The 438006-nt window shown below is 38.7% G+C and overlaps 2 protein-coding genes across 3 annotated transcripts; both read left to right on the forward strand.

Moving 5' to 3' along the window:
• The first annotated feature begins 5458 nt into the window (after positions 1 to 5458).
• Positions 5459 to 272168, forward strand: LOC150101265 (UPAR/Ly6 domain-containing protein qvr-like). Of its 2 annotated transcripts, XM_090400647.1 has the most exons (4): positions 5459 to 5596; positions 137711 to 137758; positions 262071 to 262217; positions 270800 to 272168. In XM_090400647.1, the coding sequence occupies exons 1-4, from the start codon at positions 5557 to 5559 to the stop codon at positions 271009 to 271011; spliced, it is 447 nt and encodes a 148-aa protein (XP_090256773.1). In that variant the 5' UTR covers positions 5459 to 5556; the 3' UTR covers positions 271012 to 272168. The 2 variants fall into 2 exon arrangements, with proteins under 2 accessions (XP_090256773.1, XP_090256774.1); XM_090400648.1 differs by lacking the exon at positions 137711 to 137758.
• Positions 272169 to 434724: 162556 nt separating this feature from the next.
• On the forward strand, positions 434725 to 435093 carry LOC150101266 (protein CFDP2-like). The gene has a single exon (XM_090400746.1). It carries the CDS (start codon positions 434725 to 434727, stop codon positions 435091 to 435093), a length of 369 nt encoding a protein of 122 aa, XP_090256872.1.
• The last annotated feature ends 2913 nt before the right edge of the window (positions 435094 to 438006 follow it).

Here is a 438006-nt window from a genome sequence, read left to right on the forward strand (position 1 = left end):
CTCGATTTCTCGGCCAGGTTTTTAGAGAACGCTCTGTCTTATGGACGAAATAAACCACAGATTCAAATTTGGCACACAGCAAGCGAACGTTTGACAAATTGAATCGTCGAAAGTGGCTGCATTCCGCATCACTTTCAACGACATTTGTTGACACCGAAGCTGCAGGGATCGGATGTCTTTCTTAAACAAACCTTCAATAAAAATAGCAGATACAACTCTTCTGATTTATAATAATTAGCTAGTGTTTCTTTATAAAGAGTTAGCATATATCTTACCCGAAAATATCTCATTCTCGTCTTCCGTCTGGCCAGCGGTTCAAAACAAATTCTGTAATTCATCTGGATGTACTAAAATTCATCGTAATACTCCAGAGTTCAGACTACGCATTTATACGAGGGGTTTCTAAAAAGTAAGGTTTTTTATTACAATGTTTTTTAATAATGGTTAAAGGGAATGAAATAAAACACAGTGGAAAGATGGACCCGTAATAATATTCAAAAAAGACCGCCACTGCAGTGGTGCTGTCGCCTCACAGTTGCAAGATGGCGGCTACCGTGCGAGTGTGATCCAAAACAGGTGTCGGTGAAGTTATTCGTTTTATAAACAAAAGGGGGAATTCGTCGTGAATTAGCGAAAATGCGATGTCAAAGAAGCAGGTGTGTGTTTGGTGCAATGAATTTAAAGCGGGCCGTGGCGACATTAAAGATCGACAGGCCTTCACCGAGCAAGACAGAATACAACATTTCGTGCGTTAAGGGCATCGTTCCTGATGACAGGCGAGTGAAGCTGCGTGAAATTGCACACTTGGTGAACTTGAGTAAGTCCTCTGTTTACGAAATTGTTCACGATGTCCTTGGTTTCCGAAAGGCGTGCTCTTGCTGGGTGTCTCGACAACTGCCACAGGAGCACAAAGCAATACGCATGGGATATGTCTGGAGAATCCGTTGCGATACAGCCACAAAGGCGAGGATTTTCTCGCTCGCAGTCACAGGAGACGAACATGGGTTTATCACTTTAACCGGGAGAGCAAAAAAGACTCCATGACCTGGAAACATCCACAATCTCCTGTACGCAAAAAAAAAAATTCCAAACTATTCCCACTGTCCGAAAAGACATAACCAAAGTTCTGGGATCGCGAAGGCGTTCTATTGGTGGGCTTCTTGTCGAAAGGAGAAACAATCAGTACAGAGCTTTACTGTGCAATGTTGGACAAACTGAAAGTAAACATTCGACGCAAACGTTTGTGGCCAGGACTCCTGACAAGTGACGTGATTTCGGTGCATGACATCGCTACTCCACAAACTGTGCACACCACTCGTGAGTGGTTGGAAAACTCTGCCACATCGCCCATACAGCCTAGACGTAGCGATTTCAGACATCCATTTGTCCGTTCTTCTCGAGAAGCACCTCACCCGAAAGCATTTTGCTACGGATGAAGTTCATCAGGCGGTGAGATGTTGGTTACTGGGTGTGGGCACAAACTTCTTCAGTACTGCTATTGATAAACTGATCTATCGTTGGCATCAATCAATGTGAATAGCTTGCGGAGAAGTGATGCATGTTCACTTATTTCTTAGTGTATAATTTCAACTTCTTATTATTAAGTATCCCCGAGAAAAAAATGTTTTGGGGAACTCCTCGTATAAATGGCATTTGTTCATGTCCTTTGATAGTCTAGCAGACGTTTTTGGCGAACACAAGCCAAGTTTCATCTACTGGAACGAATCGCGTATCCGATAGCAAATTATTATTTCTTAAGCAGAGAAAGATGGTTGATGCTAAATGAGCGACAAACCTTTGTCGATTATTACCAAGATTTCTGCAATGGAGCTCCACCGAATTATGGTATATTCATAAAAATCCGATGAGCGTGTCCAAGTTATAGTGCTTTCATTACACGTCGAGTGATTTGTGGTTTACATACTTACAGACATATGGTTTTGTTTTTTAGTTCTCTGTACGTGGAATTGCCGTTTGTCGTATCCCGTATCAGTTAGGTTGCTTGTGCTCGTCGATGTGCGTCATCACTATGTTCTAGAGATAAAACTGGAGGCTCCGTAATACGAGAATGATTTTTATTGGTAGCGATAGTAACTGAGTCATATTTATTAACTGTGGGAATCGCTTATCTAGAGTGGGGTGGAAATCGGGAGTGTACGGGGTTATTCGACAATAAAGATATTGACTAAAAAAAAGTAAGAGGAACTCGGACCCTCTCCTGCGCATGCCACGCGTTATTCCAATGAACAGCAAGCGAAGAGGACAGTGCACCCAACGATCTCCTCATGTACCTTAACGAAACCGAAGTATTTCAGTAAGTAAATGAAAAAGATGGAAAGAGAGAGAGGGGTTGCTTGGATTTGCGAATTCACCGAAGTAAGCAAATCTCGAAATATGGTTCGGCGAGTCCGATGTGATCACATCCGACTTTAAGACAGCGGGATATTAACACAGCATCGTTTGAGGTTTTCCGCAGCTAGAAGGATTTTTGTATTTAATAGAAACTCCTTCCTTATCCCTAGGAAACTTCCTCACGGCACTCGTAATAATGCATGTCGATCAAGTTTTGCTCTGATGACCATGCAGATGCAGAAAACCTTTTTTAGGGCGCTCTTTAAACATTCTCCGAATGCGTGAATAGCGCTTTGAAAACGTGCATGAAGCAATACGTTTCAAATGCTACGTTGTTTTCTCTGACGTGTGCGAGCACGAGAGCTTTCGAATTATTTGAATATTTGACACTGTTTAGCTTTAATGAAAAAAATCTTATTTTAAAGAGAAATTATATTTATTTCTTAATAGGTGAGATATTTACTAATGGGCCCTTTATGAATATGAGTGCCAACCCGAGATTAAAACAAAGCTTGCTGCTTCGTGATAAAATCGAAATATTCGAAGACAGAGAAAACTTGAATGCGACCAAAAAAATACAAATAAGAAATGCGAATGATGATTGTGTGTGTGTGTGTGTGTGTGTGTGTGTGTGTGTGTGTGTGTGTGTGTGTGTGTGTGTGTGTGTGTGTGTGTGTGTGTGTGTGTGTGTGTGTGTGTGTGTGTGTGTGTGTGTTAAACTGCGAGTTGAAGAGAAATCTTCGTGCTCTTAGACAGAAAGGAAACGTGACTGTAGAGCCCACTGACCATTCCGCCAGAATTACTTCTCATGTTCACAAGCATTACTGATGTTCGTATTTGAGAAGCAACATGAAACACATCATTCGAACAACTTCTTTTGGCTTTCTCGAATTCCTAACCTGAAACCTTGCAGGGTTCGTGGGTTTCTGTATGACTTCCTCTGCGTCCACGGTGATTGCTGGCTCCATCAGTTTGTTCACGAAGAATAAGCTAATAGATTCGGTGACCGCGACAAATATGAAAAGCAGATGTGGCACAGAAGAGGGCTCCTCGATAAAGGACCACAGAAATACTTCTTTCCACGAAATTTTTAAGAGTGAAAAAAAAAAACTCTTTTCGTGAGGAAGGTTGATTTTCAATTAATATTTCCTGGCACTTTGAAATCTGCTAAAATGAGAATTCCCAATTCGCGCCATCAAGGCGTGTAGACATGAAAAACTCGCTAAATTCCACGAGGAGATGGAATTTTTCATCTTATGAAGGGCTGGGAAAGGACAAGAAGGCAGCCTGAAAGGTTGAGAATGAATGCCCCGAAGAAAGAGTGAGAGCCAGATTTCTCATACATAAAGTGGTGCGTGACTGAAATGGATTCCCATTGGAGGTGGTGAGTGCGGGTGGTGTGAATGACAGCTGGTGGGTAATATGTTGCTTCCCTCATATTACAGTGAGTCCGACTTCCTGAATGTCTCTCTTAATAATAATAAAATGATATCAACAACAACCATGAAGTTTTATCGCATTTCTTACAGACAATTAATGTTTGTTGGCAGATATCCCCAAAGTTCAGGAATGGCTCTCCTTCATTTCGAATCCCCCAACAACAAAGTGAAACGGACGCCTTTTTAGTTAGCCATCGAGACTGGCTTTTCTCTCTAATGAGAGCGACGTGCAGACGACTCACTTACGCACTTCACAATTTACTAACGGAACTGTGGAAGCTTCAGAACCCTCTTCTCCAACCACGCTATTCTCCTCTTTCATTCTTCGTCATGAGGAAGAATCACGACGGGTCCTTTTTTACTCCCAGCTGACTGTTTTTCTGAAACGACCTTGAGAGGGAGGGAGGGAGGGAGAGATACCGGCATAAAGAAGAGGGGAAATAATATTTAGAAATGTTCAAAACAAGAGTAAATTTGAGTAAGTGTTTCATTCAGCAAAAATTAGTAAATGGAAAAGACAGCGAGGGGTGGTTAAATTAGAAAACAACTGAAACAAGCACGGCACAAATGCTATTCACAGGAATCGGTCATTTTTCCATTTCTTATGCAAGAAATATTTAAATTTCGGCGTCCACTTACTATTATTGCTATTCTCAGGTGTTGGCTATCGGTACTAGAAATTTTTATGAATCCCACCGGCAAGAAGTTGTCCAGCAGTCGGTTGCAGGCCGGAATTGCCTTAAAATTATTTCAGACGTCCCTCTTTTTTTTTTTTTTTTAAGTTGCAAAAACGTGTTTTAAATTAACGAGTTTGTGTTAGTTCAGAAAAATCCGTTTTCAGAGAGTCGTGTTGAGCGCTACTCCATCGCCACTCTTTCTGGACAAACACGTTCACTCCTTTACAAACACTGTTAAGTGCAGGATCGCTTTCAAACTAATGAGTTGTGGGTTGGAATCCCACCGTGAGTGTCTTGGGGAGGAAGATGAAAGAACCGAGTGAGCTAAAGATCTGAAAACCCCAAGCAAAATAGGAAACTTTTTTTCGAACCGCTTCACGGCTCCAATAAGCAGAGCAGTGCCGTTGCCTCGTATTCGTGAAGCAAAGTTCATCTTCCTCCCCAAGACACTCACGGTGGGATTCCAACCCACAACTCATTAGTTTGAAAGCGATCCTGCACTTAACAGTGTTTGTAAAGGAAGTGAACGTGTATGTCCAGAAAGAGTGGCGATGGAGTAGCGCTCAACACGACTCTCTGAAAACGGATTTTTCTGAACTAACACAAACTCGTTAATTTAAAACACGTTTTTGCAACTTAAAAAAAAAAAAAAAAGAGGGACGTCTGAAATAATTTTAAGGCAATTCCGGCCTGCAACCGACTGCATTATTACAAAGTACGAAAAATGAATTTTCCGTTTTACCAAAAGGCAAAAACGATTTCTCACAAATCGAAGGTCGTCAGAGGCCACGTGCTTCACAAATCCGCGGCACTTCCACCATTTGTTCCCTCGAACTGCGTCCCACGTGCCCTCTATCAGCTGGTGGCGTTTGCTCGGTCACCCGAGGGCGCTGCGGTTCCAGAGAAAGCAGCAGGGAGGCGTGGCACCGTGCCAACGTTTTGCGCCCGTACACGCAGTGCCATGCGGCAGCAGCAAAGCGGTGACCGCCACACATCTACCCGCTGGTAGCTGCCGGCTTCGATCGCGACGAGGCAGACGAGACAGGTTGGGTTTACGGATGACACGCTGGTAGAAGAGGAGAGTACCAATGCGGAGATTAGGGCCAAGTCTCCAAAACGCACTGCTAGGTAAGCTCTTCGTTCTTTCCTTATTTCGCTTTCAATTGTGATTTTGCTCGTCTCGGCTGCTGCAGAAACAACTGCAGAGCTATGGCGGGGATGCAACCAAGTAGTTTGTTGTAATTGCGCAAATTAAATCTTTTGGCAGAGAATTTACGTCCTCGAAGCATCGCTTTAGATGTCAAATATTACCTTAAATGAAATACAATTCGAGTGAATTCTCCGAGCAAGGCCGGCAGGATCTTCACGAGAGGTCATCAGTCTCGTTAAGAATCCGAAAGTTTTACTGTTTGCGTTAAAGAACACAGCAAGCACTGTTGTGAACTATTCGAGCTCGCAATGACGCTCCTTTCGTTTTTGCTGTCGGCTTGCATTGCGAAGAGTGTCCGGTAAAAACCGGCACGAAAGTATCCTCGTAATAGTCGTGGTGGGATATTGTATGCTCGCTGAAGATGAAGGGGCAAGAATTAAGAATTTAATTATTAATATTATACAACATTTATTATTAATTTTTATATCTGGAAAAAATTATTAATTTTTCGAATCCTACATTTTCCTGTGGGTGTCCAGAAATATTTATAGAATTATGCATTTCCAAGCGGTCGTTGGATGAATAACACGAAAATGTCGTTTCTTGCGATTTCGTTTCCTGAGCGAAGTGCTCTGGTCGTGTGCAAATTGGTTCTCACCTTAATTTTCGCTGCACATGCAGCTCTTATTTTTTCGCACGTAGTGCTGCCCTCTGGCGTAAATTGCAAGCAGTATCTCTGCAAGGTTAAAATTGGCGTCTTTTGGCGCTGGAAACCCGCAGTGACTCATTTAACGCAGTGTCCTCAACAAGTTGCGGCGAAGACTGCATTTTCGGACTTCTTGTAGAAATCCGTAGCTGAGGATAAATAATTTCACATTCTTGGATTGAGTGTTACGCACCTGGAATAGCATCTAACAGATTATTATCATCCAGCGAGCACTTTTATTAATAACCTTGGCCTAAATCGCTCCTTTTAAATAACGTCAGACTGACTCGGTGCCATCTTCGGGGTGGGTTGGGATGGATACTAGCGGGCCTTGGCCGACGGTGTTACTTTGTGAACTGAACATTTTGAAGCGAGAATATTGTTTAAACTCAGAAACTCTCCGAATAACGGAATTTGCTTTGATGAGTGGAAGCAGTCGCGATGGTTCCTGCTGTTCTGTAAAACCATTTTATATTTTTGAAAAATGCCCTGTTGGATTATCGCTAATTAACTTTTGCACTGAATTTTCCAACAGGGATGATCCAATTTAGCTTCGTAAACTGAATTTTTAATAAAGATATAACGTGAATTCTTGAGTTTACTTTGAACATTTTTGTCTTATGTAGTATTTTAATTACATCTTTATGACTAACATCATAAAGACATAATTACTACTACTTACAGTTAATTACTATGAAACATAATTAATACATTATAGCCTTAGAAAGACGTCTTTATTAGGCCTGAGTCAAAGAATCTATAAATAGCGTAACACTGTATGTCTTGTCTCACATCAATTTGTCTCGTATATCGTAAGGTGACTCAGGGCTTTGTTGCAGCATCCTTTAATAAAAAGTTTCGTACGTTACTGGAGATACACGATCCGCATAGCATACAAGAAGCTAATTCTTGGTAGTTGCGCTAAATTGAACATTAATGGAAAGAGCGTTTTCTCTTTCTGCCGTAACGCATCACTGCGAAAAGGCGGAAACATTTTAATTTCTACCTCGGAGAAATCCGAGGAAGAAATTCAAGAAACACCAGACTAGAAAGCAAGCGTGTTTCGGCATAAATTATCCCCTTTCCCACAGGAGTATACGAAATTAAAAATGGCGCTTCCCTTCCCCAGATGCATGATTGAAACAACATCGAACCGAAAATACTCGACTTTTAAAATCTTCAAAGCCAATCTTAGGTTTGGAAGGGAAGGAATGTTTCGCTGCGAATTAGTCAGTAGACAGAAATCGTGTAATTTTTATTTTATTTTTATCCGCTGATTCCCCCTTTTGAAACTATAAGCCGATCTTTTTAATAATTCCCCCATTTTCTGCGTTCAGAAAAGATCTCGTTAGAAATCCATTAGTCCGAAGCTATTTTCGGTCTTCACGCCTACGGCAAGCAAACTTTGCAACGAAAAGGGAAGAAAAATCTCTTCTAACCAGAGAAACACGCGTAAAAATGAAATATTTATTTACGTAGGATAGGAGCCAGATATTTTTTATTCTACGCAGTTATACAATCGAAAATTGTTCATAATAACTGGTTTGTTTTTTAATCGCACGTACCGATAAACGGACACACAAAATCGCGCTTTTAAACTCATGCAAAATTTGTATTTTTCATTCTCTCGTGAAAACTGAAATTCATAATTCCGCACTTTCCTCGTTTAAAACTTCGTCCATTCTCTTCGACTCATTTACGGAAACTGCTCTCGATTAGGATCCATTAAGAGTTCAGGAACCTCCTCTTTTATGATTTTTTTGGGGGGGAGGGATGCGGATACCTATCTTCCGAAGAGAGAACGGATATTAGCTAGGAAAAGAAAAGAAGCCACAAGCCTTTTAAGAAAAACAAACTCTGAGAGGCGAGTAGCTGAAAGAGCAAAACTCACTGAGCGAAGCAGATTCCTTTCGGTGCGAGATAATTCTCATCCCCCCCTCCTCTGTCTCTTGGGAGCTGAAAATTAAACTAGATTTTTATAACCAAATTTCCCCTAATACTCATTTAGAACGACGTATTTAAGAAGTTTGTAACGCTGTCGAGAGGTTTCTAAAGAAACCCATGATCCACTCGACAGTCTTTAGTATACGACAATCTTTTAGAACAGTACAACAACACGATACTTCCTCAAGCACTCAAACTGCGCTACTGAATAAAAAAGTCAGTGATGTTATTTATTCTGACAAAAATATTATTGCTGTCTTTTTTTTTTTTTTTTTTTAAGCATTTCAGTTATGAAGCTCGTGCGCAGTTCGCAATTCAAGCTCTTCCTAATCGAGCTCACTGACGGGGCTAAAATAATGAAGCCCCAAATTTGAAGAAAATCTAAAATTTTAAAAAGATAGCAATTTAGTTGAACATAATTTAAAATATTTATTTATAAAAATCGATTTAAAAGAAGGAAACTGTTTTTGTGATGAGCTTGATTCATTTGGAATTACGCCAAACTAACCAACGTATTATTCATACTTTTTAGTGCGGCGTACTTGCTTGCCTGTTAACCGCTCTGCTCTTTTGTAGGATGAGAAATGAATGGCGTTTCCGGGAGGGATATCCCTCCCACTCTGAATGAGACCTGTTAACTTTCCTTCAGTCGGAATTCCCTTATCAAAGTTGTTCCGCCCTTCTGATTTCATCTCAAGCCGAGAGCAAATGTCGCGAGCAAACGTCCTTCCTTTGTACAAACTACTACTGGAAAGATTATCGTCCACTCTCGACACACACTTTGTGTAGTTTGTGTCGCCTGAGGAAAACTGGCAAATTGTGGAGACAATCGAGATGAATAAAGTCTCCATTAGCACCAAAAGTAACTTTTTTTTTCGCCATACTTTGCCATCAACGACAGTCTTATAGAGGAAACTTGTTCAGTGAGGAGGGGGGGGGGACATCCTATAACGTCTAATTTTGTTGACTTCAAAACGGAACGTAATTCATAAATAACGAACATATATACGATATTGTAAATTCTCTCAAATGTAATTATTTTACGCATCATGAGCAAGTAAGCGACATCCTTTATTTTATAAAATACTGTCAATAAAACTTAAAAAGAGAAGAGGAGAATGAAAGAAGAGGTTTGTGTAGATGTTTATTCAGCATCCCTAATCTGCTTTACAGAAAACCGCGTTGCTTTCTTTAAATGACTATTCTGTAGTTTTTGAGTCCTTGTGCAAATGCGCCCCCCACCCCCAGAGTTTCCTTTCATGAGCACCAATCGCAATCTTCCACCACCACGCCTTCCTTTCCTCTCCTCTTGCTGAAACACTTCGTCGTGCTCTTTGCATCAACGTCTTCAAGAAAATGTTCAAGATGGACCTCCAAGCCTAATTACACGCCAGTGTTTCAAATTTCGGTAAACTATTTTTAACTCTACTTTTGAAACCAAGATCTTGTATAATGCTGAAGAAATTCCTTGCAATTCTTAAGTAATACCTTCGAACTGATCCCGTTACTTCTAATTTTATAAGAAGCGGAGCAAGAAAATTATTTGGATTCAGTGAACGTCTAAGGAAAATCTCTTCTGGGTCTGGAATGAAGATTGTTGTCCTTGGCCTTTTCCCGAATGTTTAGCGCCTTGAAAATAAATCAGCGTTTCGCCACTAGGAAAACCCCTTCCCTTACGAGATTCTCAGGCACACGTGGACGGGAAGTGTTTTAGCCCTACAAGAGGGGTTGGCGAGAACTGCGATTTTGATTTACGACACACCACTGGAACTGAAAGACGAAGATCTTGAGTGTGTCTGTAGTTTCAACACATACTGGGTGTGGTGTTCGCATAGAAATCTTCGAATAAACAATTTTCGTAATCTCTCTTATCCGACGGTTCTTCGTATGATATGCTAGCAAGTAACGTTCCTTCCTGAAGTAACGAAAATCCGATCTAAAACATGTTCGTCAAAGTCACGTAAGAGTCCAGGAACCTCTTCTTTTATGATTGTTTGGGTGGAGATGTGATACCTATTTTCCGAAGAGGGGGCGGATATTACTTAGGAAAAGAAGCCACAAGGCCGTCTTTTAAGAAACAAACTCTGAGAGGCGAGTAGCTGAAATAGCAAAAATCACTCAGAGATGCAGTTCCTTTCGGCACGAGATAATTCTCATCCCCCCCCTCTCTCTCTGTCTCATGGGAGCTGAAAGTTAAACTAGATTTTTATACCCCTTAATACTAATTTAGAATGGCGTATTTAAGAAATTTGAAATTTGTAAAATATCGCCCCAAAGTTGAGCTTAGAATTACTAAAATGTTGACCAACTGGGGGGGGGGGGGCATTTGTGTATTAAAAATGTGCGCTGTTTGTTTGTAAATTATGAGAATCCGATACACGAAAAGTTGGTGGTTTAAGCATAAACACTGGGACGAAGACTGAATAATCCCCAAACTGCAGATGGGCTTTCTCGTGCCACTTCAGGCATCCAATAAGCAAGATGTGGTTTCACACCTGGTGGTGAAATTCATCTCCCACCTAAAGACATTCACATACGTCCACAACGGGATTCGTTCTGACCCACAGCCTGTTGGTTGAAGAGCGCACGTGCTATTCACTCGGCCAACAAAGCTGCGTTTGGTTCATATTTTCGGTGGAGTTATAAAGAACCAAGGCGATGAGACCAGCGGATTACAGCTGTTAATAGCATATGTCGTCTTGGCTACGAGACGAAAAAACTCGAGTTTCCGGTAGGAACAGCCCTGCTACCCACGTCCGTTTCAGCTTTCGCTTAGAATTGGCGTAGTTTCTCATTTAGATGGCGAATTAGCATCGACCAATGAATTCCGCATCGTTCTCATTCATTTTTCTCTCTGATTAAACAAATAGCAATTTGGAAATTACTTCCGATTTTTACTTTAAACTCAGATCTCGGAATTCATTCCGGTTTTCCCTTTAATTTCTGACTTGGCCGTGACGCACGAAGAGAGTGCCGCAGATAGATGGCGATTTGTCAAAACGAAATGCTCTTATCAAAAATAACAGAGGAAATGTCAGGAGCAGCAAATGTAACTGAAACAAAAAAATGTAATTTCCACATGAATAATTTGAAATTAAATTCGGAGCGCAAAATTTCGGTGAACTCGAAACTGCCTTCGGTGGGCGAGTGAGTAACGTAGCTCCGGTCGTAATTGATGGAATTTTATTGTCCGCCAGTTAGTCGGTGGACGTGGCATCGCATCATACATCATCTGGCTGTTGCAGTTACGACACTCCACTTAGCCATCCCGTGGTCGCTGAGGATGAACATCGGACTTCTGCTGCAGCATAAAAAGCATTCCGCATGCAGTCGAAAATTCCATTTGTTGTCAGTGGAATGGCAGATTTTTATTTTTTTCCCCAAATAAGGATGAACATTAAAAATATTCTCACCAGCTACTCCATTTCATAATTCTATCACGAAATGAGCTTCAACGGCATTTGCTTGTTTACTACCTTACAATGTGAACAAATGTCGGCAATATCCGAATAATGAGGTTCAGCGATAACATTCTGAAAGTAACACCGAGTACGACGCCCTCTGAGGTTCAGTCAGAAGATTAGGAACGTCTGCCAGTCTGGAAACGTAATTTTCAGAGGGGTTTAGACGATTAGATTTAGACGAAGTTACCTGTTTTGCAGCTAAATGCCATTTTATTTACCGGTCGCTAACGTTTGAATACCAAATAGATGAGAAAAAAAAACATGGACGAGTAAATCGATTCACCACATCATCATTGCCCACGGGTTCAATGCCCGTCGGTGTCCTATACCTGTTTCACCATCCTTTGCTACTTCTCTGTGTCCACCGGCAGATGACTCAAATCCTACAAATTCTTTCCACGCCACTCTTTCCCATCATCTACCCACTCTCGCCTTGGCCGTCCTCTTCTATTTATGTCGTCCATTGTTTTCATCATTCTACTGTTATCCATTCTGCAAATATGTCCAAACAACTTTAGTGGCCTTTGAATTATTTTCTTCATTAGATTTTCTTTGCAGTTTACTTTGGGATGCAGTTTTGTTATTTGATAACATTTGGTAACAAATGTTATCAAATAACATTTGATAACATTTTTTGACATTTGGTAATAAAATTACCAAATAACATGTTACCGTATTAGGTAACAAAAGGTAACATGTTACGTTTTGTACCCATCGAGTTCGAAGAATCTTTCCATCCACATACCAACACTAATTCAATCTAATGCGGTTTATTCTCCTGTCGTTTGCTAAACAATGTCATTTTCGTGTTACTCGTCCGCATACAACGCCATTGCCATGGCTTAAGAGCTTATGAACAAGCCCCTTCGAATGACTTGTAACAAAAGTGTACACTCTTGGATCCATTCCGTCCAGCTAGTGGATATCAAAAGAAGCCAGAATAAAATCGATTTAGTTAAAACTGAGGGAGATGAGCAAAGGACAGGAATTCTACTGAGCCAGAAGTTAAGCTACCTGGGACTTGAATTAGTCAAGCAACTTGGTGTACACCAGATTGCAAATGTAAGATATGTTTCATTAAAACTAATACTAGCGTTTCCTAAACTTTTGCTGTCTCACCTAAAATCAGGCTTGTGTTGCAATCTCGATAGAAACAACCTGCGAAGAAGAGAAGCCAAGTTAGATTCAAACAAAGCATTTTTCTACGAAGGTCAATTGGCGTACCAACAGCGTTTTAAGAGAAATGACGTCTTCTTCCATAAAATTTATCGTTGGGTTTTCACGCTAAGAATCCGTCAGTGAACTTAAGCTTTTCCCCAAGTAAGTCAATGTTAACGTTTATTGACGTATTTGTGGCATTTGTTTAATCAGTATTGAATATTCCGCCACTTTATTAGTTTTTCTAGATAACGTGCAACTGACGAACAAACCAAGCTGCAGTAGCTACATTGAATCTTCATGATCAGTTGAAAGGATATCGTTTAGTACTAAAAAATAACAACCAACCACGATGCGGGTCATGCTGATCAGCAAGTTTAGTTCTATTCTTTTTAACGAGATTTGACACACACACAGATGTATATATATATATATATCAAGCAATTTTAAACCTGGTTTTACTCCATTTCCCAAGTAAGCAAACAGACAAGCAAGTCAAGTTTGCGCCTGCAAGTGTTGCAAGTCTAGCTGACCCTGCACGTAGTGCAAGGCAAGGCAACTCATGGTAAAAGTAGAATAAGCTCGGATCACTAATCTTAATATTTACCCTTAACGCAAAGCACATCTCTTGGAGGAGATGTATGATGCTTTGTATTAAAGGCAAGGGGCCACTACCCAGACCGGTTTCGACCTTTATTGAGGTGTATTTAAGTAACGACCTCTCTAAAAATTAGGACGATCCCTAGACCACTCCATAGTGGCCGAAAGACCGTCCAACTCAGCGTTATTCCACTCAGTGACAGACTCACTCCGTCACCGAGAAGAACTTCTCAGCGTTGGCTCTACCCACCACCAGTCAGAGCCATAATCTTAGCGGTGGCCCTACTCAGAGACAGGCAAAAACCTATCCCCAAGTAGAGCCTCTCAAGGCCATCCCCCATCAGTGGGAGCCAGGCTAGAAATACCAAGATTTTAGTAATACAGAGCTTATAAGTATTTGACCAGAATAAGTTACCATAAGGTGTTTTAACTTTATTAAATAAAAATCTCAGGAGGAGATATAAATGTAGAAAGTATTTTAACTTGGGTATAATAAATGTTAAAGATACCAAGCTATTTTAAATCTGGTTTTACTCCATTTCCCAAGTAAGCAAACAGACAAACAAGTCAAGTTTGCGCCTGCAAGTGTTGCAAGTCTAGCCGACCCTGCACGTAGCGCAAGACCAAGGCAACTCATGGTAAAAGTAGAATAATTTCTGATCACTAATCTTAATATTTACCCTTAATGCCAGGTTTAAAACCAGGTTTAAAATAGCTTGGCATCTTTAACATTTATTATACCCAAGTTAAGATGCTTTCTACATTTATATCTCCTCCTGAAATTTTTATTTAATAAGGTTAAAACACCTTATGGTAATTTGTTCTGGTAAAATACTTACAAGCTCTGTATTACTAAAATCTTTATATATATATATATATATATATATATATATATATATATATATATATATATAGAGAGAGAGAGAGAGAGAGAGAGAGAGAGGTTATTCAGAAAGAAAACTTCCTAACTACGAATCAGCTTATCAGTGGAACAGAGAAACCTGAACACTACTTGGAACATACGTTTGTCTACATTTCGTTTTCCTAGAGTTTGATCACGTTTTTTTTTCTTGAAATCCAGGGTCTTTATCTCAAGGACTGACATCTGGACAAAACAGATTTATGGACCGACTGATCGTCTAAAGACTGATATTTTCGTCGACTTGAAATATCTTTATCCATTGCTAAAATATTTCATCGATTTCAGAAGTATTTATTTCAGCAAGTGATGCGTTCTGGGAATACTGCTGCAATCTTCCTTCGGCCAATTTTTCACTCCGAAGATTTCGTTTGTTTTCCTTGCAGATTCGTAATTCAAGCCACTTTCAAAACATTCTCGAGGTATTTCATCAAAGAAAGAACCTTGAACGTAAGGATACTTTGAAAAATGTAGAAGTAAACGCGCACCAAGAACTTCTCTTCGATTCCAGTTTTCAAACTGTTAACATCTGATTGAAGAGCAGTTCTTCGTGATCTGAGATTACTTCCCTATTTTCCAAAGAATTCTCAAGTTGGGCTCTTGCTTTGATGGAGTTTGCATTCAGATGGCCTCCCTGAGAACTGATGGAATTTCGTCCTGCATTTCTTAGGTCGCCAGGTTGTTTTCGATATGGGAAGCAGCAACGGATAACAACTTCGGAAATTATCTGCTTTATCAGCGTACAATTCCATTCCGCTTCTCATTATCGACGGAGCAGTTTATGCCAAAATAAAGAAAGTGTCAAACCAGGTTGATGACAGTGCGGCTCTTTATAATGTTGGCAGTGACCTGCAGAAACTAATTCTTCGATTGTCATCTCCATTGAACCATACGAAAGCCATCGCAAGAGACTATCTTGACAAGATTGATCGATTTTAACTGAGAAACATCCGAACTCCTCGAGATTTCATATTCTCAGAAATAAGATCAAGTGGCCGTTTGTTAGAGGAGGACAGTGGGAAGATTTTATTTCAATGCGTGACTATGGTTTTCACTTTTTCGAAAAGTGTTTTTGTGGCACCATTTCAGTATTTTTTCCGTTGCTTTCGCTTCTCGATCAACTGCTGTTATTGGGCTGCCTCCCAAATTCTTCGCCAAATGTTGCGAAGTTTCTTTCTGTTTATTAAAACGTCTTGGAAAAAAGGCCACAGTGGCTTTCTGAAAACAAAGATTTAAGGGCGCATCAGTCTTCATTGATTCGGTCTAGCAGCAGATTCCAAAATGAATTTTCGACTGGTTTGAGGTGTTCTCAAGCCAAAGACTTGGGGTACCTTCCCTCTCTCTCTCTTGTAGATGGTTGGCTGTTTAGGATAAATCTACGAGGACGTGTAATTACGTCTAGACTGTCGTGTTTCCTTCTAGTCGGTTTGCGTGTTTGGAGGGAGGCAATGAACTTGAACGCACGAGGATCTTTTAAAGAAAACTCTGACTTTAGTTGGCTTCGTTTCGTCTCTTTCGTGAACATTTTGCCAAGTCGACATTAATTTCAGACATTAAATATTCAGTTAATTGCAAATAATTAAGTTAGAAAAATCTGAAACGAAGCCCAGTATTATCTGTCCATCCACACAACAGCCTCTTAGGGGCAAAATCACTGCTAAAGCTCATAATTTCAGTGTTTTTGCTTTAAAATGACATTTAATTAATAATATCGACGTAAAATTGATCTCATGAGAAACACCATCAAATGGCCTTGTGTTGTTACGTGCTGCACCCATTTTAGACGTTTGGCAGATATTCTACATTTAATTGGCGGATTTTAGCCTTCCAACTCTCTCGATTATTTTTGACGGTTTCAGTCCACTTCGGGCGCAAGTCTGACTACGGGAAACCCTGCATTAAGCTGTCGATTGAATGACACTTTTTACGGCGTACGAAGTGGTGTCCTAAACTGTTTCAGTCCAATATGTGAGCGCATTATTTGTGTCCTAATTCAAAGGAGTAATGGAAAACAGGTTGTAATAAGGGGAGAGAAAACACAGCAGTTCCGTGAAGTTTTAAATAAATGAATTCCCATTGCCGTATCCTGACTGTTGTGGCTTTTTGTTTCTTTAATATCTTCACCTAGTGCTTAAAACAACAAACAATGTACAGAAAATTAGAATTATTGTTTGGCTGGTCAAGCAACAGCAGACAAGCCGCAAATTCAACTCACGAGAGACCCGAACTATAAGCAGAAGTAATTAAAATCACCTGACCCCCCCCCCCCCCCATTCACAAGTTGTATAATCGAACAATCTGGTTAGAAGAGGTAGCTGAAAAATTTACATTTAAAGTGTGTGTGTGTGAGAGAGAGAGAGAGAGAGAGAGCAGCAGGCGCCTTCGTGTTATCAATATTAGAGTAAAAGGTTTAAAATGAGCGAAGCCGACAGACAGGATAACCTGAATAATAACACGGCGATGAATATTGCAGTGTGGCTATTTGCCACCACACGACGTTTTAATCACGTGAGTTAGAACTGTAGCTCTGGCGTTTAGTACGTGAATCATTTTCTGATTTATTTATTTACATTTTCGTAGCACGGGAAGGGGATTGGTCCCGAATCAACACACACTAATGTCATTCAGTCCCGATATTTATTTGAATTCAATAGACACGCGATTATCCAAAGAGTGTCATTTTTTTTGCATTTGACGCATGCGTGTGTTTTCCCAGCAGTAAATTATTTGGTCTGGTCGAGGGAAGCTCAAACTTTGGGGAGGGAAGGAGGGAGGGTCTTACTTTCAGTGCATCGAATCCCGTAACATTTACTGCAATTTCCCAGTTTCTTCGTAATCAAGGTGACTGCTTTACGCAGTTTAAACATCTTTCGACTTACGCACTAACTGAGAATTTTGTGTTTTGCAATTCATCTGCGTGTCGGTGCGTGTGACAGAGCAAAAGCAACGGTGTCGCTTGTTGATACAGAACAAATATGCATTGATACTTCGGGTGGGTGCACTTAACACCATTTTAGAAAGTCCCTATAAAAAGTGAAGAAAAACATTTCCCGGAGTCCGAAAGGTAAAAAAAAGTCAAAGAATTAAATATCCCAAGAAATTATCAACTTGGTTTAATCCTTTATCCACGTGTAAAGTGGCTCCTGAAATATAATCAGGACTGGGGCAAAGGTGGACAAAACTTCACATCACTTGCCTCAGTATCCCATAATGCAAAGCATATCTCCTTGCAGACATGTATAATGTTATGCATTATGGGAAGGGTCACTACACAGACCGGTTTCGACCTTTATTGAGGTCTCGTCAGTGGGACCAGATCCAGAGGTGATACAAAATACTTCAGAAGCAAACTTTGTTTGCTTACACTTCGATAAAGGCTTAAACCAAGAAGATAATTTCTTTTTATCTTTAATTTATAGTAAAACCAAGTTGAAAAACTTTCAACAAAAAGTAAACGAAGTCAGGAAACTCCAAAATAATTTCTGAGGGCACCAAATGATTGGTGCGTGTATGGAGGGGATGCCTTTGCCAACTGCAGAGCGTTTAAAAAATATTATTCGTAATGAACTGTGGCGACTTGTTCTTGCCTTTCACGTAGCAGGTTTTTATCCTAATAGCCCACAAACGCTGTAACCGAAATGTGTGCTAGGAGATTGCGCAAGCGTAGTAGTAGACCAGCTGTCGTTCGATCCGTATTTAGTTTCAGCACCAAAACACCGTCGCTGAGACAAGGAAGACAACCGAAAGGCGAATCAGTCAGGAATCCGTGAGAGAAGTTTATTGACGAAGTGTGGCGAGTGTGCCGAGGACATTTACGCCTACGTTTCATTATCGATTGGGTGAAAAGAAATAAATAAATTAAATAAATGGCGCTCTCTTTAACGAAGAGAGGCAAGGAAAAGGCCAAAAAGAGTTCTCTGATTAAAACCGGCTTTGACTCCTCTTTATTATTTTATTTTATTTTTTCTAAATAATTTTCAGTGACCTCGTGAAAACAGAAATCGTGTTTGCGGCGGAAATGAATGAACCCCCAGGGAAAAAACAGTTGAACACAATGAATGCGGTTTTAAGTCCGACGGACACATGCATTAGCGGAATGAAAGCGACTGACACAAAAGCGAGACGCTATAGCCTTCTCTGCTGTCTCAGATGCGTTCGTTAACTTTTTGCGGTTTGGCCGCTTAATTAAGACACCGAAACGAGTTCAGCGAAAGTAAGAGGCATCACGCAGCGGTGCGATCGCTGCCGAATTCACTCGATTCAAGGGTTGGAAACGAAACTGGAGGCTCTCGGCACTCGTTTTGTAGGTTGGGTTAACGGAGGAGGGAGGGAAGAAATATTTATTTATTCTCCAACATCGCATTACATAAATAAAGATGAATCTCCTTTGGGTTTAATAATGTTACTCCACGTTGTAAGCATAAAAACAACAGCAAAGGGAAAAAGAAAAACTGAACACCGTACAGAAGTCATCGAACTCTGCTCTGTGACCAACTGAAATGCTACGTACGAACTGTGGGTGCGCAGGGTTCATTCAGAATTTTCTGAACAAGCCCAATATGCCGGTCTAGTTGGCCGAATGGGAAAGGTGGGACTGTCATACTAATTCTAGGTGGAAAAGGCATCTGCGGTCCTATCGCTTCTTCTGTCAGCAGACTTCACTCCCAGAAACCCAATAAGGTATGGCAACGATTATGAGGCGGGAAAATGACGTCACATGTAAATAACTACCAAGCTTAGTATTTTGTAAAGTAACCCAACGGAATCTCCGTTTTGGCTGCTATCAAGTACACGATTGAGACAAGAATGCAACGAAATATTTTAAACGAAGAACCGCTGACAGTACCATTGAAAGAAAAAAAACTTAAGCGTGCTCATCTACAAAGGCGAATTTAAAACGGCTAACCAAAAATTAGCTAATCGTTTCATGATTCCAATTAAGAAAACAGAAACGACATTCTTGATTAACCCAATGGAGCGCAGCGTTTTCTTTTCTTATCCAACTTGGCTGTGATGCAGTTTACACGGATCCCGTTTCATGCCGCAACTATATGAGCTCTTCAGAGATTGCGACATCCCAATTCCCGACGGCCTACACGAACTATTATTATTATTTCCATTTCTAAAAGTCCGAAAAGAAATGAAATTGAATCTCGCACTATACGGACTGATTCAAGTACCAAGAATTGAAAAAAAAAAAAAAAAGTGTCGTACTTGACTCCCAAAATAATGAAATTAAATCACGCACATCAGAAACAACCCTGGCCGTAAACGTCCATCGATCCTCCGTTACATCAGTTAATTACCACATAAAATTCCATCCAAATTCACAACCAACCAATCAGAACACACTTGACCTTAAAATGACATTTGTTCAGTAGGTGGGGAGAAGCCTCCGTGCAGGTTAAGGAGTTTCTTTAGCAGAGCAAGCACTGAGCGCGTGAATGAATTTAACAGAAGCTGGTGGGGCTTCCCTTAATGAGCTCTCGACTCCAATGCGGGCTCTGATAATATTTCTAACGAATTTTCTTCGCGTATACAAGAAAGAAATTAAAATTATTTATAAATTAAATTAACTTTAAATGTGCATTTTTCTTCTTCGCAACGCACCCTTAGGGAGAATGCGGACCTTCAATTTTCTTTGAAATCCTTACGGTTTTATGTTTTGAACTTAACGGACTTCAGTCACGTTAGCTTTAAAAGTCTTAATGGAGCTGTAACGCGTCCGATGAATGCCCTTTTCAAGAAGAGCGTTAAGAAGCCATCTGTTTCCTGTCTGAAGGAATTGGGTTTTCGGGTGACAACTCAAAAGCGGATTGAATTTATTTGTTTCGCTGAGATCAAACTTGGCGATTTTTGTGATTAGCCACGAGAAACGACGACATAGTTGCTTTTGGCACAGTTCCAAGAACTCGAAGCTGGGAAGTGTGTGGGGGAGGGGAATTTGAAACACTAACCTAATTTTATGGGTAATGTTGACGTTTCCGGTGGAGTTAGTCCGACTTCGGGAAGAAATGGAACCGTTTCTTAACGCGTAATGTAGGTATGCATGTATATGTTACTTACCGAGTATGAGCGTGCTCGGAATAGCAATATTACGTGCATATGCGTTTTTTTTTTTTTCCCTTCGGAACGACTAATGTGAAAGAAACACAAAGAAAACTGCGGTAAGCACATTAATGGAACTGAAATATGACTTAGCGAGTCCCCACTGCTTTGTACTGCTGCAATGAGGCTGAATTAAAGGACCCATAAAACTGCCGTGCAGCGTTTTGCTATTTTTATAAAAAATTGATACCAAAAGTCACTTGGGGTGCAGTGTATGGGAGAACTGCGTGGCACGCAATTTTAAGAGGTTCGCAAAACAAAAACAAAAAACATTTCGCATAAAAACTCGACGCTTATCTCGTCGTGGAGAAAATGCGCTGAAGTTTTCCCGCTCTCATCTAAAGCCAGCTCTTCCACCTAATCAGACAGAATGTACGAGATGATCGCACAGCAGCAGCTGAACTCTAATCTTGAGAACTTGCTTCGGTCCACGAAGGACGGCCATGCACTTCCAGACGACGTGGGTAGGTGCGTGACTATGAAAGATCCCTTCTATACAAACGAAGTTATGCGAACAACAAAATGTTTATGCCGTAAACACGACTTTATCTTGGTACGAATTTGCTGAACAGCACTCGTGCAAATGGAATTCAATATACGAGGATGCAACTCCAGATGCCGTAAACGCTAATATTTGGTGGATGAGAGGTCATCGAACGTTAAAAGAATGAAGACAGATGCTTCCCTAACGTAACCTCTCCTGGTTAATTGAGTGTAGAAATAACTTCTGACGCACAAACAGGGTAATGAGCATTTTCAAACACATGTTTGAAGCCTGCGCTAAAAGTGATGAAGGGGGGGGGGGGTTGCCGAGGCTTTAAGTGTCTCTTCGAATGCGCAGAGTTCATTGTTGTTGGAAGCAGTGCTCTTCATTTCAGAGCGAGATCTGAGATTAAGATCCGGGGCTAACTATAACTAGGAATTTATCGTTACCCTCGCTTATCTTTCCCGAGGAATTTTAACTCTGAGATGATGCAAGAATTTTCGCGAATCCGTGTGGATATTTGTTCAGAAGCTCCTTCCGTTCTCCCAACTTTCTTTTTCACAACTACCAACCGTTCTCTGAACCATCTTTCTCCCGAGTTCCTTATGGAACTCGTCTCTCAGTGATGCAAATCCAATCTTTAAGCGATCTCCATCAAAAAAAAAACTGATGCTGCCTATAGCTAATGAATGGGGCAGCTTAATCTATCGTGTGTCACGATCTGCTGTAAATTTGATAAAATCTATCAGGAAAACGTTTTCGAGAATGCTGTTCTTGAGTATACTTTACAAGAAATAATCTTCGCGTTTTTCATAGTTATTTTACCTCATTCCAAAAAGGTTTAGTCGTGAAATACCATCACCACGAAACTTCCTTGGACACTCCTCTTCTTTTTTTTTCTTTTTTTAGCAGAGAAGTCTGTGTCGTTTATAGATTTCTTTGAATAATGTTAGCTTTGCCACAACTTGAAGTAGTTCTCGCGAAGCAACGCATCGATGCTCGAAATTTCAACAGCTCTGATCAATAAAATGGATTCGCATGTAAACCACTGGATGCAAGTGCTAACCCTATCGACAATCAGTTCAGTGGACAGATCGGTAATTTCCTTGTTAAAATAGGCAAAGCAATTTGATGATTTTCTTTTTTAATCCTGGATACCAACCTATATTTGATTAATCGAATAAAACTAGTTAAAACTAATACACAACTCATAACGCGAACAGCATCGTTATCAGACATTAGTTACGAAGCAGCGACTTGATCCACAATGCTGCAAGTTGAATTTAAAACGTGAATATGTCCAAGATTCCTGCGTTATTACGTAGCCTCCAAATTCCCTGAGACAGTTGAACTAACTTACCAGACCGAGAAACACTAAGCTCGCATTTCAAGTATCAATTTCGATTTTTAGTAAAACAATGCAAAGAAATATACGTGAATATGTTCAATCGGCGAATCGGTTTCAGTGAATATCAGCAGAATAAAACGGCGAATGTTTCAGCGTCATTATTGGCTCCAAAGACGCTTTTAATTCTCTCTTAAAGATTGCTTCCAATTTCTCATTTCTTAGTTTTACAAATTAAAGAGTATTGATGCTAACCAATGTGCTCACCTTTTTTTGCCTATCAATTCAATATTTCTAAATAAGATCCAGTCTTATTCTAATTTCTACATTATGCAGTTTCTTTATAATACGGCATGATCGACGTAGTGAAATACCTTTCATACGTCCGTGAAAATAGGTTTTTACCGTGTTCTTATAAATGAGTTCAGAAATTAGTCAAGCTTGTTCTGTGTTCTCATTTTCGAGACGCTGATTTTTTAGCGAAGAAGTTTTCGAGTTTAGAAAATTAATCAAATCTCGTTCATTGCGAGTTTGCGGATTTTTGAAAAACCGGTAAAGCAGAGATCGGTGTGTACGCTATGTTTTGACTCGACTAGTTGGCAAGGTTTTGTTCATAATACGAAGGAGGATTTTTTAAAAGCTTTGTATCCCTCTTAGAGATAGTCCGTCAAATCCTCCATCTATGTTACTGTGTAGTGGTCATCTGTGGCGCAGGATAATCCTCTTTTACAGCCAACAGTTAAGGTTGAAAGCCGCTCATTGCCACGACTGTTTATAAAATTTGCGTTCCTTTCGTTTGCCGTAGTTTTCAGATCGGTGTAATCGGGGAATATTTTCTGTTGACGCCGCTTACCCAGCAGAGAATCCGTCCCAGCATCTCCATCCATTTTCTTGGATCGCTGCAACGAATTCAACACGAAAACGTTTCCTTTTTAATTTCATTCCTCGCGTGCTTGTTAAATGTTCCGTTTCAATCTGCGCATTACCGATATTATTTTTATGTTTTTGTACAGCATGTAGTTTTTGTTTATTAAGCTTTTTTTTAAAAAAAACCCTTAGTTATCCACGCTTTAGTTCTCTCTGAGGTCATTTCTTAGCACCTCCTCATTCATGTGCTTAAACGAGGATTAATCGAATTTGTGGTTCTCGTTGCCATATTTCACGTAATAAATTGTTTTTCTACCCTTCTGTGTCGTTATTTTTATTGATTTCTCATTTAGGAAGGTGTTATTTTAATTATTATATGGAAATTATCTGTTTGTGGTATTCACCTCATCACATGCTATCCGTTGTGCTTTTAATAAAGACAGACGTGATCAATACCGTCGTCCCCCACTTCCATGGCTCGGTGGAAAACATGCTGTCTGAAGCTGTCACACTGTCTAGTTGCACGTAATGGTTCAGTCCATTTTTGTTGTATTTTTGAGCAAGTTTTTTTTACATAAGTTTTTTACAAGCTTATAAGCTTTTGACCTTTTCCGTACTCTTTCCAGCTCCTCATTAGAATCATCTATTGTGTAATCCCTGATCTGTAGATTAAAATAAATGAAGTATTATCATCCTTATTGTGTAAATGCACAATCAGACCGACGTAGATTACGATGTGCGTTCCACGGAAAAATTAAAATCGCCTCATTCGTTACTTCAAAAATGGGAGGTTCCTAGAAATAGCAAAGAGATTTATCTCTTCCTCGTTGACCCCTATCTCCGAGGTCATGCTTCAGCGCGACCACAGACGTTCATCCAGATTCAAGATTTGTTACCTTGAATTGCTTCTTGGTGGAGAATTTTTGACCTTTTCAGTATGCTCATTGAAGTGTGTTTAAATCTCATTAAATGTTCTACTAATACTCTGAAGATGTCAGCTTCTTGCATTATTTAACCATTTTTATCTGTGGGTTCTTTCCTATGCTGTCTCTGATATTTACCCTAAGAAGCCTGAGTTCGTTTTTCATTCTGTGCCAGAATGAAAAACGAATGAAAAAAACGCTGTGTCAGCGGCCAGAACTTCGCCTGTCTTCAGTTAGTAAATGTTGGAGATGAGGACACTTTGCATATGTTTCGGTGGCTTTTCGGTAATGCTTAAAATTAAGGAGTGTTACTTGCCTTAGATTCTATTTCTATGAGTTTGGCCAAATTTTGATGTCTCCTTAGTAGTTCTCGGTTTCTAGCTAACCTCTGATTTTCTTCTTTTATAAAGCAGTCGTATCATTCTCCATCAGTTAGATGGCTTTGAAAAATCCTTAGTTGTAATTTATGAAAGTCTCTCTTACTTTTTGTGATTTCGTCAAGTATTTTAATATTTTCTTCTTTGATTTCTGTTCTTACTTTTTATATAGGTATTACTAATATTAGTAACCATAAGGGACTCATTCACAAAACTTGCACCGACACCTCCAAAGGCCATCTATTTTAGTCACGCACTCATCGCTCTATAAGATAAAAACGCAATTCTTGCCTTTTTCTTGACTACATTCATTCTAATTTCCATGGATATCCTCTTCCCGCCTTACATATGAAAAATTCCATCTAAGTATCCTGTATGACCCTTTTAAAAGTTTGTAGATCTCAATCATATCATCGCTCTTTCTCCTGTTCGCTAACATCTGCACTCCATAAATTCTCAATCTCTCCTCATCCGCAGTTTCGGTATCACTTTATCATTCCGCTTTGTGTCCCCTTCTTCACTACGTCTTCAACATCTAGAAACTAGGAGACCAGATCTGCGCACAATAGCTCCCCGTGAGGTTGCATCAGAATCTTGTAAAAGGCAAAATTACTTCGTTATCCTCACAAGTCACTGTTTGTTTCAGCATTGCAATTATTCTCTGAGTTGTACTTGCACTCTTTACTATGTGACCCTTGAACATCAGTTGAATATCTATAAAAACGCCGGGATTCGTAGCGTGATCAGTTTTCCCTAGAATGACTCCAGCAATGTGACACACCATGAGAGATCTCATCACACCAAGGTGCTTAACTTACCCTTACTAACATTGAACAGGTATCCATTTTTATTTGTCCACAATTCCAGCCTATTCAAATCATTCTACAAACATTCCATGTCAGTTGCATCATCAGGAAACAGCTGTATGTCTCCTTCAAATTCCTTCCCCAATAATATATATATATATATATAGAGAGAGAGAGAGAGAGAGAGAGAGAAAGAGAGGATACGAATATATGAAGACCTGGTCCCAGGGGATACACCATAGTTCCCTTTAATTTTTGCAAGCTCCCTTCACCCACCAAACACTACTGTTTTTGATATCTGTCGGTCGGTCGGCCGCCCTCTTATCCAAGCTAAATATTATAAATCCAATCTCATACCTTCTGTATGCAACAACCTTCCATGTTAGATCCTGTCAAAAGCCTTAGCAAAGTCCGCAATATCACGGTGTATTCATTCCCCTCTAAGTCAATCAACTGTGAGCAAGTTAATCAAGCATGATCTTCCATTATTAAAGTGATAATGTTGATTACAAAGTGTACGAGTACAGTCAGCCCATTTCTGTATGCGAGTTCTCACTAACGTTTCGAATATCTTCGTTACTGCATTTGAGATACTGATAGGTTGATAGATACATCAGTCTTTGCACCACATTTGTGAAATGGGATTACCATTAACATTCTTTCTTTCCTGGAGAATTTTCCATGTACTGAGACTCGAGTTACGTAGGCAGGACAAGGCACGGCCAATATTCCTTAACATCCTTGATGGAATCCCATCACTCCAATAGCCGAGTTTATGCAAAAGTTCTAGTACCACCTCATGCAGCTGAGTCACATCATTCAGTGTAGATGTAGCAATGAGCTCCACATCACTTACTCTTAGCAAAGTAAGCTCGTTACATGAATAGACTCTTCCGCATGTACCACCCACATACCATCTCCGAATTCAGAAGGGTTATTCTTTCAGTCATTCATGGTTCTACTTGACACATAACGATAGTGTTCGTTTTGATTCTCCTTAGTATGCAGAGCCAGTTTCTTTTCATAATCAGACTACTTAGATTTCCATACAATACTCATAGCCTTTCTGAGCAGAGTTTTGCAATTTTCATAACTGACGTAATCCTTATGCACACAGTATTCCTTCCACATCATGTTTTTTTAAGGAGCTCCTGCTTAATAAAATTGCGCATCCATTTCCCTTCTGCTTTATTCTGCGAACTCTACGGAGACATTTCTATATTGCACTATTGAAGTATTTCTAATGCTTTCAAAACACTGCCGACATCCTTTGCATTCACCAATTTCTGCCGTGGAACTCAACGTAAAATTCTTCTCAGATGATCATATGGATGTCCCACTAGGAATTCTAGCGGGACATCCATATACTTAGTTACTTCCCAGGTTAATAGATCGTGGTCCCCGTCACTAATTGGCGGCAAAAAGTCATATGTTTAACTGAGTCCCCCCCCCCACACACACCCAGATAGTATAGCGTAGTAATAAATACTGTTACGACTTGAACAGCGCATTAACCTTTAATATATCAGTAAATCATTTACATCTTTCAGCACATACAAACCACATGTATGACGTGCATATAGCAGCACTCAATATATGTGGTAAGAATTTATGACTAGGCTATACTGTCGGGGGGGGGGAACTCAGTTAAGCATATGACTCTTTTGCCCCCAATTGGTGACGGGGACCATGATGTACTGACTCCCTTTTGCCTTCACGCACGACCAAAGTCTGTGAAGCCACATATCGATAGCGGCAAACGAACAGAATCCAACGGAAACACACTGCCAGCGCTCGCTCCAAATCCACCTTCAAGGCTGGCGATGCTACGGGAATCGTTTCTTGCAGGCTACTCTTTCTCTGACCAAAATTGAAGTCCATCGGATTCAGATCGGGATTTCCAGACGGTCAATGGGATGGTGATATGTGGTTGGGCACATTTGCCTCCAACCACTGTCGCGCGGACCTCGCCTTGTGGGTCCTGTTGGAAGGTCTCCACTGCCTACCGTGAAACACCAAATCATCACTGAAGAGTGCAATGGGACCATCCGGGGCATATACCCAATCGTTTTGGATATTTTTGGGTACATTTTCCAACCTTCCCGATCTACTAGGTTTGTAATTACACCGGACCATGCATATCAACTTGTTAGATGAAATACGTGGTGACGTGTATACCAGATGGCTTCAAACTCACTGCGACATGGACCACTGCTGCTAATCTTGCATTTATAATTATCTGTCCTGACTGGATTCAAATCCTATCCTTCGATATCATTAGCAGCACCCCCCCCTTCCTTCCTTTCTTTTCTATCTTTCCTAATAATACTATACCCTTTACACTCGGTACCAGTTGTCTGCCTCAGAGCATACCGAGTCGTACCAATGCCTACGATCTGAGGTCACAATGACAAACAAGAAAATTACCAAGACAACGAACTCAACCCTCTTTGTTTTTGGTAATATTTTTGACATTTGTGCACAGACGTAGGGGGCCTTTTTTGCATACTCACATATTGCGCATCTTATTCGTATCCACATGCAGATATCCCCGCACATACGTAAGTCCGAACCTGACGATGCATTCTTCTCACCATCACATCTCGCTCTTCGTTACATATACTCAGCATGCTTCCCGACATCATCTGCTTTTCCCGACTATCACCAATAAATAATTTCTCCTGATACAAAATGCATTCAAATGCAGACCGACGCTCTTATAAGAAATCCATTCTTCATCCAAACTCGCTCCGCACACCCAAACACTCGCAGTGATTCCATCACCGCCTTTTTCATTCGGCCTCGCTAAGAGACCAACGATATTCACTTTCGCTTCTTGCAGAAATCGTTTCATGTCTTCTCTCACACTGCATTCATCACCAGTTAGATCGTTTGTACCTACGAGAACTTCCATTTCTTTTTCTATTTTCTCTTTTTTTTGTAGCATTTTGTTATATTTTTGATTTTCGTTCCCGATCTGAATCATCATATTTCATCCGTCTTTTTATATTCAACCTGATTATCGTCTTTCAATGGCAGACACGTTACATACTTCGGTATTTTGTTGACTCATTTTGCTGCTTATGATTATTTTTTTTAATCTGTCCTTAAACAGATTTCGACTTTTTTCCAATTTTCATGTGGTTTGTCTAATTTTAGTCTTAATACTTCGTAAGTTAATTTATTTTCGCATTGTTTTTTTTTATTCGTTTTCTAAAATTTTAACCAATTCTTAAGCAATTTTTAAGTTGGACTTGAAATTTTACCTTCACTAAAATTTTTCCGTTTCCAGAGCTGTTAATATTTAGGTTGTTGGTCATTTTTTGTGTTGCTTATAATAGTCTGGTTACCTTCCAAATCGTCTAAATTGCTTTGAAAGTATAATTTCTGATTACATTTTTCGCTATGACGTGACTAGTTTAAATCGAAATTGGGTTTAAAAAAGAAATTGCGTTCTCGGTACTCAAACACTGTTCAGTTGTTGAATGACGATTCCTTCGAGAATGCGATTACGAAACGCTGCTTTTTTTTTTAATCATTTGCTTCTATTTACATGTTACAACATCCGGTACTGTAATACTAATCCCGAAGGTTTGTAACTACACCGCAATTTGGAAGGACAAACTCGCTGCTCCGGTAGAATGGAAATAAACAAATTTGGTGCTTAAAATGCACTGTAGAATATGTTTATGGTTCACTCAGATGATTTCTTACTACGAAGACAATTCTAGTGTTTCTAATGGAAACGAAACGCTCCAATTGAAGTACACAGATCTATTCTAGCGTTCATCTTAAGCGTCAAATTTTGTTTTTCTCCATTCAGATGGAAAAGCTAGCATTTCGTGGAGTTTTGTGTAATTCGTTTAACTGTCTTGTTGTACACCAACCCACAGACAGGTCTCAAGGCCTATTACACGACAGTACCGAGCGTGGACAAGTGGTTAAAAGGAAGAAAGGAATTTGAGTTTCTTGAAGGGTTGTAATCATTGGGGACGAAAAGCTGTTACAAAGAGCACGGAGAATATCCACGTACCACTAAATTAGAAACTTTTATTTAATCACATTAAATATGCTGATGATATCGTTATCCTAGCAGGTTCTAAATCACAGTTAGAAAAAAACTATTCATATTCTAAATGACTCCTGTAAAACTTATGGTATGAAAATAAACCTTCACAAAACAAACAAACAAAAAAAAAAAGATAAGTAGAGAAGAAGAAAATATTTCGATAAATCTCGAAAATCACCCGCTGGAACAAGTTAATAAATATGTTTATCTTGGTAGTCTCATTTCTAGTAACCTCAACAATATGGAAACAGTAAAACACAGGCTAAACCTAGGACGGACCAGCATGAATAAACTAAATAAAATATGGAAAAATAAAAAAATCCCAACAAGTCTAAAATTAAAATTATATAAAACAATTATCATCACCACGGCTACTTATGCTTCAGAAGTCTGGAGATTAACTCAACAACCAATCAAGAAACTTCAAGCATTTGAAATGAAATGCCTCTGAAAAATTAATAACACCCACTGGATGCAACACAAGACTAATGATCAAGTCAGAACAGATTTAAACTTCCCAGATGACATAATAGATACAAAATCATTAAGCAGCAACTGAAATGGTTTGGTCACATCCAGAGAATGGCCCCTCATAGACTGCCATATTTAGGCTCTGAATGGATATAGAGGAAGTAAAAGACCTAGAGGGAGACCAAGAAGTACTTGGATAGAGTTGCTGAAAGAACATTCCCATCTTCCCAGCTATAGAGTCAAGACCGAGAGGGCTAAAGACCGTGATAAGTGGAGAACCTTTCTTCTTAGTGGACTCAACCCGTTATCAAACGGATGAGATGATGATGAGTTAATACATTAATTTCTGCATAGGAATACGATTGCCAACAGCCATCCTCCTCAATTCCCGGCGCATAGTAGTTCGGTGAGAGATGGGTGTGGAATGGTCTTTATTGAATGCTTCGGTCAATTGCTGTACACAGTAAGTTCTGTTTGTCCTCACAAGCCTTTTAGATGACGGCCATCAAGCTCCTGACAGACTGTCTTACGACCACAGTTACGCCTTTTTGACAAGCAATGTGGGTTATTTTCCCGCTGATTAAACACCCGGGATACCACCCTTTTGATAAAGCAGTCACCTCTGCTGTTTTCAAAATCGTAGCTCCAGGCAGAGGCACCCATAATAAGTCCTTCATCGAACTCCGAAAGATTATTTTTCCCATTGTGATCAACACTATTGATGATTACTGACCAGCAGCATTTTAACTAGTTGCCAAGAACACGTGACCAAGTATTTTGCATATGCGCTGCGTAAGTGATTACGTATATCTGCATAAAGATTTCTAATTCAGTGGAAGGGATCTGTAGGAGTAGAAAGATAAGTTGATTCAGTGAGTGGATCTTAGTTGTATATGGGTGTTCATCAGCTGTTCGGGTTCCTACATGATTAGATGGAAGCAAAGGATTTGGAGTGGCCAGTTCATTGGAGCTGCATTATATTCATGGAAAATGCAACACTGGGCATCTACGGGAAAGCGACTGGAGGGTTCGGTTTATTTAGCTTTACGGACGAAGCAACTCAGGCTATGAAACTAGTGAATTATGTATGTCAATTGCTGGTGTTCCAATAGCGGGTTTGGCTACTTTGAGGGATGAAAAACATGAGTTACCGGAAGGGAAAATCCTTCCACACGAGTATGAGACTGACTAACTCACCTTCAGCTGAAAGACCGTTCTTCGCGTCCCAAGACTGGAGGGAGTCAGTGAAGGAGGGGTTTTAATTAAGTGAACTACTCTTTTCTGAATGCCGTGAAGCATTCTGAGGGAGGTAGTTGGTGCATCGTCCCAAATGTGGGAGGCGCAGAATACTCTCAAGTGGATTTAAACTTTATCGAACATCAAGAGTCGAGCAAGAACGGTTTGGACCAAAAAATAGTGCCAAACGATTTGGATCAATTGTGGAAACTATGAACGCGATGTGTTTGCGCCAGGCTAGGCTAGATGTGAATGTCGAGAAGAGTAAGAAAATAACAGGAATCCTTGTTGGTGAGAAAAATGTTAGTCAAAGTGCGGGAGTGTGAAGCCTGGACTCAGGGAAACCGAGTTTAATGTGGGACTTTTAAGCGATGTTGATTGTTGAACACATCAGCTATGTGGAAGTCTCATAAGGTGAATTTTACAGAGGATATATATATATATATATATATATCCAGGAACAGGAAAACATGCAAACCTGCTACAAGAGCGCATGCAGTTAACTGGATATTATGGAGTTTAAGCTTACAGTTGGTTGTTTCAGCTGAAGTCCCAAATAAGAACTGCCGTAGTAGTGGAATTTAATGAAGCTTCGCAATCTGAATCACTATTGCAATTTACTGGGTCATTCCTGTGGTATAATTTGCAGAGGCAAAATTAGGAACAACAAAATGACATGTACGCATAACATATTAAGGAAATGAGAGTAGACTAGCATGGAATGTTGCATTTCGTAAGAGCATTCTTGAATAGCGTCACTGCTCATTATCACAACTGTACTGTCGTCGGTGTGATAATAAGTAGTCCAAAACGAAGGCAGTGCTTTTTTGGCTACTTTTGGCATTAAATGGTCGAACTGAAACCAAAAAATGAATTCAGATACGGATTTTGAATACAACAATTCTGTCCAGCGATAGATAAACAAAATTGTTCATCTATCACTGGACAGAATTCTGTTCATCTATTCTATTGCGAAGAGAATCTAATTGACTCTTGTCAATTAGATTTCTTCGCTAATAAAAAAAGACACAATTTCAGTGAAAACGAAAGCATAATTAATCGTTCCATAACGAGACTTCAACCTCAGACTGAAACATTTACTGCAGTGCAACGTATGCGTGTATATCCGGATACACATCGCCTAAATAAGTGCTTTCAATTCTTTACAAAGGCACCAGACGAAATGGTTCCCAGCTGTATTTTCGATTGTCGATATTTTAGTCACTAAACTGCTATGACAAGTGTGACAAATTGACTGTATTCAAGCGATCTACAGAATGGTGGTAATTTCGCAAAATTACCCTTTCGCTTTATGGTTTCAGTTCACCTTGGTGATGCCCGATGACGAAGCAGTTGCGACTGAATGCTTCAACCAATTCTGCTGCAGTTAAAAACAACCACCCTTTAACTACTAATCTTCCATTCCCTCCCATTTTCTTCTTGCAATAACGTCAGAATTCTCTAGGATTTCCTGTCGCCTGCTCAGCTAGTTTTTTTTTTTTGGTAATTCCTTTTTTATTTCATTACGATGCATGTAAAACCACCACTTATAAATTTCCGATAACTTTCTGCTCTTGATTTCCACATGCATCCTTCCTCAGGATAAACCCCGCAGGCCTAGCTATCTTCAATTCTCTCTCTCTCTCAAAATGAGCATTTCTAGTCCTATGCAACTGAACCAACAACGATTCCTGAATCTCCTCTTTTATATCCTTTCAAAGATGCTTCACCAATTCTTATTTATTGACTGGTTATTATTATATTGGTGTCTGATTAAATTTGATTTCCCATGGAAATTACAGATTACGACCTTATTTTCGTGGAAAATTAGATTGTGATGACAGAAGTTTATCGCACATGTGTAGGTAATACGGTGCACGTGTAGGGTATAATAAAGTGCGTAGCTTGTCTAAGTTATGGAAATCATCGGGTTAGCTGAAATGGAACAACTCGCACTGTTTTGGCAGAAAATCGCAGCATCAATTGGGTCTTCGGAGAAAACGAGATAGAATGCGTCACTTGAGACCAAATATCGAGATGCTGCACGCTATCCAAGCGAAGTACTGTAGCGAGTCACAGGCTGCTCCTATTTTTTTTAGGTAAAAAACTAAACATTTTGAAAGCGAAAAATAGCCCCAAAGCATCGTTTGTTTTTTGCTTCCCCACAGACACTGTTGCAGGTTTCACTGTTCAACTGTTCAAGACCAAATTGGGAATACCGTTCACTTCTTAAGGGTTTATTAAGAATAATTCTTGCTGCAACTTGTTGTGCAATAATCTGAGTTGTCAGCTGGCGAACGGGTTGAGTAGAACCCATCAATAATAAGATTAAACGATAAATAAATAATAACGGACATCATCAGTGTCCGTTATTATTTATTTCAATTGTCTTCGCTTAAAATATTGTGGAATGAGCTGTCAACTGACCGAGTGGCCCGGAATCCACCACTAGCGTGAATGACTGCGAATTCTTCAAAGATTTTCAGCGCCTAGTGAAGGTCTGCACTGACTGGAAAAAGTTTAGCGACTAACGCACGCAGTGGCACACCCAGGGAGGGGGACAAGGGGCTCTTCCCCCCCCCCCCAAAGAAAAAGTTAAAAAACACTAAAACATTTTCCAAAATACTTTTCCTAATTAAAATTCATTTTTTTTTAATTTATGTTGTTTCATGTCTTATATTTCTATACTCCTAATGAATTAGGGGATCACATAAGGTGAGAGTACCCTATAGCAGTGGTTCTCAACCTGTGGTCCGCGACGATGGGACAGGTGGTCCACAAAAAAAAAAAAAAAAAAAAAAAAACAGCTAACGCCTTTTTATTCCCGTATACGGGGAATAGGCGAGGCCATTTAGCCCTATCTAACTTTTGGAGACTGAGTGGGCAGTTCAATCTCCACTGGTACCAATCAGAGATAGATGGCCCAAGGCTATCACTAATTAAGCGGTACACAGTGAAGAGAGACGGCTCAAATGTGCCGCCATCTTGTGGTCCCTAACACAATATATTTAATGTCTGAAATAATGTGGGTTCTACGGTCGATTTTCTTGAGTTTACGGGACGAAAAACCCGAGTTTCCGGGAGGAAAAACCCGCTTGGCCGTGCCAGAGATCGACTAACTCGGGAACCGGTCGAAAAAAGGCTTAGAAAAATTTCCTCTAGTCCCCGACTAGACTCGAAACCAAGTCTTCCTTCGTGCGGCCAAGCGCCGTGGTATGCAAACGCAGAAACAAAACCATCGAATTATCAAGAAGAAAGTACTTCCTTAGTTATTAATAATTCTCACGACATCCCATTTTTGAAAGAACAAACATTTAATTCTGACGATAATTTAGATATTGTGAAAACATTGTGGAAACCAGAACCAAATTTTAATTTTCCTGCAACCTGTGATTCACAACCGAAGTTTTCAATACACATGGTTCGAAAACTTTACATGGCTTGTGTACTCTCAAGTTGAAAATAGTGTGTACTGTAAATATTGTGTGTTTCTAGCACCTGCTAATGTTGGAAAATCTAAATCTGAAGTACCTGGGCAGTTAGTTACGCAAGGTTATAATAATCGAAAGAAAGCCATTGAAAAATTTAATAATCATCAAAAAACAAAATATCATATAACGGCTGTTATGACTTACGAAAGGCTAAACAATATTCGAGATGGAAAATGTATTCCAATGAATTGACAAATTGATGTAGATGGTGCATCACAAGCTGCAGTTAATCGGAAACGATTAAGAGCCGATTATAAAAACAGTAATTTTATGTGGTCGGCAAAATATACCCTTGAGAGGACATCGTGATTATGGAGAATTTTCATTTGAACAGGAGCCAATCGCCAATGAAGGCAATTTTCGAGAATCGATGAGGGCGATAAAAACTTGGCTGAACATTTTAAACATTCTGCTAAAAACGCTACCTACATTAGCTGGAACATAAAAAATCAAATTATAAATGCATGTAATGAAACTATTTTGAACCGTTTGGTCGAAAAAATTAATTCGGCGAAATGTTTTTCAATTCTTGCCGATGAAACTTGTGACATTTCTACCACTGAACATCTTTCCTTGTGTGCCAGGCATATAGACGAAGAAAATGACAACAAAGTTTGTGAACAATTTTTACAATTTGTTCATGTAACAAGTACTACAGGAAAAAACTTATCCGACAAAATATTAGAAAGCTTAAATAATTATGGCATCGATTTGTCATATTTACGTGGGCAAGGTTACGACGGTGCCGCATCAATGAGCGGAAAGTTTAATGGTGTCCAATCTCACATATCAGCTATATATCCACAAGCTTTATATGTTCATTGTGCATCACATAGTTTGAATTTGGCAATTGGAAATGCTGTAACTGTGACTGAAATAAGAAATTGCATTGGCATAATTGAAAATGTACACAATTTCTTCAATACCCCCTAAGAGACAGGACGTCCTTGTTGACAACATTGATAAATATACTCCGGATACTAAGAGACGGAAACTACGCCAAGTTTGCCCGACTAGGTGGGTGGAACACCATGAAGCCATCATGTCCATGGTGGAATTATATGATGCAGTGATTCATAGTCTTGAAACGATCATTTCTTGGGAAGACAGAGACTCGTCCTCTAACGCAAAACTTTTGAATAATTCATTGTGTGAATTTGGTTTTATAATATCTTTATTTAGCTTGCAAAAAATATTTGCATACACCCTATTGTCTAAAATAATGCAAAAATCTTGATGATGTTGTGGCTCAATTAAATACCATTCGTGAAACACCCGATTTTTCATTTAAAGATATTTACGATGAAGCATGTATAAAAGCCAATAATTTTAATGTTGACATTAAAAAGCCAAGGACTTCATCAAAACAAACATTAAGGTCCAATGTTCCAGCCGACTCCGTAGAAGAGTATTTCAGGAGAACTATTTTCATTCCATTTACTGATCAAATATTGACTCAACTTCATGAACGTTTCACTCGGCACCGCAACATTTTGAAATATATATATTTTTCTCTTCTGCCAAATAGAAAAGATGCTCCAGTAGCAAGTGCAATGGAAGATTTTCGTCAATTGTGTGAATTTCATGCCGGCGATTTGCCTTATACAAATCCACCAATTTTGAACGCCGAATTCAAGTTGTGGTATAAGAAATTTGAAAAACCGTTTGCAATAGCTCCATGCAAAAATGCCGATGATGCAGTTCAAAGTGTGACAAAATGATATATCCTAACATCTGTAACTTATTAAAAATATTTGCAACGCTTCCGGTAACAACATGCGTCAGTGAAAGGTCATTTTCTAACTTACGCCTTCTAAAAACTTATTTAAGATATACCATGACACAATCACGATTGAACGGATTGACTTTGCTGTACATACACAGAAAGATTAATGTAACCACGACTGAAATAATTCAAGAGCTTTGTAAAAAGAAAAGAAAACTGGATTTTATTCTTTAAATACATTTTTATAATCGCCTAATGAATTTTATTTAATGAATGAATGAAAATATTTTTAATGCAAATTCATTGCATTAAAAATATTTTTATTCGTTCAACTCGCCCCCCCCCAAAAAAAAAAGAAATTAAATCCTGGGTGCGCCACTGAACGCACGACATTCCCCAGATGTTCCCGTGCGTGCAGTGCGATATATTTCTTATATCTGTGAACCACACGTGAGTGTATTTTTAAATATATTAAAACATGGCAAAAGTCTTCCAAATTCGAGCTCATGAATGCAGAGGCGAAGAGGAGGGTCTAAGGATGGAGGGGGACTTGGAATAGCAAAAAAGAAGAAGTGTATTGCACAAACATCGCTACGGTGAATTCATTTCCATTACTAATATTTACATGTTTACATCTTTGCATTCTACAAAAAGAAAGAAAACCAGGATTCGTGCAATTTCCTTGAGCTCCAAAGAGTTGTATTTCTTTGGTTTTTATTTTTTCAAACTAAAAAAAAAAAAGAGAAAAAAATGTCAGATTCTCTTCCTCTGCTCAGGATAAAAATATTCATCGAAGAACGCATTTATTTGCAGTGGTTTATTTTAAAATGCAATTTGTTGCATTCCATTGGAATTGTGCATTTTTTCTCTAAACCGAGTTTGTACGAAGCTAAGATTAGCGCTTTTGGAAACGAAAAACTCGGATTTTTCACGCCGCAAAACAGGCAGAAAAAAAAAAAAAACAGTTTTCAGATGTAATCCGGAAGCAAGCAAGCAAGCAAGCTTCCGAATCATCTCAGCGAATCTTCGGAAGAAGGGGGGGGGGATTAAAAGCAACAATGTTGGCGACACGAAAATACGCACTTTTAAACTCACTCGTATGAAATAATTATTACTTTGAGTGGTGGCATGCCACCAGTTTAATCATTTGGCACAACGACGCCCACTAATTCTTAACCACCTGTTTGCGCGTATTCTGCATTCCCTACGCCAGTGTTTCTCAAAGTGTGGTACGCGGGCCCCCGGGGTCCGCGAAAGGTCTTCAGGGGGTCCGTGGCAATTTTCGGCTATGCAACATTAACACATGGACTAAAATTTAAGTTTGAGATCGTAAAACGTTCCAATTGTATCACCGAATAAGGTACAGAGACATCTGCAGGCTGTGTAATATGTTTCTCAACAAACAGTGCAATTAGAGACAACTGGCACTAACTAATGAATCGCATGACCCCTCCCACATAAAATGCTGTATAGTAGACAATCAAAACCATATGGTGCACCGGCAACATATGGTTTTGCTTGAGTGAACGTGTTAAAACTAAGAAATATATAGTGAATGTGTTTCAGATATTATATAAGGAATTCGGTTGAAGAGAATTGGCATTTCAACTGAACTGTCGGCTTGCCTTTGTCAATTAGTAGCGCGATCTTTTGTTAATACCTCACCAATCATATGAACGTCTTCATAGCTGCTTTATCTCTACTGGCCTACCATTGCTGTCTGTTTCGAGTTCTGCTTTCACTAACCATTTGTTAAAGGCCTGTTCGTTAAATACGGTAATTTTTTTTAGCTTTCAAATTCTTAAGTATGGATCACTGGTTAGAGACTGGATTTTTAAAATGCGCAAAAGAGAGGAACATATACAAGTAGCTGTCAGCAACAAGAAAATGTTGATATTGTATCTGGATCAAGTGAAATTGATAAGTGTGTGTCGTCTGACATCTCTAAAGAACCAACTAGGAAGAAGTTGAGAAAACTTCGTAAGTACGATATAAATTACTTGAAATGTGGATTTTCATGGACGGGAAATGAAGAGGAACCTATTCCATTATGTGTAATTTGCGGTGAAACTTTAAAAAATGAAAGCATGAAATCATGTAATTTAAATCGCCATTTTGAATCGAAACGTAATGAATGCAAGGACAAACCTGCCGAATTTTTTCAAAATAAACTAAAAAATTTAAAAGAATCTCAAAAAGTGATGTCGATTGTGTCAGGAGATGAAAACATGGAGGCTTTAGAAGCTTTATATCGTGTGTGGCTATTAATAGCAAAATGTGGTGCAGCGGAAACAATTGGTGAAACTGGTCAAGCCTGCAGCAAAAATAATAGCGGAAATTATGATCGGAGATAATGTAAAAAGATCTTTTGATCGGATTTGCCTTTCAAATAGTACCGTTCATCGAAGAATCACTGAAATTGATGAAAATATAAAACAAACATTGTTATCCGATATACGTAAGAATCGTTATTATGCGTTGCAGGTAGATGAATCAACCGACATTACAAATTTTGCAAATCTTCTAGTGGTCGTTAGGTACGCAAAAAATCAAAAAATTCATGACGACCTTTTATATTGCCAACCCTTGCCAGAACATATAAGAGGAGAAGAAATATTCAACAGTATAAATACCTTTATGCATCAAAACAAGCTTGATTGGAAAAGTTGTGTTGGAATAAGCACGAACGGAACGAAATCCATGGTCGGATCTAAAAAGGGGCCTGTTTCAAGGATTCAAGCTGTTGCACCAAATGCAAAGTCGACACACTGCTGCATACACAGGGAGACTTTGGCTACACATATGATGTCTACAGACCTAAGAAAAGTTCTTGATGAAGCTGTAAAAATCATAAATTATATTAAAGGCTGTCCTCTAAACGCCACACTTTTCTCTCAACTTTGCAAAGAAATGGAAAGCAACTATATACCCCTTCTTTTCCATATACCGATGTTCGTTGGCTTTCTCGTGGAAAAGTTCTTACTCGTTTATTTGAACTTCGGAATGAACTACAAGTTTTTCTTGATGAAAAGTTTGAATTGAAAAAGCATTTACATAATTGGAACTGTCTCAGTCAACTAGCATACCTGGCAGATATATTTACTGTATTAAATAGTCTTAATTTATCTTTACAAGGCAAGGAAATTTCTATATTTCATGTCCAAGATAAAGTGAACGCCACGTTGGCAAAAATGAAGTTATGGCATAAGTGGGTTGGTAATGGAGAATTTGACGCGTTTCCATCGCTTCATGAATTGCTCGCAAGTTCAAATGAACAAATTGATGATGATGTGAAAATTACTATCATGCAGCATTTAAAAAGCTTACAAATGAATCTAGAAAAGTATTTCCCTGAATTGGACATTAATATTGAGTGGATAAGATACCCATTCAATAAAAACAAATTTATGCCAAAGGGTCTATCGTCAATAGAAGAAGAACAACTTCTAGAACTAGCTTCTGATGGTTTCCTTAAAAATAAATACAGCGAGAATACGTTATCATCATTTTGTCTACAAATACAGAATGAATTTCCTGAATTAACAGATAAAGCTCTAAGGTTCATTTTTCTATTTCCAAGTTCATATCTGTGCGAAGTTGGATTTTCGGCCCTTGATGATAAATTATTTCAAGTAAGTAAAACTTTATAGTATCTTTATAAAGTTTGTTCTATTAAAAATATAAATTCAAATAAAATAGATATTTAATTTTTTAATATTTTAAATTAATTTATTAATTTTAATTAATTTATTCGTTTGAATTAATTAATTAATTTATTTTTAAGTAATTTATTCGTTTTAAATAATTAATTAATTTATTTTTTTAAAATTAATTAATTAGGGGGTACTTGGTAATAATGCAAATTTAAGAAGGGATCCGCGGATATCTGAAGTTTGAGAAAGACTGCCCTACGCGAACGGGCATTTTGTTTCTAATGCTGTGCGTGACGTTATCCACCGCTGCTTACAGCAACTCGAATGCTGTCACAAAATATACGGAACGCCACACGGCTAGCTGGCGTCGTCAGGAAAGTCTAACTTTGTTTAGAAGCGTTTGCACGAAATGTCTTGCAGACCGACTGTGGTTTAACACAACTGAGTTGCGGGTTCAGTTCACGGAGGAGGCATTTCCGGTGGAAACTAAAAGCAGGAAAATAAATTAAAAGACTCGTCTGCTCTGTTATAAATCAGTTATAAATCAGTTATAAATTCTGTGATCAGAATCCCAACTGATTTATAACAATAAAAAAAAAAACTTAATGCAGTGGTATATTTAAACAAATTCTAAGAATTTAAAGAAAATTAGGCATAAAAGTATACAGCGAGTTTATTATTATTAATACGTGGCACCTCCAGGTGGTCCAAAGACTCATCGACGGAGGACACCTACTCTACATCTCTCTGTCTCCACTACTCAATCCACCGACTACAACTAACCGTAACTAAACCAACGCCATCTACTGCCCGCCACAACCACTAAAGACAATCGCAAACATCCATGCCGACGGCGGGATTCGAACCCGCAGCCTTTTGGCTGAAGACGATACGCTAACCGCTCGGCCAATCAGGCCGGCCGTTTAAAAATGACAAAACGCCGAAAGGTACAGTTTTAATATTAATAGCGACGAGTCAAAACACAAGCAAGTCGTAACCGGATCTAACATTTTCCGATCTGCTAGAGCTTCCGTAGTTTAGTCCTTTGCACCTTTTCAAGATGAAAAGGGCACCTTTGCTTGAAAACACCCAGACGCGAACATCCCTTATAAGATTTTTTTTTCATCTGAAGGTGAGTTAAGAGGTCTCCAATGGAGGTGAAGGGTTTTCTCTCGGAAGGTGAGGCTGTTTCGTCCTTCAAAGCGGACAGACCCACCCGGAGCACGCTACATTTTCAACTGTAATGCATGACCTCACAGTCCTACACAAGGCTGCGGGCAATTCCGAACAGCCCCAATCGATCTCTTCGTCATAGTGCAGCCATGGAGAACGAAGCCCGTTTTTCCTTTGTTTTTATTTTAAACATTTTTCGGGTTCTGATTAAGCTGAACGTGCTAAAATACTCGAGTTCATAATCGAGTGCTTTCACTCAACTCTTAAACGTTTTGATAGCATTATTTTTTGCCTAGGTGGGTGAATAGAAGGGTATTCGCTCCTGATATAAAATGTTAGCGCCAGTTACCACGTGATAATAGGCAAACTAAGAAAATTATTGGGAAAAATTGCCATATCATTGAACTAACGAGACATTTTTCTCGAATTCACGCGAAGAATGCGACATTTTATTTAGTGATATTGAAATTTACATTTTATTATATCGTAATGCCACTCTTTTAGTATGACTCTCACCAACGAAAGGCTCTCAGCCTGTTTGCACTTGTTCTCAAACAATAAGGTCAGACTAATTATTCTACTTTAGTTGCAAATATCCATCTTAATACTATGTCATGTGAATAACTAACCACTACCCAGTATATGTAACGCTACGTATTATTACGTTCTGAGCTGTGACGACGTAACGAAGATAATTCTTCCCAGTTTGAGGCTTCATCGTGGCACACGCTACAGCGATATTTCGTGCTTCTGTAGTTGAAGATCCTATGGATGTGACACGTGCAGTTCATCACCAGAAATGAATGAATGCAAACAGTTTTGTTAGATTTCATGAAAAGCGGGTTTCGTTAAGTGTCCAAAGCACAATCAAAGATGATTGTGCTTTGGACACTTAACGAGCCTTTTAAAATGGTGCTTCGTTCGGACCACTTGGTGGAGTTCAGAATACGCGAGAGAGATCAGACGTTTGCTACTGACAAATGTGAGAAATGAGCTGCAGTTTGGCGATGTGTGAACAGTCTCACGTTAAACTATTTGGTAATTAAATAGAGATGGAGGAGGGGGCACATGCAGTGGGTGGGGCGTATTTTACTTGGGACAAGTTCCAAGTGTGTATGGAAACAAACAAATGAAAATGCGGTTGGTAAGACGCTTTTCATTGCTCACCCGCTTCTTCTTGAAGGTTTCAGTTAGGTGCGCCGTCATTTAGTAGGGCAAAGCGAAACACGCCGACATCGGAATTCTAATTTGGCTGAAATATTTCTTATGCGGCCGCTGGGTTAGCAGAACCAACAGTTCTTGCGGGGCGGCGTATCGAGACGCGAACGCAAAAATGATCTGAAATCGCTAACATTATCGACAGCTGCGTGTGACAGGATTGTTTTCGAATGACAGTTGCATCAGCGAGACGAATACGGCATCCCTTACAGCACGTGCTGTAAGGGATGCCGTAATATGCGAACGAAAACATACTGAAACCGTCGTTTATCGGGATAATTATTTCTTTTTTGTTTCCAGGAAATTTATTATTTCGAGAAATTTCCTGTACGGCGCTGTTCATTTAATTATTTTTTCTAGTAAAGATGTGTGCAATTTGCGTCGGTAATGCGCGATGAAAATATCCAGCGCGAAACCGTATGTACGTGGCTCATGTTCGGACGCGAACAATTATTGTAAGTGGCGCTGTCTAGCGGCAATTTTTGTATTTTTACCACAAAACTACCATCCACTAGCGAAACCAAAGATGTTATTATATAAAAATCCCCACCTCTTTTCAAACTCTGGTACTCAAATAGTATAAGATGGTGTTCAGCAAGGAGGAAGTAATTAAAAAAATTGTTACTTACCGCTTTGAAACTATATTTGCAATACCTGATGGAACCGAAATTCGATCTAGGAAAGAAAGAAAAAAACACTTAAGATTGTTTTGTATTCAGCGGAGTGTCCAGTACTATCAGGAGTTCATATTTTTAAGAGATCGTGTTTTGGCCTGTGAGAAATAATATTCCGAAGAAAACTGGACGGAGAGTGAAAAAATCCATTTGTTCATCGTACGCTTCATTGTTTGTTAAGAGATTATCATTTCAAGTCAACGCCAACTACGGCTTGCCTTTTCTCTTCACTTTTTGTTTACGTAAATCTCAGCCAAAAGAGAAAAAAAAGGTTGAAAACGTAGAGCACGTGGTTCTTGGGCGGTCAATGGATTGCTCCAGATACGCAACATCAAGAGTTTCAAGCGTCCAGTAAGCAAGCAATGGTTCTCACATCTGTGAGAGTTAAAGCATCGACCACATACCGATGGATGATAAGACGAGGGGCTTTTTATGGGGTCATCATTCGAATTACAGATCAGTGGCATTCTACTAGTTCAGTTCGGTAATGTCGTAGAAGAATTTTGTAGCTTTTGTAGCTTTTGCGCTTAGTACTTCGCATCAATATGTGTACTTTATTTCAATTCGTTTATACGCTGTATGTCAATTAGGCTAATAATAAGTTGGGCGTTTGAACCGTGAGCTCCAGTGGAGGAACCAGACGGGCTGAGCTAAGAAACGAACAGCTCTTCGAAGAATGAATCAATTTCTGTTCAATGATATCCATCATGCCATGATTATTGGATAATCATGGCAAAGTGGCAAAGAGTATTATTATTAATTCTTCGGAAGTGTTTTTGTCTGTAGGTAAAAACTCCCTGTCACCTTATGAAAGGTAAGGAGGTACTTTCCTGTACCTTTTGTTTGCAAGAGTTGTTTCTTCTAGTATAATACGAATATGCAAATACACAATGGAAGCAGATTCATCACAGCGGCTGTGAAATCTTCCATCAAATGTCTACCGAAAGTTCCATTTCAGTAGTGGAACTTTTTCTATTGAGATATTTCTCTATATTTGGAGATATATGATATATAGATATAAATATATGGAGATATATTTCTATGGAGATACAAAAGTAAGCTAACACGAAACCTGCCATTTTCTGCATTCAAGTTTCTGGATAATCCGAGTAAATTATAGACGAACCGCGTTGACCGAGTGTTGGCGTATCCGCTCTGCAGCCAACCGGCTGTGAGGTTGTGTGTAAATGCCATTAGGTGGAAGATGAAATTCATCGCCCGCTGTAAGACCACCCGCTGCCAGAAGGGGCTTCAAAACGTTCCATATTTCGTCTGTAGAGAAGGGTTAATGGTCTCTATAAAAACGATAAGAATAAAAATATATACCTCCAAGTATTAAAAATATAAAAAATCCTCGGCCTGTCTACAGTTCTAAAATATATGAGTGGTTTACAACCCTTTGCGCGTTGGTCACAAAAAAGTCGGTAAAGACGGAGAAAATTTAGAGAAATGAACGTCACTCAATACTGACGTACATGTCATTAATGGTAATAAGAAGAAAAAATGAAGGAACGAAACGCAGAGTTTCTCTGGCAAAGTTTGATTTTTATTCATAATTCGAAAAGCATTTGACGTTCTCTCTCTCTCTCTCTCTCACCCACACTCTTTGAAGTTCGAAGAGGTTTCTAACTCTACTTGAAGTTTCCCTTTATCATCATTTCCGTGCACATTTTAAGAAAGCGTCAAGATAATCCAAAATTTGGCAACGTAGTTCAGATATAAAGGCAGTCAGTCCGACGCATGCAGAACATTTTGAGATGAAACATTACGGGCGGAAGACAAACACGATGAACAGAACCAGCAGTGGCAATCCCAAGCGACCGCTTTTAAAGAAAAACCGACGATTCCTCTCAGAGTTTAAACGGCGGACTGTTCCTTCGTTCACCGTGCAAACGCCGAGGGAAGAACTGTAATAAGGACTAAACGCCTTTTTTCTCTGAGGTCTTGAACTATCCAATGGCAGATCAGTGGCGGATTTGTGACATCTTCGACGTGACTAAACAGCTGAACTACTTCCATTCCGTTAGGAAAACCTGGATAACTCCCTTCCTTCTTCACTGCTCAGATTGCGTTCCGTTCAAGAAAACTGATCAGCCGACAACTGCTGATTAACAAGCGCCCTCATTTAACGCATTACAATTCACAAATACCACCTCTCTCTCTCTCTCTCTCTCTCTCTCTCTCTCTGTGAATGCACGAGTAACAAGCAGGCGATTAAATTAATGTTTCGATTTCATCCGTTTAATACAATCGCGTGTAACACGAGTTCCAGTTATTGGATTAGCTCTGAAATTCCGCCGCTCTCCTTAAAACCAAGTTGAACCCGAGCATCAATAAACCGACATCCGTTTTCGTTCTCTCGCTCCATACTGTTACAGATAGAGTGAAAATTTGGTGAGTGGAATTGCGAATCGAGAACCATCCATCCCACGTACGTTAGCTTCGTGCGAACGAACTTAATTCCTATAATGAGAGAGAGAGAGAGAGAGAGAGAGAGAGCAGTTAATTGCATTGCATGCGCAATCTGCTCTCCTTGCTAATGTGCGTGTTCGTTCTCAGACTCGCTTCCAAATTTTGCAGGGGAAGAAAGCACTTGCGCTTCCTTCGAGAGACAGAAGAAGGATTGCCACTGACATTTCTAAATGTTCGTTGCGTCTTAGGCTGGACTCGAACGTCGATCTTCCAACCCAAAAGTGCCTTCGAACTGCTGCGCCACGAAGAAATCATCGAGGGGAATACAGAACACTGAATGTACACCCGACAAGAAGAAGCATTAATACACGCGCAGTGCCCAAGAATAATGTGACATTTCAGCATCCTCTGAATAATCATTTAAAAATCATGCGCAGTTACAATCTCCCGGTCTGAAATTTAACTGAAAAAGGCGACTACGTGTCGAATTTCGGAATTTTTCACTTTTATTAGTAGATCATCGTGAAGTTCCTTCGTTTGAGGAGACCACGACGACAGCGATTCAGAATTAATTATCAGGCAGCACGTTCAGTTTGCAGATCAGTCTCACAAACGATTAAAGCCGTCAATTTATTTATTTATTGCGGTTCAATAACAATTCGGTAAGTGAGATGTAAACCAGGACAGCTAAACAAAAGTGCCACTGGGTGCAGCTTTTTTTCCCGCACAATTTTTACTTCTGCTATTCCTGTATTACAATACACATGCAGAAAAAATTTCCCATTTTGGAAAGTGCCGTTAATATCCGTGCGTCTAGCGCCGCTGACTGCACTATCAACATATACTTAGAAAAAAAGTAAATAAAAGTACTCCATTTCTTCAAAGTTCTTATTCTGACAGCGAAAATCAATTTCTTCTTACGACAAGAAATTTGCTTCAAATTTTCCAGTTCACCACCACTTTTATCAACCAAAACTTCGTACATCACGTCCTCGCAATTCACTCTCGTTTAGAATAAATATGCGCTGTCTAATAACAGATGACGTTCCCTAATGAGTGGACAGATTTAATTGTACGAAGTTGAACTCAAAGTCCAAACGCATTCATCGAACAGAACACCAGAAGTTAACGTGTGTGGTGCACAGCACAAAGATTGGAAGCGTTCCATTGAACTGGCTAAAGTGAATTTGAGAATTCTTTACAAATACAACTGCCTTAAATATAAGCAATCGCATACACAAACACCCTCAATAAATTATACAAAACATTCAGGCATACCGTTATCCAGCTCTCCCTCCAAACATATCGTTGATGTTCTGATCTGACACCAGCTGTTAACCTACAAACCAGAACACCGAATAATCATCATTCTCCCAACAACCAAACCTTTTTTTAATTCTCTTTTAAAGTGCGCTACAGATGTCGGTGTTTTAACTTTACAACTCAGACCATAATGCTATCCAAGATTCCTTTTCAGTAGATCGACCTTCACCTAGCCAATCGTGTCCTTTTCCCGAAAAATGATATGCCAATTGGGATTTTCTCAATCCAAATTCATATATCGTTCAGACGGAATATCTCAAATAGGGAATGAGAGCCTTTGTTTCTTTCTCCACAAAACTCTTCCCCAACCAAGCCGTGATGGTCCAACAAGTGTTGGACCATCACGGCTTGGTTGGGGTATATATATATATATATATATATATATATATATATATATATATATATATATATATATAAAGTTAAAGGAAAACCATGACGCTGAAAGACAATAAAACATATTCAGAATCTAAATTTATTATTCTACTTCTTAGAATTGAGCACAGGTAGTTTGGCGGGCATTCTATTTTATTTTTTTTCTTCCCCCATACAACTGACGGTATGGCCCGATTGTCTCTTCTACTACTTCCGAAAATTTTACTGCTTCTCTCTTCATCAGGGTCAGCCTTGAAATACAGTTGCTTAAAAACTTCGATTGTACGAAAACTATTTTCAAACTCTTTCTGTGAAATCTCTTTGGGCTTGTCAGTGATTAAATTTTCTTCATATTCTTCAGGATCTTCCCGCTGTGCATCTAAATTTAGCAGGTTGGAATCACTCAATTTCTCACAATGAGATATTTTAGAATGAGTACATTCTTGAACAATCTGGAAGAATGTGCTTTGCTTAAAATTGCTCTTATAGTTGATTCACTAATTTTTGTGTTCCTGTCCTATCTTTGCTCTGGACTCGCCTTGTGCATCCAAACATCTTTCATATTGCTAGCCGTAATTTCATTCGACTTTGCGACTTTATAACCAGCCTGAGGTTTCTCTGATTTGGCCAGTAAAGTCTTGGAAGGCATTCGCTTCTAAAAACGCCGATTTAATCGAAGTTAAATATTTGTCGGTCACAATAGCCCCCTTCTTCCACAATTTTCTTCAAAACCTCTGGATAATTTGCGGCCACCTCCTTATCTGCACTTGCAGCTTCGCCTGTGATTAGAACATTACGTAGGCTATTTCTCTTTTTTGAAACGTTCAAACCACCCAGCACTAGTGTGGAAGTCTTCTTTTCCATCATTGATAGCTTTTTCTTTCAAGGTTACATAGCGACTTAACGCTTTTGATTTAATAAGGTCAGTGCTTAGCGGAATCTGTTTCTGGTTACAATCTTCGATCCATGTAGAAAGAAGATTCTCTAATTCAATCATTATAATACTTTGATTTCAAGTGGTCTGCATGCATCATGAACTTGAAGCAGCCTTACCTTTCTGTTTGTATTCAGCAGCTTTGCTTAAAATTGCTCTTATAGTTGATTCACCCATTTTTGTGTTCTTGTCCTGTCTTTGCTCTGGACTCGCCTTTTTTCATTTTTCTTTATTATTTCTAGCTTTTCTTCCAATGAGATTACTTTTCGAATCATTTTCACACTTCCACTTTTTTGCTCATTAATTCTTTTACTCATGATGAAAGGTTGGGAAAATACTTTAAAATAAAAAGTAAGGAAAACAGTTGCAAAAGGAGGCACGAGATATGATCATGAAAATGCTATGTAATTATCACACGACATAAATTTTTTCGATAAATCTGGAACATAATGTACATGGAAGTAATGTAGTATGCCATTAAAATAGCTTTGTAAAATGTTTTAAATCAGTAACTAAATTATTTCATCCTGGTGAGTTTAAAATAGTTAGCCATGGAAATGCATAGATAGAAAATTTTTAAAACCTGTAACATTTATTTTTAAGATGCATTTGTTGTTGTTGTTATGATCCATCGAGTCGTTTCCGACTCCTGGCGACTCCACGAACATACTCTCTCCATTCCGATCTGTCCCTGGCCATGTCTTTCAGAACCTCCAAGCGCACTCCAGTTGCTTCTTTAACTCCATCCATCCACCCATCTAATTCTTGGTCTTCCTCTTCTCCTGCTTCCATCAACTTTAGCAAGCATCATCATCTTCTCCAGACTGTAATTTGCTCGCATGATATGTCCGAAGTATGACAATTTTTGCTCGATGATCATCGCTTCAAAGGAACAATCTGGCTTTATTCTGTCTATCACTGATTTATTTGTTTGCTTTGCAGTCCATGGTATTCTTAGTAAGCGTCTCCAAACCCATAATTCAAATACATCTATCTTCCTTCTTTCACTCTTTCTCAGGGTCCAACTTTCACATCCATACTGCACCACAGGGAATACCATTGCTTTCACGATACTGATTTTTGTTGTGAGTCTAATATCTTTAAAGATCTTGCTTAAATTTGTCATGGCTTTTTTTCTGAGTAATAATCTTCTTCTAACTTCTTCGGTACAGTAACCATCTTTATCAATTGGGGATCCTAGGAACACAAAATTGTTAACTGCTTCCATTTTCTCGCCATCTACTTCAAAATCATTACGTTCACATGATGCTATAACTTTTGTCTTTTTGAGGTTAAGTTTAAGACTATATTTAGCACTTTCTTCTTTAACTTTCATAATAAGTTCCTTCAAATCTTTGCATTCTGCTAGCAAGGTGGTATCATGTGCATACCTCAAATTATTAATATTTTTTCCACCAATTTTAATTCCACTTGGAGACTCCTCCAGCCCTGAAATTCTTAAAATGTGTTCGCTGTACACGTTAAACAGGTACGGAGATAAAATACATCCTTGTCGCACACCTTTACCTATTGTGAAATACTCAGTTTCTCCAAGATCTGTTCGTACAGTAGCTTCTTGTTCATAATAAAGATTCTTAAGAAGGATAATGAAATGCTCTGGGACTCCCACTGTTCTTAACACATTCCATTCTTAACACATTAAGATGCATACAGGCGACTAATCGAATTTGGGCATAGAAAAAAAATGAGACGCTAATCGGAGGCGCATTAATCGTGAGATGCGTGTGTGTGTGTGTGTGTGTGTGTGTGTGTGTGTGTGTGTGTGTGTGTGTGTGTGTGTAGACTGAATTCACCACAATGGTACCTGTTGCTGGAAGGGAAGAATATCGACAGTGCATGAGAAGAATTTATGAAATAATTACACAAGGGTGGTTCAAAGACCGATGTATCCAACTATTGGATACATCTTCACCAGACCTCCTCAGATACTGAGGAGTTCTGGTAAAGATTTTGGAAAACTTGGTTAGGGCTCGCATTCAGAAATGGGTTGACAGAGAATCTCTACTTTTTAATGAACAGCATGGGTTTAATAATGGAAGGTAATGTTTTAGGAACTTCCTCACATCCTACAGGGTGGCCATAAAATAACGTTCTCTCTTTGGAGGCATCTGTATCTAAAACCAATAAACGGAATGAAACCAAATTTTATATTGACTTTTGAAGGTACTGGGAGAAGATTCCCACGAAAAAATATTTAGTACCAAAAGTCGACGATAGGGAAAATTTTGGCGCTGGCGGAGCAGAAAACAAGCGGATAATTACATTAAAGGCAGATAAAATGGAATGGTAACATTTCGACGGTGTAAGCGACAGCCGCGTCACTCATTCCAGCTGGATATGTGGCGCGTTACAATGATAATAAGAATAATTAAACAAAAACAACAACTTGCGAGAGACATAGAAATTAATGTAGTGATTGAACTCACAAGAAATGTTTTATTCATCAAAATCAGGGTCCCCTGGACCATATACACGATTTTCAATGTTCTGACCTTTCTTGTGTACAACAAATTGCATCCGGTGTGCGACATGCTCTACAGCTGAACGTAAGGGGTCGGATTGGATGTTGATAACAGCCCGTTTTATGTTCTCTTTCAAGACATGCAAGTTGGGAACGCCAACAACATACACAACGGATTTCAAATACCGCCTCAGCCAAAAGTCACATGGAGGGATGTCCGGGGATCGAGGCGACCATGCCATCGGAAAGAACTGACCGATAATCCTCTCATTACTGAAATGCTGCCGTAAAAGTCGCTGTACTGAACGTTCAATGTGTGGCCGTGCTCCATCCCGCATAAAAATTATGGAGTCCAAACATTGTCTATACTGCAATTCAGGAATAACAAAATTTTCCAGCATTCGTCGATAAATCTCTCCGGTAATGAAGCAGGTTGCAGGACCTGTAAGGGTAATACGCTCACAAAAAAATATGGTCCTATTATGAAATCGGCTGTGAAGCCACACCACACGGTTACTTTTGGAGAATGCAGTAGTGGTACTTGCTGGATCGCTTGGGAATGTTCAGATGCCAAAATTCTGCAGTTGTGAGTGTTGACCCATTCAGATAAAAGTGAGCCTCATCACCCCGCAATACTGTCCAAGGAATACTGTCCAAGGCCAGTCATTGTCAACCTATATTTGGAAAAATGACGTTAGCGCGAAGGTCATGCGCTTATCATAATCTGCGGTAGTTAGTGCTTACACATGACTGGACTTATACGGATTGAAGTGAAGCATTTTCCGGAAAATTTTCCAGACTGTACCATAAGACATATCAAGTTTGCAAGCTATGGCACGAGAACTTGAACACCAGTACTGGTCCAAGCGCTCGTGCCGTCGAACACCGCAGTAGCAACGTCTGTTACTGTCTCTTCTTGCACTGTTTTCCGTCCACTGCCAGGTCTAACTCCTAGTAACTTCTTAATCATAGCTCTCAGTGCTACAGCTAACATAGGACCTGTACGCAGGTTATGAAGCCTTCTAAATTCCCGAAGGGCCGCTACGGCATTGCACTGTTTAACACTTTCATTGCCAAGCTGAAAATTGGAATTTCGTGTGATGGGCAAATTTTTTTTTATTTTTTTTTATTTAGTTAGCGACGTCCACGCGATAACGCGTGATCGGTCGTTCGGTGAGAGCTCGCATCGCGCGATATCGCGTGATTGGCAATGAACATGTTAAGGTAAAACAACTAAACAACTTAAAACAACATAAAAAAAATTTGGCCACCACACGAAATTCCAATTTTCAGCTTGGCAATGAAAGTGTTAACAAGTAAAGCACGCTGAGGCAAGGTAGGACGCATATTGAGCACAATTCGACAGTCATTCGAATAACTGCCTGAACGTTCCCAATCCCAAATTATAAGTGGAATTGGTAGCGCTGTTGTTACGTACGCACAGTAAAATTTGCATAATCCTTTTTACTTGCGTTTACTGCAAATATTTGACTGCTTTCGGCTCCGGAAGCGCCAAAATTTCCCCTGTCGGCGACTTTTGGTACTAAATATTTTTTTCGCGGAATTCATCTCCGCATGCCTTCGAAACTCTTAATGTAAAGTGTGGTCTCATTCCGTGTATTAGTTTTAGTTACAGATACCTCCAAAGAGGGAAAGTTAATTTATGGCGACCCTGTATAATAATGTTACCATTGAACTAGATAAGGGACCATGATACTTTTGGATTTTGCTAAGGCTTTTGACAGAATACAGTATGGTAGACTGTTGCATAAATTGGATAATATGGGTTTGAATTATAGAATATTAGTGTGGATAAGAAGATAGTTGATTTTCGGGATATCAAAAACTGGTATACGGGGGATGTGAGTCTGCAAGATTTAAGTCATTTAAGAATCATTGGGAAGGATTTTCCAGGCGACATACAACTATTTTCTGAAGAAGCAAGGATAGGCAGGATAATCAGGAATGCGGATGGTATGCAGTAGTTGCAGAATTTTTTGATCAGGCTGGAATTGTGGGCTTGGGAAAATGGATGTCAGTTCAATGTCAGTAAATTTAAAGTCACTTTGGTGTGATTTGATATCCAATGTCGTATTATCTTGGTGGTATTATGCTAGAAAAACCGATTTGGATAGGGATCTTGGAGTGTTAGTAGACAGGAAGTAGAAGTTCAAGGGCCATATAACAAAGATTGCAAATACAACTCAAAAGATAATTGCAATGCTGAAATGAACGTTCACATATAAAGATAAGGATGTTATTTTGCCTCTTTACAAAACCCTGTAAAATTATGAAGACAGACTGATAATTTTTAGGCTGCAGCAATAGCAAACAGGAGAATGAGAGGTGATATGATTAGACTTACAAAAACTTCTGAAAGGACCATACAGGATTTCGATTGATGAAATATTTCAATTTATGGAGGATGGTAAAAGGACGAGAGGGCATCCTTGAAAGAGATGAATGTCGCTGAGAAAGGAGTCAATCTAGATTTTTCTCTCATAGAGTGATGCGTGTTTGTGATGAATTGCCGTTGGATGTTGTTTGTGCAAGCAGTGTGAACGAGTTTGATAGCGGATGCGTGCAGGATGTGGCCTCTCTCGAAGAGTCCCTGACTCCATGGAGATCTCTCTTAATAATACTATGTAGCAACTGCAGTTAGCCTGATACCACATCTCTGAAGGAAAACGTTTTCTGCAATACCTCTTTTCTGCAGAATCGGCGGGAAAATAAATACCAGATTTAGCCGCCATAAATATAAATTTTAGAAACACACAGAACATATATAACTAATACAATAGCAAAGCAAAGGCTTCTTCTTCTCCCTCACCCTTTCTCTTCCATTGTGTAATCTCTTCAAGTTCCCCAACTAAAGCTGCGGAGAAGTCATTCAAGTAAAACTTTTCTGTGATGTGTGAGGTTGCTTGCAGTAGTAACTCACCTGGACAAATAATGGTGCCCTCAAGGTGACATTTTGACAGCCTTTTCAAGTAGCGCCTATGAGATGACCTTCTTCATCGCATATCAAAACTTTTATTTTGTTTCATTATCCACAAATCCCCTTCCGAAATATTCTTCTCTTCAAATCAGACTCGTGGTATGAAGCGAGATCGTGAAGTGTCGTCACCTTCAGCTGGCTCTGCTCTGAGAGTGAAAAAAAATTATGCCCTTTTGTGATTTTATTCATCTAAAACTTCTGAGTCAACGTTATCAAATACGCAAAGATGGTGCAGGCAAAACGCATGCGTGTGGATGCGAGTTATTGTATTGACTTGAAGAGCAAAAACTTCGGGTCGCTTAACTGTCAGCAATCAACACTGAGTATTCTCATTTGGGAGCGAAGCTTACTGTGCTGATTAAAGGAACCCTGTTCAGAGCATTTTGATCCGCTATGAGGCTCAGTAACACAATGTAAACTCTTATTTTTATTTATTAATTTTTGTCGCTTTTCTTAATGATTCTCTCGCTCTGTTGGGTTAGAAATGTTGGGTTAGAAACTCGGTGACTGGTGTTCAGAGTCACCCTCAAGCGAGGAGCTAAACGTTCTGTTTTCCATTGTAAAAGAAGAGTAATGAATGATTTCCCTTTGTACTTTTGTGAGGGGACTCCTTTTAGTTTGGGATCAAAGAAATTCTGCACTTTCTCTGCCATGTTGCTTGATAAATGGACAAATATAATTGACAGGCTGATTGCAAGACGCACTGAAGTTTTCTGGTTCGTGATGCTCCTCAAAATTTAGCTTACAAGTTTTATAAAGATGGATTTTGAGTTCGAAATTTTTAGTGAAAGGAATAAGAAAGCAAATGAATTTGCTTCAAAAAACTCAAATCTAATAAAGAAAAGTCCGTTGACACCTTTTCATTTCCCAAAGGAGTTAAAACGGGCTCTGTCCTCGTCTTAACTTTTAAAAATATCGGAGGCTAATCGCTGTGACTAAAGATAAGGGCACTTATGCAGCCAACGTCTGTTATTAATTTTAATTAGTATAATTCGTAAGTATGATGTATGTGTTCTGTAGTCTATGTGTCCGAATCCTGGTGTTAAAAACCCAAGTTTCTAAGGCTATGTACCCCCCTAGTGAAAGATGGATTCGGGAGCCAGCTGAAAAATAAAAAGTCGACTGAAAAGTTTCTTATAGTCGGCGACAGGAATCGAATCTTGATTTTTTTTCTGCAAACCTGGTGCCGAAGGCTACTGAAGCACCGTCAGCGACGAATGAATGGGACGTAGAATTAGAAGCCGGAGAAAATCAAAGAGAGAAAATTCCAGTTTGGCATTTTTTGCAGGACCACCAAGGCCCAAAAGTCATCCATATGGCGAAAAGAATCACGTTGAGTGCAATTTCATTTCGTTTTATTTGGGCCGTCTGTCTGCCACGGTGATTATGGAATGCCGAGAGAGAGACAATAAAACTAGCACGGTTGGTGTTTGGTCAGGCTATGAGGGTCATCTACCATCTAGCAGGTCTAGCTGTCATTCCTTCAACTAGGAAGATATCTTTTTGTAGTGCGAATGCTCGTTGGGTACCCAAGAGTCCCTTTAGTGGAAATACTCTACACTACGAGCAAGCGGTGATTGATAGCGATGTAGAATGTTTGATAACGATGACAGAGTTGCGCATCATCTGCCCGTTAATGGCCCGATGTAAATTTATAAAGAAATCCTCAAGCGAGAAGTCCACGCCACCTAAGTTCAAAATGTTTCAACTTTTCTTTTGATGAGAGGATTCATTCACGTGAAGTAAACGCAAGTCACCAATTCATTTTACAAGACGGGCTGCGTTCTGAGCGTGGTTGCACCCCACCGACTGAGTTAATAAAACGGCCTGTATGCCCGTTAATTTTAGTCAGTTTTAGTTAATTTTACGAATATTGCACAAAAGTGCGGTGGGTGAGGTAATTTCGTACCGTCCAAGCAAAACTCCTTCACTCTCATAAGCACAGTAACTGAAGAATCGCGTATTAGCGGTCTCGTGCCACACTTGGGAATATAATCTCCTCTCATTTTGTGCATATCGCGGGTGTTATCTGATTTAGAGTAACCAAATCGTGTAAAGAATTTCAATAAAAATCCCGAATGCTAAAGTTTGCAACAATCCGTTCTAGAAGAGCCGAGATGATTTGTGTGGACAAATGGAACAACGAAGCGATCCCTAAGTACTAAGATCACTTCGATCTTAGTACTTAGAGATCGTTGCAAACGCACGGGATTCATTGGCAGCTGAGGAATGTTCGGATTCGACTTCAAATAACGCTCAATGATTATATCTGTTTATTCGAAAGGAACCCCAGAAAACCATGAAATGAATAAAGTTCATTATAGAAGACTATTCCGATAAAAGGTGCCGCAGTCACACACGCGGTTACGTCACTGAGGCGAAATAAAAGAAGGAAAGCGGAAGTAACTTGATGCACATTTACTTGAAATAGATTTCACAGAAGTGAAGTTTGGGCGTTCATTACGCAAAAGTGTCATGAACGACGTGACAAGTCCGACCACGTTCAGCCAACACACGCACTGCATTCATTTCGTGAGTGTGAGAGATTAATATGTTGGTCATTTCACTCACTAAGATCGGTGAATCGCGTGGGACACCCCCCTCCCTCCCTCTTCTAAGAAGGTGGAAGTTTTGGAATCTTCTCGATAAAATAGATGATCTGTCGGAACAAAGCGTAATTGGACTCCTTGGAGGTGTCACATAATAATAATAATAGTTCTTATCGTCCCTCCCTGCAAGTACTGAGTAGAGTTGAATTTGTTACTTTGAATGAGGGAAAAAACTTCCTTTTTAGCGAAATTTTTCTTTCTTACTTTCGCATTTACAGCTCAACCCTACGAAGTTTCTACTTCGCCTGCTCGAGTTAACTCGCTTGGTTCACTTGTCCACCCGCAGCGCAGTGCTCCTTTGATGAACTGTTATCCTCGGCAAGTCTAAATTGAAATTCGTCTTCTTCAAGCGGAAGGTGGAGCGATTAATACGTGGCGTAGAGTAGGATATATTCCAGCCCACGCCAAGTTCGTGTGTCAAGGGACGGTGTACCTTTACACAGAAACAAACCTTCTACAAACAGGCACAAGATGCGCATTTTTAAAGCAGAATTTCGGAACTGCAGTAACTACTTTCGTCGTGTGGTCGATGCTGAACTACATCCTGAGAAATCCGAGCTGTTCATAAAATGCCAATTTTGAAACTGCAATAAGCCTCAACCAAAGCCTAGAGATGATTGCGATGGGAAAGAAAAGAAACAAACACCATAAAAACGTGTTTTCCAACAACTTCAACCCTTTGAGAAAAATGTCAATAGATTTCTTCTTTCTCAATCCTTATTTGCACTTCACACCCGACACTGGTGTTCTGTAATTTCTTGTGTGGAGGATAAAGATATAAAATTTCTTCTGCTAAGGCGGACGAAGGAATATCAGTACATGACACCAGAAAAGTGGAACAAGGTCGGGTGGGGAGTTGTTCTTACTATCGAATGGCGACTGAACAACACGAAGCCATCAGAGTTGTCACTGCAATGCGATGCTGTGAAGTGATGGCGCGTGGGATATCTTTTTGGAGCACAAGACCTCGGTTCCAGTAAATCTGATGACGCTTGAACTATGAATTATGCTCGTCAGGAATGATTCCTGCTGGCATAACATGAAAACAGGTCATCGTGGAGGTGACGATTCTCAAGCTGATACGTGATTCCCTCCAATAAACGGGATCACGCTGCTTCCTGCCGTGAAAATTCCAACATTTCTCGCAACCCGTAAATCATTTATGTTCAGGAAATCATGAATTCGGTTTGTCTCCCATAAAAGGTCACGTGGTCCTCGCTCTTGCAAAATGATCCGAAGCCGATACAACTTTCTATTAAGCGGTTCCTCGCAACTTTCGGAGAACGACGATGGACCCAAATAACAGCCATCGCAGAATCAGCCTTTTGATTAGTGGGAACAATTTAAATATTGCTCCAGTGAATCGCCGAGGTTAAGCTATCTTGTTCGTTGTGAAGGAATGCTATTGCTTTCCAAGAAGTCGTAATGAATTTTTTTTTCCTTATTGAAGCTCTTCATGCATCGGTCTGGTGCATTAAAGGAGTAGCTGAGTTCCGCAAAGAGAAAAAAACTAGCTTAATTTATATCACGCAAAAGAAGGTCGGCTTTTAATCGATTTCCTAAGAGTGTGTGTCTGCTTCGAGAGCAACTCCTTTTATTTGAAGGTTCCTTTTCTTTTTCTTTCGGAACGAAAATGCAATTTGCAACAGTCGTCGATAGCAGTAACAGTTGTGCGGTGTCGTTTGATTTACTCATACAAATCCGTCCTGCAAATGACAGAGTGAGAGTGTAAGAGAGAGAGAATATATCACTTCGATGGGAATAACTCAAATGCAAAACTGATCATGCAGATTGTTTCCTAACAATATTTTCCTTAATATTGGGAGTCGCAGTCTGGAAAAGTGCACGTGAATGTCATTAATCCACATTTCGTGGTGAACGTTCAGATTTCGGTTTGCCAATACTACCAAAGTAACTCGGGCTTTGAGGTAAAGTATATCATGTCTGGTTTTCTGGTCCGTGTTGTCCGCTTTTTGCAAGGGGAAAACAGACAGAAGAGAATTTTCTAGAGGATAAAATTCTGCCACCATGTCAGAGTGGATACTTCAACCTCCACATTGGAGAGAGAGAGAAGCCTCTTTAATTATTGGCGTTGTCGACCTGATCGGATAGGCCGAATTTTCAACCGAAAGGATTAATTTTTGTGCGTAGAGACTGCTCAGGAAATTGTATCGATGTCGAGGAACACGAAATTCAAAACTATTTCACAGACTTCTGAAAGAAAAATAATCAGCGAAATAATCAGAACAGTTTCCCCAGCAGTGCTGGAGATCGCGACTATTCTGAGTAAGAACGGAGACGTAAGAATGTTAACAGAGCAGAGCTGCGCTCATCAGTTCGTCCCATTCGCAAAGAAGGAGATGCGACCACGTCTTCTTCACGCAGTAGTGTTTTCATGGCGCAAGCATTCGAAGCATCTCCTCGTACGATGGTGCTGATTGTATATAAGAAGCTCAAAACTTTCCCAACTCTACTCGGCGATGTTCCGTCTTCAGAGCAATTCAATGGAGACCATTTTCGTTTTGCGTTCGTTTGTCACCAAATCAGTGTTTCGAAAACCAAGAATGTTGAATTTCAACGTAATGGACTCCTATAAGATTTCCATGAGATTCATTTTGTTATTTTAATAGGGGGGGCGGGACGAATCAGAAAAAAAAGCGAGAAACGAAACTTGGTCGAATCGTTGATTTCTTCGATCGTCGATTACGACAGAGAATTATGGCCTTCCTTTCTTTCTTCTTGCTCTTCTGTCGAAGTAAAAAAGACTTTCGACGCACCCACCCATCCTTCCGAGGATGAATGCCTTCTGTCACGTTTAACTGCGGAAAGAGAAGGTAAGAAGATGGATTCTCGCACGACCGCACGGGTAATTGTAGCTCCATCGCTACTTCCCGTGATAAATGGGGAAATGAAGCGAGTCCTTAAATTAATGCTCACATCTCAGGGAAACATTAATTGCGGCCTCGCGGACGAGTTTATTCGTGTTCCCGTCATAAAAGTCATTTTACGTCAAAATCATGTCAATTTCTGGTCACGGGTTGACGAGAATTATTCCACTCGTAGTCCTCTCAGGAGGTTAAGTTTTCACTTTCAGAGGGATGCCCCCGCCCCGAAGAGACATCTCCTCTCAAAGAAATTGTTTCTGCGAAGTTCGTAATTAGCATTGAACGAAGAGGCTTCATTCATCGATGAGTATTAAAACATTTCAAATGCCACAAATGCATTGAAAAATGTTTGCACACACATTAACTGACGTCTTTGGAGCATTTCCGTTCTCAGTGTTGTCCGCGAAATGAAAAAATGTAAACGAGACGCTTTCGTAGTAAATCGAATTATTCCGAGAAATTTCAAAGTTACAAAATTCACACAATTGATAAAATTTAAATATTCGAGTAAACAGTTTTTAATTCTCCACAAATTAGAACTGAGCTTGGAGAGTACGATGTTAAATGTTTATTAAGATGCCGACTGCAAATAAAGCCAACGAATAAAACTCACTTGCAGCATAGGTTGTCGCAATCGGCAACGCCGGTGACCTTGAACTGATGACAGATCGAATGTTAGTTAAATGAAAAGAAGTAACCAATCGGTCATGGCTCGCAGTAAATAGTTCGGTTAATAAAATTTCGATGAGCACAAATACTCAGCACTTCTGTGTTCCTAGCTGTTTACTTCGTCCGATCGAAGCACGTTTTTGTGTTTTCCGCATCACACAATGGTCGGTGATCGTTATCAGCTCAACGGACTAAACGCTGCAAAAATTTACTGCTAAGTGACGGTCATGAGCTGTTTGTTACTTCTCCTCTTTTCACTTTATTAACCCCCCCCCATCCTTCCCTACCCCTTTGCTTAGTTCTCTAAACGGGAAATTTGGTTTGGTTAAGGGATTAATCGCGCAAAGGAAGGTCGTACGAGGCCGAAACACATCATAGCAGTAACACGAGATAATAATTACTTAATAAATAAAGAAATGGCATAAAACAGAAACGAGTGCACAAAAAGTGTAAAGAAGTTCACAAAACACATCGATATAGCTAAACAGGTATTGTATTCAGGTTTTACATCTATATACAATACTGTATTCTATAAATAAAATCAGGTGTACAATAAGTACGCGATCTACACACAGCGATATATACTGATGTTCTGTAAAAATTAAAAAAAAAAAAAACATGAATCTAATAAAATCTGCTGACAGCTCAGAAGGATTCTGGTTATTCATATGATTGCACTCATCGGCAAAACGAGGGCAGTCGATTAAAAATGTGAATGATGGTTACTTCGGTACTACAAAACTCACACACAGACCCAGCAAGGAGTGGGTAACATGACTATGACCTATGCGGAGCCAAGCAAGAGCAACTGAAGTTTTGCGGTTGTCCCTGCGTGGAGTAGGATGCCACCATTTGATTTCAATCTTAATTTCATGGAGCTTGCTGTTGGTTTCTCTTCCATGATGACTGCCACTGGGATAAAAGTCTCATGATTTGCCTGTAATCGGTATAGGGAACAGGATAATGGTGACAGTTTGAGAAACGAGCTGACCTGTATGAAGCTCGTTTCTCTTAATCCCAGCATGGTTTGGGATCTAACAGGGTTACACGTTCAAATGCAGCGTCTGAGAGAGGATGTGCTCGATACTAGAACTTCGGATGTTTCTGCAACTCTAGACTTCTTATTGCCTATATATATTTCATGCAACGAATTTACTCGACTATATGACATAATTAAAACAATTTAATGACTAGAAGCCGAGAGATTCCAAATAGAAAACAATTATTTCAACGCACATCTAATTTCGTCTTCTCACAAGACTTCATCAGGGAAAGAGAAATAGAAAAAGACACGTTACAAGGGAACAACAGCTATAAGTTAACTTGCAAATCTACCTCACATCTGAAGCCGTTCTGGATGCCACAGTCTGTTGGGCACATTCACGGGGGCGTGATCACGCCAACGTTGAATAGCTAAAGAGGGACAATCAGATAAGTTACAGCTAAGGTTAATATTAAGATGGACCGGATTGAGGACACTTTCTGTTGAGTCCACATGTCTTCTCTCCAGCCCATAGTAACATCTAAAACTGTTTTCGGATTTGTTGTAGGTCAATGGAGTATTCTTTCGTAAGCAGAATTAAGAACATGATTCTTGAATTTTTGCGCAGTCTCTAGTTCTGCCATGTGCAATGTCTCTCACTGTTCTTCCATACGAAACTCAATGGATTTCCCCAACTGACCAAAATAGGACGCATTGCAATTACTCCAAAGTAAACTCCTGGATACTTTAGGCTGCCATGTTTTGCTTTAGGAGTACCGAATAAGGAACAGACAGAAGAGTAAAAGAAGCGCGAATTTTAAATTTCTTGAGCATTTTAGCTAACTTAGGTGAAATGGAGCTGATATACGGAAGATATAAAGCTTTTTATATCAGTAGTATCTTCAATACGGTGAGCAGGTAGACTAAATAATAGCTCACGAACAGTCCGTTCTTCTGAAAGGTTGTTAGGAGAAACTATACCTCTTTGGTGAGCTCTTCTTCTTCACGGAGGAGGGAGCGAGCGAGCACGTTCACCTAATGTAGAAATGATGCCACACTTTTAAGGCTAATAATAATAATAAGATTGCGCATGATGGTATCTGTTGGTATGTGTGAGTTTTCTATAAATAGAGATCTTCAGTTTTTCTGACACACGAGTGAGTTTGACATCCAGAAATGGGTTCGAACCGTAACTTCCAATTCCGAGGTAAACTGTAATTTTTGAGTGTTCATTGATTAAGATGGTTTAGGAACTCATTTAAATAATGTGGTCCATAGCTCCAAATAAAGAAAACGCCATCCATATTATACATTTCATAACCGTGACTTTAATGGGAAGGAATTGATTGCTTTTTCCTCAAAGATTTCTAAATACAAACGTCTAATATAGGAAATAATGGATAGCCAATGGCCAGGCCAAAGTTCTGTTTGTAAACAGCATTTTTTAATAAAGAAAGTAACCAGCATTTATGCAACGGGTCAGCAGTGACAGCATTTTTTATGATAACTTATCTTTTAAAATAATTAAAACCTCTTCTGTAGATATATATATATATATATATATATTAGTACAGAGGAAATAACATCAAAACTAGGCATAATTTCATCTTTTTTGAAGATACATGTCTTTAACAATCAAGAAAGTGTTTAGAATTCTTGAGAAAGGAGGTTGAGCCTGCAAAACTTTTCAAAACGTCGGTATCTCTCGGCATCTAGTCATTAAACTTATATATATATATATAAAATGCAGCATTAGTAGCGTTTCGATCTTATGTAGTTTAAGGAAGCTGTACGACATACAATGTAGCAGGAAAGTTGTTACATTCTAGTGAGATCTGAGCATAATATTTGCTCATATTCCACTGGAGCCTCTGATTTTAAAGCATCTGCGTAGAAAGGCTTAAAATCAGATCAGAGTATTCCATTCTATGTGCTTGAAAGAGCTGCTAGACAACAGGAGGGGTAGAATGTTTGGGAAACCTGTAATAAGAAAAGCTGCATAGCATCTGTGCAATATTACCTAGCCTAATGTGGCCGTCTTGCACAGACTCTTCTAAAAAAAAAAACGTGTTCCACGTGGGGTGGTTTGGCAAAGAGACATCGATTAGTGGTGGAAAAGATGCGGGAACTCTTGATCACCTTTCCGTATCATTTTTGATTATTGTTTTAAAACTTCGCAGTTATTTCATTTCTGTTCTTTTAAAAGCGGCTACGAAATAACCAACATCCTCTTTGATCACAAATCTTTCTCATCATGATGGCAAACAAATGTTTGCTGATACCTTACATTAAGGAGGAAACTCTGCTCTGTACTTGGTGTACATCAGGAAGCATGTTTAGTTCGCGGATTTAGCTTGGTAAAAACAATCCTTGATATCCGTTACAAAAAAGTGTTATTGCAGCTTAAAAACAATTCGCAATAACAACAGCACAGGAGCAATTATTTCAAGATAGTTCTTTTCACCGGCTGATCACTGTTATGTGAATCAATGATGAGGCATAAGAAGCACACATCATCAGCTGAAACCCGATGGAAACATGAATATTGTTAGGGTTAAAAGCGCATCATAAACCTTTCTTTATTCGTTATACATTTTATAACCCGGATGAGCTTATGCTCATTATATGTATTTGTATTAGATAGGTGTTAAATAAATTTTGTTCAAAATATTATGCTAGAAACCATTACCTAAAATCAATAACTCATACAATTATTTTGATGAGAGATAAGTATAATGTTTGTGTATTGCATCTTTATTTGCTTCAGGAACGATATATATGTTATGCCCTTATGTCGACTAAGGAAAGCATCTTGTTTGATATTTCGTATTCGTTGTCTTTTTTTTATGAATAACAGTAACCTATAAATCTAAGGGATGGTGTGTTTGGTATGGTGTATTTGTTGCAGATAGCATTATCCTAGTATTCGTTTCTAGTTAAGATTTGATCTACTTTATTCTGAGTCGAGACTAAAGGGTTCAGATTAGTGCGATAGACTCCTCCGAAACTTAATATACCATATTGCAGTGTGCTTTGAATCCATTCAAAATATAATATTTTTAACATATTTAAATTTAAGAATGTATTTAGGTAGTAAAGTCTATTTAACATAACCCTTATTTTATTTACGACATCGGTGATATGCGGTTTCCAGCTTAAATTACTACCAATTTTTAATCCCAAGTACGTTGACTTTTTTATTTCCTCACAGTTGCAATTTGAATTTGTCCTGCAATTCCAATCATGCAAAATTAATTGTGCAGTGAAGTTCATTTTGCTTGTTGTATTTCGCAAATTAAAGTTTACATATTTAGTTTTTGAGACATTCAGACTGAGTTTATTTGACTGGAACCAATTTGTTACTGTTAAAGGATCAGCATTCACTACGATTTCCATCGGCTATGTCCGAAGACAAAATTAGTATCACCTGCAAAAGTATTTATTTTACTGTTTAGTTTAAGATTGCAAAAGTCACTGATATAAATACTAAATAAAATTGGTCCAGATATATCCTTGTGGTACACCGCAGGCTACTGTTTTAGAGCTGCTACAGCTGTTGTTTATTTATACCATTTGGGGTCTAGCATTTAAGTAATTTTTAAACCAGTTTAGGGCAGTGCCTCGTACTCTTAGGACTTTTAATTTTTTTTTATTAAAATTGCATGTGATACAGAGTCAAAAGCTTTGTTTTTATCTACAAATACTGCTAATGTTAGTTTATTGTGATCTAAGGATATATAAACCGTGTTTGTAAAATTCAGCAAAGCATGTCCTGTACTAAACTTATGTCGAATCCAAAGTGATTCTTGAAAAAAAAGTTATTTTTGTCCACAAATTTCATGCGTCTAATTTTTACCAATTTCTCTGATATTTTGGAAAAGATTGGTAGAAGGGAGATTGGCCAGTAATTTGTCCAAGTCATTTTCTCCCTTTTTATAAATCGGTACTGCTATGGCCTTAAAATCTTTATCTGGTCGATTTCAATCGATGGTGAGTTAGCCGATCTCATACGGAGGTAGCAGGGTTTTTTCTCCCGGAAACTCGGGTTTTTCATCCTGCATACATACAAATCGGCCCTTCAGAACACACGCAATTTACAGACAAAAATTACTAGTTGTGGTGTTGGAGGTGGGCGGTAGATGGCGTTGATTCGTAGTAGAGGTAAGGTGTAGAGACAGTTGAAGATGTCCTCCCGCGATGAGTCTTCGGACTCCTTGGAGGTATCAGGAATAATAATAATAATAATAATAAATCCGATGGAAAGGGGCCTGTCATGAGGCATATAAAAGTAACTGAATGGGGCTGATTTTATTCACGGATTAAAATCTGTGATCAATGGAGCTGCGAGGAAATAATTTGGAGTGCGCCTGAAATAACGCCTTTCAGTGATTAGCGTGGTCGGTGCTGTTAGTTATATGGAAAGTGCGAATTCCGCACTATTGTTCTAAAGGTGAAAGTTCGTACGAATAAACAAAAACACGTGAAACGTTGAGTGAGCTTTGGAGAAATCTGCATTCGAAGCATTCGAATAAGCGCATGCGTGAAGATGAAGTGATGCTGCGAGAAAGTTTCCGAATGCGACGAAATGCATTCGGAAGGGATAACCTGCAGGACCGACGAAAATATTTGCAGGAGAAGAAATGCGGTTCATTCACACGAGAGTTAATAGTTCCTAGATTGTGTTTAAAGACAAAACAAGATTCATTTCAAAATCCTTCGGAGATAGATAAGCAGTTCCGCTTCGTTTCTAGCATGAAACGAGAAGGAAATCACCCACTCCACACTGCCGTCGGCTCTTCCCAACACTGTTTGGCCAAAAAGGTGAAGTCACCACACGCAGAAAAGAAAATGGAAACAAACTTTGAAAGAGCCAAAGACGGTGTGGAACGAATTCGACCCGTGTTTCAAACAACGATGATGATGATCGCTCTCTGGAGGGAGACCTGCGCTACTAGTCCCAAGGAATTCGTAAGTTCCTTGGCGATAATGTCGCATTGTGCTGTAGACGGGGCTTATAATTCATGCACCGTTCGAGTGTTAACCGAGGAACCCCTCTTCCCCCCCCCCACTCCTCTTTAGGGAATGACTGTTACCTTACTAGTCGTTAAAATCGCAAAGTAGAAATCAGTACTAATATTAGTTGCTTCCTTCGAATTTCCTGCACGGCGAGTTTTGTAAGAACTGTGACATGCTTCGTTCGAGTGTTACTGTGAGCTAATTCCACGGAACTGCTCTAATCGAACGCATTTTTAGAGAAAGTTCGAGGTCACTGCTCGAATGTTTTGACTTTCTAAACTACACTGTTTGGATTTTAATGAAAACTCGACAGTGAGATCTCCGTATTGTAAAACAAGCCGAGCGTTGCGGCGAATTCGCTACATTGACGCCGATGCGAATTAATGAACACGTGCGACTCATTACACCTTGTTCAAATCTAATGTTCCGGTTTGTTATCTTTACAGAAGCGGGGTTTCGAAAGAACTGCCCTTGATCTTCCTGCTGCAAATAAAACCAATTTTTCTGTTTCAGACCTTAACCCCATTAACGTAGCGTGCGCACAGACATTCCTGTCTTTTCTCTGAAGCCGCCCACGTCCTCTTTATCGATCCAATCGGCACGAAAGTTGCACGTGCACGAAAGAGAAGGGAGGCCGGAACCACAGCGTTTCGCGATTTTTTTCTCAGCTCCAACACAATCTGGAACCCCCGTTCATTCGCGTTTTATTTCAGAAACAGTTCTGTTTGCTTATACGCAGTTTTTGCTTCCGATCAACAAGGAAAGCCCCAGAACAACTTTCGTGAGCGAGAGAGAGGCAAGAAATTGCGAATGGTTTTTGTGTGTCAGTTGGATTGCAGATCTTAAGAAATAACTTTGACTCGACTGTGTTCGTTTTCGGGTATGAAAAGTTCTCGTTCAAATCAAGCTAATAATCGAAAGCGAAACAAACAGAAGCAGGCAGGTTCATCTCAGTCAGGTGAGAGTAATTCGACTGCATCAGATGCGGACACTACCTAGCAACAGCGGACGCTATTCGCAGTTACGAAGCGCTTGTTTAAGCATTCTGTTTTGCTCGGATCTTTTCACGAAGCAAACCGGAAAGGCGTTTCCCATCGAGAAAATTGTGCGTAAATATAGCAAACCAGCAGCTAACTTCTTAAGTGATGCTGCTGTACTGGGAAGAGGGGGATGTTCCGTCTTCAAAGCGGTGCACATCTTGGAGGAAACAGCTTGCTGTTCTACTCTCTGAAACCATCAATAAACGCATAATCAAAGCAACGAGAATGGAAAATGGATTCAGAGAGAATAATTTTCCAATTTGACGAGTAGTTTCACCGGACGATCGATGCTTTGGTCGGTTCACAAACTTCCACAATGAAAGAAGTTTTCTTTTCGTACAGATGCAATATTTGATTCAGTTGGTGTCTCTGGTAACTCAAATACGCTGCAAAGAAAGCCAAGTAAAAATGAAAGAAAACGATCACTTAATGGTTTAGTACACAAGTGACTGCCATCGATGCCTCAGTGGTAATTCGAAATGCCTTACTGCAATGAGTCGAATGTTGACATCTGAGAATAGCAGATGCTCACCTGTTTAATGGGAAAAATTCTCGCTACCTGAAACCGTACGTCTTCGTCTTAGATCACCGTTGAAATGCAGCGAAACGTACAGCAAAATGAATTGTCTGCACATTCATCCACATGAGACCAGCTAACTCGTCTTCATCTGAAAAAAGGGTTCCTCGCATCGCATTCGCTCCTTCTTTCAATGTTTCAAACCAGAAAACATGCCCGATCTGATGACTGCATCACCATGGCGCTGAAACACAACCTATACTTTTGTACAAATGCTGGGGGTTCTGAATTTTTAGAGAGGGGGAAAATAATTGTAGATCCCAAATAAATGGGCCTTCACAATTATTATTAAGTTTTATTGTTAGAACATTACAATCTTTTCTTAAAATTGACTTAGTTCATCGCGATGCCTACGAATGTAATGTTTCATTTTCCAGTCGACACTGCAAAGACGTTTTCTGATATTAAGTCTTTGCTATGTCTGAAGTTCGAATTGAAAAAGGATCTTGAACTATGTTAAATCTCTTTCACTTAGCAACACAGCAAAAAGAAAGAAAAAAAAAAGAAACGGTTTCGCTCCTAACTCGGGAGTGACTAATTACAAGCATGCAGTGATTCCTGGAACTCCAACTCATATTCCAACTCACTAAGTCTGTGAATGCATATCCGAAGAGTGCTACTTAAATTAGAACGTAAAGCAAGATACAGCACAGCATCACGCGATCCTTTACTATCACTCTTAAGCAGCGATATTAGCTTCTGTGGTACTCAAAGAATATTCAAACGCAATGCAGAAGCAGCAACAACATGTTGGTTTAAACACGCTTGTGACTTTAGTCACTTCAGACCGAGAGGTTGAAGTGACTAAACGGTCAGGATAAACTCAATTCTTTATTCGTTTCAGTGACTTCGAGCGAGCTAAGGATATTTGGACCATTTTTATTCGTTATGAAAGAAAATTGAACGATACATGATGGCGATTTGCCTAAATAAAAACATCCAACTGCTCTTTCATCATAGCAGAAACCCATTCTCGAATACTACATTTTTGGCAGCGTGGGTGACGTCGGTTTTGCCGTAAAGTGCACTTCGCCATGCTTAGAAAGAAGAACGCTGCTAATTTGCATTGCGGTTTCAGACATTGCCAAACAACGCCAGTCCAAGCAGTCGCTTTCCAGGTGGATTGCAGTTTACGAAATTGGCCCGCAGAAATAGCGGTCTCAAAGCAGCTACCGAAATTAAAATCTTGACTCGTATCTTCGTCTTCCTCTCGGGTGTGGTTTCTTGCTCTTCTTCATCGCTTTGGTTGCTTTTTTTTATTCAAATACGAGCACTCAATGCACGAGCCAAAACCGAGATATGAAAGCTTTCAGCAAACCATTACGAGAAAGTAGCAGTGACGTAACCGTTCCTTACAAGCATGTTCTTTCACTTCACTCACAGTTCGAGGCGTGCGTACGCGAGAGTAGAAATTAAAGCACGTCACCTCCCATCAAGCCTGTTTTAAAGGCCAACTAAACTTGAACGAAGATGCTGTTCATCCCGAACCCCAAATTCCAAGCACTCGACCCGACCAAACTAAACAAAACACAACTCGAGTCGAGTGTAACTTAAGCTAGCCAAGTTGAGCGCTTTCGTATCACAAGCGGGCGAAGGAAACACGAAGAACGAGCCGAGGTAGCGATGACATGCACACTCTTCCCACCTGGGCGAAAATCTCAGCGGGAATACCCAATGACGTCCAAGTGCATACAGGTTTCCGATTCAGTGGGTGTAGTTGAGGAACGGAAGAAACGCTGACTTGGCCGAGCGAAAACATTTCAAACTGAAAACTCGCTTAAAATAACTTTTGACCTCGTTATTCTCGTCGGAGTTGGTCCTGGATTCTGTTGCATTTCCATCTTCTTTAAATTCGGTCATTTCCGACCAACCGTCATGCTTAATGGTGTACGGCACTGATCGCAAGGTTTCCACGACATTCGAGGATTCTTTCGCGAGCCATCTCTCAGCCGTTTGAACTGAAACAAAATCATCGAAGCAAATTATTGGACGATGAAGAATCGCTTCGTCATTTTTAAGCTAATTCTGTTTCCTTCGACATCTTTTCAAACTGGAAATGCTGCTGACAAAGAATTTAAATGAAATTGTGACGGAGTAACATTTTAGTGCCAATCCGTAACTGACCGTACCTTAATGCTGTGGGGTTTAAGGGTGAGATTATGCCGAAAACCTACTCTACAGACCAAACACGTATTTTTTCTCGAGCCATTGCTGAAGTCCATTCAGCAATGCAAGCGCCAGTGACAAGGCGCTTACACATTCTTTATTTCTGAGCCAGAAAGCTCAGAAATAAAGAATGTGTAAGCATGACGACAAGAACTACAGCAAATCAAGTGAGTAAAGGACGCAGGCCTTTTTTTTTCTTTTTTTTTTGCATTCTATACATAAACCGCACTTGATTTCATCAGGGAAGTGTCTTTTTAGACGCCGTTCATTGTTTGGGCTTTTTCTCCCCTTTTTCCAATGAAATCAATTTGCGTACAGGATCGCGCTCGTCATTTTAAACTTGATATGCCGTAGCACGCGCGCACACAAAAGCAGCTCCTATGTGGTTCCTGGGAGTCGTGACTTCGGTTTACTGTTCGCCGTCACAGAAAACATTAATCTCTTAAAAGATGAATTGAGACAGCGGCAATAACACGAAATTTCTTGCGCAACTTTTTCTGGAACGAAACCGTTCTAAGGCGATGTTGGATTAGCGACTGTCAGCTTGGGGTGTTTTATGGTGGAAAAATAAAGCCGAATCACGCCACGCCGCGGATCTATTTTTCATATCGGGATGCATATGCGAGGAAAGCAAAGTTTTCGGAGAATCTCCTGACAGGGGAGGAGAAGACGCGTGGTGTTAATAAAGTCGAAAACGCTGGCTGATGTCACCGTTTGCTTTATGCTTCGACGCCTGTTACTGGATATAATAATGAGTATTAATATAAAAGACTAAATCTTGCCATAGAAGGATAACCGAGAGTTTTGCAGGCTCACTCCCAGGGATACATAATAGTAACAAACAAATAACGAAGTCGCTAGAACTGAAGATGGGTATTGCTGCAGAATTACGCATGCACTCTGAGTGGAGCAGCCGTTAGTACGAAAAGTATTATTAAGCAGTGCCGCAAATATCGCTTTTGTTTCTAATGATGACCCGCACGTTGTGCAAAAAGAAAAACGACTTCTCCTTTTTATTCAACTGACGGGTCACTTCTGCCGCTTCTTTGAAGCACCGTTCGATTCAGTTACGAAATTAAGAGGACTAACGAAGTTTTCCACTCTCGTGGCTGTCGGCCTGGTTTCATGAAGGAAAGCTCCGAATGTTCTCTCATTTACGAATAATCCGTCTTTCATGCGCTCGTTCTGATTGGTTTCGCAAAACTGCCTGTTCGTCAACACGACGTTTCAAATAGGCGCAGAAATTCCTCTCATAACGCCGATGTGGCGTCGAAGAGATGGAATATTATGGTGGAACGGAGGGTTTGGGTTTTTTACAATTAATAAACAGTGGCTGAAGTCACAAAACGAGTCGACTACTATTCACGTCTGCACGACGTCTGGGGAAGGGGGGGGGAGACCTATTTTCGTATAAACTAGTTCCCCTTGTCCGAGACCACCTAATTCAATTAATTTGGCTTAAAAAATTTCAAACTCTTTTCTATCTCAGATGACGGTGAGGGGGTGGGAAGAGAGTGCATGAATAAGGAGGATCATCTTTCGATTTTAGTAAACTTCGTTGCATCGCACGCAGAAATGACGTCTTCAAGTCAGGTTACTCGAATTCCCACAGCAGAAATTCAGCTGATTCGTACGCACCCTGTTATTTCTCTCACCGATTATCAATATTGTATTTCTCGACGTGTGGAAGTCAGTTTCCAATTCATTTGTGCTTCGAATAAGCGACTCTCAATTCCTAGAAGGGTGTTTAGCGTTGCGCAAGATGCATTTCACTGATGACGCTTTTATCGTTTGTAGGTTTGGTCCTTGAATACTTTAAAAAATGAGCAGCTGCAGTGCCCATCCCTCCAATAAATTTCGATATTTATTACTAATTTAAACGCTATTAACGGGGAAGGAGATCGGGACTGGCTGGATTTGATGAGAATACAATTCAGGCATACGATATGCAGCATTACGACTGCTAAGTGTGTACCCGGCAGGTCGATTTTGAGGAAGTAAGAGTTCGAATTTTCAAGAAGATAAGCGCAGCCACTTGCTGCGGCGATGAATTTCTTCGCTAGTAAGAGACTGCCGTCCCGCTTATTGCAGGAGGCCTAAAGTGGCTTGCAATTTTTCCATGGTCTGTAAATTTGGTGTGTAGTGCAAGGTTTAGCGGATTAATAAAAATGGAAAATCTGCTAAACCTTGCACTACACTCCTTGGCTTATGCAAAGGAGTCATGAATTCTGTGCAGATTTGCAACCTACGTGTGTGGCAGTAACATAAATAGAAACAAAATTACGTTAGCTTACTCGATATTTGTTTGTTTTCAACTCTCTTATGATTCCTCAGGTCCTAGAGAGAGTTTGGGGCATTTTCAACAGAAGGGCAAATGTCACGAGCTCTCCTGCATTGCATCACTGCGAGAGGGAAAAGTTCTGCACAGGTCGTCGTTTTCTCGGGAGCAGGATTGGAAAATTTGAAAATTTTCAAAACGATCACAAATCGTGCTAATTCTACTAATAATAATTTTGAGTCGTGCATTACGGGATTTTTGAATGCCATCCCGTCAAATTAAGAATTTGCAGTACTTGAATAAGAATTGTGACTTCAACTGAACACAACTCTGTATTTCAATAAATTCTGTGGCAGGGAAACAAATTCCAAGATTTTGCTTTCTGCGATCAAGTTCTATCTCAAAAGCTTCTTTCGCATTTAAGTAATCAAGCACAAAAAAAGAACTCCTGCTTTCAGTGGCGCCCTGAAAGCAGCTGTACTTGCTGCCGAATGACACTGACGCAAAAAGCCACTGCAGTTATAAATGTCCCTCGAGGCTTCGCCGTTGTTTATGTTTTTTTTTTAATTATTTTTTTACGGAAACCTACCAAGAAGCGTGCTGAGTTAATGTTTGCGGTATCATCTTTATGTGTGAGGCATTTAATGCAAGCTCTGTTCAGAATTAACGATTTCGAAAATGCATAAATTAAATGCTTTTATTAAACAATTTCGCAGTTTAGGGATCCAGGAAAATGTTAAAATAGAATCAAACAAGTTGTGACGCGGCAGTGCAGGTTTCCTCCTTCTGGAGACACTTGCGGATTTGCCTACAGCACATACTGTGTGTGTTCTGATGCATGTCGATCACTCACTGTTGAAGCAGAGAATGGCGAAGCCGACTTCACAGGCCGTGAGAAGAGATTCTCAGGGATCGTCATTAACAGTGGTACGGATGAACACGTGTTCATGAAAAACATTTTAACAACAAACGAAAACAGTGACCTGAAACAAGTGCTGACAGAGAAAAAAAATTGAACAAAAATAATAAAGAAGAATACGCTTGTTTAGTTGGGAAAGTGCTGATGGTTTTCGTAATACCCTCTGTATTATTATTATTATTACTGAGGCATGTAAAAGTATCATACTTAGCCTCTTGAGAACCGTTTCCTGATTACCTAACTCTTAGTCCCTCCCCTAAAGTCCTCAACAAAATCGCATTAAAATGATGCGATTAGAGGATAATGATGAGCCTTGTAATCTAATACGAAACACTGAGAGCAGTATACAAGACAGTGTTCAAACCAAATTTAACTTAAGAATCTGAGAGCTGGCTTAGAAACAAAACACTTGATCAAAGACTGGAGACCATATATTGGGGTAATTGAAAAAAATACTGGAGTGAACAGGGGGCATCAATGGAAAAATCATATGAAAATTAAAATATTAGGGATATAACGTTGCTAGCACTCACGAGTAAATGAGTTGAGCCACTCTAAGATCGGTGGGGCCACTTAATGGGGGAGTAAAAGTTAGCAAACGAAGTGTTTTTACATGGAAAGACACTCAGAGAAGATCAAGATCCAGGTAGATTGATGCAGATAGAGGTGCTTTGAAAGACACGCTATTAGAGGTGATCGTAGTGTGCATCTCATCTCGCGCATTAATTTGCAAGAAAACTGTGGAGAGGAAGTTGGAATTATGTACCCTTTTTAAGCAGTAGCATTACAAAGAAGCTAGAATTCGATATGTGAATGTTCAAACTTCAGAAAAATGCAATACTGACTGAAAAAAAAATAGAAACGAAATGAAGCAACTGGAAAAAAAACAACTTAAAAATACCTGATTACCCCAATAAATCAATTACTAATGTTATCTCGTTAGTAATTTCTCCTCGTCCTCATTCTTCTCAGAAGAATGTCAGAAACCCTCTTCCGAAATTTCTTTCCAAATTCTTAAGGCTTAGATTCTCGTCCACATCCGCTTAATTTAAACGGTCTTCGAGATTTCCACAGCATTCTGCAGCAAATCTGGAATCGCTTTTCAAGTTCTGTGGACTTCAAAGGTTCTGCACATTGTTGGACAGTGAGGTGAAGCACAGCTGGCGAAGGTTCCACAGCAATGACCACCTCATTAATCCCATTCGTTCTAACCGCTTACAGTTAAAGAGTGAGAACGTCACAAATATTTTGAAATACTCCAAATATGTTTATACATTACACAATACAACACCGTTATGTGCTACTAAATAATTTCGATTTATTTTTGGGAAGAGAGCGAACGAACTTCACTCTCTCACGATATGTTTTCGAGTTCGTCGTCCTCTCCTTAATATTTCCCCCTTTTTGTCATTTGATGTTCCAATCAGTCGTCTTTTGCAACTTTTATACTAAATTTCCACGTGAATACAATGACTTTATTTAGTTTAACCCGATTTATTCTCTATGTGAATCCCACAAATGCACGAAACGTTATATCTTGCAGTACATCAATACAGCTGGCGGGGAAAGGGTCACATAATGAAGAAATGCTACTCTAGAGATCAAACATGGAATTTTTACGCCACTTCCAATTTCCAACAAGTAGAGTGATTGATATTCATTTCATTACGTTTCGTACGGTGATTCAACGGCCGTGAGCCTCTTTTACGGTGAGGTACGGTACCACCTCAATCCCCCCTATCCAGACTCGGGACCGGCATAGCTGACAATTCAGCCCTATGGCTGGAGGGATTGTCTTAAATATTCCTGACTATATCCGTGCGTGTTCACGGGGCCGGTTTGCATGCTTGCGGGATGAAAAACCCCAGATAAACTGGGGGAGAAAACCCTGCTGTCCACGCCCAAGACCGGCTAACTTGGCTATGGCTGAGGAAGATCCTTAAGCTCGTCATGTCGTCGACAGGAATCGAACCTAGGACACTCCTTTACCAGGTTGCGAAGCCCAAAGCCACTAGGCTAACCACGCTGACAGTAGAGTGAAGATACTTATACAGGGAAGCAAAAAATCGCCTCCCGGCTTCAAGGCATTCACAAAACATCCATGTCAACCAAGAAACCAGTTGACTGTTCAGCGAGTCATCACGAAATTAATTTGTCGATTTAAGGGTCAAGTTCTACTCTTTCTTGTTTTCTTCCGAACCCTGCTAGAAACAGCATCCTCTCGTGAAAGAAAAGCGAAATGTTCACATCGCGAAGGAAATTCCTGACAGAACGAAGTGAGTCGTCTTGGTTGGGCTCTGAAGACCGTCTGTTGGTTTATTGAAGTCACCAGGGCTGATGCGGCCTCCATGCGTAACTTCGTTTCATTTGTGCGGAATGCCGTTCGGTGATATTAACGACAGAAAAATAGGTGTTGGCAATGCATCGCGGTGTATAAGGTGAACAGCGAAGATTGTTTAGAATTCAGAGAGCAGATAACGCATTGTTTCGAATAATAACAAATGTATCAGAGATTTTTGAAGAAATATTTGTGAAAATGGACAACGAAATTAATATCAGTGGTATTTACTTTACAACACTGCAAAACGCATCCTTCTTCCTAAATCTGCCCTTTATCACTCCGCACGATATTGTCAGTGAGTTACCCGTCACTGCAGAATTAAGAATACAAATACAAAAATATTGTGAAGAGCGCAGAAAGCAAATGAAGGCAACTTCCGGTAGTCTTCATTCATTTGCTCTCTTTATGGCTTTCCGTGTTTCATAACAATTCTTTCGTTTTTTCATATGTGAAGCTTGCTTTTCTTTGGGCACATACCCAAACAGTGAAGCCTTCTGTTCCTTGTGAGACTGGTTTTAGAGAGCAGACAACGCACTGCTTCGAATAATCACACCGAAAGTATCAGAAATGTTTGAAGAAATATTTGCGAAAACGGAGAGAAAATTAATATCCGTTATTAATATCAATTAATAAATTCCGCTGGCTAAGAAGCAAGAAACAGGTATTTTTGTTAGTAACGATCTAACACCTCGGACCCACCAGAATATTCCTCGCCGTTTTGCTGAATACTCCGGATCTTTTCTCAGATCAATTATCGTTCCAAATATGTTGTAGATAGATGGACTCTCCACCTGGTAATTCAGACCATAACTGCCCACGCTTTTACTAGAATGTCACCCAACGTACGTTGTGTATCTTGGCATCACAGTGGTGCCAAACGGGATGACTTCTGAGATTTGTACTATCTTCCTTCTCGTAGTCTGCTCGCGCTCTTCTTACGCAACCACCTGCTCTGACAGAACAGCTGAAATGGTTCTAGACAGAAACTTCACCTGCTCAGTCTATACTATAACTCTCGGATTTTTAAAGGAACCGACAAATTCAAATCATTTTTTAAAAGAACCGAGTGCAGAAATCTTGTCTCCTACCAGAAGTTCGGTCGCGACTTCGTGCCAGTCATTGTCAAGGCCAGCGATCACAACTTGTCTTTCTATCCTTACACCTCCTCTCATCAGTTGAAGAGTCCTCGCTTGTCTTTCTAGCCAAATACAAGAAACCCAATCAGAGCTTTATTCCTTAGGTGGGGACAAATGTAAAAGACTGAGAACGAAACCAATGACTCCTCTCCTGTTCCTTGTGGTATTCTCCCAAGTGTGCTCTGGAACTAACCCCCATCGCATATCATTTTTATGATTTCCATAATCATCCTGCACATTGAGACCTAATTCATTCAGTACATTCCGAACACGGAGAGAGAAGAAATTAGCTATCGCCATAACCTAATGTTTGAAAATAAGAAAGTCATCTAATTCTTCACCACTCCCCTTTTCAATCCACAATTAACCACTAATGGCAAGCTTGGATTGTGGCACTCGGAATCCACAGTTTGCCAACATTGCGCACCTGGGAACACATCAAGAACGATTTCGGACATTTAATTGGTTGTTGCACGAGCGACCCCGCCTGCTTATTAAATCATTTTGTTATCATCAAATTGTTGATATGTACCCTCAAGGGGTGTACAAGACAGGATACTTTTGTTATTTCTCATTGCAAATGGGTCGCCAGTATTCCCTCGTTAAGTCGTGGTGGACGACCTAAGTCAACGTTCTGTCTTCACATTTTCCATAAAAGATAAAGTAACTAGACTCCGAGATTTTGCTCTTCCCCCTAAACACAAATAACGTTCTCTAAATGCTATCAAATCCTTGCTGAAGTTTTTCCCTATTCGATCTTCGACATTTTGTTACAGATTTTCCCACTGATCTCCTCGTCAGCTGAATGATGACAGGTTGTAAATTTCTATTCTGCCCAAACACAGTTCTCGCAAGAAAAGCCTAGTTGGCCGAGCGATAGCATACCCGCTCTTCAACCAATACATGTTGTAGGTTCGGGTCCCACTTTGAGCATGGGTGTTTGTAAAAGCTGCTGCTCCTCGACTGTATAAGGCTTGTCTTAAAAATGCTTCACCAATTCTTACCTTTGATAATAACCAGATTTCTCTGCTCGGTGACCTTTTTGTACGACTCCCAACTACAAACGGTTGCAAACCTAAAGAACGTTAGTGCCATAAAAACAGAAGAAAAAAATCTAGAGACACAATAGCTTTTTTATATTTTTATTAATTTATATATTTTTGTTTAAGTTAAGGGATCTTACATCCCATATCGTTTCTTAGCCGAATAAGAAACTCAAAAGAGTTTCATGCCGAATATAGAAATTATATAAAGTTCGGCGATTACAAGCGTAAGTAAAAACCTGGATAGCAGAAACTGACCCTTAAGGTAGTGCAAGCTGAGGCAACTCATAGCAAAGGTGGAGCAAGATCCGATCACTATTCTTGATATTTACCTATAATGTGAACTTAGCTCCTATGAGCTGTATTACTGTTCGACATTATGAGAGAAGGTCACTATCCAGACCGGTTTCAACAGTCATTGAGGTCTCATCAGTCAGTAGGTTGAACAGTAATACAGCTCCTAGGAGCTAAGTTCACATTATGGGTAAATATCAAGAATAGTGATCGGACTTGCACCCCCTTTGCTATGAGTTGCCTAGCTTGCACTACCTTAAGGGTAAGTTGCTGCTATCCAAGTATTTGCTTACGCTTGGAATCGCCGAACTTTATATAATTTCTATATTCGGCATGAAACTCTTTTGAGTTTCTTATTCGGCTAAGAAACGATATGGGATGTAAGATCCCTTAACTTAAACAAGTTATATGTCGCCGAATTGAAGCCTTTGGCTCTTCATATATTTAGTATATATTTTTGTATTTATTTTACATTCATTTTTGTCTGCTCCTGAGAGCCTGCTAAACATACTCGTTAAACGTTTTCAATACCTCCAATAGGCAGGAAGGGATGGGAATCACACCAACAGATGAAACACATCCATCACCTAAAGAACATCTCAAAATTCGAACCCGCAGCCTGCGGGTTGAGGAGCGGATACGCTAACCACTCTGCCTTTAACCCGTTCTTGTGCAAACATCCTTAACCTCCCCCAAACTTGGTGTTTTTTCCGTTCGAGATGTAGCATACCCGCATACAAATCCCAAATTCTTCCAACTGTTGTCCCCGAAACCAAACCTTGCCGAAATATTTTATGCCGCCAGCTCAGTTCACTTCGTAGATCCCGCGGTCTCCTGCAGATGACAGGTGTAAATTTCCATTCTTCTGCCAAAACTGTTCTTGCAAGAAAGGCTCGTCCCTTTCTCTTTAATCTTCGCTCTTTCTGCATTATCGACTGCGTTACCAGGGTTCCCGACTTTTCTCTGAATATGAAAATACACGAGGAGCTTCTTGAGTACACTTCGTCTGCAAATTTACCAAAAAAGTTCTCAACTTCCTCTTTCATTCCGTGTAGCTCTGCTCATCTGAGTATTCTTCACAAATTTTTCTCTCTCTCCTTCTCCCTCTCTTGGAATACAATTTCCACTGTTCAAGAAATTCATCAACAGTTTCCATCCTTCTTTTCAGCCCGCATTATGTTATCGGTTTTATTCGACCTAAGTCTACGAGGTTTATATTCAGGTGATACTTCTATATAAAATAAGACGAAGAAATCAGAATAAATATAATTCTAATTTCCAGTAAATTCAGGATACTCCGTCCACATAAGCTTGTCAACTTCAACTACTTGAGGAACGCGAGCGGGTTAAGGTTTAAATACTCTGGAAAGCTGCAGCTCTAACGACTTTAGGACCGAAGCGACTTTAGGCCTCCAATAAGCATGGTGGTGGCCTTACACCGAGTGGTGAAACTCATCTCCCACTAAAAGACACTGACGGAACAGCCATACCTGCAGCATGATGTTATTTCCTTGTGCAGTAATTTCGCATTCTCGTGTCTTGAATTTCGTTATGAATGTTTATCGCCACTAAACAAACGCATTTCACTAACGAATGCGCTTTTTCAAGTAGCATATTTCCTCGCCTCTAATTCCTGTCCTTCGTTTACGTTTCACCCATCACTCCGCTTTCGTCTCGCTAAATTCTTCTGCGACTTGCCATTCCTTGCATTAAGTGAATGAGATAGTTAAACAGCAGCTCTCCTTCACTTATTACCGTGATGATTTTCCCCCTCTGGATAATATGCTGACAATGCGCTTCTGTGGTGCATTTTCTTCACCGACTGCGCATTCACTTTCCTTCCCATTCCAGATTTTCTAGAAACGTTATTAAAAATTCAATGGGATACACACAGTAATAAAGAACAGTTCTTGGGTTTTCAAGTTAGCTAGGATGGTACACCTTATTTTTTAACCGAACCAAAAGAAAAGGAACTCAATGTCATGGCATATCCCTGCAATACCACAAAGATGTTCGCGCTCAATTTTGGGCACATGCGTAGGCCCATTCTTTTCTAATTGCATCGGGAAAATACTCAGCGTTTCATGATAGCAAAATTCGTGAGCAACAGGAATTCGAGTAAATCTACTGAATGAAAAATGTATCAAGGGTTGCTATGAGCAACTTGAACGAACTGGCCTTGCTGAGAAACGTAATTCTACAGGATGTCCACCTCAAAGAACTTTGGGCTCTCCTTTCTGAATAAGCGACTGGCAGAAGAGGATTCATGATCTGGACATCCCGTAATCCAGAACGTACCTTCATTCTTATCACTTTTATGTGTGAAATTACGTAAGGGATGAAGTGTGCATTAAAAGGGACTTCGCTACAAGGATTGAAAGGCAATCGCTTCATTTGTGTGGAATGCTTCATTGATATGGATTAATATTTTTCCCCAGCACCTCCAAGAAATAGTTGCAAAATAGACAGAAATTACCTTAACTTCAATCCAGTCGGCCATCTTCAAATCTTGAGCACAGTTTTCGCCTTATTTAGATTATCTTGGCCATCAAGAGAATGAAATTTGGCCACAAAATGTATACGACAGCAACTAATGCGAAACTTCTCCACATTACAAGTGCATAACAAACAGCAAGCACTAAACAAACGCAATTAATAGAACAGAAAAGTGAACAATGTGATCAACTAAATGCGCTCCGTTGCCTGTAAAGCAGGAGTCAAAGACGAAGCAGGTGCGAGCAGTTCAGGCACATCGCACAGCATCGGAAGAACGAGTGATTTTAGTGCAGGACGACCGGGCTTAAAACAGCACTGCTCGTGCGAGTACTAAGAATCGTCTTTAATATTCGTCGATGCGATTAAAAGGCCCAAGCAAAAGCATGGAATTAAGGCAGCCCACACATACAGAAGAGACACGCTGGCGTGCGGGTGTCAGAATTTTCTAGGAAGGCAGTGAAATGCTGTTAAGGCGAAGAACAAATTACTTAAGTTCAATTGAGAAATTCAAATGCACGGCAGCGTTATTGTTTGTCCCCAAAATATTTTCAGATGCACTCATTGCTCGTGCAATGAAGTGGGGTGGGCCAAATGGCAGCAAGAAGAACTAATTTCTTCTTGCTGCCATTTCTTCTTGATCTGAATAATTTCTCTACAGTGATCAAGAAATTAAAGGAGGTATGAAGGGCGCTTCGGATTCCTTTTGGAACTAAATTACGAGCAACAGAAGCGTTTACGCGTTCCCATGGACACACAGAAACCAAACGAAATCTCGTAGAATTCATCGATCTGAGCAAAGGACACAAATTGAATTCTATTTAGAAGAAAATTGTAACAGAAACCGCTTCATAAGACGCGGCAAGAGCGATTGGTTTTGGTGACACAGAAATTGAGCTGAATGCCTTAGAGAAGGTGGTGAGTGCGCGCGAGCTATAAACGAGTTGCAGAACAAGTAAACAAATGAAAGCGAATGGGCACGTGGGAATCGAAAGGCTGTGCTTGACAGGACAAGAGTGCAATTGGAATCGGCCAGGAGCGATGTCCAGCGGAACACAAAAACAAGCGCAAGTGAAAACATACACACACACAAGGAAGCAGATTAGAGGATGATCGGGGAGTGCGAGTAGGAGATGCTTGTAGAATTACACACGCACAAAATGTTGCATATAATGTAATTATTAAAACCACAACGAGTAAGTTAAGAAGAAGGACGGGAAGTGAACATGGGGTGAAATGAAATCGCGGAACATACCCCCCCCCCTTGTCGGCATAACTGTACCACGGATACGACCAACCCTTCCCAGATTATAAACTCGGCCGAATCCTAGAAATTGCTTTTCTAGGATTCTGCACCAACCAATCTGGAATCAGCGTTTGCATGTTGCAAACCCGAAGCTGTTTTTGGAAAGTCAGCGCAAATCAAGAATCGCATCACCGAAAAACTCTTTATCTCAACGGACACAATTCCGAGCGAATAATCGCTCGGGTTTAAAATTAAAGCCGAACGATAAGGATTTTAAAATTATTATTTGAACACAGTCTTCCTTTTCTTTTTCTTCCTATTTTCTGATACGATATCTTCTTAGCTTTTTACTTTCTTTGTTTTCTGTATTCGTTCTAAACTTCAGATTTTTTTTTATAAAGAGAATAAGAAGTTTCTAACTGGCCAGTCAAAGCAACAGAAATATTCGGGAAGTCTCAAAAAAAAAAAAAAAACGGAGAACGAATAAACACCCAAACCCAGTGCGACTCGTTTCCCAGCGTTTTCGACTTTTGTCTAGGAGTAGGCAGAGAATGGACGTTGTCCAAATGCCTTCCCCTAGAGAGTGAACTAATATTTCACATGTTAGAAGCAGCATTGGTTTCAGAATGTTGTCCAAAGTTGCAAAACGATGAACGCCTCCTGCTTTGGCCGTAGCGCAGTCGTAAGAATATCTTTGGGCTGGAATCACCTGGATTTTTCAACACCGTGCCATGGACTCGAGACCTTTTATTAGTAAAGGCTTTTCTAAATACTGAAGGTGGGGTGGCTAGTGTCATAGGAGACGGTGTTCCACCTCATAATTCTGGATACTTCCTTCCACAGAACATAAAAACCAGCCGAAGGTTACGCGAAATAACGAAATAACAAAATATTCCTCCCTCTTGGCTTTGGACTGCTTAATTGTAAACAGTTTCATGCCTTGAAAGAAAAGCTGAATTGAGAAATGAAAACAAATGGAAATGCTTCAGCTATCGCAGTTACAAATCGTGTGTTCTTCATAAATTACTGTTTTTTATTGAAGAGAATACTCTGTTAAGCCCATCTGAGAAGCACACCGACTCACTATTAGAAAACCTTCTTCCTCTTCCGTATAAATTTCAAGGCTGAATAATGTAGGACATCATTCATGTAAAACCTAAAATCACCCCCCCCTACTTTCCCACCTTTCACAACTGAATTCTTCAAGCTGACACAATGACCGAGAATCCTCTGCTTAAACTGCAGCGAAATGGAAGAGTTGCCAAAATGACCGTAAATACATGAACTCAATTTTCATGGCCATTCTTTTTAAATTATTTACAACTTTGTATGAAATCGCTCCTAATAATACTGAACGTGTCAATCCCGTTATTTAAGCCTTCAAAGTATATCAGTGGAATTTTTACGACAATCCCACCTCCACGATTGGCCATGAATTTATCGTTTAGCACTGAGTGGACTAAGGGTTACATGATCAGTCCCTGCTCCAGGGACCACATACGAATCTTTTCAAGTCAGTTTAGGCATCAAATAAGCGATCGGTCGGCGGTATCACACCAGGTGCCAAAAATAACCTTCTACTTAAATCATCCAGAAATCATCGCTGTCCATAGCAGAATTCCACGCCGCAACTTCTAGTCGGAGAGCAGAACATACCCTATCAGTCGGAAAAATCAGAAGAGCAGATTTCGAAAACTCTCCATCTTGAGTGTTGAACGTGGCTCTTATAAAATTAATTATCTGCGTTATGCAGAAAAAAAGCCTCATTTCGCAAAGTGAGCACAATTTTCTTCACCCTGATGATCGAAGTTCATAAAAGTTGTTGGTCATGAAATAACGAGAGCTTCGCCATTTATTTAAGCACCTTCGGAACACGAAGATGGTCGGAAACGTGTTTTTATTATTATTATGCGACACCTCCAGGGAGTCCAAAGACTCATTGAGGGAGGACACCTACTCTACATCTCTCTATCTCCACCCACTACAACTAACCGCACCTACACCAACGCCATCTACGGCCCGCCGCCACCACTAGTATTTTCACAGACAATTACAAACATCCATGCCCACGGCGGGATTCGAATCCGCAAGCCTATTGGCTGGAGAGCGGAGCGGTAACCGCTCGGCTAACCAAGCTGGCTTAAGGTTTAATTAATCGTGTTTCAAGGTTTAATTGCGATGATTTGCCTAACAAGCCTCATCGAGTAAAATCGTTTAAACTGGAAACACATTTTTGTACGAAACCGATCGGAGGTTATCTCGAAGGCAATTTTACTGTGGAATAGCTTTGGCGATATCAAACGAACGGCAGCGTTGCGAAGATGCTCGCGATGCTGACGAAACGTCATTATTTTTGTAGCCACCGAACTGATCTTCGCTGCTATCCGATTGACTGCGATTTAAGAATAAAGCGAATACGCTGTCGTTAATGCATTATCAATATTCCTGGTGCAACTTTGCCGAGCCTAAGTTCGCGGTGTTCTATGCCGATAACGAAATCGAGTTAGAAAAACCTTGAAACAGCCTTCTGACGTCATAAACGTCTATAAAGAGGCGAATTACGTTTGGCCACTTCTTAATAGCATCTCACGTGCTGCAGTAACAGACAAGGGGCACTTTAAAGTCCGCTCTCCGATGTTTTTTTATCATTATTTTTATTTATTTTTTTACTCTGCGTGAAAGAGAGTCGCCAAAGTGCTTTCGCTTGTCGAGTTATCCCCACTACTCCAATTACGCGATGACCGAGCATGCTTCTAATTACGCAGGGGAGGAGAAGTAATCAACTTCTAATCGCTCCGAAAGATAAACTCGCAGCACGCACGGGAGGATAACGATGTCGAATTTAAGGAAACAAGGCTGGAAGTATGCGGAACAGAACTCCATTTCAGAGCCACTTGATTAGATTAGCAGAGTTTGAGTTCCTTTGGCCGATTAGGAGGAAGAGCCAAAGAGGGGATTTCGCTGCACATTCAAGCCGAGTGCGCAGTGCAGTGCGAAGAGCAAACCCTCGTCGCAAACACGTTCGGGGATCCCTGTGGTCGAATCACCTTTCAGACTGATTGCACACTTGCCAGCTGTTCTTCTGTTAGTTTACGATTAATACGAAGATCGTGCAGCAAATTCATGCTGGGTTAAAAGAAGCCGCGTACTGATTTAAGGAAATGCTTCTGTCGCTTCTCACTGGTCCAATTTCCAGATGCCTCAAACCCGATTCCGCTCCTTCAGCATAATTTCAACGGATCCGATGTTCCCCACGTTTTTCGTGTTTTTAAATAAACAAAAGTTTTAAATTTTTCACTTTGATATCCGATTCCCCAGGGAGCTGTTTGATTTCCAGCAGCGCAAAAACCCCGCGTCACGTGACAACGCCCATTACTTGTCTTACACATCGCTTAGTGGACAAGAAGAAGGATATAAGATCTGCAGATCGGATGCTTCGTCTCGTTCCTTGGTTTTTGTGATTCTGTTTATTCCAATGCAATAATTCGCAGGATTAACGCATTACAGTGAACTAATAATCAGGTTCTTGACAATGAGGTCAATTTGATTCCGCAGGATTTCCACTTGATAGGCACATCATTTCTACTCGTTTCGAGATCTGAATTACGTCGTACTGTTGACGATTTTTTGAAATAACGCATTTCCAATTACTGCGCCATTAGCAGAGCAGATCAACCGAATTAGATCTCTCCTTACGATTGAAGCTCTACGATCAGTTGCTGCTCCTCGTTTAACACTGACTTACGTCTACGCCAATAAAGCCATGAATAAAGCCAAGATGCATCGTTTATAACCGCTGGAAAAACGAAATTGCTTTGGAATATTCCAGAAATGTATTGGATGCATCTTGCCAAATAAAAAATTTCAGAGCAAACATTTGGCCGCCACCTCGGAGTGGATGCCGCAATCCATGTGAGAAGCCTCCTTTAGAGCTTTTTTATTTTTTTTACTCTCAGGGATATTTTAGAAAATTGAATTTCATTGAAAATCAACTAACAGATTAACATTTAAAATAAAACTTGTTTAGATGCGAATTCAAAGAGAAATTTACCTCAAAATGCGGTCGACTGCTTCTGATTGTAACTGTGCACAGCCCATGCGCTGTGCACAGTTACACGTCAGACTATTTGAGTGGGAAGAAAGGTAAACCACCGGATGCCAACCAGCTTTTGCACAATTTGTCAGTTTTCATGTTTCTGATTAATGCGTGGGTATTATCTTGATGCTTAATCTCCTTATGACCTAACTGTTCGTTCCAAACACAAGAAGAATTTTCTACAACCCGCAAGGCTGCCGTGTAAATGCATTGAAATATTTCGGAATAGGATCAAAGAAGAGATATTTTTCAAGCGTTTCTGTGCCTTTAGTTTTGAAAAGTGGATCGGATTCTGAAATTAAGAAGTAAGAAAAGTACGTCAACCAGGCAAGAGACCTTTCAGTCTAAACTATGCAATTAGTCAGCATTGAAGTAATCTAAGAACGCCTTCTGTAAATGAATATTTTCAGAGACCCTCAAAATCATGCAAACCTGTTCTGGCCGAACTTCTACCTCGTTTTTAGCCAAGCTAAGGAAATTATTCCCCCCCCCCCCCCCCCCAAAGAGTTAACTTCAGAAAATTTAGTTCGAGTCCTGGTGTTTCGGAAAAAATTATCGTTGCGATGAAGATTCGCTGATCGAAAAATAGGAGCCTGCGCTAATATGGACTGCATTTATGCATTGAACGATTGAAATATTCAACCAATGCTTCTGTGAGAAAATAGCATAAAGATTTGCTTGAAATGTCACCACCGTTCGGTACTGTTAGATATTTTAACCTCATAAATTAAATTAACTTCGTTCTACATTATGATCATCAAACAGGAAAAAAAATCAGCTGCAGTTAAATCCTCAGTAGTCCTGTCACGCATAAATAAAAACAGTACGCCGACCAGCTGCCCTATAAATCTTTTGCTGCCATGAGAAATTGCAGATGCGACTCTCGTGGGCCTCATAAAAATTCCCGGCAGTCCTCATCCAGCATAGAGATTACTGCTAATATTTACTTTGCATTCGAGGATATCTGGGATTGTGCAGCCTCCCCTCTCTGCGTAAATCTTCGACCTTCGCGACTTCTGCCATCTCCATTCGAACAACATTTCCAGCTGAGTACCGAATCGAATTATTCAGAGAACAGGGACTGCACTGGATTTTTAACGCTAATGAAATAAGTCACAGAACCATGCGGTTTTTCCCAGTTTTTTGCTATCCGAAGTTTGTGATGGCAAACGAAGAGTTGTTCAAATAAATAAATACGTTTTTCAAACGCTAGTTTCGAAAGAGTTTTCTGTGCGATATTTTTGAGCACTGACGGTATAAAAGTTTTAAGACAGATGTGCCACCTAAAATATCAAATGCCTGGAGATTGGCTAATAGTTTTTATTCTTTGCATTTATATTTTAAATTAACCACACTTGTCCGCGCGGTTAGCCTGGTGGCTGTGCGCTTCGCAACCATATGCCTCGGGAAGGAGTGGCCTAGGTTCGATTCCTGTCGGTGACATGAGGAGCTGAAAGATCTTTCTCAGCCGTAGCCAAGTTATCCGGTCTTGGGCGTGGACAGTAGGGTTTTTTTTTCCCCAGTTATCCTGGGGTTTTTCATCCCGCAAAGCACGCAAACCGGCCTTGAGAACTCAACACTATGGCATAGGATACACCGGGGTGTAGGGCTGACCACCTTATCCCGTGAACGGTTTGAGGTCCGATGATTAATAAACCCTTGACATAGCAAGGTAAAAGCGAGGGAAGGAAGATGAGATTAAATTAACCACAGTTTTCTTTGTCGAACGTAAAAGTCCTTTTAAATCCTTATTTCAAACATGATCGCCACCCGATATCGAAATAATCACTTTCTTGCCATACGGTTTCAAAAATTATGGATTACAGCAAGCAACAGCATTGAAGAAGTGAATTCTTATTAAAAGAAAAAAAAAGCTCACCCAGTTACGAAGATGGTTTGCTGATAGAACCGCAGTTAGAAACGTCTCTCAGAATGATGATTAAGAAAACATCAAATGCTGTTAACACGCACATACTGGCATATGCTTATCAACGTACATCCATCCAAGGATAATTACGTCCAAGGAAAACACGTACAGCAGCATATTAAGGTCATGGGGTGAGAAGTGGAGAAAACGACGGACGTGCTCTACAGATCACATGGTCCTTCCTATTCAAGGCACTTCTGAGCCAAAAGCTGAGCAATTGTCTCACACAGGGCGATGAAAATCATCAAGCACAGAAAGTACTCGCATCACCACCGTGGTATTTCAACAGAGCCATTTGCCAAGCGGAAATATGATCCGTCATTCGGTCACCCGGGATGGTTTACGATCTCCTTTGTAATTGTCCAAGCTTCTGTCAGAATTTAACATTAATGTAGACAAAAACCTGGACGAACGAACCGAGAGGAATTCATCCAAGTACAACTGAAGAATGCAAACGCATCTTTCTGTCTTCTTCCTCCACACCTAACATTAAATAATATTCGTATGCGAGCCTTCGATATGTCAGCGCACGAACGTCTCTCGGAATAATTAGATTTCAGAACTAGCGACGGCTACGTTACCAAAGAAACTCTGGCCGATTAAGCTTCTAGAATTAAAAATGTAATTACGAGGATTTCACTCCTAGTCGTAGAATGCACTGCGTCACAGAGAACAGGACTGCTCTTCTCCTCTCCTCACCCGTCGCGGGTTTTATTTACCTGCATTCGTACGACAGAACCTGCTAAGTGATTAATGGTTCGATGGAAAGAGAGAAGCAGACAGAATCAGGTGTCGGATTCGTTCGTTCATTCCATAAAACTATCACACTGAAAGAGACCGCAGAGAACATTTTGTATCTTACACATGTCATGGGAAGCATCTTCGATATAAAGGAGAATTAGTTCATTTAATGAAGAGGAAAGCAATGAAGGGTTTCATGCAGGATTTCACCTGCTTAAAGAATGAATTACAACAAATGAATTTACTGTTTGAGTGATCGATCGCAATGCCAGTACAGCGCAGTTCATGGTTTTGTGCAGGCCCTTGAACGTAAAAGCTCTGACTTAAGTGAGACGTTCGATCGCGAACGATTTTTCGTAAAGAGTCACATTAATGTGGTTGCTTTGCTAATTTCTTTCTTTCTTTCTATTACGTGGAAGTGTCGCAGACGAGAAGGGTGCATTATCATAACTTACCGGAAAATGTGGCAACATTGGACGAATGACGATCGGAAACCTCTCCATCACCCAACAGCGACTGATGGGACGCTGAAAATGGCTGCGCACTAATTCCTGAAAGAGAGAAGGCAGTTCTCAACGAATTGGCACAGTCGGAAGTGTTCCAAAAAGTCATTTTGTCGACAGAGGAGATTCTGAAGGAGAACTTTTCTGGTTCCCAACCCTTCTTCCAGGCCACTCAGCAACATCGCGAATACTTCCTCGTTTCGATGCCAGCACGTTTGTCTCCCTGAATATCATTTACGTAAACGTAAATGATATTCAGGGAGACAAACGTACGAAAATTTCGATTCGAACTGAAAAAAGAAGTATTATTAGAGTGAGGGGTAAGTCTATCAAATGCAAAAGCTGCTAAGGCAACTTGTATAACCAGAAGTAAGAAAAAGCTTCTACTACTTTCGTCAGATTAGCTAAGTCAATGTAGAAATGTTCCTCGAAGAAATTCCCTTACGACGAGAGTTTTGGAATTTCATCGGAGAGGTGGAAACCACGAGGTCAAGAGAAGAGCGGTCATCAATCAGAGCGTGAGATGGAGAAAGAGAGGAAACAATAAGATTCGAGATCTAAGGAAGGATGTCAGTCTTCTCTTCTAGGTGCCGTTCATCGATTGTAGCTCCAGCAGTGCAGGTTGTGAACAGAATTGAAATTTCTTCAGCATTTTTCCAATTTTATTTCTCTTTTTAAATAATTTTCGCGATTACAGTACGATTCTTCCCCCGAGAGGCATTTTTGCGAAGTAGAAGCTCGCAAAAGCACACAACTCGGCTGATTCGCTACCTCTCTTATTTGCATGCAAATCTTTAGACCTCGAAAGGCGATTGGAGACGAGCTACCAATCCACGCCGCTGTTTGCAGTTAAAATCTCTTTCGGAACTTTTGGAATCGTTATTCTGTTTTCTCTTCTAGTTTTTCTTTGGAAAAATGTTTTGAATCGCACAGGATGTTCTGCCTCTTACTTAAGTTCACTGTCCCAAGTACGAAGTTCACTATTTTCAGTCTGAAATTAATGTCGTTGCTAAAATAACGACTGTGTGAAAAAAATGAAGTGAAAAATAACAATAAAAGAGTTAGAAAATTTTTAAAAAAGTACATTTTTTATTTTCTAACGCTTTTATTTTTATTTTTCACTTAAAATTCGAAACTAATGAAACCGGCTGAGCGAGTTGGCACGGCTGCTCCGTAACGACGAGTAGAAGCACGCCCCGTCTCAGCCAAACGACGAAATCACCAATGGAGAAATTGTCTCGACGAAAAAGAATTTCGTTGTGTGTGAGGAAGGGGGGAAGTCTCGCATTGCATATTAATAAACGTTCGCTTTACGCACTGCTGTTACGCGAATCAAAAATCACGCAGGATAGCGAGTAACATTTCGTTGCAACTCCGCAATATTTTAAACCGGCGGCATTTGCGATTTCTTTACGCGAGGTGAGCACTCGCCGCAGCGCTTCTGCCTCAGTGTTTGAGGCCAAACGTTTCATCTGCGATCCGAAACCGCTCGCCTCATCTTCGCAGATGCTCGAGTATCTAATGGCGACTCCGCTTTCACTGAAACGCACTAATTTCGATGTTCCACGCAGCCAGAAGTTTATTATTAGTATTCCAAGGCTCGGAAGACGCTGCTGGAAAAAAGCCGAGTCGAGGATTCGTTTTTTGTTTTGGCTAAGACACCTCGAGGAAGATTAATTTAAGTGACACCTCATATCCTTCCCACTCAGAAAATTTCAGGGACGGCTTAAGAAAACGTGTTTTGGAAATAGAATTATAAGCTTCCTTAAAGGCGTGCCCTTTAAATTTTATTAAGGGCTTACTTTTCTGACGTTAAGCGATGCCGTGCAACACAAAAGCCGTTTAGTTGCAATCGATAGCAATATCGATCGTATTGTTTAGTGAAGAACACAAAGTTTTTTTTTTCTTCTTTCTTAGCTGAAAAATATACACGATATGAAATATACACGAAAAGTGAATACAAAACAAAAAAGCGTTCTGCAGTAAAATCAGCAAAATGGCCGTAAAAGGAGCACAGTTGGAGGGCCAATTTATTCGAAGTAAAATGTCAGCACCCCCAGAAAAAAAAGCAATATTGCCTTACTTCGTTTAAAGAATTTAAAGTTTAAAAGAGTCTACGTTATAATTTTAAAAGCAAATCCGGAAACAAATTCTGTACGTCTTTCCCTTCACCAACCTCCAGTATGACTCAACAGCACGCCCTTTTACGCGGAGTATTCCAATGAGAACGAACTTGTGAGAATGGGGGGAAAAGTAACTGACAATTGAAGGCGCGTGTAACCATTCCAATTTTTCGAAAAGTGAGGTTTCAAGATTTATCCATCCCACGGATGCTGAGAAATGTGAAAACGCGATGCTAATCATTTAGTGAGACTGTGGGCAGGCGAAGTTCTGAATACAAAACTAAATTAAGTGCCGAAATCGTGACACATTTAACGGTTTAATATCGAACTATCAGCTGTAAAAAAACGTTTCTCCGCGTTGAGTCGCTGATTTCTATAGAAAGCTCTGCACATCTGGTCTTCTTTAAGGAATCACAACGTGAATGTGGAAACAAAAGATTTCTCTTGGTTTAGCTTAGCAGGCAGATCCCAGCGGACACATCGCTGTTACGAGAATGCAGATTAACGGAGCGCGTGTGTGTAGCATCGTGAACACGTTATTCACTGAAAGAAAGCTTATTTTAATTCTAGCGCGATGACTTTCTCATTCTTTTGCACCGAGTGGCTTTGTCGGTTCGGATTTAGTTAGAAAAATCTGATTACATTCACTTGAAATCGCCACAGAATCTCGAACCCAATGAGTGCGATGTCTGGCGTTTTAAAGGATTCTCTTTAAGCGCCATCTGTTTAGGTCCCAGCACATCAGTGCTATCTTTGCGTCAAGGGGAAGTGAAATCGATCCCCACCGTTTCTCACCTGCACTGGCAAATAAGAATGTCGAAAATAAACGAGAGGAAGACCATTTGAACACAGCCTCGGTTCTCGCTCGGTGGCATACAATTATATGCGAAATGTGAATCCCATGCAGGGCAGGAAGATTGCAGACGTACCGCATATTAATAGCGTGGGTGGAGTGAGCGTTAAATAATCCAGCAGCCCTGCTTTAGAAACCAAACATACTTTTATATACGAGGGTGGTCGGAAAGGTTCTCGGCCTAACAATGAAAAAACGAATTTATGCGATGTCATCAAAATTGTCTTTATTTTTCAACATAATCTCCCTCACGACTAATATATTTGTTATAGCGATGCTCCAGCGCCATTATCCCGTCCCTTTAATGGTTCTCGCCTCTTGATTCGAAAAAAAAGCTGACCTGAGAAGAAGAGTTTTAGTTTTGGGAAGAGATAGAAGTCAGAGGGAGCCAAATCTAGGGAATAGGGTGGATGTTCCAACAATTCATAGAGAGGATCCCTTCATTTTCCCATTGCCAAAGCTCAAAAACGAGGGAGAAAAGTGCCCATAAACTTTTATGAACTTCGAATGAATTTCTTTTGGAGTTAAACCTTCTTTTACAAAGAATTTTATAACCACACGATACTCAGTTTTATCCATTTCAAGGGATGCAGACGACACTTTTGGTTCGGACAGCTGCATAAAACAAAGTACTTGATAGATGACTTGCAGTTTCACATGGATGCTTATGACAAATGTACCAACTTAGAAAAAAAATCTTGCCGATGGTGGTGCCATTTATGGTCGAGGCCGAGAACTTTACAGACCACCCTCATAAATATCCTTTAGGACTCCAAGAAGCTGAGTGGTGGTGGGCTCACACTGAGTGAGGAATTCATCTACCGCCTGAATATCCCCTCAGGATATTCAGGCGGTAGATGAATTGTGGTAAGTGGAGAAGAGTGACGACACCAACTGCATTAAGTTAAAGCAAATTAAAACATCCGCGTGATCCATCCTTCGTAAATGACCTTCGTCTGCTTTCTCATTTCAGCTACGAATATTCGCGGTAAGTTTGACTGAGAAGCTTAGCAAAGGCGGTGGTGGTGGGGGGGGGGGGGATTAGGAAACCTTTTCATTGCAGGAAAACAGAAAACAATATTTTCTCTGTGAGCGCCATCCAGGGAATGTTTCTGAAAATGAACTCTGTGCTAATATCGCACGTGAGCCATGGATTAAGTTAGGCTAAACTGCTTGACGTCAGAGTATTGTTTAGGAAGATTTTTTTTATTTGCTGACCATTCTAAGAAACCTTTTACGAACATCCTCGCAACTGTAGAATGAGGCAACGCGTGCACTTTTTACTAATCCGAAACGCTGAGATGGCAACGCAATCGATTCGATGATCGACTGCTTTTGCAGCTTATTAACTGCACGTTCCTCATCCGTTTTTGTGTGTCCACTTTATTAATTTGCATCACAGTTGGAAGGTAATTTAGACGGCACAAGGGAGATTATTTTCTCTACGTGTTCCGAAAGATTCCGCAATGGCCGCACTCACGCTACGTTCTGATCCTCGTGACCTTCGTTGATCAGTTAGCGATGAAACTAAGTTGAAAATATTCCTCGATCACTTTGAAACTGCGAAAACAGGTTGTCATGGCAACCTCATATTTAACTTCTCTCTTGACAGAAGGTCTTTCTCAATGACGAGAAGCGAAAATAATACGAGTGAATATTTGTCGCATACAGCTGTATGGCAGTATCACGATGAGATGTCATCAAAATTCATTTCCCTCGTTTAAAAATAGACGCTGGAAGATGTGGCAAACGCTTTTGTAGGTGTTACGCTAACAGATGGGGGAGGGAGAGAGAGTTTGTATAAATAAAAGCCTTCAAGAAAAAAATTCATCCAGTACTCTGAATTATTTGCGCTGAACTGTTCACGGAATTCCAGCGAAAAGAAACGTGCACGCGGATTCCCAGTGCATGTTAGTTTACCAGTGCAGTCGAAGGGCTAAGGGTTGGATAATCGAGAAGCCCTCCCTTGCTGAAAAGGAACCAACTGTTTCGCGCACCTTCAGGACATTGAGCAGATTGTGTTCTCACAGAGGGCAACGAAATCGGTTTCCCATCTGAAGACATTCGCAAAACAACAACCCACAGACGTATTGACTGGAGACCCCATGCAATCAGCCAACCTGGCTGACGTTTCATTATTTATTTATACAAATATCTACCGATTGTTTATTGCTATGGATTCACCCAATGTGAAAAAGATTCTTCCGACCAGTAACATACATTTGGGTAATGTTTCTCACCTGCGTTCATCATATCCATTCGGTGCAACTTTCAGGCGATCAATCGGAACACATTTGTGTTGCTGAGCGACGATTCTCTTGGAGAGAGATTATTAACCGGCATTGGCCCAATCTCGGACCTGAATTACAATAAAGCAGATCCAACCAACCAGGGCAAGAACAGCCTCTCTAATAAATTAGTTGGAAACATCGTATTCAATCAGATCGTGTTTGCTTTTCATTCTACTGGGTATCGTCGTGCACATAATTGCGAGCAATGCAAATTAGCTGCATGAGAACCTTTTTCACTAAAGTCACACGAGATTATAATTTGCTTGTAATGCAAGTAAGGAAACAGAATAAACCTCGCTCTTTGATGCTTACGAGATTTTATTTCGACTTTTCTACTTAACGAAGTGCAAAACCACTCGGAAAAAGGAGAAATGCACAAAAGATAATTAAACGCCGTGAAATGTGAAAGTGTCTCCTTTTCAAAGATCCCTGAAATGTTCGAGTCTGCATTTAAAAATGGGTAAAAGGTGACCTGAACGGCTGCTTGTGCGTAGGGGACGTTTCATCGTTTGGTGACCCAAGTTCTCGGGCGGATGCATGTTTAGCTTTCACTTTCGCCATATTTTTGAGATGCGCCAGAATCGCTCCTCGTCAGTGCTGAATGTACTCGAAGAGATGGAAAATTACGTGTTGAAAATGTTGAAAAAGATAAATACACGTTTATCTTACTTTCCGTATTTCTTTTTCTTCTTGAGTCATCGAAGAATTAAAATGAGGATAGCAGAAGAATCCAGCGGTGAGCTCTGCAAATGTTTCACCATCTTAGCTTCGAAGCTTTCTGAAAACGCCAAGCATGAGCAGGTAAATGACGCGATCTGTTTCAAAATGATGCAGCAACTGTCCTTCCACCTGCTCGTCGAGACGTGTTCCTGCCTACCCTCATTCGACTTGCATAAATGATCTCCGATTGACCCAAAGTATCATTCATTATTTCGCGGTGATGAGCTCCGTTCTTCTTACCATTTCATAGCCTTTGCAGTGCTGAAACATTCCAAGCTTTTTAAAACATTCCGTGAGCAGCGCATGCGCAAATGAGTGCACGACTGAATAAACCACAGAGGCGAAGTGCGCTTCGTTTTCTGTATTGAAAAGGGCTAACCCAAATTAACGCCGAAGTTGTTATCGCGAACAAACGATGAGCAGGGAAGGAGTTTTTGTGTGGTGTGTGTGTGCGCGCACGCAGAAGAAAAGAACGTCACTTGAGGTCAATGTTGAACGGCGTTCGTTCCCGAACACATTTCAGAAAAATGCGTTCACTGTGGATAGCGGTGCGCAACACACACACACTAACAGGCTCGGTGCAAATTTGGGTCGATCTTTGGCTCCTGGCACGCATAAAACGAATCCGCCTGATCTGTGTTATCCACGGCTCTCCAAGTCACGAGGCCATTTCACGCTGATTAACACGTGCACATGGACCGATTTTTTTCCCTTGCTTGTTGCAACAACTACTTCATCAATATTCTGCAATTCATATTCTTCTTCCTAACAAGTATATGCACGACATGCTAAAAAGTCTGCATTTTTAATGCGTTAAAATTTTTAAAATGGTGTTAAATTTTTTTCGAGTGAATCTTTCAAAGCATTTTATACGGTGAATCGCCTTCCGATAACGATTAGTCTCGGGTAATTGGACGCCTGAAGTGGCTTGAAAAAGTTCCATTTCCGGAGCAGTAACAATAAATAAATAAAAAAAATTACAATATATATATATATATATATATATATATATATATATTCATTTTTTTTATATGAACTGACTAAAAATCCGAGAATTATAACAAATTCAGATTTATTGGATACGCAACATGTTTCGTCAGTATCGACTTCATCAGGCGTTAAGAACATAGAAAGCTATTAAAAGACACTGAAGAAAACATTGAGACACTCTAAAGCTATACAATTATAAAGCTATAAATTCGACTGTAAATTACAGTTATTATGAACTTGAGCTATAGTCCGTGTTAAAGTTCTATTGTTGTACACCCGTGCGTGTGTGGATCCACGAGATCGCCAGTATCTGATAGTAGAGCTGAAAGAGTCAGGCAAATTATAGCTGAGATTATTGTTCATATGAAGAGGGTCCAAGGTGATTTCTTTTGACTCGACAATGCGGCGTTCCACCTCATCATGGCAAATGTGCAGGTTTGAAGTTGTTGTCCAATTTACTTCATGTTGGCGGCTTTCGTTATTCGTGTTTATTGAAAACAGAACATGGCCTGATAGGGCAGTGGCCCTGGTTCTCTTGTAAGCAATGTCTCTCTGGTGTTCCTCGAGACGCAGGAGGATAGATTTCTCCGTTTGGCCATAGGAAGGTTTCCGCACTCACATGTGATTTTGTATACACCTGGGAATTGTAGAAGATTGTGAGATTGTTTGTAATTGCTGAAACTTGATCTTATTTTTGAAAGAGTCGAGAAGCACGTTTGTATGTTAAACTTCTTTAAGATTCTACTCAGTTTTTTGGATAGTGTGCTGATATATGGCAAGGAGATATAACCTTTGGAGTCGTCCTGTGTCTCTACGTTGCTACGTTGACGGTGGAATAATTTTTTGTTGATACTTTTTAAAGAGTAGCCATTGCTTTTAAAGGTCCATTTAAGATGTTGTAGTTCTTTTTTTTAGTTCTTCTTCATCTGACAGTACAGATCTTGCACGATTCGCTAGAGTTGATATAATACCCAACTTTTGCGCTGGATGGTGATGTGAGGACGCATGCAGATATCTGTCCGTGTGTGTGTCGGCTTTCTAAATTCAGAGACTTTAATGGACTCGGGCGTCTTGGTGAGTTTAACATCTAGGAAACAGAGGGAACTATTTTCTTCAATCTCCATGGTCAATTTGATATCTTGATGGAGGTTGTTTAAGTGGTTGAGAAAACTGTGAGATTCTCAATACGATGTTCCCATATGAGGAATATATCGTCCACATATCTAAGCCAAATTCTTGGTTTTAAACTAGACGAGGAGATTGCCTTTTGTTCAAAATCCTCGAGAAAAAATAATATACATACATATACATATATATATATATATATATATATATATTAATAACCTTTTCGTGGGTGGACACCACATAAAAACCAGGATACTTTCAGAAAATTACAAGATTTAAGTAGGTTTCAGGATCGAACTGGGCGTGACTAGGAATTAATCCGAGAGAAACATGCGCATCGTCCATTTTTCACCAAACAGAATTTGAAAATTCTATTTAATAAATTTGTCCTCTCGCGTCATTATTTTTACATAATCCAAAAACCTTACTCTCGAGACTAAACTTGATCTTTTTCAAGCCTTTAAGAAGCGGGCGTGGTCTTCTCACACCGGGCGGTGAAATTCATTTCTCACCTAAACACAATCACGAATATCGATACCTACCTGAGGTGGATTCACCTTCGTGTCTGTGAGGTGCTGTGCCGAATTATTGTGGACAATCACGGAGTCCCCCAAAGAGTGGTGTGTTTTTCTTCGAAAATAAAAAATGCTGTGCGGAGAACATTAAAATGTTTGGAATACAAAAACGATTCAGAGCAAAGATCCTTTTACGTTTTAAGTTCGTATAAGCGAATGTTTCTTTAAGGATCCCCAGCAAATTGTCTTAGATGACGGTTTGGCACCTTTTCTTGCGATTGGCGAAAGACACGCTTCAATGCAAACATTTTGGCCCACCGCAATTCTCGCTTCTCCCACTCAACGTAAACTCGTGAGAATTTCCTTTTGTCAGGAGTTGGAGAACATTTTTAAGACGGCTGATCTTCAGTTGGGTAACGTATTGCAAATACAGAGTTAAATAAACGTGCGTATTAAAACATGTGCTTAAAAAAGAATTCAAGTTAAGAAAAATACGAAATAAATAAAGTATTTAAGTAATCTTTTTACGTGAGTTTTTCCGTTATTAATTTTGTATTTAAATAAAGTATTTATAGTATTGTAACTGTTAATATTTGGTCCCTTTACACTACGTATGAGAAATTTTCTTTTGGATTTATTAGTGGACCATAGTTCTTTATAAATATATAGAATCCTCGACAAGTTTCGCCAGCTTAAGTCTGTCTGGACAAGAAGGGGTACACTAACGTTAAATGCTAAAAGAAAATGAAGTAACAACAGTTAAATTAAAATTGAAATGACGCGTATCATCAAGAGCATGGAGTCTTAGTCATTGTTTGTTGATTGCGTTTTATAGTTTTTCGCGAAGTTGAGTTCTGCTAAGCATAGTGAATTTATTAAGCTTTTCCGAATGTCTTTTAGTAGCATCCTTGATTTCTGTTGAGACTGTCTCCTGTCCGGAGTACCACTGCAGCTTCTTCAAAGTTTCTACATCTGAAATCTTCTTCAATGTACGGCATGGAGCTGTTGTCCCAATCGATGGAGTGGTTCGAAATCGAGAAATGATGGGATAATCCTCAGGATTATCCCATAAAGTATTTATAGTTGGACGGTATTTCACGAAAATTAGCAGTCAGATTGAATCGCCTCCAAAAACCTCAGAAGTTAGATCGAATTAAACCAACCAATACAACACGCAAACAGCGACAGAACACGGTTGCCACCGACAGCTTTATTTTAACTGTTGTATTTAGACAGAATTTACAAATTAATTATTCATATTAATTGCATCGTGTTAAACAACCGTTGCTAATGCCAACAATTTAGCATTAACACGTCAAATTTCTGTTTATCGGATTCTTTGCAAGAAGGATTGGCTCCTGTTGGACTACTTTGCTTCTCGAAAATTTGCATCTCGATAGATCGGTTAACTGGGAGCAGTATTTACATGTCAGAAAGGGGGGGGGACTGAAATCCTCAATTATGTGACATATTTGCTTGCGGTAAGTCGGCAGTCTAGGGCCAAAACAGAGAAATGAAAGTGAGAAAAAACGAAACCACATTTTAAAACTGCTAAAAACGATTAGCTGCTGCTGCTTGGAGATGTTCGCAAGCCGAGTAATTTTGTCGTCGAACTTTTTGCGAAATCAACCAAGTTCACGACATTTTTAATGCAGTGATCTGAGTCCAACTGACCCATTGTGGAGAATCGAAACTAAAGAATACAGTCCGGTTGTTGTTCGTGTTGAATATTCAGGAATTATGATGTGTCCTAATTGGAAGCTTTAATTCGACTTGGGAAAGATAACCAGTTACGTGTTTGTTTCACAGTTCTCACCGATTTCCTCGTGCAGAATTAAAAAAAAAAAAAAAAGTTTTAAAAATATTCAGGGTGGCAAATGTAATTAAATTGGTGGACAAAATGGATAAAAAAAAGCAGCTACCTTTTTCGTCCTCTTTATTTTGCTTGTTTAGTGGTGGTGTGTGTGTGTCCACCCCAATATCATGGGCATCACCAAACAATTTGGACCGAACTGACAGGTGCTTCTTATGATATCTTCGTTGTCCAATGTCGAAAATGCGGGGTTTGGTCCATTTCGAGAAGAAATGGATCCATTTGCATGAATGTGGAATTAAAAAAAAAAACCTCTTCAATCTTTCTCCTGTTGCAGAAGAATTCGAATCCTCCCAGAGAAGCAATGCGTGGTGGCGAAAAGAGGTGGATCGTCATCACCATACTTATTTATAATCCGAAAAAAAAAAGCTATTCGAGTTTTCCTTGATGCGAATGATTTAAATCCCAAAGATTCTTCTGTTTAGGAGAGAAACTTGTGAGGACAGATGCTATGATGCGCGTGTCTGGTGCGAGATCACTGCGACGGCGAGTTGAATGGCTTGAAAAAGTAATCTGTTCGTTCTGCAGGGTTGGTTGTTACGTGTTGAAAGACCCAACCAGGGTTGGGTCTTTCAACACGTAACTCCATTAATGCGCAGTAAGTTCATGACCTTCATGCGGTAGGATTGTGATAATCAATTTAAAAAAATCAAGATAAGGCACAATTATCGAAAGATTACGGAAAGAATGGGCGATCTTTTCCATTTCTACGATGGGACTGTTAAAATCCACGATCGTTTATTCTCGTGTATGCTGAATTCAGGTCCGTTTCACTCTTGTCTAGCGAGATTTCTTCTGATGTTTAAAATGCGTTTTAGTTACTGAAAAAATAAAAAATAAAAAATCATCGTTCCCTTCGGAGGAACAGCTTTTTAAACCTAAAGTCACACGCTTTAGATTTAAAAAAATGCTTCCCTTATCTGGAAGGGCACTTATGCAAATTGAAAGAATGATAAAATTTTAAAATGATAAAAGTCCTGATAAAGTTTGTGCGTTCCCTACACAGATTCAGATCTATTCAATCAAAGGGCATCGCTGGTATTGACAATGCAGCAGCTCCGTTATATTTCCCTCTATATACAGCTCGATTAGGGCTGCGACGTGCGGTTGTGCCCCCAACAAGGGCGCTTAAAGATAAGGGGAACCATTTCACCAAGCGAAATAATAAAAAATATATATAGAAATTTTCTTATTCTTGAATTATATCGTACTATATAAATTACAAATTATAGTTAATGCAATAAAAATGAAATTTAAAATGAGTCAAATTATTAGGAATTCTTAATAATCTAACAATATTTTAACTCAATACATCACCAGTTTTATAGTAATTTGTTTGAAGTGAAACGTTATCAATATTACCGCAGATTTTATTTCACAGAGTAAGCAACGACTCAGCGAAATTTGTATAAATATTCTCGATTGTTTATTATATTTTTAGTGGAAATTGTTAGTTTAAGGCAGACCGTCAATTCATTCTTACGCTGTGCTTTGCCCTTTGTGGATGTGTGATTGTGGCTGAAACAGTGACAGTGTTCTGCAAATTTGGAAGGTGTGAAACTATAATATACTTGATTTTTTTTTTCCGACAGTAAGCATTTGGTGAGACTTTAAAAAAAAACGGCGGTAAAATTCACCAGCGAAAATAAATTTTAATTTTAATTGAACCTTTAGTTTTCACCAAAAACAGTTATAACATTTTTTTTCTTAAATAAATTGTAAATGACTGTTATTTTTGTTCTGTAGTTAAATAATTTAAATTTTTTTTTAATTTTTTATAAATTTGCCTATTATTTTCTTCTTAACCCCTTAACCGATTATCCCGTATATATACGGGTCGCTGCTGAGGGACCACAGCTAAAAATCCCGGCTCGACTTAAATTAATAAACATAGGTTATTTATGAGCTATAAAACTCTTCAGATGATCTAAGTTGGTTTACACATACTGTAACTGACCCTTTCTTGATACTTTTTGATATTTTGCATCAGTTCATTTTGTGGTTTGCTGTGCAGCGTTGCCTTTTGTTTTATAAAATGTATTTATGGTTGTTTAGTCAATTTTTTGTGAATTTGGATTATTATTTCACGTAAAGTGAGTACGTCTATTATATTTTTGCTAAATTTGAAAATCAGTCAAATTGTTTCATTTCAGTTAATTATCTTATTTTGAAAACAAAAGATTTTTATGTTATGTTCGGTGTAGAATAAATAATTTTCAATAATAGATTTATTTATTTATAAGACACTGGGGTTGGGGTCCTTTTACTAATTTCTTTAATAAATAATTTTAATATTCTAGAAATTTCTTAATTATTAAACAATAACTTAATGTAAAAATTATTAAATAAATATCACTGAGAAATTAATCAGTGGCTAATATCTCTACATGTCAATTTTCAAAAAAAAAAAATTCTGTAATAAAAAAATAGTCAGTTTTGGGCCATTCATCCGAAAAAATAATAGTCGGTTAAGGGGTTAAAAAATAAGTTTAAGGGGACATTTCAGAAATTATTATTTATTTTGGCGGAAAACTTTTACCGCTCTTCTTATTTTAAAGTCTAATCAAGTATGTTAACTCCTAGATGTCGGGAAAAAAAAAAACCAAAGAAGTTATCTGGTGCACAAAACTGGAAAAGACAATTGAAACGAGAACAAATATTATTAGAACTGCAAAAGAAGTAGCAAATGATCATAATATTGGTCCTATTTTTCAAGACATTCGCAAAATAACAAAAATGTTTGGTTACGAAGCATCAGATGAGACAACGCATGATCCTAAACAAAATTTTAAAATAAATTTTTTCTTCGCGATTTTAGACACGACAATAACTTCAGTCACGGAAAGAGTCATACTCTTAAAACAACATAGCGAGGACGTGAAAGTTATAAGAGACATTAGCAAATTAAAAGATTGGGGCGATGAAGATTTAATGAAAATCTTTACAAAAAAGAAAAGAGTCGGCTCCTCAGGATGTTTTAAATTATATATACGAAAATAAATTAACCGACACGTTTCCGAATACTGCGATTGTGATGCGTATTTATTTAACATTACCAATATCCGTAGCATCAGGGGAAAGAAGATTTTCAAAACTGAAACTAATAAAAAATTATTTGCGGTCAACGATGTCTGGAGAGCGTCTAACGGATTTATCAATTATATCAATTGAAAATAATATTATGGATTCATTAGACATTAGAGATATTATTAAATATTTTGTGGCGGCTAAAGCAAGACGCATAAATATGTAAAATAAATTTACATTTATACTAACTGTTATATAGTTAAAAGCATATCTCCAAATTATCTTTGTTATGTAATAATATTTCTTTTTATATTAAAGTAAAAGTAATTTTTGTTTATATATATATATATATATATATATATATATATTCTGTTGTATTTATACATTAATGAAATAAACATTTTTGAAAAATTTTATCATCAAAAATTCCTTATATAATGAATTTTAGTGATTACAATCTTCTACTACTGTTAAATAAAATTTATTTTTATGTACGCGTATAAATTATTTTGTACTTTTAACAAAGTAACAAAATTTTAACAAAATTTTTCATGGAAACTTATTTTGCGCCTTGTGCAAAACTGAAAACGTTTTGCACGAGGGCGCCTCCTACCCACGGCGCGGCACTGCAGCTCGTTACCTTTCGATAGAGAGAAGAAAGCGGTCATTGTGTGGGGAGGGAATCACAAAGGTGATGAGTCAGTGTTGGATGTGATATGCTACCAAAGGAGGGAGAAAAAAGTTATAGAACGAAGCTATGCATGAAAAAGAAGCGTCCAGAGGAAACGTGAACATCAATAGACGAGCCGCAATGTTCTCGAATGAATCTTTCGATGACCAAACAAGGAATTCTTAATTTTGTTTAATGATATTTTTAATGATACAGCCATCGAACTCTTCCTTAAGAACTGTTTCAGTCTTGTAGTCATTGTAGGTCTCCTTAAACAAGTCTCGATTTATCTTCACACGTCTGTCTCCTCGCTGCTAAAGATGTCCGCCATTCAGGTGCAGAGTTTGAGCCCCTCCCATTGCAGCAGACGGAAATTATTCATAATTTCCGAGTTGTGGACGAAGGTGGCAAGTTGCCAGTTTTGTCCATTAAAATACACAAACGCAAAAATGGGCTATTTATGTCCGTCGACAAAGAATTAGACGGACTCGAGAAAACATTTTTCCGCGAGAAAAAACCGCACGAAATGTCAGGAAACAGACGACACACACCTCCCATCTCTTCGACTAGCAACTCATACTTCGTTCGATTCGCCGGCACGCTCAGAGCTTTTTAATCGACGTCTGAGTTATTACCGATTCGCGTATGCGTGAGGAAACCCCCACCCCCCCTCGTGCAAAGTGAGCTTGACGACAGAACAAAAATATATTGACCGAGTGAGACGCATTTTGTTCAACGGTCAGAAGCTGCGACGAAAGCGAAAAACGTGGCCGCACTCCTTCGTAGACAACCCTGCTGCGTAGAAATGAAATCACCTTCTCGCTAATCCCACGATTAGCGCGAGTGCCTTTGCCAACTCTTACGTCACGTCGCCGATGGGTTTTTTGTCGTGCAAATCCCGTCGACTGTTTCTACTTTGGAACAGCGGACGTCCAGCAGGCGCCAGATTTCTTTTCCGAGGTGTGCGTGTGTCGCACGAACAGTTTCATGAGCAGCGTCGCTCATTAAAGCAAAAAAAAAAACATTTAAAAAAAGAGATTGGGAAGGTTGCATGGGAACTGCGCCTCTTTCACGAAGAATAACTCTTCGATCTCCACCCATTCGAGTGGAGTTTTATTCAAGCTCGATTGAGCGGCGAATCCAACTTCTTTCCATAAACTTAAGGAAAGAAGTTACTCAAATCATCACTTGGTGCACTTAACAAAAGTTGAGCGTTCGTTCATGTGCTGTAAAGCCATCCGAAATGTTAAAATCTCATCGCAAATTTTCGCATCTCCTTCTGCAGCCTTGGGGAAGAATTCGTTCACTCGCATCGCAACCCTCGAAACAATTCCTGTTCTTTAATTTCAATACAGAGAAAGGGGTTGCTCGGAAATGCGAGAAGATTGTGCAAAATCGAAATCTTAATCGAATTCTCCGAAGCTAATGAACTAACCAATGCATTTAGGTTACCAGACGCGGATTATTCCCACGAGAGCAGGGAACACCCGTTTAACTCGACGCAGATTTCACGGAGCTCCCTCTTTTCAATTTGGCCTTCGCAGCGCGTCTCTTTCCAACTGGAAAGGTTGGCACTTCAGAAAGGGCGTCGAATATTTTCATAGGAGAGAACCCTGGTCTTCCCTTAAAGGCTTTAAAAAAACTTTTTAAAAAATGAAGTATTTTTCATTGCCAATTATCTCTAATTCCGTATAATTTGTGTGAGATGTCCTGCTTAAATCGACATCATCCTTCGTCCACACTATTCATTTAGCGTTCTCTTGTTTTCAGCATGCCGACGGTTTTATTTTCGGGTTCGGATCTTCTTAATTCCAGTTTATCGCCGATTACTTCTTACGTGCCACTTCGAAAATAGGAATAGAAATGTTATTCGGCTGACGTGAAATTCGTTTCTCCCCCCCCCCCCCCCCCACTTTAATTCAGCGGAACCATACTGCAAATTAAGAATTGAATGCGCAGCAAGCTGCGGATTCTTCCGCTTAACGTTTGCCCCGCAGCAGGTAATGAGCCACTTACAAATCAGGTGGCTCCATAAAATGGCATCGCGAAGAGTTTATATTTGAACCGCAGCTCACGTTGTTTGAATAGCAGGTTTGTTTCTTTAGATAGGCTACCACACACACACAGGCCCAGCTGCGAGTTAAAATTATCTTTCTGCGTTACTGCCGCAGTGTAGTTTTTTTTTTCTCCCCATTACGCACGTTTTTTTAAATGGAAGTGGAGTAATCGCACTTAGTAACGAAGTTTTCATGGAAGAAAAAACCCCATCGGTCCTTTCAGGACTCATTTTGAGATGATGTGTGAAAAACTGCTTTGAAAAGTTTCCCCGCGCATTTAGAAGCACACATCGCAGCAGTATCATCCCATCGGACATTCCACACTCAAAGCGTAAACATTCACCAGTGTAAACACTCCGGCGCTTTCCTCTCGTGCAAATTGTTATTAAGTGTCGGAAGAAGTGGATGCGCTGCCGTTCTCTCACAGCGTGAATGGCTTCGAGCACCCCGTGAGTACTAACACAACCCTCGATGTTTTCCCTTCTTTACGGAAAGGTCGGGTTGTCTCTCGGAAAAACATAGTTGCTCCTTTGTACGGCAAATGGCTCCTCTCAACAGAAAAAATGCTTCGCTGTTAACGAAACGAATGATTAAATCGCTTTCGTGTAGCTCTTAACAAAAGCGCTCACGTTGCGCGTGAATTGAACAAAAAAAGTGTTATTTTAACATCACACACGTGAGTAAATAACGTTTTGAAATTTAAGGGCAGAGCGACATCTGCAGTCCACAGAAAGACGGGATCATTTCTCGGATGTTGAATGGATGAGCAAACATCATCGGACACGCTTTTTGAAGGGAAAAAAAATCGGATTCAATTTACAACGGCCTAACTAGCGAAGCACTCGTGTAGAGCGTAAGGCAAGACGGAAACAGAAGAGCACCATCGAACGAGGTTTGCACCGTTTCTCTTTTCGTGTGTTTTGGGGTGGGGGAAAAGTACAGAGAGAGAGAGAGCCGGCGAATTGCAGTTTCCATCTTAAAAGGGCCGGAACGATCAGTCACTTTGCAGTAAGAAGAAACTTCGACTCGCGTTACAACGCATCTAACTGTGTTTTGAAATATCCGCTGTCTCCTAGGAGACCTTTGTCGTCCCGTACCTTGTAGACGTAATGGGACAGACGCATCTGGCAGTCTGCCATATCCCGCACTGCAGACACGTTCGGCGTACACGCCACTCCCTTCTTTCCAGGTCACGTGACTGCAGACTAGTGTCATGCGGCTGATCGGTTGATGAATCGAGGGAATATCTCCGAACAACTTCGTACTGACGCCGAGCTTTAAATGCTGCTAATCGCACCAAGACAGTGCGAAATGATTAGATCGAATGGAATCCTGGAAAACCAACGGACCAAGCACCTCGTGGAAACCAAACCGGAAGTGTAAATTAGAATTCTGAATTAACCAAACTAGTTGAATATGGCGACACAAACAATTTTTTTTTTAAATTCCCCCTGAGGAGAGCATGCAAGCAAAAGGCCTTCAAACAATTACTAAAGAATAATAATAATAGTAATAATGAGATACTTGATTTCACTCGAATACACCAGGTTTTAGGAAATTGAAGGAATAATAAATTAAAGTAGTTAATTAATTAAAGTAATAAATTAAAGGAATTTACAATACGAAAAGTTTCTTGGAAGAAACTTTTCGTATTGTAAAAATTTCGTGTAGCTCTCAAAAAATTTTGTTTATGAAAAAATGTGTAAAATCACGAATGATGCAACACGTTTTTCAAAATGAAACGTCATCAAAATGTATTCTCCGTCGGCAGTTTGTGCGAAGAAAATGGACCACAATCTGCAAACTAAACAGCAGTTATGTCCCATCGATAACCGGGGGGGGGCAGGAGAATCCGATGTAAATGATGCTGCTTAGAGAGGATATATTGCATTATATTTATTATGGTACAATCAGGGGTGTAGTTCTACAAGAAACAGTGCCAAGGAAACAAAAATTATGAGCACGAAGTGCGGCATTATTATTATTATATTACATTGAAATATTATTAATATTAATTGATATTGATGCACTATTACACGTTTCTTCTTAAAATACTTTCTCCAACACCATATAGCAAAATACAGCGAGTTTCACACTGCACGTTTTAACTTGGCAGGTCCGTTGAACTTGTTAGGGGTGTAGGGTTGGTCGTTTGCCATCTGCCATCATTGCACCCCCACCCGATGTAGCATTGGGTGGGGGTGCAATATTGTCAGTTTTCTTTGGTTTTGAAACTTCGAAACCGAACATAGACGCAGGTCATTGCGTTGTTTTCTGAAACGAAAATGACAAGAGCGGCAAGCTGCTATTTTTTGACCGAAAGCTGGAAATGCATTATAAGACTCATTATTATAAAATTTATTATAAGGAATTTAAAAATTTTGATGGTTTTAAAAAAGTGCCACGACGTCGCTCTGGTCCGACTACACCCCTGGATAGAACATCGATTAAACACCCGACCAGAATCCACTTACGATCAATGTGATATTGTAAGAAAAGAATCTCATTCAATGCTGTGTAGCAATTTCAATAACGCGTGTGCAGTTATAAGTTTCGCACAAACAACCAAAGCCTTTTAACAACGCAACCTGCGAAATTAAAATTGCTCCTTTCGTCATCTATAACGATGATTCCATTTTGGCAGACACCTGGTGGCAGTTTTCGTTTCGCAGTCGAACTAAATGTAGATAAACGAAACGTAAAAGTGGTTTTATTCAGAACACGAACCTTATTATTGTGACAGATGCACTTCCCTCTGAAGATATCGCTGGGAGATTTATTTATTTACCTCGATACGAATGCTTTAAGTTGGTAGAGCAACAAATCGAGGAAATGCACTTCCCATCAAACAAATCGTTTCCGTATTCGTGAGGTGAAATATTCGCAAACAAAGCTTAAAATGTGCTCAGCAGTGAAACTACGAAAAAGAAATTTTTCTTCCCATTTCAGCGACAGAACGTAACTGAACTCGTCCGAAAATAACCCCGTTGTAATTTCATAAAACGAAGCGATTAGAATGATGGAGCCACACAATTACTGCAGCTGATCCAATTTCTTCGCACTTCTTCATTAAACGCTGCTCACCGTTATGAATAAACACTTCGTTCAATCACCTGAAATATTATTATCTGACTCTCAAACAGGCGCCTGTTTGAGAGCAATGAGTTAGTAAAAGAATCTGTTCAGTGGATATTTAACTTCCAGCTGTTTATTCTTAAATAATTTTCGGCGTTGCATCAGAGGAACTCGGTGAAGAAACATTGGATTATATAAGACGGTATGAAGATCCGCTTTCATTTTAAGAAAGCGGATTTTCAGGAAACGACGCATTTGAAGATGCTTTGAATGATACACGCCTACGTCTATTTCGAGAGGTAAATAGAAAACCAGCATTAAAAGCTAGCAGAGATGGATGTTCTCAAAGAAATGTTCCTGAAAAAGGTGTTAGAAAGTTTTGGACTTCGATTTTTCGAACACCTTTTTCAGGAATATGACACAAACTGAATGCAAATAGCACTGGACTAAACTGCTGATTAAAATTGTAAAGCTAAATTTCGACTCCTGTTGACTGGGAAGGACAAAATTGTTTATAAATTTACCCTTAGTGTTGAAAAGAATAATGCGGTTAGGAGTTTTGTGCAGGATTTTGAATAATCTGCTGTGCTGATTACTTTCGGTGCGCAAATGAAGGCAAATAGAAGAGTACAAAATGATAACTCTGATACACCTGATCTTAGAAGAGAAGCACCTTGGTCGTATCTTAACCACTTGGCAATGATAAGGATTGTAGAAGAGATGACAAATCGCCGCTAACCTCATATATCAACCTCACACACACACACCCGTAGTTGCAAAGCCTTTAATTCCAATGGCACCAAATGGTAAAGAAGGAACCCGTTGAGGTGCATCTTGAAGAGTCATTACGGAAAACAGTTGTTCTTTATTACGGAGATGTTGCTCCAAAGAACAGAAATAGATGAAAAAAAAAAAAAAAGACGGGCGATAAGTTGAAAGCTGAAATGCGTGCAGACATTCACCGCAGCTGCTCGTGTTTTCACATATTCAGGGAAAAGTGGAGGAACCGTGGTGACAGTTCGATGGATGAAAATACTTGCGGAAGAGAAATAATGTAGAAAGAGAATGTCCATACGTCCAAGAAAAACGACTGGAGGGGGTCATTAAGCGGAGGTGTCCCATTATGGATAGCGTCAAGCATTCTAAGGAAGAGTTTTGTGCACTGTCCCAAATGTGCGAATTCTAAGGAAGGGCGAGCATATTTCTGATTTATTCAGAGGTCGGAATTTTAAGGATGAGAATTAGCAAGGAAATTTTTGGAGGTGTGGAACAGAGAGAGGTTTGATCTTGACATGAGATCTGAGTATTATCTAACAGAACGACAAGCGAAATTTTCAAGAAATGCGGAAGGTCTATCTCTTGGAAGCACTTCTTGTTGCTCACCGAACTGAAGAACGACGAATGACCGTTTTGAGCAGTGCATCGTTTATCAAATGAAGAAGGGGGAAAGGGATGTATCGGCATCAGAAAAAACTATTGATAAGATTGGTAACGAGTGAGAAAATGTCCATAACACATACGAGAAAGAGTTTGGGCGAAAGTGCAGACACTTGGGATAATACGCCATTATCGGTGGAATCTGAAGATAGGAAACCATCCACCATGACACGCAGTACATTGTAAGAGAAGAAACTAGCGACCCAGTTGTGGAAGCTCTTAAAAGGATGCTTGTTTTATACGTAGATCTCTCTCTATGCTAGACCGGATGAAAAGCTCTGAATTTTGTGGGGTTGTCGATAAATGTCGAGAGCAACCGCACATTTCTTAAACATTTTCATGGTTGGGGTGTAAAAGAGAGGAATTCTGACTAGGCATGGTGTTAGAGAACAGCAGTGGAAGAATTCATACTGGATCACCGGTATCAGTATACATATAAGGAACGGAAAGAATTTCGCTGTTGATGACTTTCTGCACTGTTTCCTAAAGAAAAGGGACACGGACAGTGAGAAGATAGTTTCACTTTTGGATACGCTGAATCCAGAGATGCTTGCGGGCCTTTGGTAGATGTCAGTTGATTATTAAATCTTATAAAACCAGGTATTAGTTCTAATCCTGAATTTCCTTGCACAACTCGAAATATCTTCTGGGCCAATAAATGTGTTGATATCCTAACTGATCATTATTCTTCTGATGTCTTCCTGGGAAAAGATCCGAGCAGCATTCAGTGAGCTGTTCTTTGTCCGTGTCAGAATTGGAGAAGTGTCACGTCAGGTGGTGAGCATCATCTTTGGAAACCGCTTTTCAACAGATGCTACAGTGTAGCTGAACCCAGAGCTCAGATTTTTCACTTGAGTCACTTGCTTTTATCTTGGATTGCATTGTCGCACTTGTAGAATTAAGACTTATATAGTGAGGGAATCATTGAAATGGTGAGAATGAACGTCCTCATTTCAGCAAGGATTTTAGTTGTTCAATTTGTTTTGAATGGGAGAGAGTGGAAACAATACTATAGAAAAGAGTAGAAATCATGGAGGCCATCAATTTTGATCCTGCTGTAAAATGCCCAAGGAAATGAAGTGGAACTGTGTAAGATTTCTTTTTCCAGTGAATCCCGTCCACAAAGAGCTACACGCGTGTGGTACTAATGCAACTCTCTGAATTAGTGCTTGGTTGGGCTACTAGCAAGACAGTTCGGGAACGATGCTCTAGAAACGAGACATGGAACTTTTTCAAGCCCCCTCAGACCCATAGCAAGGTTCAACCGAAAACTGGGTTCTCCTGGACAGCTGAGATATTAGCAGTTGTTGAGGCCATCAGTGAGGCTCTATGAGAAATACAGGGCTAGTTTCGGTGGATGGTACTGGTGGCGCATTCGTATGGTAACTTACATACGAGAGGTGGTTCACCCATTGATACGGTGGATGGGAAGAAAGCTTAAGAGAGGGAGAGAGAGAAGAAACTTCTTAATCACTATTAACATTTCTATAATACTAGAAGTGTTTTAACATTAGACTTGAAGACCGGCAATATTACACCTCAGCTGTGCAAGAAATAAAAAAAAAAAGGAACGTTTAGAATCGAATCGAAAAGGAGTGTTAAATAGTTAAGACGTATTTTAACACCTTTAGAGGAAAGTCGAGGAATTCCCAAAGCCGATTCTAAAGAATAGTAACGATGGAAAAGCAGAAATGCGAACAGCAGAAACTGTGAGGAAGAAGGTGGAGAGAATTGGCATTTTATGTTATGGTGGAACGAAGTTGCTTTTAAGATTTTCTGTTGTCTTGTGAGGATATTTTCTGTTCCTCGGTGTCTTGTTTTTAAATGGTATCTTTCTTTATTTAATGGTGTCTTTCACTAAACTAACTATCAAAGGAACTCTCACAGTTCCTATTCTATTTTTTTTCTTCCATGATGGTAGAAAATTAGAGAGCATGAACATGTCTCCCTCACGGACAATAGCAAGTCCACGAGTGACCGCTATATGCACTACCTACCAACAATTGTTCGGAACGCTTTAGCAATTTACAATTGATACCAGCAGGCAAACCCTAATATCGGGTACGCCCACCTTTTGCGTTGATCACCTCCTATACCCTTTGAGGGGAGCTTTCCACCAATGTGCGACAGACATCACGTGGAATCTGCCTCCATTCCTCCATCAAAGCAGCACCGAGTTCAGCGACAGATCGAAGACGTGCTGCTCTGGACCTCAATTGCCGCTCCAATTCGTTCCACAGGTGTACGTGGGGTTGAGGTCAGGCCTCTGCGCAGGCGAGGGCAGCTGTTTAACACCTATCGCCTCATACCATTCCATAACAGCTGCAGTTTGTGGCATGGACATTGTTGTCTTGATAGTAACACGGGTCCGCGCTATAAAAATTCCACACCATAGACATCACCACCTGATTATCCAGAATATCAAGGTACTGAGCTGCCTTCATCGAACCACGGACAGCGACTTGTTAACCAGGCTGCCTCCACACCCTGCTATCAGAATGGAAGCATGTGAACCTTGATTCATCGCTCCAGAATACCGTTTTCAAGTGGTCAGTTCACATGATTTTCACGAGGCCAGACGAGACGACTTGTTCATTATTGTTATGTTCGGCTTTTGCCGCTGCTCTTCCGTGGAAACTAGTAAATGGTTTTTTGTACAGTATTAGTGCTCACCATATTGTTACGGTCTTTATGGAACTCATCACGGATGGTCTGTGCCTATTGTAGCCGGTTTTTGCGTGCCACCCGTTTTAATACCCTCCTCTCCCTGTCACTTATTTTCGGTGGCCGCCCTGGTTGTTTTCCTGCGCTAGTGATGAAAGAACGTCTCGATTTGTTGATCACATCGCCAACAGTTGATTTGAATGCTTCAGTTGAGGAGCAATGGCACGTATGGGCATGCCATAATGTGATGGCACATGATGATACCTCTGTCGAAGTCACCGAGTTCACGTCGTGTTGCCGTACCACTTACGGTGCCGTACGGTGAAATACTGCTTCCAACTATCTGTACACCGGCTTTTATGTTATTAACAAACCTGGAAAGTTTCATAACTTCAAATAACAGGGGGTCTCCGGACAATTATTGGCAAATAGTGTATAGCGTTATAATCAGCACTTCCTGCAGGAAGGATCTGGCAGAGTGAGTAGCGGCTGGTTTGTTTGCTAACAGTTTCGGAGGTCTCGCAATACGTTACGACTAGGCTGGGAGCGGTGTACTATCTGGCGGCAGATGCGCTTTAGTGCATCCCTGTCATGAGAGGAGGTACATCCTCCCAGTTAATCACAGTGTGTTATACATTCGCAAAGGAAATGCATTGCTTATATGAAGAGAGGGTGATAGAAACCAGAGATCTTGCTCTGGAGACCAAACAAAGAAACAGCCAATGCAAGTCTTCAATAAGTAAAGTGGTGGTGTTACATCGGGCATTGAAACTCATCTGCCACCTAAGATTACTCTTACTTCCAGGGTTATAATTAATCTGAGTCATTAATATTTGAAGTTATCCTTTGTGACTGGAAATTTACAAGGCGGCGCTGATTCATAAAGATATCATATGAAAGGAAAAATTACAGGCCAGTTTTTTGTTTTTGTTGTTAAGAGTTATCATGAAAGCAATGGAAAAATTAACGTTATGCATATCCGGATTATATTTGATAGATAACGCTTATTGACCAATGAACAGTACGGTTAAGGAGCGATCGTTTATAATAAATCTGCTTTTTTAAAAATGAAGAAGTTGCTAGAATCAGTTTGTTGTGTGATGTGTTTCATTTTGAACTGCAGCAAAATTTCGGTAGTTCCCCTCAGAGGAATGCGATAAATTGGGTTTGGAACAGATCAGTTTATTGGAAACGATAAGTAATTGGTCGAAGACAAGGAGAACGAGTAAAAGGGACAAATCCAAGTCATATGGAGTGGAGTAGAGTCTTAGGATTCGTCTTGTTTAATCTATTCATTAATGATTTAAGTTAAAATATTAAGGACGAAATCCCTTTTTGTTTTTTTTTTTTTTGGTAATGAGACGAGTCTCATCACTAAAAGGCATGACATCGTGCAAACACTTGTCAAGTATCTGTCAAAATTGTTTCAGTTGGCAAATTAATTCATGATCTAAATCCAGAATCCCCCGAACTAGCTGGTGTATCAAGGGCTGCATGCGATCTTTCCAGCAGCAGCCAATTGATTGTACACTCATCTCCTGTAGTATACGAGAAACATTCGTAGAAACACTCATACTGAAGAAATGCTTTCCTAGGGATCGAATCACCAGCATTCGAACTGTTTCTCACAGTTCCTCATCGAGGTCTCACATTTGGCTGAAAAACTGTGTACATAAAACAAACATCGCAATGTCTGATCATTCAGGCGAACGATGTTAGCTGATGATAGCCGACCAGTCACTCCACCCACAGCGATTTTCAACACAGGCGCTTTTGCTCCACATCGAAATGCTTCCGTAATCCACACTAGGATTCTCCACAATGAGGTAGAAATGGCTTGCAAATGCTACGCCAAACAAACTTTGGACGAGCAGTGAAACCACCCACTCCTTAAGTTGAAAGAAACGATCCTCTCTGATGGCTGAAAATATCAAACAAATTGACGGTTAAATATATCGTTACATTTCCACAAACAATTATGGCTGAAATTTAGCTATCCAATGAGCTTCAGAGTAGTGTATATGGTGATGGTATTCAAACTGTAGAATCTCCACCGCTTGGTGAGGCCTGTCCCATATTCTGGTGAGTTCGATCTACTTCATCCATGCTAACGTAGTCCATCTTGAAAGAGGAATTTATTTGTATACAGGAATGTATGTATTAATGCCACATTCATACCCATGGCAGTATTCGAACCCGCAGGTATTGGCTTGAGAGCAGATACGCCGTTCACTTGGCTAACCAGGCTGGCGAATATTTATGAAAGAGAACACTGGTTGTCTCGGAAGCCTCTGCATTGGCTTCCAAGACCAGTAGCGACAGCAGCGTCTATGTCTTGGTTCGAAAGATCTTTGTAGGAGTCCCGGCACAGTACGATGGAGACATCTTTTCAGCCAAAGCCTCTCGAGGTTACCTATCTCCAACGGAGGTAGTAGAAACTGACTGAAAAATTTAGGGAAGAGCAGCTATGGCTATAAAATCAATGTATCATGTTTGTTAGTTGCGTGTGTTTCGGCCAGCAGTTTGACTAAGAATGTAGTGAGTTTCCTTACTCAACCTGCAAAAAAAATCCACCTGTCAACCAACCAGCAAGTAGATGGGATTAGCATGAGTGCTGCAACTTGCTCATATACAGACCATAACTGTCGGTTTTTCCACCCTTAATTTCAAACCAAAGTAGGGTATATTACATCTGATCCTGATAATGTTCTCCATGTATTTGCTCAACCCGACCTAACTCTCTCTTTTTGTGGACTCAACACGCCCTGGCCCGATGAATCAATAAACACCTCCACTTGCCGGCAGTAAGTTTGACTCCCGCTGCAGACGTGGATGTTTATGAATGTCTCTTTAGACGGGATGCGAGAACATCCCGTCTAAAGCGAACATCCTCGCACATAAGCGAAGATTTCGCTTATGTGCGAGGACATCAAACTGCTTACTGGAAGCCTGAAGTGGCTTAAAGCTCCGTGGTTGTCTCTCGAGAAGATTCCTGGCACAACACTAAATGACGTTTTACAGCGCAGTTCGTTACCTGGATTCCGCTTGCGGTTCCAAATGTCGTACACAGTTTATGCTTGCAGATTTAGTACTTTATTTTTAAATGAAGCCGAATATAAGAGGTGATGAATAAGCCAAGTTGTGTAGGGTATAAGCACCGCCACTTTCACTGAAGCGAAAAATGATGCAATAAAAATCAGGGTTATCCGCCCCCCCGAAGAATGTCGTGAAAATGAAACGAACGCTTTCACAGATGGAAAGCGAATACTGCAACTAAGAAACCCATCTTTATAGCTTAAGAAATTGTTTTCGCTCTACGGAGGAACGTAATAAACTCGAGAAGTAACATCGCGTTTCTTCGGGAAATATCCTCTCCCTGTGCTTGAATGTGGCGAGTTTCGCGTGGCAAATCGACGCAGAAAGATGCGAGTGTTCAATAAGTCACTCAACAATAACTTGGAAGCCAGCTCATGTTTTCTGTTTCCCTCAAATTACCTAAGACGGACAGACGAATGCTTTTTTGATATCTTTACTACTCAGTAAAACTTACGATCAGACAGACACTGAACAGCGAGAGGGATTAGGCCTGCTCGCTCAAACACCTGCGGCCTTTTAAACAAATACTTGAAACACCCACAAACATTCATTTCAGCATCTGCAAAACTTCTTTTATTGCTCCGATCGAGGACCAGACCGTGCATCGCAAATATTCTCAACTCGGGCTTCCATATGGAAAGCAGCGGCCTGGGAGTTTCTTTCTTTTTTCCCTCTCCCTTTGTGTGTATGTGTGCGTGAATGCCATCACCTGTGAAGAAATTTTGGAGGAGGAAGTGTGACAGGCGGCGTAGCTCGGGGGGGGGGGACACGCTGAAATAACTTAAGGCTAAACTGAAATTTCCATTTCCAGCCTAAATTGTAAACTCATCTATTGGAGAGGATAATAAGAAAAACGAAGAAATACGGGCAACAAAATTCATTCTTATAGAGGTTTTCTGGCTAATTACGTTGCTTATTATCCAATGACTACTGCACACGAGTGCTTTTCGTGAATGCCAGCAAAGCATAACTCAGGATAAGAAGGGCGGCAGAAGTCAAAACTAATGAACCATTCGAGATTCAGTTTATTAGCAAACTAAAGGAAGATTTCTCTCACCAGACTATCATTAAACGAAGAGATACTTCAATAAATCGTTGTCAGCACGGGCCTTTGCAGAATGTGAAACTTCAAAATTCTTAATCCTATCACAAGAAGACGAAGCTAAGAGAAAGCGGAACAGTATTGACACTGCCGACTTCCTTAACATTGTTATCGGCTCTGTGAATATAAAGAAATAATCTACGGCCATTTATCTGACTCCTCTGTCATGTTTCCAATAGGAACGGGTACCTGGCGTTATTTATTACAAAGGGGCTACTTTGATTAATCGGTGATTTAGAGCTCGTGTAAAATTGTGCTTTTATCTGTTTTTCTGTTTTTCCCCTTAGTGTTTTATAGTATATTAGTGTCGATTTTCGTGTTTTATAACATATTTCTGTTAAGATATTACAATAATAAATATAGTTTAAAATGACGCCAAAACGCGCGAGAAAACGTACTGCTAAAAAGAGCAGCGAAGTCGAGAACAAGAAGGCTCGACCCGCCAAGGAGGTTACTGGAGATATTGAGGTGGTTACTGGAAATGAATTTACGTCCAAAATAGCGAAATTAAAGCAGACGACGCAGGAATTACAGAAAGTCGAAAGGTGTTGAAATGAACATAGGGAGGAGGAAAGAAACTTAAGCAGCAAAATAAGAAACAACATAGCACGGAATCAGGTAAGTTAGTAAGTAATAACAACCAGGTAAGCAAAGTTGTTTTTGTAGAAAGAATCTGATTTGGTATGAGGACTCTTTCATAAAACATGCTGTTGATGAGAGGGTTATAACTTCGAGTTTTCAGGAGCAAAAATTAAAAATATAACGCAAGCAGTTCAAAAACAGAAAAGAAAAGTAAACGAGATCTTAATTGTAGCAGGCACTAACGACCGAACTAGTGATAAATTAGGTATGAGAGAGGACATCAAAGGGTTGTTGGAAGAGGCGAGAGTGAAGAAGAGTGAGAAATTGATTGAATTTCTCACTCTTCTCACTCTTTCAGAAGGAATGGATGTGAGTTTGAGGGAAGATTGGATTTTTGTAAGAGGGACTGCCTATATCTGAATCCCTTTCGTATCAGGAGTCTTGAAATACTAATAGTTGGTATGAGATCTAACACGGAGAGTCAGGGAAACTAAATTATAATGGGAGAAATGATGAGAATATGTGTATAAGAGCAACAATGTCACGTAACTGTACTAATGATGGGAACAGGCATTATCACGGAAATGATTACGAGGAGAGAACGATTTCGAATTTGTGTTCGCCCGGTTCGGACCCATCGAACGTGTGCAAAGATGTCTACATGTATAAGGCATTATAGAAGAATAGAGATCTGCACGTTGTCCGACTGTGTCAGGCAGACTGCAGACAAGACTATACAAAAGAACAAATAAGTAGATTATTATGTCTGCACACGAATGCTAGGAGTATCAGAAACGAAGAGGTAGAGTTTGTTGCCTTGGTCAATATGTCGAGACGTCAGATTGAAGGCATTAGTGAGACCTGGATATCAGAATCAGACATACTAACTGGTATTGAGTGTAAAGGTCACAGTATTTTTAGGAAGGATAGAGAGGAGGGGACGTTCTGCTAATGATATCAGATGACTTCAATCTAATTAGTGTTGAGACCAATGACTATAGTACTAGTAACAGCATTCCATTTGGCAGTGAATTTCTAGCCATCTGGTGTGAGGTGGAATCTAACGAGATCCATTACGTAGCGGGGTGTTGTTACAGACCTGGCGAATCGGTTGCTAGTGATGAAGAAATGCATAATCAAATATTGATTGTAGAGCAGTAAAATCTCACGAGAAAATGAAACTGAATTTATTGATCAGTTGCGAGACAACTTTCTCAAGCAGCATGTGACAGAAGAAACTCGAGTTCAAAGAGTGTAATATTAGATTATAGTGTCAGAGGGCATTTCAGTTAACGACGTAACTATTCTGACTCCGGTTGGTGACAGTGATCATGCAGTACTCACTTGAGAAGTGACTAAGTTTATTTTCTGAGTGACTAAGTAGATTTTCTGAATGTTTCATTCAGAAAAGGTTACATGCTGAACTAGAAAGCAGGAAATTGTGACCAACTGAGGAGTGTAACAGCAGTGGAATGGTATCGGTTACTAGATTGGAAGAATATCGACAGTGCATGTGAATCATTTAAAGCAAATACTTAAATAATGCAATATCAGAACCTGTCCCAAGAGTTCGAACAATAAATTGGGTAGAAGTCAAATGGATGTGCAGTCTTATCAAGCAAGAGATTCGTAAGAAAAAGATCATGTGCAAGGAATGTATAAGAATGGAGTCGGTTAGGAAAATTATAAGCAGCAGGCCAAAAGAGAATCATAACTGTTGCACGGAAAGCTGAGTCTGAGTATTAAAGAAACTGGCTCTGCAAGCTAGATAACCCAGAAGAATTCTATCGATATGCAGCAAGCAAATGAAGGAAAGAAAGAATGAACATGAAAGATTAACTCGACTGAATTAAGGTCCGTGAGAGTGGCAGATGCAGAAGTAATTGTTCAACCAATGAGTGTCCATTTTGCTAAAAACTATCAACCTGGTGTATGCAACATTAAGTTCACTGCTACTTCTTCACTGTATGAAGAGGAGGTATTAGAGCTGTTGCACAAACTGAATAAGAATTCAGCAATAGTGACTGATGGGATATCAACACGCGTGCTAAAGGAAGGCTCAGATGAACTGACTATTCTTTGAACAGGTATATAATTTGAGTCTCAGAACATGGAAGTTTCCGCAGGAATGGAAAGAATGTATGGTAATCCCATTGCACAAGGGTGGTTCAAAGACCGATGTATCCAACTATTGGATACATCTTCACCAGACCTCCTCAGATACTGAGGAGTTCTGGTGAAGATTTTGGAAAACTTGGTTAGGGCTCGCATTCAGAAATGGGTTGACAGAGGATCTCTACTTTTTTAATGACCAACATGAGTTTACTAAGGCAGGATCATGTTTTATCAACTTGCTCACATTCTATAATGATGTTACCATTGAACTACACAAATGGAATGGATACACCATGACACTTTGGGATTTTGCTAACGCTTTAGACAGAATATAGTATGGAAGGCTGTTGCATGAATTAGAGAATATGGGTTTTGATTGTAAAATATTAGTGTGAATAAGAGGATGGCTGCTGAATGATATCAAAAGGTGGTACAGCTAATGTGAGCCTGCAAGATTAACTAATGGTGTACTACAAGGATCAGTCCTTAGTCCACTGTTATTCAATCTATACATTAATGATATTGGAAAGGATTTGACAGGGAACATACATACTATTTTCTGATGATGCAAAGATAGTTGGGTAATCAGGAATGCTGAGATATGCATTTCTTACAGAATGATTTAAATAGGCTGGAATTGTGGGCATGGGAAAATGGGTGTCAGTTCAATATTAATAAATGTAAGGTCATGCACTTTGGTGTGGTTAGATAACCAATGTCGTATAATATTGTTAGGATTATGCTAGAATAAACTGATCAGGCTAGGGATCTTGGAGTGTAGTAGATAGGAAGTTGAAGTTCAGGGGCCATGTAGCAAAGATTGCAAATACAACTCAAAAGTAACTGCAATGCTGAAACGAACGTTCACATGTAGAGATAAGGATGTCATTTTGCCTCTTTACAAGACCTTGATAAGACCTCACTTGGACTATTAGGTCTGGTCTCCGTTGTGATTCTGATATATTGGAGAGAGCACAAAGGAGAGTGTTAAAAATGATATCAGGATTGTGGAATATTGATTATGAAGACAGCTCGAGAATTTGTAGACTGTAGACACTAGCAAACAGGAGAAAGAGGGGTGATATGATTGAGACTTACCGACTTCTGAAAGGTCATTCAGGATTTCAATTGATGGAATTTTTCAACTTATGGAGGGTGGAGAAAGGACGAGAGGGAATCCTTGGAAGCGGAGAACGAAGGTCGCCAAGAAGGGTGTGAGGGCTAGAGTTTTCTCTACGTTGTGAGTGCAAGCAGTGTGAATGAATTCAAGAATAAGTATGATAGCTGGTGAGTGTAGTATGTGGTCTCTCTCGGTGAGTCTCTGACTCCCTGGAGGTCTCTCTTAATAATAATAATCTGTTTATCCTGTGCGCGAGTGACCGCGCATCGTGATTCTCATTGGCAATGTACACTGCTCAAAACAATTTATTGCAGAAATAAATTTCTGCAAATAATTATAACTATTCGGTAATTTATACATTAATATTTTTTATTTATCGATAGGTTGCAATTGATGAGATATTGTTTAAATAATCGATATTTATTGAAAATTGTGTTACATTTGTAAATTAATTTTATAACTTTATAATTTATAAGAAAACCAAAATATCCTCTAATTGTTTTGGGCAGTATAGATGAGAGAAAAGTGCTCACTTAAGAGAATAAAATGATCCTGAATCTAGCAAATTAGAGAATCTAAGTTTGCTAGATTCGAGATCATCAGTCTGTTCACCCACTATCAGTGGATAATACCGATGATCTTGAACTACTAAAGTTGAGTGCGGCAAAAGTTTGACGTCGACAACAGCTGCACCTTTTGAACCGATGTAAATAAACTACTGATTTAAACATCATCTTGCAATTAGAAAATTATTAAACATTTAGAAATCGGCTGAGTTTTGTTCTGTATGATTTTACAAAGGATCCAAACAAATAAAATCTCATCGCGATACTTCATTTAATCACTATTGGCCAGGGAGAAGAAATCTTGCAATTAGCCTTAGTAGTGCTAGATATTTAAATTAATGAGTTCTATATTAACAAGCGTTGGTATTTCTGGAAAGGCTTCATGAGTTTTTGGACGCGGTTTTTGTTTTAGAGCTTTGAACGAGTTAAAAATTGTGTGATGATGTGTGACGACCGTTGGTTGATTGGCTTTCAAAACCAGCGATGTGTGCTGATTCAAAAGTAAATGGTGCGACTCCTTTATAACAAAAGATCGCGATTTTTCCAGTATCCTAAGCAGGGAAGCGGAACCTTAATCTACTGGACATCGTCTGATATCCCTTCTGATAATAAGACCCGCTTTGCTACTTTTAGTGAAGTTACTTACTTTTCGACATGAAACTTAAATTTCTTTATGCTGTTTCACATACCCCCCCCCCCATTTTTATTAAACCTGCAGGTTATTCTCGAGCGAAGCTTAAATAGAATTAAGCTCTACATCTTTCTTGTGAAACAATTCTAGTAAGGTACGTTTCAGACTGAGCGCATATGATATGTCCAATGCGCTTTGATAAGAATCTCTCATTTTGCTCTAACATAGATCAAGTGGGGTGGGTGGTCAGAAACTAGAACGGCCGAAGTAAGCGAGGCATTTGTACAGTCTTTGGCAACATGCCAAAAACTGTACGTGTTGTTTGCAATTATCACACGAAATTTAGTAATTTCAAGGGTTACACAAAACAGCATCTTCGTTATATGATGTCTTTAAGAATGTCGTTACAATTTTAGCACCATTTGTTATAATTATAGTGCAAACGTTACCACAATAATACAAAAGAGTTTAATAAGTAAATATTCAATAATTCTTCACAGTTGAACGCATCTCATACAAATAAGACATTGTACACTATAAAAACGGATTAGTCCCGGATATCATCATTGCAGCTAAGAAAGTAAGGCCAATTTCTCGTATCAATCATCTCTCCTTCCCCGTGAACTAATCACCAATGAATACATGTCTCGATTTCCAAAATACATCTGCACAATTAACTGATGTTACAAATAAGCCTTTGCTCTAAGATGTGCTAATTCAAAGATAAACTGCGGCTTTTCTGAATTTTACATTCTGAATTTTGTCCTGCGCTCTTGACTGAGCTCTAACTTGCTACTCGTGAAGAGTAGGATATTATCGAGTGCTATTTAATGGCTAATTTGCGTGTCAAGCAGTAACTCAAGGGAAATAGACTTCGCTTCCAACACTGCTGTACATCGTTTATCGCGAGGAACATTCGCTAAAGGAAAGAATGACTCGTGGAAGTGTAGAGGGGCGCTTGATGACAAAAAGTAGCGTGCGTCAAAATAGTGCAGCAATCTGAAGAGAGTCAACAGAAAAACAAGATGGAATCTTATGGATGCATGCATTCCTCCATAGTATATCTTAATTCAAAGTATTAACAGCCAATGTTAAGACAGTTTTGCCAGTGGTGTAGCTAGAGCTTTTGCCGCCCCGCTCACTACACATCAAAACTACTACCAAAAGTCAAACCACGCATAAGGAAATAAATTAAACCACACTGTTTATTTTTGAAGTAAAACTTTAATTTGAACATTCTAAAATGTTATTTTTCTTGCTTTTCTGTTAGCAAAATCATCGATGACATTGGCGAAGTCTATTTCATCATAATAATGTAGGTAATTCTTAATTTTATTTAGAAACAATCCTCTCAACTAGCAATGCTTACAGCAATTGTGATTAAAATTCGCAGTAGGATTACAATATTTGGAAATGAGTTCTCGAGACTGCATTTTAGAATGAACTGCAAAAGTTCAAAAACGGTTCAAAGTGTCGCCCGGGGCGGACCGCAGCTACGCCTCTGAGTTTTGCGCTTTCAATTACTTGCACTGCAGAAATTCTACGGAAAAAAATAAATACGTTAATACGTATTATTACTGCTATTTCTGTAAATGCGCCTTATCTTCACTCCCTCCCAGTATTCAGTAAAGAAATGGGGCAGCGTTTCTTTCTATAAGGAGGTCCCTGAACAAGGTGGCTGCCTTTTCGTCGACATCAACTGTGAAGCGCCGCATCGAGTCGATTTGGAGCAATACGAACGTGTGAAGGAACGAAGAATGAATGTCGTACATGAGAAGGGAAGTAAAGTGTGTCGAAAACGCATGACAAGACATTACGACAACTTACTTTAAAAATAGAGTAAGCCCGGAGTTGTTAAAGCAGAGAGAAAGCGCTGACGCAAGAAACGTCTTATTTCTTCCTAAAATGCGGTTATTCGATCGGTGATACTGAACTCTCTGTCTAACATCTCAGATGCTCTCCTACAAAATAAACGACTTCCTTACCGCATTGGCGAATTAAATTTCTCTAAAAATGGAGACAGTAAAAGCAAATGCATACATTAATGCACTCGGGATTTGGGGAGGACCCAAAAAACGGTGTAACATTTTTTGAGGTTTTAAACGAAAACCAAAAGGTCCGTCAAAAGCGTCTCACTGTTGCGTATTATTTATCTTTAAAATTCTTCCCAGATCATAACAGGAATAAGAAATCTGTCCAGCGGATGTTGCTGCTATAGTACAAATCCTTCGCTTTCCTTGCCTGTTCAGCGAAGTAATAAATAAAAAAAAATTAAAACTTGAGAAATTTGGGCGACAAAAAATGAACAGCAGTTATTAGAGGTAAAGAGGAAGAAATAAAAAGAAGAAACACTCGCGATCACTCAAAGCGCAATTCTTCAGTTTTTATTTATTTATTCATTCCATACACAAGAGGTTGGTTGGACAGCCTATAGCACATTAGTACCGTGTATGGGTAGTCGGTTGGAAAACGAGGAGTTTGTTTACATTTGATTTGAATGACTTTAAATTGCATTCCTTAAGAAACACAGCAGGTGGGAGAGAGACTGTTCCACAGTGCAGCAGTTGCAGGGATGAAGGAAGAGGAAAAGAAATTTGTTCTGTTTGTTTCTAGGTGAACTGTGAAGGGATGTTGTGCGGCAGCTGCACGTGTTCCAATGAGCTTAGTACTGAGCGGAGGAATTATCGATGTTATTTCCGATGAGCATTTCCCATGGAAATGTTTGTAGAATATACTTACTTCAGAGACTAAACGTGTGAAAGTGAGGGGAGAGAGTTGGTAAGGAATGGATCACTGATAAGTCTAATTGCCCTCCTCTGTGTTGATTCGAGCATTTTGAGGGAGCTTTTGGGGGTTCCAAAAACTCCCAAAAGCTATGTGGGAGCAGTATTCAATAGTTGGGCGGATTTGTGACTTGTATAATGTTAATACAAGTCACAAATCCGCCCAACGACAGGACCGAAAGAGAAATCCTAGTTTTTTTGAGGCTGTGGATGCAATGTTTGAGATATGTTTGTGCCAGGAGAGGTTTGATGTGAGGGTGATTCCGAGGAGCGAGATCTCAGGCTGTCTGGAAATTTGGGTGTCGTCGAAAAGGATACTGGGGGAAAAAGGGTTCTTTTTTATGGTAAATAGTACATAACTGGGTTTTATTGGCGTTGAAATTTATGAGGTTATCCGAACCCCATTGTAGGATGGCTTCGAGATCGCAGTTCAGGGTGGTGGTGGTGGTGGTTGATGTTCTGTAGGTTGAGGTGAGTTGTGTAGGATAAGGCTTATCAAATGCAAGCGAGGAGTGTAGTATGCTGTCATCTGCAAAACTGTGTATTGGGTTGGAGGTCAGTTGCAGTAGGTCATTGATATACAGCAGGAAGAGGGTTGGTGAGAGGACAAAACCTTGTGGGACCCCAGCATGAATTGGGTGGTGAGAGGATAACGAGCCGTCCACCATCACACACAGGGTGCGTCCAGACAGAAAACTGGCAATCCACCTAAAGAAGTCCTGGGTCAGGCCGAATGATGGCGGTTTGCTTTGTAGGCCTTTGTGCCAGACCCGGTCGAAGGCTTTGGAGATATCTAGTGCAACCACGTGAGATTCGCCAAACCTCTCCATTGCATTTGTCCAGAGATGGGTGAAGTATATATATGTAGATCTCCTGTTGATCGGCAATGGCCGAATCCATACTGGCGGACATTTATTTAGTGAGTGTCTTCAAGATAGTGAAGGAGTTGGGAATTGATGGTTTTTTCCATTACCTTTGACAGGACTGAAGTAAGCGAGATAAGGCGGTAATTGGATGGCGGTGACTTGTCACCCTTCTTGGGAATGGGCTGAATATTGGGCAATTTCCAGTTGGGGGATAGATTCAGTGGAGTAGGAGAGCATATATAGGTAAGGATATGAGTCAGTTCTTGAGCACAAACTTTCAGAACAATTTGGGGAATGCCATCAGGGCCAGGAGACTTTTTTGTGTCTAATTTGGACACTATTTTTCTGATCTCATCCTGGCAAAAGGATATAGGGGGCATTGTATGTTGGTTGTCTGGAATGGTTGAGGGAAATTTACCATCGTCAGTTATGCATATATTTGAAGCAAAGTATGAGGCCAGAATATTTGCTTGTTCTGCGGGTGATGATGCAGTAGAGACATCGGGGTGTGATGGGGGGTGGAAATAGTGTTGGACAGAAGTTACATTGCTTTGGCGAGAGACCAAAAGGCTCGGCTGCAGTTTGAACAGGCTGCTAGTTTCCTGCTTTTTTTCTTTCAAACTCTGTTGGAAGCATTGCTTTTTTTTTTTTTTGCATCTATTACGGGCTTCGGTGCAAGCTTTGAAGGAAGATGGGGTTCTTAATTTCTGCCAGTTGTGGTATGTCCGGTGTTTCATCTCTACAGCCTTGGCACATGTTTTGGAGAACCAGGGTTTCGTTAGGGAATGGCAGTTCAGAGTGCTGTGTGGAAGGTATGTATTCATGCTGGTGAGGATTACTTTGGTAATAAGCTCAGTGTATATGTTTGGGTTGGAAGGTCGGAAGAAATAGTCCATCCATGGGAATGCGGCATAGAAGTTGCGGAGGCTGTCCCACTTGGCACTGTTATAGTGCCAAAACTACTCTTGTACGGGAGTGTCTGTGTAAACGTTGTTGCATAGGGGAGGAGATGAGCACCAGGTTATGGTCAGAATTGCCCAGGGGGCTCACTATTTTCACTGTGCATTTGGAGGGGTCATTGGTGAGGAAGAGATCTAGAGTGTTTGAGGAGTGGTTTGGGTTATCTGGTATTCTGGTTGGCATCCGGACAAGTTGTGTAAGGTCGTTGGTGATGACAAATGTTTCGGGATCTCTGCCTGCAAGATCTGTACAACTGGAGGAGGGAAGCCAGCTAGTGTGGACGTTAAAATCTCCTGGAAGGATGATTTCGCTGTTGGGAAAGTGGGATTGGAGAAAGTCGATTTTAGGGAGAGAAAATTAAAGAGCTCAGGGTGGTTGTGTTGGGAGAGCGATAGAGACAACAGATGAATTGGACTGAGTGGGAAAGGGATATTTTCAACCAAAGGAGGTCGAAGTTGGGTGATTCTAAGTTAGGTGCTCTCTGGCAAGGTATGTCAGAGTGGATGTATGCGCAGACACCACCCTTGGGACGAAGGTTGTTGAAGAGTGTGTAGTTTGGAAGGTTGAGATAAGTGGGGCTGAGGGACGGTGAGATTTGCGTTTCTGCCAGGAAGAGTAGGTGGGGTTTGGTAGACTGTAGGTGGTAGTAAACACTATTCAGGTTCGAGTGTAGGCCACGGATGTTGGTGAAGTGGATGTGTAGGGTTTTGTGAGTCATATGTTGGACCGCATGGATCATGCACATTTCCTTCGCGGTGCCTGCATGCTGGTCTCCATGGTGGCTGATAGTGGCATCACTTGGTTTTTTCACCAGTTTATCTTGTCTGTAGTCGATGGACCAACTGTTGTCGTGATTTTGACGTTGTTCTTCGAGTTGTCTTCGACGCTGGAGTCTTTGTTCCCTTTGTGCAAATGATAGGTCTGTTGTGCACGTATGCGCCATTGGGAGTATAGGTGTCTTTGAACATGTTGTTGATCGCTGTTATTATTTTTGTTGTGCTTGACGGCGTGTCGCAAGTCACTTTTACTAGGCACGGAAAGTTCGTACCGTCCTTCCTTTTATTTATAGGTCCGAAACGATGGCACCTGACGATATTCTTAGGATCGATGTTGCATTCTTCAGCTAGTTTGTTGATGTCCTCTTGTAATGATTTTCCATTTTCCGTCGGGAAATTCAAAATGATAGTGTTGAGATTTTTGTGTTTAGCCTCCATCAAGTCGTTTACCATTGATGCGATTAGATTGCGAAGTTCTTTCGCTGGCGAAGTGGAGCTTGCGTTGCGCTGGTTTTCAATTTGTTCTAGCTTAACTTCGACTGTATGTATTTTGTCGGTAAAAGTTTCATTTAAAGCATTGATGTGCTGTTCGAGGTTTTCGACACGTTTACCTCTGTTCAGAAGTTGTTTTACCGAAGGGAGGCACAGCGAACAGAAGAACGGCTGGTTAAGTTAGATAAGTAGCTTTTGCGCTGCTTCGTCTATTTTTGCGCATGAAGCGTGCAGCCAGTGGCAACAGAACTCGCAGAATATGCCCTTTTTTCTGTCTGTGACACCAGTTTTGCAGCTGCCGCATGTAATAGGTATGTCGATGGCGGTTGACGGCACTGTGCTGGAGAGACACGTGGTGCTCGTTCGCCGTTGGCTTTTGATGCCGCCATCTTTGCTGCGTACGGTAGGCATTCTGAGCGCTTGCACGTGGCTGATTTAAAATTGGAAGGATAGCTGATTTAATACACTATAAGTACTTACAGGTTGTGCTGAAGTATTTCCTGCGAAGTTCTCAATACCCTGCGAAAACTGTGCGCATCAGAAATTGTTTTATGGGTTTCAAGTGCGCATCACAACAAATACAACAGAATACCTGTGTCTAACTGCGTCCCTCTCATCTATCTTTAAGACTGCGGCACGTAATAGCTACGTTACGTACCTATTACGTGATATGGTTTATAAATATTGCTACTTGAAAATAAGGATGTGGAGGTTCACGAACAACGGACAACAACAGTGGAGTTCATTAATTGGAGTTGTGTGCTCGTATCGGAGCCGAGATGGCGTTTATATCGTACTACCGGAAGAGTGCAACCACGCGGACCGATCGACACGGACGATGGCTACTTCCGGCCTTCTCAAAAGGTTTCTTCGAAAGTTATCGCTCGAAAATTCTTAAGTTAAATATTTTCCCGAAATCTAGCTCTCATCAGAGCATTCGCAGGAGAGAGAGAGAGAACCATAATAATATTAAGGGGTCGAAATAGCTGTGGGAAGAAATCACTTCTCGTTCGTGTAGTAACTGTTAACAGTGTTCGGCAATTCCTGATGTGCGCCTTTAACGGATAATCCAACAGAAGTACTTAAGTTTGCATTATGACTACCTTCCTATCAACAATCTTCTTCCAAATGATCTGTGTCAAACGGAACGTTTCGGTATTTTTTCGGTTTTTGTTTTCGGTATCTGACTTTGCAAAAATTTTACAAACACGATTAAAGCGCTAAAACGCGCTACACGTGTTGCAGGTTACTGATTAAAGAGATGACGCTGAGTTCATTCTTTTTAAAGCTGCCATTCTCTACTACTAAATTCATATTTAAAAAAGAAACAACCAACAACTGTCACGACATTCAGTGCGAATTTTAATGTGCGAAAATCAGAACGCTTTTTCGTCTGAAAATGTCATTAATGGCGACAAATTCCAGTACACTACCCTCCCTCTTCGAAAGATGAATAAATTTCTTTATGCGTCCTTCGTTCATCCGTCAAAAAAGGCTTTAAAATCTGCTCATATTCAGGGAAGATTTGGAAGTTCTATGTGAAAAACTGTTTCTGCGTGTTTTCAAATGACAACGAGTGAACCCGTCTCAGACGGAGATGGAAAGTTTCTTCTCTTTCTGAAAAACGGACGAATTTGTTTGAGAGCGGGCAACCGAATGCGCATAACTCCTCTAAATAGTGGGATCGGATAACATTCCCAACATGAATGATTTTAGCATTCAGAAATGCTAAACTCTGCGTTAAAATCGTTCAATGGCTTCGCTTTGTAAGGTTCCAAAGGCATTTCTAGAATACCTGATGGGGATCCGAAAGAAAACAAATCGATTTCCCAAGGAGTCTTTGACCAAAATATCACTTTCCAGCGAAAACAGATATAAAACTAATTTGCCAGTTGGGTCTTGTAACACTGAAATAATTCAACGACATCCAAAATGGAGCGATTATTGTATGGTAGAATGTGATTTTTTCAAATTAATAATGGCAGCGCGATTAACTCGAAACCATCCATCACTGGTATGCCAACGCAAAAATCACTTTGAGAATGTTTGGCATTCGGATAATCTAAAGAACAGTTTCTGGTGGAACGAAAAAGGATGCTCGACATGTGTAAGATTGTGAGACTGGAATGCATTCAGCGTAATTTTATATAGCATTGCGCTTCCATCCTAGAATCATTTTAATTGTACTTAACTCGCCTGAACTCGGGTTCAGCAACACCAGTAAGGAAGAATATTCTGGTTGCTGTCAAGTAAAATGTTAGGGGACCGAACTGGTTTACTGGCATTTGCCTCTGCACGACCCACTCATTCCTAAGCAGATTCACAACGGTTATAATTATTGACTGAGCTGCAGAACGAAATCAGAGAGTGATGACGATGTGCAGAACCCTATGATCTCATCCTCTTTGTGCGTGGTGATCGCAAGGATAAATCGAAAGAGTCCCTGTTCTTACTTTCCTGATCCTGAATGCAAAACAACAACGGAAGTGTAATCGTCCGGGAATATTTTGTGCAAAAAAAAAATTACCCCTCTTATCAATTCTGAAGAGACGCACAAAAAGGTAAACGCGTTGACCGATCAAATGCACCCAACTTATGATTGCAGGAGGAGGTCATCGATTTCTTAGAAGTCAATTAACTGCTTTATGAAATACCAAAGGTCAAAAAAAAAAAGATTTAAAGAGCCCGAGCGACTAGAAGAACATTTTATATGTACCATAACAAGCTAAGTTCACCAAAATTTCAATCCCTTTGAACAAATCGGAAAGATCACCAAACGCGACGCTTATTACATCGAAGAATATTCAACCTAAAAATCTATTTACAATTTTGCCATCTACCTGATTCGTGCGACGCAAATGGAACACTACATTAAGAGTCGACCCATTTCGACCTCATTTCATTCTACGCTTTGAAAACAAAGCGCAGCAATTTCAATGAATGCGAAGCATCTAAACATGATTTGGCTGAATGAGGGACGGCCAAGGGAACAACTGAAATACAGCTGAATGACGGGAATCTAAAAACGGTTACTTTTGAAATTATCAGATGAATGTTCCCTAAAAGCAACGCTGATAAGACGGGGAAACACTCCATGGAGGAGCCTCTAAAACTATCGTTTTGTTATCAAGGAGGAACGCCTGGTAGGAGACAGTGTTGGAAATGGAGTAGATATCGCGAATGCGCTCCTCGTACGACAGGGAGAGATTCGTTGGGCAAACCCGTTCCACCGTGCGAATAAAAAACAGTGATTGGTGAGGGGGGCGTCTCCTTAATTAAACCGAAATAAATAAGAAGAAATGCGTCACCTAACAAATGCAAATACGATTGACAGCAAAAGGAAACTGCAGTGCGTGGCCCGTGCACTAGGGACAGACCTTGTCAGTAGAGAAAACAAACGGGAAGAAATAAGATCATACACGGACAGACGAGCGAGCAGAGTAACGTAACCGATTGCCAGACCAATCGATCCTATTGAGCGCCAGATTCAACGACCATAAGGAAAGTCCAAGTCGATATTTTCTATTAATGACTGTTTGGCACAACAGACCTCGCTGGAGCATAATAATAATATTTGTTTCGCGATTGCCACACGTTATAACTCAGTCCATCAAGAAATAAAAAAAAAAGTTTTTTGTTTTCGATTTTTGTCATTTGGCGTCACTCCCGATGAAGTCAGCAGAGAGAGAGAGAGAGAGAGAACGTCATGTGATACGGTTGCAACCACTCTTTGGAAAGAAGATCGAATGACCCATTTTTCACTATTGATCTTTCCTTAACTTTTTGCTTCCTTTAAAATATGAATTAAGTTTCGTGTCTGGATGTGTTCAGCTCTCCTCGTTGGATATTTTCGAGTCGCATCGACTCGTTCACCTGCTTTCGCATTATTATTATTCATGTACGTTGGTTGGCATGGCAATGAGAAACGTAACACGACGAATGCCGATAATGAGGCTGGACAACACCCGCGTGTCTCGCTCTCTCTGGCAGCCAAACACCAAGCCGTGCAGACTCCGAATTTCCCTCTTCTTAAGGAGGTGCCCACCCACCCACCATCAAACCGCTTAACTCAGATTCGCTTCTGCGCAAAAACGAAAACCCTGCAAACTAGAACGTGACGCATCACTTGGCTGAAAACACGGAACTCGCACGCCAAATAATAAAGAATGATGTGCCGCTAAAATTGCAAAATAAAAATAAACCCGTTTGAAAGCGTAAAGTTCCGCAAATTCACGTTTCTTTCTTTTCGCCGGCTGTGGCAATTCATTATTTAGCTAACATGAGGCAGAATTATGTACACTTCTGTCCCCATAACACTGAAGGACGGTTACTACTTACGATAATAAGTCAAAGAGGCGGGGCGGGGCGGGGAGGGGAGATGGGTGGAAGAAAGATGTATATGTGTAAGCATCGAGCTTGAATGTACATGAGTTAAGGCGTTTGTATTTATCCCCTACGCTGCATTATAAGACTCAATTAGTCCTAATTGAGTCTTAACAAATGATTACGTTTTCCACACAGAAGTCCACTGGTAAAATTTGGAAGTCCATAACACTAGGCTGAGTGGCCTTTAAGAAAATGAAGTGTCCTTGGGTGCACTTCCGTGGTTAAATCTTTGAAAACGGCCACCAAATGGCGAAGACGAGTGTGGCGAAATTCAAACCTTTCCAACATCTCAACCGAACACATTTAACGAATTGTTAAAATCTTTTAAAGAGTTTTGGAGGTTTTTGGAGGCAGTGCAATTTTATTTACTGATTAGGGGTTATCAGTCATGCTGTTTAGCATTTTCTTTTGCTGTTTGTCTTTCTATGTAATATGAAAATTATTCTTACTTTGAGAAACTATTTACAGTAATAAAGCAAACAGCAAGTGAACTAATCGGATGTCTTTCACAGATCGGTCGCGAAAGCAATCAGAGAGAGAGAGAGAGAGAGAGAGAGAACTGCACACTAGAAAATCTCAACACGGTCTCGTGATGGTTTTATTTTATGAACAGTAAATGTTATCGTTATATTGTTGGAACAAACAGACCGCATACATTTAGAGAGGGAAAAAGAAATAATCTGCTGTCTTTAAAAGGCGACGACTGGATATTAACAAGCTTTTTCTTTGGCATTCAGTTTTAATTACATTTGGAGAGTAAGAGAATAGAAAACAAAAACTTCATTTTAATTTCAGCTAAATGTCAGATAACCATTACATTTCTACCTTGAGAATAAAATCTCGAAGAATAGGGGTATTCAATACGCCCCTCATCGAGATTCTTGCTGTCTAAAAATCGCATCGAACCGTAGCAATATGACGGATGATCGAAATCTGCTATCAGCACAGCGAACTCACGATAATTGCAGTGCGTGTATTGATTGTGATCATGCTCAGCTCTCCGCATTCATCGTACGCCAGCAGAACGAATGCACCTTTCGCCAGCAGACTTCAAAATGATCTTCGAGTTCATTAATACCACGTTACAAGTCGCCTTTAATATCGATTACATTCGGTCGTGTGTAAGAAATCGTTAAATCCTTGGACTCATCTCCGCTCTCTTATTAATAGAAAGACGAAAATCTTCCTCGATGACTAATAAATCAATTCAGGCAGCATCAGCGCAGTATCCACTTTGCTTGCCGTCTTCAGGACATTGCCATCCATCGGCTCCAAGGCTGTCTGGACAGTGGTCCGTTCGCCATTCGTTTCTCTCTCGTTCCAAATTTATGACACGAAAGAAGGCAATTCGTGCGCATCTCTGTGGTGAAACGAACGACTTCAGAAAGGGAAGGAACCTTCAGTTTCATCGCAGCTTTAATCCTATACACGAACACTAAGTCACACTTTTTCTACATTATCCAAGAAACTTAATGAGCAGAAGATTGTCATAAACAAATTTAAAACAAACCCTCGCTTACAGCGTAGCTCCAAGTTTTTCTCCTCCTATACACAGAACGTAGTTTCGGAGAATTGCATTTTAAAGAAACAACACAACTGAACCCTGCATCACCACTAAAACCTATAATAACGCTTAACAAAAATATATTCCCAAATATAACTCAGCGTCTCTCCAGAATTTAATGGGAATTCCACCTACGTAAGGATTTAATCCTATCGCGCATTTAGTTTACTGCATATGAGCAGCTTGGTATGAAAACCCTTCTCTTTTGAAGCCGCATCAGGCCCCTGGTACACAGAGCAGCTTGCATTACGCATTGAAAGAATTACAAACGTCAAATCCCTAGGATTCAAACCCGCAGTCTAGAAAGCAGTAACAGTGGACGGGCTGGCAAATATTCCACACGTAGTTGGTACGAATCTCAATTGTGAGGATCAAGTTCATGCAGCATACACTCTTATGGTCTTCAATTCTTTTTGAACCCTTTTTACTCAGTAGACGGCGCTGTTGCTATTCAGGAAGGACATTCAGATAGGAGTTGCAGCATTTTGTCGGGCGTTATTTTAATTCCGAACAGCTAAAACTCGTAACTTTATTTCTGAACAGTTAAGTTCATAAATGAGTTTAACCACTGACCATTGTTCTCATATTTGGGACTGGGTGCAGAAGAGTAACCAAATATATTTGACTCAGTACAGCAGAGAGCAAATATTTGTTGCATTTCCTCATCAGTTTTGATCACAAATTTTTCATTTCTCATTAAAAGTTTTCATTTCTTTTACGTCTCCATATACATGGACAGACGTTTACGTCTCTCCATATACATTTTATCGAATCCAATGTTGTCCAAGTCCAAGGTTCTAGTATTCAAACCTGTTTTCCGAAAACTGGCGTACCACATAGCAGAGTTTCCCAAAGCGGTCTCCGCGAATCTTGCTTACAAACATTCACTTTCTTTTTTTTTTAATTCATGAATCTCTGATATGATGCTACAAGTTACGTCCATCATACCATACTTTGAAAAACTCTGCAGTTCAAACCAACAACTGCACTGTAGTCATTTAAAATGAACTTAATTTTTTTTTAATTTAAGGAGCCGTAAATTGTGAAATGGTGAGTGTTTATTGATTTCTTCTTTTTTTCATGTTTATTTTAAAGATTGAGTTGTGAGGGCACTGAAAAAAAAAAATGCTCAAGAAGTTTGGGAAACCCTACCACATTGGACAACCTCGCATGTATGGGGAGGGATTTACCATAATAATAAACAAATAAATTGCTGTGTGGGTGACGAAGTGATGAGCTATACAACATATTACGTTTGAGTGTCCTCACAGAGCCTACACGGGACCAGTAACTGACTTTATAACAGTTTCTACAGATGCTGTTGATTGGCTGTCGAACTTAGACATTCAATTTTAATTTTATGCTTAATTGTATATTTTTATATGTATATATGCCTACAGTGTCACATCACACTATTGTATTCTTTTATACATCTTTTATGCATTTTATTGTCTTGTACGTCCTTTATGTATGTGTGTGTGTGTGTGTGTGTGTGGTGGCATATGCATGTATTCTTCTTAGTCAAACGCTAAATACATAATTCGCTGTTCTGAACAAGGACTCGTATTAATTGCATACTTCCACTGGAACCTCAGAAATAAGGACATGGACTCTCCCCAGATATTGAAACGGATCTTAAAAGTAGTAAAGAATGCACGTGCGTTAACACCGTTTGCTGTCACAGCGGTATGGAGGGAGACTAAAGACGTGCTTCCGACTACCACTTTGGCTTCACCACAAAGTCGAAACAATCCACACTTGGTGTGAGATCCACAAAACCTCACGACAGTTTGTTGCAGACTGCTTAACAGCTCATTTGGATTGTTGACGGACGGATGAAGGAAACTTCAGCGACATACGAAGTGCAGGATCGTGTTTTTGTGAATTTTTCGCAGACACAGTGACAAAAGTAGCTCATTTGCTAATATGAGCCGAGTACAATCACCGCGCGAAAATACTGACTCTCATCCATAAGCAACCGCATCTTAGAATCGGAAGTGCAACTTTGAGAACCTCGTTGAAGGTGGGGGGGGGGGGTATGTTCAGCTGGTTTCGAAAGCACCGTCAAAACTTTGCTTTCTGAGTGGTGACCTATATAAACGTTAAAGATTATCAAAAATCGCGGAGAGAAAGCATGATCGCGATGAACGCGTTCATTTTTGGGATTCACGACGTTTAATCCGTGATCGGAACATCCCTCTGTTCCATTGCCACACGCCAAGAGAAATAAATAAACGCGAGTGAAACATTTGTGTCGAACTTAATGCGTCGTTAAACACACGATCGCAAAGTTTGATGTTTCGCATTGCGTGATGCAGAAATTAAAGGCGAGCGTGTGTCTGGCCCGCAGATTCGAATACGACAAAGTATTCGATGACTCGTTAAATAATACTGAGGAAAGACATCGTGGAAAGAAGGAAGGCTTAAAAAACTGTCACTGCCAATTTAGCTCATGTTCGAATTCGATACGTTGAATTAATCACCCGCCAGCCCCACGTGCTTCGAGCGAAAGCAGGCGACGCTGACAAAACGAAAAGTTCAGTCTGTTACTCTGCGTAATCAGCAAGCGGGGAAAGAACTGTGCTTTCCCCAAAAAAGTCGTTGATTTATTGATGGACTGTGTATGTTCTAGATTACGTAGTCTGCTTTGTGCACCCTAAACCGGAGATTTTTTCGGAGGTAAATTCTTTTATTCCAGTCCACGATCAGTCTAGAAAAAATCTTTAATCTTCTTTGGGAAACTCTAATCTGGAAGGATTTTTACCGAGAAAAAATGAGTTATATGGTAAGTGTAAGATTTAATTGCGCATTTAATTCCACTTTTTGGCAATTGTTTGGGGGATTTGAAATACCTGAAAGCTCCTTTATTTTAATAAACATAGAACCGCTTAGCATCAGTGCTGTGCATTGAACTCTGATTTCATAGTTTTGGGCTTAATTTTCGGTTTGGTTGCGCAGACTGAAAATTAAGCCAAACCGGTGCGTGTCTTTCTCCAACCAATCTTTTTTTTTTTTTTTTTTTGGGGGGGGGGAGGGGGGGAGAAGCCACATGTTGCATATGCAATTTTAAACAGACTTTACAAAGTGCATTATTTCGAAACAGGGAAGGCGACAAAACTCACAAAAAATCGCAAAACGAGAGGTGCTTAAACTCATGTCAGCATGCATGCATGCATTAGGTTATCCGTTATCCGCTGATCCGTTGCTTTCTTTGTGAGAAACGCCACAAAATGGCAACCAAACATTCTCGTCGGGAAAACCACACAACAACAGAGACGCCATCTCTTATTATGCAGATACTCGGTTATGGCACTCGTTGTTGTTGGAATCCCTGTAAGACTCGTTCGTTCAATCAAGAATCTGAACTTTTCGCCCACAGTGAGTGGTGTATCGATCACACCGCTCACTGCATGCCGTACTTTTGTCATTTCTGAAACAGAAATGACAAAAGTTCAGATTCTTTATCTTATGCAACCCCTTTTTTCTGGCAATTTAGCCAAATTATTTTGGCCTGATGTTGATTCGATGAACGAACTATTTCGGCACGTAAAACCTTCATTTAATCTGCAGCAGTTTTTCGTGACTTCCTTCCCTCCCCCTTTCTTTCTCTCTCCTCCTTTTTTTGCAAGGTGGAAGAAAGAGACTTCTTTTGCCTGAGAAATTTGAATTTTATAAGCCAGCTTATGGGACTACTTTTTTGTAGTGATGTCGGAAGGCTATAAGGTCAGAGAATTTTGATTGTCTGTTATAATTGCGCGTGTCTGAGTTGCTTGTTTTGAGGGTGAAAAAAATCTTACTTTTTCGTAACTGTTAAGAAGCCAATCATTTATATACATGAAGCAGAGACTTGGAAGGATCCTCTTCTTCATTACACACATACGCCACTAGACAGAGAGATGCTTGTGTAAAAACGAAACTATTCCAGAGGATTTTATTCCTCAAGCAAGGTTAAGTTAGCTGATGTTGGAAGAGAGGATGCAAAGATTTAATCCCCAGGAAAAATCAGATTTGCATCGCATTCCAGTCAACAACACGCATTTTCACAAACCATGCCATATTCGGCCACGTGACGCTCAGCTCATAAAATAGAAATCACACACAAGGGCAGTCCGAGGGTGGATAGATGCACTGGATCGCCGATAGTAATACCTCAGGTTACGCGAATAAGACAAAGATTTCTTCGAATTTTCTTTGGACTTTTCGGCTAATTTTTTCTCTCATAATTTGATTGACTTTTCCACCATATACTAGTCATTCTTCTTGCCTGTGCCACATGTACTGATTGCGAGTTCATCACCTTTCTCTTTATACATCTCTCTCTCTCTCTCTGTCATATATATATATATATATATACATATATATATATATATATACATATATATATATATATATATACATATATATATATATATATATACATATATATATATATACATATATATATATATACATATATATATATATATGTCATATATATATATATATATATATATATGTCATATATATATATATATATATATATATATATATATATATATATATATATATATATATATATATATAATACCACCTAAAATCAGATTTGCTGAAATCGAAGGTGCTGCTTTCCAACAGAAGTCTTTCTTCTCCAGATAAAAGAATTTTTTCTTTTTTTTTCTTCCCTTGGTAAGTAGGTAAAATTCAATCAGGTACTTAAAGAAGAGTTGTGGATATTTAGAAATATTTATATTCTTTTGCAGTGGTACTGACGAACATCTTCGTCGCCCTAGCAGAAGAGGAATGCCTCTGTAAGTCCAAACTTTTAATTATTTAATTATAACAAACTGATTAGATAGTAATAAGACTAATTTCACTTTCAAGATATTTACACCACGTTATGTTAAAAGACTACGAGCAACGAGTTTAGATCGTCTGAAGGATTAATTTTAAATTATAACGTTTGACTCTTATTTCTCCAAATATTACTCCACTGAAAGCAAGATTATCCTTTCAGTCAAGACCATAACATAAACGCTCTTTACTGGGCCTTTTTTTGTTTCCAGGAGAAGAGCATCTGCTGTTAGCAAAGATGACACTGGCTAAATTCTATTATAATCAGATGTGGGTCAAGTCCACTTTCATAACATCCAATGAATTTTTTTCCCTGTGCTATGTTAACGTAGACTCTGCTTACAGTCATCTTTTAAGTGCATTTTCGCAATTGTTTTAGCCTATCCCGTGTAGACATTAAGGTTTTTCATTTTTCTATGCAGAATGGTTACAGATTTTAATGAAATTTGGTGTTTGGAAAATTCGCTGGAAACTGACGGGGTTTTAACGGGTAGAGTACTGCCAAACCAACTGTCCTGGAATATGGTGTGCAGATTGCAAGTTTAATTGGTTTCAATTCCTTGTTTATTATTTGTTAAACCACAATTGAAAGAGAAAAACGTGAAAAATAGATCGAAAAAGCTTGAGGCATTAAACACTTCTGTGAAAAAGGTCATGAAAACTAATGGAAGCCCGGCGAATGTTTATGACATCCCGCGTATAAAATTCCTGCAATTTGCATATCGAAAACGTGCTAAGAAGGGACAAAGAAAATATTTCTTTTATTTGGAAAAAAAATTCTTTTTCTAAGATCGCGCTAAAGTAAAGAAGTCATACGGATCGAACACATTATATCATCATATCTGGTTTTCTTTCTTTAATGCGTGTGTTCTTCGGTCGTGTGGCTGTTCTGACGAGAGCAAAAACGCTACTTTCCGAAAAGAAGAGTATGAAACAGAAACCGGTTTTAAAACACTAAGTAATTTGCATACATGCAGTAACGCGGCTATCAGGAAAACGAAATGGATCGCAAAGAAACTATTACGAATCAGTGAACATTCACGTGAATTTTTAAACATTAGAACACTCGAATATCGAGGCGTAACCAATTCATGCATCACCCACAGCAACTGTTAATCCACCGTGGAACGAGAGAAATCGAACAGTACAGTCAGGCAACGAGGGCTCAAAAAATAAAACCAAATAAAAATACTGCATGCTTAGAAGAAATAAAACTAAGAATGTAATAACTAAAACATAAAAATTCCAAGTTAATATCAAATGAAATGCACTCTGATATCATTATTAATGTATTAATGATGTTTGCTAAAAGTTCGAAAGGGCTTTTAACTGAATGATCAAAATAAAATTTAAAAAAAATAAAATAAAAGCTAACGAAATAGTAGAAGTAGAATTTATGTTAAATAAGACTTTTTAAAAGGTGTAGAAATCCAAATAATAAAATACCCTATAAGTGGCAGATTATGGAATTTATTCCAAAATACCTTCCCAGCAGCATTAAAAGTAAGCGCAGTAAGAGGTGATGCTATTTTAAATATACGCAGTTTACATTTTGGCTAAAAATGCCATTAGTTTTAATTTTTTTTTTTTTTTGTCAAATCGTTGGCGGTCATGTCGGCAACCAAAATTATAACCAGATAGCGGCTTTAAAAATAGTTCGTCTTATTCGTTTGCAAACAAAAACGAAAAGAAAAAATGTGGATCATGGTGGAAGGGGGATTAAAGATGTTCTACTTTTGCCTCCATGCAACGAGCCGATTTGGCATTATCTGCAAATTAAATAAGCAAGAAAGGAGAAACGTTCGGGCTCTTCCCAGACAAGTAGGGGACGGAGAGATGCTGGCGACATGTTTGCCAATCTGTATGAGAGAAGAAAGCAGAGGCTGAAGTACACACTTTCAATCCGAACCAATTAATTCGTTGCCTGTCACTTGACATCGGTAGATGGAAATGCCGCAAAACAAGTTATATATTGCAGTCTTCGGATGTGCCGTGCTAACATGCTTAGGGACGGGAGAGGAATTCTTTGTAACGTATTCTTACGGAATTCTTCTGTTTTTGCAAACATTTCTAATTATGCAAGATAACGGAAGTCGCAAGTGAATCTTCTGTCTTTTTCCGAGTCACAAGGCTGCTGTTATCGGGAAGTCAGCTACCATCATGGGCGATAAGCGTGCTGCTGCATTCTCTGCTCTCGCACGGATGCAACACACGTGATTACTCGAGGGTGAGTCATACTCCGGTCCTCTACTCTGAACTGCAGAAGCAACTTCGGTGCTACCACCTGGTGTCCAATACTTTTAACCAAAGCGTTACCGGGAATGAATTTGTATTAATCATATTCCATTTGGCCTTCGTGTGTAACAAATTAATATACGTAAGAAACGTCAACCGAGAATTCACAATTAATAAACTAAAAATACTGAAGATGGAGATTTTCATCGGCCTCCCATACTTTTAAAATAGCTGAGTCCACTTTCTGCTCGATTTTCGCCTTCATAATACAAAACGAATTCAATAGCTTTCCATTTCAAGCTGAAATGTAGGGCATCCTTATTGTAGTCGCGAAGATCACGCGACATTCATTTGGAAACATCTGGGGGTTTCAAATCCAGTCTCTGATTAGAAAAAGACTCAAAAGTTCTTTTCGACTAAAGGTAAGTCTCATACGGAAGTGAAGACGCGATTCGGGTTTTCATCCCGCAAAGCAGGCGTGAAAATCTTTTCAAGAGAGCCCTGAAATGAATGTCAAGGCGAGTAGCTGCCTAAGAGTATTTCGTCATCGCATTCCTGATACGTACCCTTGAGGGAGCACAGCATGTTGCGATTGTAATACGGTGAGCTCATCATGCTGTACAAACTGCATCCTCGACAATTTTCCTCCAAATTACTCTGCTATTAGTGAGGGCAGCAACGCCATTAGGTCTCACATTTCTCTCTTCTAAGGCGATTCCAGCGATATCAATCCACCTAGAACTTGGTCTTACTCTTCACCTTGGCTTCAAAGAGCCGTTTGATTAACTTCCCCTCTCCCATCAAGTGAGCACACCGTCTTAGATTAGCTGTACTCGCACATTCCTGAATGATGATAATGCGAGGTTGCTTCCTAATATCTTTATTTTAATATGATTCCACTATTCATCTTATTTCTAACCCAGCCCCGCTTAAGTTAAAATGGACAATCCTGTGCACAACTAGTTTAGTGACACGACCATTTCTATCTAATAAGGGAGAAATTAGTAAAGTTTATTCCGTCGACTTCCTACCATACCAGATTTCTTTATTTCCATATTTAATTTGTCATTTTCGCTGAAAACGTGTGCCTAAATAGCTGAAATGCTTTACTTATTCTGTAGGTTCTCAATTCAGGATACCGTTGATGTGTTCAATGTTTCTGCCTATTTTAATTGCCTTTATCTTTTTATTATTGTTTTTCAAATCAAATCACAACAGTTATTTCATTTTAGTCAGGTATTCTTGTACTGGATTTATTCAAGAGTATTAAACATCATCTGCATAAAGTGAAGAGCTGACATTAACATCTCCAATTTTGACATCTGGTTTAATACCACTTTCCTGCGTAATGTGATCCATATAGATGACGAATAAGAGTGGGGATAACGGTGCATCCTTGTCTCACACCTGATTTAACATCAAATCATCTTCCCTTCCTGTACCTCCTTCAATTCTAAGAGCTGACTTACAGCTTAAAGTAAGCTGTAATTACAGCTTAATTACATCTTAAATATTGCTTGGTATAATGTTCCATTTACCGGTACGTTTTGAAGAGCTTTCCTCTTGGCATACGCCTTTTCCAGATCAACAAAACTTAAATACAAAACCTTGTTATATTCCCAAGGTTTCTCAACTATTTTTGTCTTAAAATGAAAACCTGATCTTGACCACCTCTATTTGGCCTGAATCTATCTTGTTCTTCTCCAAATTTCTCTTCCACTATTTTCCCTTTGGATGCTTCCTGCGAAGCCTTCTGTAAAAGCAATTATTTCCCCGTGTACATCTTAATTTTTATATGCATTAATATAGGTGATTAATGTTTTCACGATGAAGAACGGAGAAATAATGATAAAGAGGTTATTTTTGTTAGATGTCGTTCCGATTATGTTTTATTTTGTGGTATGTTTTCGTGTGAAGAGTAACTGCGCTTGCGATGTGCACCGATGAACTCAAATGTACTTCGTTGTTTTTGCGTTTTCGTCAGAAAGAGAGCGAGAGAAACAATTGCGAATATTTCGTTGAAGGTTTAGTTTGTGTCACTAATTGAAAATTCTGCGGTCTTAAAAGTAAGAATTCTAAATCCGAAAGCATCCATTCAATGCAACAGTGTGCATGAGGAAATCTAATGACCACTTCATACCAACTAAAACGGGGTTAAGAAGCGGAGTTTCTTTGAAGTTCTTCAACGCCATTAAAGTACTTTTTCTCTAACGTGCGCTCCATCACCGTAGGAGCTTTGAAGAGCGATCTGAAGTTGTCAACCAGGTTTTTGTAGAGGGCGCTCCCAGATGTGAACTATGATGTGAAGGAAGTGACGGCGCAATCTCTCCTCCTTTATAGCTTACTTGTCCTAGTGTTGTTACGCAAAGTTTTCAATGCTTGCGACTGGACGTGACACTTTGGTTTTCTTCAATGACAACATGAAGGGGATGCAAGCTACTGCCGCGTAACTGTGAAAAGTCAATTAAGATAATGATTGCGATCGAAAATAATAAACATTGCTAAGATGCCCCAAGTTGAAAGAGAGCAACTGACTTAGTGGACTCGCTTATATTCAAGGAACTATTTCGAATTCACAGGAAATTTCATCCCCCACCGCAACCTTGTCTTCATCGGCGAGCGACTTTCGCAATCTAACAGACGTTTAGTGCCAGAAATGTTATACTTGTGTGACGTTTTAATTATTTTCATGTTTGGGAGCATCCGGTTTCAGTGATACATTACGCAATGCTTATCGCGCAGACGTTTTCCGGTGATGTTACGCTGAGCGACGAAAATGATTTTTTTTTTCAGGCGCTGCTTTTGAGTAAAACGAATTTGGTTTTAATAATGACGGATTTGAAAAAAAATGGCTGACCGAGAGGGTGGATACGAATCTACCGCTTGCTCCTTCTCAGCTAAGGCTTAGCATGGCAGTATTCATTATCACGATGGGCCCGGCAATTATTCAAACCAACGAACATGTTTCTTCCAGTTGTCGATAGTTTCGTTTCAGGATGCCGAGTGTGTCAACTGGTTGATGAGAAAACGACCACCCGATCTAAACGTTAACTCTACGCGCTTGTATAAAGGCGGTCTGGTCAAGATACGGGTGCCTCCTGTATGACATGTCATTCGCTGTTCCAGTGAAATGGAGAAAGCCTAAAGATGCTTTAACAGAAGATTGCTATCCCCGCTTAATAAAAATTCCATTTATTTCTGCGTTTGAAGTCTAAAACCTCGTGGTGCAACGTTAAAATTTCCCACGAACTAAAAGCCCTTCATTCTAACACTAAGCGAAGACAATTCACTTATTCGTTACAGCTCAAAACATTCTTAAAAACATTTCGTTCATCGACGTATACCTTAAAAGAGAACTGCCATCCATCCAAGGCGTGTTCTTTTTCATATTTCTTCGCTCAGTAAATTACTTTCATTATCATCAAATTCCTGCTATGTACCCAAGGGGTGTACAGGATATGATAGTACTACATGAAAAAAATTACATCATTAATTTCCTATCTACAATTTTCTTCCAAATCAGTCTGTTACTTGTCAAGACTCCAACATTATCAGATCTTATATTTCTATCGTCTAAGGCACTTTGTACCGTATCAATCCACCTATATCTTGGTCTTCCTCTGGGTCGTTTTCCTGCCAACCTGGCAGAGAACACTTGTTTTGCTAATCTTTCCTCTCCCATTCTGTTTAAGTGACCATACCACCTGAGATTAGCTCTGCTAACGCATTCCTGGATGCTGACAATGTCAAGTTCTTTCCTAATATCCTCGTTTTTAATACGATATTGCCATTCATACCATGTGTTCACGCCTATAATCTTTCTCAGGACTCTCATGTCTGCGGTCTCTAGTCTTTGGTCAAGTGTTTTACTTTTGACCCAGTTCTCAGATCCATAAGTTAAAACTGGTTTGAACACTGTCTTGTATACAAATAATTTAGTGTTCCGACTAATTTCTCTCTTATTCCACATGAATTTATTCAATTGACTTCCCACCATACCAGCTTTGCTGATTCTGTTGTCTATTTCTATATTTAATTTACCATCTTCAGTAAATATCGTGCCTAAATAGCTGAAATGTTTTACTTGTTCCACAGGTTCTCCATTCAAAACACAGTTGATATTTTCAATGATTCTGCCTATTTTCATTGCCTTTTTTCTTTTTATTGCTGACCTTCATACCATATCTATTACAACAACTATTCAATTTAGTCAGAGAATCTTGCAGACTTGTAGCAGATTTATTTAGAAGTATAACATCATCCGCATAACGCAAAGAGCTGACATTAACATCTCCAATTTTGATAGCATGTTTAATACCACTTTCCTTCATAATGTGATCCATATAGATAATGAATAACACAGGGGATAATGTACATCCTTGTCTCACACCAGATTTAGCATTAAACCATCTTCCTGTACTTCCTTCAATTCTAACTGCTGACTTACAACTCAAATAAAGACTAAGTATTGCTTGATATAATGCCCCATTGACACCATATAACTGCAGCGTATTGAATAACTTCTCTCTTGGCACCCTTGTCACATGCCTTTTCCAAATCGACAAAACTTAAATACAGATCTCTGTTATATTCCCATGCTTTCTCGACTGTTTGTCGTAAAGTGAAGATCTGATCCTGACAGCCTCTATTTGGCCTGAATCCAGCTTGTTCTTCACCAAGCTTTTCTTCCACAATTCTTCTCAACCGTTTCTCAAGTATACATGCATAGATCTTGCCGGGAACACTCAGTAGGGAAATACCTCTGTAATTCTCACATGCAGTTTTATTTCCCTTTTTATATATATGGGTACTATGAGAGCTCTACTCCAATCATCGGGAATTCGTCCCTCTGTCCAGGCCTTCTGAACTATGCAGTGCAGCCACTGTAAGACTCTTATACCACCATACTTCAGCATTTCTGGTCGAATATCATCTACTCCTGCTGCCTTTCCACATTTCAAGCCTTTGATGGCTTTTTCTACTTCAAGTATAGATATGTATTCCTGACTGCATGCCTGGTCAGTGTTCTTTACCACTGTGCTGTCATCACTGCTAGTTTCATTTAGCAGTTTGTCAAAGTAATTACTGCATACTTCAAGGATATCTTTTTCTCCCGTTTTCATGTCACCTTTATCATCTCTAACTCCTTTTACAGCACTCTTTCCTCCATTCCTAAGCTTCTTCAACAACCTCCAGAATATTTTGCCACCTTCTTTATATATATTTTCTATATTCTTGCCAAAGTCCTCCCATGACTTTCGTTTAGCTAGTTTTACACAGTGTTTAGCATTCTTGAATTTGTCTCTATATTCTCTAAGAGCACAAGCTGACTTATTTGACAGGAACTTTTGATATGCTTTTTTCTTTTCCTTCACTGCTTCTATAACTTCCTGTGTCCACCAGGGAGTTCTGATTTTTTTTATCCTTACAGACAACCTCACCACATGCCTCTCTGGCAGAATCAATCAATGTTTTCTTCAGAGTTTGCCACTGAATCTCCAAGGTTTGATTCCTGTTCTCAAACTCTTTCATTTTTTCTTCGATAATTTTGTGTATTTTAGTCTACAGTTCATATCTGAGAGCTGCTCAACTTTTATTCGCTTTAAAGCTTTCTTACATATTATTCTTTTCAATATGAAATTCAATTTTATCTTGCTCAAGACTAGATAGTGATCACTTCCAATTTCAAATCCTCTGTACAGTCTGGTGTCCTGCACCAGGGAGAAAACATCACTATCAACAATAACATAGTCAATGAGACTTTTCTTATTCCTAGCCTCTTCTCTCCATGTGAATTTGTGCACATTTTTATGTTGGAACATGGTGTTAGTAATAACCAGTCCATGTCCTGAGCAGAAATCCAGCAGATATTTGCCATTATTATTAGCTTTGCTCTTTTCTCCAAATTTTCCCAAAATATTTTTGTCTCACAATAATTTCCTACTCTGCTATTTAGGTCCCAAACAAGGACCAACTTTTCATTTTTCATTGTGTCAGTTGCTTTTTCTAAAGCTTCAAAACTTTCCTCCACTTCTACCTTAGTAGAACCTTCTGTGGGACCATAGGCACAAATAAGTCTCATTGTCCAGTTTCCCATTCTCATATTTGCCCACATTACTCTACTTGAGACTGCCTGCCATTCAAGAAGATGAGCCTCGTATTTTGTGTTGAATACTATGGCTACTCCTTTTCCTTGATTGTCATTGCCTGAATATAACATTTTGTATTTATTGCTCAGAAAGATCTCATCAGTTTTTGTCTTTTTTGTTTTAGTCACCCCTATTATGTCAACCTAGTACTTATCTAATTCCTCAGCTAGCTCCACTTCTTAGCCATTCAGGATTCCTAAGTTATAGTACCGATCTTTAACTGTGGTGATGTTGAGTTGGGGTTTGTTTTCAGATTTGTTCCAGTAACTGACTTTTCGCTGTTCGCCTGGTTCCCTGGCGAAAACAACGGGGGGCCTTGTTTAACTGGGCGACTCCCCAGCCGGCATGAAATTTTGTCATGTTGTACCATCATTTTTTATTTTGGTTTAACCAATAAGAATACAATTTGATCGGCTAAATCCCAAATTGCCAGCCCATCCTCGTTCGTTCAGTATCCAAGTAGATACCCAACAGGGTGCACCACGAGAAGGTGAGGATTGGACATTAGGTCAGAAGCCCTGGTCGGTTCTCCGCATGCCTTTAAAGGCTATGTGGAGGTCTCCTCTTAGTTTTACAGCTTTGACCCTTTGTTTCAGTTATTTAATTTCAACCTTTGACCTCTGACGGTTCGTAATACACGGACAGTTCGAAAATGATGTGCTACTAATACTACTTCACATAGCTGAGGAGCAGCACGAGGACATTGTTTAGAAATCCTCAGCATACAAACTTAAATTTCTGGGTATTTAGCAGTTTTGAATTTTTCTTTCTTTCTTTCTTACTGCAAATAATTAACACCGAGTGATGAAAATCGCCGAGGTCCAAATGTTTCACGTTGTCTCTAATTGCATGGTATCTAACAAGGAGACAATCATGCATCAGGGACTAAGCTCACGGGCACAGTCTTCCGTGGGAGTAATTCACATCAAAAATAAATAGGGAAGAACTTGAATGTTAGTGTTATATATTCATCGTATAAAGCCCATTTCCTCCCTAATTGGCAGCGCATTCTTATTGTCCAACAATATTTAACCAAACTTATACTTCGGCTGTTACTCGCTTTTATCAGGAAATCAAAGCGGGATATTTCCACAAGGGAGAAGCCACTGCCTGCTAGCCATAATTAGTAACGAATGTCCTAGAAGGTAAATAACAGCGTAAATCACCAACAGCGAGTTCAGTGTGCATTCGTATTTACTTTGATATTGTTATTAAGATTTCAGTTAATCAAAATATCATTTTACATTCGCACAAATATGAAGTGGCCTACAAATTTCGAAATTATTTTCGAACTCAGGGTTAGAGAAATTGCGGATACTTTTTTTTGTGTGTGTGACGAAACGGTTTCTTAATCATTCAATATTAAGGAAAAACCCAGTAATATTCAGTTCAAAAAAAAAAAAGGTGGGAAAAAGAATGCTGGTAGTTTAGACTCCAATATTATGTGAAAAATAAATAGAATAAAACCAACGGACAGCACAATTGTTACACCCAAATATCGAGGGGAGGGGGAATTTTTGCCTTTTGCAGTGAAGTCACTTTTGGTGTGACCATTTTGTTGATAAATTAATGCATTTGGCCTAAATTCTAGCTGCGGGCTCCTCGCTTCCGATATTGCGTATAATACATTCAACGTTTTTTTGTTTGTTTTTTTTAATGTCGCCACCTGCTTGAATGAGGACAGGGTGAACACGCATTCGGGAAAAAATGAGTCAGCTGAAGATTAGGTGCTTTCAATCAGGTACGTTTCGAAAAATTAGCTCGGAAACTAAATCGTTTAGAAATTATTTCTTAGAAACGCTGTTCCCAATTTCGTGAACACGTGATTTGTGCATCGGAGTTCCACTTGTCGCCCTTTCATTAAACGATCAGTCAGTGAGAGAAACGTAGTTGACCAACAAAGTGCTCATTCGATTTGGGGAATATTTCAAGTTTTAAGGGGAGGGGGATGAAATCGCATTACACGAGTAATCACGTCTGGAAGGAAAGTGTTCGAACTACCGCCATTTAATTGCGAACGCTTTTTTGCTTTCCTTCGAGAATTGAGAACGAAAAACCGTTGGATTCCCGGGGGGGGGGGAACACGCCCATTTCCAGCATGAAGCTTACTACATGCAACATCTACCTCAGTAGCCACGGCAGACAGAAGGCCAAGCGATCATTCTTTTCCGTAACCACACCCGCCTTCAACTGCGCCACTTCTTCATTCAGTTCACGAGGCAGATTTGTCCTTGCATCGCGTCGATTAGCGATGGTTATGTAGGTCACGGAATTCACGAACATGCAGCGAGATCGTTACGCGGAGATGTCGATAACTTGCTCTCTGAGAGGCGACAGTTCCGTAAGCAGAAATCTGAAGTAGCAGCCATTTTCCCCTGAACAGAGAAGACCTCAGAACCGCCGTGAAATGAATCGAACCCGTAAATGTCGGAAAGTATTCATTCGCAGAAAGCAGGCCGTGAAGCGCCCTCTCCCGATCAAAAGTGAACAAATCAATTCAGTTTTGTGACTCCGATAAATCTGAATGAGATAATCGACGCAAATCCATACAAAAATGAATAAAACAAAACTGAACTGACAAGCGAAGAAAGATCGAAGATTTGTCGATTACATGAAGACTGAACAACCTCTTACTCCTTTAACCATCTTATTTACAGGCGCTCAAATCTGGTTAAATACACGTAAAGCGCTTATGAAATTTTAGAACATACGGCTCTGCTAAGCTTGATGCGATTACACTGGACACGCCTTTCCCCGGTGGTAAGATATTTATCATGTGACATTAATACGGCCACTCTCGGACATCTTGGAATGCGAATCAAGACAAACTCCAACAGTTCATTGGGTACCTTCGACTATTTAGACTTGCGTGCTCGGTTGAACTGATTAGAAGGTTCAAGGGAATGAAACTTTATTCCAATTAACCAATAATGAGTTTCGTTTTTGGGTGCGTTTCATAGGAAAAAGTTCCCCACACCCAATGGCTGCCAAAATTCGGTTCACAGTTGCTGAGCTTTGTTGTAAGACTGCTGTCAAGGATCGAGGAGCGCAATAAGATCTAATAAAGAAGTTACTCTTATGCGCTTTTTAATGGACGCACATTACCGCATGACCCACATTCTTCACGAAAGTCCTCGTCCGCAGTACTTCCAAATGTCGGCCATTAATAAGTTTCAGTTTGCTCTTACTTCGTTCCGAAATTACTTCCACTCGCATTTCGTCTTTCCTCGCCGAGTGCTCCTCATTTATCCTGTTTCCAGTTTGTTAGTAGCTGCTCAGGATTATCCAATTTCGCTTCGCTTTTAAAGCCGCTAGCTGAGGTGAATCCTTTCATCACGATCGACTTATTTTGAGTGCCATAAAATTTATATCGGCAGAAGGTTCACTCAGCATCTCTCTAAGATATCGAAACTGACATTCGTAGGTTTTATAGCTTTTGAAAAAAGAAAGATAGTGGAGACTTTATTACTGATATTAGCGCAGTGCACCTCCCCTAAAGAGAGACGCTTAATGGTTGGCAGGATGATTATCACCAGCAGTTTCTCATCATGACCCCTTGCGTCATTAGTGGCTATTGAGAAGGAATCGTTAAGTCTATGACGCATTCCCGTTCTGCAACACCGCGTTTATGGACAGTCTATTCGTTAAAATGGCGCATCCTGAAACAGCGGGCTCTACACCTACGTCCTCAGGGACGTAAGAATGATATTTCCCTACTCTGCACCACCCGATACGTACTGCGTTATCTGCAGAAGCAGCACCCCCCTCCAGAAGTATTGTATTTCTCCACTTGTTTTTCGGGAAACATTTTCGGAGTTTTTAAAGGCTTGTTGCCTCGCGATAATAGGATAAGACGGACGCTAAGCGGAAATGAGCCAATTTCGACACGGCTGTGATTTCGACACCAAGTCCCGTCAGCTCAGAGTTTATGTTTAAGAGCAGTTCGTCAAAGTATTTTAGCGAAAAATAAATCGGGGCAGGGAATTCACATGCCAGCTGCAGAACCGTCCCAGTGTCAAAGACCGTTTTTTAGAGTTTCGTTACAAGTCTCAGATAAATACATTTTGTCAAATGCAAGAAGGTAATTCACATAATGTAAAAGTGATCTAAATAATCTCGAGCGAGGCATTCACAGTTTTTAAAAACCGTTAATATTATTTCTGAGAGACCAATGAGCGATAAAACTGCTGTTCCAAACTACTCTGATTGGAATTCGAGGCTACTGAAGAACAATGCAGCCCATTCCTTATGGTGCAGCCTAATCTTACTACTCCTGATACTCCTTACTACTACTGCTGGTCACAGCAGTTCCTCTCGTATTTCGCGCACTCTTGAAAGCGAAATCACCTGGAAAGTGTTCGTAGCCTGTCTATTCGATGTATATAGCACGTGTATTTGAAGAATGGTTCGTCTTTGCGAGAAGACCGACGCACAGAACGAATTAAACTCACTACCAAGTTGAATAACATTTCACTTGAATAACATTTCCTAACGAAGCAGCCACGGAGGAACAAAATGTCTCTTGCAGAAAACACAAAGGAATGCATGCACCATACCGTGGGTACCGGGAAAAGCCGATAGACATGTAGAGAGAGACGAGTGTCGCGTCATCCCTAGTAAGCGTTTTCTGCGTATATTCGTAGGAAAATATATTTCAAGAAATGAATTTTTGACGCGAATGAAACCATCTCCTATTCGTAAACTTTGCAACAAGCTAATAAGATTTGGAGGCATTTTAGATATTTTGAGTTTCGATGGGCGTTTGGCTTTGTGACCTTTTGAAAGATTTGAAAAGCAATTTCTTAGTTAGCCCTTCTTCAGCTTCTATAATGTTTGAAAATCTAGTACCAAATCGAAGAAAGGAACTTCTTAGATAGTTTGCCGGTTAGCAAATGAATCCTCAGACTTATCGGAAGCACTAGAAAACTCGGGTCGGTAACGGTACATTAGCGATATCAACGGGTGTGCGCGAGATGAAATTAAAGATTATATGATCATTGATGTTCACGTTTTTATTATCTGCGATAGCTAATCGATGACGGCAGCTCATACGAGGTGCTACTGCTGCCTAATGAAGGCCCGACTGGATACTTAAGGGGAATGTAGAGGCATCTGGGGGATGGAAATAATTTAACGCATTTCGATGACACACCCACAGTTCGTATCTTTTTTAACATCTCAGCTATCGCTAAGATAGAGGCGTAATGAAGAAATGGAGCACGAAACAAGTGTTCCATTTCATCATAACATCGCTAAAAGTGACATTATGGTAAACTGTGCAATTTCAGAGAGCGTGATACGACCGATTAATATGGAGAAAAAGCCATATTACAAACTAAAATTCAGTTAACATCCACTCGCGTTTGCTGCAAAACTACCTCACGACATTACCCCTGTTGCTATTTAATTTTAATCATCACGATTGAAGAGAATACAACTTATTTGTTTTTAATCTTTTTTTTTCACTCCACACATGCAGAAGACTGACCACCATCAGCATAGCTGAAGCTCTTGTATACAAACAACATTAATGGGGAGCACTCATTTGGAGCTTGAAGTTGCTTGAAAAAGTTCCATGTTTGAGAGCAGGGTTTTCAGATTGTATAAAAATCATTAAAAAAACTAAACTTAATAAAAATCCTTAGCACACCCATTGTACAAATGTACCATAGATTTACTAATAACCTTTTGTGGGTAGGAACCACATAAAAAATGCGGTATCTTAAATAGAGGAGATGCGATTTGCGATTATATTTAACTGATTGACCGAAAAGATCTTCCACTTACAATTAAGAGATTCACTTCTAATTAAAACAAAAACTGCAAATTGAGTTTTTTTTTTTTTTTTTTTTTTTTTTTTTTTTACAAAATATGCACTGTTTAAATTAGAGACATCTGGTATCACCACAGACCTAAATATCGTACTACACGCACGTAAGGATAATATTCATTGCATTCAGAACACGTAAAATATCTGCAGCCGGGAAGGAAATAAATTAACGAAATAAAGAAAATATAGAAATAAAGGAGGTAAGGACAGATTTGTTATTCCAAAGAGCATGACGCAACTGCTTCTTGTACACAAAACAAAACTCGCCTTACGAACTTCTGCGCATACTCCACGAACACAGAGTTACTCTTGCTGAAGCGCTGTGGAGTGACTTAAGAGAGTAGCTATTTGATATAAATGGAGCCCACTTTTAAAGTAAACCACGCGTGGTGAGTATCCCTTTGCTTCGCCATTTGAGAGATTATCAAGAACAGTGGAAGAATACCATTTAACCAACCATTTCCTTGGTTCGTTAAACACAAATACCTCGACTATTCACATAACGAATGAAGTACGGGCATGATTTCGGTAATCCGATCGTTAATAGCAGAACAAATAATCACTTGAAATAATGGGATTACAGCTTTTTCGCTTTTCCAAAATGAAGGAAGAAAAAGAACCAAACTGATTATTCATGTAAGATTACTGATCGCATGAAATAATGCAATCTTACATGTTTTTGGGCTGTTGTACGAACAAGACGATGTTTTTCCAAATTACAGTTTCCAAAGCGATCCTTTCTTCAATCGACTTCTTCAGCTTGAAGCAGGTTTTAGCTGGAAGCCTCACACTGAGTGAAATCTGTACTTATGTGAGACTTCGCGATTTCAGTACGTTCCACAAAAACAAACAAAAAAACGCACAATAATACACAACACGCGAAAGCTATTGAATATAGTTTCTGATTCGAACTCCGTTTCAAAGGAAATTCCCCGCACCAAAACTCTCAGTAAAGAAACTGTTCCTCTCGTCCTACTGATAATTCACATCACAAAAAGTTGGTATTTCTCAGATGAATGTTATTAATCAATTAGTTTGCAGAGCTACTATGCCGACAGATTCCCTTCTCCCAGCATTACGTGTGCGTTCGGATTCTACTGCGGCATGCGTGTTTGTCAACTTCTTTCAGCAATCCAAGATAAAATGTCACCGAGCACATCCCGTTTACTGGAGGGAGGCGTCTTGAGAAAGATTTATTTCCGAGCTGAATTTCCAGATAATCTGATGCTTGATCCGTCCGAGATATTAATACTAATGCACTCTAAGCTCGCAGCCTTTCGTAAGTGGGATCGCATGAACAATTTAAGGCCCTCAAGGACCTGCAGATTGGTCTCTGAGAACGGAAATAATCGACCGCTTTGGATATTTAGTAACGCAAGTCAGGGATTGTATGCACCCTTTGCTCGATAGGATTCGACTAAATGAATTGTTGCTTTAAATTGTGACAGGAGGAAGCTGAAGACCAATGCAACTGTCCTTGTCCATGCCATTCTTTTTTAAAGTCAGTATCGCAAACAAAAATCCCAACCTAAAACACCTTTACTTCAAGTGGATGAGCTGAAGGAGGCGTCTTCTAAAAGTGGTTTCTAAGAGTCCAAATAAGGAGTATTCATTTCGCTCAATTAAAACCATCACCTACCTAACGATGATCGTAAACGTTCATGTCACAGTGGGGAGTAAAGTGACGGCCTGTTGCTTGCAAAACGGAGACGTGATTATTCACGTATGGTCAACCAGCCAGAAGGACGAAAGTTATGTGCACTCCCATTTTATCAGTTCCAGACCGTCTGTCAGAAAAAGATATAAAGAAACGAGATGCACGCAAAATTAGTTGGGCGTAATGCACTGCAAATGGGGAGGATTCAGAGCAAGCCGACTTCCGGTGGGCTACCATGCCATGCTAGTCTACAATTAGTTCGTGAGACTGCTGTGCAATCAAAACAATCGAGATTAACAGTGGAAGTCGTCATTAAATTTAAAGTTCATGGCGAACATACAAGTAAGATAAACAGCCCTGCAGACTACATAAACTGAGGTAACCGATGGTAAAGAGCGGAAAGCATTTTTGCGCTGCTCTCTCATGCATCAGAGGACGCTTTTTCATCAAGAAGACCGGGGGACTCACAGGCGTAGTTTTGTGCATGAACGCTGCGTTCTAAGTTTTATTGGAAGATCGCATGTCCTCCTAAATACCATTTTGGTTCGATGTACAAGATTTCACGACGCTCACCATAACTGGGCAGCCTGTGGAAAGAGAATGGCAGCACACACTCTTCGAATTAGATAAAAGTGCTTCGCTATGGACTACGAGAAGAGCAGATATTTACCGGTGTTCAATCTCATGTGCACGCGTGGTGGGGAAGTTGCGTCGCAGGAAGGTATACAACGTGTAGCTTGACTCGGGATTCCTTGAGCTCGAAAAATGAACAGCGAAGATTATAGTGACGTTCTGGACAATTTTGTGTACCTTCCAGTGGTTCTGCATAACTGAAGCGATGGAGTCGTCAACGAGTCGTTTGTACAAAATCGCAATGAAGGGCGCAGTGTTGAGGGAAAATTGGGAAAATGAAGGTTTAAAGCATAGAAGAGCAGCACCGAGTTCCAATCTGAACTTTACATGCCTATTTTCATTAGAGCCGCTGAATGCAGTTTTGGTTGAGGGTTGGACCAAAATACCCCTGTTCATTTATCAGCTTTCTAGTGAAAAGCGTATACCTGGAGGAATTGCATTTCCGTGAGTACGTGGCAAAAGTTGAACATATACTTGGATCAGCGGCGAATTCTCCATGCTTACTGCGCAAGCTCATTACTTAAGAAGTAATATTTATTTGTTAATAAATGCATGCATTTATAAGCATTCCATTTAGGCTTTTATTTTTGTAGACAGAAGACGTCTTAAGCTTGCGCGGCAATAACTGAGCTTTGCGTTGTGTATCGAAGGCCGATGCATACTCGTCTAGTCAAAGCTACCTGGGATTGCTCGGTTGTGGGAGCTTCCAGGTCCTCGCTGCAGCGCTGTGATTTCATGCGCGCGCATAGTCATTTCACCTCGTCTCACCCTGTTGCTTAAACACGGGCCATACGCAGTGAACGTAGCTCTAGCCAGTGAGCTTCAGCCAGCCTTTACAAGTGTGCGTGTTGCTTGGGAAAATGAAGTTACAACCAACTTTTTATGACGATGTTATTGACCAGTTCATAAAGAAGAACCGGAAGGTAGAATTTGTATTCAAGTAGCTAAATTGAAAAAGATAGAATGTCATTTGTGAAATAAATGTTGTATTTGTATGATTAAATGTACATAAATTTCTAAATATGTAGTTTTAAATGGTCAGTAATTCACTATTCTGCTAATCAGACTTCAGTCACACTCACTCCCTGAATGATAACAAGAGCAAGGTGAATTTCAAGACCAGCATTCGCCACTTGGATGCTTCACAATCCCTTCTCTCTCCCAACTTTGATATATCAAGCGTACGACAGCAATCAACGGGAATTTTTGACCATCCTTTCTACAGGCATGTAAAGAGATCCTGGACGTTCGTCCCACAACAGACCTCACCCGAAGCTCCGTTTCTTCCCACAAGATGTTCAAAAAGGTTGAGATCAGGGCTTTGTGGAGGCTGGTAGAGTGTGTTGACGTTCATGCTCACGAATCACGGAGATACAACAGCAGCCTTATGACACGGTGCGTTATTTTGTTGAAGGAGACAATGGTCAGTTCTGTAGAAACGCCACAAAGTACGAAGCGTTGCATGGTCCAGAATTTTGAGATACATCTCGAAGTTCAATGTTCGTGGCACCACAGAGTCCTGAAGCCAAACCATAAAAACAGGACAATACCATCACACCGCCACCTCCGAATTTCACAATCTGGTTTGCATCGGCCACTCCCACATCAGTCCATCTGCTCGGTAGAGGATGGAGCGTGATTTGTTGCTCCACAAACACAGCTTTCCAAGGTTCTGCGTCCAAATGTACCCGCTCTTTGCACCACTGAAAACGACTCTGCATGTTGGTGCGGGTAATATGGGGATTGCATATGGCGCTTCTATCATGGAAACCCATATTGTGAGCCTCCGTTGTGAATGTTTTTGTGCAGATTCGTGTTGCAGTCGATGCCCAGAACTCCGCATTTTTACTTTACTTATTGTCCTTCGTAACTCCCTCCCTACAGTTACGTTTGGTGAGTGTGGCGGATTGTTCACTGCTGGTAGCACTTGAAGTCGACTGCCTTCCATCTCAGTAAGGTGTCACTGATTGTTGACTTGGATGGCCCAATTTGCCGAACAGATAGGCCTGCAGCATGGCATCCTATCACAACGCCTTTTTCAAACTCTGACAGTTCCCTTCTCGCAGCCAGGACTCAGTTGCACTCACGTGACTCGCTACATAGCACGATGCACTTTGCCCATGGTGGTGTCCGTTGACTTCTTTCCAAGCAGTATACATATATACGCATTTATATATATGAAGGATGATCTCCTGCACAGTCCAATGTATAAAGCGAATTGATCCACGCATTTGGACTGCATAAGTAGGGCTAGTTTAAGAGCTCATCTTGTTCTGTCCAGTAACAGTCAAACTTCATTTTAACGGAATCGCAGTTTTAATGCGAAGAAAGGGGAAACTCTCTCTGAGAGTGATACATTAATTATTCATGAGACTTAATGAAGTCTCTTCCCGTTTTTTGTTAATCTTTGAAGGGTTTTATATCTTAATTTTAATTGTGTGCAACAGTACTTCATTATGCCTTGTAAAACATTCTCGCACGTAGTAATGAACGCTGACTTCATTATAAGCATCATAGTCGGAAAGTGCAAATCTTATTTCTTTTTTATCTCCTTCGTTTATGCGGAAAGTAGAGCCTCAGTAGCTCAGTCGGAATAGACGCGAAGCCCTTTGGTCGCAAAGACCTGGGTTCGATTTCCGTCCGTGATGTAAGGAATATTTTCGTCCCCCAGAACAGGTAAACCGGCCAGTAGAACACGCGCAATTTACCAACAAGAATGGTTAGAGAGTTGGGGATAACCGCCTCATCCACTTATTATTACGGTTAGGAAATCGAAGGATAAGTGCCTGTTAAAGCCACTGATGAATGAATGAATATGCGAAAAGTGTCGAAAGCACTTTTTACGTACAAATGTAACTTTTTCAATGGATTGGTCGAGGTTAGTGTTCCAGCATACTATTCTCAGCAGCTGCGTAGTAATAGTTTAATATTAGTCAATACTTCGTTTTTTTTAGAAATTAAATTATCACCGATGTAGTGGATTATAAGAATGAAGTCGGAAAATATGAAAAAAAGAAAGAAAATTAAACTTTTTTTTATTCCTCCCTTCATGATAGCGACACTTTTTATACTCATTTAGCCTCCAGTTTGAATTACTGTGTTTATCGCATTTTCCTTTTAAATGTCCGCAATTGATTTCGGGTTCCCAATTAAACAATACCGAAAACTATTAATTATCCTCTGTGAATAACAGGGGAAAAGGAATTTCATGTTAAATACAATGAGAATTCACCAATCAACTCAACTCCCGCGAGAGAGAGATGCACGTGTGTTTCACTCCATTCAGGTGCCATCCCATCTGATCCCCACATTGGTGGCCATGCCTCTCCGCTCCTCCTCCTATCCTCATGCATCTGTTAAGATCTTGAAGGGTACTTTTGTGTGCTTCATATAACGATCACTTGATTGGCCTCTTATTCCTGTCGTAATCGTATTGGCCGATCCTTCTCTTGTCTCAAGAATTGCATATTTCTGTTCCCGATTTCATTCAGTATACTTCTCTGATCAGATCTTTCAATTCCTTCCCCATTTTCAGCATTTTATCCAGTTAATTGGAAACTTTCGCACATATGTCCAGAGACATCGATTCAAATGAGGTGTACATTAATGTGCAAGAGCGAAAGAACGTTGCCAATCGTACACTTGTATTGATTTTCTTCGTTCTCCCCTGCCCCAGTTTTCCCATAAGTAAACCTTCCCCTTCAAAAAAGCGCCCTTAAACAAAAGAATAATATATATATATATATTACCCGGGTTTCCAATTTATTCTTCCGGCGTCAAAACACCCCACCCACGCGCCCTTCTCCCTTGTTATAAACAACCTTCAGCAGGAACATGGAATTTGAAGACATCCTAGTATCAAAACAAGGGATGTACAAAATGTTTTCCTCCTCTTTTATTCTGCTATAGTTGCCTTCAATACTCACCCATAATGCCCTAAAATATACGTATAATTTTTTTGAGTACAAATAGCCAATGTATTTAAAATAAGGGACACTCCTAAACAAAAACAGGCTATAATAGCTGTAATAATAAAATAGTGTTTAAGAGGAGTGGCATGGGAATTTTCCCAGAAACAATACTTAATTGATTTTCTGTTTGTATTCGTTTTATGTTAAAAAAAGGCAGTTTGGCTACTTTTTTTATTATTTCTTCATAGTTTCCAGCAAAAACGATTCGACTTTTCCCAGAGCCCCATTCGTTCCATGGATTTCCTTTTGAGTGATGTTCAGATTTTTTCTTCGTCCATTTATTTAGAATTAACATCGAACAAAATGATATTTTTATTTTTTGTTTAGTTTTAAACAAAATTCATCGCTGCTTTCTGTTGGTTCATTAATTCTATAATGCATATTCTTTTCATTCTCGGCGAATAATGCCTCGTCGTTTGGATATCTTAAGTTATTTAAGTTTCTTCCATAAAAGAGAGTTCATTTCTTACTTTCTGAAAAGATACCAAAGAGCGATCCAGCCCATTAAGAATAGCGTGAATATTTATAAAAAAATTTTTTTTTTAAAATCAGCTAACGCCTTTTTATTCCCGTATACGGAAGTAGGCGAGGCCATTTAGCCCTATCTAACTTTTGGAGACTGAGTGGGCAGTCTCAGTCTCCATCAATATTTAATAAATCTTAATCTTACTGTATTGGATCAGCTTTTATGGGGGAACGTCACAATCTCGATTTTATTGTGTGCTTTATAAGCCCACTGCTTAAACCCAACTGGTGATTTCTTACCTGACTTCGGGAAGTCAGGTAAGAAAACCCAAGAAGTGAGTAAATAAACAACGGAACGCATTTTGTTTCTAAGTTGTGATGCGAGTACGAATTTCAAAGAAATACTGCGTACCATTCCCCCTCCTCTCTCCATAGCATGTTCAGTTCCTCACTCAATATCAGTGGTGAGATCATCGAGAATTCTGCTAAATAAAATGTTTCTTGTGCACGCATTAATAGTTTGGGTAGTTAAGGGAGAGATAATTCTGCTATTCGGAGCAAATAGGAACCGAATCTAGAAATGCAAAGAAAACGCTGGTGCTACTCGTGGGTCACTCGGAAGAAGGGGGACATTAAAGTAAAAAACATTTAATTCGACTACCGATGATACAGTTTAAGCGTACCGACCCGATTATAACTCCAATTATAATCGGGTAGCATAACAACGAATATTTTATTAATGGTAAAAGATTCCAATTAGTGTAATAAGTGCAGCCTTATTCTTGTCGCACAAGTTAAAGGATAGAAAGCTTTAGAAGAATAATTGAATTTCGAAACACATTTCGTCTCGATTTATTCTGCCGTCGTACGGACACTCCAAGTATTGACAGCTTATTCTTTTCTGTAGTGGTAATTTGAGATTGCGGCTGAACTAAAGGAAACTACGAGGCTACTATACGGGTGTTATGTCTGCTAATCGCGTATATTCTTCTGAGTCGGTTTGACTGCTCAGAATGAAAAACACCAGTTGCCGGGTGGATGACTCCCGATGACCTTAAAAGAATGGCTACGCAATAGTTTAGTAAACGGAATTTACTTAAAAAATCGAAGTGCAACTCAAAATTCCTTGGCGTCGCTTTCTCTTCTGCCTAAGGCAGGCAGGTAAATATAAGAGCATTCGTTACATTTATCTGTCTGTAGAAAGGAGATCATTAATCTCTGGCCCGACAATGCCGAACATCTCCGTATGAGACCGGCAAACTCTCAGCTGAAATAATCCTAATAAAGATTCCTCGAGTCCTGGATGAATCTTAGGATAGTTCAGAATGGCAAGGAAATGAAGGTCAATACAGCTTCCAATTATATTGCCGTGTGAAATACAGTAGTTTCTATGCACTGACCGGAATCATGTTGCTCCATAACACTAACTATTGGGAATAACGTCACACTTTATGCGAGTACTCTCATGTGGGATTCCCCTGCCCTCGTTCAATTTAACAGTCGATATCCTGCTTGCGTACGACTCGTGCTTATGTGGTGAAGCAGAATAAATATTTTAAAAACGAGCAGAGGAACACCCGTGTTTTCAATCGGAAATTGTTTCAGTCAGTCACGTTACTGTAAGTTTTGCATCGAACAGAGAGATGGAAGCTCACCGATGATTTCGAGTCACTTTAGTGAGTCACTGCAGATTAATTATTACACATAAGGGCTAAGTGATGCTTTTTTTTCATGTATTTCATCACTTGGGTTTTGGAAGGAAGAGAAAGAGGCTTTGAGTTATGCAACTGGAATTGTGAGATGGAGGGACGAACATATGCTTAGAATGGAGCCCATTTCTTCTTTTTTTTTTTTTTTGCACATCGCCAGTTAGAGCGGGAGGGAGGCGGGGAAAATAGAGATCGATTATGATCTCTATTATGTGAGATTCCCTCATGCTTGCTACATTAATGCGCACTCTCCAATACCTTTTCCTAACTGAAAAACTCGATAGGCACACCCTTGAAGCCAAACGCTCAACAGAGACAGCTATATGCACCCCCATTATATACAAATACACACAGGGAAGAAGCGTATTAAATCAAAAGTAGTTTAGGTGCAAATGAACATCGAGGAGCTAAATGGCATAGTTAAGACAGCACCGCGATCTCTTATCAGGTCTGCTCAAATCATTACATTCCACAGTTTCTCTGAATATAATCTGTGTAAAAGAACGAATACTATTTGATCAAATTCGTGTATTTTTGTGTGGATGTTTTATGCATAAAGGTAGGTAAGTTATTGAACATTTTTGATGCTAACTAAATAGTATACCGCTTACGAATTGTTTCTTTACGTGATTTAATATTTTCTGTGTTGCACATTTTAATACTCCTAGGTGGTTCAAATCCGAATTAACTGATTTGAGACCATCTGTCGAATGCAAATTCAAAACAAATGACGGCAGTTCACTTGACGTTTGCTTTAAGGTCAAGAAATTCGCATTGCGGACCGTCGGTGCAACAAAACCAAAAAAAAAAAAAATTTCTGCAGTTCTTATCCCCCCGGCCATGTGATTTCTGGGAATCTAACACGGAATCTACAGCGACAGTTGAGCGTGAGGCACAAGTGAATCTACCCATTTGCAAGATGTCTCCAAACAGCCGACTGCGCGTGTTTGAGGCGTGGATGCATCGCTTGGAAGAGGAGCCCATGCCCACCCACATTTCACAATACCGCATGTTTGTGGCATAGCGGACATCGTTTTTATCACGGCACCACAGGAGACGGTGGCAACATATGCGGGTTGGCCATTTCTCAGTAGGAGATCACCGTCGCCACTCTCCTCGCTTATTGGAAATCGAAAGTTCCACGTTTTGTCCCCAGAGAAGAGTTTCCACAGTACTTAACTCTTAGTCAACCCACCGTCTAAGTGGCCGATAGTTTCATAACTTCTTGTGCGTGCGAGTTTTTATCAAAACTTTTTTATTTATATAAAAATACAGATATTTCAGAACACAGCTATATTATAAATACACACACACACACACACACACACATATATTATGAATGATAAAGATTAGTGTGGTGGCTCTTCCCCAGTCCCCAAATGTATGCCTAAGAAGAAACATGTTTCAGGAATGACAAGTGAAGTGCTCCCCCCCCCCCCTCACCACCCTCATAATGAGTTAAAGAATCGCTTTCCTGACAGTACAGTATCGTGAGTTTTGTTTTTCCTCATTCGTGGAAGGTGGCCTGAATTATTCGACTGTGCTCATTTCTTATATCGAATTCTATCGTAAGAAAACCGTTTTTTTCCAACAGGGCTGTCTGAAATTCGTGATTCTGATTCTTTCGCAGATTACGCGTTGAAACTTACCTGAAGGGCACTCGAGTTCTATTGAGAACACGGAAAAAGGAATAACGAGCATTGAAAGTATTATTTCCGAAACTCCATCTAAATCAAACACCATCCAAGTTGGCTTCGAGCGAATCTCGTTTTATTCGCAGGACGAACCGTTCTACATAATCTGCCACGTCTCTAAAAACGGAAACAACGGTTCTTCGTCCCACGGCTGTCTCCGTTTTTCTGCGGTGAAAACCCTGCACGAACCGACGAACTCATGTTCGGCTAAAGAAACCGTGGGAGGGGTTTCGGATCCAGAGGATCTTCGGTCTTTCCACCCGACCTACGGAAAATCACTTCCCACAAGCGATGACGAAACGAAATTTAAGTAACTTTCTCTTCCCGCTTCGACTGCCGCCGAGTACGAAATTACTCGATTAGCAGGGAGTCAAGTGATTTGTCATTCGCGACTTGTCCTCAACTGTCGCCCTGGCACTGAATACTCGGTCGGTTTATTTCTTGAGCATCTCACAGAATCGGCACAACAGTCGAATTCATTGATGTCCACAAATAAAATGCGTGTGTGTAACGTGATGAATGTCACGATGATCACCGTCGTCATCAAGAATTGAACTACGAACATTAAGCGCGCAAAATTCACTTCGTGCATTTCCGAATATTTCTGTTTGCACTGACGAAATCAGCGAACAGTTCGCAAGAAAAACAACCGGAAAGACAAACACCGAAGTGGACTGTTCTCAGCCACGAGCACGATCGATGAACAAGAGCGTCGGTTATTTGTCGTCTGTCTGCAGTGAGGTTATCTTCGACTGCGGGATTTTCGCTGCTCTCGGGATTAAATTTACTTCCATAATAAGAAAGCTCATCAAAGCGATCTGCATTTCGCAAGACAAGTGGAGCCTTAGCGACATCGTTTCTTGTTTGGATTTGGATGAGCATGCGACTGTTGTGTATTGTAGATCACAAACACGCACGTTCCGTGCTTATTTATAGACCAATTCCATCGCAGAAGCGAAATGCATGCAAACGGTAAGAAATTCTCGGAACCCTGTTTGCGTTTAACTGAGTAATAGAGTGGCAGGGTAAGCTGTGGTGAGGGGGGGTGCCTTAAATGGCTCGTGTATAACTTTGCATCAGCTACTAATTTCAATGAAATTCTGCTGCGCGATGAAGTTTCGTTGAGACGACCAGTTGAAGCAAATTCGTTCCAGACAAAGAGCAGCGCCACCTGCCTGTTATACTGCAACGGGATTGCGGACAAAGCGACAATAGAGACGAACCTATGTGACGTGATTAAGTTGCCAATCCTTATCGATTGCATTTGGATCGTGTTCTTAAAATTATGAAGCTCTTTGAATAAGAAACTGCAGGAAACAACTGCGTAAGATCAAATAAACATGTTTTTACTTCGACGAATGTCCTTTCGTTTCGTTGGTGAAAGCGATAGAAATGAAATTATCGCCTTCTACACTCGTAGGAAATGTGGAGTTCCTCGTGGCCCCGATTTCGGGAAAAGAAAAGAGAACGAAATGACTGCTCGCAGACCACCTACGGTGGCTTCATATGAACGAGTAACCTGGAAATTTTCACGTTACTCGAGTCAAATAATGTCGAATTTCAGATAAGTCTTGACCCTGCACAATGTTTTCCTTACAGAAATGATTTTTTTTTCATAAATTGCTGTTGAACTTCTCCGGCAACTTTAGACATCTTTCTAAGCAAAAGGACACCATTTGATGCCTTTTTTTTTAACCCGCTGCATTTTTTCATTAAACATTTCTGAATAATTAACGAAACGATATTTAAAAGAAACTAATGGAAAGAAAAATGTATTCAAGCACATTCCTTCGAAAACGGAATCGTGGCCCAAGTGTCCTTTACGAATATGTAATTTAGGCTATTTTCAGTCCATTAGCGTAACATATCCTGACAAATAAGTTAACAATACGATACAAAGTTTATTATTCTCGTCGCGTATACATAATATCTATAAATATACAACTCAAGTATTATTATCATATTTTCTGTTGGGTTTTACATTTATTTTTGGTTGGTTATTTTGTTATGAACAAATAAAAATATTTTCCTTCTATATACAGGTAGAGTAAAATTCATTATCAGATAGTTCTCAAAGTTTATAAAAATGTTTAAAATAAGTTAGTGAGTTTTTTTATTTTTTTTTGTGTGTAACTATGGGCCGTAGCCATACTGGTTACTAGAAAATGTAATTTGCGCGATACAGTCACTGTAAAATCCAGTGACTGTATCTATGAGGGCTCACAGAACATACGATATACATAGGTCAGCACAAGAAGATGAAAGGGGACTTCCCATCGCCAAGCCAGTTAATTGTTGGTAAATAGTTTTCTTCCAAGAAAAATAGTTGAATGCACCCTCTAACTCCAAGATTCCAAAAGTTCACAAAGATGGTATTCCTTTACGCTCCATTGTAGATGGCATTAACTCACCTACCTACATATTGTCTGAGCATCTCTCTAAACTCTGACAACAACAACATATCCATAACTCAGAGAGTTATATCCGAAATTCACAACATTTTGTGGATAAATTAAAAAACATTACTATATCTGAAAATGATCTACATGAAAGCTTAAATGTCACTTCTCTTTTTACAAACGTTCCTGTGGTAGAAGTTATCAACATCTTGGGCACTTTATTCCCACAAGGTATAACCTCGCCGTACAATCATGGCCTACAGGTTCAATCTACAGGAGACCTACGAATACAGGACGTCATCTACATTTCAGCTCATCACACCACATTTCTCACAAACTCAGCTTAGTACACATACTAAAGAAAAGAGCTGTCCGCATTACAATAGATGAAAAGGATCTCCAAGATGAATTAACATTGATATCTAATAACCTCGCCTTGAATCGCTACCCACGAAGACTCGTCAACAAAATCCTTTTCTCTGAGCCACCACAAAGAGAACGAGAAGACACTCGATACATTACAACAATCGCCATTCCTTATGTGAGCAGTATCTCGAACAAGCTCGCTAATCTCCTCAAACCACACAAACTAAGAGCGACATTCAAACCTATAGACACAATTCGTAAACTACTACGATCTCCAAAAGATATCCATCCTTTCTATAAGTATGCTGGAGTCTATAATATCCCATGCTCGTGTGGTTCATGTTACATCGGCCAGACTTCGAGAAGCCTCGCGATTAGACGGAAGGAACACACTGGTTATGTAAAAAACAACAGAAAATACAATCAGGACTGTCATCACATTTCTCCAAAACAAACCACATCATTGAGTGGGACAAAAGTTGTATCCCCCTACCACTCTCTAATGTTTAAAGAAGCAGCCGCACGCACTACAGATAACCTTAACAGGAACCAAGGTTTAATACTTCCAGAGATATGGAAAACGGTAATTAGATCTCTGAACACACAAGAAATGAACTTTAATGCTAATTATAGAACGTTCCTTAGCAACAACTAGTAAATCAATCATGTACACGCGATACGTGTATTACTCACGTTCAATGCTATTGTAGTTTGTAACTATAATTTTTAGAATTTACAGTTAAGATTTATTTTGTGATATGTTTTAACCTCAGTGCTTGTACTCTGACGATGCCAACAGCTTAAGTTTGGTGAAACTAGTCGGTATTAAAATACTTATCCGTTTACACTCGATCAATGTTCCCAAATAGTTATTTATATTCTTTACGGTATCACTGAGTGGTCAAAATTCCCAGTGTGAGAAAGATGGAAGCTCAGCGATGATTTCGAGTGGTGACCTTAGTGAGTCACTGCAGATTAATTATCACACATAAGGGCTAAGTTATTCTGCTGTCGCGGTTTTTTTTTTTTTATTTCATTTGGGTTTGGGAAGGAAGAGAAAGGGGCGTTGAGTTATGCAACTGAAATTGTTCATGGAGGGATGAATATTTGCTTAGAATAGAGCCGATTTTTTTGGTTTGTTTTGTGCACATCGCCAGTTAGTTAGAGGGGGAGGGAGGTGGGGAAAACAGATCGACTATGCTGCTATGAGATTCCCTCATGCTTGCTACACTAATGTGAGCTCTCCGATACCTTTTCCTCGTTCTGAAAATTATTTGAACTGAAAGCGACTGAAATCCATTTCTGATCGAATGACTTCGCCTACATCAGTACTGTTTTCTCCTCACCATTGCTTGCGCCACGAAAGGGGGAAAGAGCCAGTTGGGCCCCTAAAGAGAAAAAAATGAATCTTGATTTTGTCCAGAGATGAATAAAGGTAGGTGAAGTGAAGTAAGAAATGTGGAGAATAACTCTGTTTCTTGCGAGAAACAGGGTTATTCTTGGTAGCATGTTATAAGGTTGTCCTCAGTGCATTGTGCTATGGAAAGGAAGCCAAAGTTAAATGCAATGGTCGCAGAATATGTTGAAGCCTAGAATGTGTTCGTGTAATGTTAGGCTTTTCCAATGACCAAGAGGAATGAAATGCTCTTGTCATTGGAAAAAATCAGTAAGTATTTTACAAAAGGTCATTTATATAAGGGGCATGCTGGGGAAATATACAGAACCTTATAAGTTGGATACTCCGGCATTGGTGAGGAAATCTGAATCGCCCATCGAGGCATACAGTGAATGACCACAGAGAAAACTGGCAACCAATTGCAAAGGGCATTATATTGTAGATTGGTATGCTAGCTCCACTGAAATTCCCGTAGATGTCAACACAGCGCTAGTTTCTCCAAAGTCTTTCATGGCTGGTGTTCAACCGGGGGAACGATTAAGAGATATGCTAGATAGAGAGAGAGAAAGAAAGGCAAAATACGTATTAATGATTACTAGTGATAATTAATTGGTAGGCTTCCACGTAGTGGAAACGAATACTCGTGACATTCATTATTTTCGAGGAGATCTAAGTGAGGATAATAGTTTGACTCACTTTCCACTTGCAGGGATGGACTTAATTCGGTTTTGTTTCGACGTTGTCAGGAAATGCTTCGGCGAAAGTTGAAAATGAGCGGCATTTCTCTGGAATTGTAAAAGGAAAAACAAGCGAGTTTTGAATTTTGATTGAGGTAGCGTGTAGTTTTCGTTAAACTATAAAAGGCTGGGGATTGCTGCTCTTTCTTCCATCAAAGAAAAATTTCCGAAGTGCTTTTAAAAGAATAAGACTTCAAAAGGTGGAAGTTTCTTGTATTCATCAAACATCGCTCGTTAAAAACCTTTCCGGGGTCGGTCGAGTACTTTGCTGCGTCTCCCTGGGCGAGAGGAGCGTCGTAATAATGACACGATGGCAGAAGAGATTATGAAAATGTGTCTTTCTGGAATATTTCTCGAAGAACACGAAATGGCGCTTGAGGGAATATTTATGATCACGAGGCATTCGTTCATTTAGTTTTTCGCAATGCTGTCTTTCTCTAAATGATGTTTTTCTCTCTTCCGGATGTGGCTTGTTTTAGAAAGTAGTGGCACGTACGTTGTTTCTAACGCACAGCGGAACGAATAACGTCACGAATTCGCAAAGTTTGCCTCTTTCAGTTTTCTTTACCCCTTCGAAATGAATGCATTAGAGTAAAGAAAAAACAGGACGACGTGGAAGTAAAGTATTCGCATTTCGCCAGGCTTGGCATAATATTTTTGGCATTTTCCAAAATGCCAAAAATATTATAATACAAGCTTTAACCATAATTTACGCATCGTTTTACCTATATGATCATTTTAAGGGACGTGCATCTAAAGATATTTGAGATGTAATGCGTCTTTTGGAATTACTACTCATTTCCAATTATGTGGTGGTGAATAAATAGCAAACATTAAAATTATCGGAATATTTTCGAGGCAACGCTGAGAAAAATGTTGTCTAATCAAGTAATCAGATGCTCAGCTCTGAATTCAACCGCACACGACATCGTAATTCCTGTAATAAAGTTATAAACCACGCAGATTATCCAAAATAATTAGCAGTGACCCTAGACAGAACTCCCACCTACAAAAAGCATATACAACGACTGGGAAATAAGATTGAAGCTAGAAACAATATTACCTTTAAACTGGCTGGGGATGCAGAGCCTCCACACTTAGGGTGTGGAGGCTCTGCAACCCTGTTCCCAGGCTCTGGTCTTCTGAACAGCAGAGTACTGTGCTCCGGTCTGGAGTAGATGTACTCACGCCAAGTTAACAGAGAGAAAAACTGAACCAAACCGTGCGTATTATCTCAGGTACTCTGAATCGACTCCTCTAGTCTGGCTTCCTGTCCTAGCAAACGTCACCCAAACTAGATCTTAGAAGACAGACTGCAACTTTGAAAACATATAACAAAAACAACTCAAATGTGATCCTCTACAACCGATCTCAAATATACTACACAATCCGCCACAAATCGGACTCAGATCACGTACTCCTTTTTGGTCTGAGGAACAATTATTGGAAACTCACAACTTTACTCCCGAGGATGAATGGAGAAATCGTTGGAACTATTGTAACATTAGCAATCGATCACTTATAGACGATCCCTGTTCTGAGCCTCCTGAATTTGATCTGCGACGTAAACAATGGTCCTCCCTAGACAGGATTAGGACGGTCAGTGGAAGATGTATCCACTTCATAAATGGAAACTTGCCAATCGGCTAAATTGTGAATGCTCTTCTCCCCAAACCATGCCTCATATAGTGGAGTCCTATCCAATTTTCCAGGGGTGGGGGGAAGCGGAACTACATAAAGCTACAGAGGGAGCAGTGCAATAGCTGTCCAATTTAAAATTTGATTTGTAATATATGTAAATAGCCTTATTCTCCTGTATTTGCCCATACGAATGAATAAATAAATCAGACGTCGAACACATTCTTGCTGCACTAGAAAATGACAACTGCCACGCTGAAGGTGCTGAGAACAGGGAAACTGGAAGATTATGGAAGGTTCCGATTTGAAACCAAGCAAGCACTCGAAATGACAGGAAAAGGTGGCAACCAACTGGCATAGAAAGTTACGAAAGACTTTCCCTAGCCTTGACCTTCATAATGAAAAGAGATTTACCCGAAATAACGGACTTCGTTAGGAACGACTTCGCCACGGAAAATGTAATGAAATGGAGTACGCAGTTCGGAAAGGTTTTTTCAGATTTTAGAACAAAAACGAATGGCACATCGAAAGTTCAGGCAATTATCCTTTGAAAAGACTCTTGTCAGTCTCCACTAAAAGCCATTCTGGAGTCACACACACACAGCGAAATAAACACGGAGCTGCGGTTCCATGTTTCATTTGGTTGCATCATCATTTGGAACGAGATGATCGAATGCTTCCTTGGAAATGTGGACGGGTTAACGGCACACATATTTGAATCCACCAAGACCTACAGATGGCGACACGATTAACCCAAATGTATAAAAAAAAATAAAAAGAAGAAATTATATGATTTCCTAATAACCAGTTCTGTCTCATTATTTTCGTAATGAATCCCGAAAGAAGCAAACCATCTAATCCGTCGGTCTGGTCCGCCGAGTGGATAGCGTACCCGCTCTTCATCCATTCGGTCTTGAATTCGAATCCCACTGCACTGCGGCAGGAATGTTGGAAATGGCTTTCACTCCCCATTGTGAGACAATCACCCTGCTTATTGGAGGCTTGAAATATTCGGTTTCAAGAGCAAACTTTGCGGAGTGCATAACCTTTATCCAACATACACGATGGGTTTCGACACTTCATGAGTTTAGATTCCCATAAAGATTCTCTTTTCGGCTAAAACAAAAGGAACCAATTAACAGACATCACCGAGTCGATCTCGAAGAAAATTCTTTTAAGGGGTTGGCCTGGCCAGTTCATGTTCAGGATCGAATAACCAAAACGTTTCCCTTACCCAGTAACTGGTAGGCGTTTTCACTTTTCCAACCAAAAGTGAAAAACTTTAAATCATCGGCAGAACTTCGTTAAATTTTAAATCAACTGCGTAAGGATGGTCGTAAAGTGATTATCTCTCTTGAAATACTATTGCATCGAGGTGAATCATCAAATCAAGTGGTCGGATTTGATTTTCTGCGGCTCAAGCTAACCCTTTATACGTACACCGTGCTTTTGCTGCGAAACAAGTTGGACCAGAGAAGCAGCTATTCACTTGTGAGGCGAATATAACTTAAAGTCTGTTAATGGATGACTTTTGATAATCCTAAAATATGCTTTTTACTTTCTGATAAATATTCCAACGAACAGTGAGTAACTCGTTTTTCCCTCTCCTTCAACGTTCGCTCATTTTTATCAATTCCTAATGGATAATTCATCATCTGGGTGCTGCATTCAATCATTTCGCGGGAATAAAGTTATTTAAGCAGGCACAACACGACTGTTTCATTTTTTCTTAAAGAAACAGTGAAATATGTTTGACATTACTCCTCTCTCTCCTAAACATGGCATCCCTCAAACTTGAAATCACCTTCGTTCTAAGCACACTCATTTTTTTTGTCTGGATTCGTTTCCGTTACGAAAAACTAAAGAAAACGAGTTCTGTCTGAAACCATTTAGGTCAACAGAGCGAAGGTTCCAATGGCGTCTTCAAGGGGAAAATCGATCGAAAGCGCGGCAGCAGTTCCAGAAAATATAAACAGCGAAGTGCAGTCACGTAGAGACGGATTATAACACTGCCCTTAATCTACTGCGAGGAAACAAAGTGCAAACGACTGTTTTTGTGAGCCAATCAACGAAGACCGTCAACTATCGTAGGGTTAACCGTTCGGACGTGTTTTTATAGTAACGACAGCTTATTAATATCTGTGAATCACAGCGCGGCCATGTGCGCAACTCATTTCAACAGAGTCCACGGAATGCACTGAGTTCGCTGTTTCAGAGCGTAAAGAAACCTTTTCATTCTAAAACGTTGCACTGCATTGAACTTGCATCACTGAATAATCCAGCCAAGCAAACTGCTTGACTGAGTGGTTTGGAAAACGGATTTGGAGGCCTAAAAAAATTCCGCGTTTGTCTGCAATCCAGGATGAATTTTCAATCCTTAGCCCACCCACGGTTCTAAAGCTAATGCAGGAACTGTAAGTTTACAACCTCTCGTGGGTATAATTCGCATTAAAAAACCAGACCAGAATGCTCAGCTGCCATTTCAATACAGACAAGCTTAGTGCATTGATCCTTGCAAAGCCGGCTTTAGATTCATTGATGATATTTTTATTTAGTATTATTGTTATTGTTTTATTTATATTTTATTTTTTTGAAGTTGCTACGAGCTGTAGAAGAAACTGAATGAGAGGCTTGAGATTTTGATTTCCGTCATTTGACATTCGTGGAATTTTGGGCTTTGGCACAATTGCTTGGAGAACGGTCGAGGGTTCTGAGTGAGGGCTACAAGCACTATTCCTAGTAAGAATAATTTTTTACTGGGATTAGAAATCAGACCATGGAAAAGTCATAGAAATCCGGAAGGTCATCCCAATGGGCAGTCTGAGAATGACTGGGAGAAGGACGATGTGAGATATTGAAAGGGTTATGGTCGGGCTTACCCAGGCGAGAACTAACAACCCTATATTTGAAGGGAGGCCTAGCAAAGAAAAGATCCAAGGTGTTGGGTCAGAAATTTGAGTTGAGTCAGGTTGGGGATTATCAGAAATGCTGGTGGGTTGGTGAACAATTTGTGTTAAATCATTACTGGTAGCGAACAGTTCGACATCTCTTCAAGCTTACTCTGGAAAGTGGAGAAGGAAAGCTAGTCTTAATTGCGGACGTTGAAATCATCTATGGGGTCACTTACTCAGGGAAATGTAATTGTTTATCAGTTTTAATATGAGTTTCAAAATATGAAACATTCACCGGTGTGGCCCACAAAAAAGTCCGCTGTTCCCCTTTGTCTCCCTTGCCTATTTTGATGGCATCTCATTTTCTAAATAATGCATGCTAACGAATTCAAATTTAATGTGGAGATTAGTTAATAATAATCCTTAATTACTTTCATAAACTCTTCCTTTCGACAAAATGTTGGAGTACGTCATCGTAGCTATTATTTATCGCATCTGAGACGGTATTACTCTGTCGTATGCAGTACTGGCACGTGTGTAAATTACGTGTCTCCTTTGTCTGTCTTGCCGACAAAAAAGTTACTCCGTGTAGGAAAAATAACCACGTAAATTAGTTTTTATTTCCTGTGAGGCAGATCCCAAGGTTTGTGGGCTGCAAATGAGCTGGAGAAAGAACTCGCCTTCAGCTGAAAAGCCATTACGTAAAAAGGTCTCTCGAATTGCGAAGGGTATTTGAACAGATCTTTGCCAACTTAAAGAGGAATCAGCACCTCGCCAAATTAAGATATAATAAATATATTAATTTATTATATCTTAACACGTTCATTGCCAATCACGCGATATCGCGCGATGCGAGTTCTCACCAAACGGCCGATCACCCGTTATCGCGTTGACGTCGCTAACTAAATAAAAAAATTAAAAAAATTTGGCCACCACACGAAATTCCAATTTTCAGCTTGGCAATGAAAGTGTTAAAGACACGCGCTGATAAGTAAGACGCGAAGATTAAGTTGCAGTTACAAGCAGCATATAAAAATTTCTTTTACGAAGATGTCAGACAGGAAGTGAATGTTTAGATTATTTCCTTTGAATGTTAATTGCATTCACAGTTGAAGAGGTGATGTTATTGTCTGAAGCCAGTGATTCCATAAGATCAAGCTGCGAATGAACTTCGATCTGAACATCTCGGTAAGATATAATTTATTTCCGCTCTTTTTTGTTTCTCTGTTTAAGTCTAATTCCTGCTTTACTGTGATCCGTTGAATTCAATGAGGAATTCAATAAAAATGTTGGCAAAATCGAAATGAACATTCTTAAATAAAGGTCTATCTTAGGCACTCTTAGGAATATTGCATTTGCAGCTGCGAATCTGGAACGAGTTCGTTGAGAACAAAAAAGTGAAAGTCTAACGAAGCGATGCTAAAACAGCGAAGAATCTTTCAACCAAAAAACCGAGGTACTTAATATTTAACAAACCCAAGAAGAAACAGAACAATCATAATTAACAAGTAACATTAGAAATTTGATTAGCTCGACCATCTCGAATTTTGCAACAGTAAGCAAATACCTCGGAGATTAGCCAACAAATCTGATCCTCCCACCCCAGTGTAAGGCTGGTGTTTGGATTAAGAGTAAGGGCTATGAGGGTTGTGTTGGTGTGCCTCGAGGTGAAACAAACTCGTTCCGAAACGAAACCTCTTTCACCTCCGTATGAGACCAGTAACTAACTTCCATTTAAAAGTCTTTCTTTGCGTCTCTCACTTTTAAAAGGAGAATCAGTACAACCAATTACGGCTCACCCACGCAGTTTATTTACAAGATAAACAAACGTTTGCCTTCCAAATAACTGTCCACGCAATCAGTGTCGAAGTTTCATCTGTGGCGCAAACGAGAAGGACCAAGAAGAAAATGCACGCGAATCAATTATTCTTACTGCAGATATTAGAATTCCCGTAGTGAATGACGTGAAATTCAAAATTAAACTGAACTATTCGGCCACTTCGTGAAAATGCAATATTTTACATTCGCTATTCAGAAGTTCCCATTTGGAGGAACTTCTGAAGAGCGAAGAAATCCTCTGGGCTCACTCATGGCCACTCGTTAAACCGTGTTTTCATTCTTGGCATTTGAACTGCGTGGTTCGCCCATTAGGATACACAGGATTAGCAACCTACCCGAGGTTTCATCGATTTCAGCGTACGAAGTAATAACTTCGCAAATACACGAAACGAAAACGTGCTCGCTCTATTAATAATCACATAAATTAACATTTATTGCGATTGTGAATACTGCACGTTCACTTATTTCTAAAGTATGGTGAACTTCGTTGATTTTGCAAAGGGCATTTTATTTCAGAAAGTGATCTGTCCGTCAGTCGCAGACCAACACCATAATTACTCTCAAATACGATCGATTCTTTGGAATCAGTCCATTCCGTAACAGCACTAATGATAAAGTTATTGGTTCAAGATAATCACCGTGTTGGTTAATTCATCTTTTAACCAAAAAAAAAGGGGAAACCATTAGCGGAACAGCGCGCCGCTGCTACGTAACTCCGAATCGACATGTTAATACTCCTTCAGGATACGTAATCTACGGCTGTTGTTTTTATTTCATTCACTCTTTGATGTAAGTGTTGTGATGGTTTGCATAATTTTTTCAGATCAGAGGCATCTTGTTAAACTGATGCTGGTCAATTAAGATGCATTGCAGAAGGTGTACAAAACTCCTGAATTTTTATTGAATCCGCCATTTAGGCATATGAATCAGGTAGCATAGCTTAGCTTTGCCGAATATTGATTTCATTTGTCAAGTCGAAAATGTAATCTAGTTAATGAGGACCATTTATTGATCGGGTACAAGTGTGAATGTAGAAATGCTTCAATGTATTTAACATTTACTTATTTAAATTAATTTATTTGCTCCCTTCTGAAGAAATTCCGTTTTCCTGTTTGTATTATCATTAATGTCCAAGGATCCATAATGTTCGCTAGTTTTCGATATATTCTTTTCTGTTCATTGCCAGGAAGCTCAACTCTTGCAACCTCTTTTCACGTCATCCTTTGACATCCTCTACCCACTTTATTCCCTTCCTTTTACGCTGTCTCTTCTACGAAACATCACAGATTTGCTCTTTCAGCTGTCCTCTATCTACCAAATGTGTCCCAAACAAAAAAAAAAAAAAATCAGGTTTCCTTTTAGTTATTTTCCACATTAGATTCTCTTTTCAGATTCACTTTTCTGTATAGGTCTTCCTTCTTGTTATCCATCCAATTTTTCTATTGTACCCTGGTATTTCAAATGCCAGTGTTCGCCTTACAGAGGCTTTGACCCAAGTCGAGCCGAATATTATGATTTTAGATTTCGTCAGGATTCATTATTAACTCGTACCTCTCTACTACTTCGCTTAAATTCAGCACAATTCTTTCTGGATCATCATCTGCAATAATGAAAATTTTAATCTTATAAAATAACGATTCCTCTCGTACCTTGAAGTGAAATTCAAATCCCCTTTATATCAGTATTCATTGTTCTTTCCGACATCATAATAATGATGCTCAGTGATATTGGATCTCGTTGTCAGTCACCATTGCCTGATTTCCCCACTTTTCTCACTGTAGCCTCTGTATTATTGTTCATATTAATAAATAAATAATAAATGTATCAAGTGTCTGTTCATTCCGCATTCGAGTTACAACCTATGACACCTTATCTATGCTGTTGAATGATTCCTTCTTCATTACCCGGATCTTTAATATTTCGATCATGTTAGTAGTTCTGTATGTTTTAAATTTCTTGCTCGTTTTCTATATTGTCTTCCATTTGTTTTGTTATTCTTTCTGTTAATACGATCATAACCATTTGACCCACAACCTCGTGAGGGCATTTGTTCTGAAATTGATGTAGTCTATTTTCTGCTTTTTGTGAATGAGCATTAATAATGAACTTTTCCATTCTTTTTGGCGTTTTCTCTTCTTCCACTACAACAGGCGAATTACATTCGGTGTACATCATTTGTCGTCATTTCACCGCCAATTTTTCCACAGCTTTTATGATTTTTCAGATTCTTTACCTTTACAATGCTCTTTTTTCTCAGTTTGTCTCTCCCTTCGTTCGTGACTGCCGATAATTTTCCCTTCAGTTCAATCAACCACAATTTGGACCACCATATCTTCCCGAGTCTTTTACAATTCTAAGCAGCAGCATGCCTATCTCTTTCCCATTTCTTCTGTATTCAACAAGAGTTCCCTTCCTTCTTCCTCTGATTCTCTGCTTTGGGGTCCCTGTCTGTTAATTGTATGTCGACTATACCGTGAGTGGTTATTTAACAACCGCGAGTGGTTGTTAAGCAGTTTCCTGGCTTATGTAGATGATATCTGCGCGTCTCGAGTTGGCGAGAAATTATTAGAACCGTTTCCTGTGTACGAATAGCCGTTCCGATGCCTCATGGTTTCAGTTGGGGAAAACATCTGCTAAATACGACTAATATACAGCTTTTAAATAATTTCCTCCTTAGGTTTCTAAATAAGAAAAGAGATCGATATGAAATAAATCTTTCAGAAATCGAGTGTAATTATAAACAACCCCGATGAGAAAAAGCAGCGGAGATTATCTTCAAAGCTGTTGCCGAACTTCATTAATTACTGAGCGTTGATTTCAATGCATGTGCTCGTATGGTATCATACTGCGGGCCAAATAGAAACAAAACGTCTTGTTGAATCCGTAGAGTGCTTTGCAAGATTCAGTGACCATCGCAGAATATTGCGAAGTCTAAAAATAGAGTTGTTTATGAAAAAAATCTAGTCTTGTGGTAAACTCAGTAATTTTTTATGGCAATGATTTTTCGATAGTGAATTGCTTTGTTCCTGTCATATTCATGCAAAACTGAGTTTTCGGGATATGCGAGTGCAACATACCAGTCTTCCCCCTAAGAGTAGGACGGCGTTGTAATGTACTTGAATTATTAAATGCCTTCAGCATAACGATCCGCTTATGTTGCAAAGGACGCGCTTCGCACTCCACAATCCATCCTGCTGAGAATATCCATTAAATTTCAAAATGTGAGCGAGTATTAAATATGCAAAGAAAGAGCGCTGTTTTTTTTTCCCAACCCCTCGCCCCAGGGTTTGTTTGGCACAGCTGAAATCATCTTGTTACTTCGACACCAGTTCCGGTAAATGGAGGCATTCTGCTCGGAGATACACAGCGCCACATTTCCGAGCAGAATTTCTCCTGTTAGCTTTAACTCGACAGCATTCTAACATCACGAGGTACAAATATTATTCATTCGCACACAAAGCGTCACTTTTTTATGAAGCGCCTACTTGGGCCACATTCGTTTTTTGTAATTCTTTCTTTGCGTCATTTATGATTCCGGTGAAGTTTCCATGAAAACCAATTCGGTGTTCGTTGCATTTTTCATGGGAACACTTTTTCCAGAATGAATTTAAAATACTTTGAAGTCCAAGTTTTAAGTATGTACCAGAGCAGAAAATGGAGGCGGCATCTTCGCATTACTTCCGGAAGTTGAGTGCTGAAAATAAGGCGTCCTTTTAGCACAACAGTTTCGAACTTCTTTCTGTAAAAAATACGACGACAGGAAATATCACAAGTAGAGGGTTGGGCTTCGTTAATTATCTGCCCGTTGTTATTTTGTTTTACAAAAATAAAAATAAAAAATCCTAAAGGCAGCGTTGTTTCTACACATTAAGAAATCGAGTTCAATCTTATGTTTCCGCGGAGGATAGGGAAGCTTTAACTCAATTTATTACGATTTGTTTCTGATTATCAGAGATCTTAATCGCATAGTGCAAGCTTCCTTAATAAGGAGGTGGGAAGTCTTTCGAGGAAATGATAATAGCCCACTTAAAAAGCAAGCAGTGTCGTACGTCGTTTTATAGTACGAATATTAAGAGGCCCAGTATAATAAATGCATTAATGCACTTAATATCCGAATCCGAAAGCAAATATAAAAAATATACATTTTCTGTATACAACAAGTATAAAATGGCTTTTGAAATATAAAATTTGTGCTAACTATTACAATTTCAGTTGCAAATGATATAATGGTGTTGCTGTACATTCTTGGTAAATTAATCTGTATCATACAAAGTTAACCACGGTTATTGGTTCCATTGATGCCTACTGCATTAATACTCGCAGGCCGTTCTTGCAAACGCAACGCAATCATAGCATCCATTGCTGTGGATGATCCTTAAAAAAGTTAAAGTGATGGTGCAGGCGAAAAGAAACCAAATGGAGAGGCAAGTAGAGTACGTGAATGAAAAGGATGAGAGTGGTGAAAAGGTTTTGGCTTCTTCCGGCTAAGAGGCTTGTGCTAGAATATTACGGAAGCCTAAATGTCCACGGAAGAAGTCCGAAGAATGTCCGAATTTCACTTATGGGGGGATACAGAGTACCTCCCCATAAGTGAAATTCGGGGGGGGGGGTATGAAGGGGGTAAAGAAGCTGTGGTGTGGAGAGAAATTGGGGGGGGGTATGAAGGGGGTAAAGAAGCTGTGGTATGGAGGGAAAAATGACACAGAATTTACAACATAACATTTACAATGTTATATTGTAAATGCTGTGCAGACATGATTTGAAGAACTGGAAGTGCAAAGGGTTATCTCGTCTCGACAGTCCATCTGAACATCGAAGAGCAACTTTGAGAAAGGCCAAAACATTGGTCGATCGCGAGATCAACAATCACAAATTCATTGCAGAAAGTTGGTTAAAATACTCCCTAGTCAATATTTGGTAAAAATGTCTCGGAAGACATTTTCTGTAATATACTTTTTTTTGTTTCATAGACTGTAATAATTTTAGAATGATAAGTATTATAACTCACGCAGCAAAAATTCTGGCACAAATAATTTTGGAGAGAATTAAGAGTAAAATAGAAAAAGAAATGGATGAGGAACAATTTGGATTCCGAACAAACAGAGAAACTATAGAGGCTATAACTTGTTTAAGAATTATTGGGAGATGTCTACATTTTGAAGGCATTTGATACAGTGAAACATAATCTTGATATTCTAGAAAATATTGATATTGACTCGAATGATTTGGAAATCTTAAAGAGAATATATTGGACACATACAGCGTCAGTATGTGCGAATGGAAAGGAAACAGGAGAATTCCTGATGGAGAGAGGAGTTAGACAAGGATGCAAGTTATCACCATTATTATTTAACCTTTATAGTAAAGAGATGCTTAGAGAGTACTTGAGGATGTAGAAGAAGGAATAAAAATAAATGGAAGAATCATCAATAACTTAAGGTATGCGGATGATATAGTGGTCATGGCAGAAAGCGAAAATGAATTACAACAAATTGTGCAAAGGATTGAAAACTCCTGTAAAGAGTACGGACTAAGGATTAATTGAAAAAAGACCAAGATAATGATAATGGGCAGAAAAATAGGAGATAGTGTAAAGATAAGATGTGGAGGAAAGATATTAGAAGAAGTGGAAAGATTTCAATATTTAGGTAGTTGGATCTCAGAGAAAGGAACTTCAGAGTTGGATATTAGAAATAGAATAGGTAAAGCTAAATCGGCATTTATGGAAATGAAGAGACAAAATAAGAATATTAAAATAGGTGTGAGAATTGGAGTAGTTAAAGCAACAGTCTGGAGTATTGCAAGTTATGGAAGTGAGTCATGGACACTCAGAAAGAGAGATATGGAAAGAATTAATGCATTGGAAATGTGGTGTTATAGAAGGATGGAAACGATTAGCTATACAGAGAGAATATCAAATCAAGAATTATTTAAATGAAGGAGATATTTAATCCCACATTATTTCAAAGCCGAATGAGAAAACTCTAAGATAGAAATCAAAAGAGTTTCATACCGAATATAGCAAACTATAAAAGTTCGGCGAGTCCAAGCGTGATCAAACGCCTGGGTAGTACAATACCGGGCAACTCGTAGTAAAGGTGGATAAAACTAGGATCGCTATTCTTAGTATTTGCCCTAATGTAAAACTCATCCCCTCAAGATGTATTTTATTTTACATTAAGGGAGATAGGTCACTACTCAGACCGATTTCAACCTTTATTGAGGTCTCATCAGTGAGTAGGTAGACCAAATAATACTAAGATTGTAGTGATAATAGCTTTAATAATCTACGGTACGAGTTGTCAAAAATGTGCACAGATAAATTAATAAAATAAAGAGCCAAAAGGCTTCACTTCGGCGATGTAAAAATTATTTAGGTAAATAATTCTAAATAATTTTTACATCGCCGAAGTGAAGTCTTTGGCTCTTTATTTTATTAATCAAATCAAGAAGTTTTAAGAAGTGTTGGGATGGAAAGAACACTGCTTAAGAACATTATGCAAAGAAAGACTAGATTTGCAGGACATCTTCTGAGAGGTTCTTCGAGACACCTGACAAGAACTATATTACAAGGGAAAGTTGAAGGGAACAGAAGACGTGGAAGGCCAACCAAAGAATGGTTTAATGACATCGTGGAATGGACTGGTTTAAGAATGAAGGAGGCAACAGACCGATAAAATGGAGAAGAGCTGCTCATCTGCTACAACCCTCTTTTTAGAGGATGCTACCGGACGACGACTTCCGAGAAGAGTGGCGTATGTAACATCAAAGAAATGGCATCAACGGTGTTCAAGTATGTGAGAAACAAAAAATGTGAAACGTTCGTGTCTTCAATTACACCTGACAAACGAAAATATCCCAATTAAGTGTGTGAGAGAAACTCGTGCAAGAGTTGATAAACAGGGTTATGGTTTGAGAAGTAATATAAGAGCAGTGGTGGATTTCCCCCCTCATTTATTTCTTTCTCCAGTTCATTTTGGAACTCGACACAAGGGGAGTGAAGTTAATATCATAGTAGATTTCTATTTACCACCCCCTGTAAAGGTAGCGCGATGTGTATAGCACATGTGTATGTGAACACAGCCACACAATTGTCAAGGTCGACTCCGATAACGAAGCGTGCCCATTCCAAAAGGAAAAGCAGCAGCAGCTTGATTTGATGAGTTCTAGGAGACGCTGATGAGCTAAATCCACTAAATTAAATCGATTTTTTTCAATTCAAATCGATTATGGATTCTTTCGTTCTTTTATTTTGCACGAAAAGGAAGCTAGAATCCATAAGTGAACGATAATGGATTTTTTAAATTCCTCTTTTATTACGTAATAAAGCTATATAAACAAAAACATGGGGGGGGGGAACGAAACGTGCAAGGGCTGCGTAGCCTCGCACAGTTACTCCTATTTTTTTTTAAATTTTCCATGGTAATGCCCATGATGCTAAATAAAGGCTTTTAGGTTCCATTTTATTCACAGTGTAGAATTTTTCAAATTTTTCTTCAACCAATCTTCAGTTAAAATGCAGAAACAACATCCGATTCTTTTAATCCCGAAACAGAAAAAAGAAACAGACATATAAATACCATTTAGGTTTAGACAACATCCGCTATTCTCTGGTGCATTGTTGGAATGCACTCGCCTTTGGCGATGGTGAGAAGGCCTCCCTTCCAATTTTCAGAAATTTAGTATCCGCGACTTATTGAAATTACTGTAAAAGTAATAGCCCAAAGCAGCAACAAACCCTTCTTTCCGTGTGTATCGCTTTACTCGCCCAAGTCATCGATCCAAGAGATGTTCACACATTTTCTACATCGCGCAGTAGCCTCCAATTTGTTACTCTACCAACAGATGGCATTGTTAAGAACCTTACTGATATTCTTTTTAAATATTATGAGTCTTCTGCCTCGAGCATTTGGTTACTGTAATCGGCAGTGGTGTCGCGTGCCCATTTCAGTTGGGTGTGCTGTAGTGGCTTGTGCAACCCGCGCTACAAAATCAAAATTCACGTCAATTTGACAGCAGTTTTATCGATGTGTTAAAGTTTTAAGAGTGTACAGCACATCAGTGCTCATCTTTATTGGTCCAAAATAATTAGTCGTAGTATAACGTAGAATAATTTAATTTATCAATTAATTGTAACCAGATCTGCGCAGAGTGGGGGAACAACGTGTTTGTTTTAAGCTATTGTATATTAGAAAACAATAATGAAGAATGCTATATTTGGTTGGTACATTTGAATCACTCAAAAGGTGTCAAATCTGAAAGAGGAGGACAAGGCTTGCTTGCTTACTTCCTTTGACTATAATACTGTTTCCCATTATAATATGGGCAAAAAATGTTATAAAGTTATCGAAAATTATATATTAAAAACTTGTTTATATTATATATAAAAACTTGCCTCCCACGTCAGTCAGTTCACACTTCACGCACGCAAAACGGATGAACTTCAGAAAACAAAAACAGCAACTCGTGACAAATGACAACATTGAATTGGATCGGTTGACACAATAACCAATCACAGCTTCTGGGTTCTATTGTCTCAGAGCTTACCCTGCCTTGCCTTTTGAGCGGTTTAGAACTTCTAGAAGCAAAGAATTTGACCAGCTGCGCCATCTGTATTTTCAAAGGGCTCGAAAGTGTATGTACTTTGAACGCACACCCGTGATGTTAACGCGAATGTGACGCAATGTTTACGAGTCGAAAAGTGTCCTCTTCATTAAGCATTAATCTATTGTGTTTAATTTTTTAGAAATCACACGTTATCTGCAAACAATCAGGGGAGACTTTAACGGCAATAAATGCAAAAATATAATATTCATTTTAGAAATTATGGACTTTACAACCGTGTTATAATGTAAAGTCCATAATTTCTAAAATGAATGCTGATCACCGCGCAACACTAAAAGAAAGAACAAAAATATAATATCGGTCATATTGCTGTTCGGTGGATGAACACCGCACACCTAGCACACCCTGAATATTCGCCTCTGGTAATCGGTCTGCGGGGTTCACGAGACATCCAGTGTCTATACAGGTAGCCAGTTTGTTCAATTTATTTATTCTGAGTGAAAGATTTACTATCAACACGAGCAGGTTCCAAATTTCGATCTTAACGGGGGGAAAAACAAATATTAAAAGGAATGCACAAATTGAATGAAATCATTTTAATTGGAAAAAAAAACATGACCTGCTTACATGCTAAATTGGAAGGGTATGGTGATAATTCTTAAAGGAACTGTGAGGAAATTATACATAGCTAAGTGGCTTGAGTTCGAAATGATGACCCAAGTCGTCTACAGCACGCACTGCTTTCCATATTAAAGGATCTCATTCCGCGTAGCGGGATGAGAGTCCGCCTCGTGCATGTGATTTGTCAGAATTCAGGGTTCTTCGTGCTAGCAGAAAATCAAAGGGGAGGGGGAGACACTAGAGAACAGAATGGACAAGCACGGTCTTGCATTCTTGAAACTTCCTCTAAGAGACGTTCAGTATAAAATGCATGCGTTATGTTAAACTTCCCTCTAGAAACGGGCGGCCGAACGTCACTGCGGTCATCAGACCGCAGTGACGTTGCCGACAACATAATGGTGATGACTGTTGGGGAAACATGCGTGAATGCTTATTGCTGCAGTTGGCCATGTCATCTCACGTGACAACGAAATGCTTTTCAATCCGAGGATATTCCACAAACTAACGACAGAATACTCCTCGAGTAGAGCGAATGGCCTCCTTTCCACGGGGACTCAGCATCAACTGCTGCTACGAGATGGGCACGTGCTACAGTCGAATCCTCTTTCTCGATACCGCAAGGTACACGTATCGAATACCGTTCTAACGTATTGGATTCATCGCTTCAATTAGAATGACCTTTTTCATCCCAATTGAAAGCCCAGCACACGGTTGGTGGGACATCCTGCATGCTCGCGATTGTTTAGAATTGACGGCGGAATTTTATGCCCCTCCATATATTTGAGAAAGGGGTTGAAATTTCGATAATTTCACGACCATTACGCCTGACTGTGAATACTAATAATCAAACAAACGTCAAAAAGGCGAGCTTTATGTTCTCTGCTCGAGAGTTATTTTAGCGAATTTTAACTTAATTTTAAAATCCTAACTGATATAAACGTCGATGTCATAGCAAATGAAAAACAAAACCACGTGTTAATTGCTCGACGCTAAGAAGAATTGAGGCCGGCCTGGCTGGCCGAGTGGTTAGCATATCCGCTTGCCAGCCAACAGGCTGTGGGTTCGAATCCCACGTAGGCATGGATGTTTGTTATGTCCTCTCCCAATATGGACTGGGTCACCATGGGAGCAGTAGACCCAAAACCTCCCACAATGGGAGAGGCCTTCACCCGGTTGTGGGTAGAAAAAATAGGCTAAAATTTATTTTATTTTAAGAAGAGTTGAATAGTTTAACAAATATTTAGACACGTGTGCCCAATTTGCATCATATCATACTTCCGCCTTGTTGATTGCTTTAATGAAACAGAACTAGATTTAGTATAAGAATGATGCATCTTTACGCAGCACTGTGGATGAAAGGGTTACGTCACCTGTCCGACATTTATTCACATATTCATCTGTTCATCACATATTCATCTGTCCGACATTTATTCACATATTGGCAAGACTGAAACGTCAGCAAAAACTCCGTGTATTTCATGGGGGGGGGGGGGGCGAGAAACCAGTTAGGTCCGGAACCAACTGGCGTTCAGCCTTTCCACTGTTAGGCAGTGGTTGAATAGATTGATGGCATCTCGCGGGAAAGATCGTATAAGAGCAGCGAGGAGTCTTCTCTAGAAAGCTAAGATGGCGTTTTTCGATTTAGTGACCAGCGCCGTACTTATGGCTTGAAAGGACTCCACACAAGACAAAGCTTATTCTGATCTGGTAGGATGTCGACAACATTTTTATCATTGCACAGAATCAAGAGAATAACTTGAACAGTCTACAAATGCGTATCGAATTTCCGGCAGAAGTAAGAAAGAAGAGATCCTCCCATTTCTGGTAAACCTTCATATGTAAACTATAAGAAGTCAGCTCATATAGAGAGGCACCTTTAGGATATCTTTACTTCCGTTGCTGGTACAAAAATGTCACAGTGAGAACGCTACGTTACTGGGTGTACATCACGAACGATAAGGAGAAGAAAATCCAAGAATCGAATTTTCTTGGTGGAACTCCATCAAAACATAGTTGCGATCTGTCCGGAACCTCTTTGGAAACATCTTTCAACGTCCCAAGAAAGCATCAAGTAGCGCAGCCAGGACAACAGGGGAAGATGCATGGTGACGTTTTGAAGTATCCCAACAGGTAAGCATAGAATCGACATATTTCCACACCATTCAAACAGTTCCCCCCCTCAATAAAAAAAAAAACATGAGGCCATGTTGATTTGCACATTGATCAACAGAAATCGGAGTTAGTCAGGTCACTTATTTGTGGCTCTCCGAATAATGATTCAAGGCATAATAACGATCCAAAGATCCGTTTCATGAGGAAATGGAGGCGCGGGTTCAAAACATTGCACCACCAATGATTGTAATAGAATTATTTCTACCGGCAGCTCAGTCCAGTAAAACTAAGGTTAATTCAATGCAACTATTTTGAGTGTATGCGCGCACGTACACAAACGGTAGTAATCACCTTGTTTTATTAATAAATGACCTCCCCATTGTTTGAGTTGCGGTCAACGCAACCGCCAGTGGAGTCCTTAATAAAGCTGAAAGGTAACCAACTCATTATCTGTTAATGTGACTTATTTTACTGGATTGATGAGACTTCCGGGAGGAAGTCTCCACACTGTTTTTGCCCACTGCAATGTGTAATTCTACCGAACTCATTCATTGCTAAAAACGTTGACATCTTACGCAAATGAATGACTGAGAGATGGGTCCTACTATCTCTCTCTTCGGAACTGCGTCTGTTGTTTTTGCAAATAGGAGTCAAGTCTAGAAGTGTTTTAAGAAGCTAAAACACACACAGCTTAATGAAAACGAAGTCGCTTTTTGACTAATTTCGTGAAGTATTTCTCAGGATCCGCAGTGTATGGAGTGAGAGATTACTTGAAATATACGCTTTACGATTGAAATCCACACGCACACAGAACAGAAAATAGAATGACTTAATCTCTCTCTCTCTCAAATTAAAAGGTCACTTGGTTCTTGTTTTGTTCGCATCTAGTTTGGGAAAACGTAATTAGCCTTAACTACGTACCAACTGGAAATTTCGCGTTCACAGCGGCAAACAGCTTCGTGCATGAAGCAAACACCGTAGGGGAGGATCGGATAATAAATAACTGACATCGCCATTTGCGTCGTCTCACACGCCTATTATCAAGCCGTGTTAACACCGCTAAGAGAGTTAATCAAGCAATGCGATGCGTTTCTCGATGTCCCTCCTTTGTCAGCGGCAACTTTTAGAAATATTCGCAATTGGGAGAATGCAGTACTTCGCGTCCGAAACAAGAAAAGTGGAAGCAGTTCGTCCAAATTCCTTTCTGGTATCTGAAGATCGCAGATACCAGGAAGCTGCGAACTCCGGATCCCGCTTTCTCGCCCTTAAAATGGCGTTTCCTGTTTGTGGATGGAGTCGCCAACATTGTCTCCGTTTTCACTAATTCAATACGAGAAACTATGATGAAATAAGACTTGTTCGATAGACCAAAGTCTCGCATACAGCCGTAACTTGAGTTGCTGTGCTAAACTGTTCGGTTAACAGTAATCAACGTGTCTTTCCAGTTTCATCAGACCACGATTTTGCCCGAGTTTCAAGAGTGATCGTACTCGAATTCTGGGAAACGGTGTTCATTTTGGAATTTTAAAAATGCCCAGCTACTTTTCAATGAGTTTATAGAATATTGCTTATATTTAGGGTGCTGAAAACATACATGTCGCATTTAATTTCAGTGGGAGGTTTCGAAATATGTTCCTTTGCAATTATTTCGAAAACTCAATGAGATTCGAGTGGACAAATCGGAACATCATAAAGGGGAAAAAGAATCTTGACGGGAAAAAAAAGCTCGGACAAATGTCAGACAATCACATGGCATCGATTGTTACGGCATCCTTCTTTAATAAGGATTTTTGAGCTTCGGTTGGACTTTCGGTTCATACTTAACATTTTCTTAGGACCCTGTGATGTGTGTCTTGCTTCTATTTTCTATGCATCACTTTTGTTTTCATACATCTTCGTTACTTTTATGGTCAATCAATATAGTTTGTAGTTTTTCTCCATTTCCCTTGTTTTCATTCTTTATTTTTTTATTAAACGCGAAAATAAAAAATAGTATAAATTCCAATGGATATAAAAAGCGTCAAATCTCTATGGTAAATCCGTCCTTCACATGATGCAGTTCCGTGCACGCGTAATGTTGTAACAGCGAGGTAGCATTTCCGTTCCACCTTTGAAGACGAGGAGCGTTAATTCACACGTAACCTCCAACCCGTCACACAGTTCTCTCCGCTGCTACAGTCTCCTGATATTCCAGTCATTAATTAGTCGTGCAGATAAGCCTACATTTCGCGTCCCCTCCGAGTGTCTCTACGGTGATTAATACTCTCCATAATTGGGTAGACATGTCGAAATCGGTCGGTGGTGGTTTCTCGACATAAACACACGTCAATTCTGTTGTTCGCCACGGTCATCTTCAGGCGAAGAGAAAAATGGTCGCCATTCTCACGGTGAAGCGAACTTCGTTTCTCATCGGAACAATTCGAGGACCTCGAGGATTACGTCAATCCTTCGCCGTACCCTCGTCACAGGAATCGAACGCGTAAAAGTTGAATACAACACGGAGAACGATGATAAAAGGAACGCTGATGCATTTTGAAATTTACTTCCATTGGAAGATGTTTAAAAAAGGACTCATTCGGATATTGTTCCTCGTTGCTGCACGCAAATCGAAATATTTCACACTTCATACTTCTTAAATATGGATGAAGTGTAAAAAGCATACATATACATCGATTAGGATTAAATTAACTCTAAGAAACGTTTGCCAGACAACCCGTTCAAAGTCGAACGGGTTGTCTTTTTTCAATGCTCATCATAAAGAGCACCTTTTAATTGTAATTAATATTTGGATGCTTTTAATTTATTTACTGAAGTACGTGGTTTAAATGTGCAGAACGCATTTTCAGACAAAGGGAAAGATAGATAAACGAATAAAAAACATTTCAAATTCTTTGGATTATTTCCATTTATTCCACTGTTTCTTGGGATGGCTCAAAACCGATATGCGGAACACAAACACGAAACCGCGGTGTGCTTTCAAATCCAGATTACATTTGCCTCGCAGAAATGAAATAATGCTTGGAACTGAAGTTTCTCTTCGATTCTTTCCGAGGTGCTGCGCGAAGCATTTAAACTAGTCCACAATGAAATAAAATAATATCTGTTGGTTCCTAATAATGAAGTAACTTCCTTAGCAATCTCAGAAATAATGACGCTTACAGCGGGTAATGGATTACTTCTCTTCGTTGTACGGAAATTTATCAGTTACTGTAATTTAGAAGATGGCCCGGGGAAACGAAATGAACACAAAAGAAAATTACTCAAAATCTGGGGATTGATAAACTTCAAACACCATAAAAATGTCGATCTTAACTGCACTTCGAGTAATTATGTACGAATTCAAAAGCAACGAAGTACTTATTCGGGTTTACTTCGGTGATCACCTTTCCTTACTAAACGCCCCGCTGCTCGACGTCATCTTCCCTCCTTTCACGAGCAGCTGAGGAAGGAATAAGGAACGCCTACGTCAAATGGATTTCGGAAAAGAAAATTTAAATACATAAATATTTATTAGTTCGGGGGGGGGAGTGCGCGTGTTAACGATTCTTATTTAAGCCAAGGATATGCGACGTTTCGTTTTCATTTTAATCATTGCTGTTTATCTGAAGCTGCCATAATGCAAGAGCAAATGCATTTAAGCAAATTAGGGAGAATTCAGTGCAATGCGCTTTCGTCAGTTCGAAATAGCCAACCTCTCAAGTAACATTCATCAGTACAGAGATAACAGCAATCTAGTAGATACTTTTTAACTCCCCGTACACTTAGATGCAACTGGCTGTATAAATGTAAATATGTAATGAACAACGTAATAAATAATTAATAACGATTTGACATGCGCGCTGTTTATTTTATGAAAATATCATTTCTGTAAAAGGGTTCGCTCTTCCTTTAGATGATGTAGCGGATGTTCATGAGATGCTTTCGTTGTCAAATTTACTTGGAAGAGAATTCTCTTAAATGATTGATGATTTGCATCGGTTCCAGAAGTAATGGTTCTCCGAATGCCGTTTTGCCTTGTAAGCTGTGCTAACTTCATTATAAATTGATTTTTTCAAGATGTTTCTCTAAGTGAAAATGCTCCCCCCAAAACATTAAAAGCTCACTTTCTATCTTTTGAAATGCGGTTTGTTGGAAAAAGTGTAATAAAATATTCTTAATATATGTGAGAAACGGAATTTATGCATTTCGAAAAGCATTTCTTGAGAAATATGAAAATCCAGTTTTAAATCACAAATTCTCCAGTAGTTTTGATTCTAAGATTTCTCTCTAAATATTGTTTTCTTGTTTATGAATGCCTAACAGTTGTATTATCTAAAAGGACACAATACTAGATGTTTGTGCTATTTGAAACACGTCCCGCTATACAGATTTATTTCCCAATGCAGGAGGGCTCAAGAGCTCTGTTGTAGGGACCACTCTTTTTTCTATCCGTAAATGCCTTTCTCTCGCTGATCTCACGACCCCATCCTAGTGGAGTCCAGTTTTGCAGCTGATGAGAGCATTTCTTTTGATCATTAACAAACTTCGTAGTGCACAAACATACCAAGTTTCAAGGCCTATAACCAGTGCTTTCGCAACTAGATCCTTCATGCTATTTTAAACCAGCAGCCAATAACCCAATCATCGTCAACGGTGCAAAACCGAAGGTCTGTTTTACTCCCAAAAGGATCTCAATTTATCCGCATTTAGCTTCCATAACTGCTCAGCCTCAAAACTTCTGGCATCATTTACCTCTCCAGACGCTAATCTTCATCCATCCAGCCTAACTATAAATTTAAAATCCACCCGACATTTGCACAGTAGTTCGCGTTTCGGACAGTGCACCAAAACCTTCCTAACATGTCCGATACTACCGGGAGGAGAGCGGTTCGACTAATAAGTAATCTGCTTTTACGCGCGCACACACACACTACATCGAAGGAAATGGTCTTTTTATGTGTGTATTTTCTGCAGGTTCTTCCATGGGTTTTGTTCCTCTAAAATAGCATCTCTCCTTAAACGACATTCTCTTTCCTATCGCAATGCAGCCTTCCAACCATCCATTCGTTCACCCGCCGAACAGTCTTCTCCAAATTCCTCTTTTATTTCACCAGCCTCCGTATTCTTCGAAACAGTCTTCCTCTCTTACGAAATGTTCCACAACGACCAGTAGAGATTCAAACACGATATCAATATGTTGTGCCAGGCTGCTTTTTACAAGCAGAGCTAATTCTGCTATTGTTGGTTCTGTAGCCTCTCCTGTGTCTGGGATCAATCCAGAAATACAGGGGAGAATGTGGCGCTGCTTTTTTTACCTCTATTTGCTGTTTTGAAGGGCTGAAATTCACTTATCAATGAGACGTAGTGCTCCGTATGAAATATCAAAGTTTGCCAAATGGAAGGAAGCGACAGAATCAATTGCAGGAAATATTGGGCAGGAAGCATTACCGTATATCTTGATAATGTCCACTTATGTACACATCTATACGTCAGTAAAATAACGCCTTTATTAGCTTAAATTGCACGATAACATTTACTGATTAGTTTATCTGGGATTAGCTTTTTCTGATATTCAAAACACGTGTTGCCTGCAGAAATGTACCAGGTATTTGAATTTAATAACGGCATTTAAAAAAATGCAAGAATATTTCTTAAGTGTTAAATAATGTTGCGAAACAAAGAATTATAAGGTCGGATAACGAGGAAAGTTTCTATGAATTCAGCATAAATTCAACTACTCCAGGTAGTTACTGACTGCGTCAAATGAACGAAATCATCCCACAGTGGAAAATAAAGTTGTCGATTTTAAGTCCGTTATATACGAGCACGTCAACGGACATCCCCTCGAGAGACGACCACTTTTCTAAACTCCTGTATCCCCATATTCAAGTTAAAATAATATCTTCGGTTAGTATAATGGAATCGATATTTTTATGTCTTCGACGCGGATACTTTACGAATGCGACATTAAAAGTGTGTGTGAAGAAAGATCGTTTCTTCTCCACGTGAACTCCGCAGCACTCCGGTCTGTCACGGAGAGTGCCGACCGACCGAAGTGGATTTACTCTATTGATTACACGGAATCTGACCTATTTCCATAAATGCAATTTGAATTATTTTGGCAGACATTTTTATTGACAAACGTTGCAAGCTCCCGGTAAACCTTGGAAGCTTCCATAAATCCTCCGGAACGACGCTCTGCTGGAATTAACGACCCCTCTCCGCAACTGCACCTTTATTGCGGCATGGCGCAGTCTATGAGGCTGCTTGACGCTCTTTAGCCTACACTAGCCTTTCTCGATTTTTCTTCGCACAAATTATGGCGCTGATTGCACGATTTCTTGCGCATTCCCACGAGCCAATTCACAACGCAAGCCACTGGCGTTTTTGTTGGGTGGAAAGCTTTGAGATTGTGATATCGAGTGTTCATACGAAAACTCCCCCTCACAACAGTAATGGAGTTGTTCCGCTTTCTGAATCTGTGCCAAGTTCTCCTCTGCTGTGACCCGAAAGAAGGAAAATATCGTCAGTCATTTCTTACTCAAGCGAGGTTTCGGCGAAGATAAAAAATTGTCGGTCGCAGTGTTCCATTTTCCACGACAAGCTCGACTTTCTGGTTTAGCCGCAATCGATTTGATGCATTTCAGAGGCAGATATTTGCATGATGCAAGTAGTTAGAAGCTTAGTCGAGTAGTTTTGAGCTGTGCATATGGGTAAGGGAGGGGGGGAATTAGTTTCAAATAATTCTGAATAAAACTCCTATTATCATAGCAACTGAAATGCGAAATCAAATGAAGCCCAGTTTTTCCACCTCGGCCCTCACTTTAAATCACCATATTCTGTTTTGAAATATAACTGCAATCAACTGTTCTTAAAACTGGCAGGTTTATAGATGACAGCGTCTTCCGTTTGAAAATATTTTCACCACCTCAGAATCGTCGCGGGAACGAATGACCAACAGTGCAAGGAATATTAGTTTGACTCGCTTAAAACTACAGACATATATGCGACCGCAATTTGTTTTTTCTGGGAGTCAGTGTCGTTACGTGATGTACCTACAAAAGGGCTTCGGAAATAGAATTTAGCTGCGGCAATGAATGCAGTTCGATCTGCATCATGCTACTTCATCTTTGTAACTATTAATTAACTTTAATTAAAGCGCTAATTCGAAACGTTAACGTCGAATGAACAAACTGCTTTGCTGTGCACTGATACGTCTGAAGTCGAACCATATCCAACCACAAGAAGGTCAACGAATCAAATTCGTCTGCGTGAGCATTCCGTAGGTTGAAAAGGGTACGTATTTGCTTCTCCAAATTCGACACAAGAAACGCAAAAGGTGGATGATGACTGAACCATTGTACTTCCGTCAATGTTCGTGACATTTCCGCTGCGAATGCTCCACTCAACTTTTGTACCAACGGAACCTTTTGAGCCCTGTCGACTGACTGCCCCAACAAATTCATTTATGGGGAGGTACTAAGTTGACCACCCGAACTTCACTTTGTTTGGAAACTGTTTAGTATCGTTTCGCTTGTGCGGATCCTTTCCACTTTTGTCTCCGAAATGGACGGAACTCGAAGGTTGAATTCAACAAACCAAAAACAGCAGTTTTTATTGACACACGCAGCGTAGCGAATCTGATTACTTGGAATAGTTGGACAATTTCTACATCTGCAAGTCAAAACTCTTCTGCCATTCGCTGGTGTTGTTTTATCAAATACGTTTATCGTCAGAAGTAATCCTGATAAATGTTTGTTTTTGTTTTTTTTTCTTGGAGAGAAGTATAAAACAAATCGTGCGTGATTCAAGCTCTCCAAATCTAAGATGCATTTCCTGAAATAAATTAGCAGCTAGACGTAAGTCTCTCTTTTCCATCTCCACTGCATAAACGCAACAAATGATCGAACTGTAACTCCTGACTATGCGGAAGCTCTACCCCGCTACTTTGTTTCTTTAATATAAGATGGGTGCAAAATGCTATTAGAAAGAGATTCCTCAAATGATCGTTAGGTGGAAATCATTCACTGAATTTCTTATTTGAGCCTTTCACATAAGTACCAGTAATTCGCGTAACTTCAAAGTTAAAATCGGATTCAGGCAGCCTGTCCATCGATGCTTTTGAAAGTTCAGAGATTCCAATGAGGATTACTGCGATAACCGTTTTCTCCTCTTTCGAGCTTGTTCTAATCGCATTACGCACACATCGATAAAGTCCTTAATTGTTTTCCTTATACTACGCACTAAATTACTGGCAAAAAGAAAGCGTTCTTAAAACACACAGGAACTTAATGAGCAGAAAATCTGATGTCGACGTAAGAATTTGCCGGAATTACTAAGCGAAAGAAAGTTGAGGGGAAACGACGAATACTAACATGCAGCTTAATGTTGGGCACTAAGTGAGACTGGGCTCGGTCGGCAACATTGCGGTATTCCAACAAGAAGGTAGAGCTGAACATTTCCTGATGACACGCTGAAGATGACGCTCGAAATCTTCAGCAAACCATATGCAACCAAAGACAAATCGCCCTCCACGTGAGATCTACATGCGCATAATTGAATGCGACATTCATCTCGGCAGATGACGATTATCTGAGATATCATTACCCGAGACCTCCAGGATGTCGAAGGCTCCACGAGGGTAGCCATATGTCACCCACTCCAGCCGTTAAAATCCCTGTCACTAGACGCTCTCGCTACTTCAACAGGCAATTTGTTCCTCTCACTGCTCTGTGGGAGAAACATCAAGCTCTTTTCTTAACGGCACAAACTTCCATGGATGCGCCAGTGTTCTCCGCACCCTCCATATAACGAAACGTTTTAGCAGATGATGTCCAATGACATCTTTCACAAGTTTATTGACCTCCATCACATCACCCCACTTTCTTTTTACCTGTCTGCAGTCCACATTTTCTCAACCTGCTCTCGTAATCTGCATTCCATAATCCAATATCATTATTCTATCACTCTTCATTGCATCTTTCCCAGCTTCATCCTCTCCGAACCCAGATGATCAAATCCGCGCACAGTAGCCCAGGTGCAATCGTATCAGGACATTATAAAGAGGCAAAATGACTTCCATATCTTTACATATCAAGGTTCGTTTCAACATCGCAATCACCTCTGAATTGCATTTTCTGTTTTACAGTGTCACATCTGAACTTCAATTTCCTACGCATCATAAATCCGAGATCCCTCTCCCGAGTTTCTTGCTGCATAATCCCACCAATATAATATGCCATTGGATATCTCATCACGCCAAAGTGCATAACGTCACACTTACTAGCATTGAATATGAAGCCATTGTGCCCACTGTTCCAGCTTATTCAAACTCTTCTCTAAGGGCTGGATATCAGTAGAATCTATGAATGTCCTGCCTATCTTTGCAGCATTAGCAAACAATTTAATTTCTCCTGTCAATATCATTACTATATACAGTGAACACTAGTGATCATAGTATTAATCCGTGGGATATACTACTGGCCACCTTAAAATTGGTAGATTCGGACGTACCGTATACCATTTTTTGATACTTGTCCATTCATTTATCCACGTCAAGAGATTATATTCCAAACCTATATTCTACAGTTTACAACACCCTTTCATGTTGTAAATGCTTTAGCAAAATTCCAACGGCATCACAGCATATCCATTTTCTTTATCCAAGTCAGCTATAACATTATGAAATGCGAGCAGATTGGGGAGACAGATCTTCCTTCAGTAAACCCATGCAGCGTCTAGCAAAGTTTAGCTTGTCTGTCAATCCACTTCTGTATAAGATTCTTATCAACATCTCTAAAATCTTTCCGAGACCCTAGAGATGCTGATCAGCAAAGATCAGTTTTTTCCGATCATTGGAGCTATCGTGCATTCTTTTCATGCTGATATTCCACTGTTTCTATCGCCGAATTCTCATCCGGTCTGTGCAACAGCTCTTCAACCTCATTCTCATGCACCTCTCTCTCTCTCTCTCTCTCTCTCTCTCTCTCTCTCTCTCTCTTCACCCAACGCAGCAGTTCTGTGCTCAGTGTTATACTGTATATACCTGGTTGATAGATCTTAGCAAAGTGGGTACTTATTATTTGAACAACCTCATCAGTTTCCGATTCAAGGGTACCTACCATCTGCATTCAGTAAAGTTATTTTTCGCCCTTCATTCTTTCTTTACTTGCGGCATAACGAGAAAATTCTTTTGGATTATCGTGAGCCTACGCAGCCCATTTTGTTTTCGTATTCCGACTTAGCTTTCCGCACAATACGCATAACTTTTCAGGCCTGTGCTTTGTATATTTCGTAACTCCCGCCGTTCTTTATACTCATAATATTCCTTCCATGTCATCACCTGCTTACGGATCTCTTGCTTAATAAGATTTTACATCCATTTCGGTCCCATCCTATTTTTCTTCTAACTCTAGGGTATTCAGATACCACATGATATTCTGCCCATTCAGTAACTGATGTCACGGGATGAAAGACAATCTTTTCCTGCGTTTTGCACGCTTTCCAGCTCGGAATGTAACCTGCGCTATTTGGAACATCTGTATACTTACTCTTCCCAGGTCAGTCCGGTGATCACTGTCGCTAACGGGTGGCAAAACAGTTATGTCCTTAACTGCGATCCCTGTGACGCAATTATCAAATGTTACATTCTTTGGCCTCGAGTTGCTTCTCTCACGCGCTGTATGAGAACGTTGTCTCGCAACAACTCAACTAATTCTCCTTCACTCTTATCACGATATTTTTATTCTGCCTAACAGTTTCAGATAACGTACGTCACTCCTAATGATGGCTCGCTTAAGGGCCCAACGGGGTATTAACGCGATGCATTTCATCAACTCACGCAGCGCAGCGGAACCGCCATGTCTGTAATATTTATACAGAAGAATTTGCAATCCATCACCAGGAAAAATGGATGTATTGCGAGATTACCTAATACAGCTGCCAACATAAGACAACAGCTTCATTTAGCACTCGCAGTCCAAATGAGAAACCAACACTCCAATACTGAAAGATGCAAGTATTAGGGCCTCCGTATCTAAGCCGTTTTACCCTTCGGCTAGGTAAACATTGATTCCATTCCAGCTGGAAAACGAGACCAACCCAGCGTTGCAAAGGTTTTCTTCAACTAAAGGCGAGTTAGTCGGTTTCATACTGAGGTGGTTCTCGCTCAGGTAACTTGTGCGTTTCCTTCGGCTGAGCAACCAACCTGTCGAGTAGCCACATGTCCAAGGATAAAATATCTCCAAAAAGGGAAGTGCTTATAATTTGGCAGACGTTAGTAGAATTAACGCGAATCAAAAGTTATCACGACGACCCTAAAATGAATTATTGAAGTAAAAGTGGGATAACCCTCCAGAAGAAATATTCTGTATTACTGAGACTTCTAAAGGGACAATAAACTTCCTTCTCCTCCCTCTTAGAAAGTTTTCTTTCTTTCTCTCTGTTATGATGCCAGTGACGTGCGTTAACGAGTTCATTTGCACATTTCGTGTTTCGTCCGAAGGCATTTGCTGAATGCGACGAGTTCTTGGATCGGAAACTCGATGACCGACCAACCGGTCGATATTTTCCTAATGACGGCCATTAAGAGCTCGATTGTACACGACATTTCTCCGTTGTCGTCGGTTAAGTAACGCGCAACAGACGAACTTCCTTTGTCTCTTTCAGATGCCTCATTTCTGCGAAAGGGGAAGTGAAACGGTCTCGATTAATTCATCCACACTTAGTGTTCATTTTGACTAAATCACATTGCCGAGACGCTCTCAGCGGATGCTTTCAGCTACTTCTGTCATTAAGGAAGTCGATGAAGGACTTAGTTTCCTACTCGGGAAGAAGCAATTACATCCTTTAAGATTCGTGTTTGCTTCCCCTTGTTAAGCATTTTGAACGAATCTAACCGTCCTGATCAGGGTTGGCATAGTTAATGGGGGTTTGCCCACAACAGCAGCAGCAGCATGTTCGTTCTCTTTCGGAACAATCTCACTTCATTCAAGAACAAAACATCCGCGCGTGCACAATTTCCAAGATTTTGTCTACAATAATAGAACGAATAAACCTCTGCAATGAAATGCAGCACTAAACGGGAGATATCCAAAACAAAATGGAGGAAGGAACTGATCGGTGCAAAGATAAGCAACTCTAACAACGGAAATGCTTCCTCGTGACAACTCCACATTTGGCAGGACCAGACTACATTGAAGAACCACTCAGCTGTGTGCGTGGGCCCCCATCACGGGCATCTTATCCGGAATTTTTGAAATTAGGAAAGGAAGACGACTGAAGTATTCTTGCGAAATGTGAGTTTCGCGGTGTCCCCTCGCTAGCATGCGATAATGCAGTTGAGATTTTAAGAATTTAAAGTGGATTTTATAATATTCAAAAGACGATTGAATATCTTGCACTTATCTGATGCATCAGTAAAAGACAGATTAGCAGTAAAAGAGTCGAATTAGTCCGCTTACAAATTAATAAGAGAAAAAATTAGGACTGCGAATGCCCTCCGTGTGTCACGAAATTAAGGAGGACAACATCCGACTAATAATTTAAAAATAAGTTACGACCGAATGGGAAACACACAGCGTCTTAATAAATGTAATGCCTACGTTTCGTTGTATTTTTAAACGCATATTTCCCGTAACTATGCTTTCTATATAAACATTTAGGGCCACAAGATAAGTTTCTTTAGATATTTTGAAACTATATAGAAAAATACACATTTTCGATCCTGAAATCTTTCCTCAAAAACGTCTCCGTGTATTGTGGACATAACTTTACTAATTGTGCTTAACCCGAAAATAATAACTAATCAATAACTTCAATATTTTAGAGGTGGATAGAAATTTTAATTTTAAAATTTCTATCCACCTCTCAAATATTGAAGCGGTCTTTTAATACGAGAAAAATCAAAGTAATCTTGTACCTTCTTTCTAAGCTTGCACTTTGATCTAACATTCTGGAGTGGCGGTTCAGTTACTGATTCTTCATTAGCAGCACGGTCAATAAAAAGAAGAAACAGTGTGTGCGCTTATATATCATCAGCATCACCCATTGTCGATCCACTGCTGGATGAAAGCCTTTCCAAGATTACTCCAAAACTGTCTGTCCATGGCTCCTTTCCCATGTCACTCCTGTACATCTGATGATATCATCAATCCACCGTGCTTTAGGTCGGCGTCGTGGTCGTTTTTCCTCTAGTGGAATTCAATCCAGTTCTTCTTTTGTCCATCGTTGATCTGATCTTTGAGCAATGTCCAGCCCATTGCCACTACAGATGTTTCACTCTTCTTATGGTTTTTTTCTTGAAAGAATCCACGATGTACAGGGTTTCTTTTTCTGTTAATTCTATTAACCCCTGTTTCTCTATTATCTCTCATGACATATCCAAAATTTCCCATTGAACTTTCATCTGATTGTTGTATACCAGTTCTAGCATTAAAGTCTCTCATTACAATTCTGAAATGATGGTTTCCTTTATTGTCAAGCTGCGATACATCATGATAGAAGGGGTCAATTTCTTCATCAGTATGACTTATTGTTGGTGCATAGACTTGGATGATCTTAAGAGTATCTTTTTGAGATTTTAACAACAATACTTGCGATTCGATCAAGTATATCGATTAGATATACTGTCAAACTGGGTGGAAGGGGTGGTGAAGCGCAATACATAGCCTCTCCCACTCAAATGTCAACCTCACCTTCTCGTGGTCCATCCTGTTCTAAAAGTACAAACGAGGCACTGGCGACCGAGTATGGGCGGTATAACCCTAACAGAGTAAATGCTGTTAGATCTGCCTGTCCAGAGGCGTAAGGTAGCAGCCCCATCACTGGACTTACCCAGCGTCAGGTTAGTAACCTGCCCTGGGGAAATTCAAAACAGTTTCAAGTCTCATCCAAAGAAACGCCGGACGGACTACCAGGGAAAAGACCACAATTCAGGAAATGGTAAACGAAATTGGAAAAAGGAACACATAATGAAGATTGCAACATGCAATGTGAGAAGCATTGCGCACAAAGAAGAGGAACTTGATAAACAACTAAACCAAGTTAACATAAAGATATGAATGTAACAGAAACAAAGAAAAAATAAAAAAGAAACAATCAACTATATACAAATCCACAATGGGGTAAAAAAGAAGAAAGAGCAAAAGCTGGTATAATGATTATAGTACATAAATCTCTAAAGAACAATGTTGTATATTATAACTATTTGAACGAAGGACTAATGGAAATTAGACTCAAGACATTAGGCCGCATAACAATAATTGGTGCATATGAACCAGAAGAGGGAAAAGAATATGTTAATATATTTTATGAAGAATTACAGAATGCCATAGATAATAAAAACAAAAACTGACTGTTTACTACTAGCAGGAGACTTAAATGCCTGAATAGGAAACAAAAAATAAAAAACAAACAGGCAAATTTGCCGAAGTACATGTAACCAAAATGGTCGTAGACTGCGCAATTTTGTCAATTATAATAATATGAGAATAACGAATTCAGTGTTTAAATACAAGGAAATACATAAATATATTTGGTCAGCCAGAGGATACAAATCAGTAATTGACTACGTTATTGCAAATTTTAAATTAGCGGATTAATTTTAGACGAAAGAGCATATCGAGGCTTTGGATTAAAGTGATCATTATATGGTATCAGCAAAAATTCGATTTAAACCAAAGTGGCTAAAAACACATAAAATTGAAAATTCTTACCAACCAAGCTACAAAATTTCTTCATTATAGGATCCCCAAGTTAGACAATATCAAAAATGCACAAACTCAAAAATAGAAACCACACATGAATCAAGTGACATAAAAGAGGAATGGGAAAATTTGAAACAAACTTTCGCAAATATGGCAACAAACTTTGGAAATAAAACGCAAGTGGATTAGAATAAGAGGACTACGAGACTGGAACAAAGAAATAGAAAATATTAAAATCAGCTAAAGCCTTTTTTAATTCCCGTTTAAGGAGTAGGCGAGAACGTTTTAGCCCTAACTAACTTTTGGAGACTGAGTGGGCAGTTCAATCTCCACTGGTACCCAATCAGAGATAGCTGGGCCAAGGCTATCACTAATTAAGCGCCACGCAGTGAAGAGAGACGGCTCAACAAGTGCCGCTATCTCGTGGTCCCTAACACAATATATTTAATGTCTGAAATAATGTGGGTCCTACGGTCGATTTTCTTGAGTTTCCAGGAGAAAAAAACCCGCTTGCCCGTGCCAAAGATCGACTAACTCGGGAACCGGTAGAAAAAAGGATTAGAAAAATTTCCTCTAGTCGCCGACTAGATTCGAAAGCAAGTCTTCCTTCGTGCAGTCAAGAGCTGTGGTTTACAAACGCGACATCCACTGAAGGACGTTTACCAGAAATGGCTAAATTCCAAAACAATAGAAGCAGAAATAGAGTATAAAAGAAACAGTGCAATTGGAAAAAACAGAGAGAGAGAGAGATGGAACAACTTCGTAACAGAACTAGAGAAGGATATATTTCAGCCACAACCCAAAACATATAAAGTAATAAAGTACATGAATAAGGAAATAAAAGAAAAGATAAAAATACAAACAATAGATTTATAGAAATGGGAGACCTATTTCCAAAATCTCTGCACAGATGAGAACAATGAACTAAAATTTTATAAAACAAAGAATATCACAATGTTAGAACTGAAAAATACAATAAAGAAGATGAAAAATAGGAAAACACCAGAAGACAATATAAATATAGAACTATACAAAAATGCAGGAGAAAACTTTAATGAAATATTCTGGAATTGTTTTATATGGTTTGTCTGGAAAAATCCTAACTCTTGGAAAAAATCACTAGTTATCCTAATCTATAAAACGGGAAATAAAGAAGATTGCAATAAAGAGGAACTAGTCTGCTGAATACAGGATATATAAACGATATACAGGAATATTAAAAGAGAAGCTAAACATTATTGTAGAGGACAAACTACTAGAAGAACAAAATGGTTTCTGAAAAGGCCGATCCAGCATAGATCCAAACTTTTTACTCTAAAATTATTAATAGAGAAGAGAATTTCAAAAAGAAACACATGTGGACTTTATTGATTATGAAAAAGCCTTCGACAAAATTAGTAGACAAAAGTCCTTTAACACTTTCATTGCCAAGCTGAAAATTGGAATTTCGTGTGGTGGCCAAATTTTTTTTATTTTTTTATTTAGTTAGCGACGTCCACGTGATAACGCGTGATCGGCCGTTTGGTGAGAACTCGCATCGCGTGATTGGCAATGAACGTGTTAAAAATCAACCGACTTAAACATGCCAAACCAACTTTTACAGTCCATTCAAGAAATATATACAGGAAACAAAATAGCAGTTAAATTAGAAACACATCTCAGAATGGAAAGATATATCAAGAGGAGTACGATAAGGATCTACCCTCTCAACTCTGCTTTTCAATATACAGGGTGGTTCAAAATTCCACGTACAAACTTTGAGGGGAGGTAGAGAGCACCAAAATCAACCACATTCACAAGGAAAGCATGACCGCAAACGCCACCGGAAGATACTAACGGGGACACAAAGATACAGAAATAACACAAGGCAGTAAGTAGTTTAAAAACCTATTAGGCGTAACTGAACAGTGCAATAGTAGTTGAATACATAATATAGTTTCACATCAGGTGCTCAAAGTTAGGACCATTAGCAGTGATGCATGCCTGACACCGACGACGCATTGATTGCCGTACATTTTCGAAAATACCTGGAGTTTCCCGGATATTAGCAGCGGCGATAGCGATCCTTGCCACGAGGTTCATGTCAGAGGCAACAGGCGTTTCGTACACCATGGCTTTAAGGGTCCCCCCACAGAAAGAAATTAATGCTCGATAAATCAGGTGAGCGTGGGGACCATGCGACGAATCCACCACGCCCAATCCATCGAGTTCCAAAGGATCTGTCCAAATATTGACGCATAGAAATGCCAAAATGGGCTGGAGCCCCGTCGTGTTGGAACCACATCTGCCGACGCACAGTCATTGGAACATTGTTCAGTAAATCCGGCAGAACTTCTTCCAGGAAGGTCCAATACTTCTGGGAGTCCAGTCGGGGTGGTAACAGGTATGGGCCGACTAAACAGTCAGCGACGATACCTGCCCATACATTAATAGCGAAGCATTGTTGTGCAGCATGTGATCGCACAGCGTGTGGGTTCTCATGGGCCCACACATGAGCATATCACTTTTCTGCAGAAACCACTGCGCGATTTCCACACGGCGAGGATAATCTTCGGCCATCAGTAACTGGACCCGTTGCAGATGAAATAGATGTAAGGACTTAGAGTGCAAAACGCGCAATACACTGCATCGAGATACTCTTGTGGCAGAGACAACGGTACGTGTGCTGTCTCTGGATTATTGTCCAACGCATGCAACACCTCCTCTTCCATGGCGGGATTTCGCGTCGATCGTTGCCGCCCACTATCATGTCTGCGATCCCTGAACGATCCATAGTCACACAAATTCTGATGCAAATCCGCAAACATTTGGTGATGCGGTACGTCTGTTTGGATACCTTTCGCGATACATTCGTACAGCGGCTCGTCCATTACCGTCAGCTAACCCGTAAACGAGGTGCATGTCTGCCATCTTAGCGTTCGTAAAACGGCGCATGTTCTTCGTATGACGTTGAAAGCTTGAATGAGGAAGCCCTAATTGTTCACCTGGAGCGCTGGCGAACAGCCCCACCTATCACTTTCGGGTGGCGTTTCCGGTCATGCTTTGCTATGTGAATATGGTTGATTTTGATGTTCTCTACCTCCACTCAAAGTTCGTACGCGGAATTTTGAACACCCTGTGTATATAAATAAAATTATAACAATCTGAAAACAACATAACCATTTAGTATACAAATAACCCCACAAATGAAGATAGATACACTACTATTTGCAGATGATCAAATAGTATTAGCTACATCAAAAGATGATTTGCAAAGATCAATAAAATCATTAAATGATATCTCAAAACAATATAATATGACAATATCTAAAGAATAAACAAAAATAACGGCAATCAAAGGAGGAAATCCAATAAGTATAATAGTGATAGATAATAAAATATTAGGACAAATAATACTTTCAGATACTTGGGATGCGATTTATCATATGAAAAAGACAGACACCAAAATATCAAACTTTGTCAATGTAAATGGCATAATAAGTAATATATTTAAGCCATCTAGTACAAAAACACTAGAATCAGACTATATAATGTCTTGTCAAAACCAACTTTACTATACGGAAGCGAAACATGGACCATGAAAAGGAAAGATGAAAAACGAATTCAAACAGCAGAAATGAAGTTCCTCAGAAAACCAGCTGCATATACTAAGTGGGACCACAAAACAAAGGAAGAAATCTTACAATCCCTGAAAATAAAACCAACTAATTACTACATAAGACAGTATAAACAAAAATGACTAGAACATTTAAATCGAATGGACAACAGCAGACTAGACGAAAATATTATACAGGTACGAAATAAGTGGAAAATGAAGAATCGGAAGACCAAGAAAGAGATCGCATGAGCCGGAAATGGCCACTTGGCCTAAATCCATGTTAGGAAGAAGAACAAGAAGATACTGTCAAATTCTATTTTGTTGTTCTTCAATTTTTTGTTGATCATGAATCCAACTCCACTGATTCTTTCCTTATCTTGGCCTCTATAATACAGCATTTCTTCGTTTTTTAATTGGAGAATTTATTCACCGTTACGTCTAACATCACACAGTCCGAGAATGCCCCCATTCTGGACGCTTTAGTTCTTCAGTTAGCCGTGCTTCACTGCTCAGAGTACTACAGTGTAAAGTTCCAAGGTGTAGTTTCCAATAGTAACGTGATCTGGTTACCTGGGGATTCTTATCATCCTCTACCTTCATGTTTAACTGCCTGTTGCCGTAGGCAGTAACAATCTGGCCTCCGAGGAATGAGGGCCATTTTATTTCTGTATGATTCATCTCGGAAGATTGGGCCATAAATTCACCACGCTGGCCCACTGTGGGTTGGTGAGCGGCAATATTTTCAAGTGGGATCGCCAGTCCTAAAACCACTAGTCCACGGCTCTTTATTCAATATATTCACAGTTATCCTGATATCCAACGGGTGGTAGTCAGGGTTCCCCCTATCCGCCACCTAGGGGACGCACTCGGTAGCCAGATATATATATATGTGTGTAGAAAGTTTTTTACCTTGGGTGTAATATACGTTAAAGACACCAAGAAATTTTATACTTGGTTTTGATCCTTTTCCCAAGTAAGCAAAACAAAGTTTTGCGCGTGAAATAGATTCACGTCTGAGCTACTTGTACATAGAGGCTAATGATTTCATATCACTTGCGTTAGTATATATCCCATAATGCAAAGCGCATCCCCTTCGGATGTGTATAACGCAGTGCATAATGGGAAGGGCCACTACCCAGACCAGTTTCGACCTTTATTGAGGTCTCCTCAGTGGGAGCCAGACCCGGGAGAGATACCAAGGTTGAAGTAATACAGAAGCCATATATATATCATATATAAGTAGACAAAAGGTGCTTAACCTTCTTAATAGAGCTAGACGTAAATATCTTTCACGAGCAAAACTTTATTTTGCTCGTGAAAATAATATGTATATATGTATATATATACATATGTATATATGTATATATATATAGAGAGAGAGAGAGAGATCCATTTTAACACTTAAGAATAAGGGTTTGTCCATTATCGTTTTCTTACAAGCCCCAGCTGAACAATGCACATTCAGCCATCGTATTGGGAATAGTTTGCAGCATTCCTGTTCATCTTAATGTAAGGTTTTCGGAGGGGAATAAATATCAGCAGTCCTCAAGGGCTCACTTTAGTGAGTACGGGCATGGCAAACCCGAGGTACCTGATGCTGGACCATGCCTTACTTCATGTAATATATATCTGTTATATTATTCTGTAGACTGGTCCCTCCTCTTCTTTCTTTGCTTCTCTCTCCTCTCCTTGCTCCTTCCCCCTGATGCTATTAGAGTATTCGAGGGCTAGGGGTGAGTCTTTCCTATCTTGCTAAGTCATTTCGTCTTATGCAGCCACCAAAGGAGGCAAGCTAGCCTCAATAGGTGCCGGTCCCAAGCCCGGATAAATGCGAGGGTTGACGTCAGGAAGGGCATCCGGTCGTAAAACTTCAGTGCCAACTCAAACTATGATTATGAGTCGAAGAGAAAATGATATAAGGGCTAGGGCGTACCCCTTAAGCGACGCGCAGCCACATCGCCCTACAGCTGTGAGAAGTGGACGAGGGCTACCGCATCAAGGGCGGGTGCGGTTAAAGAAGCGAGCCCAGCAGGTGGAGAGGATGTTGCGAGTGGGAACGCTGAATGTTGGAAGCATGACTGTAAGGGGAAGAGAGGTGGCAGACATGATGAGGAAGAGGAAGTTGGACATTTTATGTGTGCAGGAGACAAGGTGGAAAGGGGGAAAGGCAAAGGAACTGGGAGATGGATATAAATTGTTCTAAATTGTTCTACTCTGGAGCGAATAACGAGGGAAGAAATGGTGTAGGAATTGTGGTGTGTGGCAGAATGAAGGGTGAAGTACTGGACGTGGGTAGAAGGAACGACAGGATCATGCGAATGAAATTGGGTCTTGGAGAAGAGCGGGTGGTCGTATTATGTGTATATGCCCCGCAAGTTGGTTGTACAGCAGAGGAAAAAGATGAGTTCTGGAACGTGTTAGATGAAGAAATGAGGGAATTGGAAGAAAATGAGATGGTGATTGTCGGAGGAGACTTGAACGGGCACATAGGAAGACAGAATAGAGACTGTGAAAGGGTGCATGGTGGCCACGGAGTGGGAATGATGAACCAGGAAGGAGAGAGGGTTGTGGACTTTGCAGTAGCGTTTGATCTGGCAATTGTGAACTCGTTTTTATTCAAGAGGGAAGAACATTTGATAACATTTAGAAGTGGTAACAACAGCTCACAAATTGACTACATTTTGACTAGAAGAAAACATCTTAAGGTTGTGACAAATTGTAAGGTAATTCCAACAGATCAAGTAGCACAACAACACCGACTGCTGTGCGCAGACTTTAAATTAAGATCGAAGATAAGAACTTCTGGTTGCCATGGGATGAAGACAATTAAGTGGTTTCGCTTAAAAGAAGAGAGTGTGAGGAATCGTTTTAGGGAGAGAGTGTTAGAGAGGATTTCGGATGGACTGGAAAGTGTACAAGATTGGTGGAAACATAATTCAAAAGTAATCCTGAGCTGTGCAATCGAGGTGCTTGGTGAGACATCTGGAAAGATTAGAGAGCAGAAGGAGGGTTGGTGGTGGAATAATGATGTACAAGTGGCAGTGACAGCTAAGAGGAAGGCAAAGCAGAAGTGGGATGAGTCAAAAGTGGAAGAGGACAGAGAGGTGTACAAACAGAGAAAGCAAGAAGCCAAGAGAGTTGTGGCACAGGCGAAGGCCATGGCATATCAAGATCTGTATGATCAATTAGAAACAAAGGAAGGACAGAGAAAAATTTACCAACTAGCGAAATGTAGAAATAAAGCAGCTAAGGACATCTTACATGTGAGGCAGATCAAAGATGCTGAAGGAAGAGTATTATGGAGGGATGTGGACATAAGAAACAGATGGAAAATATACTTTGAGGGACTTCTGAATGAGGAAAATGCAAGGACTCACAGAGGAGATGGGCAGCCTTCTGAGGGGATGGTGCAGAACATCAGTAGAATGGAAGTGACGGAGGCCATGAAGAGGATGAAGAATGGAAAAGCGGTGGGCCCCGACAGAATTCCAGTGGAGGCATGGAAGGCACTGGGGGAAGAGGGAATTGACCTGCTGTGGGACCTGTTCATGAAAGATTGCCAACAGGAAAATATACCCGAGGAATGGAGGGAGAGTACTCTTGTTCCCATCTACAAGGGTAAAGGGGATGCACAAGACTGTAAAAATTACAGAGGAATAAAGTTGATGTCCCACACAATGAAGATCCTAGAAAGGGTTCTTGATGGTAGATTGAGGGAGGAGGTGGAGATTGCAAAGGAACAATTTGGCTTCATGCCTGGTAGATCAACAACAGATGCTATCTTTGGGTTACGACAGATGATGGAAAAATATCGAGAGAAACAAAGGGAGCTACATCTGGTATTTATTGATCTGGAGAAAGCATACGATAGAGTGCCAAGGCAAGAAGTCTGGAGGTGTCTGAGGGAGAAGAAGGTGCCGGAGAAATATGTCAGGTTGGTGCAGGAAATGTACAGAAATGTGAAGACAAGTGTTCGGACCTGTTTGGGACAGACAGAAAGTTTTCAAGTAACAGTTGGCTTGCATCAAGGGTCAGCATTAAGTCCGTTTCTGTTTAATATTGTGATGGAGGTGGTAACAGAGGAGGTGAGAGAAGATGCACCTTGGACAATGTTGTATGCAGATGACATCTTGCTCTGTGTAGATTCAAGAGAAGAAGCGGAAACTAAACTGGAAAGATGGAGAAAAGTACTGGAAGAGAGAGGTATGAGACTGAGCAGAAGTAAGACAGAGTATATGTGTTGCGCAGTGGGCGGTGGCCAGGAGACAGACCTGTAGCTGGAAGGAAATGTCATCAGGAAGGTGAGAGACTTTAGATACTTAGGTTCGACAGTGGAAGAAGATGGAGGAGGTGAGAAGGAAGTGGGATGCAGGATACAAGCAGGTTGGAGGAACTGGAGGGAGATGGCTGGAGTGTTATGTGATAAGAGGGTGCCGATCAATCTGAAAGGCAAAATTTATAGGACAGTAGTGAGGCCAGCTATGACATATGCTATAGAAACTGTGGCCCTGAGGAAAAATAACATTAGCAGGATGGAAGTAGCAGAGATGAGAATGCTTAGGTGGATGTGCGGTGTGACTAGAAAGGATCATCTGAGAAATGACTATGTCAGGGGAACAGTGAAAGTTACGAACTTAGGAGCGAAAATACAGGAGGCAAGGTTGAGATGGTTTGGTCATGTGATGAGGAGGTAGGACGAATATGTGGGAAGAAGGGTCATGCAGATGGATGTGCAAGGAAGGCGGAAGCGTGGTCGGCCAAAGAAGAGATGGAGGGAGCTGGTAGAAGAGGACTTGAAGATGAAGAACTTGGATGTGGTGACAGCCCAAGACAGGAAGGTGTGGAGGAGACTCATAAGAAACAGTGACCCCACTTAAGTGGGAGAAGCTGCAGAAGAAGAAGAAGAAGAATAAATATCAGCAGAATGAATTAAATATTTTTTTTTGTTTTTATCGACTTCTTATTCTTATCTACTCTTATCGTATCAGTAGTATAGAATGAAGTCCCCCTCCCTCACCTCTCCTGGACAATATAAACTTTACAATTAAGTTTTATCACACAGTCAACAGAAAAACAGAGAAGAACATCAAATCTACATACTTATGACCAAAGCTATCAGCGCTGGAAATGCGAGCTAACAGGGCTCTGTTAGCTCGCATTTCCCATCTCCGTGGCATAGATGCACACAGTCTTCCCAAAAGAAATCACTAAAATGAAGTCGATTAATGACCCTACGTTATTAGAATCAGCGTGTCCATTTTGAACTCGGAATAAATTGGAACAGGTCTGGAAGAATCATCATTACCAGAAGCAGAAACAAAATGCCCTCTCCCATCTTCATCCGCACTGCATGGAAATCAGGGTAGTGGTTTCAATATTTTCCGTCGAATCTAGGAATGCTGCACAGTGTCGCTAACTGCATGCCTCAATGTCCAGCTAAGACTTGTAAGGGAAAAAAGGGGTGGGAATGGATAAATCCATTAATAGTTGCTTTAAAACATGCAAATTTAGGCAAAATAGTAACGTTTGTGTACCTAACTGTGCTGTCCAAGTGCATTAAACCATAAACGTAACACGGGTTAATGATGGCAAAAGTTTTAGACAGAATTACCTTTTGACCTGCAAAAAAAAAAAAAAAAACGCATCTGTCCTGTTCATTCCATTATTGTCATTACGTGTAACAAAAAATAGAGAAATGCTTCACTGATTTCAAGGGTGCTCAGCGATTATGTTGCTGGCCATTGAAAAAAACGGAAAATAATCGTGGATGATGAGAATGTTGACTCTCGTATCTATGTAAGAAACCTCATTTGATCTAAAAGAGCACAAAGTTCACTTTAATGCTTCTCGTGGCAAATCGAATATCGCTAGAAGAAATACCCAAGAAGGAGTTCAACATATCCTCATCTCCATTTGATGGTTTTATTTCATTTTTACAAAGAATCTTCGAGTGAATAATGCGAAGAGCACTTCGCTCACAAAATCTGTCTTCACAGAATTAGAAAAGCACATCCCCTAGTGGAGGTCATTTAATACACAAACGGATGTCTTCGTTTCCACTTATTCTTAATTATATGCAAAGGTGGCATCAGTGATAAAAAGACACGAGATCGTAATGGAGTTTAATCCAATTTCATCTTTTAGAAAGCAAAACGTTCTGTCTACAAAAGATCTCAGAGATGCGTTTTTTGTTTTGTTTTGTTTTAGATGTAAAATACTTCGGAAGTTATTCGCTGTTTCAAAAAGGAAGGGCATAAAAAAGTCCAGTCACGATTTCACTCAAGTTCAATGCAGTCGTCTGCGCACGTGACGAGAAGGATGAAGAAACGTTACGTCTCGAAAGAAGTTGCTTCATTTCAAGATTAAAATCAAAAGAAGTAGCTGCAGGTGAGCAGAGAGAGAGAATTTGTCTGAAAGGAAAGGGGGGGAACTTCTTCTTAGAGTGCGCATTACACGTTACAGTTTGAGAGCAGAACAGAACGGAAAAAGCGTTTTTCTTGTTGTTTAAGCTTTTCCTTTGGAAGTGCAAGATATCGGGTCAGGAGACCGCGGTCATCGTAAAAGGTCAAAGTTGCTTTATAACGATTAAACTGGAGAGTCACGTATCGGCCTGAATGCTTTAAACTGAGCAACACTGCGAATTAAGAAACTGCGTTCGACGTCGACACAATCTTAAGGGACAGGAAGGTGAACAGAATTAAAATAAACGGGGACTTGAAGATGAAGGGGGAAAGAAAGAAAGTAAGAAAGATAGAATTAACCCTCTTAAGCAATGAGATTATATGAAAATAATCCTGAAATATCCCGTCTCATAATACGTCCCCTCTTTCGGAATTTTTCGAAAAACACAGCAAATGTTGCATTCTTCTAAAAGCGCTTCGAATCCTGAGGCGAAGACTCGAATGTCGTCACTTGTTTCGATGCGCATTGATTTGTGTTTGCGACCGTTATTTCTTGCGAGAGACGAGATCCAATGAGTCGTGGACAAGTCGAAACAGTTCCCTGATGCGCATTGCCCAGGAGGCGCATCTGATGATGCTGACAGGTGTGGTTAATTAACTCGGTTAATTAATTGCTGACCGCCATTCATTGGATAAACGAGGAGACGCTACGCTGCCAACAAGCGCTTTACAAAGTTCAATCATCTCCGTGCTGCAGAACCAACTGAAATTTTGTTTCACTGTTAACAAAACGGCTAAAATTCTGTGCAAATAAATACAATTGCGAAATATTACGCTTCGGTGAAAGACGCCAAACATCGGCACCTCTAAACCTGCACAAAACCTTATGGCATCACAAAAAATATCGTAACCAACTATGCAAACCACTCGGCCAACCAGGCCGGCGGTGTTTTCCCAATATACACAAGAGTATGCAGAGGACTTGAAACTGGATGATCTCTATTTAGTTTTCAGCGCCATCAAAAGAACTCAAATATACAAGCATCATGCAAGAAAAAGTGAAATAGTTTTTCTTGAATGATTGTTCAAGAAACAAAGAATTGGTTCTTTCAAACCTGGAGATTCAGTGAAAATGTTCTAAGAAAACAGTAACTGATTCAACCAAAGACGCATGCGCTGTGACCTGAGAAGATAAACAGAACTTCCTGGCGGCTCAGGAAGTTAAAGAGGCAGTCAAGGAAAAGAAGAAAGAATATCGAAAGTTACTAAAAAGTAAGTCCACTTGTGCTCTTAGAGAATACAGATAAAATATAAGAAAGCGAAGCTAGTAAAACTAGCTAAAATACAAAGAAAATAAATATCAGGAAGGTGTATCTCAAAATATTCTTGAGACTACTGAAAAAGAATACAAACGGAGGGGAAGGTACTGTCAAAGAAATCAGATATGATCAAGATGACATTACAACTGACGATAAGGATATCCTTAATGTGTGTGGAGTAGTTACTTCGATCGATTACTGAATGAAACATGCAGTGGATGGTAGAAAACTCCCAGCAGAAATGCAGCCAAGAATACAATCCAGACTTAAAGCAGAACAAGGCACCAAGAAATGTGGAAAGGCAGCTGGAGTAGATGAAATTCGACCAGAAATGCTCAAATATGGAGGCATAAAAGTTTCCAGTGGTTGCACTGAATAGTTCAGAGGTCAGATTGTCGAAATCCAGATGATTGGTACAGAGCTGTCATAGTACGCATCCTATAAAAAGGAAAATAAAACTGAATGCAAGAATTACTCCCTACTCAGCGTTCCTGGTCAGGTTTACGCAAGTATACTTGAGCTGGATTCAGGCCAAGTAGAAGTTGTCAGGATCAGATTTTCACTTTAAGACACAAATCGTTGAATAATCTTGGGAGTATAACAATGATGTGTATTTAAGCTTTATTGATCTCAACAAGGTGCCAAGAGAAAAGCTATTCAAAACGCTACAATTATAGGGCGAAAGTGCGATTATATCAAGCAATACTTAGTCTTTATTTGAGTTCTAACTCAGCAGTTAGAATTAAAGGAACAAGAGGATGGTTTGATGTTAAATCAGATGTGCAAAGGGTGCATATTGTATCCGCTGTTATTCATTATCTATATGGATCACATTATGAAGAAAAGTGGTATTGAACCTGATATCAAAATTGGAGATGTAAATGTCAGCTCTTTGCTTTGTGCGGATGATATTCTAAATAAATCTGCTACAAGTCTGCAAGATTCCCTGACTAAAGTGATAACTGTTGTAATAGATATGGTATGAAGATTAGCAATAAAAAGACAAAGACAATGAAAATAGGCAGAATCATTGAAAATGTCAACTGTGTTGTGAATGGAGAAGCTGTGGAACAAGTAAAACATTTCAGCTACTTAGGCACGATTTTTAGTGAAGATGATAAATTAAATATGGAAATAGACAACAGAGTCAACAAAGCTAGTATTGTGGGAAGTCAACTGAATAAATTCATATGGAATAAGAGAGAAAGTATTCGAAACACTAAATTAGCTGCATACAAGACAGTGTTTAAACCAGTTTTAACTTATGGATCTGAGAGCTGGGTTAGAAGTATAACACTTGACCAAAGAGTGGAAACCGCAGATACGAGAGTCCTGAGAAATATTATGGGAGTGAACAGATGGTATGAATGGCAATCATATTAAAATGAGGATATTAGGAAAGAACTTGCCATTGTCATCATTCAGGATGCGTTAGCAGAGCTAATCTCAGGTGGTATGGTCACTTAAACAGAATGGGCGAGAAAAGATTAGCAAACAAAATGATTTGGAGGAAGACCAAGATGCAGGTGGATTGATAGAGTAAAAATTGCCCTAAAAGATATAAGATAATGTTAGAGTCTTAACAGATAGCACACGGGTGTTAAATTTGTTTTGTTCTTCTATTTAAATAACTGAAGAACAGAAGCAACATTTAAGTGTTCTAGAAATTTCCAATGTTCAAAAGATTTATTAATATCTGTAAAAAACTTATTTAAATATGTAGTTTTTTTTTATCGCATTTATATGATCGTATCCCATTTTTAATCCGATTACTGCACTCTTTACGTCATATAGATACATGGAATTCTTAATCCATGGATGTGAGTTACGTATATTTTATCCTTTCTATAGGATCAAAATCATAACTACCATAGTTTGCAAAGTGGTTATTCATTTCGTTACGTATAGTATTGACCCCCTGGGAATTAAATATCAAATGAAAACTGAGCGTTTTCTGCTTTGTATTACCAATTATCATGTTAACCCCATTCTTTACTTTTAATATTCATAAAAGAAAAAAAATCGTTAAACGTTAATATTCGTTTGCGTACTTTATTTCTTCCTTAGTGGTCAGCGAAATTTTTAATGTTCAAACATTAGATTGAGTCCTTCTATTAGGTTCTTTTGTACTTATATTTTAGTTCATTTGCTACCCAGTGTACGTGAAGATCTTTTTTTCAGTAATTCTTGTCTATTACAATTTTCTGTCAGCATATTTAATCATTTTTATAAATTCCTGAAATAACTGATTTGAATCTAATATCACTTGGAGGTAGTTGGCAATTTTTTATGCAATTCTTATAATAATTGATAATTGGTGTCAGGTCGAATTTTTCATGAGTTCCTGCACAGCTCATATCAAAACTTAGGTAATGATAGATTCAACCGTAACAGAATAATGATCTGTTATTTTTCTAAAATATATTGCAGAGGATACTTCATAGGCCATTTTGTTTCTTATGTGATCGATACAACTTCGAGTTTTTCGCTTCTCTCGTATTGCCATCAATGTATGCAAGAAACCCATGTGAAGATAACAAATTTTTATATTCTTCAATTTTGCTATTGTTCTTATATAAATCCACATTTATATCCCCATCTAGTATAACATTATCGTGTTTCAAGGTCTTTGGGACATTGTTTAGCTCTGTTGGAAATATATGGGCCATCATGTGCAAGGTGTATAGCAAATATGAGTATATTCATTACTGTGTAGCAAATCACAGTTTTAGCACTCTTTGTGTTCCGTTTACGAAAATGAAAAGCATCTTTCCTGGCACACAGAATTAATCAGCCCGAATGATTATAATCACGACGGTCATAATATGTATCCGTTTCAAGCTGATAGATCTATATTTCACTTAACACCAATATATCTAAATATCGTTCGATTTGTGAGAAAAGTAACAGTAAATTATCAATATTTGGTCTTAACGACGTAATATTTACATGATATAAGTCGACATTATTAGATTAATGTCGAGTAGTAGCAAAAAACATTTTGCAGAAATTAGATTATTCATTTTTGTTCCAGTCGACAGCCACACCAAGTTCAAAGTTCTTCAATCTAAAGGCCTTTTGGGTCAGCATTGTTTCAGTTGTTCACTATTAGGTGGCATTTAGATTTTACTGCCTTCTTTGACTGCATTCGTTGAGGTCGTCAGGTGTTTTCATCCGTATCACTTTTGTGTTGTCGTCCTTTCTCTTGTCCAATTTATCGTTTTTTATCCACATATTTAACTGCTCAACTTGCTCACTTTTGCTTTGCTTGATAAAGAATTGCTTATTAAGTTTGGTCAAGTTTTATATAGACGGGCACTGGCTTTAACTGTTCAAAGAACCGTTGTACTGTAATCTCGTTGAGTTTTCTTGCATCCGTCATCCATTCATCTTTAACGTGTTTGTTCACTAAATGAATAACAACTGGCTTGATGTCTATTTTCTTGCAGTTATAACATGTATATTTTCATAAGGAGATTCTGGTCAACCGTTTCTTTCAATATTGTTCAACCTGGAGCACAGTTGAATTTCATTGACTTCCAATTTTAATTCGTTCAGTTGTACCTTGTAAGTCAAAATAAACCCAAGCTGCTGTAAAAGAGGAATAAAGAACACTCTCTTACTCCTCGTAAGCACACCCACCCTAAACTGCGTCATCGCAAATCGTTGTGTATGTCTAAATATATGGTGTTTTCAGGCATTACTGGTAATTGGTCACTCGGTTATCAACGTCATGTGATAGAAACCCCTTCCCACGACAGCCACTCTGTTATGTGAATAAGCCCTTATCACGATGCATTTAATTATCTTTTTTTTAGCATTCCTGTGAAAATTTCACAAGTTACCCCCTAACATAATCACAGTGATGAACAGTTTAAAGGCAGTCTTTTTGGTTCTACAAATATTTATTTGAAATAAAGAACATTTCCCTGCTTCAGTAATGTTGTTTAAAATGTCCGTGTTAAAAACACAATTGGGCATTAATACTCTAAGGTGATCTGCATGCAATCAGTACCACCGAGTCTGAGATGAGGTACTTTGGAAAATCCGTTTTTGACAAGGCAATATTTCTAAATCTGTTTCATCTCCTTAGCTTATTGTCAATGTCCGCTTATATTACAAGATGTCAATCGCATCGCAGTTCCGGAAGCAGAATGGTTCCTTTCCTAATGTTCATGATACACGTCGTGCTGAGAAAATGAAGGAGGGAGGGAGGGGAATCGTAGGAAATCGTGTGCAGACTGCGACTCATGAACGATTACATATCAAATCTGCTATTTCGCCTCAAACGTAAGAATTTTGAGATTATAATTTGAATCGAAACCATCTAGAAATTCGTTTCCACCTCTATTTCGTTTCGTATTGAGTGTATTTTTATTCCTAAAGAACGCTCAGCATTCAAAAAGGCGAACGATCATTCTCATTTCAACTATTCAGGAAAATCTCAGTTAAACGTACTGAGATTGTCCTCCACGCTGTAAGTGCGTTTTCTTCAGCTGTACGAAAATTTAACGAGCACTTTCGCTAATCCAGGTGCAAAATAGTTTTCAGTCTGACGAAAACTCCTAGTTACCATTTTGTGTTCATAGATTACGGGACTCAACCCTTCCTAAAGGGATGGACGAGACAAAATTCATCAATCAATATAACCAGAAGTAATTGAGAGTTTGCCGTTTGACCTACAGGTAGTGTCACAGTGTCGTATTTTTCTATGGACTCATACGAGTTTTATAGGCTGTTGTGATACACATTTGAAGAGAAGACTTACATGTTCCTGATAACGCTGGTCTACCAACCATTCAATTCCTGGACATCAAGTGAAGAATAATTAATTAGCCATTCCGTGCAAAGTATCATTCCGCATTATTTAACAGCGCTCTCGTAAGTCATCCCAATGTCGCTAATGCGAGGGAAGAAGTAAACATGACAAGAAAGACAGATACTGAATTCGGGTTCCATAGAAATCCGAGTTAAACACACAGCGCAATGTAGTTTGATACAAATTAAGCTCTGAAATTCGCTTACTGGATTTAAAATCAGGAAAAAAAAATTTTTATCGGCTTATATTACGAAGGGTTTCAGGAAAGCACCGATAGTGCTTATTAACCTCGGAGATAAAATATTCCTCGTGGGTGTTGGTTTGTACGCAGACCGTTTCATCGTTAATTATAAAAAAGTATTTTGTTGTTCATTCATTTGAGAAACGAATTACCGAAATGGTTTTAGAATTCTTGGGAAAGCATAAATAAGGAAATCTGTGTAAATCTGCGAAAAGGTAGCGAGGAAGTTTGGTGCACAATACGGTGTTCCACTTCTACAATAAAACTAAGACGCATTCTCATTGCCGCGGTTCATTAGGCGAATGCAAGATCCCACTGAAAATGAACGTTTCTTCCTGATTCGCTTTTCGCAATTGTGCCGCTGACGAAAAGTAAATGCCGACTTTAACAAGATCTGCCTTACTGATACGAGAAAGAATTTAAAAAGACATTTTTTGCATAAAGTATTTTTGTATTTTTATTTCTAGTAATCTGGAAAAAAAAATAATAGTTAAGTACTAATGCAAACTGAATTATAAATAACTCTCACAAGTTATGCTACGCCATCTTCTTGATGGGGCATATCGGGAAATACGATATTTCGAGGTTAGTGTGAAGAATGCCAACATCGCAAATAAATCCATCTAAAATGAAGGCCTTTTGCCGCCGACGAACAAACTGCATTTCAGCAAGAAATGTTGGAATAAAAACTGATTGCGATGCGTTTGTTTTTTGTCGGAAATGCGGTTTAACAAGCCTCAATTTTCCTGCAGTATCCTTCTAGTGGCGAAATGCGATCAGCAGTGGTCCGCCGCACGATTCCTGCGAGGCCATTTTTGTCATAACTCGGAATTCGAGAATTCATGTCGCTCAATCCCCTTCGGCTGTCAGAATCAAACTCGGTCCGCAAATAAGGGGTGAAAAAAGTTTTGCGTGTTTATGAATTGCTGAAGGCCATTTTCGGGTGAGGGTAAATGTGTGTTTAAGATGGCCAATTAACATTTTTGCAATGAAAAACCAGATTCACTTTGACCGCCTAACTTTTATGAATAATAAAATGTTTGCAAGCACTCTTTTCAGTAGTTCTAATTCAGGAACTATTCAAAGCTGAAACGTTTCTTTGTATGCAAGGATAATCATAAATCAAACCTTGAGAATGTGTCCCTTACCGTATTTCAATTTAAGAAAAAAAAATTCTCGAAAATGAGACCATGATACGGATGATGTTTTTGCATATGGAAATCGACGGTTTTGCTTTTGTACGCTTACGCTTTTAATTGCATAATATATATATATATATATATATATAGCTGCATAATATATGTAATAAATATTTAAAGTTTTTTAAGTTATAATGTAGATTATAGTTTACGCTGTGTCCGGAACTTGCTGGTAGATCCAAAGGCAAAAACAAAACGAAATTTTCACAAATATGTAAAGCACCAAGAAGCTATAGTAAACTGCCTAATGAAATCAAGTCTGTAACATTAGGTTACACTTTTAGAAAAGGTTTGAGAGACTACCTGATGTTGAATTTTATTTTTAACGGATATTATGGAAAATTACTGTAAATGTTATATATTATATCTCGATTATTTTCTGTATGGATTCGTGTGCCCTCACAGATACAGTCATTTAACTTTTCTGTATCGCCAGTATTTGTATTTTTATAGTGACCAATATGGCTACAGCCCTTGGTTACACACATTGCACAGTTTCTCCCAATCTATTTCCATTTTCTGTTCTTTATTCCTAAGTCTTTTCTTTAACCATTAGTCTCCATATTACCACTTGAAAAATAATTGGATTTTTATAGTACGTGTGGTATTGCTTTTACTATCTCCTGTTATCCCTTGTATCGTTCTATTCATCACCATTGTATTATATTTTCATTTGTACTTCATTTAAATAACTTTTCAATTTCAATAATAACTCGAATAGGCTTTTAACCTACACGAATCATAAAAGAAGTTTGGAAGTTTTTTTGTTTTGTTTTTTCCCCAAAAGGACGTTCTTCAATAACAACTTCAGTTAAATTGCAAAAAAGGGAGTGAATATAAGTGGCAAGTTGGAATAAAAAAATGAAAGAAAGGGGAAAAAATGCAAACGTTGTACAAAGTTCAAAAGGGCAGCTACAGTAGAGGGAAAATTCTGAGTTGCGCATTCTCATGAATGAAGAGAAACTCGAGTGACACGAAATGGAATGTTCTGCAAAACACGGAAAGTAGCAAAGCGGAAAGATCGTAAAAATGCTTAAAACATCTAACAATGAGATCGCACCAGGGGACAGGCACATCAGTTTTTGTACTAGAAATGACTGGGGGGGGGGGGGGGGTTGACTCCACAAATTCCGAAAGGCAATCGACAAGCAAAGCAGGTGGATCGAATGCGTGTCGCATTCTCAGAAGAGTTCGTGGAAGGAATGATGCATTACAGATGCCGATATTCTCCAGATGTTCTTGTCGTTTAACGGCAAACACGGTTTGGGCAGAGTCTGCTTAAACGTAAGAAAACATTTCTCTCTCTCTCTCTCTCTCTATGAAGCGTGTCTGTCTTCAAAAAGAATACCACTGACAGGAGGAACTGGCACGGAATCCGCATTGTCGTTTAGTAAACGCGCTGTGCCAAAGATCCCGCAACAGAATAGAATGAGACTTCAGCGGCAATCACAGGAACGAACGAAAAGTTTTGCTGCATAAAAATGTGATCGATGACTGAGTGGGTGGAAAGTCAGAAAAGATTACGCTCGGAAGCAATGCAGTACCGACTTTGCGCTTTGTTAGAAAAATAAATAAATGCTTCATTAAGGCGTTAAATTGTTAGTGATTGGGGGGGGGGATAACTTTGAGCAATAGCAGACAAGCAACAATACGTAGTAGTTTTCGTATCTTCACCTTTGGAATTTTTTACGGTAATCCCACCCACGATACTTGTACGTACTCTTTTCAAGAGTTCGATGTTCCGCGTAATGTGGGAAGCTTCTCAATCGGCAATGGAAATATTATTGCACTATTATTTAAATCGTAGCTAATGCAATTCTTGCGTTTTATTATGCTAGCAGCAAGAGGGGGTTTGCAGCAGTCTGTCAAAGCAGAAGATTTGATTTCACGAAGTGCTTCCCACCCGACTGAGTGCGGTATAAGGGACCTCTTCCTCGGATTCACTTGCTAGCGCGGAAATGATTTGGAAGATTGGAGTGCAACTGGCTGGGGGGGGGGGGGAGCGAAAGTAGATTAGTAATGGAAAAAACAAAAACTAAAGCGAAGCATGCTTTTCATTGCACCAACATCACAATCGCGAATTTCAAATGAAACATTTGATTGTATTTTCCATGAAATAAAACAGCGGTGCTTCCGAGACAGTTAATCATTTATCACTATCAATACATGAGCTTGTTACTGGCATTTGCAGAACTTTCCTAAATGGTTTTTCCGATACGACGAACTTTTTTCTGCCATTGCCCGTCTTTATGATAATTCCATCCATGAGAGATTGTTTAATCCAGTCGTTCGTTAGTGCCGTGGATGGGCGGAAAGATGAGGAGAATGAAGAAACTTGCTAGCACCTCCTCAGACTCACGTATTTCCTGAAGATTACAACCTGCAGGCTTTTGAGGGCAAAAGGTTGCGGAGATTTGAGTGTTCCAAAAGAGAGAAAGGACGAATAAACAGGGTTGGAAATGCGTGTTTTGGTTGGAGTAGAACTGCGAAGGCCTGTTAAATAGCTACCGCACGTGTTTTAATCATTTATCAGATTTAGAGGAGAGCGTGGGAATTGTTGATGCCAATTCCAACAAATTGTGTCCATGGAGATATTCGACATGCAAGCAGTCGAAGGGAACGTCTGTGTGAAAGTTAATTTAGTAAACTGGGAAAGATGGAACGGAAATCGACTGTTCTTTTCTGTGCGGAATCAACTAATTTTAGGAATCTCTTCCGGGCACCCTTCAAAATGCGATGACGATACTCGATGATTGCACAGATTTGTGATTTCTAACGTGAGCAGCGGTTCGTAGGTGGGGTAACGCCTTTATTGAAAGCGAAACTTTTTTTTTATGTAAGAGAGTGCAGAGTAATTCCAAGAAGAGAAATATCGTGTTGTAAAGATATTTGGTATTTTTCAACGTAAGAATGGGGGAGCAAAGAAGAGCCACGCTTTGTGAAAAACAACAGGATTGAATATTACTAGAATTAAAAGAAACAAGGATATCAGAACCCCACTCAAGAATGTTAAGAGATGACAGTTTGGGGTCGTCAATTTTTTTTTTCTGAAAGTCTTGGATATTGCATATTGTTTTGCATATTGTACGATTTATCAAATGAGGGAGAAGAATGCAGCGCACTACCACCGGCGAAGCTGCATATTGGATCTGGACTCAACTGGCGAAGGTCTTTGCTATGGAAAGGCGAGAGTAGGCGAAATAACGACGCCTGGAACACCAGCAATTGCTAAGTTCGAGGAAAGATCCAATCACCATCACGTGTGAGCGCATCCGAGTAGGTGGGTAAAAAAAGTCATCACAGCATGGAGGCATCTACTAAAATGACTTATCATTGGTAACTTTCGCGCGCGTGTGTGTGTGTGTGTGTGCGTGTGTGTGTGTGTGTGTGTGTGTGTACTGATTTCCAGCGGCAGTCATTCACTGTTGAAGAAAGGCCAAGGAGATTTTTCAGAGATGAGAAGGGGTTTCATAATTTTTGGAGCCAACTACATTTCAATTGGAATGAATCGCTCTTGCGGTGAATTCGCGTTTCTTTATCGTCATAAAGAATCGGAAACACGATTTTTATCACGTCACATTCAAGTGATAAAAACCGCTCTTCTTACTGCGTAGCGCCCAAACATGCACGCCGGAAGAAAATGGCTGAAACTACCCACAAGCAGCTGTGAAGGAAAAGTATTTGTGCTCGCATCCGCATCAGCGATTCTCGCTAACGCATCCTCTTATCTGAAAACTAAAAAGTGGGAAAAGAAGATCGATTTAATAGAATTTGTCTGACGTCTTGTAATGGGGAACGCCATTTTCACGGCTGTCTGTCAAAGCGACGGATTCACTGTTTACGTGGGTGTTAAATCGAAAACTGGTTCCAAGTTCACGCGTCGTGACGGCTAACGAAACGAATCGATCAGTTCATCCAATGCACTCCTTTCGTCGTTTACCGTTGTTAAATAGAATAATGACTTAAATAGAATAATGACTAATCAGTACTGATACAGAACCAATTGGATTAGAAGAACCGAACGAAGCCATAAAGGTATCTCGAAATAGAAAATCAACCGGATTCGATGGCATAAATACAAAACTTTGGAAATATGGTGAAGAATCAGATTCACACCACACATTCTTAAAATTAATAAATAACTGCTCGAGGGAACCGTGATGTTCCTTCAGATTGGACAAAAGCTAAGACTATATTTAAGAAATGAGACAAAGATAATTGTGGAAATTACGGAGGAATAAGTTGATCAAATACAGGTTTGCAATATTTCTGAACACATTGTTCAGAAATATTGCAAACAGTCTACTCCCAGAAGAACAAAATGGTTTCAGACATGGAAGATCATGCATAGACAATATTTATGTGCTAAAACAAATTACTGAAAAAACAAATAAGAGGAGAATTTAATATATAAATATTAAAATACACAGAGAAAGACTTTGGAATATAATGAAAAAAAAAGGATATCCATTACATCTGGTACAAGCTGTACATAGTTTATATAAAGATATGAATTTGGGTAATAAATTACCAGAAGAGATTGAAATAAATCGAGGTGTTAGACAGGGATGTAGCTTATCTCAAAATCTATTCAATGTTATATATTAATCAGATTATTAAAATATGGAGAACAATAAAAAAGGTTTCCGGTTAACCAGAAGAACTGTTATGAATACGATGCTGGACGCAGATGACCAGATTATATTACAAGACAGTGGAGATGATCGTCAAAAATCAGTTTAAGAAAAATATGCCTACAGTACAGTTTAAAATTTCACAAAAGAAAACAAACGCGATGGCATTCAAAGGTCGAGATCATGTTAGATCGAAAACCGTTATAGAAAATAAAATAATATAACAGGTGGCAGATTTTAATTATTTAGGCTGCATAATAACATATTTAAAAGATACAGACGGAAAAAAGAAAGAGATTTCATCAAAATCTGTGGAACAATTAAAAGGACACTGGATAAAAATACAAGACGAGAAACTGAACTAAAATTTTACAAAGTAATGGCCACTCCCACTCTGTCACAGAAATATGGACTGTTAAAAATTTAATAAAGCGCATACCTTAATTTAATATCACATACAAGTAGTGGATATTAAAGATCCAAAATTATTTCAAAGTCGATTGTTTGTAGAAACTATCGAAGTTTCGCAAATTTGATCAGCGCATAAGAGAATGCAATCCTTGGCATCGGCGTCTCCTTAGTTCGCACTACTTAAAAGAACACAACCGCTGCCAAGCGTCCGTATATTCGAAACTTATGTAGACAAGTATAAACGTTCGTGGTTTCTACAAATATTCGGCTGCGAAATAATGTTGGATCTTTAATATCAGCCATTTCCACGTAAATTAAAAATAAAGATAAAAGTAACCTACAAGCTGCAGAAATAAGATTTTTAAGAGCAATTAAAGGATGCACAAAATTGGATCACATAAAAATGCTTGTTCCGGCTTCATAGAGAAGAAGATTATATATTTGGATTATATATCTTTGGGGGGGGGGATTTTCCATGTCCGGTTTTGTCCCGCCAATGACACACAAGCAGGTTCGTATAAGACCCTATAAATGACACACAAGTAGGTCCTTATACGTTTAAAGTTGTCAAATACTTTGGCTAGTTGCATCGCTTTAAAAATTACGACGATGGCTGCAGCACAAATTCCAATTTTCGTGAACGATCAGAATTGAGCTTAATAGCAATCTTGTCCTTCGATCGGGAGAAGACGCGGGTGTTATCTTGAACGACAAACAGCCTCCTGTCGTAGTATTTCATTAAAAAAAAAAACTTTAGAAACATCCTTTATCGCATGTTTCGTTGAACTGTACAAGCCTTCAACAACAGAAATTTCTTTCTTTTGCAGGATGCTTCACCTTCAGCTAAAGAGTGTTTTGAACTGCATTTGTGCGGGAAAATTTCTTTCACGCGAAGAAAATCACATTTCAAAATTTGCTTTTTTTCGAACTCGGATTCGATTTAACTTTCGAAATGCTGTGAGAAATTTGGACAAAAAAATAGCAAACTGAAGAGAAATTTCGATGGTTTAAGAAAAAGTGATTTCGTTTTGTTATGCACGACAATTACACTGAATAATAAATATTGCACATAATTTCTCAATAATAATCAATTTGTTTCGGATTTCGTTCAGTAAATAGCAAGAGTTCAACCCTTTACCATTTCGTACATACGCTTTTAATCAGTTTCGTATTCACGCGACCATTCCAGTCATTGTTCAAATGTAAAAAATGCATCGGCGATTTCTGATAAAAAGGTCTCCTGAAGGATCATTTTTGAATAAAGAAATGTCCTAACAATAACGATCATAATCTTATGTCAGATCTTATTTAGACTTTTCATTTCTATTAAATTAAATATTAAATTTAGTTCTTCATTCTTTTAAAATTATTTTCTAAACGTTTAATGTCAACCTCACGTGACTCGAGCGGTCACAACACAACAGTGCTGCGCAAGAATGGACACGTTATTAAGGAGAGAGAAATCTGTTAACGGATCTTATGAAGAACTGTGGGTATTGTATTCGTTGGACTTCGCTCCTCGACCTCTGGGAAAACGGAGGTTGATGAACGAAGGCAGGAAATGAGAAACGGGTCCATGAGTTGGGAGCTGAATTGAACAGAGCATGCTGGTTGGCCCACGACTGCTGTGTTTTCACGTGGTTAGAGGAGGCATGGCGGTGGCCAGTTTAGTGGAGCAACGCCAATGAAAATACTTACCAGGACAATGCCGAAGAGTGTGAGAAGGGAAGAGTTCGTGAGAAAGACGATACCGAGTATCTTTGAAAGATTACGAGACTAGCGATGTGATTTTTGTGTGTCACACGCGGGATGTAAAATACAATCACTGCAATCTTATGGAAGTTTTTCAGAATGACGCGTACTTCCACTAGCAAACGTATCGACGTGATTTGATATTACCGAACAGCAGTAAGGAAGCAGAGCCCTGGCAAAAACCAAGCACTGATACAAAATTATGGAACTGCTCAAAATAAGCCTCAATAAACTAACAGAAAAAATTGGCAGCTCACAGCGCAAGAGCGAGACAATAAAAGAGAGTTCCCAGGGGAGAAGGCTTCTCGATGCCAAACACAAAGCAAATGCCATGCGCAATCACGCAATGAATTGAGCAATCATGTAAGTGTCTTCAAACTTTTCCATGGTCAGCTGATAAGGGATTTTCTGTGGAGCGGGAGTACTGGAATCCACAACGATCGCTCATTTTTGGGTCTCTACATATTGAGAAAGCGAATGTTAATTAGCTCCCTCACCTCAGCACCCTAGAAGTAATGGGCTACGACAGCCTTCTATCGCCTTTTTAGTGACAGGATCGATAGAAATAAGGCTTACTTTCGCACTGTGATAGATGATGGCATCAATGATAATGCGATACTGGATGGATGTTAATTCTGGAGCAGAAATTCTGACCATAATTGAAGGGATACCATCTGGATCAGGACACTTGCAGCATCTAGAAAAAGATCAGGAGAGAAATGTGCGAATTATTCGTTGCGTAGTGGAAGAAGTTTTTCTTTAGTCATCTGTACAAGAGCTGAAGAAGAAGACCTATACTTAGAGCCAGCCTTGTCCTCGGATGATGTTTCCATGGTGTCACCTATACGGGAGAAGCAAGTGGCAGAATAAGTAGGCAGAAGTCGCTTTCAAAGCCTACATCAAAAGTCATCACGTGAGATCAGAAGGGTCGACTTCTCTCAGCAGGAGGCAAAGTTTTGTTCTTAATTTGATGTTTACAAAGTCCGTTTTGGATCCGTTGAATACTACAAATAATGTAGTGTATATATTGTATTTTTTTTTATCTTGGACTGCTTTGGTCACGTGTTGGAAAAAAACGAGGGTAAGAAACGTTGTCGTGGGTTTCGGTTTGAGTTGGGAAAACGAAGACCTTGATGCCGACAAGAATTGTTTCAGTTATATGATCTCAGCAGATATTCGGATCAGGAAAACGAAAACAGTAATCAGACCATGGAAACGAGGGCTATAATTCCAGAAGATGATTCTTAGAATACGCGGTCAAGATTCGCACGAGAAGACGATAACCATCGTATGGGCAAGGTTATGGTCAGTTTGAAAGAGGAGAGCCTACATCAACGGTTTATTTGAAGGAAGAGGTGATCGATAAAAGGTCCAGAGTGTTGGGAGAAAGATAAAGCTGATCCAGTATTCTGGTTAGTAACACAAGAGATTTGTGTTACTTCGTTAATTGATAGCCAATAATTAGGATTCTCTTCCATCTTGATCTTTGAAAGAAAGGAAAGCTAGTTTTTCTCTTTTGGTAATCAGACAGAATGCAGAAAATGACCTTGAGAAATAAACGCTACGAAGTTACAGAACAGTAATCGGAATTAGAACACTAAAGGCAGCCAATTAAAAACACATCAAAGTGAGGTAAGAAAACTTTGAGCTAAATCAAGTCACATAGAGATCAAGGGATGAAAGATTTCACAGAATGAAAAAATACACATGTTCCATTTCTTTTCCGAAAGGAATCGTGAAAAATACAGTTAAGGTAGGGTTAGTAAGGTGAGCTGTAGTTTCAGACGACGCTAGTTCAGGTTCAATAAGGATTCACAGATCATGTTTTGATGCACGCAAGTGATGGTGTACTTCGTGTTCATTTTGAGGCCTTAGAAATTGGTAAAATGGACGTGGACAAAACATACTCGAAAACCTATTTCAGTTGTTTTGGTTTTTCGCTATTTTGTGAGAGATTTTCTGAAACTCACGTGTCGGGATGATTCACCGTGGTGTGTTTCATGGTAGGCCATTTTAGACGCTTACAGAGAAGGGAGATGCAGTCTGAAGCATGCGATCCGTGGTGGCCTCGAGAGCGACCCTTGCATTCTGCATGCACCCTGACTCTCTCCGCACACAACTTGGAAAAGCAAATGCCAGCAAGGTTATTTACCAAGTGATCGTGAAGTGTCCCAAAGCGTTACCAACAGGGTCAGTCCCTTATAACTGCTTGAATGATGAACTCTCCCAATAGAGTCGATTAGTTCATTACGATGCGTTGAGTACATCTAACAAGGCGATCATCCGGAACTGCATGTGGAAAGAAGAGGGCACATTTGGACAGATTGAAGTAATTTCCTTAAACATTTTGGAAATTAACACAACCGCGTTCTGGAGAGGATTACGTTTTCATTTGAGTTAATCAGGTGTAGATAACAATTGACTTTTCAGATCTAAGCGGTGGCTTTGTGAACATTGATTATCGCGTGAAAGTGACTTCGACTTGCTATTCTTGAAAGCACAACTTGGATGTCTGAAGACACGAGGGAAAAATAACACACCGCCTCGATTTCGTTTACTTTCTTCACTTATTCGTGGTCAACACAATAGGGTTGTCGAAGCGGCTAACGTCACTAAGCGATTGCGTCACACTTAAATTGCATTTTCTGTCTTCGTGGTTTATCTGTTGCCCGACGGATGAGCTTCCGATTTTCCTGTAGGAATAACTCCGGTGTTCGTACAAGGATGGGAAAGGCATTCCGGCCTTCAGCCAGAAAGTACTTCCTCCCAATTCATCGCAACGCACATTGCGCAAAGCGTGTTGTTTAATAAAACCAACTGTGTGTTATGGATGTGTCAACTGTGATATCCTGCATTTATGCGATTTAGAAGGACAGCAGCAAATTGTGTTGCCAATTCGCGAATTGTAAATGTTCTCAAAAGTAGTAAAAATGCGCTGAAGTAGCGAGATAAAATCTTGCAATAAAATCTTACGTCCATAATCTGGGTTTTGTTCTTTTTGCGGAAACAAAAGAGCAAACTGAGATTCCGGCAGCTTCTCATTATGTCGCCTGCATTCGCGAGCTTCTCCAGATGAGCTTCATAAGAAAGTTTCGTAAGATTGTTTCGTCCTTAATTTGTTATCAAAGCAGAGCGCAAGAATCCTCACCTTTATTATTTCGCCAGCGATAATAAACGAGCTCCGCCTTCATCTCTGGCCGACAGCACTATCAACTCTGTTCCGTTCATTAAAGCGAGTGTCAGTTTTACATCTTTTGTAAACGGGAGCGGCAGGAATGACGCATCGTCCTTGCAGATTATCTGAGCAGCGTCGAATGGATTACGCACTCGCAACGAAGCTCGACGAGAACACGTAATGGAGTCGCCAGTGAAAGGAAGGAAAGCGAAGTCGCAATCTCCATTTCCTGAATGGTCGGTCGGTGCCGAACAATTTCAAATGACCGAAATTCATCCCAGTGTTTACTGCAGTTATCGTAATGACTGACGACCTCTCTGAAATACAAGTCTTGCAGTGGCTCTGAAATCCGTGCCAAATGGAACACCTCACAAGAAAAAAAAAAAAAAAGAGAGATGCATTCAATGGAAGTTCTTTGCACATTTCTTGTTTTCATTTAAAAGGCTCAACTAAAATCGGTTATTTTAGGTCACTTCATAATAAATAAATGAGCAAAAACCGCGCGGTTTTTATCGCTTCGTCTTCATTAAGCCATTAGAAGGTGCTTCGCCAAGTTCCTCTACCAACTGAAAAACGAAGCGTATGTTCATGCTGTCGACGAACGATTTTAAAACTGCCGCGCATTAGCACTGTGCAGGAGCTAATGGTCAGATCAGATCCGAGATCTCCACGTGAGATGCGATAAAGGAATTTTTCAAGCTACTTCAGCCTGAAACAGGAATGTGGTTTCGCACTTGTTCATGAAAATCATCCCTCGTCGATACCACCGATAATTTTTATTGCATGTGTGAAAATCATCTACGATCTGGTTTCACTATCAAAGTAATGCCAACTGCTTGTTTATGCAAAGAGAAGTCCAGCGCCTCTCCGCACAGGTCATACTGACAGCAGTCTTCTTTTAACATTGGTTCGGCACAGGCGGCGAGTCTATCGCATCTCAAAAGGCTCATCGAACTCGTAATTTAATTATACATGATCAAGAAGGGGCCTGAGGAAGAGGAGTAGAAGAATACGGAGCACGCAGCCGTGGTGTTATTTTCCAAAAACTGCTCCTCTCACAATGGAGGATGCAGCAGGGAATTGCCTTCGTTAAGCAGTCAATTCTGCAAATACTACGTGATGAGTAGCGGTCGGCGAACGCCACTTGTAAACAATATTACTCAGTGGTCTAAGTAATGTGCGTTTAAGGTAATCCATCGTGTCGGTAGCTTGACAAGCTCAACTGCATTTCTGGTGCAAAATTCCACCGCAAACGAAGAAAACAGTTGCCATGGTCTTCATCTGCTTAGGAACTTGATACAGTCTTCAAAAAGGACGTCTTTGCTGCGGCTCAAACAAATCTTCAATCGCTATGCACTTTCACGTCACTCGTTTCAACAGTCGCAAAAGAAAGGAATTAAACCGCGTTTGCAACGACAACTGCGATACTCGACAAATAAACCTCACAGCAAAGAAATACAAACAAAGTATCGGAAAGTCTTTCCGTCAGCCGTGCGCATCCTTTGAAAGTCAATGATCTCGTGAGTGGCATCTTGTGGGGGAGCAGAGGCGTAGCTACGGGGGAAGGGGGTCAGCCCCGGGCGGCACTTTGAACCTTTTAGAACTTTTGCAGTTAATTCTAAAATACCGTCTCGAGAACTCAGTTCCAACTATTGTAATACTTCTGCGAATTTTCCTCACAACTGCTGCAAGTGTTGCACGTTGTGAGAGGAGTTTTTCTAAATAAAACTGATTAAGAATTACTTACGTTACTATGAAATAGACTTCGCCAATGTCATCGACGATTTTGCTAATAGAAAAGCAAGAAAAATAACATTTTAGAATGTTCAAATTAAAGTTTTACTTCAAAAATAAACAGTGTGGTTTAATTATTTCCCTATACGTGGTTTGACGTTTTGTAATATTTCTGGTGTGTATTGAGAGGGGTGGAAAACACAGGGATCGACCCGGGAAGCAAAATCTCTAGCTACACCACTGTGGGGGAAGGGTCCACAAAGTACGGTATATAGAACTGTTCATATACCCGAAATGCATGTCTTGAAAACTTGAAACCATGCTATTAGTATCCTCAATTTGCTATGAGGGAAATTGCAAAAAGTGGAGGTATTTTGTCCCATTCTCCAATAAAACTGTAGTCAGTTCCAAAAATAGTTACACGCGTTGGTCTCGAACTCAACCGACCTACTAACTCTTCCGAAAATTGCTCTGATCAAGACTAGGCTGGCTAGTGTGACCTTTTGCGCATTTCCTGAAACGCCATTGCTTATTACGGTGCCTATCCCACTGGAGAGGGGGCATATAAGAATGTTAATATAATGTTCCGAGTTCATTTTTTTTTTCGGGCAAGAAGCCTGGTTTAAATCAGGACGGTATCCTCTCCGAAAAATTCCATTCATATGATGGGATAGTAAGCATTAGCAAATAACGTTATCCTGACGGCAATCTCAACATCTAATGTGAGCTCGTGCATCACAGCTTTTTGAGGTCTGTTTAAAGTTCGAGTTATGTAAACTTTGCGCCACACAAGTCGAACTTTAGCATTGTTTTGATAGGTTTGTACACAACGACCTTTTCATATCAAACAACGCTGCGGAGTTCGGCACATAACAGTCTGGCACAAACTTTAGCCCATGCGGAACTCAGTTGGAGTAATTCTGCGAAGAAGAATGGGAGGAACACGCAAAGCTCTTCAGTGGTTTCCTCCGCCTTCTCGCGGGTTATGCGATCTCCTTGACTGTTCGCGTTTTCAGGTTCTTAATTGGCGTTAGACCTAGTTCGTCTCCGATATATTAATTGCCTCCTTCATATTAAAAAAAACTTATTTTCGAGCGTCAAAAAGAAAAGGGTTGCTAAGGAGATGATTGAGATCAAGGACGAAGTGAAATATAAAACTTAATAAAGTAGCTCAAAGTTCGTCTTTCAATTTCACCGAGGCAAATAATACCCCGTTTAATGACACCTGGCGAAATAAAAATAAACGTGTTTAGCGACAAAATCACAGGAGTGGTCCTCGGCGCTTTATACAAAAATTCGAAATAAGCGAATGGCTGCGTCAGTGGAACGGGTTTGTTCTCTTTAAAGTTTATTTCTGTTCGGTTGGCTGAATGGCAAACTGCTGAAGATGTAAGCGCTTTACAGGCTTTTGAGAAGATAACGCAAAAAATAAAACGCCAGACAGCTTAATTAAACCATAATTCCTACAGTCCCGATTCTGATGGCACTCTTAAGCGAAACGACCAAATCTGCAAAAAAAAAAAAAAAAAACGTTTCACGAAGCAAAAAACCCCTCTCACAATCTCTTTTTGTATGAGGCTGTAATCGTCATTCAATTTAAGAATTTCATCTTCCAAGTAGGGATGGGCTGCTTCTCCCTCTCCGACTGCTTTGAAGTTAAGCGAAACTCTTTTGACATCCAACTGCACTTGCATTGATTTCTGGTTGTGCGTTTAGTTCTTTTTTGTTTCTTCATTTACTTTATTATCAGATATTTCCTCATATTTTTCATTTTCAGCAATTATTTTTGCTTTATCTCAATTTCGCTTCCATAAGGGAGTGTTGGTTATCTTTTCTGGAATATTTCTTCCAGGTTGAGTTACAGAATTAATTGCATCTGTTATTCTGAGGTCTTCTGCAATTTTCATCTTCGCATACCAAATGAAGTCTTTGGTACTTCTAGTTGGGGCTGTTGAAGAAATCTCTCGCTATATTCTCTTTTGGTGTAAAATAAGTTTCTGAAGTTTATTTTCGTAATCGGTAATTATTATCGGTGACCTTAGGGGTTATTGACCAGCTAATAATTACTAATAGCCGACCATCACTACCACCCAGTTGGGGCAGGGGATTTAAGTGACTTGAAAAGTTCCGTGTTTGGTCTTTTGAGCACGATTTCCAATCAATCGAACCTTTAGACCACCTACAATACTAACGTACTGCAGACTGATCATCTGCGGGTTGGTGGATTCATATAAAAATACCAAAAAAAGGAAGGTGGGTGTTTAAACTCGAACTGGTTTATTTTTATAGCATTTTATTATTGTTTAGTTTAAAAAGATCTTAAACAAAAAGGGGATTACATCTGTTTCACACTCACCGGTTTATTGTTTCCCCAGACAATATTTCTAAGCTGCATTTGATTGTCCTCCCACGTGTATAATATCTTGAAGAATGTCTCTTATTTGTAATGTTTTTAACACGAAGCATTTCTCTTTGTTAAGAATAGGCGATAAATTTTCAAAATTCATGAATGTAATTTATATGTTGCTACATCTGAATACTTCTTGTTTTCTATCCCTGACAGAAAGATGGGTCTAAACATAAACGTCCTTTTCTAAAATCCGACACATTTTAGAATAAAATCTGAATATTCTGTAAGTTTATTTCATATTCTTTTGTATATTTTGTAACAGGAGTTTAAAGTGATTACACCTTAATTTTAGGGTCATCTTTATTATTTCCTTGTAAATAGGAATTGCTACTGTTTCCTCCTCAGATACATTTTCCGGCATATTTCATTCAAAAATGAAGATTTTTTCGAAGTCTTCGCCCTGCATATTTATTTAGTTGTGAATTTCGTTATTTTCTCCTGATGATTTCTCACTTTGTAAAGTGTGTTTTTTTCGAACTAACTTCTAATTCTTCCGCTGTTATAGTTATTTGAATTATCCCTTTACTAGTTGTATTTTTTTCCAGTCCGTAATTCTGAAGAAAAACTTAGAAATTCAGTTGTTTTATGCTCATTAATATTTTCTGAATCTCTTGCCTTTAAATACACACACACACACACGTATATATACACAAGAGAGTGGTCTAAAAGGTTCTCGGCCTCGACCATAGATGGCAACACTATCAGCACGATTTTTTTTTTCTAAATTGGTACATCTTACATAAGCATCTTTTCGAAATTGTAAATCATTCTGTCAAATAGTTTGTTTATACAGCTGTCTGAAGCAAACGTGTTGTCTGTATCCCTTGAAATGGATAAATGGTGTATCGTGTAGTTAAAAATTATCTGTAAAAGAAGGTTTAACGCCAAAAGAAATTCATTTGAAGTTCATAAAAGTTAATGGGCACTCGTCTTCTTCGTTTTTGACAATTAAGAAATGGGCTGCCGAGTTTAAACGTGGCCGTACCAGCCTTGAAGATGATCCACGTGAAGGACGTCCGAAACGCGTAACACCACCAGAAATCATTGATCGAGTGCACGATGTGGCATTGGATGACCGGCGAATCAAAATGCGTGACCTTCCTGAGACCATAGGCATTTCAAAAGAACGTGTAAGATATATTTTGCATGAAGAATTGCAAATTAAAAAGCTTTACGCAAGATGAGTGCCGCGCTTGCTCACAGCAGATCAAAAACGTACTCGCATAAAAATCTCTGGACAGTGCTTGGAGTGTTTAAACAAGAATAAAACTGATTTTGTGCGCGATTTATTACTATGGATGAGACCTGAATTCACCATTATACACCAGAATCCAAACAGTAGACAGAAGCCGGTTGTTCAGCGCCAAAGAAGACAAAGTCGGTTCCATGAGCAGGAAAGGTGTTTTGGGACGCTAAAGGCATTTTGTTTATTAATTATCTTGAAATGAGTAAACAAATAACCGGGGAATATTATTCCAATCTTTAAACCAGACTACACGAAAAACTTCGTGAGAAAAGACCCGGTTTGCAGAAGAAAAAATCATCTTTTATCAGGACAATGCACCTGCCCACAAAGGTGTTTTTGGCCAAAGGAAAATTAAGGGATCTGCACAATGAATTGTTGGAACATCCATCCTATTCCCCAGATTTGGCTCCCTCTGACTGCTATCTCTTCCCAAAACTAAAACTCTTCCTCGCTGGACAGCGTTTTTCTTCGAATCAAGAGGCGATTCCAGCTGTAGAGGGGTATTTTGCAGATCTTACTGAGAACCACTACAGGGACGGGATAATGGCGCTGGAGCATCGCTGGAAAAAATACATTAGTCTTAAGGGAGATTATGTTGAAAAATAAAAATTATTATGAAATTATAAATTCGTTTTTTCATTGTTAGGCCGAGAACTTTTCAGACTACTTTGTGTGTTTGTATACAGACTATATATATAAATCACGCACACACGCAACTTATACTCTAAATTAGAAAGAAATCTGTTCTATGATGTATTTTTTTTCTACTTCGCCATTTACGATATGATAAATATAATTTTATTACCTCTTAGATTGCATCTTTCCATACTTTTAATCCCGCCTCTCCTTTTAAATAAATTTATGGTCTTTCGTAGAGACTTTCATTTACATGATTACGCCATTTAATATTGTTTTTATATCACGCCATTCTGTTTTTGCCTTTTTTTTTATCTTATCCACGCATTTATGAATTCTCTTTTCTTGTAGTCATTGCATATCTACAAGTGTATGCCTTTGTATCTACTCTAACATCTAAAACGGTGTTGACGCTTTGCCTTCAAGTAAATTCATTTATTCATTGCCTGGTTATTGGAGGCATGAAGTGACTTGAAAACAGTTCCACGTGTATCAAACTCTCCGTATTATCTAACCCTCAGCACCCTCCTCTCCAAAACACACACACACGGTACCACTACTAATACCCTAGAAGTTAACAGCATTTCGTGCATGAAACAATTCGCTATTTTAGGATTGTTATACATATTATTAACATCCAAGAATTTTCTTCCTATTTTAGAGTATGTTCTCCATATATTCAAAGAATATGGCGAGTTTTCTTTTCTAATTCTTGCATTAAAATCTTCCTCTATAATCGTTTTGGTCTCCCGTATGATGTATAATTTGGAATTTGAATAAAACTGTGCACCATCGTTTCATTTTCTTTCTTTGGTAGCGTATAATGCAACTACTGTTACGGCCATTTATTTTTAATAAAACTTCTATTATTCTTTCGTTCCAATATCAATTCATCCGTCTGAAATAAATTCGTGTGACCAAATGATGTCTGCTGTGCTCGTTTGACTCTCCTTCCTTCGCACCGTATTGCAATGGAGTCAGACAATTTACAGACCGCATAACCTTAATAGTAATCGGAAATTTTACGATTTGAAAAATCGCTCTGCATAACAATTTCTTGGATGTAAAATACGAGATTATCGGAACGGGTCACACAAATCAACTTTTCATCTTTCTTCGGAACAGCCTTCCGAATGAGTCGAGGGCTGCCGTGTCGTTTATTGTCGCATTCCTCTCGAATTGGCATTTCGTATAAAGTGATCCACGATATCGTCTACCGATTGTTTCGATTCACGAAACTTGCTAGCATGATATACCGCGCTCTTCTTTGGTACTTAAGTTTGCGACTCTTCACTAGCCAAGTCCTTCATAACGTCTACTTCTCTCAGAGAAGTCCTTCCGTTTTTGTGACATTCATTCAAGCGCCATCTCCTATCCAGGAGTTGATTACCAAGATTTGACTCATGGTTAAATGGGGGGGAGAAGTGACAATACGCTGTTACGGGCGTAACGACATGTAATGAGGAACATATTTCTTTCACCTATTGTCGTAAGTATTTATGTCTGTAAATCCATGTGTGAGGGGACGAAAAATCCGAGTTTCCGGGAGAAAAATCTACCTCTGTTTTACTCTAAACTCATCTTTAGTCGAAAGACACCAGATAAAGGTTCCTCACGTCATGGACAGGAATCGAACCCAGGTCTTTACGACCTTCGCCTAGACCTAAGCTATGGAGGCGCTTTTGTGACATTAGTGGTAAGAAAAAAAGAAATATTAGACTATGTTTTAAATAACTCGAATGCAGACAAATCAGTCATGAGAACACACGCGCAGTGTACAGACGAAAAATACTCTTGATGGTGATAGAAAGCTTTGTGTGTGTGTTGATGGTAGTAGTGTCATTGTGTAGTTGTAGAATGAAGTCGGTTGAGACAGCGAGTTGTGTGCCCTCACACGATGAGTTCTTGGCCTCGTTGGAGACATCACGTAATAATAATACAGTCTTCTTAATTCAAGGAGAGTGCAGGTGCAACGCAACATGCTTTTACGTAAGAAACACACACAGAGTACTGCATTAGATTGTTAGAGAGCGGTATTTATATGCGCGTGTCTGTGTAGATGTGGGAAATATCTTCCAAGAACCCGAAAACTGGAAAGACCATTGCTTAATGCAGCTTGTGTATTCGACTGGAATACGAAGCACAAATGTAATCTCCGTTTAAGTGAAAAGTAAACCTTCAGAAAGAAAACGATTTCATTAACATTACAAAATGGCGCAGGACAAATCCACCGGACGAATTCCTAATAGAAACACGAAACCCTCTGCAATTTCTTTTTATGAAAAGAAGCGGTCATCAATTAAATGTTACCGTCTAAACTATAATTTCATACTCTCCCCTGTTGGAGCTTGAATGCATTTCTTTATAATTCTTACGCTTCACGTTGAATTCTAGCTTATAAAGCTAGAATTTATAATTTTTTTTTCATTTTTCGTTCCACCAACCACTTTCATTCTCGGATATTTCGACGAGTCCGTCTGAATCTGAAATTTCAAAGCTAAGTTTTTAAAATGCGGCTCGTCAATTATAATTATCCACCGCTTGGTTCTGCTAGCCTAGCGACGGTTAATTCAGTGTTATTAAGGTATTATTTCCGAACAATTCAATTATAATAAAAATGTTGAAAAATTAATTAATTACATTTTAGTTACACAAACTCACGAACGCAATATGGAGGCAGTTCAAACAAAAATTCCGAAATTAAAATTTGCAATAATAAAAAAAAGTTTAATTCGACAAAAAAATAGCGGAAAGTTCCGACTGCGCAGTTTGAACTGTCTGAATTTAACAACTTTTAAGGCAAACAGTTCAAATCACGAGGTTGCAACGAGCTGATCATGCGTTCAATAGACACGGTCCTGACGGAGTCACTTGATTTTGTTTGCGGCTTCCCTAAGATTTTTTTTTTTTTTTGGTATTGAAAAATTACTTACAGAACAAACCCTACGGCGAGAAAATTTTAAAAGTTAAAAAAAAAAAAAGTGTAATCACAGTTTTAAAAAAATTTCCTCGTAATCCCCGATGACCTTTCGCTTAAACCCAGTGGAACGCATATCACATTTTAGGAAATGCCGATTTCTGATGATCGGGGTTTTATTTTTCTTTTTTTTTTTTCAGTTTTTAAATTGTGCACACATATTTTTACTATGATTTTGGGTTTGTCTTTGTTTAAAAAAATCGTTTTATTTCCTATTACTAATATAATAATAATAATATAATTACTATTATATTACTATTTCTACATTCTAAATTCGTTCTCTCTTTTACTCCGGCGTTTTAGAGTACATCTCGACTTCCCGTTTTAATTTTAAATATTTTATTCCATAATTTACATCATTTTAAATCCTATACTTAAAGGGTGCTCTTCAAATCTAGCTCAATCCCAAATCTTCAACTCAATACCACCAGAGTTAAACATCGGTACTATCAACATAAGAAGCCTGAATGGCTAAGAAGTGGAGCTAGCTGAGGAATTAGATAAGTACCACTTCGACATAATAGGGGCGACTGAAACAAAAAAGGCAAAAACTGGCGAGATCTTTCTGAGCAATAAATACAAAATGTTATATTCGGGCAATGACAATCAAGGAAAAGAAGGAGTAGGCATAGTAATCAACACTAAATACGAGGCCAATCTTCTTGAATGGCAGGCAGTCTCAAGTAGAGTCATGTTGGCAAATATCAGAATGAGGAACTGGATAATGAGACTTATTTGTGCCTATGTCCCACAGAAGGTTCTGCTAAACGAAGTGGAGGAATGTTTCGAGGATTTAGGGAAAGCAACTGACATAATGAAAAATCAAAAGTTGATCCTTGTTGGGGATCTAAATAGCAGAGTTGGAAATGATTGTGAGACATACAAAAATAATTTGGGAAAATTTGGAATAAAGAGGAAAACTAATAATAATGGCAATTCTTGTTGGATTTCTTCTCAGGACATGCAATGGTTATTACTAACACCATGTTCCAACATAAAAATGTGCGCAAATTCACATGGAGAGAAGAGGCAAGGAATAAGAAAAGTCTCATTGACTATGTTATTGTTGATAGCGATGTTTTTTCTCTGGTGCAGGACACCAGATGGTACAGAGGATTTCAAATTGGAAGCGATCACCATTTATTCTTGGACAGGATAAAATTGAATTTCATATTGAAAAGAATAACATTTAAGAAAGTCTCAAAGCGAATAAAAGTTGAGTAGCTCTCATATGTGAACTGTAGACTAAACTATACAAACATCATTCAAGAAAAAAATGAAAGAGTTTGAGAACAGGAACCAAACCTGGAGATTCAGCGGAAAGCTCTGAAGAAAACATTAATTCAGCAAGAGAGGCATGTGGTGAGGTTGTCTGCAAGGATAGAAATATCAGAACTCCATGGAGGTCTGCCTCTTTAACAGGAAGTTACAGAGGCAGTGAAGGATAAGAAGTATATCAAAAGTTCCTCGCAAATAAATCAGCTTGTGCTCTTAGAGAATACAGAGACAAATGTAAGAAAGCTAAACACTGTGTAAAACTGGCTAAACAAAAGTCATTGGAGGGCTTTGGCAAGAACATAGAAAATAAATATCAAGAAGGTGGCAAGATATTCTGGAGGTTGTTGAAGAAGCTCAGAAATGAAGAAAAGAGTGCTGTAAATGGAATTAGAGACGATAAAGGTGATATGAAAACTGGAGAAAAAGATATCCTTGAAGTATGGAGTAATTACTTTGAAAAATTGCTAAATGGAACTAGCAGTGATGACAGCACAGTGATAAAGAACACTGACCAGGCATGCAATCAGAAATACATATCCATACTTGAAGTAGAAAAAGCCATCAAAAGTCTGAAATGTGGAAAGGCAGCAGGAGTAGATGATATTAGACCAGAAATGCTCAAGCATGGAGGTATAAAAGTCTTACAGTGGCTGCACTGCATGGTTCAAAGGGCCTAGACAGAGAGGCAAATTCCAGATGACTGGAGTAGAGCTCTCATAGTAACCACCATACAAAAAGGGAAATAAAACTGAATGAGTGAGAATTACAGAGCTATTTCTCTACTGATTGTTCCTGGTAAGATTTACGCAAGTATACTTCAGAAACGGTTGAAAAGGATTGTGGAAGAAAAGCTTGGTGAAAAACAAGCTGGATTCAGGTCAAATAGAGATTGTCAGGATCAGATTTTCACTTTACGACAAATAGTTGAGAAATCATGTGAATATAACAAAGATCTGTATTTAAGTTTTGTCGATTTGGAAAAGGCATATGACAAGATGCCAAGAGAGAAAGAAGCTAATCAAAACGCTACAGTTGTATGTTGTCAGTGGGGATATATCAAGCAATACTCAGTCTTTATTTGGGTTGTATGTCAGCAATTAGAATGGAAGGAAGTACAGAAAGATGGTTTAATGTTAAATCAGGTGTCAGACAAGGATGTACATTATCCCCTCTGTTATTCATTATCTATATGGATCACATTATGAAGGAAAGTGGTATTAAATCTGATATCAAAATTGGAGATGTTAATATCAGCTCTTTGCTTAATGGTGATGTTATACTTCTAAATAAACCTACTACAAGTCTGCAAGATTCCCTGACTAAATTGAATAACTGTTGTAATAGATATGGTATGAAGGTCAGCAATAACAAGACAAAGACAATGAAAATAGGCAGAATCATTGAAAATATCAACTGCATCGTGAATGGAGAACCTATAGAACAAGTAAAACATTTCAACTACTTAGGAAGGATTTTTAGTGAAGATGGTAAATTAAATATGGAAATAGACAACAGGATCTTTAAAGCTGGTATGATAGGAAGCCAACTGAATAAAGTTATATGGAATAAGAGAGAAATTAGCCAAAACACTAAATTAGCTGTATACAAGACAGTGTTCAAACCAGTTTTAACTTATGGATCTGAGAGCTGGGTCAGAAGTAAAACACTTGACCAAAGACTAGAGATCGCATACATGAGTCCTGAGAAAGATTAGGTGCATGGACTGATGGCATCATCATATTAAAAATGAGAATATTAGGAAAGAACTTGACATTGTCATCATTCAGGAATGCGTTAGCAGAGCTAATCTCAGATGGTATGGTCACTTAAACAGAATGGGAGAGGAACGATTAGCAAACCAAGTGTTCTCTGTCAGGTTGGCAGTAAAACGACCAAGATATAGATGGATTGATTACGGTAAAAAGTGCCTTAGAAGATAGAAATATAAGATCTGATAATGTTGGAGTCTTGACAAGTGACAGACTCATTTGGAGAAAAATTGTAGATAGGAAGTTAGTAATGATATAATTTTTTTTATGTAGTACTATCATATCCTGTACACCAATTGAGGGTACATGGCAGAAATTTGATGATGAATTCCACAGTTCCAGAAGATTTACTTCCAGCAGTAATTCCCGAGAATGCTTCGAAAATGAAGGCCAAAAACAGAAAGACAAAAACAGATAACGAATCCTAAGCAGGCAAATATAGAAATGCTACTTCCTTTTCATTGATTGGATACTTGAGCGTACGTCATTTTTACTTTGTATCTCTCTGAAGTCTTGTACGATCTTGAAGAGTGCATCTGAACAGAACCTACGTTACAGGTTAGAAGAATTCACAATCGCTAGAAATCGGAGGGATTAAAAGCTTCAGTTCCAATCTTCACCTGTTCTCTTGAGTTTCACGAAAGTCAAGTCCCAATAATGTATGAAAGCGTCAACACAACGATCATTGACCAAAAGAGGTCACAGTTCAGTTGGAGAAAATCAGCGGTGTTAAACGAAAAGCTTTATCAGCAGGTTAAAAAAAAATGCCAAAAAAAGAAAACAAACCTCGGTAAAGTTACGGTAAAAGAATGAAGGAACAAAATTTATTTCTATTCATAAAATGCGGCATAAATGATATTCAAGATACGATGGCGTGCATTTAAATGCTGCGCTGATTCCAGAATCATCCAGAAGAAGAAGCGGTTTCCTCCTAATTATGGTTCTTCCCCCCTCCCCTTAGGAAACGCATGTTAACCAATTCGAAGTACAGATGATACGTTTTTTTTGTGCTCACAAGCACCGCTTCTCATTGTAAAGAAATAGAGAAGTGCGAAGGAAGCACTTGCAGAAGGGTCGAAGTGATTTGTTCCTTTACGGAGGAGGGGGGGGGGGTTCGATTTGCCATTTTTTAACATTTTTTAAATTAAACATACTGGATTTAAAAATAATAATAAAGTGTGAAAATTATTTAAAGCCTTAATTTACAATCGTTTTTTTTTTCACACATGCTTTCTGCTTGCCTTTGCAACTACTTCTGCATGCGGTTCAAAGCATTTTGATTTAATAAACAAAACGTAAGGAACGTTTGCGAACCCATTGGCTTTATTCAGTACTGTGTACACTGAAAATTTAGAGACGGTAGTGGAAGGGGAGGCAATAATAAAATATTGCTTTTATTAAATAATTAGAAAAAATTATCATGATATTAATACTTTAATCAAATGAATGCGAAGTTCCTTTTCAATCTTTTATTAACTGAATTACTTCGGAATCATACGAATTATGTGGATATTAAATCCAACATCATGTCAAAGCCGACGACAGAAATTAGAAGTTTCGTTGCGAAAATTTGACCAGGGAGCTTACGGTAAATACGCTCACCGCCATACTACGAGTTGCCCTAGCCCAGGGGTCGGCAACCTGCGGCTCTTTTCGTTATTAAACAATCTATTTTTGAAGAATGCAAAATGAATGTTATTTATTAAATTAGAAACTAAAATCCCTAAATTTAGCATTTGCAATAAATTAATGACATTTTACATTAAGTCAAGGATATTTTACAAATTGAAAATAGTACATGCGATGCTGAAAAATTTAATACTTTCATGTTTGAACTCTTTGAAATCATACGCGATAATCCTTCTTTACATTCTATTTACATTTTACAAAAATTCTACTTTATGGTGGATATGACTTCCCATTTAAACGCACTAAATAAGAAACTACAGGGAAAGGGAAATACAGCAGTTTTGCTTTTAGAAGAAGTGATTTCGTTTGAACAAAAATTATATTTGTTTGCGACAGACTTAGAGAAAGGCACATTATTACGTTTTCCTAAGTTGAAGAAATATCAACAACAAGCTGATAATAATTCCATAAATTTAACCTTTTTCAAAGAAATTGTGGTAAATATGGGATCTGCATTTAATGGGAGATTTGAGGAATTTAGAAAGAACAAGACAACTATGTAATTTTTATTGCGACCACTCGAAATCAATCCTGCCGAATTAAATTTTTCACCTTCTGCTGGAATTGATGAGGCTGCATTTCAACTTCAGTTAGAGGACCTGAAAACCCAGGATTTGTGGAATTCAAAATTTAGAAATCTTAAAGCTGACCTGGAGGAGTTGGAAAGACAAAAAAATCTACCCTTGCAATACAAAAAAAAAAGATCTGAAATAGAAGATCTTAAAAAGCAAGATCAGATTGTATTTGTCACATGGAATTGTTTACCAGGCACTTACATTCGGTGATTTCAAACATACGCATTTGGACTTCTATCGATTTTCAGATCGACATATTTCTGTGAGCAAATATTTTCTAATATGATTTTTATTAAAAGTAAGTTTAGAAACCTACTAAACAACAGGAGTCTTTTGTCATGTTTGAAAATGAAAATTACGGCGTATTCGCTGCATATTTGAGAAACTATCCCAAGAAGTTCAAACCGCATAATTCGCACTAAGAAGATATTTTTAATTAAAAAAATAATAATTTAAAGAAATAGGCATGTTATTGGATTTTATACGTATGTTTTTGTAAGGAGGATCAAATCTTTGTTTTATTATTTAAAATTAAAAATATCATAAAATTTCGGGTGACATGCCACCCTTGTGTTTTATAAGTATGATAACGTGTTACTGTAAAAAAATAATAAAAAAACTGAATAAATATTTTAATTATAATTTTTTTCAATGTTGTTTCTAAATTTAAAGCAGCGATGAGCAATTAAATAGTAAATCAAATACTCGGTTCGATCCGCATAAAGAATAGTTTCTTTTTCTTTGATAAGTAACAATTAATTTATTTTCCATTATTTAGGTATATTTTAATTTTTTTAACCTAAACAAATAAATCCACATGTAAAAATCAACATTCATAAAATAGATTTATAATTAAAATATACTAATTCTGCAGTACAAAACGAACAACGTGGACCGCACAAAAAACCTGAGAGGGCCGCATGCAACCCGCGGACCATTGGTTGCTCATCACTGCGTGCGGCTCCCTAAATTTTTTTAACAGATATAATTTTAAAAATGGCTTTTCAATCCAAAAAGGTTGCGGACCCCTGCCCTAGCCGAACCTAATAGGTGGCTTTATTTTATTATTTAAAGAATGTTGGTGGATTCTCTATGTACATAAGGAATTGTATAGCATTCCACTTCTAGTAGTTTGATGTGATTCCAAGCTGAACCTAAGGTGGCATGCACGCTATGAAGCGTCCATCTATTCGCCTCCTATAGGCTAGGGCATAGATGGCGAACCTATGGCACGTCCGAGAATTTTGCTACACGTCAAAGATTTACATGTGATATCCTTTTATACGCTTATAAATTATTCAACCTTTTTTATTTAATTTAAAATATGTACAAGTTAAATTTTGTTTTACACGAGAGAGCAGCTAAGAAGACATGGATATGACTGGTGCGGTATTAACAAAATATCGCGCAACCCAAAGGCAATCTACAATTGTTGAGTTGAAATGTTAATTCTCTTCAACTCAATAATTGTAGGTTGAAGAGAATTAAAGAACAAATCAGAAATTGTTTCATTATAAATAAATAAAAAACAGGCTGCGCTTATTTGTTTCACTAAAACTAAAAAAGCTTCATAACCTTTATTGTAAAATCTAAGCATTTTAAACAATGATATTATTACTTAAAAAAATTAATTTTGATACTTTTCACAAGAATAAACTTTTTAAATAAATTTGTTTGTGTTTTAAAATTTCATAAAACAATTCTGTGCTTTTAGTCAAAGCTGCATTTGCTTTAAACGAATGCATTCAATGTTTCGATTTTTAATTGGGTTTTCTCACAGGTCCACATATTGTTCACTAATGAAAATACTCGTTCAGTGGGGACATTAGATCCAGGGAGACATAAGCAAAATTCAACGATTTTTAAAATATTTTTAAAAGATACATGTTAATCTGCGAAATATTTAAAAATTTCAACCCATCTACGTCGGCAGGACTCGTCATTTTGTCGCCATTCTTCGATCTTTTCACTGGTGACATGACTTTTAATACACGAAACTTCATCAAATAGTTCGCCGTCATTTATATGTAATTTCCAGTGACTTGAAACGAACAAAACACTTTCCTCGATCTTCGCCCGCAGAGGGATTTCTCGTAGTAGCACCCATTCAAATACTTCCATTTCCACGAAACAGCTGTACAGTGGTACCTCGACTTATGAACCGCTCGACACACGAATTTTTCGAGATACGAACTTTTTTCATATCCCATTTTGACCTCTAGATACGAACCGTGATGCTTTTATTTTCAAATGAACTAAAGCCTGTTTTACATATTGTATACTTTTTTAAAACTTTTTATGCACGTTTAGCTGAGCGACCGCTGAACTGTCTCTAGTGTAACGATTGTTGTTACTATGTCGTATTTATCTGAAATACGACAAACGCGCTGCACGTATTTGCTTTTTTGTATATCTATTTCGGTATTTGTGTAAACAAACAATACACTTCCTGAAGATTGTTTTTAGGTTTGTATTTATGATGTATACTAACCTCAAGGGCTCACTTTAGTGAGTACGGGCATGGCAAACCCGAGATACCAGATGCTGGACCATGCCTTACTTCATGTAATATATATCTGTTATATTATTCTGTACACTGGTCCCTCCTCTTCTTTCTTTGCTTCTTTCTCCTCTCCTTGCTCCTTCCCCCTGATGCTATTAGAGTATTCGAGGGCTAGGGGTGAGTCTTTCCTATCTTGCTGAGTCATTTCGTCTTATGTAGCCACCGAAGGAGGCAAGCCAACCTCAATAGGTGCCGGTCCGTCCCAAGTCCGGATAAATGCCAGAGTTGATGTCAGGAAGGGCATCCGGTCGGAAAACTTCAATGCCAGCTCAAACTATGATATGAGTCAAAGAGAAAATGATATAAGGGCTAGGGCGTACCCATTAAGCGACGCGCAGCCACATCGCCCTACAGCTGCGAGAAGTGGACGAGGGCTGCCGCATCAAGGGCGGGTACGGTTAAAAAAGCGATCCCAGCAGGTGGAGAAGATGTTGCGAGTGGGAACACTGAATGTTGGAAGCATGACTGGAAGTGGAAGAGAGGTGGCAGACATGATGAGGAAGTTGGACATTTTATGTGTGCAGGAGACAGGGTGGAAGGGGGGAAAGGCAAAGGAACTGGGAGATGGATATAAATTGTTCTACTCTGGAGCGAATAACGAGGGAAGAAATGGTGTAGGAATTGTGGTGTCTGGAAGAATGACGGGTGAAGTACTGGAAGTGGGAAGAAGGAACTACAGGATCATGCGAATGAAATTGGGTCTTGGAGAAGAGCGGGTGGTCGTATTATGTGTATATGCTCCGCAAGTTGGTTGTGCAGCAGAGGAGAAAGATGAGTTCTGGAACGTGTTAGATGAAGAAATGAGGGAATTGGAAGAAAATGAGATGGTGACTGTCGGAGGAGACTTGAACGGACACATAAGAAGACAGAATAGAGACTGTGAAAGGGTGCATGGTGGCCACAGAGTGGGAATTACGAACCAGGAAGGAGAGAGGGTTGTGGACTTTTGTAGCGTTTGATCTGGGAATTGTGAACTCGTTTTTCTACAAGAGGGAAGAACATTTGATAACATTTAGGAGTGGTAACATCAGTTCACAAATTGACTACATTTTGACTAGAAGAAAACATCTTAAGGTTGTGACCAATTGTAAAGTAATTCCAACAGATCAAGTAGCACAGCAACACCGACTGCTGTGTGCAGACTTTAAAATAGGATCGAAGATAAGAACCTCTGGATGCCATGGTATAAAGACAATTAAGTGGTTTCGCTTAAAAGAGGAGAGTGTGAGGAATCGTTTTAGGGAGAGGGTGTTAAAGAAGATTTCGGATGGACTGGAAAGTGTACAAGATTGGTGGAAATATAATTCAAAAGTAATCCTGGGCTGTGCAATCGAGGTGCTTGGTCTAATCTGGAAAGATTAGAGAGCAGAAGGAGGGTTGGTGGTGGAATAATAATGTACAAGTGGCAATGACAGCTAAGAGGAAGGCAAAGCAGAAGTGGGATGAGTCAAGAGTGGAAGAGGACAGAGGTGTACAGAGAGAGAAAGCAAGAAGCCAAGAGAGTTGTGGCAGAGGCGAAGGCCATGGCATATCAAGATCTGTATGATCAATTAGAAACAAAGGAAGGATAGAGGAAAATTTACCAACTAGCGAAATGTAGAAATAAAGCAGCTAAGGACATCTTACATGTGAGGCAGATCAAAGACGCTGAAGGAAGAGTATTATGGAGGGATGTGGACATAAGAAACAGATGGAAAATATATTTGAGGGACTTTTGAATGAGGAAAATGCAAGGAGTCACAGAGGAGATGGGCAGCCTTTTGAGAGGATGGTGCAGAACATCAGTAGAGTGGAAGTGACGAAGGCCATGAAGAGGATGAGGAATGGAAAATCGGTGGGCCCGACAGAATTCCAGTGGAGGCATGGAAGGCACTAGGGGAAGAGGGAATTGACCTGCTGTGGGACCTGTTCATGAAAGTTTGCCAACAGGAAAATATACCCGAGGAATGGAGGGAGAGTACACTTGTCCCCATATACAAGGGTAAAGGGGATGCACAAGACTGTAAAAATTACAGAGGAATAAAGTTCATGTCCCACACAATGAAAATCCTAGAAAGGGTTCTTGATGGTAGATTGAGGAAGGAGGTAGAGATTGCAAAGGAACAATTTGGCTTCATGACTGGTAGATCAACAACAGATGCTATCTTTGGGTTACGGCAGATGATGGAAAGGTATCGAGAGAAACAACGAGAGCTACATCTGGCATTTATTGATCTGGAGAAAGCATACGATAGAGTGCCAAGGCAAGAAGTCTGGAGGTGTCTGAGGGAGAAGAAGGTGCCGAAGAAATATGTCAGGCTGTTGCGGGAAATGTACAGAAATATGAAGACAAGTGTTCGGACCTGTCTGGGACAGACAGACAGAAAGTTTTCAAGTAACAGTTGGCTTGCATCAAGGGTCAGCATTAAGTCCGTTTCTGTTTAATATTGTGATGGAGGTGGTAACAGAGGAGGTGAGAGAAGATGCGCCTTGGACAATGTTGTGCAGATGACATCTTGCTGTGTGCCGATTCAAGGAAAGAAGCGGGAACTGAACTGGAAAGATGGAGAAAAGTACTGGAAGAGAGAGGTATGAGACTGAGTAGAAGTAAGACAGAGTATGTGTGTTGCACAGTGGGCGGTGGACAGGAGACAGATCTGGAGCTGGAAGGAAATGTCATCAGGAAGGTGAGATACTTTAGATACTTAGGTTCAACAGTGGAAGAAGATGGAGGAGCTGAGAAGGAAGTGGGATGCAGGATACAAGCGGGTTGGAGGAACTGGAGGGAGATGGCTGGAGTGTTATGCGATAAGAGGGTGCCGATCAATCTGAAAGGCAAAATCTATAGGATAGTAGTGAGGCCAGCTATGACATATGCTATAGAAACTGTGGCCCTGAGGAAAAATAACATCAGCAGGATGGAAGTAGCAGAGATGAGAATGCTTAGGTGGATGTGCGGTGTGATCAGAAAGGATCGTCTGAGAAATGACTATGTCAGGGGAACAGTGAAAGTTACGAACTTAGGAGCGAAAATACAGGAGGCAAGGTTGAGATGGGTTGGTCATGTGATGAGGAGGGAGGACGAAAATATGTGGGAAGAAGGGTCATGCAGATGGATGTGCAAGGAAGGCGGAAGCGTGGGCGGCCAAAGAGATGAAGGGAGCTGGTAGAAGAGGACTTGAGGATGAAGAACTTGAATGTGTTGACAGCCCAAGACAGGAAGGTGTGGAGGAGACTCATTATAAACAGTGACCCCACTTAAGTGGGAGAAGCTGCAGAAGAAGACGATTTATGATGTATACTGTATGTATTTGTTTTTACAAGTGACGTATTTTATTGTAGCTTCACGTTATAAGCATCATTCACTGATCAGCGTATTATTTTCAAACTGGGGCCAAAGAAAACTAAGAAAGAAGAGAAGAAGAAAATCACAATAGAAATTAAAAAAGAGATTGTGGAAAAATTTGAGAAAGGAGTCAGGCAAAGTGATCTGTGTAAGCAGTATGACCAGTGGCGGATTACCCAATGAGGCACGTGCCTAGGGGCGACAGGCTTTGGGGGGGCCCAAGCCAAGACATTTTCCTAAAATAGATTAATGTTTTCAGTAAATATCATAAAAATCTTGATTGTTTTAAGCGAACATTTTTTCAAAACAATTATTACGTTTTAATACGTATTTTGAACAGCGCGCACTATCTACGCTTTAAATTAAACCGCATTACCAATGTCGGCGCACGGCGCTCACAGCTTCTCTTTGAATATTCAGATTTTAATTTTCAACAGAAACAACAGGCAGCTAAACAACTTGTCGCAAAATATTCAAACGATCTCGAAGAACTTTTAGAAAATGAAATAATTCAATTTCATCAACATGCCGCGCTTCACATCGAGGAAAAGGGCGAAAATGAAGGAAAAATCATGGACACGTTTAAAAAAATTTTGTTCATGAAATGCTATCCAAACGTGAGTATCGCATTTCGACTATATTTGACATTGGCGTGAAGGTGAGTGATCTTTTTCTAAGATGGCATTAATAAAAAAATCAAAAGAGGGCTGTAATGAGCCAAGAGCGATTAAATGCCTTATCCCTAATTTCTATTGAACGAGTTTGCCAAAAAAAGTAAACTTTGAAGACATAAACACAGCCCAACACAATTTCTGCTGACTTTTATATGAGACTTGTTTTTAACTAATGTGGGTGCGCTGATTTCAAATATCAAACCCATTTTTCTCTATCACGTCAGGTTTTTCCTCTGTGGCATTTTCCTTTTGCTAATTTGTAAGTTTTTGATAGTTTTAAGGAGACAGTACTATTTAGAGGATCAAAAACCTCGATTTTTTAATATTATTTTCTGAAAGTATGTACTTTTACAAATCTCTTCCTAACTTTTTATCAAGAAATTCGAAAAATTCCCGAAGATATAGCCTGTTATTCAAAGCGGTGCACAGATCAGAATCGGAGCGCTCACCGCTCTCGCTTGTTAGTAAACGAATAAATGCGTAAGAACCTGCAACGGACCGACGTACTGGCGCTTTGAATGCGAGAGAGGCCGATAATTAGATACATAACTACTTAACAATATTCATTAAAATTACAAGAATATTTATTAAAAAAAATAACAATTTTACTTACACATGAGTTTCAGGGAATAAATTTTTGTTTGTAGCAATTTCTGCTGTGTGTTCTGTTTTGGCAATCCCTTTGAATACTCCAACAGTAGTCGGCCATCATGTGAGAATCCCAGCTTCCTTGGTACCGATCTTCCATAGTTTTTAAGTCTTGATAAAATCTTTCGCCTTGTTCATCGCTTACAGCACCTAAATTCTCGGAAAATCTATCAGGATGACTGTATAGGAAATGAAGCTTTATGCTCATGTTGCAAACCTAGGCGCTGGAAATTTTCAAGCATTGTTTCCACTAGATCTTTGTATTTGCACGCTTTTTTGTTTCCAAGAAAATTATTCGTCACCATCGTAAATGAAGTCCAGGCCTCTTTCTCAATTTCGTTCATAGAGTTGATGAAATTTGGGTTTCTCATTAAAATTCTAATTTGTGGTCCATCAAATACACCAGCTTTAATTTTTTCATAACTAAGTCGTGAAAATTTTTCACATATGTATTGGAAACAGTCACCTTGTAAATCTAAAGCTTTAACATACTGCTTCATAAGACCTAGTTTGATGTGTAGAGGTGGAAAAATGATTTTTTTCTCTGTCGATTAAAGGTTGATTTATAATATTCTGTTCTCCAACATTTAAAGATATTCTAAGAGGCCAATGTTTCTGACTCCAGGGTTGGTTTCTAGCTCGACTATCCCAGAAGCATAGAAAACACGGAAACTTTGTATATCCTCTTTGAAAGCCAAGTAAAAAGTTCACCATTTTAAGATCCACACAGATGATCCAGTTATGGTCAGTATATTTTAATAACTTCAGAACCTTTTTAATGTCCTCATATGTTTCCTTTAAGTGGACTGAATAGCCAATAGGAATTGAGCCATATACATTCCCATTGTGTAGTAAGACACACTTGAGACTTCTGCTTGAACTGTCGATAAATAAACGCCACTCATTTGGATGATATTGTACAACACTCATTTCAGTTAGTAAACCTGTTACAGTAAACAAACCCACACTCGTGTTTAAAATATTGTACAAGATTACTTTCCCTGCTACGATAAAAAGTTATCTTGCTCCAGTAAGTTTTTTTCATTTAATCTTGAAGCTAACAATTCCGATGATTCCTTTGATAGGCCCAAATCTCTTACTAAGTCATTCAATTCTGCTTGAGTAAAAAGTTGCGGTCCAGAACTAGAAATTAAATTTTCACTGTCTAAATCAACATCCGAGTCTTGCTCCTCAATAACATCTGGCATATCCCGATCATGCTCGTTCTCAAGTAAAGGAAGTCCTTTATAAACTGGCATGGCTATTTCATTGGAATGAGCAACTGGCCGAATTGATGAGTCGAGATTTGGATACACAATTTTTTTCTTATTCTTCTTATTATAACCAGAAGTCTGAACTAAACAAAAATAGCAATCATCTACGTGATTTTACGGTTCACGCCAAATCATTGGAATGCCATAAGCTAATTTTTGGCGTTTTCCCTTGCTCCACTGTCGTAAATTTTCTACACATGACTTACACACTTTATTTGGAGCCCATGACTTGGCCTGATCTGCAATGTTTACGTCAAAGTATGCAAAGTACACTTTTTTAACGAAATCAGTGATATTTGTCCTTTGACTGGGAACAGTAAAGCTGCCACAAATGTAGCAGAAGGAATCTACACTATTGACACAATTTCGAGTAATAGACATGATGTATTTTCTTCACTGCCGACTAACATGCAATTAACATGAAAAAAAAAACCAGAGACTTTATTGAAACGTCATAAGCGCTCATCATACTTTCACGATCGATTAACGATTGACTGATTTCGATCGTTCTTTATCCGCTATGACTCATATAGCATTCATTTGTTTTAGGCAGTTGTCATCGCCTACTTTTCATCACCTAAATGTATTAGGTCGGTTATCGGCCTCTCTCGCATTCAAAGCGCCAGTACGTGCCGTTGCAGATTCATACGCATTTTATTCGTTTACTAACAAGCGAGAGCGGTGAGCGCTCTGATTCTGATCTGCGCACCGCTTTAAATAATAGGCTATATCTTCGGGAATTTTTCGAAATTCTTGATAAAAAGTTAGGAAGAGATTTGTAAAAGTACATACTTTCAGAAAATAATATTAAAAAATCGCTTTTTTTGATCCTCTAAATAGTACTGCCTCCTTAAAACTATCAAAAACTTACAAATTAGCAAAAGAAAAATGCCACAGAGGAAAAACCTGACGTGATAGAGAAAAATGGGTTTGATATTTGAAATCAGCGCACCCAAATTAGTAAAAAACAAGTGTCAGATCATAATCAGCAGAAAAAAAGTTTTTTGTTGTTGGCCAGTGTAATCAATAAATTCGCGAATTCTAAAATTCGCGAAGGAAATTTGTAAAAACGACATAAAAAAGTATTCATTAAACTAAAATGTTTTACTATTTATCGTCCTTTAACAGGCAGAAAAAGTACAAAATTTCATTTATTTGCCCCCAAACTTTTATTTTTATTTTTTTTGGGGGGGGCCCCAAATATAATTTGCCTAGGGGCCCAACTATCCTTAATCAGCCACTGAGCATGACTTGTCCAAATCCACCATAGCTACTATCGTGAAGAAAGCAGATTTTTATAAGGAACTGGATGTGGCCAGAAGAGTATCTATGGTGTAATTTCGAATAAATAAAGTTATGGAAGAAATGGAAACTTTACTACTCGTCTGGATTAATGACATGCAACTGAAAGGAGATAGTGTATCTCAAAACATGATCTGTTTACAAGCTCAAATTATTTAAAAAAGATCTTTCGCAGACCCTGCCATCCACTAGCAGTAGCAAAGACATCGGCAAAGAGTTTAAAGCTAGCAAAGGATGGTTTGAGAAATTCAAGAATAGAACTGGTATCCGTAGTGTTGTTAGACATGGAGAGGGTGCTAGTGTTGACAACGAAGCCGCTGAAAGCTCGTGAAGGGATTTCAGAAACTGGTGGAGTCAGAAGGTTACAGAGCAGAACAAGTTTTCAACTGCGATGAAACTGGGCTTTTCTGGAAGAAAATGCCTAAGAGAACGTTCATCACTAAGGAGGAAATGGCATTGCCAGGACACAAGCCAATCAAAGACAGACTAACTTTTCTTTTTTATGCCAGTGGTGACCTGAAGATAAAACCTCTGTTGGTTTACCGCTCTGAAAATCCTAGAATCTTTAAAAAGCAGAAAGTTAACAGGCACAAACTCAGCATTATGTGGAGAGGTAACAGCAGAGTCTGGGAAACCAGGCAATTCTTCTGTGAGTGGATGACAGAGGTCTTTGCTCCCACAGTGAAACGGTATCTACAAGAAAAGGTTCTGCTGAGAAGTTCTTATAATGGACAATGCTCCAGCACATCCATCACAGTTGGAAGAAGATTTGTATGAAGAGTATAATTTCATCAAAATTAAGCTCTTGCCTCCTAATACCACACCACTCCTACAACCATGGATCAGTATGTTATTTCCAACTTCAAAAAGTTTTATACCGAAGCTCTTTTCCAAAGATGTTTCGCAGTTATCGACACAGAATTAACCCTCAGGGCTGGAAAAATCACTTCAGTATTCTTCATTGTTTGCGTCTTATTAGTCAGGCATGGGAAGATGCTTCTGTGAGAACGCTAAAATCCGCCTGGAAAAAGTTATGGCCCGACTGTATCCAAGGAACTGCATTGGAAGAACCTGAAGGCGAAATTGACATTATAGATAGTCTCCCTGGGCAAAACCATGCATTCGGAAGTTGATGAAGCAGACGTAGAAGAGCACACCGTTGAGCTGACCACTGAAGAGCCTACAGGAGTTAAGAAGAGAGCAGGAAAAAGAAAGGGATGAAGAGGAAAATCTTCAGAGGACGAAGAAGACAGCAACAAAAAGGTAGCAAGTGACAAAAAAAATCTTGCAGCACTGGGGCGAATTGCAAGAATTGGTTAACAAGTGGCATCCAAATCAAGGTGTTGTTTCTAGAGCCACCAATATCTTCAATGGAAATGTCGTTAATCACTTTTGAATGGTGTTAAGGAAACGACAGATTCTGTCAATGTTGGATTGATTTTTTAAACCTCCCTAACCTAAGAGACAAAAAGAAGCAACTAATGGCAACAAATCGAAAACTCCTGAACCACAAAACCAACCACAAGAAAATTGATTTTTTTTTACAATTTAACGGAAGATGATATTCATAGTAATCATGTAAAATCCAAAGATTTCATAAATAAAAATCAATGTGTGGTGGTATACAAAATGCTTATTTATAGTGTAAAAATGCTCCTTCTCAATTCTTCTCCATTTCTTTGCATTTTCTTCATTTAGTTTATCTTTTGGGGAGATTTGTTTTTAATTTTTAAATCTGGGAATGGATTAATTGATTTCCCATAAGATATAATTGAAAATTGGGTTTCGAGATACATACTTTTCGAGATACGAACCGCGGTCAGGAACGAATTCAGTTCCTAAGTCGAGGAACCGCTGTATTTAAATAATCGATGCAGGTTTGGTAAAATTTATGAATTGCATCTTTACACATGCTGGCATCAATATTCAATTTATTATTTCAATTCACTAAATAAAGGACAAAATGGCCATTTTAGAAAAAAAAATCTAAAGGACAGAGCAGTGAAATAAAGGACTTAAATAAAGGACGTATGGTCACCGTAATTATATGGCATGTTTCAATTCGTGGTAGAATTTTATTCGAAGTTAGCCTTTGTGATCTGTCATAATGACATCGAGAATTTCAAATGCAATCAAACGACCATTTATTTCATGTAATTGAAAAATAAAGTAAAATCAGGGGTGCGAGGGCAAGTTATATTCGAGTAAATACGGTAAGCATTTCGCAGACAAATTGACATCCTTCTGCTGCTTGCCCTGCTCAACTGACTTGTATGGTGAGTTAAAATGCATAACTTTTTTTCTCGCTACCATTTTTTTTCAATCCATCATTAAAATCAATTTAATAATACAATAATCAATTTTACACTGAATAATATTATAAATTTATATAAAAATAAATATAAATAAAATAAAATATTTATACAATTATAAATAATTATTTATAAAAGATTATATAATATTATAAATTAATTTTCTATTAGTTTTCCCCCTACTGAAAACAACGCGGCACGTCAACAACTCGATTTGTAAGCTTTTGGCACGCGCACATAAAAAGGTTCGCCACCACTGGGCTAGGGCAACTCGTGGTATGGCGACGAGGGTATATATCGTAAGCTCTCTGGTCCAATTTTCGCAAAGAAACTTCTATAGTTTCTGTTGGCGGCTTTGAAATGATGTTGGATTTAATATCCACTTAATTCGTATAATTTTGCACGAGCCTTTGGCTCTTTATTTCTAGTCCATACTTCGGAATCATTTTCTCATCAACCGAGAATTACAGTAATGGATCAAACGATTAACAAAACAGGAATTCAGTTGTTCTTAAGCACCGATTCATTACTGTTCTATGGTCAAGACAGACAAGTTTAAGACGTTTGAAAAGCGCTCGTTACGATGCAATAACGCGTTTAATCTGAAAGCAGTGTAACACCAGAGCAACTCGCGCCAAGAATGGTACGTTCTTTTGAATCTTTTTAAACTTCAAAGGCAATCATTGTTTTGCCTTTGAAGTTTAAAAAGTGCGTACACCTTCTTTCGGTGATGTTCGATGACAAATGAAGTCTTTACTCAATACTTGGGTTTTACGCACCTAATGAAAGCTTGCTTACAAAAAACAACTCTCAGACGATGCGGGTGTCTGCTGCTGTACAAGGCCTGCACCGAGTTTCATTCCTTTAAATCAAAAATTATGTGCTTCATAATCACATATTTCGGAGGAGGGGGGGGGGAGTCAATCCTTGATAGTAGAAATTTTCCGCTCCCTAAAAAGGAAGTTATTTACTAAAAGAAAAGGAATTCTCTTTGAACGAATTATATTATTCTTCCTTTTCACGTATTAGGCCTAGCGGCTGTTACGGAGCTATCTTTAGCCCTTTCCAACCATACCCGTCCCGAGGATAAGGTGGTTAGCCCTAACGCCTCCTGATGCGTGTGTTCACTGGGCCAGTTTGCCTGTTCTGGGGGATAAAAAACCCGCGTTTCCGAGTGCAAAAGCCTCCTTACCTCGTATAACACCGGCTAACTCACCTTTCATCGAAAGAGCCCAGATAAAGGTTCCTGACGTCTTGAATCGAATCGAACCCAGATCTTTCCGACCAAAGGCTTCGTCTATACCGACTGAGCTACGGAGGCTCTACGAACTATATTGAAATGCTTATTTTTATTTCCTAACATCGCATATTTGGAACAAAACAAGCAAAAAGCACATTAACGATACTCGGTAGTGCTACTTGATCGATGATTTCATGCACTCGTTTCATGAAAAATGTCTTTATTATTATTATTATTAAATTTCTCAATAACGTTTGATCTCTGCATTTTGCCCTGCTCACCTTCTGTTATTACTTATAACAAGTACGTTCAATAAAACATTGCGTTCACACAAGAGAGCATGTGCTATATAATAAAACATTTTTTTTAATTATTTGGACTCTTCACCACGACTCTTATATGCTAAAGTGATAACCAACGACCGAATGGATGCAGGCGTTTTTCCTCCATCCGAGACTGGTTCGAAACCCCGGTTCTTTCCAAATAAGTGCCTTTTCAATGAAAGTCAGCTTGCCGATCTCGCAGGCAAGTGGCCGAGTTTTTAACTCGAATATACTCGAGTTTTTCATTTCGCAAAGCAGAACTCGCTCAATTAACGCACGAAGCCCTGTGTTACCTGGCCGAAGTAACTAATTTATTTGAGGCTGAATTTTAATCTATGGATTCAAATATTAAAATTCTTCTCACACGACTATGAAAGATCATTATTTCCCTCTTCCTACAGATGTTTGGCATTTCTATCCCACAGCACAGAATTTGTAGTCGCTTTCCGTTTTCTGTCCTTGCTCTGCCTTCCTTCTCCACTTTCTCGTATAATTCGCCTTAAATATTTGAATTTTGGCACTTTTTCAGACGTTTCTCTCTCTCGACCAGCAGATCTTATTTTCTGGGTTTTTTTATTTCTAAATATTATTGCTTTATGAAAGTTTATTTTCGATCCTTTTCATGACAGTCTTCACTGAAATATTTCTTGATGAATTCCAAATATTCCCCATCCCGTACAATTCTTGCAATAGAGAATAAGACAAATATGTTCATCCTCACTTTTTATGTCCATTCTTTCGCATTTCTTATTGCATTACCTCATCGTTCTCTTTAGATAAACACTGGTAGTTGGTTGTAAGCTACAGCTTTTGAAGAGCTTTCGAAACTTACTCTTCAAGAGTAAGTTTCAAAGGTTTTCAAAGTAGATCTCTTCAAGAGTGAGTTTCGAAGATCAAAATAGAGAAAATAAAAAGAAAACGCTAAACTTAAAACAATACAGGTGAAGCATGTCTTGATATCATTTCTCATAACTTCTGGATGGCCTCGAGACATGATCGCCCATAACCTAACCAACAACCTAATCGGCAGTAAATAGGCAAACTTAACTTCATTAATTTGTTTTCGATTTCCATCCTCCGCAGAGCGGCTTTCTTGTATTTGCAATTTGGTGCGAGCTAAATTTAAAATTATGATTTCAAGTTATTATAATCGCATTCAAAAAGAAAATGAAATAACTTCTCGGTGCGATGTTTACCAGATCGACGAAATTCCGTGCGGTGTTAAATCATTTTTTAATTCCAGAAGTCTGTTATTTAACGGTCAGTCTTCGTGTTCAGAAAGAAATGCTACGAATATGCACGAGGTGGAGACGAAACCATATTTATCCAGATTAGACCACAGGTGTTCGAGGCATCCAAACAGGTAAATTTCCAACCACAAATGAGATTGTACACCGATGGATCCTTGCTTACAAAGCAAGGTCTTCTTTCTTAAAAGCAAATATTTTCTAAGCAGATAATCTTAGAAATTCTCATGAAATCCAAGCCATTTTTAAAAGACAAGCTCTGATCTTCCGAGAACTCGAAAAAAAGTGAATCACGTTGTTCTATCGCCGTATTGTGTGCGCGTGAAAGACACGTGAATTTCAAAGCATTACGAAGTGTGCGGCTTAGACTAGGTGCCTTGCGACTGACTGACGCAATCAGCGCGATTTTTAAGACTTTTTGCGTGTGAATCTCTTCCGGAGAGAGAGCAAAAAATAAATGAGGTACTTCCCAGCCAGCCGAATCACAACAACCCGAAATAGCGCTGTCCCTAATGAGGTGCACCTTTCTTCGCCTCGCCTTAGATAACGCAGGCAACGCCAGATAGCTCACGTTCGGCTGGATTTATTTAGTGGCAGGTGAAAAACACCGAGGAAATAGCTGCTAACGCAGAAACAAGCAATTACGGCACTAACGCCGCCTTGGCAGTTCATCAATCGCGAGATTACACTGCTTAAAAAACATTTCATTAATAATAAATTAATTCCGATAGATTGCGTAAATGGGGAAGTTGAGACTTCTCATTTTCTAAACAGTTTCTCAAGTTGCGAAATTAAAAGAATCAATTTGCGCAATGCCACACTGCGAATATTTTGTCGCGATCATTCAAAACCATCGCAATTAGCGCGATCGCTTTGAATAACACAAACAAAAGATAAAAAAGTAACCTTCTCGCACAAGAACATTTCTCATTTGTTCTGTTTATTCTGCCATTTATTTATTCTACCATTTCTTCCAAGATTCCATTTTGCTTCCTTTCTTTAAACGTTAAGATGTTACGTTAGTAAAAATCATTCAGAGTCGTTTTGCCTCGAAGGCGTGAAAACATTGTCAAAATTTCGAAACCAATCGCTAATAAATCCAAAATTAATTTGGAAAACCAACAAACTTTCCGCACCTTCAGCAAACTTTGGTCACTTACGTTAATAAATAGCCGAAGTTGTTGCTTAAAGTGAGTCCTCGCTTGCATCCAGTCAAAAAAAAGTTCCATTGCGTAAACATGGAAGTTTCCAACCCGCTAATTTGTATTTAAAAAAAAATCAACTCCTGTAATAATGACGTCATGCCTCTTTCCCCTCCCACCGCCAAATGCTGCAACTTTTCATCTGCCAAAGAACAGAACGTATCCGTGCTGATTCGACGAATATTTCTTAACGCGTTCTTCAAGCCTTCGTTTCTCGGCGTTTATTTTGCTTCTGAGAAGGCTTCGTGCATTCGTCTGACATAAAAATTTGTTTTTTATCCACCTTATTCTACGAACCGATTTTTGCCCTGATCTTAAGTTTCCGCAACCCCTTTTATCTGTCGCTTCTCAGTCCACGCTCATAATTATGAGGGTGTCGTTTCAGCCCACGTGAAAGGATGCTCAGACCGTCCCCTATGTTGAGCGAAGAGAATAATTACATTAAATGCCAACGAAACTCGGGAAGTTTGAAGCAGTGAGGGAAATATCTACTTGATTCTACCCGTTACATTTTCGAAACATAAGTTACTCGTATTTGGAAAACGCTACTAGGAAGGAAAGGCCCATCATTTACTTGATTTAGAAGAAAGCCTTAATAAATACGCTTTCCTCGCCTTCTACAACAGGTTTCTCCCTCAAAGTGTGTGCTGGTGGATAACTTTTGATCTCAAACGTTGCAACGAATGCGGGTGGGACAGGGCTCCGTTTTCTCACCGATCTCCTCTTTCTGTATATTGCGGACGTTTTCCGGCTGACTGCAGATCCAATGCGCAGTGTTTTCCGATGATGTTACACTGCGATCTTCCTCTTTCTCCTACGAAAAGCCGTACACTACTCGAACCAACAAAACTTCCAAGAATATCAACTTCTACAACGCTGGTTTTTCTAAACCATAAGAGGTTAGAAGAACTCTGCTTATTCCAGTGCTATTTTAAAACTTCTCTCTTGCATTAGAAACAAACCCTTTTATTCGAATGTTACTTTAAACAATATCAGAATCTCTGAACAAGACGACATTTCTCTTTCATGTATAACTCGAACCTCCAATCCTTGGCGGCATGAATACACTACAGATATCGCCTCCTCAGAAACCAAAAAATAGAGGCTATTTTGCCCAAGAATTTCTTTACCCCCTGAAAAGCTATTACGTCCCTGCAAATCCCAAGTCTAACAATATGATGTTCGAATAACTGGGGTAATTTCCCTTAAAAAAATGCACAATCAGCGTCTGAGGAGAAATTAATTACCTCTGTCACAAATCCACTGCATCCCTTTTCACAGACTTTTTTTTATTCTGTTTGCATTTTTACAAATATTTCCGTGATAAACAAGGCGCTGGTGATTCGCCCATCCTCCTGCAAATCGATTGTGCTGTACAGTGTCTGGGATTACCATAATGAAACTAATAATGCTAATTCCTGTATTTTTCACAAAAAATCCCGTTTGAAAACTGGAGTTTATTTTGTTCTAGCCATGAAGTTTTACACAGTGGTTTTGGGTTTATTTCTGATTATTTGACCCGGTCGATTTTGAAGTTATAACTCCACAGTCCACTGGGCCAAAGGACACTCTTCTAGATCTAAAGTAGTGAGTACCAAGAGCCCCTTAAAGAATCCCTTTGGTTCCCCCTCTAAACCAGGGAATAAAATGCGCAAACCTGTCTTCTGAGAAGACACCGAGTTAGACTGGGGAAGGCAGTGATTTCCGCAAATAAAAGTGCACAGCATACTTTGGCATTTATAAGCTCCTCCTCAAATTATGAAAAAGAAAAATTGAGAAGTTTCAACCGAAAATATTGTTTCTAAAATACACATTCTGAATTTCATTTAGCTACGATAAAAACTACCTGCGGCTCTAAGTCTTGCAGCGATCGTTGTAGCTACACTTTGACATCTTGAAGAGGTTAAACTATAAAAAAAAAAAACTTTCAAAACTCACATACTTCTGATATACCGCTGCTTTAACCCTTTCAGAACCAGAAGGACTTAAGTAATACAAAGTTTTTAGGTATTAAAATAACTTTATTAGGTATCAATTTAACAAAAAACATTATGTCGGAACAAATCGTAGGTTTTATACACTTTCATGGGACACATGTGTCCCAATGGACGTAAAGGGTTGCAAATAAATTAAAATTTTACGTGGGGACACATATGTCCCATGATCTTGAAATGGCTAATAAATGGGGGAAAGCAACTACATCGATAGAATGGTCATGAAGATAAACGCGGTTGCTTTCTAAAGGTAAACTTTTGAAGAAATTTCAAACATCGCAGCAATAAATATCTCGATTCCAAACAGCAAACCTTCCATTCCCAGCAACCACCTAAATGAAATAGGAAGGAGTGTGTTCATAATGTAGAGTAAGGATGCGCTCCTCACTTGCTTCTGCTTCCAAAACTGTGAATGTTGTCGTAAAATTCGCCAGCTTTCTCAGCGCCACGAAACAGTTAACCTTTTAAAAGAATGTTGATGGCCCTTCATTTTGATTGACCGAAAACGAAGAATTACAAAAAAAATTACCGAAATATTGTACTGGTTCTTAAAAGGACTTCCTTTCACATCAACCTAAAACTGCTCTCAAATAACCAAAATTAGAATATGTTTTTTTCCCTCCTTTCCTCAAAGTTATATTACTTTCCTCATATCGTAAGACCCATTGCGAAGCAAAAGTTATTCGCAGTAATTAATTGCTGCTAAGATAAGTAGCAAAATATCTACTTCTGCTATCCTGGCTTTATATCTTCTTTCTGGAGTATTACAGTTGCTGTGCGCTCTTCTATTCCGATTTATCTGTTTCTCCGCCTTATCTATACATGCCTTTCTCCATCAGGTGGGAGGGACTAGAGCCGCCTTTTCTCCCGTCTGCCCTTGCAGTAAATTCATTGCCCGTGACTAAATAGAAAAATCAAAAGACGTCTTATCGGTGCAAGCTACAAATCGAGTGTTTTCCATAGGATATGTAGCTACCGCGGATGGCAAGCAGGCGATCAGTACAACTGCAAAGACGTGCTGCGTTTAGCGAACTGGAAAACTTCCATTTATGTTCGATACGAGGGAGTTCGCAGAATCGATCAGTCTCGAGAACAAAGAATTTTCTTTTAAGTTTTTTTTTTTTTTTTTTTAGTGATGAACCGATCTTGTACTGAGGAAAGACGTCAGTTAAAAGTAGTGCCATTTCAACTACATCAATTCTTTCTTGTCCCCTCCCACCCTCCAAGACCAAGTTCTTTCAGTAGAAAACTAACAACCTCAAGTCGCCGCGCGGTGACCGATCCATCTTTTTCTTTTAGTAAAAGCCCAAGCAAGATAGTTGAGCTTTCATAAAAAAGAAATCGAAATCGGTATTGAAGTTGAGTTTTTAAACCATCTTCTTATTAGGGGATTCAGACGCCGATTTAATGCCTCATTTACTGTGGCGGACAGACAGTTGACGCAAGTCTTAATAAATATCACCGCGGAACACGAAAAGAGTGCTTCGTACCTAAAACCTACTCCTCTACCAAGAGCCACAAAACAAGAAAGATTTGTTTTTCTAAAGAAAACCGTCCCTGGGGCTTTTATTGATTTCTACATACGAATACCAATTTACTATCACTGTCGAGTGAACGCGAAAGAACTGATTGTAAATTGGGAAAAAATGAATAAGTGTAATGAATAGAAGACACTAGGAAAATGCGAGCTTACGCTCGTCTTTTCCTAGTGTAATGAAGAGTTACGTGAAGAGTTACCTTCATAACTTCGTTGATTATTCATCGAAAAGTAACTCATCAGCGATAACCAATTCACCTTTCGTTTCAAAACAAGATACTGAAATCAACCACTTTCAGGGCCCTCCGTAATCCTCGGATTTCCAACCTTCCATTCGCTATCCTAATTACATTACAGTTTCTCCATTGGCATCGAATAATCCCAGATGCTTTCTGACACTACGAGGCTACGGAGAATTCAACTTGTTATCAACGCCGTACTTAGTCTGTTCAAGGAAAGGAGACAGAATTAGGTGGAGCGCCATTACCGGCATGTCACGAGAAGGGTCAACTTCACCAGCAGCAAGCTGAGGCTATTCCTTATTTAGAGGAAGCATTAAACCATACGCAAGTGTTATGGAACCGCAAATATATCGTTTGCTTCGTCACCGTTCTGGTGGTTATAAATTTAGCGTTTTTGTATTCAGAAGGTCAAGTTCGAAGCGCAATGGCATGAAACTGTTTCAAAATCAATGCTGTCGTAGACGAAGCTCATGTTCGCTATGTTCTTAATCATTTCATAAACAGCCATCTTCACTCTCGAAGAATCTGAAAGTCTTTCGAATTCTTATTTGATTACTTGGCCCTTCCCAATCTTCAATTAACCTGTAGGTCAAGGCCGTGATTGGTGAAGTGTTCCCGAAAGTGCCTTCTCATCAAATACCAGAAAAGACAAAAAATATTAACACGTATGCGATGAACTGTATTAAGAGAATGAAGGTTGGGAAACTAGCCATGGAGACCGATCTCTTTATTCGAAAGCTCGCTGTTTTCAAGAAGGGACATTCTGAAAATTCACTGAAAGCTCTAGATCTAGCATTTGTAGGTTAAATATTTTTATCAATTTTTACGTAATAAATAGTAAATAAATTATTTACTATTTATTTATTTACTAATTGTTGACCTTAATAATTAAGTGACGACTAGAGAAATAAAAATGTTCTTTGTTTTATTAGTTCAGAAGATCTGGTGTTACGAATGCGACACCTGGAGCGATCCTCGCTGCAAGGACCCTTTCAACTTTACTGCCCTCCCAACTGAACTGCCTACAATGAAGCAATGCGAAGGGTGTTGTGTCAAGATTGTTACAGATTCAAGAACATGTGAGTACTTCCATATTAGTAGAACATCGTTGTGATTGTAGATAAATTTGAATTGTTCATCATGAATTTCTCAATATGTATCCTTCTCAAAGGGCGTTCAGGCTACTATGACACCTCCAAATTAATCTATTACTTGTCAGCACTCCCATATTTTCGCGTCTTATATTACGTTCTTCCAAAGTACTTCTGGCCGAATCAATCCATCTAGACGTTGGTTTCCCCAATTGGGGATGTTTCCTGCCCTCAAATACTTGGTTTGCTAGCGTTTCCTCACCCATTCTGTTTAAGTATCACCTTAGATTAGCCCTGCTCACATATTCTTGCATTCGAGCAATGTCAAGCTCTTTCCTAATGCCTTCATAATTAATATGATTCTACATCGATGCCATCGGTTCACTCTCCTAATTTTTCTCAGAATTCTTATATCTGGTCTCTAATCTTTGATCAAGTGCTTTATTTCTAAGCCAACTCTTAGATCCATGTGTTACACTGGTTTGAACAAGGCCTTGTTCACCGGTAGTTTAGTGTTTTGGATAATTTCTCTCTTATTTGATATAAATTTATGCAGCTGACTACCCACCATACCTGCTTTGCTAATTCTGTTTACTTTTCACTGCAATGTGGTATTCACTTGTTGGGGTGGCGATTACTAAACCATCTTCTTCCTTTAATTCGAATACAGAATAGAATAATCAGAGCCATTACGAATATCTTCGCATATTCAACTAGTGACCTGTTTGCGATTCTTAACATTGTCATTACTTTATCTATATAATTGTATACGATACGTAAGAAACAACATTGTCAATTTTTTGTGTATAATGTATGTTATATCAGGGACTTGCTGGTAGTTCCCAAGGCAAACAATTTTTTCACAAATCTTTGGAGAACTTAGAAACAAGCAGCTACAAAAAATGCCAAATGAAAACGTCGAACATCAGGTTACACTTTTAGTAAAAGATGAGACAACCTCGCGGGACTAAATAACTTCGACGTTTTGTTGTAAACGCATACTATAGAGAATTCCTCTAAATGTTATATATTATGTTTCAATTGTTTTCTGTATAGATTGTGTGCCTTCATTGAGAGAATCATTTACTTTTTAGCGACTGTGTCGCTAAAAAGTAAATGATTTTCATTTACTTTTTTCATTTCATTTTTTCATTTTTAAAAATACCCAGTACGGCTACGGCCTTTGGTTACGCATATTGCGCAGTCAATTCCCCTGAATCTTTTTCCGTTTTCATTCTTTTCTTTTACTATCAATATCTATATTTCCAGTCGGAAAATAATTGCAGGATTTATTATCACTTATATTGTTCTAATTGCTTGCTACATCTGTTGAATTATATTTTCATTGGTACTACTTATTCAGTGTTTTAATAAATACAATTTCCGGATTTAAATTTGTCCACTTCACTAAAAATTGAACCTAAATAGCTCAACTGTTTTACTTGTTCGATTCCATTGAGAATACAGCTGAGGTTTTCTATGTTGTTGCCTATTTTCATAGTTTGGTCTTTTTGTTGCCACAAATAATACGATGGTGCAACATGTGAGAGACGCAGCACCCGACTTTCAGACGATGGACAGTAACTATAATTTCCACAGACTTCTTTTCATTCCATTCCGATAAGGTGTCATACCGAGAGATGACTATCATCTACTGATGAAACACTTTCGCGAATATCCAGCCAGACAAACTTTTCGTGTGCCTGAAGTCGGCATGCGTTTAATCTTCTCTGACAAAGGAATCATCTCAGAGCACTCCCCCGATGAATCAGACCTCAACCTAAAACTCGAAGGCCGAAGGAATGATCTTCAATAGAACTTGATTAAAATTCTGGACCTTCGCTGAGTAATAGAAGGTTTTTTTTTTAATTCAAAAAAGAACTGAAACATCAAGACTACCCTACTGAGTTTCCAATTTGTGTATCGTCAGCTCTAACACATCTGCGCAGAATTTAAGTAGCGGAGAGCAGCATCTCGCACCACGAGAAACACATTGACCTCTGTCACGTGTTACTTGGCAGTACTCAAGATGAAGGTTGAATCCACGAAAATGGAAACTGCCCAACACTTTCTCACGTTATAAGGAAGTGTTGGTCTCACGATCCCTTATAATTCTATAACCGATTTCGCTATTACTACACATACACTAACTGTCAACCGGAAAAAACGGAGCGATGAACTCAAGATACCTAAAGAGAATTCTACAAGTGTGCAAGTAAAGTGCATTAATCCGCTTCATTTCTAACCATGGCTGCCTTCAAGCATAATTAGCACTACTGCCCTTACTAGCGGATGAAGGAGTGAGGGTGGGAATTTTTTTCGTCTCCATCCAAATTGTAAATGTGCAGTACAACATTAGTACTAGGTGAAGGCTGAGGATTTTTTTATTCCTCAAAAAATCCACTAACGCCTTTTATTTCCTATGTGGGGTAGGCGAAGCCGTTTTAGCGCTAATTTATTTAGTTCTTTTATTTTTTGCATAATCTGGAAACCTTGCAAAGACCAAAACTTGAAACCACTCAAGCTTCAAAGTAAGAAATCTAACAGCGGATGATGAAATCCATCTCCCAACTAAGGACAATCGTACTCATCCATGCCCGCGAATATGCTAACACTCAGTCATCCGGATCGATTACAGGGTAAGTAAATTCGTGTTGACACTGGTGACCGAGTAATAATCCTCTGACACCTTTTCATTCTTCACAGGTTTCGTTAGTTCAGTACTAACTTGAGGAAACTGTTCGACACCTTTCATTGTTCAGTGCATTTCTACGTGCGTGCTAGACGACTCCTAGCACGCAAGCAGTTTGTGCGTGTGTTCGAGTATGGTAGGTGTCAGTTGTTGCTTAACGATTTGGTTAAGAAAGTTATTTAAATGGACAAAAAAACTTTAACAAGACCAACTACTACACTCACCACAACTGAGTGAACGTCGGCGCACCAAAAAAATTTTCAGGACCACACACACAACCACAGTTTCAAAGAAACATTCATAATGCCTAACTTCGCCATCGCTCTCCCACAAACGCAACTCCTACAAGTAGCGATTCGTTAGACCTACGAGTCGGGTTGTGTCAACTCTTATGTTAGATGCTCGCGTCATTTGCGGTGTGAAACATTCCCTCTGAACTCGATGATCTCTCTGATTCATATTTAATAGTGATCACCTCAACACAACGATCATAACATCTTTCAGATATTCTTAATAACTACGCTATCTAAGACTGAAGAAAGTGATTTCAAGAATATAAATTGTTCTTTCTTTGCGTCCCTTAACTGGGAAGAATTATTCCCCTTAACTTGGAATAAAGAAAACTTAGCTTCAAATTTATTCCCCTTTTTCAAGCTGCCGTGTGTAAGCCTTTGTTTGGCTTCCTTTTTCACACTGCATTTACAGTTGGGTGGGTGGGGGGAAATAGAAGTCGTATTAATTTGGACATCAACGGGAGCATTTTAGTCATTTGAGATTTCATAATCCATCTCGGTGCCCTTCACATCCTTATCGGAACCTGACTGGTCCGATACGTAACCACGCCTAATGCGCTATGGATTTGCCGTAACAAAACTGCATGAAGAGCAACTTCATACATAAATGAAGACAAATTCTGCGTAAAATCTCCAGAGGTTAACGCAGTAAATGTTTTATAAGCCTTTGATAATGTAAAACAATCAAAAGGCGATCTCGCTTCTCGAACTGACACACCCACTTCCATGGCATCCTCGTCTTTCAAAATATTCCTTTTTTGCTCTCAAGGCATTTGATGCAATGCAAATATTCACTCAGGAAACAAAGTGTGTGTTTGTATATCACACACACACACATGCACGCTCCAAATCGTTTCAAGCAATGACGGCTTCCTCCTTGATCATTCAAACGTGCAGAACTAGAACCATTCGAACTGGTGCGTCCCAACACCGAATCGTTTTGCCGAGTCGAGAAGGTGCCAAAAATATTTACCTACGCAATGCTGATTACGCAAGATTACGAAAGGACACGGATGCCTCTTCCGTCCACGTTCTGTGAAGGATGTTTATAGTGCACGGGCGCCGACCTGGATCTTCGCACTTCATGAAAGAATTACTGATATGCCCAAGATTTTTTTCCCTTCGGTCAATTAAGTCACTGGCAGATGAAACAAAAAAAGGTTTTTGGAAACTTGAACTGCATTCTCATTTCTTGCTGCTTGTTTCTTTACAAAACAAAATATTTTAAATAAGAACAAAAAATCTTATGGATTTCTTTAGAATTAATATTTACAATAAGATGCTAAGAAAAATAAAATAAGAGGACAACTGGAGTTGACGGTGAGTAGGGATTGTCAGTGTCAGATGTGGTGTAATGCGCAAGCGCAGTTATCTAAGGAAACAGAACAATAAATGAAAGAAACGAAGATATTATCACTGTCTTATTATCCCCATTATGCGAGTTCTGGCTATTCAAGACTTCATGTACCTTTCGCGCACAACGATTGGCTAGATAATCGGGAAACTGCTGTAGAGACCAAACAGGGTCTGTTTTGAAGCATCTTTAGGCATCCGTTAAGTAGAGTGGTCTCACAACGGAGTGATGAAATTCTTCTAGCCCTCCCCCCCGAAACACATTCCACAGCCACGGATGTGTGTTCATGTCTGCAGGGGAATTCGAAGCATGACCAGTCGGCGGGTGCCTGTGTAGCCTTTCGGAAATGGCGTTTGCTTCCATAGAGTTTTGCGAAGAGAAGCTGTTATAGAGTCGATTCTAGTGACCAACTAGAGGATCTTTTTTCACACATTTGACTGGTTCGTTTAATAGTCGGTCTTTGGCATAGGAAATTTGGGTCCCCTCCATCAACTCTAACCTTGCAACTCAAAACTTATAAAATACTGTATTTCAGACATAATATATACATGTCTGGCATTTATGACTGCAAAATGATTGCAAATGTCTGCCGTAATCTCTCCCCTGAAAGTCTTAATCCACTGATTACCTTGCTATTAGTGATGGCTGCAGGATTGAGCCCAACTGCCAACCGACTTTCAAAAAGTTCGTTAGGAGCTCAGCCTACTCCGATCAGGAAGGATTACAGGTATATTTGCTTTTTCTCTCTAGCCTACCCAGGAAAAGATAAAAACATGATCTCCTCATCCAAACACGGGGGAGAAGGATAGAGCAGTATGTATATTTTCTGCAAATACTGCTACTGTAACCTATCTAGCTGTTGTAGGATAACTAAAACACCACAATACGCATTTGTTTCTCTTTCTTCACTGAATGTAGCCTACCGGATTAATTAAGACAGAAAACGTCGCATATCTCAAATGGAATCATGTGGCCCTTAGCGGGTTTGGGCTCGATGGCCTGTCAAACTAAATAACCTGCATTCAGAGAAGGCGAATTAATTCTTCGGAGAGGCGATTAATCCTATCTGCAGACGGTTTACTATTACTGTCAGTAGCGTGCGCTCCCTGGTAGGTTTATCTGCCTATTGTCCGGATGGAAAAAAACCGGAAAAACCGGAAAAAAATCAGACGGAAAGTCCTGCCACATGATTCGCCTTCAGCTGAAGCAGTCTCCACCATATAAGATAAACTGAAGCAAGATCACAGGAATAGAACTCATCTTGTACCTTGCATTCCTTTGTTGACCCGCTTAAGTTAGCTTGCTTGAATCTATTAAGCTTCTAAAGTGAACTACGAACATCGTAGGTTGTCGTCTACAACGAGGAGAGCGGACAGTCCGAAACACCCCTAGTCTAGTAGTTCTACCTTAAAAGCCAAATAACGAAAAGGCGATTATACGGAGTCTTACCTTCCTTAATTTCGTATTGGGAGTATTTTCTAAGATTATCCGTGAAGTTAGAGACGGTTATCGCATTGCTCTTGTTTTGTATTAACTGAACACCACATTTCGAAATATCATATTTCGTATTTTTTAATCTCAAAAGGAATTAGTGAAATGTAATGACGGGGACGAAAAGAAGTCATTTTATCGCCACAGCCAAGCGGGTTTAGGAAAACAGGGAATGTCACTTTCCGACAGGACAGGACAGCAGCGACATTCTTTGGACGAATGCAGACTTCCCTTTTGAATCTCACTGCTGAATAACCTTTCAACGATTCGTGAACAAATGAAAATTTCTCTCAGTTGCTTACATTAACACACTGCGCTGAAATAAATATTAACGAAATAATATTTCTGTTTAATCCTTCATCCAAATGTAAGCAAAGTTTTCTCACGAAATAGCTTCACGATTTGTCTGCTTGTGTAGAGGCAGAGGACTTCAAATCAGCCGCCTCAGCATTTCAAAACTTCCTTTCAGATGTGCGGATAATTTCACTTGCTTGCTGACCAGATGAAAAAAATGTCTACAACTCTCTCTTATCCAGAATATTTTAATAACGAGGGGAAACAGCTTTTTACTACTTGTATATATGCAGAAGTTATATATATTATATATATATTAGGGTTACCAAGTAATTTTATAAACTTGGTTATTTAACTCCTAATCCCAAGTAAGCAAACAGTTAAGTTTGGCCTGAAACGTAGTTCAAGTCTAAAGGTAGTGCAACACCAGGGCAACTCGTTGTAAAGGTGGGTAAAGCTGTGATCACTATTCTTAGTATTTTCCTATAATGTAAAGCACATCTCACTAGAAGTTGTATATTGCAATGCATTATGGGTGGGGTCACTACCCAGACCGGTTTCAACCTTTTTTGAGGTCTCCTCAGTGAGTAGCTAGACCCTAAATACCAAGGTTTTAGTAATACCATAATAATGGTGTTGTACCACCTTTAGACTTGAACTATGTTTCAGGCGCAAACTTAACTGTTTGCTTACTTGGGATTAGGAGTTAAATAACCAAGCTTATAAAATTACTTGGTAACCCTAATATACAGTATACCCATGTTAAAAAATTAATTACATATATTATTGCTAAATTAATGATAGTTAAAGAGCTTTAATATGCAACTACGGAGAAATTTATCTAGAAAGGGGAAAAATGTGTTGAGATCAGACGCGTAATTTTTTTCTTCCTTTTTAATCTGTTGAGAATAAAAAGGCATAGTTTATGGACAAGTTGGATCGCTCCTGTACTCCGGTTTTAATAGTGTCGAACTTAACGAATAATTTCTTACTTGAAGTGAACAGCAAGAGCCACGTCGACGTCCAAAACATTTCAAATATTTTCCGATTTATTAACCGAGTAAATTTCATTTTTTAACCACAGGGTTCGAAACCCCCAACGACGTAAGCAGGAATATCTTGTGAATACAAAGAGATCAATTTCGTCACCCGGTGAGAGACCCTGATGACAAGGTTCTTGCTATTTATGACGCAATCTGTTACTTGGAGGACAGAAAAAAATTCGGTATATTTGATCATTGAAGCAGTCCCCGGGATTATCTAACCCTTTAGCCGCCTTTACACTGAAATAATATACGTGCATGTGTATGTATAGTCTTGCGTGGGGACTCGGAATAAATATTTTAAAAAAAAATCAAACGGATTACACTAGCATGAACTCATTTTTAAAATCGATTTTACTTGAAAGTCACAAGCAATAAAGAAATAGAAAAATAAAAATATTTTCTTCCCGAAGAAAAATATTCCAAGGGAATATTTTTCTTCGGGGTGTGGGGAGGGGAGCCGTTTTCTATTTCTAACGGGTATGGAGATGAGCCAATTGCAATATAAAACAAACGCCTTTCACTTTAATACTGAATATTTTGAAAATCAAAATTTTAATTTTCTAAGTTATTAATTTATGAAATGAACGTGGAAAAGCGCTTGCAGCTGGTCATCAAAATGCCCGCTTTCTATTTGCGTACAATTCTGCATATAGAGTCGAGTACTAATAACAGGCGCTCTGTTCTCTCCCTGTTATATCGGACATAATAATGGCCACTGAACCATTCTTTCTACTCGACGAAGTGCATGCAGGAACGAGGAAATAAAACTGAAAGCAGTAAAGAGTGAGATACGGATTGGACACCGGAACTCATAGACTGCATTTACGAGACGGTGCTGGTAAGGAGTGCTTTAAAACTAAGTCCGGGTCTGGATAATTTCGGAACAAGTTGGTCAGCGGCTTTACTATGTGCTGTTACTGGTGTGTGTGTGTGTTGTATTTTCGGTGTAATATTGGTGTATTTAGTGCGTGGGAACACATGCGATGCACACTCAACTGCGCAGCCAAGTGTAGAAAGATTGAGTTCACTAAAATTCGCGCAGCGTCATCATGAAATTCAGCGCAACCATTTAAAAGTAACAAGAGGTTCAACGTTTATAATATTAAACACCTTTTAGGGGCAGAAAGGTTCAACCCCTTCGTTATCCGCCTGAAGAAAATCTTTTAATCTCATGAAAACGGATCCCGTTTTCATGGAACCCCACAAAAAGATTTCTTCATTCCTCTTCTAGAGGTCGGTTACAATCTAACGTCAAAGTTCAATTACTAGCAAACGTTATTTGTAACATTTTAGAGTTTCTGCACTGGTGGCAGAAAAAGGCAAATAAAATAGATTTTCTGTTTTTGTTAGCAATCCATTCTTGTCCTGACCATAACATTCGTGTTCATTTGTATTTCTAGCCAAGGAAGTCATACGGAGAACCTGCACCCAAAATCTGCAAATCAACCTGTTCATGGTGGACCACGTGTGCATGTACGAAGGAGACGGCACTGGTCACATGTGCTTCTGCGAAAGGGATGCCTGCAACTCTGCCCCCGCCGCAGGAGGAAATCGTCTGGCTGGTCTTTGTGCCTTGACTTTGTATGCTGCTATCCAGCGGTACTGGCTATAAACGACGTGAACGGACCCTCGCTGTTCCTTTCCTCGGATTTCTTTTTCGTTTCTTAACAGCGAAGCCAGTTTCTTGGACTCTTTCCGTTGCCATGGTTATCAGGATGAATTGCAAAATCGAGGAAGTGTCCTGCCCTAATTACAATTCGTTTGTCCGTCAATTCCTCAGAACTGGGGTCGCTCAGAAGAAAACGGATTCAAAAGGGCCAACACGGATAGTAATTTATTTAGGAAGCACTATTTATTGCTAAGTTTGAATAGTTTATTTTCTCTAAATAGCCACTACATGAGCGAGTCGATTTTCTTCGCTTTCCGCGCATGTACATAGTCATTCACCATTTAATTTCTTGTTGCCGCTGATCACCCGCGTTTCATCTGTGTATTTACTGCAGCGCAGTTGCGAAACAGTTCGTGTACATAAGAGAAAGTGCGTGTTTGCACTTCCTCAACCAATCGCACCACATTTCTATTCCGATTCTGTCCAAATATCGCACCACACACACACACACAATACCAAACTATTTCAACACGTGTAAAGTGTCCGTGCGCGACAAATTCTGTTCTATTCACTTAGCTTATTTATGAAATTAGAGCGCGCTGCACATCTCTACCAGTGAGACGTCAGTCCGGTAAATGCTAAAGCGAGGCAAGCACGAAAATCTCTTAGAAGCGACCTTGCAATTTTAGCATGCAATTCCTCCGTCAAATAATAGCAAGCAGCCCATTTTATGTGCGATGAATTGTTTCGTGATCCGAACCCGGTAATGAACTAAAGCTCATACAAAATGATGGAGAACCTCAAACATCCGCGAATGGTCAAAAAACAGCCGAGCTGCGCACGCTGTTTCGATGAAAGGCGAAGGATTCTCTCTGAATAACAAAGGGCTACGGCGTGTCGAAGCTAATCGACTTAGCTGCATAATCACTTACGCGTAAGATCTTGCGTGTTGTTTTTAACCATAAGGGAAAAATATGCTTAAAAAGCAGTAAGCATCTGTATGAACCTTTATTGCAGGGAAGTCCTCGTCGTACTTTTGCTCTTACAGCGAAATCCTTCGTGGCTAAAAGCTCCCTCGCCCAGCGAAGGCGATTCGGACTTGGCTGAACATAAAAGTTTCGTCATTTTAAATGTTTTGGTGTAAATCGTTAGTGACAAATGTACAACCACCGATTATTGATCGTGTGCGTGCACTTTCGACAGGGCAGATGGTTTCCCTGTCCGTCGAAAATGCTGGTTAATTTTTACTTGATTTAAAGGTGAGTGGGGGGGGGGGGATAACTGTTCAGCAGAATCTGGGCACCGAAGCAATGAACACCACTTGTGCGCAACTTCAACAGTGTTTTTCCCTTTAGGATTAAGGTTACTCCACAATTAATCTCGTTCTCTATTTAAAAGCCGAAATTTATCGAAACACATTAATTTTTGATCATCAGCAACTGTGATTTGGTTTGAAGGTATGATCTTGTCGACAGTCAGACCGCGACACAAAAAGTCATCTAGTTAAGTAAGAACGAAATACCTTCGCGCAGGGCAGAACGCAGATCAAGTACAGACTTTTGTCCAAGCAATGTCTGCGCTTGCAAAGCATTTCGGACAGGCAGAAACGCAAGATTTCTGATCCGTTAAAAAGCGAGGATCAGCGGGGTGTCAGCAACTGTTACTTGGACGACACAGTCACGACTGTTATTACGTTGCGATTGGAGCGGGAAAGGTGGCAAGTGTCGAGTAGCACACGGGGAATCTCTAAGGGATACCTCATTTAAGGGTTGCGTTCTCGCTGAACAAAATGTTCGTTAGTGGAAGATTTATTTACATCTGAATGAAGCGCGATATATTGCACGCGTTTAGCTCAAACCCTGTTCTGAAGATTTCGCTGCGTTTTCATTCTTTTCGGGCAAACTCATCACCTAATTTGGCTTAAAATAATATCACTTATTGCACGATGAAATAAGTTACCGCACTGGATAACGAGTCTCGGTGAGAGAGACCTCCTCGTTCCTCACACACCATTAATGAGATCAGTCCATGGGAAAGTCGTTCTTGCTGCGTTGTCGTTCGAGTGCATTTTGTTCAAATACGTCCGTATTCTAAATTCAAAATCAGCAAACCGATTGGTAAATTCGGAGCATGTTCATATGCATCAGTCTACGCTGAACACGTGATGTTGTCCATAAGAATGCATACTTGCGAATGGTTGAACCAAAAAAGTTATATGCAAGTGCCATGTTGGAACTCCAATAGTTTTACAGGCGTCTGTTTCTATTACGTGCAGAAAGTTTTGTTGTGTGCGCTAATTAGCGTAGGTGAGGAGGAAGAGTAGCGTTTAACTCTTCACGCAGTTATATATTTCCGTCCTCGATTTCTGAGAGTTCGTCTATTCGTGAAGTAATACGCATTGCATGCTCTGTTGACAGAGTCCGTTTGCAATTTCGATTAATTTGGCGATTTCATTAAGAATTAGCAAAGAACCATTTCGACAAAAGACGCGTTTTACATTTTATTTATTGGGCGCCTAATAAAATGTTGACCCCAATCCAAGATTTCGTCCTGGCCCAGCCTAATAGGAATTTTTGACAGAACAATTTCTAGAAAAGAACGATAACGCCATGGAGTTGGGGAACCAGGGAGGTACGTGCAACTTAACTCTAAGATTACCCCAATACGCCATTAAATTTTAATCGTGGTCTTCGCTCCTTTGATTTTGAACCCGTGAACACACGCATCTACACACCGGGAGGCTCATCCTCAAGGCGGTCGCGGTTTCAAGTCGTAATAGGAGGAGCCACTATAAGTAGTAGGACTACTTGGATTTGACGCCTTCAGTGCTGCGATGCATATCCTGCGGAAGCCCTTCTTTTTTTATGCACTTGAAAGTGATTATGAAATAATCCGCCTTTGCCAAATGTGCAAATGTTGCCGTCATGCTCAAGACATCCGCACTATTTTTCCCCCTTTTCGGTCTCACTTCGGTTCTTTACGAGGTCAAATTGGGGATTTTCTTCTGGACGGCTCAGGGTTTTCTATGTTCATACCGCTTCAAAGAAGTAGGAAAATCTTCTTGGAAGCGGTCATCAATCTTTACAGACGAGTTCGTTTTTTTTTTTTTACGAACAGCTGGGAAGGTTTTCGAATTTAAGGGTTTCGCCAGTGCATATTCGAAGAATAAAACCAAGTGAAAGCTGTAAATAAGCTGACCTTTAATTTTGCGAATGTCAATTCTAGAAAGCAACTGAGCAGATCTCACAGGAAATTTGTTTGAGGAGAATGTTTCAATCTACGACGTTTGCATGGCCTGCTTCGTCATACGACCACGAGACAGCGTAGTCGGGACAGCACCAGAAGCTGAATGGCAGAACTGGAAACAAGGTTAGACTTGGGGGACGATTCGATTTCTGCTCGTGGAGGATCAGTTGTCGATGGGACGACAGGAGAGTCAGGTCAAAGGCAAGAAGTTTCAGTTGGGTATAATATGTCCCTCGGGTATAAGGTGTCCCACACTGCTAACTGCACAAGCGAGTGGTTACGGCGCTATACCAGACCACCTGCCGCACAGTTTTGATTGGCGGATTCCATCTCTTTGGGACCGCCGAAGGCGCCCCCAAATTGACAAGCGATTCAATCACAAACGGAATGAGCTGATGTTTCCCAGCGGGGGGGGGAGGAGGTTCTTCTATGCCGAGAAAGGTGGGACCAACACAGAAATGTCTCTCGCAATTCAGTGTGCAAAAGTGACGATGTCTGTCAAACATAGTGTGTGGTAAGTATGCATGTCACACGCTATCTTCACTTTTTTCTTTAATCGCAACATTTTCCGAAGCTATTTTAAGTGAAGATAAGATAAGAATTAACTCTGTTCTGTTTTGCTTACATTAAAGAGAAAACCATGAAAAAATAAATCTTTATATATTTAAATCTTGACGGGGAATTAAAAATATATATTTGAAAAGTGAACCAAGCGAAGGGGGGGGTCCCTCTTTTGTCTAACGGATTCATAAGATGCATGCGATCACGAGCATAATCGCAAACACTCCTGTTGTTTTCGTGCACTTGCTTTCATAGATGAATAGCTATTTAGGGGGGGGGGGGGATATTGCACATTCGCAACAGAATGCCATCTCTCGTCAGCATAGCAGATACTCGGCATAAGAATATTCATGAAAGAAAAACATAGCTGAAAAGAAGCAACTCCCAGAAAAATAGTATTCGGGATAAAAGGTTTAAAAATCGTCTGGTTTAACTGGCACCTAATACTCAGAAAAATGCCAGTTTGGATAATTAAATAGCGCAGTAAATATTCTGTGTAGCTGCTATCTACCGACTACAGTTCGAACTAATCCTTACATTTTTATTCACTTTATCCTTGACAATAATTTTAACAAAAGCTTAAATGCAGTTTTCAAATATAATTCAATTGTAATATTCTAAAGGTTCTATGCATTATTAACAGCTGGTACTTTCAAATTATCTATTATTGCCTGAACGAAATCTATTTCAGCTGAATTAGTTCATTGAGTCAATTGAAGCCTTAAATTTAAAACAAAATTTAATGAAAAACAGAATTCAGAAGAAAGAATTTGAGAATATATATATATATATATATTCTCTGCATTCAATGAAATATCTCGGTCTGTTTCTCTCGTTGAACACCGAGCGATCGGCGTTCTGAATTTTCAAATGGATTGGCACTCCTGCTACGTACCAACATTATTCGTGGACGAGTTCTCGCTGTGTCATCTGCAGATATCCCGGCCGAACACAAAATAGTTTGAAAGTGGTTTTTTTTATTTTTTTTATTTTTTTTTTATGTAACTGTTGTATGCTATAATGCAGAAAGGTCTGTTTAATTCTGTCTGTTTAAGTCCGTCTTTTAAATCTGTAAACTGCATTGCAAAATATTTAACCAGAACACTTACTTTCTCCGCCTTGAGAGAAAGTATCCGAATATTTGCTAGTGATACCGCCAGATTTACAGGAACTAATTCACACGTTGTTATTGCTGTGTGATAGCTATTCTGCTGCAAGAAAGAGCGTTTCCATTGTGTACAAACATATCACATTCATCTCTCTGTTCTTCGGTACTGTGCCTTTAGGAGAATCCGTATGTTTAGAGGTCCCTTATGGACTGCTCTGCAGATTAACTCCCAAAATGAAGCCGCTGATGCAGCCATGACTGTCCATTATCTCTGCGATCAAACTGTAACTGATGATAACGTAACTGATGGCGTTTTAGTGAATTTATTTGCCTTTATTAGCTAGGAAACACCTTAAAGTGCCCGCCTTCGGGAGAATTTCTGTATCAAAAGTTGTTATTGGATAGTTCTCATCTCGACGAAGGTGTAGTTAACGAAACGCTAAAATCGAACATTTCTAACGCGGAGAAAACCGGAAAGAAAGTATTACGATTGAAAACTACCTTTAATGGCTTTCCATATCAGAAAATCCACTTTGGAATAGCGAAACAACCATTTCTGCTGATACTACGCGAGGCGAGGGAATAAACAGTTCTGACCCTTAAATCCGAGCATTACTTTGAAAGATGAAACAGATAAGGATGACGTCCATCAAAACGTAAAACGGTAACCATGCAGCAAGCTGTTAAAAATATCAAATAATATTACATGCATTACTTCTTGCGTATATTCTCTGTTCTTTATCCAGTGAAAGACACCAGCATACCCATCATGTAAGTCCGAATCTCCCGTTGAGGCCATTTTAATTACAGCGCTTACGGCTACAAGAGACGAGTAGCAAACAGTCATCAGTTCGAAGAAAAAATCTTTCAGAAGCATGTAGCGGACAAACTGAAACGAGTCAAAAAGTAATGCTTTACTTCATTTATGATTAATCAGTGAAGTAAAATATAGGATGCTTAAACGGCATTTAAATTCGCTGCAACAATGCACATCTTTTTTTTTTTTTTTATTATTTACTGCATTCCTACACAAAATTAAGATCTGCGCACATCATATAAGAGACATCCCCTGTTAAATAAAAAGAAAAGGGAAAAGTCACGCAGAGGGAAATCTGTCATGTCTCTTCAATCAAATTTAATGCTGCGACTTATCAATAGGCTGAGCCAGATTCATCATCCAGTGTCTCGCCTGCATCCTGAAAAGATTGCAGTTGCGTGTGTGATTCACCAGACACATGGATGAGAAATCAGTGCCTTTAAGGCGATTACCCAAGTGATCCGCATTAAATCCTGAAATTACGTTTTTACTTGTTTCGTGAAAAAGTGCTGCTTACGAAGGGAAGTTGAACTGTTTTTCGCAGGCATTTGAATCGCGCAATAGCGAAAATTAATAGAGAATGATGTCGTTCATTCACTGTAGCTGAAACCGCTGCGGATATTTGTTATTGTTGCAACTGAAAGGATAGTAGGAAGAAAGAAAATTAGGAAGTTGTTCCTGAATTTAAAAAAAAAAATTGTGTTTCGGTAACATTTCAACCGCCCCCTTTTTGCGTGAGCGATGGTCTCAAGCCCTGAAATGTTTCTCGTTTTCCACGTTTCAAAAGAACCCCATTTCAACATCCCCAGAAACGTATCTTTTCGTTGGACGCGAGCAGCACGCTGAAGATTCAAATACGGCTGTTGCATGGATGCTGACGAATGTCATTACAGTATCGTACTTCTATTAATAATAAAGAAAACTAAAAAACTTTTCTATTTATTAATGTTTTACGATATTAAAACATTTTCTCTAAATTCCACTTAAAATTGGGATGTTTAGTGAAATTGCAACTTCGCATAATTTGAATCTTTCAAAGAAATGCCTCCCCCCCCCCCAAGAATGGCGAATAGCAGCACTTCCTTGCCTCCGTGCAAAGTGAAATGATTGCTTCATTTTCCAAAATGCAACACTTTTCTTGATTTGCATGCGGAATTAAAAGTCAGTTTTCCTTCTCTCGGAGTTTTTTTTTATTATTTTATCGCGTTAATGTGTAAAAATGGGTTGCGCGATTTCATTTCGTGGCGCAGAAATCGAGTCGAAATCCTTTCGCGGGTTGCTTGCTGAGGAATATTTGCGTCAATATGTTAGGTTTCATACTTGGCTCGTCCCCTCTAACAGCAATTGAGAAGGGCCACTGCGCCAATCAACCCCATCCCACTGAATGAAGTAGAAAACGGACTGAAAATTTCTCTTAAAGCCAAATCTCTTTCATTACACACGAAACAAAATGACGACTTACTGACCGCAAGGGTAACGCAGGGGGAGAACTGAAACCCAAACAAGCCAACCGCACTTCTTTAATCGCAACCAGAAGGTATAACTTCGCGCTGAAATTTCACTTTGTGTGCGCTCTTGTGCGGAGGAAAAAATAAAACCTCGCGGCCTCCTCTGCGCACAAGCTGTGCGAGTAAAACAGTTCAGTGCACGGAGAAATCAACTAACATGTATTAGCTGCGCGATTATTTTTCGTTTTGGCTCTCGAAAATGTAAGAGGCCTTCACAATACTTCGCTATCTGCTCCACTTTTACATCATCGGTTGATATAAAAATAAAGCAGATTTTTATGCTTCGTCTTTTTTTCCCGTACGGCGTAGATAATCATTCATCCCTGAGAATATAAATGCGATTTCATGTTGTTGTTATGAGTACCTGAAAGCCGTTATGTAAATACATTTGGATGTTTCTTTACACAATAGGTTAAGTCGAGAAAAGTGCTGCTCGAGTTTTTCTCTGATCCGCTGTCGGACGGAAGAGCCGCTGTGTGATAAAAAGTGCTCACTGTAAGTAATTTGTTGAACTCCTCGAAGCAAGGTTATGCAATTAATCCTGAGGTTGAGTTTTCCTGGTGAGAATAGCATTAGCAACATAACCGTGCTGAGACTGCTGTACACTTGTAAATAGCAAAGGCTAAATTCCTAAGGATTAAGTACTGTTTGCGTGTGTCTCGCATGAGATCCACCCAGTTAAGCCTTCGATTAATTGTATTTAAATATTCTCGAGTGCGATGCCAAGAATCGTTTTATGAGTTGATCTGTTACACAAAGATGCATATTTTAAAGCGGATAGAAGCACGATCCAGCTGTTGTATTTTCATTGAATTCTTCTCGAATGCTGTTAAATACTGTAGAATTTTATAGATCTCTTCCGAGGCCATATCAATCAAACGACTGCTCAGAACGATCTTACTCGCTTTCCTTTCACATTTGTATACAGCGTAGAGATTTGTCCTCTTTCACCCAAACTTCTCAGCACCGCTGTAGAGATAAAAGAGTTAGTGGTTGACTAAACAACGACTAATGAACAACTTTTGCCTTTTCTTCCATCTAGTCGGATCACAACAACTTCCTACTCTAGTATTAACATTCCTCAGGCATCTTAGAACGTAGTTCATTTTACAAGATTCTTTTAGACTCTTGCTAGCCTTATAATATACTCGGAAGGATTTTGCCACTGTTTATAATATAGATTCTCTTTAAATCCCTTACACCTAACGAAGGGATGTTTTGGATATAATATAAAGAGTTAATAAATTTTACTGTAAAAGGAATTTGTGTTGTTGTTCTGTTATTTCAACTTCCACAAGGCCGAATATTCCGTACAACACGACACTGCTGAAACCGTCATAAACCAAGTTAATGGAAAGTTGATATCGAAAATCATCACACTGAACTTGTTAACTTATGGATTTCGGTTTTTAAGATTCGGAAAGTGTTGCGCGAAATTAAACACGCTCTTCATTTTATTACTATTACACGCCACACCGTCTAAGCTACTTAATTCTCCAATTACATAACAACACAGCCACCCTCAGCGCCATCTACCACCAAAAGTATTTTTGTCTTCACTTTGCAAAGTGTAGTAAAAATGAATGCACTTTTATCGGACTGTAATTTATCGCCAGCTGAAATCACCGTTCTTCAAACGTTCAACAAATTCAAACATAAGAAGAACTATTTCGTTCGCAATACAGCTAAAGTATTATACGGTTTCGGTTATGTCCGTCTAAAAACCGCATAAAGCGTTTACCCCTCGAGGACGCTTCTTTCAAGATGTTCAGTGCTGAACATCTTTACCCTAGTGAAGACCAGATATATAGCTTCTACGAGAAACGGCAGGATCGATCTCAAATCAAAGCCTTTCTAGATGCTTGAATGAACCAAGTAAATTATCTTTATAAGAATAAAAACCAACACACTATTTGAGTTTCTTTCAAGAAGGCGGAAGAAGTTATTAAGTTGCCTAAGAAGAATCCAAGGCTGCCGAACTAAACATGTCCCTAAAATTTCATCAAGATCGATTCCGACATTTCTGCGTGATTGTTCCAAACAAACGTACATCATTTCCACTTTATTTATATAGATATGGATTACTAACTACGCGCGCGCACACAATTTGCAATTTGTACAAATATTGTACCCTGATTTAAATCCGACGTGCTCTTTCACCGCATGCGAACTGATGAAAAGCGTTTTACTGCCTACATTTTCACTCATTTCCGGGAAATTCCTACAGTCAAGAAAAAGAAACGAGAAGGCTCGTGCAAAAGTAGGGGGAGTGGAAAACGTCTTCTGAAGTCTAACTTAAAATATGTCCTTCAACTGTGAAACATTTTAAAAAAGCGACGAGAGCTAATCTTAAGCGACATTTTCAATTTGATAATTAAATTGAAAATCGTCCTCTGCCGAAGCAACTAAGCCACGACGGCAGCGTGTTACGTCTGAACTGTGTGCGTTTTGCTGGACGATGAGCTCGAGTCTCCAGGAGGAAGAACCCTTCCCTCGCAGCACGAGACTTACCTTCGCTTGAAAGGTTCTTCAGAGGTTCTTCGCGTCCCAGACGAGGTTCGAAGCCAGGTCTGTAATCGCACATTTACGATTTCCATTGGGCTAGCGGCAGTTGTACAAGTGAGCAGGTTTTTAGAGGCTGCAGAAACCACGAATGCGAAAGAGTAGGAAAAAAGCTTGTATTTTTTCCTACTCTTTCTCTTGTGTGGGACGGAAGTGAAACTTAACCCAAAGAGAGAAATCTCATCTTGCTTCTGATTATTGGAGTATCATCCAAACAGGGAAGTAAAGCGAGATCGTTTTCTCGTAGAAATAAGACAAGACTGTGTTTAGCAACTGAATTCCATAAGCTTTTGCTATAATTTAGAATACCGAGGAAAATACCAGTATGTTTAGAGCGCTAATTAAATCTCTTGAAGCGTAATTTTCACGAATGAAGAAGCGGAATGGAGTGTATGGCCATCAGGAAAACTATGGATGGCACTTGAAGTTAGTGGCAAGTCTCATACCTTGATGCATGTGCATAATATGTAGTAAAAAGAAAGAGTAGGAAAAAATACAAGCAATGAATGATCATTGAAGAAAGTGGCGACCCAGTCGCGATGGGCAGGCATACAGTCGGTTCTTTTTTAAGCGATAGATACGTTTCACAGAAAACTGCATATAAAAAATCGCACAAAAAAGACCTAACTTACGTTGAAAAATTAGGGATACGTTCCATAATTTTCTAAAACCGAAGCATTTAATTAAAATAAACCTAAAACCGCATAAAAACGTTTATAAAAATTCAGGAAAATAAGAATGCCTAAGTTTGTTTTAAAGCTTTATTCATTTAATTTTATTGAAAAGTAAATTTTTTGTTTACATTTTTTCATCAGAATTATTGTCTCTATTAGACAGTATTCAGCAATGTTTGCAAACTGTTGCGAAATCACTTTCATCACCAGAAGAGATAGTCAGCGCATCAGATCTGCATGGTAAAGACAATTGTAATTCACAAACAGGATTAGCTTTATCCTTGTTCTGTGCTGATTTTTTTCTTCTGACAATGTCACAGTGATTAAACTTTGCGATGATGATTTTACTAATTTTTTATATCCAGACATTTCTTCAGCTCACGTTGGAATTTAAAGGCTCGTTCAGAATTTGTCATTAACAAAGAAAATGATTTTCCAATTTATTGCGCAGCTCAAGACCTGCTCGAATTATTTTGTAGTGAGGGGGAGGAGCAGGTTCTTCTTCCGCTTCACTATCGTTTTCTGGATCTTCGACGATATCTAAAGTTAATCGATATCCAATAATATCATCGTCACTTAAGGCATTATCCACAAGCAATTCGTCCACATCATTCTAGCTAAATGTATCAAAACCTTCTCCACCAATTTCATGTGCCAAAGTAGTGATTTCAGCTGATAATGTAGCTGTTTGAATGGTTGCAACACATCCAGGCCAAGCTGCTTTCCAGCAGGCATTTAAAGTTTGTGGTTTTATTTCTGCGATAGCAGATGCAACATGATTTAAGCAGTCCAAAATATAAATTTTTTTCCCAACGTCAGTTACTGTTATTGATTCATTTTCTAGTTTATCCAATATAAATTGAAAAGTGTACTTAAAGTAATATTTTTTTAAAAGTAGCAATTATGCCTTGATCTAATGGCTGAATAATACTTGTTGTATTGGGTGGAAAAAATACTACTTGCACATTTGGATGTTCTAAATGCGGATGACTTGGTGCATTGTCAACAATTAATAAAACTTTAAAAACTAGAGCTTTTTGCTTCACACGTTTCCACTTCTGGTTCAAACATTAAAAAATTATTGAACCATTCAGTAAATACAGCAGTTGTTACCCAGGCCTTTGTATTAGCCACCCAATGTACCGGCAGCTGTTTTAGATCTTTGCCTTTTAGAGCACGTGGTCTTATAGATCGATATTTACTAGAAGGGGTTTCAGCATTCGATCCCCTGATGCATTGCTACAAAGTAACAACCTTACTCGATCTTTGCTTGCTTTAAACCCACTTGCTTTTTTCTCAGACTTTGTGACAAGTTCAACTAAGCATTTTCTTCCAAACCAATCCTGTTTCGTTAGCGTTAAAAACATGATGGGGACAATATCCACTACCTTCAATAATTTTGGCGAACTTCTCTTGAAATATTTTGGCTGCTTCTTCACCTGCTGCTGCAACCTCGCCTGTAATCTTCATGTTATGAAGTGCATTCCTTTTTAAAAACCCGGTTAGCCATCCTTTGCTAGTCGAAAGTTCTTTATCAGCCTGGGAAGCGGAAATAGACGGCTCCAATTGCTTCATCTGTTCATAAAACCGAAGAGCTTTTTTTTTTAATTAAATAGCCACTTATAGGAATTCTTCAATCCAAATTATGAGCGCTGGTTCCATTTTTTCTAATAAAGCATCTCTTGAGTATGATGATAATTTGGCACTTCGTTTTGTGCCAGAAATGACAGATTTTCTTATTGCTACTTCATTCTTTTTAATTACTCTTATGATAGATTCGCCTAAATTAAAATGTTTACGAATCGCGGTAAATCCCTCTCCTTTTGCTAAGCGATCTAAATTTGAAATTTTCATTTCCAAAGAAATCGCTTTTCTTTGGTGCTTTTTTTTTTAATCTCTATTGGGCCAAATTAAATCTTTAAAATAAAAATTAGCAAAATTTAGACTTACGATAATGAAAAGAAATTAAAAAGAGAAGAACTGGAAATAGCAAAAAAAAAGAGAATACCACACATCATTTCTTTCTTCTCCTTTCCTGGAGACTTCCACAGTTCGCATCTTAACCAATTTCAACCCAATTTGGAATATCACCGTTTCTTACTTCGCCCCCTAAGAATTTATACAAAATTATGCCACGGCGGAGAAATTGTGAGTGAGGAAAATTTTTAGAGTTCCTCGAAATGACTCTCGTTCTAGCAAATGAGTTCAGTTCACCGCGATTCATTTTCCTTGTGCAGATTTTTCTTCTCAACCAGCGAGTCCATCGATGTCATTCCCGCGTTGTTTATCAACAACTGCAAGCCTAGTTCGTGGTTTGTCTCATCCATAAATAAACGTTATTTCTAAAAAAATCAATAATTTCAAAAAAATGAGCTAGAGGATGAGAAATCAAAAAGATTATGTAATTAGTTAGAGTTTTATTTTGCATTAATTTTGATGTCTTATAAGTGCGGCTGATGTGCTATGTTATCGCTGGAGATTCACTGACATTCGTAATAAATGAGATCTTTCTTTTGTATTTCAACTGTTTTGTCCTGTTTTTATTCTCTCTCTGCCCCAGTATTAGCTCGTTTTATCAACTTAAATACAATCCACACAGAAGACTACTTGCATTCCCGATGAGCTTTTATTCTGGCGATATCCCTTCGTTTTACCGCACTGAAATTGAAAAATACATTTTTCATTTTTCTGCAATTGAAAAATGGATTGCCTAACTGATATCTGTCTTACATAACGTAGAGGTTTTATACGTGAGCTTCTTCTGAAAATTTAGAAAAAAACAAATTCTCTGCTTTTACTGTGCAGAAATATTAAAAATGCCTTCATGAAGAAACAAACTATAAAAAAGATAGATGAGGAATGGGAAAATCTGAAACAAATCCTCGTACAAGCAGAAAAGAAATCTTAGGAGTAAAAAACAAATGGAATATAAAAAAGAAGGGCTACGTAACTGGAGCAGAGAGAGGATAAAAATAGGAAAAACCAGATAAAATACAAAAGTAATCGTTCTATCGCCAAAGGAAAACAGCGAAAGATAGAACAAAATCAGAAAAGTATATATCGACGCCAAAACATGTAAGAATAAAACGCGTCAATAAAGAAACATGAAAATTCAAATAATAGCCTTAGGAAAGTGGATACACCTATTTACATAATTTCTGGTTTGAAAATAAAAATGCTAAACAAAGAAATGCCTAATAGGGAATATCGCGATGTTAAAACCAAAATAAAATAAAACGAAAAATAGGAAAGCACACGATACAATTTAGGAATTATACATAAATACAAGCGCAATATTTAAAGACTAGCTCCTGTAGGGAAAAAAAAAAAAAAAGGATGATAACAATAACTGTACGAGACGTAGTCTACTAACAGGATATGTGGAATAATAAGAGAGGCTAAACAACACTAATTGATAGAACAAAACTACTCCGAAAATGACGATCTTTCATAGACTCAAATCTTCACTTTAAAGTTAACTAAAGAAAAAAACATTTCAAAAAAGGGCACCTGAATTTTATTAATTACAAAAAAGCACTTGATAAAATTAAGAGAAAAATTGTTTAAAATATTAGCGAATTTAAATATGGCAAACCATATCAACTCAAATGCAACTCAAGAATATTTCTTGAGTTACCAAATCTACTCAAGAAATATTCTGCAAACAGAACAAATATCATAATGGAAAGAAAGCAGCAGCAGAAAGAACAGTCGGAGTCGGTCAGATTTACTTTTTAAAGTATATAGATAAGGGTCGCTTGCTTAACGGTCAAAGCTACATAAATGAGAGGAGATTTTCCACATGGTCTTATGGGATGCAGAGAACTGGCCAAGGCTTTGAGGATGGACATTAGGTTATATGTCCAATTTGAGGATGGACATTAGGTTATAACCTAATGTCCATCCTCAAATTCTCGCGCTGCACCCGTTTAGTAGGTATTGAATCTGGATGCTGAACGAACGAGAATGGGTTGACAATTTGAAATTTAGCCTATAAAACTGTACTCTTATTGCCATAAACCAAAAGAAAATATTGGTACAACATGACGGAAATTTAGACTGGCTGGAGTCACCAGTTAGCACTTTCATTGCCAAGCTGAAAATTGGAATTTCGTGTGGTAGCCAAATTTTTTTTCCATTTATTTAGCGACGTCCACGCGATAACGCGTGATCGGCCGTTTGGTGAGGGCTGGCATCGCGCGATATCGCGTGATTGGCAATGAACGTGTTAAACAGCCTCTAGTGTACTTCAAGGAACCAGGGAGAAGAGAGTAGTATACCAGGCTCTTTGAACAAGATCAAGATAAGATAAGGAATCATGGCGTGATTGGTTGTTCGTTTGATGACGTCATTGTGGACGTGACGTCACGAGATTAGAATGTTTGGAATTTCCCTGGGGGTATATATGTCACTGACGTCAGTTCTTGTGATTTGGTTCGCGTATGGAATATAAAAAAGAAGGGCTACGTAACTGGAGCAGAGAGAGGATAAAGAGGGTGATGGCAGAGATAAGGATTTGTGCTGTGATTGGCTGTGCATTTCTGACAAGATCAAGATAACATAAGGAATCGTGACGTGAATGTTTGTTATTATCAGATCAAGATAAGTGACGTCATTTGTTATTTGTAAATAAGTGACGCTATTGTTTTGAATGGAAAGGATGATATTAGTGGATAAGGAATCGTGTCGTGATTGGTGGGACACTTCTGACAAGATCAAGATAAGATAAAGAATCGTGTCGTGATGGTTTGGTGTTGTCAGATTAAGATAAGTGCCGTCATTTGTTAGTTGTAAATAAGTGACATTGTTTTGAATGGAAAAGGGAGATATATTAGTGTATAAGGAATCGTGACGTGGATGTTTGATATTATAGATTTTTTGGTTTGGCTATGGAATTGTGGGCGATGTTTTTGAGATAAGATATCTTGGAATTTTCCCATGGTGACACACATCCGTCATTGTCATGTTTTGTGTTTGGTTGTCTATAGATGGCTGTACTAATTTTCCAATACATTTTGGGGTATTTCGTTCCTGTTAAAGGGTGGGAATTCTTAGAGTCTAGTGGCGGCACTGTTTCGAGTTTTTCTGAATAATTTGATTATATGCTGTGTCCCTCAAACAAAAGCTTTGTTTTATATATATATGTATATATATATATATTTTTTTTGGGGGGGGGGGATATTTCTTTCCTCTTAAAGGGTGGGAATTTTTGGAGTATAGTAGACACACACACACACAAAAACACAAGGTTGAAAGAACGAAAATTCAGTAATAACTTGAAATATTATTTTACTTTTGTTCCTTAGATTTTCTGTCCGTTTGTTACAACGTTAATTCCTTCGCATTGGGTCTTTCTGTCTTTTGCTGCCTAATATATCCGGCGGTAATTGTTGTGTCTACTTGTGAACTTTTCTGACTGGGAGGGATTGGAATTCTCCTGGTCTTACTTGAGGGTTTGATAATATATTCCAAACGTCATCTTTTTCACGACTCATATTCTCCCTTTGATGTTATGCACTGTATTATCAGTTTCTATAGTTGACTACTTAATTTAGATTACTATCCGATTGGTTCTCTGTATTAATTCCTTCCCACAGTTGCTCATGCTGTGTTTTCCTAAGCTTGGTGGGAAAGTCTATGCACCTTTTTGTGTAGGGTAAGTGTAACTTCCCGTTTCGAATTCCAAGTGCTGTTAGAGTACGGAATTCTGACAAGCGAAATGATTTTTTTTTTTCAAATTGAATGGTTATTTTCTGTATTTTACTTTTAAAATTCAGTTTAACTACATATTCTAAGAGAAGAACTGAGCAATATTAATAAATAAATGAAATGTATGTGAATTTATTTTCCAACACTGTAGATTTCGCATCAAGTCTTATCTTAAAGATATCTCTCTTATCTGATCACCAAATTGTTGTACGTAGGTGAGAAAGCGTGTGTTTAGGTTGGAACTCTTGGGGCCTGTGGGAAATTATTGCTGTAGTAAATTAATGCTTCCATTTATTTTTTGTTAAAACCAATATGACTACTAATTTTCCTTCGATTCCTTGTGCTCTTAACCTATTTCTGTAACTGATATTTATTTATTTTTATTTATTTTTTCTTTAGCATTTTAGTAATTTTAAGTAACGGATATGAGACAAACAAGGTTTTGAACTCTCCGCAGCGTTTTTCTACAGCAATCGTTTTAAGAGTTTTAGTAACGTGTCGTTGGTTTAAAATATCTAATGGCTCTGTAAAATAACCAAATTCTAACAGTATAGTGACTTTTCAGGTGAAATCTTCTGCACTAAACTTCTGGCTATTAATTTAATACCCGATTATTGCTTTTGCTTCCAAGAGTTGACAGTTTCATGAAATACTTGAGGGTTTGCATGAACAAATAAGACTTTTAATTCAATGAATGAAAAAAAATCTGGTTAGTTTGTGGCATGAAATTTCACAAGGAAAATAAAATGTTATGGTCTTACTTAAATTTATATAACGCATGCATCAATGATACCCAATTTGTACATTTAAATTAACACATTTTATTTCAAGAAATATTATTTACAAATTGCATTTACTGAATCTAACATACGGAAAATAAATAAATTAAAAAATACATCAAAGGTTCTTCCCATGCTTGTGAAATTGCCATCATATGACAATGACAATTTTTGACAATGTGACTCTCATCTGAAAGTTAATTTTTCATTTGGCGAGCATTGGGAATTTATTACTGTAGTAAAATTAAGGGTTGCACATTTATTTTCTTGAAACCAATACATATACTTGTGAGAATTATTAAAAGCACAGAATCTTTCGTTATGTTTCCAAAAGTATTTAAAAGTACACATTATGTTTTCACGTTTTGGGCATCCAATTTCATTTAAATCAAGAAAAGGCCTCCCTATTAACCTGCTTAATGCTTTTGATTTTTCTCTGCCTTTGGGGAGTAATATTTGCATGTTGATTCTATCATCCAATTTCTTAGTTTGTCCAGAGATAGCGAGCCAATTTCCCACTTCAGCTAATGGTTATGTTTTATTAACCAAGAATTCTAAATAAAGAACGTTTATTAAAAGACCAGAAAGTAAATGATAAAATATACGAAGAGCCAACAAGTTTCACTAGCCACTGTCTAGCATTTTCAAGGCTGAACTGGTGTGAAAACAAATGCATTAAGTTACATTTGATCATTCATGTTTGATGGCGTGCATGTGTTCGAATGCTTCAGTCAGAAAAATACTTTTTTCTATCCCACATATGAAATCCATTTTAGGGATAAAATTAGGGGAGATGGAAAAATTTAAACCCTTTTTAGGATTTCTGATTCATGATTAGAAAGCTTGTAATCTGAAATCTTTCTCCTCTTCCAGAGGCTACAGCAAATGCTATCAGGTTCAATAGTACAATTATTCTTGGTTCAGCAAAACCACCAACACCTAATATTACTCCTTATGATAAGAAAGCCTTCTGCAACTTACGTAACAACAAAGACATTATAATAACAAAAGCCGATAAAGGAAATTCAATGGTTATTCTCAACTCGAAAGATTACCTTGTTACTAGCAGACAGTTCCACTTACCAAGTCTTAGATAAAAATCCCATCATGAGTAATCATCTGGAGACTAACGCTCTTATCCGCAATATGACCGGTTGGTCGGATGAACTTAAAAAACAACTTAAATCATTACGTTTTCTTTATGAATCTTGGGAGCCCCATAAAGGCGCTCCCAAAATTCATAAAGAAAACGTACCTCTTCGTCCAATAGTTGATGGAAGATCCTCACCTACGTACTTACTAGCAAAGCATCTGGCAAATTTAATGAAAGGAACAATTAGACACGCAGAGACCTACATTAAAAACTCAACAATTTGTAGAAAAAATCGAGAGTATTAAAATATCAGAAACGGACATTATGGCTAGTCTTGATGTAGTGTCCTTATTCACTAATGTACCGATCGTAGAGGTAGTCAACATTCTGAAAGATCTTTTCCCTCAAGACATCACATAGTTGTTTCATCATTGCCTGAAATCAAATTTCTTCAAATTTAACAACACTGTATACAAACAATCGGAAGGCTAGCCATGGGTATCCCCCTGTCACCACCACGTGCAGACCTTTTTATGGAAAAACTTGAAAAGGATATTCTTTCCACCATTTTACCAAAACCGGCAATTTGGTGGAGATATGTCGATGACGTGTTCATCATCTGGAAGGATACCATGGAAAATCTTCTCGTGTTTCTGAACAAAATCAACTCACTACACAATAAAATCAAATTCACTATAGAACTAGAGAAGAACAAATAACTTCCTTTTCTTGACATCCTAGTGAGGAGAGAAGATAACAATATCCAACTGTCCATTTACAAGAAACCCACAGATACAGGTAGATATCTACATTATTCGTCCAACCATCATAGATCAAAAAGACAAAGCATCATTCACATGCTCCGTAACAGAGCCTTAAGGTCTATTTCGAAAGAAGCAGATGTACAGAGAGAACTGTCACTAATAGCAAACACTCTATCACCCTTCTAACATTTTAAACAAATGGCTATTTAAAGACAACCACCAACAACGTGTTACGGTGCCCTAATGTGTCCACAGCTGTCATTCCATATATTAATTCAGTTTCCACAAAATTGGCGAGAATGTTAAAAGCTCATAACATCAGAGTGGTTTTTAAACCAACTACCATGATCAGACAAATCTTAAGATCACCCAAAGATGAGGTACCTTTCTTCAAATGTCCTGGAGTATATGAAATTCCATGCACGTGTGGCCTTTCTTACATTGGTCAGTCTTCTAGAAGTTTTGAAATAAGACAGAAGGAACATGTGGGGGATGTCAATCATAATAGAATCATCACATCTGGTTTAGCACATCATTTCTCAACATCAAATCACGTTATAGATTGGAAAAACAGTTCTATGCCTTACATCGAGAATGACTACAGACACAGAACTTTAAAAGCAGCAGCTGTGGTACTACGCACAGGCAATAATTTAAATAGAAATCAGGGTATTATTCTTAAAGACATACGGAAAAATCTCATCATCTCTCCGAGTTCAACAGAACTACAATATGCAAAAAACTACACAACACGTGGTCAGTCATGTACCGGATTCTGACTGAAGCATTCGAACACATGCACGCCTTCAAACACGAATGATCAAATGTAACGGCCTAACAGTTACTAAAGTGTATGTTTGAAATGTAACTTAATGCATTTGTTTTCACACCAGTTCAGCCTTGAAAATTCTAGACAGTGGCTAGTGAAACTTGTTGGCTCTTTGTATATTTTATCATTTACCTACTGATCTTTTAATAATAACCATTCTTTATTTTAATACATCAGAACAAATATATACAATTTAACCAAGAATTCTGTTTTTTTTTTGTTTTTTTTAACTCTTTCAGGTAATTCTTTCCAACTACAACGTGATTCTGTCAATGCATATCTTACAATAATTCCATCAGAAATACACATTTGTTTAGGAAATAAATTTGAAGTCTTATTGAAAAGAAATTGACAATCAAGTACAGCAATGCTAACCTAAAATTCGTATTTGTTACACACTGTCGATTTTTCATAATCGTTTTCCTTCATTCTTAGATTACTTCATATGGCACCACAAATAAATAGTTATTATTATTACTATTATTTATATATATATTATAAAGACATCCTAACTGATAAGAAACTCCCAACACCAATCTTATATAACGGAACACTGGACTCCATACTTCAAAAATCTTCTATACCAAGCAAGGAAAACAAAAACAGAGAAAAACTACAAGTTCCTGTGGACAAAGAATTCCCAGATATTTTTGAGAAAGAATGAAAACACTCGAGTATACATAATTACAAGTGAATCCGACTTACACAGCCTACCAATATAAAACACTAACTTTTCACATCCTTAAGAATAAGATTAGAACTCATTTAAAAACTATATAATCGAGATCTCAAACATAGGCGAACATATCCAATCAGACAACATAAACTTCAAGATCTGACTCTTTGAAAAAATGGTCAGACAATATTTCCACCAACACCAACTTCACTATCATACACACAAACATAATAGTATAAAAAAACACTGGCTTACATTGATAACACAGCTCAATTATACCATGATAAACATAGATGCGCTAATACTGACCGAAGTTGCAATAAACGACACAGAAATTTACACATACAACATAAATAATTATCAAACCTACAACTTATGTAGACCAAACAAAAGAGGAGATGGCATTGTGGCATTTATCAAAGAAAAATACAATGTGACAGAAAAACAAACTTCGAACATGCGGATACTGTGGCTATTTGAACTCACAAATAGCCACAGTAGTATCAAATACACAATAAATACAATATACAGATCCCCAGATAATAATCCACCCAGTTTTCTTCACGAGTTAGAAAAATGGCTAAGCGGCATCTAACGGCATACAACACGCAGGCTCATCCTAATAGGAGACATTAATATAAATACTCTTGACCACGCTTCTTCGACCACTAACACATCTTGATATACTAAGTCAGTACAACATAAACCCTACCATTAACTCCCCAACAAGAGACGAAATACTCAATAACTCACTAACACAATCATGGATTGATCATATCAACATACGGGCTCCCATCCATACATATACATCAGTAATTAACGTAAAAATCGCCGATCACTACTTTGTCTCAACTTCGTTTTGTTATGTTTACAACCCCCCACCCTCCTACCACCACAAAAGTCGACAAAACTCGATCATACTAAAGAACATTGTCGATAACCAAGTAATAAATACAGACTGGAATTCCCTACTTAAAATAAACGATCCTGTAACATTATACGAGAATTTTCAACTAAAGTTCACAGAAATATACAAAAAAAAGCAACAAAACCTACACAAACAAGGCGACAAACACGCAACAATCCATGGATAAATGACAACATACTAAATACTATTACTGTAAAAGAAAATCTATGGAAAAAAATTAAAAAGTCACCCAGTAACACACATTTACAAACGTTGTACAAATACACAAGAAATAAACTAACAACAAAAATTCGTAGTGCAAAAAAAGACGCTACTACTTCCAAAAATGCATGGAATATAACGACAACATTAAGAAAACATGGGCTACACTGAACGAATTAGTAACCCGAAAAAAGAAAACTTCAGCACAAGATTTTATTGCAAAAAGCTTCGGTCAGGAACACAAACTGAGAGGAACTAGCAGACTCATTCAACCATGCTTTCACAAACAACATCACACAACTCAAAAAAGACAAACTACCAAGGATCAACAAAAAAGTGCCAAAACGAAGTCAACAACAAACGATGTATTTTCCACCCATAACAAAACAGGAATGAAAGACGCAATCCTACAACTAAACCCAAAGATCACTCCAGGAATAGACAAAATAAGACTCACAGACCTTATAACACACTTTGAACAAATAAATCCAATACTTTTGAAACTCGTGAACATAATATTCGACACAGGCATTATTCCACAACCACTAAAAACTGCAGTAATTAAGCCAATATACAAACACGGCAAAAGAAACGATACTCAGAACTACAGACCAATAGCTACGCTACCAGTCATCTCAAAAATTCTAGAAAAATTAACACACACCAGACTACAGAACTATTTACAGAAGTACAACATCATCTCATAAAACCAATATGGCTTTCAGAAAACAAAGAGCACCATCACTTTATTAGAAGACATCGCCGACACAATAAACAAAGCTCTCGACAAAAACAAGTACGCTGTCCTTACACTGCTGGACCTAACCAAAGCATTTGACACACTTGAACATGACATACTACTCACCGAACTATACTCAATAGGTATAAGAGGAACACTGCATACATGGTTCAAGAACTACCTCTCAAACAGAACACAAGTAACAAAAATAGGTACATGTCACAGTCGGAGTATACAAGTAAAACACGATGTACCTCAAGATGCCATATTATCACCCACTCTAATCAACATATACATTAACGATGTTCATAACATATCCATAAGTAGTCAAATATTTCAATACCCAGATGACACTGCACTACTAGCAATCCACACAGCTCTCTGCAAAACACAACAAGACCTAAATGAAAGCACAACATACTTCCACCAAAACGCAATTCTAATCAACGGCACCAAAACACAGATGTTGATAATACACAACCCAAGAATCATACGCCCTGCATCACTATCGATACATTGTCATACATGCCGCTGCATTAACAACAAAAATACCTGCCAATGTTCCGAAATCAAACCTGTAACACACGCAGAAGACCTCGGTCTCTATATAGATTCCAACTTTAAATGCACAAAACACATAGAATACCTACACACCAAACTCCGGATCATCGCAGCAAAACTCTTCCAAATTAAAGACATTATTCCACCCAACATAAAAAAAACTACTATATCACGGTATCTGCGAACCCCCACTCAGATACGGAATAACAGGAATAACAACAAGTACATCAAACAGCCACCTAACAAAATTAGAAACACTACACAGGAAAATCGTGTCAACAGTGATCTGGACACCTTATACGCACAACCAATATCCGACAAGCACATGACGATACAGAATTCTGAGAACTAAAAACCTGAAACACTACATGACATTAACAAGGAATTTCTTCAACATCACCTATCGAAACAACAGACATACACATCGTATAACACGACCTACAACAACTCTCTAAATCCCCCACACCCTTCAACAACTCATACGGTTCTTTTGTGAGATCACATTAGATTCCCATGTAACTCAACAACCTACCAAGAAAGTTAAAATACGAAGATCAACTACAGAACATTAAAAAACGAACTGTGGAAAATATACCAACAAAGTTAAGAAACCATTAACACTAATATACACATCACAAATCACTAGCATCCAATGCCTACATCCCATACATAAACAGTAGCAATAACACAAATAGTGAAGGCTAAATCTCACTCTCTTCATAAAAGAGAACCCAAGCTTCGAAGTAGGTGGGATTAACATGCCTCACTCATCTACAAGTAATCCTTATAATCAAATGAAGAAATTTGTATGTATAATCACTCTTTCTCAAACTTTAAAAAATAAAATAAAAAATAAATCAATAAAACATACAAAAAATTCTGTTTAATCTTCATTGTTAATATTAGAAGAACATGTGTTGTAAATACATAATATAAAGGCAAAAAAGCATTATTAAAAATTTTAATTGAAACCAATCTAGGAATTGCAGAATTTAGTGCTGAACTCTAAAATTATAAGGTGCAATGTCACACAAGATGTTTATTGTATGTATAAATAGTTTTAGCAATCAATAAAATAAAACTAAAAATTTCACTGATTATTAGCTCTGACCTTATATTTTATGTTAACTTTCTGTTACAAAATTCTAAACAATTAGAATTTTTCACAAAGAAACTTTCAAAGAATTTTGTGGCTCACCCGTTATTTTTACATTACCAAACACAAACCAGCAGCTGCAGTGGATGAACGATTACTTTAAGTCCAAAGTGACTCGACTATATTTTTTTCTTATAGTACTGTTTACCCTTACTATATTCCCTACCCTGACCGTTCCTTCAAAAATGAACCTTTTGCACAGATCACTCAACGACATGTTTTCACATGCTGTTGGATATACTGTTGGTGTGTTTTTATCTTACTTTGTGTGGGGAAAGGTAAAATTTGTATATGTGTTATCTGGAGATTACAATCATTTTTTCTATACCAAACTTTTAGAGTTAAAGTCAGGTTTTGGGTTAATTATCTGCTATCTCTCTGTAAAACAACCAAATTCTAACAGTTCGGATTTTCGATTATGTGAACGAATTGTTTTCAGATAAGTCAAACAATGTCAATAGGTAGCATTAGACAATTTCTAAAATAAAAAATACCTGAATATCAGTTTTCAACACTTTTTTCCCGTTCTTGGCATTAATTTCAGTATAGTAATTTTTTTTAATAATTAAACAGAATAGCATTAAGGTATAAAGTTGTGGATTTAAATATCAAGTTCTAATCAGAATAACTGAGTAAAACATTCACTGTGGAAAAACACAACAAAAGCACAAATCTTTGTTCATTTAAGTTTATAATTGCATATTTTATTTTGCTGAAATACTATTTACAAGTATATTCACTGAGAAAAATTCGAAAACATGTACTTACCTAAAACTATTTCACAATATTAATTTACACTCTTAACATTTTCCAAAGAGTTCAATGAATAAAATTGTTTGGTACTCACTGTTTCTTGGTTACATCAAAATAGCTGGTCACGCAAAAGAGTTGTTAAATCAGATACCATGGTAACCACACTTCCATACATTTGATATTGTGTCAGTCTGGAAATGACACCGTGCCTCCCTAAACATTCTGTGTATTCTTTTATCATCAAATATACACATAAGGTTTTCATAAAAGTCCCAAAATAAAGAATCTTTATCGAATTGGATAAAATCTTGAAAGTCTAATATTACCATTGATTAATTTAAATGATTAGCGATAATTTTCCCCATGATATGAATACCTGGTAATTCAGTTTCCAAAAATATTAAATGATCATCAATGTCATACATTTTTGGTGAAATTCTCTCAGCTCCTCACAACTAATAGAAAAAACTTTACTTCCATCAGCTCCTGTATCATCAATTATTAGTTCCTCATCTTGGCATTTCAGAATATAACACTCACCGAGGTTTATTTCATAGTCAAATCTTCTTTGCAAGTAGCCGAGGCTATCAGACCACTTCCTGCATAACTTTTCCCAAGTGGTCCTGGATAAATACATCACAATGTATGTGTCTTCTAAATTAATAATCGGTTTTCCATCCTTTTAGAGCTATGTGAAGAATTTTGTCTCGTGCTATTTTCCTGAAGAAAGAAAACTTCAATAACTCTTGTGGCTCACCCATTATATTACTTTACTTTCCTGGATACAAAACACCACAACACAATATGATAGCTGCATGGGATGAACGAATTCCCGTAACTGCAAAAACATTTGGCTTGTTTGTTTTTCCATATAGTACTGTTTACCTGACCCCAAACCCTGACCGTTCCTTCCAAAATGAAACTTTCACGCAAATGATTCATGGACATGTTTCTACATGCTGTTGGATATCATGTTGATGTGAGATTATTTTACTTTGAGACGTCATAGGGCAAATCTTATCTCTGTGGCTTGAATGGTATTCTATATTATTTGCCTTATGTTAAGCAATTTATCCTCAAAAAGTGTTTTTGATGTTAGACCATGTGACTAATTCTCTCAGTCATATGTCCAAAATTGTTGGGATGGGAAAAAAAACATTAGGTGGTGGAAGTGAAAAGGTTGTCAAGAGGGTGACAGAGGCCTTTCCTGCAATGCTCCCCCACCACACCCCCAAATCCCATCATCCCTACTCTCCTCTAGAAGATGTCTCCTCAGCCTAGTGGAGATGAGTGAGCTCAGCTTTTGCACATATCTTTCAGTAATCTCCCCTCCAACTGATAACTTTGGAGGAAAAAAAATAAAAAGACACGTTTTATTTTTTTCTCCAAAGTTATCAGTATCAGGTAGAAGTGACATCACTAAAAGATATCCACAAAAGATGAGCTCGCTCATCTCCATAGCCTGAGCAGGCATCTTCTGGAGGAGAGGACGGAGAATAAGAGGTTGATGGGGAGTATTGCATGGAAGACCCCTGTCACCCTCTTGATGACCTTTTCACTTCCACCACCTAATGTTTTTTTTTCCATCCCAACAATTTCAGACATATGAGTGAGAAATATGTCACATATTCTAACATCAAAAACACTTTATGAGGATAAAATACTTAACATAATAAGGGCAAATAATATAGAATATCGTTCGAGCCACAGAGATAAGATTTGCCCTATGATGACTCAAAGTAAAATAATCTCACATTAACATCATATCCAACAGCATTTAGAAACATGTCCATGAATCATCTGCAAAAAAGTTTCATTTTGGGAGGAACGGTCAGAGTTAAAGGTCAGGTAAACAGTACTATATGGAAAAACAAACAAGTCAAGTGTCTTTGCAGTTACGGCAATTCGTAACTTTGTAGTTACGAATTGCCGTAATTTAAGTGCATATTGTGTTGTGGTGTTTTGTATCCAGGAAAGTAAAGTAAAATAATGGGTGAGCCACAAAAGTTATTGACATTTTCTTTATTCAGGAAAATAGCAAGAGACAAAACTCTTCACATAGCTCTAAAAGGATGGAAACCAATTATTATTTTAGAAGACACATACATTGTGATGTATTTATCCGGGACCACTTGGGAAAAGTTATGCAGGAAGTGGTCTGATATCCTCGGCTACTTGCAAAGAAGAGTTGACTATGAAATGGACCTCAGCGAGTGTTATATTTTGAAATGCCAAGATGGGAACTAAAAATTGATGATACAGGAGCTGATGAAAGTAAAGGTTTTTTTATTAGTTCTGAAGAAGCTGAGAGATTTTAACCAAAAATGTACAACATTAATAATTATTTACTATTTTTGGAAACTGAATTACCAGGTACTCATATCATGGGGAAAATTATCGCTAATCATTTAAATTCATCAATGGTAAAATTAGACTTTCAAGATTTTATCCAATTCGATAAAGATTCTTTATTTTGGGACTTTTATGAAAACTGTTTGTGTATATTTGCTGACAAAAGAATACACAGAATGTTTAGGGAGACATGGTGTAATTTCCAGACTGGCACAATATCAAATTGTATGGAAGTGTGGTTACCATGGTATCGGATTTAACAAGTCTTTTGCATGACCAGCTATTTTGATGTAATGTAATGTAACCAAGAAACAGTGAATAACAAAACTTTTATTCATTGAACTCTTTGGTAAATGTTAAGAGTGTAAACTAAATATTGCAAAATATTTTAGGTAATTACATATTTCGAATTTTTCTCAGTGAATATACTTGTAAAAAGTATTTCAGCAAAATAAAATATGCAATTGTAAACTTAAATGAACAATGTGTGATTTTGTTGTTTTTTTCATCAGTAAATTTTTTACTCAGTTATTCTGATTAGAACTTGATATTTAAATCCACAACTTTATACCTCAATGCTATTCTGTTTAATTATTTTAAAAGAATCACTACTGTGAAATTAATGCCTGGAATGGGTAAAAAAAAAAGTGTTGAAAACTGATATTCAGGTATTTTTTATTTTAGAAATTGTCTAATGTTACCTATTGATATTGTTTGACTTATCTGAAAACAATTCGTTCACATAATCGAAAATCTGAACTGTTAGAATTTGGTTGTTTTACAGAGAGATAGCAGATAATTAATCCAAAACGTGACTTTAACTCTTAAAGTTTGGTATAGAAAAAAAATATTGTACTCTCTCTAGATAACACATATACAAATTTTACCTTTCCCCACACAAAGTAAGATAAAAACACACCAAAAGTATATCCAACAGCATGTGAAAACATGTCGTTGAGTGATCTGCGCAAAAGGTTCATTTTTGAAGGAACGGTCAGGGTAGGGCATATAGTAAGGGTAAACAGTACTATAAGAAAAAACATAGTTGAGTAACTTTGGACTTAAGGTAACTGTTCATCCACTGCAGCTGCTGTTTTGTGTTTGGTTATGTAAAAATAACGGGTGAGCCACAAAATTCTTTGAAAGTTTCTTTGTGAAAAGTTCTAATTGTGTAGAATTTTGTAACAGAAAGTTAACATAAAATAAGATCAGAGCTAATAATCAATGAAATAATAGTAATAATAATCAGTATTTATTTGTGGTTCCATATGAAGTAATCTAAGAAGAAGAATGAAGGAAAACGATTATGAAAAATCGACAGTGTGTGAAAAATACATATTTTCAGTTATCATTGCTATAATAGATTGTCAATTTCTTTTCAATAAGACTTCAAATTTATTTCCTAAAGAAATTTGTATTTCTGATGGAATTATTGTAAGATATGCATTGACAGAATCACCTTGTAGTTGGAAAGAACTACCTGCAAGAGTTAAAAAAAAATGGAATTCTTGGTTAATAAAACCTAACCATCAGCTGAAGTAGGAAATTGGTTCACTATCTCTGGACAAACTAAGATATTTGATGATAGAATCAACATGCAAATATCAAATATTACTCACCAAAGGAAGAGAAAAATCAAAAACATTAACGAAGTTAATCGGGAGGCTTCCTTGATTTAAATGAAATTGGATGCCCAAAACGTGAAAACATAACGTGTACTTTTAATTGCTTTTGGAAATACAACGAAAGATTCTGTGCTTTTAATAATTGGTTTCAAAAAGATAAATCTGCAACACTTCATTTTACTACAGTAATAAATTCCCAATGATCACCAAATGAAAAATTAACTTTCAGATGAGAGTCACATTGTCAAAAACCATATGATGGCAATTCCACAAGCATGGGAAAAACCTTTGATGTATTTTTCAATTTATTTATTTTCGGTATGTTAGATTCAGTAAATACAATATGTAAATAATATTTCATTGAAATAAAAGGTGTAAATTTAAATGTACAAATTGGGTGTCGTTGATGTGTTATATAAATTTAAGTAAGACCATAACATTTTTTTTCCTTGTGCTATTTCATGCCACAAACTAACCAGACTTTTTTTTATTCAGTGAATTAAAAGTCTTATTTGTTCATTCATGCAAGCCCTAAAATATTTCATGAAACTGTCAACTCTTGGAAGCAAAAGCAATAATCGGGTATTAAATTAATAGCCAGAAGTTTAGTGCAGAAGATTTCACCTGAAAAGTCACTATACTGTTAGAATTTGGTTATTTTACAGAGCCATTAGATATTTTAAACCAACGACACGTTACTAAAACTCTTAAAACGATTGCTGTAGAAAAACGCTGCAGAGAGTTCAAAACCTTGTTTGTCTCATATATGTTACTTAAAATTACTAAAATGCTAAAGAAAAAATAAATAAAAATAAATAAATATCAGTTACAGAAATAGGTTAAGAGCACAAGGAATCGAAGGAAAATTAGTAGTCATTGGTTTTAACAAAAAATAAATGGAAGCATTAATTTACTACAGCAATAATTTCCCACAGGCCCCAAGAGTTCCAACCTAAACACACGCTTTCTCACCTACGTACAACAATTTGGTGATCAGATAAGAGAGATATCTTTAAGATAAGACTTGATGCGAAATCTACAGTGTTGGAAAATAAATTCACATACATTTCATTTATTTATTAATATTGCTCAGTTCTTCTCTTAGAATATGTAGTTAAACTGAATTTTAAAAGTAAAATACAGAAAATAACCATTCAATTTGAAAAAAAAAAAAAATCATTTCGCTTGTCAGAATTCCGTACTCTAACAGCACTTGGAATTCGAAACAGGAAATAACACTTACCCTACACAAAAAGGTGCATAGACTTTCCCACCAAGCTTAGGAAAACACAGCATGAGCAACTGTGGGAAGGAATTAATTCAGAGAACCAATCGGATAGTAATCTAAATTAAGTAGCCAACTATAGAAACTGATAATACAGTGCACAACATCAAAGGGAGAATTTGAGTCGTGAAAAAGATGACGTTTGGAATGTATTATCAAACCCTCAAGTAAGACCAGGAGAATTCCAATCCCTCCCAGTCAGAAAAGTTCACAAGTAGACACAACAATTACCGCCGGATATATTGGTCAGCAAAAGACAGAAAGTCCCAATGGAATTAACGTTGTAACAAACGGATAAGAAAATCTAAGGAACAAAAGTCAAATAGTATTTCAGGTTATTACAGAAATTTCGTTCTTTCAACCTTTGTGTGTGTGTGTGTGTGTGTGTGTGTGTGTGTGTTCTGCTGTGGATAAAAATTCATCTATTTTTGAATAACTATTTGCATTAAGAAGAATCATTCTGGAAAGCCTGAAAGTAAATTTAAATTATCACTAGAATTTCTAGACTACATACAAAAAAGTTATTGTAAGCGTTCAAGTCTCCGTTTATTTTAAATTTATTTTTTAAAATACCGTTTGGTTTTTTCTCTTCATGGAAACTAAAAAACACCATTACCCAAACATTGGTAAACAAGATAACGTTAATTCGAAAAGAGGTTGTCATTTGCCAATAATCTTTTAGTGATGTCACCTCCAACTGATAGTGATAACATCGGAGCAAAAAAAAAGTGTATATTTGAGGGACACCAGCATATAATTGAATTGTTCTTCAGAAAAGCCTAATCACAGCCACCACTAGACTCTACTATACTCTAAAAATTCCCACCCTTTAACAGGAAAGAAATACCCGAAAAAAAAAAAAAAAAAAATATATATATATATATATATATATATATATATATATATATAAAATCATGTGTTTGATGGACACCAGCATATAATTAAATTATTCAGAAAAGATCGAAACGGTGCCGCCACTAGACTCTACGAATTACCACCATTTAACAGGAAAGAAATACCCCAAAATGTATTGGAAAATTAGTACAGCCATCTATAGACAACCAAACACAAAACATGATGACAATGACGGATGTGTGTCACCCTGGGAAAATTCCGAGATATTTTATCTCAAAAACATTGCCCACAATTCCATAGCCAAACCAAAACCCCATGTGATATCACAGAGAGACATATGTTCCCCAGAAATTTCCAAACACATAAAACACGATTCTTATCTCTAAATATCACCCACAAGGCATTAAATGAACCAATCACACCACGTGATGTCCCTGACAGAATAGGCCCCACCGAATTTCCAAACGTTCGAAAATCTATAATATCAAACATCCACGTCACGATTCCTTATCTTATCTTGATCTTGTCAGAAGTGCACCATCAATCACAACACGAATTCTTATCTCTACCACCACCCATAATTCCATATGCGAACCAAAACACAAGAACTCATGTCACTGACACATATGCCCCCAGGAAAATTCCAAACATTCCAATCGCATGACGTCACGCCCATAATGACGTCTTCAAATGAAGAACCAATCACGTCACGATTCCTTATCTTGATCTTGTTCAAAGCGCCTGGTATACTACTGAAGAGTGAAAACTCAAAACTGCTGACTCAACATCCGTAAAATTCAATATAGGCACCACCACCACCCCTACTCTAAGACTCATCAACAGAAAAGAAGTGGAATTGATAGAAGAAATGGAGAAGCAGAACATCAATATAATTGGTGAAACGGAAACAAAAAAGACAGATGCAGGCGAGTATCTTCTAAATAAAAAAAAAATACAATATGTTATATTCAGGCAATGACGATAAGGGAAAAGAAGGAATATCTGTAGTAGTCAACGCTATACACGAAGATAATCTTGAAATCAGGAAATATCAAATAGTGACGTGGATAAAAATCAAAATGGGATTGTACAATTAAACATTAATGCATGTGACCCCACAAAAACATTGTACGAAAAAAGTGGAGAAATTTTGAGTCATTAGAGTAGGCAGCTGACACAACGAAAAAGGGAAAGTTTGTGTTTGTTCGAAACAGCGAAGTAGGAAATGATTAGACATAGAAATGTTCTGGGAAAAATATGGAGAAAAGCTAATAAAAATGATGGCAAGTGCTGGATTTCTGTTCAGGGGGACATGTACAAGTCATTACATACCATATTTCAACATACATATGTGCATAAATTACATGGACGGAGGTAAGACAAGAAATGTAAACAGTCTCGATCATTTTAGTTATTGCTTATGGAGAACACAAGAGTATTTGAAGGGAATTTGAAATAGGAAGTGATTACCATTTAGTTCATAGAATGATAAAATCGAATATCCTATTGAAATGAAAAATGTGTAATAAATTTTTAAAACAAATCAAAGTCGAGCTGCTCTTTGTAAATAAGCCAGCATGTTCTCCGGAAGAATACAGAGAAACACGCGAGAAAGCGAAAGGCGTGTAGAAGTAAAGTCGTGGGAAAAGAACTTTGGTGGGAACGTAGAAGACAAATATCAGGAAGAAGGCAAATGCTCTGCAGATTACTGAAAAACATCTGGAGAGAAGAGCAAACGGATGACATGAAAACCGAAGCTAAACTCATTCTATATCCGGAGTAATTAATTGGAAAGACTGCTAAATAAAATCAGTAATAGAAAATGTTCAACACAAATTCAGACAATCATAAGTGATTGTCAGAAGGCCTAAAACGAAATGATTGGAGTAAAGTTCTCATAGTAATCATCTAAGAAATGGGAAATAAAACAATGTGAGAATTACAGAGGAATTTCCCTAACGAATGTTCCAGGTATGATTTATGCAAGCATACTACTTAAGATGCTACAGAAATTTGTGGAAGAGAATCTTAAGAGAACTGGGTCCAGGCCTAATAGAGGTTGTCATGATCAAATTTTCACTTTCAGACAAACAACTGAATATGACAAGGATCTGATAAGTTTAATAGATCCAGTGGGAAAAAAACGGATGACGAAATGCGAAGAGAAAAGCTTTCCAAAAATCTACAATTAGTGTAAATGGGATATTCCATCAAGCAATACAACGTTTAGATTTGAGTTGTAAGTTAGCAGCTAGAACTGAAGGAAATACCAGAAGATGGTTTGATGTCAAATGAGATGCGAGACAAACATGTGCATCACCTCCATTGCTATTCGTCTACACTGGTTACATCGCGAAAAAAAGCGAAATTAAACCCGATATTAGAACTGAAGATGCTAATCTCAGTTCTTGACTTTATGCAGATGATGTTATAATAAATTTACTTTAATCCTTTATCCAAGTGTAAGCAAACAAAGTTTGCGCCTGAAAATATCTTCAGGACTGAGGTGAGGTAGTGCAACACCAGGAAACTCCAAGCAAAGGTGGACCAAGATGATGTTATTATGCTTCTAAATAAATGCACTCTGCGAGATTCCCTAAGTTGAATAACTGCTGTAATAAACATATTTGTATGAAAATCAGCAATAAAAAGACGAAGACGACAAAAACAGGCAAGAATACGAAAACATCCATTACTTCCTAAATGGGAAACTCTTCAAGTAAAAGCCGCTTTAGCTATTTGGGGCAGAAGTTTTAGTGAAGACAGCAAATTAAATGTGGTATTAAACAACATAATCAGCAAAGACGTTACGGAAGGGAGTCGAGCGAATGAATTTATGTGGAATAAAAAGAAAACACTAAACTAGTTGCATACAAGACAATTCTCAAACCAATTTCAAGTTAAAGGCCTGAGAGCTGGGATTAAAAATTAAACACTTGATCAAAGACTGGAGACCAACAAAGAGACCTCTGGAAAAGATTAGGGAGCAGAATGATGTTAAGAAGAATTCTAGGAAGGAATCTAACATTGTTTGCATTCAGAAATGTGTAAGTGGAACTAATCTCGGGTCACTTAAACAGAATGAGAGAGGAAAGATTAGCAAAGCAAGTTTTTTTTCCACCAAAATGGCAGGAAAATACCTGGAGAACGATCATGGCCGAGGCTGATTGTTGCAATAACCGAGGTAAAATTAATTTGGAGGAAAGTTTAGTACGAAGTTAGTAATAATGTAAACTTCCGTTTAGTATTGTTCTCTATATTTCTGAGAATTACTCCTGCGTATAACCAATTTGGAAGAGAAGAAAACCCACAAAAAAGATAAAGCAAATGGATTACCAAACTGTATGAGGTACAAGAGAAGATGAATAACAAAACCAGTAACGTTAAATGAATATTCTGATCTGTATAACGTGAAGTATCAAAAATAAAACTGTTATATACATGAAAAATATTACATGAAAAGTTTAAAAAAATTAAGTTTTCGTTAAAACATAAGATTTTTTTAAAGTAAACGACATTAAATATGCAATAAGTAAGTATAATCAAAAATATACACTTCCAAGAGACCCTGTAACCTCTAGAGAGCGCGTCCCATGGGTAGTGGGGTGGATATAGTGGTGTGGTCCGAATATATTTAATAAGGACTCGTGGACAAACAGGGCCATAAAAGAGCAATCATCTTGATTGTAATGGAAGTGGCATTCCCATGGTCCCCATCTTCTGCTTTGAGGAAGATCCACTTACTTTAATTTTTCCAATAAGGCATTATCAGCCAACTCTTGTTATTTTATGCCCCTTATGCTACTCGAGGGCTGTAAAGTCTTTCCATTTGTGGCCCATATGTATGTCCCCACTAAAATACCCTATTCCTCCTACGGGTTTAAATTTGAAAGAAGGCTAGTTCAGAAGCCTTAAGGTAGAAGCTCTACCACTGGACTATATTCCAGGCTAGTCACCTGACATCGAGAACATTAATCTACTTTTAAGCCAAAAGAGAAAGGTAATCGAAATGAATCTATGGAAAACGAAACTGAAATGGAAAAGGTTAAACGAAAATGGACACGACAAAATATAATACATATAGCCAACTGGAACGTAAGAGGAATAACATATAAAGAAATAAAATTAGATCAAATATTAAATGAAAAATTTTCAAATAGCAGTAATCAGTGAAACAAAAAAAGGAATTAAAAGGAACCATGAGAACTAAAATTTTAATCTAATATATAGTGGAGTTGACAGAGACCAAAGAGCTAAAGCGGGTGTTAGGATTTCAATTCATAATTCCCTTTCAAAGCAGTTAAAATATTATAAATTATGGAATGAACGAATAATAGAAGCTAGAATAAAATAGATAGAGGTTACTTAATTATTGGTTTTATAAGTCCCAGAAGAAGGAGGAGAAGATGATAATATTGAATTTTATAATCAGTTACAAAATATACGAGTATATAATAAAATAATAAAAATGATCATGTAATATTAGCAGGAGACTTAAATGTGAGAATTGGAAACACGAAAATTAATAATAATATAGGAATATGTGGAGAACGTACTCTGAACAGGAATGGTAAAAAAATTGATCGACTTTAACCTTTCAATAACGAATTCTTTCTACAAATAAAGACACACACACACACATACATACATATATACATACATATATACATACATACATACATATATACACACACACATATATACTTTGGCAGAAAGAGGATTGCAATCGATATTAAATTATTTTATCTTAAATGAAAAAATATCAAAGTTGTCTTTAGATGTTAGAGTTTACAGAGGATATGAAATAAGCCGTGACCACTTCCTTGTTAAAATAAAATTAAGATTACCACCTAAATGGTTACAAATAAAGGAACAGAAAGAAAATTTAAAATATTTGTTTATAAAACTAGACTATTAAATGACACAAATATACAATGGCTATATGAACAAAGAATTAACCAATATCTAGATCATAGGTTCACAAACTTTTTCGGGCCACCGCCCACTTTGCAAGACATAAATTTTGTAACGCCCCCCACCACCACCATTGTAACAGTTTTCCTCGTTCAAGCCGTTTGATATTTTTGACGTAAATAGCAACTAATGATACATTAGTGCTTATTTATGCCGTTAAATTTTTAAAAAGAAGTGGCCAATATGTGCTTCATATTGGCCACTTCCGATTTTAGTGAAACGTAGCCCATATGTAAAGACTGTAAAATGTATGCGTGAATAACATCATGCACAGTTTCATACAATGGTTTAAATATGAAAATGTGGAATACAATTAATAGATTGCATTGCATTAGTAAGAATTTTATCTTCATAAATAAAACACCATTAAATATATTACATTTTAAATGATTATCTAATCGCAAAATCACGAAAATAATTAATTTTTAAATATATATTATTAATTTCTTCTATAAAGAGCCACCGACCCCTAGATCGCCTGAACGCCCCCAAATGCGCTTTTGATACCACTATAGCCCCCTAGAAGGCTTCAGCGCCCACTGGGGGGGGCGGTACCGCCAACTTTGGGAACCTATGATCTAGATAAAACGAAATGAAGAAATGGAATGGCTTAATGTAAAAACGTTACTAAATACAGCAGAAAATTAAAGCTTAGAAAAGACCAAAATATTCAATAAAAAGAACAAAAAAACTGAAGATATGGGATGATAGAATCAAAGAAGTAATCAAAATGAATAAAGAAGCCTATCATAAATGGTTAAGCAATAAAAGATTAGAAGATGAAATCTACTCTATACTATAAAATGATAAGCTGAAATTGGAAACGGATGTGACGTCGGCTTGAAACGGATGTAGGCTGTAACGTTTTTGTCAAGTTATTTGAAACGTTTTGAAACTCAGGGGCTACCCTGAGTGTCGAGTCTTCAAAATTCGAGTCATCGGAATTCAAGGAGAACCGGCCTACCAGTCCGGAACAGGGGAAATTGCGCGCCGTAGGAGTCAGGGGGCGGAGCCCCCTGGTAGAATATAAAAGAATAAGAGAGAGCTTTAGCTAAAAGAGAAGTCAGAAAAAGAATCATGGAACAAATTTGTTTCTAATTAAGAACATGATTTATATAAAATAAGACCCAATGTATATAAGATTTTGAAACATTTAAGTACAGATACTAAATGTAAAATTAAACACCGAATTGAAATGAGAAGAATTTCTATACTGAATTGTGGACAGACAAATATTTTAAAAAAGATAACTGGCAAACGTTTAATGAAAAGGAAATAACTAAAGAATTAGAAATCAGCCTGAAAGAGACAAGAAATGGAAAATCACCCGGAGAAGATAAGTTAGGTTTAGAATTATATATGCAGGAATACGTTTTAAAGAAAGGCGTTATTTTAAAATAAGATCTGTTCAACAAGTAACCCAACAATAGAATGGAAAAAAAGTTATTGTGATCCTTCTCTTTAAAAACTGTAGTAGAGATGACTCTGAAAATTATAGAGAAGTATTCTAAATTGGTAACACAAAATATATAGCAGAATTTTAAATAAAGTAATAAAACACTCTGAAAGTTTTATTTTAGAAGTACAAAATGGACTTAGAAAAGAAAATAATAGAGAAAAGAAGAGAATACTAATTATATGAAGATCCAAAGCTTCAAATTCGGCGACATGAACTTATTTAAGTTAAGGGATATTACCTCCCATATTGTTTCATAGCCCAAAATGAAACTCAAAGAGTTTCATGCCGAATATAGAAACTATATAAAGTTCGGCGAGTCCAGGCGTAAGCAAATACCTGGCTAGTGCAACACATATAACCCATTTGGTAGTGCAACACTGAGGCAACTCATAGCAAGGGTGGAGCAAGATCCGATCACTGTTCTTGGTATTTACCCATAATGTGAAACCCAGCTCCTAGGAGTTGTATTACTGTTCTACATTATGAGAGAAGGTCACTATCCAGACCGGATTCAACCTTTCAGGTCTCATCAGTGAGTAGGTAAACCTAGTTAATCTAGAATACAATTTAGAAACATAGAAGATTGTTAGAAGAGAGTTAGAAACATAGATTTAGAAGAGAATACAATTTAGAAACATATTACAATTGTTTCTAATTGGAGTCACAAAATATATAGCAGAATTTTAAATAATAAACTAATAAAACATTCTGAAAGTTTTACTTTAGAAGTACAAAATGGATTTAGAAAATGAAATTTAGAAAAAAAAATAATAGAGAAAAGAAGAGAATACAATTTAGAAGCATATTATATTTATTGACTTTGAAAAAACATTTGACAAATATTAAAAGAGGTATTTTATTTAACATATTAAAATAAAGACAAATACGAAATAATTAAATACAAATAAGATTAAATTATGAACTATCATGTACAAGAGAGATAAAACCAGGAGCCCGACAGGGACGTCCCCCTTTCAGCAACTCTTTTCAATATTTACCTAAATGAAATAATAAAATGGAACAAAAATTTCCATCGAGGTATTAAACTTTCTCCTACAGTGAACTTAAACACTCTCCTTTTTGCCGATGACCAAATAATTACAAATTCTGAAGATAACTTACAGAAAGATATTTTAAATTTAAATGGGATAGTCAAAGATTATGGTATGATAATATCAACAGAAAAATCAAAAACTATGGCTTTTAAAAGAAAAGATCCAGTAAGAACTAAAATAGTAATAGATAACAAGATTTTAGAACAGGTAAATTCATTTAACTACCTAGGATGTATGATCACATATGAAAATGAAAACGATATAAACGTAAAAATTGCAAAATATTTAAAAATAACAGGTGTAATTAACTCTATATTTAAACCAAACCTAGTTCAAAAACAAACCAGACTAAAAGTATACAATACATTAGCCCTACCAGTCTTAATGTATGGAAGCGAAATCTGGACAATAAAACAAAAAAGACAAACACAGATTAACAGCAGCAAAAATGAAGTTTATGAGAAAACTGCAAATTATACCCTATTTGATCACCAAAGAAACGAAGAAATTATGAAAGAATTAAACCAAGAACCAGTAATTGAAAAAATTAAAAAATATAAATAAATGGATGGAACACGTTCAAAGAATGCAAAACAGACAGACTACCAAAACAAGCTTTAAATTGCAAATCATTAGGGAAAAAAAAACATTAGGACGTCCTCCTCTAAAGAGATTCAACGATGACTAAGACCGGAAGAGGTCACTCTAGGCCTAAATCGTTGACGAGCATAATGATGATAAAAATATATAAAATAGCAGACGAGTTGAAATACTGTATTTTAACCACACAAAAAAATATTTTCCAAGACACATACATATATAATAAATTGTTTCAATGCAGACAATCACCAGATTAGTGAGATCAAAAATTGTTATCAACAAAAGACGGGAAAAAACAAACTGATCAAGAGTAAAAGACCATCAATTCATGAATTCAAACATAAGCAACTTAATACTGCTGCTGCTTTATCCATACACTTACTAAACTAGCGCATGAAAAACGGGTGGTTTTAACCTAACTACTAAGGCAAACTATGCTGCTGTGGATCCATTTGTAATCTCTTTGGTCTCAGCGAAAGCCAATTTATAAAGCTCTCTAAGGACAGAAAACAAAATTCGAAATGGCTTCGCGCAAATTCGTCGAAAAACAAAGACCTGCTCAGTGTTCGAACTCTTAGTTCCACAACGGATGTCATTGCAGTGCTAACCAACGCCCGCTGGCAACTTCTCCCAGGAGTGATGACTCGTGCATTCCAGAGAAAAATAACGTGGACAGATTGAATGGGAATGAAAGAATTAAAAAGTCAAACGACTTAAGAAATTCGATAGAACATACTTCAAACAGGAAACTTTCTGGATATCACTGGTGCCCTGACACAAGAAGTTAAGCAACTCCAAGCGAAGCAAGTTGAACTAGGAAACGCAAATACGGAGCTGCGTAAGGAGCTTAAAAAACTTCACGAAACAGTGGATGACCTGAATCAACAGGCAATTAGCTCAAACCTGGAAACTGTTCGTGTTACCCATGAGCCACACGAAAATGTACAGGATTATTGAGACTAGGCATCGTGTTCCGAGTGGGCAGAAAAAGAGAGCAATGCCTATCAGAAACAAATAGGTGGAAGGAGACAAAAATATCAAATATAGACTGAGCACAACTGAAATATGTCACAATTTTAAGGGTAGCAAAATGTATCTACACGACCACTTTATTGGAAACCTAAAACTATCTGTTTATTGCCTAGAAATATAAAGAAATACACTACAAATATTCTAGGTCATACAGGACAAACTCTTCATGAGAAGAGAGGCTACATCAAAAATATGGCGGATCAGATGTGAAGAAGACCTGTGCAGAGAGTAAAAACGGACTCACGAACAACAATGGCGGATAAGATTAACAACAATAACGACTGTGATGCCACTTTTCGTGAATATATAGTACGAGTGATCCAGTAGAATTAAGAAACTTATCCTCAGACAGACACTGCAAGTACTCTGAATATTTTGAATACAAGTATTCGAGATAAATTAGAACGCACAGAAATACTTCTAGACAATTTAAACTATTGGCTAGATGTCCTATTGGCTATATATATATATATATATATATATATATATATATATATATATATATATATATATAAATTGGCTGTATAATATGAACTTGCTGAGGAATAGTGGCTCCTTTTAAGATTATCAAAATTGCATGCATGGACTCAAACAGTATATCAATGTCCCCACGAGAGAATTCAATGGTGGTAGAACGTGTCTAGATCATGTATTCGGGAGAACGTTAAGAAACAAAATCCAAGCAGTTCTGCGCCAACCTCTCGCGGATCACTTTCCAATCGGTGTTAAAGTGCATTTGCAAGTGCAGCACACAGATAGTACGACAGAAAGCATCCCCTACACAACGACTGATTAGCGAGTATTAAAACATAACTTCAGCATTGTCTCTTGGGAAGAGATTTCGACGCTAACAAATATCGATACCTCGTATCATAAATTTATTGATATATTAAACAGCAAAATACAATTACATCGGCAAATTGGATATTAAATCGAACATTATTTCAAAGCCGAATGTTTGTAGAAAAGATTGAAGTTTCGTAAGTTGAACTGAGAGCTTACGAGAATACAATCCTCGACATCCGAGTTGTCCTAGCTTGGACTACTTAAAAGACACGAGCGCTGCCCAAGCGTCCATATATTTGCCTTTTATTTGTGTATTTCATTTAAGGTTTCCCTGGCTTGACAGCTGTTTCGAACTGGTTGGTTCTCTTCCAAGACCAGGAAGAAAGCAAAATCTCTCGTTCAGTACTAAGGAAATCGAAATGTCGGAGAAATGTATTTTTCGTATGTGAACTCTAAATCTCGGGTGATGAGTAAAAGTAATTATTAAAAAAAAGCCATATGGTAAAAATACAAGACTCCAAGTTAAAATAATAGACAGAAATGAAAGACACTAAGCCCTGAATTTCACAGGAAATCACACACTACATAAAAATTAGAGAAAAAGTGTACAAAAATTTTAAAAATCCCCGTCCAATCAATATCATGAACACAGTATTATAGAATATCTAATACACCATAAATTAAAAGAAAGTAAAAACTAATACTACAGAAATGAATTCCTAAAATGTCAAGAAAACTCCAGAAAACAATGGAAGTTTATTTACTGGAGCTTTCTCTCCTCTGTCTCCATTTTCTCCATTCTTATTGATATCGTTAAGTGTGGGAAGGGTTTGTTTGCATGTATCTTTGCCGATTAATTTATTCACAAAGATACATGCAAACAAACCCTTCCCACACTTAACGATATCAATAGGAATAGAGAAAATGGAGACAGAGAATTAGTTGAATTCAAAGATCACTTTACCACGCTCAGTGAAAGCATTCTGAAAAATGCTGAACTCATCCCTCTTAATGTTACTCCCAAGAGAATTGATACCTCCATATATCTTTTCTCCACTTCTGAAAACTAAATCAGAAGTGTTATAGCTAGAAACAACCAAAACTTCAGGATACGATGGTATTAACACAAAAATTTTGTGAAAAAATGCCAAAAGTACATTATGAAACCTCTAATGTACATTTTAATTATCACTGATGACATGCACGTTTCCATCGGATTTTAAGAAGGTCGTAGTTGTACCTATTTACAAAAAGGGAAATAAAAACAACTTGAAAAATTACAGACCGATCTCCCTTCTACCGGTCTTTTCAAAAAGAGAGATGTTGGGTAAAAATTAGACTGATGAAATGCTTGAACAAAATTAACTTCTTTTCAAAGAATATCAATTTGGGTTCAGGCAAAGGTTTAGCGCAGAACATGCTTTGCTGAACTTCACAAACACAGTTTGCACCTCCCTTGAAGGACATAAACTAACATTAGCAGTACTTTTAGATATACAAAAAGCTTTTGACTCTGTATCACATGAAATTTTAATTTAAAAAAATTGGAAGTCATAGGAATACGAAGTAGTGTCCCAAAGTTCAAAAATTACTTAAATGCTAGATCCCAAATTGTAAAAATAAACTGCTATAGCAGAAGGGAAAATACAATATAGAACCCTGAATGATAAATTTGGAAGGGAAGCGGAAAGAAGTAGAGAAGATTGGCTTAAAAAACAATGTGAAGAAATGGAAAATTATGAGAGAGTGGGAAGGTACGATCTTTTGTACGAAAAAATAAGAAGCATGAATCACAAGAGAAATGGAATTCGAGCTAGTAGCATAGAAAATAAGAATGGGAAAATCATATATGAAGAAGATAAAATCCTAATGAGATGGAAGGAATACATTGAAGATCTATATGACAAGGAAAATAGAAGCCATTAGAAGATACAAAGACGGTAAATGAAGATGATCTAGGCCCAGAGACTTTGAAGACAGAAGTAGAAATGGCCATTAAAGAACTACAATGTGGAAAGGCAGAAGGAACTGATGAAATACTTGCAGAATTCCTGAAACAAACAACTTCAAAAGAAAGGAACTGAAGAAATAGTCAAAATAATAAATTTAATTTATTACAATGGAGAACTACCAAAAGATTTTATGACCTTAATATTTATACCTATACCAAAGAAAAGTAATGCAGCGAACTGCGAGGATTTTAGAACAAAATAAGCCTCATTTAACATACATCAAAACTTATGAGAATCCTAACACGGAGAATTGCATCTAAGGTGGAAGAATTTCTTGAAGATCAGTTTGGTTTCAGGATGGGTAGGGGAACAAGAGATACGATTGGACTGTTAAGAATAATAAGTGAAAGAAGTCTGAAAGTGAATAAAGAAGTTAACATCTGTTATATAGATTTTGAGAAAGCTTTTGACTATGTGAAATGGGATAAGATGGCGGAAGTAATGGAAAAGATTGGTATAGATTGGAAAGAGAGAACGCTAATTATCTCACTATACATGGGAGAAACTGCTATGATGAGAGACATATATGGTACAACAGAACCAAGTATCATTGTACGAGGAGTAAGACAAGGCTGTTCTCTGTCACCAATTTTGTTCAACGTGCATTCCCAAGCAATGATAAAAGAAGCACTGGAGAATTCGGAAGAAGGAATAAAGATTGGAGGTAGACAGATATTTGCAATAAGATACGCAGATGACTACATCTGTTGAACATATTACTGGAATCCTGTATCAATTATGGAATGAACATTAATATCAGAAAAACAAAATAGCAAGGAAACAGGCAAATATGGATATCAGAATAAATGGAGGAAAATTGAATCAAGTAAAGACATTTAAATATCTAGGAAGTGTTATTAGCAGTGATGGAAGATGTAAAAGTGACATAAAAGCAAGAATAGCGATGGGAAGAGATGCCTTTAATAGAAAATGGAATTAATTCAGAAGTAAAATGGATAGAAACCTAAAGAAAAGACTAATAAAATGTGCTATGTGTGTAGTGTTGTCCTCTATGCAGCTGAAACTTGGACATTGAAGAAAGAAAAAATTAAGATTTTGGAAAGCTTTGAGATGTGGATTTGGAGAAGGATGGAAAAAATCAAATGGACAGATAAAATAACTAATGAAGAGGTCTTAAAAACAGTAGAAGAAGAAAGAAGTCTGTTAAAGATGATAAAAAGAAGCAAGGGAAACTGGATCAGACATATTCTGAGAGAGAGAGAGAGAACGGAATCATCAGAGATGCCATCGAAGGAAAAAATAGACGGGAAAATACCCAGAGGAAGAGTAAGGAAAACAATGCTATATGACATGCTCAATGGAGACGGGTACACAACTTTGAAAGAGAAGGCTCAGAACAGAAGAGAGTGGAAGGCAGGTTTTTGCTACTGAACCTGCTCAATTACAGGATACTTAAGAGAGGAGCTCCAAAACAGTAGACTGTAATGTACCACAAGGATCTGTCTTAGGACCACATTTTATTTAGTATTTATATCAGTGATTTTTGCAATCTTAACCTAAACAGTAAAATTAACGCTTTTGCAATTGATATACTCCTAGTATCGTTCTTCGGACACAACCGAAGAAATGGAAATCAGTGAATGCTGATCTTTTGAAAGTAACAAACTGGTTCCAGTCAAATATACTCAGTTTGAATGTGTCAAAAACTAAATATGTAAATTTTAACTTGCGAAATACAACTGGCCAAATGAACTTCACTGCACAATTAATTTTGCACGATTGGAATTGCAGGACAAATTCAAATTGCAACTGCGAGAAAATAGAAAAAGTCAGTGTAATAATTTACTTGGGATTAAAAATTGATAGTAATTTAAGCTGTAAATTTCGTAAATAAAGTAAGGATGTCGTAAATAAAGTAAGGATTATGTTAAACAGACTTTACTATCTTAACAGATTCTTAAATTTAAATATGCTAAAAATATTATATTCTGCCTGGATTCAAAGCGCACTACAATATCGTATATTTAAGTTGGGGAGGAATCTATCGCACTACGCTGAAATCTTCAGTCTCGACTCAGAATAATGTAATTCAAATAAACAAATACTAGGATAATGCTGTGTGCAATAAATATACCATACTAAACACACTACCCTTAGATATTTATACGCTTATAGTGTGCTGCTATTCATAAAAAACGATAACGAATATAATTAGCAAAACAAGATGCTTCCTTAGTAAACAGAAGGGCCTAAAATATTTGTTTATTTGAATTACACTCTTAAATTAAATCAATTAAACTAACCCAAAGAAATACAAAAATAGTGAAATAATATTTATTTTCCCACAGAAATGAAGCTCTGTTCAAAATAATTGTATAAATGATTGCTTTTCTTCTTCTCTTCCGTCTAAGACGGGTTGAGTCTTCTCTTCAGCAGGATCTTCCAGTCTTCTCTATTCCTTGCTGTTCGAAAAAGTTCCTTATCCTCTGCATCCCGAGATGTTACTTATTAATTTCAGCCAGGTAATTCTTGGTCTTCCATTTTCAGTTGGAAAAGTATTGATTAGGCCGTTAGGAAGTCTGTCTGCATCCATGCGTATACAGTGTGGCCAAACCATCTCAGTTGTTGTTCGCTAATGTTTTCTATTATTGTCTTTTTATACAATAACTCTTGTCTGACTGTGTTGTTTGCTTTCTTTTCTATCCAACTTTTCTATTTATTTTTCTTAAGCATTTCATTTCGAATGCCAGCAGTTTTTTCTCCTCTCTTTTCTTAACTCTCCACGCTTCTGCTCCATCGATGACTGTTGGCATGATTACCGATTCATACATTTGATTTTGGCTTGTTTAGATATCTTCTTTGTTTTCCAGATGTTTTCTAATTTTCCCATGGTGGTCCATCCTACCGCTATTTTGTGCTTGGTTGTTTTGAGTTCATCTATTTTCTTTTAGTTTTGATGCAAGATATATGAAGTTGTCTACTTATTCTACATTTCGGGTGGCTGAGATGGTAGCTGTGTTCTTCCCTATTTTCATCACTTTTGTCTTTTGTATATTTATTGTCATGTCATATGTTTCACAGGTTTCGTTTAGCTTGTTTATCAATCGTTATAGTTCATTTGGGGTTCTTGCAATAAGGACGAGATCATCCGCATATTTGATATTATTTATGTTTAAACCATTGACATCGATTCCAGGCTCATTGTCTATTGTCTTCTTTACAACTTCGTCTAGATATATGTTGAATAGGCATGGGGATAATGGGCATCCTTGCATTACTCCTTTTTGGATCTCTATGGGTTCTGTTGTGAGTGTGTCCTTTTTAATTATTGCATTTGTCTTAGAGTAATATTTTATCAGAAACTGTATTATATATTTGTCTATTGCTTTTTCTAGTAGAACTTTAAGGATTTCTCTGTTGATGCTATCGAAAGCTTGTTTAAAGTCCACAAAATAACAATAGAGTTCTTTATGGTCTTCCCAGCTGAGCTCTGCTACCATAGTTGGTGCAATGTGAAAATCTGGTCTATTGTTGAATAGTTTCCTCGGAAAGCAGCTTGTTCTATGCCTATCGGTTCTTCGTAGGTGTTTTTTTAATCTATTTTGTATAATTCTTACGAATACTTTATAGGTGTGGGAGAGTCGATGGATTGGTCTGTAGTTTCTACAATCTCTCTCTCTCGTCTCCTTTCTTGTATATTGGGATGATCTTCCGAGTTCTCCAGTCATCTGGGATCTCTCCTGTTTGTAGTATTTTATTGAATAGCGTTGTGAAATATTTTATTGATGTGCTGCCTCCATATGACCACAGTTCAGACGGGATAGTATCAATACCTGGTGGTTTATCGTTTTTCATCTGTTTTATTGCGTATATAACTTCTTGTAAAATTTTTGGGTGGTCGTTATTTTCTTCTATTGTTGGCATTGTAGTTTTGTTTCTTTGGTAAAAGATAGTTTTAAAATGGTTTGACCAGATTTTTCTTATATCTTCAATATTCCCGGTTTCAGTCATCTTGTTGTCTATCATTGCTGCTGCTTATGCTGAGAATTCCTTTGTAATTTCTCTTATAGTGTCGATTGATAACACTGTTTCTTTTCCTTCTTCCCAGTATTTTCCGCTGTTCTGGAAGATGGAGGGTTTTAATTTAAAGCACATCTGTTCTAAAACTCGACTTCTGCTTGAGCTATCTTTTAGTTTTAATAAGTTGATGTGTTCTTTTCTGATATTGCTTTTCCTGCCTGTCCTGATTGCTTTGAGCATATTTATATTAAAGGATTGGAGAAGTTAGTCAAGAGCAAAATACAGGAATGGATATATGGAAAGGGGATAATGTATGAGTGGACAGCATGGTTTTGTGAAGGGTAGATCATGCCTCAATAACTTGCTCACTTTTTATAATACAGTACAATGACGGATGAATTGGATAAGGGTAATGGGTTTACAGTGATACTGCTAGATTTCGCAAAGGCCTGTGACAAGATACCACATGGTATTCTAATCAGTAAACTGCAGCACATAGGGATGAATATAGGGGTTCGCGAGATGGATAAGGAGGGTGGTTGATGGAGAAATCAGAGAGTAGTTTATTCAGGAGTAGAGTACAAAAGAAGGCCTGTGACTAGTGGTGTGCCTCAAGGTACTGTTCTTGGACCACTGCTATTTAATTTGTTCATTAATGATATAGAAAAGGACCTGAGAAGAACTATTGAGTTAATTGCCGATGATGGAAAGTTGGGTAGGGCAATAGTGAATGCACATGATGACAAAGTTTTACAGGATGATTTGGATAGATTGGTATACTGGGCTAAAGAGAATAAATGTCAGTTTAATGTGGCAAAGTATAAGGTTATGCATTTTGGGGTGAAAAGATTAGCAGCAGTATACCACCTTTGGTGGAACAGTACTCCAGGAAATTGACGAAGCCAGAGAGTTTGGAGTGTTAGTGGATAGGGAGTTAAAGTTTAGGGGACACATAGCGAAAGTGTCTAAAGCAGCTCATCAGATCACTTCGATGCTGAAGAATACCTTGTCGATCAGAGACAGGTTATTGTTTCTTTTTATCGAGCCTTGATAAGACCCATCTTCACTACTGCGCGCAGATCTGGGCGCCAGGGTTTCTTGGTGATGGGAGGAGGGGAAGAGGATCCAGAGGCAAGGGACCAAGATGGTAGCAGGTCTATGGAATGAATCTTACGAGAACAGGTTGAAGATCTGAGAGTTGCAGAAACTGGATGATAGGCGGAAAAGGTATGATATGATGGAGACATTCAAATTACTGAGGGTTTTTTTTTTTATTTCAGAGGAAAATTTTCAGAACAGGTCTGGTAGCGGAAGAACAAGAGGAATCCATGGAAACCGAGTAAGAGTGTAGTTAAGAAGGGTGTTAGAACTAGGTGTTTTTTTTTTTTTTTTTTTTTTTTTTTTAACTGGAGAGTGGTGAATGAGTGGAATAAGCTGCCAGAGGCTGTTGTGGATGCCTTGACTGTGAATGAGTTCAAAGCAAAGTATGATAGACACTGTGCGAATGCTGAATAGTTCTTGACATGATGTTTAAGGCCTCTCTCGATGAGTCTAAGGACTCCTTGGAGTTGCTCGTAATAATAATAATAATAATAATAAATGAAGGATCCAGTCTCATGCGTAAAACGTAAATACTATTTCACTACTTTGTTTTGTTCCAAAACCTAATTAATGTTATATGTCTCCTGTGATTTTATTATTTTATAAATTTATAATAATATAATATGTATGTTATATGAGTGTACAGATGTGTATATAATGAAAATGCATTACATCAATTTTTGTAACTTTATGCATATCGTAACCTGGACGAGCTGTTGCTCTTAGGTTACACATAGGATTGTTCAAAATTTTGTACTATAATCTGAAGCTTAGAATTAAGAAAGAAAGAAAAATATTTTCTTCAGTGTACTTTATACCAAGACAAATTTTGGGATGTGTGATATTTAAGGCGGGGTAGAATTCAGATGTCACACAGTTGTAAAGGCCTCGTGCTTTGCACTAAACCCTTTCATTACATTTCAGCGCTTGCGTACACAATTACGGCGTCGCTCTTAAATACGTACTGTTTTAACACTTGCGTTTTATTTCTGATTTATGAAAAAATTTTATAAAGAACTTCCCTCAACTGTGTTTGATTTGATTACAGCAAAAGCAGGTAAGGCAACGAGGCCAACGTACACTGGGAAGCAAATTTTCTAATTAAATAAAATTGTTCTTCCAAATTGCGTTTGGTAGCCTCATTTTCCTAAATGCGCAATGGAGACGACAGGGTCTGCTTAGAGCGAGTTATTTAAACCATTCGCGACTCTAATGGGATTTGGCTGCGCGTGCACACATTGAAATTAACGCTCGTCTTTCCGGAATCTACTTGGCATTAGTATCTACACAAATCCAAATATCCGGTACCGTCGCATTCCCCAAATAAAAAATAAGTTATTTTGAATTAATCGTCAAAGCGACTGGGGCTATGAGGTAAGTATGTTTATGTCTGCTAACTGCGTGTGTTCTACAGGTACTGAGAATAACTTTATATCTAATTTTTGGAGCGGCATGGATTTTTTTTTTAGAAATTTCCATTCTAAATTGCATTATTAATTTGTCTATAGATTCGATATCCTTTTCTCGTAGGCTACCTCATAAAAAAGTTAGCCATGAGTTTGGTGTTTTCCCTCACTGTTTGCATTTAAACGTGCACACAATACACCAACACGGTTCTTAAATATGATAAGCAAACCCATCGTTGCAATTCAAGTAGAAGATGATTCCTCGTTACTCTCAAGCGAACCCCATTCTTCTCACCACTTTTATCTCGTTACGATTTCTCCGAAACGTGCAGGACACCATCATACTAATTTCTCATCTTTTACTACAGGATTTTTAATTATTTTTTTTAATCCGTAATTTTTTGGCATTTTATTCTTATGAAAATCGGCGTCATTACAAAATGCGGTCCTCACGTCCAAAAATTCAGGAAAGCTCTAACTTGAACATTCTTAATCGTTTTCTTTACCGAATTTTTATGTTGAATAAAAAGCTATTCGCACGTAGACTACCACTGGATATGGAAGAGTAGTTCTAATCCGTTTAAATAAACTTTGCTATTTTTATAACTAACTTTTGGAGTAACATGATTTTTTTTTTTTTTTAAGAATCTCTTGATTCTTTGTTTCATGGCTTGTGCCATCCATAGCTCCGCTCGTTTGATTCGGTGTCTTTCAAGAAGTACAGCTGAGTATTCTATTGAAAATGCGATAAAACCTTCGAGAAAAATAGGTGTTCTTAATGGGAATTGCAAAAAATTATGAAAGTATGTTGACCTCGATGCAAGTTTGTGCATTTTCACTTTTTATCGGATAAGCGGCTTCTCTAAACGGCAGCTACGGTGAGTAAATGGGGGATGAAATCCAGAGGTAAGGGGTGTGGATTGAAATTAGAGACTGTCATGAAAAACCACAACTCGGCAATTATCTTTTTTTTTCTGGAAGGGGAGGTGCAGAAGGGAGTATAAAAACTATTTTACTATTGTGCTACCCCAGCATGCAATCACCTAATGGGAGCTTTTAAGATTTTAACACGGAAGCATTTAAACACTGCAAAGTACCTTTTTGGTAAAAGAATGCGAGGTTGTTAATGAATGTACACGGCGGGTTTGCATTGAATTATCAAATAAAGTATTTGAAATCGGAGAGATTTTGCATTTTTCATTAAAAACAGACATTCCGTAAATTGGTGTGCTCAGTTTAAAAAAAATATATATATAAAAAATATGACGCATAAATCTCGGAACTCTGATATTTTGATGCGTGTCCAACATACGCATGCTGAAAAATTAAATAAAATAAGAGATTTCTACAGGGGTAGTTCATTTCTTCCAATATTTGGGATAGAGGGAAAGAATGAGGAAGGCATCAATCGAAAGCATGAAAAACATTACAACCAGATATGAATCCCCAGGAAAAGGATTCTTTCCAGATAAAAGTACAATACGCGATTCTTTGAACATTGTTTAATCCAGAGCTATCCCGGATAGTAAATCCATCAGAAGATTATTTTTTCATTCGTTTTCTGTCCGACAATTTTCTTTTCACTGACGAATGCAGTCACATAGTTCTAAGAAGTGACGGTAGATGGCAGGACAAACTGCAGCCTGCAAAAAAAAAAAAAGAGAGAGACAGACAGACATGGAATGACGCAGTATTGGAAACGGTGTATGAAGCCAGACGATTTCAGTCGTTACAGCTATTTGCTAATTGAAACCGTAAATTCTGTCCAAGGGACTGGTAAATTAATTATAATTGTGAATTAAATCTACATTGGAGGCCTGAAAACGTTTCATGTTTTGATCTTTTCAGTGAGATTTATCGAATTATGCAAAAAACAAAAAAATTGATCAAATTAATAAAAATAGAAAAGTCCTCAGCCCACCCACGTAATAATCGAATAAAATTTCCGCCTTTCGTGAGTAGGAATCGCGGAGATTACAGCCACAGCAGACAGAGTCAACAACCGCGACGACAGAACATTTGTTCGGGTTCTATGGAGCCGAATCACGTGGGATACTAACAGAACTACTGAATCTGACACGTTAATGGGGAAGGCAGCTGATCTCCCCCCCCCACTTTACTTTCAAATATCGGCTTTTTCGTTATTTTTCTAAAGCTAGAATCTTTGACGAGATCGATTAATTCCTTTGATTCAATCAGGCTGCTTAACATTTCAAAAGCTTTCATCTGATGCGGAAACCAAAGATTTGCGTGGTGCGAGTGCCGCACATTTTCAGACTGATCCAACTTTGAATTGTGATAACACATTACAAAAACGAAAGACTCGCGTTCTCGACTAACGACTGCTCGTGCTTACGATGGCAAAATCATTAATGCTCAGAATACCACATTGCTCCTAGAAACCGACAGACCAGGATCTTATTGCTACCATCAGAACGTATTATTTAAAAAAATAGTTTTTTCTCAGGCTGTTTCTGCTACCGAGGGGAAGAAAACCCTCACACTTTTGAGAGGAAGATATCTTGCACTGTGCAAATAATGTAGATGCAGAATGATTGAGGCGACAGCAGAGTGTATGAACAGTGTTTGGAAGAAGCTGCTGAAAATATATGCACATCCATTTCAGAGTATCCAATTAAGATAAAGCCTTTCAAGAGGTTGGTGACAAGATAGTGCTAGCTAAAGAGTTGTAAGTTGAAAATGAAGATGTACATAAATTGTTGGGAGCTGTGAAAGAAAATTACTCGAAGGTCTTATACAGCTAGAAGCACAGAACTGTAGAAGAAAAGAGAAGAGGATAAAAGAACAAGGAGAGGCAGCTGAGTCCACCAAAAATTTTGTAGTGAAAAGAAATGACGGTAGTATTTGCTTTCTTCATTAGGCAAATGGATTGTTTGTGCAGATGAATCGCAGCATGCAGATTTGGCAGGAAAGCAGATGGAATGGTGCGAGCTTCAACTGCTGCTACAGAAAATATGCTGAAAGGAAACCTGGGCTGACTAAAGTGGATGGAAATGTGCCAATTTTTAAAATCCCCTACACCTGCTTTCCACGTAATCCTCTGAAGTTAATCCTGGACCTTGCACGTGTTACGCATCTGGTGAGCCATCCTCAGAACATTTTGTTGAATTCCTGAATTTGGAGAATTTTCTTGTTGATGGCCTCTCCCGAAGAATCGTCCAATTCCACCTCTTGTTCCATGGGTTTCTGGGCTGATTATTTTACTAGTAGCCTACAGCGGCACTGCACAATTATTTCTTAGAGTGGAGTAATTTTATGTTATGATTTGTAACAGAGTAAAATCCGTTAAGATAACAAAACCGACCAATAATTTCAAACTACTGCTACTTGAGGCAAATCGTTGAAAAACGTGGGCCTGAGATCACGACATCTACATGGCAACATCTAATTTTGGTCGTCCCCGGAACTAGTGCTCTTTAGGATAACAGTCTTTCATGCATGAATTCGCATAAAAGAGATGCTTAGCAGGGGAGGGATAAGAGCCAGGAATGCAATGAAGAGTATGGTATCCCAAGGATTCCGTTGGGTCTTAGAGCTACTATTGTTTAGCATATTCATAAATGATTTCGGTTCAAATATTAAAATGACCGTTTTTGATGATGACATGAAACTGGGTCGAGTAGCTAACAGTTCGGATGACCCCTAGTTCATTACAGGTTAGAACTGTGGCTTAAGCATCCAAACCGTAAGGTCAGTGTATGGGTGTCTGTCAAATGCGTGTCTTATCGAGCCCATTTTGTGCAGTGAAAAAACAACCCTCCACCTCCGTATAAAACCGGCAAACTCGCCTTCAACCAAACAATTTTAATCAAGGATTATCGATTCTTGACAGATGAATTCTAACTTGGCACCGATGAGCTAACGTTGCTACATCCTCGAGAATTCTGCGTGGAAACGTCTTTTAATAAAAAAAAGATTGGAAGAGGAGAGCTTTAAATTTGATGCGAGCAAAAGCAAATCTACGCGATTTGGTGGGAAGGCGATGTTGAACGGACAGATTTGGCAAAGTCCTGACGATTTGGTAATTTGCATTCAGGAACCACAAATGAAGCAAACTAAACTGAATTAAAAGAAGCATCTCACCTTTACGAAAGTTAAGTCGTCGTACAAATGTGAGATCAAGCTGGCATTCTCAATTTTACTCCCCCAGGTTTTATAAGGTAGAGTGTTTACTAACCTGATGACTATAGAGAACAGGAGAAAGAAAATGATTCAATTGAAGTTTGTAGTTACATCAGGGCGCATGGAAATTTGTCGCACTCGGATCTACGAGATTGAGTAGCAAAAAGATAGCGAAGAGGGAGCGAAAACAAAAACAGAAAATTCATTATTTACTGCGAGAGTTGAGCACACGCGGAAATCCTTCAAAAACGAATCGCATACACCGAATGTATGCGCAAAGAATTAGATCACGGCCATAGGAAAGCTTAATTCAATTTTTGTGCAGGAGGATTCAAAGATCAGCTCTTTACAACGTGTCAGTATTGTCGTTGTGTGTTTCGGTATAGAATTTTAACGTCGAAAATAAAACTGTTCGTAGTGCATTACAAAAAATTAGTCCTATAAAATACACTGTTGTTAGATCTCTGTAAAATATTACTTTTAATATTACCGCAATTAAGGAGAATTATTCAAATTGTAAAGTCGGAGTTTATTTATGTGCATCTGCTAGTATTTCACATCGAGTCCAGAAGATGGCAGCACCATCCGTTGAACTTGGCTGCTTTCACTTTTTGAACTAATAAAATAATCTTCAGTTTCAATTGCAAAATGAAAAACACCCTATTTTAAAATTATAGCCTTATGTTTATATTTGAATACATAAATTAGTATAAAATACTTACAGGAAGCGATAGGATCATTTTCCCAAAATACTCTTAAAAACAAAGAATGAAATTCTTCTTTCTTCTTCTTCCTAGCATGGAAATTTAGGCCATGTGGCCTGTTCCGGTCTCATGCGATCTCTTTCTTGGCCTTCCGATTCTTCTTTTTCCACTTATTTTGTATCTGTATAATATTTTTGGTAGTCTGCTGTCGTCCATTCGATTAAAATGTTCTATCCATTTTTGCTATCTTATGTAGTAATTAATTGGTTTTATTTTCATGGATTGTAAGATTTCTTCCTTTGTTTTGTGGTCCCACTTGGTATATCCAGCTGTTTTTCTGAGGAACTTCATTTCTGCTGTTTGAATTCGTTTTTCATCTTTCCTTTTCATGGTCCATGTTTCGCTTCCGTATAGTAGAGTTGGTTTTGAAGAATGAAATTCTAATGAAGTTTAATAATCATCGTCATTATTATTATACTGGCATTCCATGGAGTGCGAAGACTCGTCGCGGGAGACCCAATCTATCATACTTCTCCTTGAGCCCATTAACAGACAAAGCACTCACAACGGACTCTGGCAACCCATTCACCACTCTCCAAGCAAAAAAATCTAATCCTCACATCCCTACTAATCACATTTTTATTCAACTTCTAGGGATGACCCCTTGTTCTGGTCCCTCTAGCCAAGTGCTGAAGCTGTTCCCCTGCATCTATCCTATAAACTCCTTTAAGAAACTTAAATGTTTCTATCATATCCCCTCTTTTTCTCCTGTCAACTAACTTCTGCAATCCACACACCTTCAATCTCCTCATAGGGAACATTCCACAGACCTTTCACCATCTTGGTCACTGGCCTCTGAATCTTCTCCACCGCTTCCTCATCCCCAAGAAACCCAGAGGATCAGACTAATTATAATGTTGTTTGGAACTGAAAGTTAATACTGAGTTAAAACTGAATTTAAGAAACTGCTGCACACCTGACTGGTACATTCAGACTGCTCCTTCCTATAATATACTGAAAATGTCTCTGAATGGGCGTACATGAGGCCAGTATTATTGACCAAGTAGGTAAGGTCTCGGGTTCGAAACTCAGCTCTGATATGAATGTTTGGGAAAGTCAGTTGGCTAATTTTCATCGTCCGATGCGCTTACTGGAAGCGTGCGATAACTTTGCTGAAGCAACTCGATTGATCACTAGAACAAGGTCGTCTAATCCGTAGCCCATCTGCGGGATGGTATTCGCAATAAGTTTACAGAATTTAATCGGTGCCATTCCTTTAACGCATTTACTTGGGAAAGGAAGCAAACTTCCGTAGACGGTTGGCGCGTACGCATTACTGACGACAATTAAAAAGATAAGGGTATGGAAGTAGATATTAAAGGAAGAACATAAAATAAAAGATCATTTGCCTGCCTGCATGAAAAATGTTCAAGAACACCTTTAGGCGATGATTTTCATCGCCGAGTGAGATCACCTCCGCGCCGTTAACTGGAAACAGGAGAGAACTCATCTCGTAGGTTGAGTGTGTGGCACAGGATTTCTACACAGTTTCGCCCACGCTATGAATGTTCAGCATTTCGTGGAGAGTTCTGTAATTAGAAAACACGACACGATGTGTGCTACTTAAGATGTTTCTGAAAATGAAAGCTTCTCGTTTTCATTTTCAACATCTAGAGGCACTGGAAAAGAAACGAGTGAGTGAGAGAAAGAGAGCTCGCATTGCGGTGCAATCCGCTGATTAGAAGTCAGGTTGGCCACGTGTAGTCCAACCAAGACGGGGTGTGTGCTTTATCAAAAAACGACTGCAGGCAGATATCGCATCCATCGAGCGGTGAAGTTCAATTATTTCAGTATTACCCTGTGGACTGGAACGAGTCTTTTAATTTAAGACGTACGATAAATAGCTAACCTGACTTTTTTTGTTGTGTTTTTTATTGAAAGAAAGGACGACTTAGTTTGCTAGCGAGTATTCAGTTCACCCAAGAATTTTATATTAAGAATGGATTTAAATTTAAAACTGGTGCCACACATTTCGCGCGTAATCGCCACAAAAAGAGGCATCCCTCATTCTTCGACTGAGCTCAATACGATTGGTGCGGAAAACACGCGCTCTTCGGTTCGGTGAAAGAAGATTCCTCATAATTAAAAGGCGACAGCGAGTTCAGCGCAGGATTAACGAGGACGATGTGTCGCTCCTTCCTCACTGAGGAAAGAGCGGGTGGAGAAACAACGAATGCAATTGCATGGGGTTGACGGCAGCAGAAGAGAATTTCCGAGAGAGAATCGCAAGTGAAAGGGGAAGAAAGAAGGAATCGCATCTCCAAATCCAGCACTTCGTGAATTTAACGATAAAAGCCGATATCAAAGTGCGGGCGTTCTTCGCTGTCAGGTCGAAATTCCAGAAAGAAGATCCGCTCGAGTGGATTAGCTGTCGTTTTAAAAGTGACGGATCGTTGTTTTTATGCCCGAGAACAAAGAACGGGATAATTAGCCGTGTCTGTGATCGCTCTTAGTTCGACACTTGCAGTGGTAATATTCTGAGCAGACTTTTCACTGAAAAAAAAAAAAAAAAAAAAAAAAAAAAAAAAAAAAAAAAATTACGAAAAGAAGTTCGCTGGCAATTTCTTTTCTCAAAGAAAAAAGCCTTCGACAAAGAAAAGCGGCTCGTACAGCTAAAAAGCGCGTTGGAATTGCTTGGCACACGATAAATTGTTGGGCAATTCAAAACGCGTTTCAGTGTGCAATACACAAAGGCATTTTTTGTGATTTTGTGAATGCGAAGCCAATGCATCATTTTCTATCTCGAAATGACACAATATCATTACTGAAAGAGATAATTGCACCTTACAAGTTCGCAGATATAATACGGCTCGAAGTAACTTAACATTATGCACGAGCCTCGCTTGACAAGTTAACAAACACCTGAATAGATATTCGAATTTTTTTTTATCTTTCAAACGATTATTATTCTGGAAATTAATTAGCGGATGATGTGCTTTCGTGCCATCGCATACGAGAGCACTGAATCGGGCCTTACAATTTCCGCTTAAAAATTTAAAGTTTCTGCGTAATTTTCGCGTGGTTGCTAAATGACAAGCCAGGAGGGAAGGTTTCGTGCTGCTAGTGACGACCACCTCTCCTCGAATGACACACTGGAGGCCCGGATAGTCCTCAACTTCAGGAAATGAAAAACAAATTTAATATAATCTTCATTCTATTGCCCCTTTTTTCCCTTTCCATGCCACTCATGTTGAACAGCTTTATGTAGTATTTGCGAATTATGACCACGCGTTTCTTTTTTTACTTTTTTTTTTTTTTTCGAAGATCATATCAAGACGGATTTGAAGGGTGATTTTCATTTGCATGCTCCTTGTACGTCAATATCGTGTTTTATGCTTACAGTCTTCGATCAGATCCATAATGGGTTTAAACGTTAAACGCAATGAATCCTCGTTAACAACGATTTAAAAGCGAATAAGATTCAAATCCAACACAGTACGCCATGGCACAACTCCTAGCAACGTTTACCAGAATTTGTCTGACTCGTGCTCATTCATCGCCGAACGTCTTATTGCGCATTCTCTGTATGTCAACTAAATGAACATTTGAACCGAACCGCATAAATTAATAAGCTATTTTGTATTTTACAAACACACACGAATGCGATCTAAACAGATGCCATTACATAATGTTTAGTGCAAACCCTCCTTTGCAAAGCCACGAGGGTTCGCGAACTACAGGTTGACAACTTATGGGTTAAGGGAATGAGATGATCCTTCACAGAAGCTCCGATCGTTTGTGCCAAAGTAACGCAAAGTTTACGGAAAATGAATGGTTGCGACACCTCGGCTAAAGGTTGATTTGAACATCGAATTTCAATGCAATGAAATTAGTTAAAACACAGAAGAGGGTTTTTCCGTTCGCCTTGGGACTGTTTCAGCATAATTAACATAATTTATTTTCCTACCCCAATTACTTATCCGATTCTCTTCTTCCACGAACTGTAGTATTACGGCTTTCCTGACCTATAGTCACTCCATGAAGTGATATAACTTGCGCTGTAATAACAAAGTGTAACTTACGTCAAAAGTGAGCCAAGCTCTCAGAATGCAGCCTACAGTGACACCTATTGGCTAACATTTTATCGATTTGTTGCTGCTCGAACGACAACGAAGGAATTTGTATTCCCAATAGTTAAAACAATGCCAGTAAGTACCCCTTTCCAAATTATACTCAACCTGCAGCCCTATTACAGAACGCTTTTATTTAATGCGATTTCACTCCAATTTTCGATAAGTATTAGTGGGTTGAACGATGTGACCTGCAGCGGTGTATGCAGCATTTTTCCGGGCACCAAAAGTAAAATATTTTTAATGCCGTTTCAGACGATAAAATATTTAAAAATTGTACTACATGTGGCAATGTCTTTCTTTACCGTATTAAACAGTCCTGCCTCTACGGTTCTTGATCAGCCCACTCAGCCCTCGTAACTTCTTCACTTTGCTTAGTGAAATCTTTTTTTTTTCCCTGGAAGAAAGCAGCTCGAAGGTGTATAAATACTTATTTCTCTTTCGGCGTTCACCGCTGTCGCATAGCAATTCCACTTCCTTCAGCGGAAAGCCATCTAGTACTCTTTAAATCGCCTGAGCCCGTCTAGTACTTTCGAATCGCGTGCTCCTCTCGCCAGCTATTCAAGAACGTTCTTAGTGCTTGCTTGTTTTCTTTACATGAACTCAAAGCATCCCGCCAGGGGAAAGTACACAAATCATACCTACCGCACAGAATTCCATTAGAGGCGGGCCCACAATGCTCTTCCTGTCTTCGTTCTTATTGACGATGTAGAAATCTTGAGACTCATTAGCCTACCCCTTAGCTAACACGCAGCTGTCGAAGCCCTCTACGTCGATATATTAATGTACTATTAACCTCGTAATATTAATATTACGAGGTTAATTATTAATAACCACAGTAATATTAACCGAGAAATAAATGGACAAGTCCCTAGCGGCCAAGTGTGGGTCCGTCCGATATTCAAGCACCAATGGCCTTGGAGAAAGAATCTTGTTGCGTTTATCCGAAATGTGCAAAAGCGATTCGAGATGCGAAGAAGCTCTAAAGGGATTTTATATTTGAAGACGACTCAACCGATCTTAGGAAGCAGGATTTTTCCTCCTGAAACTGGTTTTTCATTCCGCTAAACAAGAAAACCAGCCACGTAAAAGTTTCGAAACGAAAGAAATGTGGTTTGGAAGAGGTCACGTACAATAATATTTAAGTAGCGCATGCTTAAACAAATACTGAACATCACAGTAATGTGCGGATCAATGAATGACAGAGCCAGTACTGACCAATAAATCGGAAATGAGGTCGTAAATAGACCGATGGAAAAGTTGTCTGAGAAGTAATAATTGATTCTTATAGATTTTAGGTGTTGAGTTCGGAACAAAAATAGTAAAAAAAAAAATTCCATCACCCACCAATTTTACCCAATTTCTAATTTTATCGTTTTTATTAGTAGTATTTGGATTTAAATTCAGCGCGTTGGTATTTATTTTCATTCTCCTTTATTTACAGCTAATTAGTTGTATAAGTGCTTTTTTGAAGTGCTTTTTTTTATGGTAAATAAAGAAATTTCCACGCAACTTCTCATTCATAAGATAGGAGAGGAAGGGAGGAATGCTGATAAAACGTTTAGATATAAAGAAAGATTTTCTTCCTTACTTTTCAGAGGAAGGCGATTTAGTTTACTGTAGCGATATTCCCGGACTGATAAGCAAATTCGAAGTAAAATATGAAGTCATCGATTGGCGGTTGTTTATCGATTCCTTAAAAAGAAGCCTCAAAGCTGTGCTTCTCCATAATTACAATAAGTATGCTTCGGTACCAGGAGCGCATTTCGTGTATATGAAAGAACGGTACGAAAATTTAACCTTCATTCTCAGCAAACTTAAGTACAATGATCATGGATGGACAGTTTGTGGTGATCTTAGTCATATCTATGATTTGGGGACAACAACAAAGAGGATACACCAAATACCCGTGCTACCTGGAAGTAGAAATGTGTTACACGAAATTTTGGTTGCTCGGGAAAAACTCCTTTTACCTCCGCTTCACATAAAGCTGGGATTGATGAAGCAATTTGTCAAGGCTTTGTCGAAAGAAGGAGAGTGTTTTAAATATATCTGCGCAAAATTTCCAGGATTATCTACAGTAAAATTGAAAGAAGGTCTTTTTATCGGTCCGGACATCGGGAAACTTATAAAGGATAAACTGTTTGAAGACAGTTTCTAAAGGATAAACTGTTTGAAGATTCCAGGGCAGGTGGAATGCCAACATGATGGCGGACTATTGCTGGATGTTGCACAGAGACGACTAACAGAAAAAGTTCAAAGAGAAGCTTTGAAGGAAAAAGAAAGACACCACAACGCAATATAAAGTATGTACTAAAGATTAATCTTTAATTACTTTAAACGTTTTTTTCCAATACTTTCATTTCAAAAATGTCTACGGGAAATTTTAAATACTGTTATTTTACTGAATATAATGCGTTTTAAAAGCTATTCTACTCTAATATCGAGATCCATTTTGTGAAAAATCTTTAAGTGATAGAGAAAAATGGGATTTGAAATTGGCGGTCAAAAATAAATCTGAAACAGTTTCCAGACAACTTTTCATGACTCGAATTTTGCAGGCCTGTGTAATCAAGTGGATAACTTAAGGTCGAAGCAGACAACTGGGGCTGCGTGTTACTAAATTCAGAATGAAGCTCCTCACTGATATTTTGAATGCGATTCATACATGCACTGCTGGTTGGCTATTAATTAATTTCCAAAATTAATTCTTTCGAATTTAGTTGTGATACGACTTGCGTCACTGAATAACTCAATCGCTGGAACATCAAATACACACGTGAATCGAAGCTTAAAATGTTAAGAATTTTGTTTCAGTTTCATTTTTTTTTAAAGGAAAGTGATGAAGTTATCCTTGGGAAATAATGCGATTGTTTTATTGTAAATTCGGTTACTTTTTATCGAATCGCAGAAAAAAAAATGATTGCCAGCATTTAGATTGCTTCACTCGAGTTTATTAAGCAGCATTTCGTAGTAGGAAAGAAAAAAAAAAAAAAAAAAAAAAAAAAAACGAGCCAGATTAGTTTACACCTTATTATGAACTGCCTGAAAAAGAATATACAAGTTCAGTGAAGGATAAAAAAAAAATAAAACATATACTTTCTCCCGTGCTCAGAAGAAAATCCTTAGTTCTTTAGAGGAGGGAAGTTTCAGATCTCGTTATCTAAGGCGGGGGGGGGGTCTAAAAATAATCTGAAGAGTATATATTACCGACTTCATTTCTCTCGCTAACTGTGGGTCCCTTCCTCCCTTTCCGCTGTTTGCCGTGGAGATCAAGACTGTAAATCACCCGCCATTTCCTGGATATTTAAGCGGTCCTTAGCCCCTGCCTTTCCAAAATTATAGCAGGAAGAGAGATTTTAACGGAGATTACGAAGATTACGCTTGTTTATTTTATCATCTTCAAGACTTTTTCAGCTTAAATGTTCCTAAATTTCACTACTGGTTTTCATCTGAAACAAAATTCGAAGGAGAAAAAGCAAAAAAAAAATCACACCATCTGATATGCATCGATTATGATTTTAAAGAATAATGCAGGAGAATGCCTAATTCAACAGGATTTTACGTAATATTTGCAATTTTATGAAAGAATTACAAGTGGGCAAAACGCTCTTCAACATGAAAACAGCGAGCCGAACTTTTCTTCTTGGATTTCGATGGTGAAACCTCTCGTGAATTTCGAGACAAACTCGAGGTTATTAAATTTAACGAGAATTAGATCAGTAATATCTGCTATTCATTGTTCAATGAACTCCAATTACAAACCCTTGGGGGAGTTCTCGCTTTGCCTTCGAAATTAAAAGAATTACTTTCCCACAACAAGATGAATTTTGTATTCATTTCATCAAAGAATTCCTCCCAACATCGCCACAGTTGTTTCGATGTTGTCGGCTTTGGTTTATTTCAATGGACACTCCAATTCCAATCTTGATTTGGAAAAGAAGAACAAAAAGATTTTCTTTCCCCTTAAATGCTTATCAATCCTGCAGGGAGAAAACGGAACGGAAACCAACTTCTGAAACAAAAGCTATCGCTATTTGAAGTAGAACGACTCTTTTGTAATAACAGAGAAATACTATCGTTTACGTAGGGGGGGGGGGGTTGTCTTTCGTAACTGTTGTCAATTTTGGAAGTTGCATCAAAAAACTTCCTAAAAACGTCGTGATGCTGTTCAGGAGGAACAAGCCTATCAACTGATAGGATTGCTCACATAATTTTCACATAATTAAAAAGGATAATAACTGCTTGTTTAAGAACATTCATACGTACTGGAGGAAAATAATTGCAGTTATTTTCCTCCAATATGATACAGCTTGTGTAAAATACACAAACAACTATCTCAGCATATCACGTTAAAGTTAACTTAATGTTTCGAAATTGCTGTGCAAAATTTGCCATTTGTACTCTAATTTTTACTATTAAAAACAATCTTTTTCTCAATGCACTTTAATGATCTCAATTTCATGGAGTGTTCAAATTCTTTTCGATAGGAACTAAGTGAAGATAAAAAGAATTTCAGAAAATTCTAATTAAATTCTGGTTTCATAATCCAATTATTTTTAACGTGTGACTAACTGCTTCGATAAAGTATATTAAAATACACTCAGTATTGTTATAACTAAATTATGAAAATTTTCGTTGCGATAAGTTCTAAATTGTATTTTTTAATCCACCCAAGGAGACACATCACGTATTTAACACTGGTCCTCTCCTACTTTAGGAACCAAATGTGGAACTTCAAGCCTCCATAGTATGGGGTCTCACACCGGACGGCGATAGTCATTAAGGCATTCACAAGCATTCTTACAATGAGATTCGAACTCACAGCTTGCATTAGAAAGGCAACTAACTTATGCACTCTGCCAACCACAACAAAGAATAGATGGAAACCGACTAAAGACCTATAAGGTATTCATGTGTTAAAGAACTGTCGCAATGTTCACCAAAACAGCTGAAAAAGTTGAAAATTACTGCACAATACTGAAGAAAGGTGGTGTTAAATTTGCTTGATTCTCGAATTGCTAGACTTCAGTTTAAGTTTCGGAATTTATTTCGGAAATAAACTGAATGGTGCATGACCTCCAAGTGAAGTGAAGAATTGTTGGGCTGAACCTTAATCGCTTTCCAGAATCTTCGTGTGAATTCATTTTCAAGTGTTTTCAAATCGGGAAAAGGAATCCAACTAACTTGCGAAAAAGATGAATATGGGAATTGCAGATGTACAGTTTGAAGACGAAAACTGAATATTTTAGACGAAGAAAGGGGGGAGGGAATATAAATTTTAAAGCATACATATATTACCCAATTAAAAATAGTTCTGTTAAGTTTCTCAAAGAATCAATAAGCAGAATATATAAGGCTTGTTCATTTTTACAATCTGTGCTATATGTCACGACAGTTCTGGATATCTTCAAGAGTGAGCGAAGACCTGTAAGGAAAGAATCAGAGGATGGATGCGTGCACAAACCTGTCGTACTGAGGTGTACTTTACTAACAAAATGTAGAAATGGACAAAATAATTGACACTGCCATAAAATTGCTCAAGAAAGACCCGTTTTGTTTTGTTTTTTCGTGTGCAAAAATTCGACCAGTTGAAATATCGCCTCGTGAATTAAAATGTTTCTTTGTTCAAAAGCATAATCGCTCGAGCTGAAAGGAAGAACATTATGTTAAATAAATACGACAAGGTTTTTAACGGAAAGTTGAAAAATAGTTAAACATTATGTTCTGTATACAACTGTACTGGTTATACAGGACAAGAAACCAAAAGTTAGTTTATGATTTATTACTTTTTCGCTATTGGTAGGTATCTTTTCGCGTGCTGTCCTACCCCTCCCAACAAAACTTTTGGAAGTCAATGCGCCTAAAACTAATCTCATGGCGACTTCAGCATTCCTTTTTTGGATATACAAGAAAATATTTGTAATGGCGCGCTGAGCTATCAAAGGCATTTTAATGAGGAGTTTCCTTGTAATTTTTGTGCATTTTATTCATTATTTTTAACATTTCTTTGACTAGCCACTTCAGGCCTCCCATAAACAAGAGACGATAGTCTCACACCACGCGGTGAAATTCATATCCCACCTAAGGTCAATCACCAACATCCCTGCATATGGGGGATTCGAACCCGTGGCCTGTTGGTTGTTGAATGGGCACATTAACTACTCCGCCAATCAGAAGCGGATATAAGAGCACATGATTACGTAATGCTTAGATAAAATAGAAAACTGCAGAAATAGAATACGATAAAACAGCCCACAAAATGTTAAAAAGTAAAAGATTTATAAGATGAAGCAGCGTATGAAAGAAGAAAAGAAAAAAGTCAGAAAAATACATCATCGCGAAATAGATTTGTTTCTAATTTAGACCACGATATATGAAAGATAAGAACCGACATGTTTGAAACAAAAGTTCAGATATTAGAGAGGAGAAAGGTAAATATAATCAGTAAAGAAGAGAATTGCTACATTTTTATTCAAAGTTATGGACCGATAATAACGACAAGAAAAACCAACTGGCAAACAGATAATCAAATTGATGATGTAACAGCAAAAGAATTAGAAATTTGCTTAAAAAGAAAGAAAAATAATTGAAAATCACCTATCAGGTGAATTTACGCTCAGAAAATATTATGAAATGGACTTTTGGCGGAATTCCTGTTGAATAAACTTCATTCACAAAATGAATATTCATTTAACAGGAAATCCATCAGAGGAATGGGAAAGAACAACAGCGATTCATAAAAAACTAATAAAGAAGGCCCCAAGTGTACAAACACTCGGAATCTCTGCTACAAAAGAGAAAACAGAATGTTAAATCAAAAACAAATTTCAAATAGCCTGAAGACTCAGGCTATTTCGGAGCAGAAAAGGACGTTTTTGTTTGAGAAGAGGACTTTCCTGTATAGATCCAAGCTTCATTCGAGAATTAATAATAGGGAAAAAATAGTTCACACAACGTTTATTGATTATGAAGTAATAGAATGGATGAGAAAAAGATATCGAGGAATTAAAAGTATCCCCTAGGGTGAATTTAAAATACTTTTTTTTTGCTGATGACCAGTCGATAATTAATTGCAGATTCTAAACACAATCTTCAGAAAGCTCTTTAAACCTAAAATAATGGCCGAAAATTTTTAAAATAATTTCCACAGAAAAATCAGAAACAGCGGCTTGTAAAGTCAAGATCAAAATTATTTACAAATAAAATGGTTATAAATAATAAAGAATTACTCGTGATTATTTTAACAAAATTCTATAACACGTTAATTCCTTTACACATTAGAATGCGTGATTCTCCATGATGATACAAAATCATTCATATGTCTACATATACATGAAAATTACAAAATTCCTAAACACAACGGGTGTAAAAAATTCTCCGATTAAAACTCGTGCTGGTAAAAGACACTTATTAAAAAAATAAGCAAAGATTTATAGCAGCTGAAGTGAAAAATCAAAACAAAAACCCATAAAATAAAAAATGAAACACCAGGAACCGATACTACGAAAAATAAAGAAGTGTAAACACAATTAGAGGGGATGGGATGGTAGAAGGTTAAAAGAATGCAAAGAAAGGTCTCTCAAACAAGTTATTCGTTGGAATACACCGGAAAAAAGAAGACCAGATCACCACCCACTGAAGGAACTTGCCGATGACCTAAGCCCGAAATTGGTCAAATCCTTCAAGTACATGAAGAAATTGAAATTCATTAAGAAAACGGACTTCAACCTGGCAGCAATAAAGGGAGAATGAATAGAGAAAGGTTTAACGGAAAATTATACTTCACAAGAATGGACACAAAATAAAGCTGGGGGAGGGTAACAAAAATCCCTAAAGGGATATTTAAACGCCACTTATTTCAAATTTGGGCTATTCAGTGGTAGCGTGGATCCTTTAAAATAAACAGGTTCCCAAAGGTTTTGAGATATGCCCTTAGATGAGCATTATTTCATCAAAGGGGAAGAGATGAATCGGGCTCGTCTTATTTATCATACAGAATTGAATGTAGGGGTGGCAGTGTCTAAAACCGGCTTCCGACCGAGTTATAAAAAAAAATTTTTTTAAATTATGAATATTGATTGCGGAAGTTGGCGAATAGAGGCCGGCAGGTTTTGTCAAATATCTTTGCGATAGGAATTAGTATTGCAATGAGTGCAATACCAGTAACAGTTTTTCATGTGCCACTGGGTTTGAAGTCATCTAGTGTGAGGTAGAGACTAACAAGATTAAATACATAGGGGGCTGTTGTTAGACCTGGTGGATCGGTTGCTAGTGGCAAAGAAATGCATCACCAAATAAAGACGAAATAGTGCGATGGGTGCGAAAAGAGTAATCATAATGGGAGAATTGAATCATCCGACAATTGATTGGGTAGCTGTGAAATCGCACGAGAAGAATGAAACTGAATTTATTGAGCTGTTGCGGGGCAACTTCCTCAAGCAGCATGTGACAGAAGGAACTCGAGGTCAGAGTGTTAGATTTGATTATAGTGTCAGAGGGCGTTTCAGTTAGAAATGAAAACTATTCTGCCTCCTGTTAGTGATATTGATCATGCAGTGCCCCACTTGGAAAGTGGCTAAGTTTTGAACGTTCCATTCAGAAAAGATTACATGCTGAACTACGAAGCAGGAAATTATGACCAAGTTGCTGGATGGAAAGAATATCGACAGTGCATGGGAAGCATTTAAAAAAAATACTTAAATGATGCGATATCAGAATGTGTCCCGAGAGTTCTAAGCATAAATAAATAGGGTAGGAGTCAAATGGATGTGTAATCTTATTAAGCAAGAGATTAGTAAGAAAAAGACGATGTGGAAGGAATACCGTGTGCATAAAGATGACGTCCGTTATGAACGTTATAAGCAGCAGGCTAGAATAGTCACAACTGGTATACAGAAAGTCTGAGTCTAAGAAACTGGCTCTGCAAACTAAAGACAACCCCCCAAAAATTTCTCGTTATGTTGCAAGTAAAAGGAAAAGTGAATCTGAAAGAATAACTCTACTGAATGCAGATGGCGCGAGGGTCACAGATGCAGAAGAGATCGTTCAACTAATGAGTGCCCGTTTCGTTCAGAGTTATTAACCTGGTGTATGCAACATTGAACTCACCGCTACCTCTTCGCTGTATGAAGAAACCCACGTATATAAGGAAGAAGAACTAGAGCTGTTGCACAAACTGAATAAGAATTCTGAGGTAGGCCCTGGTAGGATATCAGCACAGATGCTAAAAGAGCATTCAACTGAACTGACTATTCCTTTGATCAGGCTAAATTTGAGTCTGAGAACAGGAATGGTTCCACAGGAGTGGAAAGAATGCGTGGTAATCCCACTGCACAAGAGTGGTGCACAGACTGATGTATTCAACAATCGACCAATCATTATCTCAGGAGTGGTGGTGAAGATTTAGAAAAGTTAGTCAGGACTCCCATTCAGAAATGTTGACAGAGAATCTTTTCTTTGCAACGAACAGCATGGGTTAAGTTAACTAAGGGTTTTAGAAACTTGTTCACATTCTATAATAATGTTACCATTGAATCAGACAAGGGAAATGGATACACCACGACACTTTGAGATTTTGCTAAGACCTTTGACAGAATACAACATGGTAGACTGTTGCACAATTGGAGAATATGAGATTCGATTGTAAATTATTGGCATGGATAAGCGAATGGCTGATTGACATAAGTCATATATGGGGAAGGGGGTGAATCTGCAAGATTCAAGGTTCTTGTGGTGTGACTCAAGAGTTCGGTCCTTGTTCCATTGTTATTCAATCTGTACATTAATGACTTTGGGAAGGATCTGACATGCGACATACAGCAAACTAGCCGTATGTTGCATGTCAAGATGCAAAGATAGGTAGGGTAATCAGGAATGCTGCTGATATGCAGTACTTGAGGAATGATTTGAATTGGCTGGAATTGGAAAAATGGCTGTCAGTTCAATGTTAATAAATGTAAAGTCATGCACTTTGTGTGATTAGATATCTAATATCGTATTATATTGTGGGATTATGCCAGAAGAGATTGATTCAGGTAAGGATCTTGGAGTTTCAGTAGACAGGAAGTGGAAGTTAGAGGATCCTATAGCAAAAATTGTAAATAAAACTCGAAGAATAATTGCATCGCTGAAACGTTGACATGTAAAGATAAGGAAGTCATTTTGCCTCTTCACAAGCCCTTCATAAGACCACACGTGGACTATTGTGCGCAGGGCTGGTCTCCGTTGCGATTCTAATATAGTGGGGAGAGAGTACAAAGGAGAGTGTTAAAAGTGATATCAGGATTGAGGAGTACTGATTATGAAGACAGACTGAGAATTTGTAGACTGCAGACACTAGCAGACAGGAGTGATATGATCGAGACTTACAAACTTCTGAAAGGGTCATTCAGGATTTCAATTTATGGAGGGTGGGCAAAGGACAAGAGGGCATCCTTGGAAGCTGAGAATGAAGGCTGCTAAGAAGGAGGCGAGGGCTAGATTTTTCTCTCATAGGGTGGTGAGCGATTGGAATGGATTGCCATTGAATGTTGTGAGTGGAAGCAGCTTGAATGAATTCAAGAATAAGTATGACAGCTGGTGCGAATTATGTAGCCTCCCTCGATGAGTTCTTGACTCCCTGGAAGTCTCTCTTAATAATAATAGGAGTTAATAATAATAATAATAATAGGAGTTAATAATAGGAGCCTCACTGCTAATTTTGGATCATCTAGTACAAAGCTTCGGCAAACCCTACAACTGCCTGTCGGTTGCCAATTAATATATGGGGGAGTAACAAAATATAGAAATAAAATTTTGAAGACACCTTCACTTTTCTCCTATTGAACTGTAGCCGTATGCAGTTCTTACGTCTCTCATCGGAAGCCAATTAATATCCCGAATGTTTCTTGCAACATGTCCTTTCCCCATTGCCATTTTGATTTGTTAATGGCTACTATAATGTTTCTCGCTTTGCTTTCTTACTTGAAAGGTGATATTAAGCTTTGGACCTTCCGTTATCCTTACTGTAATCTATAGTTTCAGCTTATATTTCTTAATGTATTTTACTTCTATTAAATTTGTACAAGTAAATACATTTTACTTGTAAATTTTAGATTAGTTCATTTTATACAACATCACTACTATACATACCGTGATATTTAAAATAATCAATTTTTAATAATTGTTTCGTGAATGATAATTTTTAAAGCTGCGTTTCTGCTCATAAAAATTTGATTAAGTAACCTCAGATGTTCATCCCTCTTGGCTCAAAATGTCACTTTCCAGAGGTACTCACAAAGCGTTAAAAGATGAATTTCGAAACAATCCAGGATAATTTATAAACTCGACATTATGTAGGGAAAGTCGATATCTTCTTCTTCAACCTTCTGGTTCTGTCCACTGCTGGACGAAGGTCTCCCCATGATTTTTCAGATCACTCGGTTTTCTGCCTCTCCAATCCACCTCACTCCTGCAATTTGTTCCAGTTCATCTCTCCACCTTCTTCTCGGTCTTCCTCCATACATTGGTCTCCACTCTGTTGTTTTTTTAGTTCATCTCCCGTCACTGCATCTGGCAATATGGCCAGCCCATCTCCACTTAGCCTGTTTAATGTATTTTACAATATCCATGACACCTGTTTGAGATCTGATCTAGATATTTGTCTTCCTATCTCTTAATGTTATTTTTAGCAACTTCTTTCCATGCGATGTGTTGTTCTCAGCTTTTTGTTTAGGGTTTCTGTTAAAGTCCATGTTTCTCCATTATATGTTAGGACAGGAAGTATGCACTGGTCGAAAGCTTTCCTTTTTAGACTCATAGGGATGTCGCTTCTGAATATGTCTCTCATTTTTCCATAAGCCATCCATCCTAGGTGAATTCTTCGTTCAATCTCTTTTCTTTTACACTCCTCAAAGGATAACAATTGGCCCAAATATGCATATGAAGTAACTTGTTCTATTTCGTGGTTTTCAACTTTGATAGTTCTATGGTTTATGTATTTATTCATCATTATTTTTGTTTTTTATCTATTTATTTTTAATCCAATTACTTTGGAGGCTTCATTTAGCTGATTTAGCCTTTATTCCAGATCTTCAAGATTATCTGCTATCAGGACAATATCATCTGCAAATTTCAGATGATGCAGCCTTTCTCCATTTATGTTTATTCCTTTTGATTCCCAATCAAGGCTTCTAAAGACTTCCTTTCGTGCAGCTGTAAATAATTTGGGAGATATGGTGTCGCCTTGCCAGATGCCTTTTTTTGTATTGGGAACTTTTCACTGTTTTTATGTAATTTAATTACAGAAGTTGCATTATTGTAAATATGTTTTAGTGTTTCAATATCTGGGTTTCTCAGTTCCCTGGGTTTCAAGTGCTTTTAGTGTTGCAGATATTTTAACTGAATCAAATGCTTTTTCATAGTATATATAGGCCAGACATAAGGGTTTATTGTATTCAATTGATTTTTCAGTGAGCTGTCTTAATGTGTGAATATGGTCCAAAGTATTTCAATTCTTTCTAAATCCAGTTTCTTCGCAGGATTGCATTCCCTCTAGTTTAGATTTTATTCTATTATTTATAATTTTCGTGAAAACTTTATATATGGTGGGGAGTAGGCTTATAGGGCTGTAGTTTTTAATTTCTTCCTTTTTACCCTTTTTAAAAATTAATATTAGAAGTGAATTGTTCCAATGTTTCGGAATGTTTTCTCTGTTTTAGGCATTTATTGAAGAGTTTACTCAACTGTTTGATGACAAGGCTTCCTCCCAGTTTTAAGAAGTCTACCATAATTCCATCTTCTCCTGGGGTCTTTCCATTCTTCATTTCCCGCAGTGCCATTTCCACTTCACCTTGTAAGATCTCAGGGACATCATGTTCTTCCTCACTTAAGTTATCCATAGATGATTCTTGGATGTCCCGGTCTTTGTCTTCATAGAGTTCAGTATAAAATTCCTGAATTCTTTTGATTATTGCATCTCTATTTTTTTAATCAGTTTACCATTTTTTCCTCTTACAGCAGCTATTTCCTTTGTTCCAACTGATAATGTTCGTCTTAGGACCTTCATATTACAATTGTTTTCTATTGTTTCTTTAATTTTCCTAGTATTGTACGATCTAAGTTCATGTTTCATCCTTTTACGTATAGTTTTACAAATTTCCGCATATTCCATTTTATTGGTGTCATTCAAATCTCTTTTCATAACTCTTCGTTTCTTCATCAGATCTATGGTTTCCTGTCGACATACCCTCCTCTAAATAAAATTGACGAAGTTTGATATATTTCAGTAATTTGCTGTCACAACCTGAGAAACAAATAACTGGCAACGTCACCACTAATATGCCACCAAATGCTTTGATCCGACAACGCGAAAATGGAACAAACCTTGAACGATTTATGAACAAAATAAGATGCAATATATATATGACTGACTATCTATATACGAAAGGCCACAAGACCTGTAGCACATCAATGCCGAACAGAAGGAAGAATCTGTTCACATTTTGCCCGAACAGCTCTGAGGATTGTAATCATTGGGAAGGCAGAGTGGGGGGACTGTTTCAAAGGACAGAAGTATATGGAATGAAAGAGGGAGCAGTGAAATTGGTTCAGTGAGTCTCGAGATGGACTTAAAGGATGATGGTTAGCAGTGGCTCTTGTTTTAATGATTTTGGAGAGTGGAGGAATAACAGTGGCCAATTCAGTAGAGCACTCACCATGAAAGTATCTGTAAAAGAGGCAGAAATTGAATGACTGTGAGAGAGGGATCATTAAGAGGCCCTCTCTCACACAGTCCTCTTCTGAATAGAATCGAGCAATCTTAGAGAGGATTTTGGTGCTCCACCCCAAATATGGGAGCAATAGTCCATTTTGAGTTTCGAATAGAGTCAGCAGGTGTGAAGTAGTGTCTTGTGCGAAAAAATACACCAAGTTCTTTGGCCTGGAGAAGCTACAGGTTGAATGAGGTTGTGCCAGGAAAGGTCAGAGATGCAAGTTAGTCCAAGAAGAGAAATCTGGTCGTGTTTGGATATTTCAGTATTACTGAAGTTAAAGGGGAGGCATGTGAGCTCTTTGTTGTGCGAGATCAGACAGAACTGATCATGAAACGCAAAAGGTCTTCGATTCCTCAATGTAACAAACTTGTGTTCCTTAAGGGGATAATAAATTCCTCATTATTTTAAAGCCTGATACGAAACTCGGAGATCGAAATCTAAGAGTTTCATGCCGAAGAACTATCGGCGAGTCCAAGCGTAAGTCAACACCTCGGTAGTACAACAGTAGGGCAACAAAGGTGGAGCAAGCTCCGTCACTAATCTCAATATTTTCTCATAATGGAAAACGCAGCTCCTAGGAGATGTTTTACATTATGAGGAGAGGTCACTACCCAGATCCGTTTCGGAGCTTGCTCCACCTTTGCTCCGAGTTGCCCTAGTGTTGTGCTACCAGGTATTGACTTATGCTTGGACTCGCCGATAGTTCTTCGGCATGAAACTCTTAAATTTCGATCTCCGAGTTTCGTATCCGGCTTTAAAATAATGAGGGATTTATTATCCCCTTAACTTAATTTTCCACCACCGGAAAAATAGCCTCTTTTTCGTAATACGTGTGTTCCGATTCAGGTTACCTTACCCTTGACTAGGTTCCTCGGCTCAAATCGTTAACACATCTTAGGTTGCTCCATATTTATTATCAGAATTGTTGTAAAGCACATCAACCTTGTCATTTGTATAATGTTATAGTGAAACCAAATGGATTGGTCATCAAATGGTACGAACAACAACACCGCGGTTTGAAATGTTTTAAACTTAAGGAAATGGTCACGAATAATCATTTATTTTCTAAATGAATGGATTTAAGGAGTCCCATCGCAACTACAGGCCGCGTTGTGTTCATATCGATGGTATCCATTACTTTATGTCCAGTGATGCAAATAGGAACAGTTTCTTTGTGTTTAAGTCAACCCGTTCACACTTATCAAAGAGCAATATTAGAAAGTGTGTGTGGAGCCATCTACATTCTAAAAAGGCTTATCTAATCCTCCCGATATTGGATATACTGTTGCTATACATTTTCTTAGCATAACGTTTCAGTGATTAAAGTATTGCCAAACCACGACGCATTCCGAGCCAGCTGGCGGAAATATTAGCGTCTCGTATTCATCCCCATGCTGCCAGGAAGAAAGAAATACCGGAAGAAAATAGGGCCGTTTAGTACAGAAAAATTAACAGGGCAACTGTTGTTTGGATTTAAAAAAAAAAATCGATAATTTCATTTGGCAAAGTGATGCAGCAGAGAAATCGCGGACGAAGTCCGGAAGATTCCAGTTGTTGCCTTCTTACGCTATGAATGAAAGCCCGAAAGACATCAGTGAAAGGCTTGTTGCCTTTCACTGATGTCTTTCTTTCTTTCACTTATTGCAGCGCAATAAGCGAAGTAATTTGGTATTACAGAGGTGGTTTAGTTATCAGTGTCAAAAACAAAAAGAATATATCTGGTATCCCATTGAATTTCTATTTAAACTACATACATAATATTCTTTTAATTTTTTTGAATGAAAGCCTTCAAATTAATTACTTTTATCATTTCAAGTTTCGTTACTAACGCTTTCTGAAAACTGGCGATTGTTTATTGAAGATACATTCCGAAAAAAAAAAAAAATCTTTTTTTTGTGTGATTATGTGAAGAGGTCATAAATCTGTGGGCCTATGAATTGATGACTCCAACAAAGAAGGTTGTTGGGAACTTTTCAAAGTTATCGAGAGCTACACATGCGAGCTCTTAGGGGAACAGTTCGTGTTCCCAATGCATTATTTAATTTAAAGCCAACGCATGCGAAAATTTTGCATTTCGCAAATTCTCCATCGCTTTCTTTTGAAATTTTGGATGTTTTAGAGACAAACACTGCTTGTTATTTAGAAACTAGAATTTTCTTTTGTGAAAGGACAGACTTTTAACTTCTGCTCGTCAATACTTAAGCTACTGAAATATGGCACACTACAAAAATAAGGTTAATCGATATCCTCCACTGGATATCGATTAACCTTATTTTTATTTTATCATTATTATTATTGTTGTGGGGGGTTCACTTACTCGTTCGTCGGTTGAGTTGGACTTTCATGGTCATTTTTTATTCAGAGAAATGCTCAGAATTTCATGCAAAGAGCAAACATAACACGACGGGGCTACGACACTTCGGAGAATTCACTTTGTCACAGGGAATGAATTCCAAAAATGTTTTGAAGAAAGTGACGAAGTTGGCTTACTACGCGATGAAAAAAGTATTTCAGGGCATCCAATGTCGTTGATATTCCTTTATTTTCTAGAAAAGTGACGATTCCAGAATTTTCTTAATTCGATTTCATTTAATTAATATTATTAAGAACGGGGATCAGTCTTCTGAGGGGACAAAATCACCTTCTGTGTCCATTCGATTTCAAAAAGCCAACGCGTAACCGACCAGTTTTCCTTCAGAGAAGTCTGAAGAAAGTTTAAATGCATCTTGAGATGCCCAACTGAGAAAAGATCGGAAGTGCGTTCCTGTAATTACGTCAACTCTCAGATGGCCTCGTTTCTTACTTTTTTTTCAGGCTATACATGGAACGGAGTGAGCAAACTCACTTTGCAGGGAAAGAACAAACGCCCAGAATAAAAATTAATTAACTATTCGAATACGAGTGACAAGCGCGTAAAGAATACTTAAATGTGAACTCCGAATATTTATTTCGTGCTACTTAGCAACCGCGTGTGTTTATTGATCGCTGAAATCGCTGTCACTCGGCCGTCTTCCATCAATTTCCCGTTCGAGCAATCAATCTTCGAACCTTGTGGCGAATCGCAGACGTCCCTGCACGATCAGCAAGGAGCGCTGGTAGCATCCACAGGGCCTCATAACAGGACGGCGCAAACCGCCGCGTTTCCCCCCACCACCTCAGCCTCGGTTACGCAACGATTACTCGAACGTTTCGCAAGAAAATGGCCCGTCTGCGTCCCCTGTTTTCTTTCGAGTTCATTCCGCGGCGAAGTGGCCGACCGGTGATGGAGCCCATCCCCACACACGACGTAAGTGCCGATGATTGATGGGGCCTGACAGCCTGCATGACACGCCCGCCGCACGCAGGGCAGTTTCGGCCGCCGTTCGTGGCTTGTTTGTTCTCGGCTTGTTGGCCGGCAGACGACCACCTCCCAACAGGATAATAATTACGAAGTCGCTGCACACAGTCCCGACCGTGACATCGAATTAAAAGGGCTATTATTAGGAAGCGATGATTGGACCACCGCGACGCCATCGATGGTGGGACGCGGCGCTGCACCAAACCCTGACACCGGCGATCGGAGCCCTAATATCCACCTTGGCACTGCGGACGTACCGGTTGTCACCACGGACGTGTGGACTGCTCGCCTCTCTCCCGTCCATCACCGTGCCGATAAAAATCGCTGCGAGACAGCCGGAATGCGTGCTCTTGGCCCCTTTCGGTTCCCGCAGGCTCTTGAATCCCGGAGCTTTATTCGATTACTGAACGTCTCATTTCGGTTCGAAAAAGGTTGGCAACGTTCCAAACAAAAGCAAAAAAAAATATAAAAAAAATGTACGAAAGAACAGAACGCGCGATTTTTCATTAGCTAAAAACTTACGTTACCCTCTTCATGGTGATAAAACGCGAGAGAAAATTCCGTTTCCATTCACATTCGATTTAAATATATTTTTAACCAACGCAGAGAGGAAAGACAGTGGGGGGGGGGGGGGGGGACAAACACGAGAAGCACTTCGTTTCACATTTTCACCAGCGAAGAGTCGCAGAATATCGAAAGCAAATCGGGTCAAGGGAGATTGAGGTTACGCTGCAGCTCCGCTAAACTGAACGCTCAGCAATCGTTTTCATCTGAAACATGAAAATTTCGACGCTGCCCTTCTTCGGAGAGCTTCAGTTTTTGGCGGATTACATCTCTTGAGAGATGTCTGGAAAAGTTGCGTGCTTCACCCTTCCCACCTGTGGGAATAGGGGAAGTGACGTCCGAATGAGTGGACAGCAGGCATCCTTTGTAACGCAGGCACGCTCAGCGAGATAAAACTAAGGCGGCTGCGATGCACAAACGCATTTCACAACACAGCATGGAAGCTTATTGCATGAATCAGAACAGACGTGTCGCAGGGTCACGTCCTTGGGTACCTGCAGTTTTATTTGCATTTTAATGATATAGGGAACGTTTGCAGAAGGGGGAGGGGGTAGCATTACGCCCAAAGCAACTAAGGCCTGCGAAACCAGCACGTGATGTCGGTTAATGACGTGTGTTCTCCGGCCAGTTTGCCCTCTGAAAAACTGCCGTAAGATCAACTAACTCGTATTCAATTGGAAAACACGCAAGGGCGTTCCAGAGAGAGAGAGAGAGAGAGAAAGGAAAAAAGTATTTCCAGCCGAAGGAAAAAAATTTTAATATTCGTGTACGAAAGAGGAAAAGCTTTTAACACTTTCATTGCCAAGCTGAAAATTGGAATTTCGTGTGGTGGCCAATTTTTTTTTATTTAGTTAACGACGTCCACGCGATAACGCGTGATCTGCCGTATGGTGAGAACTCGCATCGCGTGATATCGTTCATTGCCAAGCTGAAAATTGGAATTTCGTGTGGTGGCCAATTTTTTTTATTTAGTTAACGACGTCCACGGATAACGCGTAATCGGCCGTTTGGTGAGAACTCGCATCGCGCGATAGGCAATGAACACGTTAAAGGGGATTTGATTTTAATATCAGCAAGACAAAAGTGATAGCACTGAAAGTGTGGGTGAATTCGTGATCGAGGGAGTGAAAATAGGGGGTTGAAAGGGATGATTAGTAAATCATCCCTTTCAACCCCCAGTTCGTAATAAGAAATGAACGTTCCGAAGGGAAAAAAAATTGCTATTCGAGGACACGAACTGTCAAATTGACAAATAGGAGGTCAGTAAAATCGCTAAAAGAATCGTTCAATTGGCGGCACAAGAATGTATAAGACGGACCATTGAAAAGAGGGAAGCTAAATGATTCATTTAGATCACGGACATGGAATTTTGCCGAGAACATCAAGACGAAATGTTTCTTGCTAGAAATGTTCCTTCCAAGAAGCGATTGCGAGAAGGAAATTTATGGATTTTGGATAGATTATGAGGGTAGATGGATCATTGAAAAAAAAAAAACAACCATGTTATGGCTGAAGATGAAAATAATGGAAGAGTTGGAATGTAAATTAACGATAAAATTACAGTTGATGAAGGAAGAGACGAGACATCGAGATAAAGATGGAAAGCAACAAGGACACTAAGAGTGGACGACTGCACGCTAACAACGACGCGCATCAAGTTGGTTAAAGTGGGCCCTCCACGACGATCAAAGCCTCGTACCAATCCCAGCAACTTTGATCAATATTGTCTACCGCGCAATCCAATATAGATCGAGGAGAAATTCAACTTGAATTAATTAGACGAGATGCAAAACACCTCACCTGATTAATGCCCATCTTAATCTCCACAGAACAGACTGCAAGACCTACTTCATAACGGTACCGTATGTGGGCAGAAGAAAGCTACTGAAGCCCCTTTGGCAGAACGGCGACCTTAAAGACAGTTTCTTCGCTATGATTGGTATTCGCTTTAGTTTCGAAGTAGGCCATTTGGGTGAACGTAATTGTAAACAAAACCATACGCTGCTGCGGTTTTCTTTATCTCCAGTGAATGCCAACGTACTTCGTTTCAAGAATAAACAAAGCGTGCATTTAGATTTTATTTGTAGTCATTAACCAGGAACGGGTGGAAACAGATTACAAATAACGTCGTGGATAGTAGACTAACGGTTACGTAATCCACATGCTTCGAATAAGCGAGTATCCTCACTCGATATTCGCAACAGACATCCCGTCAGTGAGATTCAAACTCGCAAAATCAGAACTTCCATTCGCTCGCGACCTGCCAATTTACGCTTCTGACTTCTGACTCTTGGACGACTGGTTCAGTTACTTGAGTCCTCCGAATCGCAAACAACCAAACAGAAGCTATCCGGTAATTATTTCCCGTTGTAAAATTTAAGAAACTGAAAATGAAGTCAATTTATATTTTAAAGTTGTTTAAAAATAATTTAACACCTCTACGGCTAAATAGTCAGTCGTTCGTTTCCGTTATGAATGCCAGCTGACCCGTAAGCACTCCTAGATGAAGTGACTTACTATTAAAAGATAACGAAACCCATGTTTAATCACATCCTGCGTATCCACTAATTAAGTCGCGTTATATGTTAAGGGTTTCGACTTCCCTCATAACATTCACGATATTAAATCGGGAGAAGAAAGACCACGTGATTCCAGTCAAGAACGGCTCGTTCCGGTGAAGGTGGCGAAATAATTTCCAAACTATCTTTCGCAACTCTGATTTAGAGGCAATCCACGGTCACAAAGCAAGCATCAGAAATGATTTTCATTTCAGTGGATCAAGATCAGCTTAATATCGGAAAAGTTAGGACACTTTTGTCCTGAAATCAAATTCCGTTCTCAGACCAATAACAACACGATCACGACAGATTTCTGTCCGCTTAATTTCCAAATGAAAATTGGATGCTCATTCGTTTTTGTTTTCTTAGTGCAAGGACGAACTTAGCAATCCATTCCCATTCATTATGTGAAGAACTGCAATGCCATCTAGTGACTAAATATGCAATTCAACCACGCCATGTGGCAAACAAATTTCCATCGGCACACGAGCTGTCACAAGATTTAATTACCCAGCTTTGTTTCTCTCGCTGACTGGCGGGTAGCGTGCAGGAAGCTTGTACGAGACAAGGAAAAATGACAACCCTTATGTGACCTCTGACCTTCCTACTTGTGATGCGCATAACCATCGATGCATGAGAATGAATCCGCATCGGGAAACAAAGGATCGCTTTGCAGCAATCCACGAAGGATATCCATCACGCGGGGAGGTCGAATAATTTGAACTACGGGAAATCTTTTGGGTGCATTTCTCTTTGACCTTTGTTCGTTCACGTAAATCCGCCTACGTATAAATAAATCCAAGCGAACAAAAGATTACCCGTGTCACGTGAAATAATTCGTAATTTATAACAGAGGCAAACTTACTTTAAAAATATATATTTACAACTCTCAATGGATTTACGCACCTTCTAAGATCCGACTGCACAGCAAACCCGACGACGGACCATCGCAACTGGTGGCATTCCATCGTGACCATTCACATAGCGGAGCCTCTCTCAGGCAAGTTTTCGCCTAACGAAATACAGTACTAAGAATAACTTGAATTCACATCTTGATTCGAATCAGATACTAAATGCTCTCTCATTTCTTCCTCTGATTTGGATTGACATTTCGCGTATTCAATACGGATTGATTATCAACTTTTTGAAGTCTTTGTTTCCTTACTATGGAACTGTTGCCTCCCGGCATCCAGCAAATGTCAGTACCTCCGACTGAAAACGTCAAGGCTCGTTAAAAAGGATGTACAGCGTAGAGGAAAAAACTAATTTAAATACCAGAAGCATGCTTGGAACTCAAAAACGCTACATCTTTAAAGCCCAAACTATCCTTGATGCCACGCCTTTTGAAAAGTGCAAGTCTAAGGCAACGCTGAGCGAAATCCATACGCCATCACTTTCAGAAAGTGATATTCGTTAGCGTGATGAGATCTCCACAATTTCCTGCGTTTCGAAAAGCAAACTAAAAATCTCCCACTTTGAAATGAACACCTGTTTCGAAGTGGGACTGCGGCACCCTTTGCTGCATCGCACAGTACAAAGGACAACGGCAGGAACATCGTTCAAGCTTCAGAATGTTCTGACTCCTTATCAGGACATTGTTTCATTTTGATGCATAAATAAGCAATTTGAAGACGTTGCTGCTTCTAATTAACCAATTTGTAGCCACACGTTTTCATTACTGAGAGAGCTTTCATCTTGAGGTGGAGTTAAAAGCAAGAACGAAATCAATTCCTGCATGTTCCTCTGGAACAGAAGAGACGACGTCGAAGAGACTGCGATTCGTTAATTTCGCGGGCAGTGCACATGAGGACTTTCGGCATTATCTGAAACTGAAATATCCGAAGAGAGGAGGGAAGTAACAAAAGGCAATCGAAAGGCGAATTTCGTTACAGCTTTGCAATAACATCTGAACGTAGAGCCGTTTTTGTCCTTTGAAACGAAGACACTTAAGTTTCTCATTTAAGTGGCCTGAATGAAAGGAAAAACTCAGTTTTTTCGTTTCGTGTTTGGAGTTAAGCACGAAACTTTCCCCCGACTTCATACGATTTAATAAAAAATTGTTGTTTTTCTTGTTTTGTAAAATAATCTAATTATCACTCAAAGTATTTTGCCAATAAAAAGGGAAAAACTCATCAAGCAGCCTTCATCCGAAAACAGGCTTAGCAATGAAAATTACCCGAGTTGCACGCACGTATTTGGATCACCGGGCTTCTTTTAAGTTTAGAAAAATTAAAATTATTTACGCACAACGCGGTTGGGAAATTGTCCGCAACTGAATCTCTGGCTTTTATTTCTACTCTTGGCTAGAGCTATGTGCCAATTCTGTTGAGTGCTGGTATTTCGCTGATGTGGTCGCATCCTCACTAGTAGCACGCGCATATTAGTTAATATATTTGGCAAATTTAAAAGATAATCAAATATCATCGACAAGGAATAAATTAATACATTAAAAAGATTGTGTGTTCTAATGGCGTTGGCCTGTTTTGAGGGATGAAAAACCCACATTTTCAGAGGAAAATCCTTCCATCTCCTTAGGAGACCGACCGGCTCACCTGCAGTGAAAATCCCCAATAAAGGCTCTTCCTGTCCTGGATGATCCGAAACCAAAGGCATCGTCAAAACAGACCGAAGTTCGAAGCATGATATCGAAATAAGCAACCAAATAAAGAAGGAAGAAGTTAGAAATACCTGGCAAAAGTAGATATGAAAAAGGAAGACGTCCACAAGTGTGCTAAGACAGTTACAAAAATTGTTTTAAGATATCTTGGTGGGGGTAAGCAGTGGTACTAGTTGTGCACGTGATCATAACAGTAGCGAGTTTTCTCTCCGTCACAAATTATATGCGATGGATCTCTTGATCCTTCAAATCCTGAACTGGATAGAGCAAGGACACGTTCTCTCTCTCCTCCTTCACTACAAACACAATTCATAGTTTTGTTTGACTGATCACAGCACGCCGCGCTCCTCTTCCTCGTTGAATAAACTTTACATTACCTTGCGTGGAACGACACAAAACATCGAGATCATAAGAAACTGTAAATTCTGATGTCCAAATCCTTTTTCATTAGTTTTGATAACCTTGTTAATTTCCGTGCCATTCAAATTTTCTTACATGCTTTTGACAACGGCAAAAATCTCACAACAAGATGATATTTCTCTTCTTAATCCTCCAATTCTTTTTTGGCGTAAACATCATCACAATAATTGCCTTCTTTCATTCATAAAAAAAAAATGGTTTTGTTTTCATTCGAGGTGTTACCAATACTTCTGAACAGTTTGTTGAAATCAAATTTATTCGCCCACTGAATCCTGTGGTCACACATTGCGGGGTGTCCTTAAGAGTATCATGACTCCGTACAGGAGAGAGCAGAGCCTCCGAAACACAACTGGAAACAATGTTCCCCTTGATGGGAACATTGTATTGTAATTCAAGTTAACCTGACGCGTAGCAAGGCAGCAGGTTTTTCACTCATTCTCGCAAACAGGAAAAGCGGACAAAGAACGACACACACTTAAACCAGGCGGGAACATCGGGATGTGTAATGGCCCAGCTATATGTTATCTGAATGCAAGGTGCTGGTTAGGGATTAGATTATTGGAACTCTAGTGTAGGAGGACGAAAAAAAATAGTGACCGTAAACGGCAACCTGAGATGGAAATGGACCCAGTCAACAAACCAGGGGTTTGATCTGAGAAGGAGAACTGCGGAAGTAACGAATCACTCCTCTTTCAGCCAAACATGCTATTCCTGTTGTCTCCATTTTCCATGTCCATCGTCACTGCTGGTCACAACTGGCATCGAAATTCCTTCAATTTCCTCTGAAGATGCGCCGGCTGCAATTCTAACTGCTGTACTGCGCCCATTAAAATCATCCCTCTTGAGTATTTCCTAAACACTCTTCGGGTCTTATCCACTATTAAGAAGTTTCAACTCAACCATTGTGTTAAGAAGTCGAGCGCCCTCTCATCTGGCTTGTCTAACGGAATACCCAAATTAAAAAGTGTTACTGCGCATGAGTTTATCCCCCTCTACCCACTTGCTCACATACGGCACAATCGTGTAATAGTTCTGTAATGATGCACCAAGAATCTCCCTCAGAATCTTCCCCCAACAATGATGTTCAAAAAAGAAAAAATATATACCAATCTGTTTGGAGGTGGAGAGCTGAAACAAGATGTGTTTTTGCCACGATAGGTTATATCGTGTGGTCACACATTGAAAGTCAAGCTGAGAAGGGGGGAAACTGATCCTAGTTGGAAAAAGAATATTTTCAAAATTGAGGGAAAGAACAGCATGATCTTTCTTCTGGGAAATGAGATGAATTATATTGTGGTGACAAAATCACCAGAATATCCCACTTGACAAAGGCAAGAAAATCAATGTTTAAAGCATTGGTTATGTGGCGTGAATCACATGAACACTACGAGATTTTGAGAATAAAAAAGGGGAACGAAGAATCTCAGAAGTAACGCGATGAATAGGATTGGATGACAGAGAGAAGATTATTGATGTATAGGAGGAAGAGTGAAAGCACGGAACCGAGGGGTACAAGAATAATGATTAAAGTCTGATGAAAGGAGATCATCCAGCATGACCCGCAATGAACGACTGGACAAAAAGCGGGCGGTCCACCCACAAAGGGTAGAAGGAATACTATAAAATGGTAGCTTGGTAAGGCGGCCACGATGCCAGTGCGATTTAATGTAAACGTAAATCTAAATTAAAGCATCAAAAGAGAATACTTTAGCTTTTCTAACCCTTTCCCACGGCTTCATAGCGATCCACTATGGAGCGGGAATGGGAGCATCCATATTGGTGATCTCTAAGAAATTGAATTTCCAAGTAGTGAAGCAGCTCGCTCTTGAAGCCCTTCTTCCAGTTTTGTTGCATACATTGAAATCAGAGAAATAACTTGATGCTCAGCTCTTATTTCCCTTTTTGGGAACAGACTGATAATAGCTAACTTCCAGGATGTTGGAGAAACGGTGAATGAGTATGACGGCTCGAAGAGGCAAAACAACGTGAGTGCTAGCTCTAGAGCACAAGCCGTTCAAGTGTCATCCGAAAAATACTGAAGGCTGTCAAAGTATTTTTCGGATGTCATTATGGAGAAAAATGAGAGGAAGTATACATGGACGGTTCGTAGAATGTTGTGTTAGAAGATTTGCTTTGATCGTCTATACAAGAGATGGAGGAAAGGACTGATACCCAGATGCCTGCCTTATCTTTAAGACATCTTACCATTATACCACCCCGATGTGAAAGAGGTGGAAGCATCGAAGTTCCTCCCCACACCCTTGGTGACCGACCAGAATTTTAGACTGCCATTTAAGCAGAAGCAAACTTGCCGAATTTCGCTCTCATAATGTTTTCTTTGGATTTGTTTTGTAGTTGTTACGGGCTGTAGTGGAAGCTGAAGTTTCTGACTTGAATCATTGAATATATGCTGAAGTTTTGGTTTGGACCGCTTTTGTACAATGCTTGACCCTTATCCAGGGCTTGGATAAGGGTCAAGGATTTTGAGATAGAAGCACTCATTCCAGCGAGAATAACTTCGGTTATTAGATCAGAGAAGGTGGTCAGATCCAAAGAGGAAACAAACAATAAACAGACTGGGGAAATGAGAACCAGGAATCTGAAGGTCATCCCAACTGGCATCGTTATACTGTCACAGGTATAAGGCTGAGGTTGACTGGAAGGACGAACTGTAGAAAATGAAACATGGACACGGTTGTGGGCATATTTGCCAAGCAAGGAGTTAACATCACCTGAGAATTCGGAAGAAGAGGTGGTTAAGAAAAGGTTCAGGGTGTTTGGAGAATGATGAAGATTATCAGAAATTCTGTTGGATTGATGAACAATGCGTCAAATCATTACTGATAGCGAACAGTTCGGCTTCTCTTCCAGCTTGATCTGTGAAGTCCGAGAACGGAAACTGGTCTGAATTGATTGCGTGAAATTCACAGAGAAAGATTACCTCACTGTTGGGGGTAATAAGAAGGTACCTGATCGACTTTCAGAGATGCAAAGTCAAATTGGTTGTAAGTTCCTGCTGCTCTCCTAAGTCCGTCTTAGGAGAGCAGTAGGAACAGCAGATCATAAAGGGGTCTGCAAAGAAGGATTCTCAAAACAAAAATTACGTTTGTCTTCAGACCAGCTGTCAAAAGCCTGCCTAAACGCTTTTTCTCGATGTCATACATCAAATGCATTAGTCATTCATTCTATTATATCCTTAACCTTTAGACTTCTGAATTAAGCCTGGCGAAGAGTTTGTTCGATCACCAACTAGATGAACATGCGAGTGTTTTTTGTTCGGTCTTTCCTCACTCTCTCCGGTATTTGTTCATTTATCATATTTCTCTGAAATTGCTTTTCCAATTTCGCAAACTCATCCTTTTCTGCTTCGTTCAGTTTGTTGTAGCACGTTATTTTATGCACGGAGACGACAGTTGATTTATTCCCCTCCCCCCCCGCAACCATAGTAATGTATACATCGCAAATGTCGCGACACCTGAGAAATTAAAATGGAACCGAAGTACGTAACATCAACTTCAGCGATTTTCCTAAATGCCTTTAGGCAAAACCAGCAACAATTAACGTAGCATAAAAAAAAATAAATGGCGTAAGATTCTACGTTTGAGGGATGAAATTATCAATTTCAAATTAAACATTTTTGGAAGGAAAAAAAATGCTTGAAAATGATATTTTCAAAGATGAGTGCAGCACATTTTATCTGTAAATTCGAAGATCGAATGAATTTATAAAACAAAAGCCGTAGAACGAATTTCATTCCTTCTACGGCTGTTAGTTCTGTGCGAGAATTCAACTTGAAATGCCTTAAATAGTTTCTTCTTATCCTGCGGGACTCCACCTCAACAAAAGAGAACATCCTTAGCTCCGATTGTGCTAAGGAGACATCTCACAGAATAAAACTGATTTATATACTACTGTTTCGTGGCTACAAAGAACTTCAGTTAAGGAGCGGAGGGAGAGAGAATCGCTGAGTGCTAATCGGAGGGTTTTTTTTTTTTTTTTTTTTTTTTGTGAACGTACTATACTATGTAAAAATTGTCATTTTTAAACTTTGGCAGCAAACCACTGCAAGGCATCCCTAGAACGACAGCTGCAACGTATTTGAAGAAGCATCCCACCAATCTGCAGACACGTTTCGTATATCCCTAAGATCACTTTGATAGAAAGGGAACGAACTGATACACAGCTGCCGAATTAACAAGAAACGTAAATCTTTTAAAAAAAAAGCACCGCAGTGTTTAATAAATGATTCTGAGTGATAGAAAATTGGAATTTAAGTGATATTAACTGTTTACCTTCGAGAATTCAGCACAAGACGATGTGCTTCTCAAAAGTTTCTCTACATTAAACGCAGGCAAACAACTATACAGCTCAGCAATTCTTTGTTTTCTGCCCTTCGCATGTGTGTCTTTCCCTCCCTTTGGCGCACAGTCACCGCCTCCTACTCCTAGAAGTCGCTGTTAGCACAGTATCGGAGATGCCAGCGAAGAAAGAAACGTGGGAAAACAATCACGTGCTGTTAGACTTCCTTTTCGAGATAGAGGCGTCACCTCTTTGCTCGGCAAACATACCGACTGATTTATGGGCTCTTCGGTGTACAAATAGTCACGTGACTTACTGTTGCCACCCCCTCGGTATTTGTCGGCAGCAGAGGAATGAGCGACGCATATTGTTTTAATTGGCTGTCCGTGATAAGGACTTCGTTGCTGGAGGAAAACTGGTTTTCGCGAGAACTTAAGAGGCGGCTTGATCACGTGGCCATGATAGCCACACTGTGCTGCACTGAACGTGCTTTGACAGCAACTCGCCACCGACTAAACGATTTGCAATACTGCAGCCTACCATTTGTCACTGAAACTAACGCTATTACTCTTATCGTTCCATCATTTCTGTGAAAAGCTCAGAAAACACAGGGGTGAAATTCATTCGAAAGGAAAGATTCACTCTTTCACACATTCCGGTCGTTGAAATTAAAACTTTCGCAAACTCCATAATTAAATGAATTAAACACAGAATGGCAACAACGCTTGTGGTACACACGCTCTGCGGATTGACAGTAGGACAGCGTGAAAGGTACCTGATCGCAGACCGCCAAGCAGCACGTATAGCTAGAAAGACCTGGGCTGCATTCCCGTCGCGAGTATGTGAGGAAGGTTTAGAAGGCCCTTTCTCGCCGGCGGACAAGATTGCTAGACCTACAAACAGGTGGGAGCATTTTTGACCGGCTGGCTCCAAAGTTTCCTCTCGCATTCCATCACAACTGCAGCTTAACCATGGAACACACGCAGTTTATTCCTGACACAGTTGCCTCTCTCCCAGCCTCAACTGGACGCAATCCAAACAACGGCTATAACACGCGCATGAATGCACTCTTGGGCTTGGGAAATTCAGTCAACCAGAAGTGAAGGTGGAAATGTATCCTGCAACCTGCTTACAGATTAACCTATCGCCGAAGGTGTTTCGTTAGCTATGTTTTCACAGGGAGAGAGATGCGCTATCTCACATAATCGGTACTGGTATTATAGCGATGTGTTACTTGCTTCACTATTACTAGTCCCTGTTAACACAATATTGGAGATGTTGAAAGAGAAAGTGGGAGAACAAACAGTCCTCCAATGATAGCGCGACGTTTATATCATCGCCAACAAGACTATTGAATGCAGCAACTAGTCATGGGGAAAACGGTTATCTAAAAACCTATTCTGTGATGTGTTTCATTACTGCACTTTTCACAACAGCTTCGTGTACTGCAATATTTTGAATAATAAACCGGTATGTGCTTATTACGTGACAGGGCTCTGGAGCACGATATCTTTATCAATTCCACACACACACATCACGTCGAAAGATCTATACCACGTGGAATAAAAACGGAAGGCTATGCTTTGAAGATCAGGCAGTGACATCCAATTTAGACCACCAATAACCAAAAGGGCGTTTCATCTGGTGATGATTTATCTAACACGTAAAAAGTCTAGATTCCTTCGGCAGTCTAGAGGAGGCCTAAAGGTTTAGTTCCTTCGATCACTTGTGGTGCCAATGCTTTCTGAGCCCGTTTGTTAAAACTAGTACCGCAAAAAAAAAAAAAAAAAAAAATTGGCGAAGTTGGTGTAGGGTTCCATAATTATTTATATTAGTATTTTTTTCAACATACAAATTCTTGTGATAACAGTGGATGTCCGCATGCGCAAATTCAAATATTACGTTGAATGAGTCTTTGACCGACTGTTAGAGTTCAAAATGAAGAACAACGAAAGCAAATATTTTCGAGTCTATGCTAACTTCCAGGAAAGGTGAAACAATCCAGGAAACAATTCCAGGAAACAATCTATCCTGTGATTAAGTACGACTATCCCACCCCAAACTCTTTAGCTAATGCAGGCTTCCAATAATTAGGATAATGGACGATGATGTTCATCACCCTACTAAAGACGTTCACAAACATGCACGGCGGGATTCGAATCTGCAAGCTACTTGTTGAAGAGCGGGTGCGTTAACCACTCCGCTACCAAGGCCAGATAAGTAATTCTGCGTGCACTTCCATTGTCTGAATCAAATATTAGCACAGAAAAGTAAATAAAAATCGAACTGATTGATTCCACTATTTTCCGAAAATCTTTCACAGGAATGCAAATGTTATTCGATATCATATCATGCGGTGCATTCAGCAAGATGTGGTATTCAAAAAAATGACAAATCCATTCAAACTGGAAACCAAGATGGTCTCGCCAATAAACCGATTTGTAGCAGACAACATGAATGTGAAATGCCAAGTGTCATTAAAAATAGATAACGACTCGTCGCTATTGCGTTTTAATTTTAATTCAAAACATTAACAGCAACTAGAAAAGAATTAAAAGCAATTAAACTGTAGTTAAGTGATTAACTGTAAAAATGAACGATGAATACGAATTTAATGAGCATCCATTCGAGTCTTCCTCCAACTGAGCTCGGAAAAGGGAGTGTATACGAACTACAGAAAGAGAATGTTAAGGACAAGTGGGGGTGGGGACAGATTAAGATCCCTAGAACAAGTGGAAAAAAATGACTATCAGATAATAAATGCGGCAATAATTTTCCTTAAATACTGTTACACATTCAAATTTTCTTAACGTTTTCACTTCAGTGATTTCATCAATTTTTAGTTACTGCATGCGTTTCGGATGTAGATATTAGTCCTGCTTTCCTTCGTAGATTCTTTTGTTCTTACTTTTGAGAACATTCAGATATTCTATTAGAATTTATTGCTTGCTCTTACGCTTTGGTTTTTGATGCCATAGTTGTTTATTTTTGTTCCTAAATATTTTATCTGACTAACTTGTTAAACCATTTCCTTTACGTTTTTTCTAATTTAAATCGTAAGAAGTCGAAGAACTATAAGCAGATTGTGCCAGTGAGGATAATTTCTGCGACACGCTCGAAGCGAGTTTCTGGGCTAAGAGAACAGAAGCAATAGTCAGACTACAAAATGAAAAGTTGAAATTCTGGAGGTCATCCCACTTTTGTAGTGCCAAAGTCACCCCCCCCCCCCCCAAAGGTTGGAAGTGACTGGAGAAAGAACGTGCTGAAAGAGGAAATTTGCGCAAGATTGTGATCGGAGTTACCGAAAAGAGAGGCAACTTCTACAGTAGAAGTTGTTGAAAAGAGATCAAACGTACTGGGCGATTTGACTTAGGTCACTGTTTAAGACTTTCGCCTCTCCCAGCTTAGTCAGTGGTATTGGTTAAAAGGCGACAGCTGGAATTGTGGATGTTAAGATTATCCAAGAAAATGACCTTACTTTAAATAACCTTTCCCATGAAGTTCGACCATCTGGTCGAACTTCATGGGGGAAGGTGGAGATGAAGAGGTCACAGTGGTTTTCGGAGTTTAGAGACAGGTAAATGAAGATGAATACAACTAAATTGAGAAAGGAGGCCTTGAGCCAGAGCAGGTCAAAAGGAAGATTCTAAGATAGCTACTCTGGCAAGCAGTCAGATTTCATAAAGAAAATTACCCTCGCCAACTTTGTGAAGAAAGTGAAGCTACTCTCACCTTTTAACCTTCCTCTCGCTGGATCGTCAAATATGTAATATGGGCAGCATTGTAGCTGCAATTGGGATTTCTACGCTAGTCAAGTGGATGTGAAAGTCGGTCAGCTTTTATTGCGGAAATTCTGGCATGATTTGTATGCTGTATTAGTAGTCTGTTTTTATTTATTATTCCTTTTTATTTATTTACTAGCTGAGCTTCGCCGAGGTGAACTTATACTGCGAGTGGTTCACTTCAGGGTATTTACTCGAGTATTTCGTGCTTTCCTCGTGATGTAGAATTGTGAGCATGATAACAATTCTTTGTAGAGTCTTCGTCATCCTCGACAAAAATAATTAAATTCTCATGACTGCTAACTCGAGAACATGCTACATATAACTGCCGGTGTCCGAAACATTCACCTCTTAAATCTAAACCTGCATATCTAAGGGTCAGTCCTTGGGCTTTATTAATCATCATTGCAAAGCACACTCTTATTAAAAATGTTAACAGTTTGAATGCAAATTGGATAGTCTGAAGAAATGAGGTGTATCCGAGGAATGACGCCAATTTCTCCGATACCAGAACCTATAAATATCACGGCTTCTATCATTATTCGGTTTCAAGTATTTTACTTGAAGCCTAGTTCCATTGCAAAGATAGGGGAGGGGGGGGTGCAGATTTTGGAGCAGCATAATAGAAACACCTATTTTCTATTTAATTTCATGACCAGGCAATCCATGTGGATTAAGCGAATTTAAAAATTCCATGGGAAAATTAACTGCATCATCTACATCCATAGGATGTATCCACTGATTTGTAAACACCAACAGACCATTAACCCTATTAAGAACCAACTCTCCCTGTGAACCAAGACGGTGACTTTTCTGTTATATTTTCCATCAATGGATACAACAGTTCGTCTGCGGTTCAGACAATTTTCCCAAAATTAAGGTGTTAATATAACTTTTCCGTCTCTCTGCTGTACTTCACCATTGCCAATTTTTAACATTTTTGAGGAGAAAGTTCTCTCAAATATTGTTTTAAAAGAAAACTTCTCTATATCATGCTATAGTGATGGTTTCTTAAGCGTCCGCCCTGGTTTCGCGGGATACGACGAGCAGTGTTTATCGAAAATCACCGGCAGATAAAACAGTCATTCCACCCGTTCTTCGATCGTCTGATCTCCCTCAGTGTTCTGTCGACCGCTTCAACAGATCTTTTATGGGACATTGTAACATTCATCCCGATCAAAGAAACTTTTGTAATAATTTCGACAAATTATTTTGTTTTGATATTTAATTTGCCCACGGATGTATAATTGTCACATTAATAAGCGGTACTTTGAAAGCAGAATGAGCAGTTCAACCGTCTTCCAACCGAGTGGCTGCTATACCTGAGGATGTCACAGTCAGAGCGAGTTTACCTTGGCTTCTCAACTTAGCTAATAGCAAATTTATTAAAATGTTTTGCCAGTACCACCTAAAGCATCCAAGAAAAACAGTTTTCCTGATTGATTTTCACAGCTTGTTAAAATATTATGAAAAACTTCAGCTTGATTTGAAGTTAGTGATTATTTGTGCTGACTTAATAAATCCCGAAGTTCACTGAAACTGAATGAGGTTTCCCGGAATAAATCTGTAACTAGAGACAAAAGATGTTCGGTATCGGAAGACCGAAATCTTTAACACTTTTGTCACTTATTGACTCAGCAATTGATTCAAGTCTCAATAATGAATCATTATATCATATATTGCTTCATTAAACTGAGCCTGAGAATGAGTAGAAGGTTCTTGGTATGATATCTTCCAAAAAATGATTTTTGTAAGTTGACAATAGCGATAGATGTTAAAGTGAACCAACATTACAGCTAACAAAAGGCAAAAAGATGACGGCGAGTTTGAAGTTATTGCATCCCCGAAATAATCGGACTAGTGATAATCATCTCTCAAATTCAGATCCTTACATGCATCCCAGTAGGTGGGATGTACTACACCATTTACTGTTCTTAGGTCACTGAATGATTTTGGTCCTTTCACATGCATCAAAGCATTCGTGAATAAAAACATTCAGCATTATTGGGATGTACACTATGAACACGACCTACAGCATAGGCACCTCCTTATAGGTCAGCGTTTGGGCAAAATTATCTTCGATGCATACTTAAAAAAGGCCATTAATGTGTCCCTTGGTAATATGCTGAGTGCATTACTTTCTATGAAGTATATTCTTTCACCATTTTCGAGATGAACTATGGTTGGATGATGCTCATGAATATCAAAAGAAAATCTGCCAAACGGCTTCAGAATCCAATGTATCATCCGGTTTGGTATAGATCTACTTCGCCACGTTCATTTTGTAAACAAAACGTAGCTTGGTCTGAACCTTGTTGATATACTTTCAGACGTGTTTGATCGATTTCACGGAACTGGAAATTTCAACACTGATGTGTGCGTTAAAAGTTCGGATTATAGGGCACTATATGGCGACTATCAATTTCAAAAGTTCCTTGGCTATTATGTATGGTAGCAATTCAGCCACCATCTGAAAGATCACGTCGATGACATCATGGATATCCATCCTCACCTGTTTGAGTTTCATTAATAAATGGGCTTGAATATCTCTTCGTGCACTTTCCTGACTTCATACACGATGAGTTTGGATGAACAGGTCCGCATGGACTGTGCACCATATGCTTTGTTATAATATGGAACAGTTCTTTGTCACATTGAGGAGAAGGCATCTCGTAGCTTAAAACGGAATCGATTTCATGACTTGTTTTTATCTTTGAGCCAAATTACAATATGTGAGTGTGTGGCAATAATATTTTTTGCCATTCTGCTGAATACATATAGTTTAACGATATCTGGCCACTGTTTTGTGGCTAGATATTTTTAAACTGCAGTACGCACCGTGGAGGGAAGTCAAAAAAAAAAAATCACTGCTCCATAATCTGGAAGCCTACATCGATGAAAATGCACATAAACCATCTTTGGAACATTTGAAGGGGGGGGGGGGCAAGTGGTTAAGAAGATTTATGCGTTTCGTGAATGTCTACTACATGTCGATATCCTCAGATTCAAAAAAATAAAATAAAAATACGGTAAGGAAGCTGTTCCAAATTACAGGAGATGAAAGAAGATAAGCAAGTTCGAAGGATGTTGACCAGCAGCTGCTGGTGCTCTTCAGGTCAGAAGTAAAGTGAACGAATGGTCAATTCGGATCAGAAGAGCACTCACAAAAGAGCATCCTGCAGTAACAGAATGTCTGTGAGAAAGTGACTAGAGCGAATCTACACAAAAAGATCGTTTACTGATAAAACTATTCGATTGTGGAATGCTGTCCTCGCATTTGGGCCCTCACACACACTCCTTGGGTGCTTGATGCTATTGAGAAGGCAGTTCTATCAGCAACTGGGCTGTGTGGAATGGCTGTAACAGGTTTAAGCAACGTCTTGAACGGAAGCAGCCAGCCAAAAAATTTGACGAATGAGAAAGCCAACGAGGTGACGTGTTTGCACCGAGAAAGATTAGAGGTGGAAGTCTGTCTAAAATGAAAAATCTTGTTGGGAGATCAGGGTATTACCTGATCAGAAGCTATGAAAAAGTGAGGATCTTTCTCGTGAGGAAGATTACTGGAACATATTTTCGTAGCATTGAATTTGACAAAATCTGACAAATTTAACATCCCATGGAGACTTACATTTTAGGCAATAACTAATGGAAGACTAGGAATGTTAAGTGATTGCAAGGCATCTAAAACAAAGGGGAATCGAGTATATTCCATCAGCAAAACTTTGGATAGATTTGAGATCCGTGAAAGGCTAGATAGGTAAGAGGAAGAAGCTGGGTATGAAACCCTGGAATAACCCCGCATTCGTGGAGAAACTTGACACGGCAAAAAGGTGAGAATGCGAATGACAACCCTACAGCAAAGGGTGGAAGACAGTGTAAGGATAGTAAGTTTGGTAAATAGGCTTCTCTATAAAACGAAAATGCCCTTGAAATGTCAAGCGAACACACGAGTTGAGGTGTCCTTCGGTGGTATGGGTCACCTGCTCAAGCAGCGCCATTTAGTTGATAGGCTTCTTTGACTCCTCTTTGGGGTAGAGGCCCAAATGTTTACTTAGATATGTCGAAATAATTTAGAGACAGGTAAAAACGTCTACACACTTCGTATCTTACTGGAAAGAAGTGTAGTAACAGTAACATCAGTTGCTTTTCAGATAAAAGCGGTCGCTTTTTATTCAAGCTATGGGGATGGCACTCTTGCAACCTTATTGCAGAAAAAATATGACAGCACTAAATTCCTGCATAAATAAACGCTGTTCAAGTTAACACTGCGTCAGAGTTATTAACCTGCTGTCATATCATCCAAATTGGGCGAAAGCCGCTGTTTATTTCTCGGTATTTATTATACACACGACTTATCGAACATGATTCCATGTAATAGTATCTAAGAACTTGCTCCATTTCCTTGCAATCGTGAAGCAGACTTGTTCTCTCACATTCAATGAGAAGCAAAGAAGGGCGTGTTTTACAGGAAAAATGAATAAGTGGCAAGGGACAGCTCCAAGCGAGAGCGCACGCGACGAGAATTAATATGTTAATTCGCTTCGCATAAGTTTAACATGCGTGGTTCTGATAGCAATAAAAACTAATAATAATCAAACGATCCTGATGTTGCTGTCATGTAAATGGTTCAATAATTATGAGAGTAAAATGTTTCCTATTTAGGTTTTGGGGACTACATTTTGAAAGTTCCCGAATACTCTAAATATTACTTTACACGTACGTTGCGGTTTTATTTAGTATTGGCGTGTGTGAATTTTTGTTCTGCTGTCATCGTGACGTATATAATTGCTTAGCGAAACCCACTACGAAGGCGGGAGTTTGGGCTCTACATTTGCGAATTATCTAAAAAAATTTCGGTAGAGGCTGTCTTACAATGCATCAAAATGGAAATTTGTCGGAAAGTTCCTTCAACTTAAAGAAGTGCTTTTATTAACCAACTTACGTAAGCTGCTCCTGGTATCGCTGTCACAATTGGCATCAAAGTGTCTTAAATTAAGGAATTTCCTTAATCTTATTCTGCCAAAAGTGTTACGACTGCAACACACCTGAGCTGCGACAGCGTTGAAAAAATTGTGTGAATGCCAACGGTGTGAAGAGCAATGAGATGTTCAAGGAGTTTTCTAAGAGGCGCTCTGCTCTGGACTTGATCTGCGATCATTACAGAATCTGTGCATCACTTTTCGACGGAATTGCCGAATTTTGTTCAATGAACATTTAACGAGTGTTTTCCAGCGGTTACAAGACAGCCAGCGACAGAACTTCGTAATATTTAGTCAACCATGGCGAAGAAAAATACGTTAACCTTTAAGGCTTAATAGACCCCACCATCGAATCTGATTTGGTTCGTCGAAGGTCGGCTTCACAAAATGTGGAAAGTAATGCAGCGCTCTGCGGCACCAGTGCAAGAAATTAGAGAAACGAAAAGTACAATCCTGATTGTTCGATTTTAGACGGTTATTGCATATTAAAATAAAATGTTCTAAATCCTGTAAACAGAATATCGTGAAAATTGTAACTTATTACAACTGTTTAACCTAGAAGATAATTCTTAGCGTCATTCGCGAGAAAATGCGTCGACAGTAGATCAGTGCTTTACAAGGAGCTGTTAACAACAGAGCTTCACTCAACTAGTAACAAAACGTAACCTCTTCGAGCTGTGTTGATCTATTAATCATTTAACTTTATTTTCTGCCGAGCACCTGTTTGACAGCCTACGTGTGTCATCGTTAAACGCTTTACTTCTGAGAAACAAGGCGCCTATCACTGGTATACGCTTGCTAATGACGATATAAATGTGTTAATCTCCGCTAACCCTTTCAACGCTGAACGATAACATTTTAGCGGCCATTAATTCAGTCAGTTTAAGCAAGACGATTAGAAAATAAGTCCATGTCAGCACGCACTTTTGCCAATACTTGGATTTTGTATGGAGAATAAAAAGAAATAGATTTGCACCGTTCACGATGATTTTTTTGATGTTAACGCTAGACGAACAACCACGGAACAAACAGGTTTCTTTCTTCTGCAAAACTATGCCTGAAATTGGATGCTTCTTCCTTAGCTCGAATGTATCTCTTCTACATCGTATCGCACACCCTAAGTATTGGATGAGTTGAGGTATTGTCCGCTTCCACGGAACATACAGGCATTTGATCTGCTGCTGGTGGTTGCTCGATTCAGAGGCGATCCCAGGCATGGCCGCATGAAACGCAGATTTGATGGTACTTATGGTTCCGACATTCTCAGGTGCCAAGTATGGGGAGGGAGGACTATGTGACATGAACTAAGGACCATACGAGATGAAAGAAGTGTAACCTGAAAGTGATTATTTCTATTCCTCTTTCGGTTAACAGTGCATTCTTTGAATGTACTGTATTTAAGTGAATCCGCTCCGAAAATGATCTAAGATGTTTTTTCCATCGCACTAAGATTAGATTAACAAGAGTGGTCGTTGAAGTTGATGACAAACATTGCCTGAGAGTGTCGTAACCAACACTAGAACAGCCGAATACGTTCCCGATTTGTCAAAATTCTGTATTTTCCGAATAAAGCATCGCGAGTTGTTTAGTTTAGCGATAGTTATTACTCGTAATTCGAATATCATCGCGAGCCAGCGTAGATGAAAGCGTTCCTTGCAAAGCAGAAAAGTGACAGTGATGCATTACGTCATAAGAAGCATGTTACTGGGCGAGGTACACGACGTGGGTAGATAAGTGATGATAGATTAGCAATATCGAAACTCAGTATTGATTTATTACAGAGGTATGAAGAAATGCCACTGAACTTGAAGCCCGCTTGCTTATTTCTTGTTCTGCAACGTCATTAGATAACTTCCTACGAAGCAAGATCAACGATAGGGGATCATTACGAAAGGAGGGATGCATCCAGTCATTCCAAAAAAAACTTTGCGTAACTTATGACCATCGAGGCGGAGAGGGGTGAACACTTAAATATTCAACGGCGAAAGCTATTTTATCGAATCGAACAGATTTCCAAACGCGACCAAGACAACTGGAAAGACAAATATATCGAGACATGATTCCAAGCAAGTAGCTCAGCTTCATATGATAAAACAATCATTTTAGCCTTGCAAAATATGAAATTTCCAAAGAGATGCACAACGGATCGCTTTAGACAAAAGGCTTGTTTTCAGCAGAAACGCCCGTCCTTCCTACTACACCACACATTGACTGTTACTTCTTTTATAAGTTCATGTTGCGAGATTCTGCACGCGGTTGCAATCTGTACAGCACCCGATCGTGTCACTGCGAGGCAAGAGACGATTAGATACGTCTTTATTTGCTTCGCTGGTGTGTTTATCGGACAAGGTTTTCTGGGCTGTGCACACACGTTCGCATCGTTTCGAAATCGCTCCTTTAGAAATGATGGTCTTATTCGAGCATGTTTGCTCTCCCACAGACCTCGAATCAAAGTAGCAGCACGTGCTGAGTTCAGAAAGGTTCAAGCTTAGGGCACATATGTTCGTAAATAAATCCGATGCGTGTCCTTTGAACCGCTCTTGATATCACAACAGCGTGTAATAAATAAGAATGACGTTTAATCAAAACCTCCATAAAAACGGCTCAACGTATTCGAGGTGTTCGCTAATTTGAATAAAATAAAATGGACGTCTTGTAATAAGCCGCGCAATAAATTCTGCCATAAAAGCTCGCACGTCATTCAGTGCTGAAGACAGACCAGTTTATATAAATTAAGCTACACGAGTCATTCCTTATCAGGCTAGCTTAGTTTTCCCATTTATGAATCTAAGGAAAAAAGGAACGAATGTCAGAATGAGCGCAAGAAAGATGGAACGATTCGCTTTGTTTATACCTAAAAAAAAAGAAACGAAGTTCGCCGCACATTTGAAAACGCCATCCGCGAGTAAAAATAAAATGTCCACCTCCGTTGAACAGAGACGAGAAGGATACACGCTTCTGATACTCAACATCATTTCTATATTCTTGCGCAACAGAAATATTTGCATGCGTTTCTTACGCTTGCATTCGGAATTGCAGTGTGCAAGAAAGTTCGCTTTGCCCCACTTGAGAAACCATAAACAGCGCGCGACCTACAGGTGGAAGGCAGCTGTCAAAAGAACAAGCGGCTTTTCTTCCCCCTGTGTACCGACTTGCTAGCCAATTTTAGGATTAATGCCGTCAAAGGTGTTGAAAATGGTAGCACAATGGACTGGGTCTGGCGTGGAGTGAATTGACCGGGGGTGGCTTACAACCGCGAACTGGCCATTCAGCAGTTCCCGCCAGTCCACCAATTAGAGCCGCCTTTGTGTCCAAGTGGGCCCCAGCTGCCTAGTTAATGCCGCGTGTAAACTCCTTTGTGGATCTCTTGTTGCAATCATTGCCCGTGCAGCACTGGCCCGCAGCGCGAGCAACGAGCGGATATTTTACGGTTGTGCAGCCATGAAGGCGGCGTTTATACTTCTGTTATAGCACATTGTGGAGATAGTGATTGATGGCGACCCCCCGCGAAGAAACGTACCTGACTGCTTAACGGGTTTGACCAGAGCCGCTGCTGCACTTTACAAAGAGATTCTCTTCTCTTCGCATTGTTCAGACATTTTCCTGCCGCGTCTTTGGTCCTGCATGACCGGTCATTGCAGGTTTCGTTTCTTACAAAGAGGATGGAGGTGGTCGTGTCTGGAAGGGTACAGACACTGACGATACCTTGTTTACTAAGCACCATAGCTAACGTGACCGAATTCGCATTTATGGGAAATGCATGCGCTCAATGATTGCGCTGCGTAATCTCGAACTGTTTTTCCTCAAGATGGTGCCACCAATCACCAACCGAACGTGATCATAATGCTCAGGAGAAGTGGACAATTGGCAGAATTCATCTGATTCTCTCGCTGTCACTTACGCGAATAAAACTAGGAATGACTGCCGGTTAGTCTGCACAGGTGACAGCCCAAGTTTGAGTTGTGCGGGCAACTCGCCATGCTAAAAATAAGTAAAAAAAAAAAAAGCAGTAGAAGAGCGTATACTTAAATGGGACAGGCATCAAAATAAATGGACAAAAACACTTTGGCGTAATTAGAGAAGTGCTGATAACGAACTGCGGATGTCCGGCTTCGTGCAAGGATTCATTCTGGAGAAACTAGCGGTAATGTTGAGAGGATCTTGACAGGTTCCCAATATCTCAGGAACACTTAAGATCTGAGGATCAGGCTGACCACGATTAAAGATATATTTCGTATTCCATCTTAGAATAGCAGGACATTATTAAACCCGATTCCCAGCGCGAATTTACACATTCATGCACGATGTGTATTGCAAATTGTACGGCATTTTATGTACGAGGGTCATTTATTAGAAGAAAGGTCGTAAAATTGCATTGCTGCGGAAGAGAAATGCGCTTCTCAAATTACACACACACACACACAGCAGTTTAAATGACTGATCAATAACCACCTCGCCAAACAAAGATCCACTAAATTGTTTTGAGGTCATAGGATACATTTATGAACTGAAAACATTTCCGTATTTAGATTCATGGACGCCATAGAACAGGCGAATTATGCTATTGTAAAAAAAAAAAAAAGGGGGGGGGGGCAATCCTAAATTCTCACTGGAAGGTGAGAATAATTCAATACGTCTCGGAAAATCAAGCGCAGATCATTTGACTGGCATTTAGCTGTTGCTACCCGGCAAGAAGAAGAATGAAACCCTCGGACAAGCAATGTAGGAGTACCTTTTGGGCCATGCGTGCGAGTAGCACGCCATTATTCCAAGTCGAAACATGTTCTTTAGTAAAACCGTAAAAGCAAAGATATTGCGCAGTTGCTATTTCAGAAGAGAGAACTTTAAAAAAAATAGTCTATTTGTTACTTTTTCCTAATAGTTCATTATTAAAATTTGATATTAATAACGATTTTTTTTTTAATAAAAACGTGACGAGTGTCAACACTGACGTTGAAGAGCGGGGTATCTCGCAAAATGTGCACAAAAGGAACGATTCTTTTTCAGGTGAAAGCACGGCACAAGCTGTGGCGTGCAGCGATTCGAGTCCGGTGTGTCTCGAAATACACTTGTTGAAGAAGAGCATTCAAAAAAGTACGGCCCATTCCAGGAGTGAAAGTTAAATGAAGAGAGGGAGGCATTTTTTTTTTAATGAAAATGATTTACATCTCGTAAAATGTGCAATAAATGAACACGCGACATATTTCGTTTAATATTTTGTTCAACCAAACGGAATGCTGAAGATTCAAATTATTTCTGGCATTCAAAATAATAGGAAGGTGGTGTCGATATTTCCCTCTGCCAATGTGAAACGTATAATTACTCTTCACAATTACGTATCATAATAACAATCCTACCTATTTGTACTTCGGTAAAGCGAAAAACGTCTCTTCAAAATCCCCTGCGTGGCACAAAACTGTATACAGCCAAAGAATACTACGCGATCTGTAAAAGCAACAGACAACTAAGCCTACCTGCTATTCGGCCATCTACTACTGTGTATATCGTGTGGCGCTTGTAGTTTCAAAAAATAAAAATAAAAAAAATACAAGCGCCACGCAAGCACAAACGGCTGTTTCTTGAAAAGATTCGACAAAACAGTGCATATCAATAAGAAATCGCATTAAACTGCTTTTAAAAACTTCTATGGGAAGAGCAGGTGGAAAGCACAAACCTGCGGACGGACAGGGGAATAAAAATCAGTTAAAAGGAACATGAAAAGAAAGTTTTAAGATTAAGAGGGATTGTATTTTAAAGTTGCCTTGAAAAAAACAAGAATAAACAACAATCGTAGTGGTGCTTCTTAAAGAAGTCCACTTTCGGTTTTGTTATTTCATTTCGTTTCTCGTTTGGGTCAAAGGTCATTCGTAGACTTTGATATTCAGGACTGCCTGAACAATGAGCCACGGATTTAATATTTTTGGTTTTTAATTTTTTATCTTTTTCTCTTTCCTTTTTATTTAATCTTCTGTGATTCTAAATTTTGATCTTCAGAATCCTTCAATATCTTGCTATTATGTCCCTGCCAACGAAAAGAGTAAAAAAAAAAACCTAAAAATGATTCCGGGCCATGTCGGTGATAGTCGCTATTCCCCTTGCTTCTCCTCTATTTTGGAAACGAATCACTCCGTTGAAAAGAGGCTCCGATGTATTTACACATCAGCAATACCATAATTCCCGATCCCCGCCACAACAGAAATATCAGAAAATATAAGGAAGAGCTTGCAACACGCATGAATAAGAAAGAGATCGCAGTTTGCGAGAAACAGTTTGCAACGAACAAACTTTCCTTTAAATTCCGCCCCGTCCTCTGACAAGGTGCGGCTGAGCTGCCCACAGTGTAGGCATAGCTCGGCAGGGGAGAGGAGCAGATATTAGGGTTCACTTGACCTTTACGTATGCCGCTGTTGTTGCCCGTCTTTCCCACACATCACTGACCATATTCACTTTGTATGCCGGAGATTTTACACGACTAATTTGAGCGAAGTATCTGGTCGGCCAACCAGTGGCTGTTCGTTCCTGGACAGTGGGCGAGCGTGACTCTCTCGCCCAATGCTCCGCAGGCTGTCTGTCACACCTGCACGGTAGTGGGAACGCGCTTCAGCTAAACGAGCCTGAATGACGAGTTTCACACGAACTCGCGTTGGAATTTCGATGTATAAAGCAGCCAAGAGGGAACCTTAAATCTCGGGTGGTTTTCTCGAGTGCGTGCATTAGTGCTGTAATTGTCTGAGCGAGGAAATTCCCTTGTAGATCGCATCCACGGAGTGTCTGCTGTGACCTCCCCTCGTAATCACGGCCGATGAGAAAGGTACGCTTCGTAAAAATGGTTGTATGCTAGGATCACCGAAATTTCCATGCTCTGTTTTCTTAAATTTCGGCAACACGTTTATTCTTCCCCTCCCTAAACACAAGCTGAAAAATTATGTCGAACTCCCTTTCTTAGATCCATCTTCACCTCACACGCCGCAGTGGTTCTTCATTCTGCCACCCGTATCGGCTGTTTGCTTTGCTCGGAAACCGATATACATTTCCAAGCGAAGCAAGCCATTCATTCCGTTTCCATAAGACACGCAGTGCAGATGATCTGTCGTGACAATACTTTCAGATGAAAGTGAGCTCCGCATTTCGTTTTTTACACTTGGAGACAACTACGAGTAACTAAGCATCGCAAAATTTCCCGAGTATCAGAATCATTAAAGCATATTCTACCATGAATATCAATTAAAATTTCTGCAACGAAAAGTTACTCAGTAGACATTCAGTAATCCTCATTAATCTTCCTCTCGCAACGTAACGCATCAAATAATTTTAGCTTCGATGCCAAATGGAGCCTTATTTGGCTTAAATCGCAGAAGAATTCTGAAATGCTACAAGCAAAAGCGCGGCTGTAAAATCAGTTGAATGGCAAATCTAAGACGCAATAAATTGCCAATAAAATGTAATAAAAAGATATATTATACGGATTCCATCGGTAAACCCACAACAGACAAAAGTTTCAATTCGGAATGGAACGTTTCAGGATTGTTTATTAGCTAAACAAATAAGACGGGGATGCTCTGTCTGTTAGCTACGAGTGTTCTTCAGGCTGATTTACTTGGTTGCTCTTCAGGCCGACAATTGGGCTCGATTCCGTCAAGTATGTGGAGAACAAGGCTTACAAGATTTTATTTATTTATTTATTTATCTATCAGAGTTAGTCGGTGTCATACGGGATTGGATGAGTTTTTTCTTCCAAAAATATAAAAGTTCTTCCTGTCCCATCGGAACATACTGACTAAGCTACGGAGGCTCCTCTAAGGAAGTCAGTGAGTTGGAGAATGGAGAGAAAACTGGAAAATATGCTTGCAGGCAGATGTGAGTACGATCGAGTGATCTGATTTCTGTATGTTAAGAATATCGCAGCAGCAGAAATCCATCTCCATTTGGTGTAATGCCACTACTAACAGCACGAGGAGTCTCCAAAGCGTGATATGGATTCCAAAAAAACGTCCACTAGACGCAACAACGCCTTTTATGCAGAAAAGACAGATCATTAAAGGCAGATGTAACTGAGTGAGTGCCCAAGGACATAACATCAAAGCGGGTAGCTTGCACAGTATCGTTTCGAGCCACCTTGACTACAAAAAAGTGTGCACGTCGGCTTGTGTGTGTGTGTGTGTGTGTGTGTGTGTGTGTGTGTGTGTGTGTGTGTGTGTGTGTGTGTGTGTGTGTGTGTGTGTGTGTGTGTGTGGTGTGTGTGTGCTGGATGCCAACAGATGTTCAGCAAGGACTCCTCACCAAAAATCTGATCTTGCATCAAATGATTTTCATTTCATTGGAACGAAGAAAAGAATCTGGCGATGTGTGTCGCGTGCGGCCATTTCCCAACGACACCGATTCTCTCTCTACTAGGCCGGATGTTGGATGAAACAAATGCAAAAACATGTTTGGTGACTGTCTGTTTGGAAAAAAGTATGTGCACCAAAATTGATTCACGTGCCATTCAAGCAGTCTTTCACATAACAGTACTTGCTTATTACCTGATTTTAAAAATACTTAAAACGTGCTTTCAAAAATAATAACAGTCCAATCGCGACCAAAATTTATGAGATTATTTGGCAAATTCTTCATTTTAATTTTTACAATATCCGTTATTAATGGCTATTTTAGTGTTTTTACGTTGGATATTAATGCACTGAGAACCAATAAAATGCAGTACGATTTTAAAGCTGATAATTATTCGGATGAGCCTCATTAGTTCAATTTGAAACGCCACCGCCATTTGGTTAAAAGGCCTGAGTTCGACTTCTCAAAGAACCTCTATAAAGTTTTTTTTTTTTTTCAGATCAAAGGGAGCACTTTTCTCGTCCGATGCGGAAGCGTTTTTTTCTTCTTCCAGATTTTCAGGTTTTTTCTTCCTATCAGGTTTTTCATTCTTCAACCGATACACAAACAAACTAACTAGCCAGAGAATACACGCAATTTAAAACACACTCAGAAAATAATTGCTGAGTTATTCTATTCCGAAGGATTTGGTTTCGAAAGCCCGGAAGCTAAGGCTCAAGTGTGAGTGGATGACGAAGATGAAATAATGCAGAAATCTGAGTTTTGTTCATTCGAGAAAGGTTTTAAAGCCAAAAAACGAACACAAAGTTGACAGAAGGAAGCAGCACTGAGTGAGTGATCAGAAACGTCATCGTCCAAGCATCGCAGAAAAGCTAACACAATTGGAGAACTTTTCAAGATTAATTTTTTCAGAAAGTTTACTGAACTTCTGTATAATTTCTGAAAATACGAGGTTCACTGCACTGCTCATTTCGAACTTCGGGGTTAGCACTTAGCTGGCATGATATGATTTCTTGGGTGTTTCCGCTAATTTCAGTCACAACCCCCAACATTACCAGATGATGTTCAAATGCGAATTCTTCTTCAATCGGAACGGAAAGCGAGAACTCATCCTTTTCCAGCATTCTCGCTCTCTCTCTCTCTCCAGCTTATGTTCGTGTGGCTTTTTGTTGCCCAATCGAATTAGGTGATGTCGCGAGACAAATCCATTAATGTTGTTCAGTCGTTGGGTGACGTGAAGATTATTCTTGATTAACATCGCCTGCCCCAAGCAATTTCTGAGAAAATATGGTTTGAAGGATTTCTTCAATTAACACGAAAAAAAAAAAAAAAAAAGGATAAGTAAAGCCATTTATTTAAGACCATTTCAGCTTGAATATTCCAGGCTTTCATCGGTGGCAACAATGGTTAATTACAAAGTAGAACTCGCAAACGATGGACTGAAGGATAGAATGAGCCTAGTTTATTCGCTGATGATGCAACATATTTGTTTTATTGCAAACAGAACATTAACATGAAGTAAACAGAGATATATTCGATCTCTTGTTTTCGGTATATTCTGGGTTTATACAAACTGCAGAACTTGAGAAGAAGGACGTGAAACTGATAAGTGAATAAAAATCCGAGAAATGCATTTTAATAATAATCCGTAATTAATCAAGCCATTAGTACTATTCTAAGTGAAATTTTAAATTTGAAAAAAGTACGCTTAGCTACTGACTCCTCACCACCTGAAATCCATCACAAATATGCGTTTACCGATGCTTCTCCCACTGGTCGCCACACTAGGATAAACACTGCAAACTTCCGACCTCCATCGATCAAATAGTCTTCCATTTTCACGATAATATGACTTTTATTGGGGGGGGGGGGGGGAGAGTTAAACGATAGAACGAATGATGTCACAACTTCCACTAATGCGCCTCGTTCAATGGTGTAGCTAGAGCTTTTGCCGCCCGAGTTTGCCGCCCCTCTCAATACACACCAAAAATACTACAAAAAGTCAAAACGACGTAGAGGGAAATAAATTAAAACGCTACGTTTATTTTTGAAGTAAAACTTTAATTTCAACATTCTAAAATGTTATATTTCTTGCTTCTCTGTTAGCAAAATCACCGATGACATTGGCGAAGTCTATTTCATAATAATGCAGGTAATTCTTAATCAGTTTTATTTAGAACTAGCGCAACTTTCACAACTAACAACACTTACAGCAATCGTGAGAAAAATTCGCAGCGGTATTACAATAGTTGGAACTGAGTTCTCGAGACGGTATTTTAGAATTAACTGCAAAAGTTCAAAAAGGTTCAAAGTGCCGCCCGAGGAGGATCGTCCCCTCCGCCCCCTCTAGATACGCCACTGGCCTCGTTCTATATATGTTACAGTTACACTTGAACTTTAACGCATTGAAAACTGACTGGAAGACTGATTTAATGAGATGAATCTCCCTGATAGCGAACATCCAGATTTCTACCAGCCCTTTTATAGAATGAGGACTAATGTCAATATCTTATCATTCAGCGATGCAAGATTTTCAATCCGGTGTTCCGGATTGAAAATCCTGTGTTCCGAATTCTCCAAAAGACAACCGAAGGAAGTTGTCTTTTGGAGAAATCCTGCATTGATATACAAACTGGAGAAAAAAAAAAGCACTCTACGGTGCATAAGTGTTTTGTTAGCAAACGATCTGCATTCTAATACGTCAGCCTCTTTATTGTCTCGTTTCCAAGCTGCATTTCCGGTTCTAACCACTCCTTCTCCATCCTCCCAGCTATAACGAGCAAAAGAAAGAAAAGTTCAGAGAAGAAAAGTGCCTCCGAAAGGTTCTATCCTTAGAGCTTCTCAGTGAATCCTAAAAGTGCGAAAATAAGCTATTCAGCTTATTTTCGCACTTTTAGGATTGGGACAGAAGTGTTTTTCTTTCGGTGCTGTTTTTAACTTGAAAATGTTTTCTTTCTCGTTAACTTGAAAATAAAAATTTGAATAGGTCCAAGCGGGGAATTCCAAAAAACGTATGCGTTCTGATACCCACCCAAAATAAATAGATTTCGAGAAAAGCGCGAATAAAAAGCCTCAAATTAAAAGCAACGTCATGCGATGTCTCAAATGAAATGAATTCCTCAAATGAAATAATGTGATCGATAAACTAATAAGTAATTTTGATGTTATGTTAAAATTTTTCAAAACTTACATTTTTGATAAATTCCTCAATTATTACGTAGTTTGACGAATTTATTTACAAAGTATTTGTAGAGGAATTTCTACATACCATACCATAAAAGAAAGATATTATTTGGAGTTGAACCTTCATCTTTCCTCCATCGAAAAGAAACCTCGGGAAAGATACCGCCCATTTAAATAAATATAATTTTATCATTGATAGAAAAGAAGGAAATGTTCAAAAGAAAGCTAACCGAATTAGTTCTGAAACGTTTCGAGGGGCGTTAAAAACTGATGAGCAAATTCGACTTCTCTTTTTCGAGTTGTTTTCTAGCTGAACAATCGTTCTCCGATGTCATAGACGATGACAACTGCATCGGACAACTCATTCACTGCAGCGTGGCTCTTCCATTAGTGCTAAGAATACCTCTCTTGATATCCATTAAATCCCTCTCCAGACAAACAAATCGAATAATGTTGAACGTAACCGACTCTCTCTCATAAATCTCAGCCGTTGATTTATTTACCGTCTGCATGCAGTCAAAATATTGGCGTTGACGTCGGCCTAAGGGGAACCGGCTATCTGCTGTGAGAAATGGCAGACAAGACCTGCTAAAGGGGGGAAAGCTACAGAGATACGCGCATCTTTACCACCATTAAACTGACCCCCGCTTGTGTGTGTGGTCCCACCTGATCAGGGGTCAGCGAGAATGTCCCCTTATCAGAACACTTCCAGCTGATCCTTCTTTGTGAATTGGGCGTTAAATTTTCATTGCTTTCACATAAAAATGTACGCCACCTATAACAGGTAACCCTCGCAGCAGCAGAAGCAGACAGAACGAGATTGAGAGAGGTTCTGCAACTGATCTACATGACATGCGCAGTGGAAGCTGACAGAGAATCCATTTAGATGTGGGTTTCGTAGCTGACAGGAGACGCGATAAGATCGGTGCTCTGACAACGATGATTTCTTTATGGCTGTGCATATCGTCATGTTTCTTCCTACCGCCGCTTCCCCATGGGAACGGAGAGCACGAGACCTACACTCATTGGCTGAAGAAACGAGAGAGCCCCACCAGGTGTCCGTTGCTTCGATGTCAGGAACGGGAGTACGTGCACCCTGGCCTCTGTTAGGCCGCGCCGTCTAAGCTGCGGAATTCCTCTGTGGCCAGTGGACTCGGGGATTTATATTGGGTTGTCCGAGATAATTTGTGAGATATGAGAGTGCACGAGGGGGATACAGAGAAATGAACAACTCCGTGAACAACTGGAATTCCGTCTACCAGTGTTAACAGCAAGAGCAAAGAAATGCCGATTGGAAAGAGACCAAACAAAGCTAACACTGCGCGCAGCAGAGAACATGTTGATGCTTCACTGACAACTAATGTCGATTTGCTGCCGAAGATACACGGAAAGCGAACGAATGTCAGGCAGCTTACTAACTCTCCTGGAATGGATGTAGGTGGTATCAGTTTCAATGATTTCGAGAGAGATTCAAGCTGAATAGCTAAATATGGAAAAATTCAACCAATTTCACTTCTGGCTTAACTCAAAGTTCGAACAAATTTAAACTGACGAAGATTACATGTTAGAACGCGTAATATTTTTCATTTTTCTAAACATATTATATTTAAACTATCCACATTCTTAATTTAATGTTTATTTAATATTTTTTATCCAAATGATAGGTGGGCGGTTCTAGAAACTACTTGCTCCTTAATTGAGAGAAAGCTTTCGATGCTCAGCACCCTCTTCTTCATATTTCCTTCGCAACCATGTAAGCAGCACGAGTAAACTGAATATGTGGCCATTTTAAACAATTTAAACGATTAATTAAAGAAACATTTTAAAACCATTATGAAATTGGATTATTTTGCTTAAAATAATTTACACATTATTTACACAGTTACACATTACTGACATTTAATTAAATACGCGGCTGAGGTCTTGTACAAGTGGTAATTAGCAGGCCATCTAAATTTTGTACTGCAGGAAAGAGATAATGTGTGATATATTACATTATATATTAACCAGCAGAGCCAGTTGCAGTAAAAGGAAATTTCAGATATTTGGCAGAAAATGGGCTTTAACTTCATCAGTGGTACTCAATCTAAGACTCGAACGACCTTCCTCTGGTCCAAGGAAATGTATCGGAAAGTGAGTTAAAAGCGTCTAGTCGGATCAAGTCATGAAGCCGTGAAGGACATGAGATTACACGCATATATTGAAACGTCCACAGCCATCATAAATCCTGTGACCCCATGGAGGCCTGGGGGTAGCCAAATACAGTAATACCAAGTGATAACAATTCGCCTACTGGCCGATGATGCTCAGCCGGGAAGCGAATTGTTTCCTACTTTTACATTTATCTCTCATTTTTATCGCATTGTTTTTATGTATTTCAGAACAAATTTTGGAGTAAGAAATAAGTTCGAAATGAGAAAGATGAAGGAATTGTGAAATAAGGAACAGGAATAGCTGACGAAAATGTCTATTTAATGGGAACTGCAGAAAATATGCAAAATGTATGGTTCTGCAACATAGTAGTAGTTACTGCGCAATTCAATGTATGTATCCTTTCATTTAAAACCACTCTCAAGAATGTGTGACTTTGCGGTTGCAAGTTTTCTTCACGTACATCCCATTTTCTCCCACACTTTTGGACATGTTTACAATACGATCGCTTTATATATTTGAAATCCGGTCCCCATTATGAAAAGTTGATCGATTAAGAACAGACATCACTGCTCTTACTCATTCAACCTGGTGATTAATGATTCAAATTAATCAAGAGAGGTTTTTTTAATGAAAAAAAATTAAACATTCCGAAATTTGTGAAGAGATAACGCTTTGTTAAGAGATCTGCAAATATTTATAAATGATCATTAGAAAATATGACGAAAATAAGATGAATAGATAGCTCTTATAGATAAGTAAATAAGGATAATAATAATAGAAAAAATAAGCACAACCACTTCGCCTGAAATAATTTTGAACCAAGAATTTAAGAAATATTTTGCTACTCTGTATGTCCACATGGATCAGTTAGAAGTTTATCTTCTACGCAGTTTCACAAGATACGCGAAGAAGAAATTTTTCTTATGATCAATCGCTTGGCAACGATAAGGTCAGAGGCTTGAATGATCTACCACACACACACACACACACGCACACGCACACGCACACGCACACACACACACACACACACACACACACACATCCAAGAAGACTAGCAAAAGAGAACAGACACAAAACATGCAACATCCTCTTCATCTGCACCAAGGCCGTCATCTACAGCTTCTGCCTTAAGCACACAAGAAATATCCAGCATCCATCCATCACCAAATCGGAACAAACCTTCATGTGGAACCTACATCGAAAACTACAAAGCAAGCTTTCACTGGAATTTGATTATCACAAAGAAACAAGAACTGTAACGAAAGTACTTAAGGGGTAAAGCCAACCGGTACCCTGTTCTGGATTCCCGACGACGATACACTTCAAGTAAAAAGACAAATCCTCTGTGCCGCTCATGTATCATTTGCCTCCTTTTTATTGTATATCCAAAAAAAAATCCTTTTTTCTCTATAATAATTATAATATGTAAATAGTCTTGTTGTTGGAATTCTTGAAATGTATATTACATCAAGTTAAATAAATAAAAAAGAAATACTGTAAATCTCTCTTTCTCACTCACTCACTCACTCACTCTTGTTGTAAGCATGTCTTTTTAGGTTTAATTAAGCTACTATTGATCATCTTCACTCAATGAATCTCTGCGATGGGAACAGCACTTGCTGGCTGCATGAGTTCGCAGTCAGAATCTTTTTAGCGTTATACACAAATTATGAAAATATTAATGAGGAAAGATGTCCGGGATACTCTTGATAGTGATCAGTTGTTGAGCAGCACAGCACAGCACAGCAGAACATGGGTTCATTAAAAGGAAATAAATCACTTAGGACAAGTGTTCCTTTTTTATGATGAAGTCACGAGACAAACAGACTGAAGTAATAGCTACAATGTGATTTATTCCTTTTAGGAAAGTCTTTGATAGTGATCTACATGAAACTCTTTTGATAAATATGTGCCAAACAGGTACTGATCCCACAATGAGATGGACAGGAAATTGGCTCGCAGATAGATAAAGTGGCACTGTATCACAGGGTTCCGAATTAGAGCCTTGCTATTTAATATATTCATAAATAATTTGGATTCTAAATCAGCAAAGAAAACAAATTGCTCTTTTTTGCTGATGATGTAAAGTTGAGCAGAATATTCAATTGTTAAAATGCTTTACGTTCACTTCAGAATGATCTTAAATGGTTACGAAGAGTGGACAGAGAAGTAGTGTTTAAAACAGAATGTCAACATATACAAGTATTTCCAATTCCCTGAGAAGATAATGTTATATGGATGTAAGTTCATTGGACAGGCATCAGAAAAATATAATGAACCAATGGTTTGGTTTTTATTATTATAATTTTTATAATCACTATTATCATGACTATATATTATTATCATAATAATAATAATAATATTATTATTATTATTATTAATATAATAATAATATATTAATAATATATTATTAATATATTTGTTGCCACAAACAAGGCGACAAACACGCAACAATCCATGGATAAATGACGACATACTAAATACTATTACTGAAAAAGAAAATCTATGGAAAAAACTTAAAACGCCACCCAGTAACACACATTTACAAACCTTATACAAAAACACAAGAAATAAACTAACAACAAAAATTCGTAGGGCAAAAAGACGCTACTACTTCCAAAAATGCATGGAATATAACGACAACATTAAGCAAACATGGGCTACACTCAACGAATTAGTAACCCAAAAAAAGAAAACTTCAGCACAAGATTTTATTGCAAAAAGATTCGGTCAGGACACAAACTGAGAGGAACTAGCAGACTCATTCAACCATGCTTTCACAAACAACATCACACAACTCAAAAAAGACAAACTACCAACGATCAACAAAAAACTGCCGACACAAAGCCAACAACAAACGATGTATTTTCCACCCATAACAAAACAGGAACTGAAAGAAGCAATCCTATAACTAAAACCAAAGACCACTCCAGGAATAGATAAAATAAGACTCACAGACCTTATAACACACTTTGAACAAATAAATCCAATACTTTTGAAACTCGTGAACATAATATTCGACACAGGCATTATTCCACAACAACAACTAAAAACTGCAGTAATTACGCCAATATACAAACACGGCAAAAGAAACGATACTCAGAACTACAGACCAATAGCTACGCTACCAGTCATCTCAAAAAGTCTAGAAAAAATAGCACACACCACACTACAGAACTATTTACAAAAGTACAACATCATCTCACAAAACCAATACCGCTTTCAGAAAACAAAAAGCACCATTACTTTATTAGAAGACATCGCCGACAAAATAAACAAAGCTCTCGACAAAAACAAGTACGCCGTCCTTATACTGCTGGACCTAACCAAAGTATTTGACACACTTGAGCATGACATACTACTCACCAAACTATACTCAATAGGTATAAGAGGAACACTGCATACATGGTTCAAGAACTACCTATCAAACAAAACACAAGTAACAAAAATAGGTACATGTCACAATCGGAGTATACGAGTAAAACACGGTGTACCTCAAGATGCCATATTATCACCCACTCTATTCAACATATACATTAACGATGTTCATAACATATCCATAAGAAGTCAGATATTTCAATATGCAGATGACACTGCACTACTAGCAATCCACACAGACATTAACACAGCTCTCTGCAAAACACAACAAGACCTAAACGAAATCATAACATACTTCCACCAAAACGCAATTCTAATCAACGGCACCAAAACGCAATTCTAATCAACGGCACCAAAACACAGATGTTGATAATACACAACCCAAGAATCATACGCCCTGCATCACTATCGATACATTGTCACACATACCGCTGCATTAACAACAAAAATACCTGCCAATGTTCCGAAATCAAACCTGTAACACACGCAAAATACCTCGGACTCTATATAGATTCCAACCTTAAATGGACAAAACACATAGAATACCTACACACCAAACTCCGGATCATCGCAGCAAAACTCTTCCAAGTCAAAGACATTATTCCACCCAACATAAAAAAAAACTCCTATATCACGGTATCTGCGAATCCCTACTCAGATACGGAATAACAGTCTATGCAAATACATCAAACAGCCACCTAACAAAATTAGAAACACTACACAGGAAAATCGTGTCAAAAGTGATCTGGACACCTTATACGCAGCAACCAATATCCGACAAGCACATGGCGACACACAGAATTCTGAGCATTAAAAACCTGAAACACTACATGACATTAACAAGGAATTACTTCAACATCACCTATCGAAACAACAGAGACACATATCGTATAACACGACCTACAACAACTCTCTACATCCCTTCATCAACTCATACGGTTCTTTTGTGAGATCACATCAGATACCCACGCAACTCAGCAACCTACCAAGAAAGTTAAAATACGAAGATAACTACAGAACATTAAAAAACGAACTCTGGAAAATATACCAACAAAGTTAAGAAACCATTAACACTAATATACACATCACAAATCACTAGCATCCAATGCCTACATCCCATACATAAACAGTAGCAATAACACAAATAGTGAAAGCTAAATCCCACTCTCTTCATAAAAGCTAACCCAAGCTTCGAAGTAGGTGGGATTAACTTGCCTCACTCATCTACAAGTAATCCTTATAAGCAAATGCAGAAATTTGTATGTATGATCACTCTTTCTCAAACTTTAAAAAATAAAAATAAATAAATAAATAAATTATACAAAAAATTCTGTTTAATATTCATTGTTAATATTAGAAGAACATGTGTTGTAAATACATAATATAAAGGCAAAAAAGTATTATTAAAAATTTTAATTGGAATCCAATGTAGGAATTGCAGCACTTAGTGCTGAACTCTGTAAAATTATAAGGTGTAATGTCACACAAGATGTTCATTGTTTGTATAAATATTTTAGCACTCAATAAAAAAAAAATTATTATATACTAGTTATTATATTGTTATTATATTATATTATTATCATTTCAGAATGGATGAATGGAAGAGAGAAAATAAGCTGAATAAATATGCAAAAGCAACCAATACGTGTATTTTGAATTTCGTGGTAGTGTATTGGTTTGGCCATCGCGTGCTCCAAATTTTCCGTGACATGCATAAAATGAACAGTGAAGACCACATTTTTAGAGTTACCTGTTCATCGAAGTATGAATTTGAATTTGAGTAATTTGGAAAATTCATGTCATTGCCACTTCATGTCTCCTTGGGGGAGAAATAAAATTTCACTTGGAATTCAAAAGTAACTTTTTCAAAATTTGAATTACAATATTCCTTGTTTAATATTATGCATAACGTTATTTAATATCATACATTTACAACATCGGTTGGTGAAATCTTTTTCATTTTGTAAATACTGATCCCGGATGAGGCATAATGTACCGGCTTGCATCCTCGAAGCTTGGTGAAACTTACCCGAGAATGACATTCGTTTATGGTTTGTTGCTGTGTTGCAAGTAGATCCGACATATGCCACACCACTGTAGTAAGAAGAATAACATGTACGTTGGCGCGCGCGCACACACACACACACACATATACATAGAGAGAGAGAGAGAGAGAGAGAGAGAAAGAGAGAGATTTAGGGACGCACGATGCCTGATTGAAATGGAAAGCCTGACGTCATTTAGTGCATCTCATTAGGTTTTTAAGGAATGTCTGTGTCTCTTTCAATTACACCTTCCAAAAAAATTAACAGAACGAAATGTTTTTCGTGGTTATTTTTATACTGATCTGCAAATTATTCATGCCAATACAAACACTGTACATCTTCAGTACCTTTAGGATGCAAATCACCATCATTCATGATATTCTTTGAAATGTGGGCCGTTGGTTGAATTGAAGCCGGGTAGTCGCAGGTGAAGGTGGCACGTTCGCTTAATGTGTCACGAAGTTCCATCTTGTCACTATGGTCGCAGTTTCAGAACTATTACAAGAACTGATAAGCTTGCCCGACAGCCACATCAACTAGAATGGACCACGATGTGGCTCTTACAGCAAGACGAAATCCTACTGTCTCCTGAGGTTATTACGGACATTGGTGAAAACATTTCCAATACGACTGTGTTAAGAAGTGATCAATTCAAGTGGGGCACTACGCAAGGAAGCGAGTGATTTGTATCCCATTAAGCAGAAAACATCCAGAGCTTATCCAAACTGGTATCATGAACATATGACTTGAAGACAGATCTGTGGGGGTACAGTTCTGGCATCTCTTGAGTCCCATTTAGCCTACAAACGAAATCTAGACGTTGTTTGATCTGGAGAGAACGAGGAATGCAGTACCATCCCTCCAATCAGAGAACGGGAGACTTACAGTGCAGGCGATGTTCTCATGTGGGGCGGCATAAGGATCAATGACCGCACCCCTCTTCATTTTTGTGATGGAGATGCATTAACTGCGCAGCGGCACCAAGAAAAGATCTTTGAACTCTATTTATGGGTGCGGTTGACCCAGATTCTCTTCTCAAGCATGACAATGCCACTGCCCATAGAGATCAAGTGTTGGAGGAGTATTTTGATACTAAAGATATCAATCCTTATATCGAGCATCCACCACTGTGTCGACTTCTGTAATGATCTTTATTTACATCACATTTTCTCCAAGTGTTTCGTTCATTTTGTGGAGCAGTGTAGTTACACCTTTAAGGGCCCGTTTAGGATACTGTAGTTCGCAAGGCTTCTGTTTTCAAATGGTAGTCTGTTTGATATCCTGAATGTAGACGCTCCGAGAGGCCTTTCCATGGCGATTATTATATTTATATGTGGTACACTTTGTCTGAGGTCTTGTTATAAGATATGTGGTTCTGGCTAGTCTGTAGCTTGCATCACAGTAATATTTTAGCATAGCTGCATAATGACATGCGTTTTTCTGTAAGTACTTTTATGTTCTGGCATTAGAGAGCGGATAAAGCAGATAATGACTCTTTGTTGCTAAAAGGATCGGCTTTGTCATTTTATGCTGTAACGATACTAAACTATTCAGTTCAACTCTTATAATTAGATATGCTATCTAGTTGGTTTTGTTCTAGAATTTTCTCTTTTCCCTTCCCAGACATACTTAAATGGTCCGAACCCAAAGCATATTTTTACACTCCTTCGCCGCATACATAACCATTCGAAGGCATTCATATCTTTATCAGGTTTGCATACCGTGGCTGAACTTTCACACACATTTTTCCAATTCCTGATGATCTAGTTTCCCTGACTCACTGCATTAGATCTCATACAAGAAATAATTCCCCCAGGTTTCTGATGCCAAATGAATTCAAGTGTAGGCCATCATTCTTATACAAATCTTATCTGCCATCAAACATACTCCACACGTCTAAAAACTCACGTCCATTTCTTCTACATAGCTTGCGCGTGAAATCATTTGCTGTCATCGCCCTCCTTCTTAACTCAGTACTATCATATCTGGGTAGTAATCCTACAATTTTTACTCTTTCACATTTCTTTCTCGCTTCTTCCAACAGATCTTTCATATCTTCTCTCATACTATATTTGTTACCACTTAAATTATTAGTACCCACCAGAACTACCATTTCTTTTACATTTCTTTTTTTGGTTTTCAATTACGTTTGTCATTTTTAATTTTCGCTCCCGGGAAACTAGAAGTGGTGACTCCCTCGGCAAGCGCAAATTTTAAAATTGAGTCACCATCCCATATCACCTCTTTTTTTTCCCTTAGGTATTATCTGACTTACCTTGTTGTTAATAATATTTTGATTACCAAGTTCAGTACTTTCCTGCCTGTTCTTTTTCTGATCCTTCTTCTTATCCTAGGTTTAGCCAAACATTTTCCCACCTTTTCCCATTCTCTGGTCGATTTTCTAATTTCAATATGTTTCAATATAAATTCAATATAATTTCAATATTCTTCAATATGTAGAATTAAATTATTTTGTATAGATAATGAACTGAGAATAGAAATGAAGCTACCAACAAAATATGAGATCTAAAGAAGCAGACCATACATTAGTGCTTAAACATTGAGACATGAGAAAAGAATATCTACAAAAAGTGCATACAGGTTCAAGATTGAACATGAAGAAAGTATTCCAACTTGATATTAACTTGATATTATTATAAATTGCTATTATGATATTGCGGACATGTATAAGGCTATGCATTATACATGTCCGCAAGGAAATGTGCTTTGCATTATGGGAGATACTGAGACAAGGAGTGATGGTAGCTTGGTCCACCTTTACCACGAGTTGCCTCAGTCCTGAAGATACTTCAGGCGCAAACTTTGTTTGCTTACACTTGGATAAAGGATTAAACTAAATTTATTATATATTAATGTCAAGAGCAGTTTGTGCGCATCTACTTACATGTCAAAGAGGACCCTCATTGCTGATCGTTAGCTTCGAATTTCCTATCTATCCTCCCTCCCTGGTGGTTATTTCACTTTCCCTCGCTCATTCCAATCATATTGATTTCCTTTCTCGAAACCATCTTCTCCCTTTTCTTCAGTTTGTACTGTCCTGTTGTACAATATTCTATCTGAAAATATTCAAATTAAGCTTTACTTATTATATTGATTTTAGAAAGCATACTGCGAAGTTATCTCTAACAAATTTAATTTTTGTTAACTTTCTTAAACTTAATTGTTTATTACTACATTTGTAGAAAAGGACTTCACTGATTCTTAGCATTTTCGCACTGTTCGTTCCAATTATTTTTATATGATTTTATCAAAATATTCTGTGAGAAAAAAAAACTCCTTCAAAGAAAAGTATCAGAAATTCCCTCTAAACACGAAAATTTCTTACATATACACCTTACCGTTGTCATCAAGGAAGATTAAATTGTAAACAACTTACAGGTAACATAATCGGGTAATCAACAGTCAAAATTTGTTTTATTTTATAATACATTCGTCTATTTTTATTAACATAATTACAATTCGTTTAAATTTGGGTGCAGACCTTACACCTTGGCTAAAATCTTTATTAGACGAAATTATATTTGATGCATTTCAGCTTCAATTTATTTTAATTTCTATTTTGTGCCTTTGACTGATCAATTCTTTCATATTAATGCCTTTCGTCACTGTGATTTGTCCATTTTTTGAATGTTTATTATGTTTATTATCATTTGGGGGAAGGGGGAGGTATGTTACCACAAAAATGATCTTGTAAGTACAGCTTTCGTAGGCTTAAATAAATTGTTCGATTTCCTTTATCATCGCATTTTACGTCAGTTACTTCGATATCTGTAACTAACGTCCTGAGGCGAACGCCTCAGGCCGTTTATTTGGTACACACGGAAATTATTATTATTATTATTATTATTATTATTATTATTATTATTATTATTATTATTATTATTATTATTATTATTATTACGGGCGACTCCAGGGAGTCCTTAGTCTCATCGAGGGAGGCCCTAAACATCATGTCCACAGAACTATACGACATTCTCACAGTATCTATCATACCTTGCCTTGAACTCATTCACCGTCATAGCACCCACAACAGACTCTGGCAGCTTATTCCACTCATTTACCACTCCAAAAGTAAAGAACCCAGCTCTAACACCCTTGCTAACCACACTCTTTCCCAGCTTCCATATGTGTCCCCTAGTTCTCCCACAACCAGCCCTGTTCTCAAAAATATCCTCTTAATTAATCCTATAGAAACCTTTTAGCAATTTGAATGTCTCAATCATATCACCCCTCTTCCGCCTATCATCTAATTTCTGCAACCCACAAATCTTCAACCTGTTCTCATAAGGTTCATTCCAATGACCTGCTATCATCTTGGTCGCTCGCCTCTGGATCCTCTCCACCTCCTCCCCAACAAGAAGAAACCTAGGTGACCAAATCTGGGCACAGTAGTCGAGATGGGGTCTTATCAAGGCTCGGTACAGAGGAACAATAACTTGCTTGTCTCTGCTCGTCAAAGTATTTTTCAACAACCAAGTGAGACGATGCACTGATTTAGCCACTTTTGCAATGTGCCCCCTAAACTACATCTCCCTATCCGGCAACACTCCCTGCCTCATCAATCTCCTGGAGTACAGTTCCACCAATGTGGTATACTGGTGCTAATCTTTTCACCCCAAAATGCATAACCTTACATTTTGTCACATTAAATTGACATCCATTCTCCTTTGCCCAGAACTCCAATCTATCCAAATCATCCTGCAAGATTTTGACATCTTCTGCATTCACTATTGCCCTACCCAACTTTGCATCATCAGCGAACAAATGAACTGTTCCTCTTAGATCCTTCCCTATATCGTTAATGAACAAATTAAACAGCAGTGGTCCAAGAACAGAACCCTGCAGCACGCCCCTAGTCACAGGCCGTCTTTTGGACTCTACTCTTGAATAAACTACTCTCTGATAACTCTCCATCAACCACCCACCTATCCATGTCACCAACCGTATATCCATTCCCATATGTTGTAGTTTATTCCCGTATAAACTAATGGTTCCTTCATTCTTTCAATGTCACCACCTGGATGATATACTCTTGCAAAGTTCTCACTCAGTAATTCCACTATATCAACTGATTCAGTGACCTCCTTACCATCGTCATTCCTTAAAATCATTTTGCCGTGTACAGTTTTTTTTTTTTTTTTTTTTTGCTTGCAGCATATTGAAAGAACTGTTTGGGATTCTCTTTTGCTTGCACATAGCTAGTTTCCTTTCATAATCCGCTTTTGCTTTTTTTTACCACACTCGTTACCCATCTGGCCTGCACTTTATACCGTTCGTGTGCCTGCAGGTCACCTCTTTCTTTAAATTCCCTCCACAGTTGTTTCTTTTTTTGCAGCTCAAGCTTAATGGTGTTATTCATCCATTTAGCCCCTACTTGTATTACTATTCGGACCCTAGGTATACAATAAGCCATAGCCTCCTGTAAATGCTCCTTGACCACTTCGCATGCGCTATCGACATCCAGCTCTTGCAGTTTTACATGCCATGGCACTGATCCAAGCAATCTCCTAAGCTTGTCATACTTGCCAGCACAGTAATTCCACATATACTCTGTCTTAATCGAAAATTCCACACTTTTAACCACCTCCCAGGTGGTTAAAAGTGTGGAATTTTCCTTATGATCACTCTCACCAATAGGTGGCAACATGGTCATATTCATTACAGTCAAATTCTCAGATGCTATTACCAGGTCAAGCACTGTCAAACCCCTAATATTTTCAATTACATGCTGTCTCAGATAGTTATCCCTTAATAATTGAATAAAATTCATTTCCTTCCTCACATGTGTCCTCGCCTCCTTCCAATCAATGTTACTATAGTTGAAATCCCCCATAATAATTACCCTTCTTCCACTCATTTCATCAATTTGTTTATGCATACTATCTCCACTATCTATTCCATCACCTGGTCTGTAGCAACACCCCACTGTATATTTTGTTTTGCAAGTCTCAATCTCACAACAAATACCCTCAAATTAGATCTTTTCACTATCCTGCGATACAACTTTAATTCTCCTTGGCTGCAGTTCATCAGCTATCATCAATAACACCCCTCCCCCCCATTTTATTCTCTATGTCCCTCCTAAATACACTATAACCTACACATTCTATCCCACTAACTATATCATCTTCCGTCAGCCATGTTTCACTAATGCCAATAATCTGTGGCCACGAAGAGCCAACCGTGGCCAAAAATTCTTCCTTCTTGTTCCTAATACTCCTGGCATTAGTATACATGAAATGCAGAGGTCCCTTTGTCCCACCCCTATCTTGATGCATTATTCTAACTATCCCATTCCGATTACTTGTCCTTAGTACTGGCTCGGGTACATTATATACATTCTTACACTCAACTGTCTCACCGATGTCCGCATATCCACTCCCCCCCCTCCTTGGTAGTTCTAGTTTCCCTGGTTCTGCACATCCATTTTCACTTCATTCAGCAACACCTTTTTCCAGTTTCTGCACACCAAATCCATTCAAACGCAGGCCATCCATCTTGTATAAATCCTTTCGCCCATCAAACTCATTCCACACGCCCACGAATTCCACACCACACCGTCTGCATAACCTGCGCATAAAGTCATTTGCGATTATGGCCCTCCTTCTAAACTCCTCTTTGTCGTACCGCGGAAACAGAATCACCATCGTAACGTTGTCACTCTTTTCTTTCGCTACCTTTAACAATACTTTCAAGTCCTCTCTCATAAAAAATTTATCTCCTTTCAATTCATTCGTACCCGCCACAACTAATTCTTTCACCCTCTGTTTTTGCGCTCTAATACTCTCACTTACATCTTTCAACTTCGCACCCGGTAAGTACGATTTAGTTGATGACATTGATGACGAAATTGGTGACAACTTCCATTTTGGTAATGGAAGTGCAAATCTTTCGCTGCCCTTACAGCTGCCTGAATGGCAGTTTTTGAAAAAGAGAGATGGGATACAAATGACCCCTTATGGCACCGATTTTACAGCTTCTGAACTGGTAGAGAAAGGCCGGACCAAGTAGTAAAGAATTTGCAGAAAAGCGACCCAAGTAACGTACATAAACTTCCACACTGCCAAAGGTAATTTGTTCCATTGGCTCACTTGCATTTGCTTTTCGTTGTTTACTGAGAACCAATCCTTTTTCTCATCTAATACTGAAAAAATAGTTCCTTAGGACTTTATATTGAAATAGTATGAAATAGTATGGGAAATTTTTATAAAAACAGGAAATCTTCACGAGTGTAATTAACAATACGTAATATTATAATGTATACCTCAGATATAAAGAAATAATAGATGTTCTTTCTAACTAATGAGAATAACACTGGAAATGTAAAACACCGCATGTAGAACATATGCTAAGAAAAATATATAACGCCTCAGGTACGCAATGCCGGTTGATTTCTCAGAAACTGGTTTCTTTTAAATTTATTATCACCGATCGAATTTTTCAGTTAGTCTTAGAATAGTGTAAACAAATGCTGCCGCATAGGAATCGTTGAGCTGTGTACGTTAAAAGAGAAAATGTAAAAGCCAAGATTCAGGAAATGATGACTATTGCAACTGAAAAAAAAAAAAAGTAAAACACTAGTAATATGGGTATATATCCCAATTTAGAGGAGATAGTTCTGGAAAGAACTGTTGTTCTTCGTCGCCAACCATTAACCTTGAACGAATGACACCAGATTATCATAAATCCGTAATCCGTAAACTTGTAATCTGTCGTCGCTTGTTATGAGAGAATTTTCAGAGAGCGTGTCAAGAAAGGCACAAGTACATTCAAAATGTGACATAGATCACGTCAATGGCTTAAAACTGAAGTATCTGTCATAGGTGCATGTGCAGGACAACATGGTGTTCAGAGTCCTCTTTATACACCTGAACGCTGAAATAATCCTTAATGGAATGAAAGCCTTCAGTCCTTTCTGTTTATACAAAATCTCTGACCTCTCGGCTTTCCAGAAAAAAAAAAAAAAACGCTAAAGTAATTCATCACAAAAATCATCACCAAATCCATATGATATTCTGGAAGGACCAATTACAAAATACCTTATACACAAATATAGTTGAGACTTCTAGTCCCTTGACAAGGCGAGTGCAATTTTTGTTCTTCCATGCTTCCATCTTTTTCACGCTCAAACAGTACCACGGTTACATTACCTAAAGATAAAGCTAGCTCTTGACATCGGACTTCTCCAACTCTTGTTTAGACAACAAATCACCTCCCATCTACCTTGAATACGTTCTACATTTCACCAGAAAAATCCTCCTAATCTAACTACTAATGGTCCAGATACATCTCCGAATGCACTTAATTTGTTTTATAGCCTTAACACTCACGGCCTAAACATCTCCAATGTAAGCTGTCGTATTCGCCAGAAGAGTAGCAGCTTACATTAAAGATACAGAATGAGGGTTAAAACTATAAAACTCGCTGCATGGAAAAACTCACAGCATGGAAAGAGCCTTCATCCAGTCTATCTCCCTAACACGGGAAATCAAAGTCAGCCATAGAACTATCGCCTACCAGAATCCTCTGGAACATTAACAATCAATGCCGCCTACATTTAGAGAACATTAACAGCCAATTTCTTCATCACGTGAAGACCGAATAAATTGCATTGATCTTGAGTGGACACAACGCTTGTGCATATTCTGGACGTGGTATGTGGAAATTATTATGACATATCGTAAGTATGAAACTTGACTTCACTATTGAGTTCATCATTCAAGAGAAGACTTTTTTTTTTCACAATATTATTCTGAGTCGTGACGAAAAGCCATTATGGCTCGATATACTGACCAAAAATTCTGCAGCAGAACTACGATTTTGGAATCGCTAAGTAATCCCGTCTGCAATCTTGCTAGATGTTAAGTTCATCTCCTTATACTTATTCCACTACTGATCTTGCAGTGTTCAATCACAGGTTTGAAAATGATCATTCAATCTGTTATCCATGTCTGTTCTTATGTTTGCCTTTTAGGAACTTCGTCAGAAAGTCCAGCCAATATTCGATAATTTCAGCACTTCTTGAAACCCCCTGCAAGTGACGTGGAAATTTTAAAGACCCGATCGGATAATTCACAGTTGGTCAGGTATAAAAAAAAAGGAAGGAGAATTTCTTAAAAGCGTTTCGTTAGCAAGCAGTTATTTTTAAAGTAGGATGGGCAGTAAAAAAAACAATAAATAATCGATGCATTTTATTACAGTGTCTGTATAACCTTGAGACCTCGATCTGTGGCACAGACCAGCAATTAATCCAAGTAGAGTTTCCCTGGCGGAATGAGGTGTTCTAGCCGCGCATGTCTCAGAAATCGGCAGTCAAGCTCACACTGTATGAGTTCTAGATTTTAAGATCACGAGATGGTGGCTGTTGCTTGAGGTACGCTCTCCCTGGTGCCACTAAAATCATCGATAGCCAGGATTCTTTCGGTAGCAGCTATAGAAGAAAACAGGCTGCCTTCAGATTTCAAAAAAAAGTTAGGAATAAAGCAGCTGTTGTTGCCTCCTTTTTACAGTTATAAAAAGGTTTATTTAAAAAATTCAAGATATCGCCAAAAAAGCAAATTTAATTGAATACATTTAATGTAATTAATATAATAATTATAATTATAAATTAATATGTAACATGTAAATATTAATATGTAAGTAACATAAATGTCAATATTTATATAAATAACAATATAAACATAATACAGAAAAAATATATATATATATATAATATTAACATTGTGTAATTTTAATTAATAATAGAGTTAAATTTATTTAAATTTTAATTCCAAGATAGATTAACAGAGATATTAGAAATATTATTGCACATTACTAAGTATACATATTTCAGTGTATGCTAAATATTCATAAATTTTTTGCCTAATAATAAGATATACAAAATGACATTCATTTGGAGTAACAGTTTTTTTTTTAATGTTATTTATTTTTTCCTTTTCTCATTTATGGTACGAGCTGAGTAGGATTTTCAAATATTCTAGACTGGCGAATAGCCGCACTTTGTAGTACCGCAAATATGGACAGTCATTTCAGGATTTTTTTAAAAATTATTATTATTATATATGATTACGAGAACGATGATTGCGTTGGAGTATGAGTGTCCAACAGTATACGATGAGTATACTGTTGGAGGGTAAATAATTATGTAATGGGACAAGCAACTGATTAATAACGTTCATATTGTTGCTAAGATTATAATAAATTATAAAAATTAATAAAGAAATTATATGCTTGGTTTAATCCTTTATCCAAGTGTAAGCAAACAACGTTTGCACCTGAAGTATCTTTCGGAATGGGGCAACTGTGGCAAAGGTGGTATGACTTCACATCATTTGCCTTAGTATCCCATAATGCAAAGCACATCTCTTTGCGGACAAATATAATGACATGCATTATGGGAAGGGTCACTCCCCAGACCGGTTTCGCCCTTTATTAAGGTCTGATCAGTGGAAGCCAGACCCGCAGGTGTGATTCCAGGGTTTAAGTAATGCAGAAGTCATATTTTCCCATATAGTTGCCAAAAGGTGTCTCACCTTATTATTAAAATCCTCCGGATTAGAGATGGATAGTTGTTGAAAGTTTTTCGCTAGGTTCTATTATAACTATCTATATCTCATCTATAGTTATATATAATTATCAATATCTATATTTCAACAATATCTATCTCTAATCCAGAGTATTTTAATAATAAGGTGTGACACCTTTTGGCAACTCATATGGGAAAATATGACTTCTGCATTACTTCAATCTGGGTGCCTGACCTCGGGGTCTGGCTCCCACTGAAGAGATCTCAATAAAGGGTTCTGGCTCGCACTGACGAGATCTCGGTTTTCGGCGAGGTAAGTACAAGATAAGTTTTCTTTCGTTTGTTTTTTCACTTTCATTTATTTTACTGGTGCTAGTGGTAATTTCGTCCCCACCGGTCTTTTAATAAATATTGGTAGTGAAGTTAGTATCTGCATTACGGGATTACTTTTAGCGGTTTCACGGCTGCCATTTATAGTAGCTCAAACGAACATGTGCTGGTGGTGCAGAATTATTTCTGTACCACGGGATTATTTTATTCTCAGTCTTACGACTGAAAGTTTTTTTTCTTCCAATTAAACGCAGAGGTTATAGTCTTTTTCCCACTTGAGATAAATGGTACCAATTCCTCCAAGGGTGCGAACTCAAGGAACTGAAATTCCCGGATGTGAAGAAACGAGACGGATAATTAAGGTTTTAAAAGAGATAGTCGGCGCAAACAAGATTTATTCTTTCACCCCTTACGGCGGAGGGAAATATTTAAATGTAGTTAAAGATGTGGAAACAAGAGGCAAACTATGACAGGATTTTACTTGCGAAGGCGGCACAGTTATTCCTGTAATGGTCGGGAGCCAGGTAAAAACAGTAAAAATCGAAAGATGTCCGATGGAATTTTAAAGAGAATAGTAATGAGATTCTTATACAAACATTTTCGAAATGGGGTAAGATTAGTAATATACGAAAGGGTTTGTCAAGTGAAGATCCAAATTGGTTTTCTGGTGATGTCACCTTCACAATGGATATGAAGACGCCCGTACCAAATTTTGGCAACATCGGTACAACCCGAGTTATGGTAAACTATCCCGGAGTACAACGTCAATGCCTGCGTTGCGGTTCATACGATCACTTAGGTGGTAACTGTCCCAAATCTAAATGTTTCAACTGCATGAAGATCGGACATATCGCTAATCAGTGCCTCAAACCCTATCAAAAATGCGAAAGTTCTGAACACTGCGTTAACACCTGTAATTTTAGAACTTTCGCGAAAAGAGTGGGAGCTCCTGTAGAACCAATTAGAACACCATATATATCAGAGGCATAATGAAGAGTTCCCGGATCTTCCAATTCAGTCTAGTAAAGACGGCGCTTTTAAGCAAACTACACTTGGTAAAATCACAAAAAGTGCGCGACCGAATCAGTTAGAAATTAGCCCCAAAATTCCAGATCTTCAGGAGCAACTTTTCCAGTCAAATACTGATGGAACATCAGTTGAAATTACCAATAATGAACCTAAAATAACAACTTAACAGGTACACAATGAAATGCAAAACATTCAACTGTTCTACAAGGAGAAACTGGAGAAGAAACAAAAAAAGCAAGTAAGACAACTGAAAGAACTTAATATGCAGACAAGATCATCAAACAGGAAAGACGAATTAATAAAAAAAATTGAAGATAAACAAAAAAAATTTTAAAAAAAGAACACTGAAAGGAAAAGAAGTAATAAAAAATGTAATGCTGGAGAAGACTGTAGATCATCAAATGAAAACTCTTCAGGCTCAGAAGAGTTTATGGATTATGAAGAAACAACTCATGCTAATAACTATCTATCTCTAGTAAAGAGAAAGCAAGAGATACAATTAAAGAAAATATAATAAAGTTTACTGATTCAAAGTTTTCTCAGTACAGTTATCATCTACATGAAAATAAAATAACTAGCTTCCAAATCAAAAATGATAGCCATGAAACTGAAGTAATGGAAAGCAACTGTAAAAAACTGGAAAACAGTTTACAAGCAGGTTACACAAATGCTTCTTCACAGATTGAAGAACAGTTAGACGAAAATTCTTCCAGGAATTGGAGCCATATTTATATGGTGCCAACCACATCGTAGCAGTTGGAGAGTGGAATTTTCTTGAAAATCCGACATTAGACAAAATAGGAGGACATCCCAGGAGTGGAAAAGTGGGATATGCACAGTTAAAAACATGTCTTGACAATGCTCAACTAGTAGACATATGGAGGATTCGCAAACCTAATCTCCAGGCATACACATACATGAATCAAGGTATTGATACTCGTATTGATCGAATTTATATCTCTTCTTCCCTTAAAAATAGGATAATTCAGATAAAACATCTTTACATCAACATGTAAGATCATAATCTAGTTATACTTAAGTTCCACTACATGGAAAAAGTAAAGATCTCTTCTGGACCATGGAGACTTCCACCAAATTTTCCGTTGATCTTTTCAACTAAATTCCAGATCCTCTGTTTGAATTGGAATAATGTTACCTGGAATTGGGATATGTGGTTAAAATTCAAACAAGCAGTAAAACAGATTATGATAGAATGAGGAAAAAGGAAAAAGTTGAAAGATCTGTACAAAGAGAGAAGCTGGTTTGTAAAAAACCAACGCAATGGTGTAGAATGTAGCAACAACAACAACAACATCAACAGAAACATTAACATAGAGATAGAACTGGAAAGGCAGAAACAAGTAGAAGAAAGAAATTTTAAGATAAGAATCTATCAGCACTTAGCAGATAGCCCTTCAGCTGCATTCTTCAATAGATAATTTACAAAATTTCACAAAGAAAGGACTATCACTCAAATCTGTGTTGATGAAGAAAACATGTCCACCACTAAAGAAATCCTTGACTCCTTTCAAAAACACTATAAAAATCTGTTTGAAGACAATAGTATTGTTGGAAATTATAACTCTTGGAACATTAATGGCTTTCCTGTTCATATCCAAGATGGGCTTGACAGCCCCATTACAGCATCTGAAGTTACCACAGCCTATAAAGAATACCAGACAAGAAAATCATCAGGGCCTGATGATCAAGGGATAGAACTTTATCATCAGGCCTGGGATTTTATTCTTCCAATTCTAGTTACACTATTTAATTCCTTTCTCTCATCAGGACACATATCAAGTGAATTTGTAGCAAGCCATACTGTCCTCATTCCTAAACCTAATAGAGATCACACCTTAATCAGCAGCTGGAGACCTATTTCTCTATCAGTACTGACTACAAGATATTTTTCCGCATTATCAATAACAGGCTCAAAGTGGGAATGAAATATATAATTAAAAGCACACAGGTGTATGGAGTACCAGGTCGACCAGTAGAATTTAATCTATTTCTGCTACATGATCTAATCCGCTTAGTTAACACGAAAAAGTAGTCGATGTCAGTGCAATCAGTAGGCCTTACTCAAGCATTCAATAATGCCCGGCATCCCTTTCTATTCCAGATCCTCCAGCAAATTGGTGTAGGTAAAAAACTGCTATCTGTTATCAAAAGAGCCTATGCCAATTCAACCACCCGCCTTCTATATAATGGGTTCCTGTCAGATCCAGTAAAAATTCAAAAAAGTAGTCAAGCAAGGTTGCCCTCTCAGTCCACTGCTCTTTGCATTGGTTCTTGAACCTTTTTTACAAGTCAACAATACACATGTTGTGTGAGGAATAACAGTTCCTTCAACTAAAAAGGAAAATAACGTATTAGCATATGCCGATGATGTAGTCAGAACTTTGAAGGATAATGATTCCATATATATATATATATATATTTGGTATTTTGGAAAAATTCAGCAAAAGCAGCGGATTAATTATTAATGCAGACAAGACAAAATTAAAAGTTTACGGAAAGTGGGATCTTGGAGGCATTCCTTATGGGCTAACCCCAAAGAGAGAACCCCTCATTATACTTGGAATTCCCTTCTCCACTTACCCAATATTATCAGTCCAAGAAATTATATACAAGAACTTGTATATAAGTTCTTGTATATAAGTCTTGGAAATGTTAGCAGACTGGAAAATAGGGCAGCTCTCCTTTTCTTCTAAAGTCATAGTACTCAAAACCATAATCTTTCCTGCTCAGTTATACATAATAAATATTACAGACATCAGAAAAGCTGAAGAAAAGCAATTATATAGTAAACCTCCAATTTTTTTTTGGTCTACCCGATACTAAGAAGTTAAAAAGGAATTTCTTAAACTATCAACGAAGCATGGAGAATTTGGACTTCCAGTCTTAAAATTCTGCTATTTAAGCAATACAGCTTCAAAAATTCATAAAATATTGCAAACTAATCACACATGTGCAGACCTTCTCCGGTACTACTTGGGTTTTCATCTTCCCCTGTTTGAGTTAATGATTATAAAGGTCCAAAAGCTGAGATTGTGTCTGAATACTACAACATTCTGTGCTTAACTCTAAGGCTGCTAAAACACTCTGGAATTGGCATTCTTTCCATTAAAAAAAAAAAAAGTAAAATTTGGTATAAAGAAATCTTTAATCTCTTTCGCTGCGAAGTTCCACACTTGGGTACTGACAACAATATTTTGTTTTACAACTTGATGAAGTTCCAAGGGTACCCCAACAGGAAGGATCTTGCTTGGAGAATTGCACATAGTTGCTTCCAGTCAATGCCATCAAATGGAGGTACTTTAACATCGGAGATCCAATCTGTGACATCTGTTACCAATTGGAAACAGCAGAACATGCATTCTACAGCTGACCTCTTGCCCTGCTTATTTGGAACAGATTATGTAATGTGTTGGGCATGCCACTATTTACAACAGAACAGGTTATTTTTTTACAATACCCACTACCAGTCAGCAATGCGAAGAGAATTTTGAATTTTATAATTAATGAATTAAAATACCATTTATGGAATGGAAAGTTAGAAAAAAACGTGGATTTGAAAACCAGCAATATGACATCCAAATACTTTATAATATTGTATTGTGGGAATTTTATTGTTCAGTCAGACGTCTTTTGTCTTTAGAAAGAAGCATTCTAGGAGATATCAAATTTATCACTAGATGGTGTAGACCAGTGCCTCCCAAACTTATGGATGTAAAGGCCCCCTTGGAAAAATTAAAATATTTCACGGCTCCCATCGGAAAAAAAATCGTAATGCAAACATATATTATTATAATATTTATTGTATTTATATTCACACAAAACTACACAGCGAATATTGCAAAAATCAAATGCAAATATTACATTTTTAGCATCTTACATACACATTTGACATGGCACACACTTAGTCTTAAAACGTTTTAAATTTGTTTTCATTATTTCACGGTCCCCCTCAACAAAACTAACGGTCCCCAAGGGCCGCGGTCCACAGTTTGGGAAGCGCTGGTATAGACTACTCACGTTATGCAATATTCACCAGAGGGAAATAAAATTCTGTCTATTCTTGTTATGAGAGGTTTTTTAAATAGTTCCATCCTCTTAATTCAATGTAGTCTTATAGTCAATTGCAGGGATGACTGGAGAGCAATCCCAGGCAGAGAAGACCAACTCAAGGAGGTTAACACAGATGGGGCTAACCACCTGGGTAACAGTCATTCTTTGCGCTTTAGTTTCAATTGGTTTTTTGGTTGTTCATCTATATGAGATTGGTGAAAAAGGAAAACTTATAGCCTTTGGCTATATGATGATATAAAAGAGCTGAGGCCTTTTCTCTCTCTCTCTCTCTCTCTCTCACTCATGCTATCTATCTGTCTTTTTTTTTCTTCCCTAATACTATCGGGCTCTCTTGCACCCCTATACTAACTACTCTAGGCCTATGATAAGCAACTCTTTACTTTTTCACCTCAATGAAGGTCGAAACCGGTCTGGGTAGTGACCCTTTCCATAATGCATAGCATTATACATGTCCGCAAGGAGATGTGCTTTGTATTATGGGATACTAAGGCAAGTGATGTGAAGTCATACCACCTTTGCCACGAGTTGCCCCAGTCCTGAAAGATACTTCAGGCGCAAACTTTGTTTGCTTACACTTGGATAAAGGATTAAACCAAGTATATAATTTCTTGGTATCTTTAATTTATAACATAACCAAGTGAAAAACTTTCAACAATGAATTATTATTATTTTTTTTTATCAACAAATGTTCAAACATAAACGAATTTCTTTCTATAATCCCAAATTTTTTTCTCGCTGTTCTAATTCAGTTTTTCCCCCTTGGTCTTCCGCTTATTTTTTCCCCTCAGAACATTCTTCTTCACATTTTAAAACTTTCAAGCAAAGTTCACCAGCATTTCGCCAACATTTTCTAGTTTTGAAACTAATACTGATCATTCCTGTTATCTTCAGAAAATTGTGAATTTTGATGTCAATGCCACCTTCTTTTGTATATGATGCAGCACTCAAGTTATTTGAAGCAGTTAATTTGTTCTAAAATTTTATTTTCAATCATGATTTTACTTCTGACTGGAAATGGTCTTTCAAAAATCATGACTTTTGTTTTGTCTGTTGTTTTTTTTTGCATTCCAAGTATTTTTGCACTTATGTTTAAGGCGTATGGTGATTTTTGGAGTTCATCTTACTTCTTGTTATGATAATTTGGTCATCTGCAAACAAATGGGAATTAAGCATAGTTCCACGATCCTGTTTAAATGCCAGTTTCATATTTTCCTTCCATTTCTTTACTAATTCATCTATGTAGATATTAAATAACAGTGGTGCAACTAGGCATCCTTGACAGACCAGTCCGTTTATTAATGTCCCATCTGTGACTCTTTCATTGATACTTACAGCTGTTTGGTTGTTCTGATACTTACATGTTAGTTATTGCAGCAAGCAACTGATTTGGAATGTTTCAATTCTTGAGTACGGTTCACAGTTTGTTCCTTAAGACTGTCACAGGCTTTCTTGGTAGTCTTCAAATGCTCTGTTCCTTTCGATGTTGTATTCGTAATGTTTTTCCATTAAAAATTAAATGTAAAGCTGGGTCAATGCACGATCATTCTTTTCGAAAGCCATTTTGATCTTTGCAAAGTTTATCTTCTACATATGATTTAAGTTTTGAAGTTAATATTCGTGCATATATTTAGAAGACTTTCCAGTATTTAGAAGACTTATTCCTTTGCAGTTTTCGCAGTTGTACTTATCGCCTTTTTTATATATTGGGATGATAATTGCTTTCTGGGCCTTTAAATTTTTTCTGCAATTTAAAACCATACTCTCAATCGTTTTGTTATTAATATGTACGCTATAGCCGAGTATCACACTGCTCCAGTTTCTTCTGTAGCTCTTCTTTTTCTGAATGTATCCAAATCACCACATCATCCGCAAACACAGCTGTTTATCCTTTCTGGTCAAAAATCGAATTTAGGACACTATTAACCATCTCCACAATGAACAGCAATGAAGATAAGACACCTCCTTGTTACAGTCCATTATTAAGTATAAACCAGTCTGTCCTAATTACCAAATTTAATCTTTACAGAACACAGATTTAACATACATATTCATTTTTTCATAGGCATAGAAGAACAAATTTTCATGAACATGAAAATTTGTTCTTCTTCTATGCCTATCTTTTCCAAACTTTCCCAGACAGGATTTCTCCCGCTAAACCCACTCAAAGATATTTTCCAAATCAAGAAATGCCGCATACAGACTTTCACCAAATTTCTAGCTTCTTTTCATCATTTCTCTTATAGCAAAAATCAAATCAACAGTTGATCGCCCTTTTCTGAAACAAAATTGCTCTTCTCTTAGATCTGGTATTTTATCTCTTATTTTTGATTGTTATTATCATTTCACATATATTTGCATAGTAGCACAATTATTTAAAAAATTTCATTTCTCGTTGTTTCTATTCTTCATTAGTCCAGGCAATATTTTCCGGTTCCCATTAATATCTTCATCCAACTGATGAAGGGTAATGATTGATGTGTGGATTCAACTCGTTTAGTCTTTAATTATTGTTATTTTCCTCTTCGCGTAGCTCTTTCTCTGATCATAAATAATTCTATCACTTGATCTGGTCTTTATGAACTTCCCAAAAGCTTTATTTTTTTATTTGACTACTTCTGTGATTCTTTCATTCCACCAGCGTGTTTCTTTTTCTTCTCTGATTCCACCTGTTCTTCCACACACCTCTTTTGCTGTTCCTACCATTACATCTCGAAACTTTCCCATTCCTCGGGTACATTATCTGTAATTAACTCATGGGTCTTGAATCTGATCTCAGGCTCAAATTCATAGCTTCAGCTTTCTATATCTTTTCCTTCTTTCCACATTCATTTTCCATATACACTTTAAAGGTGACTATAAGAAGCACATGATCTCCATATAAAAACAACAGATGGCAAAACTTAGACGTCCGTAACTACCCTGATGCATTCCTTATCAAGAATGAAATAATCTACTATTGGTTTTTGCTCCCCATTCCTACTATATTCTCACTATTCTCAATAAAAAACCAATATACCGTTATTTGTTTTCCATATGCTAAAACCAGATATCGATGCGACGAACATAGATGATGTGGTCCTCAGTATCAGATGTTCGGTGCATATTTATATCATGCTATAGTGATTTTACTTATTGGTGTTAATTTTACAATATTTTTTGTAAGCCAAAGATTAAAAAGAACTTTACGTTTCAAACATAACATGCCCTAAAGTGCTTGGAATTCGAATTGATTTATCCCTTCAAGCAAGCATTTTTATTTAGACTCTCATTAATATTCTGTTTAGAGGTGAAAAGGAAAAACGTGTTTTAAGGAAGAGAAAGTCTGCCACTTCTGTACTGCATAGGCAACCTCGCCTTCAACTGAATGGCTCATATAAATGATTCAGTATACTTATACAAGATTCGAATCGCGGTCTTTCGAAGCAAAGCCATGGGATTCTTTCGAACAGAAAGGAAGCGTTTTTTTTTTTGGCAGTTCCAACAGCTACCTTCCATAAAAGCCCTTCATACGACCTTTATCAAAGCCCTTTATTTTTCTGTAAAGTCTCTTCCCCCCCCCCCTCAAAAAGGCAAATAAGCCAAAGCCAAAATTGAGAGATATGATCTGTAGGTGTCATAGCTACAGTTCTAATTCTGAAAACTTCTGGAAACTTTCTGGGATTCATTGCACAAAAGAAGCGAACCTGCAAAAGAAAGCAGCTTGCAAACATAATGCATTGACCTCCTAGTAGTAATTGCCTCAACCACATTTCTAAACAGCAAGTTCATTCCTAAACAGGAGTTCATACTCGAAAAATCATAAAGTTTCATTTAAGCAGGTTTGTATGTGAATATTACCCAGTAAGGTGGGAAGGAAAATCATGGACATTTTTGATAAATACTTGGCTGCGTTTAAACCCATACTTAAGCGTCGCATTAAAATTTCAAACAAAAAAAAAAGGCTGTGAAGCATCGCAGTAAATGTTTTGTCCCGTGGCTCTAAATATGATGAATCGTGGTTGTACAATAGCCGACTTCAAATCTGTTTATGCTGATTGACAAAATAATAACTTTTCCTAGTATATAAAGTTAGAAAAATCTTAGCACCTAACGTTGAGGAATGAATAATAAATTGTTCAGCCTATCTTAATTCTCTCATTAAATCCGTCTGAATCCAACTCAAACCATTTGTAACATAACTGCCAGAGAAGGTGTCAATTATGCTCGCTTGAAGCCAAATCGTCAGCAGTGAACGTAAGGCCACGCGGCACAAGGAATTTGATTCAGAACTAGTCGCAGCCCACAATCCATTCATGCCTTTAGTTGCATGGTATTCGACTTTTTTTTCACATGCCCATTGTAATTTTCTCGAAGAATGTTATACTTGATATGTTTTCTCTTCAGGATACACGTTTATGTATCCAAAATACGACAGAAGTATTTTCAAGATTGCGTCTGTTTGTTACTGTGTACCTCCGTCTTTAATCTGGTAGATGCTCTGAGCACAAAATGTATTATTTTAACTAAATATTAAATTTAGGATATGTGATAAAATTTATTACAGCATCTCGTGTGATAAAAACTAATGCGTAACAAAAACTACAACAACGAGAATTGCTCTTAGATTTATCGTAAAAAAATAATAAGCTAAATATCATATGTCTCTGCCTACTGACAGCTGCATTAGCTTCTTTTTTTTATATATATTCTCCAGTAAGTTTATCTTCTCACGAAGCTGTTAATAGTAGAATACTAAACATGTAGAAGTTCAGTTCATAGTTAATAAACTATAAATATAGTTTATAGTTAATTAGGTTTATTCTTACAATAAGCCTAACCATAAATCTCGTTATTGTAAGCTTTGTTACATCTATTTTTGATCAGTTTTATCGGCAAGATTATTCTAAAATTTAGGAAAATTAAAATTACGAAATCTGGACACATACATGCTTCATGCATATGCAATTATCTACTAACGTGTAATTTATTTATGATATAAAATTAAAGTACACTTTTCAATAACTCCAGAATTAAATTTTACATGAAAACCACACTGCAATTTTCCCCGCTGACCAATGCTAATGCAAAACCAGCAAATGTTTAGTGCTTTGTCCTTCCATGAGTAAAGTGTATAGCGGAGGTGAATATCTATGTAATGAAGTAGAATCAGAGTATGGTATCACAATCAGTGATACCATACTGAGATGGAAGCGCAGGGAGTCAACTGCAAGTGCTACCCACAGTGGTAGCAGTTGATTACCCGCAGTGGTAGCACTCACCACTCACCTGGAAGTGGAAGTGGTACAAAAGTGCTACAAGTAGTAGCACTCACCTGGAAGTGGCCGTAGAGTGCTACAAATAATAATATGTAAAAACCGGCTTTCGTGGACCGATATAAAAATACAGAGCATTCCGATTTCTGCATTGAAAATTCATATCTGGGAGGAGAAAAACAGTCAAATCCTCTGAACACCTTCATAGAATCCGAGAGGATTTTATAAAATTGTCAACGCACCAGTTTTTCACTGCGTCATGAAACTGCATTGCTTCGAATATTAGAAAATAGATTTAAAAGACACACAAACTGCTCAGCTGTTGTGAAGAGAATTTAGAACCTCTGGCATATTTTAAAGCATCTTCTACCTGAAAAATAATTGCTTGGAGTTTGTGAATTCTGTTCTTATAAAATCTTCTAAACATACACAGCTTGGTAAGAATTCACCGGACCCCCTTCATGGGCAGGGTGCATCGTTCCATATAACGAGCCACTGTTTGTAGATGGTTAAGTTGAAGGAATATGATGCTCCCAAGTGAGTACAACTGTGTCCGGGTGAAATAACTGCGAGAATGGAACTGACGAAGTTTGAAAGAGGCGTTGTGATAGGATGGCATCCTGCAGGCCTATCTGTTCGGCAAATTGTTGACAAATTGGATCATCCCATCGCAACAGTCAGTGATACCATACTGAGATGGAAGCGCAGGGAGTCAACTGAAAATGCTACCCGCAGTAGAGGACCCACCACACTCACCGAACGTGACCATAGGATGCTACGAAGGATAACGTATAAACCGCTATTCATCGGCCGACACCTTTATTGCAGAGTGTCACACATCGACTGGAAAACGAATCTATACAAAAACATTCACAAACGAAACTCCCAACATGGGTGTCTATGGTTGGACCGCAATATGGAAGCCCCACATTACCCGAACCAACAATATGCAGCGTTGTCTTCAGTGGTTCAAGCAGCGTGTACAGTGGGGCATGGAAACTTGGAAAGCTGTATTATGGAGCACGAATCACGCTACACACACACACACACACACACACACACACACACACACACACACACACACACACACACACACACACACATACATACGCACACTATCAAGTAGACGGACGAGTGTGGGTGTGGCGGATGCCGGGTGGACGTAATAACCCCACGTATGAAATTCGGAGGTTGGGGTGTGATGGTATGATTCTGTTTTTGTTGGTCTGGCCTCGGACTTCTGTTTGTGGTGCTACAAACGAAGTACGAGAGATATCTGAACATTCTGCACAATGCAATGCTTACTCCTGTGTGGCGTTTCTAAGGAACTGACAGTTGTCTCTTTCAGCAAGACTGTGTCATAAGGCTGCTGCTGCTGTAACCGTGTGGTTTGTGGACGTGAACGTCACTTCACTTGACTGGGCTCCACAGAGCTCGATTTTGACCCTGTTGAACACCTTGTGGAGGTCAAGGGACGTCCACCTCACAACAGTCCAGGACCTCATTACGTGTCTACAGGAAGAATAGTCCAAAATTCCCATTGATCGCTATCCTACGCTTGTGGAAAGTATGCCCTGTAGAATTGCTGCAATTCGCGCAACGAAAGGAGGTCCTACATCTTATTAATGTGAGGCTATGACTGTTTGTTCCTCCCACTCTGGTGTCCGTTGACTTCTTTCCAAGCAGTTTATTCCTAGGTGATCTTCCATCGAGGTTAATTCTGCTTCGAATAAGAGTGTACAGTATCGTATATTACAGAGCTCTTTATTCTCTTTCTTATGTTCATAGCTGAAAATGTGAATATCCTTCAATTTTCCACCCTGATAATTCTAAGTTCATATGCATATTTTATTAAAATAAAAGGGAATTTTCCTTCACTTTTCTCTGTAATCATTATTCAGCAGAAAATGTCCTTCTGATCCAATACAGTGAGAAATAATGCACATACAGAGCGGGTTGTATTTTCAGTTCGATATTAAATGATGGGTACTGCTGACGTGTCCATGCTTCAGTGAACAACTTGAGGTGTATACATACAATTATGTATGTATGTACACTGAACTTCTTTTAACTCCTTTATTTATTGTTTTCTTAAATCGTTTAATAATCGCGTTTTGAATTAGTCAAGGGGGGAAAAAAGTCTTTTAAGGTTTTTTTTTTCAAATTAATAATTTATTACACATATTTACGTTCTTCCAGAAATTATTGGAAATTCTATTGATCTACTGTCATAATCAGTAACGAATGGCGTGCAACCCAATGTCACTTTGTATACCGCATTTTAAAAAGCTACGTCGTATAATGTAGAGAGGACGCTCTCCATATGGTCTTCCTTTAAAAAAGATTCAAGGTAAAGATAACTGGCACAAGTCAACAGACTAGACAGTCGCCACAAGTAATGCCCTGGTAAGCAGACATCCACGCACCTGGCTGACATGCGCTGTCTGCCAAAATATTCTACTAATATACCAAGTCAGACACTGGTGCCGAGACGGTGAATGATCAGACGCAACAATACTAACGTCGATCGAGGTAGTGCCCCGCCCACTGCTTCTCAACTACGACTGGCAATCTATTTGCTACATAACAGTAGACAGTTGAAGTGGCTCTTAAAATTTATTACTCTGGATTTATTTTTTAAAGAAGCAATATTCAGGATACAAATAGAAGAAATAATGCAAAGAGAATCGTACTTTTTTTTCGATATTTCTTTCTTTTGGTTTTATTAGAAACACGCAGGAAAGAAATTGTTGCCTTTCCTACAGGGTTTCGTTACGAAAACTTTGGAAGAAAATAAATAAACCTGCTTGCGAATATCAGCAACATAAGAGAATTTTGGAGGAAAGATGAATGCAGTAGTTGAATTCTATTAAAAGCAGGTTTACAAAAGCATAGTTAGGTTGCTGTAAATAAGACGAATTCATAAAATGGAAAACGAGATGTTGGGGCCTCGTGTGGATTTTTCTGAAGTCGTACTGTTGCTGAAAGGGGGAAATGAAATTTAATTTCACCGTGGTTCCACAGGTTTCGATTTTCTTAAATTCTCGGAAAATGCTCGTAAAAAAAGGCTCTTTCACAAACCGGAAGTGGTAAAATCATTGGAAGCACAATGATGAACTGTAGATGTCAGTTAATGAGCGAGTTCCATGGAAATATCCACCTGTAGAAATAATAACAATAATTACAAGCAGCACTGCTATTTTCTGTTGAATAATCTGGCGGTGACGGGAGAAAGTGCTGCGGAATCTTCCCAAATGGTGGCATTAGAAGCACAGAAACTTTATTGTACTGAAAGTGAGTGCAGTTCGAAAGAATAATAAGGATACCAGCTTACGCAGAGAAAGGCAATGAAGTGCTGTTGGTGCGAAGGAAGCAGAATTAAAAGAAGTATTGCTTAAATTAAATGTTCGTAGTGATCAATAATCAAAATAATTCGCAATAATCAAAAATAATTGTTTTTTTTATTTTATTTATTGTTTTTTTTATAGTTTATTACTTTATTTTGTCTCTGATACATATGATATAGAATTTAAGCAATGATACTACATTTTCTTTCATGTGTTTCAAGAACAATTCCTAATTAATATCATTATAATTTGCATAATGTGCAATGTTATAACAGGATAATTCATGTATTTTAGTTACAATTATAATCCCATCATAATTTACGTGTGCTATTGTTAAAGTTAACATTGCATGCTGAAATTTAAAGGGTTTTTTTTCTTTCAAAGTTTGACAAAATATGATCCTATATATATACACAATATGATCATTCATATGAATAATATATAAATATATTTAATATCAATAATTTTTTTAATTTTTTTTTACTGTTTTACTTTTAATACAGGGTATTTACATATATACAATAAAGCATACTATTACAATTTCTGTTCAGTGCGTGCGTGCGTGCGTGCGTGTGTGTGGGGGGGGGGGAGAGAAACAGGAATTGTTCCAATTTTCATTCTCGCTATAATATTTATATAGCGCCTGTTTCAGCTCTCTGTATGTCCCTAGGTTTCTATCGTCGAACGGCAGTTTCTTTATCATGTCAGGTGGCTTTGCCGTAGTGATTGTTGTACTTATATGTTATGTAGTTTGTTGACTGTGGTCTTGTTATGTGATATGTTGTTCTGGTTACTCTATAGGTTGGGCTGTAGTAATATTTTAACATGACTGTGTAGTGGCATAAGTGTTTCACCTTAAATATTTTGTGTTGTGTCCGTGCTGCCTGCATAAGTGTAGGTTGTTCCCAGAATATCAGTTTTACCATTTTATCTTGCAACTTGTAACCTGTTAAGTCTGTAGTCTGTGCAGAATGCATGTTGTGATTGCATATCTTAAAATGTTTTCACATAATGCTTTATAGATTAGTATTTTTGTGTGTTGATGCAATGTCTTTTAATCAATATAGTTTGCTTGCTATTATCCTAAGCTTGGTGTGTGTGGGTGTGTAGGTAGTTTATATGGCTATTCCAACTTTGATCAGCATCGAAGTGAAGTCCGAGATAGCGTGTTGTTTTCACCTGTGTGATGGTTGTGGTTTTAGGTTCAGTGCTTTGTGTATAGGAGGATGAATGTCGGATAGTGAGATATTTAGTTTCTATGGGCAGGGTTTGGAGTTTTTTGAATATCATTATCTTTGTTTTTCTAGGGGTTATATATATGTCATTTTCGGTTAACCAGTTAGTGATTTGATTGATGTCGTGTTGCATATTTGTGTAAGCGATATTTGCGCTGATGTCAATGGATACTATGGCCGTATCGTCTGCGTACTGGAAGATTTTACTTTTTAGGGGAAGATGACAGCTCCTTGCGGTACTCCACAGGTTACCGGTACCTCTTTGCTGTACGCTGATCCGATACGTGTGATGTGCTTACTGTTTTTTTTTTTTTCATGTATGATTAATCCACTGGAGTAGACAACCTCCGATTCCGATATGCGTTAGTTTTGTTAACAAGGTTGTGTGTGTGTGTGTGTGTGTGTGTGTGTGTGTGTGTGTGTGTGTGTGTGTGTGTGTGTGTGTGTGTGTGTGTGTGTGTGTGTGTGTGTCAAATGCTTTTGTTATGTCAATGAATACGACTATTGTTATTCTGTTTTTATCCAATGCAGCGTTTATTAGGTCTGGAAAGCTTCCAGGAGTGTTGCTGTTCCTTTATATTTGTGAAAGCCATATTGTGTTTTGGGCATGATTTGAAATTTTTCGACATATGTGGAGAGTTTGCAATGCACGATATGTGCTCGATGATTTGGTTGATTATAGACAACGTGGCGATGGGTCTGTAATTACTTATTACTATTATTACTATTATTACGGGCCACTCCAGGGAGTCCTTAGACTCATCTAGGGAGGCCCTAAACATCATGTCCACATAACTATTCGACATTCACACAGTATCTATCATACCTTGCCTTGAACTCACTCACTCGTATGGCACCCACAACAGACTCTGGAAGCTTATTCCACTCATTTACCACTCTAAATGTAAAGAAACCCCGAGCTTTAACACCCTTGCTAACCACATTCTTGCCCACCTTCAATAAATGTCCCCTAGTTCTCCCACCACAAGTCCTGATCTCAAAAATATCCTCTGAATTAATCCTATAGAAACCCTTCAGCAATTTGAACGCTTCAATCATATCTCCCCTCCTCCGCCTATCAACCAATTTCTGCAACCCACAAATCTTCAAACTGTTCTCATATGATTCATTCCATAGACCTGCTATCATCTTGGTCACTCGCCTCTGGATCCTCTCCACCTCCTCCCCATCAAGAAGAAACCTAAGTGACCAAATCTGGGCACAGTAGTCGAGATGGGGTCTTATCAAGGCTCGGTACAGAGGAACAATAACTTGCTGCTCTCTGCTCGTCAAGGTATTTTTTTAACACCCAAGTGAGTTGATGAGCTGATTTAGACACTTTTGCAATGTGCCCCCTAAACTTCATCTCCCTATCCACCAACACTCCCAAGTCCTTGGCCTCACCAATCTCCTGGAGTACATTTCCACCAATGTGCTATACTGCTGCTAATCTTTTCACCCCAAAATGCATAACCTTACATTTTGTCACATTAAATTGACATCCATTCTCCTTAGCCCGGAACTCCAATCTATCCAAATCATCCTGCAAGATTTTGACATCGTCTGCATTCACTATTTCCCTACCCAACTTTGCATCATCAGCGAAAAAATGAACTGTTCTTCTTAGATCCATCCCTATATCGTTAATGAACAAATTAAACAGCAGTGGTCCAAGAACAGAACCCTGCGGCACACCGCTAGTCACAGGCTGTCTTTTGGACTCTACTCCTTAATAAACTACTCTCTGATATCTCTCCATCAACCACCCACCTATCCATCTCACTAACCCTATATCCATTCCCATATGTTGCAGTCTACGGATTAGAATTCCACGTGGTATCCTGTCAAAGGCCTTAGCCAGGTCCAGCAGTATCACTGTAAACCCATTACCCTTATCCAGTTCAACCGTCACTATGTTATAAAACTTGAGTAAATTACTGAGGCATGATCTACCCTTCACAAAGCCATGCTGTTCCCTGTACAGTATCTCATTTTTATCAATCAGTTCCTGTATTTTTCCCTTGACTACTTTCTCCAAGACCTTGACAACGACTCCTGATATGCTGATCGGTCGGTAATTTGCAACCGTAGTCTTGGATCCTCCGTTATGCAGTGAAACTATTTTCCCCTCTTTCCACACCTTCGGGACTAAACCAGACCCGAGACTCAGATTAAACAACATGGTCAAGGGCACTGATAATTCTTTAGCCGCTTCAAGTACAACCCGTGCCGGTATACCATCCAATTCCACAGATGTATTCACATTAAAGTTCTGTAATAGACTATTCACCTCCTCTTCATTCATTACAATTCCCGTATAAACTAATGGTTCCTTCATTCTTTCAATGTCACCACCTGGATGATATGCTTTTGCAAAGTTCTCACTCAGTAATTCCACTATATCGACTGATTCAGTGACCTCCTTACTATCGTCATTCCTTAAAATCATTTTGCCGTGTACAGTTTTTTTTTTTTTTGTTGCTTGCAGCATATTGAAAGAACTGTTTGGGATTCTCTTTAGCTCGCATAGCTAGTTTCCTTTCATAATCCGCTTTTGCTTTTCTTGCCACACGCGTTACCCTTCTGAATTGCGCTTTATACCGTTCGCGTGCCTGCAGGTCACCTTTCTGTTTAAATTCCCTCCACAGTTGTTTCTTTTTTTTGCAGCTCAAGCTTAATGGTGTTATTCACCCAATTAGCCCCTACTTGTATTACTATTCCGAATCTAGGTATACAATCAGCCATAACTTCCTGTAAATGCTCCTTGACCACTTCCCATGCTCTATCAACATCCAGCTCTTGCAGTTTTACATGCCATGGCACTGATCCAAGCAATCTCCTAAGCTTGTCATACTTGCCAGCACAGTAATTCCACATATACTCTGTCTTAATCGAAAATTCCACACTTTTAACACCTCCCAGGTGGTTAAAAGCCTTATGATCACTCTCACCAATAGGTGGCAACATGGTCAAATTCATTACAGTCAAATTCTCAGATGCTAATACCAGGTCAAGACTTATAATGTTTCTTTTTCCATGTTTGTGTATGGGTGTGATTAATGCAGTCTTTAGTGTTTCAGGTATGTATCCCGTTTCGAAGATTTTATTTAACAGTTTTTGTATAACTGGACATAGGTTGGTTGGTTGAGTGTTTCTTAATGTCTTTTGGTCTGATTCCGTCTATCCCCGGTCCTTTGTTAGGGTTAATTTGTTGAATTGTCAGTGATAGTTCTTTTGTTACTGTGATTCTGTATATATTGTCCAGCATTTTATTAATCAGGTGCCAGGTTTCCTTTATGTCGTTCTGAGCTGTTGTTAATTTGTTGCTGTAGTAGTTTCTTTTTTCCTTTCTAATCTGTGTTGTTAGGAGATTCCGTTTTCTTTTGTATTCAGCTTGTAAAGCGATACTGTTTGGCGACTTCTTAAGTTGTTTCCATAGGGCATCTTTTCTTTGTATGTCTGTTAATATGTTGTCTGTTATCCATGGATTCTGTTTAGTTTGGGAGCGTACTTTTATTTTTGTTAATGCGTTGTTATATATTTTATTAAATGCAAGTGTAAGATTATTACATACAGCTTCAGCAGAGCATAAAGATGCTATCTGCATCTAGCCTGTTTTTTCTGATTTCGTCGTTTACTATTGTTTCGTTTAGAATGCTATAATACTGTTTTGTAGTTTCAATGAGTTTTATGGGTTCTGCAATAATTGCAATGACTGTAATAATTTATGTGTAATAAGACAAATTTTTCCGCCGTTCACTGGATAACGACTTAAAACTAATTCTCAGCAACCACATAAGTTTTAGAAGTTCTGTTGCTTTGGCGATGCAAGATTTGTAAAACGGGAAGGAGCGAGAGCGGACTCATCAGATCTCGGGAAAATGTTTGCAGTCAACAGAAGCCGGTATTCAAATAAAGAACAGATGAAGTGAATGCAGATAATCTGAAATGCACGTCGTGGCATGAGACTATACTTGGCGAATAAACAGCTATTCTTGTCAGGAAGCTTATCGTGAATGATAAAAATCCTGTTTATTTTATTCGCAAAGTATGGTCTAGTATTTGTAATGCCAGCTTTCTAAACCTTATAAAAAAAAACCTTTCAAACGCTAAGGGCCGATTCTGAGTTTCTCCGGTAGTTTCTAAGGTATTTAGAAACTATCGAAGAAACTTGCTCAATCGACAAGTAGTGTAAGGAAAAAAAAATTTTTTTAAATAATCCTCTTCCCATAAATAAAAGGAACCTCACTCCCATACTGACCATCCGAAATTAAACGAAAGTGTTCCATCACTAAACTTGCCTGTTAGTGGATTTCGTCACTGGCTTAAAAAGATATAAAGAGCGAGTCATTGGTTACAGTTATTGCCAAGGAAGCTATATGAGGGATTAGCGTACGGCTCCGTCTGAGACTTAATAAACTTAGCAGCGGTTCAAGAGTTTAAAAAATGTTCCTCTTGTCCTGTGAGGGGTTCGAATCGGTCTCTGCAACCAAGTCTGTTTTTTCTTTCCTTTTGACTTCTGCGCAGCTTAAATAAAACAAAACTACAACAACTTGGTCTCCAGAAAAGAGTTTTCGGATTATCAATGACTTCTTTCGTTGAAAAAAGAAAAAAAAAACAAAAACTGAATATCGAAGAATTTCTATGGTAATGACGGACCAAACAGAACAAAGAATTGTAAACAGTGTCACTATGGGGAGAAACTCACAGATATTGGTTTCAGGGTATGATATAGCGAACGATCAATGAAAGATGAGAAGGAAAACTGGGCTACGCTACTAACAAAGCAGTTAAACTTCTTTTTTTTTTTTCAACAGCACAAGGGAGTTATTTCGATACATGTTAGGAAAAAGTGATATTCGAGACTTTACAATTAGCAACCTTGGCCTAAAAGCAGAATGTAACTGGTTATGAGACATGTTTTGCACAGAACAGACGCTCTTCATACTATATTTAAGAGCCTGTGTAGCTCAGTATAAGTGGCGTTTGCACTCTACAGCGCTTGACCGCACGAAGAAAGGATTTCGTGGTTCGAATCTAGTCGCCGACTAGAGGAAATTTTTCTAAGCCTTTAAGGAGAAAGGTGACCGGCAGGCACATGAACGGTATAAAGCGCAGGTCAGAAGGGTGACGAGTGTGGTAAGAAAAGCAAAAAAGGATTACGAAAGAACATTGGCCATGCAAGCTAAAGAGAATCCTAAACAGTTTTTTAGATATGTAGCAAGTAAAAGGGAAAATGTACATGGCAGAATGATTTTAAAGAATGCCGATGGTAGGGAGGTAACTGAATCAGTTGAGATAGCTGAGTTACTGAGTGAGCACTTTGCAAGAATATATCATCCAGGTGGCGACATTGCAGAAACGAATAAACCAGTAGATTATACGGGAATTGTGGTGAATGAAGTGGAGGTAAGTAGTCTATTGCATAACCTCAATGTCAATACATCTGTGGAATTGGATGGTATACCAGCTCGTGTTGTACGAGAAGCAGCTAAAGAATTGTCAGTACAATTGACCATTTTGTTTAATTTGAGTGTCGGGTCTGGGTTAGTCCCGAGCGGATGGAAAGAGGGGGAAAATAGTTCCACTGCATAAAGGTGGTTCCAAGACTGCTGTTGTAAATTACCGACCGATTAGCATATCAGGAATCATTGTCAAGGTCTTCTTAGAGAAATTAGTCAAGAAAAGAATACAGGATTGGATAGATGAAAATGGGATATTGTATGGGGGACAACATGGTTTTGTGAAGGGTAGATCATGCCTCAGTAACTTGCTCACGTTTAATAACACAGTGACGGCTGAACTGGATAGGGGTAATGAGTTTACAGTGATACTACTGGACCTTGCCAAGGCCTTTGATAGGATACCACATGGAACCCTAATCAGTAAACTGGAGCAGGTGGGGATAGATATAGGGTTGGTGAGATGGATAGGAGGTTTATTCAGGAGTGGAGTCTAAAAGACGTCTTGTGACTAGTGGAGTGACGCAGGGCTCTGTTCTTGGACCACTGCTTTTCAATTTGTTCATCAATGATATTGGAAAGGATTTGAGAGGAAGCGTTCACTTGTTTGCTGATGATGCAAAGTTGGGTAGAGCAATTGTGAGTGCACAGGATATCAAAATTTTACAGGATGATTTGGATGGTTTGGAGGACTGGGCTAGGAAAAATGGATGTCAGTTTAATGTGGCAAAGTGTAAGGTTATGCACTTTGGGGTTAAAAGAATATCAGCAGTATATCTCATTGGTGGAACCGTACTCCAGGAGATTGATGAGGCCAGGGATTTGGGAGTGTTGGTGGATAGGGATTTGAAGTTTAGGGGGCACATCGCAAAAGTGACTAAAACAGCTCACCAAATCACTTGGCTTCTGAAAAATACTTTAACATGCAGAGACAAACAAGTTGTTGTTCCTCTGTATCGAGCCTTGATAAGACCCCATCTGGACTTCTGTGCCCAGTTATGGGCACCAGGGTTTCTTCGTGATGGGGAGGAAGTGGAGAGGGTCCAGAGACGAGTGACCAAGATGATAGCAGGTCTTTGGAATGAACCTTATGAGAATAGGTTTAGGATTTGTGGGTTGCAGAAATTGGACGATAGGCGAAGGAGGGGAGATATGATTGAGACATTCAAATTACTGAAGGGTTTTTATAAGATTGATCCAGAAGATATTTTTGAAAATATGACTGGTGGTGGGAGGACTAGGGGCCATGCATAGAAGCTGGGCAAGAGCGTGGTTGACAAGGGTGTTAGAGCTAGGTTTTTTACTTGGAGAGTTGTGAATGAGTGGAATAAGCTTCCAGAGTCTGTTGTGGGTGCTACGACCGTGAATGAGTTCAAGGCAAGGTATGATAGATACTGTGTGAATGTTGAATAGTTGTTCTTGACATGATGTTAGGGCCTCCCTCGATGAGTCTGTCGACTCCTTGGAGTTTTCCGGAACAATAATAATAATATCTCTTTCTTCGAAAGAGATATCATCAACGAACAGTTAAAACAAAATAATACCGAGGACAACAGAAAGAAGTTAACAGAATTAACTCAAAACAAAGAAGATGAAATTTGTAACTGCAAGCAAAAAAAAGTGGGAAGAATTCTGCAATAGACTAGATCCAAGAAAAGACTCACAACACTGGAACATCATTTGATTATTAAACAACGCAACACCTCCGGATACTGATCAAACACAGTCTCCTCAGGAATCAATACAGTAGCAACAAACAACCCGATTGGAAATTTACTAGCCAAACATTACTCTAATTCAAGCAAGCTGTAATACAACAAAGAAGACAAAAACTGCAGGAAAATTGCAAAACATCTGCTAATACAATCCAGAACCTATCCTTCTGAAGACATCTTTACTCAGGACCTCACAATGACAGAATTAGAAACAGCAATTAGTCAAATTAACCCTGACAAATCAAAAGGAATTGATTTTATCTTTGGACATACGATTAAAAACATGGGGAAAATGGTAAAAACTGCCTTCTGAAGATATTTAACACTTACTGCAATGCAGGTAAACTACTAAAAATATGGAAAACATCAGTCATTATACCCTTACTAAAACCTAACAAAAACCCAAACTGCATACAGGTCTCAACACAGTACAGAAGATCAATTATTTTATCTTTGCAAATCAGTCATAGATGGTTTCCAAGAAAAACCACCAAAGAAGATAACAGCAATATTCTTGGATCTCACAGCTGTCTACAATGGTGTCTGGAGACAGAAATTAATAAAAATTGCATACAATATAGGAATAAGGGGAGAATGCATTAATTTGGATTTCAGATTTCATGAGAGGAAGAAAAATGAAAGTAAAAGTTAATGGAATTTATTCCAACATGCATCGAACTTGGACTGTAGTCACACAAGGTTCTGTTTTAAGCCCACTCCTATTTCTCATCTGCATGAACAATATCCATCCTCAAATAATAAATGACACAAAATATAGCATGCTATGCAGATGATATAGCAATCTGGCACACAAGCAGTAATCCTCAACAATCTGAAAAAGTCCTAAATAATCCAATAAAAGGCTTAGAAATATGGTGGAAGAAACTTAAACTACAGATAAACCCATAAAAAAAATAAAAACTGAGCATCTTCTCCACTGATATAGAAAATAGACACAATTACATCCCCAAATCAAAATATATAATACCAAAATAGAAAAAACAGAGTCTCCAAAATACTTAGGCCTAACCCTAGATACCGAACTGAGATTTACAACTCATATTACAAATATATCCAATAAAGCTCGTAAAAAGCTTAATATCATCAAAAGGCATTGTGGAACAAAATAGGGTGCAAAACCGAAGACACTCAAAACTACATATACGGCACTCACACGACCCACTATGGAATATGTCTCATCAATCTGGGCTCCAGCTTCTACTAACTCAAAAGAAAAACTTGACAGAGTACAATCAAGAGCAGCAAAATTTATTATAGCTGCAGTCTCATCCACAAATAATTTAAAAGCTCAACAAGAGTATGGGCTTCATATACTAGAAGACAGAAGAAAACCCTCCACTGTTAAATTCACTGTTAAATTAAGAGAATCAGGGGTCACATTTCACTCAGGCCCTTCGATGCCTGGACAAGAAAATCTAGACAAAGAGATCATCTATCCATTGAAATAAGCAAACAGCCATTCTACCAAAAAGAACAATGATAAACTTAAATCTTCTTGAACCTTGTTCAAAAATGGATTCACAGCAAGAAAATAAAAGAAAAGGACTTGACACTATACATCACTTAAACAATCCAAACCAGTCATTACCTACACTGAAGGATCATCTGATGAAGCACTCAACCAAGGAAGTTCGGGGAGTTTTCTAACTCTACCTGGAGGCAAGGAAATGCAAATCAAAACCACAGCTGGCAAAATAGCTTCAAACTTCACTTGTTAATCCCCAACCGGCCACGACGTCTATAGACGTTCAGCTAAATCTGGATACGAAGCTCTAACACCCATTGAATAACATGGATGAGAAGTGCAATTTGGTGTCACTATTTGATCCACATCGGCGGTAGAGAGGCCTCTCTACCGGCCGATGTGGATCAAATACAAACGCCATACAAACAGTTCTCAAATTCTATCTCTCAAATCCAGTAATAAATATTACAGAAGGAATAACCATCTACAGTGACTCAAAATCTGCACTTGAGGCATTAAAAAATGGAAAAACCAATCTCACACAGGAAATTCGTGAACTACTAACTACCTTAAATTTGAAAAATAAGAACTGCACGCTGCTCCGGATACTAGCCCATGTAAATATTGAAGGCAATGAAAGAGCAGACAGACTAGCCCAAGAAGCAAGATACTTACCTCAAAAATTACACCCACTATCACTAACTGATGCTAACGCTGTTGCCAAAATAAGATTGGTAAAACAAACTATCAAGAAGAATGAAATTAATGAAAATAGAGAAATAACCACAGTCATCACCAGACTAAGGACGGAACATTTTTAAGGCATGAAAATTCAGCCAGACGGTAGTAAGAGCTATGAAACATGTACAAACTGTCCAGGAGTTGAATTAAAACCTGTCCATATTTATTCTTGTTTAGCAATTGCTGTTACTCTACAAAAAAACTGATAATAACCCTAGAGAAAAGCTCTACTCCATCAAAGCTCAACAGATTGCTAAAACAGTTCTACAGATCCACGGCCATATCTAGAAGCTCTTCAATGGACTGAACAACGACGACAACAACAACACATGTTTTGCACAAGTTTTTCAGAATTAATTGGCTATAACTTGTTTGCGAGTTACACATACCAGCCACTGAATTAGAAACCTTTATGCAGATGTAGGCAAACGTCACTTACGCAACGTATATGCAAAATACTTCGTCACGTGCATCACCACGTGTTCAAAGCAACTATTTAAGAATGCTTCTGGTCAGTAATCGTCAACAGTGTTGATCACAACGGGAAAAATAAAAGATCTATCGGAGTTCGATAGAGGATTTATTGTGGTGTCCGTCTGGCTGGAGCTACGACTTTCAAAATAGCAGAATTGACAGGTTTCTTCAAAAGTTGGGATATCCCGAGTGTTCAATCAGTAGAAAAATAGCCCACTTGCTTGTCCAAGGGGCGTAACTGTGGACCTAAGGCAGTCTGTCAGGAGCGGGTCGCCATCGTCTGAGAAGGCTTGTAAGGAGAAACAGAACTTCCTGTGTGCAGCAACTGACCGAAGCATTAGTCGGGCTCTTCCCGACTCATATCTCACCGAACTAAGCGCAGGGAATTGAACAGGATCAATATTGGCCGTCGCGTGCCTATACGTCCGACACAGTATTAAATAAAAGTTTGTATTTCTACGACTGGTATGTGTGGGAAAAAATGGTGACTTTTAAGAACTGACAAAATTGAGAGATTTATTGCCTTACTGTATTTATTTAGGAATCAAGATTCGCGGACCAGGTTGGAGGGTAGATACAGTCTTCGCTCTCCGACCGACAGCTATGAATTTGGATGACACAGTGGATACGAATGTTTGTGAATGACTTTCGATAGCAGCCATCGCCACGGCGTGAGAACACACTGCTGCTTGCTGGAGACTTGAAACCGTCTCCAGAAAAGAATTTAGAGCTAGTAAATTTAGCCAACTCACCGTTTCAATGTATGATAGGTTTGTAGATTTTCGTGGATAGGATCCACATAAAAACATAAAATCAAATAGTCTTAAGAAATTTTGCAATAAATTGCATTATTAAGCTATTCATTTCCGAGCGAATGATTCCGATTAATGCAATCGGTGCAAGAATTTACGATCCAGAAATTTTAAAGAAATACAGAAACAAGGAGGATATTGAATTTAAGATCAATGTTTGGAGAGTGTTCTAATGCCAAACGCTGCACGCAGGAGAACAACTTTGTCCTTTTGAGAGGTGAGAATGAGAAGTACTTTTATAAGAGCTTCTTGCTTTCAACCGAGACCACTTGATGAGCACTTTTCACAAAAAATTAGTTAATCAGTCTCACGGAGAGGTGGAAGGGGCGTCCTCCTGCAGGAAATTCTGAGTTTTCCCTTCCTCCAGTGAGGATGTTTTTGCTAGTCTCGTGTGCTTTGTCATCAAAATAAACAAAGACGCAGCTCTTCACAGAGAGAGAGAAAGAGGAAAACACATGTATGTGATTTGCGGAGCCTCCGTAGCTCAGTCAATAGAGATGAAGCCCTTTGACCGGAAAGACCTGCGTTCGATTCCCGTCAGTGACGTGAGGAACCGTTATCTGGTCTCTTTCGACTGAAGGTGAGTTAGTCGGTCTCATCATAGGGAGGTGGTGAGATTTTTTCACCCGGAAACTCGGGGTTTTCGTCCCCCAGAACAGGCAAACCGGCCCCATGAACACACATGGATTACAGTCATCAATACGCGTTCCCAGCCAAATGCAGGTTGCGAGCCAGGATAAAATTTGGGGGGGGGGGGAGGAAGCAATGGTGAACTACCCTGCAAAAATCTCAGCAGGAATACTTTGTGGGCAACGCCTACAAAGTCACTTTGTTTCTCGAATTCACAATAACTGTAAAATTCATAAATTAAAATGAATTACTCTAAACTGTAGAAACGTGTTACTTGCTCCTGAAAGAAGTCGTCTACGACTAAACTATTCACCAAATCTCAGTTCCCACCTTTGCTTCCACGTCTTTTGCGTGCTCGTGTGTTTCTGTTGTAATCGCGTTTAAAGCTTGACCGAGTAGTATTTTTTAGTAGTTTCAGAACTGATATTAGTAAGCATTACCGGTTCTGATGTTAGAATTTCAGTATAACTTCAGCTTTCTATTCTTCGATGATATTAGAAAGGCTGATCGAATGCATTTTTGTGAAGGAACCAGTGATGAAGCGAACTGTTTACCGGACTACTGTAGCCGCTTCCATGAGTAAACATCACACAGCTAAACTTGACACATCATTTTAAAAGTTCTGATTCCTGAAAACGTAATTAGCATGCATATGAAACCCAATGATCTTTACATTTCTCTCTCTCTCTCTCTCTCTCTCTCTCTCACACACACACACACACTCATGAACTAATCAGCGCCTCGTAGCGTGGTCAAAATTACATTCCGCTCTTGCTGGATGTAATTTTGCAACATCTGATTGAAATCTAATGTTATTTATTCAGTCTCAGAAGGAGGAGATGGTAATATGAGACTTGACATGTGATCGAAACATTAAGCTCTTTGTTCTCCTCGTATACTGCGACTTTTAATGACGGGAAAAGTTGGAAAACGATGTGTCCTTATTCTCGTCTCGTCTATTTTGCATACTGTGTGGGGAATAAAAACAGGAAGACACTGCTATCATTAATGCATTTTTAGAAGTTTCGTAAAAAATGTAAGATGAACAGAAAATCTGCTCCTTTACAAGGGGGCTTTGTGTGTGTGTGTGTGTGTGTGTGTGTGTGTGTGTGTGTGTGTGTGTGTGTGTGTGTGTGTGTGTGTGTGTGTGTGTGTGTGTGTGTGTGTGAGAGAGAGAGAGAGAGAGAGAGAGAGAGAGAGAGAGAGAGAGAGCATTGCTGAACGTATGGACACAGTGGATATCAAACCAGGAAAAAAGAAAAGAAAAGAATATTTCTTTCCCTTCCACAGAAGTCGGTAATATTTTTCTGGGTGATACAAAAGTGAGAAGAGAAAGAAAGAGGGGGGAAATCAGGCAGGGCCGATAGAGCGGAGGAAGACAATTAAAATATGGAAAAATGTACGATTAGTATCAAAAAAAAAAAAAAGAAAAAACTTAAGTTTTTCTTATAAGCTTACAATCTCGGACGATTCCTCAGCCAAAAGTAAGTTATGAACCGAGACTGTACTATTTCAAATGCAGTAAGAGTCTCTGGTGTGAAATATGGGTTTCCACCCGTCATCTGAAAATTCCGAATTTGATCTCATCCGTGGCAGAGACATATAAGGAATCGTAATTAGTTCCCTTTTAACCTTCATGTTTCTAGAACTAAGTCGTGGTACCGAAATTTCTCTCTTTGAGCTTATCGTGATTTCGTTCTGGAAAGAGGAACAAACTGTTTTACGAGCCCATCAATAAGGTGCGATGTCTCTCGACAGGATAACGTTTCCGTACAATTGGCCACGCACCATGAGAAACAGATCCGAAGGGACCTGTTTGGAAATGATTTCGGATTATCAAGAAATTAGGGTGTGTAATCAGAAAGCGTCTTCAACAATGCGCAAACCGTTGAAACCGAGTTTTAAATTAGCATTCCGGAGCAAACAGCAATTGGTTTCCCAAGAACGAAAGAAGAAAAAAATTAAAATCGAGTTTCTTTTACGCCTAGTGCATCTCGAGCGTCTCTCTCTCTCTCTCTCTCTCTCTCAGGAAAACCACATCACATCGGTATGAAAGCGATTCACTCGCCTTCGGCTTATCAACGTATAAATAAATATTCCTTGCGTCCCCGGCCAAGGTTTTTTGTTTCGTTTTTCCTTTCCATCGCCAAAGGACAGAACTTCAAAAAACTTAAAACTTCGCGAACTTTTGGAGCAACGTGAATCTTATGCACGGCGGCGAGAGTTCTATAACGAATGTGACTCTTAGCCATCTTGGGAGATAATTCTGTTGGCAACAAACGTGAGGTTACATTTCACTCTCGTTTCCATTCTGAAATTTCTCAAGTTCTTCGCTGACTTCCTCTTTTAATTGTACGCCACCGCGTGCTTTAATCGTGATCATTGCTTCGTCCGAAATGTTTCAGTGGTGTAAGAAAGTCGCAATAAAGAATTGTACTTGTTATTTCAGAATCCTGGGTCACTCGCTATACGAGTCCTGCGGACAGCCTCGTTAGACTTGTTTCATACAGTACGGATGCGGTGTTCATCGTCGTGTGTGTGTGTGTGTGTGTGTGTGTGTGTGTGTGTGTGTGTGTGTGTGTGTGTGTGTGTGTGTGTGTGTGTGTGTGTGTGTGTGTGTGTGTGTGTGTGTGTGTGTGTGTGTGTGTGTGTGTGTGTGTGTGTGTGTAAATTTTTAAACTAACATAACATCGGCTATTCTGTTTCAATGGGGAGAGAGGTTCTATTTAAATACAAACTTATTGCAACTAAATAAGTGTCTTAAATAGATAAAATTATTACAATCCTGACTAATACTTTTCTAACGACATTTGTAAGACGAATTTGCATCATTTTGATAACTTCTTCCGGCAACGAAAAGTCGGAATACATTCAGGGAATTTAGCAAACGTTCTTGAGCATGTTGCTAGTTATTGCAGCATCTGTAATGATTTTCCGAGGATCTATTAATTTTAATGTCAGTTATTCTTCGGGTTTAAATTGACCATCATTAAAGAGGATCCAAGGTTTGTGGGCATTCTTATTTGCATTTCCAGAGAATTGCTTCTTCTGTGGATTCGTCATCATCAGGCATAATCTTGTTCATCATAGTAATTGCAGTTTCCGTTAAAATAGTATGCTGGAGGCCTGAAGTATCTTGTAAAAGTTCCATGTTTCGTCTCTGTAATCCAATTTTGAGATTAATTAGTCAATTAAATTTAAACAAAAATTATTGGCCGCTTGTGGTACTAATATGCTATACTTTCTACAACCCTTCGTGGTTGAGAGCCACGTAAAGAATATTCTCCATCTCTTTTTTTTTTTTTTAATAGTTGGTAACATGGGCATTTTTTATATTCTTTCCTGCTACTAAGTTCTACGGACTACTTCAGTCGGAACATGAGAGTCTTTTGACCATGATTCGTTTTCATGTTAGTAATTTCTAATTAATAATTATTTTCGCCAGATTAATTAATAATTGTTCGCCAGCCAGGTTCGCTGAGTGGGTAGTGTATCCGCACTCCAGTCAAAAGACCGCGGGTTCGAATCCCGCCGTTGACATGGATGTTTGTAATTGTCTGTGAAAATGGTGGTGGACACCAGGTGGCGTTGGTGTAGTTAAAGCAGTTGTTGGATGACGGATGGATGAGGTTGAGTGGTAGAGTTGGAGAGTAGGTGCCCTTCCTCGATGAGTCTCAGACTCGCTGGATGCGTCAAATAATAATAATTATATTTGGCTTTATAATAATTATGCCTTCTCAAGTAACAGCCTTAGATCTTAATTGTCTAAAGTTATCTAAGTCTGAGTGCATTAATGCATTTTAGTTCATCGTTTCCATCTACTGTAGAATTTTCTGACATCAACACTTGATTTCATTACACGCTCTGTGTAGGTTCGAGAATTCATTTCAAATGTAATGAAAATTGAGACGCAATGAAAGTGTACTCGCTCCTGTGTTGATATCCTAGTCTAAGTTCAGATGATGTTGCTCGTTGTTAAAAATGAAGAGATTGCTTAAGATTAAGTTTTCAAATTCTGCTTTCAAAACTTCTACAAATGCATTTAGTTTAGTATTCTTAGCCGTACTTTAGACTGGCTGCTTTGGTTTTTTTGGCCATAAATTCTTTAAAATTGGTGCAAATGATGAAACACATATACGATAATCATAACAACGTGGTTTTTTTTTTTTTTTTGGTTGTTTATTCACTTCAGAAATCTGGGCTAAAATTCGCCACTGTTAAATCAATGAACTGCTTCTCTTGCTATTTTCAAAGAATGGAGCTATTTGTTTAATATATATAATTAAAAGAATTGAATAACTTAAACCGAGAGAAATGGAAAAAAACAGTTTATTAGTACTACGCAACTAGTTTCAGCTTTTTAACAGCCTTCGTCAGGTGCACATTATAAAAGAAATAACCATTAAACATGGAAGCAAAAACGGTAAATCACGGAAAGTAAATGCATATATTTATCGTTAAAACGTTGAGGTCAACGTATCCAAAGCTGTTCCCTCGTTGGCTACATTGTTAGACGTGTGCGTGAGCGCCAGTATTTGATCACAGCAGAATAACAGTCTGAAAGGTTGTAGCTTAGGTTGTTGTTTAGATGTACAGGGTTGAGGATGATTTTCTTAGATTCTATAATCTTCCTTTCCAATTCCTCATGGGAACGGAAAATGTTGTTAGATTTGTCACAAAGGATTGTATGGCTATGGTTTTCTTCATCAGAACTGGCCGAAAACAGAACATGGCTAGATAAAGCACTGGCACGTGTTCTCTTGTAAGCGATGTCTCTCTTGTGCTCCTCAGTGCGTAACTCGATTGACTTGTTTGTTTGGCCAAAGTAAGGAATGTCACAGTCACACCAGATCTGATAAACACCAGGATATTTAAGATTATGATGACTAGGTTTTGGATGGCTTACCAGAGAACGGATTTTTGGAAGAGGAGTAAATAAATATATATATATATATATATCCGCCAACATGAAGTAAATTGGACAACTTCAAACCTGCACATTTGCCATGATGAGGTGGAACGCCGCATTGTAGAGTCAAAAGAAATCACCTTTGGACCCTCTTCATATGAACAATAATCTCAGCTATAATTTGCCTGACTCTTTCAGCGCTACTATCAGATACTGGAGATCGCGTGGTTCCACACACGCACGGGTGTACCCCCCCACCCCCCCCCCCCCCCACCCCCCCCCCCCCCCACCCCCCCCCCCCCCCACCCCCCCCCCCCCCCACCCCCCCCCCCCCCCACCCCCCCCCCCCCCCACCCCCCCCCCCCCCCACCCCCCCCCCCCCCCACCCCCCCCCCCCCCCACCCCCCCCCCCCCCCACCCCCCCCCCCCCCCACCCCCCCCCCCCCCCACCCCCCCCCCCCCCCACCCCCCCCCCCCCCCACCCCCCCCCCCCCCCACCCCCCCCCCCCCCCACCCCCCCCCCCCCCCACCCCCCCCCCCCCCCACCCCCCCCCCCCCCCACCCCCCCCCCCCCCCACCCCCCCCCCCCCCCACCCCCCCCCCCCCCCACCCCCCCCCCCCCCCACCCCCCCCCCCCCCCACCCCCCCCCCCCCCCACCCCCCCCCCCCCCCACCCCCCCCCCCCCCCACCCCCCCCCCCCCCCACCCCCCCCCCCCCCCACCCCCCCCCCCCCCCACCCCCCCCCCCCAGCATTTAGTGAGAGAAGGTTTATTGAGGTGCTCATTATTTTATGGTTTAGTTTTATTTGGTGCGGTAATCCTCACTTCCTTTACGGATAGTTACGCTGCCGCTGGGATTCAAGCCCGTTTATCAGGTAGTATATCCTTTTCCTGAGATTGGTGGTTTTTCTCCCTCTTTTTCCTGCCAGAATAGTTCTTAATTCTTCCAGCTGGGTGATAAGGCCACTGATGTCAGCGGTGTAGTCATAGGCTGTCAGCAGTTTTTGTGAAGAGCCTCGAACTTTTTTAAGAAAGCTCTGAAGCTGCTCACTTGTAAGTGGGCCTTCAGTGTGAGGAAGTCCTGCATTTCCAGTTTCCTCTTCATCATCTGAGGACTCAAGAAGCTCGATCTCTTCATCCCCCTCTACAGGCTGTTGGGAGGGTTCCAGAATGCTTGGAGGCAAAGGTTCCCTGCTGCAGCTGCGCTGGTTTGTCTTTGGCTTTTTTTCCGTTTTTGTTTCTTGCTCCTCTTCGTTATTTTTATCTTTATCAGAGTTAGTTAGTTGTCTGTGTTCCGTTTCCTTTTCTCTAGGATTGCTTTTAATCGATGTTGGTGGAGGTTCTTCCGAAAGTTGGGTTTCGTTAGTGCTACCACTTGATTTTGTCTCCTCGGTACTCGACTGAGAGCTGTTTCCTTGAGATCTTTGTTGTTTGTTAGGGATGCTCTGTTTTTTGGGGTTGGCTGCTTGTTACTTCTGATTCTTTGATCCGCTAGGGTTGGTAGTATTGTTAACCGGTTTCTGGTTAACAATACTACCAATCATTTCTGGGTATATACGGGCATAACTTCCTTACATGGCCTTCTTCGTGGCAGTAAAAGCACTGAGCAGCAACAGTAATATAAAAGGTGTAGGGTACTCCGTCTATTTCTGTGTTGATTATTTTGGGTATGGAGCCGATTGTATTGTCGCCAAAGTGCATTAGAGCCTGTCTTCTAAAGCTCTTGATGTGAGCGAATTCAGGCCTAGTTGTAGAGGGGCGTAGCGTTTGGGTTTTACCTGTCACTGCGCCGTATTTTGATAGTAATCCGCGAAGCATTTGATGGCTTATTTCCGGTGGGACATTTGACACTGTTACTTTTGATCGAGCAAGTGCGATTCGTGAGACATTCACGTGGCATGCTCCGATGTCTATTCCCTTTTCAATTAATGTCTCAGACCAAGATGCGTAGATAGATAGATAGATAGATAGATAGAGAGAGAGAGAGGCAGAGCTCTTCTAGATTTTTCTCCTTATTAATCCTTCTTTCTTTAGATCAACTAAAACTCCTTCATTTTTATTATTTTTCATTTTTGTGATTCCAAGTTTTTTTTATCATTATTTTTCTGAATCTGTTTTTTTCTCTCTTTTTTTATTATACTCTTGGTTTCATCATTGTTTAATTGACCACCTGTTTAACTGTTCATTTAAAGCAAGGATTATTTTCAGCTTCATCTGTGTTTTAAGTATGATTTCCAACCACTTGTGAATGTTATGGAGTAGGCCATGCTAGCCAACCTGAACATGCTTAGTGGAAGTCCGCTGTTGTTCCTTTAACAAAGTCTTTTCTCAGACTTCTGGCAGCGACCCACTTGGACAGATCCCCCTTACCCTACAACTTTTACTGACAGGATCTTATTTTTTTTTATCAGCAGAGCCTGAGCCTTCGCATTCGTGTAATTGGCAATAACAACCAAAACAATAAAATATATTTTTCATTCGAAAATTAAGACGGAAGAAAATTACGATAGGAATGGGGAATATCGTAAATTTTACCAAAAAGTGAGACCTTTGTAAAGGTCTCACTTTTTGGTAGAATTTACGATCTTTGAATGCTTTGAACTTTAATAAACAATTAACTACTTTACAAAGTTCAAAGCATTCAAAGAATTAAGTCTGTATAAAAAAGTACAAAATATATTAAATATATTAATGCGAATAATCGCACTGTTTTCTCTCAAACACTAATGCCAAGTTCCAAGCTGCAATATAGTTTTAGTTTCTTCGGGTTCCACTTTTCGCAGATTAAAAAAAAAAAAAAAAAAAAAAAAAAACGCGGAAGTGCTGAAAACTTAATTTCCCGGTTATAAGTTCAAGAGAATGGAAGCCAAATAGTTCATCGATACATTGGTGAGTTCAAGTTCCGAATTTACTGTGGGCATACTTTCCTCCCTGAACAAACGTGGGTTCAATGGAAGCTTACTCTCTATATTTTTATGTACTTCATCCACGTGAAAAGGATTCCTGATTTATTCAAACCGTGTCTCTAGTTTCGGAAATCGCTCATAAGGCTTCACAGGTGCTGTTGAAATCTTCGATAATCAGATTACATTTTTTTTCCCTCCAAATGTAAGTCTGACATCATTCAGAGTTGACTCAAACTCTTGATTGTCGAAGTATTTGCACAATATGGAACTATGGTTCCATATTGTACAAATTGCTCCTACGTTATCATGAACGATACAGATGGCGATTTCCTTGCAATGCAAGGTTCAAACCACTCAAAATGCGCAAAAATATTCAAAGATCATTTGAATGAAGCAGCAAAAATTATGCTTTAAATTTTTTTAATAATTCATTCATAGCTGGTATATTCTTAGCTGCAAGTTGTTTATGATGACTGCTACAGTGCGTTACTGTTATCAATGGTACAACTGATGTCGAAACCAACTGAACTATGGAGGCTCGCATGAATTACGTAAAATAATATTTGTGTGTGTGTGTGTGAGAGAGAGAGAGAGAGAGTGAGTGAGTGAGCGAGAGAGAGAGAGAGAGAGAATAGGTATAGCATCTGGTTTTCTTGATGGGGGTTTAAAATTCTTCATGAACTTCTAGTGCTCTTTTTTATTTCACTCGCACTTCACACACGCGACAAGTGAAAGTAGCCATGTGCAAAGCATAGACGAGGATTGGCAAAGAAGGATCTTATTTATGTTTTTATTGAAAAACTGGAGATTGCCCTTGAGGAACATTTCATGAAGACAGTTGTTCCAGAGAACAGAAGCAAATGGAATAAAAGGACACGAAAAGCAGGTTCATTGCGTTTGCAGTTAGACTGTAAAGGGATGTTGCGCAACTGCTGCTCTTGTTTTAACGGGTCCAACAGTAAGAAGGGAAAGGAATGACGGATGCTTTTTTGTGAATGCCATGGAAGTTGGGTGTCCGTGGAAGTAAGTAACTGAAAGAAACCGTCTGTAAGATAAGTGGGTGTAGTGAGTCATTGAGAGAGGAATCGATTATCAGACGAATCGTCCTTCTCCAGACTGCATCAAGACTTTTCACCGAGTCCCTGATGCACTGTCCCAAAGATGTGAACAATATTCTAAACGTAGGCTAATGGCAGATTTGTACAGAATTAGTAGCTAGATGGGGAAAAATGGGGGGTAAGAGGAAAGAGATCATTGGTTTTTGGGAAATGAAACAAATGTCAACCCAAAGATATCCTGTCTGGTGATTTGCGTTTTATCAAAGGTAAAGGAAGGAGGTGAATACACATCCTTTCTGCGAGAAATAGGCAAGATAGAGTTTTGATAGCATTAAACTGAGATCAGAGTTTAAGGCCCTGGTTGTACACATACCGACCACTGAATTTGAAACTTTTATTTTACATATAGGCATGCGACTTTCAATACCCATCCTCATCAATTCGCTGCGCATAGTTCCGTGAGATATGGGTCGACAACAGCCTTCCTTGAATGCTTCGGTCAGTTGCTGCACACAGGAAGTTCTGTTTGTCGGTAAAAGCCTTCTCAGACGACGGTGATCTCGTTCCTGATAGACTGTTTTAGGACAAAAGTTACGCCTCTTAGACAAACAATGTGGGTTATTTTCCCACTGATTAAACACCCAAGAGATCTCACCTTTTCAGAAACTAGTCAGCTCTGCTGTTTTCAAAATCGTGGCTCCAGCTAGATGAGAACCTGCACTAAGCCCTTTATCAAACTCCGAAATATTCTTTTTCTCTATTTGATCACTGCTGTTGACGATTACTGCCAGCAGCATTCTCAAATAGTTGCCTAGATCACATGGTAAAGCACGTTACCAAGTATTTTGCATATACGCTACATAAAGTGACGTTTACGTGTTTCCGCATAAAGATTTCTAATTCAGTTGCGTAGAATATCTTGCAACATGAGATGTTTGCTCTGCATGGTTTGTCAAATGAACAGATGAAATGGAGAGTATCATCAGCGAAACAATGGACAGAATTATTAGTCAGTAAGCAAAGGCCATTGATGTATAGGAAAGAGAAGGTAGGCAATAAAACAGACCCCTGAGTCATTCCTGTACTTACGGAGGGATTCGAATGAAGTCAACTGCTATGCCACACAGTTGTCATAGTAACTGTGATACAAATCACTAAACAAGATTTGTATCTCATTTACAGAGGGTGGGGGTAGACCGAAGGATGACAAATTACTAAGCAGACACTCTCGATCAAATCGCCATAGAAAGATCAATAGTAGCAGAGGGGGTCTTCGCCACTCTTCATGTTCGGCTGATCAGCGGCGGATCGAGTGTGTTATGGGTTCAGTATTCAGATGTGCGTTTCCTCAATACTGCACCACTTCAAAAACACGGTGTGACTAGGAGCCCTTCTATTCTTTTTTTCATTACTCCTTGGATTAAAGATTTCACTCTCTGACAGTTGTTTCGAATATGTGAGGTCTGGTCAGAGGTACAGAAGAAGCCTAAAATGAGTACTCCCGTAATTTGTTGATCATTTTCAAAATACAGTATTTAAAGTCTTAAACATTGTTTAAAATTTTAATTATTATAATCATTAAAACATTATTAAAATATTGTTTAAGTGCTTGGCTATGGATATTTATCATCTTTGAATAATATTAAATGTCAAGTTTCATTTTCCTGATGCAAAATATCGAGGGAATTGAGCGAGTGAATTATTTTAGAAACACTTAATTCGGCATGAAGCCTTTTGATTCTTTTCTTCAATGGTTTGTGATAATCTCATAACTGGCATAATACGTTTTTTTTATTTTTCGGAATTATCCATGTCATTTTTAATCTGGATCCTTAAGTTAAAAGCAATCTCGACTGCAAACCACGTACTCCCTTTCATCAGCACTAAACGATTTCGGTTTTGATTATCCGACACCATTTCTGAGGAAGTCGAAACGTGTCAGAACGCAGCTGAGCGAGCAGCACTGTTATTCGCTGCTCATAAGTCACTCAATGAATCGGATTGGATGACTTTATTACACCATAGAGATTTTTATCCGAGAGTTATTTTTCCGAACGATGTACAAATGCTCTGAAGTAATGACTAAACAGTGTAAGTAGTTGATGTCCTTTGCTTGCAAAGACCTCATTCGTATCCTTTTGGGGTACAAGAAAAAGATTTTTTTCCCCACTGATTGCGAGTTGGTGGTCTCGTAAAGAAGGTGGCGTGGTTTCCCTCTCTGTAAAGCATAAACAGTGACAGAGATAACTATGCTTTCCAGATTTCAGTTTTCACGATACATGAAGTGTTCATAAAAATACAAGTCACGTAAACAATTCAGAGGGGAAAAAGCTAGAGTTGGGAGTTAAAGAACTACAGAAATGTCTACTGTTTATTTTGACTAGTAATAAAATAAAACACTTAATTTTTGGTATTTTAAGTATTTTGGTATTTTGGTACTTTATTTCTTTCAGGCAAAATAAAAAAAATGAAGCTGGCAGAGTTCCTTTAGCCCTAACTAAATTTTTCAAGACAAGTTTGGATGTTTATATATATATATATATATATACGAGGGTGGTCTGAAAAGTTCTCGGCCTTGACTATCGGAAGATTTTCTTTTTCTAAGTTGGTACATCTGTCACATGCATCCATGTGAATTTGCAAGTCATTCTATCAAGTACTTAGTTTTATACAGCTGTCTGAAGCAAAAGTGTTGTCTGTATCCCTTGAAATGGATAAAATTGAGTATCGTGCGGTTATAAAATTCTTTGTATAAGAAGGTTTAACGCCAAAAGAAATTCTTTAGAAGTTCATAAAAGTTTATGTGCACTCTTCTCCTTCGTTTCGACAATTAAGAAATGGGCTGCCGAGTTTAAGAGTAATCATCTTCAATACTGGTATAGCCTTGATGATGATCCACGTGAAGGACGTCCAAAAAGTGTAACACCAGAAACCATTGATCAAGTATACGATATGGTATTGGATGACCAGCGAGTCAAAGTGAGTTATAAATGAGACTATAGGCATTTCAAAAGAACGTGTAGATATATTTTGCATGAAGAATTGCAAATGAAAAAGCTTTGCGCAAGATGGGTGCCGGCTTGCTCACAGCACATCAAAAACGCACTCACATGAAAATCTCTGAACAGTGCATGGAGCGTTTTAAAAAGAATAAAACTGATTTTGCAGTCATTTTTTACTACGGATGAGAAGTGGATTCACGATTACACACCACAATCCAAAGAGCAGTCAAAACAGTGGACAGAAGCCGGTTGTTCAGCGCCAAAGAAGACAAAGTCGGTTCCATCAGCATGAAAGGTCATGACATCCGTGTTTTGGGATGCTAAAGGCATTTTGTTTATTAATTATCTTGAAAAGGGTAAAACAATAACCAGGGAATATTATTCCGATCTTTTAACCAGACTAGACGAAAAATTCGTGAGAAAAGACTCAGTTTGCAAAAGAAAAAATCCCCTTTCATCAGGACAATGCACCTGCCCACAAAAGTATTTTGGCAATGGGAAAATTAAGGGATCTGTACTATGAATTGTTGGAACATCCACCTTATTCCCCAGATTTGGCTCCCTCTGACTTCTGTCTCTTCCCAAAACTAAAACTCTTCCTCGCTGGTCAGTGTTTTTCTTCGAATCAAGAGGTGATTGCACCTGTAGAGGGATATTTTGCAGATCTTACTAGAATCACTGAAGGACCGGGATAATGGCGCTGGAGCATCACTGGAATAAATGGAATAAATGTTAGGCCGAAAACTTTTCAGACCAACTAGTGTATATATATATTTTTTTTTATTTATTTATTTTATCCACCAAGCTGCATGGAAGGCAACGGAGAACCACCATGCATACTTTTTCTCCTTCTCCAAGTAATGATGAACAAGTCAATACGGAAGAATGAGTTATGCACAAGAACAGATGGGACCCCTGGGTCTGATCTTGTGCAGTATGCTACCAGGGAGGGGGGTTGTAGATCTATGTTGGAGTCCCGGGAGGATAAGACATCAAATGATGCTGAAAGAACAAAGCCTCTGGGAAGTTTTGGAGCTAATGTAAGGACACAACATAAGAAAATGAACCTCAAAGAAAAATACAAATATGGGCACCTGGAATGTTAATTCAATGTATCAAGCAGGGAAAATGGCCAATGTGATCAGAGAAATGAAAAGAATGAAGATATCAGTTCTTGTACTCTCAGAGGTTAGATGGAAAGGGAAAGGAGATATAAGAACAGACGATGGATTTAGATTTATTTACTCAGGAGGAGAAGAACATCAAAGGGGTGGAATAGTGTTGGATAAAAGGGTAGCCAATATGGTAGAGGGATATTGGCAGAGATCTGAAAGAGTGATTGCTTTGAAAATACAGGCCAAACCAAGAAATATCTTCATAAATCAAGGATACTTACCAACAACAGATCATACAGATGAAGAAGTTGAAGAGATCTATCAACAAATAGAAGAATGTTTACATTTGAAAAATAACAGAGATATGCTGATAGTAATGTGAGATATGAATGCTAAGATAGGGAAAGGAAGAGAGGATGGTCTGGTGGGCCCATGGGGCTTGGGAGAAAGAAATGAAAGGGGAGACAGAATGGGGAATTTTGCAGAAAACACAAATTGATAGTGACTAATACCTGGTTTCAACAACATGAGAGAAGACTGTATTATTGGAGAGCACCTGGACAGAGAGGTGAAGAAATTAGAAATCAGATTGATTATATGTTATTTAACCTAAGATATAGAAATGTAATAAAAAATGCAAAAACTTATCCTGGAGCAGACTGCAATAGCGACCATAACCTGCTGACAATTAAAATAAAAATCAGACTAAAACGAATAAATAAAGAAAATGAAATTAGAAAAATAAGAATTGATGGACTAAAAAGAAAAGATATTAGAGAGAAATATCAAGCTGAACTAAAAAAATAAGATTAGAAATATTGATACTGATAGACACCTAGAAGTAATCTGGACTGATCTAAGAGAGAAAATCAAGGAATGTGCCAAAGGTCTTCTTGGTGAGGCAGAGAGGAGAGGAAGGAAGCCCTGGATTACTGACGAGGTGATAGAAAAAATGGAAGAACAAAGATGAATCTCAAGTCAAGTATAAAGAGATCAATAAACAAATAAAAATTCAGTCTTCCTTTGTCTAAAAATGCAAAGGAAGACTTGGCTCAATCAGGTCTGCAAGGAAATAGAGGAAAATGATACAGCAAAGGATATAAAAAAGGTCCATGAAGGCTTGAACTTGATTTCAGGGAAGAAGAGAAGGATAAAAAGCAGTGCTTTGAAGGATGAAAGAGGAAAGATTTTGTTGGAAAAAAATGAAAAAAATTATAAGATGGAAAAAATATGTTACAGAACTTTATGGAGATGAAGATAATTGGGAATGTGATCAGATAGAAAATGATGATGCCCTAGCATCATCATTTTCTATCTGAGGAATGGGAAACCGAGTTAAGGAATGGGAAACCGAAGCAGCCATTAAAAGAATAAAGGATAGGAAAGTTCCAAGAGTGAATGATATTCAAGGAGAGTTACTGAAGGCATTATGAAAGGAAGGAATAAAACTTCTGTCCATCATCTTTAATAGAAGTCTGGAGGAGGATATAATACCTAAAGACTTCGTAAGATCTATTTTTATTCCTATTCCCAAGACTACAGGAACAATGGATTGCAACAAGCACAGAACTTTTAGTTTGTTTAGTCACGTTGCAAAAGTTCTAATCAACATAATATATAGAAGAATGAAACAGGTGACAGAGAGGGAATTAAATGAAGCACAGTTTGGTTTCAGGAGAAACAGGGGAACCAGGGAAGCTATCACAACACTACGGATATTGGGGGAAAGAATGATCGAGTGCAATAACGATTTATATCTATGCTTTGTGGACTATGAAAAAGCTTTCGATAACGTTAATCACTCTGTTTTATTTGATATTTTGCATAAAATAGGAATAGATAAAAATATTATGAGAATTTTGTTCAGAATACTCAAGAAGCCAGGGTCAGATTTGAAGGAGAGGATACTGAATGGATCCCCATAAGAAAGGGTGTGAGACAAGGGTGTGGCATGTCCCCACTCCTTTTTAATGTCTATAGTGAATGGATGATGAGGGAGGCCTTGAAAGATCTGAAGGATGGAATAAAGATAAACCGACACCTGATAAATAATATAATATATGCAGATGACATTGTACTTACGAATGAAACAGAGGAAGGCTTGCAAAGAATTTTGAACAGACTGAACAGGGTTGGAAATGAGAGATATAGAATGAAAATAAACATTCAGACTTCAGAGTTCAAAGTGATGAAGATTTCAAGGAAAGGAAATGATGGGATGGAAATCACTTTGAACGGATGAAGAGTAGAAAATGTAAAAAGTTTTGAATGCCTTGGGAGTTGGATAACAGAAGACAGTAGATCTAATTATGAAATTGAAATTAAGCACATTAGGAAACAGAAATCTGAACAAACAGTTAAAAGTAAGAATCCTCAAGACCATGATCTGGAGTGTGGGGACATATGGATGTGAGTCCTGGACGATCAATAAGGAGATGAGTGACCGATTGAATGCATTTAAAATGTGGTGATTGAGAAAAATGGATCGTATCGGCTGGACTGAAAGAGTGAGCAATGAAGAGGTTCTTAAAAGATTCAAAATGAAAAGAGACTATATGGCTAGTATCCAAAGCAGAAAAATAGCGTTTGCAGGACATTTGATGAGGGGTTCTTCTGGAGAGCTTCCCAGAATAGTATTGCAGTGGATGATGGAGGGAAAGAGAGGAAGAGGAAGACCCCGACTGCAATGGAAAGACAACATCAAAGACTGGACGGGCAAGAATCTTACAGAAACAAGAGATAGAGAGGCATGGAAGCGGAGTGTTCATCAGCTGCAACCCTCTTAAAGAGGAGGCCACAGGATTAGATTAGATTTATTTCAGAGCGCTTGTTGTAGAACAGCGAGTAATGACGACACTCTGTAGTGAGAAAAGACTTGGATGCAATTCACAAGAGCTCTTCAGCTGAAGGTGGATTAAGCTGGTTTACTAAAGGAATGGCGGGGCTTTCCCTGCCGGAAATGCTGCATTTACCTTTTGCAAACCAAACTATGTTAGTAAGAAGTCAAGTTTTCTGGCTGAAACAGATCACACGGCCGAATACGTAAAAAGAAAGCTGGGAATAACAACGCTTAGCATTTTATTTTTAAGAAATTATTGTTTAAAGAGAGGAAACAACAACAAGAAAGGATAAATCTGAAATCCGTTGGGTAGTAAATATTACACAATGCTTTACTTCAAACAGACTTCCCCATTCCCAGTAATAATCTTCTAATTCTGCAATTAACTCAATATCAATCGGAAAATTAATAATCCACTTTATCAAGTTTATTTATAGAATTTTCAAGATTTCCTGC

The sequence above is a fragment of the Typopeltis vanoorti genome, chromosome 11 (genome assembly GCF_054136105.1).
Source record: "Typopeltis vanoorti isolate ZY-2024b chromosome 11, IOZ_Tvanoo_1.0, whole genome shotgun sequence".
In the NCBI taxonomy this organism is placed as follows: domain Eukaryota; kingdom Metazoa; phylum Arthropoda; class Arachnida; order Uropygi; family Thelyphonidae; genus Typopeltis; species Typopeltis vanoorti.

Bases quoted from the DNA above. Each gene is read 5' to 3' on its own strand.
- LOC150101265 (XM_090400647.1), top strand. From the start codon at position 5,557: ATGCGGAGATTAGGGCCAAGTCTCCAAAACGCACTGCTAG. The intron at 5,597-137,710 runs GTAAGCTCTTCG...ATTCTTTTGCAG, and splicing joins TCTCCAAAACGCACTGCTAG to TGGTACTGACGAACATCTTC. The intron at 137,759-262,070 runs GTAAGTCCAAAC...TTGTTTTATTAG, and splicing joins AGCAGAAGAGGAATGCCTCT to TTCAGAAGATCTGGTGTTAC.
- LOC150101266 (XM_090400746.1), top strand. From the start codon at position 434,725: ATGGCCAATGTGATCAGAGAAATGAAAAGAATGAAGATATCAGTTCTT.